Source organism: Odocoileus virginianus, chromosome 6 (assembly GCF_023699985.2).
Source record: "Odocoileus virginianus isolate 20LAN1187 ecotype Illinois chromosome 6, Ovbor_1.2, whole genome shotgun sequence".
NCBI lineage: Eukaryota > Metazoa > Chordata > Mammalia > Artiodactyla > Cervidae > Odocoileus > Odocoileus virginianus.
In genome coordinates this window covers 40,382,452-40,919,026 of record NC_069679.1, presented here as the reverse complement: position 1 = coordinate 40,919,026, position 536,575 = coordinate 40,382,452, and the positions used below count along the sequence as shown (strand labels likewise).

General features: G+C 41.3%; 2 protein-coding genes, 1 long non-coding RNA gene, 1 other non-coding gene and 1 pseudogene across 6 annotated transcripts; 3 read left to right on the top strand and 2 right to left on the bottom strand.

Moving 5' to 3' along the window:
- Positions 1-84,537: 84,537 nt before the first annotated feature.
- Positions 84,538-84,644, bottom strand: LOC139035718 (U6 spliceosomal RNA). Its single transcript, XR_011488435.1, has one exon. It is a non-coding gene; the product is annotated as a U6 spliceosomal RNA (small nuclear RNA).
- An 89,351-nt stretch (positions 84,645-173,995) lies between these two features.
- LOC110130508 (uncharacterized) lies at positions 173,996-181,843 on the top strand. The gene is made up of 3 exons (XR_002311867.2): positions 173,996-174,113; positions 180,129-180,288; positions 181,198-181,843. It is a non-coding gene; the product is annotated as an uncharacterized lncRNA (long non-coding RNA).
- An 11,468-nt stretch (positions 181,844-193,311) lies between these two features.
- On the top strand, positions 193,312-193,411 carry LOC139035748 (U6 spliceosomal RNA; annotated as a pseudogene).
- Positions 193,412-218,127: 24,716 nt separating this feature from the next.
- On the top strand, positions 218,128-398,400 carry LIPC (lipase C, hepatic type). Of its 2 annotated transcripts, XM_070469226.1 has the most exons (10): positions 218,128-218,260; positions 347,218-347,405; positions 351,038-351,220; positions 351,951-352,068; positions 354,753-354,986; positions 357,794-358,039; positions 369,524-369,641; positions 371,202-371,420; positions 376,033-376,186; positions 398,387-398,400. In XM_070469226.1, exons 1-9 carry the CDS (start codon positions 218,176-218,178, stop codon positions 376,142-376,144), a joined length of 1,503 nt encoding a protein of 500 aa, XP_070325327.1. In that variant the 5' UTR covers positions 218,128-218,175; the 3' UTR covers positions 376,145-376,186; positions 398,387-398,400. The 2 variants fall into 2 exon arrangements, with proteins under 2 accessions (XP_070325327.1, XP_020738175.2); XM_020882516.2 differs by lacking the exon at positions 398,387-398,400 and having other exon boundaries at positions 376,033-376,464.
- On the bottom strand, positions 394,273-534,409 carry ADAM10 (ADAM metallopeptidase domain 10). 2 transcript variants are annotated; one of them, XM_020882515.2, is made up of 16 exons: positions 534,088-534,409; positions 495,981-496,131; positions 469,669-469,787; positions 467,312-467,470; positions 449,184-449,284; positions 438,729-438,878; positions 434,824-434,916; positions 431,890-432,073; positions 424,669-424,832; positions 420,976-421,159; positions 413,523-413,673; positions 411,312-411,495; positions 410,506-410,614; positions 409,818-410,038; positions 398,443-398,569; positions 394,273-396,523 (listed from the first exon to the last, which is right to left on the bottom strand). In XM_020882515.2, the coding sequence occupies exons 1-16, from the start codon at positions 534,140-534,142 to the stop codon at positions 396,429-396,431; spliced, it is 2,247 nt and encodes a 748-aa protein (XP_020738174.1). In that variant the 5' UTR covers positions 534,143-534,409; the 3' UTR covers positions 394,273-396,428. The 2 variants fall into 2 exon arrangements, with proteins under 2 accessions (XP_020738174.1, XP_070325326.1); XM_070469225.1 differs by lacking the exon at positions 534,088-534,409 and adding an exon at positions 528,261-528,306.
- Positions 534,410-536,575: the final 2,166 nt, after the last annotated feature.

The window sequence follows — 536,575 nt, the reverse complement described above, 5'->3', positions numbered from 1 at the left end:
ATGAAAACATAAAACAGAAGTAATATTGTGACAAATTCAATAAAGACTTTAAAAATGATCCACATCAAAAAAAATATTTTAAAAAAGTAATTATTTAGGAACCAGAATTGCAACATTTCCCCTTCTCTCTTCCTTGTCAATGGCAAAACTTAGTAGACATGTTTATTATCAAAGATAGAATTTCTCTATGAGTCCCTAACTAGTTGAGATCTCAGAGTATGCCAAAGGTTGTAGGACTTTTCTAACCATCAACAGCCAGAGTTTTTTTTTTTTCCATTTATTTTTATTAGTTGGAGGCTAATTACTTTACAATATCATAGTGGTTTTTGCCATACATTGACATGAACCAGCCATGGATTTACACGTATTCCCCATCCGGATCCCCCCTCCCACCTCCCTCCCCACCCCATCCCTCTGGGTCTTTCCAGTGCACCAGCCTCGAGCACTGTCTCATGCATCCAACCTAGGCTGGTGATCTGTTTCACCCTTGATAATATACATGTTTTGATGCTGTTCTCTCAGAACATCCCACCCTCGCCTTCTCCCCAGAGTCCCAAAGTCTATTCTGTATATCTGTGTCTCTTTTTCTGTTTTGCATATAGGGTTATCGTTACCATCTTTCTAAATTCCATATATATGCATTAGTATCCTGTATTGGCCTTTATCTTTCTGGCTTACTTCACTCTGTATAATGGGCTCCAGTTTCATCCATCTCATTAGAACTGATTCAAATGAATTCTTTTTAATGGTTGAGTAATATTCCATGGTGTATATGTACCACAGCTTCCTTATCCATTCGTCTGCTGATGGGCATCTAGGTTGCTTCCATGTCCTGGCTATTATAAATAGTGCTGCGATGAACATTGGTGTGCACGTGTCTCTTTCAGATCTGGTTTCCTCAGTGTGTTTGCCCAGAAGTGGGATCGCTGGGTCATATGGCAGTTCTATTTCCAGTTTTTTAAGAAATCTCCACACTGTTCTCCATAGCGGCTGTACTAGTTTGCATTCCCACCAACAGTGTAAGAGGGTTCCCTTTTCTCCACACCCTCTCCAGCATTTATTGCTTGTAGACTTTTGGACAGCAGCCATCCTGACTGAACAGCCAGAGCTAATACTCAGCTGTTGAAAGAAATAAGTGGAGTAAAAGCATCATATTTAAAAACCCAATCTTTAAAAATAAAGTATTATTACTTTTAAATTGCTTATACACACACACTTGCATTTTTTTAAAAGTATGTCAGTGCCCAAAAATGTTGTCATGGATAAAGAATTACAGCTTCTTGTTATAGAGAATGGTTCACAAGTTTTATTTAGCCACAGAAGAACCTATTGTTCAAATAAAATCTTAATGTGGTATCCAAAAGCTAACCAGAGCTGCTATAAACAGAAAGAGGTCTGGGGCGAGGAAGTAAGTTTCATCCTGCCTGTGATACCTTACTCCCCTAGTGCAGCCACTGAGGGGTGTCTGGAAAGAAATCCTGTCTATGCGGTGGGGGATCTTCAGAACACAAGTTGGAAACCACTGATAAGAGTTTGGGACAAGTTGTTGCTAAACATTTTTATAAAAGTTTCCAGTATAGAACCTAGCAAAGGCCATGTTAATTCAATCTCAGGCAATTTGTCAAAGATGTCTTAATAAACAAACTTAAGTTAAATGGAATTAACCTACATCACCCACAAAAAGATGTTGTATGTCAAGTTGTATATAACTTCTCAAACTGAGAATTTAAGTTTTCTGAGATAACATGTTTATTTATCACAGCGTGTGGAGAGAAACCATGGTAGTCCTGACCAGGCTTATTGGCTCTCTAAGTCTCTATACAAATAAATTGGTACATAATTGATGATAGATAAATGATATATAGATGGATAGACAGGAAGACAAGTAGATAGGTAAGTAGATAGACTGATCCACCGAGCCCCAATCTCTTTCCTGTTGCTGGAAACACAGTAGCTCTTATTAAGAGAAGTAGTCTGGAGGCTAATAAAAGAAGGCCCCCATAAAAGTGAACATGAATAATTGAACTGAATTAAATGAGAGAATTCATGGAACTGTGTGAGGATGCACATGGCGTCCAAGCAGAGTCTGACACCCCATGGATACATTATGTCTTTGGGGGACTTTAGGAATGTTTGCCTTTGTGGACAGAAATTTATTTGCTTAAATAATGTTTTATGATAGCACTGGTAGCAAACGTTTTCATGTCATGTTAGAAGACACTAAAACATTTTCCTGGGTTACTAAAAGCATCCTGGGCTCTAGCATGCCCCCTGGTGCCTCAGAGCCTGGACATACTGCAGCCTCTTCCTCCTGCATGGGTGCCAAGTTGCTTCAGTCATGTTCAGCTCTTTGCAACCCCATGGACTACAGCCCGCCAGGCTCCTCTGTCCTTGGAATTCTCCAGGCAAGAATAATGGAGTGGGTTGCCATTTTCTTCTCCAGGGGATCTTCCCGACCCAGAGACTGAACCCACATCTCTTAGGTCTCCTGCGTTGGCTGGTGATTTCTTTACCACTAGTGCCACATGGGAAGCACTTAAAATGTGTTCAGTCGTGTCCAACTCTCTGAGGCTCCATGGACCATAGCCCACCAGGCAAATTTTCTTGCCTGGATAATTTTATTTTTTGAAGCAAATCCCAGACATGAAATATAATGGTATTCATGGATATTTAATATGTATATCTAAAAGATAAGGATTCTCTTAAAAAAACAAAATACCATTATCACACAAGAATAATTATCAATAATTTCTTAATATCATCAAATATCCATTCATACTTCACATTTCTAGTGAGACTTTCCTTCAACTCCAGTTAATAACAATGTGGAATCTGGGAAGACTGAAAACAAGGGATTTACTCTGATATCTCAGAGAGACATGGGGATTTTGCAGAACAAGTTTATCTCAGTTCTGTACTCTTGTATCAGAGCCTTCTTTAAGCTTTTCACAAAATATTTACATTTTTATACCAAAAGGAAAATGCATTTGCCTACTATTAAAAGTTGCCATCTGCCAGGAGTGAAATTATTTTCAGAAAGAGAGGAAGTCTTGAATTTACCTGGATTTTAGAAAATATCTTTAGTGACCATTGTTACACCAAAAAAGACATACTCCATAGAATGCTTACACTTTAAAAGCTGAAACACACTGTGAAAAGACATCCAAATATTTAACATCTATGCAGCCCTATGCGAGGGAATCACTGTAACAGACTAAGGTAAGTGAAAACTTAAAAATTCCTAAGCTGCTCCACTTGGAGTAGTGGTGTTTGATGCTTCCTATTTATTGTTTGTTTATACTTTTTGCTCAATGACTTCAGACCTTTGAAGATAAAAGCTAATAAAAAGTGGCACAATACTCCCCAACTTTTGTGTAAAGGAAATTACCTGTACCAAAGGAGATTTTCATGGCTCTCAGCTGGCAGATCTCATCTGGTGATACACTGAGAATTGGATTCTATTTTAATAGATGATGGGCTTCTCTTGTCACTCAGGTGGTAAAGAACCCACCTGCAATGTGGGAGACCTGGGTTCGATCCCAGGGTTGGGAAGATCCCCTGGAGAAGGGAACGGCTACCCACACTAGTATTCTGACCTGGAGAATTCCATGGTCTGTATAGTCCATGGGATCGCAAAGAGTCGGACACGACTAAGCGACTTTCACTCACTTAATAGATGATATAATTATAGCCAAAAAGACCTCTGCAGACCAAGGAGAAAAGAAGACCATGCACTGTAGAAGGCCATCTAGGAGCCTGTTCTTAGCCTGGAGTCAAGAGCAGGGAGTAGAGGTTCTGGGACTGAACCACTGACCTTTGGAACAATACCATGAAGGGAGTCTGTGCAATCACAGGCTGGTGACTCGTTCTCAAGAGGCCAGGCTCTACAGACAACCAGGTTAAACTCCACTGCAGAATAGCTATGTGAGCCTCTAAACCTCAGCCTCTTTGTCCATAAAATAGGAACGATACTAGCACTTGCTTTCTATGTATTGTTGAAAGTACTAAGAAAATGCCTGTGAAACATTTTAACAGAGCCTAGAATTTACTTTCTTCTTCATAAGTGTCAGCTAATTCTATTATTATTTCACATTTACAAATTCAGCTGTATATCTGCTTTCTTAAGTTGTCTTAGTCGTGTCCAACTCTTTGCAACCCTATGGAGTATAGCCCACCAGGCTCCTTTGTCCATGGGATTCTCCAGACAAGAACACTGGAGTGGGTTGCCATGTCTTTCTCCAGAGGATTTTACCAACCCAGGGATCCAACCTACGTCTCTTATGTCTCCTGCATTGGCAGGCAGGATTTTTACCACTAGTACCACCTAGGAAGTCCCATTAAAAAGGCCGATGAAGAAAAATCTCCAGGAGTATAAATTTGCTGACAAATAATCCAAGTCATGTGACTGACTTAGATATGACAGTTCTTTTCATATACTCGGGTGCAAGCAATTTGCACAGGGCCATGCTTAGTTCATGAATTACAGAGCTTAGATCCAATTAAGAAGCTAACCAAATTACTTAGTTGCCTAATCGAGCTACCAAATTTATAAGAAAATCTATCAAAATAAAAATGATTTACATATTTAATGTAATTCCCATCAAAGTGTCAGCATGTTTTTTTGGTAGAAATTGACAAGCTGGTTCTAAAAGATACATGCAAAAGTAAAGGAACTAAAAGAGCCAAAGCAAACTTGAAAAAGAGGAACAAAGTTAGAGGACTTATACTAGATAATTTGAAGACTTTCTATAAAGCTGTGGTAATCAAGAGAGTATGCTATTGGCATTAGGAGGGACAAGTAGAAAAATGGAACAGAATAGAGAATTCAGACTTTGACCCATGCTTATGCAGTAAATTGATTTTCAATAAAGAACAGGCAGTCCTACAGAAAAAGGAAACTGTTTTCAGAAAATGGTATTGAACAACTAGGGAGAAAGGAAACCTTGACTCCTACATCAAGGTAACCCAATGCATAAAAAAAATAATTCAAGATGGATCACAGGCTTCAGAATAAAAGCTAAAACTATAAAGCTTCTAGAGAAAAACATAGGAGGATATATTGTCATCTTAATAGAAGTAGAAAAATCATTTGACAGAAATTCAAAACACTTTTATTAGAAAAACACTCAACAAAGTAGTAATAGAAGGGAACTTCTTTAGTGGGATAAAGGGCATCTATAAGGGGGAAAAAACCCACAAAGAAACATGACATTTAATGGTGAAAGACTAAAATCTCACCCCCTCACCCCTGCCCAAAGATCAGGAACAAGACAAAGATGTCCACTGGTATATCTATTCAACATTTTATTGGGGGTCATAGCATTTAGGCAAGAAAAAGAAATCAAAGACATGTAGATTGTTAAACACAAAGTAAAACTACTTTTATTTCAAGATGATATGATATTTCATGTAGGATATTCTAAAGATTTCACAAAAATGTCATTAGATATAATAAGAGAGTTCAGCCAGGTTGCAGGATAGATCAAGAAAACAAAAATCAATTTTATTTCTATGCACTAGCAACAAACCACCTGAGAACAAAACTATAAAAACAATTCCACTTATAACAGTACCCAAAATAAATGTAACGAAAGAAGCACAAGCCTTGTTTTCTGAAAACAAGGAAACATCATTGTGGGAGGGAGGGATGCCTCCCCCTGAAGAGAGAATGTGTGAGAGAGCAGAGTGAGAACTGGCTTGTCACCACTGGCTTTGAAGACAGAGAATCATATCCTGAGCCAAGGAAAGAAGAAGGTTGCTAGAAGCTAGAAAAGACAAAAAAATAAGATTTCCCTTTGAAGCATCCAGGGAGGAATGCAAAGTTGCCAACACCTTGATTTTGGTGAATCCATGTGGGATTTGTGACCTACAGAACTGTAAGACAAAAAAATTCTATAAAGCCACTAAGTTGGTGCTAATATATAACAGTAGCCATAGAAAATTAATACAGACGGTTAACATTCTCAAACACTCCCAAGGCAATCTTGAAAAGGAACAAAGTTGGAGAACTCACAATTCCCAGTTTTACAACAGAGTACAAAGCTGCAGGAATCAAAACAGTGTGGATAAAGACAGACATAAAATATTGGAATCAAACTGAGAGTCCAGAAATAAACCTTCACATTCACAGTCAACTGATTTTCAGCCAGGGTACCTAGATAATTCAGTGGGGAAAAGAATGGTCTTTTCAACAGGTGGTGCTGGAACAACTAGATATCCTGGACATCCACATGCAAAAGATATATGTGGATCAATAGCTTATAAGATGGGCTTCCCTGGTAGCTCATCTGGTAAAGAATTCACCTGCAATGCAGGAGACTCCGGTTCGATTCCTGGGTCAGGAAGATCCCCTGGAGAAGGAATAAGCTACCCACTCCAGTACTCTTGGGCTTCCCTGGTAGCTCAGATGGTAAAGAATCTGCCCACAATGCAGGAGACATGGGTTCGATCCCTGGAAGATCCCTGGAGAAGGAAATGGGAACCCTCTCCAGTATTCTTGCCTAGATGATCCCCATGGACAGAGAAACCTGGTGGGCTACAGTCCATGGGGTAGCAAAGAGTCAGACATAACTGAGCGACCAAGCACAGCACAGCACACCTTATAAGATATACAAAAATTAATTCACAATGGATCAATGACTCTAAATGTAAGAGCTAAAACTATAAAAATCTTGAAAGAAAACGTAGGCATAAAACTTTGTGACTTTGGATTTGACAGTGGTTTATATCAAAAACATAATAAAGAGCAAAAAATGACAAATTGGATTAATCAAGATCAATTTCTGTGCTTCAAGGACACAATAAAGTGGAAGGACAATCTACAGAATGGATAAAAACACTTGCAATCATGTATCTTATAAGGAACTTTTATACATAGTATTTAAAAAAACTATTTCAATTCAACAATAAAAGGACAAACAAGCAAATTTTAAGGGCAAAGAGTTTAAACAGATATTCCTCTAAAGAAGACACATAAATGGCCTATAAGCACATAGAAAGATGTCCAAAATAATTAGCCATTAGGAGATGCAAATCAAAACCACAATGATAAGCCACCTACTTTGCTGGCTTTAGTAAAAAAGGGCTGATAATAACAAATGTTGGTGAGGATGTACATAAAATAGACCTTCATATAATGCTGGTAGAAACATGGAATGGTACAGCTGCTTTGGGAGAGTCCTCAGCAACTAAGCAAAGTTAACAAAAGACCCAGGAATTCACTCCCAAGTCCATATTCAAGAGAACTGAAAATGTATGGCCACACAAAAATGTATAAATACATATTCAAAGGAAGCATAATCCTTAATGGCCAAAAAGCAACCCAAATGTCCATCATCTGATGAATGGACAAATTAAATGTGATATCTCCATACAACAGAATATTATTCAGCAATGCAAAAGGAATGAAATATTGATACATATCACAACATAGATGAACCTTGGAAACAATTTGCTAAGTGAGAGAAACTAGACACAAAAGGCCACATATAGAATGATTCCATTTGTGTGCAATGTCCAGAGTAAGCAAATCTATAAAGGCAGAAAGTAGATTTTTCAGCCCACAGTTGACAGGGGCTGGGAGAAGAGGAAATGGGGAGTGACTGCTAATAGTTACCAGGTTTCTTTTGGAGGAACTGAAACTGTTTTGGAATTAGATGTACCACTCTGTGAATAATCTAAAAAACACTGAATTATACCCCATAAAAGAGTGAATTTTAAGGAATGCAAATCATTTCTCAATAAAACAGAATGTTATGACCATTTGAAGAACAATCTGGAAGCACTTAGTGATACTAAATATGTGTATCCCTATGATTCAGCAATCTCACTCCTGTCTAAATACTTGTGATAATCAGATGCATAGGGGTATATACATGGAGATGTTTATTGTGTTGTTTTTGGCGGCAGGATGTTATAAACAATCTGAAGGTCCATCACTAGGGAAATAGATAAATAAAATAGGGTGAATGTATAAGCAGCAATGAGCCAGATGGACATTTGCACTATAAACAGATCATACAAACAGTGACTAAAAAGAAACAGAACAAGACCTATAGCAAGCACTATTTATGTAAATTGAAAATACATAAATAAAATATATTCTTCAATGATGCATGCAAATGCAAGAATATAACATTTTTAGAATGGCCACTAATGGTAGGAGGGAGCAGTGAGAGTAACGATTCAGGAGAAAAGGGGAAAATAATAAAACAGAAGCAAAGCTAAGGACATGCTAATGTTGATAATGTGCCATGACTGAAAAGTATAAATAACTCAACTCTTTGCCCTTGAGGTCCAAAGAGAGAAAGAGAAAAAGGACGATAAGAAAGGGGGTGGATGAGGGGCACAGGAGGGCAGAAAGAAACTAGATCAGATGCCCTCCAGATTCTAACAGATTTTCTCCAAAAGGTAGGATTGTGATGTGATTTATTTCTCCATTTCTTAAAAAATTTTTTACATATTTTTTCATTTTAAAAGATTTAAAAATGGCAGAAGTCTTAGACGGCTTTTGAGTGACATTTAAGGGCACCTTGATGGTACAGACAACCACAGAATTACAACCAGTACCAATCCCTTGGGTCATTAAAGTGGATTAAAAATGACTGCCCTGTGAAGTGTAACCTATCACTGCCTCTGTCCATTCTTATCAGATCTGTCCTAGCCTTGAATTGACATTTTGAGTACTCAGAGAGTCATCTGTGACCTGGATCCCACCCAGTTGTAGTTAAATACTGTCATTCTGCTGAAAGAAAGGCATCTGATAGGTTTCTGACTGACCTCGCAATAAGGTCATCTCACAAAAGGCTCAGAAATGAGTAAGAAGAAGGGCTGCCCAGGATTTTATTCAGGACCAGCTGGGAGAACCAAATGGGGTGGGCAAGCATCAGGAATCTTGTAAATTCTCTTGGAGGATATCTTAGTACCTTGCCTGGCTCTCTGCTGGGGTAGCCCAGTAACCCACCACTGCTGAGCCACCTGATTGTAGAATCAACTCAAACCCAAGATCTGGTACCACAAAATTAGAGGTGGGTTTGTACTTCCTGGTGTCTCACTGTGTTGGCCGGGTGCCTTGTTCCACTACTTGGTAACCAGATCCTTGTTACCATTATCCTGTTTCATTTCCCTTCCGGGTGCTCTGGTTTCCCCACAACTAGGATGCTCCCCAGTTTCTCCAAGTCCTGCTCCCTAACCCTAGATCACATGATTTCTTGCTGTTGACTGGTTTTCTACTCCATTCGGGAAGACCTAAATGATCTCAAGGTCTGGTCTTAGAGGTGATGACAGACCTCTGCAAGAAGGCAGGAACAAAGGATGGCCCCAACAGGTCTGTGTGATGGCAGATGGAGCCCCCAAGAGCTGAGCCTTGAGAAACATGCTGAGGCTGAAAAAGGTTCAAGTTGGGCAAAGGGGTGGGGCCACATTTTAATCAATGTTTTGAGCAAGAAAAACAAAGAAAGGGATAGGCCCACAGCTTTGGGCAGATGGTTCAAGCTAACAGATAGCAGATAGAAAGCAGTACTATCTTTATTTTTATTATATTCTTCAACACAGTGCCATAAGACTAGGGATAGGCATGTGTTATTCAAATTTTCAGAAAACAGAAAGAGGTCAGTTTTAGAAACTACAGACTGAGTCACTTATCATCACAATTAAAAAAAACTAACAACCATGAAACTCAACATGTGTTGACTTAGTACATGGCAAGCATCATATTGTCTGCTTTTGACATATTATTTCATTAAAATGAAAGAAACCAAAGCCATGAAGAAAATATTCTTATTCTCAGATGAGGAAACTGAGGCTCAGAGAAAGTGAGTAACTTGCTTTGCTTGTGTGTGCTTATGCTTAGTCACTCAGTTGTGTCTGACTCTCTTGACCCCGTGGACTGTAACTTGGCAGGCTCCTCTACCCATGGGATATTTTTCAGGCGAGCATACTGGACTGGGTTGCCATTTTCTCCTTCAGGGGATCTTCCCAACCCACGGATTGAACCCAAGTGTCTGGTGTCTCCTGCATTGCAGGCAGGTTCTTTACCCACTGAGCCATCAGGGAAGTCCTAACTTGCCTTAGTTCACAGCAAAAATAGCCAGGATTTCAAACCAGGTGTTTGACAACAAAACCTGTGCTCTTCAAATTCTCAAACAGATTGCTCACGACATGGAGGAAATAAAGGGGTGTCCATTAGGAGCCCACATAAGTTGATTAACAGCAGCTAGTAATGCCAGACTAAGTTGGAAAGTTTTACCCAGAAAATTCAGGAGAAGGCTAGAGACCAGATATCCCTTGACTTAATAAGGCACAGGGTCTGCAATGTCATTGTGAATCGAAAGAAGAAAAGCAGCTTGGTGGACAACAGATTAGACAGACTTGTAACTGGATTGATCATTTCCTAAAAGTGCTCCTCGGTCAACAGAACAAACCTACTGAGCAGGAGGACATTAGTGACCTGCCAAAGGACCTTGAGTTTGCCCCGTCCTAGTCAACCATTTTATCAATGACTTGCCTGAAATATGTATGGCATGTGTTAACCTGCAGAGGACACTAGGGATAATTATTACACTGGATGACTGATTTGAAGAGATTTTTTTAGCTGAAATGTCCACTTCCTAAAAGTGTTGTTCAATTAATATATATGAATCTACTCAGAAGATCTTTGGTGCCTTGAAAATTGATTGATATTGCCTGGTCCTATTCATCAATTTATCAACAATTTTGATAAAATATGTATGACATGTTTGTCAAATTGCAGAGGACACAAGGGATAATTATTGTAATAGATGACAGAACTAAAATTTGTTCTACAACCCAATCAAAATGTGGGCAAAAGACTCAAAAAGTAGACAAAAGACCCAAACAAAACATTTCTCTAAAGAAAATATACAGATGGCTAACAAACACATTAAAAGATGTTCAACTTCACTCATTATTAGAGAAATGCAAATGCAAAACCACAATGAACTATTATCATCTCATGCTGGTCAGACTGGCCATCATCAAAAAGTCCACAAACAATAGAGGCTGGAGAGGGTGTGGGGGAAAGAGAAATCTCTTACACTGCTGGTGGGAATGCAAACTGGTATAGCCACCATGGAGAACAGTATGGAGATTCTTTAAAAAACTGGGAATAGAACTTCCATGAGTGAGTGAGTGAGTGAAGTCGCTCAGTTGTGTCCGACTCTTTGCGACCCCATGGACTGTAGCCTACCAGGTTTCTCCATCCATGCGATTTTCCAGGCAAGAGTACTGGAGTGGGTTGCCATTTCCTTCTGCAGGAGACCTTCCCGACCCAGGGATTGAACCTGGGTCTCCCATATTGTAGGCAGACACTTTACCGTCTAAGCCACTGCTGGGCATACACCCCCAGGAAACCAGAATTGAAAGAGACACATGTACCCCAGTGTTCACTGCAGCACTGTTTACAATAGCCAGGACATGGAAAAACCTAGATGTCCAGATGAATGGATAAGAAGGTTGCAGTGCGTACACACAATGGAATATTTCTCAGCTATAAAAAGGAACACATTTGAGTCAGTTCTAATGAGGTGGATGAACCTGGAGTCTATCATACAGAGTAAAATAAGTCAGAAAGAGAAAGACAAATACTGTATATTAACACATATATATGAAATTTAGAAATATGGTACCAATGAGCTTACAAGGAGGGCAGCAAAGGAGACTCAGATGTAAAGAACAGACTTTTGGACTTAGTGGGAGAAGGCAATGGTGGTATAGTTTGAGAGAACAGCATTGAAACATATACACTGCCATGTATAAAGTACATGACCAGGGCGAGTTCAATGTAAGAAGCAAGGAACCCAAAGCTGGTGCTCTGGGACAACCCAGAGGAATAGGGTGGAAAGGGAGGTGGGAGTGGGCTTCAGGATGGGGGGATACATGTATACCTGTGGCTGATTCATGTTGATGTATGGCAAAAAACCATCACAATATTGTAAAGTAATTATCCTCCCATCCATATAAATTAATTGAAAAAAATAAATAAAATTTGTTCTAAAACTCTCATCAGGATGGGGAATGACGAATTAAAACAGACAAGATGAAGGAGATCAGCAAGAAAAAATTTGAAGTCTTTTTTTAGGTCTATAGCACCACTTAGGAAGACACTGGAAAGAAGCTACCAAACAACTGTCCTGTGACACGTGCCAGTTCATGAGCCAGTTCATGACACACACACAGTTCAGTCTGATCGAGGGGTTACCAGATGTGAATTAAATCCAGGACAGTTTTAACAGCATCATGATAAACACAGGTACTATTTTTTCCACCCTCAGCATTAGACATACTAATTTTGTTTCTTGAAATATTTTTGAATGGGATATTTCAAGTTGTTGATTGCTGTATAATAAATCACTCAAAGTTACTGGCTTAAAAAAAAAAGTGGTTTCTTATCTCTCATAATTCTCTGCACTGATTGAGCTCAGATGAGTGGTTCTTCTGCTGGTTTTGCTTGGAATCTCACTTGCAGTTGCAGTCAGTTAGTAGTTAGGTCTGCCAATGCTCTGGCCAGGAGTCCTCCATGGGCAGGACATCTAAGATGACTCCTTCATCCACAGAGGTGATGCCTTAGTTCTCCTCCATATGGCATCCCATCCCCTGGAGCCTTTCCTCTTCAGCAGCGTAGCCAAACTATTACATGGTGGCTAGCTTCTAAGAGCACAAAGTTAAAAGCTGCTCATCTTTCTTAGGGCTTAGAACCAGAATTGCCACAGTCACTTCTGCCCATTCTGTGCAGGTCCAAGAAGAGCCAAAATTCAGTATGGAAGAGAACATGAAAGAATACCAGGAGGTATCATTATTGGAGGTCATATTTGGAGTCCATTGGAGGAAGGACAATCATGTTTATAATGAATATTACTCTAAAATTCATGCATAACATGAAGGACAAATAAACATGGGGATTTTAGCATAGACATGATGTTTTGCAAGTTCACAGCAGATGTTTACAAATTCTTGGAGGACTGTGTACAAAAGAGAGCTTAAAAATAAATGGAAAAAGAAATAAAATAAAATTTAAAAAAGAGAGAGAGAGAGCTTAGATATATCCGGTATAGCCTCAGGGGACAAAATGAGGAATAGAGGTATGTTTTAACTCAATTGCTAAGGACCTACTTTGTAGGGATTAGGAGAGAAGTTTCTGTCTGAACAGGAAGTTGTATTAGTAACCTCTAAGTCTCCTTTCAACTCTCAATATCTAAGCTTCTAATCACATGCCTCCTTCAGCTAATCGTTTCTTGGTATGTTAGTCCTATCTCTAGACTAAGCCAGATTTTAAATTAAAGAAGCTGGATAGAGGGGTAAAAAGATTTCTGGACTAGCTTCTGGTCTTAGCTTTGCCAACAGTTATCTACTATGTGACTTTGGATCAGTCAAAGTCCCTGGGCCTCAATTTCTTCATCTGAAAACAGAGGGGATTGCATTCTAACCTCCCTCCCAGCACAAGTAAGTATAATAAATGGAATCTTTGATAGGCTTATTTAATAATGAAATAGAAATTAAAGTAAACAAAGTACTTTAAATACAGCCTGGGCTATTGTCAGTCCTTAATAAATATTAGCTCTAATTATTTCCATTTTTGTTCAGTCACTGAGTTATATCTGACTCTTTGCATGTGACCCTATGCAAAGCACACCAGGCTTCCCTGTCCTTCACTATCTCCTGGAGTTTGCTAAAACTCATGTCCATTGAGTTAGTGATGCCATCCAACTATCTTGTCCTCTGTTCCCCCCTTTTCCTCCTGCCCTCAATCTTTTGGAGCATCAGGGTCTTTTCCAGTGAGTTGGTTCTTTGTATCAGGTAGCCAAAGTATTGGAGCTTCAGCTTTAGCATCAGTCCTTCCAATGAATATTCAGGGTTGATTTCCTTTAGGATTCACTGGTTTGACCTCCTTGCTGTCCAAAGGACTCTCAAGAGTCTTCTCCAGCACCAAAGTTCAAAAGTATCAGTTCTTTAGTACTCAGCCTTCTTTATGGTTCAACCCTCACATCCTTACATGACTACTGGAAAAACCATAATTTGACTATATAGACCTTTGTTGACAAAGTGATGTCTCTGCTTTTTAAACATGCTGTCTGGATTTGTCTTAGCTTTTCTTCCAAGAAGCAAGCATCTCTTAATTCCATGGTTGCAGTCACCGTCCACAGTGATTTTGGAGTCCAAGAAAATAAAATCTGTCACTGCTTCTGCTTTTTCCCCTTCTATTTGCCACGAAGTGATGGGACTGGATGCCATGGTCTTAGGTTTTCTATTGAGTTTTAAGCCAGCTTTTTCACTCTCCTCTTTCACCTTCATCTAGAGGCTCTTTAGTTCCTTTTGCTTTCTGCCACTAGGGTGGTATCATTTGCATATCTGAGGTTGTTGATATTTCTCCTGGCAATCTTGATTCCAGCTTGTGCTTCATCCAGCCTGGCATTTCGCATGATGTACTCTGCATATAAGTTAAATAAGCAGGGTGACAATATACAGCCTTGACATACTCCTTTCCCAATTTTAAACCAGTCTGTTGTTCCATGTCCAGTTCTAACTGTTGTTTCTTGACCTGCATACAGGCTTCTCAAGAGGCAGTAAGATGGTGTGATTTTCCCATCTCTTAAAGAATTTCCACAGTTTGTTGTGATCCACGCAGCCAAAGGCTTTCACATAGTCAATGAGGCAGAAGTAGGTGTTTTTCTGGAATTCTCTTGCTTTTTCAATGATCCAATGGATGCTGTCAATTTGATCTCTGGTTCCTTTGCCTTTTTTAAATCCAGTTTGTACATCTGAAAGTTCTTGGTTCATGTACTGTTGAAGCCTAGCTTGAAGGATTTTGAGCATTACCTTGCTAGCATGTGAAATGAGCACAACTGTACAGGAGTTTGAACATTCTTTGGTATTGCCCTTCTCTGGGATTGGGATGAAAACTGACCTTTTCCAGTCCTGTGGCCACTGCTGCATTTTCCAGATTTGCTGGCATACTGAGTGCAGCACTTTAACAGCATCATCTTTTAGGATCTGAAATGGCTCAGCTGGGATTCCATCCCCTCCACTAGCTTTGTTCATACCCTTGCTTCCTAAAGCCCACCTGACTTCACACTCCAGAATGTCTGGCTCTAGGTGAGTGACCACACCTTCATGGTTATCCTGGTCCTTAAGACCTTTTTTGTACATGGTTATTTCCATGGCCATCATTATTATAATATTTTCCGATTCTGCAATTATGTATACAATAGAATTGTGCATTGCTTTAGACCTTCAGTTCATTTGCTGTGCTCAATGGTGATCAAAAAATGACTCAGAATCATTTCCTGTCTGAAGTCTCTTCACCTGGTAACCAGGAGCCCTTGATGCTCTTGTATAAGGAAAGCCCTTCATAAATAATTGGATTAAATCTGAAGTGGCTCCTCTCTTGCTCTGTGCCCACCAGAGGGCACCAAAGAAAAAGAACAAATCTATAATCTAAACAGCCCATGGAATTCTCCAGGCCAGAACACTGGAGCGGGTAGCCATTTCCTTCTCCAGGGGATCTTCCCAACCCAGGGACCGAACCCAGGTCTCCCTCATTGCAGGCGGATTCTTCACCAGCTGAGCCACCAGTGAAGCCCAATACGTGGTTAAGTCCTCAGAAAAACAAGCCTGTGAGGGAGGAGCCAAGATGGCGGAGGAGTAGGACGGAGAGACCGCTTTCTCTCCTACAAATTCATCAAAAGAACATTTGAATGCTGAGCAAATTTCACAAAAGAACTTCTGATCGCTAGCAGAGGACATCAGGCGCCCAGAAAAGCAGCCCATTGTCTTCGAAGGGAGGTAGGACAAAATATAGAAAAACAAGCCTGTGATCTCAGCACTCGTTCTCAGTCCTTGCCCCGTGGTCATTTTTATGTTTCCATGTTGCTTCCTTAGCGATAAAGCACTGTAAACTCAACATCCTCCGTGGCCGCAGTTCTCTCACAGCAGAGTCTTGGGCTTGAATCCCGACTCTGCTCCGCACCAACTGTGTGACCATGGGCAAGTTACACAACCTCTCCAAGATTTGGAATCACGTCTTATGATTATTATGGTTATAATAATTACACTTCTTTCAAAGGGCTGGTGAGAAGAGTAAGTAAAAAACTGTAATGGAAGTAATGTAATGGAAAATGCCCTGTGGCATTTTACGCCTTGAATTTACAAGGTGCCTTCATAGCTATAAATACTTATTTTTGTAAAAACAAAAATTTTTATCTAGATGAATTGAAACAGAATAATGTAGGTATCAAATTCAGATGCTTTTAGAAGCCAGCCATTTGAATAAAGCTGCTTGGATATACAACAACAAGGACTTCTAGGGATTGTGGCAAACCACAGAGTTGTGGCCATGGGAGACAATTAACCTTTACCAGGAGAAAATTCAAGCCTAGTGTTGCCAGATCTTCCAAAATGTCAAGAGGAATTGGCAATCTGGGTTTTTATGTGCAAATTTCTGATTTTTTAAGAAATACTGTACAGACCAAATAAAATCCAGACCAGCAGTTTGTTATGCCTGCTTTCAAAGCTAATTTTAGAGTTCCATATGCAGACACACAACACACTAGAATTGAGAAGCTCAATCCAACAAATTCAGGAGAAGAAATGCTGCCTCTAACTTGGAGGGAATGTGCCAATAATACAAACACACAGGGTTGTTTTTCCAAGGACCTTACTCAGCAGACACATTGAACCCTTGGGTTCAATCTTGCCATCTCTGGTATATCCTCCAGCATTCCTTGGTATCTTTAGTTTTTCTGCTCATTCCATGCCTGATGCCATTTAAGTTGCCACAGTCTTCCAGGTTGTCTATAAATTATACATTCCACATGATATATATTTTTTTCTTTATAAGGCAGAAAATAACTTCACAATTTTATAAATATAACATTCATTTTTATTTAACAGCTACCTTCATTAGATATTCATTGAAAAAAGTCCTCTGTAAGCAATGACTAGATGGGGAAAAGGGGTTGAGTTGTGTAGAATCTTTTTAAAAATAAAAGTCATTTCGTGCCAGTCAACAAAGGAAAATAAACTGTGGGCACATCAGACTAGCAAAGAGAAAATGCAGTATTAAATGAAAGTGAAAAAAGGGGGCAGTGTGAACTAGCAGAATAGTTCAATCAAAACATCTTAAAGATCCTTAGTTGTTTTCAGCTCTCTACCTTGACAGGTTTAAGCCCTGCAGTTTTTGCCTAATTTTCATAGAGCATCTCCACCACATCTCCCTTCCTTTGTGGAAGAAGGGCTGATTGGGGAACCTGTTTGTTTTTCACTGGTTTATAATCTTGCAAAATGTCCTTGGGCAAACTCAGCCTGGTGGTTTTACTTATGGATTGCTGTGTTTCAGGCTACTCTTTGGACATTGTGAGAAGACACTGACCTGGCTATAGCCTTTTGTTTAAACCTGAGGTTTCCAATTAGCACAGCCAAGATATAATTATGTCGACTTGGTTCTGTTATGATTTGTTTCAAAGAAGCTTTCTTAACGTCAGCCAAAGAATGTTAAAGAAACATGCCATAGCCAGGTCAGTGAGAGTTAATGAAACAAGGAGACAGTGAGGCGGGGTAGACGTGACAGGCATTGAGTGAGAGGGCCTATGAGCACAAGGCGTCCTGTAGTCTAGACACTCATGTCTAATGAGGAGAGACAGGGAACCAACATCAAGGGCTTGTGTGTGCCCTCCCTTCCCCCAGTCATTTTGATATGGAAAAGCCAGTGTGATACTAAAAGAGATTAAAAATAATTTCACATGCCAAAGAAAGTGAGATTACTTTTTATGAGACACAGTAAAGAACAGTGGAAATAATACCGGAGACTCAGTCCTCTTGCTTGCTAACTGTGGTCTTGGACAAGCTATTAACTTCTTTGGGTTTTAATCTTACAATCTACAAAATGAAAGGTTTAGAAGACAAAAGTCCAAGGACTCCTCCAGGTCTGATGGTGTCTTATCTGGCATTTTCTCCAATTTTTTTTTATTTTGAAAAATTTCAAGTCTATAGAAAAGATAAATGACTTAAAGTAACATCCATATACTCTTCACTTAGATTTACCAATTGTCAACATTTTGCTGAATTTGTTTTAACTTTCTTTCTCTGTTGCTATCTATCAATCAATCAATCATGTTTCTACAGAGGAAATACAGGAGGAAAAAGTATATATTTTTATCATCTGTCATTAAGTCATTTAAATTAAGTTATAGACATTCATGACATTTCATTATTAAATAGTTCACCATGCATCTCCTGAGAATAAAGATCTTTTACATAACCACAATATCACAATCACATCTAAGAAAATGACAATTCCACGGTAAAGAATCTGTCTGCAATGCAGGAGATGCAGCTTCAATCCCTGGGTCACGAAGATCCTCTGGAGAAGGAAATGGCAACCCACTCCAGTATTCTCGCCTGGAGAATCCCATGGACATAGGAGCTTGGCAGGCTACAGTCCATGGGGTCACAAAGAGTTGGACACAACTTAGTGACTAAATAACAACAACAATATCATCTAATATCCAATTCATATTCATATTTCTACAACTGTACCAAATTCTTGCACTGATTGTTATGCTTTTAGCCTTTCAGGCCATAGGGTTTCAAAACAGTGAACAGTGCTCCTCTTTCTCTTTGTCCTTTGTTTAAACTTATATATGTTGACTTTTTGAGAAACTCAGTTATTTTTAGAACATCTTGCACACTGCGGATAAGGCAGATTGTTTCCTTGTGGTGTAGTTAACATGTTCCTCTAACTCTACATTTCCTGTACACTGAAAGGGCTGGCAGCTTAATCAGATTCAGACTAGACATTTCTGCCAAGATGCATCTTAGGCAATTTTGTATTCTTCATGTTGCATCATGCCAGAAGTCACACAATGGGTTGTCCCAGTATCTGTGATGTTAAATTTGGCCTCTTAGTTAAGGTGGTGATGGCCAGATCTCTCCAGAGTAAAAGTACTTTTCTTCTCCTTTGTCATTAGTAATCTGTGGGTTAAAACTGTGATGCCATATGACTAGAATGTCTTAGCATCCACTGAAGATCCTTACCTGAATTCATCTTATGTTGGGATTGCAGGGACTGTCTCATTTTATCCTTCCTTCTATGTTTATTAACTACCATTCTTTTGTAAAAATGAGCTTTCTTTTTATTCTTTCTTCTCTCTCTCTTTCTCTGTTCTCTATTTCTCTTCTCTCTCTTTCTATTCTCTCTGTTTCTCTCTCTATTCTCCCTTTCTCTCTCCCCCTCCCCCTGCCCCCCCACCCTTTCCTTCTCCCTCTCTTTCAAATTACTATGGTCTTAGGAATTTCATATATATTTGATGTGTTATAAACAGTTACATTCTTTGTTCTTTTCAATGTCCAAATGGTCCCAAATGTGGCTAGAGGCAGAGCCTTTAAGACAGATTCTAAAGGCTTTTTATAAGAACACACTGGTTTTTAAGTTTCTCCCTGTTGTCTAGCAATACAAAATATTTCTGATTCACTAGATACGGATTCAGCCATTCTCTAAGGAGTCCTTTTTCTTTTTAATGGTAAATGATATTCACATCGAGATCTAGGCAATAAGTGTGCTCATTGCCACTAAGTGCCATTACTTGTAAGTCCTTTCAAGTGGGTAAAGCTAGGAAACAGGTGTGTGTGTATGTGTGTGTGTGTGTGTGTGTGTAAGTGTCTTTTAATTTCATGGCTGCAATCACCATCTGCAGTGATTTTGGAGCCCAAAAACATAAAGTCTGACACTGTTTCCACTGTTTCCCCATCTATTTCCCATGAGGTGATGGGACCAGATGCCATGATCTTAGTTTTCTGAATATTGAGCTTCAAGCTAACTTTTTCACTCTCCTCTTTCACTTTCATCAAGAGGCTCTTTAGTTCATCTTCACTTTCTGCCATAAGGGTGGTGTCATCTGCTTATCTGAGCTTATTGATATTTCTCCTAGCAATCTTGATTCCAGCTTGTGCTTCTTCCAGCCCAGTGTTTCTGATGATGTACTCTGCATATAAGTTAAATAAGCAGGGTGACAATATACAGCCTTGACGTACTCCTTTTCCTATTTGGAACCAGTCTGTTGTTCCATATCCAGTTCTAACTGTTGCTTCCTGACCTTCATATAGGTTTCTCAAGAGGCTTTAGTTGCCTTTGAATTCCTTTTGTTAAAGTAGATCCCATAAGGGATGGTGAGCCAAGCTCCTGATACATACTAAATTTCACTTGAATCAATTATTTTCTCTATGTGGTTATTTTATCAATATGATATATAGCTAGATTCATTTGTTTTTTTAATTGTATTCCAATTTAGAGTTTGCTTTTCTTTTAATTTTCCAGATATATAATATATATCCTCCAGTATCCACTCCTTCTACCCCAGTCCCACTCCTCCTCCTTATAAATATTACTACTTTCTGGTTTATCCCTTGTGTGTGTATGTGTGTGTCTGTGTGTTTGCTTGTTTTTTTTGTTTGCCTGCTTTGCAAAACACACATTTTCCTTTCTTCCTAGGTAAAGGATATCCTACTAGACATGTTTTTCTACCTTCCTTCTTTAACCAAACAATGTATCCTAAAAATTACTCCAAATTCATTCATAAAGATCTTCCTCACTCTTTTTCCTGTGTCGCCAGATATTTTCAAAGGAATATTTTCAAAGTGAGACTTCAGAAAATAAGAACTAATATGTACTTGACATTGTGTCGGAAGATTCTACGGGTGGAAATGGAGATCAAGTGAACCAATTTCTCCACTTCACAGCTGTGGAAACTGAGGCTCAGAGGGGTGAGATGACTGACCCCATGGAGCAGATGCTGGCCTCAGGCCCAGATTCCCCATCAGGACTGCAGAGCTAATCCCACAGGCCAGGAAAGCCCACCGCTAGCATTCCCTCTGGGATTGCCCTGCTCCTGAGAGAGCTACCTCAGCAAAGATCCCACTCCCTCCAAGGTAAGCCTGCCTCCACAGGCAGGCTGATATTGAAGAGACAAGGAGAGAAAACGGAACCTTCTTACACTACTAGTGGGAATGAAAACTGATGACCACTATGGAGAACAAGGAGATTTCTTTAAAAACTAGGAATAAAACTACCATACATCGCAGCAAGCCCACTACTGGACACATACCCTGAGGAAACCAGAACTGAAAATGACTCGTGTACCACAACATTCACTGCAGCACTATTTACAACAGCGAAGACATGGAAGCAACCTAGATGTCCAGATGAATGAATGAGGAAGTTGTGGTACATGGACACAATGGAATATTACTCAGCTATAAAAAGGAATGCATTTGAGTCAGTTCTAATGAGGTGGAGGAACCTAGAGCCTATTATACAGAGTGAAATAAGTCAGAAAGAAAAAGACAAATACCATTTATTAACGCATGTATGTGGAATCTAGAAAGACAGTATGTATGATCAATCCTACGTGCAGGGCAGCAAAGGAGACACAAAGAACAGACTTTTGGACTCGGGGGAGGGAAGGCAAGGCTGGGATGATTTGAAAGAATAGCACTGAGGCATATACATTACCATATGCAAAACAGATAGCCAGTGGAAATTTGATGTATCACACCGGGCACCCAAAGCCAGCGCTCTGTGACAACCTGAAGGGACAGGGCAGGGAGGGAGGTGGGAGGAGGGCTCAGGAAGGAAGGGACACACGTATGCCTGTGGCCGATTCATATCGATGTATGGCAAAAACCATCACAATATTGTAAAGTAATTAGCCTCCAGTTAAAAAAAAAAAAAGCCAAGTCCCCTTAGCCCCAACTCAGAACATTCTGAAGGGCCACTCCAGCTCCAAAATCCCATGGGGTAAGCTGAGCCCTTGTGACTGTATCCTAGCCTCACTTCTCTTCCACCTAGTCCCACTTCCTGACTTTCCAGGCTTTGGCCCCAAGGTCATGCCCTAGAAAAACCTCCTACATATAGGTCTCTATCTCAGAGTCCACCTCTTAGGGAACCCAACTTGAGATACCCAAAGTCATCCAGTTATCAGTAGAATCAAAACTAGACACCGAATCTTCTGACAATAAATCTGCTATATTGCAGTATATCATATCACCTTTCAGTTCTTTATCAATTCACTTAACTATTTTAAAAAAACATGGATGCCACTAGTCAAAATTTCTGGAGCAAAAGAGTCTCTATCTTTAGACTTCAGTTCAGTTCAGTTCAGTTCAGTTCAAGCGCTCAGTTGTGTCCAACTCTTTGCTACCCCATGGACTGCAGCACACTAGGCCTCCCTGTCCATCACTAACTCCCAGAGCTTGCTCAACCTCATGTCCATTAAGTCGGTGATGCCATCCAACCATCTCATCCTCTGTCATCCCCTTTTCCTTCTGCCTCCCATCTTTCCCAGCATCAGGGTCTTTTCAAATGAGTCAGCTGCTCGCATCAGGTGGCCAAAGTATTGGAGTTTCAGCTTCAGCATCAGTCCTTCCAATGAACATTCAGGACTGATTTCCTTTAGGATGGACTCTTTGGATCTCCTAGCAGTCCAAGGGACTCTAAAGAGTCTTCTCCAACACCATCTTTAGACTTAGTTACCATCAAAGATAATATTTCATTTTTGCTTTATTTAAAACAGTGTGTAACCCAGATACCAGCTAAGATCCCTCAATGCTTTGCCATTTGGCTAAGACTCGCTCAAAGTCCCACTCCATGCTATATGGAAACACAAAACTTTGCATGAGATTTCTGAAAATTCTTAAAGAGCTTATATTCTTATAACAATTTTGGCTCTAGTTCCTGCTTCTAAAATTGCTGTCTGGCACATATTAGGCACCAATAAATATTTATTGTTTGTCAGCCAAGAAGCTGTTCCTTCTTCTGAGAATAATGCCCCCCTCTTTTGGGGAAACAACGTCTTTTCCCTCATCTCTTTCCACACTTAACATGTGATCCAAAGGAGAGTAGCTGTCTTTTTACACATGGATATTTTAGCTGTCATGTTTGGTTCGGGGATGAACATAAGACCTGATCCAAGCCAATTAAAACCCCCTTCTGGCTCAGTGGTAAAGAATCTGTCTACCAATGCAGGAGACGCAGGAGACCCTGGTTCGATCCCCGGATTGGGAAGATTCCCTGGAGAAGGAAATGGCAACCCACTCTAATATTCTTGGCTGGGAAATCCCATGGACAGAGGAGCCTGGTAGGCTATAGCCCACGGGTCACGAAGAGTCAGACACGACTGAGCACGCATGTGTATGCATGTATGCTAGGGGGCTCTAGAAAATCAGAACAAAAGGAAAATAGTCTTTTCCCCTCTGGTAGAAAAGTTCTCTGAGGTTAAGAGCCTGGAAGCTGCTGCTAGGCACAACCCCTGTTGAATGAAGTTTATCTTCACTAGGAATAAATAATGCCAGCAAACAACGATCAAGAGGGAAATCTGATGGTGTCTGAGTCCCTACATATGAGTCTCTAAAGCCAGCTCTATATTGACCTTTTCCACAGTATGAACAGAAAAAATGACATAGTTGTCAATAGAGTAAGCTAAATTACCTCCCCCCAAAATGGAGATGATGATAAGTTGCAGTAAGTGTATTGCAAAAGGAATATAGAATTAGAAAATAACACATTACAAGATCAAGGTGAAAACAGCACAATGGGTAAAGAGGAGGTTTCAGATTAGGAATTTCTACTGTGTTCCCCAGTTCATTCAAATACAGCCTGTAATGGGAGAATACACCCTCCCTACCTGATTGCTGTTCTTTCCTCACCAGGAAAACATGTGATTCAAAAACAGGTCATGGTCTCCTCCAGAAGGAAATTCAATGGTTTCTTCTACCTAACCTCCCAACCCTACTTCTTTTGCTAAATACTTATCAAGCAAGTTTTAAAGAGCTAGGAGGGTTTCTATTATCTATGCCCCACAGAATAGTGACCTTTCAGTTAGCAAAATGGCCTTAAATTGGCTGTCCGTATAATCAGTTTCATCAAACAGTCACAGCTGGAATTGCTGGCTCCAGGGCTTTGGGAAGTGGAGGTTTCATCTTTTATAAATTTTGATACTGCTTTCTCTCTCTTTTTCTAGAAGGGGAAGAAAGGTTTAGCCCACTTTTAAATGCCAGAGGAAGAAGATCTTTGTTTCAGTGAAATTAATTTGCAAAATCATTCTTTTTGGATTCTAGGCAGAGTAACTTGCTGAAATGATGGACCCAAAATGTAATTGATGACAGCAACCTCCTAACGTCAACCCCTGCCTCACCACCATTTAGCATCCCAGAGGCACTATTCAGAAAAGTCCAACAAAAAGCCTCCCCATACTGGGGCCTATGAGTTCTTTCAGAACTTTTGGTATCTTTTGGCCATGATACCAAGTCCTTCCTCAACAAAGAGTGTAAGTCCAACTGACTAGGTCACTGATGGGGTCTTGAGCATGGATACTTTCCTAGTGATACATCAAAAAATCCTCCAGGATTAACTCTTCCTGCCTATCGGGGACCATAAGGAGATGGAGAGCACCACTTTAAACACCAAACGCTAACTTATCATCTGTGTACTCATGCTCAGTCGTGTCTGACTCTTTGTGACCCCATGGACTGTAGCCCGCCAGGCTCCTCTGTCCATGGGATTCTCCAGGCACGAATACTGCAGTGGGTTGCCATGCTCTCCTCCGGGGGATCTTCCCGACCCAGGGGTATAACCCACATCTCCTGCATTTCCTGCACTGCAGGCAGATTCTTTACCACTGAGCCATTGAGGAAGCGCCCGTAGCTTATCATATTGATTTTCAAAATTTAAAGTCTGCAAGTTTCAATTTCTGCAACCTTAAGATGAAGAAATAGAATACTACCTCAGAAGGGTATTTTGCTCAGGGAACACTGATTGAGTAAGCGCATCACTGAACTAATTACTTTGCTAACTAGATGAGTCAGAGTTTTTGGTTGCAAGCAAAAGAAATTCAATATGATTAACTAAAGCAGGAAGGGAGTCTAGGCAAGATACCAAGGAGCTCAGAGAACTGGACAGAAACTGAAGAGCCAGCCCAGGAATGTGGGCTGGAACCTAAGCAGCAGGAAGACAGCCAAGGTCCTGCCACAGGAACACTCCCTTAGCATGCAGGGCGCACACCTCCTCCCTCTGGCCGCCCCGCTGCTGCTGGGCCCTCAACACTGTGCCAACTCATTTGCTAATACAATGCTCCTGTCCAAAAAGAAATTGAAATTACATTCTATTTCTGGGATACGGTTCTGTACTTTTGGGTCTCTTAGCTTCATCATCCAATGTTTCCAAAATGTGTGAATTCAAATATGTGAAGAAATTATCGCAATTTAGAAATGACCATTTCTTCTACCACCTGAGAACCTGCTTCTGCCAAAGATTTGGACGTTTTTCTGAAGATTAAAACTCAGTACTGAAAAAAAAAAAAAATTGATGGGCAGACAGATGGACAGATAGATAATTCAGGGGAAAAAAGAAAAAAGAAAACAGCTGAAAGAAATATGTCTCAGGCACCCAACTTAAGCACCAAAGACTTGGAGGCAAATGTGATGGACTCTTTAAGTTTTAATTTTCCTTTTTCACACCAGGATTTTATCTACAGAGAAAAATGGTTTCTGGCAATTATCTCATGCAAAAGCTTTAGGTTTTACATGGAAGGTGTTACATGAGATAGTAGACCATATCACCAATTATGGTTTCACAAGCTCAAAAAAACCTTTAAAAATGAATAAACCTCATGCGGAATGTTTTCTCAAGGCAAATTTTTATCCCAGAACTGTTCTGCCAGCCATACTGAGGACAGAGCCCAGGGGCTTGGGCTCCTCCAGTGTAGTTCACCCCAGACACAGCCTAAAGAATCTGGATGAACGCTCAGCGGTTGCCTCCAACAGACCTCCCCCTCCAGTTCTGGTTGTGCTAGAGTGAGGCTTCGGCACAGATGTGCCCACCATGAATGGATGAACCAACCTCGAAACATGTTCCCACAGCGCCGGCTTTAGGCCTCAGACTCTAAACAGGAAGGGCATCTTGTTCAAGAATGTTTAAAATGTGACATGTGCTCTGGCCCAAACAGCATCATGGGCCTCAGTAGTAGGAGGAGTGTCTTCAGAGGGAAATGCTGCTTCTTTTTCTTTTTCTGGAAGAAGCTCAGCAGCTTCTCCAACTCTAGCACAGTAATAAAGGTTCTATCACCTGAGAGGCAGCCTTCCAGCCATGGGGACACTTGGCAGAAACTGCATTGCCAAGGGTGGGACTGACATTGGAAGCCAAGAGGTAAATCCTAAGTCATTAGTTCACACAGAAGAGAGTTGGAAGTGGTCATTTAAAAAAAAAACACTGGAAAAGTTAGTCATTAGAACCTGAAAAACAGCAGTGAATTTAAATACTTGTAAATACAACCAAAATGCTGCAAACCTCAATTCATTCCAAAGATTTGAGACAAGTTTTCTTTCTTTTTTCCATTTTAGGAAGAAATCAAGATGAAGACAAAAATAAAATTAGGTTAGTAAGGTAAGGTGTGACATCACACAGTATTTTCCAGAAATGTAAGCCACATGACCCCGTCCAAGCTGGATGAATGAACGTCCATGCCTCTCTGCAAGGAGGTGCTGTTAGGGTGGGGAATGGGGAAGAGGCCTGATCAGCTCAGAAGAAGGAATGATGGGACCTGGGTGGAAGCATTTTCCTTTTTTGGAAAGGTTTGTTTTCTCACACCCATTCTCCCCTGATTGAAGTCTGCTTCCTCAGAACTAAGCATGGACCTCACCACTCGGGGATGCCCCCAACTGCCTTGCAGCTCCCCCGCCCTGACCCAGCTACCCCTCCCAGCCCCTCTGGCTCCCAGAATACCTGTCACACCTTCACTCAAGGGAGTGAAAGGTTTTGACTCTCCCAGAAGGAACACCAGTTACACAAGCAGGTGGAAGATGGTCACAGTGTGTATGTTCCCTTCCTTTGTCTTTGCCTGTTTGGTGATGAGGGCAGAGTTGGTGGGCTGAGAAAGGCAACAAAACAGGGAATTCTCCTGTCCATAGAATCAGATTGTTCCTAAGACTGAACCTGGAGGTAGAATTATTTTCCTTATAGAAGGGAGGGGAGAAAAGGAAGGGTCATCCCTCCCGTTCTCCCTACGCCCATACTCCCCACTTTCCCTTAATTCTACCTGTTCCCTCTGTGGCAGCATGCCTCAGACACAGGCTCTGGATCCCAGCCTAACTCACCATGGCCCTCCCACCCCCAGAACCCCACACCCAATTTACGCCTGGTGCTGGCTGGCTGGCAGCTTTTGTCCAGTACGGGGTAAGGGAGAGGCTTGGGGTGTGTGAAAGAGGGCCTGGGAGAAGTCCTGGCAGGATGGGAATCAGCAGGCAGAGAGAGAATTAGGATTCCTGGGCACATCTCAGGGGAACTTAGTCTTGGGATCTAAGTAGAGGGCAGAAGGCAGCCAAGGGCAAGGCAGTAAGATCTAGAATTTTTGTCTTCAATTTGCAAGTGATAGTGATGCCCCTGAGACTAACATCAGGATAACAACACACACACACACACACACACACACACACCCCATATTTGACTCTCACACCAACCTCTTGGCATATGTAATGACTGTCTCAATATTACAGACCCTGAAACCCAGCCCTAGGAAACTGAAATGACTTCCACCAAAGAAAGTGCAAAACATACAAGAGAGGTTTGAGTCTTCTATTCTCAGCACATTAGTGATAAACAACCCATGAACTTCAGTAATTATTGCTGATGATTAAGATTTACCAAAACAAAAAGAAGGGAAAAGATTATAAAGGAGAAAAAGATGTATATTTTTTTTCCTTTATAAGAGGAATCTCAGTTAAATCCCCTGATGTGAACTAATAACCGGAACTCAGTGTGATAATGGATATGATGAGCCATATCTGATTAATAAATCCCTTACAAATTTTGTTTGATTATAATAATCTAATAAGATCTATACACACTTATGATATTTTCACAAATTATGTACTTCACGGCATTTTCTCACAACATTATTTTTCAAAGAGATTAACATAATCAATTATTTTATAAGGTTTCATAGGCTTATGAAGCTTTGCATGATGAAACATAAACCAAATACAAAGATAATCTTTGTTCCAAATTGTTCCTACATTTCAAATAAGGATGACAGTATCATGTAAGATAAATTGGCATCTTTATAGTTTGACTTTTAAGAATCAGTTCCCCAAAGTGAGCTCGTTAGGACATACAAACACACAGAGAGACAGAGAGACAGACAGACAGACAGACACACACACACACACACACACACACAAAGGCGGGGTGGTAAAAGTTGCTCAGTCATGTCTGACTCTTTGCGACCCCACAGACTATACAGTCCATGCAATTCTCCAGGCCAGAATACTGGAGTGGGTAGCCTTTCCCTTCTCCAGGGGATCTTCTCAGCCCAGGGATTGAACCCAGGTCTCCCACATTGCAGGCGGATTCTTTACCAGCTGAGCCACCAGGAAACCCAAGCACAGGGGAGGTAGGTGGTGAGGATTTAATTACTCACACTGCCACCAGGTGGAGGCAGAGTGACATGGGTCACAAAGCCTAGAAGGGGAATGGAGAATTTGCTAAAATTACAGCTTGTAGTTCTGAGTTCAAACCTTACAGATTTATTATCAAAAATCTTTCTATTTCTTATTAGAGACATTTACTGAAATATCAAGGCAAGCAACCTACAAACAAACATTCAAAATAGCTCTCTAGAGGGGTTTTACAAATGAAAAATGGAATTATATGTTTCCCCTAAATCACTGAAAATTCTTTTTCTCACAAATAGCTTCAAAAAAACATTGCTAGCTCCTCCTTATGGTGCTTTAAATGTGAAACTCCCCCAAATCTGGATTATGTCTTGCAAAACTTCAGCTTGAGGGCTCTGACCTCTTTCCCAGAGTACGAAAGAGGGGTGAAGGGAATTTGAAGGGTTTTGGTGGGGAAGGCAACAGACAGTGGTGACCAGCTGGCCTGTTTGCCCAAGACGGTCCCAGTTTTAGCAGTGACTGTCCCATATCCGGGAAAACCCCTTAGTCTCAAGAAGAGCAAAAATATATACATAGCTTCTCATTTCAGACTCTCCGCTCCAAAACATTCATTCTTCTCATTAGGGAGAAAAAAGCAAATGCTCTGTCATCTGATGAACCGTACACATCCCATGTATAGAAATCCTCCTTTAAGCACGAGTCTACTGCTAGGTCAGGGGTGTACTTTATATATTACATTGAGGCAGAATATACTGCAGACGTATAACGTGTGTGCCGATGAACGGTGATGCAGAGCAGGTGGGACCAGTATTGTAGGTAAAAGGACAAGGCCTGTAAGAAGTCCCTCAATTCCCCGACCTGACTTCTGAGGCTGACCCTGAGGTCTCTGATGAGGCTGCCCTGCCAGGCAGAAGGGAAGCAGGAAGGAAACCAGCTTGGGCTGACTGCGGATGCTGACTCTGGAGCAAAGAGCAGAGGCTCCAGGAAGAATATATTTAGCCCAGCCCTGTTAATAGCTCACCCCCTTGGATATCCTCAGGAATGTAACAGGGAGAGTTCTTGACAGTGAACCAGGAGTGAAATAACAGGGACAGGTTTATGACTTGAAAAGAAGAAACTTTAAGGAAATGAATGACCTAAAAAGGACAACTCCATGGGGATTAGATGAAAATGTTAATGTTATTTTGTGAATTACTTTCCTAAGCAACATAGGTTCATTATATTCATTTCCTGTACCTTCTCACATAATTGGTTCAATCATAATTTGGCTTTTGTTTAGGACACACACTCTTTATCAAGTTCATGTTCTCAATCACAGCACTAGCAAAGCCTGCGCTATACACCTGTCACCTGCCAGTGCCTACTAATTGAGGAAACCAGCAGAATATGATAGCGTTTTTAAAAACACCGACCTAGTTAAGAATTACTTCCAGACCCTCCAAAGAGCAGACCAGAGATGCTGACCGTGGAGGAGGCAATGTCACACTAGGATGGTTATCTTGCCCTGGGGCTGCGAGCGGCACAGACAATGAACAAATGCAACACAATGGAACACACACTATTAGAACAACACATTTATTTATTGAATCTGAGGCTAGGGAACAGAAGACAGCTGAGAAATATGGTTGAGTTCCTAACTTGACAATGAATAAGCAGGCTCTAATTTACAATTGCACGGGTGTGAGACTGCCATATGTCATGTAAATAGCTGTGTGTCCCTTTAAGAAAAGAAGTGGAGTGAAGACAAAGCCCTTTTGTACTACAGACTGAGCCTACCTTGATCTTCAGAAAATAAAAAGGCACCTGGATAGAGTTGCCAGATAAAATATAGGACACCCAGTTACACTTAAATGTCAAATAAATAATGAAAACATTTTGGAATAAGTATGTCCCAGTATTGCATAGCCATGCATATACTAAAAGTACTCTCTGTTATTTATCTACAGTTAAAATTTAACAGAATGCCCTGTATTTGTATTTGCTGAATCTGGTAACCCTACCCGTGGGAACAAAAAGGAAGGGACTGTGAAATGGAGAGAGGAGTCGTCACAAACGCAAAGGAAGAGGAAGCTGACCGAGCATCAGTAATAGCCAAGAGAGGAGAAGCCCAAAGAGAGATAGAGCCCAGGAGCACAGAGAAAACATTATATACTCTTTCTCTCCTTAGAAAAGAACAGGATGTGATTAAAATGGAACAATTGGAGAACAAAATAATCTTGGCAATTTTCAGCGTGATACCAAAATACAAACTCAAAAATCTCTCCCACAAAACAGAACAAAAAAACAAAGATCTGGTAAATACCACAGAAACTATAATAGACATAGTGAATCAATTCAGGAAGACCAATACTGACTTTATAGATGTTTCAGAAAATACAGAACTGAAGAAAAATAGAGGAAATTACCAAAAATTGATATTGAGAGGTTCATGGACCTGAATAATAATAGCTAACATTTACTGGGTGATTACTATGTGCTTTATAAGTATTAATTTATTTAAATCTTCAATCACCCTGAGATAACCACTATTATTAGCCCTATTTCACAGATGAAGAAACTGAAGCACAGAGAAGTTAGGTAACTTGTGGCCAACAAGGCCAAGACCATGATTCAAACCTGGAGGCCAACTCCAGAGCCCAGGTTCTTGAAGTCAATGTGTCTTAGTCTGGATTCCCTGAAAAAATAGAGCCAAAGACACAGGTTTACTTGCTATCCCTTCATCTGGGAGGGCAATCCTAGGAAAGCAGGAATGAGAGAAAAGAGGGGGGAAGGCAGGAAAGGAGAACCAATACCACAAGCTCTCAGGCTATCCATGGACTTGTAATAAGTATACCTGGTCGTTTTACAGCCTCTTGACAAACCAACCAGGAGGCAGTAGGCTCCCTTTTCCACTGGCCAAACATTCCCATGGGGTTTTAACCCTCCCTCCCTGCACTTCTTAGTTGTTCCATCTGGCCTTTCAGAGGCCAAGAAGCCAGATCCATGGCATCCAGACAAGTGCACACAGGCCAGCAGCATGTCCGTGTGCTCATACATCTACTGGCAGTTTCTTGGGCACTGTCTGGGGAGCCAGTAAGCATGTGTAGATGTTGGGTGGATCCAGAGCCTCACGCATCAGTGGGAACAGCAAATCCCTAGGCAGGAAGTGAAAGACAGGGGGCCTGAAGAATGAGGCAGAATCCGGCCAAATCACGCCTGTGAGTGACAGGGAAGCTTGGAGTCGTTGCCTCTGAAGGCCTGGCCAGCCAAGCAGATAATGACCTGGCCAGCCAAGCAGATGATGAGGGAGACAGAGCTTAACAAGAACTGGAACTTCTCCTCTGGGGCCTTGAAGAATGTTGGTTGGTGCCAGGTGATCCTCTGGAGGGCTATCAGTAAATGGCAGCTGGACCCACCCGGAAAGATGCATAATTGGACTGGGCACATTTTTCTATGCTGAGTCCACATAACTAAACACTGACAATGACTCTATCAATACAGCAAAAACATTTACTGAGGTGCTACCCAGTGCCAGGCACTATTCTAATGCTGCATTTATGTTATTCATTTTAATCTGACAGTGGTCTCAGGAGGTTCCTGGTTATTTTACAGACAAAGATACTGGCACAGAGAGGTTTAGTAACTTAGCCAGCACCATAGTTGGCTTTTATATAAAGCTCTGGGGAGCTGGTCTTGAATCTGGGTCATCTCACTCTGGTGTCAGTTCATTTAACTATCAAAAGCCCACTGAATCATCAGCAAACACATGAGAAAACATCCCTAACTGTGGAAGTTTGAAAAAGCAGGAATAAAAAGATGATTCTAAAAGTTTCCAGGAGGACAAATCATAAGAAAATGAAACTCAGGATGCTTATTAGTCTTCCTAACAGCAATACTAAATGCAGGCAACAACAGAGCAATGACTTCAAATTTTTTAAGAAAATAAATTTTCAGCCTAGAATTTTATATCCAGTCAATTTGTCAAGTATGAAAACAGAATAAAGACACATACAGACAGGTTTAGGCTCAGAAAATTGACACTTTTTTTTCTTAGAAAGTTACTAGAGGATGTGCACCAACCAGCCAAAGAAGTAAACCAAGGAAGTGAAAACATGACATTCTAGAAATAGTAAATCCAACCTAGAAAATCCATTAACAGAAGATCCCAGGTTGATAACTGTGTCACGGGACCAGAGAGCCATCCACCCATAACAAAGGTGGAAAACAGAGGGTTCACAAAAGAGTGTCCAGGAAAAAGGTGGACCCATAGGTGATACAATAGATGATATGATGAAGCAACTGAAAATAAGAAGCAATTAGGCAACTGTTAATCTAAAGAATGACAAAAGGGTATATAAGAAAAGACATGTAATCACAGTATTATTGGTTTAATGATACAAACATTAATTATTGGTATAATTAAAAGTGTAATAAAATTTGGGAGAGAGGATAAGGAAAGAGAAGTTGAGTTATTAAATCTTCATCTCTTATAACACTTATAAATTAAAAAAATTTTTTTCTTTTTATTGCATGTGTATGAGATGATGGATGTGAAGTAAACCTATTGTGGCAATCATTTTACAATATATATAAATCAAACTATAATGCTCTGTACCTTAAACTTATACAGTGATGTACATCAACTATTTCTCAATAAAACTGAAAAAAAACTTTTAAAATTGCAATATATGAATATTATCTAAACATTTGAGAGTGGATACCAGAAAAACCAAATAAAATTTCAAAGGAGTTACCTTTAGCAAAAGATTAGCAGCTGGTGTAGAGTTGTGTGGGATACTACTTTGTATTATAAGCATTTTTAGCATTATTTAATTTTTTAATTATGTATATAACTAATTTTTTTAAAACAGAACTTATTTTTTAAAGAGGCAAGACCATAAAAAGAATTCACGCAATTAAGAATAAAGCCTCATGGTGCTCCCAAGTTCTTTTCACAGTTCTACTTCTTGGCACTTGACCGGCTTCATGAATTCCCATCCTTTGACTTCTCACCTGTGTCTCCTGGTTGCACTCCACCTTTGGTTTTGATGATCTGGCAACATCTGGTTCCCCATTCTGACATCCCCTGTTCACACAACGTCCAAGCTCACTTTCTGACACTGACTTTGATATCTCTCCCCCTGCCCATTTCTCTAACTTAAACACAAGTGGCTCAGAAGTGTGGATTTAATAAAAAAATTATAGGAAATATAATCTGCTGTGACTTTGACCCAGTCACCTTATTTCTCATAATTCCTTTTCTGTAAAGTGAGAAATTGAACCTTTATGATCTTTAATCTCTTTATATCAATAACATTCTGTTATTTGTATCTTGATCAGAAGGCTTGGTTGGCAGAGGTGTATAAAAACAATCACAAAGAAAGTGATATCATCTATCCTATGTTAAAGGAAAAGAAATCAGTGAAGAATCATACTGAGTTCTGTTCACTTTAAAAAGAAGTTTGAAACTCTATACCTGAAACCTAAAGAATCAATGGTCTAAATCTGAATCAAGCCAGTTGAAAGCTTAAATGGAGAATAGAGGGCTCCAAAGTCATTAAACTAGTCAGTCTCAATCAAACCTCTTTTATGAGCCCTTTTAAGAAAGAGGTATTCAAATCCAGATTATAGCAATGGCTCTGGTGACCAGCACAGTGGAGGGAGTTTGGTTTTAAGCCCCCTAACCACTTAGAAGTGATACAGGTAGTAGGAAACAGACAAAGGCAGCATCTTTCATTAAGAAAGATGGTCCCTGTCATGTTGATGTATGGCAGAAACCAACACAATATTGTAAAGCAATTATCCTCCAATTAAAAATAAATTAAAAAATTTTAAAAACTTTAACAACCCACAAAGATGGTCCCCCAGGCCCTGTCCAGCAGGAAGAAGTTTCAGAAGAAGAGACCTTTGGCCCCTCGCCTCTTAAGAATAAGGGTGTAGAATCTCTCAGTGGTGAATGAGACAGCCTCGAGCCCTGGGACCCGTCACTGCCATGCTACGGAGCTTGCACCTGGACACACTTATCCTTGAGCAAAAAATACAAAAAAACTATATGGGACTAAAAAGAAATGCGTGTATGTATGCACAGTTAGGGCAAATTCTAGACAAAAGATATAGAGACCATAAACCCCAACTGTCACTTCTGAAGAGCCCAGAGCAAATACAGAGCATGACCCATGCATACAATCCCACCTAAGGGATGGACAAACCACTTAAGAAACCCCTCCGGCCTGACCCCTGGACACATCTCCACCCTCACCCCATATTAGGAACAAGCTTACCCCACTGATCAGGGAGCAACCAAACAAGGGAACCTGTTGTTTGTTCTCACTCAACCCTGATGCAGGAGGGGCCGCAATGAAGCCTTGCCTTAGGGCTTCCCCGGTGGTCCTGTGGTTAAGAATCCGCCCTGCAATGCAAGGAACACTGGTCTGGGAAGATCCCACATATTGCAGAGCAACTAAGCTCATGCGCCACAACCACTGAGCCAGCACTCTAGAGCCAGCAAGCTGAGACTACTGAGCCCATGCACTGCAACTACCGAAGCTTGTGCTCTAGAGCCTGTGCTTTGCTACAAGAGAAGCCGTCACAATGGGAAGCCCAAGCACCGTGAGAAGAGTAGCCCCCGCTCACTGCAACTAGAAAAAGCCCCCATGCGGCAATTAAGACCCACCGTAGCCCAAAAATAAAATAAATAAATAAATTTTTATTTCAAAAAAAAAAAGGAAGAAAAAAAGATGGTCCCAAATGACAAAGGAGTTGAATAAGGACTCAGACACACATATTTCCCTAGTTAAGGGAAAGGAAGATTTTACTGTATCAGGCCTTTTTTCCTTTCTCCCAAAATACAGAATACCCAACTCTATGAACTAAGCCACTTGTGTTGGGCTGCACTCCAGAGGCCTGCAGGCCCTGTACTTGCCTGGCCTCAAGACTGAAGAAAGAGCTTGGAGTCAGTGACAGAGACACGAATGGTTTAATGGTTAGAGGGTTCTTACACACCCAAAGCAAAAAGGAACCTGGAGCAACACTCATTCATGGACCGTGGGTCACAGGCAGGACATCGCAGCAGTCTTTGCTACCAGGAGGAGAGGGGGACGACAGAGGATGAGATGTTTGGATGGCATCACCGACTCAATGGGCATGAGTTTGAGCAAGCTCCAGGAGATGGTGAAGGACAGGGAAGCCTGGCGTGCTGCAGTCCACGGGGTCGCAAAGAGTCGGACATGACTGAGCAACTGAACAACACGTCCAAAGCAAAGGGGATCCTGGACTGACACGCATTCATGGATAGTGGATTGCAGGCAGGACGTGGCAGCAGTCTTTGCTAACAGGGGAGAGGGATGCTTACCAGTTACAGAGGGGACTGAAGTCAGGTTGGCTCATCAGTTGCCAGGGAAACCTGCAGAGGCGCATCACTGCTCCTCATGAACTATCATAGTAGGGACAGTTCTTATCTAAAGATTAGAACAATCACTATCCGGGGCTGGGGGCAAGGACATAGGTATTTCCTGAATAGACTCTATGATTGAGAGGGAAAGTCAGGTGAGTAAGGTGTGGGTGAGGCAGGGACAGGTAGAGCAGGGAATGTACAGAGAGCAAGAGGTCAGCCATCTTCGGTGGCCTGATCATACAATTTGTCAAGTCAGCCTTAGGACCAAAAGAGAAATAATTACTAACAGGGAAGACATAAATGGCTGGTTTAACATACCTTCTAGAGTTAAAGAGAAAATGCTAGTTACATGAGGTCCCAAAGTCCTTGTGTCACTAAGTAGATTAGACTTAATGGAACCTTGCCATTGTGTCCCCTGGCACAAAAAAAAATACACAGGGATTAGGGAGGTCAATCTTTTGAAGTATTAATGATCCATAAGTCTTTTACAAATATAAGAAATTAAGCAAATTTGATATATATTGAAGTAGTATACAGTCATACACATATAAACACACACACACACACATTCTGAGAAGCAGATAGTAAACAGAATACCAGAAGAAAAGGAATAGAAATGAACCTTAAAAATCCTAAAGAGGAAGGAGAAATCACTAAGGATTCCCAGGCCTCTGCTAAAACTGGATTGATTTTTTAAAAATAGGTAACTCCAACCCTGCTAATGGACTTATGTTATAGCATCGATTGCTAAACTGGGGCACGTAGGTATAAAACAATAAAGGTATTCCTTAGAGATGAAATGTTTTCCACCAGTACATATTCAATACGCATTTATTGAAGTATGGGAATATTTATGGTAACTTTCCAATGTGCCAGGCAGGTCACTCAGTGCCTTACATATTTTGGCCCATTTCGTAACAACCCTGTGAAGTATGAACTATCAGTGGCCTCATTTTACAGATGAAGAAATGGGCAAAGAAAGGTTAGGGAACATGCCCAGATTTCACAACTAGAAGGGCATGTTCTGAATTATGGGGTTGCTTGTTGGTCTACCAACAGTGATGGGACAGGTGACCCCAACTCTGTGTGGAATTAGATGTGATGATCTGAAAGGGGCCCAGAAACATTCACAAAAAAACAGACAGGCATTTAAGGTCATCTAATAGGATGAACAGTTAAGAATAAAGACTACTTGGTGTTAGACATGATTTTCAAAACATTTAAACACCACTGAAGAGGAGTTGCCTCTCTGGCTTCCAGTGAAGATTGGAGGGGTCAGTGGGTGACCTGGGTCCCTGGATAGGTAATTGCTGTCAGATGCCTGTCAAAGAGACCTAATGAAAAGGACCCAGTTCAAAAGTCTGCACTATAAACTAAACTTGCCTGCAGACTTTCCATATTGGATAATAAGATAAACAGAATCAAGAGGTTCCTTCACCTCCTTGGACCCAAAGGCCCCTAAGCCTGTTGCTGGGGTTGTAAATATCTCCCTGGGGCTGGTTAGGGTATGTGATAGATGTGTGCGTGTGTGTGTGTGCGTGCATGTTTGTGCAGTGGTGGTGTGGGGGATAGTAGGGAATGGGGGGGTGGTGCAAAGAAGTTCTTCACAAGCCCAAAGATGTCTTTGAGATCTTATATTTATCTAAAATTATGCTAATTTAACATTTTTTCCCATAAAGGATCACTCCTTGATTTAACAACAACAACAAAAAATCCCTTCTGAAATATTTAGTAAATTTGATGCTCCAGAGAGAGGCCCCATAATTGTCTAAAAGCTTCAAGAACCACAGTGCAGCCCACATATGGTGCCCTGTGCCCTTGCTCCTCAAATGAGAGAGCACTGCATGGACAGAAAGGCTGCATCCCACATCTCCACCATGATTGGTAAGCTGAGGATGCTCTGGACAAGCCAATGGGAAGAAGGAAGGAAGGAAATGAGCAAAGTGGGGGTGACTCCTTAGGGAATGCCAGCTTCAAGGAGGCCTATCCATGTCCCTTGTGACCCATCTTCACTGCAGAAGGTAAGCAGTTTTTTTTTTTTTTTTACTGATACCCAAGGCATAAGCCAAACACAAGCATTCAAGACAGATTTTCAGAACAGACCCTGATGCCAAAGGATAGATCTAGCAGGAATAATTAATCACCTACGAAAACAGAACCTGAACCTGAGAGACAAAGCAGCTGACAAGAAGGGAATTCTATATGGAAAACTATTAGACATGGGTGTTAAACAGTCCTACCATCTGTGGCAGGAGAATAAATCATGTCACCAAGAGCAATCTGTAGGTAAAGGAAAGTTAAGGAGAACAGAACAGGTGAGCCAGAAATGCAGAAGGGTCTCTCAGGTGGGAAGGAAATCTCATGATCTGGACTGGACCCCCAACCCAGAGAGGGGGACACACCAGGTACCCTGAAGGCAGCAGTGGTGACCTGGCTCAAAGCCAAATGATGAGCAGGCTTATAGAGAGCAATAACAGAGGTCTCTTCTCTCAGAATGCTGGGTGGTTATCTGGCAAAGGGGTACACTTTTCCAGACTGGGAAGCGTGGCCATTCAAATTCATGTATGTGACAGCTGAATAACTGCATGCCATTTTTTACCCTGATATGGAATAATTGCATTTTTGTGTGCTTCAAACATGAAGGACATAGCATTTGTGCATTCTATGCATATTATATATATAAATATTAATACATGTAATATGCTGTGCTGTGTAGCTCAGTCGTGTACAACTCTTTGCCACCCCATGGACTGTAGCAGAGATGCCATATACAGGTATATGTAAAGCTGTAAAGGTCAGCTTTGTGTCCGTTTATCTCAATGTAACAAACACATGAATTCATTTGAAAAGTGAGGTTTGGCATTAGATTGATACTTCTTGGTAGAGGGCCCTCAGACCTCCAGAGAGGCTAGAAAACTGTCGCTGGGCTTCCTCTGGATACTTTATGCCAGAAAACCTCCCCAAAGTTGTAATCACCAGAGATCAGGCTACCCCAGACTGCTTAAAAACATCAAGTTTCTTTGGACTGGAATTAGATGAACTCAGCATAATTATTCGCAAATTCAAAATTTCAGCTTAGCAATTATTTAGCCTTTGGTTAATTATCTTGTTGTTGTTGTTATTAGTTGTGTTCAACTCTTGCAATGCCATGGACTGCAGCCTGCTAGGTTCCTCTGTCCACGGGATTTCCCAGGCAAAAGTACTGGAGTGGGTTGCCATTTCCTTCTTTGGGGGAGCTTCCTGACCCAGGAGTCGAACCATGTCTCCTGCATTGGCAGGCGAATTCATTACCACCAAATTACCTGGGAAGCCCAATTATCTTATTATTACCTGTTAAATGCTGTTTATCGGAGAGACAAAAATCTTTCAAAGCACAGGGCCCACAGAATAAACTATTAAGGGGTTTGGATGGTGAAAAGGTGGACAACCATTGAACCAGTTTCTCCAAGCTCCATCAGCTCTATTTTGGATTTTGGAGGAAGGGTGTTTGCCAGAGACAGGAAAGAAAGGTGTTTGGTGCATTCCCTTGTGCTGAAACGGCAGCATGAGTGACAGCAGGAGAGAAGCAAGGTCTTTGATCCTTTCCGGCTGCTTCTCAACATGGCTCAGTGTGTAAAGAATACACCAGCAATTCAGGAGACACAGGTTCCATCCCTGGGTTGGGAAGATGCCCTGGAGGAGGAAATGGCAACCCACTCCAATATTCTTGCCTGGAGAATTCCATGGACAGGAGAGCCTGACGGGCTACAGTCCATGGGGTTGTACAGAGTCAGACACGACTGAGCACATGGCACACTCAACCACTAAGACCTAATTCTGGCTTCAGAATCTAAACGTTTTAAAGGCCAGTGCAAGGTAATCTAGTTCACAGACCTGTCACTAAGGTCATCTTTTATTTGCAACACAGGTGAGGTCAAAGCCACGGTCCTAGTCACTCCTATTCCAGGACAAACAAAGGCTTGATGTGGCTTGTTTCACCTCCTAAGTAAATTCTTATGAAGCACTTTGAGTCTTCAGAGGCATCTTCCAGGCTCAGCAGCAGAGTTATTTGCTCTGGGTCACTTGGTGCTTTGGGTCTAAGTGGATCTGATCCTGCTCAGGGTGCCCAGTATCCATCCCCGTGGGCCATGCACACAGCTTGTTGGCTGATGGCCCATTTCTGGACTTGGGAGCTGCCCCTTTGTCTATGTGTCAGCTGGCAGAGAAAGACTTCTGCCTACAGAAGGTCAAAGTAAGTACAAGACTGACAGCTGTCTTCTAAGAAGTTTCCCAGTGTGGCAGGTACTCATTCAAGGACTCGACAGTGACCCATGGCCTGACCTTTGGTCTTAGGGTAGACACAAAGAGGATAACTGACTATGATCACGTGGCTGATGCCTAAAGCCATTCTCCTCCTGAAGACAGATCTGGGACAGAAATCCACTCGTGGGCTGTGGAAAGGTGTTTCGTGGCCCTGAATCAGGACAGAGAGGGGTCTGGCAGCTGAAAGGTGGCAACTGTCCCCATTGCAGGGTCTGACTGCATAGTCGTTTGGGAAGCCTTACAAGATGATGGTTAATGCTCTGGGCACAGCCACCAACCAAGGGAGAGCTCAGGTGGGCAAAATCACCTTTGTCTCAGGGCCTCTCCTTTTTCTAGCTTCCATGGTGATCATGCCCTTGTGACTGACTGACATCACCTATATTTAAATGCACAAAAATATTCAATCCAATTATTCAAATCTCAGAAACCTGGGAGCCAAGCTATGTCTCTCAAAATCTACCCATAACTGGACCCTCAAAGGATAATTTATTCCCCATTTTTTGAAGGGGTCTCACTGCAGCCTCTGAGCATTAATAATCACAGACGAATGTTTACTAAATGCCTACAAAGTGCCAGGCAGGACGCCAAGTACTAACTCATCTAATCCCCACAAAAACCTCATGAGGAGGGTTCTGCTATTATCTCCATTTGCAAATAAGGAACCTGACGCACAGAGAGGTAAAGTAACTTGCCAAAGAGCATGCTGTTCATAAGTGGAGGAGGCAGTATCTGAATGTAGACAATCCAGCTCCAAAGGCAATACCCTAATCGGCTGCGTCACAAACACTAATAATAGTCACTGCTTGAAAGGTCTTCCCCATGGAAAAGAAAATTAACTGGATTTCAGAGATAACAGATGGAATTTGCTGGAGGTTTAAGACTCTGGCTTAGTGCTGAATCTAGCCTTTATGAATAAGTAGAATGTGCAGTGGCTGGAAAGCGGAAGGAGGTACAGGTAAGCAGCCCCTTGTCCTGGGAGTGCCCTCCCTCCTGTCTGGTTTGGATTTCCTGCTTTTGTGGTAACCGCTTTGACTCGCTTTATTACTCATTCAGGAAATTTGTATTAAACACTTTCTATGCAACAGACACTGGAGATGCCGAAGAAAGACACAGAGCTGCTACCCTAGAGGATCTCCCAAATATGGTAAGGCACTAGCATGTGCTGCCACCTGTATTATCTAGTTGGGCTTCCTAGGTGGCTCAGTGGTAAAGAATCCACCTGCCAAGCAGGGGACAAGTCCCTCTGTTGGGAAGATCCCTTGGAGAAGGAAATGGTAACCCTTTCCAGTATTCTTGTCTGGAAAATCCCATGGACAGAGGAGCCTGACAGGCTATAGCCCATGGGGTCTCAAAGAGTCGAACATAACTTAGTGACAACAAGAACAACATATTATCTAGTTAATCTAATCCTTGGAATCATGCTGAGAAGTAGGCAAGATAGGAATTGATGTATCCATTTTTATAATTGAGAATACTGAGGCACTAAATAGGTAATTGCTCTGCCCTGGTGTCTCCCAAAATCACATCCACTGGAATTCCAAATGAAGCTCTATTTCAAGTGTTTTCTGTCTTCTTGCCTTTGTTTATATTAAGGAAAGTGAAAGTGTTAGTCACTCAGTTGAGTCTGACTCTTCGTAATCCCAGGACTGTAGTCCACCAGGCTCCTCTGTCCTTGGGATTCTCCAGGCAAGAACACTGGAGTAAGCAGCCATTCCCTTCTCCACGAGATCTTCCTGACCCAGGGATTGAACCCAGGTCTCCCACATTGCAGGCAGATGCTTTATCAGTGAGCCACTAGGGAAGCTTGGTTATGTTAATGATGTGGCCAATTTGTTAGCAGGCTTTCACTAGTCATCAATGAAATGAGAAAAAAAAAATGAGAGTTTTTTTGTTAAACTAAATTTCTCCCACTTAAAGACCTATCCTCTACTCTAAAATTATGTCCTTCCTACTTTTTGGTATTAAAATGCCCTTTTATAAATATTGGTAGTTTTTATTTTCTTTTTAATGCATTTACATGGCAGAACAAAATGTTAGTAATTTTGTTGTTTCCCAAACATGTTCACTGGTCTTTGAACCCTCAGTACATAATTCCTGAGAGAGACAGAAAGTCCATCCCATCATCAAGAGGTGTAGAGAAGCCTCCCACCGCTTGTAGTACCTAGGGACCCGAGACCATGGCCTTGACTGGGAGGACAGGGAGGCTTGGAGGAAGCTTTGAATGAGGAAGGCAAAGAGCCATGATACGCTGTGGTCCTTTTTCTCTGATTTACGTGATGCATGACTTTCCATAGTCATGGCAACTGGCCAAAAATGATAAGGCTGATTAATTCCACAAGTGCGTTATTCACATGTCACCAAATATTGACTCTTACCAACCCCCTTCCCCTCACCCATCTGCCCTGATGTGTCAAATCAAAATAAATCAGCAAGCAAAAAGTGGCAGGCAGATGACACCCCAGGGATGCTGCAGCTAATTACAGAGTTGCCAGTCCTAGACTGAGTCCCGAGCACCTGCCCCATTTCTCCATCTCCCTTCTTCCCTAGTGACCAGGGGCACATTCACACACACGTGCACACACACACACACATTTTAGATGGGAATAGTTGAATATGTGAAGGGGGAAAGGGTTGGGGGCAACTAGGGTGAAAAAAGACTTAAAAGATCCTAGGGAGTAATGAAAACAGTAGACCATTTATTAATATGTACCAGGTATATTAGTGCCACCACAACTCTAAGAGGTAGAAACTATTATTATTATTCCCACTTTACAGATGAAAAACTAAAGCTTATTTACATTAATCAACTTGTTCAAAGCCAAATATGTAGCATTTTATGGTCTGAACTCCAAATTAGTGCCTTTAATCCCTATACGAGCCAACTTGCATTTACAGCTACCTGGATGCATTTTTCACTCTGTGCTTCCATTTCTACATCATGATAATGGGACAATTATGGTACCCAGCTCACAGGGTTGTTGTGAGAAATCAATGAGCTAACACATGTAATGTACTTACAGTCGTTCTGGTACATATGTGCCCAGTATGTGTTGGGTTATTATCAATATTGCTGTTATTTTTATTACACGGTATTGTCTTCCTTAGCTGGATGAAGGGAGTGTGGAGGTCACAGATTTTATAAGCAAAGAGGATATATTTGGGTGTATGAGAATTCTTGGGATCTAGTGCCAAGAGAACTACATTTCTATTCCAAGGCAGAGCATAAGCCATTTTCTTGACACCTGCCCATACCAGGTTGAACATTTCCATGCCTTGTAGATTTCTGAGCTCTTGTTCTCTTCTCTTTGTCTCCTCTCTTCTGACAGCTCACCAGAGAAGCCACTCCCCCCACATTTCGGAGCCCTCTCTCCACTGAGTCACAAGCTGTTAGACCACACAGCCCCGCAGCAGTGACTGGAATGAACTGCCACACCAGTGGCTGGGAGGTGATGTGTGCCACACCTGCAGAAACTCCCGATGAAGCACAGAGGGAGACGGGCTCATCACTCTAGCCTGCTATTTTTAAAAGCAATTTCCAGCATTCTCCCCCTTCACTGCTTTCCACTAAACTATGAGAAAACATCACAATTAATTGACTGGAACATTCCCAACAGCTGCTACCCAGCTCCATTCAGGACTAGTGTACACACAAATGACTTTAAATTTAGTCTTACATTTTGTAACATGGAAAATAAAACCAATCACCCCTGTGAACATGAGTTATGAGTTTCCTTTTCCAGCTCCTGTAAATATGACTCAAGTCTCAGTCACCAGCCTGAGTGTGTCACAAATACGCTTCTTTCTCTCATGACCTTCTTCCGTCACTGACTGCATTTTCAAAAGTGGCCAGAGGCTAGGGACCAGCTGTTCTCTGGTTCCCTCAAGAGCTGGTTGCAAATGGTGCATCACTGGCTTGTAGGTTTTTTTTTTTTTCTTGCTTCTTTGAGGGAGGCATTTAAATGTGCTAAATGGAAGTGAAGAATCATAGGATGGATAATAGGAGGTTAAAATGGAAAGTTTCTACCAGTAGCCAAGACAGAACAGATGTGAGCGTAAAAAGCAAAGTATAGATTTAAAAAAAACTAAAAAGCGCTAGCTCCATAACTCCTTCTGCTGGATTGTTCTAGTGTCAGTTTATTTACACTGTGCTCAGTTGCTCAGTCCTATCAAACTCTTTGCAACCCCATGCACTGTAGCCCGCCAGGCTCCTCTAGCCATGGGATTCTCCAGGCAAGAATACTGGGATGGGCTGTTATTTCCTCTTCAGGGGATCTTCTCAACCCAGGGATCGAACCTGTGTCTCCTGTATTTCCTGCATTGGCAGGTGAATTCTTAACCACTGAGCCAACCTGGGAAGGCTTTACACTAGGTGTTACAGTTTCCAGGAAACTTTACAGAATGTTCTGGATTTGAGTTCATCACATGTGAACCTGGGAGGGTCCGGGGATGCAGAAGTGAAGCAGCCACTCTGCTCACTGATGCTTGCTGTTGGTTAAGGGCAGCAGACCAAGGCACAGGTTCCAGTGGACTCCAGTTCATTTTCACTTTTCCCTGTTGGGTGTCCAGCTTTCCTTCTCAGCTGCTGACCCCAGCTGCCCAGCAGTGACCCCAGGCCCACCACAGGCACTTAGCCACCAACTGTGAGGAAGCAGCCAGGAAGAGCAGACACCCTTCCCCCGGGGTCTGTACCTGCCTCCTTCTCACACCTACTCCAGCAGCTGGAAGAGCCCAACCTCCAGGCTTCCCTGAGAACTCTGACTCATCAGCCTGTGCTGGGGCTGATTCATGGTCTTTCTTTTCAAATCTATCCTTCCCCCTGTGCCTCTGGCGACTGTGTATGCTCTAACTGCTGAAGTACATTCCTTACTCCATAACACTCAAAAGGGTCTACATCCCTGGTTAGACCCTGATGATGTCTCCCTGGAAAACCCCTGAATCAGAAACCCCTGAGTCAGATCAAGGATAAAGAGGAGTCAGAGTGTGGAGCAAAGAGAATTTCCAAGCTGAGAGATACAGTGTGACCTGTATGCATGTGTGCTCAGTCGTGACCAACTCTTTGTGACTCCATGAACTGCAGCCCCCATGGGCTTTTTCAGGCAAGAATACAGGAATGGGTTGCCATTTCCTGGATTTCCCCAACCCAGGGATAGAATCCTCATCTCTTGAGTCTCCTGCATTGGCAGGAGGATTCTTTACCACTAGCACTACCTGGGAAGCCCACCCTGTGTGCCCACCTCCTTCTATACCTCCAGTCTCATGATGGACCCCATGCGCCCCTCAGAGAACTCTGTCCTGTTGCTGACCCAGCAGCTGAGATATGGAGAGCTGCCACCTAACTCATGCCTGAGAAAGCTGTTGGAGAGAATCAAGGTAACCATACTGGGTTCTATAGAGTTGCCCAGTGTTCAGGGGGTCCTATCATTGTCCTTGGAATGTCATTGGAAAAGTCCCCGATGCTGGGAAAGACTGAGGGAAGAAGGAGAAGAGGGCATCAGAGGATGAGATGGCTGTATGGCATCACTGATGCAATGGACATGAACTTGGGCAAACTTTGGAAGATGGTGAGGGACAGGAAAGTCTGGCATGCTACAGAGTCACAAAGAGTTGGACACGACTGGGTGACTGAACAACATACAACAATAGCACTGTCCTGGGTCCTGACCAATAGGATTAGCAGGAGGGGAAAGCAAGCCCAGCAGCAAAGAGGTGAAGGTAGACACAGAATTCCTAGGGAGGAAGCACCACCAGCACCCCAGGAATGGAGCTGCATCCCCCAGATGGAGGGATCTGCAGGAGTGCTACAGCTATGAGAATGAGAACACTGGAGAAGCCCATCAGAGCAGCTCACAGGAAAAAGTGTTCAGTAACTGCTGCCAGGCAAGCACTCATTTACCTCTCCCTTCTCCCTCCTCTCTGACCGTGGAGAGGACACAAACTGCTTAGTAAACTGAAATGGTGGAGAAGGCAATGGCAACCCACTCCAGTATTCTTGCCTGGAAAATCCCAGGGACGGAGGAGCTGGTGGGCTGCCGTCTATGGGGTTGCACAGAGTCGGACACGACTGAAGCGACTTAGCAGCAGCAGCAAACTGAAATGCGAGTGGGTGGGAGGACAGACAAGGCATAAAGATTTGCTGTAAAATTTAAGTTCAGAGTTTCAGTTAACTTCTTGGATTAAGCACAGCTGAGTTGCAACTATGTTTTGCAACTTAAAATGACCATGTTAATTGAGAGTGAGCTGGAGATTAAGAGCCTGCTGGAGTTTTCAGCCTAGAGGTGGAGAGAGCGTTTCCATTTAATTTACCATAAGGTGGGAAAGGAAAATAAAGTTGTGGTTGCTCAAAGCCAGAGACCAGGCCTTGTGTAAGCCAGTTACACCTGCCACGGCAGGGAGTATCCAGGCCCTGTGAGCCTCATGCGGGGTTTGTAGAGCCCTGGATTCCTCTAATGATGCCTCAGGGAGAAGAGGAGTCACGCAGATGGCCAGAGGATGGGATTTGGGGGTTGTCTACTTTTCAGAGCTTTTGATACTTTTCGTATTGGAGTTAAGAGTATGTTTTCAACTGAAGGCAGAATAGAATTCTATCACTTTAAAAAGGTCTTAAAAACTACTTTCTGTCTTACCCCATTTAACCACTGGAGAAATGAAGGCTATAGGGGAGAAGAGATGTGCCCGTGTCAAAGCAGGACCCAAACCAATGCTCTGACTCACAATCCTGAACCCTCTCCCCACCACCCACAACCTCCAACCCCAGCACCCACATGGCGCTCTCCTGGCTGATTTCTGATTTCTCCACAACTATCTTACTTGAGATTTTTCATCTCCAAAACAAATGTAAAGGCATATATGAAACAGGACAGAAAACTAGGTAAGCAAGTGCAGGGCCAAGCAAAAGAAAAGTTCGGGGGAAGAAATGAGAGTCTGCGCTGCTAGGGAGCAAGCTCAGCCTTTGACTTGCCCTTGACCTCAGCGGTGCCCTGTCACCTGTGGAGACTGTGAAAAGGCAGATTCCTAGTCCCCAAGTCATCCAGAGGCACAATCCCGGAATCTGGGTTTTAACAATCATCCCAGGTGATCTGATTGCCAGGGCAGGCTTGGTTGCACATGTCAGGCCCAGGATGCCCAGTGTACATGGTGATAGCACGCTGGCACTGGTCCTGGGTCCCCCTCCCCACTGAGGCATATTCTGGAGCAGTGCCAGAGGGTTTCAGCAGGCAGGGCGGTGACTCGGGCTTGGCGGAGTTTAAAAGGGTGATCTCTAGGCTGAGGAGGCACCAGTGAGGAGGAGAAGTCGAGGGAAGCCATGGGTAATCCATGCAGGGACCAGTTCTAGAAGCTAGCCTAGCAGAGGCAGGGTGTCTGGCTGCATGATGGATGGCACATAGAATGAAGCAGAGGCAAGAGCTGGTCCCAGGCTGGTCTTGGGAGAGCAGTCCTAAAGCCTGGAAAGTGGAGAAGAGTCAGAGTTCCAGGTGACAGGGACCACTGTGAGGAAGGAGATGTCAAAGGATGAGAAAAGGTCTGTGCTAAACTGTGCTGACCTGCCTCTTGAGAAATCTGTATGAAAGTCAGGAAGCAACAGTCAGAACTGGACATGGAACAAGAGACTGGTTCCAAATAGGAAAAGGAGTACATTAAGGCTGTATATTGGCACCCTGCTTATTTAACTTATATGCAGAGTACATCATGAGAAAAGCTGGGCTGGAAGAAGCACAAGCTGGAATCAAGACTGCCGGGAGAAATATCAATAACCTCAGATATGCAGATGACACCACCCTTATGGCAGAAAGTGAAGAAGAACTAAAGAGCCTCTTGATGAAAGTGAAAGAGGAGAATGAAAAAGTTGGCTTAAAGCTCAACATTCAGAAAACTAAGATCATGGCATCCGGTCCCATCACTTCATGGCAAATAGATGGGGAAACAGTGGAAACAGTGGCTGACTTTATTTTTTTGGGCTCCAAAATCACTGCAGATGGTGCCTGCAGCCATGAAATTAAAAGACGACTTACTCCTGGGAAGGAAAGTTATGACCAACCTAGACAGCATATTAAAAAGCAGAGACATTACTTTGCCAACAAAGGTTCATCTAGTCACGGCTATGGTTTTTCCAGTGGTCATGTATGGATGTGAGAGTTGGACTATAAAGAAAGCTGAGCACCAAAGAATTGATGCTTTTGAACTGTGGTGTTGGAGAAGACTCTAGAGAGGCCCTTGGACTGCAAGGAGATCCAACCAGTCCATCCTAAAGGAGATTAGTCCTGGGTGTTCATTGGAAGGACTGATGTTGAAGCTGAAACTGCAATACTTTGGCCACCTGATGCAAAGAGCTGGCTCATTGGAAAAGACCCTGATGCTGGGAAAGATTGAGGGCAGGAGGAGAAGGGGATAACAGAGGATGAGATGGTTGGATGGCATCACTGACACAATGGACATGGGTTTGGGTGGACTCCGGGAGTTGGTGATGGACAGGGAGGCCTGGCATGCTGCGGTTCATGGGGTCGCAAAGAGTCAGACACGACTGAGCGACTGAACTGAACTGAAACTGGCAAACTCTGGATAACTCTTTGATCACAGACCTTCATGGAAAGGTTTTGGGCTTTCATAACCAGTCTGAATCCCAAAGTGGCTGAAAATATGGTACTCTTGCTCATCTATGACAGTAGTTCTCAACCACGGGCAACTGTGGCACCCAGGGGACATTTGACAACATCAGGAGACAATTGGTTGCCACAAACTGAGAGTTGGTGGATGTGTGACCCCATCATCCATGGAAGGCAGGGGAGCCAGGGGAGCTGCTGGGCATCCAACCACACACGGGACTTCCCCCCAACAAATGAACACCCATCCCAGAAGGTCAATAGTGCTGTGGTGGAGACTATGATGGAATCATTCAGAGAACCCATCGTCCTTTAGGGAAACGCACATCTGAGATGCTCATGATAAAAAGCCCTGGGTTAACTCTGTCCATACACGCTAGAGTCTTCCCCCTCTGGAGGGCAGCCAGGCCTAAAGCCAGGCACCAGTGTGCAGTTGTATGCTAGCCACTGAGTTTCATAGTGAGTTTTATTAAAAGAAAAAATAAACAGCAACACATTTTATAATTGGTCAATGATAGGCGTCAAAGCCTGTGGGATTCACACCTCCATGCTCCCACTGCACTCCTATCTTGCCATCTCCCACTGTCCCACAGCGATGGCTCTGCAGCATCCCAGGTCATGCAACAAGGACTTTTGCATCCTCAACCTCCATCCCAGTCACTAGGACGCTGCTTATTCAGTTTCCAGCAGGCACACCTGATGTCTCTTGCAAACCAAGGGGCCCAAGGCAAAGGTTAGTGTTGGGGGTGGGGATGGGGGCGGTAGTCATGGCTTCTCCTCCAAGAAAAGCCAATTAACTTTCTTTCTGGGCTCCTCAGTTTGCAGATTTCTAAGTGCACCCTGATCCTGGCTAATTTCCTACCTCTCAGCTACAGATGTGGGCATGTGTCCCTAGGACCCTGCTCCAACTTGTCTAGGCTGCAGCACCTCATTTTCTCCCAATTTGCTTTTACTGTGGCACTCAGCATTGTCCCTCTAAGATTCCAGGGTACCCAGGTCCTCTTCATCTCTCAAAGTGTACAGGCAAGTCCTTTAAAGCAGTGGTCCCCAACACTTTTGATCCCAGGGACTGGTTTCTTATAAGACAATTTTTCCACAGATAGGATGGGGTGGGGGTGGGGGAGGCGGCAGTGCTAGTGATAGGGGAGTGATGGGGAGAGGAAGACGAAGCTTCACTTGCTTGCCTGCCACTCACCTCCTGCTGTGCAGTCCAGTTCCTAAAGGCCATGGACTGGTACCAGGGGTTGGGTCCCCTGTGTTAAAGGGCATGGCAGGGAGCAGAATTTCAGAGAGCTTAGAATTCAAGCTCTACCTAAGGAAGGTGCCGCCAGATTTCTTTCCACACTGGAAACAAACCCATTTGTTATTTTGAGTCATGACTGAGATGACATTTATGACATATAGCAATGTGGGAATTATCTTTAGGAGCTGAAAGACGAAGACATACCGTGGGTCTGATAAGATAAAAGCAGCAGCAGATAAAAACATTTATAAAGGGAGATGATGTCTATCTGCCAAACAGCAGCAAGGAATCTCAGCCACTAAACACAAAGAAATGAGAAGAAGTCAAGCCAGATTCTCTGATGGGTTGTACACTAGCCTCCATCCTTTCCTGCAAGAAGATTCAGCAAAAGGAGAGAAAATGGACAGCGATGTTGGGTGTTGGGTTTAGAGATATGGTGTGACCTTGGACAAGTTTCCTGGGCACAAGAAGGAAAGGAGGGGGCTCTATTTACCTCTTATGGTCAAGGTGATATTTAAGTAAGTTGGTGCAGGTTAAAAGCTATGAGAGCTGAGAAGCATCATATACTGAAGGGACGGATTCTTGAACTGCATCATATGAAAGTGTCATGTAGAAGAGCTGTTAAACATCCAGATTTTGCACCCCATTCCCAGAGGTGCTGATTCAGTATGTCTTACCTGGGGCCCAGGAGTCTGGATTTCAGACAAATACTTCAGATGATTCTGAAGCAGGAAGTGTCTAAGAATCCTGGGAGGTAAGTACTGTTATGATCCCCATTTACACACGAGGAAACTGAGGCATAAAAGCTGGTAATTTGCCCAAGTTCACCTGGCTGGTTAGTGGCAGAGCCATCTCCCAAGAGACCTAGGGCTCAAGAGATGAGAAATGAGGTGGCTGGGACCCGGGCGGGGACTCCCCTCTCAGCCTCTCCTCTGAAGCAGGGAGCAGAGTTGTAACTTGTTTCCAGAAGCATCCAGAACTTCAGGATCACTGAATCCCTCTGGCCTCAAGCAGACAGACAGGCCCAAGACAGGTGTAAACAGACACACTCATGTGTAAACAGACACACTCATGAATAATAAACAGAAGCAGGGAAGGAGGAGAGAGGCACCTTAAAAAGTATAATTTATTCCAAATTTGTGCTTCTCTAGGGTACTCTAAAGATTCACTGGGACAAAAACTACTCTAAAATGTGTTCATGCCAAGGTGATTAAAATGCCATTCTGTCCCATCAGTGTACAGAGAGGAGAGGACACTGCAATCAAGACATCAAATTTTCAGAAAATAACATTAAATGAGTTGGCAGAGTTTACAAACCCAGAATCATTGAATAGTAGAGCTCGATGTACCTCTGGGAGTTGATGTGATTAACCCATTTATTTTACAGATGAGAAAACTGAGTCTTAGGGATGGGAAGTGCCAAGGTGGGTCAGCAGGGCACCCCAAACCTTAGGACTCTGACCCCCTAGTCTGCCTCCATGAAACTTGAAAGGAAATCATTAAGGTAGCGTGCCTTCTAAACTCCTTCTTTAATACACATGCCTTGGTTGGAACAGGGGCTGAAGGAAGAATAAACAGAGGTGAGGAAGTGTAGTCACCAGCTGACTCAGTAGATGGGGGGAGTCTCAGACACTATCAAGGTGCTAAGAGACCTCCAGTCTCCAGCTCCCTTATAGCACTGGAAATAGAGGGGACATGTGACTGAGGGGAGGAGACCCCAGGAAGGCTCCCCAGGCTGCATCTGGAGGGGTGAGCACAGTAACTCCCCTCTCACCACCTTCCTGCCTCTGATACCCAGGGATACTGCTAGAAAACTCAGCATCTTTGAAACACAGGCTGTAGTGGCTGGAAGCAGAGGTAGGTTTTGGGACAGATGGCTCTCTCCCAGCTCAAAACCCTCACAGGAGCCCTGGGCCAGGCATCTCAGCTCTACTCAGATCTGGCTGCACACTGTCCATCCAATTTTATTTTCTATCACTTGCCCAGATGAAAGCATACATCCTATATCTTGGATTATTCTGATTAACTGTACCCTGGAGAAGTACTGGTTTTAGCCCCAGAGGCCAGCCTAGTGGCAGTCCTTGACAATAGAAGAGGAAGGATTTCCAGGGGCCAGGAGAGTAAAGGATGAGGGTACATACAGGGAACAGTCCTAAGACTAGATGGGAAAGACTACAGGCCTGGGCAGAGAGTAACCCAGGGCTCCTGCACTTTTCCCACCTGACTCCATCAGCACGCTTCCCTCCACACATGACACCACCATGCGGTGACATCAACAATAAAGGGGCCATGGCGCAGTCCCCAGCTTCTGAGCTCCCAACCCTCCTGCAACCAGACCAGTCAAGCCCAGCTCCAGAGTAGCCACTGCCCCGACTGTGACAAGAGCCACAGGACCAGACAGATGTACGGACCTGAACTTTTTGTTTCCTCTACACAAAGAGATTGTAGCCAGGATTAAGTGTGAGCTCAATAAGCCCTGAGACTATCACCAGAATGGGGGATCCCGGAAGTAGGAAAATACAGACTCTCAATAGTGAGAGATCAAAGATGTGTGCCTATTTCTCATTCAAACTGGTAACAAAGCAGTGACTGGAACTGAGGTTATAGCTACTCACTGGCTTTGGCTTTAACCTTGTTTAAATCAACATGGATTAAAGAAAAAGGAAAGATGCTCAAGGTGTTAGCTATGAAAATAATCCACTGGGTAACCCACTGCACATCAGGTTTATCAAATGGTCTTCATTCTCTGAACAGAGCAAAGATGTGCAGCTACACTAGAAACAATGACTGCCCCGCCAACCCTCAGAAGTCCCAAAGAAGCCCCCAAGTTCCTTCCATTTTTCCTATTTATCTTGGTTAATGAATCTCTGAGCCTTTGACCTGCCAGTTCAGTTATCTTTCCCCATCTCTGACAAAAGCCTTCCTGTGGGGAAGGATAATATTTTCTTAATCAGATGAGGTATCAGTGAGATCTATGGAGCACCTTTGGCTTCTCTTAGGAGAAAGCCTTTGGATAGAATAAGAATATTAAGGGATATTTTACATTTATTCAACTCATTTTTTTTAACTTTAAGAGTTGGCTAGAGGAAACCTTGAACTTTCCAGCCTTCTCTACACAATGAAAGGGGGAAATGTGAAGAATTTTAAAAAGTTTGTGCTTCCCAGGCAGCACTAGAGGTAAAGAACTTGCCTGCCAATGCAGGAGACTCGGGTTTGATCCCTAGGTTGGGAATATCCCCTGGAGAAGGGAACGGAAACCCGTTCCTGTATTCTTGCCTGGAAGAATCCCATGAACAGAGGAGCCTGGTGGCAACAGACCATAGGGGTCACAAAGAGTCAGACATGACTGAAGCCATGCAGCATGCACACACATAAAGAAGATGTTATCAGTTTCTAATTCCAGTCAGTATCCAACCTTAAGGCATGATTACCTAGAGTTTTGAAAGATCTAAGTTATCATCCTCTCAGTTACTTAACTCTGCTACAGTTTCCGACTCAATAGACATAAGTTTGAGCAAACTCCAGGAGATAGTCCTGGCATGCTGCAGTTCATGGGGTTGCAAAGAGTCGGACACGACTTAGCAACTGAACAACAATAGTTTCCAAGCTTATACAAAGGGGCTATCACAGTCCTCCCTTATAGAGATATTGTTAGGATTACATACAATAACAACCGTAAGCATTTAAGACAGAGTCTACTTCAGTAAGTGTTAGTTTTCTTTCATATATCAACCAAAGGATTATCTTAAATTTCCATTTTACTTTGCCATTATAGACATAGCTTCCAAACATTCTGGATATCACAGGGCACCTCTAACAGTGAACAAATAGCCCCTCTGAGTAAAAGGAAGTTAGCACAACCTGTGTATCTGTTACTTGGAAAGAGAACTTGGCTAAAGGATTGCCATATTTGCTTCCCAGAGCTGGCAAAACAGTTTCCCACAAACTGGGTAGCTGAAAAAAAAAAAAAGAACTTTATTCCCTTATAGTTGTGGAGATTAGAAGTCCAAAGTCAAGGTGTCAGCAGGGTGAGTTTCTTCTGGAAGATTTGTGAGAGAAAATATTCCATGCCTCTCCCAGATTCTGGGAAAGGGAGCCCCTCACAGAGGATTGGGATGGGCACACCTTCCCAGATACTGAGATGCCTAACTTGATCCTAGTGTTACCATAAAGCCGTGGGTCTCACAGTCTGGTGGAATGAAGGATCACCCAGGAATAAAACAGAATGGCAAGTGTCTGGGCTTTACTATTTTGAACCCTGAGACTTATCCTGGCAGATAGAAATTACAATCCTCATTTTTCAGATTAGACAACTAAGGCTCAGAGGGTTTAACTCACTCAAGATAATCCACCTGGGAGATGTCTAACTAGGACTTCAAAGTCACCCTAACCTCAAAGTTTACAGTTCCTTTACATAGTTGCACGGCTCCGAACATTCAGGCCCCCAGAGGAGAGACCCTTGGGACCTGTCCACTAAACAGCCAGAGGACTCGATGTGGACTGAAGATAAAGCTATCTGCCCTGCTATATAACGTTGGGCTCTAGATTTATTCATGTTTCCCTTGGGGTGATAGGACAGCAGATATGTAAACTGTATTCCACAATGTTTTAGGCACTGTTCTTTTCTGTTGGGAATAAATTAGACCAAGTGCTCTTACAGAGCTTCTCATTGAGGAGATAGATAGTAAACAAATAAACAATAAATATATGACAACTGGTGAATGAGTACTATAAAGAGGAAATAACACAAAGTAAGCAAAAAATGAGAAGCAGAAGACTCATGGTCTGACTGAGGTTTTAAAAGAGGTACTTGGGCTGATACACAGGTTACATACTATAGAGAAGCAAGGGGGTAAACCAAGGGACCAGTGAGAAGTGATGGCAGTTTCAACTAGGATTGCTGGTGGCCATGGAGGTGGTGGAAGTTGGTAAATTCTCAACATGTTTTGAAAGTTGAGCTGACATAATTTTCTGAGAGACTGGATAAGACGTATAAAAGAAAAATAATAAAAGGACCCTGTGGCTGGATCCCCAAAAGATAGCTCTAGAACCTGTGAATTTTACTTTTTATATGGCCAAAAAAAAAAAAAAAATCTTTGCATATGTGATTAAAATCAGTTTAAAATGAGATTATATCCTGGATAATTTGGGTGGGCCCTAAATGCAGTCACATGTAACTTCAAAAGAGGGAGGGAGAAGGAGATCTAACACACACAGAAGGTGTGAAGATGGAACAGAGTAATTTGAAGATGCTGGCCTTGAAGACTGGAATGATGTGGCCACAAGCCAGCATCCATCAGAAGTGGAAGAGGAAAGGGACGGGTTCTCCCATAGAGCCTCCAGAGGAACCAACACCTTGATTCCAGCACCGTGATACTGACTTTGAACTTTTGGTCTCCAAAACTTGAGAGAATACAGTTGCATTGTTCTAAGCTGCCCAATTTGTGTTAATTTGTTTCAGCAGCCATAGAAAACTAATACAGACCTCCCTTCCCCAATATTCCTCTGCACACTAAACATATTCCCTATGTGACTGGTATATGGCCTGATATAAGTACATGAATTTGTAAGAAAATGAATTGCTATTTGAAAGATGCTTATATTTTTATTCATATTATTCAGCTTATGCTCTAGATCTTACACTCTTTCCTTTTGTATTCTGTATATTTAAGGTCTATCCATGCTGTCATGTGTATGCATACCTGGTATGATATATCTATCTAGTGTAGAATATTCTGGCTCCAACAGAAATCCCTTTTCCATTCTGGTAAAGATGGACATCTAGGTTGCTTCCAGCTCACTGTTGTCAAACTACAACTTGAATAGAATTTTAAAATCAAGAATCAGATAATTGCTGATGCAGTCTTTTTAGGATCAGATGAAAAGAACAGATATTACAGTTGGACCAAAACCGTAAGATGATAAACCATCAGCTGTGCAAGGGTTTAAATAAGTAACAATTATGAATCTTGGATTCCCCTTGGCCCATTCTTTCCTCACAGGTCCCTCTGCACTGACTTTCCCTCTCCCCAAGAGATCCCAGGAAACTGAATGACCTAAAAATTCCAGCTGCCTTGCTTGACAAATTGGAAGGGAAGTCGACAGCTGTTTTCCCTCCAGCATCCTCTGGGAAATCCACCCAACTCCATGTTCCTGGCCTGCCCTTGATTTCAAAGCTATAATGTTCAATACCAAGTGGCAAGTGCCATGTATAGGATGTTAGTGTTGGGAAGCAATTCAAGAGCTAGAAGGGGCAGAGACAGCCCCTGGGAGCAAAAGAAGCCAAAGCTAGTTAGCTAGGAGAAATGTGGATGAGGTGGGCTCAGGTGGCCCAAGTGTGTAAGGAATGATGCTAAAAGCAATTGTGCTTCTACTCAGTCAAGAAACAGACACAGTAGACCTGAACTGCTAAGAACCACTTGGCACAGACATTCAGAAGGACTTTTTAAATAAGTGAGGTCAGAGGCAACAATCATGCAGTCTCAAAGCTGGAAGATGTAGACTCAGAGAAGCTGTGTAAGACCAAAACACTTTGTCTGGAACAGACCCTAACTAGCTATCTTACCTCTATCACTAGTTTGCTTCAGAACATGAGCTAAGCCCCTCTGCTTTGGTTTCCTTATCTGTCAAAAGGAGGGTTCAAAAGATGTGGCTACATAAAAATAACTCAAAATGCATCACAGAATTAAACATAGAGTTTAGAGCTAGAGTTGCAAAACCCCAAGAGGAAAACACAGGAGAAGGTCTTTATGACCTTGAACTAGACAGATTTCTTAGATATGACGCCAAATGCATGATCCATAAAAGACAAAGATTGATAAGTTGGACTTTTTAAAAATTAAAACCTTTTGCTCTTCAAACACCACTAAGAAAATTAAAATATAAGCCAAAAACTAAGGTTATATAAACAGTAATTTATGTAACTGATAAAGGCATGAATCCGTAATATGTACAGAACTCTTAGGGACTTCTCTGGTGGTCAAGTGGCTAAGACTCTGCACTTCCAATACAAGGGGCCCAGGTTTAATCTCTGGTCAGGAAACTATAGACATTGCATGCCACAAATAAGACCTGGTGCAGCCAATTTTTTTTTAAAAAAAGAAAAAAAAAATAGTATGTAAAGAACTCTTAAAATTCAATAATGAAACAAGATTTGAATATTTAACCAAAGATATTTGAATGACTAATAGACATACGAAAAGATATTCAACAACATGCATTAGGGAAATACAAATTAAGAGCATGATAAATTATCACCACATATTCACTGAAATGACTACAAGCAAGAAGTCTAACAATACCAAGTGTTCGCAAGGATGTGGGGAAACTGGAACATTCATATACTCACTGCTTGTGGGAACACAGAATGGTTACAGCCACTTGGGGGGAAAGTTTGGCAGTTTCTTAAGTAGCTAAACATACACCCACCATACAAACCAGCAATTATCTCCTAGGTGTATACCCAGGAGAAATGAAAATGTGTCAACACACAGACATGTGTGTTCATAGTAGCATTAGCCATAATATCGCAAGACTGGCAAAATCCAAATGTCCATCAGCTGGTGAACAGATAATCAAATATAGTCTATCCATACAATGGAATAGGAATGAAGCAATATAAAAGATCAGTACTGTAATGTAAGTATTAACATGATTGAATCTCAAAAACATTCCTTGAAGTGAGAGAAGCAACACAAAGGGCTACATATGTAGGATTCCATTTATATGAAATCTCTAGTAAAGGCAAAACTATAGATATAGAAAATAGTGATTAATCTGGAACTGGGGGGGTAGGAATAGGGAATGAACATAGTCGCAACAAGGAGATGTGGGGCTGATGGAAGTGGTAATGGCTTCAAATTGTATGTTGTTGCTAGAGCACTAAGTCATGTCCAACTCTTTGCGTGACCTCATGGACCGTAGCCTGCCAGGCTCCTCTGTCGGTGGGATTTCCCAGGCAAGAATACTGGAGTGGGTTGCCATGCCCTCCTTCAGGGGTTCTTCCTGACCAAGGGATCAGATCCATGTTTTCTGCATCTCCTGCACTGGCAGGCTGGTTCTTCACCGCTCGTGCCACTATGTGCTTGTATGTTATGGTTCCTGAGGACAGTGGTAGAGAGCAGCCCCTGGGACTAGGGTGAAGAAAGAGAGGTGCTGAGGGTGCAACATTTAAGGAGACTCTCACTCCCAGGCACCAGCTCTGCCTTGAGAGGTCCTGAGAAATGAGTGCCTCCTTAAGTGTGGGCCCTGCAGGCATAACCTCCAGGGAGGCACTCACTCTCAGGGTGGAAAGCGTAGGGCAGTCCCAGAGAGTGGCCTCCCCCAGTGCAGCACACTCACACCTCATTGGCCTTGCCTTACTCACAGCCCTGCTGCAGGGGGCCTGGACCCGAGCCCACATGCTAGAGTTATACACACTAGATGTGTGACTGCAGACAAGTCTATGCCCCTACTTTTCTTGCCTATTCTGACTTCATGATTCCAGGGCCACTTTATTCTCCTCTACAGTAAAGCAAAACAATTATGGAAATAATACTCCATCTATGAGATCCCAATTTAAATTTCCTCTCTTCACAGAAGCAACCCCCAAACCACCCTCTGTCATGTTTTCTTAGCAACTTGTTCATTTTATCCACAGCAGTTATATTTATACTATTATAGTTTATAGCTTTATATCAGTCAAGATAGTTTGGATTACAGTGCAGTAATAAAAACCTCAAAATCTCAGGGGTTTAAAACAGCAAGGGTTTATTGCTCTCTCACTCCCCACGTCTGCTGTGTCAGCTAGGAGTTTCAGCTCAGGGACACCGCCTATGGATTAGCCACATATGCAGCACTTAGCTAGTCTTTGTGCCAGAGGGGAAAGAGCTCCAGGGGGGCACACATTAACCGCTCAGCCCAGAAGGAGCGCACACCATGTCCAGTCATGAGTCGTTGGCCAGCACTCACCAGTGTCCCCACCCACCCACAGGGGACCCCTGCCACTGCACTCCTGACGTGAGCCTGAAAGGCAGAAAGTGGGAAAGGTCGAGGCTCTCTGATAACTCTGCATTATTTATTTGGTTAGGTCCAAATCCCCTGAACGGCATGGCCCATTAGGCAGGATTGCCTGTCTTGTTCGCCACTGTATCCCCGGTGCTGGCACCTTTGCTGTTCTTGTTCAGTTGCTCAGTCATGTCCAACTCTTTGAGACCCACGGACTGCAGCATTCTAGGCTCCCCTGTCCTTCACTATCTCCCAAAGTTTGCTCAAACTCATGTCCATTAAGTCCATGACGCTCTCTAACCATCTCATCCTCTGTTCCCCACTTCTCTTTTTTGCCTTCAATCTTTCCCAGCATCAGGGTCTTTTCCAATGGATCAGCTCTCCACATCAGGTGGCCAAAGTACCGAAGCTTCAGCTTCAACATCAATCCTTCCAATCGATACTCAGGAGGAGATCCTGAATATTCACTGGCACATAGCTGGTGCTTAATAATGATTTGTTGCCCAACTGAACAGTTCTAGTAGTTTAGGATTGGTGACTAAGACTATTGGTTGGATGAATGTCAGCTCCCAGCAAACTGCTCAGACCCAAGAGGACTCAGAGCCCGGCTTTTCCATGTCAACTGGACCCTTCTGAAAGATGAAGAATAATTTCTCTAACTGCTGATTTTCCTCATTTTCTCCGGGAATGTCTAACTGCAGAGGCCAATGAACAAGAACCTCTAAAAGTCTGGGATTGTGGTCTGAAGCGATGATCCAAAATCTGAAATCTCCCTGTAATTTTATTCTTCATCTTAAAAGTTCATACTTACTATGAATTTTATAATTTTTCTGTTATATTTATAGTCATAAAAAAGTTTTAAAACATTTAACTGAGCTTAAAGTAATTAAGGCTTCACAAATATGTGTCATGCTTATCTTGCAGGTTCAAGGTCCCCCCTAATAACCCACACACCCCACACCCCTAGAGTTGTTTGCCCCAATCCAGGAAACATAGTTCCGAGACGCTTTAGATAGGGCCTTAAGGCTTAAATTTAGAACATTAAGAACATCTTCTGCAATTTGCTTCCTTTCTATGGTGAAATTTGCTTCCTTTCAATTTGCTTTCCTTTTTCTCCTGTGGGAATAAAATTCTTTTTGCATGTGGGATTTGCCTTTGTCTAATGAAATGAGGAAACAAACAGTGGTGTTAAAGGTCTCATTTTCTTTCCCATAGGTTGATAGACTAAATTCATCCAAATCAATATTTCTCAAATATTTTTTTTAACACACAAAGAAGGGCATTTAATATCACTTCCTATAATGGGCACCACTGGTAACTCTCTGCTGGCTGGGGTACCCATCCCCCAGGGACTGAGTGTTGGCTGCTGAAGGTCACAGCTGCCTCTTTCTGTAGAGATTTGCTCATGGCTGAGCGGGAGCTGCCTTTCCAGAAGATTATGCACTCCTCTTCCTCAGAGCAGCCTGCAGCCAGTGACTGCTTGTTGACATGGGGGCTCAAGAGGCTACCTGCTTGTCTTAGGCAGTACCAACTCTGATATAATTCAAGCTTCAGGGACCCACACGTGATCAGGCTGGAGAGCAATTCCTCATAGCCCCTCCACTGTTCCATCCGGCTGCCCTCATTCTCTTCTTGTCTGAGTGTGTGTGTGCACTCAGTTGTGTCTGACTCTTTGCAACCCCATGGACTGTAGCCCACCAGGCTCCTCTGTTCATGGAATTTCCCAGGCAGGTTGCCATTTCCTGCTCCCAGGGATCCTCTTGACCCCAGGATCAAACCTACATCTCCTGTACTGCTCTCAGATTCTTTACCAATGAGCCACCTGGAAAGGCCCCTAAAGAGATCACATATACCCAAATCCTTTTACGGAGCTCTGCTCCTAGAGAACCTGACTTAAGACAGTACCCAATACACACATACTCCTGAAATAAAATTTCTAAAAATAATATTTACACTTACTTTATGTGACTCACTCTGATATTTTCTATACTATCCTATTCTGTTTTTGTTTCCCAAACTGCTCATTTGTGAGCCTCTAATTTGACTTTGTAACCCACCGATAAGCCACAGTCCAGCAATTTGAAAAACACTGCACTAAACCTTGCCAAGCTCACTTTCTGGAGGTTGGTGTTCACTTGGGCAGGTTAGGGAGAAGGTGGAGCAAAGGGACTCCGTCTCAGTGTGCGCAGCATCAAGAGCTGAGGGACACAGGAAACTGATCCTTAGGGCTGAGCCCCTCGAGGGAACAGCAAGGGCCAACTGCCATCTGACAGCGGCGCTGCCACCAGCCTTCTCCACACTGTTCCCCAGACGGCTACTCCTCCCCAGAGGCACACGCGCTTTACCTGGGGCTTCAACAGGAAATGTGGGTTTCCAGAGGATAAAGCAGTTCTCAACACTAAACAAAGGTACAAAGATGAACATGTGAGAATATTTCAGCATTGTCTGTAATGGCCCAAACTGAAACATCCCAAATGGCCATCACTAGATGAACCACAGTGTAACTGGACAAAGGCTAACCATGTGTCCATTAAAAATAATGAAGTAGGTATCTAAGTACAGTAAATTTTCCATGCTACTGGTATGCTAAGTGTAAAAATCAACTGAATTTATAGTTCACCAATATAACTCCATGTTTATATTAATTAGTTCAAGCTTTATATAGTGAAAATATGGAAAAATAGACTCAAAATTATTTACAATAATCATCTGCAGGGGCATGATTATGGGAGACTTTCTTTGTAAGTCATAAATTTCCATAACATTTGAACTTTTTGCCACAAGCATGATTTACTATTGAAATGAGAAAAGGCAATAATTCTCACTCTAATAAAGTAAAACACAATAAGGAGCTCTAAAGTGGCAGCATGTGTTCCTTTGAAGTCACAAAGCACCCCTTCAGCAGGTAAAATGTGCTTTCAAGAGTCTGAGATAGAAACCATTTCTAGGAGGTCATGCTCTGAGGCTACACTTTTGCTCCAACATATAGGAATTTAAGACAAAATACAAACTGAGGAAATTTACAAATCATAGTAAGGCTCAGAAACTAGATAAATATCCATATGCACCAGGAACAGAAGAAAAACCCCCTATCCAGGAGCAGGACTGAGGCCAGAGCCTGTGAGTCAGGTTTTGGTTTTGCAAGCAAACAAAGGTGGCTTCCCTGGTGGCTCAATGTTAAAGAATCCTCCTGCAATACAGGAGGCTAGATTTCTATCTCTGAGTCAGGAAGATCCCCTGCAGAAGGGAATGGCAACCCACTCCAGTATTCTTGCCTGTACAGAGGAGTCTGGTGGGCTATAGTCCATGGCGTTGCAAAGGTCGGACACAACTGAGCGACTAACACTTTCACTTTCAACGGTGGTTCCAGCAAGGCCTTAGGGACTGAGGGGTGGGAGCTGTGGAGTGAGAGATGCTGGGAACAGACACTAGAGGCCTGCTTCCCAACTGGGAAAAGCTATCCGGGTTTTTTTGTTTGTTTGTTTGCTTCTGTTTTTAAAATCAAGAATCGGTTACCCTGGATGCATCTTAAAATCAACTGAGGATGGGAACTCAGAGGCTCTGTAACAAACTCAAGGGGTGGGGTGGGGAGGAAGATGGGAGGGAGGTCCAAGGTGGAAGGGACATGTGTATATCTATGGCTGATTTATGCTGATATTTGGCAGAAAGCAACAAAATTCTGTAAAGCAATTATCGTTCAATTAAAAAATAGATAAATATTTTAAAAATCACCCGAGGACTTCTAAAAAAAATCATTGTCACTGAAATTATTATTTAATTTTAAAACTCACTTCTTCCTCTCTCTCTACCTCTCCCTTTCTCTCTCCTCCCTGTAAGTCTCCTTTGGAGATTCTAATATACACCCAAGACTGAGACCTCACTGAAATGTTGGGTTTATAGAGAGGTCAGACAATACATGTACAAACTCATGAGATCTGAGAATTTCCCCCTTATGACCCCAGAGTGGGCATTTCTACCCATCTCTAAGGCCAGCATGTGGGCTGGAGGCCTTGGGGAAGGGCCAAATAGAGTCAGGGTCAGGTAAAGAGACAGAGAGATAGATGGGGGAAAGACGCCAATCTGTAGGTAAATGGACAAATCCATGATACACATGATATATTCATATAATAGTATTATAACAGTGAAATTTAATACCCAGCAATAACATGGCACCTAGATGGATAACTCTCAAAAATATAATGGTGAGATATAAAAGCAACTTGCAACATGGCATGTTTTTTATGATACCATTCATTGAAATTTTAAACTACAGGAAATTTAAAGTATATATTGTTTTGTGGCTAAATACATATAGACTAAAACTATAAAAATATTCATGAAAATCAACCATACCAACTTAAGAACTACAGTTACTTTTGAAGAGGGGAGATGAATAGACAGGAAGCAATAAAGAGGAACAAACTTGGATGAACCTCAAAAGCATCCCCATGCTTGTAAGAAACTAGTGTTTAAATGGTCACATGGTTTATGATTCCATTTATGATGTTTGTGAAAAGACAAAACTATAGTGATGAGAACAGTGGAGCAGCTGCCAGAGGCTGGGGGATGGTATGGTTATAAAGAGTGTTTTGGGGGGTGATGAGGCCCTTTTGTATCTTGCATGTGGTGACAGTAATGTCAATCTATGATGTACTGAAATTCATAGGACTAAAATTCACAAGGATAACAGGATGAGAGTTGCCAGAGCCTCCAGGGACGTGGACATGGGAGTCAATCGCTTAATGTGGAGGGAATGTCAACTTGGGAAGATGAAAAGATGGAGATGGATGGTGGTGCCTATTTCAGAACAATGTGAATGTATTCAATGCTGCTGAACTGCATACTTTGAAATGGTTAAAATGGTAAATTTAGTTATCTATATTTCACCACAACAAAAAAGTTTAAAAACTCATAGGACTGTACAGGAGGGTAAAGAAAGTCAATTTTATTGAATTTTATTGCATGGTTATTGAAAAAACTAAAAGGAAAAACTGGCAGCAAATACAGTATTGCAAAATGTTAAGAGCTACTAAAGCTACATGGTAAATACATTCATGTCTGTTACTCCATTTTCTTCACTTTTCTGTATGTTTAAAATGTTCTAGTAAGTTTTTAATAGTTTAAGGTAGAATCAAACATTTAGGGGTGCAATAAACTTCTGAGATCATTCCCTGCACTAGATTACTTATTTGAACAGAGAGAAGCAGAGCTTTCTCAGCTCTCCTGACTCCTGACTCCTAGGTCCCCTTTATCCAAGCTGATAATTTTAAACTGAACTTTTTTGGAAAAAAATAATTTTGTTTATTTATTTATGGCTGTACTGGGTCTTCATTGCTACATGGGCTTTCTCTAGTTGGGGCGAGAGGAGGCTACTCTCTCGTTGCAATGCACCAGCTTCTCACTGTGGGGGCTTCTCTTATTGAGGAACACGGGCTATAGGCGTGCGGGCTTCAGCAGTTGGGCTTCCAAGCCCTAGAGCACAGGCTCAATAATTGTGGCACATGGGCTTACCTGCTCTATGGCATGTAGGATCCTCCCAGCTCAGGGACTAAACCCAGGTCTCCTGCATTGGCAGGTGAACTCCTTACCACTGAATCACCAGGGAAGCCCCTAAACTGAAGTTCTAAAATTACACATTTATTGATTAAAAAAATTAGGCTTCTTCAATTTAAGGGGGTTGGAAATAAATTTTTAAAAAGCCAAACAAACAAAAACTGTGAAGTGTGGTGGGGAAACTCAGCAGGGCCTGGAGATCAGAGTCCACTCTGTGCCTCTGTGGTTTACCAAACATTTGTTTACCAAACATTGCTTTTTTCATCTTTATATGAAGTTCCTCCCCTTGGAAGTCCCAAATCATCAACCTCAACATCCTCTTTGGTCTTTAGCTGAAGATACTATTTAAAGTGAAGGCTTCGGCTATTTTGGTGAGTTACTCAGTTTTCCTGGGTCTCTCTCCCACATATATATCTTATCAAAATTTTGTTTGACTTGCTCCTGTTAATCTGTCTCATGTCAGCTTAATTTTTAGACCAGCGAGAAGAACATAGAAGGGTAGAGGAAAATTCCTTCCTCTCTGACAATACTCTCAAGAACAGAATAAAAATTTATTCAGTAGCTCTCTTCCGAAGAAGTGTTAAAACAATTTTAAAAGAAAAAAGTCACCAAAATGTGACAATTTTACTTTGAGTTACTCAAATTGATCTCAAATTAATTTGTTTCATCTAATTTTTGCTTCTGCCTATCTTTGTTCTCACCCCACTCTCCTCCTGTCTAAATACAAATTCATCCTGAATAGCTTCTATGACTTCTCCTCACTGTAACCAAGCCGGACCCCCATGGGCCCTGCCCAGGACACACACCCCACTGTCAGCCCATGTCCTCTGCCTGCTTCTTTTTTCCGGAAAACTTGTAGTCCCAGGCCTCCCCAGCCTCACAGAGCCTGGTTCAAGAATTAATGATTGAAAGAATGTGAACATACAGCAACAACAGAAAATTGCAGTTGGGCCAGGAGAACCGGTAATAACTTAAACAGTAAATCAGGCATCTAGCAGTCACAGAGTCTCTAGTTTCTCCCTGAAGGACATAGTAAACAGTATCTGATGCACATTTCCTGAGTTGCTTTACAGATACTAAAACCCCCACCAAATGGAAGATGTTAACCACATGAGGACCATGAGCCTGTAGCCCCTAGACTGGTTGGAGCCTGAGGACTGGCGATTTTAACCCCTGTGACACCACCCTGTTACCTCAGCATCAATCAATCAGAGAACTGTACATGAGCCCATCACATACCTTGTAACCCCTCTCTCTCACCTCGCCCTTAAAAACTTTTCCCTAAAACCCTTGGGGGAGTCTGGGCTTTTTGAGCATTAGCTCCCCTCACCCCTCTTTTGCACCTGCAATAAATGCTGTAATTTCCTTCACCACACCCTGGTGTCAGTTGCTTGCTTTTACTGTGTGTGGGCAAGTGGACCAAGTTTGGCTCAGTAACACCACCCCACATCCATAGTCAAGGTTACTCAAGTTAGAACAGGCTATCTTTAGAAAAGTAGTACTCTGCAAGATTCTCAGGTGAAAAAAATCTTCCATTGCATCTACAGGGTTCTCAGTTGCAAGCAATAGAACTGACACGAGGCCAAGGAAACCCAGGCCTACATGGGGAAATAGGTGGGGAAGAAAGCCCAGCCCAGGAGCCCTCATCTTGCCACCAGAGAGGACTCAGCTTAAGATAGTACTGCCTTTGGTATCATCACAACCAGCAGGATTTGCACCTTGCTGCAGGCACCAGGAAGAATTTCTCAGCTGATGAAATTTCTCAGCCACTGCAACTTTCCTTTGTGCAACCAAAAATATATTCACCATTCCCTAGAGGGACGACACAACTCTGACGTCTTTGAAACGCCTGCTTCTCCTCTTATCTCAGTCACTTCTCCACATGGCAACCAGAGCATCCTTCTAAAACCTAAAACAGATCTTGTCTTTCCTTTGCAGAAAGCCCTCCAAAGGCTCCCAAATCTTTACAATGGCCATCTAGACTTTATATTATTACTCCCCTCTCCACCACCTGATCCCATCTCCTGTTACCCTCTTTCTCAATCTGCTCCAGCTGCCTGGCCCCATTTCTTGCTTTCTCCACACACCTAGCTTATTCCCATCTTGGAGGCTTTATTTATTTTCCTTCTCCCAGATAAACACGTTAACTTGCTCCCTATACTGTCTTCCCTGACTCCCCCTAAATAAAACAGCACCTCATCACTCTTCCCCACCCTGTATTCTACTTAATTTTTCTTTATATTATCACAGCTAATGGTGTTCTGTGTGGTCATCTGTTTATCATCCATCTCATTCTAGAGGAACATAAACCCTACAGTCAGCGCCTTAGGTTTCCATTTCTGTATCCCCAGAACCTGGATTGGGGCCTGGCTGAGAGTAGGTGCTCAATAAACATTAGATGTTACTGAAGTGGAGGTGAAGTCATCTGGTGAGAGAAAAGGGTGAGGAGGAGGGTGAGAAGGTCTTCCATTAAGGAGGAGCATGGATGGGATTTGAAAAGGCTTTTCTGGTAAAGTGGAGAGAGCTGACCAGGAAATGCAAAGGTCTGTCTCCAGAGCAATGAAAACACTAATGAGAATTGATATCAGGTAATGGGGCAAGAATCTGCCGTTGAGTAACTGTTTTTCTTTCAGCCCCACTCAGCAGCCTGGAGGCTTCCCTGGTGGCTCAGATGGTAAAGAATCTTCCTGTAATTCAGGAGACCCAGGTTTGATCCCGTGTCAGGAAGATCCCCTGGAGAAGAAAATGGCAATCCACTCCAGTATTCTTGCCTGGAGAATCTCCATGGACAGGGGAGCCTGGCAGGCTACAGTCCATAGGGTCGTAAAGAGTCCAATATGACTGAGCGACTATCACTTTCATTTTCACAGCAGCCTGAAGAAAGTACAGAGAAGCCACGTTGCATTTATCCAGCAACAGGGGTGACCATGTGGGTGGGGCAAAGGGGACCAATGGAAAGGACCTTGAGATTCACTGGAAAGAAAGTATTAGAGGGAATGGGCTTTGGGCTTTCAGCTGCTTCAGGAGGGAAGTAAAGACAAGGAAGTGGTCCATAGTATGAAGATTCCTGCAGGTGAGGCATGGCACTGTCCAATGGAGGCTAATGAGCATAACTACCTGGGAGGATTGCTCCAGAGAAGTGGAGAGCCAAGCCAGGAGGCTGAGAGGAGTGGGAGAATGAGTGGACAGGAAGAGTAAGGCAAAGGGAGGGTACATCAAGTCTGAGATCTTTGAGCAAATCCGAGTCAGGTCATGAGTGTGTGTTAGTCACTCATTCATGTCCGAGTCTCTCATTCCATGGACTGCAGCCCACCAGGCTCCTCTGTCCATGGAATTCTCCAGGCAAAAATACTGGAGTGGGTTGCCATTTCCTTCTCCAGGGGATCTTCCCAACCTAGTGATCAAACCCAGGTCTACTGCATTGGAGGCAAGATTCCCTATAGTCTGAGACACCAGGGAAGACACCAGGTTATGGGTAAGGCCAGGATAATCATAGGCAGATGTACAATAGAATATGATTTTTGGAAATTTTAGTAATCATAAGCCCTTCAGTTGCAATAATATCTTTTCATTTTTATTGTTATTACACACATTATGATAGAGTTGAAATCATTGAGTTCCCAATGATACTTAAAGATCCTTTTTATTGCTGAACTACTCAGGTATTACTACATGAGAAGATCTAATGTAAAATATAGTGACTATAGTTGGTAACATTTTATTGCATAATTGAAATCAAACTCTGCTACACTGGCCAGCCTGTAAAGCCTTCTCTGTTAGTCTGCGAGAGCTGCCATAACAAAATTCCAGGCTGGATGGCTTAAACCATAGAAGTTTATTTTTTAATCACAGCTCTGGAGGTTGGAAGTTCAAGATCAAGGTGTTGCCAGAGTTGGGAGGCCAGTCTCTTTGGCTTCAAGACGGCCACCATCTCACTGCCTCTTCCCAAGGCTGTCCGTCTCTGCACGTGCACACTGGTGTCTGTGTGTCCTAATCTCTCCTTAGAAGGATATGAGTCAGATTGGACTGGCCTACCCCAATGCCCTTATTTTCACTTAATTACCTGTTTGTAGGCCATATCTCCAACACAGTCACATTCTGAGGTTCTGGGCACTAGAGCTTCAAGATATGAGTGGAGTTAGGGGAAAGTGAAGTCAGATGTGAAAGTGAAAGTGAAGTCGCTCAGTCATGTCGGACTCTTTGTGACCCCATGGACTGCAGCCTCCCAGGCTCCTCCATCCATGGGATTTTCCAGGCAAGAGTACTGGAGTAGGTTGCCATTTCCTTCTCCAGGGGAATCTTCCCGACTCAGGGATTGAACTCTGGTCTCCTGCATTGCAGGTGGATGCTTTACCCTCTAAGCCACCAGGGAAACCCCGGAGTTAGGAGAGGAGGCACAATTCAACCCTTGACACCTTCCAAGCAATTCTGTCTCAGACAATAAAACCAAAGGAAAGTTCACTTGTACCAAGCCACAGCACAGCGTGCCAATTCATCATTTCATGCATTCTCATTCCACCAATATTTGATGAGAGCCATTTATGCAGTGACATGGTCTACATGAAACCAACAGAATAATCTTTCCAAAATGTGTGTCTGATTAGGTCTCATTCCAGAAACTCTTGAATGGCTCCCCACACCCTTAGGAAGATTCCCAAACCTTAGCAGATTATACAAGATAGCCAAGATGTGGATACTGCTTACTGACATAGCTACAATCTGTTCACACGCCTTTTGCTCCAGCTAAACTCTTTGAGTTTGGTGGTCCCCCAAATATATTATGCTGAGTTACTCCTAGCTGCATGGCCCTAGGCAAAAATGTATTTATTCAACAAATATTTAATTGTCATCTCCTTTATCAACTGTGCTAGACCCTGGGGATGATAACAGAACTCCATCCTTAAAGATCTCTTGGTATAAAGGAGATGTTAGACAAGCAATCAAAAATTACAATCAATTGATATGCAATGTAGTCTGTGTGTGTGTGTCTGTCTGTCAGTCGCCCAGTCGTGTCCAGCTCTTTGTGACCCCGTGGACTGTAGCCCACCAGGTTCTTTTGTTCACGGAATTTTCCAGGCAAGAATACTGCAGTGGGTTGCCATTCCCTTCTACAGGGAATCTTCCTGACCCAGGAATTAAACTTGAGTCTCCTGCATTGCAGGCAATTTTTTACCTCTGAGACACTAGAGAAGCCTGCAATGTAGTCTAGAGGTATGCAAAAATGTGTCAGGAGGATATCTGTTTAAATTTACAGAACATTAGATTCTCCAGTAAAGTTAAACACCAACCTCTAAAACTAGACAGAGAAGGCCAATTTACAGCACAACCTATATGTTACGTTAATATACTGCTGAAATAAATCAGATATATGGTTCCAGTTATTAAGGATGAGATAAGTGACATCTTATGTAACTAATGAAATGGAAATTGGTTACACACCCACCAAAGTAGGCAGAACCATGAAGTGGAAGTTAAAAGTCCCCCCTTGTCAGCGTGAATCCATCTCTGGACTGTTCTTAAAATGCATACAAGATAATCACATGGGACAACCACTGCACAAGCCACTCCACATGCCTAAGATACCCTAACTCATTAACATGTGAAATTAGCAGCCACCATCAGTCAATGTACTTTTAGTATCATGCAATTTGTAATAAAGATTATTTTATTTATGCTTAAAACCTTTTAGCATGTCTCTCGAGAAGTTACCAGAAAGTTCAAAAGAAAACTGAAGAAAGAACAAGAATGATATTGTTAAACAGCCAAGGTAATACAGACTGAAAACCTTCCCTTTGGGACCACTTAGAAATTCTGGGTATAATGTGCATCCCTTTGTTTTTAGTGCACCACTGAATTCACAACAAGGAAGAGAAATTCCCAACTGCTCCCAAGATAGAACATAAAAGAAAGTAATGCGTAAGTGATACGATGGTGCTAGTGGTAAAGAACCCACCTACAAATACAGGAGTCGGAAGAGATGGGGGTTCAATCCCTGGGTTGGGGAGATTTCCCTGGAGGGAGGGCATGGCCACCCACTCCACTCTTCTTGCCTGGAGAATCCTATGCACAGAGGAGCCTGGTGGGCTACAGTCCATAGGGTCACCAAGAGTCAGACACCACTGAAGTGACTTAGCACACACGCAGAAATGATACAATAACCAAGCAACTACTCAGCTGGGTGAGGTGATATTGATATGTTTCCAGTGAGTTTGGGTTTTAAATCCCACGTCCTTGAGTCCACCTTAGGTGTGGAGTGGAAAGAGGACCCCTATCTAAAGGCAGGACTCTCAAAGGGAAGAATCTTCAGAGAAAGGCAGACCAACAATAACGTGCCCACTGGCACAGAGATCAAGGCAGTACCTTCACCCACATTCTGGGTAAGGAAAAATGTCAGTCCTGAAGGGGCACTTACCAATATATTGCCTGTCAGTTACAAATTCACCTTTGAGTACCTGGACTGTGGTAGCAGATGGATTGAGCCTGAAGCATTTCTCCTTTACAGTAAGCGTGATACACTGCTTTGTCAGCAGAGGGCGCTGGAGGGACATTGCAGGAGGAAGGGGGCGTCTCTTCCTGGTTCCCGTGTGCTGGGTTTGGCTTCTTGCTCTTGTTGCATGCTGCGTTAGCAGCGTGGGTGTGTAGTCACATCCAGTTGTGTTCTGCCCAGCCCTTCCGTGACCTCAGTGCCCCAGTCCAGGCCTGGAGACCACCTTTCCATGGCCCTCCCAGCCCAGGCACCAAGTGCTCCAGACTTCTTGCCCACAGTGGCATTCAAACCCGAGTGCACACACATAACAGCCTAGATGTTGCCTGTACCCCAGAGAGCTCTTTCCTGCCTGCCCAGAACTGTGCATCCGCCTGAGTCTAGCCAGCCTTGTAACCTTCCCGGTCTTCCTGTGAGCTTAACCACTTCTCACCAATGAGGCCTGAACCCCAGCCTTGGGGTAGGGACCCCAGCCTAAGTTTGTCCTTCCTTTCAGCCTTCTCTTTACATCTTGTTAGTTACTCTCTTATCATAGCTTAATAGTTCCTGAAACTAACCTATTTAAATTATTGTGTGATTTCTGTCTCCTGACTAGACCCAGACTAGTACAACTGAGAAATCAAAATCCCTGCCCTCTTCCTTATTAAGGGTTCAAATTTACATTACTCAGCATAAATAAACACAAAAACATCGTGAAGCAATATTTCCTAAACCTAGTTTGCCTGGCATTCTCACAGAGAAACCATGCTGAACACGAATTCATGATCCAAAGTTTAAATACTCACAAATAGGTATTCCTTCATGAGGAAGTGTTGTTAAATATAATAATAATGGGGATTAAACTATAATAATTTCTGATAATAAAACAATTCTAAAAGAAAAATTTATAAGTACGCTTAAAAGAAATTTTGTAACTTAGAAGAAACTACCTTAAATGTAAAGGGACTAAACAATTGAATGGAAAGACAAAGATTAAGACCTCTGTTTTACTTCCTGATTTGGATGGTATTTACATGAATATGTTCATCCTGTGAAAAATTTATATAGCTATTCTTTCATAATTATGCACTTTTCTGAATGCATCATCTATTTCTTATGTGTTTCTAAATATATATGTATATATATGTAATTTGGTCAAAGAAACTAGAAATGTTTTAGAACTAAATCACAATAAAATACTATATATCAAAAGTTTGAGAATGTAGATAAAGCAGTACTTATAAAGAAGAAAATGAACTAAGAAATTATACAAAGAAATAAGGCGAACAGTAAATTTCAGAGAATATAGAAGAGAGGAAATCATAAGGTAGGGAAAACATGCCTGAGAAATTGCCAGTATTAGTAACTCTTCTAGTGTTAATTTGTCCTTGCCTTCACAATAGGTAGTCCACCTATGCAAGTAGGAGACCTGAGCCTCAAAGCTGCTTCTACCCGCACAGCTTTGGTTGACCTAGACAAATTTGGACTTCAGTCTCGGTGGCCTCATTGTTGCTCACTCGCTAAGTTGTGTCTGACTCTTTGCGACCTCACAGAGTGACAGTCCCTTGGACAGCAAGGAGATCAAACCAGTCAATCCTAAAAGGAAATCAACCCTGAATATTTATTGGAAGAATTGAGGCTGAAGCTGAAGCTCCAATACTTTGGCCACCTGATGGGAAGAGCCGACTCATTGAACAAGACGCTGATTCTGGGAAAGACTGAGGGCAGGAGGAAAAGGGGGAGACTAAGGATAAGATGGTTGGATGTACGTGAGCTTGAGCCAACTCTGGGAGACAGCGAAGGACAGGGAAGCCTGGTGTGCCGCAGTCCATGGGGTTGCAAAGAGCCAGACACGACTGAGCCTGAACGGGAGCACAAGAGTGAGGAGAAGGAAGTGGCGACCCAGGGCTCACTGTGACCCTGGGAATCTAATAGAAAACCCTCTTCCTTATCGACCTGGTTCCAAAGGCTACACCCTGAGGGGAAAATAAACCAGAAGTAAATCTGCCCCGAACTCAACCCCAGGGCACTAGCAGAGGTTGCCTCACGCTGAGGGCAGCTGGTGTTCAACTGAAACCTCCCCATTCCCTCCTTTTCCTTAAATTCTGGCCTGATGGTTCTTCACAGTCTTTTCATTTCTATAACATTTTTACTAGGTTTTAAAATATGATTTTGGGGGAAATATATATGTATACATATTTATATATATTTTAGATAGCATTTACATGCATTTATCATGAGGAAGGGCTTGAAATACCTATCCCAGTGTTATCAGAAACCAAACTTCCTTATGTGGGGAACATATTAAAAAATCCCTCTAGGAGTTACATACACCTAAGGTTAATGGCTATCTGTGGGATGGAAGGGAGGAAAAAGAGATGGAGATGAATCTTTATTTGTAATGCTTTATATCTTTAAAAGGAAACAAATAATGAAGCAAATTTGCAAAATATTAACATCCTTTAAATCCTGGTAGTAGATGGAAGCAGACATCGCTGGATCACTTGCCCAATATCCATTGTCTCTTCTTTATTAATCCCTGGATCAGGTAGATCCTCTGGAGAAGGGAATGGCAATCCACCCAGGTATTCTTGCCTGGAGAATCCCATGGACAGAGGAGCCTGGTAGGCTACAGTCCATGGGGTTGTGAAAGAGTCAAACACAAGTTAGCAACTAAACAATAACAATTTTGATGAGGTTGTTAACTTCATCCTTCCAAAGAGTGGGCAAAAGTCTCAGCAAATGACTTCTTGATGCAATAAAACAAAATCAAGATTCTGTGTATGTTAAAGGCCCTTTTCTGTCTTCTTCCTGCGTGGAACAGAAAAGATGGTGGCAGCAGCCATCTTCATATCATGAGGATTGAAACCACTTAAAGTGATGCTAAGGGTAGAGGAGAAGCAAGAGAGAAATCTGGCCCTTGCAGGCATTTCTGTGACATTACATCTGCTTTGGACTGCCTCCCTCCAAACTTCCTGTGGCAGAAATATTAAGTTTTTTAAGTCACTCTCTTTCCTTTTTTGTTAACAGCTCCTGAACATAGTCCTGCAAAGTGCATTGATACCCCGATTGTGTTGTTTGCTATATGCTAAAAGCTGAAATGATTTTAAATTATTCAAAAATTGAAAGAGGCAATAGAAAATATAGGGAAGTAGGAACAATTTTACCAAATGACTTCAGCCTCTCTACTCTGTTTAGGCTAGCTGAAGGGAATTAATGGCTGTACCAGTGTGGTACCCTCTGTCTCTGAGAAGTTTCTTGTACAGAATCAGATTTCTGTTCCAACTTTGAAAAAGAAATACAAGTGGAGTTGTGTTCAATTCTGCTGTGTCAGATCGTTTCTTCTATGGTTCTGAACACTAGCTGGGGTAAGGACAGTCTTCTCTCCTGCCTAATACTACATTTCCAGCTTGTGGAGCTAAGTAAGTTTGACTGATGTTATTGACATCACTTACTGTAACACTGCTTGGTGGCTCATGATCCTTAATCATATTGTGTCATAAGGTGAATCACATTAAGGTGTTTTGTTAGCAAATAACGGAAAATAACTAGTAGTTACACAGTAAAAGAATGCTCACATGCGAATGCTCTCCTGTACAATGTCACAAACCTCTGTCCATAGTTCTTCAGGCACTCTGTCTATCAGATCTCAATAAAGGACAGAAATGGTAGGGACCTAACAGAAGCAAAAGATATTAAGAAGAGGTGGCAAGAATGCTCACATGAAAAAGAAGCTCACATGACTGAAAAGGGAACTGAATGAACCAATGGAGGAAGATACATCTTCAAAGATTCTAGTGGCAAGAACAGTTCAAAGGTCTTGGCCGATCACTGATTGACTAAATGACTCCAATCATTTATCTCGTCCTTGTGACACTCCAGTCCAGTTTAAAGTCACAGATTTGTGTGTGTGAGAGACAGAGACAGACAGACAAAGAGAGAGAGACTTCTTAGCTCATCATTAAGCTTTAGGATTTCTTGTCTGCTACCAGTATCTAGACTGAAAGGATAGGAAAAACAGAATTTTAGATTCTGAAAGGAAGAACAGACCACTGATCTCTCATCTCTATGCGTATATGAGAAGGTTCATTGAAGGTTCATTGTTCTGAAAGTAATTTGGGCCGTATGACAAAGGAGTCTGGGTACCAGGCAGCTAAAACAATGACTACTACCTACTGTCATTCTGTTAGGTCCATAAATTTTTGCTCTTTATTGTGCCCAACTTTCCATGAAATGTTCCCTCGGTATCTCCAATTTTCTTGAAGAGATCTCTTGTCTTTCCCATTCTATTGTTTTCCTCTATTTCTTTGCACTGATCACTGAGGAAGGCTTTCTTCTCTCTCCTTGCTATTCTTTAGAACTCTGCATTCAAATGGGTATATCTTTCCTTTTCTCCTTTGCCTTTCACTTCTTTTCTTTTCACAGCTATTTGTAAGGCCTCCTCAGACAGCCATTTTGCCTTTTTGCATGTCTTTTTCTTGGGAATGGTCTTGCTCCCTGTCTCCTGTACAAAGTCACGAACCTCTGTCCATAGCTCTTCAGGCAGTCTGTCTATCAGATCTCAATAAAGGACAGAAATGGTATGGACCAAATAGAAGCAGAAGATATTCAGAAGAGGTGGCAAGAATACACAGAGGAACTATACAAAAAAGATCTTCATGACCCAGATAATCACAATGGTATGATCACTCACCTAGAGTCAAATCCTGGAATGTGAAGTCACGTGGGCCTTAGGAAGCATCACTATGAACAAAGCTAGTGGAGGTGATGGAATTCCAGTTGAGCTATTTCAAATCCTAAAAGATGATGCTGTGAAAGTGCTGCACTCAATATGCCAGCAAATTTGGAAAACTCAGCAGTGGCCACAGAACTGGAAAAGGTCAGTTTTCACTCAAATCCCAAAGAAAGGCAATGCCAAGGAATGCTCAAACTACTGCACAATAGCACTCATGTCAAACACTAGTAAAGTGAAGTCGCTCAGTTGTGTCTGATTCCTTGCAATCCCATGGACTATAGCCTACCAGGCTCCTCCATCCATGGAGTTTTCAAGGTAAGAGTACTGGAGCGGGTTGCCATTTCCTTCTCCAGGGGATCTTCCCGACCCAGGGATCAAACCTGGGTCTGCTGCATGGCGGCAGACACTTCACTGTCTGAGCCACCAGGGAATCCCACACGCTAGTAAAGTGATGCTCAAGATTCGCCCAGTCAGGCTTCACCAGTACGTGAACTGTGAACTTTCAGATGTTCAAGCTGGATTTAGAAAAGGCAGAGGAACCAGAAATCAAATTGCCAACATCCACTGGATCATCAAAAAAGCAAGAGAGCTACAGAAAAACATCTACTTCTGCTTTATTGACTATACCAAAGCCTTTGGGTGGACCACAACAAACTGTGGAAAATTCTTAAAGAGATGGGAATACCAGACCACCTGACCTGCCTCTTGAGAAATCTGTATGCAGGTCAAGAAACAACAGCTAGAACTGGACAACAACTGGAACAACAGACTGGTTCCAAATAGGGAAAGGAGTACGTCAAGGCTGTATATTGTTACCTTGCTTATTTAACTTATATGCAGAGTATGTCATGAGAAATGCTGGGCTGGATGAAGCACAAGCTGGAATAAAGATTGCCAGGAGAAATATCAATAACCTCAGATATGCAGATGACACCACCCTTATGGCAGAAAGCGAAGAAGAACTAAAGAGCCTCTTGATGAAAGTGAAAGAGGAGTGTGAAAAAGTTGGCTTAAAACTCAACATTCAGAAAACTAAGATCATGACAACTGGTCCCATCAGTTTATGGCAAATAGATGGGGAAACAATGGAAACAGTGACAGACTTTATTTTGGGGGGCTCCAAAATCACTGAAATTAATGGTGAAATTAAAAGCCATGAAATTAAAAGACACTTGCTCCTTGGGAAAAAAGTTATGACCAGCCTAGATAGCACATTAAAAAGCAGAGATATTACTTTGCCAATAAAGGTCCATCTAGTCAAAGCTATGGTTTTTCCAGTAGTCATGTATGGATGTGAGAGTTGGACCATAAAGAAATCTGAGTGCCAAAGAATTGATGCTTTTAAACTGTGGTGTTGGAGAAGACTCTTGAGAGTCCCTTGGACTGCAAGGAGATCCAACCAGTCCATCCTAAAGGAGATCAGTCCTGAATATTCATTGGAAGAACTGATGCTGAAGCTGAAACTCCTATACTTTGGCCACCTGATGTGAAGAACTAACTCATTGGAAAAGACCCTGATGCTGGGAAAGATTGAAGGCAGGAGGAGAAGGGGATGACAGAGGATGAGATGGTTGGATGGCATCACCGAGTCAATGGACATGAGTTTGAGTAAACTCCAGGAGTTGGTGATGGACAAGGGAGGCCTGGCATGCTGCAATCCATGGGGTCGGAGAGTTGGACATGACTGAGCAACTGAACTAAACTGATCTACTGTCAAAGTGTATGAGCAAAAAGAAACTAATTTATTTACCCTAGAGATTCTCTTAATCACCATTTTTCCCACAGTTTTTTTTTTTTTTTTTTTTTTTTTCCCCACAGTTTTAAATTGTACAGATATTGTTGGTTGGGACTCTTATTTTGCAGATTTTTAAAGCATGTTTCTAAATATCTCTGTCAAATGAATGCATAGGTATTATTGTTAACTGAAAAGTATACTGCTCAAAGTCTGGACTTGTCAGATATTAGAAAAGAGCACCCTTTCAACTTATTTTTAAGAAACCTTTATAGCTATGGTAACATATAACCCCAATGAACAAGGACAATTAATATTACAAAAGCCCAAAGGCTATTCCAAGTGTTACCATGTAGCATCATTTATTCAAGTAAGATATTTTAAATAAATCAATATGTAGGTAGTGATCTTCCATATACAACAAGTTATGTTTTTGAAAAAGCCATGAAAATCTTTGGAAATTACTTTCTAGCAGTGTCATTTCTTTCCCATAATTTTAAAGTTTATTAACCAAATGGTAATTTTGTTTTCCTTAGAACTTAGGTTGACATTTCTATTTATTTTTTAATCTGTATTTTTGTTGTACAATTAAAACCACTGAAGAATACAGAGCATATTTAAATCTTAAGTTTGAAAAAACTGTTGTAGTTTGTGGTTCAGAATAATGCATGAACACACATACATTTATCTCCTCTTTCTCCAGAGACTACATTAAGATGAAACTAAAGACAAGAAAAAGGACAAAGTCAACAACAATCAAGAGAATCCAAAGGGACCACAGACGGATGGGAAATTTCAACACATTTATACAAGATGTAAAGTAGATAGAGATGTTCACTTCTGGGAGCAGAGTGGGTCGAATATTCTGAAGCTCCTGCTGCTAAAAAAAGTAAGTCTCGCATAAATTACATGACTCTGAACAAACATGACTCTAAATGTACTGCTGAGATCACAAGAAAGTGAACAAAATCTCTAAAAGCTGAAAGTCAATAAAACATGAACAGAAGAGGAAGAGAAGGAGGGATAGGAAGAAGCAGACAAAGAAAAAAAGTGAGCGAGCTAGACCAGTATCACAAAGTTTCATCCTTCATGCCACCTATATGCTTGTAAAACCACCAAGCTATGGAATTTTGCATAATAGAAAGAATAGCAGGGGGCTTCCCTGGTGGTTCAGTGGTTGAGAGTCTGCCTTGCAATTCCTGGTCCAGGAAGATCCTACATGCCATGGGGCAACTACACCCACAAGCTGCAACTATTAAGCCTGAATGCTGCAACTCCTGAAGCCCAGGCACCTAGAACCTGAGCTGCACAACACGAGGAGCCACAGCAGTGAGAAGTCCGTGTACAGCAACAAAGACCCAGCGCGGTCAAAAATAAATAATTAATTTTTTTAAAAAAGAATAGGATACAGGATATACAGGAAAGCTAAGCTTTGAGTAACACATTCCAAACCTGTACAGTTTCATTTTAAAAATTACTGAAATATAATTAAGGTAAATAAATACATATATAAATGCTACTGCCAGTTTCATTTTCCAATAATTAAATGCAATAGTAATCATACACAATTGAATGGTTTGATCAGATCAAACCATTCAATTCTAAAGGAAATCAGTCCTGAATGTTCATTGGAAGGACTGATGCAAATGAAGCTCCAATAATTTGACCACCTGATGCGAATAACTGACTCATTGGAAAAGACCCTGATGCTGGGAAAGATTGAAGGCAGGAGGAGAAGGGGACAACAGAGGATGAGATGGTTGGATGGCATCACCGACTCAATGGACATGAGTTTGAGCAAGCTCTGGGAGTTGGTGACGGACAGGGAAGCCTGGAGTGCTGCAGTCCGTGGGGTCACAAAGAGTCAGACATGGCTGAGTGTCTCAATTTACCTGAATCATACACAAAATATGTAAGTTTCCTTGCTGTGGTCAAATGTCAGCTTCTGAGTCATGCAGAAAAGTAGAAGGAAGGACATCATTCTTAGGCTGAAATACTGTGACACCAGAGGTGGAGGGTTATGGTTCATTGTTTTCCTCTCTTTTACTCTGTTTTCTAAAATAGTTTCTAAAATAAAAACTCTACTAATCTTGTTTCCCAGTTTTCTCCTTTCACAAAGAAGCTGTACACACAGCTCCAGGTGCCTTCAGACACAGAGTGCCATCTTGCTGCTCTGAGCACTGTAGTCGTTAGCTCTAATCCCTTACAAACACTTCCTAAGCCCAACTAGTAGACAGGACAACTGGAATGTGTTCATCTCTACTCTCTTTTATTTTCTTCACAGTGTTGTCTCTGATGGAATACAACATAGACCCCCTCACTCCTAGGATATTACATATCCATTTGTTTCTTTTAAAATTATAGTTCCAGGCTACCTTTCAAAATTTTAAGACTTTCTTTTTTTATTTACCACTTGGACTCATATAACCAGAATTCTTACCTGCATTTGGAATGCTGTCTTAAATATTTATATTAAAAAGAATACATAAACTTTGGAGAACAGTACAATGCATACTTGCAGGTTTGATGGATAAATCGAAGAAAGAGGAAAGTTGAGAAAGTGTATATGTGCATGTATGTTTTGTAGCCTTTCATGAAACATTATGTTTAACAGGGTGGCTTTTTATTTACTGTTTGTTTTTGTTTTTTTTTTTTTTTACTCTGATGTTTGGCTCAAGCATAATCAGTCAAAATGTGAAAAATCATGGATAGGCTAACACAATTTCTCAGTTTGGTGATTTTATTCTTTTGCTTATTTACCTAGAATGTATAAGCTTACTGATTACAAAGATAGGCACAATAAAGGACAGAAACTGTATGGAACTAACGGAAGCAGAAGATAAGAAGAGGTGGTAATAATACACAGAAGAACTGTACAAAAAAGGTCTTAATGACCCGGATAACCACTATGGCGTGCCAGACATCCTGGAGTGTGAAGTCAAGTGGGCCTTAGGAAGCATCATTAGTGGAGGGGATGGAATACCAGCTGAGCTATTTCAAATCCTAAAAGATGATGCTGTTAAAGTGCTGCACTCAATATGCCAGCAAATATCCTAAAAGATGATGCTGTTAAAGTGCTGCACTCAATATGCCAGCAAATCTGGGAAAACAGCAGTGGCCACAGGACTGGAAAAGGTCAGTTTTCATTCCAATCCCAAAGAAGAGCAATGCAAAAGACTGTTCAAACTACTGCACAACTGCACTCATTTCACATGCTAACAGGGTAATGCTCAAAATCCTTCAAGATAGGCATCAATAGTATGTGAACCAAGAACTTCCAGATATACAAGCTGGATTTAGAAAAGACAGAGAAACCAGAGATCAAATTGCCAACATCTGTTGGATCATAGGGAAAGCAAAGGAATTCCAGAAAATCATCATTCATTGACTATGCTAAAGCCTTTGACGGTGTAGATCACAACAAACTCAAAAATTCTTAAACAGATGGGAATATCAGATCACCTTATCTGCCTCATGAGAAACCTGTATGCAGGTCAAGAATCAACAGTTAAAATAGGACATGGAATAAAGGACTGGCTCAAAATTGGGAAAGGAGTACATCAAGGCTGTATATTGGCACTCTGCTTATTTAACTTACATGCAGAGTACATCATGTGAAAAGCTAGGCTGGTTAAAGCTCAAACTGGAATCAAGACTGCTGGGAGAAATATCAGTAACCTCAGGTATGCAGATGACACCACCCTAATGGCAGAAAGCAAAGAGGATCTAAAGAGCCTCTTGATGAAGGTGAAAGAGCAGAGTAGAAAAGCTGGCTTAAAACTCAATATTCAAAAAACTAAGACCATGGCCTCCAGTCCCATCACTTCATGGCAGATATATGAGAAAAAATGGGAACAATAACATATTTTCTTGGGCTCCAAAATCACTGTGGATGGTGACCATAGCCACAAAATTAAAAGACACTTACTTCTTGGAAGAAAAACTATGACAAAGCTAACAATGTATTAAAAAGCAAAGACATCACTTCTCTGACAAAGGTCCATATAGTTAAAGCTATGGTTTTTCCAGTAGTCATATATGGATGTAAGAGTTGGACCATAAAGAAGGCTGAGTGCTGAAGAATTGATGTTTTCAGACTATGGTGCTGGAGAAGACTCTTGAGAGTCCTTTGGACAGCAAGGAGATCAAACCAGTCAGTCCTAAAGGAAGTCAACCCTGAATATTCATTGGAAGGACTGATGCTGAAACTGAAGCTCCAATACTTTGGCCACCTGATGCGAAGAACTGACTCATTTGAAAAGGCCCTGATGCTAGGAAAGATTGAGGATAGGAGGAGAAAGGGGTGACAGAGGATAAGGCAGTTGGATGGTATCACCAATTCAATGGACATGAGTTTGAACAAATTCCAGGAGACAGTGAAGGACAGGGAAGTGTGCTGCAGTCCATGGGGTCAGAAAGAGTCAGACACAACTGAGCAACTTAATAACAAACTGATTACAAACACAGCAGAAGAAACTGTAATTATGGAAAAGGCAAGATTGCCCCAGAAGTGAATGTTGGTAATAGCTCTGTAATCTGTAGGCTATACCTTTGGCCCACAGCAAAGTGGGTAAGCTAAGTCTTAGATTTATCCATTAAGATTATTAAAGGGGGCTGTCACCCCTAGGATTTACTGTTGGATTTTTTTTTTTTACTCTTATGTTTGGCTCAAGCATAATCAGAGTCAGTAGTTCTTGGTGTCACCCCTAGGTCCTAGCAGGACAGGAAACAGTCTTTCTGGCTGAAAGAAATCAAATTTAGGCTCTTGGGATTCCCACAAGCCATGACTATACAGGCATAATATATTTTTTTAATTTCTTACTTTATTCAGTAGTCAGTCAGGAAAAGAAATAAAGCTTTTGATCCATATATATATAGCTGTATATATTTCACGTAAGATTTAATGTACAGAGAGGTTTACACAGTAATTAGTAAGATTGATGGAGCAAAGATACAGGAACTATTGCTAGGGTGTGAAAAATTAGGAAGGGCAGGAATCATAAGAACCATCACCAATTATCTTTGCTCCATGTGGTAGCAGATAAGTTTCAGAACATCCTCATGCCCAGAAGCTGCTGGCATAACTCATCTGCCATTTACTGATACCTACTAGGTTACTAATGCTGAGACTAGTGGTTTCTCCTCTTCCTTTCCCTTCAATTTTACACCAGTGCCTCTCATTAGTAGAATTTAGGTTGCAGTACTGCTGGCAACAGGGTCTGAGAAATGTCTCAGACAAGTGAGAGCTTAGAAGGGTGAGAACAATGCTGAGTATCAATAAGCAATATTTGCCACAGTGTCTAAGTCATGTAGCATATGTTCTGAGGTATCCTAAAACAAGAGAGAATAACTACATTTATTTGTTCATTTATCCATTCATTCATTGTGTCTGTTAGGTGTAGGAATTTTTGTACCTCTAAATAAGATTAAATATGTAAAAGCACTTGTAATTTATGTTATTCTTTCCACTCCATTAACAAATCTCAATTGTGAGTTCCCCAAGTAGCCTTCAGACTATTAAGGACGCATAGTAGTACTGTCAAGATAGATATTCTGACAGTGCCAAAGTCATTAAGGAAATATAGGTTTACATAAGTGTCCATTTACTTCAACCTTGATTTCTGCATCTGAACTCCTAATATTTCTGGAAATTAGTGTCAAAAACATTTCTGAAAAATCACATCTTATTCTTCCCAACTTTTAAGCAAAATATACATAAAAGGATCATATATCAAAATTACATAGTGATTATTCTAGCAACTCAAAAGTAATTTAATATTTGTGAATAATGTGAATCACCCACGTCAACAAGTAAAAAAGAGGTGTAGATCATATGATAATCTCAATAAGTACAGAAAAAGCATTTGATAATTACTCTTAGCTAATTAGGAAGAGAAGTAAACTTCCTTAATCTGATCTAGAGTATTCTTATAAAAATCTGTAGCAAACACCTTACTTCACATTGAAATGTAAAGAGCATTCCCCTAGAATGGGAAATTAAGCAAGGATATCTTTTTTTTATTTTTATTAGTTGGAGGCTAATTACTTTACAATATTGTAGTGGTTTTTGACATACATTGACATGAATTAGCCATGGATTTACATGTGTTCCCTATCCCAATCCCCCCTCCCACCTCCCTCCCCATCCCATCCCTCTGGGTCTTCCCAGTGCACCAGCCCTGAGCACTTGCCTCATGCATCCAACCTGGGCTGGTGATCTGCTTCACCCTTGATAGTATACTTGTTTCAATGCTGTTCTCTCAGAACATCCCACCCTCGCTTTCTCCCACAGAGTCCAAAAGTCTGTTCTGTACATCTGTGTCTCTTTTTCTGTTTTGCATATAGGGTTATCGTTGCCATCTTTCTAAATTCCATATATATTCGTTAGTATACTGTATTGGTCTTTATCTTTCTGGCTTACTTCACTCTGTATAATGGGCTCCAGTTTCATCCATCTCATTAGAACTGATTCAAATGAATTCTTTTTAAAGGCTGAGTAATATTCCATGGTGTATATGTACCACAGCTTCCTTATCCATTCGTCTGCTGATGGGTATCTAGGTTGCTTCCATGTCTTGGCTATTATAAACAGTGCTGCGATGAACATTGGGGTGTACGTGTCTCTTTCAGATCTGGTTTCCTCAGTGTGTATGCCCAGGAGTGGGATTGCTGGGTCATATGACAGTTCTATTTCCAGTTTTTTAAGAAATCTCCAGACTGTTCTCCATAGTGACTGTACTAGTTTGCATTCCCACCAACAGTGTAAGAGGGTTCCCTTTTCTCCACACCCTCTCCAGTATTTATTGCTTGTAGACTTTTGAATAGCAGCCATTCTGACTGGCGTGTAAAACCTCATTGAGGTTTTGATTTTTTTCCCAGTTTAAATGTCATTTTTATTATAAACTAAGTTGTTATTTACACCTGGCTTTGTGTTTGGTCATTGGTTAAGAATTCCATATTCCAAGAAAATTTAGCACATAACATTCAACACTGGAAAATGAATTCCGCACACCCCCCCCACCAAAATTCCAAGAGACTTTTAAGAAACATGTAGAGAAAGCCCAGATACACAAAATTTTAAATGATAAAGGAGAAATAACCACAAAAATATGGAATGCTTCACGAATTTGCGTGTCATCTTTGCGCAGGGGCCATGCTAATCTTCTCTGTATCGTTCCAATTTTAGTATTTGTGCTGCCGAAGCTAGCACTGAGGTTTTGATTTTAAGCAAGGCTATCTTAACTTTTATTTGTCACTGTGCTGGTTTTAGCGAATATAATAAGGAAAGAAAAGAAATCACAAGGAAGGATTGGGAAGAAAAAAATTATCCTTTATTCACAGATGATATAGTTTTGTATACAAAAGTCTAAAAACATCAAAAGATAATTTCAGAATTATTAAGCAAATTTAGAAAGGTCATTAGATCCAAGAAAAACCCTGCTCTTTTTATGTCAGAATAAACAAATAGAATATGAAAAGTTTAAGTGACCCCATTATACTGGTATCAAAAAACTCAAAACTTCAGAGAAATAAAAATAAAAAACCTAGTCCTACATGACTACCAACCCAAAAGAATGGTTATAACAAAAAAGTCAAATGATACAAAACAGTAGCAAAAATGTGGGGTAACAGTAACTCTCCTACACAGTTGGTAGGAGGGCAAATTAGTGCAACTACTTTGGGAAACTGTTTGGCACTATCTAGTACAGTTGAACATATATGTACTCTATGACCCAGTATTACCACTTCTGGACATATATCCAATATAATGTATACATGAGTTCATAAAAATGTGTAATATTGCTTACTATAACACTCACAATGTCCAAATATTAGACAGACCATAAGTGCGCACCAACATTATTTTCATATAATAAGCACCACACAAAAACAAGAAGGAATGACATTTAAGTACATCAACAACAGGGATAAACTTCACAAACAGAATGCTGAACAATAACAGAAAGCCAGGTACAACAGAGAACACGCTAAATAGTTACCTTTACAGTCGGTCCTCTATGTCTGTGGGTTTTGCATTGACAGAGTCAGCCGACTACGTACTGAACATGAGGACATAAGAGGCTGACTGTAAGGGATTTAAGCATCTCCTTATTTTGGTTTCTATGGGGGTCCTAGAACAAACTGAGAGACAACTATATACAAAATTTAAAAAGATATTGAACTTATCTATAAGTTTTACAAGTCAGACTAATGGTTACATTTGGTAGAAAGTAGTAAGTGGGACTTCCAGGTGACGGTAAAATTCTATTTCTAGATCTAAGTGCTGGTTGCAGAGATCTGTTCACTTATCAAACTTTTTACCATGAGTTCTGCATATTTTTGCATATAATTATATTTCAATTAAAAACTTTTTAGAAATGAAAAGAAAAGGTGGAGCCTAAGAAACTGGGAGGTGAAAGGGGATGATACAGGTAAAAAGGAAGGAGGAAACAATGTTTGCATCTTAAAAAGTGGAGAGTCAACAGATATTCATGGAACAAATAATGTAGGCTTAACTATTTTGAGGTTACAAAGGTGATGAACAGAGAAACCAAGACTAGTGTCAAAACTATAAAATGAGGATGTGTGGCAGGATGGGGATGAAGTAATGAACTAAATCTTCATTTGTGATAGCAGTAAATTAATGGACAATCCCAAAACCAGAGAAAGAAACTAGGTACTTTAAAACAACAACTATTTGTTATTTCTCATAATTCTGTGGATTTGCTGGGCCCTTCCTCTACTGATTGTGCTTGGGCTCACCCATGGGCTTCATTCTCCCAGAAAGATGGTTGGGCTGGGCTGGATAGTCCAGTCCAAGGCGGCCTTACTTGCACATCTTGCTGTTAATGACGGCTGTCAACTAGGATACTTCAGTTCACCCCTATAGCCTAGATTGGCTTCCCTAAATGACTATCTCAGTACAGAATTTATCCAAAAGGCCAAAAGTGGAAACTGCAAGACCTATTAAAAACTCAGATTTTGCAAAAACATCACTTCTGTCTTAGGCTATTAAACAAAGAATGTACCAGGACCAACCCAGATTCAAGAGGTGGGGGAAAAGACTTTACCTCTTGATGGAAGAAGTTGCAAAGTCATATTGTAAAGGGATGAACATAACGGGAAGAGGAACTTGTGGCCACATTTACAATCTACTACCATCTTCCCTCTGTTCACAATTATTTACATTTCCCTCTCATGCAGAAGAACAAAAACAAAGTTCAAATTGACTGTTTCTGCGAAGTATAATAGGGGATAAGGAAGAACAGGGGACTTTTTAAAAAAATTCTAAGCCACATTATTATTATTATTTTAATTATAAGTCACATTATTATCCCACATTATTCTTTTAAACACATTCATATTGTATAAAAATTAATGTTTCTAACATTTATATAAGGTTTGGTGCATATAAATTCCTTGCTTTGCAGAGAACAACAGGAAAGGCAGTTTCTCCTATTCTCATTTAATAAATGCTGAACAATATTTATTGAATATGTATTTTAAAATATGTGATGTCATTAGACTACTCAGAACCAACATTCTTCAGTTTTGTCCTACCTACTACGGATACTGTTTAAAAATATGACTGTATATATGAAACATGCTTCTTAAACTAAAGATGCTTTATAGCTCATGATACATTATCGACCACTACTGTTTCTCTGCTGTTACCTGGCACTTTATTAAGCTGTGCAGAGGCCACAAAAGGACCAGAAAATAAGATTCCTGCCAGTAAGGAATTAACAGTCTAAGTGAAGAGACAAGGAGGCACTCACAAACCAATTATAGGACATTGTGCTAGAATGTAAGGATACATGCAGACAGGGACATTACTCTTTGTTCACTGCAGCCTCATCAGGACCCCACATATAATAAGATCTTGATAATTATGCATTAATGGAGGGAATGGATCAATTGCCAGGCATCCCACAATTCAGAGCCTGGACACAGTACCGATGGGAGTGCTGGGAGAATCTACAAGGCAGAAATCAGAGTACCTAGTTGTACTCATCCATGGCATCAAGGCTGGGTTTTATGCCCCATCAGCGTGTAACAAAGTCATAGTGCTACAAGAGGAGAAGATGAATACTCCAGCCCAGAAAAGGAAAGACTCGGAGGCGGAAAGGAGTTCAGACCTCCTTGGATGGAAGCAGAGAAAGTAAGGGCTGTAGGGTCTCTGAGAGAGTCCACCTTTTGCTTCTGTGGCAGGTGAGCAGACAGGAAGCAAGAGTGGGGGAAAGTAGACAGGATGGAGCTGGCAAGGGATGGGAAGTACACAGGACACCTGAGGTGGAGGGAAGGAACAAACCCCGCCTCCCGGAGGACCACAGCAGAGCCCCAGTCACACATGGTGCTGCCCTCCACGGAGAAGATCCCCCCCCTCCTCACATGCCATTCATACCAGAATTAGCAGAGAAAACAGGGCTGAGTCGGACATTCTCCCACCCACCAGAATGTTAAAGCCTTTTACAGTGCAAGAGACACCAGTTATGTGATGACTGAGGGTCTTGGAGCATTCCAGAATGGTGGAAACCTAGGCTATAAGCACAGCACCCCTGAGTTCCTATCCTGGTTCCAGTGCTCACAGCTCAAGATCCTCAGGCAAATGAACCTTTGTAAGTCTCAGTTTTGTCCCTTGAGATCAGTCTCTGCCTCACAGGTTGTGAGGATGAAATGAGGCCCTCCATGTAAAGTCTCAGGACCCCAGGGCCCTACAGCTGTCAGGGAGAGTCACAGCTGTGAGACCAGAGAGGCTATATGCAGGTGCTGACTTTGATCTAGGGACTCAAAAATGAGTAGAATTTAATCAGTTTTTGATGTAAACCATCTTTAAAGTCTTTATTGAATTTGTTACAATATTGTTTCAGTTGTTTATGTTCTGGTTTTGTTGTTGTTCGTTTTGTCATGAGGCATGTGAGATCTTAGCTCGCTAAACAGGGATTGAACCTGCACTCCCTGCCTTGGAAGGCTAAGTCTTAACCACTAGACCTCCAAGGAGGTCCCTAACTAGAATTTAGATATGTAGAGATGGGCAAGCCAGAGCAGCCCACAGGAGAGCCAGGAAAACAAAGCCTAGTGTAGAAAAACAGTATATGGAAGGAGTCACAAAGCTTTCTATCTGACCAGCTATGGAGGATGCAAGGGAGCTATATCTGGAAGGACAGATGGGTATCCTGGGGTGTCCAAAGCAAGAAACCTACACCTTTACCTGGAGTCAGTGGGGAACAACAAAAGGTTTAATCAGGGAAGTGACAGGGTCAGAGGTGGGAGGTGGGGCAGGAGGATGGTGAGGATGAATTAGAGGTGAAGAGTCCATGCGGGTGGAGGCCCAGCCCCTGGATGGGACAGGTGGATGGATGCCTTTCAAAAAGATCACCTCTGACATGTCTAGGAAAGACCTATGGTTCAGAAGTAATTCTTAGGACTTTATCACTTTCGCAACTGGCTTCAAAGAGGGGAGAAGACTGGGCAACAAGGTAGGAGATAAAGGGTCATGTTAATGATTGGAGAGGCAATGTAGTTCAGGAAAACATTGATACACCTTTTTCAGTCATTCGCCAAGAAGGTGTGTGCAAGGAGCTCACGGCAAGCACAACTCTGCGGCCCAGACAAGAGCAGAAGTCTAAATGTGGTCTGGCCTCAGACAAAATGAAAAGTGGATTGCTCTCTACATCTCCCTCGCACGAATTTCGGGTCCCATTTCACTGTCAGTACCTCTCCTTCCCTCAATTGCCCAGAGCCCATGGCCACATCCAAATACACTACGTCTCTACATGCAGGGTGCTGTAGACATGTGAATCCCACAATGCTGCTCCCCAGCTGTGGGACTTCGGGCAGGTGACTTGTCTTGGTCCCTTGAGACTTCTGCAGTAATTTGAGATAAAGGTGAATCCTTCAGCAGTGGGTTATCACCAGGGAGCCTTAGTCTCTTCCTCGAGCACAGAGGGAAATCTATTGAAATGCACAAGATCAAGAACCCTGTATAACCCCAACTGCCAGGACTGCTGAGTGGTGTTCAGAGAGCTCATGTGGCTCCCTTTCAGTGTGATCCTAAACACACAAATGCTGTTTGTTCATAATACGAAGAGATGTCACAATCTGTGAGAACATCTGAACTTGTAATAGGGTTCAAGTCAGGTACTGGGGTAAATGTTCCAGAGACCTGGAGGTGTTCTCAGACCAAACTGTTTCTTATGAAAAAATTATAGGAATTACTGACACTAGTAAAGCAATTCCAAAATGAAATCTGATTCCATAAATTTTTTGTGCTGGTTTTAAAGTAAAACAGATTCATGTAACATTATTTCCCTTTTGGATCTGGCAATAACAGTGTTATTATTGCTACTATTAAGTCTTCACAAATATTAAGCCATTTATATCATATACATGTGATTAAAAAAAACGGACCCTTTCACATTTTCTCATTGAAAAGACAAGGTTCATGACAACTTTTACTCTCACTAACTCAAATTCTGATTAAGGTTTTAGTCTAGAGTTTAAGTTTTTATCTTCATATTAAAGAGGCTATTCAGTAATGAATGCAAACGTTATAAGACTACAGAACTCACGTTTGTCCACATAAAACACTAGAGAGAGTTCAAGCCACCATTTAAATAGAACACATTCTTATCTGTTCAATTTCAGTGGGCTTTACCTGTGGCATTTTCTTAGCTCAGGTGAAGTTTTTTTATAATAATTGAAAATAATAAAACCATATTTTAAAACATCTCTGAGTAATTCAAGCTGGACTTTCTTGAGTAGTCTGAACATGTGAAGTTTTATATACTGGCATTAAGAAAAATTTTGAAAGCAGCCTTGCAGTTCCTTTCAAACCATTCAGGTCTTCCCCTTCATCATAATTACTTCATGAAGTGGGAGAAATGTGAGAGAATCAGAGTTCTTCCTTGCTGAGAACTAATGTAGACTCAAGAACTCAGGCAGAAAGGGACTATATTGGATGCACATCAGAGAGCATAAAGAATTGACAGAATATGTATAAGAAAACCAACAGTTTGAAGGAATGAAAAACTAGCATAAAACTAAAAAAAACTTGATTTTAGGAATTAGAAATAATTCAAGGAACAGAAAGTATCAAATAATGAGCAATTAAGAAAGTTAATGTTAAGACAAACCATCTAATACCTAAAGAGAAATATTAAAATATATTTATTATATATAAATTTTATATACATAAAATTTTAATGTAAATATATAAATTACATGTACATATATAAACTCAGGGTTTTATTCTATGTTATTCTTATGTATATAAAAGTTTGTTACCCTTTAGCAAGAGTCAAAAAACAAGGTTTGAAATTATTAAAAGTTTAAAAATTTAATAGTAGGGCTAAAAATAAACTAAAAGTAAGTCTTTTATATTAGAAAGCCAAAACCCAAATAGATAAGAAATATGACAGAAAGTATGAGACACAGAAAGAGTATTTAAAAATCCAGGAGGCCTACTATCCAACTAATTGGTTAACCCCAATAAAAAAAAAGTCTAAAGAAAATAGAAGGATTTTATCAAAAATAATAGAAAAAATTTCCCCCAAATGAAAGTTTTAAGTTATCAAATGATTACTTTTCCCAGTTCAATAAAACTTCTGAAAGATCTACAACTAGACATAGAAAATCAAGACTAAAGAAATATAAAAAGCCTCCATGGTGTTTTGTCAGGGGATGAGGGGGTGCAGAGTACCTACAAAAAACAAGAAACACTGACATTGGTATCTCATGAGCAATACTGGATGTCAGAATAAAACTGGAGGGAAATGAATTTTGAAGGTAGAGTTGGATACTCAGCCAAGCTATCAATCAAATATGACTTACCTAAACAAAGACATTTTTGGACAAACAAGACCTCAAAAAACTACTTCTGACTTTCTTAAGAAGTTACTAAAGGACATACTCCAGAAAGAGAAAGGTGTGGATCCAACCTAGGAAGGCTGTATAGAGAAGTCCCAGGACAGCTGTCCAGAAGACAGCAACAGGTCCTCACTCAGGTCAGGAAGCCTAAGACCTGAAGAAAACCAGCGGCTCTTTAAGAGTTACTATATCTGAAATGCTTACAAAACTTGAGGCTCTGGGAAAGTCACACACTCTTCTTGGGTCAGAAAGAAAAGAAGAGAGGGTGGGAGGAAGAAAAAAGAAAGATAAAAGATGAGAAATGGCAGGAAGACCAAAGCCTGTACAAGCAGGTAGTGATCCACATACAGAGCAAAGTAAAAAGTTACATGATTTTAAGTAACCAACAGAGTGAAAGGAAAGAAAAGCCATTTGACTTTGATGTTATTGTGACTCCTCTCTTTCAAGTAACCTGACAAAAAACCCTTAGATTGGAATATATAACCCAAGGATACTCCCCCTCCCTGCAGTGGATAGTAATTAGGTAATCATCATAATGTGAAGGCCTTCTTTGTGAATTATAACTTTTAAGATCAACCATAGAGAAAGCAGGGAAGCCCTTATTACAGTTGCAGAACAGAATGCAAACCTTACGAATGTTGATAACATAAGAGCAATGTGCAGCTGACAAAAAGGGCTCTAGATTAATTCAAATGAAATTGCTGGGGAGGAATCCAGACCAATCACATCACTTTGAAATGTCAAAATCCTAAATCTCGTCAATTCAGCAAATTTGTTATTCATCAATTTGCGCTTTAGAGAATTGGGCTGCTTCTAACAGGAGATAAGAGATTAAAGAGAGAGAGTGATAACCTTAAGGGGACTAAAATACTCACTGAAGGTGACAGAATAAGAAATAGAGATTTAACCATAAAGTTTAAAATATTAGCTATAGAGGAATTTTTAGAAAATAATAGAATTATCAAACATCAGGAAGGTAAGAGGTTAGGGAAGTACAGGGACGTGACCTAAATCCTCATCTATCATAACAAGGAGTCAACAGAATGTTCTAAAGCTGATAAAACTAGGCAACAGCAATATAAGCTCATTATTTTGAATTTCAGACTGAATCACAGAAGAATGGAAAAGAAACAGCTAATAAAGTTTGTCTTAGAAGAAAGAGACTAGGGCTTGGGTGAAATAGGCCAGGAGATGTTGCTTTTCATTGTGTGGTTGCTTTTGGTATTAGCATTTTGCTTTTATACTGAGTGCGTCAATTGTATTAATAATATTTCTAGGTGTGTATATGTGTATTTTCCTTACAGGCAAGGGAATTTTATTTTCCTTAGCTGTCTTTATTTTCCTAGGTCTATCCTAGTGGTTGGCACAATAGTAATAAAATAACAACAATAACAGTAAAATTATCTATTTGTTAAGCACTCACGGTAACCTAAACATGTGCAAGTGCTTCACATATACATCACTATTCCTTACACAACCCTGCAAGGTAAATATTCTTTCAAATAAAGAAATGGATATAAAGCAGTTAAAAGGGAAAAACTGTCCAAGGACACACATCTGGTTAGTGGTGGAATTTGAACCCAGGTTCTGAAAACCAACAGGATTTGAATCTAAAAAACTGATGGTCTCTAAGAACTTTTAAACAAAATTTGAAGAAACTATTGTGAATAAATGTGAATAAGTGAATGCATATGAAACTAAAAATTAATGTCAGTTACACTGCTCCATGCCTATAAAAAAAAAAAAACCATTCTATCTTGCTACACGAATCACCACCTAGAACCAAAACACTCTAGATTTATAAATCTCCTGTGCCTGAAATAACTTGAAAAGGCTATTATGTGAGGCAACAAAAAATGTGTGGTGGAAGCCAGAGCGAAAATTTAGATTCTCAGAAGTAAGTGGAGGGCTTCCCTGGTGGTCTAGTGGTTAAGAATCCGTCTGCCCAGCCTTCAGAATGGGAGGAAATAATAGCAAATGAAGCAAAAATATACAATCAACTCCTGCAGCTCAATTCCAGAAAAATAAATGACCCAATCAAAAAATGGGCCAAAGAACTAAACAGACATTTCTCCAAAGAAGACATACAGATGGCTAACAAACACATGAAAAGATGCTCAACATCACTCATTATCAGAGAAATGCAAATCAAAACCACAATGAGGTACCATTTCACGCCAGTCAGAATGGCTGCTATCCAAAAGTCTACAAGCAATAAATGCTGGAGAGGGTGTGGAGAAAAGGGAACCCTCTTACACTGTTGGTGGGAATGCAAACTAGTACAGCCAGTATGGAGAACACTCTGGAGATTCCTTTAAAAACTGGAAATAAAACTGCCATATGACCCAGCAATCCCACTGCTGGGCATACACACCAAAGAAACCAGAATTGAAAGAAACACGTGTACCCCAGTGTTCGTTGCAGCACTGTTTATAACAGCCAGGACATGGAAGCAACCTAGATGTCCATCGGCAGACGAATGAATAAGAAGGCTGTGGTACATATACACATGGACTATTACTCAGCCATTAAAAAGAACACATTTGAATCAGTTCCAATGAGGTGGATGAAACTGGAGCCTATTATACAGAGTGAAGTAAGTCAGAATGACAAAACACCAATACAGTATACTAATGCATATATATGGAATTTAGAAAGACAGTAATGATGACCCTATATGTGAGACAGCAAAAGAGACACAGATGTATAGAATAGTCTTTTGGACTTTGTGGGAGAAGGTGAAGGTGGGATGATTTGAGAGAATAGCATTGAAAGATGTATATTATCATATGTGAAACAGATCACCAGTCCAGGTTTGATGCATGAGACAAGGTGCTCAGGGCTGGTGCACTGGGATGACCCTGAGGGATCAGGTGGGTAGGGAGGTGGGAGGGGGGTTCAAGATGGGAAACACAGGTACATCCATGTCTGATTCATGTCAATGTATGGCAAAACCCACTGCTGCTGCTGCTAAAGTCACTTCAGTCGTGTCCGACTCTGTGCGACCCCATAGATGGCAGCCCAGCAGGCTCCTCCGTCCATAGAATTCTCCAAGCAAGAACACTGGAGTGGGTTGCCATTTCCCTCTCCAAAGCGTGAAAGTGAAGTCGCTCAGTTGTGTCCGACTCTTAGCGACCCCATGGACTGCAGCCTACCAGGCTCCTCCGTCCATGGGATTTTCCAGGCAAGAGTACTGGAGTGGGTTGCCATTGCCTTCCCTGGCAAAACCCACTACAATATTGTAAAGTAATTAGCCTCCAATTAAAATAAACAAATTTTTTAAAAAAAGGGACTGAGAAAAAAAAAGAAAGAAAGAAACAAACAAAACAAAAGTACATTGACACCAAACATCTACTGTTGGAGAAAATAAAGCAGATTTACAGTACCTATAAGAAAAAAAGAATCCATCTGTCAATACCAGGGACACAAGTTTGATCCTGGTCACACATACCATGGAGCAACTAAAGTCTGTGTGCCACGACTGTGGAGCCCCTGATCTAGAGCCCACGAGCCGCCACTACTGAGCCCACACACTCCAGCTGCTGAAGCCCACACGCCTGGAGCCTGAGCCCAGCGACAAGAGAAGCCGCCACAGGAGAAGCTCGTGCCGCGACGAAGGGTAGCCCCGGCTCACCACAACCACAGAAAGCTCGCACGCAGCAACAAAGCACAGCCAAAAATGAATGAGTAAATATTTTTTAAAAGACCAAATTATAAGAAAAAAAGGCAAGAGATTTTCTCCAGTCTTAGAACAAATTGAAGTAATACAGGCTGAAGAAACACTGAGTCGTAAATACCTATTGAGTCAATCTCAACATTTTCAACCTTCTGAGTTAAATATTGTTTTCAAGCAGATTTAAATGGCTTAGGGATTAGGGCTAAACGCACAATTAATTTGCCTAAGTGGCTGTGTCTTTGAGCCCAAAGAAGGTCACAAGGATGCAAGCGTGTACACTGCCTTAAGAGCACACAGTACTGGTCCCTAGGCCTTTTTGATCATCTACTCTATCAATAAAAAAGACATAGGTTATACTGATACTGAATTAAGATATGCATTATAGCATATATACAGATCAAAAGAATGAAGTAAATGCAGCAAGTAAACAGAGGTTCTACTTTTTCTTCTTATCCTCCAATGGGTAGTCTTTTACAAGCCTACATTCAATTTAGAAGAACACTTGTCTATGCGATTACCACACAATGATCAAGTAGCCATGGAGAACAGTTGTGTATAAAATAAAACAAAAATATAATTAGACCTAACCCTTATTAAGCACTTACCTTGTACCAGGCACTGTTCTAAGCAATCTATGTGGTTTTGTTTTAGCTCCTTTAATCCTTAAGACAATCTTATGAGCAGTTGTATTATTAACCCTCATTTTACCAAAAAAAAAGATAAAATGAAAGACTAAGTTTCCTGAGGTCATACAGCTGGTAAGTGTTGGATCCGGGCTACTTTTTAAAAGTAAATGTTTCATTTTGAAATCATGTTTAATTAACAGGAAAGTTGCAAAGATAGTACAGAGTTCCCTTATACCATTGCACAGCTTCCTCCATTGCTAAAATCCTATATAATCAGGATACATTCAGCAAAACAAAGAAATCAACAGTTGTACATTAACTAAATTCCAGGCTTTACTTGGGTTTCACCAGCTTTCCCACTAATATCCTCTTTCTGTTCCAGGATCAAACCTAGGGGTGCCATCGAAAAGTGGTATGCACGCTAAGTCGCTTCAGCCGTTTCCGACTCTTTGCAACCCTATGGACTGCAGCCCACCAGGCTCCTCTCTCCATGGGATTCTCCAGGCAAGAATACTGGAGTGAGTTTTCCATTTCCTCCTCCGGGGATATTGCCATACCCCTCCTGATTTGGTGCGTCAGTGTTTTAATAGAGAAACAGTCACAGTAGGACGTGGAGATGGACACGTATATATCAGTCCTTCCCTCTCCCTGATTCTGCAGGTCATCTTTCCTCTATGCATGTCTTTGTGTCCAAATTTCATCCCCAATAAAGACACAATCATATTGGATTAGGGCCCACCCTAATGACCTTGTCTTAAGTTGATGATCTACAAAGATCCTATTTCCGAAAAAGTTCACATTAACAGAATGTATGTTAATGTATGAAGGGTGAGAACTCCTGCATTTTGGAGGTAGTCACAATTGGAGAAGGAAATGGCAACCCACTCCAGTATTCTTGCCTGGAGAATACCATGGACAGAGGAGCCAGGCGGGCTACAGTCTATGGGATCTCAAGAGTTGGACACAACTAAGCGACTAAACCACCACCACCACAATTCAACTCATAACTAGGTACACCTGAAATCAACAGGGCAGCCACCAGGAAGGGCAGGCTAGAGAGACTTCTTAGGAAGGGCCTGAGCTGCTGTCAGAATTCCTTCTGCTTCAGAGAATCCTTTGATCTTAAGGCTTTTCAACTGTTTCAATCAAGCTCACCCAGATTATCTAGGATAATCTTCCTCATTTAAAGAAAACTGATTATGGACTTTAATCATATCTGCAGAATACCTTCACAATCATATCTAGATTAGTGTTTGACTGAATAACCAGCGACTGTAGCCTAGCCCGACACATAAAACTGATCATCATACCTTGTAATACATTTAGATTCGTAAACATAAAACTTACTCCCTTAACCATGTTTAACTGTACAGTTCTCCCTTTGTCTTTTGAGGTTAAATAAGTCTTCTACAAAGCCCAGATACTCCTCTAAAGTTGACTGTTTTATTATTAAGGCTATGATGACACCTTCCCTTGCTAATCAGCAGAAAGGAAAAACCTGAAATAAATGTTCATAGGCCAAGGGCAATAGGCCTAAGTGCAGCAGGTGGTCCAGGGTTGTGCCTGCACTGGAGGAATGTCCACGTGGCAGCTCTTGGCTAGGGGTAGCAGAGGTCAAGAAGCCAACAGGGCCTAAGCAACCTCTACAAGATTTTGTTGAGGGAAAATGTAGGTACTGTACAACTTTCTCTTCCTACCTTCCCGATCTTTAAATTACTGTCAAGTTCTCAAGTGAGAATCTTGATAATCAACCGAAAGAGAATCTTCAGCTGGGTGCGGATCACCAGAATGGTAGTTAAGGAAAAGCAATCCCCACCACCCTATCCACTGCAGGCAACAAAGAACTTACTATCCTGAAGCTTCATCATTAACCAACCTGGTGACCCCCAGCAACGTCCAAGGCCTATTGAGGTCACATTTTATACCTTCACTACTTTACACATGTTTTAACAGAAAGGAACTACTTTTTAGAAGGGCTTATAAGATTGTTTCCCTAAAATAGCTGCAGAGACAGGAGGAAAGAGTCTTGGGGTATTGAAAAGAAGCTCCTTGGACTATGGGCCCACCCTGCTTCAGTGATAGGAGCCTCCATTCACCTATAGCTCTCACCTGTTCAACTGCAATACCTACAGCTATCATCTGCTCCCCTATAACTCTCACTTGCTCACCTACAGCTCTGCTCTGCAGGTCAGAGGCTGACATCAAAAACCAGGACAAACTCTGAGGACAGAATGAGTAATTCTACAATCCTGGAAATCCAGTCTACTCCAGGTTGCTCATACCATACAACCTATCCCACTGCACAGATGAGATCTAATTCTTTGCCCTCCTTGAAGTCCACAGTGATTGCTCAAATACCACTAGGAGCAACAATGACCCAAAGCAGCCCCACACAGACAGTGGGCATATTCGGGAACTTCTCTCCTGCTTTCCAGCCAGAGTCTCAGATCCATCCCAGAGAAGCTGAATCAAACGTCTCCCCCTCTGCTACAGGAGCTTGCCGGGAGTCAAGGGTGTTACAATGTGAGGCTAATTATTGTAGCCTTTTAATACGCTCTCCTCTGAAGCCCTCCCGGGAAGGATAAAATAAAACACTGCATAATAATATATGAAATGAACGGTGGACCTGGAACCTTCAGTAATTGTGTGACCTTGGACAAAGCAGTTGACCCAGACTTGCAGTCTCATTAACACAGGAGAGAGTGGGGGAGAGGCCGTTTCCCTTCCCTTGCCAGGGTGAGAAGGGTCAGGCCAGAGTCAGGGAACGTCAAAGTGGACCAGGAGAGGCCGCTGCCTCCTTGGAGACACAGCGCCTGGCTATTCTTTATGTACACCCTACAATTTTTGTTCAGCTGACGATCTCAATTTTATCTGCTGAAGTTGTTTTTTTTTTGCCTTGCTTTAACTATGAACTATGTTATACACACAGAAGGGTGTAAGAAGCTTACCTACAGCTCTGCTCTGCAGGTCAGAGGCTAACATCAAAACACAGGACAAACTTTGAGGATGGAATGAGTAATTCTACAATCCTGGAAATCTATCCAGTCTACCCCAGGCTGCTCATACCATACAACCTATCCCACTGCACAGATGAGATCTGTGCAGAAGGGTATAAAAGAAGGATATAAAACGTTTAGAAACCACGAACAACACGAACACCTGTGTATTTGTCTTTGGCAAAGTCCATTAACAACTCCCAGGAAATAAAAATAAAATCAGTGACAGAACAAAATCTAACCTTCCTTCTCCTTTGGAGCTTAGTCTGGTTTCACTTGCTCATGCAGAAGCCGCGCACCTGGCCCTTCAGACCAGAGATCCTTCCGGGAAGCGGCCCAGCAGACACCCCAGCTCCCCAGCTCTCTGCGGAAGCGCCAGGCACAGAGCCTCAATTCAAGATGGCCGCAGCACGGGCAGCAACGCTGGGAACAGTCGCCCTCCGAGCCCTGGGCAGCGCAGCGGCGCCCGCCCCAGCGGACTCCACCCTCGCCTATCTTCGCCCGCCTCAGAGACGCCTGGCCTTTCGGGGGGCCCTGTGCTATACAGCACGGGGTCCCCAACCTCCAGGATGTAATGCCTGATGGTCTGAGGTGGAGAAGATGTAATAGTAATAGAAATAAAGTGCATAATAAATACCATCAGCTGGAATCATCCCCAAACCACTCCCTTCCCCCACACGCACCCTGTGGGAAAAAAATTATCTTCCACAAACCAGTCCCTGGTGCCAAAACTGTTTGGGACCCTTGCTGTAGAGCATGAGCTTGCACCCCTCGATTCTTGGATCAAAGCGTGGACTTTTATTCTGCTTCTGAACTGAGCTGGATGTCATTCTGTTGGCTCGAATGACACCAGGCAGGAGAATCATAGTTGGGACACAACTTGAAAGGCTCAGTAACATATTCACCAGTCGGGAACAGAAATAGAATCTTCCCAGGTGGCTCAGTGGTAAAGAATCCGCCTGCCAATGCAGAAGATGCAGGAGAGATGCAGGTTCGATCCCTGGGTCGGGAAGATCCCCTGGAGTAGGAAACAGCAGCCCACTCCAGTATTCTTGCCTGGAAAATCTGTCCATGGGGTCACAAAAAGCTAGACACAACTGAGAGACTGAGCATGCACAGAAGCAGGTACAGAATCTTACGTACCTTAAAATCCCCACATGACTCCTCCACATCATGTTCTCCTTCTTCCCCTGCTAACCTTACTAGGCTGATTTTGTGTTAATGGTTCTCTCTTTTCTTGTCACCCATGACTGTGTCTCTAAAAAATTAGACTATAAGTTTGCTTTTTGACATTTATATCAATCCAGTCACACTGTTAGGAGTTGATCTGTGACTTGCATCTTTGTGCTCAATTTTATGTTTTTAAGATTCCTTCATGCTTTTGAGGGCAGCTCTGAGTAGGGCATTCATTTTCACTGCTGTATCCTATTTCTTCATATGTTGAATCAAATAAATCAGAATGTATGTATTCATTTTTCTGTTGATGGGCATTTGAGTAGTTTCCAATTTGGAGTCACTAAGATCAGTGCAGCTATGAACACTCTTGCATGTCTCCTGGCACACATGTGTAATAGTTTCTTCAGCTAGGAGTGGAATTGCTCAACGTAGAGTGTGTGGATGTTCTGGTTTACCAGGTAATACTAAGTAATGCTATCCTGTTAATCAAAGTGATTGTACCAATTTATATTCCCACTAGCAGTTAATGAGCTCCTTGCAAACAACCTCAACACTCTAAATTATCAACTTTGTTGTTGCTAATTTATTAGTATAAAATGGTTTATCACTGTAGTTTGAATTTGTAACTCTCTGGTAAATAATGAGATTGGGCATCTTTCCATATGATTGTGAGTCATATGTGTATTCTTCTGTAAAATGCCTTTGCCTACTATTCTGTCATTTGTTCTTATTGCTTCATAAGAATTGTTATATATTCTGTAGTTATATACACTTGATGCTATATATTGCAAATCTTTATATACTGTATCATTTGTTCACTATTTTAAATGTATCTTTTGATAAGGAAGTTCTTAAGTTGAACATAGTTGAATTTGCAACAATTTATAGAAGTTTTGATCTGTAATAGGGCCTATCACCTTCTGCAGCTTCTTCAGGATTGTTTGACTATCCTTGGCCTTTAAATTTCTATGTAAAGTTAAGAATCTTCTAGCCAAGTTCTACCAAAAAATAAGCAAATAAAAACTCCTACTGGAATTTCACTAAATCTATAGATCAAAAAATACAATTGTAAACTCATTCATTATTTGATCTATAGATTTAGTGAAATTCCAGTGGTACACATGGTGTATGTCTGGATGGTTTTAGGACTAAAGTCTTTCAGTAAAGTTTTAGAGCTTTATCTCTACTTCTGTCTCTTATAAATGTATTTACTAAGCACTTAATTTTTTATTGCTAATCTAAGTGGTGTCTTAAGTTTGTAGTTTCTAATTACTGCTGGTATATTGAAATACAATTAATTTTTGCATTAATTTTATTTGCAGACATCTTGTTGAACTCTTATTAGCCCTAATAATTCATATATAGATTATTTTGGAATTTCTACTACTACAAATAGTGACAGATGTTTCTTCCTTTCCAATTTTTAGACTTTTCACTTCTTTTTCTTGTTTTACTACCCTAGCTATGATTTCCTATACATTGTTAAACAGGAGTCTTTGAAGTGGGCATCTCTGTCTTATCCCTCGAACTTAAATTTTTGACAATTAATAATGATGTTTGCTGTAGGTTTTTAAGAGGTTCTTTTGCAGATTAACAAATACCTCTTCCATTTTTAGTTTGCTTTAACTGCATTCCAGAAGTTTTAAAACATCATATTCAATTCTATGTATGTAAATTTCCATTAGACATTTTCTTTGATCTATGAGTTGTTTAAAGTGTGCTTTTCATTTCTAAATATAAGGATGTTTCTCATTATGTTTTGTTATTATTTCTAACCTAATTACATTTGAAATTTATTCATAGGAAATTCCATGAGTGCTGAGAAAGAAGAAATAATCTCCAACTGCAGAGTCCAATGTTCTCCATTTGCCGATTTTATCAAGTTTATTAATGTGTACTTTAAATCTTCTGTATCCTTACTGATTTTTTAGTTTAGTCCTTACTGTTTAGTCTGTTAATTTCTGATACAAATGTGCTAAGATCTCCTGCTAGTGCAATAGATTTGTCTGCCTTCCATTTGTATTATTTGTCATTTGTTTGCTTTATATATTTTGAGACTACATGTGTATATGTGTAATATATATTATATACATTTTAAATATATATCTTATTACTAATATATATGAGATGGTATTTCATATATGTCATATACATCTACATATAGCTGTGTATGATATATATATATATACATATATACAAGACATAAACCTATATCTTAAGTTTAGAATTATTATATATTTTGGGGAAATTAAGCCTTTTACCATTTATATGGTGACATTGCCCATAAAACTGTTTGGCTTAAAGTCGGCTTTTTTTTCTTTTTTAAAAAACTATTTTGGCCGCATAGTTGTGGCATGCGTGTGTCATATGAGATCTTTAGTTCGCCAACAGGGATTGAACCTGTCATCTGCATTAGAAGGTGGATTCTTAACCATTGAAACACCAGGGAAGTGTCTGTTTTTTTCTGATATTATTTTTCCATTTTTCTTTTGATTAGTACTTGCTTATTGTATCTTTTTTCATCCTTTAACTTTCAATATTTTTATATCCTTATGTTTAAAAAGCATCTCACAATCTCAAAAATATACAAGCAACTCCTGCAGCTCAATTCCAGAAAAATAAATGACCCAATCAAAAAATGGGCCAAAGAACTAAACAGACATTTCTCCAAAGAAGACATACAGATGGCTAACAAACACATGAAAAGATACTCAACATCACTCATTATCAGAGAAATGCAAATCAAAACCACAATGAGGTACCATTTCACGCCAGTCAGAATGGCTGCTATCCAAAAGTCTACAAGCAATAAATGCTGGAGAGGGTGTGGAGAAAAGGGAACCCTCTTACACTGTTGGTGGGAATGCAAACTAGTACAGCCGCTATGGAGAACAGTCTGGAGATTCCTTAAAAAACTGGAAATAAAACTGCCATATGACCCAGCAATCCCACTTCTGGGCATACACACTGAGGAAACCAGATCTGAAAGAGACACGTACACCCCAATGTTCATCGCAGCACTGTTTATAATAGCCAAGACATGGAAGCAACCTAGATGCCCATCAGCAGACGAATGGATAAGGAAGCTGTGGTACATATACACCATGGAATATTACTCAGCCATTAAAAAGAATACATTTGAATCAGTTCTAATGAGATGGATGAAACTGGAGCCCATTATACAGAGTGAAGTAAGCCAGAAAGACCATTACAGTATACTAACACGTATATATGGAATTTAGAAAGATGGTGATGATAACCCTATATGCAAAACAGAAAAAGAGACATAGATGTACAGAACAGACTTTTAGACTCTGTGGGAGAAGGCGAGGGTGGGGTGTTTCGAGAGAACAGCATTGAAACATGTATATTATCAAGGGTGAAGCAGATCACCAGCCCAGGTTGGATGCATGAGACAAGTGCTCGGGCCTGGTGCACTGGGAAGACCCAGAGGGATCGGGTAGAGAGGGAGGTGGGAGGGGGGATCGGGATGGGGAATACATGTAAATCTATGGCTAATTCATGTCAATGTATGACAAAACCACTACAATATTGTAAAGTAATTAGCCCCCAACTAGTAAAAATAAATGAAATAAGTAAATAAATAAAAAGCATCTCATGTAAATAGCATATGCTAAGTTGTATTTCTTTATCCAAGTTACTGATTTTTGTCTATTAACTCAGGACATAAGTCCTGTTGTATTCATAGTAATTACTGATATATTTGAGTTTATTTCTATGATCCTACTATGTGTATATATTTGTTTCTCTTTATTCTTCTCCCATCGGAGAAGGCAATGGCACCCCACTCCAGTACTCTTGCCTGGAAAATCCCATGGACGGAGGAGCCTGGTAGGCTGCTGTCCATGGGGTCGCGAAGAGTCAGACATGATTGAGCAACTTCACTTTCACTTTTCACTTTTATGCATTGGAAAAGGAAATGGCAACCCATTCCAGTGTTCTTGCCTGGAGAATCCCAGGGATGGGGTCGCACAGAGTCAGACACAACTGAAGTGACTTAGCAGCAGCAGCAGCATTCTTCTCCCACACCCCACATCTTCTGAATTAAGCAAGGTTGCTGTTGCTTGTATTTCATTTGTCTTTTATTCATTTACAATTTATCATATCCATATCCTTTTTGTGGTTTGCCCTAAAAATTATAAAATGCATTTCTAATAATTTAATAATTCTATAATTAATATTTTAACCCCTCCTGAACAAGTCAAGGTCCTTAATTTTTTTCCTTAATTCCAATTATCTGCCCACCTAATCCAGTGCTTATGTTGTGTGGTAGTTTACTCCTAATATTTTTTTCCCTGAAAATAGGACATTTTAATCATGTTATATGTTAAGGTTTATTTAGATTTAAGTTAAGGGTTAGAAGTTATGTTTGGTTGGTTCTTTTTCAAGTCTATTTGCTTCTTGTTCAAGTTTTCAAGGCTTGTTCATATTTTGCATAGCTATTTTACTTGTGTTCAGTAAATCTAACATCTAATGCTCTGGCTGATCTACTTCTAGTATTTGTTTGTTTATTATTATTTCTATTTTTTGCTAGATCTCTCAATCATAATGCTTTGTTTCTTTGTGTATTTTTGAGTTTGTTTGTTTGTTTGTTTTTTTAACTATAAGCTGCTCATTCTCCTTGAATATTGTTTATGGAAATTCTGAGAGAACGGAGTTGCAGCATGATTCCTCCAGAATATATTTGTGTTTATGCAGCTGGTCATGTGAGATATTACCAAACTGAGAACATGTTAAATGTTCACACCTAGATATTTAGGGCTACACATGTGGAATGAATTTGAACTGCAAATGCAAGAGAGAAGTCAGTTTATGCCCGGTCCAAGTGATTATCATGGTTGAGACCAACTTTTCTTGCTTCTCTTCCTATGTTCACCATAAAACATGTGTAATTTTTTGGGATTCCAGCTTCATTTAAGGATCTCTTATGATGCACCCTACTTTGATCAAGTTCTGGACTCAAAATCCTCCATCCCATCCCCATCAACCTCCAAAGCAGTAGCCCAAGGTGCCAGCATCTGGCAAAAACTTCCAGGGTAGAGGCAAACTTTGGCATTCATTTACCTTTCTGAGTTCTTTGTTTCAGTTTGGGAGCTAAGAGGATTTCTTACCTCCATGTCAGCTCAGAGAGGCATTTTTAAAGATTTTTTTAAAAAAATATACTTTATTCAATACTTCAGTTGTTTGGGGGGGTGGGAAAATTATTCTGGCTATCTAATTTATTGCTAGAAACAGAAGTGATCAAGCGGGTTTATTTTTAGCCCAGGCTAATTTACAGATCAGTCTGCACCTGTGAACCTGAGCCAATTTGCATGGACGTGCCTTCATTTTCCAGCTAAAAAGAATTTCCAAAGATGGTAACCAATGGACTTTTGTTGGAGAAAAGCAGATAGCATGCCAGTCTACCTCTCTCAGAGGCTCCCAGAAATAACAATGCTATCCTACACCTGAAACTGTCATGTCAAAGGTGTTAATAATTACAATAGCTAATGTCCATCAGGGTAAGGCTGATTATCATTTGCAAAACTCTAGGCGATGATATGTATTAACTCTGCCTTCACAATAACCATCTGCAGCAGGCATTATCATTAGTTCCATTTTACAGATGAGGAAACTGAAGAGTGGAATGGTTAAGTAATTTGCCCAAAGAATGTGGTGGAAGTGGGAGGTGCTTGAGTGTCAGAACACATGCCCCTAGCCTTACTATCTCTGTTAGAAGATAAACAATCAGTGAAAAACTAGCTTCTTGAAAATTACAGCCCATATCAGATTATTCAAGAGGACTGAATAATCTAATATTACTCAGGGGGACTGAATAATCTAATATGATTCCTCTACAACATGGTCCTTAATTGAGCAGCCCATCAGAAATACTCAGGGAATGTTTAGACATTCTAATCTAGTTGGTATGGGGTGGGGCCTCAACCTCTTTATTTTGTCAAGTCTCCCCAGACAGTTCTGGTGAACACCTTCGATTAGAACCAACCCTGTGGGACTCAACCAGGGCCACCCCCCAGGATAGCTTCTTTTCTCCCTTTGTTCACATGTAAGAACACTTTACTAGGTCTCAACTTCCCAGAAAAAACAGGCCTTTGGCAGGAAACAGAGTTGTCATCTTACTAGTCACCATCTGTATGTCCTTAGGCAGTCAAGACTCTCAGATTTCTAAGTGTGCATTGAATAAACCCTGTCTCTTTTGGGTTAGCACTGTGTAGCAATGGGTCAGGCCTGGCGGAGGGGCAGCTCTGTCCTAAACTCAGGCACGGGGATTATTTATGCATTTCATGTATCCATCCCACCTTGCCTGTGGATATTTGGGAGTGAGAGTCACCGTGGAATGCCGCCACCTAAGTGATCCTGGATGATCTCCAACACAGTTCCCTCGCTCCCAGTCCATCTTCTCTCTTCCTAGTTAAGTGCCTGAGAAAAGCGAGAAGTACAATTTAACTTGGGAGGAGTCACTAAGAGACAAAGTCCTAAAAAAGAAGGAGAGGCTAGATTGAGAATGCCGCCCACCTCCACACACACACACAGCCCCCTTCTGTCGAGGCTGCTGAAGCCATCTGGGCAGAAAGAAACTGCTTTTAAGGAATTTGGCTCTGCTGGGCCTGCATACACAATTCCAACACAGCTGTTCCTTGGCAACCAGGCACCTGGCTTCTCTGGGACAACGTGGCAACAATCCTCACTCCCCAGCTGGTTCCAGGCCCAGGTCTGCATCACCAGCTTAGTCCTTCCGTTCAGCACTTCCGGCCTGAGGCCCTCCAGCTGTACTGGGCCCCTCCCGGGAGGTAACTGAATATTTCACTGCAGGGCTGAGCCTGGATGCCCTACTCAGGGCTCCCTACTGTGTGCTTTGTAGGGCTTCACGGCTCTGCCCTGTGCATTCACAGTCCTCCCAGCCCTCAGAGGTGATGGCCAAAAAGCCACTCCATGTGCAGATAGAAAGGTGCCAGAGGAATGGGCTGGGCTTTCTGAGGAGTCTTGACCAGCCATAGGCCCTGGTTCATAACACAACTTCATCCACTTCAGGCAGGACTGCCCTGAGAGGTGACTGGGCTTACCTGCTGGCCCTGAGTCTGCGTCGGGATCAGCAACGAGGCCTGGCCACATCCCCTGGCCACCTATGCTTCCTGTGGCTGCCGCTGTAGAGCCCAGTGAGGCCTCAGACAGGTATCAGTTCTTAAGGAGACGGGGTAAGGCCCAAGTTCTGCTCTGCTGGGTGTTTCCTTAGAAAGGCCTCTGGACGGGAGGTTGGAGGGGAGAGTGGCAGAGGGAATGGAGGCCATGAGGACCTGGTTCTGTGTCAAGTGAGCTAATGTGCTCAGGGCATTACCTGCAGCATTGTGAGTGCTCATTACCTCTCTGCTGTTACTGCAGACTGCTAGGCAGTGTGACAGATCTCCCAGACACTCTACATAGACTCTCCATGAGTCCTAATCAAGTTCCTGCAGGGCAGGTATTAAATTAGAAATTCAGACAGGTTAAGCAACTTGACCAATATCACACAGCCTATGACAGAGTCTGAGTTCAAATACGAATGAGTCCAGCTCCAAGACTGGGCTCTTTCCTACTTCCAGTCTGTCATATCTCCCTTATACAATGGCAAATTTATCAACACATTTGTTTCTTAAAATGACTAATAAAACATTTTTTAAAGGACTAATAAGAGCTATATATATTTTTAAAAAAAGCCAAATGCTAATCATTACAATCAATGTGGTTATTGTATTTGAGCTTAAAACTGCTCTGACCTCTTGGAAATCCAAAGAGGGAAATAAAATAGGTGAAGTTTGTCTTCCTGGGCCCTCCTTTTCTGATGATTCTTGCTCCCACAACCCCAACATCTACCTTTATCCTTCTTGCAGAAGAATTCTAGTATATAGTTCTTGATCACCACCCAGAGCAGCATCCCATGTCGTTTTTCATCCCTTGTCCCTACAGCCTGCCAGACATCTGTGATCATTTTCTCCTTCATTCTATGCAAGCATAAAAATCAGAGAATAAGTTGCAGGCAGCAAAGAACTTATCTGGGAGCACAGGTAATTACAGGGCAGACACCAATGAAGGGACAAGTTTGAGCTTCAGACAGGAAGGGCAGTAGGCATAGGGCAGGAGGCATGTCTCCAGTGCAGGGGCCATCTCCCCTGGGTGGCAGGGGTGGCAGGGATAATTCAGAGCGGAAATATCTTTGGGGACCCTACACATTGTACCCTAGAGTCTCTGACTGCTCTACCACGGATTGGGCTGCTCATTCTTTTAATAAAGAAGTACAAGGTTAAGCACCTTTCACTAAGTAATCCTGGAAGAACAGAACTTCTTCCCTGAACATGTGTCTATTTCCTACTACTCTGGTGTGCGGAGCAAAGACAGCTAACGAAATCCTATTACTAAGATGGAGCAGGTCAATTCATTCTTCCCAATTCCTGGAAACTGGAGGTATTTGAGAATTCACACGTGCACCAAGCATTTACTGTAGACTGAATCACTAGGTCTCCCACTACTATGAGCACCATTTCACAAAGGCAGTGGATACTACTGAGCTTTTGTGTAGGTTCTTTTGATTTTAAGGAACAAAGGGAGAAAGGCTCTTTGGTAGCAGTACCATGGAGTGATACAGAAGGTAGAGTTTCAAGGGGTATCAGTCAGGGCTCTCTAGAGAAAGAGAAGCAAAAGTTGATACTGCCATCTTACAGCAGAATTTCTTCTCGAGGAAACCTCAACTTGTGCTTTTAAGGTCTTCAATTGATTGAAACTTAACCACAGTATTGAGACAGAACCCCCTTAACTTAAATTCAGCTGATTTTAAATGTTAACCACATCTACAAAATATCTTCACAGCAAAACCTGGGTCAGAAGTTGATTAAATACCCAGGTAGTATAGCCTAGCCAAACTGGCATAAACCAACCTTCACACATGCATACTCAGGAACAGGGGCCATCATGGCTTATGGAGCCAGGAAGGAAGGATTGTCTAGACCTACTAGCACCCAGACATCAATGTGATTCAGCCACTGCATCGTAACTCTTCTATCCCCAGGTAGCAAATTCTTTTGAACATTTGGTTAAGGTTTCTCTCCAAGAGAGAAAATCTGTCTATTGAGGCCACTTTTACATAGCAGGCTATATTAAGGCCATAGCAGGCTATGTGAAGACTGGTTGTCCTGGAGTCAGGCAACCTCCCATGACTGAGGCAGTGGTTTCTCCTGTGAAAGACCAGCTAAAAGCTCCATTTCAGATCAGGTGGCTGGGGCCATGGAGTTTTCTGCTCCAGAGAATGTGGAACATGGCAAGCCCCTGACTGTACATGTGCAACACACCCTTCTGTCTTCACAGTTCCAAGCCTGTGTATCTGACTTATCACACACACACAGGTACACACAACTCATCTGCTCCCAGCAAGGAGACCACCAAAGGCATGCATCCTGTAGGTACTGTGTGCAATGACCAGGTCATGCATTCACTTATTAAGCTATTTCTCAGTGTTAAACCTATGATCTCCTGACGATACTCAATCCTCTTGTGTTCCCTCTCCTATCCTTTCTAGGGATTATTCCTCATCATTTTGCAAACTCAGGGAAAATAATGAATGTTATCACCACCAACACACCTGATAAATATGGTTGGAGGAAAACAGAACATTCTTAAGTTAGCAGTAGCTAAAATAATAACATCCAGCTTGTTTTAAAACCATGTTGAAGGAAAATGGGATAAAATCCCTCAATTTTTCAGATATGTTATCAAAGAGGGGAGTGTATACCTGCAAAAGATGTAGGGACCATGCCTTTAATTCTACAATTGATCCTGAGGCTGTAACTAACATCTATTTCTCCCTTCTTCTAAGTTTCTTTCAGTTTTTCCCCAATGGGGTGACTCTAGCTTTTGCTATCAGGAGATCTTTTGACTGCAAATAATAGAAAATCCAGCTAACAATGGCTTAAATAAATAGGGATTCATTTTTCTCACATAACAAGAAATTGAAAGCAACGTTTGGGGTTGGCTTAGCTACAGGGTCAGATCTCTGGGTCAAACCTCCATTCCACTCTTGCCCTTTGCCTCATGATCAGAAGATGTCACCATGGACATCCTGGCCACATTCACGTCAGGAAATCTAGAGAGAAATTGATACCAGCTACAACTGAACTTTTCATCAGCAAAGCTAGAGCTTTCCCCAGAGCTTCCAGCAATGTTTTTTCTATCTTTTTGGCCATAACCACAACACAGGACCACTCCTGCTACACTGAAGACTGCAAAATCAAATATCTAGCAAGGGGGAAGAGGAGAGTCATAACTGAGTTAAAGCAAATGTGATTTTTTAGCTGGGCCATGGCAGATTACCTTCCTTTAGTCAAGATGAGCATGAAAGATGGGAAATGGATCATTGGCACACCTGCTAATCCATATAATCTGCCTCTGGCTCAATCGTTGGACCTCCCCTGGTAGTCAACATCAAGTTCCTTTGCCAACACCCTGTAGCCTCAGCAGTTAGCACATCTCCAGTTCTCCTGTGGCAGTCCTTGGTCTGTAGGATTTTATCATGTCTCTCAGTGGAAGTATCTCTCCACTGGGTAGGGATACTTGCAGGCCAGCAGAGTCCAGCTGCATGGTGAGACTGCATTGTCAGGTGTAAGCATGCGCAACATCCGCATCTCCACCTGGGGATTCATGGCTTTTTCCCCCTGCCTGTGGGAAAAGGTGCCATCATATAAAAGAAGTTAAAATTATTAATGAATTCACAGTGGCTTTTTCTCATCACCTATTTTCTCAACCGATTACCAAGCAAGAGTTACATGAGTATCTCTGAAATGGTTTTGACTTCCCAAAAAAGGATTCCTCACAACTGAAGAAAGATGAAGGCTCAGTGATTCAGTGGAGAGATATCCAGGAGTCAGGACACTTTTATGCAAAGCCTGGCTCTGCAGCTAGCTAACCTGCTGCACAACTCTAGAAAAACTGCCTCCCCTCTCTGGACTGCAGTTGTATACACTGTAAGATCAGCAGATTGGACTAGAAAAGTCACCAAGGTCCTTCCAGCTTGCAACATTTTCTACTAATTCTTTGGGATCTTGGGATTCTAAAATCCTAAGATCTGATTACTTTCAGAGTTAAAGATTCTTGCTCTTCTTAGTTGGCCTTTATTTTAGACACCAAAGATAGATATTTTCTTATTTCCCCTAAAGCAAAGGGCTTTCTCTCTAAATTAACTATCTAGAATGTTACAGTAGCATGTGAAAAGCCTCCCAGTGGTCATTGGTCCTATTGTATTATTCACAACTTCTATTTTCAAAAAGAAAAAAAGAAAGGAAGGATGGAATTCAGTTCCCCAAATCATAAATCTCCACAAAAGAAAAAGAAAGCCAATTGACACTGTCTGGATATTACTGGGGCCTTTTACCTTCTAGGCTAATTGCCAATGCATCAAAAGTATCATGAGGTTCTAACAGAATTCATTAATGCCAAAGTTCATTTATTCACACATGGTGCAAAAATGATGATGTTCCATGGCAAAATAAAGCTTCACTTTAAAAATAAATGTCAAAGCTGTTTGAAGATTTTTTTAAAAAATTAATTGTTTGGGTTTGTATGCCCCTCGTTCTTACCCACAAATGATCACATGGTATGCTACAGAAAACACAGGGCTGGCGTCAGTGACCAGAAATCTTTGGCTGCACTAACTGTGTGATCCTAACCAAGTCCTTTACCCTCTTTAGCTTTAAAATAGAAATTATAGTAATTAACACTCAAGGGCTTTGGTGAGAATAAAATCACACCATAAGAAATGGTAATGTATGCCAAAGTTTTTATAAACCATTAAATAATAGTTAAAAATTCCTTATGAGCTAACATAGAAATAATAAAAAAAGAATAGTTTGTATAATATGTGATTTGTGATTTATAATTTTGTTTGAAGTTTAAAAAATCTTCTACATCTGAGTTTTTTAAAGATATATTTGCCAAAATTCAAAGCAGTTAAACTCACATAAATACACACCCACCCACACATACACATACTTCTTTAGTAGGCTTTTAGAAATTTGTGTTCATTTACTCAGAAAATAAAGAAAAAAATTCTTTTCATTACTTTAATTGCAGTTATTGTTTTACAGGTATATATATGTCAAAACATCAAATTACACACTTATAAACGTGTACAGTTTATTATGTACCAATTATACCTTAACAAAACTAAAAATATACTGATTCTAGAAGGTCATTTCCCTGCATGTTCCTTCATTCCTAGAAACTTTCTGAGGGACTATCCCTAGTACTGAGCTATTTCGAGTTGGAGTTGACCTAGAGCCAAGACTTCACCACCACCTCTAGCAGTCATGAGGGAGAAAAGGAAGATGGGGACTCTGGAAGAACATTTGTTCCTGGCAGGAACCCAGCTGTGACCTAGCAGGTGGGGAGAGAATGGGCCACTGCCCACCTCTGAAATTTCTCACCCCAATGCTCAGGTTGTCTTTTTCTGGTAATTCAGCACCAAAAGGCAGGCTGTTGGCATATTCCCTAGGGAAATAAACAGATGGGGGCAGGGTGAGGGGGTATAGGGGAGTGTTAGCAGGACTTGAATGGAGTATGAGACAGAAGAGAGAAAACTCTCTGTAGCACTATTTATAATAGCCAGGACATGGAAGTAACCTAAAAACAGCCACTAACACAGGAGTGGATTAAGAAGATGTAGTATATACATACAATGGGATATTACTCAGCCATAAAAAATTGCAAAATAATGCAATTTGCAGCAATATAGATGGACCTGGAGATTGTCATACTGAGTGAAGTAAGTCAGACAAATTTCATATGATATCACAAATGCAGAATCTTAAAAAAATGGTACAAATGAACTGATATACGAAACAAAGAGTTACAGATGTAGAAAATAAGCTTATGGTTTTCAGCAGGTAAGTAGGAGAGAGATAAACTGGGAGACTGTAATTGTCATATACACACTACTATATATACAATAGATAACTAATAAGGACCTACTGTGTGGCACAGGGATCTCTACTGAATACTCTGTAATGGTCTATATGGGAAAGACTCTAAAAAAGAGGGGATTTATGTATAATTGATTCACTTTCCTGTACATCTGAAACTAACACAGCACTGTAAATCAACTATATTCCAATGAGATTCTTTTAAAAAAAAAAAAAAAGAAAAGTCTGGTACTGAGCCCTATCTCCTAGCATCTGCCCCCTTGTCCTGATGTCTGGCTGCAAGGCACGTGATAGGAGGCCAAACCCAGGACAGATTTTACTGAAAGTCATTTTTACCCAGCACAGAGATCTCTAAACAGATAGCCTATTTCAGGCTTAAGAGAGAAGAAATCTACTTCTGCTTCATTGACTACGCTAAAGCCTTTGACTGTATGGATAACAATAAACTATGGAAAATTCTTAAAGAGACTTAGGAATACCAGACCACCTGACCTGCCTCCTGAGAAACCTGTATGCAGGTCAACAAGCAACAGTTAGAACCGGACATGGAACAATAGATTGGTAAAATTGGGAAAGGAGTACATCAAGGCTTTATATTGCACCCTGCTTATTTAACTTATATGCAGAGTACATCATGCGAAATGCCAGGCTGGATGAAGCAGAAGCTGGAATCAAGATTGCTAGGAGAAATATCAATAACCTCAGATATGCAGATGACACCACATTTAAGGCAGAAAGTGAAGAGGAACTAAAGAGCCTCTTGATGAAAGTGAGGGAGGACAGTGAGAAAGTTGGCTTAAAATTCAACATTCAAAAAAAAAAAAACAAACCCTCAACATTCAAAAAAAAAAAAAAAAAAGAATATCATGGCATCCAGTCCCATCATTTCATGGCAAATAGATGGGGAAACAATGGAAATAGTGACAGATTTTATTTTCCTGAGCTCCAAAATCACTGCAGATGGTGACTGCAGCCATGAAATTAAAAGACACTTGCTCCTTGGAAGAAAAGCTATGACCAACCTAGGCAGCATATTAAAAAGCAGAGACATTACTTTGCTAACAAAGGTCTGAAAGGTTGTTGCTGAACAATTAGACGGGGGATTCTTGGCCTCCGGAGGAGACGAATTCAATCCGGGGCCAGAGACGAGGCTGGATCGCTCAGAGCTTTTGTGTAATAAAGTTTTATTAAAGTATAAAGGAGATAGAGAAAGCTTCTGACATAGGCATCAGAAGGGGGCAATAGAGTACCCCCCTCCTAGTCTTTAGCTGTCTGTTATATAGTCACTCACAGTCTGTTAATGAAAAGGATGTCATAAAATTTAGAATGACACCAGATAATTCATCTCTGGCCATAAAACGATTGACTTGAATCTTGTAGAAGGGCAGAATACCAACAAATAATTTCATTTACATAGATTAGGGGAACAATACCTGAGTAAGTAAATTAGGCCATTTGGCGGAACCAACTTGAAGATAGAGTCTGGGGTTCATTAACATAGTTTAAGACAACATTTCCGTACGAAAAAGAAACGTATTGGTCAACTCAAGGTTTGAGAGTAGTTAGCTTCAGGTGAGACCAGGTGTCATGGCAACACAGCACTTTAAGAGAAACCTCTTTTAAATTTGTGTAGAGAAGGAAAGACATATCGCTGGTTTGTTTCTTCCTGCCGCTTAAGAGAGATAAAAATGTCTGGCACCTGCAGCTTCTTTTTTCCATTTGGAGACCCCTGGCCTTCCTGCCTGTTACCCTCTCAGGTCCGTCTAGTCAGGGTTATGGTTTTTCCAGTAGTCATGTATGGATGTGAGAGTTGGACTATAAAGAAAGCTGAGTGCTGAAGAATTGATGGTTTTTAACTGTGGGGTTGGAGAAAACTCTTGAGACTCCCTTCAACTGCAAGGAGATCAAACCAGTCAATCTTAAAGGAAATCAGTCCTGAATATTCATTGGAAGGACTGATGCTGAAGCTGAAGCTCCAATACTTTGGCCACCTGGCGCAAAGAGCTGACTCATTAGAAAAGACCCTGATGCTGGGGAAGATTGAAGGCAGGAGGAGAAGGGGACTACAAAGGACGAGATGGTTAGAAGGCATCACTGACTCAATGGACATGAGTTTGAGCAAGCTCCGGGAGATAATGAAGGACAGGGAGATCTGGAATGCTGCACTTCATGGGGCTGCAGACAGTCAGACACGACTGAGCAACTGAACAACAACAACAACAGAGAAGAGATGACATAGGACGTTTGCAAGGTGATGGGAAGTCTACGTAGGGATGGTCAAGAGAAGGCTGTTCTGCCCACATTGAGTTCATTGAGTAGCAGTTAATGATTAATTCTTGGACTTTAAGGTTTTGACTTTCATACAAAGTAAATTCTTCTAGGAACATAATGTTCAGATAACATTTCTGTTTTCAGATAGGCTTGATAAGGATTAGAAAGCCCTAGCAGTGGTTCTCAGGATTATCTACCCATTGAAATGACCTGATTGTCTGATACCTGCATCACTGATACCTGGATCTCACCTCCACAGATTCTTATTTAGTTGGTCTGGGCTGCAATCTTGGGCATATGGATTATTTTTAAGTACCCCAGGTGACCCCAATGCCCAGTCAAGGCTGAGAACCTTCTCCCTGGGCAATGTACACACATCTGGCTGATAACCCCCTAAATCAGAATTTCCAAACTTTTTGGCACTGGGGACAAGTTTTGTGGAAGATAATTTTCCCACAGATCTGACAGAGGGCAGGGGATGGTTTGGGGATGATTCAAATGCATTGCATTTATTGTGCACTTCATTTCTATTATTATTACATCAGCTCACCTCAAATCATCAGGCATTATATCACAGAGGTTGGGGACCCCTACTCTAAATCACGTGATGAGCATACAGATGTGGGGACCCGCCTCAGACCCTCTGTTCAGGACCTCTGGTAGTTTATCAGGAAGCCATTGATTTGTCCTGGTACTAATGCCTCCAAGAAAGTACTTACATCCACTGCTGGCCACTCTCATCTCACCCACAGATCAAAGCCAAAAGCAGTGCTTCTCATTGTGCATTCATATTACCCAAGGATCTTGTTAAATACAGATTCTGATCAATATGGAAGAGGTCTGAAATTCTGTATTTTAACTAGCTCCCACCTGATGCCCAAGTCACTCGTCTGTGGACCACATTTTAAGGATAAGAGCCAGGTGCTGCTGTTAGGTCGCTAAATCATGTCTGACTCTTCCAATCCCGTGGACTGTAGCCCCTGTCAGGCTCCTCTGTCCGTGGGATTTCCCAGGCAAGAATGCTGGAGTGGGTTGCCATTTCCTTCACCAAGGGATCTTCCCAACCCAGAAATCGAACATGCACCTCCTGCTTGACAGGCAGATTCTTTACCACTGAGCCACCAGGGAAGCCCTGATGTCTGGGAAATTCTGACTCAGTTGGTCTGGAGTAGAGCCTGGGGTACACTGGGATTGTTTGAAAAGTTCCCCAGGCTATTCTTAGGTGCAGCCAGAGTTAAGAACCACAAATAAGCAAAAATGAAAAGTGGTTTTAAAGGGATATCAGCTTCAGGATTTTGGCAAAGTTCAATGCTTTAAACTTATAACAGAAACAAGAAATGTTAAAGTTATATATAATTTCTCTGCAGAGGATTGATGTTGGGGAAGAGTGTTTTGTTTGTTGAAAAAAATGGCAAAAATGCAGAAGCTAGTGGTCAAAAGGGAACTCCTTCTACATAAAATGATCCCCATATTGGGTAACATCTGGAGAGAAAGAAAAGGCAGCTGCTGTGAGGCTGGAACTTGGGTGAGAGGAAGAAATGTCTCAAGAACTTTAAGGAAGTTTCACTGTGTGTAGGCCACGTTTTCTCCTTCTTCAGTGTCCTCGAGAAAACTTGAACAAACACCTAGTCCAAACGCCAGACTGCAGTGGGTTTTGCTGTTTTTGGCTGCGTCACTCCATCTGATAGGGTCTCACACCATATCTATGGAGAGTACTGTCATTACCTGTGTATCACAGATGAGGAAACTCAGGATTGAAGGTCAATCATCTGCCCCGAGTCTTGCAGCTGCCATGCAGAGCCAGAGCTGAGACCTGAGTCTAGTGACTCTACCACAGAGCCCAGGCCTCAGGAGCGATCTGCAGGAGAAGAGAGAAGGCCTCCAGGCAGAGAAAATACGGAGCTGGATGCAGGAATGATGGTTTTGCTGCTAGTGGGAAGTCTACCAGCTCAGTGCTGGCCTGTCACTCAGACCACACTCCAGGCCTGAAGACCAGGGAAAGAGGAGTAGGGGAGAGGAGGCTGGGAGTGAACAGTGAGAGAGCTTTTTCTTTAGGGATCTCTGGGCAGAGGTGGGTTCACAAGACAGCCTGCTTTGAGATCCAAATAACAGTGAAACACAAAGGTAGGCCAGAAAATCTCCCCACTTTGGCAGGAAACACAGCTTCAAGAGCTCTATGGAGCACCACCTTCATTCAGCAAAGCATTTACTCAGCACCTACTTTGTGCCAGCATTGAGCATCAGTGAGGACCAATCCCAGTGCTTGAATAAGGGCACTTTTCCCTAGATGGGACCCTCACCAATCCTTGTGCCTGGTTCACCCCAGTCAGAGGTGCCCCCTAGGTTGTTCTGGCTACCTTCACATCTTGAACTTCACTCATCTCACCAGAGAAAAATTATTTCTAACCTCCTTTATGCTCCAAGTTTTCTGGAAGCCAAAGACGAGAGAAAAGTATCCATAAGATTTAAACAATGGCCCAATGGCTGGGAAGAAGTATCTCTCTTGCTCCCTTAGGAATGCACAAAGCATAATATAATCCATAAATCAACAACAGCCTTATTACAAGAGTTTCAAGGGTTATTTCTTCAGTTGTTCACCAATATAAGTTTGCATATCATGCCAAAGTGCAATTCAGCAGAACAATTCCACAGAGGACCATTCAGCAAGAGCATGCCCATGGAGGGTGGGGAGCGTGGTGCAGCTTCTTCCAGGAAGATGTTAAAATAATAATTCTCAAATTTGGAGGTCGGGTGGGGCATGGAAATTCCCTTCAAGAGTCTGAAGAAAGCTGGGAGCAAATGGACAGTTCACACAAATACACAAAATGCAGGCTGGGACTCGTGTTCCCAGGGCCCTGAACCCCAGTCACAGACCTGTTAAAACTGGTGGAACCTAAAGGTGAGCACCTCACCAGAGGACAGGGCCATCCTTCACAAATACACCCTCTTTTCAGCTGGGCTTTGGAGAAGAATAAAGCAGCCATGAGTGTGAGGTATGTTCTCCACAGGAGGCTGAAGCAGCTGCTACGCTACAGTGTCAGGAACACAGGGGAATCTTCACGACTCCTCAGGCTCAGTTAGAGTCCCCACCTCCTAGCTCATCTCATGTCAGCTGGCTTTGAAGAGGCATCACCTTCAATAACCCACACAAAGATATAAATGACTAAGAGCCCCAAGCCCTTCCAGGGCCATTTCCATTTCAAAAAGTGGTTAACTGTTTATCCAAGTGGTGACATTTCAAAACAAGTGACAAAGGAAAATAAATCATTTGAGAGGTTGGATTGGAAAAGAGACTGGAAAAGAGAAAGGAACATCATTAGTGAGCACCTGCTACATGTCAGGCACTGCATATATCCATTTGATTTTCTCAGCTGATGAGCTGGGTATTATCTACTTTTTACTGAGAAAGACTCTTGTGCCCAAAAGACATAGTAACTAACTTAATGTCCGAGAGCAAGAGTCTCAACTTGCCTGCACATTGGAGCTTCAAAGACACTGGGTTCCAACCCAGAAATTATGGCCTGGGCTTTGGCATTTTTGAGAGGTCCTCTGAGGATTCTACTATGCGGGCAGTTTGGAGACCATTGCCAGAGGGGGCGTAGTGGAAATTTAATTCGTCTAGTTCTTTCTTACTCTTAGGCAGTTATTCTACTGCGACACAGCTGTGTGGTCACCCCAGTTGTATGAACTTTGAGCTGGTTTCATATCAGTTGGTATCTAGCTGCTGACTCAAACCCCTGTCCTCTCCCACATCTCTCCTCCTTGCCCTGGCTCACTTGTCCCTCTCCCGCAGAGCTAGAAGAAAACCTCTGACTAGCCCCACCCACCCAGGCCAGAAATGTTGTTAAATATCTTGACAATGACTCCTGGCAGTTTCATGGCCCACTTTCCTTTCATAATACCTTAATACATGTGGGCAATGTCAGAGAGACAATTTCGAGCAAACAGCTTTCCTGACATAAGTTACACAAAGCTGAGAACCCTAACCCTACCTGTTCACATACTGACACTCACTGGAAATGCCCAGAGAAAACTGGAACCTTTGCTCAGGTCTTGTAAGAGACAGCTCCAGATTTTGAGGTTTTGGTCACAAATGTACCAAGTCTATATCCACATCAACTCCTTGAGTTGTCCATAGAATTAGAGATACTAAGAAATAAAAAAGACTCAAGAAATCACCTCCTATTTCCCAACCAACTACATTTTCCTATAAGATGATGAGTAGGCCAAACATATCTGAGATTTGAGCAAGAAATTCCTGTCCTCTTTGGGGCAGAGAGCAGGAGAGCAGTTTTCCATCATTAACCAGAGTAAACCACATTAAATGGGACAATCAGGCAACACAAAACACGCTGGTAGCATCTGGCCTCTGCAAATCTGGTCAGAGATAGTAAATAGAGAAAATGAAAACAATATATTTTCCTATTAGATTTGTGGCTGAGTGGTAAAGAGTCTGTCTGCAATGCAGGAGACGCTCAGGAGGCATGGGTTTGATTCCTGTATCAGGAAGATCCCCTAGAGAAGGAAATGGCAACCCACTTCAGTATTCTTGCCAGGAAAATCCCATGGACAGAGGAGCCTGGTGGGCTACAGTCCATGGGGTTGCAAAGAATGGACATGGCTGAGTAACTGAACACATTCTCTTTCATAATTAACTGCAGAGAAATACAAGTAGTGATAAAGGTCTTTATCTTCTTCAGGGCACCTCATCTCTCTATCCATCCCCAGATTTATTGTGTGTAGGAAGTTGCTGTTCAGTTGCTCAGTCGTGTCTGGCTCTTTGTGAACACTGGACTGCAGTGTGCCAGGCTTCCCTGTCCTTCACTATCTCCTGGAGTTTGCTCAAACTTACATCCACTGAGTCGGTGATGCCATCCAACCATCTCAAAGTAGGGCCTTTGTTTATTCGCTTAACAAACATTGGTTGAGCAGTTACTATCTGCCAGGTACTCTGCTAGGATCGAGGGTGGAATGCAAGCCTGAGTAAGACACAGTGTTGACTCCCAGGAGCCTACAACCCAGGAAACAGACATGCAAACAAATAATTATAATGCACTCTGGGAAAAGTTGTAACCAATGCCTGTGCAAGGGGCGTGGGAGCTCAAAGCAAGGAGCAATTAGTTGGCTGCCAGGTTAGGAAGGACCTCATGGGGAGGCAGTATCTGAAATGATATTACAGAGGGACAAGTACGGGTGATTCCAACTGTTTATTCCAACTCTGTCTTTAACTTATGTAAAAGAATAGAAAGCACAGTGAAAACACATACTTGGAGCAGACCTGGATCGAGCATGGATATTTTTTAAAGGCTTAGACCCAAGAGTTGGAGACTCCTTATGCATCACTGAGATCCAAAAGGCTGGCCTGCTAATATCTGCTGGGTCTTGAAAAGTGCCAGACTAAGTAAGATATGGCTTGGAAATGATGTCATGACATTAAACAATTGGTCTTCAGGGAGAAAATGGTGAATTCCTTTTCTATGAATCATATATTTCCCAGAAGCCTCTGATTCCCTGAAATTTCCCTTGGGGATTCCCAGATGCACTAATGAGTTTTTCAAACGGCATCATTTTTTATCATGTTTATCATGTTTGCTTTGGTGTTCCAGTAAGGAAAACTGGGTTTACATCGAAGACTCACACTGAAGACTTGGTAGAGTTTCACTTCTTCATCTCCCGCTGCTTCTTTTTCTGGGCTGCCTTGGAATGGACATTTAAAATAAAATAAAAATTTAAAGGAAACCTTGATATTCCTAAACAGAGGCCTTGAGGGGAGAAAACCTGACAACCCTTTGCTTTGGAGTCATTGAATGTTCTTCCCTAAAGAAAAGTCCTCTTTCCAGGTCCACTGTCTAGAAGCTGAAGGGAGGTCAGGCAGGGGAAGGGAGGAATTTATTCTAGAAGCAAACCTAAGAGTAGACTTTGGTAGAAGGGAAAAGAAACAGATTCATCAATTCTGATTCCTCTCACTCCCATCCAACCATCACTGCAGGGAGGGGCTCTTCCATAAATTTAGTTGGTATGTTTATTTGCACTAAGTTTGTATGCACTAAGCACTACAGCCAGGCGCTAAAGATGAAGAATGAGGTTCTCAAAGGAACTTACACTCTACTTATAGACATGCACATTGATTTCACTTTTTAAAAATCTTCAACAAAGCATAGGGCAGTGTGGAATATGAAAGTATCCTGTTTTGGCTGCTAGACTGGAGTCTGGCATGAGGTGTAAAGAGACAGAAGCAAATTCTGTGGCTGACCATGAACCCAGGGAGCCCTCCCAGGTCCGGTATGGGGCAGTCTGCTGGAAAACCAGGAGTGTGGGGTACTCTCTATGATCAGCTCCTGAAGACTGCCCTCCTCCCAGGCTGTGGGTATCCATGGATTCAAGGCAGCACCATCTGTGATGGAGTACACAGGTGCTTGCTACATTACACCGAGGACGGTGAGCCCGAGAGAAGACAAACGGCTGACTGAAAGCTTCATGGGGGATAAAAGCACTTCACAGGAAGTCGGGACACCTGGGTCCTGCTCAGCGTTGTCACCCTAGCCCCAAGACGACAACCTGCTCAGCCTCTCGACCTTGGTTTCCTCACCTGTAACAGTGGAGAACGGTCATATCTTCTCTGGGTTCCACCTCAGGCTTCCCCAGGACCTGCATGAACTGTTGCTCCAGGGGCCGCCCTGGCCCGCACTGGGGCTCTCAGAATCCTGGGATAACTAATGCAGTTTCCCCGAGAAGGCGATGAATGCCATGGCAAGGAGAATGCCTTTCCTGTCCCTGCTGGAAAGAAGTAAGATTGTTATCTGGTTCACAACCTTCATCTGTCTTCTCCACTCTGGCCAGTCCAAGGTCACTGACAAGGCTGAGGGAATATCACTGGGGTGATACCACCCAGGTCCTCCTGCAGGCACCTCCTGATGACTCCTTATTTAGTTCACTTTCTTCCATAAAGTTGCCAAGTACTTACTGAGATCCTCCTGGCCAGGATGTGCAGTCTACTTGGGGACAAAGACATTGTTATGAGTTGAATTGTATCCCCCTTAAATTCATAAGTTGAAGTCTCATCCCCAGTATTCAGAATGTGACCTTTCTCAGAAACAGGGTTGCAACAGGTGTAATTAGTTAAGATGAGGTCATTAACATGGGTCCTAACCAACATTACAGGTGTCCTTACAGAAAGGATTAATTTGGATGCGGACAGGTACACAGAAAGAACATCATGTAGAGACCCAGGGAGAAGGTGGCCAACTACAAGCCAAGGAGAGGAGCCTAGAACAAATTCTTCCTCACAGCCATTAGAGGGAATCCATCCTACCGACACCATGGTTGTGGGCTTCAAGACTTCAAGACTGTGAGACAATAAATTTCTATGCGTTAATATGCAGTATCTGTTTTTCTCTTTGTGACTTACTTCACTCTGTATGACAGACTCTAGATCTATTCACATCTTTACAAATGACCACATTTTGTTTCTTGTTTGTATGGAATCTAGAAAAATGGTACAGATGAAGCTAGTTCTAGGGCAGGAATAGAGATGCCAATGTAGAGAAGAGGCACGTGGACACAGCGGGTGGGGGTGGGGTGGGAAAAGGGAGATGAGACGATGGAGATTAGGATTGACATACATACACTACACCTTGTGTAAAACAGAGAGCTAGTGGGAAGCTGCTGTATCACATAGGGAACTCAGCTCGGTGCTCTGTGACCACTAAAGGGTAGGATGGGGGGAGGTCTAAGAGGGAGGGGATATATGTATACATATAGCTGATTTGTGGGCTTCCCATGTGACTCAGAATCTGCCTACCAATGCAGGAGATGTGGGTTCGATCCCTGGGTCAGGAAGATCCTCTGGAGAAGGAAATGGCAGCCCACTCCAGTATTCTTGCCTGGAGAATCCTATGGACAGTGGAGCCTGGTGGGCTACAGTCCTCGGGGTCACGAAGAGTCAAACATGACTTACTGACTAAACAACAATAATAGCTGATTCACTTCACTGTACAGCAGAAACTAACACTGTAAAGCAATTATCCTCCAATAAGAATAAACAAAAATTTCTATGGTACTCCGTTACTCGTTTCCCTAGGAAACAAATAAAGATGTGTACTCGAAACCATCAAGCACAGGTAAGGCCAAGGCCAAGATGAAGATGTGGCTGGTAGAGAAACAACTAACCCCTTTTAAATTCAGACAGGTTATTATTTACATAGACAGGGTAAGGAAGAGCACCCAGAGGAGCCAGCTCCCTGTGGCCCAGGTGCAGGGTGACACGGAAACAAACAGGGAGCAGAAGCCTGGGCACCTGCTGCTGGCGAGCCTTGCTCCCCCAGGAACCCCAGAGGAGATGAGAAGCATCTCATGAGAGCGGAGCAAGTGAGACGCGCCCTTGGGGCAGCTCCTCAGAGTCCGGCACTCTCCTGCACTGCGAGGCTCACGAGGCATTCTGCCAGGACTCAATCCACTGTGGGTCCAGCCCTGTCTGCGTGGCCTCTGTGGCTACCCGCAGGCTCACCAAGGGGCCCCCGGAGCTGTCCTCCTGCAGTCACACCTAACAGGAGAAGACAGTGAGGGGTCAGGGTCAGGAGCACAGCCCCCAAGCTGCGCAGCAGCGCAGGAGGGGGAGGTCAACGAGACTGGGAGGTGAAGGGCTAGAGGGACAAAGCTTCACGTGAGTGGACGCAGACCAGACATGGGCGGGACATGGGACACAGACCAACATGGACACAGCCCAGACGTGAGAGCCCTGCTTTTATAAAATGGTTTTGTTTTTAATTCTTAGAATAGGGCAAGTGAAATATGCAAAATTCAGAAAATTAAAAGAAGGATAAAACTCACACATATAATGCTGAGCAAAAGAAGCCACCCACAGAAGAGTATACTTTATGAGTCCATTTATGTGAGGTTCTAGAACAAGTAAAACATACCTAACGAGGAAAAAAAGAAAAATTGAAGTCACCTCTTGCAGGAAGGATAGTGACTAGACAGGGTCACCAGGGAACTTTTCAGAAAGATGGAGACATTCTGTGTTGTAATAGGAGTGTGATATGTTAGTCACTGTCAAATTTGTGAGGTTAATATATGTGCCTTTCAGTGTATGTATTTTAAAAATGTATAAACATAATAACCACCATACTAAATCAAACCCACCAAAGATAATCTATTAAAACTTTTAAATTATCTTATGGACTTTTTTTTCCATGCAAAGGTAATATAGTTGAGATCATACTGAATATACAATTTTGAATTTTTTAAAGTTTATGTTAAAAAAATCTTCCTAGATCATTAAAACTGCTTAGTTAACATCATTTTCAAGTAACTGCCCAGGACTGTATTGTTCGGATGTACTATAATCTGAACACCATCCCGCAGCACTGGGAATTTAGGTTGCATTGTTAATAATAAATAATGCCATAATTAACATCTGTGCCCATAGGTCTTTGTCTGCATTTCTGACTATTTCTTTAAAAGATTTCTGGAAGAGGAATTACTAGGTAAAGAGTATGAATATTTCAAGGCTTTGCAAAGCCTGTTGCCAAATTGCTTTCCTGAAGAGTGTGGGAGCAGTGCTTTCCCCCACACCCTCAGCAGCCTTGAGTACTGTTACAGTATTAATCTTGCACAGTGCAGCAGGGGGCAGAAAGTATTTTATTGTCATGATTGCATTTCTGTGATTACTGGTAAAGCCGAACATTTCCCCATACATTTATAAGCCATTTTTATTTCGTTATCCGTGAACTAACTGTTCATGTCCCATACCCATTTTCCTATATTGATATTTTAATGTTTAACAGTTTAAAGTTTGGGGCTATCAACCTCTCCACCACATTTGTGACAAATATTTATCCCTAGTTGGCTTTTAATTTTAGGGTTTTTTTTTTTTAACCTGTTCCTCATTTCCTTTTCTTTCTTTATCAGAGCTCCTGGTGACTCAGGGTAGCATATTCTAGGTGGACCCACCATGTGAGCTACACCTGGAATCTGGAGAGGAGTAATAAGGCTGAAAAAGAGGGACTAAAGATATATAGAGATATATCAATTTGAAGAAAATAGACATCTTAACAATATATACAGTAAAAAAGTGTAAAAAAAGTGAAAGTATTAGCCTCACAGTTGTGTCCAAATTTTCATACTGATCTATATATATGTATATGTGTGCTGTGTGCTAAGTTGCTTCAGTTGTGTCCAACTCTTTGCAATCCCATGGACTGTAGCCCAACAGGCTCCTCTGTCCACAGAATTCTCCAGGAAAGAATACTGGAGTGGGTTGCCATGCTCTCCTCCAGGGGATCTTCCCAACCCAGACATCAAAACCACATCACTTACATCTCCTGCATTGGCAGGCAGTTTTTTACCACTAATGCCACCTGGGAAGCCCATATGTATATGATGTTAATTTTCTTCAAATTGATTTATAGATTCAAATCTATTACAATCAAAATTCCAGATGGCTACTTTAAATAAATTAACAAACTGTTTCTAAAGGACATAGAATAATCAAAACAAATCTGAAGAAGAACAAAATTAAGTGGCTAACACTACCTGATTTCAAAAATTATTACAAAGCTCTAACAGTCAAGACAGTGTGGTATTATCATAAAGACAGACAGAATAGATCACTGGAACAGAAGAGAGTTCAGAGATTAACCCACAGATGTATGGACACATGATTTTAACAAAGGCTCAAGGCAATACAGTGAAGAAATGGTAGCCTTTTCAACAAGCTATGCTGAGAAAATTAATTAGTGAAGTCACTCATTTGTGTCTTACTCTTTGCGACCCCATGGACTGTAGCCTACCAGGCTCCTCCATCCATGGGATTTTCCAGGCAAGAGTACTGGAGTGTGTTGCCATTTCCTTCCCCAGGGGATCTTCTCAATCCAGGGATCAAGCCCAGGTTGCTGCATTGCAGGCAGACGCTTTACTGTCTGAGCCACCAGGGAAATTAACTAGATATAAATAAAATAAATTTGAGTCCATAGTTCATACCATATACAAAAATTAAGTAAAATGGATCATAGACCTAAATGTAAAACTTAAAACAATAAAACCTGTAGAAGAAAGCATAGGATAAAATCTTCATCACCTGGGGTTAGAGGAAAAGATTTCAAAGGATTTCATAAAACGCCAGAAGCACTACATAAGCAAAGCAAGCCGATCAACATTTAAAAAAAATGTCTTTTCTTTAAAAGACAGTGGTAAGAGAATGAAAAGAGAAGCCAAAAACATGGGGGGAGCCTTTGCAAAGCATATAACTGGTAAAGGACTTGTATCTAGAATATATAGAGAACTCTCAAAATTCAGCAATAAGGAAACAAACAACCCAATTCTTTTTTTTTTTTTTTTTTTTTTTTTTACCACTTATGACATTTTATTGGCATATGACAATTTACAAGGGTCCCTGTTGCATTATACATCACACTGAGTAAGAATCGTTTAGCCATCTACATTCATTCTTATTGGGTATATTTTTACTCAAATTGTAATTGAATTCCCAACACTTGATTTTAACTGTGACAAAAGGGAAAAATGTAATTCCCAAAAGTAGGCTGCAGTAGGAAAAACAAATTTTGCTTTTTGTATTAAAATTTCTAGGATGTTGAAAAGTGTACACAGCTAAAGACTGAGTCATGGCCTTAAACAGCTTTCTTAATCCTTTCTAGAAATATCCTTTGGTTATTTTTATTTTCCTTCTCTTAAGCAAAAGGAAATGTATTAATGCAGGTTATCAAACAGCTACTACTATTCTGGCACTTGTAAACAAATATCCTTACCAAGAGCAACCATTCAGCTTTTATAACATGTCATTAAGTGTAGAGTTGAACTGTGGTTGAAAGATATCACAGGCTTCTTTGTATGCTTGGCTCTAAAACAAAGATAACAGCCGCAATGGCATTCTACTGAAGTGTTTTCACAATCCCCCTTCCCACTATATTCTAACAGGATACTCTTCCCCTCAATTTTATTTAATACAAGTAACCAAATATGAGTACATGTGGGTTAAAGCAATGCACTTGAACTTGTAACCTGCTGATAGGACTTAGGTAGCTTTATTCCTACTCCCTATTAAGTAATTTCTGAGTAAATTCCCCTTTCCACTTCTCTTATGTGGAAAAGCAAAACTGCACATTTATAGTCATGCACAGAGATTCAGTATCTAACCAAGTAATAATTCTGCAGAATAACTTGATAAGGTTAAAAAGATGTGTACCTGACGTCATATCTCACATACTTATTTGAGCTTTTAGACAGCTGAATCACTAGTTCATAGTTTAACCATAAGGAATAATAGGCAAACAGAATATATTGCTCATTAGTAGTATTTTAAGGAACTTGTTTTCCAAATGTCATCAATAAAAAGATTTGACAGGAAGTTTGTCACAGCATTGATCTACCTTGGTTTTTTTTTCCCCCCACTATTTCATTTTCAGTTTGTAAAATGGGTTTTTCTTTTTCTTCCCAAGGGTTCTGTTCTTCAGGAAGATAATCTTTCAAATGTGAATTGCCTTTATGTTTATGATATCTCTTATAAGGAATGAAAATCGGAAATAGTAAAATTTCAGTGCTAAGTCTGCTCTGTGAGCATAATATAAAAGTAGTCAAATTTCATTTTGTTAATTCAGCAACCCAATTCTTTAAATGGGCAAAAGAGTTAAACAGATATTTCATCAAAGAAGATATACAGATGGCAAATAAGCACATAAAAATGCCCAATATCATTAGTCATTGGGGATATACAAATTAAAACCACCATCAGATACTACTACATACACCAATTGGAATGATTCAAATTTCATAAGACTAGCTATACCAAGTTTGGCAAGAACATGAAGAAACTAGAGCCCTCCACACACCCCTGGTGGAAATGCAAAATGGTGCAACCACTTTGGCAAACACTTTGGCAATTTCTTTAAAAGTTTAAGATACACCTGCCATATAATCCAACCATTATACTTCTAGAAATTTACCTTAGAGAAAAGGAAATATGTGTCTATACAATAGCTTATATAGCAATGTTCATAGGAGTTTTTTGTAGTAGCCAAAAAATAGAAATTCAAATGTTCATCATAAACGAATGTGTTCATCAAAACAGTGAAATAATGCCCAACAATTAAAATGAACAAACTATACAACATGGATGTCTCAAAATAAGTATTCTCAATGAACTAAGACAGACTAAAGAATACTCACTGCATATTCCATTTATATAAAACTCTAGGAATATAAACTAATATGTAGTGATAGGAATTGGATCAGTAGTTGCTTGAGAATACAGACCTGAGCTGGGCAGATAGGGAGGAGGGATCACAAAAGAAACTTTTGGAGGTGATAGCATGTTCATTTTTTCACTGTGGTAATGGTTTCAGGGTGTATTCAGTTCAGTTCAGTTCAGTCACTCAGTTGTGTCCGACTCTTTGAGACCCCATAAACCGCAGCACGCCAGGCCTCCCTGGCAATCACCAACTCCTGGAGTCCACCCAAACCCATGTCCATTGAGTCTGTGATGCCATCCAACCATCTCATCCTCTGTCATCCCCTTCTTCTCCTCCTGCCTTTAATCTTTCCCAGCATCAGGGTCATTTCCAATGAGTCAGCTCTTCGCATCAGGTGGCCAAAGTATTGGAGTTTCAGCTTCAACATTAGTCCTTCCAATAAACACCCAGGACTGATCTCCTTTAGGATGGACTGGTTGGATCTCCTTGCAGTCCAAGGGCCTCTCTAGAGTCTTCTCCAACACCATAGTTCAAAGGCATCAATTCTTCAGCGCTCAGCTTTCTTTATAGTTCAACTCTCACATCCATACATGACTACTGGAAAAACCCATAGCCTTGACTAGACAGACCTTTGTTGACAAAGTAATGTCTCTTCTTTTTAATATGCTGTCTAGGTTGGTCATAACTTTCCTTCCAAGGAGTAAGCGTCTTTTAATTTCATGGCTGCAGTCACCATCTGCAGTGATTTTGGAGCCCCCCAAAATAAAGTCAGCCACTGTTTCCACTGTTTCCCCATCTATTTGCCATGAAGTGATGGGACCGGATGCCATGATCTTAGTTTTCTGAATGTTGAGCTTTAAGCCAACTTTTTCACTCTCCTCTTTCACTTTCATCAAGAGGCTCTTTAGTTCTTCTTCACTTTCTGCCACAAGGGTGGTGTAACATGCATATCTGAGGTTATTTATATTTCTCCTGGCAATCTTGATTCCAGCTTGTGCTTCTTCCAGCCCAGCATTTCTCATGATGTACTCTGCATAGAAGTTAAATAAGCAGGGTGACAATATACAGCCTTGACATACGCCTTTTCCTATTTGGAACCAGTCTGTCGGTCCCTGTCCAGTTCTAACTGTTGCTTCCTGACCTGCATACAGGTTTCTCAAGAGGCAGGTCAGGTGATCTGGTATTCACATCTCTTTCATAATTTTCCACAGTTTATTGTGATCCACACAGTCAAAGGCTTTGTCATAGTCAATAAAGCAGAAATAGATGTTTTTCTGGAACTCTCTTGCTTTTTTGATGACCCAGCATGCCAAAATTTCACCCTTTAAATATATTCAGTTTATTGTATGACAGTAATACCTCAATAAAACCTTTTTTAAAAATTAATGTCTAAAAGATTTTAAAAACCAAACATAGAAAAAGAAAACACTACCTTAGTCTCAGGACTTCTCTGTGTGTGCAGGTTCTGTTTTTAAGAACTATGGGAAACTCAGGTTGAATGGTGTTAAGGCTAGATCTTGATTTCTATAGGCCTCTTTTCAAAGATCTCCCAAAACAGATGGCTTTATTCCCCAGCCACTAGAACAAAGCACCCTTGGGCTCAGATGGGAAGAGACTCTGTGTCCTCTATCTTTTATGACTAAGAGCTGTGGGTTTAATTTCAAGAATCTGTGTCAGGGAATTTCTGTGCGTTTGCTGCAGACAGCTTCTTCTTGCTATTCTCATCTTTTCATTCATTCTTTGCATTTTCACTGAGCACCTAGTATGTGTTGGGCTTGTAACTGGCCAAATGAGGACATGGGTATGGACAAGACAGGCACAGTCAGGGTCATGTTATGCATTTTGTGAGCCCTGGGCACTTTTACCTTTTTAGTTCTTTTTTCATTAAAAAAAAAATCAATTTATATTTTACGACTCTCTTGGTATAAAGACAAATGTAATCTGCTGCTGCTGCTTAGTCACTCAGTCATGTCTGACTCTTTGTGACCCCACTGACTGTAGCCCGCCAGGCTTCTCTGTCCATGGCGATTCTCCAGGCAAGAATACTGGAGTGGGTTGCCATGCCCTCCTCCAGGGGATCTTCCCAACCCAGGGCTCAACCCCAGGTCTCCCACATTGCAGGTGGATTCTTTACCGTCTGAGCAATTATGGAAGCCCAAGAATACTGGAGTGGGCCACCTATCTCTTCTCTCCAGGGGATCTTCCCAACCCAGAAATCAAACCAAGATCTCCTGCATTGCAAGCGGATTCTTTACCAGCTGAGCTAGACTGATTTAATTACCATATAGCCATTATTCTTATATTCATTTTTTCAGCTAATTTGAAAAGAAATGTAAATTGAAGTATTTTCATGGACCCCTAAAAATATCACTACTGTGTCACTGGGTAATGGTCCCAACCCTCATGGCGCCTGCTGCTAGAAGAGGTGATCTTTGAACAGATGCTCACACTAATAACTAATTAATCAGGTGTTCAAGATAAAGAATAAAGAAAGCAGAAGAGGAAGGAGCACAGTGTCTTAGAGGAACTAAAGGAAGGCCAGCGGTTGCAGCCTAATAATTCATAGGGAGCTCTGTGAGAATAGCAATGTAAGCTGACATTGAGATATGTAGGATTTGTGCATTGTATTTTAGTAAGAGTAAAAAGCCATCGAAGTTTATCAAAGGATGTAGTCAACAAAGGGAACAAGCAACCCATGGAATGGGTAAAATATTTGCGAATTTTTATCTGATAAGAGAGTAATATCCAGAATATATAAAGAACACCAACAACTCAACAACAAAGGAAATCCCAACCTAAAAATGGGCAAAGGACTTAAATAGATATTTCCCAACCAAAAAATATACAAATGGCCAATACATATATGAAAAGATACTCAACATATATAATTAGTAGAGAAATGCAATCAAAACCATGATGAAATACCAATTCTCACCCATTAGCATGACTACTATCAAAAAATAAGTGTTGGTGAGGATGTGGAGAAATTGTGACCTTTGTGCACTGTTGGTGGGAATGTAAAGTGGTATAGCTGTTATTTTAAAACAGTACAATGGTTCCTCAAAAATTAAAACTAGAACTACCATATGATTAAGCAATTCCAATTCCAGGTAAACACCCCAAAGAATTGAAAGCAGCATCTCAAGGAAATACTTGTACACTCATGTTCTTAGCAGCATTATACACAATAGTCAAAAGATGAAGACAACCCAAATACACATCAGATGAATGGCCTGGGAAAAAACATATGGTGTATTCACACAATGGAATGTTTCTCTGCCTCAAAAAGGGAGGAAATTCTGACACATGCTATGACATGGATTAACCTTGAGGGCATTATGCCAAGTGAAATAAGCCATTCAGAAAGATAAATTAAAAAAAGATAAATCTTGTTTAATTCCGCTTCTATGAGATAGATAGAACAGTCAAACTCATAGGTACAAAAAGTAGAATAGTGGTTGCCAGGGGCTAAGGAGAAAGGGGAATTGTTTAATGATACAGAGTTTTGGTTTTGCAAGATGATCAAGTTCTAGAGATTGTACAACAATGTGAATTGACTTATTACTAAACTGCATACTGAGAAATGGTTAAGATGGTTAATTGTGTGTAATATGTTGAGTGTGCAGGAGTAAATCCAGGGAAATCTCCTGGAGGATGTTTCAGAAGTGTAGGTTAAGTATGAAGGTGACTTGACCAGATTTGACTAGAGGTGAGGTGGTTAGAAAAGGAGAGGAGATAGAAATGGGTGGATTCAAGCTATATTTAGGAGTTCAAATCCATAGAACTTGGAAAGTGAGGAAATGTGGAAGTCAAGGAAGAGAAAAATATAAATTGGAAGCGAGCAATTTCAACATGAATAACTGAGTGGGTGGTGGTGCCATTTATTGACTTGGGGACATCAGAGAAGGGGCATCTGGGGAGAGAGGAGGTTGGGTTGGGGGAAGGGATGAAATTCCATTTTGAGACGCCTGAGAGATCCAAGTGTGAAAGTCGTACTGGCAGTTGACAGTATAGATCTAGAGCTCATAAGAGTCTTTCAAGCAGGCATTGAATGCAAGTATAGACTTTCAGTCTGTGCTTGAGTAATACGGTGTGGTAAGTGTGAATGAGTATCTGGAGAAGCTGGTTGTTTTGAGAAAAGAAAGCCTAGAACTGAGCCCTGAGTCATTTCTGGCAAACTGGTGTCAAGAATAGAAAAGTCAGCATTACCGTACCACTTTATAAATGAGGAAAAGCAGAGATTAAGCATCTTGCCCAAGAAAGACCACATAAGTCATTAAGCAGAAGGGCCAGAATCTGGACCTGAAATCTACTCTCAGCTACTATCTTCCTCTCACCACCACCACCACCACCAACAAGAACAAGGCAGGAGAAGGCTCAGGAAACTCTAGTTTGAGTTGGCCCTGGATGCCTCTCCTGGCTCCTTACTGCCAGGGCCCCCCTAGGGCAAGTTCCCTTTGTTGAGACTCAGTTTCCTCACTGGCAAAATGTGGCCTCTCTTAGTGCACAAGGTTGTGGCGAAGGCCAGGTGAATCACAGATACAGATCACTGTCAACTGTGAAATACTGTTTGATGGAGCTACAGCCTCTGTGCACTGGTCTCTGAGTGAGGGAAGATCCTCTGCACAATTGGCCTGCGATAATCTTAAAGGCAGAGGTCATTATCTTCCTGTGATTCTAGACCAGCCATCCTGTTAATCAGTACCACCTCAGACTCACTTCCTCCTGTTTATCTTTCTCTGGAAACCATCAGCCTAGTTTGCAGTCCCTGCCAGACCTATTCTTCCCCAAGCTGGGGCCACTTGATCCTCCCCCACAGACCTAGCCCCCTCTCTGAGGGACTGGCCCATGAGCTTTTGTTTTCTACTCAGCCACACTCTTACCTGAATTTACAGGTAAAACAAGCCCTGAACTGTATTATCTTGCATAATCCTCCCAAAGAAGTGAGGTAGGTTCTATCATTTTCTCCACTTTGTGAAAACTGAAATGAAAGTGTTAGTCACTCAGTCGTGTCTTTGCAATCACATGGATTGTAGCCCGCCAGGCTCCTCTGTCCACAGAATTCTCCAGGCAAGAATACTGGAGTACTGGAGTGGGTTACCATGTCCTCAAGAAATAGAGGCAGGAGCTTAAGTGTCTTGAGCAGGATCCCACAGCTCATAAAAGTAACAGAACTGAGTTGCTTTTCATTTTTTTTTTAACTGAAACGGTGCTGCTTCATCTTTAAAATATCAGCAAATTGCCCACATGCTCAGCTTGGCTGAAATGTGTTATTTTCAAACCTAGCAATGAACTACAGAATTCTAGAGGTGGAAGAGCCTCTGAGATGAGTTAGTCCAGGCCAGAACTGGGGGAAAGCAGGAGAAAAGCTGAGTGTACAGGACATAAATCCTTTCCTTCTTCATCCCTCTGCTACTAAAATAAAACAGAACAAGTGACTAGAAAGCCTGGATTTAGAGAATTCAGCATGCCCCTCCTAACTCCCTGAGATTTTATTATTCAAGATAGCAAGAAGTGCCTATTTCCTGGAGCAAAGAGAAGCTAAAATCCCTCTACTGGTGGATATGATCTTGAAAGTGGGTGATGCAGAGAGTGCCCTGGTCCCTCCCTCCAGCTGTAGCCTTTCCCTCCAGCCCTCCTCCCTAGGTGCTGTGAGGCTGAGGACTGCAGATCTAGGGCCCTGAGCACTTGTCAGGATTGGCTGCCCCAGGAAGACAGCCCTGTCCTTCAACAAACTCTCGCCTCCCATCTGCATCCCTAATTGGCATCTTCTGGTGACTTCATTTTTCACTCTCGGCTAAAAATGGGACTGAGATGAATTATTCTATCCTGGGTGTTGACAAGCTCAAGAAGTTGTGCGGGGCCACTGCCAGGCACTCGCGGTAATAAAGTGTGACTCACCACTCCCAGGTCAGTGGGGGTGGGAGACAGGGAAACCAGCAGACAACAGTCGCACTCCATCACCACCAGGCCGTCTGCCCTCTTCTATGAGGGCCCTCCTCCTGGAAATGGAAGGGCCACTCCAGAGCCCTGGGATGCGGACAGGACGGGCAGCTTCTAGGTCTGTCACATCTCAAGGCTGCTTCTGGTGTTTTTGCCGACTCCCAGTGCCAAATGCTAAGCTGCCTTTCAGAGAGAGCTCTAAAAGGAAGTTATAACCCAGCTCTGCTTGAATCTACCCATCACATGTTCACAAAACATAAGCCCTGGAGGGAAAAAAAATTTTTTTTTTAAAATCCTTACAAATAATTTAACTCTATTTTCTTATTTTATGGGAAATAGTTTAAGGCACAGAGAGGTCAACTTGACCAAGGTCACAAAGAGAGTTAGAGGTGAAGCTGGGACTAGAACCTGGGTCCTTAGTCTCCCAGCTCTGTGCTCTGTCTACTGACCACAATATTACGGGAATTAAACCTGAGCTCATGAATGAGTGGAGACTGACTTCTTTCTCCATGAACAGGAGCAGGAAGCACAACCTTTAAGGGCCAGACTGCTGGAATTTCAGCTCTGCCCTTTGTTCCTCTCAGATGGGACTCTCTATTTGGCAGTCTTTTCCTCGTTTGTGGGAATCCCTGGAGTTCTGGGGGCTCTGCCAGGAATGATGTATTAATCATAGGAAGGTGAAAACTAAGGGTGATCCACACACTATTTCTTGGATTAGTCCAAAGCAAGTGCCCTTCAAACATTTATTGCCTACTGTCTAGCTGCTAAATGACTCCGTTCCTCTTTTTCTCTCTGTTGATCATCTGAGTAAACAGTTTGTTATCTCAAGGGAGACTCAAATTCATGGAGCCTGTAAATCAAAAAGGGCCATGAAGTTCCTTCAATCTGAACCTGCTGCACTCAGTCCAGGGACCCGTCCACCGCGGCCCAGAGGGACACCACCAGGGCTGGAACACTTCTCGGGATGAACGCTTCTGCCTCCTCCCCTCCCTCGTGGTCCTTCTGCTGCTGGACAGACCCAACAAACAGAATAACTGCCAGACCTTCCCGGCGTCAGCCACTCTGCGAGGCCAGCTTTGCCCTTGAGGCTGATGCAGAACAATTGCTTTCCCTTCTCTAGACTGCAGTTATGACTCACGACTTCTAGGAACAGGTCACGCCAGGCAGAACCATTCTTGATCCTCCAAAGACTGAGCATCCATTTGGTAGACCAGGTGGAACTCTTGTTCAGTTTTCTTTTCCCATCTGATTTCAATGAGTTTGAGAGGGAAAAGAAAAAAAAAAAGCATGTCCACCTTCTCTAGAGAAATTGAATAAGAACAATAAGTGCTGAGCCTGCCCATTCGCTACTTACTAGCAACTCTGGTAAAAGGTCTGACCAAAGAAGAGATTGAACCTGTCCTAGGTGATTTGCATGGACACCTGTGCTCTGCAATTAGCCTCTTGCTCTTCTCCTCACCATTTAAACAGACCTGGATTTTCATGAAAGATATTATAGTCATTTCAAATTCCTCATTTGCCTTCTCATTCCTTTAGGAAATCACATGTGAATTTCAACCAATCAAGAAAACCAATTACTTACTATATGTCAGGCAAACTTCCAGGGATATAACAGAGAATGAAACAAAGTTCTTGATCCCATGAAGCTCATGTTCTAGAGGAGAAGACAATAATAAACTAATTAACAATACAGTATCATGTCAGGAACTGGCATGCACTGAAAAGGAGAACAGAGCAATGTAAAGGACAAGTGGTGATGGAGCTGCTATTTGGGGTGAGGGGTGAGGGAAGGCCTGGGGGGTAACATTCAAGCAGAGACTGGAGTGAAGGAATGGATCCCTCCTTGGGAATATCTGGGGAAGTGTCCTAAGATGAAAGAGTTGTAAGAAATTTCTGATGGGTGTGCCACTTGGATCAGTTAGAATGTTTCAACAGACTTTTCACAGATAACAATCATTTTTGAGGCAAGTATTGCCAATAAAATTTCAACATGATATTACTTGTTTTTATGTCTTTAGCCCTTGTAACTTGATTTCCAATATGTGGGACCAACGGTATATGAATGAAGTGACCAAACAACTTTTGTAAAAACTCCCTAACATGGTATTCTTTTTAAATAGTCACAACAACCCCACAAGGTACACATTATAATTCACAAGTGTTACAGATGGGGAAACTGAGGCTGCAAAAAATTAATATCTTGAGCATGCAGAGCTAAGACCAAGAGTATCTGGGATCCTGACTCTGGTCCTCACCCAGGACATCAGTATGCAGAGCCCTCTTTCTAAAGGAAGTTATCAGGACTTTTCTTCACTAAACATACGGGATAGAGTACAAGAACACTTAAGCTTGTAATTTTAACTTTGAATCAGCACAGTATCTGATGTTGAAGATCAGTGTACCACTCAGCTCTCCCTCAGGTGGACCTGCCAAGGGGAGCAAAGTTGCCTGGTAAGCCCAGTTAGTTCCCTGCAGACCCACCTCCCCACTGGTGTCCCCCAAGCTGCTCCCAGCCTGCTGCGACTGAGCACAGCAGTGGGGGTACAATTCTGGCCCATCCTGCTTGACACAAGCTGTCTCCAATAGGCAGCCTCTGAGCTCTGGGATTCCTCCTGGCCTGGCTGAACTGCACTGTTGTCTGAGGCTCTTTCTGCCTGATTCTTTTTCCCTCTCTCCTTTCACAGGTGTCAGACTTGCATTATAATCTGAAGACTCTCCCTGCCATCTCCTGCCATCTCCCCCAGTGCATTTGTCTCAATAAATCTCTTGCAAGTTCTAGTTCATCTTGGCCCCTGCTTCCTAGAGGATTCACATTGACATGATTTCTAATCTAAATAGTTTCATTTAATTTCTTCATAGAAGAACTACACTATTAGTTTATTATAGCTTTGTGCTTCTGGACTTGAAAAACAATACAAAAAGTTTTTTTCTCAAGTGTCAGTGTCAGACTTCTGGGCTCATTAAAAGTCTATTTTAATAAAAATGTACAGGAAAATTCTGGAATTTTACTGGTGTTAACTGAGGTGAGATTCTGTTCTGACTTTGTGGCCTTTTAACAGTTTCCAATCATCTTCACAGATCCTTGTCTAGGGCAAACACTTGCTGCTTCATTTGCAGGCTGTGAATTTCAAGCTTAGAGCTAATCAAAGCTGTCCATGTATCTTTGAAAGTATGTAAATGGTTCTAGAAGGTTGCTGGGAGTGCTGTAGGCAGATGTAGGGTTCTGAACCTGCACTGTCTAACAGAAATATAATGGGAGCCACATATGTATTTGTCAGTTTTCTAGTAGCCACATTGGAAAAGGTAAAAGAAACAGGTTAACTTAATCTCAATGCTATGTTTTATTTAATTGAAGACATACAAAATATTGTAGCAACATGTAATCATATTTAAACACCACTCATGAGACATTTTACATTTTCTTCACACTGGTTATTTATAAAGTCACATTTCAAGTGCTCAACAGGCACATGTAGCCAGTGACTAATCTACTGGACATAGGAGATCTACTTGCTCCTGAGTCTGAGGAACAGAACCCAGATGTGGGGCAGCTGACAAGCTGTTTCTCTTAGAGTGTTCCTCTAAACCCATTATGGATCCTCACTCACCCTCACCCCATTTTGGAATTTGTCAAATCATCACCCAAAGGGGTTTTTATTTAGAACTTTTTATTTGTTTGATAGGTAATAAAAAATTAATAATAAATAAAATGAAATATTGATTTTGAAATTAAATATTCCTGGGATTGATTCCTTAAGGCATATGTGAAAGTGAAAGTCACTCAGTCGTGTCTGACTCTTTGTGATTCCATGGAATTCTGTACAGTCCATGGAATTCTCCAGGCCAGAATACTGGAGGGGGTAGCCTTTCCCTTCTCCAGGGGAGCTCCCCAACCCAGGGATTGAACCCAGGTCTCCCACACTGCAGGTGGATTCTTTACCAGCTGAGCCACAAGAGAAGCCCAAGAATACTGGAGTGGGTCCTATCCCTTCTCCAGCGGATCTTCCCAACCCAGGAATCTAACCAGGAGGTCTCCTGCATTGCAGGTGGATTCTTTACCAACTGAGCTATCAGGGAAGCAAGGCATATATGAGATGTCAGCTTTCACCATGATTTTAAATAAATCTTTGCAGCTAGAGAATCAAGTGTACAAAAATATGAGATTATTTCCTTCTCCCAAACATCTAACTCTACCAGCTGCAGCAGTTACCACTCACACGATTCTGAGGTCTTCTAAGCATTCCCCGAAGGAGCCAGCTCCCACCTCACCTGGCGGTTTACTTCCCCAGCAGAGATGCATTACTACTATAAGAGAGCACTATGATGCTCCAATTTTTTTATATGAGAAGCATACATTTAGTACCAACTTCACATGTGGCAAACACTGTGTATTTGCCTATGCATTCATTCACTCACTCAATTTTCAAACTTATATCATTATTTCCATTTTACAGTTTCAAGAAACTGAGTTTCAGAGACATAAGTAACTAGCCCAATTGTTAATCACTCTAAATGCCTTTAAAAGTTGACATTGGGAAACTGATATCCTGAACTAATTTGCAATGTTGATGGCACTGTAAATTGGTTCAGTATTTTCTGAGATTAATCTGGCAATGTGTAACAAGTTATAAAATGGTCCATGCCCTTTTACACAATGATCTTGGAATTTATTCTAAGGAAATACATAAAATACACATGCACACACTGACACATCAACTTGTGTGAGATGTTTATGACCAAAAAATCTATTACAGGAAAAAAAAATTTATATACCCAGAATTTTTCACTCATTTAGGAAACATTTACCTGAATACCTTCTGTGTGGTAAAGCACAGTTCTAATACCAAGGATTCAGCAGTGGAAAAGAAATAAAAGGGCAAAGATGATCCCTGCTTTCATGGAGAAGTTTCATATACAAATATCCTAGGAATAAAAAAGAAAAATAGATAATGTAAGTCAAATACATAATTTTAAGTTGTCCAGTGTCCACATTTAAAAGGTAAAAAGAAGTGAGAGAAATTACTCTTGATAATATATTTTATTTAACCCAATATACATAAACTATTATTTCAACATGTAATAAACAAAAGAAACTAAGACACTTTACATTCTTTTTCATATTCGTAAAAATCCACTTTGTATTTTACATTTATAGCACATCTCAATGTGAACACTACATTTTCATCAGAAATACTAGGTCTGTATTGAGATTTCATAAAATTTACCATTAAAAGTAGTCATATAACAAAGGTGTTCCAAACAAACTTAATGGTTTCCCAATAAGTTAACTGAATATTAAAAATAATTTCTTTCAATATTTGTATCCACACTGAGCAAATTATTGTTTATATATATATATATTTTTTTTTTTTTTTTTAGGAGAAGTGATTTGACTTTGGAGCAAAATCATATCAGTTTCAAAATATTTTTGTTCAAGTTAGATAAATTCACTAATTTTGAATCATCTCAGTCTTACTGACACAAATTCAAAAGAATATTACATTAACTGGAAAGCAACTCTGAATTTATTAATATCAGCAAAGTATCCAAGTTTTTTTATAGTTTTTCCCAGTCAACTTATACAACACTGTTGAAATCTATAATTAAAATCTTCTGTAATTGATTCATATTAGGAAAAAAGATATAAAATCATTATAGTTGATTTAAATCCTGATTTTAATCACAGTTTTGATTTCTGTGCCTATCCAGCTAGATCAAAAATAAACTTCTCCTTTACTTTGAACTTCAAATTTAGCATGCCCATGTGCAGTGTAATGTGAGTGAGAAAATATAAATCACACTGACATTTTGTGTCTTTGATTATTGACCATTTGGCAAATATTCCTTTTGTTCCAAGAAAAAATCTTTGTAAAACTCTTCCACCACTCAAACAATGAGTATTAGCAAAGAACATTAGATTCATTAAAACCATTGTATTCTCTCTCTTTCAACAGTTCTAGAAACTGAGGAATGATTCATAGCATTAGTACATCTATAATGAACAACCTTAACAATTTCATCCATTACACTTTTCATAGCATCTCTTTCAGAAAACCCAGCTTAAATATTTTCAGTATGTGTCACAGTGAAATGAAGCAGTAAGGGAAACACCAGTCTCTTATATCAAAATTTCATTAAATCTGAATTTTTAAACAGATGTAGCTAGATCTCAGTACATCATGATAAGACTAACTTTTTCATATCTAGCTGATATTCTCTGATAAATAGGAAAGATAAAAAAAATCATGCCTTGTGTTCAACTTTTTAGGGCATAAATTGACATTTCTTTGTAAATGTGGAAGTGCTTTGAGAAAAATAAAATCTAAGTGTTACTGTTCCAGTTACAGAACTAGCTTTTGCATCTCCACTGAATTTTAAAGCAGTAGTATGCCTTCGTTTCAAATTTAAATGTTTGTGATCCAAAGGGATACAAGAACCCCAATGTTCACTGCAGCACTGTTTATGATAGCCAAACATGGAAGCAAGCTAAATGTCCATCAACAGAAGAATGGATAAAGAAGATGTATCTATAATGGAACATTACTCAGCCATTAAAAAGAATGAAATAATGCCATTTGCATCAACATGGATGGACCTAGAGACTGTCATTCTGAGTGAAGTCAGTCAGAGAAGGAAAAATATTGTGACATCCCTAGTATGTGGACTCTCAAAAGAAATGATACTAATGAACTTGTTACTTACAAAACAGAAAGAGACTCACAGACTTAGAGAAGGAACTTAAGGTTGCCAAGAGGGAAGAACAGAGGAAGGGATTGTTAGGGAGTTTGGGATGGATACATACACACTGCTATGTTTATAATGGATAACTAACAAGGATCTACTGTGTAGCACATGAAACTCCCCTGGATGGCAGGGCAGTTTGGGGGAGAATAGATACATGTATATGTATGTATAAGTCCCTTTGCTGTCCGTCTGAAACTATCACAACATTGCTAATAGGGTATATCTCAATACAAAATAAAAAGTTAAAATAATTGAAATGTTTGTCCACACTTATTTTTTAACTGGAAAAATAATTTAATTATATTACATGAAAACAAATGCAATGTAAACATTTTAATAAGTGTAATCACCAATTATAATTTACATGAGTATCACTATAATTCATCTTGTCTGCAGAAAATATTCAAATAAACACAAGTTATATTAGATGCAAAGAAAACAATCATTCAAACCTAACACACAGTAGGTGGGTAAAGTGTTTTGGTGTAGACCACCATAAGATTCGACTTCATGAAGTGTCTTACCAAAATAACAAAGTTGTATTTAACAGAAAAATATTTTATACTGCTAATGCTTTTCAGTTAAATTAGGTTAATTTATATTAAATTAATCATTCCATTCCCCAGTCATCCCAGGCACAGTTCAGGTACTTAGTAGTCACACATGAGTAGTATTGATACTACAGTGAAGCCCCGTTAGACAAGGACAGGGTCCAGATTACTGGGCTTCTGTAGAGCTGCCTGGCATTCCTCTGAGGTTCCGTGAGTTAGGAGGGGAGAAAAAGCATTTGGGGCTGGGCTCCTATCTCCCCTTTCACAGCAACCAAGGTGGCCCCACTTTTATCTGCTTTACTTATTAAAATTTGGTTGGAAGAAAGTATCCCAGTGTGTTTTTCTATAAGCTTTGAAAGCTTTGGTCCTGTTTCCTTGCTTCTGAAAGTGGCTGCTCTAGCCATGGGCACCGTACCCCAACCTGGAACTGTATGGAAATGCATATTCTCAGGCCCTGCCCAGGGTGATTCATACACACTAAAGTTTAAGAACCAGTGGCATACATGGTCTTTTCAGCCGTGTGTTGTCCTCTCCCTCTGAATTGTACGTACACACGTACAAACCCCCAAGAGCGTCTTAATGAGGAACTACCCATAGGGAAACCATAGCTGAACTCGTGCATTTTAGCAACAATCACACAGGTCAGGGGACCCGGCCCCCAGCACTTGCTCCGGGCAGCTGTGACCTGTGTGCAGCCCCTGGGTTCTGAGTTTCCGGCCCGGCACTTCCTTCCCACGGCTGCTGCACCTGACGGAGCCCCGAGAGGACAGCTTCACGCGTGTGTGTAAGAGGTTAGCAGTACCTCCTACTTAGCAGGAGTGACTAAGTAGTTCAATAAATGTACCCTGGAACACAACTGAGTGTATGTAAATCCCAAATCCACACTCTAGCTCTGTGACTTTGGGAAATTTTCTTAATCACTAAGTGCCTCAGTTGCCTCATCTGTAAAATAGGGATAATAGTAGAAAGTACCTAACGAGCCATTACAATTAGTAAATGAGTTAATATGGGTAAAGCATTTAGAATAGCGCTTTGCCATCTGTATATCCTCAGCCTTCGGTACTAGCCACACAGTAGGTGCCCTGAATGGTTTTGAGTCAATGAATTAAATAGTGTGGGGAAATACTCAAAGCAGGACTTAGAGTGCTTGAAGGGCTTATACTCCCAGGTAGGTCTGAGGCCTCAGGAGCCAAAGTCAAACACAGGCAAGTGTGGGCTGGCCCTCAGCCGTGGAAGGTAAAAGAAGGGGACCTAGAAGCTATGTCTTCTGCAAAGGGTCAGAAACAGGGACAAAGAGGTGAATGGGTGGATTAGGGCCTCAGAATCGCAGACACCCAAAAGACACTGTGTGAGGAGGGAGCCTTCCTCTGTGCATAGCAAGCTGGGGGCAGGGAGGCAGCTGCTTGGGCTGAGGGCTCAGCCACCCACCAGCGTCTGTAAAGCTGTTGCTGCTGTTTCCTGTTAATGAAAATGCTGCAGTGCAGGAGCGGGCCAGGCTTCATCCTTGGAGGTATCACGCTAACTTGACCTCAAGACAATACAGGGTCCTGTCTGACCTGCGCCCACTGAGTAATCAGGATTCTTCATGCTCTTAGAGCTCCTCCCACTCCGGCATTGCATCTTTTAGGTTTCTGCATTGTAGCTTCTTCTAATTCAGGCCTCTCATACTCTCTACATTCACATTTCCTGTTGCTACCTATTGAATAGCTACAGCTTCCTGCCACTCCTTGAGCTGTGTTTTCAGTGGAGAGGTAAAGACAGAGAGCAGTGGGCAGGCACATCACCCACAGTTCCTCTGCCTTGGGCTTCAAGGAGGAGTTCCCTGGCTCTGGTCCTCACCAGCTGATAGAAGACAGCAGTGATAACACAAAGAATTTCTGAGGAAAACAACCAGAGAAAGACTGCTATCTTGTATATTAAACTCTGTGTGATCAACTTTATGCTGGAGAATATGGTCTAAAAATGACCAGAGTTCTTGAAGGAGCCCTCCATGCAGATTCTGTATATTCTACAGATTCAGTGATAGGGAGAATATTTGGTGCTGCATGCATGCTAAGTTGCTTCAGTCGTGTCTGACTCTTTGCAACCCCACTGAATGTAGCCCGCCAGGCTCCTCTGTCCATGAGATTCTCCAGGCAAGAACACTGGAGTGAGTTGCACGACCATCCCCAGGGGATCTTCCCGACCCAGGGATCAAACCTGAGTCTCTTACATCTCCTGCATTGGCAGAAAGATTCTTTATCACTGTGCTACCCAGGAAGCTAGTGCTGACTTCATGCTGATAGGGAAGCCATTCACTATTTGAAGGGATGACACTCAAGGTCCATGTCATATATTTTTTAAACCAAACCAAGGCCCCTGTCTGCTCAAGGCTCTAAAATGCAAGCGAGGTGATGGACCAGGATGAGGCAAGAAGAAGGTGACTGAGTTGTTTTCAAATGAGATCAACTTTGCTAGGTGATTCAGGATAAAGTAACAGGTGCTAAAGAGAAAGCAAAAGAGATGATTCAAGGGGAATACAGTGCCAAGGAGGCTTCCTAGGTGGCGCTAGTGGTAAAGAATCTGACTGCCAATGCAGGAGACAAAAGAGACACAGGTTCAATCCCTGGATCAGAAAGATCCCCTGGAGAAGGAAATGGCAACTCACTCCAGTATTCTTGCCTGAAGAATCCCATGGACAGAGGAGCCTGACAGGCTACAGTCCACAGGGTCACAAAGAGTTGGGCATGACTGAAGTGACTCAGGACAGATGCATTGTGCCAAGCATTTTTTTCCTCTCTGTGCAAGTGGTACAACTTCAGTCAGGGATAACTTTCTCATGTTGATGAGCTGGGCTTTTCAGAAGGATGAGAACTTTCTCATCTAACTCGAGGAAACAAAGCTCCAGCAGAGTGGGCCCCAGGCTCTGGCCACAGCAATGTCTCACTGTCCAACCTGGTCTCTGCTCTGACAGCCTGCCTGACACTCAGGTCCAATGCTACCTAGAACTCCAGGGCCAAAGTTTGGGGATCGACTGACCCTTTGTTTTTGGTGGAGAAAGCAAGATATTTTAGCTCTTCTAAGTTCTCCTTATCAATTTTTAATTCATAAAGTAAGTTATCTTCATTGTAATAACTGAAGCACAGGTTGATACATATCTTTCCTTAAACATAAATGGGAGGTGAGTTTGTTTGTTTTCTTAAAAATAGGATTATCTACACATATGACTTTGGCATCTTTTTCCACTTAACAATATATTATGAGCATTCCTCTGAGTCAATACATACAGATCTAACTTTTTAAAATAGCTGCATCATTGTCCACAGTATGAATCAGTTCAGTTCAGTCAATCAATCGTGTCCAACAGACTGCAGCACACCAGGTTTCCCTGTCCATCACCAACTTCCAGGAGCTTGCTCAAACTCATGTCCATTGAGTCAGTGATGCCATCCAACCATCTCATCCTCTGTTGTCCCCTTCTCCTCCTGCCTTCAATCTTTCCCAGCATCAGAGTCTTTTCCGATGTGTCAGCTCTTCCCATCAAGTGGCCAAAGTATGGGAGCTTCAGCTTCAGCATCAGTCCTTCCAATATTCAGGACTGATCTCCTTTAGGACTGACTGGTTTGATCTCCTTGCAGTCCAAGGGACTCTCAAGAGTCTTCTCCAACACCACAGTTCAAAAGCATCAATTCATCAGTGCTCAGCTTTCTTTATAGTCCAACTCTCACATCCATACATGACTACTGGGAAAACCATAGCTTTGATTAGATGGACCTTTGTCAGCAAATCAGTGTCTACTTTTTAATATGCTTTTTAATATACTGTCTAGGTTTGTCATAGTTTTTCTTCCAAGGAGCAAGGGTCTTTTAATTTCATAGCTGCAGTCACCATCTGCAGTGATTTTGGAGCCCCAAAAAATGAAGTCTCTCACTGTTCCCATTGTTTCTCCATCTATTTGCCATGAAGTGATGAGACCAGATGCCATGATCTTAGTTTTCTGAATGTTGAATTTTAAGCCAACTTTTTCACTCTCCTCTTTCACTTTCATCAAGAGGCTCTTTAGTTCTTTGCTTTCTGCCATAAGGGTGGTGTCACCTGCATATCTGAGGTTATTGATATTTCTCCCAGCAACCTTGATTCCAGTTTGTGTTTCATCCAGCCCAGCATTTTGCATAATGTCCTCTGCATATAAATTAAATAAGAAGGGTGAGAATATACCTCCTTGACGTACTCCTTTCCCAATTTGGAACCAGTCAGTTGTTTCATGTCTGGTTCTAACTTTTGCTTCTTGATCTGTATACAGATTTCTAGGAGGCAAGTTAGGTGGTCTGGTATTTCCATCTTTTAAGAATTTTCCACAGTATGAATGGGCATAGTTAATTCCATTGCTTCCAATTTAACGACTATTCAAAATATTTCCTAAATATTTCAAATTATTTATTTTTTGGTTTATTGATTTTTGTTTGGGCCACTACACACATTACTGCCTTAACCATCTTCATAGATACAGTCATACAAATGGATCTCATATTTCTGAAGAAAACATACAAAAAATGGAATTGCTTGGAAATGGGGATGTGTTCTTTTTAAAATAGGTATTACCAAATTACTTTGCAAAATTAGAAATCTACCTATCCAAATGCAAAATTTGAAAATGTTAGTCTTCCCACATCTTCATTAGTACCCTCATTTTATTGTGACTTTTGCTGTTTTCCTAAAGATTATGCATTCAGGGGAAACTAAGACAGCAGCTTACCTCCCTATCACAGCCCTTGTCACTTCAGATTCCCATGGCGTCAGACATTTGTCCACCCCATAGCATGTACAGCACCGAGAACAAGCCCTAATGTAAACGATGGACTATGGGTGATAAAGATGTGTCAGTGCTGGTTCGTCACTTGTAACAAATGTACCACCTGGGTAAGGGAATCTGAAAATGGGAAAGGCTACCCATGTGTCGGGTCAGGGAGTATATGGCAAATCTCTGTCCCTTCTTCTCAATTTTGCTGTGAACCTGCAACTGCTTTAAAAAATTGCTTTTTTTTTTTTTAAGCGAACAAGTTCACATTTTATGGTGGACGCTGTGATACACCTCCAGATCCTGAGAATGAAAGGCCTCCTCCTTAAGCTGCTGGAAGTAGCTCAGCGGACAGTCCTCAGGAGTCAGCCACTCTGGAACTGCCTCAGCTGAATGAAGAGTTATTTCCCCAAGGTCATGTTGCATTCCTGATGGATATAGGGATATAAATACCGGGTTCCCTTGTCTCAACTCTGAAGGGCCATCCATCTTTAGAACTGCCTGCAGGGTCGCTGCCACAGCTTCCCTTGAGATTCCGTCACAGCTGGGCTTCTCCCTCTGCCAAATCCTGCTCCCTTCCCAAGGACAGTTCTGGTAAACTCCCCACATGCTCGTCTCATCTGAGTCTGCTTTCTAGAGAACCCAGAAATGAGCGCTCAAGTCTCCAATCAGTTTGTAACTTACAGAATTTATGACATAATGTTTTTTTGATTTGGGTGGGCTGATTCCCTGGGATGCCTCCCAAAGATAAAGCAGCCACACATTTATACCTCTGTATTTACTGAGAGGTATATGTACTTCCTAGACAATAATTACACCTTCCCAAGTCCTATGTTGCTCATCATTACTGTAAGAGAAACCTGAAAGCCAGGGATTGTCTGCCAGAACTCTTCTTAGATCTTGCCACTCATTAGGGTTGTCACTTGTCCTTTTGACTGGCATCTCCCCAGCTAGTGAGGTTGAGAATATTTGAAGGCACTTATTAAGCAGATGGATTCCTCTTCTGTGACCTGTCTATTCCCATAACTTTTCCCTTTTCCTTTTTGTTTCTCCTTTTCCAAAATAACTGGTTTTTTGAATATATGTTTTTCATCACTTTTAAAGAACATTTTATGGTTGGTTTTTGGAGGATTGTGAAATTGCTTGGTTTTTTAAAAATCCATGTATATTAAGGATATAAGGGAGAAAGTAGCTGTCTTAGTCTATTTGGAATGTTGTAACAAAAATACCATACATTGCGTGAGTTACAAAGAACACAAGTGTATTTCTCACAATTCTGGAAGCTGGGAAATCCAAGATCAAGGCACCCTCAAGTCTTCCTGGTTCAAGGCGGCTCTCTTTTTGCTTTGTCCTCAGATAGTGAGAGGCAAGAGAATGCTCAGGGGTCCTCTTGATAAAAGCATTCATCTCATTCAGGAGGGCTTTACTTTCATGACCTAAGCAGCTCCCAAAGGCCCCATCTCCAAATACCATCACACTGAGGATCAGGTTCCAACATACAGATTTGAGCAGGGAGAGCATAAACATTCAGTCTATAGCAGTAACAATCACTTAAAATTTCTCCACTTAGAGAAATCACTTAGAAATTTTTCACTTTTCCTTGCAATTTTTCCAAGCCCAGTTTTCCAGAATAATCTTGTATCAGTCAATATATAGTTTTGAATTCTAGTTTTTTCATATAATATTATATCCTAAGCATTTTCTCAAATCATCAAAAGTCTTCATAAATAGCATTTAAATGACTGTCTAATAGCATCAAATGGATAAACCATTATTTGATGTAATGCCTTCAGAAGTAGCAGACGTGGATCACTTCCAATTTCTCACTACTACAACTATGATGAGCCTCCTAGGCAGAGATATGTTTATATTTCAGATTTCCTTAAATACATTCTCAAGAGTGGAATTGGTTTGTATTTCAGATATCCTTAAATACATTCTCAAGAATGGAACTGAGTTAAAAGAAAAACATTTAAAGATTTTTGTTATAGATCCATTTGTTTTTGAGGACTCATTTGTAAACTAATGTTTTATATATGAAGAAAATTACTGCAGTGAAAATATCACATTCAAACTTAGTCTAAGCATTGGTGGTTCCAGCCAATGTCTTGAGGACTCACGACATTAAGCAAACATGTCTCAATTAAGCAAACATGTCTTACACCTATGGCTTATTTTAGACATTAGACGGCTGTGGATAACACTGACCAGGATCCTGCTGTCGAAGAGCAAAGGCCTGAGAAAAAGAGGAACAATACCATTACAGGAGAAAGAGCGAAATAAATCTTCAACAAAATGCTAAGTCAGCACGTGTTGGGGGGAAGTGGTGAAATGACACAGCCAGGAAGATAAGCTGTTATCACTTAACAACAAGATAAGTTGTTGTTAGAGTAGAGTCTCATAAACACCCTAGAAGGCACCGGGACTCTTCATATAATCAATACTGGAAGTTATGAACGCCCAGCCTGGGATTTGAGACTTGGTTTTAGGATTTTACATAATTACATAGGTTTATGGTTTTTACAGCTTTGCTTTTATGATCGACTGTTGGTCATGCTACAGTTTCCTTGATATAAGGTCCCTGGCACGCAGCCTCTGCCTTTTTCCTGAAGTTTTATCTGGTGGCAATCCACTCTATATTGTGGCTTTGAAGACTGCATTGCATCTTCAAGGCAAAGACTGTATTACTCCCTAGTTTGGGCTACACTGTTCATATCAGTAGGCTCTGGTGAGTGGAGAGACCTGCCAGGCTGGCTTCCAGTAGAGCACACCTGTCCACTCTCAGAAGCTGAAGAGACCCTAAACCCCATGACCCAACCCAAATCACCTAAGGGTGGAATGCTGGGATTGCTCTCGAGTCAGAATTTTTGAATGGGACCTGTGCTTTCCCCACTGACCAGTCATCGAACCTGGACAGTCTATTTCAATCTCTCACCTTTCTTTCCCAACTATAAAAGGGGACCAAGAGTGATCATGAGAAGACAAAATGAGAATTAAAAGAAGGAAATTGTCTTTGAAATATCCCTATTTTATTATATTTGAAGAAATCTAAAGGAAAGATTTTTTAGTCCCTCTTCTCTGAACAAACTTTTATGTTCATGGGGAATGGGAAGAGAAGGGTGATAATGCATTAATTTATTCTTTGTTTTTTAAAAGTTGTATCTTAAAGCAAAGTGACAGAAGAGCTATTTTCTTTGTTACATCACTAGAGAGGCAAACTCTGACTAGCTAAGAACCCATTGTTCTATGTGCCTAAGATTTTGAAAGTTAAGAGGAGAGTTTTGTACAGATATACCTCATTTTATTGTGCCTCACCTCATTGTGTGTTTTATAAATAGGGGTTTTGTAACAATCCTGCATTGTCAGATATTAGCATTCTTTACCAATAAAATATTTTTAATTAAAGTATTTTTTAGATATAATGTAATTGCTTAATAGACTATAACATAGTGTAAACATAACATTTATATGCACTGGGAAACCAGAAAACTTGTGACTCACTTTATTGTGATATTTGCCTTAATCCAGTTGTCTGGATACAAATCCAAAATATCTCCAAGGTATGCCTGTGGAAGACTAGGTAGGAAAGTTTCTGTAAGATTTACAAGTTGTTACCAGGCTCTACCCCACAACCCTGCAGACATTTAAGCCCTCAAGAATTCCCTTCTACTTATTTACAAAACAGAAACAGACTCACAGACTTAGAGAATGAACTTACGGTTTCTAGAGGGAAGAATAGGGGGGAGCGATAGTTAAGGAATTTGGGATCAACATGTATACACTGCTATACTTAACATATGTAACCAACAAGGACCTACTGTGTATCACAGGGAGCTCTGCTCAATGTCATGTGGCAGACTGGATGGGAAGGGAGTGTAGGGGAGAATGGGCCCATGTGTATGTATGGCTGAGGCCCTTTGCTGTCCACCTGAAACTATCACAGCATTCTTAGTCGGCTACACTCCAATACAAATAAAAAGCTTATTTTTAAAAAAGAATTACCTTCTACTCAGTCATCTACAAAGAAGATTTGCTTGGGCAGATTTGCTTGGAAAGCAAATTCTAACTTGATGGGGGGAAATTCAGTCAAGCTCCTGGACAAATGAAGCTTGAAAGTGTTCTAGCAGAGATTTTCAGAGAAGTGCATCTACTTCAGTGAGCGTAAGAAGAAACTTGGAGAATTCCTGCTTCTCAGCCTTTTGTTGCATGGAGAAAATACACTACTCCTTCAAGAGCCTATCGAAAAAAGAAGGAAGCCCTGTTCTGGGTGATTTAGGCTCAGGTGGAGGCCAGCTAGAAGAGGCTACACCTTCATTCAGAGATGCTTAGAGAAGACAGCGGTGACTAGACCCACTCCCCAATATATCCACCCACCCCCTCACCAACCAACCATGGAACAGCCCCTAAAGAGCAAGATTGAGGCATCCCTTACCACCCACCACCAAGTCTCCATCCTGGACAGACAGGCCCTGTGCCAGATTAACGAGGTGCTTCCCAGGGGCCGCTTCCCTTGCTGGAGAGTGGCCCACCCACTCTCCCTGCCTGCTGCCTTCAAGAACCATCCCCCGCCCTCTGCCGCATCCTAAGCTGACTGCCTCTTTAGAAGCTCCTTCTGCCTGATGTCTCCACTGACCCCCACCAGCTACCTGGCAGTGTTACCCCAGCTTTGCTCTCCCCTTCAGCTGTCATCTCATCACTGTTCCCTAAGGATCCTCTTTCTACTTTCTTCTCTGAGATCCTCACACCTGCCTGTGCTTGAAAGAGAACCTGAGAAATTCTCAGGACACCCTAAGTGTAACTCAGTTTCTGTTCTGCAAATCCTCAGCCCCAGTCAGAAACATGTGGAGCCTTGCCTCCACTCTCCACCCAGGAGAGGTGGTATTTTTAGACGGATTGCAGAATGGGGAGGGTCAGACGGAGCCGAAAAGATGGGTCCACTGAACAGAAACCCTTGCTTAGATGGAAGATCATAATCATAAGAGTAAGAGCTATAATTTTCTCAGACACTTTCCTATTTACCTGCATCATCTCCTGGGCTCCTCAGCATCACTCACCGAGGAAGATACGCAGGTGTACTGGCTCCGCTTTACAGACAAAGAATATGAATGAAGCTGAGAGAAGTTGAGTAAGTGGTTAGAGCAGAAGCCAAAACTGGGGGTCGGAGATATTTGAGGCCCCTTCAGCTTCTTACAATGGAAAGTGAGCCCTGCCCTCTCTGGTCTCTGGCCACGTACTGGGACACCCTGCCCAGCAGAGCTCACTCCATGAGCCAATCCACACAGCACAAGACCTGTGGGAAAATGCCATGCCCCGAGAACAAGGTAAGGGAAGATGGCAATCCTGAGGAGAGCTTCATATCAAGTAAACAATGTCTGCTGCTGACAACAGACCGTAAAGGCAATGTTTGAAGAGCTATAAACCTCCAACCTCATGTGAAGCAGGAAAACCACACTCCAAACCCACCAGACAGGGTATACACACTGCCAAGACAAGTTCAACCATGGATTCCACCCCTCCGCCCCCGGTGCACTCCCCACTGCTTCTCCCTGGCAGCCTGAGAAGCGAGTTCTGTCATGTGTGGTTTGTTCTTTTCTCTGACAAATGTGAAGAACCTGATCTGGAAAGCGCTGCCTGCCAAGAGCAGATGTAACACAAGAACCACATCCATGGCTAGGGCCTTGCTCCAGACCCTCTTCTGTAGGATCTGGGAGGGGGGTGGGGTGGGTAGAGATGGCCTCTCCAGCTTCTTATCTCCGGCCTGGTAACACCTTCCCCACCTCACCCACCCCAGGATGATGGAAGTAAGGATCAGGGGCTCAGAAACCTCCCCAACCTCATGTGGGCAAGGAGGGGACTTGCCCTTCACCCCACAGGAGCCAGGGGTTCCAGTTGCAGAGTCATCTTGTTTTCTCCTGCCCCTCCTAGCTCCAAAGTGGTTCCCTCTCTTGAGTACTGGCTTATCCTACTGGGAAGAGAAAGGTGGGCACTTAAGGATTTACACAGGGTGTTTATCAAAGAAGATGATTCTGAGATGTTGTTTAGTAGCTAAGTCACATCCAACTTTTTTGCGACCACATGGACTGTAGCCCGCCAGGCTCCTCTGTCCATGGGATTTCCCAGGCAAGAACATTGGAGTGGGTTGCCATTTCCTTCTCCAGGGGATCTTTGTGACCCAGAGATTGAAGCTGCATCTCCTGCATTGCAGGCAGATTTTTACCACTGAGCCACCTGGAAAACCCCTGAGATGTTAAGGAGACCCAACTATTACAATACAAAAATCCAAATATTGCTTTTGTGAACAATGGCTCATCTAAGCCTTAGAGAGCCCTGAGGAATAAATGGACTAATATTAGTATTTATATCAATGTTCTTATTGCTATTTGTACTGGAATTACTATTGCTATTCATATCACTATTTGTGTTCACATTCATATTAACACTGGTATTTATATTTGTATTCTCATTAGTATCCACACTCATATTGGTGCCCATGTTGATACTGGTATCAGTGTCAGTCCTTAACAGGAACACATGGTGATGCACAGACAGCTAGAAAGGCCAGTGCTGCTGCATCTGCCTTCTATTCTCCATAAGCACTGGAGATCTTCTTGGGCAGTAATGACAAGTATAGAAGCTTTTGAGTTCTCTTTAACCTGGGACAAAAACAAAATGGCAATGCACCCTCACGGAGCCCTGAGACAGGAGAAATTACACAAGCAAAGTTGCAAGCACAGCCCCTGGATTCTACATGTGAGGGCAGGTTTATAGTGAGGCAGTGGGGAGTTATGCTGGAAATGAGAATGGAAGGGTACATTCTGAGTGATATTATGGGTTATAATAAGGGATTTGTTCTTATTTTAAAAAAATGAGTCACCAGTGAGGTTCTAGGAGCTCTCTGAAGTCCCAGGATCCAGGGCCAGGATTTTCCCTTGCCTAGCACACCAGGACATTGCACACACACACACATACCACAGACACACCAACTACACACACACACACACACACACACACCACATCCTCCACACATACCACACATACCTACCACACACCATATATCACACATGCATACTACACATACCACACACACACACCCCACACATACAATACACACACATATACCACAGACACACCAACTACACACACACACACACACCCCCCACGCACATCCTCCACACATACCACACATATCTACCACACACCACATATGTATCACACATTCATACTACATATACCACATACACACACACACACCACACACACATACCACACACCACACATTGCAGAAAGCCTCTAACAGTCATCTGTATGTGACTCTGTTCTGAGAACCCTGGCAGAGCAGAGCCAAGCTTGTTAACTTAACCAGAGTAAGCTTGAGGCTTGTTCCACAGATGTCAGCCCCAGGACAACTGGTGATGACCTTGTTATTCATGGAGATTTTACACCACCCCAGTATTTCTTTATGAAAGGAAACCGAAACCTCAGGCTGCCCAAAGCATCAAGAGGCCTACTCTTTATGGTACCACTTAGCCTGTGGGCACACCTACGGCACAGAGGCCTTTTGTGGGCCGCAGGACCCGAGGTGCCTGCATCCTCCCAGGAAGGGCCAGCACTGCATCCCATCTTTCTCTCATCTCACATCACGTGCAAGGACACAGCACGAGATCTCACATCTCTGGGACTTTCCACCACAGGATGCCAATGCAAAGGCATGGGTTTCCTCTTTTCATGTTATTTCATGACATAAAAGAAAGCACCCACCCAGGGAGCCAGAGTCTGAAAACTTTGCACATTCCCCATATTAGCATCCCTTTGATCTGTAGGGGCAGCTGGAGGGAGATACACTGAGCTAGACTGGGGGTCTTGTCCTTTCCTGTTCATCAGTTTCCCTCCTGCTTTGGGAGCAGTGATGCTCGTGTGTGCCTGGAACCAGGTAAACATGGGAGCAAGTGCAATGTACAACTTCCTGAAGCACACTAACAGTCAAGGTCAGGATCAGAATTGAAGGTTTAACATCAGAAATGCAAGCATCCAGGGCTTCCCTGATGGCCCAGTGGGTAAGACTCCTCACTCCCAATGCAGGGGGCCCGAGAACTAGATCCCACATGCTGCTACTTAAAAAAAAAAGTCTCACATGCCACAATAAAGATTGAAGATCCCACATGCCACAACTACAACCAGCACAGCCAAATAAATACATGTATGCATGCGTGCTCAGTAGCTCAGTTGTGTTCGACTCTGTGACCCCATGGATTGTAACCCACCAGACTCCTCTGTCCATGGGATTTCCCAGGCAGAAATTCTGGAGTTGGTTGCCATTCCCTGCTCCAGGGGATCTTCCCAACCCAGGGATCAAACCTGAGTTCTCCTGTGTCTCCTTAATCTCCTGCATTGGCAGACAGATTCTTTACTACTGAGCCACCTGGGAAGCCCCAGATAAATACATAAAGAAATATTTAGGAAAAAAAAAAAAAGAAGAAATGCAACTACCTTCTGCTTGTATTTCATAGCACTGGAAAGAATTCTGGAACTTTCTAACTGAAGGATACCCCAGAGCTTATCTAACTTCCACATGCCACAGACAAGGAAATTCAGGAAACTGTTTTTCATGTGTGACTCTCTGATCAGCTGCACCAGAATCTCCTGTGGGCAGATTTCTGAGTCCTTTCCCAGATGTGCTGAATCAAGATTTGCAATGGAAAGCCTAGAAAACTGCATTTTAAACAGACTCCCCAGAGCATTATGTACCTGAGAATGTTCTAGAAGTACAACTGGAGACATAACAATAATAGTAATAACAACCACAGGATTGAGGGGAAGTAAATCTGGATAGCTACAAAGACTGGTTTCAACCCCACTTAGGAGCTCAGCAAGAGCAAGCTCAGCAGTTCCAAGCAAACCAAAAGATTCCAAGCAAACCCCAGCCACAGAGTCTACAAGGTTACCCCATTCTAATAAGGCTACTATCTCAGCTAAGAAGCCCACAACCCACGTGTTCCCTGATGTTCTGTCTGTATAAGGAGGCAAGGTCATTCTACTGACTCCCTTTCCCTGGTATGTACAGTCCTGGCCCTAACAGGCTTCTTATTATACTATTTCCACAAACATCTATTGCCGGAGTTATGTGCCAGGCACTGTGCTAGATAACAGCAATATCATCATGACCAAATGTAGGTCCCCAGGTGACTGGTCCAGCTCCCCACCTGGTCTCTACAGATGCCCTGGCTAGTGATGAGAACAAGGACTTGGGAGTCAGGCAGGCCTGAGCTATATCCCAAGTCCACCTCCTCCTAGCTGTTACTTTGGACAGTTTTCTTAAGCTCCCTCAGCCTCCATTTCTACATGTGTCACATAAGGAAAAATAAGACCTCCCTCTACCTACCTCTCAGTGAAAAAGCTGACTTAAAACTCAACATTCAGAAAACTAAGATCATGGCATCCGGTCCCATCACTTCATGGCAAATAGATGGAGAATCAATGGAAACAGTGACAGACTTTATTTTCTTGGGCTCCAAATCACTGCAGATGGTGACTGCAGCCATGAAATTAAAAGACTGTTGCTCCTTGGAAGAAAAACTATGACAAACCTAGACAGCATATGAAAAAGCAGTTACATTACTTTGCCAACAAAGGTCTGTCTGGTCAAAGCTATGGTTTTTCCAGTAGTCATGTATGGACGTGTGTTGGACTATAAAGAAAGCTGAGCACCGAAGAATTGAGGCTTTTGAACTGTGGTGTTGGAGAAGACTCTTGAGTGTCCCTTGGACTACAAGGAGATCCAATCAGTCAGTCCTAAAGGAAATCAGTCCTGAGTGTTCATTGGAAGGACTGATGCTGAAGCTGAAGCTCCCATACTTTGGTCACCTGACGGGAAGAGCTGACTCATTGGAAAAGACTCTGATGCTGGGAAAGACTGAAGGCAGGAGGAGAAGGGGACAACAGAGGATGAGATGGTTGGATGGCATCAACGATTCAATGGACATGAGTTTGAGCAAGCTTCAGGAGTTGATGATGGACAGGGAAGCCTGGTGTGCTGCGGTTCATGGGTTCACAAAGAGTCGAACATGACTGAGTGACTGAACTGAACTGAACTACCTGCCTCTCGGGTTGTTATGTTGTGGACTTGAGACAATCTTCATAAACACTAAGCACAACATCTGCACAGCAGGTGCTTAGCAACTGAGTCCATCACCATCGCTATCACTCTGCGTGCTCTTGGACAAATGACCTCAGTCCCACAAAGGACTGCTCAGCCAGCCAATATTTGTTGAGCACCTACTCTGTGCCAGGTACTGGAAATGCACAATGAATAGGACAAGGCCCCTATCCTCACAGAACTTTGATCCAGAAAGAAAAAGATAAGGGACTGTATTAGTTGTATTAGTTTACTAAGACTGCTGTGACAAAGTACCACAAACTAGGTGGCTTAAACAATGAAAATGTACTGTCTCACAGGCCTGGAGGACAGAAGCCCAGGATCGAGGTATCATCAGGGGTGACTCTTTCTGAGGCCATTGCATGCCTCTCTCCCAGCTTCGGGTGATGTCTGGTGCTCTTTGCCTTGCAGGCGCGTCAGCGGGATCCCTGCCTTCATCTTCACATGGGGCACTCGGTGTGTCTGTGTCTGTCTGTCAGTCTCTGTGTTCAGAGTTCCCCCATTTTTTAAGGATGTCAGATATTTTGGATTATGGGTCCACACTCAAGACCTCTTTTTAACTTAATTACCTCCAAAAAGACTCTACTTTCCAAATAAGGTTGCATTCTGAGGTACTGGGGGTAAGAATTTCAGTATTATCCTTTCTGGAGGAACACAATTCAATCCATGAGAGTGCCTCATTTCATTCACTCACTCATTTGATTTCTAAGTCAAGTTGATCCAGCACAGGCCTCCTTCTAATTCAGCTTAATCTCCTAGAATTGAGTGTGCCCAGCGTGTTCAGTGCTCTTGAAGCTTATCTCCAAGAACTATTTCTGTCTCTCTCCTCTCTGCTCTCAGGAAGGTAAGACTTTGACCTTTCCCTCCAGCAGGGGCTCATTCATTGCCCAGTCCCCTTTCCCAGGTCTCCAACTCCAGTTACCTGCCCCACAGACACAGTGCACAAGCCTTAGATAGAGTCTACCACACCCTGCACCTGGTATTTCCTGCTTTGCACATAGTCATCTCATATAAACAGAAAATTCATCTCTTTGTGAAATTGCCTATCTCCTGCAGCTTAAGTTGGAAGAATGTTTACTTATCTGGCCCCAGGGAATCATATACATCTTGCAGCATATGTTAACAGACACTCCATAACACCACTCATTTTTACTATCTGAAATTACAGAGTGCTCCCCATGGGATTCACCTCCGGTGTTTAACAGACCAATGGGCTCTGTCTTCCTTGTCTCAGGCCTCAGAGGGACAATGTTTCTGGTTCTGGTTTGTCCCCTTCAAAAAAAAAGAAAAAACCAGCATTTCTTGATGTGAAAACATAGAGACCAACCAACACAAACAAGCCTCATCACAAAACTTCTATAAATGCCCAAACAGAAGAAAAGTCAGTGACTACAAAGAATGACAATCTTTAGATTTGGTTTAAACCAGCAGTTTCTAAAGGAACTGGTAAGTGAGCATGAGTGAATCTGAGTTGAAGACACTTGGGACCCTCATGGTATCCTCCCCTTAGGTCCACCAGCCCTTGTGCACCACCTCGTGCTCCACTAACACTTCCACCTCCTTCGCACCCCCCACAGTGGGTCTGTCTCTCTCCAGGACCCTACAGCACCTGTGTTCCCCTCTACAGTAGCACTGCCCACACTCACTGTGACCGATGTTCACTGCTTTGGCTCCCCAGCTAGACTGTGTGAACATGGGTAGCAGGTGTATTTCTTTCCTGCACCCAGCCCAGGTCCTGCTCATCCCAGCCTTGCTGCCTGCCTGAAATGGTAAACTGCATCCTCTCTCTGTGACCACCTGCGAGGCAAGCTTCCTCTCTCCCTTCTCTTTCTCTGTGTCTGTCTCTTGTCTCTTTCTCTGTGTGTTTGTGTGTATGTGTCTCTCTTAATCTCTCTCTCTGCCCCTCCATCCTCCTCTCCCTCCCACCCTCTCTCTCTTCCTACCAACCCCTTCTCCCCTCTCTCTTCTCTCTCTTCCCCTTCCCCCTCTATTCTGACCACTCTGAACTCTCAGCACTGGTCCAGACCTGTTGCTGGGAACTTCCTCATGCTGCTGTGAACTGGTCCTTGTCTTTTCTGTCCCTCTCTTTTTACCCTTTTGTCTAGCACCATGCTGGCATCCAGTAGGTCCCTGACGCTGTTTGTGGATGACTGGTTGGTAGAGACACAGTGTGGTATAAGGGGGAGAACTCAGAATGTAGAAGACTTGATTCCAGTTCTGGCCTCTTATCTGGACAGTGAATTGACTGTGTCATTCTGAACTCATGGCTCTTGGCCTCCTCCTGGGAGATAGGTGAGTTAGGCTGAGGGAACGGCCTTGGACCTCTGATAAGCTCTAGCTCCCAAGTCAGCTGGTGCAGAGGGGCCCTGAGTTAGAAGTGCCAAGCCACAGTGGCAAGTCCCATGGGGCAACATAAGCACCCCCAGGCCCCAGAGCAAAGGGGGAGGAAGACGACAGAAGGGAAGAGGCAGGACTCCCCACTCGGCCAGCAGACCAGCCTCAGGGGCTGAAATCAAAGCTGGTCACCCTCTAGGCAGGGAGTATCAGGCATGCCAAAGGATTGCCACCCCCAAATCCATGGCCCACTGGCTCTTCTGTTCAGCCAAATATTGGCTGAGGCATCCAAGTCATCCTCCTGAAGCCAGACCTGAGTCCAGTGCACTGCTGGCCCAGCCAACAAACTGCCAGGTAAGAGGCAGTGTACAGTACAGGTCTGCCTCCACCCTCACAGCCCAGGGACTGAGGTGTTCACCACATCATATACAGTAGGAAGGCGTCAGTGCTTCCAGGAGACAGAACTGCTGGCTGAACTTCCCAGTGGAAACTGATGCCTAACAGACACTGAGATGAACCAACTCTGCCCAGACTGCAGAAAGGAGGTTGATATCCCTCTCCCAGGAAGCAAGACTGTCTGACGGAGGCTCCCTACACACTCCTACCAGGACCTGAGAGGATGCCCCTGCTCTTTGCCCTCTGGAGCAAAAGGTGAGTGCACTGGGGGCTTTGCTAAACATTCAGACACCACAGCTTTCCCAAGACATGTGCAGTGGTCATTCATTGTTACTGCCCCTGCTAACCCTCCTTATCCTTCTTCTACCTTATATGTGGACTGTGGGAGAAAAGCTGACAGAGTGGAGTTGGCAATGTAGGAAACTACCTGTTTGCTATGATTTCATTCACTGGTCCTGTAAACACATATAATAGCTGTGCCAGCCTCCCAGGACTGGAAAACTCAGTGACTCTCCTCTGCCAAAGATAGATGAATGTACTGATTAGGAGAGACCTGGGGTTCCTTAAAAAGTCAAACATAGAGTTACCATCCCCCCTGGGCATATATTCAGAGAAAAATTTAATTCAAAAAGATACATGTACCCCAAAGTTCATGGCAGCTTTATTGGCAACAGCCAAGGCACAGAAGCAACCTAAATATCCATCAACAGATGAATGGATAAAGAAGTAGTAGTGAGTTTTTATCATAAATGGATGTTGAATTTTGTCAAAGGCTTTCTCTGCATCTATTGAGAAAATCATATGGTTTTTATCTTTTGATTTGTTGATATGGTGTGTCACATTGATTGATATGTGAATATTTAAGAATCCTTGCATTCCTGAGATAAAGCCCACTTGGTGATGATGTATGATCCTTTTAATACGCTGTTGGATTCTGTTTGCTAGAATTTTGTTGAGGATTTTTGCATCTATGTTCATCAGTGACATTGGCCTGTAGCTTCCTCTTTTTGTAGCATCTTTGCCTGGTTTTTGGTATTAGGGTGATGGTGGACTCATAGAATGAGTTTGGCAGTTTACCTTCCTCTGCAATTTTCTGGAAGAGTTTGAGTAGGATAGATTTCAGCTCTTCTCTAAATTTTTGGTAGAATTCACCTGTGAAGCCATCTGGTCCTGGGCTTTTACTTGTTGGGAGATTTTTGGTTACAGTTTCAATTTCTGTGCCTGTGATGCATCTGTTAAGATTTTCTATTTCTTCCTGGTTCAGTTTTGGAAGGTTATACTTTTCTAAGAATTTGTCCATTTCTTCCAAGTTGTCCATTTTATTGGCATATAGTTGCTGATAGTAGTCTCTTATGATCCTTTGTGTTTCTGTATTGTCTGTTGTGATTTCTCCATTTTCATTTCTAATTTTGTTTATTTGATTCTTCTCCCTTTTTTTCTTGGTGAGTCTGGCTAATGGTTTGTCTATTTTATTTATCTTCACAAAGAACCAGCTTTTAGTTTTGTTTATTTTTGCTATAGTCTCCTTTGTTTCTTTTTCATTTATTTCTGCCCTAATTTTTATTATTTCTTTCCTTCTACTAACCCTAGGGTTCATCATTTCTTCCTTTTCTAGTTGCTTTAGGTATAAAGTTAGTTTATTTATTTGATTTTTCTCTTCTTTCTTGAGGTAAGCTTGTATTGCTATGAACCTTCCCCTTAGCACTGCTTTTATTAAATCCTATAGGTTTTGGGTTGTCAAGTTTTCCTTTTCATTTGTTTCTACGCATACTTTGATTTCTTTTTTGACTTCTGTGATTTGTTGGTTATTCAAAAGCCATGTTGTTTAGCCTCCATATGTTTGTATTTTAATAGTTTTTTCTCTGTAGTTGACATCTAATCTTACCACACTGTGATCAGAAAAGATGCTTGAAATGATTTCAATTTTTTTAATTTACCAAGGTTAGATTTATGGCCCAGGATGTGATCTATCCTGGAAAATGTTCCTTGTGCACTTGAGAAAAAGGTGAAATTCCTTGTTTTGGGGTGAAATGTCCTATAGACATCAATTAGGTCTAACTGGTCCATTGTATCAGAAAGCAGGCATAGAAGGAACATATCTCAACATAATAAAACCTATATATGATAAACCCACAGCAAACACTATCCTCAATGGTGAAAAACTGAAAGCATTTCCCCTAAAATCAGGAACAAGACAAGGATGCCCACTCTCACCACTACTATTCAACACAGTTTTGGAAGTTTTACCACAGCAATCAGAGAAGAAAAAGAAATAAAAGGAAACCAGATTGGAAAAGAAGAAGCAAAACTCTAACTACTTGCAGATGACATGATCCTCCACATAGAAAACCCTAAAGATACCACCAGAAAATTACTAGAGCTAATCAATGAATATATTAAAGTTGTAGGATATAAAATTAACACACAGAAGTCCCTTGCATTCTGATACACTAACAATGAGAAAACAAAAAGAGAAATTAAGGAAACAATTCCAGTCATCGTTGCAATGAAAAGAATAAAATACTTAGAAATAAATCTACCTAAAGAAACAAAAGACCTATATATAGAAAACTATAAAACGCTGATGAAAGAAATCAAAGATAACACAAATAGATAGAGAAATATACCATGTTCATGAATTGGAAGAATAAATATAGTGAAAATGAGTATACTACCCAAAGCAATAGAGATTGCTATATCAATCCCTATCAAGCTACCAATGTTATTCTTCACAGAACTAGAACAAATAATTTCACAATTTGTATGGAAATACCACAAAACTCAAATACCCAAAGCAATCTTGAGAAAGAAGAATGAACTAGAGGAATCAACCTGCCTGACTTCAGACTATATTACAAAGCTACTGTCATCAAGACAGTATGGTACTGGCACAAAGACAGAAATATAGATCAATGGAAAAAAACAGAAAGCCCAAGGACAAATCCATGCACCTATGGACACCTCATCTTTGACAAAGAAGGCAAGAATATACAATGGAGAAAAGGCAATCTCTTTAACAAGTGGTACTGGGAAACCTCTCTGTGAGAGAAGGTGAGGGTGGGATGATTTGAGAAAATAGCACTGAAACATGTACATTACCATATGTGAAATAGATCACCAGTCCAAGTTCGATGAATGAAACAGGGCACTCAAAGCCAGTGCACTGGGACAACCCCGAAGGATGAGATGGGAAGGGAGGAGGGAGGGGGGTTGGGATGCGGGAACGCATGTACACCCGTGGCTGATTCACGTCAATGTATGGCAAAAATCACTACAATATTGTAAAGCAATTAGCCTCCAATTAAAATAAATTAATTAATTTTTTAAAAAAGAAGTAGTAGTGTGTATATATATATATACGTATCTATGTCTATACACACATACACATACATCCATGGTGGAATATTATTCAGCCATAAAAAAGAAAGAATGCCATTTGCAACAATATGGATGGACCTAGAGATACCATACTAAGTGAAGTAAGTCAGATAAAGACAAATATCATATGACATCACTTATATGTGGAATCTAAAAAAATAATACAAATTAACTTGTTTACAAAACAGAAATAGACTCACAGACATAGAAAACAAATTTACAGTTACCAAATGGGAAAGTTGGGGGAGGGAAATTGGGAACTGGGAATTAATAGATACTCACTACTGTATACAAAATAGATAAACAACAAGGTATATATGACTAAATCACTTCACTGTACACCTAAAACATTGTAAACCAACTATACTTTTTAAAAAGGAGATTTAGTTATGATATCAGAATCATGCCTCTGAAAGAGAAGGCACAGGAGGTCTCTACTAGTCATTTGAACTTCATCTAAATTATCTGCTCTTTTTCAAATTGAGTTTTCATGTGGGGAAGGAAGATAAAACAAGAAAACTCATCCTCACGTTTTAAGACATGGTTCAAGTGTGTCCTTGACAGAGGTTAGCTTTCTCCTGGTATGAAAACTGCATCTTAATTTTTTTCACAGCTTGTTTGTATCATCCAAGTCCTATTTCTTATGCTGTCTTCACAAGATCCTTGCAAGTTAAGCATGGAATGCAAGTATCACTTCCACACTGGACAATTAAAAACAACCCTGAAAGTGTTTGTCATATTTGAGAGAATCTGACACTTTTAATTTTTAGCAGAAAAGTACAACAGAATTTTAAGTCTATAAATAGCTGTGTCATGTCTAGTAGAACTTGATTTACTATAATTATTCATTTATTGGATACAAGAGTAATTTAAATGCTTAAGAGGATTTTGCTTATTAATATTGTAAGTGTACCCTGCCAGGCATTTGAAGTGTTTAAAAAGAAAACATATTAAATTTATAAACATGGTTGAAGATGTTTAAGGGATTGTAATTAACTAAGTTTGTAAATGGGACTAATTTTAAACTGTGCCCATGAGTTAATTGAAAAATCAATGAACAAGTGAAATTATTTCTTCTTATTTTTTTTTTAAAGAATAAATGTCTAAGATCATGGCATCCAGTTTCATTACTTCACGGCAAATAGAAGGGGAATAAGTGGAAACAGTGACAGATTTTATTTTCTTGGGCTCCAAAATCACTGCAGATGGTGACTGCAGCCATGAAACTAAAAGACATTTGCTCCTTGGAAGAAAAACTTCTTGACTAGGTAGAAAAGATATTAAAGACCAGAGATATTAAAACATATTAAAAAAGAGATACTATTTTGCTGACAAAACTCTGTATAGTCAAGCTACGGTTTTTCCAGGAGTCATGTACAGGTGTGAGAGCTGGACCATAAAGAAGGCTGAGGGCCAAAGAATTGATGCTTTTGAACTGTGGTGCTGGAGAAGACTCTTGAGAGTCCCCTGGACTGCAAGGAGATCAAACCAGTCAATCCTACAAGAAATCAATCCTGAATATTCATTGGGAGGACTGTTGCTGAGGCTGAAGCTCCAACATTTTGGCCACCTATGTGAAGAGCCAACTCATTGGAAAAGACCCTGATGCTGGGAAGATGGAAGGCAGGAGGAGAAGCACAGAGGGAGAGGATGACAATGAGATGGTTACGATCACCAACTCAATGGACGTGAATTTGAGGAAACTCTGGGAGACAGTGGAGGACAGGGAAGTCTGATATGCTGCAGTCCATGGGGTTGCAGAGTCAGACATTATTTAGCAACTGAACAGCAACAGCAAAAAAGGGAGTAACCCCACCCAAAGGAATCTTGGATGGCTTCACAGAGGAGGTGATAAATGATTAATTCTTTTCCAGGAAGGAAAAAGAGGATGGGTATTTCAGGGAGAAGGAGTGAATATCCAAAGTACCCTGAAAGTGATAGGAAACCAGTGAGTGTTCTCAAATGAGAGAATGGCATGAACAGATGTGTACTTTAGAAGTTCCTGGGTAGCTGTTCAGAGAATGGACTAGAACAGTAAGAATTTGAAGTCAGGAAAATTATTTACAATGCTGTCAGTCACTCAGGGGAGAAATGAGAGAAGCATGGAAGGAGGCAGAAGGAAGGAGAGGCAACGGCTTTGGAGTAAGAGTTGGTGACATACATGATGAAGGTAAGGGGAGGACCAGAACAGAAGGAAAGTGTTTATCTTCAGAATCTTCAAAGCTCCTTTCAGGCCTCCTTCTCCAAAGCTGGCCAGGATTTCACCAAGTAGCCATCAGACCCTTGGCTGGTAAAGATTAAAGAAACATCAGACCCTCCCCTAAGTGAGGGGACTTTCAGAGCACAGGATCAGATTCCCCAAGTCTCTGAAAGTAATTCCTGGTGCTGAGGAAGCAAACAAAGTCAAACACAGGGAGGAAGAAAAGGAAAGTTCTGGGAAAGCAGAGACAGCACCCCTAGATACGACGATGAAAGTGCATGTGTGCTCTGCTGCTCCAGTCCTGCACGATTCTTCGCGATCCCATGAACTGCAGCTCACCAGGCTCCTCTGTCCATGGGATTCTCCAGGCGTGGAATGGGCTGCCATGCCAGGGTTTTCTTTCTCTGGATACTTGTTCAGGTTTGGTAAGCACTTATCAGACATGAGTGAATCTCAGAGGTTGGCCCAGAGGAAGGGAATAACTGATAAACTGTAAGAAAAAAAGGCAGGTCTCCTTTGCACCATTTCCTGCTGCAAATATCCCTCGTCATTTGCTCTCAGCTCCTCAAAAAATAGGACTGCAGGATACAAATACCCAGGGTACCCAGAGCCAGGGGCTTTATTCACCAGCCCATCTCATTCTGTTGCCTGAAACTCGAGGGGAATAACTAGGGGTGCTCTCCAAGATCCATCACTCAACCATGTCACACATGCCAGGGTTATTGTTGTTATTTGTTTTTTGTAAATCTGTATCATGACAAAACCCAAATATTAAATACTAAACCCATAGATCTATATTTCTCTGTTGTTGTCATTGCTGTTGCTGTTCATAAGTGCCAAATACCCCAATCTCCAAACATCTGAACACTATGCCTCCATGTACAACTACCCTTCAGAATCTAAATAAGGCTTCCATCTAGAACTTTCCCTGGCGGCTCAGATGGTAAAGAATCTGCCTGCAATGCAGGAGACCTGGGTTCTATCCCCAGGTCAAGAATATCCCCTGGAGAAGGAAATGGCAACCCACTCTTGCCTGAAGAATCTGAAGTATTCTTGCCTGAAGAATCCCATGTCCATGAGGTCGCAAAGAGTTGGACATGACTGAGTGATTGTCACTTTCATTCTCTAGAACTTTCTTATGTTATTGAGATGTCAAGTCTGAGAGTTCTGAGACCAAGAGTAATAAAGATACCAATTTTTTTTTAAGACTGTGGCTGCCCAGCCACTGCAAAGAACCAGAGTATGGCTGGAACTGTCTGCTCCTCTCAGCCCCAGTCTGTTTCCTCCACTTAGAAGAGAGGTCCCTGGTGGCCTTGGGGGACTGACTGCTCCACTATTTCCTGCTGCAAATCTTAGCAATGATTTTTTTACTCAAATTTACCCTGCTCTGGCCCTGCTTTCTGGGCCTCCTCCTTCCTATGAATAAATAGTTTAGAAAACAAGCAAGAAACAAACAAAATGCAGAAACATTAGAGATTTTCACAGTCCAAAGAGAGACTGGGACAGCAAGTCTCTGGTGTCCAATCAGTCCACCTTGTCATTGTTGCTCACATTTGGTGATACTGCTGAACGTGGTCTTCAGAACCTGGAGAAAGACCCCACACTCCCGCAGAGCTCAGTTCAGCCAGTGAGGCTACAGCTCAGGTTCCCAGATTGTAGCTTCCAATGTTCTGTGATTTCTGGTCCTGCACACCCATGTTCCAAGGACTCAGTTGCCCAGCCACTGTGCCAGAGATTCTCACTGCTCCCCTACCTTCACTTCACTCTCTATTCCCCAAAATCACACTACCTTTCAATCTGTGAAACTCAAAGGATGTTATCACAACCTCTCTCCCCAAACAGGTTTCCCCAAATAGGACCACCAGCCCAACTCTTAAAAATGATTGGAATAATAATCTTAAGGGGTCAGTCTCAGTCAGTGTGGCCTGCCACAACAATGCACCATAACCTGGGTGACTTAAATCATGGAAATTTACTTCTCACAGCTCTGGAGGCTGGGAAGTCCAAGGTCAAGATGCCAGCAGATTCAGTTCTTGGTGAGGGCCCAAGCCCTGGCTTGCAGATGGTCACCTTCTTGTGGTGTGCTCACAGAGAAGCAAAGAGAGAAAGGGCTCTATTCTCCCCTCCTCTTCTTCCAATAACACTAATCCCATTGTGCCCTCTGCCCCCACCTCCATGACCTGATCTAATTTACCTCCCAACAGCCTCACTTCAAAATACCATCACACTGTGGGTTAGGGTTTCAATATATGAATTTGCAAAGAAACAAACATTCAGTCCAAAACAGGATCTGAAATCAAAAAAGGTCTAGTTGTCTCTCTCCTTGGGAAAGGAGCTTCTTGAAAGCTAAAAGATTTTTTTCCTCCAAAGCTGGCATGATTGATTTGTAGGAACTTCCTCCATGGAACAAATGGGAAACATACACATAACACAAGCTAAACTTTCAGCAGGATGAACTGCTGCACATCTTGATAAGCTCTGTAGTGATATGGGCCATGGGCCTTGTTTTTCCCAATATCTACTCCAATGACTCTTTGCATTTATGGTAGAGCACATGTGGTGGAGGATCTCACGAAAAGGGAAATAGGTGCACATCCTGTTCACGCTTTCATAGAAGTTGAATCCAGAGTTGAAAGGAATTTTGGTATCACTCTGTTCACCCCCGACTCAATGCTTTAACCCCCCTCTGTATCTCTGCCAATATTTATTCAGTTTACTGTAAATACCTCCAGTGCCACAAAATTCACTGCTTTCTTTCATTAGGTGTGTTTTTGCTTGCTTGTTTATTTGCTAGCTTGCTTCTGAAAACACATACATTTTTGGAAGGCTGTGAGTTAACTATAGCAGACAAAGCTTGGGCTTTGATATTAAACAGACCTAAAAATCCCAGGTCTGCTGCTTGTTGTCTGGGTTTAAGGAAATGTTTGAGCTTTAATGTTGTCATCTGCTAAAAAAAAAAAAAAAAAAAGGGAAAGAACAATAATACATACTTCCTGGATTCTTCTGGGAATACATTAATCATAAAGTGCCCAATATAGAATAGGTGTTACTGTGAGTTCCTCTCCTATCTCCTCATCATCCTCCTTTATAGCCTTTCATTCATTTCCTGCAATACCGATATGTTGACTGATTATTTGGGTTAATACAAAGACACTATACCCAATATACTGTTGATAAAAGCATCACAAAAAGTCATAAAGAAGTCACGATGTTGAAAGGGGAGACCCTTGCCTGACAAGTAGACTCTTAAGTCTATGATAATAATGAATGTCCTCACTTGATTGCAAATTCTTCAAGGTCATGTATCTTTTGTCCCCCACATAATCTACTATAGGTCCCTGTGTATGGTAGAAACTCAGTAAATGTTTACAAATTGAATTATGTTGTCTTTTATAAATTTCATTTCATAAATGTATACATATTATGGAAAAATCACAGATAACATTTGGATGTGTTATTTTTGGATTATCAGCTCATGCATGGGGATGTAGAGGCTGATTCCTGCATTTAAACAGACAAGAAGAAAACTTGTATTCTGCAAGATTGGCTGTAGCTCTGAGGGCTATTGCCTTAATAAGTACCAGTCAAACTTCTACAAAATCTGGTCATTTTCACTATACGCATAACTGAACTGCATTTGTCCTTTTAGGAGGCTGGAGTATTTGAAATATCTATTCTTAGCTACCTCTATATTCCCAGTGCCTAGCACAGTGACTGATAATAGATGGATGGATTTACAGATAGATTCTTCAATTTCTACTCTACTTTGAGTCTATTTGCTGAAGGACATAATGAAAGTAGAATTTAGAATTATATTAAATGATCTGGTATATGCATTATTTACCTAAAATAATTTCAATATCCACATTATAATTTAAGTTTTAATACTGAATTCTGTATGGTTGATTGAGTTATTTTATAAAGTATGGTTAGAATGTAATTTACTACAAAATTATAGCGATGTCACCCTCTGTGAATGAATTTGGTACAAATCAACATATATAATGATGAGCTTAACCAGTGCAGAAATAACTTCCCAAGAGATAGTTTGTAAATGTATTACTTACAAACCTAAGAATAACCTAAATCCAACTAGGAAGATTTAAATGTGACTTCAGAGAAATCAAACTCAAAAGGAAGAAAATGTTAGACAAAGGGATGTGATCTGCAGGCAGTCATGTTGTGCTGCTCTTGAAACTGCACATTATCTTCTTACATCTGTTCAGGCTCCCTTGCCCCATTAACACTATCAGCTACAATACAGCAGGGACCTTTCTTTTTCACAGTGGCACTCCCAGCTTCTAGTATAGAGCCCAGTACTCAGTACAACTTGGGGTTTCTAGAAGAACCTAGATATTCCACTCTTATCCCTCCAGATTCTAAACCACTTGGGAAAAGACCAACCAGGAATCAACACAGCAGCTTTCTTAATGATAGAACTGGAAAGCCAAAACAGTTCTTACTATATATACTCTTGCTATGAGATTGTGGAGTAGGGAGAGTTTGGTCTCCAGAATAGACCCTCTTTGCATGGAGGAGGAAGGAAAGGCTAGGAATGTGAAACAAATACATGTTGCCTACATGGAATCAAGGCCTCTTACTATAAAAAATTGCAGAGGGTCTGAGATTTTCACCCTAACAAGCTAACAAACTCCCCTGCAATGGTTTCATGGAGGCTGTCAAGAAGATACGAGACAAACAACTAAATCAGAGACAAAGGACTTTATTACTCACAGTATATGAAATAGCCAGAGTGTCAGCATGATGTTCACAATAGTTACGCCCCAGGTCCTAGGGAAACAATGCAGGTATTTCTAGATGGACCCTCAATATGCAGAGGATTATTATAGGAGAGGAAGTCAGAGCTTGGATGTTTCACCATTTTTATAGCAAGTAGTGGCAAGTCTCCTCTTTGTCCCAGGAAAGTCATTACCTCCTTTCTCAAGGTTGCTCACTGCCAAAGCAATCCTGAGTAATGGCCTGAGTGAAGAGCAATCAGGCTCTTGCATTCATGGCTTACACAGAAAGAACACCTAGAGATGCTCAGGGCCCATAACAGAATGCCTCTTCCAACACCAATCGAATCAGGCCCCTTTCCCCATGAAAGTGAAAGTCGTTTCCGACTCTTTGTGACCCCATGTGACTACACAGTCCATGGAATTCTCTAGACCAGAATACTGGAGTAGGTAGCCTTTCCCTTCTCCAGGGGACCTACCCAACCCAGGGATCAAACCCAGGTCTCCTGAATTATAGGCAGATACTTTAATAGCTGAGCCACAAGCGAAGCCCAAGAATACTAGAGTGGGTAACCTATCTCTTCTCCAACAGATCTTCCCAACCCAGGAATCGAACTGAATTCTTTAAACCAACTGCAATGCAGGAGACTCCAGCACAATTCCTGGGTTGGGCAGATCCCCTGGAGAAGGGAATGGCTACCCACTCCAGTATTCTGGTCTGGAGAATTCTGTGGACTGAAGAGTCCGTGTTGTTGCAAAGAGTCAGACACGACTGAGTGACTTTCACTTCACTTCACTTTCCCACGAAAGGGGGAAAGGAAGGTGAGTATTATTCCATTTCTCCCTCCTGGGGCTAGAGCAAGCATCTCCTTGTGGGGACACTTCAAAGATTTTGCTAACTTAACCCACTGGGATTAATAAGCAGGTCAACAGGCTGTAGCTGCCCCTCTTCGTGGAGAAGAGCAGTTTATCAGATAATCCTGCCCCCCACATTTGCCAGAATTTGCCCAAACTCATGATTGTTCCTTTATATTATCCTTCTGGGACAGATTGTGGGCAATTCATATTTCACCTGCAATGATGGTTCAGTTTAGTTCAGTTACTCAGTCATGTCTGACTCTGTTCAACTCCATGGACTGTAGCACACCAGGCTTCCCTGTCCATCACCAGCTCCCAGAGCTTGCTCAGACTCATGTCCATTGAGTCGGTGATGCCATCCAACCATTTCATCCTCTGTTGTCCCCTTCTCCTTCTGCTTTCAATCTTTCCCAGCATCAGGATCTTTTCCAATGAGTCAGCTCTTCGCATCAGGTGGCCAAAATATTGGAGTTTCAGTATTAAGTTTTTGTTAACCTGGCTAGGCTATAGCACACAGTTACTTAATCCAACACTAATCTAGGTGTTGTTGTGAAGGCGTTTTGTTGATGAAGTTAACATCCACAATCAGTTGACCTTAAGTAAAGGGAATGGCCCCTGATAATGTGAGTGAGCCTTATCCATTGAGTTGAAAGACCTTAAGAGCAAAACTGAGATTTCCCTGAGGAAGAAGAAATTCTCTCTCCAGACAGCAACATTAGCTCCTGCCGAGGAGTTTCAGCCTGCTGGCCTTTCCTACACATCTCAGACTTACCAGCCCCCTCAGTTGGGTGAGCAAATTCCTTGAAATACATCCTACTGGCTCTGTTTCTCTGAAGAAGACTGACTGATACACCCACATACAGAAATAGGTCAGAAAAGACAGTAATTAAATAAACCCACAGCTCTGCTACATCTGCGCTTACCACACGGCCCTCTTATTACTTATTCAGGGTCTCACGTCTCTGACACCCAGGAGAACACAGACCTCAAAAGTCCAGCCACGGTGAGATAACAAGCCAGCGTCTTTGCTGCACTGTGCATATTTTCCAAACCAAAATTTCAGAGCACTAAGCCTGACAGATAAAAATGCACTTAGAGGAAAAATTGGAGAGAGTATTTGAAACAGGGTCTGTTACAAAAAATCTGGGACATACACTCACTGTATGTACATATCATTCAGGTTTGACCTCAATCGGGTCCCCTGGTCCACATAAACTCTAAATGTACCTCACAAAGCCCAGCTGCTAGACACTGCAAGACTGAGGATCTCCCAATCGTTTAACAAATACTCAATGAATATGAAGCAGGACAGAAACCATCTTGACATTTGAGATAAAAAGAACAAGATAGCATTCCTAGTCATCAACAGCTCAGAGCCTACTAAGCAGATGGGCAAGTAAGGAGGTGATTACAAAACAGGTATACTGGTGTCCTGACAAAGCCAAACCACAGGTACCCCCCAAGACTGTTCAATCCCACACTCAAGGCCCCCACAGCAAGGCCTACCTTCTGTGCTATTTCCCTCTTTATAAACTCAACAAAGGCTAACTGTGGTGTCCAACAAAACTAAATTCATCTCTCCTCAGGCCAGTCATTTAAGCTGTCCACGTCCACAGCTCTTGATCACCTGAGAAGAAATCAGGGGACAAGGCCCACCCCAGTGATTAGCCATTCACTGTCAGCCTGGCCCTTTTACCTGCTCAGGCCAGCCTCATGGTCACTAAGGGTTATCCCAGGCCTCTGGGGCCAAAACTCCCTTCTTTACACATTGCTTTTGAGAAAGACTAGACTACTGAGAGTCCCTTGGACTCAAGGAGATCAACCAGTCAATCGTAAAGGAAATCAACCCTGAATATTCATTGGAAGGACTGATGCTGAAGCTGAAGCTCCAACACTTTGGGCACCTAATGTGAAGAGCTGACACATGGGAAAAGACACTGATGCTGGGAAAGATTGAAGGCAAAAGGAGAAGAGGGTGGCATAGGAGGTTGTTGGAAAGCATCACTGACTCAGTGGACTTTGAGCAAACTCCAGGAGGCAGTGAAGGACAGGGAAACCTGGCATGCTGCAGTCCATGGGGTTGCAAAGAGTCAGACCTGACTGAGCAACTGAACAACAACAAGACTAAGAAACATTAGCTCCTACTTTCCTCTCTCCTAGACTGGCCTCCCGCACTAACTAATAGCTCTGAACTACGGAAGCTGCTAGCTGCTTTCCCAGAGTCTGGGATGGTGCCTGGTCTAGTCTAAATGCTCAGTGGCCTGTGCTGAAGGGAGGAAGGGAAGAAGGGAGCAAAAGAATGAAAGACTTTTACAGATGAGGAAATTCAGCAGCAAAATAAGAAACACACCAAACTGCTGGAGGTACTAGACTTGAGTAATGTCAACGCTTCACTTCAGTGTGATTAAAATTTCCTGACTCCAGTTTCCTGGTCTTTGACTATGGGATCATAACAGTGTCTGCCTCATTAAGATTAAGATGTGATGTCCATAGAGCACTCAGCCAAGTGTCTGACAGACAATTAACACTCCATAGAAGTTAACATCACTATTATAATTCTCATATCACCACTCTGGACTTGCAATTCCTCACCTACACAACAGGGAGTTATATCATATAATTTCCTTCGAGTCCTACAGCTCTGCCACATGGTAGGGCAGAAACTGACTCTTTTTACATCAGCTCCACTTCATAAATGACAATCGCTGACAAGGAGAGCAGAGATGCTGGAAACCAACTCTGAACTCTGCCCAAAGTGCCCAGGCCAGCTCCAGCATCCAGTTTGGTACTATGTGGTTCCTAAATCCAGCTGAAAGCTTTCCACCCCTGGCTCTACCCTCCCCAACTTGACTTGTATCCTGCCTCTTGTTGTAAAACTAATATTAAGTTTTACTGTTCAGCACATACTGTATTGCTATTGATTGTCACACTGTGTCTCAGATTAGCTTTAATGCTTTGTATATTCAGCCATGCACAGCTAGCTAAAACCAGCCCAGAGTCACCTCTCAGCTCCCTACAGGCTTATGAATGTTTTTAAGACTGTGAATTTCTTAGAGAATTGAACCAAATTTTCATTGAACAACTGGCAACTTTCATTGGATAACTGACATTGAACAACTAAGGAAAGGAACCTCAAAAGCTCTGTCAGCGAAGAATATAAATTACGAATGATCAATTTCAGTGACTCCCAGTGCATGAATCATTTCTGTAATAAAACTGTTTGGAGAAAGACTGAAGGATTGTGTCTCTTAATCTTACTCTCCCAGAATTCTGTTATTAAATGTGTCCAGGACCGACAATGGGTTATGGATTCATTTGAAGAATCACATAATCCCTCAAAAATATCAGGACTCAAGAGGAATTTATAAGTAGAACTGCACAGATTTTGTGCTTACTAGAGTTAGTCAGTAGGGCTGAGACATATGGGTAATTTTTCTCTCATTAACGAATCTTTCAATACTTGAAAAGTAATTGCACTTATCTGGGACAAACAGCCTACAGCTTTTCTTACTTCGTATTCCACAAGATTCTCCTTCCCCAGTGAAAGAAACCTTCCATATTTTTCTGTAAAGGCTGCTGTCATTTCTCTCAATTCCTCCCTCCAAAAAAGAAAGTCACAAATTTAGCTAAAATTGAGATTGCAAAATGTTTCACAAGTTAATAGTTAATTGTCCCGTATTCACTCCTGACTTTTAGTGCTGACTCCTAAGCATGCCTAGAGCAGTGGTTCTCAACCAGAGCAATTCTGCACCCCAGGGGACAGCTGGCAGTTTGTGGACACATTTTGACAATCACAACTGGACTGTGGTAGGGGCTACTTGGCATCAGGTGGGTGGAGGTCAAGATGCTGCTAAACATCCAATGCATAGGACAGCTCCCTCAGCAAAGAATTATCCTGCCTGAAGTAGTGTTCTTCAGAGGAACAGGATGAGTAAATACCGAATTCATATTTATTTACATTTTATTATTTTTCATCTTTGTTATAATATGATAACATTTATTATGCTTATATTATAACAATATTAATATGTAGCACATTTATAATATTATCATATGATCACATTATATATTAATCATATAGTAAAATATAAATTCATTATATATAAATTATAAGATATAATAAAAATTTAATATTTATAGTATGATATATTATTTCTAATATGGTATGTTTCTAATATAATACAGCATATTTATAATATAGTATAATTATAATATTCTATTATAATAATATTATTATTATAAAATATTGTAATTGTTATAAGGAAATGGCTCACACTCTTATGGAGGCTGACAAATCCAAAATCTACAGAGCCGATGTCCCAGTCCAAGTCTGAATGCTGGCAGGCTGTTGTGGAACCTGGAAGAGCTGACTGATGTCCCAGTCCAAAGGCCATCATTCCGAATGATTCTCTTTTATTCAGAGAAGAGTAAGCCTTTTGTACTATTCAAACCTTCAACTGGTTGGATAAGGCTTACCCAGCATTAGGAAAGACAATCTGCTTAACTCAAAGTTCACCAATTTAAACATTAATCTCATTCCAAAACACCCTCACAGAAACACCCAGAGTAGTATTTGACCAAATATCTGGGTACCCTTATACCCAGTTAAATAGACACATAAGAGTAACCATCAAACCACTGAAAATGTCAATAGTGCTGTGGTTGAGAAATTTTGATCCAAAATCATTCTAGGCATGTAATAAATGCTCAAAAATGTTTGTTGGTGGAATAAACTGTCTTGTGTTTACGTTAAGACAAACAATGGTTCAAAGTGGGGTATGGTGCTCCAGGGATTCGTGGAGGAGATGGGCCAGGTAGAAACTTGTAAATATGGACGGAACTTAGGTAGACAGGGAGGTACATTTCAGAAATGGGAGAAACCACATGAGCATGGTGCATGCAATAAGCCAGGAGGGCTAAATCCCATCAGCTAAAACCCTAAAGAAATACTTTGGGATCTTAGTAGAATAGAACCCATCATTAAATTTGAATGAATGATGTGGTCTTGCTTTTAAACCAATTGAAATTATATGTTTTGGGTAAGGAGAGTAGAAGAAAATGCATCTTGAGCACCATTTATATTTATATAAATAGCACTGCTAATCTATGGGACTTCCCAGGTGGCTCAGTGGTAAAGAATCTGCCTGCCAGTGCAGGAAATGCAGGTTCAATCCCTGGGTTGGGAAGATCCCCTGGAGGAGGAAATGGCAACCCATTCCAGTATTCTTGCCTGGGAAATCCCATGGACAGGAGAACCTGGCAGACTACAGTCCATGGAGTTGCAGTCAGACAGGACTTAGTAACTGAGCATGCGCGCGCACACACACACACACACACACACACACACACACACACCACAAATTTATATTAGCACATTTTACAAATGAAAGCACTGAGACAGCAAGACATTAACCACACAGTTTGGAAACTTTTGCTTCACAAGTTTGGTAAATGTGCTTACTTCTGACTGCTGACATGAGTTGTGTGTTACTAGAGATAATACCAATGGCACCCCACTCCAGTGTTCTTGCCTGGAGAATCCCAGGGACAGGGAAGCCTGGTGGGCTGCTGTCTATGGGGTCGCACAAAGTCGGACACGACTGAAGTGACTTAGCAGCAGCAGTAGCAGCAGAGACAATACCATTAACGCACAGGATCACATGGTGTTAACAGCATGGGCTCTGGAGCCAGGGCATGTGGGCTCAGACTGGCTCCACCACTTAGTAGATCACAACCTTGGGCAAGAAGCCAAACTTGTGAATGTTAAACAAGTTCATAAATATAAAGCAGGCAGAACAGGGCCAGACAGGCACATAGAAAATGCTCAGTCATGTTGGCTATTCTTATTACCATCATTCATTTTAATCCCAATTCCTTAACCCCAGCAATAAGGTTCTGCCGGATTCCTGCCCATTTAGTAAACGTCAAATTGTCTGGTGGCAAAACTGAGGAGGCATTAGCAAGTCCTTTTCAGGACTTTTCCTAACTGATTTCAATAGAATACTTTCACAGATATCTCAAAATGAAGTGATTTCAACTGCACTGCTTGGGTTTAAAACATTTTCTCCTGCAGCCTCCATATTAAGCCTGTACTTCAGACAAGCAAACAGTAAAACAAGCATGTACAAGCTCTGCTCTGAGTAGCCAGCTGAGAAATGATGCCGTCCAGAGGTGTGTGTGTGTGTTAGAGAGCTAGACAGACAGAAACACAGATGTGGGGAGGGGGAGAAAAGGAGGATGTGTACCAGACAAGTTGGAGTTTCTGAGCACAAGGCATCAGGCTACAGGTGGCAGAGACTCTTACACATCCCCAGCAACTGGCACCTTTAATGTAACTTCTGTGTCCAATTTTCAAAACAAACAAATAGCAACAACAACAACAATAAAAAAAAAACCCACAGTGTGTAGGGAAGAGGGGGGATTCTCCATCAAAGTTAACTCCATGGCTTTTTCAAAGGCTCAGCAAATAGGGAAAGATCCACAGGGCGGTCCTAAGCTACTGAGGAGGCTGGAAGTGAGGCAATGAAAGAACGGGGCAGAATGAACCTAGAAAACAGACACTAATGGGAACCATGATGGCTGAAGGGCAATGGTATGGATGGGAATTAAATATGTCCTGTGTAGAATCCAGTTACAATGAGCAGGTATAACATACTATCTTTCTACTACTTAGAATAGTATAAAAATGCAGTTCACTATCAATGGGTAGAGCGTTCCCTGTCATTACAGTGATACAGGAAGAGGGTGAATAGTCATTTGGGGATAATCACTATGGGGTAGTGACTTCCTACTTTAAAGTGATTTCTAATTATAGAGTTCCCAAATTTAAAACTTACATTGCCTATTTAGATGTGAGGTTTAGATTTTGCTTCTTTTCTTTACCTTCCTTAAACTTAATTCTATACTAGTGATAGAAAAGAGTTCTGTTTCCAGATCCAGCTCTTGTTGGTTGTTCCTGGCTGCCTGTGTAATGCAATAGGTTGGTGATGTCTGCCAAGGACAAAAGAAAAAGCAAAGGAGTTTCATTTTCCATTCTTATTGTATATGCAGCAGCTATAATATATAATAAGGACAATATTTTTAAACTATTTTTAACCTAATTCTCAATGAGCAAAAATATTCCCTTCCCATCTTTTCTTTCCATTATATGGGTTAGGGCATGTGGTTTACTGCCTCAGAGAAAGGGCAGTAGGCTGGACCCACCTAGATCAAAGAGTCCTTAAGTAGGAAAGAAGAAAGTTACAACGTAGAACAATTCCCAACAGACAAAAGAGAAAGTAGAGATCTTTCTGGGAGAAAGTGGAAGGTTCTGGAAAGGATAAACCTGGGAAGAAGTAGCTGCCTGAGACACCCCCTACCTCTGAGACTTAACTCAGGGCAGGGAGTAGGGACAGATAGAAACTCTGAGGGGAAAGAAGGAAAAGTTGAATGCAGAACAGATCCAGTACCCTTCCCATTTAGAATTCCTGGGGAGAGAGCACCTTGCCCTGCACCTGAGTCACCATGGGGCAGCCACAGCATGCAGAGATGACAATATGGGACGTGCAGAAAGAAGGAGGTCTGGACTCGGTGCCCTGAACATCTCTGTTCACACAAAGTGTCTGGAAGCTCCCACCTCGCAGGGGTTAAAGAAGGATGCAGAGTTGAGAGCAAGGGGCCCGCCTTGGGTGGCCATTTTGAGAGGCCAAGTGACCAGATGGAGAGTGTGGCTGATGCTCAGAGGATCTATAAGGCCAGTAAGGTTTGAAACAGGGTCAAATAAACAGGGGACGCCACCAAGCCCTGAAGGTGCCAAGCCAGCAGAGCCCAAGTTACACCACTGTGGTTGTGTCTACACAGATACACAAGGACAGAGGCCAGGTGGACTCCAGACGGAGGTGAGAGGAAGCTGGGAGAAAAGCACAGTGTTCTGGCCAGGCGCCTTTCCCTACAGGATGTGAGGATGGGATGCTTCCCTTGCTCAGAGGCATCGGGGGCTGGGGAAGGGAGGGGACACCGTCTGAAAGCTCTGCCATGTGAGACTAAACTTTAAACTGACTAATTGCTCCAAGGGTCCTTATAACTCAGGGAAGACCGAGTTCCCTTCCATTAGCAAGTGTAAGTCATTGTGGAAGACATGGTCAAGATGGAACTGCTTTTTCCAAACCTGAGCCTGACTATTTCAGCATCTCTGCCACCTCCCTCATACACACACACACATACATATGCTCACACACACACATACACACACACTGTAAATGTCCATGCAGTCAATTGCTCAAACCTAACAAGATTAGCTAGAACAAAGTTCTGGAAGACGTCTCAAGAACAGAGGGAAAGAAATGAAAGGACTGGGTATGCAGGAGCAATGGCAGGAAAGAAAGAGAAGGAGAGATCCACCTGAAGGATAACAACTAGCACTGCTGAATGCTGCCCATGCAACAGGCTCTTTGCATGCTCACTGCTCCAAGCACCACCAGGAGACAAGCAAGGCAGCTATCAATGGAGCTTGTTAGAAATCCAGTTAGCAGCTCAACTGCACCTCTATTTTTCCTTTTTCTTTCCAGCTTTATTGAGATAAATAGACATATAATACTGTGTAAGTTTAAGGCATACAATGTGATGACTTGGTGCATATATTGTTTACCATATACATATTCATATATATGTTTACCACAATAGGTTAGTTACATATCCTTCACATTCCATAATTACAATTTTGTTATTGTTGTGATGAGAACATTTAAGATTAATTCTCTCAGTAATTTTCAAGTACACAATATAGAATCATTAACTATAGTCGCTATGCTGAAATTAGCTCCCCAAACTTACTCCTCTTATAACTACTGGAAGCTTGTACCATTTGCCCAACTTCTCCCCATCTCCCTTGCCCTCCAGGACCTGGCAACCACTGCCTACTCTGCCTCTATGAGTTTGGCTTTTTCAGACTCTACAAATAAATGAGATCAGACAATACTTGTGCTTCTCTGTCCCTACTGCATCTTAGCATGATCCCAACTGATCTGTGTTGTCATGTGAGTTTGAGAGGTACTACAAAACATGATTTAACACAATCAAATCAACAGTTCTATGAATTAAGGAGTATTCTCTCCATTCTGCAGATGAGCAAACTGAGACCCAGTCAAGATCATATATGCACTAAGTGGCAGAACCAAGACACCAACTCAAGTAATCTGACTCCAGAGCCCACCCCCTTCTCTGTATCAAAAACTTAGCCTTCTTCACTGTTTCTTTTTCCAGTCAAATGAGTGATTACAATTGCACTGATGCATGCCTAGAATGTTTTGGATTGGTCTGTGGAGTTACAGCAGTGACAAGATTTCCTGTTCCAATGCATTTTCCAAAGAAAAACACCAGATATTCATGATTCAATCCATGCCCAGGATTCTGTATGATCAGAGCCCCCTGTATTTTAAGCTTTTGGGCAATTCATAGCTATCATGTCTAAATTGTTCTGCTTGTTCTAAATTTGCCCTGCATGTGTACCTTTCAAGAATAGTTCTTTTAGCTGATAAACCCCTGTTTTCAAATGCAAATGTGTTTTGAAATATATCTGTTCAATCATTTCTCCCTCAAAATCATACTATAGCTGAATTACTCCAAAGGAATATGTACTGAAGCAGGGAACATTTTCAAGCATAATCCTGTGGTGCTTTTCATCTAGAAAGGTGACTAACAGCTTGCATAAACTTATACCCAGACTTAAATCTTAAAATCCCTGTGGAGTTTGCAAGGGGCATTGAGAAAGCAAGCCAAACCTGGGAAACAGAAATGTCTTTGCATGCTGACTTATCTACCAGTCACGAAATTAGTTCAATTTAAAATTTCTGTTACTCCTTTCAGCTCCACAACCACTATTTTCCTGACAGTGAGTTTAAAGAGCACTCTTTCCTGTGTTAAGAAAAATAAGAAATGGCTCCTGGCCAGCACATGTTAATTAAATCATGCAAGGTGACGATAAAGGATCTGAAGATGAAACCCATGCATTGCCACCTGATATGAAGTGAGTAATTATAAACATATGTTTGGAAAAAATGAATGAAATCTAGCCTTAGGTCTGGAAATTAACCAACCCTGTAACCTTGGGGAACTCAGTCTCCTCTCCAGGTTCATTTTTTGGGGAGGGCCTCAATGATTTCCTAAGACTCCTTCTAGCTTCACAGTCTCAGATTTTAAATCAGACCTTAATTATGTGCTAGGTAAAATGTATCACACTTAATTTGAAGGATGGCATACCAACAAAGATAGTTAAAAAGATGACAAGGCAGTGTGGAAACTAGTCATTACATAATACGGAATACAAAATGTTGTTTATACTCTTTCAAGCTATATAAGATTCTGTGTGCATGTGAACAGAAGCTGGAAGGAAAGAGGGAACAAAAAGAACCAAATGAGATCATGGGTGGGTGAAGTTTCTTTATATTTTGATTTTCATTAACTTGCTGTTTGATGTTAAAAAACCACACTTCATATTCTATGGAAAAACTACTTGGTAGTTTTTTATTTTCTCAGCTTCTAAGGGGATGTTAGCCCAGTTGATCTCACTGTTATCTATGGATTATGTCACTTTGTAGAGCTCAATAGTGTTTCCAAAGTGGTCACACGCCTGTGCTGCCATGGGTAGATCCCCATCTTCTCAGCCCAGACCTACAAACACAAATCCTGTGTTTGCGTTCACCTCCACTGCTGGCTGAGAGAGGACGGGTGTTGCACATAAGCTATCACTCAGAGCAGTGCTCAGCTGCTTCAGTCGTGTCCAACTCTGTGCAACCCCATGGATGGTAGCCCGCCAGGTTACCCTGTCCATGGAATTCTCCAGGCAGTAATGCTGGAGTGGGCTGCCATTTCCTCCTCCAGGGAATCTTCTCAATCCAGGGATCAAACCTGAGTCTCCATGACTTTTGCATTGCAGGCGGATTCTTGACCATAGGAGCCACTAGGAAAGGCCCTCAATCAGAGCACCACAGAGGGAAGCAGACCATGCAGGCTGCTCCGTCCTTCCTCTGAAGCAGTCCATTTGGAGAGTCTACCTTGTTCATATAGAAGCCCTTCACTGTCCATCCTTGATCCACAACCAAGGGCCCCAGAAGTCACTTTGAACAATATATCTCTGCTCCCCACCATGGCAGCATCTGATTGGGCCAGTGCTGAGCACTTGATCCATGATGGCCAATCAGAGCCTCTTTGCCAGACAACTGAAACTGGGACTAAGAAATAGTATCTCTTGAGATGGCTAAAACCAAAACCTGTCAGCATGCCAGCTTGGGTGTTTTGGAATACAGTAAGTCCCCGACATGTGAACTTTCAAATTGTGAACTTTCAAAGATGTGCACGAGCGTTACATCGATGTCAGGCCTAAGTGAAACAGCAGCTTGCCCTCCATCTCCTATGACTGATGATCCCCCAACTCTACCAATCTTGCCTCCTCTCCCTCCTCCAGTCAGGAACTCTTCTTGACTCTTCATTCAATGCCAGCCCCTAGATGCCAGCTGCTTTACTGTACTACTGTACTTTTCAAGGTGCTGTACTGTAAGATTAAAAATGTTTTCTATGCCTTTTGTTTTTGTTTACATGTTATTTGTGTGACAAGTATTAGAAACCTATTATAGTATAGTACTATAGAGCTGATTGTGTTAGTTGGGTACATAGGCTTACTTGGTTGGACTTAAGAACAATTTGGACATATAAACACACTCTCAAAATGGAACTCATTCATATGTAGGGTAAGTATTTATTACAGTAAACATTTCTGTTCACCCAAGTGGATAGCAAAAGCAGAGGAAGCTCACATAGGGGACAAAATGTCAGTGGGGAGAGAATGAGTTTATACGCCTTTTTGCTTCAGTCCCTTCCTCAAGGATGCTGCAACTTGCCCTTGGGATCCTTAACTAAGGACTCCTTTCAGCTTAAGCAAGGCAGTTGGTTTCTATAACTTGTAATGAAAATTGTCCTAATACAGTTGCCTTCCCTCTATTTATCTCTGGGACCCTCCCAGCAAGTCATACAAGTCCCTGTGTAACCTGGTGCTGCAGAGAGCCCCAGCTTTGTAGCCCACTCACACCCTGGCCACAGGGGGCCTCAGCTGATACTGCTCAACACCTCACTGCCTGTGATCTCTGGGCCTTGCTGCTCTGCCTGAAAATGTCTTCCAGTCACTGAGCTGCATCCCTAGCCTGCAGGAGTAAGCAGGTAAAAAGCCTGTCTGCAGGGGTCTGCTTGCTTCCTGCCTTTCTTCAGCCTTGCATATGATTAAAGCACTCACGCTGAGTGCTGCCTGGGATGCTGGGCACCGCTCTTTCTGATCATGCTAGCCAAAACAGACTGAGATTTCAGAGAGCGGGCCCTCCTGGGAAGTGGAGGGAGACAGCTCTTCTTGCTGCAGCCTGAGATGATGCTGTTCTCATTAGATTTTGCTGCATCCTTTATTTATAAGGACTTTCTGGGCATCCAGGTTAAAGGCTGGAAGTGCCCAGCATCCCCACGATTAATGAGGAATCAACAGCACAGTGAAAAATGTGTATCTGGGGAGGTTTCTGCATTCCAGGGGACAACAAGTGAAAGAAGAGAGCTTCTCTGAAAACGCCAGGGGAGAGGAATAACTTGCTTCCCAAAAGATTGTCTGAAGAGCAGCAAATGTGCACATTTCAATTCTACCTAGTTGAAAGGAAGGGCAAGTTATGATCGTAGACATTATACAGTACAGGCACAGTGCACCAGAAAAGCTGGCTAAGGTAGGAGGCGTTATCATCTCTGATTTATAGACTAGGAAACTGAGGTTCAGAGGTTAAGTAACTTGCTGAGCTTACGCAGGGACCAAGTGAACCTCTGGGTGCAAAGCTAGTCACCTGGTCCCAGTGATGACCGTCTAGTTCAGTTTAGTTAAGTCGCTTAGCCATGTTCGACTCTTTGCGACCCCATGGACTGCAGCATGCCAGGCCTCCCTGTCCATCACCAACTCCCGGAGTTTACTCAAACTCATGTCCATTGAGCCAGTGATGCCATCCAACCACCTCATTCTCTGTCATCCCCTTCTCTTCCAGCCTTCAATCTTTCCCAGCATGAGGGTCTTTTCGAATGAGTCAGTTATTCAAATCAGGTGGCCAAAGTATTGGAGTTTCAGCTTCAGCATCAGTCCTTCCAATGAGTATTCAGGACTGATTTCCTTTAGGATGGACTGGTTAGATCTCCTTGCAGTCCAAAGGACTCTCAAGAGTCTCTTCCTACACCACAGTTCAAAAGCATCCATCTAAGGCAGTGATAATCAGAATGTTCCCCAGACCTGCAGCATCAGCAGCACTTTGGAGGAGTGCAAACTTACTAAATCAAACAGTCTGGTGTCAGGGCCCAGCAAGCTGGGTGTTAACAAGCCCTCCAAGGATTCTTCTGTGCTCTAAATCCCCCTGATTCAATGTGGGTCTCAGTGCACATGTGACAAGAACCACTGACTGAAACCACCCACCCTGACCAGGCCCAGCTGTAACCACATGCATGAGTTCTCTTATAACAAACAGGAGGGGCTGGTAAGGAACAGGGAATTAACAAGCTACCACCAACTGGAAGAATTCAGGAAAGCTTAAAAGAAAGAGGAAATGCCAGTCCATATGTCCTGCCAACCTCCCAGAATCCTCCTCACTGGAATCCATCTTGGCTGAGTGATGTGCACACTACCAAGAAGAATCTTGAGTCAGAATGACTGATCAGAGACAACCTGGAAACTAATCCCACCACCAAGAAACCTGAGGCTATGAGCCATGTGGCAGACCAGCCCTCCTGGGTTCTCTTAGCCTGCTGCTCTCCACCCAGGCACCCCTTCCCAGTAAAGTTTCTTGTTTGTCAACATGTGTGTCTCTTTGGACAATTCATTTCCAAATGTTAGAAGACCCCACTCTTGGGCTCTGGAAAGGGTGCCCCTTCCTGCAACATAGCCACATCAGCATCACCTGGGAGTTCATTAGACGTGCAGACTCTCAGGCCCTACCCCAGATCCAGTGAATGGGACTCCCCATTTTAACATCTCTGGGTGATGCACATTAGAGCTGAAGACTTAAGGAGCAAGCAGTTACCATTTGCTATCCATGTCATTTCAATCCTGTTCGAAGTCCAGAAAATGAGTAGGAATGGGGGAGACTACTCTGGGAGGGAAGATGATGAGATTGTTAAAGGTTCCTTGGTGCATGGGTGATACTTCTTTTCTCTCTTTTACTTTATCATGTAAGGAGGTAATTTAGTGTGACAGCTTTTCTTGTTGTTTGTTTTTTATATTCACATGAAAACCCCTTTCTCGAGATGTTCAAAGTGATTTTATTTTGAAGCACCTTTTATTAAGCTGGGGCAACATTTACATGGATGCAAGCGCAGGGGCTCCTCTAAACCCTGATGAAGTCAAGGGAAATCAGAAAGTGATATTCACTCATGCCAGCTTCCTCCTTCCTAACAGAACCTGCTCTCTACCCTACTCTGTGCAGCCACAATTAAGACCTGGTGCAGTCAAATAAATACATTAAATTTTTTTTAAAAGAAATAATACTAAAGAAATTTACTCATTAACATGAAAAGCTCCTTACTTGTGCATTAAGCAGGGGTAAATACTAGTTATAAAATGGTGTAATTCGATTTCTTAAGTATTAACTTATATTTTCTTAAGTATTAACTTCAACTAGTTAATAGATAGGCAGGCAATGACAGAGAGATAAATGGATACAAATATACAAATATATGTGGACAGAAAATGAAAGCAAACAAAAATTAACACTAATTATATCTTGGAAGTGGAGATTATAGCTATAACTTATTTCCTTCTTTTTGGTTTTGTAGTTTTCTAAATGAAATTATTTTTCTTCAATAAATTATTTTATGATTAAAAATACTGGTCTTTTAAAAAACTGATGTAATATTTTAATTCACTTAACTCATAGACACATGATTTTTCTCAGAGCTGAGTTTATAATCTTCTGTGTGTGCAACCTTTTAATGTTAACCATTTAGAGAGGCCATATGTATGACATGGGTCTCAGCCCCTAAAATGCTATCTACCAATTGTAATTAACAGTGCTGTCAACTTACAGACTGCATTATTGTACTGTAGTGTTCTTGGGTAGTATTCCAGGGCTGAAGCATAATTTGTGAAGTGAAAGTGTTAGTCGCTCAGTTGTGTCTGACACTTTGTGACCCCATGGACTATAGTCTCTGTCCATGGGATTCTCCAGGCAAGAACCCCGGGGTGGGTAGCCATTCTTTCTCCAGGGGATCTTCCTGACCTAGGGATCAAACCCGGGACTCCTGCATTGCAGGCAGTTTCTTTACCATCTGAGCCATGCAGAGCTGAAGCATACTTTGAGCCTTACCAAACAACCCCAGTTTACTGTACTTTTACTTCTTACATCTGCTTTTAATCCTTTCAGCTTTTTCAGTATTCTTCATTATCTGTCAAAGTATGTGCCTGTTCCATACCTTCTCCTATCCTCACCTCTGCAGCCTCCAATATACCAAGTCCTTGGAAATGAGATGAACTCCCATTCGTATCACTGAGAGTAAATAAGAGTAAAGGCTCAAGGAAGCGCTCTTACGAGGGAGGCCCATGAGCCTTAGTACATGAGCGTCCTTGTCATCTCGGCTGCACAGAGCCTTTTCTGGCTTGACTCCCGGTTCCTGCGTGTGTTCTAAACTGGTGAAGAAACTGGAGAGTGGAGTTCTGCATAAGTGAAGTGGGAGGGTCTCTGATAACAAACGGCTACTCCATTAAGAAACAGCATGACTGATTCTTTGGACATCTCGATCCAAAAGAAGGAGGCTGCAGATGGCAAGAACAGAAGCAACTGGGGTCGCTTCTACCCCCACCAAAGTGAGGTTATTTAGGTTCACCACCTGGTTATTAGATTCGCCAGATGGTAAGCTTGAGTAACCGCTCACAAAGAGAGTAACCAGCCAATCCATTACCCCAGCACAGTCAATACCGTTAATTTAACATGAGATGCACATACTACTACATAATATGGGTAATGAGGCATCACGGAGCCATCATAAAGGCAGCCATCTGGGCTCGTGGGGGACAGCCTTTTGCACAGTGTCCATGGGAGAAACCCAACTAAGCTTTGTACAGTAGGGATGAGAACGGAGCATGGGGTGGGCGTGGAGATTGGGTGGGGGAGGCAGGAAGCAGGGTGTGTGCCCACATGAGCCGCCGTCCACAGTATTAAAATTTGTTGCTTGTTATCTCTCAGTCATTGCTGCCTTTTGCCCAACCTCACCTAGTTCTCAGATTCTCTTTTGTTGTTATTTTCAATTTTGATGAAAAAGTAATGACATTTTTACACTAACCCTGGAAAAATAGAATTGTGACTGACTAGAGGTGGTTTTGAATACTTCAACAGTTCTAGTTCAATTCTGACAGTTACAGAAATGACTTTTCTTTAGGAAATGGCATGTGTGTATGAGTGGGTAGGTGATGGGTAGAGAGGGTTCACACACTCTAGATCGCCTCTGGAATAGACTCGTGATGGAAAAGCTCCAAGTGGTCCCACTGGGGCTGATGCCTATAGGACCTGGGCACCCCAGAGGGTAAGGCCAGAGAGAAAAGAAGGTGAACCAAGCCATGCTTCAGTCGGGCACGGAGCGTGGGGGCGGAAGCATTTCCTGCCACAGCTCCTTCTCATTACCCCACAGTACCCAGCACAGCACAGCCCAAATTTGTCACGTTTGTGTTTGTGGAAGTCAATACACTTATTTAGCAAATATTTACTAGATGTAGGGCATGAAGGGAAACCAGGTAAAGGGCACATGAGATTTCTTTGTATTATTTCTTAAAACTGCACACAGATCTATAGTTATCGCAAAATAAAAGTTTTAATTAAAAGTTAAATTCAGAAAACTTGAATCCATCTAAAAAGAGAGTGGCTAGGGACTTCCCTGGTGGTCCAGTGGCTAAGACTCTTGCTCCTAATGCACGGGGCCTAGGTTCAATCCCTGGTCAGAGAACTCGATCCCAAATGCCGCAACTAACAGTTCACATGCTGCAACTAAAGATCCGGCTGCAACAAAAATTGAAGATCCTCCATGCCACAACTAGGACCCAGCAAGGTCAAATAAACGTTTAAAAAAAAAAAAAAACTATACTTCAATTAAAAATTTTTTAACAAAATAATGATAAGAATAAAAAAAGAGTGGCTAACAAGAAACAAATGAGGGGATCCAGAAATATTGTTTCTAAAGGGAGAAGGAGAGAGAGAGACAGTGAGAGACATTGATAGACATCATGTGGCAAAGTGCACAAGCGTGTATCAACACTGGGGGCAGGGAGCCTTTGTTTCTTCAGGCCCCAAGCAGCCATTCATCAGGCACCTTCTAGGTTTCCTCCCAACTCTAAGAATGTAGGAGATGTTGACCTATTTTCAAACCAATTTGCCTCACTGCTCACTTTTTCCCAAAATGACCTGTGCCTGTAGATTAAGACCATCTGTCTGTAACCCAATTCCTCAGAAGCTGAATACATTTCACAACTGAACTTCTGAGCCGCCTGTTGATGCGAGGATGCCTTGTGACCCCCTGCCAGGAGCTGTCACCTTCCTGCTGTCGCCTAAGGAATGTCCCCTTCAAGGCCACGCCCACTATTCTCACCATGGCCTCGGGGGAGGAGGTGACAACTTTAGAAGTAACAATGGAGATCCTAGGAAACACCTTGCTCCTGTTTTATATCGAGCACACAGAATAAACCAAAGAACACAATGTGCACCATGTTTTTATAATATTGTCTATACTATGACCATGTTTGCTTTAGATCATCAAAAATGTACAGTAACCCAGTGAGGCCAGAAAGGCCAGGGTCTCCCTTGACAGGTGAGGAGACTGAGGCACACAAGGTTCCTGGTTCACAGGAGGAGTAAGAGATGGAGTGGCCATCTTCTGACCCTGGTGTCCATTCTTCACTCTCAGCCCCACTGCTTCCAGCTTGTGGTTTTGCTCCTCAAGATCAACGTGTTCTTCTTTACCTCCCCTCATCTTGGTTGGGCAATCCTGTCATTGACCCATCCCCTCCCCCTCCCCCACAACATCCTGTATCATCAGTGCTACACCATCTATGTCTTGGTACATAAATATTATGTTCAACTTCTCTCTGTCACTTGTTAAGTCATCTAGACTTCAGAGTCTCTAGACTCTTGTAGAGAATCTTCTCTGCTGCCTTACTCCAATATAGTTCCTTTTGGGGAGCAACCTGAAAGCATCTTTCTCAGATGCCAGCCTGTCTGCCCTCGGCACTGTTTCTGTGTGTTTCATATGCAGTGTAGCACAGAGCACAGCAGAGCAAAAGCATGGTGGCAGAGAATGAGACGGTTCGATAGCATCACCGACTCAATGGACATGAATTTGAGCAAACTCTGGGAGATAACGAAGGACAGGAAAGCCTGGCATGCTGCAGTCCATGGTGTCGCAAAGGGTCAGACACAACTTAGTGACTGAACAACAATGTGTCAGAGAATCAGCAGCAAGCCATGGTTCCAGGAGTCCATCTCAGGGAGGCCAGGGGTCAATGAGATCCACAAGTGGATGCATGAAAATGAACTATGGATGAGGACCTGGAAAAGTGGCTGATGTTACAGTGGGCAAGCTTGAAGGAAACAAATAGGCTCCTGGTTTGTCTGGCGTAGGGAAGCTCTTAAAGGGCCAGGTGTAACTGTCTCCTTTGGCTCCACAATGTCTTAAAGGCACCAGCTGTCACCTGGCGGATGACTGATTCAGCAGCCTGGGAGTTCACAGGGGGCCAGCCTGCCTTGGACACAGCTCTGTTGATTAGAGCCAAAGCATCTCACACAACAGTGATAGGTTAAAGCCAACAGATGTCTTCACACCCTAAATCATAGAGAAAGTCGGAAAGGGAGAGGAATAATTGACAGCATCCCTGATCAAAACAGACACCTCGTCATAGCATATTTAGTGGAAAATACATAGAAAACAAAAGCTAAATTCTCCATCCAGGCTGCAGTACCTAATACATCAGTGCTAAGAAGAAAACATATAGTAAAATCTTCCTTTAAGCTTCCCCTGGAATAGGCACTATTAGGAGCAATTAGACAGCAGTGCAACCCCCAAGTTCATAGTCCGGTGCAAACAACCCTGATGTGGACAAACAGACACAGCATATCCATCCAACAAATATTTATTAAGCATACATATCAAAACTATGTGCCAGGCACCAAGTGAGGCTTTGACATTACACCAGAGCTTCCTTTTAAATTTCTGAAACAAGTTCACATACACAGTCAAATCTGATCTCCATAAAATCAAGTGACATAGGCATTAATCCTCACTTTGAAGATGAGTAAACTAAGGTTTGTCAAGATTAGATGAATAGTCCAAGTCCATGTGACTAGTGCCACTGGGGAAGTGCCACTTTTCTGCATTGGGGAAAATTCTCAGGGGATATTTACTTTTCCTTCATGCCCTGAGATACCATGTACCCTTTCCTATCTGAGCCAAAAGCCTGATCCTCGACCTCTACATGCACTGTACCTCTCTACAGAGGTCTCTGCACTGTGTCTACCACACTTTTTAGAGTAGGAAGCATATGTAATGATATGCTCAGCTTCAAGCAATGGAAAACCAAAATGAGTGACTTAATCAATAAAAGAAAATTATCTTATATAACCACAGATCTGAAAGTACACAATTTCCAGAGTTGACACCTTAGCTCAAAACTGTCACAAAATAAATAAATAAAATTGCATGGAAAGAATCAAGATCTTTCCTTCTCTCCACTTTACCATCCTTAGGCTTCTCACTTCAAGGCTACAAAATGGCTGCTACAGCTCTAACCTCATATTCTCATAGGACTGTATCTGAAGGCAGAGCCAGGTCACATGACTATCCAGCAGGATGGGTAGGGGGAAGGGAAGAATCTGGTACTTGTGACTTTCATGGGGGTATCAGGGAGGTGTGGGCACAAAGACAAAAGCTAGGAGTGGCTATTGAATAATCACCAGTCTCTGCCACAGGTCACTTGATGATTGCTAATTAGGGTCAGAGCTGAAAACTACTGCCTCCTGAGCAGAAATGTGAATTTATTGATACTGTCGATTGCTTTATTAGTTTCCTGTTGCTCCATTATAAATAACCATGGGCTTAGAGTTTAAAACAATACCCATTTATTGTCTAACAGCTCTATAGGTCAGAAGTCTGGGAAGTCTTGAGAGTGTTCTCTGCTTAGGGACTTGGCTAAAATCAAGGTGTTACCTGGACTGAGCTCTCATCTAGAGTTACTGGGAGGAATTCACTTCCAATGCATTCAGATTGTTGGCAGAATTCAGTTCCTTGCAGCTGTAGGATTGTCTCCATGGCCTTGCTGGCTGTGCACCAGGGATTGCTCTCAACTCCAAAGGCAGCTCTCCATCCTTACACATGGCCCTCTCCACCTCCAACACCAGTAACAGTGAACTGAATCCTTCTCATGCTTCCAGTCTCTCCGACACTTCCTTCTACTAGCTGCTGAAGACAATTCTGTGCTTTTAAAGGGCTCCTATGTTAGATTCGGCCCATCCAGGTGATCTGCCTTTTGTCATGATCACTGGAGTAATACCAGAGGGTGAAGATCATGGGAGCCATCTCAAAATTCTGCCTAACTTGGTCATCATTGAAAAAGCAAAAATCTGTATTTATTCTTAGGATTTGGGGTAGTTTCACCCTTCCCTGAATCATGATAAAGGCAAAAGGACTCCCAATCAAAACTGGGGCTCTACAGGCAAAAAAAAATAAAGAAAATAGGGACTTCGCTGGTGGTCCAGTGGCTAAGACGCAGCGCTCCCAATGCAGTTCAGTGGTGTGCAGGTTCAATCCCTGGTCAGGGAACTAGATCTCACATGGTACAATTAAGAGTTCACATGCCACAACTAAAGATCTGAGCTGTCATAACTAAGACCCGGTGCAGCCAAACAAATAAATAAATAAATATTTCTTACAAAATGAAAGAAGAGAATGGCTGCTGGGTTTACAACCAACTGTCTGATTTGATTAACTTTTTCTCTGTGAAACTGAGATATCCTGATTTAGTTACATAGTGGAATACTATCTAGCTGATGGACATTTTTTTTTCTTTTTATGAGAACATGGTGTGTAAGAACCACTGACCAGGACAAGGATTCCTGCTTTAACTTCCCCCACCTCTTCAACGCTCACAACCCCTCACCACCTGCTCCTCAGCCAACACTGTGCCCCCAACACAGACTCATGAAGAATGCTGACCAACAGGGAGTGTGATAGTTTCTTATGATAAAAAGAGTGTGGCTAGATATCTCTAATGTCTCTTTTGAACTGGTTTGTTTCTATTAGGAAAAAGAGAAAGACAAGAGTTGATGGAACAAAGAGCCCCATCTCTCAGAATTCACATAGAGCAGGTTCCAACACTGCCTGTGGTGTTTGTAATGAGCCTTTGAAGACCTTTCCATGTCCTTCTAAAGAGAAATTGCTTGCCCTCTCTCCTACAGAAATGCTTCATTACAAGCTTTTTCAATGCATTGTTTTCTGTTTCACTGCCTTAAATCCAACTCAGGCTGCCTATGTTTTTTATTTCAATTAGTTTTCTCTGTTTTATGACATCTATTTGGATTTAATTTTTTTCCTCCACCGAAAAGCATAAAACTCCAAGTCAGATGTCTCCACAGAGAGGTTATATGCACAAACACAAGGAGATCATTAAGAACTGCCAGTTATCAACTAGGAACAGCTCAATGCCTTACAGAATGCTTTACTTTCATAGGGGCTTGTGTTTACCTTTTATTTTAAGTGCTTTCAAGCCCATTCTCTTGAAGTACCTTGCCTTACTAAGGGCCCTGCTCGTTTGTTCTCATCGCCTCCTTCATTCGGAAGAACCATCAATCAGTTTCTGAAACAAGGCAGCTTCTTTGTAGAATCAAAAGCCACCACATCACAGCTGGTGGCAAGAGAATGCAATGGGCATTGTTTGTACACAGGCCTTCATCTCTTTGAGAAGTACCTCTGTTTGAAATGAATAAGGCAGACAAGAGTAGTGGCTTCAAAAGCAACTATCCTCTTCTGGGTTTTTCTTGTTGAAGGTTCTCTACAGCTCTATTACTAGGAAGAAATAGGACTAAAAGGCAAATCTAAGAAAGCTACAGGTTTCCTACAAAAGAGACAGTCACCTGGCCTCAGTCAGGCTGTACATCTGGACATTTGCCTTTACTTTGTAGATTTCAGTTTGAAAGGTTAACATGAAAGAGGCTGTTTATTTTTCCTAGTGATTTGGCATAAATAACATGAATTTCTCTAACCAGGAGCCTAGCCCCCAAATAGAACAGGCTCCTCTCTTTACTGGTGCCTCTTAAGGGTATCACTGCTGATAGGAGTAGAGCAGCCATCACTAGCATTGCTATGATGATGACTTTTGGATGAGGGGACTGGCTGATCCTTGGCCCAACTCTTCCATCTAGCTAACATCAATTCTATAGCAGGAGGTTTCCTTATCCCCTGATTCATTTTATATTTGGCTGGGATATTGGAAAGCACTAGTTTTCTGCAATATTTCATGACTCTTATGTAGGTTCTTAATGATCCTGATATTAATTAAGACATAAAGTCTTAAGCTAGTGGAAAACTTAAAACAGTGTTCAAAGCTTATATAGATGATCATCCTAATAACTGGCTTGAGGATCATCCCTTCCATTTTCTGTCTGTAGAGGGTTTGCAATGACTGCTTAAGAGTTTAGCACAAATACCTGGCCCATGACCAGGAAGGAAAAAGAAGAGTACAACATGTATTTGATGTGTAATTTCAATCATGAGCTCACCTTATTTTTCCCACCTTGTGTCTTAATTCTTTTGAACAAAACTAAATATAAAGGAAATATAAATCTATTCTCCAGAAATCCATTGGATTTCTTGCTATTAGGATGGGAGAAAAAAGTACAAAGGTTTTTCTGGCCAGGAAGAGGAAATTGCCAATGCAAAGCACCTAGAACATATTCTGTGTAAAAATCAAATGGAATAATTTAAATGTATATTTTCTGTTGAAGGAAAAATATATGTACATATGCACACATACTAAAATTGGAATGATACAGAGAAGATTAGCATGGCCCTTGCTCAAGGATGATATGCAGATTTGTGAAGCATTCATATTTTTAGATGTTGGTCAAAGGGTGCAAAAATCCTGGCTAAAGGATAAATAAGGTCTGGGGATCTAATGTACAGCCTGGTGACTATATTGAAAGTTTTTAAGAAAGTAGATCTTAATGTTATCACCACACAAGGAAAAACTATATATCATAGTTATGTCAAGAGACGAAGATGTTGGGGCTTCCCGGGTGGCATAGTGGTAAAGACTCTGCCTGCCAATGAAAGAGACGTGGGTTCAATCCCTGGATTGGGAAAATCAGATCCCCCGGAGAAGGAAATGGCAACCCACTCTAGTTTTCTTGCCTGGAAAATCCCATGGACAGGGGAGCCTGGTGGGCTACAGTCCATTGGGTGGAAAGAGTTGGACACAACTAAGGAACTGAGCATGCACACATGGAGACTAAACTTACTGCTGTCATTGTTTTGCAATGTGTGTGTGTTAGTCGCTCAGTCATATCCAACTCTTTGCCAACCCATGGACTATAACCCACCAGGCTCCTCTGTCCATGGAATTCTCTCAGCAAGAATACTGGAGTGGGTTGCCATTCCCTATTCCAGGGGATCTTCCCGACCCAGGAATCGAACCTGGGTATCCTTGATTGCAGGCAGATTCTTTACCCTCTGAGTCACCAGGGTTTACAATGTATATATGTCTTTAATCATGACACTGTACATATTAGACATACTTATATCAATAATATTTCAGTAAAGCTGGGGGAAATTGCCTCAACTACAGAAAGAAATATATATGTATATACTCATACACATGTGTGTGTATATATATACACACACATACATGTATATATATACATACATGTATATATATACACACACATATATGATTGGATTCAAGAAAACTGGAATTTCTGGTACAATGGAGGGATAAGATCATGACACTCCTAAACACAGGGGACTCCTGAATAATTAGGAGCCTGCCACAGAAAAGTCACACACACAAGAAATTTGGCAGTCCCTCCAAAAGCTGGGGGTGGGCTATGTTGACACATCATACTATCAAGAAGGTATTTAGTGGGTACCGGGAACCCTAGTTTCTTGAGCACAATTAAAGCTTTACACAGAGTTCCCTGGTGGTCCAGTGGTGAGGATTCAAGGCTTTCACTGATGTGACCCAGGTTCAATCCCTGGTCAGGGAACTGAGATCCTGCAAGCCGTGCAGTTCAGCCAATAAATAAACAAAAGCTTTATAAGTATCTGATGAACAAATTGAAAAGATAAGTAAAATATGTATATATATACACAGTATATATAAACATATGTACATACACTATATATATATACACACACTGTATATATATATATATATATATATACACACACACACACACACACTATATATATATACACGCACACTATATATATATATATATATATATATATATATACACACACACACACACACACACACACACACATATATATCAAACCACTGGGCTTTTTCACAATCTGCAAACTAACCCAAGAAGAAATGATTAAGCAGAATGCACAAAAGTGGATACTATAAAGGGCTTAAGTTTCTTTAATCCTCTCAACAACTCTTCAAGGTGATGCTTTTATTTCCACTTTTTTTTTTCAGTGAGATTAAGGAAGGTTAAGTAATTTGCGCAAGGCCACATAACTAGGAAGTGAAAGAGCTAGGATTTCAGCTCAGAGTTGTCTGTTTCTAAGAACAGACTATTCCCGCTACTCTGATTTTTCCCAAGCTTTTCTCAAATAAAGAACACAAATCTGATGCACCATCCCAGAGGGACTGAATCAGAATCTCCCGGGAGGGACTTGGAAACTGTGTTTAAAAGAGATGAGGTGATTATTATTATCAGAGGAGGTTAAGAAAATTGCTCTATTGTATCAGGTAGGAAGTGGATCCATATCTCCCTCTGACTGATCAAACAGAAGCCAGCAGAGACTTGAAGCTACTGAAACTAAAAATAGATTTTGAGGTTTTTCTGGAGTTTATCAGTTTATAATATTATAGGATATTTATTTCTCAGTTTGGTAATACTGCATTGTCTGATTTAAGGTTATCTGGATCTGAAAATACCAAGACCATTTTGGAAAGTTAAAAATGGGCTGTAGTTTAAACCTCAGACTTCCTTCACTTTTGTCCCTGTCCTTCTTTTATCCTTAGGAGCAGAAGTAAATAAGAATTCAGTTTTAGTCTCTAACAACTGTAACTGATGCAGAGGTTTCAGTTGTGCAGGGGTTGGAGCACAGCTAGAAGGAGAACCACAGGCTGAGAATCGGGCTTCATGCCTGGGTGCCCACCAGATGGCTTTCATTGGGCGCAGTACAAGTTACACGATCCAGGAAGTAGAAAACCCAGCCCGACTTGGTTCATTTCTTTTCCTTAGTTTCAGTTTTTCCATGCCTGATGAAAACAGCCAGAGCAGCTAAGCCTGCAGCTTCAATACCCATTATGGGAGCAAATAATGTATTTGTACAACCTAAACATTTGCTTAATTAAACGCAAAGCAAGGCAGTGATTCCTGGACAGGGCTGAACTTAAGTCAAGTTGTGAAACTCCACAGTGCAGCCAGAAGCAGAGACGGACAATTGAACTGAAAACTGGGAACCCGTCAGGGGCGCTGGACCACTGCTGCTCAGCCACGTCATTGTAAGTTACTCCTGTTATCTCAGGGAGAAGTTTGAGACATGGTTAGAGAAAAGGATGGAGCTGATTATTCCCATTCTGAACATAGATCTTTGTTTTAAGAACTTGCTTTATGTGCTACTGCCAAGAAACTTGCTTTGAATGATATTTCCAGGCATGATGTCTATAACAGCAGATAATAACAACTACATTCTACATATAATAAATTTAATATGCTTTAATATATTTCTATTCCTGAATTTTCTTGATCTTATTTACTCTTTACAACAACTCCATGAGGTTAGCACTCTTAATTAACATAGTTTTACAGATAAGGAAACAGGTAGCCTCCTCCCAGAATCATTAAGTAACTTGCAAAAGTCCACAGCTCGTAGCTGCAAGCCCATCTCATATCAGTTACCTGCATCCCAGAGGACTCCATATAACTAGGCCATTCACTTCTCAAAAAAAAAATTCCTATGGATTAAAACAAGACCCAACAATAAGCTCGCTGTTTAAAGATGATATATAACAAAAAGATGCAGAATGCTAAAAATAAAAAAGTATTATCAAGGAAACTATATAACTAAAAGAAAACAATTGGTAAAGTTGATATCATACAAAAGAGATTTTGAAGCCAAAAAGGCAGAGGGAGGATGCTTGGAGGCTTCTGATTATAATAAAAAATATAAAACCCACAGTGAAGACATGGATTACCAAAGCTAGAAATGCAAAGAGAAGGGATAAATACTACACAATGAACGTGTCAGAACAAGTAGATTTATATTAAACTCAATAACAACATAGACTATATATTTTTTTCAATGTATTGGGCATTAGTAGATATACACTAACTCTCAAATAAGGCCCCAAAACTAAATCAAGAGAAAATTTATATAGAACATTTTTGTTACTGTTGTTTAGTCACTAAGTCACATCTGAATCTTTTACAACCTCTTGGACTGTAGCCCGCTGGGCTCCTCTGACCATGGGATTTCCCCAGGCAAGAATACTAGAGTGGGTTGCATTTCCTCCTTCAGGGGATTGTCCTGAACCAGGATCAAACCTACATCTCCTGCATTGGCAGGCAGATTCTTTACCCCTGAGCCACCAGGGAATCCACAAGGAAAGTTATATCAATATATTTTCTCCCCACAATGCAATAAAACTCAATGTTAATGATATAAGTAAAATCAATGAAAGGAGCTTTGGGCCAAATAGTGATCTACTCTATAGCCTTGGAGGCAAACAGTGCAGGATTTGGATTATAACTCCATCTCTTACTGCTGTGTGACCTAAGCAATTTATTGAACCTCTCTGAACCTTGGACTCTTCATCTGAAAATGTGGCTCTACTTTGCAAAGTTGTTATGAACATTAGCTATAAAGTATGTAAAATAATAAAATACTAAGGTTTATATGAAGACTAAAACTATCCATCACACAATATGATACCATATTTTAATGTACTTATATTTTATTTAACAAGAAAAAAATCCAGAAATTTTGTTGATTGAAAGCACATGTCTAGAATATATACATCTAAATACTAATGATGGTTATCTCTAGGCTCTGAAATTTGAGTGATTGTTATTTTGCATTATTTTTCTACTCTGAATAAATACTAACTTCATAATAAGACAGTAATAAATATGAACTTCTTTAGATCATACTACAAGAAGAAAATAAATACTCATATATTAAGTGCCCTATCTGGAGTAGTTTCTGTAAGTATACAGCTACTTCAGTTGTTGCCACTATCACCTTCATTATTATCTCTCAATTTCTCTCTCTCTCTATATATATATAAAATATATATAATATTTAGCAAATAAATTATAAATTTAAATATAAATGATATACATTTGTTTCTATTTATTATTCATATTTTATATTATATATAGTATTTCTATTTATTATAACTATAGTATATATAAAATACAACATTGTGATAACTGATAATTATGGACTACAGAATTAGAAAATCACATTGTATCATTATGAAATTTTCTAATTTTCTTAACCATTAAATTTCCTTGGTTTTATAAGAGAAAATGTCTGCCCCAGGAATAGACATTGAAGTATTTAGGTATATATATTACATCTGCAACTTATTCTCAAGTGGTTCAGAAAAAGAATTCATTTATAGAGAATGAATTATACAGCGATCAGAACAAAATAGAAACAAGCAAAATATAAACAAATGGTCAGTTCAGTTCAGTTGCTCAGTCGTGTACAACTCTTTATGACCCCATGAATCGCAGCATGCCAGGCCTCCCTGTCCATCACCAACTCCCAGAGTTTACTCAAACTCATGTCCATCGAGTCGGTGATGCCATCTAGCCATCTCATCCTCTGTCATCCCCTTCTCCTCCTGCTCCCAATCCCTTCCAGCATCAGGGGCTTTTTAAATGAGCCAACTCTTCACATGAGGTGGCCAAAGCATTGGAGTTTCAGCTTCAGCATCAGTCCTTCCAATGAATATTCAGGACTGATTTCCTTTAGGATAGACTGGTTGGATCTCCTTGCAGTCCAAGGGACTCTCAAAGAGTCTTCTCCAACACCACAGTTCAAAAGCATCAATTCTCTCCATCCAAACAAATGGTGAATCTAGCTAAAAGTTAATCTGGTTTTCAAAATTTCTGTAAGTTTTAAACTATATGCAAGCAAAAATTTATAATAACAATAAACAAATATATGGCTGACAACTTCTAGCAACAACAACAAAAATTCTCCCAAGCAACAGGGTCAAGTTGCAAATTAAAAACATGATCATAATTTCTGAAGTACTATAAAAAGTGAAAACACCACCTATTAAAAGTGAGAGTGTGGATAAACCAAGGCTCAGAGGGAAAGGTATAGATCTATGTGATTTTTATTTTAGAAATCAGAAATAAGTGAACTAAGCACTTGATTTAAAATCTTATGAAGAATGTCAATGTAAGAGGAAATATAAAAAAAGACAAATATAAACTAAAAAATAGAAAACTGGTAGAAGTAAATTTAAATGTTCATTCTCTGAAAAGAGTATAAGACATTAAAACCCTTGTAAATATAATAAATAAAAGGTATTAGTCAATAAAATTAAAAGACTGGTGATTTAAAAACTGATATAATGTATTTTAAAATATAAATCATTGCAGTCACAACTTAGGATAATCAATTTGAATTGTTTAGCCAAACAGACAATATAAAATACAAAATAAAAAGTTGGCAAAACAAAATACAAAAAACATGAAAACACTGATGGAGAAGGAAATTGAGAAAGTTGCTAAGAAATACCTCATTCACCAAAAGAAGTATGGCCTAAACAAATACTCTGATAAACATTTCTATGAGTCAACAAACATATTTCCCAAATCACAGAGAAACAAGACCTGATACTTAGTTCATTCTAAGAGATAAGTATCATCCTCATCCGCGGATTTGTGAAAAATATCACATAAGCACACTCACACATAAATACACAGGCTTAGGAAGGTAAATGTGCACAAGTACCAATTCCAATACAACTGGTTTGAAAAAATTAGGAGCAGACTCAGGAAGATAGCAGGCACATAGCAGTTTTTTCAAAAATAGTTGTTGAATAAGTGAATAAATGAATGCATGGGAACACACATGAATAAAGAAATTAATGTCATTTAGCATTACCTCAGTGATATCAATAACCTCAGGCATGCAGATGATACCACCCTTAAGGCAGAAAGCAAAGAGGAACTAAAGAGCCTCTTGATGAAAGTGAAACAGGAAAGTGAAAAAGCAGGCTTAAAACTCAACATTCAAAAAACTAAGATCATGGCATTCAGTCCCATCACTTCATGGCAAATAGATGGAGAAACAATGGAAACAGTGACAGACTTTATTTTGTTGGGCTCCAAAATCACTGCAGATGGTGACTGCAGCCATGAAATTAAAAGATGCTTTCTCCTTGGGAGAAAAGCTGCAATGAACCTAAACAGCATATGAAAAAGCAAAGACATTACTTTGTCAACAAAGGTCAAGTCAAAGCTATGGTTTTTCTAGTAGTCATATATGGATGTGAGAGTTGAACCATAAAGACAGCTGAGCACCAAAGAATCGATGCTTTAGAACTGTGGTGTTGGAGAAGACTTCTGAGAGTCCCTGGGCTCTCAAACCAGTCCATCCTAAAGGAAATCAATCCTGAATATTCATTGGAAGGACTGATGCTGAAGCTGAAGTTCCAATACTTTGGCTACTTAATGCGAAGAACTGACTCATTGGGAAAGACCCTGATGCTGGGAAAGATTGAAGGCAGGAGGAGAAGGGGATGACAGAGGACGAGATGGTTGGATGGCTTCACTGACTCTATGGACATGAGTTTGAGTAAGCTCTAGGAGTTGGTGATGGACAGGGAAGCCTGGTGTGCTGCAGTCCATGGGGTCGCAAAGAGTCAGACTCAACTGAGCAACTGAACTGAACTGATTTAGCATTACAAATTATGTCTACTAAGGGCATGCAAGGCAGGAATGTCTTGTGCATATCACTTATCTGCTTTTACTGAACATGGCGTCAGGCCCAATGAGCATAGGCAGAAAAATCATTTTTAGCCGAACTTAGAGAATGCAGCTGTAGCAAGAACCCTTAGTGACCAATAAAGTCAAATTCTAGGAATGTAAAAGATTGTGACAAATCACAAAATACCTTTGTATTGTTTTAAGCTACAGGCACTTGAAAAGCATCCTGTGAGAAGGGCATTCTTATCACTCCCTTTCCTCCTAAAACAGGAGATAAAAATCCCCATGTGGAAGATGGCTTCCCAGTAACAGGAGAAAAGAAACACTTTTCAATGGGGAATCAAAATCAAGAGAATCCTGTACTAACAGACCCTGTTAAAATAATTTTTATCTTCCTTCAGCCTCTCTACATGATTTACTTTTCCACAATTGCCTCTCTTTGTTCAAGCCAGTATAAAAGCTTGTAAGTTTCATAATTTCTTTGTGTCTTATAAGGGCTCCCATTATCACATAATACTTGGATAAGTTTGTATACTTTTCTCTTATTAGTCTGTCTTATATCAGTTTAATTCTCAGGCCCTGCCAAAATACCATAAGAGTATAAAGGTAAGAATTTACCTCTTCTACAGAATGTTCCTAAAGGTCAATCCTGATGAATCTGACTACATGAAAATTTTAAATTCTATTCAACAACAAGGTGCTATCACATAAGCAATATGAAAAGCCAATGCAAATGGGGAGAAGATATTTTTCTTACTGAAAAACACTAATGAACTAATAGAAAGATGGATAAAAGATATGAACAAGCAATGTATAGCAGAGGAAATCTGAATGACCAACGGCACATATAAAAATATGTTCAACTTTAGCAGTAATCAGAAAGATGAAAATTAAAACAATGAGATACCATTTTATATCCATCAAACTGGTAGAGATTAAATAATCCATTATTATCAAGTACTGGTGATGATGTGGAAAAATCGGAGAAATATTCAATTTTGTTGATGGTGTATTCATTGGAATAACCATTTTGGAGAATAAATTGTCAACATCCAGCAACACTAAAGACACACATATCTCACAAGCCCTCAATTTCACTTCTAAGAGTAAACCGTGGAAGTTCACTTGTAGAAAATGAAAGTCCACTGCAACATTGTAACAGCAAAAAACAAGCACAAATTAAACCACACAAATATCCGTCAACAGAATGAACAAATTGTGATATACAATGTGACTATTTATAGCAATTTTATCAGCAGAGGTAAATCCAAAAAATAAAAAGAAAAAACAAATTATAGATAGTATAATAATTTCTCAACATACAAAATAATGCTATATATTTATAACCATATACCTATGCTGAAAACATATACAAATAAAGATGAGAATTATAGGTACCAATTCAGGATGGAATTGCCTTTCAGAAGAAAATAAAATTAGGTTAGGGTAGAGAAGTATACAGGTATTCTATTTTTTAATAAAAATAAGAAGCATACACGGCAAAATATTAGGATTTGATGAATCTGGGTGCAAGGTGCTATTCACAAACATTCATTATTTGTCTAAAGTGGCTATCTCTGGATGGTGAAATTATGGATCCTTTTCACCATGTTTTTATTTTTGCTCTTAATGTCCTTATTTTTCAATAATCAACATTTATTGATTTTTATAATAGAAAAAATAATTAAAAATAAAACATTCACCAAAATAAGCTTTGGTTGATTGAAGATTTAAATATAAAATCTAATTACAGAACTTGCAAAAAATTGAAAAAAAAGTGTTTATCACCTCTCTTTGGAGAAGGAAATGGTAACTCACCTCAGTATTCTTGCCTGGGAAATCCCATGGACAGAGGAGCCTGGTGGGCTAAGGCCCATGGGGTCGCAAAGAGTCGGACACAACAAAGCAGCTAACACACACACCACCTCTCTGGGGGAATTTTAACTTTCTCAGTTTTGAGGCTATTTAAATAATTGCACTATAAGAATTAGCATTACTGAAGATTTTTTTTAAACAGGGAAAATATTTTTATCAAACATTACAAAGAATTAAGATCTATCAAAGCCAGCTAATTCAAATTTGTAAGATAAATGTCAAGATTCCAAAAGACAAATAGGTAAAAGACAGGACCATTCTCATAAGGGAAATACAATTAGTAGACAAACAGTGGGAAAATGTTAAAGCTCACTAGAAATCAAAGAAATGTAAATGAAAGCATTCTGAAGATTACAATTTACATATTCTAAAAGAACCCAAAAAAATAAAAGTTGAATGCTAATATTCAATGATAGTGAAGTTGCCCAGAAATCGATTCATACATTCATTTACAGATTATTGTTCCCACTCTTCAGCCAGAAATGTTACCACGAAGAACTTGTTCTTAAGAAAGAATTCTGCAAAAGCAGAAAGGTCCTTCCTCACTCTCCTGACTTCTAAATTCTGAAACTCCCAGAGCTTATCCCCTTGACATCTCTTTTCCATCCACATGCATTGCTCAGAGGATCTCACCTGTATACCCAGACCTCTCTCCTAATGGGTCTCCAGGGAGAAAGCAGAACCAAGCAGTAATTTTCCTGGGGAATGGGTTGAGGTGGGGAGGGTGGGTAGATGAAGGCAGTTTAGGGGCTTAGAACTCAGTTAAGAAGAGGGCAATGAAGATAAGAAGGGCCAGCAAAGAGAGTCAGAGAGACAACTAAAGCAAGCTTCATTGCAATATTAATTCCTTACCATGTTAATAACTGGAGGAGGGCATGGTAACCCACTCCAGTGTTCTTGCCTGGGAAATCCCATGGACAGAGGAGCCTGGTGGGCTACAGTTCGTAGGGCCACAAAGAGTCAGGCACAACTGAAGCGATTTAGCATGCACATACCTGGTTAATAACTAAGTGTATCAGGCTTTATTCACTAAGGAGTAAGGGTGAGGTCCCCAGTACTTCCCTCATTGCAATAGCCCTCAGTTCTCCTGCAGTCCACTAGATCTCAGCTGCCCTTGACCCCCACCTCCTAAGTCTGCAGGAATTATTTTTGCAAGGTAGCCCATTCATATTTTGCCTTCCTCTCTGAAGCCCATGTAGGGGAGCAAAATTTGCCATTCCAAAACATCTCTTTGGCAAGCAGATTATTTTGAGCTCAAAACAATCAAAGCCCAAAAGACTCAGTAAGAAATTGTGACCTTATCCCTAACTACTAAAAGAATTTAGGTAGGTGCCCTGTTTCCAGAATAGAGCTATCACCAGAGATCTCTGCAAAGAATATGGGTTAGCACTGGTGGGAAAACTCAGCAGGAACTAGAGATCAGAGTCCACTCTGTGTCCATTGTCTCTATGGTCCAGCAAATGACTGTTTAACAAATGTTGCTTTTTTAATCTTCATGTGAATTGCATTCCTCTGCTTTGAAGCCCCAAACCACTATCCCAACATCCTCGTGTGTCTTTAGCTGAAGATGGTATTTAAGGTAAGGGCTTTGGCCATTTTGGCAAATTACTCAGTTTTCCTGGATCTCTCCAGTGTTATTAAACTTGTGTTTCACTTTTCTCCTATTAATCTGCTTCATGTCATTTCAATTCTTAGACCAGCCCGAAGAACCTAGAAGGGTAGAGGAAAATTTCTTTCTCCTCAACACTCATAAACCACTTAGAGTGGGCATTTCAGCATTCCCTCTTTGCCTTCTAAGAGAGTTCTAACCTGCTAGGAACCAGACCTTTCCCTCTGCTGGTGGCTGCTGGCTGCCCTGGGCCCCTGTGGTAACGATAAGTATCGTGCTCTGAGGTCAGGAAGCAGAAACGCTTGGACCCCTAAGTTTGCTAAAATCTCTATGTTCCACAAACACACTCACCTACTTAACATCCCAGCCTGGGGTCTCTACTTCATTTGGGTTCTTTTATTACTTAAGGACGTTTAGATATTTACCATCCTTCATTTTCATGACCTTGTGAGGCTGGAATCACAGCTTTCATTATTCTCACCGTAGTAATGTCATAACTTAACCAAGGCAGAACTGGACTCAAACCCAGATCTTCTACCCTCAAATCCATGTCCCTCTCTGTGGCATATGACCAAAAGTGGGTATTGCTACACATAATGACAGGCTTTCCACTTTCTTTCTTGTTTATACATTGTCTGTGAAAAAATGGACAAGGGAAGTTACTTTTCTATCAAGAGCTAAAACAAGCAGTTTTGCTCTATCAGAGATGATATGATAGGAAAAAAATAAATAAAAGAATCCCTAGAGACAAGAAGCCCTGTGTAAATCTGACTGTGTTCTCCTAGCCCCGAGATTCCAATTACACACCGGCTGACCTCTGAGATCTAATCTTCACTGTTTCCTAAGGCATCGATATGATGGTTCATTCTCCCAAAATCCCCACCCTCCACTCAGCCTGACAGTCAGATTAAATGATAGGAGTGGAATTGTAGAGTGAAAAATGGCTCTCTTGGGGATATCACTCCAGTAGCCTTGCATTCAAAGGAAGCTTAGACACAGCAGTATTTTCCTTCTCCTTTCCTTGAAATTAACCTAGAGGTAAAATGCTAATGCAACCTGCTTCACTCATATCAAGCGCTTACTGGACAGTCTTGTTCCCTGCAAATCTCAGGCTGCTAAGGAAAGGGGAGGATGCCTGTGGGCCTCACCTGAATAAACTGGCAGTTTCTCAAGGCTTGAGAACTGAAATCAGGGCTGATGGCACTGGGACTTTCTTGTTGGGCCCATAATTGTTCTCCTGCCAGGTGTCATTCAAGCCAGTAGAAGGAGACTGACTTTGGTTCAGAAGCAAAAGGCGGAGGAGTAAAAGCTCCTGCTGTAGAAGCTGTGCTCTCCCAGACAAGCCTGAACAGGGGCTGTTTTCTAGGCATCTCCTCAGCAAGGGGTGGGGCAAGGAGCTCGTGAGAGCGAGGATCTCGCGAGGCTGGCCCAGGGTGTGCAGCTCGTCTCCCCAGGCGCAGCACACGGCCTGCCACTGCCGCCATCTTGAATTGCCGTGCGGTGTGCAGCACCTCTGCACACACCCTCGAGCTGAGGTGTCAGGCACTATAGCCATTTCACACTAAGGATTCTGGTCTGAAGGGCTGGGTTCCAGGCCTCTGTACATGACCCCCTTTGAGCAAGTAAAACTAGACTAAGCACAGAGGAAAAGAAAAAAAAAAAAAAAAAGAGTAGACTTTGTTACCCCGATTCTATTTTTATTAATCGGGACTTGTTAATGGGCTTTGCTAGTGACAATGGGGTCAAATCCACACGGGTATTCTGACCCAGAGACATGCAGGGGTTTGAAAAAAGTCCCTTCTCTACCCAACCCAAGGGAAAAAATAAACTTCCCAAAGGCAGGTTTGCACCACTTGTTCTGGGCAGAGCTGTGTGGTCGATTTTCTCCTTCGCCTGCAACACACTGCACCTCCCCCAGGGAAGACCCTCTGGCCCTCAGACGTGACCCCTGGGGTCTGAAGAGTCACGGAGAGCCTCAACCACAGAGCTCCTAGTCCTGACTCCCACGAGTCAACCTCCAGGTGGGGGGGTCCCGTCCTCGGCGCCCCTGGAAGGGCCCCTCTGAGGGCCTTTCCCACTCTAGAGCCTGCTTTCTCTGGCCATTAACCTGAGAAAAGGAGCCAACTGAAAAGGAGTTTTTCCATTTAAATTCAGGGTTAGCTGTTCTAAGTGACGGTGGAAATCACTCAGAAAACAAATATTTTTTTGGAGAATGCTTTTTGTTTTTTAAAAAATACAAAGGCATACATAACAACTTGTGTAGTTAATTTTCAAATTCAAGACCAAGAAGCATAAACCCTATCTATACATTTTTCAAAACCACTGTAAATAGCTTTCCTATTCTTTATCATAGTTAAATGGGCAGAAAAAGAGAAAAGGAAAGAACATATCTTGTGTAGGAGAAATAAAAAGCATGATGAAAGACTGTAATAATAAGGATGGTGGGCACTGTGCTAAACACTGTTCACAGACTATTCTCATTTATTCATCCCCAATACTGTCCCTATTTTAGAGTAGGGAAACTGGGGCACAAAGATTTTAAATAATTTGCTTGCTACTGAGGCTAAAAAAGTGGAGATGCCAGCAAGAAAATCCAGTTCTCTATTATAACAAAAGTGAAAATGATAGCTGCTCAGTCATGTCTGACTCTTTGCAACTCCATGGACTGTAGCCTGCCAGGCTTCCCTGTGCATGGGATTCTCCAGGCAAGGATATTGGAGTTGGTCACCATTTCCTTCTCCAAGGAATCTTCCCCACCCAGGGATCAAGCCTAGGTCTCCTTCATCGCAGGCAGATTCTTTATTGTCTGAGCCACCAGGGAAGCCTCTACTCAAAAAATAAATATCAAAAGAGGTAGACTTTCCTCCAGAAGGAGCACTAACCTATTGTCTTAAAATTCTGCAGCTAAATACTTCCTTTATCATTTCTTAACATAGAAATTGTAAGAGAAAATTGTGCTTCAGTAGAAACCTATGCATTGTCCACACCCAGCACAACCTTCCTAGGTTATCTGATTCTAGCATCCATTACCCTTGAGGCATTCTGCAACTGTGTACATCATAGGAAACTAACAGAAGTACAAAATGCTGTCCTGTAGAAGTTCAATTGACTTTGGAAGCTAGCTGCATTTCTATTTGCCCACATAAATTTTAGGAGATTTTAGCTTTTCCTTTGAACTAGTTATAACACCCTTACCAGCTTCCTCATTAATAAGTTGAATAAAATACTTACCATATGTTCAATTTTATATCTGAAAGTCATGATTTTACCTTTTAAAAAAATTTGTTGTAACAGAATTATCAAAGCATGTCAAAGCACCTCGTTGTTCCATACTGGAGGACCCTTAGGCATGACCTGGCCCAGATGGTTTCAAAAATAACTGGATGACCACTGATGATGTGTAAATAGGTCTTTTGTAGCATAGTCTCACCCTAACAATTGCCTGTCAAACACTTTGTTCTGTACTTGTCAAAGTTTATGAGCAAAGGTTCCAGTCCCCTCATCTTGGCTGGTCTTTTTTTACTGCCAATTGCGGAAAATTAATCTTTGTGTAAATTATATAAGTATATCATAATGTCTCCATTACTTCTATCTTCTACTATGTTTCATGGACTGTTTCAGGCTACCTCCATTTAAAAGGGCTTGAAAACATTTGTTTTTAAAATAATAATAATAAACACACAATCTATGTCTTTAACCGCAGTGCAACAGCACAACACAATCCCATTTTTTAAGTCTTAGATTCATACAGAGCTCGTAGCCAATTCCTACTACTCTTGGCAAAACTACTTTTTGTTGTGTATACTTTGAAGTTAAACACAATTCAGTTTTCATCTCCCCACTTTACTGGAGTGTGGATACAGGCGACTGAGTAACCTCCCTAAGTCTCAGTTTTCCTCTCTGTATAAAGGGCATAATCATACATGCATCATCATAGGGTTATTTTTGAGGTTTCAATGAGATCACATAGAGATTCTGGCATGTGGAAGCAGGCCCCTGAACTATTAACCCCTGACTTCTAGACTTGCCTAGGAATTGATTACTAACCTTTACAGTGAGACATCATGTGGAAAAATGATGAGTCATTGGCAGCCTTTGAATCAGATCACTGTTCCTGATTTCTTGCAGCCAAGAACTTCATTTGCTAAGCTCAGAAAACTTCTGTGAAATGATTGTGTGACATGGAGCAAGTACCAGCTGCTGTAGATTGGCTTGGGCCATTTGGATCTAAGTGATACCCCAGAACTGCCTGCTACTCAGAATAAGGACAGTGCCCCTGGCAATCCCATTGTCAGAAGCACTGGTGTAACAGGAGAGAAAGGAGCAGGGCACAACTTTTGAAAGAATGACATAGCCAAAGGACACAACATTAACTGATTAGAATCAAATGGGACCCAAGATGGCAGACAAGACTATCCCTTGATCCTCAATCAGCAAGTGAAATGACACACCTAGAGGTGCCATGACAGTTCCAAGTTCAGTCAGTTCAGTCGCTCAGTCGTGTCCGACTCTTGGCGACCCCATGAATCGCAGCACGCCAGGCCTCCCTGGCAATCACCAACTCCTAGAGTTTACTCAAACCTATGTCCACTGAGTCAGTGATGCCATCCAACCATCTCATCCTCTGTCGTCCCCTTCTGCTCCTGCCCCCAATCCCTCCCAGCATCAGGGTCTTTTCCAATGAGTCAGCTCTTCTCATCAGGTGGCCAAAGTATTGGAGTTTTCAGCTTCAGTATCAGTCCTTCCAATGAACACCCAGGACTTATCTCCTTTAGGATGGACTAGTTGGATCTCCTTGCAGTCCAAGGGACTCTCAAGAGTCTTCTCCAACACCACAGTTCAAAAGCATCAATTCTTCAGCGCTCAGCTTTCTTCAGAGTTCAACTTTCACATCCACACATGACCACTGGAAAAACCATAGCCTTGACTAGATGGACCTTTGCTGGCAAAGTAATGTCTCTGCTTTTTAATATGCTATCTAGATTGGTCATAACTTTCCTTCCAAGGAGTAAGCATGTTTTAATTTCATGGCTGCAATCACCATCTGCAGTGATTTTGGGGCCCCAAAAAATAGTCTGACACTGTTTCCATAAGACCAAGGAGTGGGCAGTGGCCCAAATCCTGGAAATCTCCACCCCTTCCCAAAAATAGTTGCAATAATCCTCCCACTCATTAGCATATGAAATTACCCAGCTTATAAAAACTAACCACACCACATTTCACGGCTGCATTCACCCTCTGTGATGGCCCACACTCTTGTCTGTGGAGTGTGTTTCTCTCTGAATCTGAATAAATCCTTTCTTACTTATCACTTTGTCTCTCACTGAATTCTTTCTGTCATGAGGAAACAAGAACCTGAGCTTCATTAAGTCCTGAAACCAGATACCATAGGTTTTGGCTGGGTTTGTGTCCAAGTCACGTGGGTTCAAGTCCCAAGCAAGATTTTGGCTGGGTTCAAGTCCCAGCCACATAGGTTGCAGTCCCAAGCAGGATTTTGACTGGGTTTGAGTCCCAAACACATGGGTTCAAGTCTCAAGCAGGGTTTTGACTGGTGTGAGTCCCAACCACATGGGTTCGAATCCCAAGTAGGGTTTTGACTGGTGTGAGTCCCAGCCATGTGGGTTCAAGTCCCTATCTGAGGTAAACGGTTTCACTGAGACCCAGAGAAAGGGAGCTGCCTTGCTGATGGCCCAACTTCCCAACTTGTGCCCTTAGTTTACTGCAATCAGCCAATTCAGTTCATAGCTCGGTTGGTCTCCCTTAGGAGACCAGTGTGACAACCCTTCACAAGCCCAATCAACACCCAAAGCAGCTGCAGGATGCAGGCGCAGAGTTTATTCTATGCTCACCCTCTTTCCCACGGGGAGAAAACCCTTGTCAAACTTGAAGGAGCCAGCAATGGTCTGTGTCTACCTAGTTGCTCAAAACTAACTTAAATCTTTACTTCCTTTTGCTTCCAAGCACAATGCAAACAGAGGAAAGGGGGTTTTCCACTCTCCTGGAATTACTAAAATCATAAAGTGCACTATTGGTTCCAGAGAATCCAGTCACAAAAAAGACAGCTTCGGTTTCATTCATTATTGTTATTCTTTCTTTAATTGTTCCACAAACCAGCATCTGTAATTCTGATAGAATAAATGGGTCAGCCCAGAGCAGGAAACATAAAAATAAGTGTAAAAGGAGATCTCAGTTCTTTGTTCCCTAGCTCTTCGATTCAGGTTCTGGGATGAGAGAGGATCAGAGTTTATAGGGACCCAGAAGTCCTCAGATCCAGTCTACACAGATTAGACGTGTGACCTCAGACAAGGACTCTCAGCTTCCTCACTTGTAAAATGGAGGAAGTAATTTCTGTCTTATTTGTTACAAATGAGCGCTGATTGTGCCAAGCACATTCCATGTGATAACATTCAACCGTCACACTTCCATTTTACAGATGAGAAAACTGAAGTGAAGAGAGGTTGCATTATTTGCATAAGGTCACACAACTAGCCAGAGGTCACACAACTAGCCAGATTAACCTCATTCAGAGGTTAATCTTCAAATGTTAATGAAAACATGATGATCTTGAATGCATAAACACCTGCTTGAAATGCTTCAAACACTTCATTCTTTCAAATAGTCTAAAACAGCATCTGCAATCTTGTGTTCATCTTTCATTTGTTCACATGTCTTAAAAAGAAACAGATAAGGAACAGTTTAGATTCCAGTTCAACCCCTTTTCAAATAAGGACATGTTCCAAGCCAACTCAAAGAAGTGCCCCTAAATTTGCTTAGGTCATATTTCTGATGCCAAAAACTCGGCCTCTGTGTTGCTGAATTGAATCTCAGAGACAGAGTTTTGGGTGAAGTAGAAGAGAATAGCTTTATTGCTTTGCCTGACAAATATGGACACAGAGGGCTCCTGCACTCAAAAACTATGTGTCCCCAACCCTGGAGGTTTTGGTGAGAAGTTTTATAGCAACAGTTCAAGGATGATGCTGTTGATAAGATTAGAATGTGCATTCCTTTAAACTGCACTCCTTTAAACTGCTCTCAGATAATCTCTTGATGAGCTTCTCTGGTTCCTTTAATCTGACTTCTCTGATGATCTTCTCTGAAGAAGAATGCTAAATCTTCCATTGGAGGTTTTAGTTCTATAAAGAGCTTAAAGATACTGTTATATGTATCCACTGAGGTGCAACCAGGACCCTACTCCAAGGCTGCACTATTGTTTCTTGGCTGCTCCCTCTTTTTTTTAATTTATTTTTATTAGTTGGAGGCTAATTACTTTACAATATTGTAGTGGTTTTTGCCATACATTGACATGAATCAGCCATGGATTTACACGTGTTCCCCATCCTGAACCCCCCTCCCACCTCCCTCCCCATTCCATCCCTCTGGGTCATCCCAGTGCATCCAACCTGGACTAGCGATCTGTTTCACACTTGATAATATACATGTTTCGATGCTGTTCTCTCAGATCATCCCACCCTCGACTTCTCCCATAGAGTCCAAAAGTCTGTTCTATACATCTGTGTCCCTTTTTCTGTCTTGCATATAGGGTTATCATTACCATCTTTCTAAATTCCATATATATGCATTAGTATACTGTATTGGTGTTTATCTTTCTGGCTTACTTCATTCTGTATAATGGGCTCCAGTTTTATCCATCTCATTAGAACTGATTCATATGTATTCTTTTTGGCTGCTCCCTCTTTTGTCTTTGCATCCCCTCCCTTCTTTTATTACTGTTCAAATCTGCCTTTTGGAACTCAGGGAAGGTCATGGAGGCTTAAGTCTGTTCCCTACAAATAAGGAATGGGGGACACAGAAAGTCTTCCATGCCCAGAAGCCCCACGGGGTCCTGCTCAGTTTCATTCTCTAATGGTACAAAAACGTCCATACAGATCAAGCTGTATCAATAAAAGCTTGAGCATTTTCCTGGTGGTAGTCTGGCTCTAAGCAGGTGTAAGAGAGATGGTCATTTTCCAATGACGTGATCCTACAGATTTCATAAATTTAATCTTGGAAGTGGAATAATGCTGAAGAAAGTTCAGTGTGGGCCTGAGAAAAGGCAGGGATTAAGGGCTTGTGGTTGAGAAAAGTGATCCTGGATTCAGGTAGCCTTGATTTCCCTGCTGTCAGCCTTTCACTGATAAAGTATGGTTTCATCCTAGTTCTTAATCTCTTAAATCTCAACTATGAAGTGATGAAAATAATAGCACCAATCCAAAACTTACTGTTTTGAATATTTTTTCCTATAATTCTACCAAAAGACTACCATTCTCAGGTATCCCAGTGTCTGATGATAAAAGCAAGAAAATCTGATTCAGAATAGAAAACCTTGCTTCTCTCATCAGAGATTTTTACCTGATACCGTGGTTTCTCCCTCTTCTTGTTCTCTTTATCTGTGTAAAATATTTTTCCTTCTGAATAACTTTCTTATCATCATTACACGGAAATGAAGGTTACATTCAGGTCATTAATACCCATCCTCTTGAAATCTCCATTTCTTCAAGAAGCTCTTCAAATTAAAAGAAAGAAAATACTTAGCAATTTTTAGGGATCTAAGTATAAGATCATTATTATTTTAGACTGAGGCTTGCAAAACAAAGTAAGCACTGGGCTCTACCACTATGCAAAATGCTGATAATTCTCTGGAGGCTTCAGGCTCCATGGGATCTAGCCTGCTCCCCTTTTCAGTTCATGGGAAGTGAAGGGTCCCCCATGGACTGCTGGGCTTTCTGGGGTGCTCCCCAAAGTATATGAATATTTATCTGCTTATAAATTATATAGCACTAATAAATTACATGAGCTTCCCTGTGGCTCAGTGATAAAGAATCTACCTGCCAATGCAGGAAACCCAGGTTTGATCCCTGGGTCAAGAAGATACCCCTGGAGAAGGAGATGGCAACCCACTCCAGTATTCTTGTCTGGGAAATCCCATGGACAGAGAAGTCTGGGGGGCTACAGTCCATGGGGTCACAAAAAGTTGGACACAACTTAGTAACTAAACAATAACAATATATTACATAGTGCTATATACAAATGATATAGTGTAAATATATAATAAACATTATATTTACACAAACAAAATGTTCAAAGGTAATATGTTGGTCTGTTTGACTGCTATAACAGAATACCAGAGACTGGGTGGCTTATAAAAAACAGAAATGTATTTCTCACAGCTTTGGAGGCTGGGAAGTCCAAGATGAAGGCACTAGCAGATGTGATGTCTGATGAGGGCCTCATAGATGGCCATATTCTCACACTGTAACCCCACGTGGAGGAAGGCTCATGGGATCTGTCTGGCATTCCTTTCATGTGAGCACTGATTCCATTCATGAGGGCTCTGCCATCAAGACCTAGTCACCTACCAAAGGCCCTATACATGTACCATCACGCTGGGGCTAGGTTTCATGTACTAATTTGTAGGGGACACAAGCATTCAGCCTATAGCAAGTGATATGAGAAAAATTAGGAAGATCTAGTATTTTCTTCGTCCTCCCCAACAGATCTCTCAAGCACACTCTGAGGCAATGGTTCTCAAACTTTGGGTGAGCAAGAACAATCTGAAGAACTTGTTTAAGATGGTCCAGGCCCCAGTCCTGGAAGTTCTTGTTTACTTTTTCATGGGAGGGGCCTGAAGTTTTTCCTTTTCCTGAGCTCTCAGGCTGACTCTGATTCTAACCCTCAATCATAGTTTGGAACCACTGATCCAGACCTTTCTGTTTTCCTCCCCTTTTAATTTTCTGCTAAAATTTTAATCCTGTGATCTTACAGGACACCTTCATGACTCCCTACATAAATTAAAACAATAAAAATAACAATAGCTGCTATGTATTATTTCCTGCTTGGCAAGACTGCCTAGGGTTTACCTCTCCTTTAATCTGATCAAGTAAATATGCTTAGTCCCACTACACAGAAGGAAAAATCAAAATCTCAGAATGCTAATGTCTTGCCCTAGGTCACCCAGTTAGTAAGCAATAGGCCAGGGACCTTAACCTAGATCTGGCTGATTCCAATGCCTTGATTGCTTCCAAACCAAGCCACTGTAATTTATTGAACCTCTACTATGAACTGAGGCTTGCCAGGTGGCTCAGTAGTAAAACTCTGCCCACCAATGCAGGAGACGGAGGCTCAATCCCTGGATCAAGAAGTTTCCCTGGAAAAGGAAATGGCAACCCACTCCAGTATCTTGCCTGGGAAATCCCATGGAGAGAGGAGCCTAGCAGGTTACAGTCCCCGGGGACACAATAGTCAGACACAGCTGAGTGACTGAACACATATACACTACTATAAACTCGACACTTGGCTGGGCACTTCACATATAAATCTCTAATACTCATGACATACCTGTGCTTGCAGAGGTATGAATCTCAGTCCACAGATTCTGATGTAGAAGAAATAGCTTTGCTTTCTGTAACCCACCCGAATTATAATTTCAAACTTCTATTTTTCAGGCTCTCCTGGATTCTTTCTCGCCCCAGTCCCACCTACCACCAGTTCTAGATCAGACACAATACCAAGGCCTGGAATTGGGGTGAGCACCTGGCCCTATCCCATCAGTCCACATAGATGACCCCCCTGTCCTCCCCATCTTCATGACCTATTGTTACTGGTAGCTCACTGCTACTCCCAACCTATACCAAGAACAGGGGTGTATTTTGCCCCGCCACTGACAAACTCACAGCCATTTCCTCTTTGAGTTCTTACCACCTTCTGGAAGCAACGTACTGTCCCCTCTGCCCTCTAGACAAATCTCCCTTTTCCCAATCTACTTACAAAGTCCAAGACACTCTCTAGTGATAGGAAGGTAGGAATATTCTTTCTCCCTTCACATCCCTTTAAAACATTCTTAGCCTTTTGCTTGCCTTTGTTGCTTAGAATTCACTTATGCTAGGTCCTAAGTTTTAGGACTGGACATGGAACAACACACTGGTTCCAAATAGGAAAAGGAATATGTCAAGGTTGTATATTGTCATCCTGCTTATTTAATTTATATGCAGAGTACATCATGAGAAATGCTGGGCTGGAGGAAGCACAAGCTGGAATCCAGATTGCTGGGAGAAATATCAATAACCTCAGATATGCAGATCACACCACCCTTATGGCAGAAAGTGAAGAAGAACTAAACAGCCTCCTGATGAAAGTAAAAGAGGAGAATGAAAAAGTTGACTTAAAGCTCAACATTCGGAAAACTAAGATCATGGCATCCGGTCCCATCACTTCATGGCAAATAGATGGGGAAACAGTGGCTGACTTTATTTTTTGGGGCTCCAAAATCACTGCAGATGGTGACTGCAGCCATGAAATTAAAAGACACTTACTCTTTGGAAGAAAAGTTATGAACAATCTAGACAGCCTATTAAAAAGCTGAGACATTACTTAGTCAACAAAGGTCTGTCTAGTCTAAACTATGGTTTTTCTAGTAGTCATGTATGTATGTGAGAGTTGGACTATAAAGAAAGCTGAGCACCAAAGAATTGATGCTTTTGAACTGTGGTGTTGGAGAAGACTCTTGAGAGTCCCTTGGACTGCAAGGAGATTCAGCTAGTCCATCCTAAAGGAGATCAGTCCTGGGTGTTCATTGGAAGGACTGATGTTGAAGCTGAAACTCCAGTACTTTGGCCACCTGATGAGAAGAGCTGACTCATTGGAAAAGACCCTGATGCTGGGAAACATTGAGGGTGGGAGGAGAAGGGGACGACACAGGATGAGATGGTTGGATGGCATTACCGACTCAATGGAGATGAGTTTGGGTAAACTCCAGGAATTGGTGATGGACAGGGAGGCCTGGTGTGCTGAGGTTTATGGGGTCGCCAAGAGTTGGACACGACTGAGCAACTGAACTGAACTGAAGCTTTAGGAAGACAAAAGATTTATAGACTTCTGTCTACTTTACTCTTCTTAGATGAGAGGGAGGGCATGAGGGAGAGTTTGGGAGAAATACATTATTGATATCTCAAAGTATTATCTCAGGCTCATGTTCTCTTATTTTACAGATGAAGAGATGGAACTCATGAAAGTTAAGTAACATTGTGCACAGCTAGTTGGTAGAAGACCCAGGATCTTAGAGGCAGATGGATTCACCAGTGTCTTGGTAAGTTAATCTGCAGAGTGAGGTCAGGAGGGGAGTTGGTTCCTGGCAGTACCCAGAAGACAAGAGATAAAGTAGGCCCTGGGGAGAGGAGCCAAGTAGATAGTCAGCTGTTTTAGGTTCCAGCTTTCTGGGATATCAGTAAAGTGGAACCTTCAGATCTTGCTTAACAGTGCAGGAAGGATGAAGCCAGCCAAGAAGCCAGCACAGAAGGCTCTGCTAGGAATCATGCATCCAACTAGACGGTCTCCATGCCATAGACCTCCAGAAGGAAGTTCAGCCACCAGACAGCACAGTCTTAAGCTTTGCCCTGGAGTCAGTCTGTCCGAACTAATAGGACCAAATGAAGGTCCTGCCCAGTTTGTTTCATCCAGGCAGTGATCATCAAGTTAGCTAAATGCCTGCCTAATATTTTAACTTGGATGTCTAAATCATCTTGGACTCCACCTAGCCAAAACTGAATTTTTGATCTTCTACCACCAACTCTGCTCCACTCACAACCTTTCCTGTCTCAGCTAATATCAACACCACTGTCCCACTTGCTCAAACCAAAATCCTTGAAGTCATCTTCAACTCTTCTTTCTCTTCACCCCAGTAGTTAGGAAATCCTCTTGCATTTACCTTCAAAATACATCTACCACCCATCCATCACTCCCCAGTTCCACTATGACCATGCTGAACTAAGGCACCATCACCTCTCGCTGGATCACTGTAATAGTCTCCTGGCAGATCTCACCACTTGCATCCTGGTTTGCTAGTAATCTGTTCCTATTCTCGTAAACTAGAATGATCTTTTATAAATACTATACAAATTATATCACTCTTCTGCTCAGAGTAGGTCCCCACGTCTCACAGTATAAAAGCCAAAGTCCTTTTAATGATGTTTCCCTAGTCACCGGCCTCCATGCTGATCCTGGAACATTCCAGGCATGCTCCTACTTCAGGGCCTTTGCACTGGCTGCGCTGGTTATTCTAACTACCTGATGCTCTCCTCCTCAACATGTCCACAGGGGCAACTCCCTCAAACTCTTGCTCAGAATTCAACTTCCCAAAAAGGCTCATCCTAACCATTCTATTTAAAATCACTACCTTCCCCAAACCCCTTAACTCAGCCATACTTTTCCTTTTCCTGTCACTTAGATCGCATTCTACCAATCTACATAAATCTCTTATGTATTATACCTATTGTCTCTTATCTTATTCTTCCCATCTCCAATGGCACATAAATACCACAAGGACTGGAATCTTGGTCTGTTTTGTTCACTTGTTTATCCCAAGTACTAGAATAGTGCCTGGTATGTAATAGGTATTTTTTTTAAAGTTGAAAAAAATGAATAAAGTTTACCAAGGAATATTAACACGAGAAATGCATGGTAGCATTTCCCCTGTCTGGTCTCACCAAGTGGCCTTACTTCTCAGTCCTCTACACAGTTAGAGCATCCATTAATACAAAGGAGGAAAGAGTGTGCTTACTCATTTTTCAAAGGGGCCCCCAGCAAAACATCCAGTTCGTCATCTTGGCTCCTTTACCAACTCCTTTTTACACTGACATTAGAGGTTTTCTGCCCCTTTCAGTTATAGAAATTTTGCCCATCACTCTTTGATCACAGAACCAGTAGTTTTGCTAAACTCAACAGAAAACAGACCCCATGGGGGCTCTCCTTATAGCAGAGCCCTTTCCTTTCTCTTTGAGTTTAGTCTGCATTTGAAATACCACTGCCTGTATCCCCTTTGCAGTGCTGACAGAGAGAGACTTTGGCAATTCTGTGGAAGCCACCTACCCCTGACCTTTGACAGAATTTCCAAACATATTAACTTCAAACTGATGCATTTAGAACTGTGACCTTGGCCCTGGAAGGCAAGAATACATGACAAGATATTTTATTTTCAAAATGTATCAGGATAAAAAATACTTCTGTAAATCAAACTTTTTCTCTTTTTTTATATGAGGTAGATTTAGATTTGGGGGTTGGGTGTAGGAAGGAAAGAGTCTGAACACTAGAAAACATGTTTAAAAGGTTAATTATTAATGGACAGTCTTCCCTAACAAAGTATCAATAGGCAATCTGGTCTCTTTAGCTTCAGAAATTAGCAAGAGGACCTCGGACCCCAGGTGAAACAGGAGAAATGGAAAATCCCTTGTGTGTCTCTATCTTCTTGTTTTTGTGCATCTTGATCCAATCAAGTGCCCATGGACAAAGCCTGGGAACAGGTAAGAGCCTGCCCTTTCTCCGGAGATGGGCATGGACTTTCTTCTTTCAAAGTACAAAGCAGTGAATCCAAGCGTTTTGACTATGTCAGACAGAGTTTGCTTCACAGCGTATTAGGTGATTCTATGATCGGCATCACAGGTCATAGGGACATGTAGCTGTTTGTAGGCATTTCCTAAATTCTGAAATTTTAGGGAATTGCTCTAGGAGTAGAAGTCTTCTCAAAGCAATGAAGTCTCTCTCATATCTGATTCAGAAATAGTCAGGCTAAGACTTCTTTGGTGGCAAATAATCTGAAAGAGTCTCAGATCTTCCTGAGAGTTAATCTGGCGTCTAATTTGCAGTTGAAGAGAACAGCTTGTAATGAAGCCCTCCATCTTGCTGAGGTTGTCTAATTGCTGGCTCTCTCAGAAGAGAGGAATTTGTAGAATCTTCTTTCCAATCAGGTTGAACACGAAGCTATCATTGCACATTTTCTAAACCTCACTTTTTCTGTCAAAGTTTTACTCTGAGACTAAGCAGTCACACCTGTTTGTTCTGGAAATTCATAGGTTGATGGTCAAAGTGATCCAAATGCTTGATTAGGCAGGTGGATCACAGGTTCCTGGCTAAAGAGTGCATTGGATCAGTAAATGATGGATCTGAAGTGAACTGAACACTTTGGCCAAATGAGACCAAGCTTTGAGACTTTGTTATTGTGTTGGTTACTGGTTTTTCTTTCCTCTAAGACTATGCTTGGAGGGAGCTCCAAAAAGAATTAGAAGCTTACTACCCAAAGACATACCTGAAAACCCCAGAACATTTTTTTTCTCCTTTAGGAAAAAAAGGCTATTCTTTGTATTTAATTATTATTTTGTATATTAGGTCAGTTAATAACTTATTAGCAGTATTAATTATTACCATTCATTGAGCATTTTGTATGTCAACTACCAGGTTAGTTATATTTTGCATACATCATCTCACTTACAAAACTGAGTCCAAAAATATTAATAATAACTTAGAGCCATGCAGGCAGAATTGTTCATAATTTTTCTTCCCTGTGTTCACAAGGATATTGGTGAAGGGCTTTTCCTACCCTTTGGCCCAGAATGTTTTTAATTTCTTACTGAAGTATAACATATATCTCAAAAAATGCCTATATCATAAAGTGCTCAATGAATTTTCACAACCTAAGCCAGCATCCCAGGAGCCTCCCTTGCACACACATCCCTGGAGCCTTAACATAGATTATTTTGATTTTTTGGAGCTTTTCAGTAATGGTCGTATATAATATGTGCTCTTTTTGTTCCGGGCTTCTTTCACTCAACTTTATGTTGGTAAGTCATCCATGCAGTTGCATGTAGTATGACACATTCACTCAGGTCACTGTAGCATCCTGCTGTATGAATATACCACCTTTGGTTTATTTGTTCTGCTTCTGATTGGACCAGATGTTTCAGTAGAGACTTGGGGGTTGCATGCCATTGGAGTTAAGGTGAAGGATGAAAGGCAGGACAGCCTCCCCCGGGGTTGCTTGGTATTAGCCACATTTCCCTCAGCAAAGCCTGTGCTGGTCAGCTACTGCTTCCCCAGGGTCCCGGCTTGTCCAAACGCTGAGGGAAGTTTCCATTAGCAGGAAGGTTCTTCAGAGAAAAGGATCAGAGACAAGAAGCCTTTTGTTTCCTTGAGAGCAGAACATCTTGGCAGAATTTTTTCTGCAGGGAGTGAGTCAGATCTGTGTGCGCTAGGCTGGTGTGACGTCTTCCTTTTCCTGGGGCACTGCAAGCAAGCAGGCATCCCACAACGGAGCCCGAGAAGGTTGAGTATCTATGCCTTGTAGGATAGTTTCCCAAACTGGCCCCCAGGGGATGTTTTTGGCTGTCAGAACCAGGGAGACAGTGCTATTGTCAAGTAGAGCTTAGAAGCCAGGGATGTTGCTAAACATGCTACAGTGGACAGGAGAGCCCCCGTGGCAATGAATTATTCAGGACCAAGTGTCGATATACCAGGAAGAACTCCCATGGGATCCTTCCTCCTTAACCTGAGACCTCCCAGCTTACTTCTTTTTATTGTTATTGATGACATTGCTAATGGACCCACTAATGTATTGTGTACCCAGGATATGCCAGACATTGCACAAACATTTTACCCCACCCTCACCTTGTGGTAGAGTCAGACAGCAGAAAAATGACTTGCTGGAGATTCCACAAAAGGAGCAAGAGGTCCCTAGACTGGATCTGTCTGCTCAACGCTATAGGCTTCTGGCCATTGTGCTCTCACCTCATGGTTGAACCGCCATAGATCCCTAGAAATCCATTCTGCTCGGTTCCTCTCACGGGAAAGGAATATTGGGTAATTCCTGTCCACCAACACCAAGGGAAAGAAGATATGGTGAGCATCCCAAAGACCCTAGGACACAGAGCCTCCATTAGGCTCATCCCCAGACCCCACTCCTGAGGCCAACACTGCTTAAATGGTAGCCAGTTCTCCTAGACCCTGGCAGCCCCCACTGCCCAGTGATATCCACCAGCACTGCCTCAGGAGCCTGGCCCCTCCCTGCAATTCCCGCAGCAGCCTCCACATCCCAGAAGCAATTGAAGCCCATCCATCAGTCGCTCACTCATTTAACAAGTGTACATAGGCATCTGTCATATTGAAGGCAGTGCTTTAAGTGCAGCAATTCTCAACTTCCCAAAAGGCCCCATTACACTCTCAAAAATTAGTCACAATTCCAAAGAGATCTCTTTTATGTGGAACACAGCTATCAGTATTTACTGTATTAGAGACTAAAATGGAGAACACTTTGTAATGTTTTGAATAATAACAACAAACTCATCACATGTTACATATGAAACGATATTGTGAGGAATAACTGGTATTTGCCAAAGAACAATGAAAAATGAGTCAGAAAAGTGACACTGGGTCACAAAGGAATTTTGCTATTTTTTTCACGTTTGGCTTAATAGAAAGGGCTGGGCTTGTTTTCATCCGTTTCTGTATTGAATCTGTTGTGAAATGTTACTTGTCTGGACTACATAAAGAAAACCGGCCTCAGGTTTAGAGAAAGGGAGTTCAACCTTAGCGGTCCCGCCAAGGCCCTCACTCAGAACTGCTTTCTTTGTGCAGCAGACACTGTACAACGCGGACTGCACGGCCGCCCCTGCTCCCCACAAGCTTACTGACCAATCAGGCGGACCGGGGGCAGGAAGACAGGAGCTGCCTGCACTGCCAGAGGGCGATAAGGGGGCCATCATCCATAGAGAATGTGACAGTAATAAAACTTCTTCTCATCATCACAATTCTAAATAATGCCAGTGATAAAAATTAACACCCCCTCCAAAATAGTTCTTTTGGTCAGAGTTGTAAACAACTGCTATGGTTACTAATTGGGTTTTATTAATGTATACAAAAACTTCAAATGATCACAGTTTTATATTACTTCTCCTTGAATATATATTCTCTGTTAGTGTCAATTTAGAGACCTCCCAGTTACATAGTTGGTCCCTGATGTTCACTGACCATGAGGTATGCTCATTGCAACTGTCTAATTGTTCAGTATCCTCCCAACTTACTTTGTCATCTCATGTCCCAAATTCCATAGTATTTATTGCTTGCTTTTGCCTTTAAATAGAAAGTAAATTTAAAATTAAAAATGATATCATACTGATTAAAAAAACAAAGAAATAGAATCTGACTTCAATTCTGTTATCCTGTGACCACTTAGACTTTTGGGTTTAAAACGTAAAGCAGTAAAACAGGTTTTACAGTGAACTGTGAGGTGTAATATTTTGTTTGGTAAGTAAAAATTTGGGTTCTTCCAGGAAATATCTTTAATGCATTTGTGTATCTTTAAAGTGGAAATGTATTCTTTTTTAAATTGTTCTTTTAAAACTAAATAACAAATCAAGAAAATAGTAATTATTACTGATTTTTGCATGCATATAACTGAAAATAGCTCTTATAGAACAAATGGTATTAAAATGATCCATTCTGGGTTTCAAATATATAAGGTATAACACAGTCTAATAAAGGAGATAAGGTGTATATATAAGTTTTTTTCAACTGGATCATAAAATGTGATGAGTACTACTGCAGAGGAATACAAAGGGGTGAGTCTTTGTGTCCCCCACAAAATTCGTATGTTGAGATCCTAACCCCCAACAGGATGGCATCTGAAGAGGTAGGGACTTTGGGAGGTGATTCAGTCGTGAGAGTGGAGTCCTTGTAAATGGGCTCCTTCTAAAAGAGACCTCAGAGAACCCACTGGCTCTCTGGCTACCATATGAGGAAAACTGGAAAAGGGTTTTTACCAGAACCCCAACATGCTGGAACCTTGATCTCAGACTTCCAGCCTCCAGAATTGTGAGAAATAATTTTCTATTGTCTACAAGCCACCCACTCTGTGGTAATTTGTTACAACAGCCTGAATTAATTTAAAAAAGTCACAGGTAGAGATGAAGAAGTGTTCACTTCCAAGTACAGGTAGAGGAAAGGCTCCTGGGAGGAATCAGCATTTGAGCAGAGTCTTGCAGGACAGAATCTGGACAAACAAGGAGGCTTTCCTTGTGCATAAGCAAAGGCACAGAGACAATAAAGTACAAATGTTTTCCAAGCTCAAACCAAGCCAAAAACAGGCCTTCTGGGAAGGAGAAAAAAACTATAGGAAGGAGTTGACAGCAGCACTGCATCACAACTGTCAAAAACTAGAAACAGTTTGAATGCCCAACAATAAACCATCAAGGAGGAAGCAGCCAGCTATTACTAAGTCCTCCTTTAAACAAGCATTGTATTGAATACCTACTACTAGAAGTGCCAGGCAATTTGTGGAGCAATAATGATGGGAATCTGAAATAAAAGCCTTACTGCTAACACTTAAGCACTTATAGTGGCAAATTATCAAAGAGATCTGTGACCTCCAAAAGGTTACATAACAACTGGTCTTGTAGCTTTTAAAAACAAGTATGAGGAAATTTTATATGCAATAAAGTGGGGGAGAAAACAGGACTAAATAAATTATATATTGAATCACAACTATGATAAAAATTTTTTATACTTGTATATCACTAGGGATTGAAAGTATATGTAAAGATCAATAAAGAGCTTTAAGGGCATGGAATCTGTATGTGAGTGTGTGTGTTTTAAGTATTTACATGTAACAGAAAAAAAAAAAAACAACCTGATTAGCGGCAATTAGATCTGTCCTGGATTTGCTGTCCCTAGAGAGACCACCTCCACCCATCCCCACAGGCTTGGGAGGCCCGGAATTACATCCCCAGTGTGGCCGGCAAATTCCTAACAGGCCTCCACAACTGCAGGAAAGGTCATTCATGAGTAACATCCGAGGTGGGATCCAGAGATGGAACTCACCCAGGCGAGTGTATGAAAAGTAGAATCAGCAGGAAGTCAGTCCATAGAACTCGTGAAATCCTGCCTGCCCTCTGCTAGAGCCCCTCCCACCACACCACCAGACTTCCTGCCCAGTGGCTGAGCCAGGCTGGAGCCCTCCTGAGGGCATGGTACCCAGAGAGGAGAAGTCTGGGGTGAGAGGACCGCAGGCCTTCCCCACCCTGCTCATCTTTCACAAGGGGCTCAGGACTTGAAGCCATATTTAATGAATTAAATCCCACCACCACCTTCCCACTGCCCTGTTTTCCATACCAGCTGCCACACTGCTATGAGGCATGCTGTGTCCCTGCAGGTGAGTCAGCAGCGGGAGGGGAAGGAGAGGCAGGGCTGGGCCAGAGGCTTGCCCGATTTTAGGCCTGGTGCACAAGACACGGCTGAGCAGTTCCAGTTACATTCTCCAAGGGCACGTGACCACCTTGACCTCAGCCTGGGGTGTCTCTGACATCCCTGAGGTCCGCGGAGGACATGAGGCACAGCATCTCTCATAGCTGTGTGCTGGTTCTTAGAAGAGTGTTCGTTTTAGAGTGGGGCCCTATCAGCCAGAGACTGCGGTCCAGCCCACTGGGGCAGGGGGCTGGCCAGGAGCAGGTAAAACATCTGAACCCCTGCCAAACATGCTGAGGATCCTGGCCAGACTCTAACCCCAGGGTTAAAACTAGAATGATAGTCCTGCCGAGAGTGGGGTGTCTCTGTTAAGGCAGACAGCAGGTGCACCCAGCTGCTGACACTCAGGCACCCGGCTCACGGCCAGGAGACAACCTGGATTCAGGTCAGGGGGCAGCCGTACTTCTCAAGAAAAGGTGTCATTCTTGGATGTCGCCAAAAGGTAGCGTGGCGACGTCTTGGCAGCTTCAGGGTTTCAGGAAAGGATTTAGGTAAGGGAAAACCTGTGTTTCTGGATATCTCTGGAAAACTTAGGGTTACTGACTGACATCACTTTCCTCTCGGCTTATGACTATTTCCAGAAACACTCATAGTTTCGACGTTTGTGTGGGATCTGGGGGGAGGGGCAGGAAGACGTACAGAGAGGGGGAGGCCTCCTTGTCTGTCCCAGCACTTTCTCCTCCATATGTGCAAGCTCACTTTCAGGGTCCTGGCGAGGTACGCTTTGGCACAGCTTTTAGATAACGTATTGTGGAACCACTAAAAATAGTTCTTATGACCAGCGGTCCCCAACCTTTTATGTCACGAGGGACCAGTTTCGTGGAAGATAGCTTTTCACACAGACTGGGGTGGGAGGAGACGGCTTCAGGATGATTCAAGCATATTACATTTATTGTGCACTAATCTAATCTAATGTTGCCGCTGATCAGACAGGAGGTACCATTATGTGGCCCAGAGGTTGAGGACCTCTGCTTATGATGATATAAAAGTGGCAGCACTGAATAATATTTTCATTCCAAGGCTAAGTGGGACAAAAGTAGCATACCTAATTGTGTGTGTCTTCTGATTACAATTCCATGAAAACATGTGCATTTGAGGAAAAAAAAATTACTGGAAGAAAAGGAATAAACATGTTCATACTTCAGTTGAGTTTACACCTAAATTTCTGTCTTCCAAATTTTATGTGATGTTGTAGTTTGTATATACTATTTTGCTTGAATGATTTGAATAATTTAAAAATTTATATCAAAATGATAAAGCAAAGGGATTTGACTAGTCAGACTCAAACTTTAGTTTGCACTAGAAGTCTATTAAAATATGATTTTATTAAATCTCATTTATTTATAAAATAAACAAATTCTATTAAATTTGTTAGCAAGTTCCTGACTCAGCTAGCCTGGGGTGGATCCAGGAATTTGCATTTCTAAAGGACCCAGGTGTTGCTTCAGGTCTGGGGACTACACATTGAGAACCACTGAAAAACAAAAATAGACAGTTAATGGCAAAACATTAATTTGACTTGAACCCAGGTCTCCTGACTTCCTGGCTTAAAGTTCTTCCCTCAGAAACAATGCAAACCTGGGGCAAAACCGGTATCCTGCAGCAGGTAAATGGAGGGATACCAGTGTTCATGATCCTGAATATTGACCTCCCTCAAGGGAGCATAGGAGTGTTAGCTGCTCAGTTGTGTCTGACTCTTTGTGAACTCATGGACTGTGGCCTGCCAGGCTCCTCTCTCCATGGAATTCTCCCGGCAAGAATACTGGAGTGGGTACCCATTCCCTTCTCCAGGGAATCTTCCCAATCCAGGGATTGAACCCGGGTCTCCCACTTTGTAGGCAGATTCTTTACCATCTGAGCCACCAGGGAAGCCCAAGAGTAGCCATATTCCGGATAATATAAAACCACTAAATATTCATGACAAGTTAGTCCTCCAGAATAAAGTATCATCATGCTAAAAAGACAGTGGTTCTTTAATTGAAAAAAGAAATTCCCAAGTTGAGATTTAGTTGTAATTGGTAGAAAAATACTAGTTGCAATAATGAATTAACCATACACAGTAAAGCATGCCTTGGCAGGCCTGAAAATAGGATCAAGCAAATTCTTTTCCTATGAGCTGGGCATTACCATGAGCTGGGCAGAGTCTGTGATAATCCTAGTTGACTAGGACTGGCCTTTCCGTGACTGCGAAAAACTTTCCAGTGACAAATGTTCCAGCCTCCTTGTCCCAAGAGAAACCAAAAGAGTGAAAACAACGTATTTCTTCTGAAATATAACGAGATCAACAACAACAAATTACAGCCTTTATTAACCCCCTACTGTGTACCAGGCCCCATGGTTTGTACAAAAAGGTGTTCCTGAGGATACAACAATGAAAAAGGAGCTTCCCAGTTGATGAAATCTGAAGTCCCCTACAATCATGTGTGTGTGTGTCTGTGTCTGTGTGTGTTAGAGACTGGAAGAGGTATAATTTCAACATGGTGTGATGAGTGCACAATTAGATACGAAACATCACAAGGCAGGAAAGGTTAGCAGAGAAGGCTTTATAGAGGAAGTGATATTTGAGTTGAGCCTTGAAGGAGAAGAAGTAGAAGGATGTAGCAAGCAGAAGGAAAAGCATGAGCTAGTCTTGGAGACTTGAAAACATGCAGTGAAATTGGGAATCTCTGAGATGTTTGCTGGGCTTCCCTGGTAGCTCAGAGGTAAAGAATCTGCCTGTAATGGCAGGAGATGCAGCGTCAATCCTTGGGTCGGGAAGATCCCCTGGAGGAGGGCATGGCAACCCACTCCAGTGTTCTTGCCTGGAGAACCCCATGGACAGAGGAGCCTGCAGGCTACATTCTATAGGGTCATAAGGAGTCCAACACGACTGGAGTGACTAAAGTGACTGAGCATACACACATTCTTAAATATAAATTGAGTACCTGCACACAGACAGTTGCCATAGCTCAGGGTAGGGCACAAAAGAAGTGGTCAGAGGTGAGGGCCTCTGAGGCCACGCTAATGAGTTTGGCCCTCACTCTGGAGGCAGTGGGGCTGCCACTGAAGCTGGGATTTGGAAAGGGGAGGGACTCGGTCATGGCTTCCTTTCCTGCTGGGTGGATGTCTCACAGCCTGGCTGAAATTCTAGCCACTCCCTGATGGAAAGCCATGTTATCAGCAGGAAAAGACAGGGGTGGGGCTCAGAAGTTACAGGCTCCGCAACCTCACCTGACTGAGGCCGACCAACACTCAGACTTACCCATGGGCAAGTCTGTTTGAAGTTTACATGTTAATTGCTGTTCCTAAACACTAATTGTAGGAGAGATTTACACCAGTGAAACTGAGGCAGGTACACATAATAGAACCTTGAATAGGAACCTACAATTTAAGAAGTATAATACCTCCTTCTGAGTCTCAAAAGAGAACCATCTGCAAATTCCACATCACACTAGTTTATAGACCTAGAGCAATTTCAACGTTAAAAGCTCACTCCTGGGACTTCCCTTGTGATCCAATGGCTAAGACTCCACACTCCCAACTCAGGAGACCCAGGTTCAATCCCTGATCAGCAAACTAGACCCCACAAGCCATAACTAAGACCCAGTGCAGCCAAATAAATAAAAAAATACTGATTTAAGAAAAAATCTTGTTCCTACCTGCATGATATCACTTGATTCACACAATATCCTGGGCAGGTATCATTATGCCCATTTTACAGATGTAAAGATTCACCAGCCAAAGCCTACAGGGAACACACTTGGAATCAGATGAAAGTTAGGATTATTTGGCTTACTGCAGCTAGGGAAGATGCACTCCAGAGAAACTCGAGAGCATCCCTACACGAGGAGTTGAGAGGGGCTTCTTAGAAAATCTGGGCTTGTGCTGGGTGAGACTACAGAAAGGTTGGAGAAGCTGGGGAATTCTAGAAGGCAGCTGTGCTCACCACTGTGCCACCAACGCTGACAGTAGTAGCCATTCTCAATGGGATTCTGTCAAAATGGGAGGGTATCATTCAGCTATCCAGTATCTTCATCTAATTAATTGTTGTGAAATCATTAGTGCTTAATTTAAGTAATAACATTCCAGCAGGCGAGGCTAAAACTGGCATTGCTACAGGAGCAGCAGTCCCTCCTTGTTAGCTGGAAGCAGGCAATGTCTGGTCACGTTTTTGGAGTCAGAGTGGCCTCCTTTCTGTCCTGTTGTAAACATAGATGCGGAGGTTTTTGTAGCATGTTGCTTCTGTGTTGTGGGCACTGTCTATGTTCAGTTGGGAACATCGTGGTCTGGCTGCCAGCAAGGTTCATTTTTGTTGCTGTTTTGTTTGTTTTCATTTTCTCACTTACCCAGTAACCCAGGTAATGTCATTGACATCTCTTGATACCTCCACCCTAGCCAAACAGCCTTGGGTGGCTGCCTTCACCTCCTGAGCCTACAGTCTCTCACCAATATTGGCCCTTTCAGCACTGACAGCCTGAGTGTCACCAGGGCTCATCAAGAGGCATCGTGGTGCCCTGAGACCTTCAACACCTACCTCATCAGCTGTCAGCTATTTAACCATTAACGGCAGAGAGAAATATAAACATGAAGTTCTATCCACTTTAAACATGAAACATTGACCCTGCCTTAACCCTAGTGCAACCCAGTTGCCTTGAGCCATTCAAAGATTCCCAAACACCAGGGGGACAAAGGTGCAGTTCTATAAGAGCAAGCCAAGCAGTAAATAACCATTAGACCTTTCCTTTCCCAAGGCTGTTTTATACTGGTCCAGACACGCATTCATTTTTGGTTTGAGTAATAACAATGAAAAATATACATTTGATGCTTACATTGTTTTGAGTAGAAACAAGGTCTATGAAATAATGTGTTTAGTTGCTCAGTCATGTCTGGCTCTCTGCAACCCTATGGACCATAACCTTCCAGGATCCTCTGTCCATGGGATTCTCCAGGCAAAAATACTGGACTGGGTTGCCATTCCCTTCTCCAGGGGATCTTCCCAACCCAGGGATCAAACCCTGGTCTCCTACACTGCAGGCAGATTCTTTATCTCTGAGCCACCAGGTAAAGCCTATATGAAATAAGAGTAACTACTAATTTTTGAGAACTTTTAAATGTGCCAAATACTTTGTCTATTTGTTTTCCTTTATCCATGCAACCTTCCTGGAGATAAATATCACTGTCACTACTTTACAGGGGAAACTATGGTTCAGAGGAATGAAGAAGCAAGCACAGCTCCAGGATCCCTAGGATTCTCACTGGTGCTTATTTCTGGTGATGCTGGCTCCCTTCAGAGCCCACATGGGTACATTTGCTTTCAGAGGTTTCCCGCTTTGAATGTTACTCAATGTCAGGGGAGCCTCAGACATACTCTGAGCTTCTCTGGGCCTGACCCCTTCTAACTAGAAGTTTGCACTTATCTTACCCATTGTGAGTGATGTCTACCTCTCAATGGCCCAGGAGAAAACCCACCCCTGGACAAAGTCCTGGTCCCCTTGTGTCTCAGCTTCCATCACAGCCACTGGTTCCCCAATGTCAAGCTCAGAAACAAGGTGTAAGGACAAATCCAGGCAGACAAAAAAAAAAAAAAAGAAGAGGCCTCATGACTTCAAACCTGAAAATTCTGGGCCAATTTAAGGAAACCAGGGATGCTGTGAAAAGGTTAAAATATTTTTTTTCTTCACCCAAGAATGCTCGAGGAACAGAGTTATTTTCACAAGCTGAGAGGGACCCTCCACAGAGAGCTTGGTGACATCACCAAAACAGCACCCGAGAAGTCTCCTTCTGTGAGGTTTTGCCACTGTTCCATGACTACATCCTCTTGGTGTGTGGTTGTCGTGGCCTGGCCACCTCCTTCAGCCACATAGAGGGGCTCCTGTCTCAGATTTATGATCAGAATAAGTGATGTCAAAGTGAAACCATGTAAGTCACATTTTGACTTGAACTCAGTCTCACACCTGGTCTCAGGAATTAATGAAACTCAGGTTCTTGATGTCTCATCACAGAAAGAATTCAGTGAGAGACAAAGTGATAGATAAGAAGTTGATTTATTTAAAGAGAAACACACTCCACAGAGTTTTGACTGTCTCAGAAAATGAGAGCAGCCTTGGAATAGGGTGTGTTTAGTTTTTATGGGCTGAGTTTCATAGGCTAATGAGTAGGAGTATTCCAACTATTAATATTTCAGGGAAGGGGCAAGGATTCGAGGAACTGGGCCACCACCCACTTTTTGACCTTTGATGATTGACCTCAGAACTGTCATGGCAATGATAAGTGTGCCACTTAGCTTGCTGATGTGTTTCAATGATCACATTTTTGTCGTTCACTTGCTAAGTCGTGTCTGACACTTTGCCACCCCATGGACTATAGCACTCCAGGCTTCCCTGTTCTTCACTGTCTCCTGGAGTTTGCTCAAACTCATGTCCATTGAGTCAGTGATATGATCCAACCATCTCATCTTCTGTCACCCTTCTCCTCCTGCCTTCAATATCTCCCAGCATCAGCATCTTTTCCAGTGAGTCGGCTCTTCATATCAAGTGGCCAAAGTAGTGGAGCTTCAGCATCAGTCCTTTCAATGAATATTCAGAGTTGATTTCCTTTAGGACTGACAGGTTGGATCTCCTTGCTGTCCAAGGGACTCTCAAGAGTCTTCTCCAACACCACAGTTCAAAAGCATCAATTCTTTGGTGCTCAGCCTTCTTTATGGTTCAACTCTCACATCTGTACAAGACTACTGAGAAAACCATAGCTTTGACTATACAGACCTTTGTTGGCAAAGTGATGTCTCTGTTTTATCATATGCTGTCTAGGTTTGTCATAGCTTTTCTTCCAAGGAGCAAGCATCTTTTAATTTCACTGGTGCCCTCACCATCCACAGTGATTTTGGAGCCCAAGAAAACACTGAGACTCAAACTCTAGTGAAAGTTGACTTGTCCACCATCTTGGACCTATTTTGTTCTAAGCAGTTTATGTCATGCCCTGGGGCATCATTCTTTTAAAGTTTGTACCCTGCCTCCTTCCCTCCTGTTTCAAAAGCAGGAAGAGGTGGAGAGAAGACCCAGAAGGGAGGGTGCGGATTCACCTGTCCACTCACACCTGGAGACATCCAGATATCAATTCAAGCACTGAAGTCCACCCTTGGTGCCTGGGCCTGTATCTACTCACAGATGTAGCCACACACGAGCTCTGTGCGGATCTCGTGTTAGGACTCGACCACATCCAAAATTCATCAGTATGTTCCTTTGCTGGGGCTGCCATAACACAAGACCACAGACTGGTGGTTCAAACAACAGAAATTTATTATCTTGCAGTCCTGGATGTTAGAAGTCAGAGGTCAAAGTATCAGCAGGGCTGGTTTCTCCTGAGGCGTCTCTGCTTGGCTTGCAGATGGCAGTCTATTGTCACGTGATCTTCCCTCAGCACGTGTCTTGTTCTAATCTTTTTAAGAACACGAGTCACACTGGAGTAGGGCCCTCTCTAAAGACCTCATTTTAGCTTAATTACTTCTTTGAAGATTCTAGCTTCCGACCCCCATTCTGACATACAGAGGGTTAGTACATCCAGCAAGCACTTAGAACAACATCCTGCTCTGACCTAGGCCCTGGGCGAGGCATGGGGAACCCTGGGGCCATCATTGTTCTGTCTGAGCTTCAGCAATCCCCCGGGGGTGGTGGCACTTCAGGGTTAGAAAAATAAGCTTATAAATACACCTGAGACTGGAAAGTAAGTGTAAGTCTATACCCTCCAAACCAGGCCCAAACAGGGGGCTTTTGCTACTGGTGGTGCAGAAAGCTATGGCTAGCTGAGGTGCACAAGAGCCATCTGGCAGCTTGTGGGGGGAGGGGACTCCCCCCTTTCCAATGGCATGATTAAGAGTTTCTGGCAGCAGGAGCAATAACTGGCTGGAGACCAAGAAGGAGCCGTTTATCTGGCTCCTGGTGGGAGTGAGTGATAAAACTCACCCTCTGGCTCGGCACCATCCTCAAGGGAGGTGCCCGCTGTGAGCCCCCCGGCCTCTCCCTGGCTTGGGGAGGCGATTTTCCCCACACAGGCGAGCTGGCCCCAGTCAGGCCACTGCCTAGACTCACCCTGGCCTCAGGCAGGGATGGCTGCCATCCTCTCCCAGGTGTCTGCTTTCTCCCTTCAGGCCCCACAGACTCCGAAGGAGGAGAGGATGACCCCCAGCCAGAGGACACAGCAGGATTGGGAAGATAACCACCATGGCTTCTCTTCGGGGAAATGAACCACAGATTGTGAGGGAGACTGGGTAAAAGAGACCTGGATCTGGAATCTAAAAACCTCATCTCCGTCCTGGCTACATCACTTACTGCAGGTGGCCTCGAGCAAATCGCCATAGTCTCTAGGCCTCGGCTTTTCAGTAGTGAGTGGGGTTGGTATTAGAGACCCAACAGGGTTCTGAGGATGAAATGGGTCATTTATGTATGTGAAACTATGTAATGCAACTCTGCATGGCTGGCCATAAAACAACATTTGTAAGAACATACTCTTTACTAAGTCGTCCTCCATTACAATGCTCATCTGATTCACTGAATACGCCCATTGCTTCCCCCACTTTTTATTACCAAAGTATCCCAGTATAGAAAAAAATTGAAAGAAGAGCACAAAGAATGACTGTACGTCCTCCAGATAGATTCAATAACACGTTAGCATATTTATTCTCTCTCTATGCACATTTATATGTGTGTGTGACACAGAACCATTTGATTTCTGTCTCTATCTCTCGCTATATGTATATATATATGAAAATGAATATCTGTAAGTCTCTGTTCTGTTTCTTTCCCACATATATATGTGAGCCCAGTCTCTCAGACCTCCAGTGAACCTCTTTTGTTCTTACATTACCTGCCGCATCTCTCTCTCCCTACTGGACTAGGAACACCTCAAAAGTGGGGACAAGGTAGTCACCATTGTATCCCCAGGACTCACAGAAGCTGGCATGGCATAGGCATTTGACAAGTGACCTTTGAGTAAATCCCTCTTCAACAAAGAACTAACCAACATACACTTTTTTTTTTAAGTAAATGAGTTTTAAGTCATTTCATCTGGCAAATTCCAGATCCCTGCTGGTGATAATGGAAAAAACACCCAGAGGTGCAGGATGTTCAGGCCTTGCTCTACTTCTCCCTCTAAAAGCATGGGGACTCTGAAGTCACTTGGGGCTCATGGGGAGAGGCTGTACTACGATGCAGCTATCCATTTGCTGTATGGAAATACTCTCCAGACCACAGTCTACTCTGGAAAACACACATGCACAAAGAAGCTGACTCTGTCCCCACAATGGATCTCACAGAAGTGATGTAAGTCCATTGGGTTTTCAGGGAACCCACTTTCAGACCAGTCAGGGTGGGAAAAGGGTGTGTTGTTGTCTGGCCTATAAATTCCCTACAATGCTCACGAACTTCACAGGGGTTTTAAGCTTCCCTCAGCCTCAGATGGGGCTTCCGAGGTGGAACTACTGGTAAAGAACCTGCCTGCAATGCAGGATATGTAAGAGACATGGGTTTGAGCCCTGGGTTGGGAAGACCACCTGGAAGAGGAAATGACAACCCATGCCAGTATTCTTGCCTCGAGAATCCCATGGACAGAGGAGCCTGGCAAGCTACAGTGCATCGGGTTGAAAAAAGTAAGACACGAATGAAGCGACTTTGCATGCAGGCAACTTCAGATGGCACTTTTTAAAACAGAGTTTCTCAAAGTTTAATGTGCACATGAATCACCTGAGGAGCCTGATAAAATGAATGCTCTGTTTCAGTACATCTGGGATGGGCTCCAAGATCTTGTGTTTCTAACAAGTGTTTGGGTCGTTCCAATGTGGCTGGTCCCCAAAACACACTTTGAGAAGCAAAGTTCTGAAGAACACAAAATAGCTCCTCTGTTACTTGATGAACTAGTAATTAGCACCTACTTCTAGATATAAGAGCTTCCCTGGTGGTTCAGAGGTATAGAATCTGCCTGCCAAGTTCGAGACATGGATTCGATCCCTGGGTTGGGAAGATCCCCTGGAGAAGGAAATGGCAACCCACTCCAGTATTCTTGCCTGGAAAATCCCATGGACAGAGGAGTCTGGTGGGCTACAGTCCATGGGATCACAAAAAGTCAGACACAACTTAGCGACTAAACAACAACTAGATATAAGGCAACGTGCTAGCACTGGTTGTACCAGAAAATGGGAAGAAATGCAAAGACAGACAAAGGTGGACAAACTGAGGCAGTTCTTTGCCTCAAATCCAGCTGGATCTGCCTCATTACTATGTTTAGGCCTTAATTCTTACAACCTCTAATCTATACAGTGTATATTGTTGTTCTCATTTTGCTTGTGAAGAGACTGGGGTTCGTTCAGTCTGTCTTATCCAAGCCAGTGAAAGGATACTGTGAGATCTGAGCTGAGGTCTCCCTGACTCCGAGACCTGTGTTTTCCATGCACCTCTCTCACACCTGGTCTTCATGCACTTCTCACTAAGTGCTCAGATAGAAGGGCAGAGAGTGCCCTTAAAGCATTCCTCGGTAGCCCCTGGGGAAAGAAAGTGTGGTGGCAGCAGGCAAGAGACACTAAGTAACCACCAGAGACGGGAGTTAGGACCCACCGGGTGCCTCGAGGGTGCCTTGCCTTGGGTCTCTGTCTGTTTCAGGTAATATATTTCCTCATGCAGTGGATCAAATGCAGCCTACACTAGTAAACTTCAGCCATGAATTATGGCCTGAACTTTGGATAAATCACTGCCCTCACCTGGACTCAAAATTGGAAGCTCTTTAATTTCTTTTCTCTCTGACAAAAGGTCTTCTGGTCTTCCCTTCACCCTCAAGTCAGGGTGAACGTCTCTTTGGTATGTCCCCACTTGGGGCCCCCCAACCCCAACTTCTTAGCTCAGGACTGGGAGTTTCTGGGGCTCACTCTGCAGTCTTCCTGCTTTCCTTCCTAATTTCACTGTGTTTATGAGCACAACTGTGCCAGATGCTGTGCTGAGGGCTGGGGATGCCAAGGCAATGAGATGACCACCCCCCACACAGCAGTGTGGTCCAGGGATGTGTAGAAACTAACTCAGCCTGGGTGGGGACAGGCAGCCCTGAGTGGGCAGCTTCCCCACCTGCCAGGGCTTCATTCCCCAGCAGCCCTATGAGGTAAGTGCACATTTAAAATCATCCCCATTTTAAAGATGAAGAAACTGAGGCTTACAAAAGTCATCACACAATTATTAAGGCTCAAATGAAATAATATATGCAAAACCACTTAGCTGAGTGTCCAACAAGTAGGAAATAAATGGTAACTACAATGCCTTCTTTAGGGGGAAGAATTAGGGGAGGAGACATTTAGGGAGTTTGAAATCGACATGTACACACTGCTGTATTTGAAATGGATAACCAACCAGGGCCTACTGTACTGCCCAGGAAACTCTGCTCAATGTTATGCAGCAGGCTGGATGGGAGAGGAGTTTGAGGGAGAATAGAAACATATATATGTATGGCTGAGTTCCTTCCTTGTGCACCTGAAACTACTACAACATTGTTAACTGGCTATACTCCAATGTAAAAAAATATTTTTAAATAATAATAAAAAACAAAATGCCTTCTTTAAATGGCAGAACAGAGAGTAGGAGCCAGTTAGCCTTGCTCTCAGTCACAAGAAACTGGAGAGTTGAAAAAAGGCCTCTTGACTCCCCCAGAGGACAAACGCCAGGCTTGGGACTGGCCACACATAATGAGAAAACTGCTGAGGAGCAAAGTAAAAGAACCATCGAGAAAGGGCTTTGCAGGGTCCAAAGTGCCCCAACGCACCGGTGAGGGCAGTGTGAGCTCTGATGGAGGCGTGGCAGTGATAAGTCACTCTGCGGGTGGCTCAGACAGCAGCGGCAGCCCCACGGCCCTTTGTCCTTCTTAGACGGCCGCTCACCCCAGGCTCAGCTGGTCCACATTTCAGCTGTCACACTCCCCATCTGGGTAATGGAGTGTTATGAAGCATGTTGGAGGCCATCAATTAGCGCTTAACTCCGTGTCTGTTGGGTCGTATTTCCAAGGATGCTCCACTCAGATTCACGGCAGAGGTAAATCTTGCTCCTTTTCATTCAATGACTTGGAGTTAAAATGCCGCCCAACAGTTTCTCCCAAAGAAATTGAGATTTATGGGTCACTGTCAATATCAACACATGTTGACCATTATTTGAAAGCCTCCTAGGTCCTCGGGACTGATTGCTATTTACTTTGAAAGATGACTATGGCTTTATAATCCACTCAGGTTGCTGCATTTGTTTCTTCCCTTGGAGACATTTTTATTCCACTTCATGCTGTTTTGCCTGGTGGCATAAGCCCCATTCCCCCCACCCTCAACCCCATGGATACTCTCATGTATTTGAGGCTCTGGAACAGACACAAGAGGGGCCTGCTTATCCTCAGTCCAGATGCCAGTGTGACAATAGGGAGAAAGTACCTTAGTAACGAAGTGCCCCTACTTTATGGACCGAAGCCACTAGACACAATCTGAGGTTACCAAGGAGCTTGCTTGAGGGGCAATAGAAGGGGTCCCCTCATTGACACTTCTGGCCTTTGGTGTGGCTGGGCAGGGTGTGGATACTGATACAGGAGCTGAGTCACTTAGATCAGTGATATTGACATTGGTTCTCAAACATGAGCCAGCATCAGAAATGCCAGAAAGGTTTGTTAACAGAGATTTCTGGGCTCCATTCCAGAATTCTTGGTTCAGTAGGCCAAGGGTAGGGCCCAGGACTTTGCATTTCTAATGAGATTCCAGTTCAATTAAGTTGCTCAGTCGTATCCTATTCTTTGCAACCCCATGGACTACAACACGCCAGGCTTCCCTGTCCATTACCAACTCCCAGACCTTACTCAAACTTATGTCCATTGAGTCGGTGATGTCATCCAACCATCTCATCCTCTGTCATCACCTTCTCCTCCTGCCTTCAATCTTTCACAGCATCAGGGTTTTTTCCAATGAGTCAGCTCTTCACATCAGGTGGCCAAAGTATTGGAGTTTCAGCTTCAACATCAGTCCTTCCAACGAGTATTCAGGACTGATTTCCTTTAGGACTGACTGGTTGGATCTCCTTGCAGTCCAAGGGACTCTCAAGAGTCTTCTGCAACTCCACAGTTCAAAAGCATCAATTCCTCTGTGCTCAGCTTTCTTTATAGTTCAACTCTCACATACATACATGACTACTGGAAAAACCATGGCTTTGACTAGACAGACCTTTGTTGACAAAGTAATGTCTCTGCTTTTTAATATGCTGTCTAGTTTGGTCACAGCTTTGTTTCCAAGGAGTAAGCATCTTTTAATTTCATGGCTGCAGTCACTATCTGCAGTGATTTTGGAGCCCAAAAAAATAAAGTCAGCCACTGTTTCCACTGTTTTCCCATCTATTTGCCATGAAGTGATGGGACCGGATGCCATGATTTTTGTTTTCTGAATGTTGAGCTTTAAGCCAACTTTTTCACTCTCCTCTTTCACTTTCATCAAGAGGCTCTTTAGTTCTTCACTGTCTGCCATAAGGGTGGTGTCATCTGCATATCTGAGTTATTGATGTTTCTCCCAGCAATCTTGATTCCAGCTTGTGCTTCATTCCAGCCCAGCATTTCTCATGATGTACTCTGCATATAAGTTAAATAAGCAGGGTGACAATATACAGCCTTGATGTACTCCTTTCCCAATTTGGAACCAGTCTGTTGTTCTATGTCCAATTCTAATTGTTACTTCTTGACCTGCATACAGATTTCTCAGGAGGCAGGTAAGGTGGTCTGATATTACCATCTCTTTAAGAAATGTCCACAGTTCGTTGTGATCCACACAGTCAAAGGCTTTGGCATAGTCAATAAAGCAGAAGTAGATGTTTTTCTTGAACTCTCTTGCTTTTTTGATGATCCCACAGATGTTGCAATTTGATCTCTGGTTCCTCTGCCTTTTCTAAGTCCAGCTTGAACATCTGGAAGCTCACGGTTCATGTACTGTTGAAGCCTGACTTAGAGAATTTCGAGCCTTACTTTGCTAGCGTGTGACATGAATGCAATTGTGCGGTAGTTTTGAGCATTCTTTGGCATTGCCTTTCTTTGGGACTGGAATGAAAACTGGCCTTTTCCAGTCCTGTGGCCACTGCTGAGTTTTCCAAATTTGCTGACATATTGAGTGAAGCACTTTCTTCACAGCATCATCTTTCAGGATTTGAAATAGCTCAGCTGGAATTTCATCACCTCCACTAGCTTTGTTCATAGTGATGCTTCCCAAGGCCCACTTGACTTCGAGTTCCAGGATGTCTGGCTCTAGGTGAATGATTACACCATCGTGGTTATCTGGGTTGTGAAGATCTTTTTTGTAAAATAGTTCTTCCGTGTAGTCTTGCCACCTCTTCTTAGTATCTTCTGCTTCTGTTAGGTCCATACCATTTCTGTCCTTTATTGAGCCCATCTTTGCATGAAATGTTCCTTTGGGATCTCTAATTTTCTTGAAGAGATCTCTAGTCTTTCCCATTCTATTGTTTTCTTCTATTTCTTTGCACTGATCACTGAGGAAGGTTTTCTTAGCTCTCCTTGCTATTCTTTGGAATTCTACATTCAAATGGATATATCCATTCTCTTTTGCCTTCAGCTTCTCTTCTTTTCTCAGCTATTTGTAAGGCCTCCTCAGACAACCATTTTGCCTTTTTGCATTTCTTTTTCTTGGGAATGGTTTTGATCACCACCTCCTGTGCAATGTCGTGAACCTTCATCCATAGTTCTTTAGGCACTCTATCAGATCTAATACCTTGAATCTATTTATCACTTCTACTGTATAATGGTAAGGGATTTGATATAGGTCATACCTGAATGGTCTAGTGGTTTTCCCTGCTTTCTTCAATTTCCGTCTGAATTTGGCAATAAGGGGTTCATGATCTGAGCCACAGGCAGCTCCCAGCCTTGATTTTGCTGACTGTACAGAGCTTCTCCATCTTTGGCTGCAAAGGATATAATCAATCTGATTTCAGTGTTGGCCATCTGTTGATGCCCATATATAGAGTCTTCTCTTGTGTTGTTGGAAGAGGGTGTTTGCTCTGACCAGTGCAATCTCTTGGCAAAACTCTATTAGCCTTTGCCCTGCTTCATTCTGTACTCCAAGGCCAAATTTCCCTGTTACTCCAGGTGTTTCTTGACTTCCTACTTTTTCATTCCAGTCCCCTATAATGAAGAAGACATCTTTTTTGGCTGTTAGTTCTAGAAGGTCTTGTAGGTCTTCATAGAACCATTCAACTTCAGCTTCTTCAGTGTTACTGGTTGGGGCATAGACTTGGATTACTGTGATAATGGGTGGTTTGCCTTGGAAACAAACAGAGATCATTCTGTCATTTTTAAGACTGCATCCAAGTACTGCATTTTGGACTGTTTTGTTGACTATGATCACTACTCCATTTCTTCTAAGGGATTCTTGCCCACAGTAGTGGATATAATGGTCATCTGAGTGAAATTCACCCATTCCAGTCCATTTTAGATCACTGATTCCTAAAATGTCAATGGCCACTCTTGCCATATCCTGTTTGACCACTTCCAATTTGCCTTGATTCATGGACCTAACATTACAGGTTCCTATGCAGTATTGCTCTTTACAGCATCGGACCTTGCTTCTATCACCAGACCCGTCCACAACTGGGTGTTGCTTTTGCTTTGACTCCATCCCTTCATTCTTTCTGGAGTTATTTCTCCACTGATCTCCAGTAGCATTATGGGCACCTACCGACCTGGGGAGTTCATCTTTCACTGTCCTAACTTTTTGCCTTTTCATACTGTTCATGGGGTTCTCAAAGCAAGAATACTGAAGTGGTTTGCCATTCCCTTCTCCATGGACCACATTCTGTCAGACCTCTCCACCATGACCCGTCCGTTTTGTGTGGCCATACATGGCATGGCTCATAGTTTCATTGAGTTAGACAAGGCTGTGGTCCATATGATCAGATTGGTTAGTTTTCTGTGATTGTGGTTTTCATTCTGTCTGCCCTCTGATGGAGAAGGATAAGAAGCCTATGGAAGGCTCCTGATGGGAGAGACTGATTGAGGGGGAAACTGGGTCTTGTTCTGATGGGCGGGGCCCTGCTCAGTAAATCTTTAATCCAATTTTCTGTTGATGGGCGGGGCTGTGTTCCCTTCCTGTTGTTTGACCTGAGGCCAAACTATGGTGGAGGTAATGAAGATCATGGCAACCTCCTTCAAAAGGTCCCATGCACGCACTGCTACACTCAGTGCCTACAGCCTGCAGCAGGCCACCACTGACCCACACCTCTGCCAGAGACTCCTGGACGCTCCCGTCAAGTCTGAGTCAGTCTCCTGTGGGGTCACTGCACCTTTCTCTTGGAGCAAGGTGATGCTGATGTTGACCCTGGGGCCCACCTAAAGAACTTAAGTAGAACAGAATGAGAGGCACTGCAGGACATGGGTGGGGAAGATGCACTGGCAATGTTAATCACTCTGTGGAAAGAATAACCACATCTGGAGAAGAAGTTTTATTAAGTTTTGCTGGGCAATGTAGAATTTAAATCCCTTTCTATGAAATCTTCAGTTGAAAGTCAATTTCCATTAATAGGCTATTGAAAAGGCAAAAAGATAGAACACTGAAAGATGAACTCCCCAGGTCGGTAGGTGCCCAATATGCTACTAGAGATAGGTGGAAAAATAACTCCAGAAAGAATGAAGAAATGGAGCCAAAGAAAAAACAACACCCAGTTGTGAATGTGACTGGTGATAGAAGCAAGGTCCAATTCTGTGAAGAGCAATAGTGCATAGGAACCTGGAATGTTAGGTCCATGAATCAAGGCAAATTGGAAGTGGTCAAACAGGAGATGGCAAGGGTGAACATCGACATTCTAGGAATCAGTGAACTAAAATGGACTGGAATGGGTGAATTTAACTCAGATGACCATTATATCTACCACTGGGGGCAAGAATCCCTTAGAAGAAATGGAGTAGCCATCATGGTCAACAAAAGAGTCCAAAATTCAGTACTTGGATGCAATCTCCGCAACGAGAGAATGATCTCTGTTCGTTTCCAAGGCAAACCATTCAATATCACGGTAATCCAAGTCTGTGCCCTGACCAGTAATGCTGAAGAAGCTGAAGTTGAATGGTTCTATGAAGACTTACAAAATTTAGAACACCCAAAAAAGACGTCCTTTTTCTTATAGGGTACTGGTATGCAAAAGTAGGAAGTCAAGAAACACCTGGAGTAACAGGCAAATTTGGCCTTGGAGTACAGAATGAAGCAGGGCAAAGGCTAATAGAGTTTTGGCAAGAGAGTGCAATGGTCATAGCAAACTCCCTCTTCCAACAACACAAGAGAAGACTCTATACATTGGCATCAACAGATGGCCAACACCCAAATCAGATTGATTCTATCTTTTGCAGCCAAAGATGGAGAAGCTCTTGAGTATATTAGTTTGGACTTTTGGTCATGAGAACACAAATCCAACTCAAATTAAGCAAAAAGGGGAATTTATTTATTCACATAACAGGAATGGCCAAAATACAAGCTTCAAGCACAGTTGGATCTACGCCTATAATAAAAATACACTGTCTATCAATTCTGTCTCCTTCTCCCTCTGTTTTCCTCACTTTCCCCCACTCCCTGATGGCACTTAAGAGTCCCATCACTCCTTAGTAGTATAGTGTTAGTCACTCACTTGTGTCTGACTCTATGTGATCCCATGGACTGTAGCCCTCCCAGCTCCTCTGTCCATGAGATTCTCCAAGCAAGAATAGTGGAGTGGGTTGCCATTCCTTCTCCATGGGATCTTCGGAGCCAAGGAATTAAACCCAGGTCTCCTGCCTTGCAGGCAGATTCTTTACGTCTGAGCCACCAGGGAAACCCCCATCACTCCTTAGAGCTTAAAATTCCAGAGAGATTATACTATTTATCACATGCCTCTGGCAGACATTCCAGAAAGGACTCTGTTTGTCTAGGGACTCACCTCTGAATAAACGACCATGGCCAGGAGGACTGGCTTGCCAATCATAGTGGTTTAGGAAGCATGCCCACCCTTTGGGTGGGATCAGCTCTACCCATAACTTGGTCTTCCCAGGTGGCACTAGTGGTAAAGAACCCACCTGCCAATGCAGGGGACACAAGAGACATGGGGTCTATTGCTGAGTCAGAAACATTCCCCTGGAGGAGGACATGGCAACCCACTCCAGTCTTCTTGCCTGGAGGATCCCATGGACAGAGGAGCCTGGAGGGCTATAGTCCATGGGGTTGCAAACAGTCGGACACGACCGAAGCACTTAGCATGCACATCCGCAGCTCTACCCAAACCTGACTGAGCAGCATTCACATGAGAGGGCATGTCTTCTGATGGGGAGATGTCAGCCTGACCACAGAGGACTGGCTGTGAATCATGAGGATGTTGGGGGAGGCAAGGATGACTCCTGCTTCCTCAGGGGCAAGCAGAAAGACTTCTCTGTTCCTCACACACCCTTGACCATGCGCACTGGGCCCCTGCTCAAAGTGGAGCTGTAGCAGCTCATCTCCAGGGCAGAGCTGGTGCGTGAACATGGGCAAGATCCTGGATGACCTCACAGACTCAGCAGTGTGTAGAGTGATGGATTTTCAATTCATTCTTTCATACAATGGAGCCCTAATGCAACTTTCAAGCCTTGCTTCCTCCAGGGAAAGTAAATGGGTGAAATAAATAAAATCAACATTTTTATTGGCTTCTTCGGAAGTTCAGGTGCCTATTTTCAAGGCTGTGTTAAATACACATTTCAGTGATGCTCTAATCCATACCACAGTGATTCTCAGATTATAGTCCCAGACTAGTAACATTAACATCACCCAGGACCTTGCTAGAAATGCAAATTCTCAATCCCACCCCAGACCTACTAAACCAGAAACTGGGTGTGGAGCCAACTATTTTATCAAGCCCTCAGGTGATTCTGATGCGTGCTAAAGTTTGAGAATCAAATCTCTATACATGTGTTTGATTCAATTCACCAAGTTCAAAGGGACCACCTACTATAAAAACTAAGGCTTTATGTTATAGATTTATTGTTCAGTCTGAATTTAGAGGAATACAAATGTGAAACGGTTTTATATTGCTCCCATACCTGCCTTTGACCATGTAAAGTCATACTTTTTCATTTCTTAGTAGCATCTTGAGTAGATTTCCTAACATTTGGTCAGTTCTATTATTAAGTCTGTTTTTTTGTCTCACTTTATTCTAAAGCCTCAATCTCATCATCTGATTTTTTTGACATTCTTCCTTTTTTCCTTTAGGAGTTAGATTCAGCAAGGAAGTGGGATTTGCAGTGGGGAGGGGATAGTTGTATTCTTTCTATCATTTTCTCACTGGGGCAACATGGGGTGGGGTGGGGGAGCAGGCCTGGTACTGAAGTTGCTCCCCCTCCCTTTGCAGGGCCTACCCTCTCTGGGGAAGCTTAATGAGTTACCAGTGGGGGACACAGAGATTCTAAGTGCTCATTGGCTGCCTGGCCTCACTCAGGTCCAGTCTGGGCCCATCTGCCGCTGGTGGCCTTGGCTTTGAGGATGTGTGTGTGGCTCTGAGGGTCCTGGCAGTGTGAGCCCAGCTTCTCTGTCACCAAGAAGGACAGCTATGGCCCCCTTTGGCTTCTCCAGTGGTCCATGCCCCTCCCACCCTGTCCTCCCATACAGAGCCTCAGAAACTGCCAGCATCTTCTTACTCACCCTCTGAGCGCCGAAGGGAACCGAGCTGAGGATCCCCCTCAGACACACCACATTTCAAGTGCTTCCGTCCCTTGGCTGAACTGCCTGTCTTCAGATAGCTGAAGCATGCACGATCTCTGTGTTCACACAGAGACCCCAAAACTCTCTCTGTCACTGTATGTCCACCACCAATGGGGCAAAGGGTCTCAATACCCCAGCAAGCATCCGGCCTGAGCAGTGTGACTACTGCTGCCTCCTAAAAGCCCTGCACCCTGTCACCTCCAGACGTGATTCTGATAGATGCTCCCAACTTGATCTTAAGGTGAGAGTCACAGTGCAAGGGGAAGAAGTAAATTATCCTCCCACAAACTCCTACCTCCCTTCTCCTGCCTATCTCCCTACATGGAGCCAGGGGAGGGCAGTAATGATAGGTGGGCCACTTCTTGGGAGCCCCAGAGTTAGGGAAAATCTGGCCTTAATTGCTGACTCTCTTTAGAGAATATGGGTTACTTAGCACCTGGTGTTTCCAGCAAGGTTCCAGTGCCGGTCCTGTTCACTGTCCTCTTTGCTATTTGCTACGTGTTTGCACAAGTACTGGGCTTCCCTGGTGGCTCAAATGGTAAAGAATCCGCCTATAATGCTGGAGACTTGGGTTCCATCCCTGGGTTGAGAAGATCTCCTGGAAAAGGAAATGGCTGCCCATTCCAGTATTCTTGCCTGGTGAATTCCAGGGACAGAGGAGCCTAGCAGGCTACAGATCACAGGTGTTATCTGAGTTGACCACACAGTGATCCTGAGAGGCATTTAACCTAAAAGAAGCCGGCTGGAGGGGTTAAGTCACAAACCCAGTGTCACATGCCTGGTCACAACAGCGGAAGAGGAGCAGCCCTGCAGTTCCCGGGCACCTGTCCCCTCCCTACTATTTCATGCATATACCTCAGCAACACTTGTTTTGCAGCTCTAAACAAACTCAAAGCAACTAAGCAGAAAAATGCTTGCTTTCAAAGCCACTAAGCAGCTGACAGTGGAGAGTTTAGGGCATGCTGTTTCCTTAGAAAAAATACTAACATTTCACATCAGTGAGTCCTAAGGGTTGTCTTCCCAGCCCAAGGCCACGTGACCCCAGGGAACCTCTAGTTGGCTTTAGTCAGCCAGCCCCTCCTGCTTTTCTGCCGTTAGGGAGGGGGCAGGGAAGGGGATGTAAGTTGGTACTTCTAACGTAAAAAGTTAGGCAGCAGCTGACAGCACTGACTGGCCAGACCCTATGCTCTGGCCTCATCGAACACCCAGCCCAGGTCATACAGGGTCAGGGTACCATCTGTCCTTCTGGATGTCCCTGTCCAAAATGACTCATCTCACATGGTGGGTGGAGGTTCATGGTTAAACTCCTTGCAATGGCAGAGTGCATGGCAATTTTCTAATTAACAGATGGTATTGGAGCCCCTGCTACACACACAAGAGGCTCCTTTCATTCAAGTTTAAGTAAGTAAGGATTTATGGTGAACATGTGACCCTCACATGGCCTCGTCTTGGGCATAACTTCCCCCAAGGCTGAGGTTCAGTGAGGAGCCACCCAGATGCCCTGGGATCATATTTCCCCACCAAATATCAAAGCCCTTACCCTCAACAGAAGCAGTTATTTTATTTTCAAGAATTCTGTGAGATTATTGCTAAGCACAGCGATTATTTTAATATTAAATCATAAAACCTTAAATTATGTTAAGAAGAACAGTAGTACTGAATCACTTTGTTCGACAGTAAAGATACATACAACATTATATGCCAACTATGCTGCAAGAAAAATCTTTTTTAAAAAAGAACAATAGTAAATACATTCCTCCGCTCCTAATTATTTTACTGCATTTTAATATTATCTCTGTTCTTAAGGTTATTGATATTTATGATGGAAATATTATATAATGATGTGCTAAACCGTATGTCTTCTCAACTCATTAGTAACATTGCACTGGTAGCCTAATAGAAGCTTTGATGGCTTTATTCACACACGGAAACTGGCAAACACTACATATGTATTTTATGTAAATAAATACATAAAAATAAGATGAATATAATTAATCAGGGTTTGGTTAATTGTTTTGCTGACTATGTAGAGCAAAGCCAGCCGACCTTTTCTGTTAGGGCCAGGTAGTACTTTCCCCTTTGTAGGTAATGCAATGTCTATTGCAACTACACATTCTGCTATTGTAGCTTGAACACAGCTACAGACAATAAATGAATGAACACGGTTGTGTTCCAATAAAACTTTATTTATAAAACAGGTGGTAGGCTGGATTTGATAGGCCATAAATTGCAGGCCCCTGGTCTAGACTTAAGAAAGGCATGGGGAAAATGCTAACTATGTAGATTAAACTTAAAAGTATACTGTATCTGTCATTGTTCGAATTGTAAATAGCACTAAAAATTGAGGAAATGTTCTTCCAGGATTCTGAAACAACTATCTGATATAGTATCTGATCTAGCAAAGAAGTAGCCTATGTCATTGTTGAATACCTGAAGCTCTGAAACAGGTCTTCATTGTTTAATTTTTGTCCTACCCCATGTATGTGACTATCAACTAACACTCCTATCTGAATTATCCATGTTCATCATTTGCAACCATGGGTTGGCTAGCAATACAAAAGTTCAGCGAAAATTGACAAGAACGTTCTGTAAGAATCAATTGACTATGTGAAGTTTACAATAAAGAGTACTGGATGTTTCACATTATATTATTTTCAAATTGTGTAATGAGTATCTTTGATGATAATAAATTATATAACATTATATATGTTATATATATATATGTATATGTATATATACACATAATTTTTTTCCCAGTGAGTCAGTTGTTAGATATTTCCCATCACAATACTGGCTAAGGGGCATTTACATAAAAAGAGATATTACTGTTGAGAGTAGCACATGTGAAGGACCAGAGGCACAGTCCAGGGCCCAGGGAAGGGAGGGGTATCAGGGATGAAGGAACATTCAGGGCCTCCAGGGTGTCCTGGAAGGCTTCATGGAGAACGTAGCACCCTAAAGAACTACAGGACTGAAAATGAACGGGGGGTGGCTACCTTTCTTTCTATTGCATGAGCGAAAGAGGGGAGATTGGAATGCCCTGACCTGATCAGGACTACCAAGAGAAGAGGGTCAGCACTGGGGAGCAGTGGGAGATGAAGTAGGCCCAGATATACTTAATGACATGGAAACACGCCATGAGGTTGAGCAGAAAAAAAGCAGGCTACAAAATCTGTGCGCTTGTGTTAAGGGGAAAAAAAAAAATTTGAAGAAAAGGCACTTAATGCAAATAGCTCTGGGTGGCAGGATTATAGCTGATTTTGTTCTCACGCTTCTTAACACTTTTCTGTACCTTCCTACTCTTCTGAAGTGGTGTGTATTGCTTTGATAATCATGGGGAAAAAATGAGGTTTCCAGGCAGAGGTGCAAGAAGCAGGCAGCCCTCCAGCACTGAGATAAACCTGAAGCCATAGCATGGACAGGGCACATTTGCCCTGAGGCAGCCCAGAGGTCCCTGGAGGGAGGTGCTGGGGAGGGGTGCAGTAGAGCCTTGGAGCAATGCCCCTGTCCTGGGAAGACTGCAGGGGCACAAGCATCACAACCACGGATTCCCCCTACCCCCTGCCCCCACCCCACCCCACACACCCCCAACCCACGCCGCATATGCCCACAGCCGCCTCACACCCCGGCTCCATGGGCCTGAAGAACTGCTGTCCATGCAGGGCATCTGCCCCCACCTCTTAGCCTCAGAGGAGTGTCTTCTTTCTCTTTTCTCCCCCAAGCACTAGTTTGCAAAGTTTTCCCCTCCATGCTCACAAAAGCAGAACAAATTGAAAAAAACAAGAGATCCTCTGTTTTTTTAGGGCTTCACCATTGCAGTTTTCCCAACTGAAGGATATATTTTTTTCAAGTACACCAGATTCATAAAATTGGAAAATTAGAAGGGTTCCTGGAGAACATCTAGTTCAACTCACTCACTTTACTAATAAGGAAACAGAAACCAAGGAGGTCAAGTGGCACACCCAAGGGCACGGAGCCAGGCGGAAACGAGTCTCCAGCAGAGGGGACACCCGGCGTGACACCTCTTTTCTCAGCATCTGAGTCCTAGCAAAGGACCCCAGAGGCTCACCACCAGATGCACTGAGCAGCCACGGGCTTCAGAGCGTGGCCAATTCTAATCCTTTTTCAGGCTTATCCATGGATAGTGGGAATGCCTACAAGGCAACCAGAGTTTTTTGTTCTGTTTTGTTTTAATTTTTATTGGAATATAGCTGCTTCACAACACTGTTAGTTTCGGCTGTACTCAGAGTAAATCAGTTACGCATATACATATATCCCCTCTTTTTTGGATCTCCTTCCCATTGAGGTCTCCAGAGAGCACTGAGTAGATTTCCCTGTGTTACACAGTAGGTCCTCAGGTTCTCAGTTATTTTATGCATAGTATCAATAGTGTATATATGTCAATCCCAATCTCCCAATTTATCCCACCCCCTTTCCCCACCTTGGTATCCAAAAATCTGTTCTCTATGTCTGGGTCTCTATTTCTGCTTTGCAAATAAGCTCGTATGTACCATTTTTCTAGATTCCACATACAAGCAATATTACAGGATATTTGAACACAACACAACCTAGAGGAGCACTGGACTATCCAGTGCACTGGACTAGCCCCTCCCCACACGTGGTAGATGAGACCATCAAAGCCGTCTTCTCCATAAAACCTTTCTTTGACTAAGGCCTTGTTATTTTGTGATCACTCACCTTATTGTTATTATCTTTACTTACCAAACTAGCCAGATAATTTTGTTTGGTAATCAAAAGGTCTTAACACACTGGCTTGGTCATTTTCTCCACATAAATCTGGCCAAACTGCGCATAAGATGGGGATTTTATCTTGCACCTAAACACCTATCTGCCTCCATAACTCACACAATTCCTTTTCCTCTCCTTCCTGGACCAAAGCCCATGTCTCCATCCTGCCACTGATGCTGGTTCTTTGGGTATTGTCTCCACATTTCTCTGTGTACATGCCATGTTGTTACTCTTAAATTATACACTACTAGAGCACAGGGAACTTATAAACTTATGTTTTTTCTGATCAGGAGCATCTGTAACTGGAGGACTAAGAAATACATTTTCATGAGCTAGTAACAAAAATTATCATGATAGTAACAAAAATTAAATGGCAAAAGTCCTTGCTATTCCCAGTAGCTGGAGAGCTTTAAAAAATAATAATAATAATCACCTATTTCAGATTTTTAATACTATAGAGACAGGGAAGATTCTGGAGAAAAACTTGTGCCTGTGTATCTCATGCCATGCCTCTTAAAAGAAGAATAAAATTTTAAATGGGGTTGTAAGGAAGAACTAAGTCAGTGTGAAGTTCAAACACCGACCTTTGAAGTTTGGAAATGGACTTCTCTGGGCAAGACAGACATTTGCTATCGTTAAAACAACAGCTGAAGCTCTCCACCACATCCTCCACTTGGTGCGATTAAAGCATAACCCAGGCTAATGAAGGAAAACAATGAGAACCACTCCAACTGTCCTTTGTATTTTATATACACTAATCTATGTGTATGTCGTTGTTATCAAAGAGCAGAGATTGTCCTCATCCCGGGCTCTTTTCTCCAAGCTATAACATCTGGGATGACAAGATTCTTTCAAAGAATAAGTCAAATGTGAGGTTTTTCCACCTAGTCTAAACCCTCTGTCTTAGATGCTTTCAGCTCCATCTGCGTCTCCATCAGAGCAAAAACTCAGAAACCAAAGATTCCCTGTTTCCAAGCTCTTCCCAGTAGAATCTGGGTCACACTTATGTCCCAGGAATTACACAGAGGACCATCCTATCCCTTGTCCTTCACCCCAGTGCCTCAATAGAATGAGGAATAAAGGAGGTTCCAGCACCTTCTGAAAGGGGCCCCATGTCAACCATCTCCCTGGTCTTTAGGAGATGGATTAAGTTATACATTAGCTCAACCCCAACGCCTGCTATCAGTAACATCACTCAGATCCTTACATCCACGCTGTATTATTTTTAAGAGGAAAGGTAATAGATTATAGAATGTTGAAAAGGCTATAAATCTCCCTTTGGCTATGAATGCAAAATGTTCTAAAAGGAGGGATGGGGGATTGTTTCGTATTTTTCAGGTGAGATATGTATTTTCTTGTTTTGTTGGCAAAAAAAAATAGCTTTTGATCACTAAAAGCTAATGGCCTAGTAGACATGAGGTGGGACAGGTCCCTCTTAGCACAAGAAGACTACTGGCAAGCTTTGTCACTCTCTAGAGGCCGACCTTTGACCTATCCTAGTGAGCAGGAAGTGACACAGAAAGTGTCTTCCTGGACCCTGATTTGGATGATGCCCACTGAGGAGGCAAGTATTTCCTGGTGAGGTTGTATTTTAGTCCCTCACTAAGTTTCAGTAAAGCCACCTTCTCAAAGCTTTTAGAGAACTGGCTTCATTGTTTTTTTCCCTTTGAGGGCCTCTTTTAGAGATTTAACAATAAATACATGCACATATTAAACCAAATAAAAGATAAAAAGACATAACAAGTCCCAGGCATGGTCCACATTTTCAGGAAAAAAGCAGTTTCTGTAGGAAGTCCCACCCATTCCTAAAAAATGAAAAAAATAAACATGGAGAGTCCATCAGCAAACAGGTGTTTTGTATCTCCTCAGCTCAGATAAATAGATTTTATATTTATGAGAAAACAAATAAACATTCCTCCAAATTGGGCTTGGCCCATTTTGAGGTAGGAAGCCAGCCTGTGTTCCGCACACTGAGTTCTGGCTGCATCTACAGACGTCACAGGAAGGAACTGGAAAACCCACCCCTTTCCCAGGGATGCCTGAACTGGCCCAATTTCTTCTCCGTTTACTCACTGGGGAGGGACAGAGTTATTGTGGGACCTCGCGGGTCCCATGCAAGCAGCATGCTTTCTCCTTGCCTTATAGGTCCCCAGCAGCCCTGGACAAGTTCCTCTAAGATCAGAACAATAGTGAGGCATAGCCTCTCCCTTTTTCCCAAGAAGAGTTTCGTCCTAAGGCCTCCCCTGCAGGGCCGTGTAGGTCCTGCCTCTCTGCTTCCAAGCTCACCAATAGGTATCTGAGTGCAGCCCCTTGAGGCCTGCTCCAAGAAGTCGTTCCAACTCCTAATGAGTACCACTTAAAGTCAAGTGTTAGTCGCTCAGTCACATCTGGTTCTTTGCAACCCCATGTTCTGTAGCCCCCCAGGCTCCTCTCTCCATGGAATTCTCCAGGCAAGAATACTGGAATGGGTTGCCATTCCCTTCTCCAGGGTATCTTCCTGACCCAGCGATCAAACTTGCGTCTCCTGCATGGCAGGCAGTTTCTTTACCATCTTATCTACCAGGGAAGCCCAGAAGTCTGCTCTGGAAGTCTTCCCAGCCCCTAATGAGCACCACTTAACTGGCTCTAGAATAGCTGAAGACACTCAGCTCCCAGGCCCTTGGCCCACACACACCTAACTTCTGTCTCTAAGGACACTGAAAACCGCAAACTCAAAGTGACCGACAGCTGAGTACATCAGATTTATTTCTGTCTTGTCTCTGTGTCTCCCAGGGAGGCTCTGGAGAAGCTGTGGAGCTGAGAAATAATAGGGTCCCAGATTAGGAGCTGGAGGAAATAGGACTATCATCTGAGAGAGGGAAGGAGTCAGACAAAGAATAGGAGGATTGAGCACCAAAAGGCTTGGAGAATGGCCGTCTCATCTAGCCTCTTGGGCCTTGCTTTTTTCATCTGTAAAACAGCAATGGGCCAGATGGGTGCTTCTCTGAAACAGGGAGCATCAAAGCTCTTAAACAAAGGAGTGGCTGCAGCATGATGCTTAAGGGAGCTGTGTTTGGGGCTGGTGCACAGGCTGGTCACAGGGGAAGCAAGCAAGCCAGCAAGACTTGCTTCACAGATGTGCAGACACCAGATGTGAGTGAAGGGGCAACACTCCGGTGCAGAGAATGAGGTGGTCCCTGCTGCCAAAGAGAGGTTACTCCCCACTCCCTGTGCGTTGAAGCGAACAGCTGCCCTCTCATCTGAGCCTCCGCACTTCACTCACACTGATCAACCTTCTTAGAATGCCTCCTCCTCTCCCTGGTCCAAATTCCCTTTAAATTCCAGATTCTGCTTCTCCTTAAAACTTTCACACCCTGCTCCGTCTACCCATCCACACCTACCTGCCACCGTTTCCCCCTTAGTACCCAGGCCTGCTCCTGGGAGTCCCAGAAAGTACTATGCTGGCCTTGCATCCCCTCTCATACCCAGCTGACACCCACAGCTCATCCAAGCTGCATGCCAAATCTCATCCTTCTGCCCCCAGAGATGGATTCCTCCTCCTCTTTGCTTCTATCATCTCTTTACCTATTTCTGGCATGTATCACACTGTATTTTATTATATATTTTTTGCCTACTTGCTAATGTTTCCACCTTCCCTATAACAGTGTGAGCACTTCGAAGACAGGAAGAGGCTGGATCTTAGTCCAATCTGTGCATGAGTGCTGTGCTAAGTCGCTTCAGTCATGTCCAACTCTTTGTGACCCCATGGACTGTGGCCCACCGAGCTCCTCTGTCCCCGGGATTTTCCAGGCAAGAATTGTGGAGTGGGTTGCTATGCCCTCCTCCAGGGGATCTTCCCAATCCAGGGGTTGAAATTGCATCTCGAATGCCTCCTGCATTGGCAGACAGATTCTATACCACAAGCGCCACCTGGGAAGCCCTGATCTGTGCACGTGTGCTCAGGTGCTCAGTTGTGTCTGACTCTTTGCAACCCCATGAACTGTGGCCTGCCAGGCTCCTCTGTCCCTGGGATTTTTCAGACAAGAATTGTGGAGTGGGTTGCCATTTCCTCCTCCATCTGTGCATAGTGCATGATATATAGTTGGTGCTAGATAAATGCTGATGAGTGTTTTAACACAATTAAATAAGTGGATAAACATCTAGGCCCAAGAGAGGGGTCCTTCTGGCTCCAACCCATCCCACAAAACAAGATCACATTTCGTGTTTATCGTAAAGGTTTTTTGAGTTAGGGTAAGAGTTTATCCTAAACTCTTAATGAGTTGTTATCACTGGTCCACTCTCTACATCATCTATAATCCATTCCATTGGTTCATACACACATATGCACATACACATGCATTCACAGTCTCACACACACACACACACACACACACACACACATATGCACACATTTCTTCCCTGAGTGGATCCCAGACCAACACCAAAGAAAGAAATATCCCTCCCTGTTCTGTCCCCACTCAGACAAATCAATTCTAAGCACAAGAGGAGAGAGCCCAGGCCAGGCAGGAAATGGGTCAGATGAACCCAAGTCCGTGCCTTAGAAGGAAGGCTCTATGGCGCAGGGTAATCGCCAATTTGGTTTTCTCACCTGCCTGGCAGCTCTTGGCTTCCCCTCCTTTGTGAGAGGGGTGCCACCTGGCTCAGAGGCCTCCCACGTTATCCTCCCCTCCCAGGCAATCTGAAGGGAGCCCACTGGCTAAGCTCTGGCCTCTGCAGGCCCAGGCAGAGAGACTGGGCCCACAGAACCACTTCAAGGACCAGGCTCTGCTCCTCTGCCAGGTCCTGCCTGCCAAGACAGGTCCATGGAGTCATTCATGGTACTCAGCACTTGCACAGCTCTTCAATTATTCCTATAGGCTCCTCCGTCCATGGGATTCTCCAGGCAAGAATACTGGAGTGGGTTGCCATTTCCTTCTCCAGGGGATCTTCCTGACCCAGGGATCGAACCCAGGTCTCCCGCATTGCATGCAGATGCTTTAACCTCTGAGCCACCAGGGAAACCCCCAGAACTCTGCAGGAGAATCCAAAAAGTTGATTCCAAGCCCTCCGTCCCAGCAGGGACTCCACTGGAGTAGCCCCAGGTTATGGAGGATGGAAACCAGGGACCATTTGTCCCCCAGGGATAGATGAGGCAAAGGGCCTCCCTGTCTGCCTGCTTTGTTCTCATCTTCTGTGGACGACTGAGACGGGAGGGAAACCCCATATCATTTACTCCAGGTCCTACAGTCGCTAGCTCAGTGCAAAGAAGGCCGGCGGAGCCCGAGCGTGAGTGCCAGCGTCAGTGTGCTCCATGACTGGGGAAAGGGTTTAGTCCCTGCGAACACTGGTCTCTAGTCTCTGTCCTGCCTCCTGAGCGGTGAGGACTAATCACAGACGTGAGTGGACTCTGAAGAATTAAGGGGCGTGTCAGTGTGACTCAGCGGGTCACAGAAAGCTGTCTGCGCTCTCCCTACAACCAGACAGTTCGGGGAGAGGGACAGAAGCCAGACCCTGGCTCCAAAGAGCTAGTTCCTCTCTACTGCTTGCCAACAAGGTAAGCAGGGAAGACAGAGCAAAGGGCAGACTTCCAGACTGAGGTTCCCTGGGGGCCTGAGCAGGTGTCACCACTGGGTCAGGAGAGAAAACGTTGAGTATATTGGGTCAACACCTCCTCACAAGCCAAACAAGCAAAGCCAGAAGATCGAGGGCACACAATCCCCAAGGCGCCTGGTTTTTAAATATATGTCTGAGCAGGCCCTGTGCTAGTCTGTTTTGTGTGTGTGAGAGAAGACAGAAAAGTAAGGAAAGTTGATAATTACAGTTTCTAACCCACCAAGAGCATGGCAGAAGTCGTCTAGAAACATCACCCCTCACCCACACCATGCTCCTTTACATCTTTGATTATTATACACATGAACACACCTCTCAGTGTCCTTTATCCTTTCTCTCGGATGTACAGAGACTTATGTCAGGCTTGCAGTGCCACCCTGGTCTTCCCAGGGAGGCAGGCATACCGCCCCCCTCCCCACCCGACAGTCTTATTACACTATTTGACCTGAAAGTTAGTTTAAAGCAGGCAACCAACCAACCAACCAACCTGCAAACACTAGCCTTTTTCCTACCTTACTGTTTCCTCTCTCCATCCCTTCTCCCCTTACTCCTTCATGACACACTCATGGTGGGCTCACCCCACTTTCCTCCTCTGAGCTTATTTCTGTCAGGCCTCATCCCTTTGCTCAGGTCTAATTCAAGCCTCCCCTCCCCCATGGAGGCTTCTGACACTCTCTCTTCTCTAAATACTGGGCTACTTGCAGCTAACCTGTTGTTGTTTTTTTAATTTTTTTTGGAGTATAGTTGCTTTACAATGCTGTGTTAGTTTCTACTATACAGCAAAGTGAATCAGCTGTATGCATACATATATCCCCTCTTTTTTGGATTTCCTTCCCATTTAGGTCATCAGAGAGCACTGTGTAGAATCCCCTGTGCTTTATATAGGTTCTGATAGTTATCTATTTTATACACAGAATCAATAGTCAGCTATGTGTTTTGAACACTTACCATGCCAGGCATTCATTGTGCTAAACCCTATGAATGAATTTTTATTTCATCTTCCCTATAATCCTGTCATCTTTATTCATCAGATGACGCAGCTAAGGCTCCAAAGATTATATAACTCACTCAGGTTCACACAGCTAGTAACTGGCAGAGCCGGGATTCAAGACCAAGGGTCCTAACTCTAAGCCAGTGTGGCCATGTGCAAAGAGAGTGGCTCTCCAGTCCACAGACCAGAGTTTGAACTCAAGCTCCAATACTGACAACCTTGGGGGAAGTCTCAACACTCTCTGAGAATGGGTCTCTTCACATAACTGCATCAGCCGTGGTTAGCATGAAAGGAGCTCTCCCAATAAAGGCCACACCCCTTTCCTGGTCTGTCCCATTGCTATAACACTCCTTCTAATGCCTTGTTCACTCTGACCAATCATCTCACCAGGCAGACTGGGTGATCAGTCCTGTCTACGGCCATAACACCCTGAACGTGCCCAATCTGACATGATCTTGGAAACTAAGCAGGGTCAGGTCTGGTTAACACTTGGATGGCAGGGAGATCAGTCCCTTCAGTGGGACACCAAGGTTTATGCTCTGGGTTCCTACAACCTACATAGCTACTCCAAGGGAAAGTTCCATAAATGTTTAAGTTGGTTAATCAAAGTCTTTAGAAGGATGCTTCATCAAAAACATTTTTGCCTCTGTAGGAGTCTATAACCCAGACCAAGTCAAGCTTTCAGAATCTGCTCAGCTCTCTCCCATGTGCTCTCTCTCTCCCCTACAGCCCCTTCTTGCTGTGATGTATCCACACGCGACAGCCCAGGCTGACTCCGGCTTCCTGCCCACTGCTCACCTTCCAGCTATAGCACCCACCCTCTTGTCCCAACTTGTCTCCTCCATCTGAGCCCCTGCAACCAGCCAGGGCCAGCCATGCTCCTCCTCTCACCAGGAAAGAGAAAAATGCTCCAGGTCTCCTCTCTATGAGACTGAGCACATATTTGTCTTAGTCAGTCCTATCTCTCCAGCCTGTCTCCTGCTCTCTTCCTCAGCAGCCCAGCCTTGGGTACTTACCACCTTTTCCAGTTTCCCATCCAATCCCTTAGGATTCTCAACTGGTTGTGCTCATCTGGGGGAAGAAAACATCAAATAGAGGTACTCATTATTTTTGAACATTTGACTTCACAGTACATCTTGCATGACTCTCAAATATTGAGGTCAATACACAAAAAATCATTTAAATTGCCTGATATTAAACACTCTGACCCAGAGCGGAAAAAGCTTCCTGAATGATAGTTACATTGATACAAGAGATATAATGACAGGTTTCCAAGATGAAAGTAATGGATCAGAAAATAGAACAGTAGAGAAAACAGATGAAAGGCAAATAACCCCATTTGAAATCCAAAGCTTTCATTTTTTGGGAAAATATTGCCAAAAGCACTATTTTGTGTTAAATAGATCATGATGAAAGGAACACACACTTGCCACCTTCTCAAGCTTTTATCCCCCAATATACATGTCCCTTTCTGTCTTTAAGTACCGTGGCCTTTGTTGTGACTATTTCCTGGACTGTGATGCTAGCAATGGAAGTACTGTGGGCACCTGTGGCTGGGCAGTGCCACCTGAGTGACAGAGCCAGGCTCATCAGACCTCAGCTTCCCATCCACAGGGTTAGCTGAGCCGAATACCAGCCTGCTCTCCCCTACACCGAGAGTTCAACATGGCTTTTCAGTAAAAGAGTATAGTGACAAATACTTAACTAGTACAAAGAAAGCATTTTATTTAGCCTAAGATTTAAAGACATATGAGCATAAAGCCTCTGAACTGCTGTTCCTTCATTGCTATTTATCACAGCCTAAGCCAAGAAAGGCAATCCCAAAGAATGCTCAAACTACCGCACAATTGCACTCATCTCACACTCTAGTAAAGTAATGCTCAAAATTCTCCAAGCCAGGATTCAGCAATATGTGAACCAAGAACTTCCAGACGTTCAAGCTGGATTTAGAAAAGCCAGAGGAACCAGAGATCAAATTGTCAATATCCGCTGGATCATTGAAAAAGCAAGAGAGTTCCAGAAAAACATATATTTCTGCTTTATTGACTATGCCAAAGCCTTCGACTGTGCAGATCACAATAAACTGTGGAAAATTCTGAAGGAGATGGGAATACCAATACCAGACCACCTGACCTGCCTCTTGAGAAACCTGTATGCTGGTCAGGAAGCAACAGTTAGAACTGGACATGGAACAACAGACTGGTTCCAAATAGGAAAAGGAGTACGTCAAGGCTGTATATTGTCACCCTGCTTATTTAACTTATATGCAGAGTACATCATGAGAAACACTGGGCTGGAAGAAGCACAAGCTGGAATTAAGATTGCCGGGAGAAATATCAATAACCTCAGATATGTAGATGACACCACCCTTATGACAGAAAGTGAAGAGGAATTTAAAAGCCTCTTGATGAAAGTGAAAGAGGAGAGTGAAAAAGTTGGCTTAAAGCTCAACATTTAGAAAACTAAGATCATGGCATCTGGTCCCATCACCTCATGGGAAATAGATGGGGAGACAGTAGAAACAGTGTCAGACTTTATTTTTTTGGGCTCCAAAATCACTGCAGATGGTGACTGCAGCCATGAAATTAAAAGATGCTTACTCCTTGGAAGGAAAGTTATGACCAACCTAGATAGATTATTAAAAAACAGAGACATTACTTTGCCAACAAAGGTCCATCTGGTCAAGGCTATGGTTTTTCCAGTGGTCATGTATGGATGTAAGATTTGGACTGTGAAGAAAGCTGAGCACCAAAAAATTGATGCTTTTGAACTGTGGTGTTGGAGAAGACTCTTGAGAGTCCCTTGGACTGCAAGGAGATCCAACCAGTCCATCCTGAAGGAGATAAGTCCTGGGTGTTCATTGGAAGGACTGAAGCTAAAGCTGAAACTCCAGTACTTTGGCCACCTCATGCGTAGAGTTGACTCATTGGAAAAGACCCTGATGCTGGGAGGGATTGAGGGCAGGAGGAGAAGGGGATGACAGAGGATGAGATGGCTGGATGGCATCACCGACTCGATGGGCATGAGTTTGAGTAAACTCCGGGAGTTTGTGATGGACAGGGAGGCCTGGCGTGCTGCGATTCATGGGGTCGCAAAGAGTTGGAAACGACTGAGCGACTGAACTGAACTGAAGCCAGTCTTTGATCTTTTCAGGTTTGAGCGGTAAAGCAATTTTCTTTCTTTCTTTTTAATATTTATTCATTTATCTGTTTATTTATTTGGCTGTATTAGGTCTTAGTTGCAGTATGTGGGATCTTCATTGCAGCTCATGGGCTTTTCTCTAGTTGCAGCTCAAGGGCTCTAGAGCTCAGGCTCAGGAGTTGAGGTACACGCGCTTAGCTGCCCCATGGCATGTGGGATCTTAGTTCCTCAACCAGGCATCAAACCACTTCCTCTGCATTGGAAGGCGGATTCTTAACCACTGGTTGTTGCTCAGGTTCTAAGTCATATTTGTGACCCCATGGATTGTAGCAGGCCAGGCTTCCTTGGCCTTCACTGTCTCCTGGGATTTTGCTCAAACTCATGTCCATTGAGTCGGTGATGCTACAGGCTCTTATGGTAGGGCTAATAATGACCTCCTCCAAGAAGACTTATGCCAATATGCCACACCTCCCAGGACTGCTGCTGCCAATGCCCCTGTCCTCACATTACTAACCCATGCGTCCACAGGAGACCCTCAGACACTCACCGGCAGGTCTGGCTCAGTCTCCTGTGGGGTCATTGCTCTTTTGCCCTGGGTCCTGGTGCACACACGGTTGTGTTTGTGACCTCCCAGAGTCTCTGGCGGGTATGGGGTTTGATTTGAATGTGACTGCGCCCCTCCTATGGTCTCACTGCTGTCTCTCCTTTGTCCTTGGACATGCAGAATCTTTTTTTGGTAGGTTCCAACATCCTCCTGTCAATGGATTTCAGCAGCTAGTTGCAATTTTGGTGTTACAGCAGAAGATGAGTGCATGTCCTTCTTCTCCACCATCTTGAAAATACATGTAACCAGTGGACCACCAAGGAAGTCCCAGAATGCAATTTTCTAACTCACCTTCAATCTTCTTGGAGTTGGTCCTAGAACTTTCAGTGACATCACCAGGCATCAAAACAGTGGGGTCTTTCTTGTACTTTACCTTTAAAGTGCAATTAAAAGAATAGTACTGTTACTGCTTTGCTCTAGAGTAAACAAAAGCCCTATTATTTCAGCCCTATCACATCTCTGGACCTTTGGTGTTTCTATATCTCTTCACTTCAGAGACCAGAAGATTCTTGGTCACACATGGCCCCCATGTGCCCATGTCACTCCTGTCCTTCCCATCAGAAGAGGTCAACTTGCCTCACTTCACTGCCTCCCTAACCTCAACTCTTTGCCCTGTGGAGCGGGATGTGCTTACTGATTGACTAGGTGGCACCAGTGGTAAAGAACTCACCTCCAGTGCAAAAGGTATAAGAGACATAGGTTCGATCCCTGGGTCAGGAGGATCTCCAGGAGGAGGACATGGCTCCTCCACTCTACTATTCTTGTCTGGAAAATCCCATGGACAGACGAGTTTGGCAGACTACAGTCTATAGGGTTGTAAAGAATTGGATATGACTGAAACAACTTAGTACCCACGCACAATTGATACTTATTTGTTCCAATGGTCTTCACATTGGCTTCTGACATAGCCTGCTCTTACATAGTCCTAATGAAGAGTTAAGGTTTTAAAAACCACATTTGGAAAGAGTTCTGTGAAATTCCACAGGAAAATGGGGAAAGTTTTAAATGTGAAATTAAAGTGATTGAATAAATAAAGATAATTGGAAATTACCGAATGCGGGGCTGGGTTTGACAGAAGAGATAAAGACCAAATGTCCAACTGAGAGCAGAGCTGAGGTATGAGTCCAGATCTTTAGTGGTGGAGTTCAAAGATGATACAGTGAGCTGGAGGGAGCCAATGAAGAGCTTGATTCAGACATTCATGTGCCTGGGAAATCAGCTACAGCAGGAAGATTCAGACAAGTGTTGAGAGTCTAAAGCGGGAAGTTAAGTCACAGAGGGCAATCATCACCGATAACACATCCTAGAGCACCAAGCTCTCTGTCCTCTGTCATCTACTTTGTGTGTGTTTGTGGTCAAACCAGGTACATGTAAGTACACATGAAACTAGAGACAGAACCATAGCCCTGATGTCAGTTGCTTCTAATTAACACAGGGGCCAAGGAGTTAGAGGTTCTGTTGTTTATCTAGAAATCCTCTGAAGTTCTATCAAGCCCCATCTCCTGATGGTTAAATGCCAGTTCCAAAATTGGGAGATTTACTCTCAAAACCAACAGATGTTTGGGCTGTCATCATTATGCTTGTTTTAAAGTCATTTCTGATTTCACTGTGAAGTCCTGTCTGTGTGATTTATTAGAAATCACTTATATAAGATTATTTGGAAAATCATACTAGTCATGAGGTATCTATCTGTCCCAATGATTTGTCTTTTTACAGAAATGCAATCTGGCATTCTGTAGGAGCATTTGGTCAACTTTCCATCTCATCAAACTAAAAATGTTCTAGAAATCTCCCACACTTTTTAAGGTGGCCTTAATCAGATACCTTAGTTTCATGAAAGGTAAGACTAATGTTTTCCATCTTAAATACAATGCATTCTCTAATTAGTTATGGGGTTAGCCACTTAGCTCTCTGGACCTCAGTTTCTCACATATAAAATTAATCAATAAACTACATTATTGCCATAGCTCCTAAGTTCTAAGGATCTAGTTATTTTAAGTACTTTGTTATCTCTCTTGACCAGACTCTCATCAGAGGAGACAAACAGGCTGCAAAGACCAAAATTCTTCTCTGGTTTATACTGTCAGGGAGAAAGAAATTTTCCTGTCTTTTTAGGTTCTTCTGGCTAGTCTAAGAATTAAATTGACAGGAGATACATTAACAGAAGAAAATCAAATGAAAGTTTAATAATGTGTACATGATAGAGACCCAGGAAAACAGAGCAACTCACCAAAATAGCTAAAGTCCTCACTTTAAAAACTGTCCTTAATCAAAGACAAAAATGTATGTTGGGTTTAGTGGTTTGGGACTTCAAAGGACAAGAAGGCAATTCACTTGAAAATGGAAAAGCAAATGTCTTGTAAATAAATGTTTGCTGGGCCACCACAGAGACAATGGGTGGAGTGGACTCTGGTCTGTAAGCCCTGCTGAGTTTCCCCCACCACACTTAGCCAGGTCTCTGGCATTAGCTCTATTTCAGGAATAGGTCCTCTATCTAAATTCTTTTAGGCAGTTAGGGAGAAAGTTCAAGTTTCTTCCTGAGTCTTTGGGCATTGATTGTTTTCAGCTCAAAATAATCTGCCTGCCAGACTTTTGGGGGTGGAAAATTTTGCTCCCCTACAGTACCCATTAGGTCAGAGCCAACCAGTTCGTCTGTTGTTCGGGTTACTTGCTGCTAAACACATCATGATCTTGTCCACATCAAAGGTCATCTATTTTTCTGCCTATTCACATGGCCCCATTTCATCATTACCAGAGGCTGAGCATCTTAACTCCTAAGAAGCATATGGATTCTTGCTTCTCTTTACCAGATCAATAAAACTCTTATAATTGTTGCAATTACTGAGTAAGATCATTTTTCATAACTCTTCGTTCAGAAAATTATCTGAATTTTTGTGATGCCTTTATTTCAATGAATAACAGTTACAGATTTCAAAGCACTTTTTAGGCATCTGTTCCCTTATCAGACCCCTCACATAATCCCATTTCCTTTTTATCATAAAGTAGTTTAGGTTTCCCTGGTGGTTCCAAGGTAAAGAATCTGCCTGCAATGAAGGAGACATAGATCCGATCCCTGGGTCAGAAAGACCCCCTGGAGAAGGACATGGCAACCCATTCCAGTATTCTTGCCTGGGAAATCCCATGGACAGAGGAGCCCGGTGGGCTACACTCCAGGGGTTCACAGAGAGTTGGACATGACTTAGCAACTAAATAACAAGTTTGTTACACAATATTCCTGTGAAAAGTCAGAGTGTTAGTCGCTCAATGCCCTACTCTGCAACCCCATGGATTGTAGCCCACCAGGCTTCTCTGTCCATGGAAATCTCCATGTGTAAATGACACAACATTCCTGCCCATGTGTAAAAGTTAGAACAAATTTTCTTCTAATAAACTTTAGCATGAAATGTATCAAATTCTTTCTGATAATCAATTGTTTTTTTCATTCATTGTACCTCTACCCAAACAAGTGCTTGCCTAGAAAAAGAAATCTAGCAGACCTTTGAAGCATGGATCCAGCTTCCAGGTCACCCCTGGATCTAAGAGCTGCAATGATAAGGGATCACCTGTCCCACTCACTCAGCCCTGAACATGAGGTCTTGTTCCCAGTGACCCAAAGACACTCATCTCTCCAGGGCTTCCTGGTTCGAGGTGCAGAACCTTTGATTATAGGCTCCTTATCTCTGCAAGCTCCCCTGAGTAGCACCTCAGCTCATGGTTTCTGATTTGCACATATTGGGTCCCACTGGATGACTTTTCCTGATGTCTCTCGTAAGCATTTTTTTCTTGCTTCAAAAAGCCCTTTCCCCAAGATGGCTGCTTTGACTTAATGAATTGGTGCCAGCTTTTGTGATCTGCTGCCAGGTTTCCTGGAGGCAGCGTTCCTGGGCTTCAGTCAGCCTGTTACAGAGGCCTCTGGTCTTCCTGCCGGCTGTCTGTTCTGCTCCTTTTTTCCCCCTAATTAATGCCTACGTCTTAACTGAGTGGCCCATTCTCAAACAGAGTTACTGAGTGATTGATGTGTTTGCTTGTGTTTTCTCTTGGAACCCCTCCCGATCTGCCCAGACTTGAATTAATTGGGGTTTGCTCACTGTTGCAGAGTGATTCGCCCACCAGGTATCCCTTACATCAAGCCCTGCTCACCACTCAGAAAAACCACAGCTAGATACTGCTTGGCAGGTCTTAGTGCTTACAGGGTTTCCAACTGAGGGTCAAACATAGCTCAGTGGTTGACAGCTTGAACTCTAAGGTTGGCCAGAACAGCCTCTGACTCAATGCTCCGAACAAGGTACTAAAGCTGCCTAAACTTCATTCTCTGAGCCTATAAGCATAAGAGGACCTACTTCATAGAAATGTTGAGAAAAATAATCAAAAGCATGCATGGAGAACGTTCGGTTCAGTTCAGTCGCTCAGTCGTGTCTGACTCTTTGCGACGCCATGAATCGCAGCATGCCAGGCCTCCCTGTCCATCACAAACTCCCAGAGTTTATTCAAACTCATGCCCATCGAGTCAGTGATGCCATTCAGCCATCTCATCCTCTGTCGTCCTCTTCTCTTCCTGCCCCCAATCCCTCCCAGCATCAGGGTCTTTTCCAATGAATCAATTCTTCACATGAGGTGGCCAAAGTATTGAAGTTTCAGCTTCAACATCAGTCCTTCCAATGAACACCCAGGACTTATCTCCTTCAGGATGGACTGGTTGGATCTCCTTGCAGTCCAAGGGACTCTCAAGAGTCTTCTCCAACACCACAGTTCAAAAGCATCAATTTTTCAGCGCTCAGCTTTCTTTATAGTCCAACTCTTACATCCATACATGACCACTGGAAAAACCATAGCCTTGACCAGATGGACCTTTGTTGGCAAAGTAATGTCTCTGCTTTTTAATATGCTATCTAGGTTGGTCATAACTTTCCTTCCAAGGAGTAAGCATCTTTTAATTTCATGGCTGCAGTCACCATCTGCAGTGATTTTGGAGCCCAAAAAAATAAAGTCTGACACTGTTTCTACTCGTCTCCCCATTTATTTCCCATGAGGTGATGGGACCAGATGCCATGATCTTAGTTTTCTGAATGTTAAGCTTTAAACCAACTTTTTTACTCTCCTCTTTCACTTTCATCAAGAGGCTTTTAAATTCCTCTTCACTTTCTGCCATAAGGGTGGTGTCATCTACATATCTGAGTTACTGATATTTCTCCCGGCAATCTTAATTCCAGCTTGTGCTTCTTCCAGCCCAGTGTTTCTCATGATGTACTCTGCATATAAGTTAAATAAGCAGGGTGACAGTATACAGCCTTGACGTACCCCTTTTCCTATTTGGAACCAGTCTGTTGTTCCATGTCCCGTTCTAACTGTTGCTTCCTGACCTGCATACAGGTTTCTCAAGAGGCAGGTCAGGTGGTCTGGTATTCCCATCTCCTTCAGAATTTTCCACAGTTTATTGTGATCCTTGGAGAACGTTCAGTACCTGGCAAATTCCAAATGAAATGTATTACTGATTATCCCACTCAAACCTTGAAGATAGGTTAAATAGCTCATCTTACCCCCAGATAATGGACAAAAACACTGAGCTCAGAGAGGACAGATGCTCACCCGAGGCCACAGTCTGTGCACGAGTCATGGCAAAGCCGGGACTGGATCCAGGTCCTCCACTTCCTAGACTCGCACTCTTTCCACTTCACCAGCAACACCTCTCAGGGCCAAGACCTGTGTCCTCTGCAACAGTGGTTCCCAAAGTGTGGTCCCCAGACCCATCGCATCAGCATCACCTGGGAACATGTCAGATGTGTCAGTTTGGGGGTCCCAGACCTAATGAATAAGAAACTCTCAGGATGAGGCTCAGTAATAGAGGCTTTAGCAAGGCCTCCAGGGGACCCATGCACGCTCAAATTTGAGAACCACTGCTTTGGAATAATAATGTTTCTCTTGATCTAACTCCTGAGATGGGTGGTCCATAAGTCCCAATATGATTCCCAATCCAGCTCTGTGATATTATCCTCACCAAGAATTTGTGGTTAATACCTACTGACAATGTTCAACAGTGTTATGGTTCTCAGGTCTGGACAAACATTAGAATCACTTAGGGAACTTTTAAAATAACACAAAGGCCCACTGCAGAGCAGTTAGAGTTCAGCTTAGATTGAGAACCCCAGCAAAAGAGCTGCCCTGTACAGACTCCACGGAACTGTGCTGGGCTTGGGACATTAGAGCCACGTTAAGGCTTGTGTGCTTTACAATCCACTTTCATTATATTGGTTTCTTTCCTTCCCGTGAACCTTGGCTCCTCTGCCTGCTCAAGCCCTCCACCTGGCACCCACTTATTTGCACAGCTGCTAGAATTCACACAGACGTGTTGACTTAGTATATCTCAGCTGTGCTGCCCCTGTCCACACCCAGGGCTGTCCTGCTTGATCTAAAAGGTCATGACAAGGTATGATAAACATTAAGCATTGACTCACTATTGTTCCTATTTTTCTTCTAGTAACTTAGAAAGGATCAGAGAAAATTGTTTTATGCTCATGTTGGAGTATTAAGGATTCTAAGCTCATTTCCAGGCCAACCAGCATCACAAGCATACACACAGTCATGGTTACAAAGAGCATAGTATAAGTCTTTTTGACCCTCTCATTGGACGGGAGCATCTCGCTTGGGCCCAAGGTTATAGTAAGGCCTTCTCTTCCAAAACTCTATGGATTGAAAATCAGTTGCTTTCTAAAAGGGCCAGCCCTATTGCCTACCTGGCTCAGATAAGGAGGCTGAGCAGCTTGGGGTTGCATCACTCACTGCAGGAGCCCTGGCCTCCGTCTTTACAGCCAAGAGCAGAGAAAGATGCTAGTCTTTACAGGAGCCTCTCCATAGAAGTGACCCACCCACTGGTAAAATTCTAGTTATTATCATAGAAGTGGATTCTAGTTATTAATGAATAGGGCTTCTGGAGAAGAAACAAACCAAAAAAAAAAGAACAGGGAAAAAGGCAGATACTACGTTCCCAGCACATCCCAAAGAGAGTCAAGGAGTTGGTGACATTGAACACTGTACAGACCAACGAGAAGAACTTCTCTCTACCCATAGCAGAGCCAGGCTATATGAGGCCAAAGCGCAGGTTGTTGGAGGTAGGGAGAAAAGGTTCATTTTAAGAAAAAGAAAACAAAATTACAAATATAAAATTAGACATGAAAGTACAAAAGACACCTTGTAAGTGAGGGCCTAAGCTTAAACTTCATTTGCTGGGACTTCCCTGGTGGGGAGTGGCTTCCCAGTGGCTAAGACTCCAAGTCTCCGATGCAGGGGGCCCAGGTTCAACGCCTGGTCAGGGAACGAGATCCCACATGCCGCAATTCAGAATTCACCTGCTGCAACTAGAGATCCTGCATGTCGCAACGAAAAAAAGATCCCACGTGCCACAACTAAGACTGAGCACAGCCAAATAATATTTTTTTAAGTTTCATTTGCTGCAGAATAAATTCACCTTTACCTAGACTTTATCTTTTAAATTGATCTGGACTTTTTTAAATCACAAAAGTGATTGAGAGCACTCAAATAATGGAGTTTATGCCAGTTACATACAAGGATCCTGCATATATCAAAGACCCCAGTATCATATCTTGATCACCTCTCAGTAAACATCTTTCCCAAATGCTAGATGACTTTCCACCTCCTCAGTATCTTCAAGGAATATGTTCTTTGACTTTTAAGAATAAAGGGTATTCACAGGTACAAACACAAAGACAAGGTTTTAATTTATTGACTTTATTTTTATTAGGCAATATAGTCACATGGTTCACTGTTCAAAAGGTACAAAAGGGTATACAGTGATCCAAGTCTGAGTAAATAAAATGCATTTTTATGGACTTCCCTAGTGGTTCAGTGGCTAAGAATCCACCTGCCAAGGCAGGAGACACAGGTTCAATCCTTGGTCTGGGACAATCCCAAATGCTGTAGGGTCACTAAGCCCATGCACCAAACTACCGAGTCCGTGTGCCCTAGAGCCCGAATGCTGCAACAAGATACACCACTGCAGTGAGAAGCCCATTCACTGCAGCTAGAGAAAGACTGCCCGCAGCAACAAAGACCCAGTAGAGCTAAATAAAAGAAAAATATGTACTTTTTCTATAAAAAAGTAAAATTAAAAAAAACAAAAATACAGAAAGAATCACATTTAACCTCATGATCCAAAGCCAAAACTTAAGATCTATCTAACACATTCCAACTACAAGTAGATAAAGGTGGAGGTTTATCCTTTTGTCTGCTTGCCTTTCAATTTCCTAATACCTAACACCTCTCTAGTCTTCTAAGCAAGGGGGGAGAAATGGGCTTCCATAAAGAAAGCCAGAAAGAATTGAAGCATGGCAGCATTTTGTGGAGAAAATCATAAACTTTTGAAATGCACAGAGGCCTCAGCACATATCCAGTGATCTAGGAGTCTAGGCCAAAGATATAAATGGCTTTCAGTTCAAGTACCAATTCCATTCCATCAGAGATGACTGCGGTATGGAGGATTGTAAGATGATACTAGGCGTGGTATAGAAGAATGACTGACAATCCATTAGCCATATCAGTCATGGTCACAGAAGGGCAAAGAAATGATCTGAATGCCGCACATATGTCATAGTGATGTAGTGGGTTAAACAGTGACTAAAGAAGTATTTAGAGTCAGTCCTCAAAAGTTCAACTAAATGAATGAATCAAACCAAACAGAATGAAAGACTACCCAATCCTCATTGTGTAGAGAGGCTTAGGAAAGGCAGGTTGCCTAAGGGTGGGCCTCCAGCCTCCGCATTCCCTCACCCAATCCTACCTGTCCTTCTTGGTAACTCTCTCCCTGTGGCCCTTTCCCTCCTCAGTCTCCTTGGGCTCCCCTCCTTCTGCCTCTTGCCCATCTCCCCACTGAAGCTCCCTGGTGGCAGGGGCCCAGTTGTGTACATCTCATTAGCTTCCTTTATGCCTTGCACAGCATCCCTGACAGACTATGAACTTTCCATATTTGCCCAATGCACTTAAGCTCTTTTTCATGGAGAAAGCAAGAGAATTCCAGAAAACATCTACTTCTGCTTCACTGACTACACTAAAGCCTTTGACTGTGTGAATCACAACAACTGGTGGGAAATTCTTAAAGAGATGGGAATACCAGACCAAGTTACCTGCCTCCCAAGAAACCTGTACACAGGTAAAAAGCAACAGTTAGAACCTTACATTGAACAATGGATCAATTCAAAATTGGGAAAGGAGTACAACAAGGCTGTATATTGTCACCCTGCTTATTTAACTTATATGCAAAGTACATCATGTGAAACCCCAGGCTGGATGAATTACAAGCTGGACTCAAGATTGCCAGGAGAAAGATCAACAACCTCAGATATGCAGACTATACCACTCTAATGACAGAAAGTGAAGAGGAACTAAAGAGCGTTTTGATGGAAATGAAAAAGCTGGCTTGAAGGTCAGCATTCAAAAAACTAAGATCATGGTATCCAGTCCCATCACTGGATGGAAAAAGAGGAAGCAGTGACAGATTTTATTTTCTTGGGCTCCAAAATCACTGCGGATGGTGACCACAGCCATGAAATTAAAAGACACTTGCTCCTTGGAAGGAAAGCTAGGGCAAACCTAGACAGCATATTAAAAAGCAGACACATCACTTTGCTGATAAAGGTCAGTATAGTCAAAGGTATGGTTTTTCCAATAGTCATGTACAGATGTGAGAGTTGGACCACAGGAAGGCTGAGCACCAAGAATTGATGCTTTTGAACTGTGGTGCTGGAGAAGACTCTGGAGAGTCCCTTGGACTGCAGAGAAATCAAACCAGTCAATCCTAAAGAAAATCAACCCTGAATATTCATTGGAAGGACTGATGCCAAAGCTGAAGCTCCAATACTTTGGTCATCTGATTCGAAGAGCCAACTCACTGGAAAAGACCCTGATGCTGAGAAAGATTGAGAGCAGGAAGAGAAGGGGGCAGCAGAGGATGAGATGGTTAGATAGCACCACTGACTCAATGGACATGAATCTGAGCAAACTCCAGGAGATAGTGGAGGACAGAGGAGCCTGGCATACTGCAGTCCATGAGGTCCCAAAGAGTCAGACCTGACTTAGTAACTGAACAACAACAGCAACACTTAAGATCTCTGGGCTCCTAAAGCTGTTGGGCTACCCTCCTCAGCCCCTCAGACATTTGCTGGATACTTATTTTGCATTCACAGTTGAAGAATATCTAGCTTCTTCCTTCAAGGGGCTCATAGTCTAAGAGGGGAATAAAGCACATATATAAATCATTACAAGTTAATATTAAATTATAAAACTATAAATGTTTTAAGTTTACAATGTAATTATAATTAAATCATTATACTCACTTAGACATAATAAGAGCAACTAAGTGCCAGGTACAGCTGCTAAGTATTTTCCCTACACACTGTGTTGCGTATAATCTTTACAATGGCCCTGTGAGATTTGCTAATATTATCCTCATTTTCTAAATAAAGGAACTGAAGCTTAGAGTATTTAAGTCACTCACCAAGCTAGTCAATGAAGAAGCCAGGATTCAAACCCATGTATGTCTGTGTTGTTAATAAAAGGGGAAGGGGGTCATTTCAATTTGAGTTTGACTAAGAAAAAGCAGAAACATCATTTTTCCAACAAAGGTTTATATAGTAAAAGCTATGGGTTTTTCAGTAGTCACATACAGATGTGAGAGTTGGACCATAAAGAAGGCTGAGTGCCAAGAATTGATGCTCTTAAACTGTGGTGCTAGAGAAGACTCTTGAGAGTAACTTGGATGGCAAGGGTATCAAACCAGTCAATCCTAAAGGAAATCAACTCTGAGTATTCATCAGAAGGACTGATGCTGACACTTTGGCTACCTGATGCGAAGAGCTGACTCATTGGAAAAGGCCTTGATGCTGGGGGAAAGATTGAGGGCAGGAGGAGAAGGCAGCAACAGAGGGGGATATGGTTGGATGGCATCATCGACTCAACGGACATGAGTGTGAGCAAGCTCCAGAAGATGGTGAAGGACAGGGAAGCTTGGCGTGCTGCTGTCCATGGGGTCACAAAGAGTTGGACACGACTAAGTGATTGAACAACAAACAACAACAAAGAAGGGTGAGTGTTTCTGGTAATTTTGAAACAACCACCACCCTCCAACTCTCCAACACTGGCACAGGGGAGCTGGACAACCAGCTGGAGGGACAGGGCAGCAGCTAAAAAAAGTACCCACCGAAGTCCCAAGTACTCAGACCCCAAGCCTCAACCAAGAACAACCCAGCCCTGGCCTAGGGCCCCAGCCCCTGAGTGCTGGGTATCAGTTCAGAGCAGAGAAGGCTGCTGGGAGCATGCGGTTCCTGCATTTCCTGCACACATGCTCCTGAAGTGGGTTTTATGTGACCAGAGAGAGAGAGAAAAAACTGATGAGAAATCAGAGATCTGCCAGCAAGTCAGAGATGAACCACAGGAAATGCTTTTGTCTAAAAATATGCCATTTCTGAAGGGAAAACAGTCATTAGAGGGTGTGAGAAGCCCCCGTGGTGAGGAAAGCAAAACAGTACGACTCACTGGGAGGCCAGTGGAACAACAGAGAAGCACATTACCCACCCACTTCCTGTGCGATTAGCAAGACTTCAGGAGGATGAAAGGCAAGCAGACAAAATGACAAGCCACAGACAAAACTCCAGGGGAAATGTCTGGGGACAGCATGTGACGATGCAGCCGGGAGGTGGGAGGAGAAGAAACTGTTCCAGTTAATATTTTTCTCACATTAGCTGGTTCAGCTATGAATGTGGTGATAGTTTCCTGTGTCCTTACTGTATGCCAGGTGCAGTGAGGGGCTTTGCCTACATCATCTCTTGCCCTCCTTGAAACAGCACAGAGGAGGAGGAATGTGAGTCTTAGAGGTTAGGTGACTTGTCCAAGGCCACGGAGCTCACAAGGGACAAAGACGGGCTTTCATGCCAGGTTCCCTGACCCCAAATCTCTTGCGCATTCCAGTGTACCATGCTGCCTCCCAAAGGATCAAGGGTCCTGATTATCTCCAACCTAGACCAGTCAGGTTGGCCTGACTATGGCCATTTGACAGTCTCTATCTTGTCTAACCAGCTTCCCCACTGGCTCAGCAGTAAGGAATCTGCCTGCAATGCAGGAGATGCAGTAGACATGGGTTCCATCCCGGGGTCAGAAAGATCCCCTGGAGGAAGGCATGGCAACCCACTCTAGTATTTGTGCCTGGAGAATCCCATGGACAGAGGAGCCTGGAGGACTGCACAGTCCATGGGGTCACAAGGAGGCGGACAGGACTGAAGTGACTGAACACACATGCATGCATCTTGTTTCACACTGAAGCAAATCTGGGCAAAAGGAAAGCTGTCCCCCTTTGGACTCACTGTCAGATAAAACCGTGTTGCAGCCATACCAGACCCATCTCCTCACCCAAAAGTGGTGTAGTCTTGGAGTGGGAGGGTAACCCTTGATCTGAAGCCCTTCTACATCCAGTGTGAGGCAACCACCCCTCCTCCACTGAGAGCTCCAGGGACAGGGGCAGGGAGCTCGGGAACCTCAGGAGGGAGAGGTAGGACAGTTCTTCCAGGCACCTCCTGACTACTAGGGAGCACATCCTCTGTGCTGGGAGCAGGAAAGAGCACTTTCCACGCATTTCTCTTGACATAGGCAATTTGTCACCATCTTGTAGAGAGAGAAACAAGTCTCCTTTATGCTGAGCCCAGATCGAGCATCTCTGGGCTCTCTCTCACATATCGGAGCTTGGTGTTCAGGAGCACAAAGAGCTGTGTCTTCTCCATGAAGACATGAAGGGTCAGGGTGAGGGTAATGGCTTCTTCAGTCCCTCAACCCAAGCTAAACATCCTCAGGCCCCTCCATTCCCCTCTGTGTCACAGTCCTCACCCTGTCAAAGACACGAACCACTCCCAGGCTGGGGCAGCTGGAGCTGGCTGCTGGGTGTCCAGGTCCCCATGGACTCAGGACCTCTGCCCAAGGGCCAAAGCAGAGAGGCTCCCATGTGTGCACCAAACTGCCCATGCTGAGGGAACAAATGGTTTCTCAGATGCCCCCTCACACAGCCCCTTCTCAACCCTCCCTTGTCAGACCTTCCCAAGTCAGAGCACTGAAGTCACCTTAGGTGGCTCTCTCTCCCTTCTCCACATCCGGCCGGTCATGAAGCCCACCGACCCTCATTCCACCACAGGTCTCACAGGCCTGCCTGCCCTGCACTCCCTGACTCCTGTGCCCGCCACACCCTGAACCCCCCGCCCTGCACTCCTGCTCTAGGCCCCCAGCAGTCCCACTCTCCCATCCAACCTTTCTCTGCAATCCCAGTGATGTTTAAAGAGGCAGAGTTAATCACAGTTTCTTTCCAGCTTAAAATAACAGCTCCTCACAGCCTCCAGAGAAAATGCAGCTGAGCCTGGTCACCATGGCCCTCCACCCGCTCCCCCTGCCTGCTCGCCGACCCTCTCCAGTGACCCACAGCTTCCTGAATACGTCCTCTTTCCTCTCCTCTGCCCGACATACCCTTGCTCTTCCTTCAAGACCAATTCCAATGTCTTCTGTCCATCACCTCTTCCCTGTCCTTTCTGCCCTCACATCAGAGGTGACTGTCCCCTTCCTGTTTCCTACGACCACAGCTTCACACTCACCCCAGCTGAGGCACTCTGGAACTCCATTGCAACTGCTGATTTACTTGTCTGTCTCCACCAGGAAACCACAAAACTGTGAGGAGGTGGCCTCTGTGCTCGGCCTTGAGCGATAAATGGATACAACAAAGGGAGACACTGAAGGACACATGAGCGAGGTCATGACATTCCGTCCCCATGAAACAGACAGCCCAGGACGAGGCCCAGACCTGGGCAGGTTTACCTGTGCAAAACCTTAGGTTAACAACAGGTGCCACTGTAAGCACTTTCCTTATGCCAGGAACTAGGTGAAGCTCTTTACCTGTATTATGCTGTTTAATAGGATTGAGTGACTTAATTTCTAGAAAGTGGTTAGCACAGTGCCTGACACAGAGTGAACATTGACCAAATGTTAGCAATAAATGTGACATATCATTTAGTGGACACTTCTTTTAATTTTTAAAAATTATTTGTGTGTTTGTTTGCTGCCTGGGTCTTGGTCGCTAAGCACAGGCTTTCTCTTGTTGCGGTGAGTAGGGGGCTACTCTTTGTTGTGGTTCCCAGGTTTCTCATTACAGTGGCTTCTCTTGTTGAGGAGCACAGGCTTTAGGGCATATGGGCTCAGAAGTTGCGGCTCATGGGCTCTAGAGTGTGGGCTCAGTAGTTGTGGCATACGGGCTTAGTTGCCCCTTGGCAGGTGAAATCTTCCCAGACCAGGGATTGAGCCCATGTGCCCTGCATTGGCAGGCAGATTCTTAACCGCTGGACCATCAGGGAAGTCCAGAGGACACTCCTTATGCCAGACGGAGTGCCAAGCATGGTCCATGCGTTGTCTCGCCTCTCACAACAACCCTAGCCGGATGGTATTCTTATATGTCCCCATTTCACAGATGAACACCCTGAGTCTTGGGCCCAGGTCCATCTGCTCTGGCACCCAAGTTCTCCGAGTCTCTGGTACAGCTGAGAGGCAGCCAGCCCCTAGGGCTCATTTGGGAAGATAGCAGGACAGGTTCCCTCGGAGCAGAGCCTATGAACTGTCCAGGGGAGACACAGGGTACTGGGAGGCTTCCTTTTTCATCCTATTTATTCTAATCTCGCATTTCGCGTATCATCCTCCAAGAGACACAGCCCCAGGAAGCGATGTAGACTGGTTCCTCTTGATTTCTTCTTTGTGTGCCAAGTAGTTATACCTTCCTTCTGGGCTGGCAATAAATTGGAGTCAGCCCCCTCTTCATGCAGCTGGGTAAACTGAGGCCCCAACCAGTACAGTGATTCACACTAAGAATAGAACACACAGGGGTCAGTCCATAGGCTGGCCTGGGCCCCATTCTGCTGGCTGCATAACAAATGACAGTGGTGTGGTGCCAGGAAAGGAGCATGGGGTTAGCCGTTAGACCCTCTGAAGCACCAGTTCTGCCAGATGCTAACTCTGTGGCATTCTGGACAAGCCTCTCTGAGCCTCACTTCCTTACCCATGAAACAAGGCAAAGACCTCCTTCCTCACAGGGCTGGGTCAGAATCAAATGGATGGCACGTGTCCCCAGTTTGGGAGGCTATCAAATGGTCTATAATTGCTGCCTGGTAACAGTTGACTCAAAGTTCATTTGGCCTTGAACTACATAGCCTCTGTTTCTGTTGGCTTGCATCGCGCCCAGGGTTCTGCCTGCAGTCCACCGATAATCAGGCTCATTCTGACTCATGTCGATCAAGAGCAGCGATGTCTCAGTATAGTCAGTCCTGCACCAGGGTGGCTGGGCTCCCCATCAGCCAGTGTTTGTCGAGCTCTGACTGAGAGCATCCCACCAAGCTCCTTTAGGTTTTCCTTTTTAATTATTATTATTATCAATTTATTTAGTTAGTTATATTCTAGTTGCACTGGGTCTTCGTTGCTGCACACGGCTTTCTCTAATTGGAGCCAGTGGGGGCTACTCTTCGTTGCGGGGCATGTGCTTCTCACTGTGGTGGCTTCTCTTGTTGCAGACCACGAGATCTAGGTACACAAGCTTCAGTAGTTGCAGTGTGTGAGCTCAGTAGTTGTGGCACATGGGCTTTAGTTGCTCCTTGGCATGTGGAATCTTTCCAGACTGGGGATCGAACCCATATGCCCTGTATTGGCAGACAGACTCTCATCCACTGTACCACCAAGGAGGTTCCATTTTCCCTTTAAAGATATTTTCCCTTCAGCTGAAGTCACAGGCACTGGATAAGGAAGCCAGAAGGTTGTCTGTACAGTTTCTTTCAGGGAAGAAAGAGAAATCTGCCATCTCTGATCTTCTAAAACAAAACCTGCCTTGGATTTCCTCTGCCAAGATGTATCTTAGGATGGGGTAAAGTGCTTCTGAGGCCCCATGAGCCCCATGATAGCTGAAGAAAGAAGTGAAAGAAGGAAGCAGGGCTGAGACAACCACCTTAATTCAGAGGCTAGGCCCCAAGTTTCCAGAAATCCCACTTAGCAGCTCATCCACATGGATCAGCCCTTGGGGACAGAGTGGGAAAGGGCTGAGAGAGAGGAGATGAGAGTGGGGCCCACAGACATTTTACAGGCTTTTGAAATCTATTAATTTGGGGAAAATATTCTCTATATCATCTTAAAGGGCACAAAACTTCACAATGAGCAAAATAAAAGGTTTGACAATCATTGGTAATGAGTCCCCTTTAAGCTTGTAGAAGACTTATGTCTACCCTGACTGCCCCTGTTGGAAGTTCCCACAGAGTCTCAGAGATGGATGATGCAGAAGTTAAAAAATGCCTGTGTTTTCTGCCTTGCCTTAATTTGTGGATTTTCCCAGGGAAGCAGTGATTGAATTTCATTTTGGGAATAAGATACTAGATCTCCAGGGAAGCCAGGCCTCAAGCAATAGATTTTCACTTCCCCTGAGCTTATGAGGACTGGCCTGGTTCTTGGGGAAAATTTGAACAACTGCCAGTTTGCAGAGATCCACGAATCCCTCCATGACGAGCCACCTACTTCTCCAATCTCCTTTCACTTCTCCCACTCATGTCAGAGGGACCACACCCTGTACCCAAACCCTATCCACCTGCCCAGGCTCTGGTTTTCAGCTCCTGCCTGCAAAAGGCCCATCTCCTCCACACAACTCAGCTTACCCAAGGCTCACCCATCACAAAGTCCTCCCTGATAACCACCACCACCACCTGCCTTGCTGTCAAGTTTGGGTCATTGATACCTAAAATCTAAGAATAAACAGTAATTATAAAAGCTTGCATTTCCTGAGCTGAGTATCAGGTACTTTACTCCTCTAACAACCCCATCATGGCTGTGGTTTATCTCCATTTCATAGATGAAAAAACTAGGACCTAGAGAGGTTATGCAAACTGCCCAAGATCATATAGTTGGTAAGAACTGACCTCAGAGTATGGTTCTAAACCTATCACCTGCCATCTCTCCCAAGAACAAAGCTTTCAGACCACAGACCACTTCTACCCTGCACTACTAGAATTAGTATGCATTTGTTTGGTAGCCTTTACAGGGTTATTGCTCAGTGGGCAAAGACAATGCATGATTCTTCAGACCTCCAACAGTAGAGCTCTCAGAAATGAACGAATGAATAAGAAAATGTGCATCAAACTGGAAAGCTAAAGCAACTTTTATAAACATTGAAAGGATGTCATGTCAATGAAGATCTTTTAAGCACCAAAATAACCTACATTCTGATGGGCTCTATGTCCCAGAGATGAAGCCAGAGTTTACTGGACTCTCAGATGTTCAGTGAATTTCCACCTTCCAATCTATAAGACCCAGTTATCTCTTGAGCACTGATTTCCAGTCTCCTAGCAGCTTCTCTGTTCATTATTGCTTGGCAAACAATGTGATTTATGCATGAGACACATACATTAAGATGCAATGTAGTTATTCCAACTGTCATAACTACTAAATTGGATTGAATGGCAATGCACTGATAGTTCAAGTTCTGCAGGAAAAAAGTCAGCCTGAAAATAATCAATTCAATGGTACTTTACAGCATTGCTAGAAACAACTGTACAAACAGTGCAAAAGGTGCTGTCTTGACTCTCATTTATTAACACGTGGAGTTTGGGTGTTCTGCACTGAGATGAAGCCCACTGAAATGTGAAGCTAACTTATCCAAACAATTCTAATAAATACCTTTGATTGTTCCTTTGTCTCTATCCTTTACTAAAGACAGGCAATTAGCAGCGTTTGCAATATTACAAGCAAATGAAATTGGGTCTTTGCCCAGCCCGCCTACAAGACTTCTACAGCAATAAAAATAATCAATTGGATTCTTCATTTTCTGCTGGGTCCATGTGATTTCCTTAATAATGTCAATGCAGATTGTAATTTGCAGGAAAAAATAAACACCACTTGCATGAGCTGTGAAATTTTGAATCACAAAAATGTCATCTTTTCTTACATTGTTTTGTTATAAGGGTATATGCAGCTTGGGCAACTGGAATAGACCTCAGGTCTGGTGCCTAAATTATCCTTCATAAACTGACCTATATTTTATCTCCCAAATGGGTTTTGTGCATTCTTCCTTCTGTACCTTTGCTTTCTAGCAGTTAGCAAGGGATAATAAGGACCAGACAATAAGGATCAGAAAACCAACATTAGGCTTCCAGCTTGGCCACTCACTAGCTGGGTGAACTTGGGCAAGTTATTTAACCTCCCTGGGCCTCAGTTTGCTTCTCTGTAAAATGAGACATACAAGTATGAAAATGCCTAGAATCTAAGTTCCCCAGGCTCCCAGTAGGCATGCAGGACTTGTTACTTGAGCAAATTAATTAATGTCTTGCACAGGATCTGGCATGTATGTGTGCGTGTGTGTTCATTCAATTGCTCAGTCGTGTCCAATTCTTTGTGACCCTGTGGATTGTAGCCCGCCAGGCTTCTCTGTCCATGGGAATTTTCCAGGCAAGAATACTGGAGTAGGTTGCCATTTGCTACTCCAGGGGATCTTCCTGATCCAGGGATTGAACCCACATCTCTTTCATCTCATGCATTGTGATCAGCACCAATTAACTGTTGTGTAATAACTAAGAATCTGTTTCCCACCTCTAACACTCACCTTCTCCCTTTGGCCTAGCAAAATCTTACCCATTCTTCAAGGTTAGCATAAATTTTGCTTCCTCTGAGAAGACTTCCCAAGGCCAAAAGTGATCCAACTCCCCCCAGCCTCCAGAGACATTTATTGTTCGTAAGCCTCACTTAGAAGCTGGGCTTTCAGTCTTTTGTACTGTTGCCTCTCTTCTCAGAAGGGATTTCTTAGCTGCCCAATTAGATCACAGGTTTCTTGGGGGCAAGTCCAGAGTCTGACTCCTGGTGATCCCTCCAGGTCCTAGTAAAGTACATGGCACACAGTGGATATTCCATAAATATCCATAGAATGACTGAGGAGGGAAACCCAGTTCCTGTGGAGATGGGCAAAGGCCCTGTGGATATGGTTCTGCCCCCGCCATGGAGAGGCCACGGAACCAGCCCTTACAGCCTTTGCAAGACTTCTCTTCCATAGAAAGTTTGCTCCTCTTTGCAAAAACCTTCCCTGTGTGTGAAGAACCAACATCCTCATGCCTTGTGGTGGAAGGGTAATTGCACAACCTCTTCAGGAGACAATATGACAATATCTCTCAGATTTTAAGCTGCACATATCATTTTTAAAAATCAAAGACATGGGACTTCCCTGGTGGTCCAGTGGTTAAGACTTTACCTTCCAATGCAGCGGGTGCAGCTTTAATTCCTGGTCAGAGAGTTAGGATCAGGAAAAACCAGGGCATGGAACAGAGCACTATTGTAATGAATTCAATAAGGACTTAAAAATGGTCCACATCAAAAAAATATCTTTTAAAAAAAATCAAAGACACACAAATATCCTTTGATCTTTTGATGTGCACCGCTAAATGTTTATCTTACAGACTGACCTGCACAAGTGTGGAAAAACATAATAAGAATATTCACTGTTAGGTTTCTTATAGAAGCAAAGACTGGAACCAATTTAAATATCTATCAATAGAGAACTGGATAAATACATTTTAGTACATCCACATAGAGGAAACATCAGGCAGCCATTGAAATGAATGAAGTAAACCTGTATGTACTGATGTGGAATAGTCAGTGAAAAAAACAAGCTACCACCCAATATGTACAATCTAATCTAACTTATGCTAAAGAGGACATGTGTACATGTGTGCACAAAGGGTCTTCAAAACGACAGCAATGGCTGAAGGGGGCCATGGTGGTGGGGAGGAGGGGTAGCCAGAAGGACTGGGGTCAACAGCAGAAGGACATTCACGGCTGTGTCCCACATTCTATTTGTACAGGCTAAATTCTTTAGCAAACGCATGCATTATCTTTCTCTTCTTTCCTCTTTTAAATTTAAATTTTATTTACCCTTAATAAGTTAACACACTCACATGTACAAAAAAAGGTACAAAATAAGTATACGGTAAAAAAAAAAAAAAGAAAGAAAAAAGTCCCTCCTATCCTAGCCCTAGCCTCCTGGTTTCTACTCCAGAAGCACCTAGTGGGAGCCTTTTCATTTGTCTGCTTTTAGAGGTAGCCCATGCACTGCAGGTATTCTCTTTAAAAATAATCGTAATAAAATGAACAGGGGAAAGGCTTCCATCAACCTCATCTTCTCTCTCCAGCTAAGGCTCTGTGTCTCTCTTCTCTACACAGCTGACTCAACTTCTGGACAGTGTTGTCCATTTGTATGGTGTCTATTTATACGGGACGAGCTTCCTCAGGCTTCAGAGTCAGGCAGACCTGAGTCTTCAGTAGTTACCTAACCTCACCTCTCTAGAGGGCTTCCCAGATGGCTCAGTGGTAAAGAATCTGCCTGCCAAGCAGGAGACCTGGATTCAGTCCTTGGGTTGGGAAGATCCCCTGGAGAAGGAAATGGCAACTCACTTCCGTACTCTTGCCTGGAGAATCCCATGGACAGAGGAGCCTGGTGGGCTACAGTCCATGGAGCTCACGAAAGAGTTGGACACGACTTTGCAACTAAACAACAGCAAACCTCTCTGGGCCATTGCTTCATCAATAAAATGGACAAGGAATACCTACCTACCTTTTAGTTTGTAAGAGTAAGAAACAGTTCAAGAAAAGCAGGTGTGTGGAGCTACTGTGGTCACTAGAGCTCTGGGCACCAAACCCCCTCCTGCTTGGGCCCACGCACCCTGAGCAGCGTCCCTGGGGACAGCAGGAGAGCACAGCATGATCTGGTTGTCCTCACCAAACCCCGCGTTCTGGGCTGGACAAAAAGTTCGTTCAGGTTTTACGAACAGCGGCACTGAAAACCTGAATGAACTTTTTGGCCAACCCAATATATCCTGTGTCTCTGGGATAACATTCTGTGGCAAACATCTGCAGTGAATTAGAAACTTTGTGGTGTGATGTTACACAAATGATCAACACCAGTTTTTCACCTTGGGTTTGGGGACTTCTGAAAGGGTTTAGGGAAGTCAGGAAACCTACTTCTGAGACCTGACTCTACCACAAACTGGTCCTCCTTCAACAATTAACTTCTCACCCCAAGCCTTGCACAGAGTGGGTGGGTGTTTTCTCAGACTCTGGACAGCCTTGGACTCTCAAGTAGGGAATATATTAAGGGAGCCCTTCACTCAGAGAGAGGGTGGCTGGGGTGGAGTCTCCCAGAAGCCAAGAATGATTTCCAACCTCAACTATGATGTCCCTACTTACAAATCAAATGATGTGGGTATAGAACAAGCATTTATTAAATGCTTCAAAGCTAACTAACTAAATACATTCTTCAAAAAGGGGTTAAATATGTGTAAACGTTTTAAATTAACTTTAATTCATTTTTATCATTACTGAAATGAATTGCAAAGAATATGAACTGCTTAGAGCATCTCACACTGCTTTGTTCAAATGTTAGGTTACTAAAGACTAAGAAGGGACCATGCGTAACAGACGTTCTACAGCCCAGCAGCCACATGGTACAAAATCTACCCGCCGATGCAAGAGATGTGCTGGGATCCCTGGATTCAACCCCTGGGTCAGGAAGAACTCCTGGAGTAGGAAATGGCAACCCACTCCAGTATTCTTGCCTGGAAAATTCCATAGCCAGGGGAGCCTGGTGGGCTACAATCCATGGGATTGCAAAGAGGGGACAGGACTGAGGGGCTGAGCACGCTGGCTCAAAACAGCAGTTAGAAAGAGCTAATCTAAAATTCCAACTCTAGGGGCCTCTGATTTGATACCTGACACACTAGTACTGTGATTTAGTGACTCTGATGATATTGAAGGTAAAAGGAGATATTGCACCTGGCAGAATTTTCGCAGATACACACACACATACACATGCACGCGCGCGCGCACACACACACACACACACACACCACTAGAGACATGGAGGGGGGGCCCTGTGTACCCCAGCCATGCCTCTCTCACTGCTGTACCACCATTCAGCATACAGACTTCATTCCCCAAAATAAATCACACATATAAAGTAGAAAGATGGTTTTCCATCTATTCTTTAAGTAAATTTGGGGAGTTAAAGAGCACAGCTGTCTCTAATAATACCATGCTCATTGGGTAAAAATATCTCTTAGCAAGTTGTCCTAAATCAATTTTTTTAATGAGTCCTCTTTTTTCCCCCACTTAGTATTGGTAATTTAAAGCTCAGCAAAAGAGGCTATTGAAGCAAAAAAACTGACTAATTTTCTAATTTATTCTCTGGGACATTTATCTGTTAATCTAATATCTTAATTCCCTCCATACTTAAAAAGGGCATTTTAAAGTGACATTCCCAGCCATTCCAGACCACTCCTTGAGTTTTATTGTCTGTCTTTCAAAATGTATGCCCAGTGTGGGCTTAGTCCTTTAGTACTGAGCTGTGTGAGAAAATCTCTACGGAAATTTTGGGTGGATCTACCAGTGCTGTTGAATCTACCCTAGAGGGCAGAACACTAAAATAGGAGGATCTCCCCTTGGACCCTGTCTTTTGGCTTGTCATGCTAGTGGGCATGGGCAGAGTTAAGCATGCAGGCCTGCCTCTAGAATATGATTCTATTCTTAACATTTCACCTCCTTCATCACATGTCATTCCTTTCCTGCACCATTTCTTGCTAACCTACTGTGCACTGAGCACTTTTCTGGGAATCAGCATATAGAGAATGCCTAAGCCATAGTCCCTGCCCTCAAAAGGACCTTGCAGCTGAGAGAAGCAGGTCTGACTAAACACAATATGATAGATGCCACACCTGGGGTATGAACAAAATGCTTGGGAGAAAATCATTTGATTTATGTAACAAATACTTATACAGTGACCTAATATGGGTGAGGCATAGCACTAGTAAGGGCTTTTCTAACATTAACTTGTTTAATCCTCACAACCCACTGAGATGGATACTATTATTATCCCTTTGTGCTGATGGGGAAACGAAGGTGGGTAAATAATTTGCCCAAGGTCACAGCCAATGAGCATCAGCACTAGGTTCTGAGCCCATACTCCCTGGCTTCCCAAGCCCATGATTCTACCACTTGGTTACACTGCCTCTCGAAACACCTCCTCCAAATGCAGATACTTAACTAAAATCAGATGCAAATAGAACATGCCAGCTGAGAATGCTACAGAGCACAGTGAGGAAGTAACATATATGCAAAAACTTGAATGATGAGCAGGAGTGAACTAGGCTAACGGGGAGGAAATGGGTTGAAAGTCAAGGTTCTGGGTGGGGAAGGAGTAAGACATGTTCTAGGAACTGAGCAGAGCCCCCCACCATGGCAGGAGAGTATAGAGGAAGGGACAGAGGAGCTCAAGCAGCAGCTAGAAAGTGGGCAGGGGCCACACCATTTGGCACTTTTGCTACACGTCAAGGGTTGTCTATGGGGGTTCCCCACGAATTCTAGGAGCCTATCAAAGAGTGTTAGTTAGGGTTCCCAGATAGCTCAGTCGGTAAAGAATCCACCTACAATGCAGGAGACCCCGGTTCAATTCCCTAGGTAGGGAAGATCCCCTGGGGAAAGGAAAGGCTACCCACTCCAGTATTCTGGACTGGAGAATTCCATGGACTGTATAGGCCATGATATCGCAAAGAGTCAGACATGACTGAGCAACCAAGCCCACACAGGGAAATACCAGCATCAGTTTTCATGACCTGCTGGTGTGTAGACTGGACTGGAAGGAAGCAAAAGTGGAAGCAAGGACATCCATGGGGAGTCAGTGATGAGGAGAGAGCTGATATCCGTTGGACGGGGGTGAGTGAAAGTGGATTCAAGGGAGACTCAGGAGGTGACATCAATAGGAAATGGTGATTGATTATCAGGAATGAATACAGGAAAGTGTCCATGGTGGCTTTAAAGAGTCTAGGTATTCACAGGGCCGGGGAGCACTAGGGATGGGCAGGCTTAGGGTAGAGTTTGGGGAGAAGGTCCCACGCAACAAGCACATGCACTGTTCACCACTCCCCTAGGTCACAGGCTGCTTCGGGGCTCCATGCCTTCATACATGAGGAGCCAAGTTTTCTGAGTGTCCTCTCCCTCCTTCTTCACCTGGAGAACTCCCCCTCTGAGTCAGCTTGAACGTCACTTCCTCCTCACACCTACACATGCTGAGCACTGTACCAGATGCTGATGCAGTCATTCTCCTTCTTGAACCTCACAGCATCCCTGCAAGGAAGCACTGCCATTCTCGTTTTACAGATTCCTGAGGATCACAGAAGGTCCCAGGTCAGCTGGTTAGTCAGGTAGTAGGTGGGATATCCCACAGACACCCAGTGCTGCCTTCCCAGTGACACTGAGGGAAAGGTAAGCTGGGACTGGGGCCTCTTCTTCCCAAAGGCACTGAGGTTTCTCACCACACAGATTAGAGGTGTGAACCTGAGGAACAATGAGAAGTTCTGAACCCTATGTTGAGGGCTGTGAGGGGAGGCAACAGCAAGGAACACATATGAGAACCACTGGACCCAAAGCAGGTATGCACCATACATCATGCTTCTCTCCGTCCTCAGAATTCTAGCAAAGTGTCTCCCAAGCATCCGATACCCAGGGTTTCTCTGTTCTTCCTAGAAATAAATTCCAATAAACAGACAACCCACAGCATAACAAAGCACAGATGTTGTGTCTTCTCTCCTTCTCCCTTGACATTGACCCTCTGCTCCATCCATGTCGCTTTCTCTGTGGCTTTGCTCACATCCATCCCTCTGCCTGGCCTCTCCTCTCTCTCCCTTTTATGTGCCTGGATGACAGTGAAAGTGTTAATCACTAAGTTGTGTCTGACTCTTTGTAACTCCATGGACTGTAGCCCCCCAGGCTCCTCTGTCCATGGAATTCTCCAGGCAAGAATACTGGAGCAGGTAGCCATTCCCTTCTCTAGGGGATCTTCCTGACCCAGGGGTTGAACCCGGTTCTCCCACACTGAAGGCACATTCTTTACCATCTGAGGCACCAGGGAAACCTGGCTCAGTCCTATTCTGGCTACGTCTCACAGATCATCCTTTCTACTTTTCTGCTGAGTGTAGGGTAACCAGCGGTACTGGTTCTCCAGGACTAAGGGGTTTCCTAGGTTGTTGGACATCTGGAACTAAATCTGGGCAGTCCTATGAAAACCAGGGTGGTTAGGTGCTTAGATGCTTGGATTGTGTCAGTTTATTGCAAGCCTAACAAATATCCAAGCTGTCTTGTATCCATTGGTTACATCTCCTTTAAAGTAGACATGATTTCTCAAGATAAGGTTCTGTGCCTTGCTCATGCTTTTTTAAAAATTACTGACTGATTGATTTTATTATTTTGGCTGTGCTGAGTCTTTGTCGCTACAGGGCTTTTCTCTAGTTGCAGTGAATAGAGGCTACTCTCTAGTTGCACAGGCTTCTCACTGCAGTGGTTTTCTTGTTGCAGATCATGGGTGTGTGGGCTACAGTAGTTGTGGCATGTGGACTCAGTAGTTTCGGCTGCCAGGCTCTAGAACACAGGCTCAACAGTTGTGGCGCATGGGCTTTGCTGCTCTGCGGCATGTAGGATCTTCTTGGACCAGGGATCAAACCCATGTGTCCTGAATTGGCAAGCAGATTCTTTATCACTGATGAACAAGGGAAGTTCATGCTTGACGTGTGCAGTCAGTGCTTGTGGAATGAGTGTACAATGTGAGCACCAACTCAGAGTGAGTGTTGTGAATGACTTAACCTCGCAGAATTCTGATCCCCTTCTTGTGCAAATGGGGCTAAAGGTAATACCTGTACCCCAGAGGCTTGCTGTAAGGATTAAACTAAAAGAATGCATTTGCAATGCTCAGCAGAGTGCCTAGGACATAATAATACTCAGTAGACAGTAGATAGTAAACAACAGCTATGATTTTTAGTAAGGGTAATATCGATAGCATTGCTTTTACTGAGCATTTACAACTTTTAAAAATTAAAAAACTATTTAATCAATCTGAGCATTCCACTATGTTGCTGAAGCAAAAGACGGTCCCTTAATAAATAACTTCTGGAAGATCTGTTATTTAAAACTGTGGCTCAGTGGTAAAGAATCTGCCTGCCAAATGCAGGAGACTTGAGTTTAATCCCTGGATCAGGAAGCCCCCTGGAGAAGAAAATAGCAACCCACTCCAGTATTCTTGCCTAGGAAATCCCATGGACAGAAGAGCCTGGTGGGCTACAGTCCATGAAGTCGCAAAGAGGTGGACACAACTCAGCAACTAAACAACAAAATTGTCATTTAAAACAAAACAATTTTGTTTTTCAACTATCAGTCGAATTATTTCCCACCTGACGGTTCTTGCTTCAGAACAGTGTGGCCCAAACTGGCTGACTAATTACAGCATTTCTAGAGCACATACCATCATTCAGAAGCAACTTTCTCAAGAGCTGGGACTGAAATAAATGGGCAATTAGCAGGTTTAACAGGATTTTCTTCCCCCACCCTACCCCCAGAACCCTTAACACATTAAGTTGATTCCAACAGTTATTTGAAGGAAATTCAGCTGAAGTATTCATGGGGTTTGAGGCAATCTTGTATCCAGCCTGGATTCATCATGAAACCTGCTGTCCAGAGCATTGTGAGGGTATGGCAGGGAGGCAGGAGGTCAGGAAGGCCACACTCCATCCTCAAATAGCCTGGGGCCTGGGACAGGCTACTCTGCAACCCAGAGTCTCTTTCCTCATCAGTAAAGTAAGAAAATAGTCTTACTTACTTTAGTCTTACTTAATTTCTAAGGCTCCCCCCAACTCAGGAATCACTCAGCTCTGACCTATCTACTCATCCTATGAAGAAAATTTATATGAATTGGGATCTCACCACGTCCCAGGCCCTTTGTGATACTTAATTCTTTTTTGCACCCCACACCAATAGGTGAGACAGGGCTTACTACTTAATACACTTTAAAACTTGGGAAACTGATCCTCAGAGAGTTTAGGAGACTTGCTTAAGGCCTAGGTGAGTGATGGTCAGGACTTAAGTTCGGGTGGGGTTGGGAGGGTGGCAGGCCCAGGGTAACACACAGGGCAGCCTCCTGGGGAGGGAGGTGTGCAGGAGAGGCACACACAGCCCCAGTGATGCTCAGCCACTGTACACCTTCATCAGCTCAGTGCCCCCAAAGGACCAGGCCACATCCACAAAGACAATCCAGCATTTCTGCCAAAAAAGAAATAAAGGATGTTGATGCCGTTCATTTTCTGAAACAGCATATCCCCTCTGGCTAATCTGGAAATATTATTTACAGGGCTCTCGAATGCCCCTTTGTCTCTGAGTGGGTGGATAGGCATCACGAATATTTGGCACTGCTGCTCCTCTAAGAGCCAGCACCATTCATTGGATAATTACCCTGTTGTCCTCTCACCTCAGGAGAAAATGCAAGACGCCCTCTTTCCAAATCTGGTCCATCACGCCAGCGGCACTTGTATTTTTAGAAGCTGTTTTTCCCCGATAGTTTCACAGCCTCTAATCTGCCACTCTCTAGATGAATATAAATGAAAACACAACAATGAAATATGGAGAAATACTTTCTCCGATCATAATCTCCAGCTCTCTGAACCCCAGGGCCAGGAGTGGGTGGAGCCCTGACTTGTCTCCAAAGCTATGGGGAGAGGAAAGCAGTGAGGACAGGCATCACCCAGGGGCTTCTTGCTCTGATAAATGGCTGCCAACCAGCTATTAGGGAGGGCAGAAGCCCTTGCGAAAACTTCATGTCTCCAGGAGCCAGGAGCTGGGAAGCATAGAGGATTATAATTATACCCGGTGGAAGCCTGACCGCAGCTCACCTGCCAAGCAAAGAGTGACCCCGTTAAATAGCCAGGAAGGAATGGTGTTCACAGGGGATTGGATTTCTACACAGCAGCCTTGAAGTCATTTCTCAAACTTATCCTAGAATCTGGAGGTAAAGGAAAAAAATGTCCTTTAAGAACAGGTAAAGGGAGCCCTGTCGAAAGAGAGAGCTGCCCAATCCTTAGCTCCTGACAGCCAAGGCCTCAGGGGGATAGACCTCTTGTCTACCCAACCCCAAAGGAGGAAGCTCAGAAGCTAGCATTTCAAGAGATGCCAGTGCCCACCCCCAACACAAGAGAAATAACAGTGGCTTAATGCAGCAAGGCAAGGCCATAGAGTGGTTGTCACCTAGGTGTTTAGTCAGACAGCCTCAGGTTCTAATCCTGAATCTACTCCTTACTTGAAGAAGGAAATGGCAACCCACTCTAATATTCTTGCCTGGGAAATCTCATGGACAGAGGAGACTGGCAGGCCACAGTCCATAGGGTTGCAAAAAGTCAGACATGACCAAGGTAGTAAACAGTAACAATGTCTTACTAGCTGTCTCACTTTAGGCAAGTCTCTCAACTATTTTGAGCCTCCATCTCCCAGACTGTAAAATGGGAATAATTATACTATTACCTTGGTTGTGAAGTTTAAGAGACAAAATGAACATGAAGTGCCCAGCAGACTATCTGGAATATATGAAATGCCAGGATATGTTTAATCTGTCCCTCTCAACCCCATCCCCATACACCAGAAAGCAAGTTCCTGATGAATTACTAAGGGATATCTCTGCTAAGTACTGATTACAGTTTTGCAACCAGCCGTCAGACAGCAGTGACTCCACAGTCCTGCCCCGTCTGCTCCATCTTTCAGCACCTGGCACAACTTCAGGGACCAGAAGCAGAGAACCAGGCTCGAGTAGGAACTGACCCTTGCCTGACCAGGGGCATTCAGCACTGTCCCTCCCCTCATCCTGGGACTGACCACAGACTGTCCTAATAAGACAGTTGGAGCACCCGGACTGTTTATCCCAGTGAGAGCTGATGGTGCCAACAGGCCTGAAAACCGGGGCCCTCACTGCCCACACTGTCACCCACGGCCTGGGGCCTGGAGCCCACGTTCCATAGCTGCTTCTCTGACCAAGTTGGATACCTTGACGCGGTCCCAGCAAGCAACAGAGCACCCATTGTTCAGCCCTCCCAGCCCCACAGAGGCACTCTGCCTGCCAAATCCAAAGGACTCACCCAGATTCTAGCAGCAGAGAGAGACTCCCCAGCCTTCAAACTGGAAGCACAGCTACCCTCACCCACATGGCCAGTGGCCCACTTGGCCTTCAGTGCCCACAAGATCCTCAAGTCCGTCTGCTCTGCTATTTGTGAAGGGTAGGGAGGCAGGGTTGGGCAAGCAGATGAAACTTAAACTTACTCTCTGCTCATGGCCATGGAGATGTTATAGGCATTATCATTATTAGTTAGCTGTAATATGGTAATATTACTATAACTAACTAATACTGGCTCCCCATTTGGCTCAGACAGTAAAGAATCCACCTGCAATGCAGGAAACCTGGGTTTGATGCCTGGGTTGGGAAGAATCCCTGGAGAAGGGAATAGCTATCCACTCCAGTATTCTTGCCTGGGAAATCCCATGGACAGAGGAGCTGGTGGGCTACAGTCCACAGGGTCACGAAGAATTGGACACAACTGAAACTTAAACTTACTCTCTGCTCATGGCCATGGGGATGTTATAGGCATTATTATTAAATAGCTAAATATAATAATATTCCTCTAATTAACTAATACAACTAGAATTAGTGTCACTATAATATATTCAGTTATAATATAAATATATAATGCAGCTAAAATAGCTAACATTTACTCTTACAAATAAAAGTAAGAGTGGCAAGTAAACGTGCCAAACATTATTTTAGCCTAAACTCCCCACATACAAGGTAGAAACTATTGTTTCATCCCATTTTAGAGATAAGGACAATCCAGAAAGGCTATACTATTTGCCCTAGACCACACAGTCCATAAGAGTCCGAATTCTCACTCAGACAGACGAAACTCCATAAATGTGGGCACCCAAACCTGCAGGCTGGTCCTGCTGGTGGCCGACTTCTCCAGACCAATCTAAGCACCTGGGAAATTTTCTCAGCCACACAAATGTCATTTGCTCCACCTTCACCTAGTGCCTGAAATTGCCCTATTTGTGTTCCTTTGTTTTAAAGCTTCATCTTCTTCTTAAACCCAAATATTCCTTTTGGGTTTTAAAAAAATATTTATTTATTTATTTGGCTGTGTTTGGTCTTAGTTGTGGCACACAGCATCTTTCTCATTGCAGCATGTGAACTCCTAGTCGTGGCATGAGAGATCTATTTCCCTGATTAGGGATCAAACCCAGAACCCCTGCATTGGGAGCACAGTGTCTTGGTCACCTGACCACCAGGGAAATCCCCAAAGATTCCTTTTAGACAGGATCAAAATCCACCATCAGATGTCTAAGTCAAACTAATGAATAAGGCCTTTTCTCCAAGCATCTCAGTAAGAGCAGGAGAGAGGCCCTGAGCAGACCTGAAACATCACATCAAAGTTTATTTTTCCCCCATATGCCTTTCATTTCTCATGTATTTCCGTTCTCCCCATCATTTAGAAACTTCATTTTGTCAAAAACTGATTTCATAAATGAACTCATGCTGAGAAGTTCTACCCATCTCTACCTACCTCAATGACACCCCACATCCTCATCAGACCCAAAGCATACCCCAGACTCATCAGAGATTTTTTTAGGAAAATTAATCCCATGTGATTAGGAAGTTCAGGTAAACAGCAAGTCATCAGAGCCAGGATCAGCACTCTAGCTTCTTGACACCTACCCAGTGCTCCAACCAGCACTTGGGAGTTCTAGAAAGAGGCATTTCCTAGTGAGAAAGTTCTCAGTGCCCTAAATGCCTGGAGTTAAACCATTTTGAAGCTCAACTTTATTTCCATTAAAACCATGTCACAAAATTGGAGGCATCATGGGGAACTAAGGAAAGCAGAGAAGTAATAAAGTTTCCAAGTACACTGGACCCATATTTGAGTCTTGCCCAATACACATATATTAGGCCCTATACTTCTCAATTAAAAAAAAAGGTGGGGGGTGCTACACTCCCTATAAAAATAAAACATTTTTAAAAGGATGCTCCTTAAGTGGAGACTTCATCTCCCAGGGGTATTTTCCTTATAAGAGGTCTGTGAAGATGGCCATGGTTAACTGAAAGGGAGGTTTGTCACCTATGGTGGAATTCTGTTCCCTGGAACAACCCAGGGTAGAAGAGGTTTTGAGAGATGAGGGTAGGGGCTCTGGCAGAGGTCATCTTACCTTCTAGCATAGAGGGTGTAAAATTATCCACTGCCATGTAACAAATGATTTCCAAACCTAGCAGCTTAAAACAAAACAAATGGGGAGGGAGGTTCAAGAGGGAGGGAACATATATATACCTATGGCTGCTTCGTGTTCATGTTTGGCAGAAACCAACACAATTCTGTAAAGTACTTATGCTTCAATTTAAAATAAATAAATCTATAAAAACAAAATCTATAATCTCACAGTTATCACAAATCAAACCCCTGGGAACAGCTTAGTTGAGTGGTTCAGGCTCGGGGTTTTTGATGAGGTTGCAAGTCGGCAAGAGTTGCAGACACCTCAAAGTTCCACTGGAGTTTGAAAATCACCACCAAGCCCTTTCAGGGAATTGTTGGCAGCCCTCAGTTCCCCGCTGGTTGTCAAGCAGAGATTTCAGCTCCTTGCCATGGGGAACGCCCATACTCCTGACTGGATGGAGGCTTTCTCCAGAGTCAGAGATCACAGAGAGGAAGAGAGACTCCAAGACAGAAGGCTTGGTCCTCTACAATCTAATCCCAGAGCCTGACACACCATCACACCTGCTCGATGTTCCTGGTCACACAGAGGAACCCTGGCAGCATGGGAAGAGGCCACACGAAGGTGTGGGGACAGGGGCAGGGGCCTCTGGGGCCATCTCAGAGGCTGGCTGCCCCAGGAGGGCACTGAGGATGGTGAGGTCCACAGCTGGAAGAATCCACACAGCAGGCCCTTGGGCAGGTGTGCCCACTCAGCATCGGCTTGCACTTCTGTAAGATGCAGGTAACAGAGCTGTCAGGGATCAACAATGTCTAGAAGAGGGCGTTGAGTAAAGTGTAGCATGAACAGAAGGCAAACAGTATTGTGATTGTTACTAGCAGTAGCAAGGGCGCACAGTTCTGGGGGTCCCTTCTCTGCTGTGCTCTCTGGCCTGACCCACCTGTATGAAACAGTGCATTTCAAATTGCCAATACCCCACGCCAGATAATGATGTGTTACAAAGCACAGCTTGGGCATGACCCCTTTAATGATCTGTTAGGGCTGATTTATAATTAGCCTTTCACCTGAATTCAAATAAGGCGCCCAAGTTCTTGCTGATTCCTGCTTGGAAATGATCTGTTCTCTTCATTTAAATATCCTCCTTTCATCCCATTTACTTAGCAACCCTGGCTTTCCTATTTAATAAGCAGTTTGAAAGAAAGCATCAGCCCAGCTGTCTCTGAGTATTACAGGCTCCAACTCAGCCAGCTCTGATGTCAACTGTTCCAAAACCCACCTGACTATCCTTCCCTCCCGAATCCCTTGCCCTGTTACAGGGGCTCTCAAGACAAGATCTGGCTTAACTCCGGGCATTTAGGACCCTGAGAACTTCCTCACTAGGAGATACCTCTTTCTAGAACTCCCACAGTGCTGGTCAGAGCACTGGATAGGTGTCAAGAAGCTAGAGTGCTGATCTTGGCCCTGATCCTTGTCCAAGTGTGGCCTTGAGCAGGTCACTTCACTACTCTGAGCGCTTTAGATCTGCTTATCGAAGACGCTGATACCACCACTTAGAGTATTCACTGAGCACTTCTGAGCCTTTTCCAACAGCCCCATCAGCTGCCCTACAGCACCTCACTGAAAACAAAGTATATGCAACCTTCTAAGGTATTCCCCCTAGTTCTGTTTCTCTCCCCTGGGGGTTTTCTTTCAACACTGGCAGGACTCACCTGTGAGTGTCACGCAGTGGGCATGGAACATTTATAGCACTGACCTGGTAATTCAGCCTCATTTTCACAAGCATAAGGGACCCTTACTGAACACTCACTATGTGCCAGGCACGGTTCTACAACATTGAGCTTCACAACAACCCTGAGGTTGTAACTACCAACATCTCCATTTTACGGATGAGGAACTGAAGTTCAGAGAAGACAAGCAACCAATTTGAAGTCACTCGGCCTGTTTGAGGGGAGAAGGCAATGGCACCCACTCCAGTACTCTTGCCTGGAGAATCCCATGGACGGAGGAGCCTGGTGGGCTGCAGTCTATGGGGTCGCTAAGAGTCAGACACAACTGAGCGACTTCACTTTCACTTTTCACTTTCATGCATTGGAGGAGGAAATGGCAATCCACTCCAGTGTTCTTGCCTGGAGAATCCCAGGGACGGAGGAGCCTGGTGGGCTGCCGTCTATGGGGTCGCACAGAGTCGGACACGCCTGAAGCGACTCAGCAGCAGCAGCAGCCTGTTTGAGGCAGAACCAGGATACAAACACAGGCTGTGGGGGACAAGGGTGGGCTCTCTTAAGGTAGACCTCTTCCTCCACAAAGAATCTGAACTTCTTAATCACAGGCCCTATTTCTTCTACACACAGTCAGAATTCATAACTATTTGCTGATTGATCACAAGCTTCCAGACCAGATACCTGCACCATAGTGCGTGTATGCTAAGTCACTTCAGTCATGTGCGACTCTTCGCAACCCAATGGACTATAGCCTGCAAGGCTCCTCTGCCCATGGTATTCTCCAAGCAAGAACACTGGAGTGGGTTGTCATGCCCTCCTCCAGGGGATCTTCCCAACCCAGGGGTTGAAACCACATCTCTCTCACATCTCCTGCATTAGCATGTGGGTTCTTTACCACTAGTGCCCCTTGAAGCATAGGGTGAAGCATAAACTCTGTTCCTTTCCAGAACATATGATCTAATATGTGATAACAGCCAAATCCAAGCTTTTCATAGACTCAGAGGATTTAGAAGAAGTGTTTTCCCAGCCCTCATATTACAAATAAGGAAAGGGAGTCTGAAGAGCTTAGGTGAGTGTCTCCGGCCACACAGCTCCCTGCAGCAGAGCCAGGGCATGAGGGGAGCTGTCTGTCCTGTCAGGAGCTCAGGCTAGGGTGGCAGTTCTTAGCTGGTGTGACTTTGCATCCCAGGACATCTGGCGCTGTCTGGGGACACTCCTGGTTGTCACAGCTGGGGAAGAAGATGCTACTGGCATCTACTGTGCCCAGGGTTGCTGCTTAACATCCTACAGGGCACTGCACAGTCCCCCCAACAAAGAACTATCTGGTCCAAACGTCTGAAGTTCTGACACTGAGAAACCCACTCTCTGGGACTCACCAGGTGCACATAAGGCTCTTCTGTTTATTACACATAGTCACCTACAGTTGGACATCTTATCTTAGTTATCTTTGGTTCCAGCCCAACAAAGTACTTGATGTGGAATAAAAACTCACTGAATAAGAGAAGGGGGGAAAGGATAAGGGAAGAAGAGAGAGAAAAAGGAAGAATGAGAAAGAACATCATAAAAAGATATCAGGCTTTCCTGGTGGCAAGAAAGTCAAGACCTCTGTTCATAAAACAGAAGATTATTGATTGTTTGAAATCAATTCTTGCATATCTTTCCAGAGAGGGGACTAAGTCTGAACACCTTCTTAATTATGCTTCAGTATCATTTAGGCTAATACTAACAAAGTAAATTAAAGGGAGAAGCAACTCCTGCTCCAGAAATAGTCCCACTATGAAAGAAAGCCCTGACTGATGGGTATGATGGAGACAGTGAGGTGCAAATGCTCTGCCCTTTTGAAAAATAACTCGTTCCTTAGAGGTGTCCACTGGGAAAATTGCAGTAGTCACAGACAACGCTATGGAAGACAAAATAGACAGCTTTTATTCCAAGGCAGCCGAGCCTCCAAGGAGGGGAGGTCAGTGGGCTGTAAATCCACATATCCAAGTGCAGTTAATGCTTCAGCCCCTGACCAAGTGACAAACAGCTCCCCCATCAGAGCTGGCAAGTGACACACCACTCGCCCCAGCCGATCCACTATTGTGGGACAACTGGTCAGCAGCCATTAATTCTCAGGATGGGTGGGGAAGAGATGGGATGTCAGCCTGTGGCTATTGGGCAAGGGGAAGGGGTCTCTGACACCTTCTTGCAAAGTTCAGCTCCTGCCCTATGTAGCCAGTAAAGCACCATGGTCAACCAGAAGAGATCAGTGTTTCTCTGTGTTCTCATCAAGATGAGGTGAGCAACCCAGGGAAAACTTTGAAACCATCAGATCAAAAGTCCCTGTGTGGTCCTCTCTCCCTCTTTGATTTTCCCCTTACTCTCCATAGATGCACCTCTTCCAGAACCCTATGACACCACAACAGGAGGCTTTTCCCAGGTTCCACATCAGGAAGAGCTCTCCTCACTCCATATCCCAACTGCACATACCCCAACTCCATCAGAGGTGCTTGGCACACTCCGCCCCATACACACCCCCAGCCGGCAGTAGCTCAGACCTGCCCGGCTGCCAGAGACTCTGTTACCACCTGCTGGGTCCTCTACTCCTGGGGTCCATGGAGCTTGGGTTTCAAGATCCCTCACTTGCCCAAGACCCTTTCAAAGATTTTGTGCTCCTTTTCTTAAAGAGGTCCCCCCAGATGGTATCCACGATTCAGGGCCCATAGAATCTCTTCCCCGCCCACAGTGATCTCCAGAACTTGCATGCCTTACACATAATCAGTGTTTAAAAAGCACTGGTGGTGGTTTAGTGGCTAAGTCATGTCTGACTCTTGTAACCCCATGGACTGTAGCCTGCCAGGCTCCTCTGTCCATGGGATTCTCCAGGCAAGAATACTGGAGTGGTTTGCCATTTCCTTCTCCAGGGGATCTTCCCAACCCAGGGATGGAACCTGGGTCTCCTGCATTGTAGAGAAATTCTTTACCAACTGAGCTACTAGGGGAGCCCTAGAGGATTGAAAAGAGTGGATCCTGGCTTGGATCACAACTGATTAGAAATTGGTATGTAACAAAAGAAGGAAGATGTGTGCTTCCCTCAAGTAGCCTTTAATCATTCTGTCACCAAGCCAAAAAGAACCGATGGTGTCCTCTAGCAGCTAGCCCAGTGGTTCTCAAACTCCAGTGTGTGGCAGAATCCCCTGGAGGCTGGGTTCACCCCACAGTACCTGTTTAGCAGGTCCCAGGTGGGACCCAGAATCTGCATTTCTCACAAGTTCCCAGGGGCTGCTGCTGCTGACCCTTGGCGGAGGACTAGACCTTAAGAACCACTTTGAATCTGTACATTTTTTACTTTTATGAATCTGTACATTTTTAACAGGAAGGACATTGCCCCTAAAGAAGTGAAAAGTAGGTCTTGGGGGAGACAAAAGCTTATGCCTTTTTATAATAAAGTGGATAAACATACAGTACAAAAACAAATCTACAGAATATCCATGCGCTGAAATCTCGTGGTTGAGAATCACTGATCTGACCCAGCTTCCTACTTGGTGCTGAGCCCCACCATCTGGTGACCCAGACCACACACCATACCAGATGCTGCGGAAGGAACACTGGACTTGTAATCAAATCCCAACTAGCTCTGCCCAGGAGCAACTGTGAGATCTATCCCCCCAAACTCTACTTGAGCTTCTACACTGAAACAGTATATATTATCCTACCCTGGAAGGGAGTGCTGTGTGTGGATGAGAGAGAATCCTGTAAGTTATTACAAGGATGGAGTTTGTGAGCCCCCAGAGTACAAAGCTGAGTAAGAAGACCAGCATCTTCCCAGGAGTAGGGCCTGTCTACCACCTTGCTTGGCTGAGCAACAGGAGCGTGGGAATGCACATGTCAGGGCAGGACAGGACTCCTCCATCCTCCTGGATGTGTGGGGAAGGATGGAGAGAGACGGTGCTGGAGGCAGCCCAGGAAGAGTCCTAAGTGTATTAAAACACACAAACCGATCCTGACATTCAGTCTCCTGAATGGCAGCTATATAAACTCTTTCTTCATCACCCCCTGAGTTCTGAACTAAGTCTCCTGTCACTAAATAATGATCTGGGGACCAGGTGGTTATTTGGGGCTAGAGTCCAGAGGGGTTGAGAATACATTCATGTTGTGTTGTCTCAAAAACAAAGACTCGCATGTAGGACCTGTCACACCCCTGAGTCACACTTCTTAGTTTTGTTATCATCTGCCCTGTCTCCCGAGCCCCAAACTGGGTGCTGTCATCAACTTCCACTTCTCCTTCAGTCTCGACGTCCAACCAGCCACCAAACCCTGTGGATCCACCCCAGGCAGGACTGCTCTTCTGCTCCAGGCTCTCTGATGGCCTGGGACCTGATCCTCTCTCTCTCTCCAGGGAGCTTCTGGAAATGTCTCATCTGGGCCCAAGCCCTGGCTCCCCAGCCCAGAAGCCACCCTGGCCCCAGAGCGGTCTTCCTGCGGTACAGACTGGATTGTCACAGCTGCACAGCCCCGGCCCAAAGTGAGGAAGTGTAACAGAAGTGGTCCAAGCCAACATTGTCCTGGGATATAAAGTTAAGTCATAGATAGGACTTCACCAAAAGTCTTCTAGGCAGCAGCCTTTGCCAACTAAGGGGAAGGTCAGAGTCAAATCAGGGAGGTCTGATTTGGCACAAAGATGCAGAGGTGGGATCTAGCTGGAACAGAGAAAGGCGAGCATAACAGAAACAAAGTGGTCAGATCCCAGGGAGAGGGTAGGGGGCTGACCAAAACTTAGGGGTCCCCAGATCCCCAAGCAGACCCTTAGAGGGTAGGTTTGGGAGGCGGTGAGGAGTAAAAAGAGCATGGGTTTTGGGTATCCATTCTCCCTCGTGCAAATTGTAGAACCAGGACAAACAGCATTAATCCCGGAGCCTCAGTTTCCTCCTATGTCAAATGGGAATGATAATGTCTGCTTTGTAGGCTGTGGTGAAGAATGGGCTGTAAGAACTAGCAGATGGTGGTGCTGATGACAGGAATGCAGAGTGGTGGGGTGGGGGGGATCTCTCTAGTCCCTTCACCATCATGCTGGCTCTCCTCTGACAGGCTCCAGTGACTCCATGTGCCCTGAGACCAAGCACGATGCTCCCTTGTCACTTAACCAGCACAGAATCAAACAGCACTGTCACCTCCCTTTTCCAAAACACATGTGTCTAACAATGCAGTCTACAATCATATGAGGGCTGGGGGTGGGGTGGGGGGACTCTGTACAGTATTTACTCCTGTTGAAAATAAAAATCAGAATCAAATAAACCCATGGATCTTCCCACAAATGCTGTTACCAGGCCACTGCTCACTGTCTTTTCCTAGTGTACTCGGGTTTAGCATCCAAGTTCAGTTCGGTTCAGTCGCTCAGTCGTGCCCAACTCTTTGCAACCCCATGGACTGCAGCACACCAGGCTTCCCTGTCCCTCACAAACTCCCCGAGCTTGCTCAAACCCATGTCCATCAAGTCAGTGATGCCATCCAACCATCTCATCTTCTGTCGTCCCCTTCTCCTTCTGCCTTTAATCCTTCCCAGCATCAGGGTCTTTGCAAATGAGTCAGCTCTTTGCATCAGGGGGCCAAAGTATTGGAGTTTCAGCTTCAACATCAGTCCTTCCAATGAATATTCAGGACTGATCTCCTTTAGGATGGACTGATTTGATCTCCCTGCAGTCCAAGGAACTCTCAAGAGTCTTCTCCAACACCACAGTTTGAAAGCATCAATTCTTTGGCACTCAGTTTTCTTTATAGTCCAACTCTCAAATCCATACATGACCACTGGAAAAACCATAGCTTTGACTAGACAGACCTTTGTTGGTAAAGTAATGCCTCTGCTTTTTAATATGCTGTCTAGGTTGGTCATAGCTTTTCTTCCAAGGATCAAGTATCTTTTAATTTCATGGCTGCAGTCACCATCTGCAGTAATTTTGAAGCCAAAAAAAATAAAGTCTTTCACTGTTTCCATTGTTTCCCCATCTATTTGCCATGAAGTGACGGGACTGGATGCCATGATCTTAGTTTTCTGAATGTTGAGTTTTAAGCCAACTTTTTCACTCTCCTCTTTCACTTTCATCACAGGCTCTTTAGTTCCTCTGCACTTTCTGCCATAAGAGTGGTGTCATCTGTGTATCTGAGGTTATTGATATTTTTCCCGGCAATCTTTATTCCAGCTTGTGCTTCATCCGGCCCAGCATTTTGCATGATGTACTCTGCATAGAAGTTAAATAAGCAGGGTGACAATATACAGTCTTGACATGCAACCCTGTTAACTTTTCTCTTTCAGTTTTTCCTCTCTCTCTTTCTCTCTTTTGCTTACCTTGTGAAATTTTTGGATTTTGTTTCCGGTGTCATGTCCAGCTTCTTGACCTCAGAAATTTGATGTACTCAGATTCTATATTATTATCCAAATCAATGACAAAACTGCTAAGACAAAGGCAAGAATCGAACCCTGAGTCAAACTACAGGAGCCCTTCCTTCAAGGGCACATGCATCTCTACATTGGTACTGTGGGTACGTTGGTCCAATTAGTTATCCATCAATCTAACCATTCTTGCAGCCGGTCCTTATTTCTGCCATCTTTCCACAAGGATATTGAGAAACCTTATCAAATATGCTGCTCGAGTCTTTTTTTTTCCATCCTTCACCCCCTCATTTATTAAGTCTCTGAGTCCTATTGATTCCACTTCAAAATGTCTCTCATAGATCTTCCTCTCCGACATCTCTACAGTCAACACACCTCATCAGGGCCTTTACCATCTCCCCCTGGATCACTGCAGTAGCTCCCTCATTGGTCTTCTCACCTTTATACCTGCACTTTCTGGAAAAGACTTGAGGCAACTCAGCATTATGCATATTCAAATGCCTCCACTCTGTCAGAGTATAATCATTACCTGGAAGGCACTCTTACTATTTCGCATTCCTTAAGGTTAGTTTTTCTTTCCAATTCTACACTCCAGTATTTTGGGGGGTAATGGCAGATCTGGTCCCAAAGTGACAAAGAATTTAGAAACATTTTTCTATTTATTTTTAACATCTACGTCAGGGAACAAAGGAACCATAGTTGGTGACAGAGAGGGGAAGGAGGGAAAAAGGAACTTAAATAGCTTTAGCTTTTACAGGAACTTGCATCAGTGCTGGTTACACTGGGATGTGATGTTGGATTAGGTCTAGCACAAGAAGGAGGGGTACATTAAATTGTCCTGAATATATTTACCAGTTTTTATCATACCATTTTTTAAACTCTCTGCAGAAGTCAATTTCCTCATGAGGAAATTACCCTACCAAGATTTTTTAGAATAAGCAAACCCCAAACTTCTTTCTTGGGCTTCCCTTGTGGCTCAGCTAGTAAAGAATCCACCTGCAATGCAGGAGACCTGGGTTCAATCCCTGGGTTGGAAAGATCCACTGGAGAAGGAGAAGGCTACCCACTCTAGTATTCTGGCCTGGAGAATTCCACAAACTGCATAGTCCTTGCAGTCTCAAAGAGTTGGACATGACTGGGTGACTTTCACTTTCACCTTCTCTTTCAAACTACTTAACATAACCTAGTCTTCTGGATCTAACACCATGATTCTGAGAACAGACAATGGCGCAATCTTAGCACCTCTGGCTCTCTACCCTTCAGAAATTTTCTGCAGCCTGAATTTAGGTAGGATGGAAAGAATAACTAGATATCTGCCATGCATCTTGGTGTTAGAGGATGGGTGTAAAATCCCAGCTTGGCCACACTCCTAGGCAGGCCAGAATTTAACAGGATTCTTGGGATGTCTGAGCTCAGAGAGAAGCAGTAGCTGAAGATGCTCGCGGCTAGACCCAAGGCCTGGCTAATTAACTAAAGGGTGGTAAGTTGGAGCCTTACATGGGACTTAGTGACACCACAGCCCCTGGAATGCAGTGAGAAGCGACTGCCACACCAGGACATCTTTTCTTCCTCTCTTTCTCTGCTGTTCCTCTCATGCCCCATGCCCATTCAGGAGCCCATTGGCCCCTTCCCTCCTCTTAAGGTCCACAGTACTATCTGCACCTCTTCCAAAGCACTCCTACACTGCTCTTTATGTGCAGGACCCCTCTCCCCACAAGACAGCTTGCATCTAGACAACAGGCTTGTGACTTACTCATCTACATATCCTGAACACTACCTGGTACATAGTGAGTGCTGAATGTTCATTGTGTGTGCATGTTCAGTTGCTCAGTCATGTCCGACTCTTTGCAGCACCATGGACTATAGCCTGCCAGGTTTCTTTGTCCATGGAATTTTCCAGGCAAGAATACTGGAATGGGTTGCCATTCCCTACTCCAGAGGATCTTCACAACCCAGAGATTGAACCCATTTCTCTTGTGTAGTGTACATTACATTGAAAGAAAAAAATGTTTGTGGTGTATCATTACTCAGCTTCTTCACTTGAGTTACATTTTGTGTTCAATTCCATGTAAATTTCTCCCTTTTTGGAAAACACATTATAATTTAGTTTGCCATTACTCTTGCTTTAGGGTCACAAATGTCAACATAGTTAGCTTCAAGGAACTTATCTTTGGGCATCAGGGTGTAATGTTCTAAAATCAGAAGTAAATTTTTTAAAACTAAGACTTTCAATGCTGAAGGAAAGGTTTAAAATGAGTAGGGCATATTCATTCGCTTATGTACCCCATAAACAACTGGAGTGTTCCCAATGTGCCAGACAATCACATTGGACTTGGAGATAAAGATCAGTAACATATTGTTACCACCACCCCAAGAAACTCTCAGGCCAGAGAACTTCCCTAATCCTTCAGCAAGCATTTTTTAAAGTATTTATTTATTTAATTATTCATTTATTTGGCTGAGCCAGGTCTTGGTTGTAGCACATGGGATCTTTAGCTATAGCATGCAAATTCTTAGTTGCAGCATGCAGGATCTAGTTCCCTGACCAGGGATTGAACCCAGGCCCCCTGCATTGGGAGTCTGAAGCCTTAGCCACTGGACCACCAGGGAAGTCCCTTCTTCAGCAACCATTTAATGAGCCTGAAAGGTACCCAGATACTTCTCTTGGCCTTTTTTCTTTTTTAAGCAAACACTTCCATCATATGTGCTAAGCATCATTGAAAATGGTATATTAACATAAATAATTTACACAGGCACTTTGTGAACATTAATTATTATCTTTATAACAACTTTATGAGGTTTGTACAATTAATTGCCTATATTATACACAAATCATCTCTTTTAATCCTTACAATTAAATAAGGACAACATTGCTAGTCCTGTAACGAAAGTGAAGGAACTGAAGCTCAGAAAGTTAACTATTAATAATCTTCCCAGAGTCACACAGCCTGTTAAGTGATAGAATCAAGATTTTTTTTTCCCTAAGAGAACTCAGTGTGTTCCTTAAACCCTGGTCAGAATCCATCACTGGGTTTCCCTGCTGTTGATGCAGAGGCTGGAGGAAGAGGGCAGAGGCCAAGGTTAGAGGCCAGTCGGAATCATGCAGAGTGGTTTATGATATGACTTTAAGGGTATCATGGCCCTGGGGTAACTGGGATACGAGAACACCAGTAGGTGTCTTTGTTAGGACCCCAGGAAGTGAGGGCTTAGTTTGCATGGGCAGAACTTTGCATCTAGTCCAGGAACCCACCATTATTCTACCTGCCATTCAAACACACAGCACCCCAATTTGGGTCAGGTTTCCAATTCGCCTGTTCATTCCAGAGCAGGGCTCAGTCCCTGGGTGTCAACCAAGGGCAGAGTGCATATGAGCTGCTATTGATACGTGTCTCCATGAGACCCCACACCTGTCAAGGACCAAGCCACGGGGCAAGTATCTGAGAGCAAGTCACCTGAGCAGGCAAAAGGAGAAGGGGTCGGCAGAGGCTGAGATGGTTAGGTAGCGTCAACAACTCAGTGGACACAAATCTGAGCAAACTCTGGGAGACAGTGAAGGACAGACACGGGAGCCTGGTGTGCGGCAGTCCATGGGGTCACAAAGAGTTGGACAGGACTTATCAACTGAACAACAACAAGAACACTTGAGCAGAAAGAATACTGCAGAAGCTACAGGGGGGGGGGGGGGGGGTCTCCTCAGCCTGTGGATTTCCAGGCACTGGGACCCATAGCACTCAGCTCCCAGGGCAAACACACACACATGCACTCACACACGCACACACACACGCGCTCCTCAGGTGGGCATTTTCATAAGGAAACAGAGAGGAGCACTCCTGAGTCCATGAACTGTCCCAAGAGCTGACAGGACATAACTTCCAAATAGAAAGAAGAAAAGAAATGCTCAGAAGACCCTGTATACAATAGAGCTCCAAAACCTAGCTTGAAATCTTTTCCTGTCATACCAGGTCAGAGTGCAGGGCCCTGTGGCGTCCTAACTGAAATAAACGAGCTCTATCCTGGCTCCAGTGAAACCCCAGGCCGGCAACATAAACATGCCCACTATAGCTGGGTAATTCCTGCCCCATCCAGTGCTCTAAGCCTTCCAAGCAGAGGAGTATAAATGTGCTGTTGTCAGGAACCCCGAAGCAGAAGTGAGGGCAGCTGTCCATTCTACAGTGTTCTTTTTTTACCTTGTGGCCACGTTTAGACCTTTCAGAAAAGAGATGGGTTCTGAGTTTCAACAGGCAATGCTTCAAGCCAAAGCTACAAAGAAATTCCTGTACTAGCCAAATCTGTCTCTAGAGGTCAACATCCCAACACACACATGCAGAAAGGACTCTGAGGTGGTCAGGGTGGCATTCAACAGGCTCAGGAAGATCCGAGTGTGGTCTGAGGACTGCACTGTCCTGTCCCTCAGTCTGAGTCTCCAGCCCAGCCTGGTCTCCTTGACACTTTCAACAACTCTTTTCCCTAGATTTTTTTATTGTTAGGACAAATTTGGATCTCTTTTTTTCCTTCTCCCTGCAATCTCAAATGTGTCAAAAGAAAGAACACTTCTACCATTGTTGTCAGAAACAAGATGCAAATAACTTGCCACCGTCAAACACCAGTGTTCTTTTCACCAGAGACCAGCACACCAAGGGTAACAGGTCGCTAAGTGCCACCCAGTGCCCGGAAGTCCAAAGGCCCAATTATCTCCACCCTACGAGAGCGGGGCAAGCTGTACTCTGTTTTATAAGGACTGTTGTGCTTCTGATGGCAAAAAAAAAAAAATCTCCTTGTTCTTAAGTGCCTTTGGGGACATCAAGAACCGCAGCCTTAGAAAGAATAGAACTCATGTGGTCAAATATTTTCATTCATATCAGGCTTCAAAACCTGGGTCACAAAGAAATTGGAGTAACCACTGAAGCAAAGAGGATGGAAATTTCCTGGACGCTGGGCATCAGAAAGTGACAGTGAAAGTCACTCAGTCATGTCTGACTCTTTGCGACCCCACGGACTAGGCCATGGGATTCTCCAGGCCAGAATACTGGAGTGGGTTGCCATTCCCTTCTCCAGGGGATCTTCCCTATCTAGGGATCGAACCCAGGTCTCCCACATTGCAAGCAGGTTCTTTACCAACTGAGCCATCAGGTAAGGGGTCCCCACTCCTGGGAGGCATTGGAAACTTGATGTGACTAGAAGCACAGCACTAGAAGAGGCCAACCATCCCTGAACAGGCAGGAACCAAAGGGGTAGGGATGCTGCTGGAAAGCTACCCGGGAGCCAGGCCAGGGGTAGGGCTGGTGGGAGCAGACTCGGGCCCACGTAATGATGGGAGGCTCTGCTACATATGGTTCCAGCCCCACCACTCACTAGCCATGTGGTCCCAGGCAAGTTATAAATGATCCTTGAGTCTCAGTGTCCTCATCTGTAAAGGTGAAATAATAAAAGGTGAATGTACGTCATCGGGTTGTTGTGAGGATTGTTGTTGTTTGGTTGCCAAGTCATGTTCAACTCTTAGTGACCCCATGGACCATAGCCTGCCAGGTTCCTCCGTCCATGGGATTTCCCAGGGAATAATACTGGAGTGGGTAGCCATTCTTTTCTCCAGGGGATCTTCCCGAGTCAGGGATCAAATCCATGTCTCCTGAATTGGCAGGAGAATTCTTTACCATTGAGTCACTTGAGAAGTCCATTTGAGGATTAAATGATCTAATACACATAAAAGCGCTTAGAACAAAGCTTGGCACATAGGAAGTGCTCAATAGTTATTACTGTTGGACTATCCGGCCAGTGGGTAGTGAACCCTATGAGGTAGAACATTTCATGAGTAGAAAGATACCTGTTCCGATGATCTAATCAATTGCTGTGAGAATGTGCCTCCCTTTATTGTCCCAAGATCTGTTTCCTTCATGTTCCACCCTGCCCTACCCTAGCCTTCTTCTTTGGCTAAATACCCCTTCAACTGGTCTTCAGAGGACATGGTTTCCAGTCCCTTCTCTCTTCGGTCATTCTCCTTAGAACAAGTTCAAATTGCATTTCAAATGTCCATTTCTAAAGCCAGTTCGCATTCAAATCTACATTCCAAGGACAAAATGAATCACCTCCACCGCTGACATATCCACTTGCATTTCTGGGACTTCAGACTGCAATTCTCAGGTCTGCGGAGCCAGCACACATGGCCTCCTGAGCTCCCTGCTTGCGGGAGATGCCTGGCCCTCTCGTGCCTCTGATAGAGGAATCTAAGTGCTTGGAGTGTCCTCTTTGCCCAGCCAACCTGGAGGGGCTCCTGCAGAGGGGAGGGCAGCAGCCTCCACTGCCCCTGCCATCGTGGGGTGTGCCCTGCCCAGGATGCGCTTGGACCACTATGTGCCACCTGTCTGCTCTGCTCTGCTCACAGAAACCCCTGTGATGGGCTCCTTCCCCCAGCACCCGGGCCTTACAAATGGGCTCTTTAGCCCAGGAGAGGAGAGACCATCCAGGAAGGATATGGCTCTACTGCCTGTGGCATCACTGGGGACAAGGGTGTTGTTTTGCTGCCCGTGTAGACCTTTAAAACCACAGCTACACTCAAGGCCAGAAATAGAAGGCACGCCCAGCCTGCTCTGGCATTTGTTCTCCTGCCAGGACCGAAAGGGCATGGTTCCACAAGAGACACCCGGCCAGCTGTGCGAATGACAGCCCCAGGGAAGGGGCTGAGGAGAAGGCACAGCAGACGGGGCCCAGGCCCCCTTGCCCGTCCCCCTCCATTCCCAGGCAATTCTGCCCACAAGTCCAAACCCAGACCCCCAGCTTCTGAGAAACTCTTGTGGGCAGATGGCAATATTTTCTTTCTCCAGATGATGCCAACTGCTAAGGGGCCCCTCCAATAAAGGGCTAGTGTTCTCCCTGGAAACACAGGCTGCAATTGTGCTCTGCTTAAATCTGGCTCTGTTCCCTGATTCCCAAGCCCTGCTGGCTTCCCCCAGCCTCCACCCCGCCCAGGGAAGACACTACAGGAGCACGGGGCAACCAGGTATGCATCAGCATATTTATGTGTACTTATTGGTTCAAAAATGAAAATTGTTTTTACAATGGCTAGGCCATCTGAAATCTGCCACTTGAAATTCTTTCTTTGTTTCTCTCATCCACTCAGATGTCTAACCAAAAGAGGAAAATACATATTTTCTTTTTCCTCTTTTTAGCAAAAAGGAAACCAATATAAGCCAAAGTGATTTGACTTAGCTCATTAGTAAACATACAAATGGGGAGCTTCGCTGGTGACTCAGTGGTAAAGAATCCGCCCGCCAATGCAGGAGACACGAGTTCAATCCCTGGTCCAGGAAGATCCCACATACCACAGAGCAACTAAGCCTGTGGGACACACCTATTGAGCCTGTGCCCTAGAACTGGGAAATCGCCAACTATTGAGCTCATGCACAGCAACTATTAAAGCTCATGCACCCTAGAGCCCATGCTCCGCAACAAGAGAAGCCACAACAATGAGAGGCCCACACACCGCAATGAAGATTATCCCCGGATCGCCATAACAAGAGAAAAGCTCATACAACAATGTGCCCGTACAACACAGTGAAAAACACATAAATATAAAAATAGACAAAATTATTTTTAAAAACATACGAATGAGAGCATCCTTTTTCTTGGAATGTAATCTTTCACCTTCCTGCAGGTCATGTGACACATCTACCTTGAGGGGGTGCCTGCTCCCCTCAAAAAGCATGAGTACTCACCTTACCTGGATAAACAAAAGAGTTTACTGAAGTGGTTGTCCCTAAAACAGAGAGTAGACCCTAGTACCAATTTCAGCCTCTGGAATTCTAGAAGGCAGAAAGAGCAACTTGCTAGTAATTTCAAAATCCAGACTCTACCAGGTATTTCCAAAAATTAAGCCAATCATCCCCAAAGCAATTAGTCCAGCCCAGTTCCTTTCCCCCCTTTTTTTTCTCTTTTGCCTGACAGAGTCTTTACCTTGGCTTCCCAGGTAGCTCAGCTGGTAAAGAAACTGACTGCAATGCAGGAGATCCTGGTTCGATTCCTGAGTTGGGAAGTTCCCCTGGAGAAGGGATAGGCTAACCACTCCAGTATTCCTAGGTTTCCCTGGTGGCTCAGACAGTAAAGAATCCACATGCTATGAGGGAGACCTGGGTTCAATCCCTGGGTTGGGAAGATCCCCTGGAGGAGGGCATGGCAACCCACTCCAGTATTCTTGCCTGGAGAATCCCATGGACAGAGGAGCCTGGTGGGCTAGAGTTCATGGGGTCACAAAGAGTCGGACATGACTGACAGACAGCACATATAACATCAGTACATCAAGTAGTAACAGGTTCTTGAATTCAATCATCTAGTAATTTTGATTAAGAGAAACTAAAAGCAGCCCAAACAATTATCCTAGTACCCATTGTTCCAATCTTTAGTCAGAAAGGACTATTTTAAGGCTGGCTGCTGCATCACATAGGTTACAAATTACTATTTACTATTTTTTCATGGATAAAGACAGTGACTTTCAAAAGATTTAGGGGAAAAATTAATCCCTTCCTTTCTTAAGAAAACTGGGGTTTTAAAAACTGTATCTAAGAAAGAAAAAGTCAGCACCGATATACATATGCTGCTTGAGCAAAAAGGCAAGTGACCTGAACACAGGCCTCAGAGAGTTTTCCTATTGCACTGCAGTCACTATGGGGGTAAGGTGATCCTAAACTCACACTTTGGTGAAATACAAAATGCTTTTCCTAGGTCTGTGCCTGTCATAAAGGCATTCTCTTTATTAGCGAATTCATCGATATGGGAAAGTTTGAGCATATCACCTTTGTTCGGGACCAAAGCTGTTTTCATCCCCAAATACAAAACTGAGGACTAGGTGGGGGGTAGGGAGGGGTCTTTAGGCTGAAGCTGTTTCTGATGAAGTTCTCATCAGCCCAGCTCCTGGGACGCCTTTTTCTCTCCATCCTTTCTTGCATCCTGTCCAATCCCATGTGTGAAGAACCAATCAACATGTCCTGACCTTGGCGGAAAAAAACAGGATTTTTACCCTCCGCTCTGGCTACCTTCTCTCACCATAATTCTATGCATCTTTCTTTCCTCTCTCTTGGTACAAGCTGTAGCCAGTGCTCCTTCATTCACAGCAGTCCAGGGCATTTGTGTCCAGTCCTGTATCAGAGCACACCTGCTACAGTAACTCTTCTAGGCTAATGCTACAAGGACTAGAGGACAAAACAAGCCACATGAAGTACAATAAAGCAGATGTGCAGGGGAAGGTGAGGGACATGTTACTGGAATCTTTTCTTTGTTCCGTTCATTTCAGTCGCTCAGCCATGTCCAACTCTCTGCAACCCCATGAACTGCAGCATGCCAGGCCTCCATGACCATCACCAACTCCCGGAGTTTAACCAAACTCATCTCCATTGAGGCAGTGATGCCATCCAGCCATCTCATCCTCTGTCGTCCCCTTCTGCTCCTGCCTTCAATCTTTACCAGCATCAGGGTCGTTTCAAATGAGTCAGCTCTTCTCATCAGGTGGCCAAAGTATTGGAGTTTCAGCTTCAACATCGGTCCTTCCAATGAACACCCAGGACTGATCTCCTTTAGGATGGACTGGTTGGATCTCCTTGCAGTCCAAGGGACTCTCAAGAATCTTCTCCAACACCACAGTTCAAAAGCATCAATTCTTTGGTGCTCAGCCTTCTTTATAGTCCAACTCTCACATCCATACATGACCACTAGAAAAACCATAGCCTTGACTAGAAGGACCTTTGTTGACAAAGTAATGTCTCTGCTTTTTAATATGCTGTCTAGGTTGGTCATAACTTTCCTTCCAAGGAGTAAATGTCTTTTAATTTCATGGCTGCAATCACCATCTGCAGTGATTTTAGAGCCCAAAAAAATAAAGTCAGCCACTGTTTTCTTTGTTACTATATCCAAACCCACAAGTTCTCCCCAGTGTCATCTGGGAGATACACCAGTCCACGTCCAATGCTTCAGATGAAATGGGCTTCAATAGAATCCACCAAATTCAATTGCCCTGACTTGTCTCCACAGGATGGGCCATTCTCTATCCTAATTCCAGTGCTGGCCCAAATATTCCTGAAGGTTCATTAACTCTTATTAGACATTCCACAAATCCCAGGCTTTCTGAGTTGGCAAAGAGTAGTTGGGAAAGCAATGACTGCAGAATCAAGAAGACTCAGATTAGAATCCTTGAGAAGCTGCCCACTAGTTATGGGCAGGTTCCTCTCCTGGAGTTTCCCCATTTGCAAATGAAGCAATATCAACTAATCCAAGGGTTTCTGTAAGGACTGCATGCTAGCCTACAAGTGTCAGGTAAATCTGTATTATCCTTCAGGATTCATTTCTCACCACCACTGGCACAGCCCTAATTCTTTTACAACTTTCTAAAGCATAACAGCCAAACTATGGCTTGCCAGTCCTCAACAAGCCAGGGCCCCTCCATGCGTTCTGAGCGCTCTGCTACATCATTTACAGGAATGCAACTCTGTCTCCTCTTCTCTCCAACTTACACTTCTCAGTGATCAAGAATTACTTCTGTCACTATTCCCAGTGTTTGAAAACTGAACAGTTAAGAAAAAGTACATCATAATAAGATAATGAGAATTCTATCAATGGGAGTCTACCCTACATCCATGAGTTAAAATTTTACTTCTCATAATTGACATCATTAATTAAATGAATTCAGAATAAAAGAGCTTTTTAAAAATAGCAATGCTATTTATATACTATTTTATCTTCATAAGACTTCAGTTAGTTTCACAGTTAACAAAAATGTTCAAATACAGAATGCTATTGCTTCCTCCATTCATTTGACACATATTTATTGGATTTATTGGATATAGATATGCCAACATTGTGCCAGGTGCTGGGCACTGGATGGTGGACACAACTGGCAAGAACTTAGTTCCCTGGAAGAGGAAAGAGATAATTCATCAGTAAGAAGGCTCACCTTCCTTGCATGTTCAAAATACTTGTGAAATTGGAATCTATCTTATAAATGCCATGGGCTAGGCCATGTTTGTGAGATTGATCAGATGTACCCATATTATCATCACTTCAGTTGAGTTAAGTGCACTGTTGAGACTGCCTGGGCCCAGCTTAACTGCTGGTTAAAATGTTTTCAAAATGACTAAGCTTTGATTTTTCAGGCAAAAATGCATCAAGATGGTGGTAAGGCATAAATTTGATATTTATTATGGGAGAAATGACTGCCATCCCCTAATTTCTTACAAGATAACAAACAGATATTTTATGGAAAGATAATTACAATATATGAAGTCATGCTGTACTGACACATGTGGACTGTCCACACTCTAAGCAAAGCAACTGACAGTAGGAGAAACTGCCAAATCCTCAAAATAGATGAAAGAACTCTCAAAGCAATAATAGGCTACTGTGAACAATTCATACATGGCCCAGGCAGGACTATCATTAAGGCATCCATGTCACAGTTTAATTTGTAGCTTTCTTTTTCCCTTTTTAGTGGTATATAAAACAATCATACTATCCATGGCATGTTATATTCAAGGAAACCAGGTCTCCCGCATTGCAGGCGGATTCTTTACCAGCTGAGCCACAAGGGAAGCCCAAGAATACTGGAGTGGGTAGTGGAGTGGAGAAGAGCCTATCTCTTCTCCAGCTGATCTTCCTGACCCAGGAATCAAACCGGGGTCTTCTGCACTGCAGGCAGATTCTTTACCAACTGAGCTATCAGGGAAGCCCTAGTGAAATACTGCAATAAACTCAAAAGCTTTTGCACAGCAATGGAAATCATAAACAAAATGAAAAGACAACCCACACAATAGGAGAAAATATTTGCAAACAATATGACCAACAAGGGATTAATCTCCAAAATTTACAAACAGCTCATGCAGCTTAATATAAAAAAAATAAACCCAAATAACTCAATTTTTTGAAAGGAGCATAAGACCTAAATAGATATTTCTCCAAAGAAGACATACAGATGGCCAACAGGCACATGAAAAGAGGCTTAATATTGCTAATTATTAGAGAACTGCAAATCAAAACTACAATGAGATATCATTTTGCACCAGTCAAGAATGGTCATCATCGAAAAGTCTACAAATAATAAATGCTGGAGAGGGTGTGAAGAAAAAGGAACCCTCCTACACTGTTGGTGGAAATGTAAATTGGGATAGCTGGTATGGAGAAAAGTATGAAAATTCCTTAGAAAACTAAAAATAGAACTAGTGTATGATCCAGAAATCCACTCCTGGGCATATATCTGTAGAAAACCATGATCTGAAAGGATTCATGCACCCCATGTTCCTTGCAGCACTGTTTCTAAAGCCAAGACATGGAAACAACATAAATATCCATCAACAGAGGAATGTGTGGTATAAAGAAGATGGAATAAAGAAGATGTGGTATACATATACAATAGAATACTACTCGGACATTAAAAAGAAAAAAAATAATGCCATTTACAGCAACATGGATGTAACTAGAGATTATCATACTAAGTGAAGTAAGTCAGAAAGACAGATATCATGTGAATAGCACTTACATTTGGAATCTAAAATATGGCACAAATGAACCTATCTATAAAACAGAGACAGACTTGCAGACCTAGAGAACAGATGTGAAGTTGCCAAAAGGGGGAGGGAGGCAGGAAAGGGATGAATCAGGAGTTCGGGGCAAGTAGATGCAAACTATTATATATAGGATGGATAAATAACAAACCTACTGTACAGAACAGGGAACTGTATTCAATATCCTATAATAAACCATAATGGAAAAGGATATAAAAAAAGAATGTAAAAAAAAAAGAATGTATATATCTGAGTCACTTTGCTATACAGTAGAGATTGGCACAACATGGTAAATCAACTGTAGTCCAATAGAAAATAAAAATTAAAAGCAAGCAAAAACAAGTAATCAGAACAAAAATTTTTCCAGGTCTTGAAAATGTTATAGCCAGATGCTGCCATAGGGAATACCAGTACAACCTAATCTGTATAGACAGGCAGGAAAAGCCTCCCTGAGGAGCTGCAGTCCAAGAGAAGGCAGCCCTGCAGAGAGCCAGCAGAATATTCTAAGCAAAGGGAACCAGTAGTGCAAAGGTCCTGCAGTGGGAAAGAGGTTGTATGTTCTGGGAGAATTTTACCACTGGATACAAAGCTCTGGCCTGCTCAGAAGCCCATGACAACATCATAAGGCCACAAACCAGCCCAACACATAGCAAACATTACACAGTGGTCCTCACTTACCTGTGGTTTTGCTTTCCTCAGTTTCAGTTAACTTCGGTCAATCACCATCTGTAAATATTAAAGGGAGATTCCAGAAACAGTTCATATGTTCTAAAGTGCACATTGTTTTGAGTAGCATGTTGAAATCTTGCACCCTCCCATCCCACCCCATCCACAATATGAATAGTCCCTTTGTCGAGCACATCCATACTATATATGCTGTCTGCCCATTAGTACAGGAAAAAACAGTATATATAGGATTTGGAACTATCCAGTTTCAGGCATTCCCTGGGGTCTTGGAATGCATCCCTCATGGATAAGGGGTGGGGGACTACTGTAATAAAAATAATTTGGAACTTCTATAAATATTTATTATACTTCACCCTGATAAATATGTGGAGTCTAACATAGTCTAATTCTTGGCAATGCCCATTAGCATCATCACCCACAAAGAAATTCAATAGCAAATAACTGTAAGAGGAAAAAATGAAAAACCAGTTCAGATAAGGCAAATCTCACTTTTCTGCCTCTTTAGCTTGAGTGCTTTATTTTCCTATCCAATTCTCTTGGTGTCCTTCACAACCCTACACTTTGCAGAATGCCATAAATTCCTTCAAACCAGTAGAAGGCTTAGTTTGGGATATTTACAAGAATTTAGAAGCAAATTAACCCCAAATTCACCAGAATATTGATAAATAAACTAGTTAATTTCCCATAGCAAATTGGCCTGTTCTGTTGGTTTGCTTACTTTCAGACACTTAGACTGATCTTCCAGGATTCCCTTTTAAGAGCTGTTCCTTTTTCAAGAGCTTAGAATCCTTTTCCAGACAGCAATAATAACCACTATCCACCTGAGGCACTACAGTTTCTGAAATAAGTTTCATACACACTATCCTGCATCATCGTCACACCCTCTCTATGATGCAGGTACTAAGTTCCATCAACAGACAAGGAAACTGAAGCTGGGGCCAGGACAAGAGACTTTCAGAGCAAAGATGAAAGCCCAACTCAGGGCTCTTTCATGTCCTTAAGTAGGTCACATGACCTCACAAGGAGCCAAAATAGATGTTCTAGTGGGGTTGCCAGATAAAATATGAGACATCCAATAAATTTAAATTCAGAGAATGAACAATTTTTAGTATAACTATGTCCCAAATATTGCATGGTGCATACTCATACTAAAAACTGTTCACTGCTTATCTGAAGTTCATATCTAATTGGGAGTCCTGTGCTTGGATTTGCTAAATCCTACCAGTCAAATGGATGTGGGCACCTTTGGACCAGTCTGTATAGTTACCATTTCTTTCTTTTCCAACCAAATAAGGAATTTGGTTTGTTTGTTTGTTTTGACCATAAGGGGAAAAAAGACACTGTCTTCATTGCTGCGTGCAGGATTTCTCTAGTTACAGTGAGTGGGGGCAACTTTCTATCTGCAGTGCATGGGCTTCTCATTGTGGTGGCTTCTCCTATTGCAGAGCCCAGGCTCCACGGCACACAGGCTCAGTAGTTACGGCTTGAGAGTTCTAGAGCACAGGCTCAGTAGTTGTGGCACTTGAGTTTAGTTGCTCTAAGCACGTGGGACCTTCCCCAACCAGGGACTGAACCTATGACTCCTGCATTAGCAGGTAAATTCTTAACTACTGAACCACCAGAGAAACACTAAATAAGGAATTCTTTAACTTAACAGTCCATAAACTCTCTGGGGACCTGTGGATAGAATTCAGGAATGTTCACGAACTTGAATGGGAAAAATTATCTCTTCACTAACCTTTAACTAGAATTTAACATTTGATTATGAACATAGGCAACCAAGCAAAACAGATCACATTATGGTTGTTGCAAATATTTCCAAATATAATTTATGTTCACAACAACTTCAAAATTACGGTTGTTATTAGATTGGCTGCCGGATCTTATTTAATGCATGATGCAATTTGTATTCCCCTGGAAGCAGATAGAGAGACAGAATTCAGTGTTCAGAGGTTTATTAGGGAGGGCCTTTGGGATCCATGCTTACTAAGGGAGGAGAAAGAAGCAGAAGCAGGTAGGGGAGCAGTTGAGCCTCAGTAGAGACCCAGAAGCTTTGGTCAACAGCACAGTCAGCTCTGGATGTCAAGTGGGCTGTCAGAATCCCCCCATTAACCAAGATGGCCCGCCTTTAACTCTCACCTCCACCGTCACTGGCCATGTGGCTGACCTTGGATGAGGCTCTTCTCTGCAACTAAAGCAGACCCTGAAGGACCAGTAGCTGAAGGCCACTTGCTGATCACACTGCCAGCACCCAGGGCAGCATGTCCTTCCTAGATGGGCATCTGGACAGTGCACTGCCAGGACCACTTAGATAAAGGAACTCTATAGGTATCATGGTATTTTATGTCCTACATTGGAAATCAGTTCCTAGGCTTCATCAGGCTGCCAAAGGGATTCACAGAACAAAATGGTTAAGAACCTCTTAGCTGTCGTTTCTCTAAATCCCTCCTCCTCCCCCTTTCCTAGCCCATCACAGCGCCACAGTTACCACAGTCACAGATCCCCAAAACATTCCTCTTCAGTCCAATACCTCAAACCCATCGAGGCTGGAAGAGGCCTGAGAAGGTCATTTTCTTCTCCATCACTGTCTCCAAATTTTTCTCTTACTTTCAGGCTTTTATACGTGCTTCCACCTTTTCCTCTCTTCCACCTATATCCACCCCATCCCCACCCCATTCCCTGCCTGCTGAACCTGGATGCAGACCTCACTGTTCTCCCTCCACTGAGCACTTCTCACGCTGCTGGCCTGCTCCCTTCTCTGCCTTCTCTACTGACCATCAGCCCCAGAGGACAGGACCATGACCATGATGGGACAGCTCATCTCTGCTGCACCACTGGTGCCAAGCACAGTGTAGGCATGTCATGTGTCTTTACGGCAAGAGGAAGAGGGAGGGAGGGAAGGAAGGACTGTGGCCTGCTGTGTCAGTCTCAATCACATCTCACCATAAAACAGGGGACCCCAACCCCCAGGCCGTGGGCCAGTACCAGTCCTCAGTTAGGAATCAGACTGCACAGCGGGAGACGAGCAGTGGGCAAGCAAGCGAAGGTGCATCTGCCACTCACTATAGCTCATGTTATCGCCAGAGCCATCCTCCCCACCACTTCATCCATTAAAAAACTGTCTCCCATGAAACCGGTCCCTGGTGCCCAAAAGGCTGGGACTGCTACCTTAAAGGATTCCGGCCGTCCCACCCCTCTTTTTGGTCTGTGCACTGGCGTTTCCTCCCCAAGCATTAGCCCAGAGCTCTATGTTCCCTGTTTTCACCGATGCACGGCTTGCACTGGGCCATCCACCCCATGTACTCTTCTCACTGGCATATTTTATATAAAGGGACCCAGCCTCTGTGGTTGGTGATAACTAATAGTGCAATGCCCAAAAAAGTGTAGGCAAGAAATAAGGAACTAATTTCCAGCTAATTCACCAACTTGGTCATCATCCCCAAACAGACTGACTCTGCTGTATTCCAAGGAATAGCATCCCCTCAGACCAAGGGGCCCCGCACCTTGAAAGCTGGCTCTTCAGGCTTCTGCTGGAATCAAACAGGCCTCTTCCCCCACAGACTGGTCACTGGGCCATCACACAAGACTCTGAGCCTCCACTCCTCCACCTGCTCGAGTTAGGTGCCGATGCTGCCTGTGCAAGGCTCTCGGCTCTCGGGGACCGAATGGAATTATCTTCCCAAGTGCCTGGCTCTCAGTAGCCCTTATTAAATGGGTGCTTCATCATCTCTCTTTTCCAACCCAGCCACTCATCAGACAGCACGGACCTGCCATACGGAGGACAGGCACTTTCTTGTTGGCTCACAACCTTCTGCAGCTTCCTAACCAGAGGCCTTGCTGGCATCTCTAGTTTTTGTCCCAGCCAAGTAGCCCACCAGCAAAGCAGCACAAACAAGTGCCCATAGAGTGTGAGTACCAACCCAAACTGGGAGAGACACGTGGGGAGCAGAGCCAGAGGCTCTCTCTGAACCACGGATGCCCCCCGCCCACACCTTATCTGCGGCCCAGGCAGCCTTTCCATAAGGGAGAGAACAGGTTTCTTAAGAAAAATCGTCTCTTTCCAAGCTGCATTCTCAGAGAGAATGATAAATGCCCCACACATTCTCCTGGATCTCACTGTCCCAACGTGTGCAGAGACTCCTATTAGTTTATTTAATCTACAAGTATAGCACCCTGAACATGCCCGAACTTGGCTGATCTTGGAACCTAAGCAGGGCTGGGCATGGTTAGTACTTGGATGGGAGACCTCCTGGGAATACCAGGTGCTGTAGGCTTTTGGGCTTCCCTCATAGCTCAGTTGGTAAAGAATCTGCCTGCAATGCAGGAGACCCAGATTCAACTCCTAGGTCGGGAAGATCCTCTGGGGAAGGAAATGGCAATGCACTCCAGTATTCTTACCTGGAGAATTCCATGGACAGAGGAGCCTGGCAGGCTACAGTCCATGGGATCGCAAGAGTGGGACATGACTTAGCAACTAAACCACCACTATACAAGTAATAGAAAGCTGAACCCTCCACATGCCAGGCAATGTGCTAAAGACTTTACAAAGTTATTATTTAATATAAAGTACTATTGTAATGGGATTCCCTGGTGGCTCAAAAGTAAGAGATCCACCTGCCAGTGCAGGAGATATGGGTTCAATCTCTGCATTGGGAAGATCCCCTGGAGAAGGAAATGGAAACACACTCCAATATTCTTGTCTGGGAAATCCCACGGACAGAGGAGCATGGCGGGCTACAACTCGTGGGGTCGCAAAAGAGTCAAACACAGCTTCATGACTAAATAAAGACTACTGTAAGGCTGTGAGCACTGTGTCCACCTTGTTTACTGGTTTATTCCTGGTATCTAACCTAGCACATAATTAATTAAGAAGGGAAGGAGGAAAGGAGGGAAGGAGAGAGGGAGAAGAAAAAGGATCTATGTGTGTATGTGTGTATGAGTGAATGGATCATGAATGAAGGGAAATGATACTAATAAAATGCCTGGGACATTGTTGGCACTCAAGAAATAGTAGCTTTCTCACTGTTCTACTGTCTTCGTACTTGATCCAGCCCCAGCAGAACATCTAGACACATCCTACCGAATCAAGGCTCCTGTACACTTTGTTACTCTCACTCGCTTCATGGATGAGGGAGTTGAGGTTCTGAGGAGGTGGCTCAGATTTGGCGAGGCCACAAGGCCACTTGTCTTGTGGCCAGGCCTGGGATTTTGTCTCCCTCACTAGAAAACTCAATGTCTTCAGAAATGACAAGAGCACCTGTAGGACAAATAGGTATCCTCATGTAGGCCCTTCAGTCTAGTTTCTGATGACCTGCACCATGCTGGTCTGAGGGCCCACAGGCAGCCGTCCTGAAACTCACACCGTCAATGATGTGGCCGATGGAGTCCATGAGGACGACAGCACTTCCTTCTGGCTGTCACCTAATGGATGCACTCTAGCACACAGAGTGCTGGCATACAGCATCTCACTGCAGCATCTCAATAACCATGCCTGGAAGGCGTCATTATTATGCGTCTTTTGGAGATGATTCCTTTGGGGCGTAGGTAAGAGACTCCCCAGAGTCACTCAACTAATGCCTGGAAGAATCAAAACTAGAATCCAAGACTCTTGACTTCCCATCCTGGGTTTTCTCCTCTGCACTACAGAAAAAGGTACAAAAGATGAATTAAATAACCGCCCACATTCATATGTAATTCTACCATGTTTCCAGCTGAGATTTTTCTAGCTGCTGATCCAACTCAAAGTTATCCTTCAGTTCTCTCCTGTGATTCCTTCTTAGTCCCTGGAAAGGGAGAGTGAGGAAAGGAGAGTGACTGAGTCCTCATTAAATGTGCGCCTTTAACTCAAGGAAACGCAGGCAATAACTTATCCCACTGCATATGCCATGGGGCTCTCCAGTGATGATGGCAGATCCTTCAGGACATGAACCACGAACACCCCATCCAAAGGCTAGGCTCCAGGGCAGGGGAAGGGAGAACTATAAGTAGAGCAGACTCTAAACAGGTGGGACCCACTGTGCCCACAGTATGCCCTCTCGCTGGTTTGCATGAATTAGAGATAGATTGGAGCTAACAGACAACTGACAATATGTATTAGAAGTCTTTTAAACGTTCAAGTCATTCAGCCTATAGTTTTACTTCCAGGAATTTATTCAAAAAGGTGTGAATCTGGGTTATAGAAAGAGGTCCATAAATAGGAAGGACTGAATCACATGTTGTTTATATTTGGGGGGAGGGGAATGGACACACCTTAAACAACAGCAGTAGAAGACTGGAAAAATAATTCTGACACGACTACACTTTGAAATTCTTTGTGGACATTAAAGCCAATTATTGATGCCATGAGAAATGTCCAAGACAAAACAACAAGTTGTAAAATCAGGACTCTACATAAGAAATATGGATATATTTATGTACACACAATTTTCCATATATATATACATGCAGCACATATCTCATTTTTAAAAACTAGGCAGAAACCATAATCCAATGAGTATCTTTTATTGTAGGATTACAAATCATTTTAGATAATTTTCTTTGTACTTTTAGTGTGTCTATTTTTTAAGTTTTCTACAATGAACATTTATTCCTTTTTTAATTAAAAAAAAAACTTTGGTTTTTGGTTTGTTTTATTTTGTATTTTTAAGAGAGAAAAGCTCATTCAAGTCAGAGGCAGGGAGAGATATGAAAAATAAGGACAGAGGTCTTTGAGCCAGGAAGATCCCAGGAAGGTGGATGGATAACCCAAGGAGGCTGAGCCAGCCAAGCTGCTTGGGCACACCACAGGGATCAAAGGCCATGGAGTGACTTCTCTAGATTCAGTAGTCTTTTCAAAGGCAGATGGAGATTTGTGCCTATCCCATCCCATCTTAAAGTGGTCTGGCTGTGGAGTTGGAGCCTTAGCAGATGCACATGACTTGGGGCCAGGTACCAAACATGTGCTGAGCATCTGCTGCATGAGGTACAAGGTGGGAAGTGGGGATGAAATGTGAAACCATAGGCCCTCTCCTCAAGATGCTTGCAGTCAGCATGGGGAAGTGAGATGGTCATAAAAAGAGGAACTACCACAATGGGTCTGTATAGTCAAAGCTGTGGTTTTTCCAGTAGTCATGTACAAATGTGAGAGTTGGACCATAAAGGTGGCTGAGAGCTGAAGAATTGATGCTTTTGAACTGTGGGGCTGAAGAAGGCTCTTGAGGGTCCCTTGAGCTACAAGGAGATCCAACCAGTCAAAAAGGAAATCAACCCTGAATAGTCATTGGAAGGACTGTGCTAAAGCTGAAGCTCCAATACTTTACCCACCTGATGCAAAAAGCTGACTCATTCGAATAGATCCTGATGTTGGAAAAGACTGAAGGCAAGAGAAGGGGATGACAGAGGATGCGATATTTGGATGGCATCACCAACTCAATGGACATGAGTTTGAGCAAACTCTGGGAGATGGTGAAGAACAGGGAAGCCTGGCGTGCTTCAGTCAGTGGGGCTGCAAAGAGTCAGACACAACTGAGCGACTAAACCACCACCACCACCACCACAATGGGGCTCACTCAGCAAACATTCTCCAGACCTCAGGGCCAAAGTGCTTCCACCTCCATTAAACTAGGCAAAACAAAATACACTAACCCAAAAAAACATCACCAGAAAAAGGTACTTAGCAAAGATGACACAGAGAAACACATAGAAACAAAAATCTCATCTTGTCCAAACTGATGACCATTTCATCCCAAAGAACAGTCCACATTTCTCGGGCCTCTTGCCCCTGAAGAAGTCCAGTTTTCACAGCCCAGGCCCCAGATTCCCCTCAGCACCACCAGGAATCAAGGAGTACATCTAATGGAAGCGTGGCAGATTCAGGTTTCTCGACAACTCCACATCCCTTTCTGACAAGGAGCCATGTTGAAAGATGACACTCCCTTGATGTGAATTTGCAGCCTGCCCCATTAAGGAGGCTTCCTTCAGAAAACATTTTTAGGTCAGCCCTGTTCCAGACACTTGCTCCCAAGGACAAACTAGAACAAACTCTGCACCAGCTCAAACCTTTCAGAGCTCTTTGATGATCAGAATCAAGGGAAAATATTAGAACACATGTGATTAATCCAAATATTCTCAACAGCCTTCAAAGCAAACCGTTCTCCTTTACTCTAGGAAGCACAGCTCAAGCAAAGCTGGCCCACTTGGCCCTAATTCCCATTAGCTAACCCAACCCCTTAAAAAACAAACAGACCTGAGAACAATGGGAGGAAGTCAAAGGTAAGAGGAGGAAAAGGGAAGAGGAAATAGGTACATGAAAGAAGGGGCCGGAGGATTGGAAAACAGACTGCAGTTAGCATGTGCGTCATTTTATTACAAAAAGGAATGAGGGCTCAAATCCCACAGCCCCCTCAAAGAAACTGCTTGAGTTCACGCCTGAGTCTGAGGAGCCTGGAGGCAGCCGGTATCTGTGTCCTGTCTCCACTCACAAATGGCCAGGCACTGGCCTCACCACATGCAACCGCCTTTCTCTAGGGTGTGGAAAGAGGGGTGTTTCCACTTCCAAACCTCAAAGCCATTTGCTCTCAGATAAACAAACACCTCCTCTGCCTCTGCCAGCTTCGTCCAGCCGGAAAGTCGTAAGGCTAAATTAGTAGCATTTCAATCACATCTGTGACAACTTGGCGACAGGCTGGGGTATGATGAGTGGAGCAATCAGCTGTTGTTACAGGAAGGAGGCATGTGGACAGAATAATAAGAGTGGTATAGTAATAATCATCATTGTAATGGTCCCCATTTACATAACATTTTTAATTGCCAGGATAACCAAATGCGCAAGAGCGCCCGTTTGCTGTCAGACAGACCTGAGACAGAAGGCCTGCACGTCTGCTTTCTAGCGCTGTGGCCTGGAGCTACTTTCTTGATCTTTCTGAGCCTCGGTTTTCCATCTTTAAAAGGATAATGATCTCTGTTTTGTAAGGCCGTTTGGAGGTTTGAATGAAATAATGTCTGTAAGGCATTTATACAACATTACAAGTATCCTAGTTGTAGTAATGTTGGTATTATAAGTAGTATTTTTATTATTTCAACTAGTCTTAAGTGCTGTTTCATTTTGCCCTTAACCTCACATAGGAGAGAAAGTTTTAACACTATTTGGCTGAAAGTAAAATAGAGACCCAGAAAGGTTAAATGTCTCTCCTTGTAAAGATGAGTAGTTAATGGGGAAGAAAGGACTGTGTGTTACTTTCGTGTCTGCAACAAATTGCTACAAATTTAATGGCTTAAGATATTTTGCTGTTGTCACTAAATCATGTCAGATTCTTTTGTGACCCCATGGACTATAGCCTGCCAGGCTCCTCTGTCCATGGGATTTCCCAGGCAAGAATACTGGAGCGGGTTGCCGTTTCCTTTTCCAGGGGATTTCCCAACCCAGAGATTGAACCCATGTCTCCTGCATTGACAGGCAGATTCTTTACCATCTGAGCCACCAGGGATACCCTAAGATATTTAGCACAAGTTATTACCTGACAGCTAGACAAGTTGAAAGTCCTAAAATGATGGTGTCAGTGGGGCTGTGTTGCTTCTAAATGCTCTGAAGAGAGAATCCATTCCCTTGTCTTTTTCAGTTTCTAGAGGCTGCCTGCATTCCTTGGTTCATGGCCTCTTCCAATATGTTCAAAGCCAGCAGCCTAAGAAACCACGTGGCTACCTTGAGCCCGTCTAGATAATCCAGGGTCACTTCCTCATCTCAAGATTCTTAACTTAATCACATCAGCAAAGCCCCTTTTGCCATATAAGTTAACATACACAGGTTCTGGAGATCAGGATGTGGACAACTCTGGGGAAGGGTCATTAGTCAGCCTACTACAGACCGAGTCCTGTTCTGCAGAATATAACCATTAGGATTTGGTTGGGGTTTTGTTTATTTCTGTTTTTGTTTTGCTTACAACTATTTATTTATTTAGCAAACATTCTGGGCAGGGCACATTTATAATTTATAACCTGTTCCTCTCTAGGCATAACCACATCAGAATCAAGCTTCATTAGTGTGAAATAGAAGAGGTCTGTACATACATAACCTAAAAACATCACTGAAACCCAGACTTTAAATGTGAAAAGAACTTTGAGAGATCATTAGCCAAAACTCATATTTTATACTGGGGCAAACTCAGACCCAGAGAAGTAATATGATGTTCCCAATGTCAAAGAGTGAGTTTATGAGATGTTTTGAGACCCTGAATTAGACCTGGAGGAATAAAAGCAAACTGAGAGACATCTTGGAGACAAATATCAACTGGCTGGAAATGAAGTTAAAGAGGTGTAGGAATCAGAGGTGTCTGAAGTTCATAGCATGGGAGTGTCATGAGCTCAGGATTATAGCAGAGGAAACATGTTTTCTAGGGAAAATAATGTATTTAATGTGTTCTGGAACTTGGACCTCTTTTTGTAGGACTGGCTAAGCATCACTCTGAAATTTCCAGTACTCTTTCTTGTCATGTACTCTCACAACTATGGGCATGAAACTGTAGTCTTCATCTGATAATCACTGATCACTGCCCTTTTTTTTTTTAAAGTGATATACTTTATTTTTTAGAGCACTTTTAGGTTACAACAAAATTGAGCAGAAAGTACAGAGTTCCAACATATCTCCTTTTCCCACACCCAACTTCCCCCACGTCAACAGCCTGCACCTGAACAGCACACTCATTACACTTGGTGAACCTACACGACATACCATCACCCAGAGCCCATAGTTTACATTAAGGTTCATTCTCGGTGTGTTACATCCTCTGAGTTTTGACAAAAGTTTAATGACATGTATCTACCATTGTTGTATCATACAGAGTAGTTTCACTGCCCTAGAAATCCTCTTTGCACCACCTATTCACCCCTCCCTCCCCCTGTCCCCACCCCGGTTACCAATTATGTTTTTACTGTGTCTATAGATTTGCAGGCAGTGCTTTTTCTTTCCTGCTGACACTGAGTTAGGGCTCTGGCTGCTTTTAAGATTTTTCTCTTAATCCCTGATTTTAAGCAATTTGATTATGCTGTGCTTCAGCACAGTTTTGTTGTTGTTTGTTTGTTTGTTTTTCATCTTTGTTAACATCTATGTGCTTAAAGTTTTCATCAATTTGGACACTTCTCTGCCATTATTTCTTCAAGCATTTTTTTATGTCCCCTCTTTCTTCTTTGGAATTTCCAGTTACATGAACGTGAGACCATCTTCAACTGTTCACAGCTCCCTACTGTGCTGTTCACTTATTTTCGGTCTTGTTTTCTGTGTTTCATTTTGAATAGCTTCGCCTTCAAGTCCACTGACCCTCCCTTCTGCAATGTCTATTCTATTATTAATCCCACCCAGTGTATTGTTCATCTCGGACATTATTTTCAATCTCTAGAAGTTCAATCTGTATTTTTTTATATCTTCCACACTTCTTACCAGGCTTACATGTCTTCCACCTTCTTGAATATATAAAACATAGTTACAACAACTGTTTTAATGTTGGGTTTTTCTCATTATAGGTTGTATTTTCCTACTTCTTTGCATGCCTGGTACTTTTAGCTTAGAGAAGACAGTACGAATTTTACCTTGTTAGTGCTAGATATTCTTGTATTAAACATTCTCTAGCTTTGTTCTGGGATGCAGTTAAACTATTTTACAGCAATCTTTTTGACGAGTGCTTTAAAACTTTATTGGACAGGACCAGTGCAACCTTGAGGGCTAATTTACCTTACTCTGGAAGTGATAGCCTTTTATTTTTTTTATTATCTGTTTATTTATTTGGTCACGTTGGGTCAGGTCTTAGTTGCAGCTTGCAGGATCTTTATTGCCGCATGTGGGATCTTTCACTGTGGCACAGGCTTAGCTGTGAGCTTGGGATCCTAATTCCCCAACCAGGGATCGAACCCATGTCCCCTGCATTGAAAGGTGGATTCTTAACCACTGAGCCACCAGGGGAATCCCAGGAAGTGATAACTGGGAAGTGAATAATTTAGTCAATGCCTTATGTTTACATGTTTTTTTCACCTCTGCTGGTAGAACACAACTCCTCCCAGCCTCTGTGAGTGCCAGGGGACTGTTCCCCTCATTCCTTTCTGCTCATTCTTTTCCAGTCTCACAAAGATTCCTCACATGCCTGTGCTAATCTCTGTCAGCTGAAGACTAAAGGGAGGCCCTCTGCAGCTCTCTAGAGCTCTCCCCTCCTAACACTCTTCTCCATAAACTCAAACTGCCTCGGAATTGCCTCCCAGCTTTCTCTCCCCCTCCAGTGGGAGGGGCCTGTGAGATGAAAACTCCCTTTATGTTGCAAAATGGTCGAGCTCTCTGCATTCATCTCTCCTCTCTGTCATATGCTTACAACGAAGTATTTGAAAACTGCTTAATTATACTTTGTCCAGTTGTTACAAGGTGAGAAAATCAATCTGAATTCTTTTTTTTTTTTTAATGCACATCATACATTAATGCTGGGTTTCCATGGTGGCTCAGGCAGTAAAGTATCCAGGGAGACCCAGGTTTGATCTCTGGGTTGGGAAGATCCCCTGAAGAAGGGAATGGCAACCCACTCCAGCATTCTTGCCTGGAGAATTTAATGGACAGAGGAGTCTGGCAGACTACCATCCATGGGGTCGCAGAGTCAGACACAACTGAGTGGCTTTCACTTCACATATGTTAATAATCAAGACAATTCAGCTGATTTTCTCAAGTATGTTTCAGAATTAGCATATAACCCATATGTGACAATATTGCTGTGTTTTTAGTCATTTTATATTTAAGAGTCCAAAATATAATATAGCCATAAAATATTAATGTTTGTGAATGTCAACCAGTTTTTAATTTATATTCCTTCAGAAACACAATATCCTTGTCATACACACTAATCCATATCACCGAACACAACCAAAGATGATAATTCACAAACAGTCTCACCTCCACATAAAAGTAGAAATTGCCCTGAAAACCTGTAGGTCAAGTTCTCAACCTTTGAAAACAAGCAAAAATGTTCCAGAGCATGTCACCGTAGCCATGTATTTGAGCTTTGTACTTGCACATTGTATATTTATACATATTTATAGCTGTAGATTTGAGACCTGAATTCTTATTCCATCCTGGCTGACAGAAGTCCTTTGGTATACACTCATGAATACTAGAATTTGGGCTGGCTCTCTTAAAACCATTCAACCAATCTCAACCCTATATTAAGATTCTTAACAAGACTGCTGATGTTATTAACAATTACAAAATACCATGCCCCACACTATCCATTACCACACTAAAGTCTCCCTTCAGCACCATATTTAAGTAGAATTGTTCACTACCTCACCTCATCCTCTTAAAAAAGGGAAGTTCCCTGATGTTTTAATGAAGACCTAACATTTCTTTGGCACAAGCCCCAGGCCTCTTGCCTCTCGCTCTCTGAGGGTTGTTCCCCTCTCTACATTACATGACGCAGCACACTCAGCTGAACAATATTCCATCAAACCATTATTGTCACAACATTCCACATCCTCACCCAGAAGGGCCTATAGCCCTCAGCCTCTCACGTGACAAAATCAAATCCAAGATTCAACGCTAAAAATACCTTTCTTTTCTGAAGCAAACCCCTTTGGAAGTCTCACAAGATTTTAAAAGAGAATTTGCAGACTGTAAGTTCCAGTTTGAGAACTGCAGCCTTAGAGAATAGCAGGGATGTTTGCAGCCCTGCCCACAGTTCCAGGAAACACCCTTTGTGTGTGAGCGCCTTTCCCACACAGATGTGAGAATGAGGCTATGACCCTGGAAACTGAACACAGGAAGACAGAAACCCTGCTGAGCATATTCTCGCACTGACATTAGATAAAAAAACATCCAAAGGCTAGCTTTGCTGTCACAGTCCAATAAAATAATAACATGTAAGCATTTCAAAGTGATTTCATTGACATCCTCACCTGACCCTGCAAAAAATCTGTAAGCAAGAGAGGCTGGCAGAACAGTTCCCAGCAAAACATGAGGAAAGTGAGCCTCAGTGGTGTGAATGAGGTCAGATGGCTACTTGGTGACAGAGTAAGACCCTGAACTTCTAGGGTCTTCTAACTCTAGGTCAAGAACTCTTCCCATTATGCCCCGCTTCTTCTCTCCCTGTATTAGAAAGCAACCTCCAGATTTCGTGTGGATCCTAGGCCAGGGTTTCTCCACTGCAGCTCTACTGACATTCGGGGCTGGAGAACTCTTCAGATGTGAGGGTGGAGGGCACTGCCTGTGTGCTGCAGGATATTCAGCAGCACCGCTGGCCCCCACTCACTAGATACCAGTAGCACCTCCACTCCTACTCTTGACAACTAACAATATCTCTAAATGCTACCATATCATCCAGTGTCCCCATTAGGGGAGAGGGGAAAGGGAGACCAAAAATACTACCCCTCAGTTGAAAAGCACTGTCTTAAATGATGCCTAAGAATGCTGTACCCATGACTGAGGGGGTGTCGGGGACAAAGTTTGTTCTGTAAAAGGAGAGACAGAAAAGCAAAAGAGGGACTTGTGCTTATCCAATGAGTCTGGGGCCTGGAACCCAGCAGCGAGGTACTGAGAATTGTTCAGCACCTGGGAGTTAGCTAGAAGGTTCTCTTCTTGGCCATACCCTGAAGTTAAGCTCTTGTGTTCTCATTCCCCACCCCTTGAGGTTCAGCTAACTCTGAGTGGCCCAAACTACTTCCCAAGGAGACATTTCCAGGAGGCAACACAGAATTAGTTAACCTGACCAGAGGCAGTATGACATAGTATTATAGTTATGATGCAGGCTCTGTTCAGGCAACACCATGGATGAACAACACATATTATTAAGTGAGTGAAGTTAGGCATAAAAAAAGCACATGCTATATGAACCCACTTACATGAAGTACAAGAACAGGCAACACTAATCTCTGGTGACAGAAGTCAGAGAGTGACTAAGTCTGCAGTGGTATTACCTGGAGACAGATTTCAGAGGACCATCTGGAAACAGAAATGTTCTGTCCTGCTCTAGGTGGTGGCTACAAGGTTGTAAACAGAGGTAGAAACTCAGAGGTCTACATTTAAAATTTGTGCACCTTACTGTGCATGAATTATACTTCAGATAAATAGATAAGCTTTATCACCTCCATAAAGAATGTCCACTCTGGAGCCAGACTGCCCGGGTTTGAAGAGGACTCTCCTACCTCAGAGGGTTTTGTGAGTGGTCAGTAAACTATGTGGGGAATACAGTGAGTATTCGCATCATTATAATTAAAGGGACCACACTCCTAACCAGCAGGCAAAGCTAAGGATTAGGAGAGGTGCTTCTGCATGGAACTAACTCCACTCAATGTTATGTGGCAGCCTGGGTGGGAGGGGAGTTTGGAGGAGAGTGGATGCACATATACATATGTCTGAGCCCCTTTGCTGTTCACTTGAAAAAAATCATAACAATGTTAATTGGCTATACTCCAATACAAAATTTAACAAATTATTAAATAAACTGAAAAAAAAAGGAGAGGAGCCTCTAGGGTCCTCTGTCGTCCCCTCCTTCCACCCTGTCACTGCACTGAACATAGAGTGGTCCATGTGGTGGAGGCATGACAACTCAGTTAATCCCTTTCCTTTGTAGGTACCCCCACCCTGGTCATCAAGACAGACAGACACATCTGCCATTATTCTGTCTTGCTTAGCTCCTCCCGAATTCTCTCAGGAGGCGTACTTAGGCTCTACAGAACTGTCTACAGAGCTCTTCATCAATAGACTGAATATTTACAGAACACAGCATTTCTGATCAAATAGTTCATTCCGCTGGAGACGGGGGTATTGTACTGTGTCCCCTTACAAGTTATTTTTGGCAGAAGCAGCCCTGGCTCTTATCATCCATTTCTTTATCTTTTAAACGGCTTGCATTAGAAGAACTGCTGTGAAACAGATGAAATGAGGAGCAGATGGGATCACTCTGTACCTTTCTCCCAGCTGTTTCTTGGTAGATTTACCCCCAATATCCTTGTCGCTATTTGCTCTTGCTATCTTTTATTCTTCTCTTTGAAAAATGGTTCAGTCCATAGGAAATAAACACAAGACTATGTAGGAAAAGCATTCAATGGTGTGTCAGGAAACTTGGATGCTGGATCCATTATCCAGATGTGTGAGTGATTTATATGTGTTTTAACCTTTCTGCACCACAGTTTTTGTTTTGTTTTAATCTGTTAGGTGAGTGACTATGGTTTATGAACATATATTAGCCATGGAAATCCTCCTAAAAACAAGACTCCCAGAAAAAAAAATAAATAAAACCTGAAAGCAGTGTTGTTTGGGTTAAAATAGAGGTGGACATCAGGAACCCCCCTCTCAAATTCTGCATCCCCTCCCCACCCCCCACAGCAGCCCCCAAAGTACCTCCACAGGGCCCTTGGGCTTAGGATCCTAGGAACACAATTTAAAAACCATTACATTTGGTCTTGTTTTTTAAAGTCATTTCTCAGCCAGGTAAAATACTGGATTTTCTAAAGGGTCCTTCTTTCTATTTATTCCACAATTTTAATTCACAGACCCTCTGGACTTTAAGAAAACACATAAGTAAAATCCTATATGGCATATCTGCATGGAAAAAACTGGAAGGAAATACACCAAAAAATTAAGAAAAGGGGTCATTTCTAAGTGATGAGAATATCATAGCAATGATTGCAACCAATGTTGTGTGGTTCTCACGTTCTAGCATCACAACCCATAACCAGCATCTGAGAAGACTGTTATGCCTCTCTGTTGGGCTGTGCCCCGCAGGCCTGCAGGTCCTGGAACAATACCTACTGTGCACAGACCACAGCAGACAAGACGAGGCAGCAATGTTTGCTGCTCAGGAGAGAAGGAGGCTGGGCTTCCCTGGTGACTCAGCAGTAAACAACCCTCCTGCCAAGCAGGAGACCTGGGTTCAATCCCTGGGTCAGGAAGATCCCCTGGAGAAGGAAACGGCAACCACTCCAGTACTCCTGCCTGGAAAATCCATGGATAGAGGAGCCTGGCAGGCTACAGTCCATGGGGTCACAAAAGAGGTAGACAGGACTTAGCAACTCAGCAGCCACAAGAAGAGGAGGTTACCATCTGTAGGGGAGTTGACTTCAAGTGGGCTCAGCAGTTACCAGGGACACCAGGACTTGGCCATGTCCCTCGTAGAGCCTCAGGTTAACAACCATCACAAGGCAGGTATTTCCCTTGCCTTCACTAGAGTAGCTTGTGGTTGTCACTCACTCATGTCCAACCCTTTTGCAACCCATGAACTATAGCCCACCAGATTCCTCTGTCCATGGGATTTCCAGGCCAGAATACAGCAGTGCGTTGCCATTTCCTTCTCCAAGGGATCTTCCTAACCCAGGGATCAAACCTGGGTCTCCTGCTTTGCAGGCAGAGTCTTTACTGCTGAGCCCAGGGAAGCCAGAGCAGCTTTCAGACACAGATGAGTGTGCGTGCGGCTCTACAGGATACAGGCACGACGGAAAACACTTCTCAAATGGAATTTCCTCCAGTGTGTCCCATGAGATATCAGTCCCAGAAATGTTCAGCCACTAAAAGGTATGGGGGCAGGGGACAGGGATGACTTACCTCTACTCCAAAGCACAGTTGATGCTTAAACAATGCCGATCTGCATTAAATAGGCTTGAACTGTGCAGGTCCACTTACATGTGATTTCTTTCCCGTTAATATAGTACCTGTACTTATTTTACAGATCTTTAAATTAACTAAGTATGGGGGAAAGTTTGTGTTCAATTAGAGATCACAATATGGACTCAAAAGATCTAGGATTTGAGTCCTGATTCTATCTAAACTGCTTCAGCTTCCTGCCCCTGGGTGAGTCATTTATCTCCCCCTTTGTTTTTGAGGCAGAGATAGCAGGACACAGAGTTTCCAGTGCACAGGGTGTTGGCACCCCAATCCCCACATTGTTCAAAGGTCAGCTCTAATCGAGTTTGAGAATCACAGCATACCATTTGTCCCTCCTAGAGATTAAATGCACAGGAAGTAGCATCTTAACGTCTCTGGCCAGCAGGAAGCCTGATTAATGTTGCTCAATACCCCATCTCCCAAATTTATTTGACTACAGAACTCTTCCCCTCACAACCCCTATTAATATCTCAACAAATTTAAAATGAGAACAGGCTTCACAAAGGCAGTTTTTAAAAACTGAATTGTGAGGCTTGAAATAAATGAGGAAGGGCAAAAGAGGAGAGGAGAGAGAAAGAGATGATTTGAGATCTGGAGGACTTTGAGTTGAAGACAGAACAAAGGACTATTTATGATTCCCAAAGAATGTCTAGAACTTTCTTCTTATCTCCTAGTGCCTTTCTTTCCCAGCTCATTCCTAGAGAGTAGACAGAGGTGAGGATGACTGTGTTAGTAGCTGAACAGCTCACAGTGTGGAGTCCCTGCCTCTGCCTCCCTCTTTCCCCCACAGTTGGCTGACTGTGACACATCTTTGCCTAGGAAGAGCAGAAAATTGAAATTATCCTGATAATTCAGTTCAGCAAATACCCTCCTCTGCAGCAGCCTTGTGAACACAGGTGCTTAGAGCATATAGATGCCTAAGACATGTACTGTTGTTGTTTGGTTGCTAAGTCATGTCCATCTCTTTCATGACCCTAGGGACTGAAGCCCATCAGCCTCCTCTGTCCAAGGGATTTTCCAGACATGACTACTGGAGTAGGTTGCCATTTTTTTCTCTAGGGGGATCTTCCTGACCCAGGGATCGAACTCACATCTCTAGCTTGGCAGGTGGGTTCTTTTCCACTGAGCCACCTGGGAAGCCCAAGGCATGTACCACTCAAAGCCTAGTCAAAAAGTCAGCAAGAAGACAAAAAATCCCTTCCTCAAGGTCTGCAAAGGGGTCTGGGTAGCACAAAGAAGGGGACCTTCTCCTGACCAGTTGTCAGATGTTTCTTAAAGCTTCAACCCTAAAGCACGCATTCTCATTCCTTCCAAGGTGAGGGCTGAAGTGTAAGAAGGGGAGAGAGAACTCCCAGCAGAGGGAACTGTGAGAGTGAAATCATGGAGGTAGGAGATGGCAGGGCTGCGGGGGGCTCCTGAGCAGCTGGGGCCGGGGGACAGAGAAGGATAGAAGTGCCGGGTAGAAGCCCATGGATTACTGCTGCGCTGAGCTGCAGTTGCTGATGACAGGAGGAGAAAAAAGAGGAGGGAGAGGCGGAGATGACTCAGGGGGTAAGCAGGTGCCTGGAACAAGGGGCACACGAGAGCAGGATGAGGATGTCAGCAAAAGCTGGTTGGAGGTAGGAGGTGTAAAGTCAAATTCAGTCCTCGACAACTTGAGCAGGTTATATAAGAAGTCTAAGCATTGATGGTGATGATAATGGTGATGATGATGACAAAGAAGACCGTGAACTCTACCTCCCTTCTCTCCTGGTTGTGGGAGTCGTGGGGGAAAGCAGAAGACAATAATCAGAAAAGAGCTGTCGGGTCTTCTCTGGAGAATACCTGTGGGTAGGTAGAGCTGAAACAAGCTTCCCCCATCCATCCCTGTTGCTTTCCCCACACCCCCCAGCTGTCCTTCTTCAGAAGACAGATAGGCCGGGCTGTTCTTGCATCACCACTCCCAGGACCCCAGTGGTCCACGTTCAAGACATCTTCTCCCTACTCTCCTTCCTCCTCAGGACCTGCCTAAGCCTAGCCCTACAGGCCTGGTGGCAGCCCCTTATGGGGTGATCCCACCCTCCTTCTTCTGGCAGGTTATGGCCTTCAGTGGTCACCTCCTCAGCTTCCTCCACCCCTTGGCTCCCCAAAAATCCTGGGATGAGCCATCTCCCTGCAGATGCAGAGAACCAGTAACACTACATACAAAACAAGGTCACACTGAAAACAGAATAGCAAGATACCCTCCTCTGAGAATGCATTATCTCCAGGGTAGATATGGAATTCTAGTAACACATTCCCTGGGAAGTTTTCAAATCCAGACACACTGGAGCCTTGTTTCAGCCTTGAGCTGGGCAAAGGCCCCAAGCTCGCCTCCAGCCTCCAACAGGCCTGGGCTGCAGGCCCCTGCTCAGTCCTGGAGGACGGCACTTCTTAGGCCAGTCTCGCAGCCCCAGTGCTGTGGGCAGCAAGCCCTACCAACTCCAACCCCAGGCCCCGGCTTGTGCCCTCCTGTTTCTTTATGCTTCTGCTCCTTCCTGCTGGCCTCTCTGAATGCCACTGCTTTCTGCCAAGACCACGGGCACTCACACATGCCAGCCCCACCCTCACTGATTTCGTGGTTCTGTGTCCACTTGAAGAGCCCACCTCATTTGCCACCCACATCCGAGATGGCAAGCAGAAGCTGCCTGCTTTAAAAACTTCCTAATTTCCTCCAGAGTTCAACTGCTTCCAAAAAGCCTGGCACATCTCAGCTGCCAGTGTGAAGTGCAAGTTCCCAGAGATGCCGATGGCACTTTCCAACATTCGTCACTTTTGACACATTTAAAATATCCTTGCTCCCAGCACTCTAAGAGCACCAGCCCAGATGGCCTGGCTGCTGGGGATGTGTCATTCTCTGAAAGGCCTCAGAGAGGCCCTGGGAAGAAGCTTCCTGACTGCAATGCAACTGCTTTCCTCTCATACCCCCTCCACCCACCCCTTCCAAAGCTTAACCAGCTGAGTCCTCTGAGACTTCCTTCTCTGTCTGGCTTTCATGCTCTAGGTAGGCTTTCTCCCATAGAATTCCTCAAATTTGGGCTCCCCACGACGCCAAACAATTTGCCATTTGCTGAGTCCAGTCCTACCAGAGACGAAGCTGTCCACTTGGGAAGCTCCCTGTGGTACCACTTTTATTCTTTCAGACCACTGAAGACCCCACGGGAAGGAGCCTAATACCCTGACTTGTTCAATAGCTGAAGTTCAGGGCCCCTGAACCCGAGGTCAGTAAAGGCATATATATATGTTGGTTTATCTCTGGGTTTTTAATTCTGTTCATTGGTCTGTGTATCTCCTTTTATGCCAACACCATACTGTTTTGATTACTATTGTTTTATAATATAGTTTGAAATCAGGATGCATGATGCCTCAAGCTTCATTCCTTCTCAAGATTGCTTTGGCTATTCACGTTCTTTTGTGGTTCTATATGAGTTTTAAATGCTAAGAGCTGACTCACTGGAAAAGACCCTGATGGTGGGAAATACTGAAGGCAAAAGGAGAAGGGGGCAACAGAGGATGACATGGTTAGATAGCATCACTGACTCAATGGACATGAATCTGAGCAAACTCTAAGAGACAGGGGAAGACAGGAGCCTGGCATGCTGCAGTCCACGGGGTCGCAAAGAGCTGGACACAACTTAGTGACTGAACAACAACAACATAAGCTCTAGAACCTTTTTTATTTCTGTGAAAAATGCCTTGGGTGTTTTGATAGGGATTGTATTGAACAAAAAGATTGGTTTGCTTTTGTTTTCAGATAGTTCATTGTTACTGTATACAAATGCACTGATTTTTGTATGATGATTTTGTATCTTGAAACTCTACTGAATTCATTTATTAATTTTTTGATGGAGTCTTTAGGATTTTCTATCCCGTGTGCTTCAGCTCACATTCCCCCACCCATGGTTCACTTTTGCCTTACAGAGTAACCCTGGGGCTGTTTGACCAAGTTAATGCTTAATACTTTCCTCATGCTGCAAGTGTTTATCTTTGCAAAGCGTCAGGCTCAGATTCCAGAGCAGGAAAGGCCAGCATTCCTGTGAGGACAGATTCAGGTGTCCCCAGGTCACCCCTGTTCTGACTCTCCCTTTTCTTTTTGCCTGATTAGCTCTGGTCTCAAAAACTCTGGCATCTTTTATTTACTGAAAGTCAAAGATAGGGTGGTCTTAGGAGTCACACATCTCAGAACCAGAGGGACCCTGAAAGCTTCTCCCAACCTTCTGGTTTTCCAGAGGTGGAAATTGAGGCCCAACTGGTTTTGGGGGAAAGCCAGGTCTAGAACCGTGGTCCAGCTGAACTCAAAATGCCAAGGATGTCTCACTGTACCACCATGGAGACCTCAGAGCTGGCTGGTCCTATGTCCTCATTTTCCAGATGAGGAAACCAAGGTCTAGAAAATTAAACGACTTGCTCAAGGTCAAGCAGGATGAGTTAATGAGAAACCAGGACCTATGGAGATCTGCCAACACACATAGTCCACCATTAGTTAAATATAAGTGAGATAGTTCTGTGTCTAAAGCCACATTGTCTATACAACAGATGGAGAGGTCCAAACAAGAACACGTTCAATTTCTTATCTCATGTGAAATAGCTTCATGTCAGACTCTGAGCTCTCTTCTGAGTCACCATAAACACAATTCAACACAGCCACACTCTAGACCATAGGAATGCAACTGTGAAGACTGATTTCAGGGACCTCGTGGCTGGCAAGCCTCCCACAGGGTGCTGAAAGGCCTAGCAAAGGAGGTTTATGGGTCTGTCCCAGTGGGTAATTTAGCTTCCTAGGGTGCAAGAGAGCCACTCTCAAGGGACTTCCCTGGTGGACCAGTGGTTGAGAGTCTACCTTGCAGTGCATGGGTTCAACCCCTGGTCAGGGGACTAAGACCCCACACGCCGCAGGGCAACTCAGCCTGTGCGCCACAACCAGACAGCCCAGGAGCTGCAACTAGAGAGTCTGTGTACCACAACGGAAGACCCCACGTGATAAAACTAAGACCCGTCGCAGCCAAATAAATAAAGGAGCCACTCTCAGAATGAGGCTCAACTCAACAACTTCCTGTGTGACCTTGGTCAAGATACTTATCTTCTCTGAGACCCAGTTTCATTGGAGATAGCATCTACTCACAGAGGTGTTATGAGGATGGGATAAAATATAGAACTCCAAGTTATGAGCAAAAAGTAGATGATAGCCGCATAAATAGCCCTTTCACCAGCCTTACCAATTCCTCCAGCACCCCATCACACCTTAATGAGCACTTTTGGGTTTTATGGATTCTCTGGGTGGGTAATAATTACAGTTACACCTGTGGGGGACTTGTAAGATTGCTTCAGCTCCACGTCAGCAAAATGATCCCACTATTTAACCAAGTAATCCTACACCAGGTAATTCATCCTCATGGGAATAACTATTTGAAAAGAAAAGCTCTCCATGTGAAGTTTATTGCAGCTGTGTTACAAAGGTGAAAAGCTGAAAACACAATGCACATCTCAGATTGGGATACATAAATTACAAAGTACTCCCTCGGTGGAATATTACTCAGCCTTTAAAAATGATGAGTATGAATACTGTAGGGATATGGAAAGATGTTTATTACATAATGTGAAATTTTAAAAAGCAAAAAGCAGTTATATCTGCACGGTTACATTAAAAATGTTATTTGCTTCTGATTATAGAATAGAAACATGGGAAAATAAAAAGTCAGTTGATTAGGGTGATGAGAATGTGAGTCTATTTTTTAAAACTTGTTTTCTACTGTTACACCACTTTTGTGCAACAAATTCGCTTTTTAAAGAATAGGAAAGAAAACTCAATACTCGCTCCAGAAACAATTTAGCTGAAGGCAAGTTTCCTTTGTGGGGAAATGCCTAGCACAGAATAGGTACTGTGGAAGTGTTGGTAGAAAGAATGAACGAGTAAAGTGAAGAAATGAATGAATAGAACACCAAAGCCATGCCATTGGGAAGCCAAATCAGGAAGAAGGATTTGTGTCCTCTTTTTCTATTTAAGCTTCCGGCCCAAGGTCTGTTTGGGAAAGCTATCCCAGGTCTACTCTTCCTGTGGAGCTGAGAATACAAGGGCAGATGCAGCACTGGCACACCTGACCAGGTACAAAGGAAGATAAAGTATGCGCAAGGCTAGGAAAGTATCCGACACATAGCAAGCATTCAGCAAACCTTGACCGCCTGCATGACCATCAGTAGTGGCCAGAGCAGAGGCAATCTATCAGAGATTACCTGGTCTCCTCTGAAGAGGAGTGTTATTGTGGGAAGAAGCTGGACTGGGGGCAGAAGCCCTGTATTCAATCTCCTCTTTGTCCTTAACTAGTTCTATAATCTCAGACAGGTCAGTTTGTCTCTCTGAGTCTCAACATCTTCATCTTTATATACTAGAACAATTTATTGAGGTATTATTATTTTGAATTTATTTTCCTACCCCACCATTACTTAGTTTAGAGGGGTTTTTTTAATGTTTTTGTAGGGGGTATGCCTCGAGGTATGTGGGATCCTGGATCCCCGACCAGGGATCAAACCTATGCTCCCTACGGTGAAAGCTCAGAGTCGTAACCACTGGACGGCCAGGGAAGTTCCTGGAAGTATTTTCAGGACTGAGCACACGACCCACTTGAGTCTAATATATGTTCTTCTCTTCTGTAAAAATCTAAACTCATCAAAAAGATAACTCTAAGTATCCCCAAAAGATGAGAAAGTGAAAGGATGCTTAACTCCCTGACTGGGAGAGGATAAGGGCTGGTGTTTCCCCCGGCAGCAAGAACCCAACCAGAGATTTCATGACACTCTTAAGGGAGGAGGTGGCGTGGTGCCCCCCTTCCTCACAGGGCTTCCCATCCCTAAAGTACAACACTAAAAAGTGGAATTTCTGAAGGGACTGTGTGAAATGGGACTGGACTTCTTAGCAGCTGGACCGGATATAAAAAATTACTAGTTCAGAGAGTCCTTTGCACAAAATTGGGATAAATGGACTCCACCCAAACCACACAGGATAGGGACTCAATGCCTCATTTAAGCTGCTCAAAAGAAAATAAAGCAATGTGCTGCTTGCCACTCAAGCTCTGTGGACTAAGATCTCACCCAGTGGTGAGCTTGTTTTTTAACTGATGTTATCTCAAAAATAAACACACACATGCCTTGAAATGTAGCCAACTTCCATGGTGTAAATATTCCCATATGGCCAATTTCAAACTACCAATATTAAGTCCCTGAAAATGGAGAGTTGACAAGATGTGCACACACCTCTGGCATCAATACACCACTGGGATTCACACATTATGAGCTTTCTGTGTCTAGAAAGTTCTCAAAGACCTTTCTCAGCATTAGGATTCATTCCAGGACAAAGTTTGAGGCTAATTCATAATGGTTAAAGCCATTCACCTTTATCAAGTATAATCTGCTGATTTTATTTATGTTGAAATATGGCCTAGTAGAAGTGTTGATACTCCGACCTTTGAAAAACACTCCTCCACAAAAATGAGCTGACCCCTTTGTCAGTAAGTCGATGTAAATTTTCCAAGCTGAATCTATTCTTTTTTGATCATGTGGTCTTGTGGCTGAGAACAGACCATGCATCAACCCTCAGGGTTACTGAGAGGAAATCCATAAATCTTTCCTTCAAATTGTTTTAAAACAATATATTTTAATCCATAACTCACAATAATCTTAAGGGTGAGATTAGGACTAGGAGATTACTTCTGTGGTGGTGGTGATGGTTTAGTCATTAAGTGGAAAAAGTTGAGTCCAACTCTTGCGACCCCATAGACTATAGCCCACCAGGCTCCTCTGTCGTGAGATAGGACTGACTACTGCTAGTCCCATTTTATAAGGGAGGCACAAAGAGGTTAAGTAAATAACCCAAGGCCATGCAGCTAGCAAACAGCAGAGCTGGGTCATCTGAGCCCAGAGCCCAGACTGCTAAACTCTTCATAATCTCTCCACAACACGACGTCTCTCTGTGCAGTCACAAGCCATGTACAGGATGGGGTTCATCTTGGGTCTCTTCCATCCATGGGGCCAGATTAGAAAGGAGCCAGCAATCTCTCTTCTTTTCTCACCTGGATATAAGTTGCCCAAAAGCAAAGATCAGGCTGTTACACAGAAACTCTCAGAATGATCATCAATAGGGAGAACAATTTTTTTTGCCTTTTCTCTCTTCACTCAATTGCCCTTGAGCTAAATAAGGTGGCCAACTCATCCTGGTTTGACAGAATAATTGGCTACCGTACCTCAAACCAATCCGGGAGTGGAATATACCCGTGACTTTGGAACCACTTTAGGGAAGTAAGCCCCATTACCCCGAGAGGATTCCAGTACAAATGGACAGATTTTCTGAATGGCATACTCTTTCATAATCAGATTTCTTGAAAGAAAAAAAAAAAAAATCTGATTTAAGCCAGAATTCCAAGGAAGTATAGGCTAAGAAGAAAGTTTGGAAGGGGGAAAAAAAAAACAACTTTCCAGCAAGAAAACACAGCCTCTATTTGCTTTCTTTCCTGGAATCCACAAAAGGGGAAGCTGTAGTCTGAGACTACAGGATAGCCAGCAAAATCAAGCAGAGTAGACAAAACAAATGGTTTTCCTTCCATCTCTCATCTCATCATCTTACATGACAACAAAATGGTGAAGAGTAGAAAGCAAAAAAAAAGACTCAAAAAGAACAGGTGAAACAGGAATGCAAAAGAGGATGGGAAGATGGCAACCTCTAAAAGGTAATAACTTACCTCAGCAGCTCTATATCTCAAAGCTTTTTTGAAGACCTGCTATAGAGTTAGCCAAAAAATTTGTTCAGATTTTTCCATATGATGTAACAGAAAAACTCTAACAACCTTTTTGGCCTACCCAATAAAAAATAAATTCATTTGAGGCAAACTTAGGAATGTCTGCTGAGTTCAAAACAATATTCTATAGGGAAATATATTCAATATTCTGTGATAAGCCATAATGGAAAAGAATATGAAAAAAATATATGTATATTGAGTCACTGTGCTGTACTGCAGTAACACAACACTGTAATTTAACTACACTTCAATAAAAAATAAAATTTAAAAAAGTAAATTAAAAAATTAAAAAAAAACAATATTCTAATGACCTGAAAAGTTACCCCAGCCATTTCAAGTACCTCATAGGAGCAATTTATGTGTGGGGTCCTTTGGGTTCAATATTACAGTGCAGTAATGCTGGGGTGTCACATTAGCTGGGGGATACCACAAAGATTAGTCATTGTACTGTGCTATATAACTACTATATCAGTAACTAAACTGAGAAATTCAGGCACAGAAATATTTGTAAGATATTAAGTAAATGGGAACGTGGGATATTTGGGTCATTGCAAAATTCAAGATGGCAGGCGTGAGAGAAGCACTGCTCACACCTTGGGCAGGAGGAGAAGCCTTGGGCAGAACCTGCTTATCGTCGAAGATCAGCAACAGCAGCTGAATCTGGAAAGGCACAGCAGTGAGTTCTCATTCGGGTTTTTCCATCCTGCTGTTGTCCTAGAAATTCTGAAGTCAGTGTTGCCCATGTGCAAATCACAGGTCTGACCACAGCATCCAGGGGCAGAGCTGTGGCTACATTCATCTCATAGGTTTGTTCCATCCTAAGCAGAGGATATGGCCTAGAGGATGTTCAGGGTAATCATGAAGTCAAGGTCTTCCAGAGCCTGGGAATATTTTCAGTATGTTAACCAAGTGAAATCTCGTGCACGCACGCGCGCGCACACACACACACACACACACACACACACGTAGTCATTTAAATAATGAATGTGAAGAAATTTCTGTGGCGGGGGAGGGGGCATATTCATCCTTGCAGCTGCCCTCTTATGCACATGTGTCCTCAACACCAGCCAATATACACAAGGTGCTCAACAAACATGGAAGGGAGCAGAAGTACCAGCTCAGGCATCACAGGCAGGAGCCCCTACCAGGGCTTTTTACTGTAGAATCAGAGGTTCTGCCCTAAGCCAGCTCAGCTGCCTGCAGTCATCCACCTAACGATGTCCTTCCCCCCACCAAAAAAAAAGACTAATAATTAACTCTTATATGAAATTTTAGGAACGCTCGAACCTGGGGGCTGACTTAGGAACAGAGAAATCACTTGCTGTAAACAATATCAGAACTGTAGTGGCTGCACCCAATTTCTCCTTCTGACTAATTCTGAAGCTGTTTTGCTGCTCCGGGAACCCACTGTTCCATGGAGACAACTCCAAGCCTCTCCAGCCCCTCAGCCTGCTTTCCGGGCTACAGGGGCTGACTCCCTCGGAAGGCTTTGACTGTCTGCCTTAGTTAACATTCTCCCTCTCAAAACCGTAACCTCATCCCCAGCTTATCACCGGTGTGTATTTATCTCTTCTAAAGACACGAGAAAATAACGATTTCAGAAGACATGCCTGAAGAAGGAAAAGTTCCTAACCAATATAATGAGGACCAATTTCCTCACACATAATGAAATCATTGAACTTCCTAACCATTTACTCATGAGCTGTGAGGCTGAAATGAGTTCATACAAATAAGACTGTTGGAAAAGTGCCTGGCACAGAGAAGGCACTCGATAAATATTAGCTTTAATAAGTGCTGAATATCAATTTGGATGCATATGCGTATATAAAGAGATACAAATAAGATCACACCTAAGAAGCCAATGATTCTACTTTGGGGAATCTTTTTTTTTCCCTTTTTTTCATTTATCTGGCTGCTCCGGGTTTTAGTTGCAGCATGCTGGATCTTTAGTTGTAGCATGTGGGATCTTTAGCTGCAGCATATGAACTCTTAATTGCAGCATGTGGTATCTAGATGCCTGACCAGGGATTGAATCTGAGCCCCCAGCACTGGGAGTGCAGAATCTTAGCACTGGGAGTACAAGGAAGTCCCTTCGTCAGGGAATCTTTACTAAAACAATACTCATAGATTCAGACAAAGATTTATGTTTAAACACGGTCATCAGAGCATTGTTAGTAACAGGAACCAAAAAAAAGTAAACTGGAAACAACCTAAATGTCCCACAGTAATGAAGCAAACAATGCTACTTTCCAAGCATATTTCTAAAGAATTTTTAATGCTGTAAGAAAATTATCATGATGGGTAAAAAGGGGTATAAAACCACTCACAGGACTTCCCTGGTAGTCCAGTGGTTAAGGGCCCACCTGCCAATGCAAGGGACATGAGTTCAATCCCTGGTAGGGGAAGATCCCACATGCCACAGGACAACTAAGCCTATGTGCCATGACGAATGAACCCCCCACACACAGGGCCCAATAGCCACAACTACTGAAACCCTCCTGCCCTAGAGCCCACACTCTGCAACGAGAGGCCGCTGCAATGAGAAGCCCACATAACACAATGAAGACCCAGCACAAGCAAAAAATTAATTAATTAATTTTAAAAAACCTTTCACATCATATGATCTCAGCTATAGACACTCCAAATAAACATCTATGGAACAAATACCTCTATAAGAAAAGGTTGAAAGGAAATATAATATTCCAAATATTACTTGTGTGTTTTTCTGAGTAAGGAGATTATTCATTTCAGCATTTTTCAGAGTGTTTATCTATAATGAACATGTATTAATTCCACAAAAAAAATAAAAATAAAAAATAGTTAAGAGTCTATTACAATATCACAACTAATACAAAAACTACTGTGAGAGTTGTCAGGAAGCAATCCTGACAAAATAATCCTGAGACTGCATACTCTGAATTTGGTGACCCTAATGGATCGTCAAGGGGACAGAGGAGGCATTCCAGGACAGCTCTTAAACTTTCTAGTTTGAGCAGAAGCATGGACAACTGATGGTGTCATGAACCACAAAATGTAGAAAGGAAGGAAGAAGAATGAGTTGGAAGGAAAGAAAATAAATCTAGTTTGGCCTCACTCAGTCTGTAGTGTCAAAAGGTCTTCAGGCAAAGAAGCCCAGTCAAGAGCTGGTTATGTTCAGGGTCAATGCCTAGGAGAGAGATTTTTGGTATATCTTTCTGGATTTGAGTCTTAGTAGTGCTTCCTTTCTCAGCTATTTGTAAGGCCTCATCAGACAACCATTTTGCCTTTTTGCATTTCTTTTTCTGAGAAAAAAAGAGAAGCTAAAGGCAAAGGAGCAAAGGAAAGATATACCCATTTGAATGCAGAGTTCCCAAGAATGGCAAGGAGAGATAAGAAAGCCTTCCTCAGTGATCAATGCAAAGAAATAGAGGAAAACAATAGAATGGGAAAGACTAGAGATCTCTTCAAGAAAATCAGTGATACCAAGGAAACATTTCATGCAAAGATGAGCACAATAAAGGACAGAAATGGTATGGACCTAGTAGAAGCAGAAGATATTAAGAAGAGGTGGCAAGAATACACAGAAGAAATATACAAAAAAGATTTTCATGACCCAGATAACCACGATGGTGTGATCACTCACCTAGAGCCAGACATCCTGGAATGCGAAGTCAAGTGGGTCTTTGGAAGCATCACTACGAATAAAGCATGTGGAGGTGATGGAATTACAGTTGAGCTATTTCAAATCCTAAAAGATGATGCTGTGAAAGTGCGGCACTCAATATGCCAGCAAATTTGGAAAACTCAGCAGTGGCCACGGGACTGGAAAAGGTCAGTTTTCACTCCAAACCCAAAGAAAGGCAATGCCAAACAATGTTCAAACTACCTCACAATTGCACTCATCTCACACACTAGCAAAGTAATGCTCAAAATTCTCCAAGCCAGGATTCAGCAATACGTGAACCATGAACTTCCAGATGTTCAAGCTGGATTTAGAAAAGCCAGAGTAACCAGAGATCAAATTGCCAACATCTGTTGGATCATCGAAAAAGCAAGAGAGTTCCAGAAAAACATCTACTTTTGCCTTATTGACTACGCCAAAGCCTTTGACTGTGTGGATCACAAGCTGTGGAAAATTCTTAAAGAGATGGGCATACCAGACCACCTGACCTGCCTGCTGAGAAATCTGTATGCAGGTCAAGAAGCAATAGTTAGAACTGGACATGGAACAACAGACTGGTTCCAAATTGGTAAAGGAGTATGTCAAGGCTGTATATTGTCATCCTGCTTATTTCACTTATAAGCAGAGTACATCATGTGAAATCCCGGGCTGGATGAAGCACAAGCTGGAATCAAGATTGCTGGGAGAAATATCAATAACCTCAGATATGCAGATGATACCACCCTTACGGTAGAAAGCAAATAAGAATTAAAGAGCCTCTTGATGAAAGTGAAACGGGTGAATGAAAAAGTTGGCTTAAAACTCAACATTCAGAATACTAAGGTCATGGCATCTGGGTCCCATCACTTCATGGCAAATAGATGGGAAAACAATGGAAACAGTGATAGACTTTATTTTGGGGGGCTCCAAAATCACTGCAGATGGTGACTCCAGCCATGAAATTAAAAGACGCTTGCTCCTTGGAACAAAAGCTATGACCAATCTAGACAGCATATTAAAAAGCAGAGACATTACTTGACCAACAAAGGTCTGTCTAGTCAAAGCCACGGTTTTTCCAGGAGTTATGTATGGATGTGAGAGTTAGACTATAAAGATAGCTGAGCGCCAAAGGACTGATGCTTTTGAACTGTGGTGTTGGAGAAGACTCTTGAGAGTCCCTTGGACTGCAAGGAGATCCAACCAGTCAATCCTAAAGGAAATCAGTCCTGAATATTCATTGGAAGGACTGATGCTGAAGCTGAAACTCCAATACTTTGGCCAACAGATGGGAAGAACTAACTCATTGGAAAAGACCCTGATGCTGGGAAAGATTGAAAGCAGGAGGAGAAGGGGATGACAGAGGATGAGATGGTTGGATGGTATCACCGATGCAATGGACATGAGTTTGAGCAAGCTCTGGGAGTTGGTGATGGACAGGAAAGCCTGTCGTGCTGCAGTCCATGAGGTCGCAAAGAATCAGACACAATTGAACTGAACTGAACTGAGTGTATCCTTGAAGCTGTGGCTTGCCTGAGGTTGCTCCAGTATTCTATGTGTTCTATGAAGGGGTTGATCAGATTCTGCTTCCAAGGTGGCTCAGACGTTCAGGCACTGAAGCTCTACTCCTTCCAACCAAAATGTGACCTGAAGTAGCCCTTGCCTCCTTCAGTCATAGAACTGCTGCTGGGTTAGAGCAAAGAGCCTTACAGAGACTCACTGTGACTTATGCTATTTTTCATATTGTTGGTGCTGCTTCCATTGAAGATTGTTACGCATCTCAGAGTCAACTACATAAAGCTTGCTCCTGTATATTTCACAGGAATAGTATTCAAGACAATGACCCTGCCTCATGCAGTGGCCTCTTCATACAACAACCCACAGGAAAACCATCTCAGGCTTCAGGACCAAGAAAGTGTGAGAAATGGACAGCATGAATTCTGTAACTGCTATTTCCATCTTTGATTTGGCCAATAGGAAGCTCAGAACAAAATCTGTGGCCCGTCTTCTGCAGTCTTATACAATCACAGAGTGTGCAGTTTAGCTTGCTAATCTATTAACATTTCTGTTTGTTGTTTTGCCACCTTTCTCTTTGTCCTAATTTCTTCAACTATGAATTTTTACAAACCACTTAAAGGCAAAATTTTCCTTCCATGTCATGCCCACCCATTGACTCTGTTTCTGTCTCCTGGAGTTGCACAAAAGAATTCTAGGCCCTCTGCCCCATAGCAGCCCTTCAATACTCAGGTCACAGAGCCCCTCTTTCTTCAACAATTTCTCCTAGATGTGAGTGCCTAAAGAATCTTTCATCCTACCTATTTGCAGAGCAGGAATAGAGCAAGTACACATAAGACAGGAATATACATAGAGAACAGACTTATGGACACACAGGGAAAGGTAAGGGTGCGGCCAATTGAGAGAGTAGCACTGAAATGTATACATTACCATATGTAAAACAGATAGCTAGTGATAACTTGCTATATAACACATGGAGCTCAACCCAGTGCTCTGTGATGACCTAGAGGAATGGGATGGCAGTGGGAGATGACCTAAGGGAAGGGGACATATGTATACTTACAGCTGATTCAAGTTGCTGTATGGCAGAAGCCAATACAACATTGTAAAGCAATCATCCTCCAATTAAAAATAAATTTTAAAAAAAGAATAGCAAAAAGGAAAAAAGAATCTTTCATCCTTCCAGACTCAACCGATGCCTCATTTTCTCTTGGCATCTTCCCTAGAACCCCTACGCAAGGTGTCCCACTGCAGTACTCACAGCAACCACAAGTGATGACTGATTCTCACTCTTGCTTTTCCCACTGGGCTGGGGAGTCCTGAAACACAGACATCAGGCCCTGCTTGCCAAAAACTAGTACCTAGAGAGGGCCCAGGGCAGAATATAATAACACATGCTTAATAAGTATTTGTTGAGAAACTAAATGAATTAATATATATACAACTTCCTCACTCATACGCATGCTGAAAGAGAGCCAAGCCCTAAGGAAGAAAAGGGAAAGACCAGCCCAGTCCAGGTGTTTATGAGCCTTTCCATCTAACAACTGCTTTTCCCTGGGACTCTCCTGAATGCTTCAAAGTCCCAGGCACTGGGGCCAGAGCTGATTCTTCCAGCTAAATCCAGAGTAAATACACATAAGACAGAATTGGTCCTACGAGGGCAATTGGGATAAATTTTCATAGAAAGAATTTCATGGATCAAAAATACAAGATGCTGGAGGCTCTGAGCCACATTTATTTTAGCAACATACCCTTACATGGGTGCTAATTGTGTGCCAGGCATTATTCTAAGGTCTTTACAAATATCACCTTTTTTAATCCTTGCAAGGACTTCACAAGATGGGTATTATATCTATCCCCAGTTTATTTTATATAGTCTTTTTAGCATTCAAGTCACCTATCCTGAAATGAAGGAAGATAAAGCTATTCAATCACTGGAAAAAAGAAAATTAGTTACCTTGAGTCCCAATGCATAAATGGCTGACAAATCAAATGATAGCCTTTGATCTGAGACCTGGACCCCACAGAATACTACGGCACACACTAAGCAGTTACCAAGCATCCTCAGGTCTGTCCTCCATGAGTTCGCAGCCTGGTGGTGAAAACAGCATGCCTCGAAACAAACAACTGACCTTAGGATCAGGGGCCCAGTAAGGTGCTGCAGTAATTACCTCTGGCTAGAGGGGAAGGCTTCCTGGAGGGGGTGACATCTGAGTACCATTGTAAGGGATGGACCAGAGTTCACAGAGGAATAGCAGAGAGGGAAGTGAGAATGCAAAGGGTCAGGGCAGTGAGAGTGCAACGCTGCAGGGAAGTGAAATGGCAATGGGGGAACTGCAGGCAGTCTGGGACAGCAGGGGAGCGTAGAGAGGGGAGAATCTGACGGATCAGGGTTGCCATTCAGGCCTTGGCTGCAATACCAAGAATCTTAAAGTCACTGACGGGTACGATAGTCATGTCTGTTCTAGAAAGAGTCTTTGAGCAGCACTGTGAGGGAGGGAGGTGAGATTAACCAGAGAGAGACCGTTTAGGAAGCTGTGGCAATAAACCAAGCAAGAAACAGTGTGTGCCTGAGCTAAGGCACTGGATTCTAGGGATATTTGGGAACCTGAAGCTTTGGACTGATTAAATAGCTGCTAAAATAGTGTAAGATGACACCCTGGCTTCTGATGTAGAGGCCAGGGGAGTAGTGCATGCAAAGAGATGGGAGCACCATCTGGGATTACGCTTGCATGAATGAGGATAAGCTCAGACAGTCTGTGAGCTTGGGAAAGCCACTCTCGGTGCCAGAAATTTTCTTCATTAGCTCAGAGAAGTTATTCAGATTCTCCCTCACTTCTCCTTTTAATAAAATATGATGCATTTCATTCTGTCATCATTGTGAAAAATCATTGCCCTTTGCTGGGAATTAATAACCTTTCAAATTAATAACCTTTGGGTAGGAAAATTGGTTTCATTAATACCTCTCCTTGCTCTTTGTCATTTCATCATCTTTCTGTCCTGCTGTCCCCAGAAACCAAAAGCCCAAGACTTATTGTTTGAGAAGCCTGAATGACTTTGTGCTCAGAAGGAATGATCAGGGTTCTCAGAAACTGGGCTGAACTGAGTTCACTGATCAAAACTGCTGGTATGGCCTTGTGTTCACCCCTCAGCCACAGGGGAGGCCCCCCTCGGCTGGTAGGGGCTGTGGGAGCATCCTCCCCGGCTCTTGGTCTGATTCCTGATCTTGGCAGAAGAGATGTCACCCATCCTGGGGTGCAACACCTTGGGACCACAGCCCCTCCCTCAGGCTCCACTCCATTCCTCATCACAGGGTCATGTCTCTGACCAACACCATGGTCTTGACAGATGTTGGGAGACTGCTCACCCTCCACAAAGTGGCTCAGAGTCAGGGTGAGGCTCCCCTAATAGAGAAGCTAGAAGGCCTTTCAGGAAAACAACAGGAGGTATAATCTTAAAAACAGTCTTTTTCTCCCTACCTCACCCTCCCACAATCTTTGAAAGATTCCAAATGGATATTCATTTATCCTTTTCTACTGAAAAAATCTTTAGCAGCATCTTATCATCTAGAGCATAAAGCCTCAGCATCCCAAGGGCCCATAAACTCTGGCTGCCCATTCTTCTGCCTCCTTATACCCACAATGTCTCCTGGCTCTGAGCCCTTCCTCAGCTGTTGCCTCTCAGAAAGCTCCTTTCACCCACCCATACAAGCCTTCATTCAACTCTCCAGGCCAGCATCAGCATCACTCCCCCTGAAAAGCGCTCCCTGAATGCCACTCCCACTCAGCACAATTCATCACTCTCTTTGTAGTCCTCCCCACCCACATCATACCTGGTCCATGCAAGACTATGTGTGAGAACAGATTGAGCCACATGACAGAATGCATGGTGTCGTCTAACTGAGATGCTCTATGTGCTATCTCCTTGGCATAGGGATGCAGGCAATTGGAGTCAGAGATACTGGGTCCAAAATCCCACCACTTATTGGCATCATGATTTGGCACCCCAAATCATGAACACTTATCCTCTCTGACCTCAGTCCCAGTTGCTTCTCCCATCTTCCCACTGACGTAGAGTTAGTCTGGGGTCTGACTGGCCAATCCTATGGTCACTGGGATGGCAGGATGGAGGATTTGGTCCTCTCCATCTCTGTGTGGGGTCCTCCTCGGTCACCCTCCATCATCTCCCAGGAAAGGAATGGCCATTGTGCTGGAAATAAAATGCTCCTTGGGTTCCCCAAAGCCACATCCCGGGCCTACTTCCAGCACCTTGCAGTAACCTTATTGCCTAGTGCTCTTACAAATGTTGGGGTTGTCCCGGAACTGGCAGAGGTGGAACAGATGCCAGGTGAAGCACTGTCCCCAATTTTATCTTCCAGAGTCATTTGGAAGGAGATCTCGAGCTGCTGAAACAAACGAAACATCGCAGGAGACAAGAACCAGATTTCTGCTCTTTAGAGGAGAAACCGATAAGGGCTGTCAGATTCGGCTCACTCACTCAGACACGTTACAGCAGTGTGGCTTCAACTCCTCGCTGCCGCTGGTGATGATAGTCCACGGCTGGTTGGTAGGAAGTGCTGACACGCCTTTTTTCTCTCTGCTTTTACTTTTTTTTCCCCCTCAATAGTGTGTTCAATTTTAATAAAGAGATAGGGAGCTGGTGATAACAACTCCATGCATAATATTTGTAAAGTACGTTCTAATTTTCCAAGTACTTCCCCACACATTATCTCATTGATTATCTCAATTTCATGAGTAAGCAGGGCAGGGGAAGTATAATTATCTCCACATTTCATATAATAAAATGTGGCTCAAAGAGGTCACACAGCACATAAGCACCCATAAGAGACTGCAGTTCATGAAGGTGAATCTGCATGTTTCCCAAGAGTTGAGAGGAAGCCAGAAGACACAGTCTCCCAATGAGATGTTCTATCTGTAAGGGTTAAGTTCAGCTACAGATAACAGAAACCCAAATTGGCAGTAGTTCAGATAAAACCGAAGCTTTTTTTCTTTTTCCATTTCATACAACAGTCCAGATGTATGTCATCCAAAACTAATAAAGAGCTTTTAGTCAATGAAGTCCTCAATTACCCAGCTCATTCCCTGCTCACTATGGTGCCATCCTTAGAGTATGGTCCTCATTCTCATAGTCCAAGATAGCAGCCAGAGCACTAGCTATCACATCTGCATCCCAGGTAGCACAAGGTAGTAAAAGGTATATACACAAAAAAGTCAAAAAGTAGTATTGTTTAAAAACAACTGCATTGAGGTATTATTTGAAACCATACAATTCGTCCACTGGCTTTTGGTATACAAGTGTGTTTTTTTAGGTTAGCTTCCCAGAAGCACCTCTGAAATGCTTCCAATTACATCCATTGGCCATACCTAGATGGAAAGGTGGCTGAGATATGTATCCTCTTAGAGAAAGTATAGCTTTTCATTGATGCTAAAATTCTATTACTGTGGAAGAAGAGGGAAAAGAATATTGTGGGCAATGATTGAAGTCAAACAAATGTTTCCAAGAAGAAATTCTGCCTAACTAGTTTCTAGGCCACCCACAATTTGAAGCGTGGTTCACACTGTGAAACCTGAAGAGATTTGGGGTCTATTTCATGACTTGAAAACCTTTCCCTACCATCTCTTTGAAAACTACTCTTGAGACCCCCATCCATCCTACCTTAGAGAGAAAAATGAGCCCATCTGCCCACCACCAGTCTTTCAACATGTATTCACTCATACCCTTCACACAAACAAAACAGACCCCACACCTGGCCTCATGGGGTAGTGGGAACCACATGATGCCATGTGGGTGTGGCCACAAGGTGGGGTGTCCGCTATTGCCATCCCAGAAAAGCACAGGGCCTCTTGTAGACTGCCAGCACCTTCCTCCTAGGATTTAAAGGAGTCCCATCCTAGGGCTTCCCAGGTGGCGCTAGTGGTAAAGAACCCACCTGCCAACGCAGGAGACATAAGAGACATGGGTTCAATTCCTGGGTCAAGAAGATCCCCTGGAGGAGGGAAAGGCAACCCACTCCAGTATTCTTGCCTGGAGAACCCCATGGACAGAGAAGCCTGGTGGGCTACAGTCCATTGGATCACAAAGAGTCAGACATGACTGAAGTGACTTAGCACACAAACATGCATCCTAGGGAAAAGGGGCGGGGATTCCACCACAGCACAGGGTTGGCAGTGAGGGTGGTAAAGGCTCTCCTGCCCCTAGAGAAGAGACCTAATACAGATGAGGCCCTACAGAAGCTAGGCCCTTTACGTTAGCGGTCAGCTCATTTAATCCGCACACCTCCCTACATGGCCACTTGAGTTAGTCTCACCTCTTAGACGAGGAAACTGCAGCACAGGAGGGTCAAGCAGCAACCACAGTCACACAGCCCTCGGTGGACAGAAACCCAAAACCAGAACCCTCACGCTCCAAAGCCCACAAACCTCTATCAAGGATGGGCTTGACCGGGGCCCCATCACACTGCAACCTCCGCACAGCAACCTCTCAAGCTGAGCTGGGAGCTCCGTCCCTATTCCTTTAAGGAAAGCATGGAATTGGATGCCTGACCTGAGGGGGGAACGTGAGCTGAGAGCCTCAAGGCAAGGCAGGTTGCACACAGCAGAGCAGGCACTCCCCCTCTGACCCTGCCCCACCACCACGCTCCCCCCTCCCCCTCACCTCCGCTTGCAGCTCCTTCCACAGACCATGTGATTTCTCTCCTTTGGCCTTGACATAGGCTGCGCCTTCTGCCTATGTGTCCTTTCTCTTATCTTCTGCTGGACAGGATCCATACTGTTGAATGTATTAGGTGCTCTAAGAATATTTGTTAACTGAATTAATGGCTGACTAAATATTTCATTTACAAACATGAAGACAGCAGGGTCCTCTCACTGTAATCCTTTCACTAGAATGAGTTCTTTGTTTTCAAAATCTTGTGCGAACTGAAGTACATGTACTGTTGCTGGTAATAAAAATACCAACAACGGCTGTGGCAACCGCCATGCACTGAGTCCTCACTGTGTTCCAGGCACTGTTCTAGGTGCTTTATGTCTATTCATCCATCTCATCGTCATAACAATGCTGGAAGAAGGACACTATTATTATCCCCATCTTCCCAACAAGGAAACAGGGCCACTGACTAGTTATATAACTTGCCTAAGGTTACTCTGTTAGTAACTAGAAGAGTCTAGATTTGAACCCAAGATGCTACATCCACACAGAAGGTCCTAGATGGACATTTATTAAATGAATGCATCTTACTCACAAGCCAGACCATCAGTACTGCTGTCCAGTTTCACTTCTGTGTTCTCATCTTCGATCACACTCAACTTTTCCCCTCTTCCCAGACAGACCACACTGCCCTTTTGTGATTCTACACCTCTGGACATGATTACCTCTACCTGGAATCCCTTAGATACCCACTCTGCCCCCAACCACCTCCGCACTTACCTGCCCACCTTGATTCTTCCCTGCGAATTCCTATTTATCCTTCAAGACCCAACACAAACATGTTTGCTCTGTGAACCCTTCAGGCATGTCCTGCAAACTGGCTCTCAACCAGGTACACGGACAGAATGATTCTCCATAATCAATCAACTTGATCGTTATGAGTTTCTACTATGCTCCTGCTCATGGTGCTAGTCCCTCCAAGGCAAGCAGAACACAGTGGGTGGGGACAGAGCGAGCGAGCGAGCGAGGTGTGACTCAGAGGGGCAGCAGCACAGGCCTCGCAGAGGAGGTAGCGCTGGAGTCAACCCCCAAAGGACAGGTCGTCTTTCAGTGCCCCATCTACAAAGACTTACATTGTTTTAAGGCTTGCAAAGTCCTAAAATAGAGAATGTTAAGACATTGGTTCTCATTCGAGGGATGGGACATTTGGAATGTCCAGAGACATTTCTGGTTTTCACAGCTTGGGGTTTGGGGGTGGGGGTGATGGGGTGCCATTGGCATCTCGTGGGTGGAGGCAGAGATGCTGCTCAATGTCCTACCATGCATAGGACAGCCCCCACAACAAAAAAAATCTGGCCCCAAATGACAGTGTGCCGAGAAGCCCCAGGTTAAGCCCTTTCTCTTGGAGAGAAAGACCCAGAATGAGCCCAGAGTTGGAGAAGGGAAGAGGTGAGCAAGAAAAAAGAGGGAGCTTGTCCAGGGCTCCCTCCTCTCTCCCCGGGAGGCTGATGATACTGCGGGCCTACCCTCAGGTGGACGGCATACTGGAAGACTGGGTCTGGCAGATGGTAGCCGCACTGAAGTCTCACCTGGCCCAGCCAGTGAACGTGGGGCTGGCAGAATGGGTCACCCTGGCTCACAACCACTACACCACTGCCGTCCGCAACACTCGCCTCGTCGGCCAGGAGATCGCGGCTCTTCTCCAGTGGCTGCAGGTGAGACCTGCCCTGACCTCTCTTCTCTTCCCTCTTCTCCCTTCGCCTCCCTTCCTCCAAGACTGAGTGAATTAGGCTGGTCTCCTGCAGCAGCCAAGACAAGACAAGCACTTCTGCTAAGCTCACAGGAATAGGAAGGCACAGGACAGAGACCAGACCCCAGGGCTCTCTCGGATGCCTCCCTGAAGCCCTGGCTTGTAGAATCATCTATTCCTCTTATGGTCACCTCTTTGTATGTACTAGGGGATCGAAACACACCCTGTAAACTATGAAACTCCCATATGCATGGATGAGATCACTCCTGCAAGGAATAGCTCAGCAGTAAAGAACCCACCTGCAATGTAGGAGACACAGGTTCCATCCCTGGGTCAGAAAGATCCCCTGGAGAAAGAAATGGCAACTCACTCCAGTATTCTTGCCTGGAGACTCCCATGGACAGAGGAGCCTGACGGGCTACAGTCCATGGGGTCTCAGACACAATTGAGCGACTCAACAGCAAGAACAAAGATGGGCAGACAAGAGGTGGCATCACCAGGCAGGGGCCCAGGTAGCTGAGCCTGAGAGGAAACGGCACAGAGTCAGCAAGATGAGAAAACTGTTTGGGTCCTAAGTAGGAATTAAGCATCTCACTTGTGGTACAAAGAACAGAGAACCAAGCAGGCTGGACCCACAAAAGGCTTTTATCCAGGCAGCTCTCCCCTCCTGCAACCATCTCACCACTGTCTTCCAGGAATCTGTTCAATTTTCTCCAAGCCATGTTCATCTAATTGGGTACAGCCTGGGTGCACATGTCTCAGGATTCGCTGGCAGTTACATGAGCAGAAAGCACAAGATTGGGAGAATTACAGGTAACCATGCCTGATAACTAACAACTATAATCTCCATGACTGCACGGGGGCATAGAGCAGGGACCTGCTTTTCCAACAGGCTCATAATTAACACACCCCCGGCTTCCTTCGAGCTGTATTAGAGTTCACAGGAGGACTTGTAGCACTATTTATTTCAAACATGACCGCTGCCATAGACTGTTCTCCGAGAATTTAGAGCAAATCACCGCCTTTCCTCAAACAAATGCATCTCACAGTCATGCCAAATAGGACCTAAAAGGTACACTTTCTGTACACTTTTGTAATAGGAAAGAGTTTATTTTCCAACCTATAGTTTTAAAAGCCCAATGTGAATTAAAGAATGACAGCTATAACAATATCGTATATTAGTGCATATATATGGAATCTAGAAAAATGGTACTAATGAACCTATTTGCAGGGCAGAAGCAGAGGCGCAGACAGAGAGAATGGACAGACGTGTGGACACAGTGGGGAGGGTAAGGGTAGGACGAACTGAGAGCAGCACTGACGGACACACACCAGCACGTGTAAAACAGACAGCTAGCAGGAAGCGGCTATATCACGCAGTGAGCTCAGCCCGGTGCTCTGTGCTGACCTAGAGGGGTGGGATGGAGGGTGGGAGGCAGTCTTAAGGGGGAGGGGACATAGGTATACACACAGCTGATTCACTTCATTGTACAGCAGAAACCAACACAACACTGTAAAGCAACTATCCTCCAATTAAAAATAAACTAAAAAAAAAGAACGACAGCCTTACATTTCCTGTGACAGCCATGTTTGCACCTCTGTTTCCACTTTAGTGAAACACGTGGGTCCTACGCTGGGGCCCATCTGCATTGGGGGAGGGATCCCAGCACCAAAAACCCCAAGCTCTATGCCAGCTTGGAAATACCCCGAGATACCTAGGAAGAGGTATCTGACGATGCACAAGAAGGCCTTTCCTAGCAGACTGCCCAGACACCCACTTCATCTCCCCCACCCATCCTCCCCCCTACCCCCTGCTGACCCAGAGTCACATTCAGAGGAACAGGCCTGATGAGATGACTCCTCAGCCCAGTCTCGGAGGCCCACTGATTCCTACAGGGTGAAGCTTAGGAGGCCTAGACAAGGCCCTTCTCAGTGTAGCGTTCCCAAGGCTCTCCAGCGTCTCATCCCCCTGGTCCCTCCTTGTGGCTCTAGGCTTTCATGACACTAGATTTTTCTCCACTCTACTACAAACACGCCATGGCCTCTTATCCTTTTGGGCCTTTGCAATCACTATTCCCTTTGCCTGGAATAGCAAACCCTAGTCTACCTACCAAATGCCTACTCATCCTTCAAGACCCAGCAGCCTAAAATAATAATTCACAATCTAAAACAGTCTGAACAAAATTTAAGATGAATAGAGTTGCTGTGACCTTTTATTTTATCAAGAAAGAACACTTTTGGCAACTGCTATCTACTGTGACCATTCCTTCATAAAAGAAGAGATTTATTTTAGCATTAAAAAAAGATAAGGATGATGGCAGACATTTAAATGAAGCCAGTCTGTCATGGTGAGAATTCATTTTCCATTTTTTTTTTTTTTTTTCATCTCATTGGTGACTGGGGAGGCCTGACCATGGATCAGTACTTGGTGCCCTCCATGATTTAACCCTCAATAGGCTGGGAGTGAACAGACCTCCCATAAGAACTTACCACAGAAGGCCATTGAGGCCCTTCACAGACAAACCAGGCCTAGAAGGAGAAGTCAGAACTGCTGAGGGGCAGCACTGGGCCTGGGACCCTCTCCACGCTGGCTGGTGTCACAGGCCACACCAGGCATTATTAGCCAGGCCCACACACATCAGAAGTGACAGGACAGCTAATTACTCTGTTGTCATCGCATAGCCTGATGAAGAAAGAAATACAAATCACAGCCTTCACATGTAACTACAGGTGAGGGTTGGAGAGCAGGGACTGTCATGGCCCCGTGTCAATTCCTTCATCCCCACCAAGGATTGAAGCCAGGCCTGATACAGGTCAACAAGGGGTCCTCCAGAAAAGGTAAAGCAAGAAAGACAGACAATACTCCTTGAGTGCATAAATACTCCCCAACTATAGTCTGCCAGAGACTGCCACTTGTCTCATGCAAACATATCTGTCACTTAAGGACCAGAGCTGTGAGCTGTCCTATTTGCTCCTGACATTTTCCCCAGAGAACAGTAATGTCCTAAGGCTGTTCTGAACATTCCAATGAAATGACATTAGTGTAGAGAGAAAGCCAGCTTGTTTAGGGAAATTATTGACAACATGCAGACAAATAAATTCTTTCTTTGATGGGTAGGTTAGGACTACTTACAATAACACAGTGGTTTTTTGTATGCAAACAGATGCTCTCGAAAGTAGCTTGAAAGGTACTTAAAACTGATTTGCTTAAATAAATCAAGCACTCCCTTATAACCTCATTTCTACCACTGGATAGTTCCTGCAAACCTCTTTTCCCCATAGATAATAAGCAGCCTGTGTCCGATTTTAAGCACCATGAATTACTTTAATTTTAGTGCAAAAAAGTCATGGCAAGATTTTCTAGAGAAAGATTATGCCCTAGGATTTTCTTCTTCCTGCTAGCTCATGAATGTGCAATAACATCAGAAAGCTAAAAAGAGCCTTTCTCCCTGCCTCCTCTTGCTCCAATCTGATCCTTCCCCTTGCTTTCCTCCTAGGGCTGGATGCCGCAGGCCCTTTGTTTGAAAAAGCCTCCCTCAGCGACCGGCTTTCACCGGATGACGCCAGTTTTGTGGATGCCATTCACACCTTTACCTGGGAGCACATGGGCCTGAGTGTGGGCATCAAACAGCCCATAGCACACTATGACTTCTACCCCAATGGGGGTTCCTACCAGCCCGGATGCCACTTCCTAGAGCTCTACAAACATTTCGCCAAGCATGGCTTAAATGGTGAGAAAGAGACACTAGCCTACAATGGCTTACACTCCCCACAGTTGGTGTGGCCTCTGGATGCAGGGGAATCCAATCTGTGAGATTCTGGGAGGAGTTTGGCAAGGATGGGGCTCAACACTTTGGTCACCTACTCCATGCAGAGAGGGCTTGTGTGTGTGGGAAAGGGTGCTGTTCCCCAGGCAAGACCTTCCTCTTCACAGGCAGTGGTCGCTGGAGCTCAGTCACGGAGGATGAGCTGAGGGCACATCCAGGAATTCCCACTTCTCATCTCCACTCATCATACCCAGACAAGTCTCTCCTGGGGCATCAGCCCTTCTGAAAATTGAGCCCTGCTGCCTGTGGTCATTCTTCTTTCTCCAGAAGCTTCCTCATTCAGGGGGCTGCCTCTATTCTGGCCCCAGGCTAATCCACTTAATAGATCATGGCTTCTTGGTCTTCCAAGCATGAGGTTTTATCAGCTGACCCCACGAGACATTCATTACTGAGATTCTTCCAGTTCAAAGTTCAGCTCTAAATAGGTCCTTGTGACTTCCTTGGGACTTTGTCTCAGTGCAGAAAATGACTGTGGCATTATCTGGGTCATGATTTCCCCCTTCTCTCTCAAACCCTAAAGCCAAAATATTAACATGAACCTTGATAACAGGCCCTGGATTAAAGAACAAAAATGTGAGCAAAAACCATACATTTCATAGGCATTCCAAGTTTCTCTTTATTAGAAAATAATATCTTGATTAACACCTGCCAACTCACTCTAAGCCAACTGGAGACCCCCAGCCCACCCCCACTTACCACCTTCTCCCAATCATTTGAAAACTGAGCTAAGCACACACTATCTTGTGTTTCTTTAACCACCTTCATCTCTCCTGTATCAGAATGACCTTCACATTCGACATTATCTCATCTTGGCTGGACTCCCAGCCTTTCACCAGCCCACGCCTGAGAACTTTCTGGGAACTTCCCCTTATCATTCCTTAACATCTCTCTCCTATCATTGCCCTCTGGTCACCAGCAGTCCCTGGTGATCAGCCAGCCCTCTTCCCAGATCTACACCCTCCCTAAAGTCAACAGAGACCCCTAGATGCTGTTCATTAGCTGATCACCTGGTGAATGCCTCTGCCCAATTACTACCATTTTCTATTTTGTGCTAAATGTCAGAATGATGGGACCAAATATATTTATTTATCTTGCCCACCTTAGGGTGGTTTTTCTCCATTTTCTTCACCCTTATGTTTGAAAGTGATCCCATTCCGGGGTGAACGTGTTGACATGGTCAGTTGATAACTGCTTTACCATCCTCACCACCTCCTGGCTAGGTGAGCTTGTGTGAGTTAGAGACTGTCTTTGAAGCTCAGTTTTCTCACTTGTAAGAGCTGCCTTGAGGAGCTGTGGTGAATATCCAGGGAAGGTACTCAGTAGTACCTGCCTCATAATGGGTGCTCAACAAATAGAGCCGCTCGTGACCAGGAACTGACATGACTAATCCTAGGGAAAATGATTTGGCTAAGCTACCTGGGGTCCATTTTCACAGGAAGTTCTTACCATACCTTATGGTGGTTCCTCAACACTCCTAGAGAACACTAAAGATTAAGATTTGGAGACCCCAAAACAACCTTCCCTCCCCAAATAAGGTCAAAACCCTTGGTACGGAAACCTTCTAAACTTGTTTTGGCTTAGGTTCATTTAGACCCAGTCACTGGAGCACATCCTTCTCAAAGCAAAGCCCCATGCTGGTCATCTGGCCAGTTACTTCGGCAGGCTGTGGCTGCTTTGGAACATGATGGGGGAGGCCTCAGCCCTCACCAGACCAGTAGCCTATCCCAAGAGTGCTTGGGCACTGGCTTAGCCAGCTTTATTAAGAAAAGAGGCATTCCAGGGACTTCCTGGCAGTCCGGTGGTTAAGACTCCCCGCTTCCACTGCAGGGAGAATGAGTTCCACCCCTGGTCCAGGAACTAAGATCCCATATGCTATGGGCAACTGAGCCTGTGCACCACAACTGCTGAAGAAACCAACACACCCTAGATCCTCTGCTCCACAGTAAGAGAAGCCACCACAATGAGAAGCCTGTGCACCACAATGAGAAAGTAGACCCTGCTCTCTGAAACCAGAGAAAGGCTGCATGCAGCAACGAAGACCCAGCAGCCAAAAATAAAATAATTTTTTTAATTAAATAAATAAAAAGAGGCATTCCACACAAGCCTGTTCTGCCAACTCAGCCTTAGAGTATCAGCAGTTGTGCATTTTTAACTGTTTGAGATTAAAATATTTCCAAAATGAATAGCTTAAAGAGAACTTTCTTGGTAGGTCAGATGGTGAAGAATCTGCCTGCAACACAGGAGAGCTGGGTTGGATCACTGGGTCAGGAAGATCTACTGGAGGAGGGAATGGCAACCCACTACGGTACTCTTGCCTGGAAAATTCCATGGACAGAGAAGCCTGGAAGGCTAGAGTCCATGGGGTCGCAGAGTCAGGCATGACTGAGTGATTAACACACACACACACACTTGCTTAAAGAACTCAGTATTTTCTTAGTGACTCGGGGCTCCTATTAAAACACCTACCGTAACATACAGAGTGCCCTGGGCAGCCCTTCAGAGCCTGGGATTCTGCCCCTGCACTAAGTGCCTGCAAACGGTCTACTCTTTGTGGAGTTTTCCGCCAGCTATGCCAACCACTGTAGTCAGTGGGCTGACCTCTGACCTCAGCACTCCCATCCTCCTTCCTGAGATGGTGCTACTCTGCACTGAGAAGCAAGGCGATCCTCCGGATTAAGGGATGATAACGTCCTTCTTGCCCTGTGTTCCAGCCATCACCCAGACCGTTAAATGCGCCCATGAGCGGTCAGTGCACCTCTTCATTGACTCCTTGCTGCACGCTGACATGCAGAGCACAGCCTACCTGTGCAGGGACATGGACAGCTTCAGCCAAGGCCTGTGTCTGAGCTGCAAGAAGGGTCGTTGCAACACGCTGGGCTACCACACCCGCCAAGAGCGGCAAAGCAAGAGGAGCAAGAGCCTCTTCCTGGTGACTCGAGCCCAGTCCCCGTTCAAAGGTGAGTGCAGGGGAGCCGTCAGAAGGGCAGAATGCAGCCGCTCGTCTGAAGGTTCACAAGTTCCCCAGTCTTTTCCTGGAGCTACTGCCGGATCTGCTGTTTGCACAGACTCCAGACCAGGATGATAACACACGCCTCTCTCTTTCCCCAAGAATGTGGCCTCCTCGCTGAAAAGTGCTGGAGGAGAAAGCCTGATACTTTCTGGAACAGTCCTTTGGTTGGCTGCTCTCTTCTTCTATTTACATGGTCCCCTAGCATTGTTGCAGGAAGGGGGACCCCTTCCAGGACCAGAGAGTGCTCTCTTTTCTGACACTCAGAAATGAATTGTCCAAGCTGATAAAGCAAGAGACTTTATTGGGAAGGGGCAGAGGGGCAGAGAGCAGGAGAGTAAGGGAACCCAGGAGGACTGCTCTTCCATATGGCTCAACGTCTCAGGTTTAAAGGTGACGGGATTAGTTTCCAGGTTTAAAGGTGACGGGATTAGTTTCCAGGTTTTCTGGCCAATCATTTTGACTCAGGGTCCTTCCTGGTGGCACATGCATCGCTCAGCCAAAATGGATGCCAGCAAGGAAGATTCTGGAAAGTGGTAGGTCACGGGGTGTCTCCTTTTGACCTTTCCCGAACTCTTGCAGTTGGTGGTGGCTTATTAGTTCCACGTTCCTTACCAGGACCTCCTGTGGTAAAATAACTCTTGCAAGTGATTACTGTGGAGCCTGACCAGGATGGGCGGTTTCAGTCAGTGTGTTTCCCCTAACAGAATGTTAGATCCGGAAAGCCTGGAGCACCAGGTCTCATTGTACTGAGCCTTGGAAGCTTCTCCAAACCCAGGCTAGAACCCAGTGCTTTCATCTCTCTTCATGGCTGCCAGGAAAAACCTGGGCTCCAAACTACATTTGTGGTTCCCCATTTTTTCTAAAGTTTGAATCAGCTCTTCTTACAAGAGATCATTGTCTTATTGAGGCCCTCCCTAGAAGTTCTGCTTCTCAGCCTCAGGGGAGAAAGCAAGCCCCTTCTGCTTGCTGGGTTGAACTAGAGGTCAGAAAAAGGGCTGTGGCCATGATTTGGGCAGAAGCCAGCAGAGAAATACTCCACTGAAACCTAAATCCTCCTGGAGGGAACAAGCCGACATCTGTTGCCATTAACATTTCTGCCTAATCCTTAAAACAGCTCTGGAGTGATTTAGCATCTTACTGTTCACAGCACTGGCTCACGGCCCTGGGAGGAGCCCAGTGCCATTTGATTGTTACTCTGCAGATATCTGTAGCTACAGAAGGTGAACGCCCTCAGCACCGCTTTGCATTTGCACAGCGTTTTACACAAAAACAGTTGGTGCAGCCACAGACTCCTCATGGTGCCCACAACAGCCAGGCGAAGTCCACAGGGTCGCTTCGCCTGGAAGGAGGCTTAGAACCCAGGTCTCTCTGACTCCCAGGCTGGCATTCCTATCATTACCACACTCCCAAGTTCAAGCTCCCACGGCACAGGAGTCTTTTGTTTATCTGAACTTTTGCTCTCCAGCCAGACTGCCCTTCTGTGCAGCCCAGGAATGACAGAAATCCATTTGAACAGCAGATCGCTTCTGAGAACACTCGGAGTGAGGGCAGGATCTTTCTTGCCTGAGGGGCAGAGGGTCCCTTCAGCTGTCCTTCCTGGAGGGGCGGAGGAGCCTGAGGCACCTGAGGCAGCCTGAGCAGGTGAGGGAATTTGGAAGGCCTCCTGCTTCAGGGAGATCCCCCACTCCAGGCTGCCAATTAGACACTTACTTCTGTTAACCTGCTCCTCTTTCAAATGCCTGGAGTGATTAAGCCTCTCAGATAATCACATTTCACTGGATCTACTCTAATCCTGGAATGTTAGCATTTCAAGAAACTGTTCAATTCCACATTTCCCAGACAAGGAAACAAAGGTCCAGATAAGAGAAAATCATTTGCCGAGGGACACAAAAAGAACTCTTAGCAGAGCCAGCATTTAGACCCAGGCCATCCCCTGGAGGAGGCTATGGCAACCTACTCCAGTATTCTTGCCTGGAAAATCTCAAGGACAGAGGAGTCTGGTGGGCTACAGTCCATGGGGTCACAAAGAGTCAGACACAAGTGACTGAGCACTCCCAACAATCAGTCAAGTGGTTTTTATCTCAGTGACCTGCCCACGGTCTGTCTATGGGGTTGAGGGAGGGAGGAGAGGTGGGGAAGGGTCTTGCTTTCTCCTTGAGATCAGCTGGAAAGAGACAGGGTCATTTTTCACCTTTCTGGGCAGGGCTGTGCATCTGAAGTGAGGGACTGGGTCCTGCCGGAGGACTTCTACTGGGGGCAGGGAGATGGGGTCAGGAGGTGAGAGTCAAGAGAAGGAAGGGGGAGGGGAGAGCAGCTGCCACAAGCCGGGCTGAGTTTTTCCATTGCCAGGGAGTCCAGATGCCTGATCACCACACACTGCTGCTACGAACTCACAGGAAACCTTTTCCTATAAAGGAGAACCAAGGAATCACATTAGGGCAGCAGCAAATATCTCACGCAGCAGTTGCCAAAATCACTGTGCCAGGCCATCACTCCTTCTTCAAGCATCATCTGAGGCAGGGTAGGCAGAGGCCCTCCTTCAGGGGGGCTCAGGGGAGACCAGCCCCCTCCTATACTCTGCACACAAGGTGCTATCCCAAGAAGACAGATGAGGAGTCCCCTGGAGGCAGCACCTGGGTCTCGTTCTCACCAGCCGCTCATCTTGCTCCAGGGATATCCAGTGAAGATACAGGGTTGGGACTGTGAGATAAGACGGCCTGAACCAAACCCCCAGCCCCAGAGAGATTCCAGGGATGAGCTGCAGCCTGCATCGCACCCTCCCGTCCCCTGGGTCCTCCAAATTCCCCCCAGATCCACCTCAGCCCTTCCAGTCCTAATCTGCTCAGCCTAATTTCCCTCACTGGCAGGGAGCACAGCCCTTCGGCCACATCAGGTACCCTGGGTACAGCTGGAAATCATGCCCAGATGAGACTCCCACCCATGTGAAAGCCGGGGCTCCTGGGGTGCTGCAGGCTGTATATTGCTTGCACTCGTGTGCACTTAGTCGTGTCCGACTCTGTGCAACCCCACGGACTGTAGCCCACCAGGCTCCTCTGTCCAAGGGGTTTCTCAGACAAGAATATTGGAGCGGGTTGCCATTTCCTACTCCAAGATATCTTCCCAACCCAGGGATTGAACCCATGTCTCCTGCATTGACAGATGGATTCTTTACCACTGTGCACCTTGGAAGCCCTATATAATGCTACACTAACCATATGTGGCTATTTAAATTACTTAAAATTAAAACCTTGAATCCTCAGTCATACTAGCCACCTTTCAAATGCTCAACTATGTGGCTGCCATATCAGAGAGTACAGAAATAGACCATTTCCATCATCTAGAAAGTTTTATTGATAGTGCTGACATCAAGTCTTTAATCTAGGCCCCATAACTGCTCCCCTCCTCAGCCACCATGCCACGATCATTGTGATTTGGACTCCCAAAATCTATTTCAGTGACCACCTCCAGCCTTTGATGAGTACTTATGGATTCATAAAGGAACAAACTTACCCATCCCTGGTTACAGAACATCCACAAGCCACATTTTTCAAGGACATCTAATTGTACTATATATTTCAGTGCAGGATCTGGCTGGGCAAGATAAACATCGCCTCCTGATTGTAGTTGCAGAAAGGATGACTAACTTGGTCCTCATTCCTCTGGCTCCCAAGATATTTTGACAAAACCATCAAAGGATCTATTTTCTACAACCATACGCCAGAATTCGGGTAAACATGGAAGAGGACAGCAGGAGCAGAAAGAGAATTGGGAAACAGTCACTGAGGGAAACCAGGCAATTTATCGCCCACTTCCAATCCCACCCTTTTGGAAGGAAATTTTGCTAGTTTGGGAGCCTTTTTTTTTTTTTTTAAGAGGAGGAGGCGGGAAACAAACCTGTATGTAGTCCTGCTAGCAAGCACCTTATCTAATTTAATCCTCACAGCAATTGGAGGCAGTAATGGGGTGGAAGAGAAGGAAGCAGCCCTCAGGGGAGCTTACTAGGTTCAGGCACTACGCTGGATGTGTTGCATCAATTATTTCATTTATCATTTAATCCTCACAACAACCTACAGACAGAGACAGAGATGGAAGGGGGGAGACTGATGTTGCCTAATTTTCCAACAGATAAATTGAGATTCAGTGAGGTTAAATCACCTCCCCAAAGTCACCCAGCTTATAAGGAGCAAACATTATGCTGAAAACTTGTACACTGCTGCCAAATCGAATCTCAGACAGAGTTTTGGGTGAAGTAGAAAAGAAGAGCTTTATTGCTTTGCCAGGCAAAGGGGGCCACAGCTGGCTAATGCCCTCAAAACCATGTGTCCCAACTTGGGGAAGATAGTGAAAAGTTTTATAGTAATTGTTTATAAAGGGTCTGATCAGCTCGTGGACATTCTTCTGATGGGCTGGTGGTAAGGTAAGTGGGAGTCAGCATCATCAGCCTCAGTCCAGCTCTGGGGTCTACATGCTTGTGGGCAGCATACCATTGTTATAACTTCTTCCACCTGCAGCGGGTTTCCAGTATCTGCAAAATGGGTAAAGGATACTGTGGTGTGTATCCCTTGATGGGGAAACAGGACCTTGCCCCCAAGGCTGCACTATGGTTTCTCTTGACTGTTAAGTTTCTCCCTGGTCTCGAATCCCCTTCCCTTCCCTAACTAGCAACTGCTTGAATCTGCCCGTTGGAACTCAGGGAAGTTCATGGAGGCTGAATGAAAGCTGTTTCCTATAATCAAAGAAATGGGGGACACAGAAGGACCTTGTGCCCGCGAGCCCCACAGAGCCCTGCACAATATCAAACATGTTTGACCCCAAGTCTCCCCCATTCCATGGCCTTTGCTCCTTTCCCTGCACATGGCCTAAGCATTAGGGCTGAGACCAGTTCACTCAGTATTAATAACAGCTCATTCCTGAGACACAGTAGTCCATCATCCCTCCTTTCTTCCCCGTCCTCCTCCTGCCTGTACTTTCTCCCTTCTCTCTGGGCCTAGCCAGCCAGTGAGAATTCACACCAGCTGATGAGAGCACTCTTCTCTTCTGGACATATGCATACCTATGGCTGATTCATGTTGATGTATGGCAGAAACTAACACAATATTGTCAAGCAATTATCCTTCAATTAAAAGAGGATGAATTAGGGAAAAAATGCTATCTTAAACTAAAATCAGAAAACAAAAAAGCCCATTTCTCTTCTTCCCTTGAACCTGTTCTGAGTTCATTCAGCCAGCCCCTGCTAGTGCTGGCTATTCATACATTAATCCCCTGCTTAAGTCCATCGTATCAATTCCATGCTCTTCAGCCTCCCTCTCGGGTGAGGCATATGAGATCTAGGAACAAGACCTTAGTGCTACAAGAGAACACAAGATCTCATTCTTACCATCTCCATGAGAGAAAAATCTATACACTCAAAAAAAAGACCTCTCTGATGTTTGCAAAAAGAGTCATAATATCTCCCAAAGCCACTATCTAATGATTCAGAATATTTTCCGTGAGACCAAAAAAAAAAAAATTTCCTTTTTTTATAAATTTCCATCACCTGGTGCCCATAGTGCCTACCTTGTAAAAAGAAACTTATTTTTTTGTTAAGTGGCACCAGTGGGGTCCACATGAAACTAGGATCCAGGGTTTCTAGGGTATCTGAACTCCAGGGGGGTGATCTGGTGAGGAGACTCTCCAGAGGCCTCATATCTCTGCCCCAGGTGGACTTTGCCTGATCTCGTCCAGGGTTAATGGGCTATTTCATGCTTTGCACCGTTAAGACTTGAAATAACTTATCCTGCCTGGACTGAGGAACACGTTGTACTCCCTGCAGTCACAGGATCAAAAGCATTTTCCCGAAATCATTTTTTAAAATCCTTATTAAACATGCCATAAGGTAAAGTGAGCAAAAATTATTCGTGCTTTTTTTCTCAATCTTTAGAAGAGCATCATTGTCCTGGGGAGTGGTGGGAAATAAAAGGTAATGGTCTTTTTTTTTCTTTTTTTTTAAGGAAAAACACAAAATCCAAAATAAGAAAAAATAATTAGTTCTAAACATGAAAGTCTCTTACATATTAAAAAAAATAATAATTTCAATATTTCTCCCCAAAAGTGGCTTTCCTAGTACAAGGCAAAAGGAATTCCTTGTGCTATCATTGTGTGATAAGTTTGGGCATCATGCTTCTGCAGACGTGGGTGCCCATGTTCCTGCACGTCTGTGACCTGCACGACTTATACACCCTTGATGGTTCTGACCTCCTGCATAGGTCCTGCCCCAGGGAGACACTGCAGGGCACAGATAATTCTCATCCATAGGATGTGAGAGCTAACAGGACTTTTGCAATCATCAAAGCCAATCCCTTCCTTCAGAATCATGGGGAACCATGACATCTCAGAGATGGAAATTGGTCTCTTCCTACTCACATTTTAAGACCAAAGGAAGATAAAAACTCATTTCTAGTGCAGGGACATGAAACATTTATCCCTGCCCCGTGGGCTGGACATTTAGCAGACCAGCAACTGGGAAGAAGCCACAACAGCGATAGCCCAGGATGGATGTCAGTGGATCAGACCCGCGGGCACTTTGTCTTGGTGGCTTCACAGGAGGCAGGTTTAGACTGCAGCTTTTCTTCAGGGCTGTTGCTCTTTGCTTTCAAAGGGAAGATTCAGCTTGTCAGAACCAGAATCCCAGGACACAGTGGGAAGGGCCTTTTGGAATCAGACAGACAACCTGGGTTCAGAGTCAGCTCCACTTCTGACTATCTGAGTCACCTTGGACTCCTTTTCAAATCTCTGCTTTTTTGTTATTGTTTAGTCACTAAGTCATGTCCATCTCTCTGCAACCCCCTGAACTGTAACTAACCAGGCTCCTCTGTCCATGGGATCTCCCAGGCAAGAACACTAAAGTGGGTTGTCATTTCCTTCTCCAGGGGATCTTCTCGACACAAGGATCGAACCTGCATCTCCTGCATTGTCAGGAGGATTCTTTACCAAGTGAGACACCAGGGAATTGCAAACCTCTGCTTCCTTATCTGTGATTCATCAGGATCACTGACACCCTATCTCTCTGGGTCTCAGCAGTAAACACGACTCTACTCACCTGAGTCAGCTAAAGAGAGCAGGCAGAACTCCTTAGAGAGGGTGGGTGATATTAAGGAAAGCAACATGGGGTGTTGATGCACCTAAATCTAACAACAGGGTACTGGGAGAAGCAAAGAGAAGGAATATCCTAAGAGAATGTAAGCTGTGAAGGAGACGCTACTGACAGCAGCTCATCAGGGAGAGCAGTTACTACAGTCAGGCTTCAAAGCAGGAGGAAGCAGAGAAATACCCTGACCTCACTCTGCTCTGCCCTGATCTCCTGCTGATGCGTCCTCAGTGGGTCAGTGTGAACCAGAAGCCATCCAATAAGAAAGCCGGGAGATGAGGCTCTGGGGGTCACATCCTGGGGTCCAGAACTGGGTAGAGAGTGGACCAAGACAGCAGGGTTAGGTATAGAAAATGCAGTCTCACCGTGTTATCCTCATTTAGTCTGGAGGACAAAAATAATGTATGTAAAGCACTTAGTATAGGGCTTCCCTGGTGGCCGAGCGGTCAAGAATCCATCTGCTAATGCAGGAGATGTGGGTTCGACCCTGGGTAGGGAAGATCCCCTGGAGAAGGAAATGGTAACCCACTCCAGTATTCTTGCCTGGGAAATCCCATGGACAGAGGAGACTGTTGGGTTACAGTTCAGGGCATTGCAAAGAGTCAGACACAACTTAGGGACTAAACAACAACAAAAAGCACTTAGTACGCAGCCTGATGTTTAGTAGGATCTCAACAAGTGGAAGCAATATTCTGATTAGTCCTATTCACAATTAAGACTCTTTAATGTAACATGTGTTCTGCCTTGTTTTCACACAAAAAGCCCCAGAAGCACTCCTTAGATTCCCAATGTGTGCTGGGAATCATGGAGGTTCAAGTGTTAACATGACCCCAACACTGCCCTCAAGGAGAGAAGATCCTGGACATTGATGCCCATGAGACTGGATAGGAGGTGACAAGGGTCACAGAAGTGACTCTGCTTCCCAGCTGCAAGCACCTCTAAGGCCAGGACCACAGCTTCTGGTTCTGTTATCTTTCTTAATACTTTTTAAAACTTTTCTTTTTCCAGGAAGAGTCTAATTAGAATACATGCTCATTGCAGAAACTGTGGAACTTGCAGAAAATCACAAAAAAAAGAGAATAAAAATTACTTCCCTCCCCAGAGATAATCACTTAATATTTTTGCAAATCTCCCTCCTTCTGTGCATTCAGTTTTATTAGAATTAGTCGCATGTTAGATGTTCAATGTGTATCCTGATGGCTGGTTGGGGTTTTTTCCCTACTTCTCTCATAAGCATTGAAACCATTCCAAAAATATCTTTTAATCACTTCATAAGAGTAAACCACGTTTGGGAATATGAACTTGAAATCAGTAGACTAAACTCTAATTGCACCTTCACCAGTTGATAGCTGCACAACAATGGACAGGTTACTCAAATTTCCTGAGCTTCAACGTCTTCATTTGTAAAATGAAGCAAAGCAAAGTTAAAGGAGGCATCTTATAAAGTTGTAGAAAAGAGAAATGAAATAATTTTGATAAACAATAGTTCAGTGTGTGGAACAAAACAAAGAGCTAAATGGTAATTATAATAATTTTCATTATTAGTCCGTAGTCATTTATTGGTGAATATTTTGGGTGTTTTAAATTTATTTTTAATTAAAAATTTTGTTAAAAGGTGTTTGAACTTCAACCTCTTTCCACACATGAACATTTTCCTTAGGGTATATAAAGCTATTGGTCCTGGGTATAAACATTTAAAAGTTCAGGTTCTGGAGTCAGGTGGTCTAGACTTACATCACAGCTATGCTACATACTAGCTGTGTGATACTGGAAAAATCACCCTGTCTGTGCTTCAGTTTCCTCTTCTCTTAAATGAAATAATAATAGTATCACCTGTCATAAGGATTAAATGAGATTAAAACACAAAGTGCCAGGCACAGGTAAACAAATGTTAGTCAATGTATTACCATGTATACAGCCAATTACACTGTTTTATTCATCTATACCCAACAGCTTTTAGCACTGGGCTGGGTAGTAGATTTCCAATGAATACATATTAAACTGGTTGCTCTGAGTTCCTTGCATACTCTGGAAGATTCTCTGCCTCCTTGTTTGGGAATTAACTAGAGACCAATTCGCTTATGTCATCCTGTCCACATTCTACCCCACACCCCCAATGCCTTGTCTCGTATCTTTTTGTCTCAGTTCAACTTACAAGACTATTTACTTGTTACAGAGTTCCCTAGACAGACCCCAAATAGCATAAGATCTCTCCAGAGGCTTCTGGGATGATAGACCAGAGGCTCTGTCTCTACCACTGTCACTCAAGGGTTTGGGGAACTTTCCTGGGGTCCCTCAGTCCTCCTCTTACTTCTCACCCACAGCCTCACAGTCTTGAGAGCATCTAACTATTTTATCCCAGGCTGGAGTACGTGACCACCTATTATGCAGAGGACTGCAGCCAATCCACTCCAAAACCCAAACGGGAAAATGGGCTTATGCCAAAGGTTAGAGTTGTGTAAATAACCCAGAAACCCAGCAATACAGGCACACCAGAACCCTGCAGCTGATGTGTTGGCAATGTGCCACTAGCCACTGCTGCTGCCAGATCTGTGTACAGCTACCAACCTCCAGTGGAAATGTACCATTTGGGAGTAAGTAGACTGATTCATGAGGATGGTGAATTTCCACATGCTGGGTGCATGGAATGGATAATCAAGTGGTTAGTTCCATGATCTATGCTTTCCAGGAGGAATTCTATAACAAAGCTTAGAACTCCAATTTTGAATTCTCTGGGGTGATTTCCATCTTCCTAATGTTCATACACATCGTAATATTCCCAAATAAATTGTCAGTTCATGCATCCCACACATGTTTATTAAGCAACTACTATGAACAGAAAAAGCAAATAACAACAAGTAATCATATATCTCCTTTCCTTTGCCCAAGGCAGACAGCAGTCTTCCTAAGAGCCTAGACATGGTCTCACAGCCCATCTCAACATGGGCCCCAGGCGGTCCTACCAATCAAGTTGACATGCCATATTAAGCCTGTTAAAGCTAAAGTGCCACAAGTACTTAGAGAATATGGAGACAGCAAGATAAAGAAGTCCAAGCAGCCATCAGTTATTTGGAAATGAGGTGGGATAATTTTGAAAACAGCCCCACAGCTGGTTGATGTAACAGTGCAGGCTGAGCAAGGCAAATGCTCCAGGCCAAGAGCACAGACTCTGCTATGTGACCCTGAGCAGGTCACTTCACCTCTCTAGCCCTGGTTTTGTTCTTTATGAGGCTGATAGTACTTCCCTGATATTCAGTGGTAAAGCACCTGCCTGCAATGCAGGGGACAAGGGTTTGATCCCTGCTCCAGGAAGATTCCACATTCCTCAGAGCAACTAAACCCATGCACCACAACTCCTGAGCCTGTACACGTAGAGACTGTGCTCCTCAACAAGAAAAGCTAGTGAAATGAGAAGCCATTCACTGCAACAGAGAGTGGCCCCCCACTCCCTGAAACTAGAGAAAGTCCATGTGCAGCAACAAAGATCCAGTGCAACCAAAAATAAAATAAAAAATTTTTAAATGAGGCTGATAATAGCAATACCCTCCTCATAGGGTCATTATGATGAGTAATTGAGATGATGCCATGTAAAATGTTTAGTAACACCTGTCTGATAGTAAGTAATTTGTTTTTATTAGCTAAATATAGGCTATATTTAGGTAAAGAAGAATAAAATTAATTTCCCTATTCCAAACAACACAGAAGAAGGACATTCTGGACACTTGAAAAGATAGAACAATTTTAGGCCCAGGTACTAGAACTAGTTGTCTGATTTCTATCAGGAAATGTGTTGTTGAACCCCACAGAACCAGTTTCCAAGCCCCAGAAGGCAGAGATGTGGTCATCAGGGCATATTTCATGGCTGTTGCTCGCTCCCACCCTAAAACTAACACCATCAAATAGAGGCAAAAGTGAAAATAGCTGTGTGTTCTCTTGCTTTCGTCTGCTGCCTAAAAGGCAATCTATCCTTTCATTTATAAATGGGGACCCTTGCTAAATACATGGAATAGTGCAACAGAATTTCATAATACCAACTATACTATACTTCTGCCTTTTTTTTTTTTTGCTGGATAATACTTATTATATTACAAACATAAGTCCTCTTAGACATTTAAGAAATTCAGAAAAGGAAAAAGAGGAAAACAGCATTCAGAATTCCACCTCCCAGAAAACAAAATCAGGGTATCTATTCATCCATACTTTTCTCTCTGCTTTCTTAAATTTCAAAAAATACAAGATTTTTTATTTTAAAAATTTCTGCTTACATTGTCTTTCTCTCTCCCATGCCATCCCATCCCCCTCTAGTTTATCATTACCAGTTCAAGATTCGGTTCATCAACCAAACTGAGAACCCTGTAGAACCAACTTTCACCGTGTCATTCCTCGGAACAAGAGGGGAGAGGCAGAAGATCCCCATCACTCTGTGAGTACGCGATACAGCCCCGTCCGTGGTGAGGACAGGCGTAGCTTTCTCACAGGGTCTGGATGCACTCTGCTTATCAAGGGTCGGGCCAGGCACAGCTTACTTTCCTCAGCCCAGGACGAGTGTCCCAAGCACCCCATCAGATGGGACATCCGCCCACGCTTGGCACCTTGTCACCCCTCCCGGCCTCCCCCAGTCCCAGCCATGCTTTATGTCGCTGCCGCATCTGTGATGGGCCCGAAGCGACAGGGACTGAATGGAGAGGGGGCCAGGGGTGGCCGGTCTAGGAGGAGCGCCAAGAACAGGAGCGGCCAGTCTAGGAGGAGCGCCGAGAACAGGAGCAGGACACACTCCTGTCCCCTCAGGAAGGCCCTGAGCACCTCTCCAGTGAGTTCTGAAAACCATAACCCGGAAATAAAACTGGTCTCATTCACCTTGGCACGAATTTTCCATTCAGTCAGCCTGCACTGCCAACCCTCCCCACCTGTCCTTCGCCCTGCGACACACCTGCTCACAACACAGGCAGTGGCCTCACGCCTCCTGCACAGGCTGGCCAGCTTCACCGGCCGCTTCATTTCAGCATCTCCACCCTCAGCATGGGCTCTCCTTGAGAAGTGACACCAGCCTTCACCCGCTCCAGGGACGGTTCTCAGCTTCCCGAAAATCACCCCTGGTTTTGAACCTCAATCATCCCACTGATTCAGTCACTCGGCAAGGATGTGTCAGCGCTCTGCACTAGAGGTAGAGAGGACTCTATCCTTAGACTGCTTCCAGTCTAGTGGGGTGGGTGGATTCCTAAACGGTGCTCTGCAACATCCTGACGGAAGAGCTAAGATGAGCTGAGCCGGGGAATCCTCCAGCCACCTGTCTCACCCTAAATCCAGTGCTAACTCTGCACCATCCCAAATCTTTCCCTGGGGGAGCAGGGATTGTTCTAAGTAGTGGAAAGAGTGCCTGACTGCTCTGTCAGTATTGGGACATTTTAATGTCTTGGAGATTAGTGAGTAAAGCCGATAATGATACCTAAGGATCTGCATTTAAATTTCGCTCCAAACTTTTATATGTGGTTTTCTATTATTGCTGTACTTGTTGTTTTAACGGAAGTTTCTATTTACATTGGGGAGGAAGAAAAGCACTGATCTGAACAGAAGACGTAGTGTGGTTCTCATGTGTTGATCAAACCTACAGAGAGCTGTATTGCCCAGAGACACCTGCCTTTTTTGGAGGCAGTTCTCCTGATGTGCTAAGCTAGAGATTAGGAAGCCTGAGCTAAACGAAGTTAACTAGATTCATCACTGCAGAACACTTGCAACCTTTTAAGTGTGCTATCACAGAAAATAAGATGGTTTTCCCAGTATTACTATTCTGGAAAACCCTTTTTTATCCTGGCACATCTATTGCTATCTCTATTAATAGTCTGTCCAACACCACTTTGGGAAATGCAGCAGAAAAGACCATCACGAGTCATTCAGGCAAATCTAACACCTCCTGAAAGTCCCTAAGCCTCACTTTGCTGCTATAAATCAACTGACTATGTCTGGTTTCCTTTGTATCTTCAAGGAGCAAAGGAATTACTAGTAATGAAACCTATTCCTTTCTTATCACACTGGATGTGGATATTGGAGAACTGATCATGATCAAGTTCAAGTGGGAAAACAGCATGGTGTGGTCCAATGTCTGGAATACAGTCCAAACCATCATCCCCTGGGGAAGAGAGTCCCTTCACTCAGGCCTTGCTCTGAAGAGCATCAGAGTCAAAGTGGGAGAAACACAGCAAAGGTGAGTGCTATTTCAACCTCCTCCTAACATCTGTTGAGCATCTACCTACGTCAGCAATTTCACAATTTAATACTTGCATTTATCTTGTGAAGTGGGCATTGTTATGTTCCAACGATGACATACAGATGCTCGGAAAGGTGCAATGACCATCCTGAGTTCCCAAAGCCACAGGTGGAAGGACCAAGATTCACACCCAGGTCTTCTGATTCCCATCTAGCCTCTTTCTTCTGCCCCCCACTTACCAACTACCTGCCTCCAGAGTCTGAGAACCACTCACTGGCCCAGTGCTTTTCAGATTTCACCAGGTGCTAGCCCAAGGACCACATTTTGAACAGCAAGGACCTAGAAGTGACATTTCTTCTTTGTTGTTTACCCAGAGAAATGCTTTTAGCAGATCACAATCTCAAAATCTCACACTGAAGCGGCACCTTTCAAATCTTAGAATGCCAAGGGATCACTGGGAAGCTTATGAAACATGCAGAATTCCCAGACCCACCTGAAGACCTTCTGACCGGCTGTGGTCTATGGAGGACCACACATTTGGTAATAAGAGCCCTAGGAAATTCTGTTGTGGGCCAGCGGGTTACGCTCAGGAGGTGCAGTTCTGTGTGACTGAATGTCTTCCTTGGCCCAGGGGCCCTGGGACGTGCAGGGGTGGGTTGAGGGCAGGGAGTTAAGGCAAGAAAGGATGTCCAGCTGCTCCCTCAGTCCTCTCGGCAGAGCAAAGGGATGCTCGGTATATTTTCCCGGGGCTGCCGTGCTTTTCTGTGGTTCTGCGCTTCTGCAGACCTTCTCCTGTCTCCTCCCCACTGTATTCAGGAAATGTCTCTCCTTTCCTACTGCCCTCTGTCAAGCAGCCCGCTTTCTCTCTGGAGTGCCGCCAGCGGAGCTGAAGAGCAGCGCGCCCCTCACCTCTGAACTGCTCTCCTCCCTCACCCCTGGGGTGTCGCTGCTAGCAGCCGCCCGTGGCAGATTTATGCCCCCTGAGTTCCTCACACAGCCGCACTCCGAGGTTTTATCTCCCTGGGATACAAAATCCTGGCAATTACTAAAAGCATACTCTGCAGTCAGCCAACAGATTTCTCCACATGATCAATTTGAGAAAATTAAACTGCTCCTCTCCTCTTCGGCACTTAGCTATTCTTGCATGACTTGTTGGCCCTTTAGAGCAGCTCAGCTTCTGAGCACCAACCCTCCCCGGATTCTCTCAGCTAGAGAGTAAATCCTCAGTTTTAGAGGCCGCTCGCCATGACAGTTCTAGGTGCCTCGACCTGAACGATAGTATAAAACACAGAGCTACCTTCTCCCCTGGTGCTGACCCACACAGCGCGGCAGAATGAAAGGAGGGAGGAATGTGAGCAGTGCTTACAGAACCCTTGCTGCACCACGGGCTTGAACTAGTGGCTCCACAGCATTCACCTGATGGAAGCTTCCCAGTGACCCTCTGAAACAGGTAGTATTGCTGAGCAGCTTAGAAACCTGAGGCTCACGGGAGTTCCACTGCTTGGGGACACTGCTAATAATTGTCTGAGCCCAGGTCTGACTTAGTTTGTCTGAATCATTGCCCATTCGTTGCCTCTGCAGTTTTTAACAGCTCCGCCTCCATTAGTCGTGGTCCCGTTGATCTGACTTTCTTTAATCTAGCAGTGTTGTAGAGCTGGAAATGCATATATATGCACATCACAGCTTTCCTCGGGGCTGTAAGAGGTACATCACGCAAAGGAGGGAAGGGATCTGGGACCTATATTTTTTTAAGTTTTTAACTCAGTGCTTCCTATGGGTCTTTGGAGTACCCAACGCCATTGGGAAGGATGCCAAAAAAGTCAGAGTTGTGGCTTTGGGCATTAAGAAACTCCAGGACCTAATTAGGAAAACAAGATGCGTTAATTTTACTAATGATCTGCTTCATCCCAGGGTTTCTCAAACTTTAATGTGTACATGAATCATCTGGGAATCATGTTAAAAAGTAGGCTCTGCTTCAAGTAGGTAGAGCCTGACAGTCTACATTTCTAACAAGCTCCCCGGTGCTGCTGATGCTGCTGGTCCACAGATCACACTCTGAATAGTGAGAGTCTAGTACTACATGGTCTAGAAGTCTAAGAAAGACTGGTTCAGGTTGGTTCTGTGGGTGACTGTCGCAGCAGGCTTCAGGTAGGCCAAAAGGCATTCCCAGAGAGACAGGCAGTGAGAAGAGCAACACGCAGATGGAATCCAATGACCTCTGCATCAGCTGGACCTAAAATCAAATTTTGATTTCACTGCTTCCATCTATGTAGGTTCAGACAATAACTGTTCCTCTCTGAGACTCAGTTCTTTAGGAACGAATGGGAATCATAATATGTAATATTATGTGGCTAATAACAACTACCAATTTCTGAGTACCTTTTACAAACTAAAATCCCAGAGCTGGGATGCAAACATTAAACCTCATACTCTTAATCTCTTTGCTAACAACAAGAGGGAAAAAAAAAAAAAAGGTTAAGTGACTTGCTCTTTACCTCTGTGGAAGGAGTTGAATGAGAGGTGACTTTCTTCCCCCAAAGCACAAAGTCAGGGGTGAGAGGGACTGTTGTAGGGTAAAGACTGAGAGCAGAGAAGATTGGTTCTATAGCAAGACATGAAAAGTGATTGGCTAAACAAAATGAGAAGATATTTGATTGCCTCAGTAATCATATAAATGTAGAACAAAAATCAATGAAATTATCACCGGTCACCCATTAGTTTTGCAGGAGTTAAAACACAGATAACACCCAGAGTTGGTAAAGGTGTGGGGAAATGGGCATTCTCATATACTGTCTGTGGAAGTATAAATTACAGAGCCTCTGTAGGCGAATTTCATTCAACGACTAACATTTAGTGAACATATATCTTACGCTAGACACTGCTGGGGGCACCGGATATACAGTAGTAAACAGAGTAGATAAAGTCCTTGGTCTCATGGAGCTTATGTCATCAAAATTTGACATATGCAGAATCTTGACCCAGAATTTTATGCTAGGTGTCTACCCTGGAGAAATACCCAACATATCCACTAAGGATATCTATGCACTAAAATGTTTGTTGCAGTACTATTTGTAAACACTAACCCATTGGGGAAAATCCCAATCTCCATTAATAGGAAAATGGTTAAATGCATTGTGATACATCCATACACTGGAATGTTACGTGGCAGGTGAGAAAGAATCAAATAGATTTTTTTTAATATGGTTGATTTATAGTATTTTGGGTGTACAGCAAAGTGATTCACCTATCTAGATTCTTTTTCATTATAGGTTATTACAAGATATTGAATATAGTTCTTTGTGCTAAGGTCCTTGATGTCCATCTACTTTATGCAGTGTGTATCTGTTAATTCCGAATTCCCAATTTATCCTTCCCTTTCACTTCTCCCTTTGGTAAGCATAAGTTTGTTTTCTATGTCTGTGAGTCTATTTCTGTTTTGTAAACAAGTTCATTTGTATAATTTTTTAGATTCCACATATAAATGATATCATATGGTATTTGTCTTTCTCTGTCTGACTTACTTCACTTAGTATGATCATCTTTAGGTCCATCCGAGAATGAAATAGATGTGTATATACTTACACAAACAGGTCTCCAAGTATGTTATTTGATGAGGAGGAAATTTTTCAGAAAAATTCACACAACAAATTTTATGTTTGCATATGAACATCCATACAAGTGTAGATGCATAGAAAGAGGTCTGGAAAGACAGAAGCCAAACCATGAAAACAGGGAGAGGAGTCATATTAGTGAAAGGTGATGGAGAAGACCTTTAATACTCAACTTTATATATTTCTTTACTATTTGAATTCTTCAAATGCATCCATAATTATAATACTTTTTAATTTCAGAAGTTTGATTTAGTAAATACTTGACCTTAGATACAATTTTTTTTTTAAAAAGAAGCTATAAACTACAATTCTCTGTGACTATTGATATTTTTTTCCCCAAATAGATTCAGTTGAAGTCAATAACACAAAATAGCATCTCAGGCCAAACCAATGGTCAAAATCATCAGCTGTTGGTCTCCAAGAGAGACCAGAACCCATGGTGATGTCCTTTGTGGCTGGAAGATCAAATAAGAGGGAAGGGCAGGCTTATAGTGCTGAGCCAGGCAGATGCTGGTGACAGTGGCCTCATGCCCGGGTACCTTTAAGAAGGCTATTGACAAACTGGAGTGTGTCCAAAGAAGGAAGGCTGGGAGCGAAGCCTGCCTGTGAGGAACAGCTGAAGAAAGTGCGAATGTTTGCCTTGGAGACAGGGTCATGTAGTGAAAGAAACAATTGTTAACTCTCAAATCTTTGATGCGCTGTATAAGGCAGAACAAAGCAGGACTGCCCCAGGACTTTGAGTTCTTTACAGAAGTGAAATATCACACCATGAAGAGCTCCTGGAAGCCTTACACAGATTGCTTTAACTCATTTGGGTTTTGTTTTTCTCTGAAGTTATAAAAATATTTGCAGTCATAAAGACCTAGTTTTTTTTTTTCTTTTAAAAAAAATAGCATAAAGTTCATGTTACATGAATTGAGTATTTAACAAAGGACAAAACATTTCAATAAGCTCCATCCAAAACTTAGTGCTATGTTTGCTTGATGTTTCCTATGCAGAATGACATTTTGCTCAGAAAACATGAATGATCTACAACTTCACCCAGCCCAGGAGAAAACCTTTGTGAGATGTGAAACAAACTCTGAAACACTGAAGCAAAAGATCAGATGAGCTTTAATGAAGACCCAGTGTGAAGAATAAATGATTTTATACCTTATCTGGAACGGTTGCTTTGCTTGGAAACCAAAGTTACATAAAGAATCTTGCATAAGGCTTTAATAGGGTTTAGATTTAAAAGAGAGCTCATTTCACTGTTATAAACTGAGATTTTCAAAACTGTTATGTAACTATTTCAAATATTAGTGTAACCAGAACTTTCCCAATTTTCTGACTAATTGGTAATATATGCAAATAAGTACAAGTTTAAGAGCCATCTGAGATCCACTGTTCTAATTTAAAATGTCTTTTACAATTAAGTCAAATTTCCCTTATTTCCTTGCTTGTTTGTTCTGATCAGTTTTTTGAAGCATGCTGGAAAGATACTTCTTTACAATATAACTAGCACTTCCATAAAGTGAAATTCCAGTTAATCACAGTTGTGTGTCCCAAAGCACATGCCCTTTAAGACCATTCAGCTCACCCAAAGAAAAAAAATTCTACTTAAACTAAGAGTTTCCATCAAACAAATCTTACAATTATTTCACTGAACCAAACCAAGAGTAGTAGAATTCTCCTCAAACTACTAACGATAACCATAAAAGCTGGGCAGTTGGTCACTGTAATGATTAAATTACTATTGAAGTACCATTTTCCTCTTTCACTAATGCTTGCCACAAAAGCTAATGGAAAACTTGGACTATCTCAAAGACTTAGATATCAAAATCTCAAACTGCCCAATAAATGAAATAATGATGCTTTGACCAGCAAATTTCACCACAGAGCATGTGAAGGAAATATTAGATCTGGCAATTACTTGAATCTGTGTTTCAAGTAATTCAGAGAGGAGAATCTCACTATGCACGTCAAAGCCTCACCTGACCTTGGCATAGCCTCAGCTCTACACAGCTCATCATTCACATGCTCTTCCCCCAAGCAGGACTCCCGCAGACAAAAGTCCTAAAGAGACATCTGCCTCTGATGAAATCAACTGCATGATTCACTTTTATTTTTCTTGGAAAGACCCACAGAACTAAAGGATGTGGGGGAGGAAGGACAGCTGGGTCAAGGTTGTATATTGTGTCCTGAATGCTACTCTTGACTGCAAAAGCATCCGATTGCCCTTTTAGCTATTGTGTGTATCTAGAAATATTAGATATTAAAATGAACAATATTTTCCATTATGTCAGAAATACTAAGATTTACAATAAGATAACCTCTGCATTAGATTGGCATGTTTTATCATTGACTATCCAGAGAAAATTTTAAGTATCACTTTTTGGGTCTTTCTTGGTGGTCCAGTGGTTAAGAATTCACCTGCCAATGCCTTCCCTGCTCTGGGAAGATCCCACATTACCTTGGAGCAACTAAGTCCACGCACTACCACTACTGAGTTTATGCTCTGGAGCCCACAGACTGCAACTACTAAAGCCCGCACACCCTAAAGCCCATGCTCCACAGTAAGAAGCCACCGGAATGAGAATCCTGGTCATCATGACTAGAGAAAGCCCACTCACAACAACGAAGATCCAGCACAGTCAAAAATATAACAGTGAAATTTAAAAAAATTTTAAACATCACTTTTTAAATATATTCTTTGCTATATACCCTGTAGAATCTATGCACACGTCAAAGGATACTCCTATCAGCCTTGAAAACGTCACAACCAAAAACAGTCCACATATTCACCCATGCAGTGCAATGAACTATGGTATATTCTTACTAATGGTTGTTAAAGAGCAGCAAAAAAGATGACCCAAAGCTACACACGTAACAAGATAGGGCTGAGTCTAGAGTGAGAAAGAGAAGTATTGAGGCAGCAGAATTTAAGGAAGCACTTGTGGGCTTATGCATTTACACAAAGACACAAAATATATATGTAGTATGTTACAAGGAGAGCTAAAGTATACCATTAATGATAGATTAAATAGGTGGTAAAGGACTTAGTGGTTAAGAATCTGCCTGCCAATGCAGGAGACATGGGTTCAATCCCGTGTCCAGTAAGATCCCAAATGCCGCAGGGCAGCTAAGCCCTTGGGCTGAAACTACTGAGACCACACACCCCCGAGCCTCTGCTCTGCAACAAGGGAAGCCGCTGCCACGAGAAGCCCGAGCGCCACAACTAGAGGGAGCAGCCCCACTTGCCGCAACTAGAGAAAGCCCATGCAGAGCAAAAGACCCAACTCAGCCAAAAATTTAAAAATAAATAATAAGCTTTTCTAATTAAGTTAAAAAATAAAACCAATTTTATGGAAAAAAAAAAAAAAGATAGGTGGTAAAATACTAAGTGAAATCAATAACACCCCGGCACAAGAGTGAGGTTGCGGTAATCTAGAAAGAGGAAGTGTACATTAGAGTTCTGGGTACCAGCAACATTGCACACGTCACTCCGGACGGTGGCTGCACAGGTGTTCATTTTCATCACCAACCTTTAGTGAATTTTCTCATGCACTCTCAGTATGAATGTCACATTTCGCAATACAAAGAAAAAATAAAGGGCAGAGTTAAAACCGTTTTTCTACTCTAGCATACTTTCCAATACTAATTAGTTTCACACAAAATATAATTAGAAATTATTTCAACTTCTGTAGGAAAACTTGAAGTGACACAGAACGTCATAACATTTTGGGCAGAGAAATCAATAAGTAACCAACACGACAAATGGCTCACAGGAACATTTGAGACTCCTCTTGGCACGGATTACTTTTCACTCGGGAAGATGTGTTCATCGACATCACATTTTCTGAAGAACATCTTAGGAGGGAAGTCAAATAGGGAAACTGAATAATGCAGCCACATCTGTTCATTGCACATGCAAAATGCTGGCTGGTTTGCTGATTATACTCACCTCTCCTCCAAAGAATCTGTATTTATGAGCCCACTCAGGAAAGATAACACTGGCATCTTGCCTTTCAGGCAAAAGCCTGTTTGTGCTTTACTTGTAAGAAAGCTCAAGGAAAGAAATGGGGCATCAATTACACTGCAGCTGGGCTCTTTGAGGTGCCCGGAGTCAGAGAGAGGGAAACAAGCATTTCATTCAACACTAAAATGAATGTACTGCCCTCCAGAGCAAAGCTGCCTGTCCTCGGCATTCACCTTGATAATGTTGCCACAAACACTGACTGCCCAAAGCAAGGCCAGCTCTCCCACAGAGCCTGGATGAGAGGGAGGTCAGATGGATGGGAAATAGATGGACAAGAAGAAGCCTGAAGGGACTTCCCTGGCAGTACAGTGGTTAAGACTAAACCTTCCAATGCAGGGGGTTTGGGTTTGATCCCTGGTTGGGGAGCTAAGATCTCACATGCCTCGCAGCCAAAAATCAAAACATAAAACGGAATCAGTATTGTAACAAATTCAATAAAGACTTTAAAAATGGTCCACATTGAAAAATATATGTTAAAAAAGAAGGAAACTGAAGTCAATCTACAGAGTCACCACCTACCTGCTTAAGTTCTAAGTTCAGTTGCTCAGTCGTGTCCAACTCTTTGTGACCCCATGAATTGCAGCATGCCAGGCCTCCCTATCCATCACCAATTCCCGGAGTCTACCCAAATCTATGTCCATTGAGTCAGTGATGCCATCCAGCCATCTCATCCTCTGTCGTCCCCTTCTCTTCCTGCCCCCAATCCCTCCTAGCATCAGGGTCTTTTCCAGTGAGTCAACTCTTCGCATGAGGTGGCGAAGGTACTGGAGTTTCAGCTTCAACATCAGCCCTTCTAATGAACACCCAGGGCTGATCTCCTTTAGGATGGACTGGTTGGATCTTCTTGCAGTTCAAGGGACTCTCAAGAGTCTTCTCCAACACCACAGTTCAAAAGCATCAATTCTTCGGTGCTCAGCTTTCTTCACCATCCAACTCTCACACCTACCTCCTCACCTTATCTCATACTACAAACTTCTTGGATTCCAATGATCTCTATGTGATGAATGGCCACCAGCAAACCTCATTCCTTCTGTTGGGGCTCCGGATAGGCTGCTCCCCAAAATGCCACAATAGCATATTGGTTATTCTGGATTAAAGTTACTTAGGAAATGGCCAGTGCAAGAGGGACATCCTTTTGTACCTCCCTAAAAGCAGGGAATAAATCTCTCCTGTGAAGGTGCCCTTTCTGATCTGAAGGTAGGACAGACACCCTCATCACCAGAGCCAAAGAACTGGGTCTGAGAAGCCTGTATAAACAAACCTCGTCACTTCTTTAATTTACTACCCCAAGACCAAACTCTGCTTATATTCTTTACTAATGGAACACCCAAAACCTAAGTTTCTTCATCCTGTCAATTCCTCACAAATGCATTGTCTCTTTGTCTAATCAGTATAAAAGTTGCCTGCTTTGGCCACGACTTAGGTCCCATTTTATGAGGCTGCCGTGTGCATGAATTCAATGTTTCCTTTTCTCCTGTTAATCTGTCTTGTGTCAACTTTATTATTAGTCCAGCCACAAGGGTTTCCCAGGTAGATAATGGTAAAGAACTTGCCTGCCAAATCAAGAGATGTAAGAGACGCAAGTTTGATCCCTGGACTGGGAAGATCCTCTGGAGAAGAAAATGGCAACCCATTCCAGTATTCTTGCCTGGAGAATCCCAAGTACAGAGGAGTCTGGCGGGGTACAGTCCACGGGATGGCACAGAGTCAGACACAACTGAAACGAGAGGAGCAGAGGGGGAACCTCCCCCTCCCGACACTTCTCATCTCTGCCTTTTCCCATGCCTCCTTCCTCTTCTTTCCTCCAGGATGTCCTCCTCCCTGCCTAACTGGACCTCAGTTATCCACCCAGGCACAGCCACTTTACCAGTTACTTCCTAGCTCAGCCCAGCTGACAGGGATCTCTGTCCTCTGAATGCTCAGCTGTTATGTGAATGATCCCTGGGGCCTTAGGAACTGGTGCCCTGCTGGCTTTCCCACCACCTCTCCGTCTCCTCTCTGCTCCTTGCCTTCTATTCAGCCTGGCAAGGTTGGCACTCCTCCAGGTCGAGGCCTCCTTCTCTGCTCACTTGCTTCTCCCGCTTTAGGCCATTTTCCCACTTCTCTGGGTTCATTTTTGACCCATGCAGGCCAAGCACTCCCACATTAGAGTTGCAGTGTGGGGTGCCCCCTGAGTGGAGGGCACTCCTCCATATGCAATTGCCACTCTGCTGTCTCACAAGCTCCAAAGGTTCAGAACCCAGCCCATGGTGTCCTCCCTGCACCCTCCAAACCTGCTTCTCCCCAGACTGTCGGTTCTGTGGTTCAGTGGGTATCACTTACTACACCACTAGTTGCTGATTTCAGGCATGGGGGTGGGGAGGGGAGCATCTGTCATACTTACTCCCCTTTGGCCCTTCACAATGGAGCAATCACCAAATCCTATGGATTCTACCAAAACTTCTTTTAAAAAAAATATTTAAATATTTCTTTGGCTATGCCAGGTCTTGGTTGCAGCATGTGGGATCTCGTTCCGTGACCAAGGATTGAACCAGGGTCCCCTGCACTAGAAGCACAGAGTATTAACCACTGGACCACCAGGGAAGTCCCCTACCCACACTTCCTGCGTTTACATCTCCCTGCTTCCGCCGCCGCCATCATTCTAACCCAAGCTGACACTCTTACCTGGATGTGGGCAACAACTTTCCGCCTCTTCTCGCTGTACCCAATCCACTTTCAATCCATTCCCATTCTAGCACCACGGTGTGTCTTCCTGCTTTGAGCCTTTCAAATGACTTCCCAATGCTCTTCGGAAAAAAAATCCCAAATAAATTGCTAATACGGTAGCTTCCCCTTTTCCCTCCTGTCTTGTCGCCCCCGCTCTGTACTTAATGGTCCACCTAGTCCCAACTCAGCCTGCACGTTAGAACTGCCTCGGAAGCTTTCAAAACCGCCTAGCTCTCAGCCCCAATCCTAGGGACTTTGATTAGCTTGGTCTGGGTAAAGCCTGGGTATCGCGAGACTTGAACGCTTTCCTGGTGATTCTAATATGCGCCAATTTTGAGAACCTGGGTCTAGGCATGTGGGCCATCTTTCAATTCCCTGAAAGGTGCAAAGCTCTCTATTGCTTCTCTGCCTTCCCTTCACCTGTTCTCCCTGCTTCTTCCCATGCTTAAAGTCCCAATTGAGGTGGTACTGCCCCAGGGGTAATTTAACAAAGCTTATCCCACACTACACAAATGTATCCGGTTGCCAAAAAGTTTGTCCGGGTTTTTCTGTAACATCTTATGGGAAAATTTGAATGAATATTTTGGCCCCCACCCCCCTATTCCCACCCACTCTTAACATCTTTTAATTCTTCTGGAAAAATTAAACGTGACCATGCCATTTTGGAACAAAACAAACAAAAAAATTAGTGCTCCTGTCGTCATATAAAATATGGTATTTCATTCATCATAGATTTTTGCATTAATTTTGATTTTTTTAAATACTGCACTAAAATACTGTTTCTCTTGATAGCTGAGTTTTTGGAGCCACCTTAAACCGTACATCAAAGGCAAGTGTCTCAGTCTCCTCACCCTGGTCCTGACAAACAGACAATGGGTCTGTTTGTTTAATGGCTTCTGTCCCCCGTCAAGGACAAACATGTTTTGAAATCTACAAAATTTATATCAAGTTGTCTTTACATTTATATTATTTGGTACACATAGTCTTAACTAATGCTAATTCTGCATATGTGCTTTACATGGTTAGATAAAATTTCTTATGTTGCTTTTAATGTTAAATTTCTCCTTGTCTACTCTTAAATTTGCTATTTTTTTAAATTATATTTGCTTAGTATCTTTATCCATCCCTTTCTTTATAATTTTTTCTTTAAGTTTTAGACATTTTCCTACTAGATGTTGTATAGCTGGTTGATTTATATTTCCAGCTCAATTTCAGTGTCTCTTAGTGGGAAAAAACATTCCCTTCAAATTTAACATAATAATCGTACTCCTCTATCCTATTTTAGTTATTGGCTTACTTATTTCCTACTTTCTGTTGTATTTATTTTTGCAGACTGATCAAGTTGACATTTTCCCTTTCCATCTTGTTAACATGACTTGTGAATTTTCCTTATATTTCCTGCTGGTGTCCCTTTCCTGTTGCTCATAATCAGATAACAATTACTTTACTTTACCATTATATGAAAACCAGACATACATTTCTCCCACCAAAATATTCTTTCACTGTTTTCACTCCAAACTTTAGAATACATCTACTTCCCCTACCAGTTCCACAGTTAACGCCCCAAAGGAGACCTTTGGAACATTTTCCTGCTTCCCACCCACCTGCAATGCCCAGACTTGCTGAGATTCTCTATTTTTAGTTCCAGACTGTTTTTAGAGGAGTTGTCAAGGCAGATGGTGATGTGATCAATTCAGGGAAAGAACAGGCTTTCACAGAGTGGAGAGTCCAGCAGCACTCCTCAGAGAGATGAGCTTCTCCAGGCGTTGTGTCCATCCAGGTACTAGTAATACACCCTGATTTGGGCTATGATCACTTCTACCATTCTAAGATTTTACATTCTCCTGGCCCTTTCTCATTCTTATGGAGACTTCAACTCCGAGTTTTACCTGGTCACTAAGTAAAAGAAACTGGTAATGTATTTCTTGAGTTATTTTGAAGCTTGAGTGAGCTAAAAGTTCACTCAATTTCCATAGAGTCCTTTTCTCTCATTGGTGGCAGCATTCAGCATTGTAGATAAGCAGTTCAGTACTAGAATGGGTCTTCCTCCTTTAGGAGTAACTTGTTCTTTGCTATGGAAACTCATAAGATTTTTTTTCTATTCTCGTAGCTCAGAGATGTAATATGCCTAGGAGTATTTTTTATCATCAATCGTTCTTGGAACCCTGTGAGATTCAAATCTCTTATCAGCTAAGAAACTTTCATTACTGATTGCCTCTTCTAATGTATCCTCCACCCCCTTCTTGGTGTCTATCCATCTCCTGATTTATATCTGTGTTTTTGCACTGTGCTTTGAGGTGTCTTTCTCTTATCTTCCAGGATACTAATTTAGACATCAACCGTGACCACTTTCTCCTTCATCTCTTGAAATTTTTATATCAAAATCTTTTTCGGTCTCAGAAAATCAGTGTGTGTGTGTGTGCATGTGTGCACACGTGTGTGCGTTGCACTTATATCTCAAGTTTTCTTATTCTTTTGGTTCAAGGTATCTATGCCAACTGCTATTTCTGTTCTGAGGGTTCTGTTGTAATCCTTCTCCCTGGCTGCTGGGCCCCACATGGGAGCTTCTTTTCCCTTGTTTGTTCCTTCGGGCTCTGTCCCATGTATTGGGGTATCTTAATTGGGAGCATTCCCAAAGTAGTGGAAGGAACAGTAGTCTCAACTTCCCCTGGCCACAGCTTAGCAGCAGACAAGTTGCCAGTCCTCCAGTGAAGCACGAGAAGGAAGCCTTTCCTGGTCTTTTCACCTCTTCAACTCAGGGTTGGAAGCAACTCCACTCACCTGCTCAGCTCCTCAGGAACCAGGGAGACCAGGTACACTCCCAAGGACCTCCCCCACCCCCAACATCCTCGGTCAGGATGGCGACACCTCACCAACATCCCAGGTACTGTCTGCCTCCTCGAGGCCCCAGCAGCTGCTCTGCTCAGGAGAGGCAGGTGGGTTAAGCTGCAAGTAGAAAAAATGCATAATGCACTCAGGCTGCTAATCTTTCTAGAACCTCCTGTTCCTCATTCCTCATGTGTCAGAACTTCCTCACTTCTTGTTTATTCTCTCATTTCAAAGTGCTCAATGACTATCACTGAATAAATGCCACCATCCCTACCACAAATATTTTCTGGTACAGCTTCTATCATTATGCTTTTAGAAGCTAACTCAAACTGGCCTAAATAAAAAACATTAAAAAAAAAAATCTCAACAAACAGGAAGTCCCAAGATAGGGTGGGCTTCAGGGAAGGTTGATTCAGTAGCTCTTTAATATCATTAAGATGAAGTGGTTCCACCCGATCCCTCTGGGTCTTCCCAGTGCACCAGGCCCGAGCACTTGTCTCATGCACCCAACCTGGGCTGGTGATCTGTTTCACTGTAGATAATATACATGTTTCAATGGATCGGGTGGAGAGGGAGGTGGGAGGGGGGACCGGGATGGGGAATACATGTAAATCCATGGCTAATTCATTTCAATGTATGACAAAAACTACTGTAATGATGTAAAGTAATTAGCCTCCAACTAATAAAAATAAATGGAAAAAAAAAAAAAAGATGAAGTGGTTTTTTTTCCCTCTCTCTACCAACCTTGATGCTGGCTTCATCCTCAGGCTGATAGCAAGTTGGATGCTGCAGCCTCAGGCAGCACACTAAGACTTAACAACAACCAGAGAAAGTCAGAGTCCCCGCATATCTTACTGGCCGGACTGGGTTGTATGCCCACACCTAAACTTGTGAGAGTGAGGGCATCAACCAAAGACCAACCATCCCTAACCACGTGGCTGTTTGAGAAAATACTTAATCAGTGAACACGTGCTCACAAGCTAAATGTTTCAGCTCGATAAGCAGTTTTTCACAAGAAAATAAGGATAGCTGGCATTTGAGTGCTCACCATATGCAAGGTGCCTTACAAACATTCTCATTTAATCCCCATCACAGTCCCCGAGGTAACTAATATTATCATCCTTGTTTCTTTCACAGATGAGGTACTTAAAGCTTAACTAACTTTAATAAGTCACACAGTTAATGAACCATCATTTTCCTCCTTACAGATTCTATATGTCTATGAATGCAGCCCAGCATTGCAGCTGGCAACAGAAAATACCCTTTATGTATCAAATCCCTTGGATCCTACCTTAAGAGTTGTCACTAGGTACTCTATGTCTTTCATGTTACAGAGCCTGGTGACTAGCTCACAGTGCAAGTCGTTCACAGCAAACCCTTAGCTGTCCTCTCCTGATGAAGCTGGGGAAGTGCAGAGCTGTCTGGCCATGCCTTGGAGTTTTACCTTTATTATCTTATCAAGCTCAAGAATCCAAATATAAAACAAGCCTCAAGATCTTATTATGATACAGCTGAGCCCTTCCCATTAAACACTCATGGCTTGTGCATTCATTTTGTATATTCCTTAACTATGTGGGAAGTCAAAAAGTATTTTATACCCCTTAAAAGCAATACACACTCATGGAACATAAGAACTTACAGGGAGAAGGTATCTGAAGCTCCATTCCTCAGCTCTCTTCCTATTCCCAAGATGATCAATTACTATGTGGTATATTTCTATAGACTCTTTTTGTGGTGGATTTATTTTTAATTTTTAATTTCCATTTATGGTAATATTCAAAGATACATAAAAGTAGAAACATAGTCAGGAAGCCAATGTTCCAATCACCCAACTTCAACCATCAACAGTGACAATGTGTTGCACTATATTTGACATCACACTATATGCAGTAATTTTTAATTATTTATTATAAAAAGAATATTTCATAAAAATGCAAACAATATGAAAGAAAAAAGTTAAAAAAAATGCTCTTCCTCTCCCAAGACCCTTAATTCCAGTGTTCAGAAATAATTTAACAGTTTCCAATGTATCAACTAGACATTTTCTATACATAAATTATGTATCTTTACAAACTTCAAAAATTTCACACATAAGAAATCATGCTACACATATTTATTAATACTTGCTTTTTCCATTTACTGTTTATCTTGGAGGCCTTCAGAAGTGAGCACCTAAGAGTGCCCTGCATTCCTCAACAGCTATGGTGTTCCATCGGAAAGCATACTTAACCCAGGAATGTGGGGAGGATGAAAGCTACTTGACTGGAAAGATATGTAGATTCTGTCTCTAGAGCCAGAGGTTTACAAAGTGGGTTGGGTACACACCAAGGTGTGTGTGAAAAGACCTATTGGAATGTGGGAAGAAATACTGTAGCTCCCATTAATCTTTTACTCATCCCTTAAAATTTTTGCTTATTTTAAAACATAGAAACATAACACTTGCATTATTTATAAATATTTCCATATTATGAATGTTTACTCAATATTTTTCAGTTTGAGATACAAGATCAACAAAGTTGGTAACCACACTCACAGAAAGCAGAGATGCATGTAAGACTGAAAGAGCAGGCTGACGGCATGACATCTGACCCTCTGTGATCCATGCTTCATCGGTGACAAGTGTAGTAGCTGTGAAGCTCCAAAGCTGTAAGAATTCCTTAGGTAAGAGAACCTGTCCCTGGCTGGGGATCTTACAAAGGTGTACACCTTCTACACAGCAATACACAACACAGAACCTAGACCCTCAGATGGAGGGGACAGAGAACAGGAGTTCCCTAGTCTGGGAGCACTCTTATAAGGCCCTTTTAGAGAGCACAATCAGAGTTAATATACAGTATTAGATGCACTTAGAAGAACCTGACTTTTTAAAAAAATCAGTCAAGAAACAAAAACTCATTTGACTTTTGCTCAGCATTTTCATTTGACCCTGGAATCCACATCCCCTCCCAACTTATTTTTTTGAATAGTTATTTTAAAACCTATGGGCCTGGTGCACTGGGAAGACTCAGAGGGATTGGGTAGAGAGGGAGGTGGGAGGGGGGATCAGGATGGGGAATACATGTAAATCCATAGCTGATTCATGTCAATGTATGACAAAACCCACTACAATATTGTAAAGTAATTAGCCTCCAACTAATAAAAATAAATGAAAAAAAAAAGTGATAATGATAATAAAAAGAAAAATCTTAATAACAAAAAAAATAAAGTAAAACCTATAGAACTAATATTTTGTGAAATTTATAGAAAAATGTTGATCTGGACGTTTGCTGCAGGAAAAGAAAATGTTTAACTTCTACCTTTTATTATGAAATAATCAGACAAAAAAATACTATTGATGATTTAGCTAAAGAAAACACTTGTCCACAAATACAAAGAAGCTAGGGCCTCCCCATTTAATTTCTAAATTGAGCTTTAGGAATCCATTTCTTGTGCCAGGAGTTATAATGCGTTGCTTATAGACTCCAAAGCTAAGCTGTGCTTTTCCCACTTGTGCAAAACATGGTGGGTATATTTTATATTCTAAAAATACAAATGTATATTAGATTTGGAAAGCAAACTCCTATCTGGGGGTGAGAGGAGGAAGAGATGCTGCCAAGGGACTTAGAATCAGACGTTAAGTTACACGTATGGGTAACGTATTATTTCATGAAATTAGCCACACTGCCTACTGTGCAAAGCACACACCCTTGATTAAAATACAAATGTTTCTTGAATACTTACTATACACAAGTTCAAGAAAGTGGAGATCAATAAAAGTCAGCGCTATAGAAGAACCGAGAGAGAAGGGCAATCCAGAAAGAGGAAACTGGATTCCCATCGGCATCAAAGTATAACAGCATGAAACAGTCAAGAAACTGCCTTGCAGTTAAATTATATCTAAAAGTAAAAGGAAGTTTGGGCTAACTTTTGCCAAAACTTCAAAATTCAGCTCAAGCATATATCCTCTGGGAAATCATCTTGGCTCACACAGGCGTCTCCTCTGAGTTTCTAGCTACACTGTATTCACAGTTTATGCACAGATACCATTGCATTATCATCGTTGGCTTTTTTCCTTTCCACTAGATTATGAGGTCCCTGAGAACTTGGATTACAGTCCCTGGGGGGCTGAGGACAAAAAGCAGCAGGTTGATAAGCGAATGGGAACTGAAGTAGCCACTGGGAATAGACGATTCTTTCAAGAGCTTGGCTTGGGTGGGGCAGGATTATACCACAATGTGATATGTGCTGTGAAATGAGAGAGAATGTGAGCGCCTGCATGTGCTCACTCAGTCGTGTCTGACTCATTACCCCATGGACTGTAGTCCACCAGGCTCCTCTGTCCACGGAATTCTCTCAGCAAGAATACTGGAGTGGGTTGCCATTTCCTACTCCAGGGGATCTTCCCAACCCAGGGATGGAACCCGCGTGTCTCCTGTGTTGGCTGGCAGGTTCTTTACCACTGTGCCACCTGGGAAGCCCGACAGAATGCCACAATGCAGCAAATAAGGACACCTCACCCAGCATGGTAGGAGGTTAGAGGTCCTGATTCTCAATTTATGGTAGTCAGGATACAGATATCAAGGTCTGCAAAGCCAAGGGCCTTTTACAACTCTCAAACTTTTGCCAACATCCTTAAGAACAGTAACCAAGTAAGACATCTGCCAAAGTACAAGCCAGCTCTTCAGTAAATGAATATGTTCTGCAAAAATGAAAAATTAAAAAAAATACACAAAGGAATCCAAATAGCTGGGTTCACATATGATAAAATCAAGAGCAAAAAATATTACCTTTCTCCAAGGAGAAACTAGCTCTCAGTGCCCAATATATAACCATTCACTATTAATAAAAACTCTGTTTGACCTACCTAATCTCTCTTCATTCTTCAGATTTGGACTCAAGCATCACTTTCTGGGGATGCATGCCATGTCCTCCCTAACTAGGTCCCATCTCCTTCCTCAATCCCATCTCTGCATGACCAGCTCTTGGACCACCAAAGCCTCCCCTCACAGCATTTATCACGGTTGATATTGACATGTATTCACATGATTATTGCTCAAATGGTGGTTCAGACAGTAAAGAATCCACCTGCAATGCAGGAGACCTGGGTTCAAGCCCTGGAGCAGGAAGAGATCCCCTGGAGAAGGAAATAGCTACCCATTGCAGTATTCTTGCCTGGGAAACCCCATGGACAGAGGAGGCTGGTGGGCTCCAGTTCATGGGGTCCCAAAGAGTTGGACATAACTGAGCACTGGGCACATGATACAGGATTAGTATCTGTCTCACCTACCAGCCTTAAGTTTCTCGAGGGCAGGGAACATTAAGTTCACTACTGATTTCCTACCATCCAGCAGAGGTGCTGGAGCAACCAAGAGCTTAACACAGATCTATCCATCCAGTGAATAACCAAGGCAACCAGTTCACACAAATCAGCATGTGCAGACCACATAAGCCAAAGAATTCTAAACATGTTCTGATAAAGTTTCAAGGGAGAAGAAAAAATGGTTAATAGGTCAATTCAGTTAATCAGAGCTGCTACTAATAGGAACTGCAAAAAAACTACGATCACAAATCCAAAATAATGAAAATCAATCATAACACTGACACTTTATAATCAAATTATTCTAATCTCTTTACACAGAAAACAACTTCAAGATACCTTTTTAAAGATATATTTCCACCTCCAGGGATGATTATCATTTTAAGGAGAAAGAGTAGAATCCAGCTTACTGTACTGAGCTACTTAACACATCCTAATATGGGACACACAGGTTAAATGTGGATAATCTGATCATACTCCCTGACATGTTTTAATAGAAAATATTTTCCTTAAATAGCTATTAAGCCCCACAAAATCTAGTGAGTAAGGAGGGATCTAATGGCCTGCTTGCTATGATTACTAAGTGACTGATAGCTTCAAGCACTCACTCTAGCAGTTGAAATCAATTAATCATTCATCATAACTGGAGCAGAATATAATTAATTATGCTTGTTTGACTGGTTCAAGTTTAATTCTACTAAAACCATTATTTAAAAAATCATTAAGAATATAGGCCATTATCATGAATTGTTGCTAAAATAAAAACAGTAATGAGCTTCTATAATAATTTAATCCACATTAAATTTTTTTTAAATTTTTATAGAAAATTTTGAATAGGAACACAGGCAGAGAAGACACTATAATGAATCCCCAAGTAGCCATCACCCAGGTTCAACAATTATCAACTCATGGTCAAAACTGTTTTCAACTTTACTCCCAGATATTACCCAATTGCAGCTCACAAATTTTTTTAAGCAAACACCATATCATTTCACTTTTAGGTATTCAATATGCATCTCTAAAAGGGCTCCTTTTCAAAATGTAACCATGATACCATTTTCACACCTAAAAATAACTGCAAAAATCCTTAAAATCACCAAATATCCAGTTAAGTTTTCCTATTTTCCCAATGGTCTCATTTTTCATTATTTCAATCAGGATCCAAATAAGTCCACAAACTGTACTGGCAGATATACTATCTGGCAGGTATAATATCTTAAATCTCTCTTAATCCATCTTTTTCTTTTTTCCTTGCAGTTCAGTTGTTGAAGAAACAGGGTCATTTGTCCTGTAGTTTTCCAGTCTGGTTTTTCTGATTAAATCTTTTGTGGTATCATTTGACATGTTCCTTTGCATGCATGCGTGCTAGGTCCCTTCAGTCATGTCTCTGTGACCCTGTGGACTGCTGCTTGCCAGGCTCCTCTGTCCATGGGATTTTTCAGGCGAGAATACTGGAGCGGGTTGCCATGCCCTCCTCCAGGGAATCTTCCTAATCCAGGATCGAACCCGAGTCTCCTGTGTCTCCTGCATTGCAGGTGGATTCTTTACCTGCTGAGCCATGGGTGTCATTTCTAGTAAAGAAGTGGTTAGATCCAGAGGCTTGATCAAGATCAGATCTGACTTTTGGCTGGATGGCTTCATAAATGGTATGTGTGTTTCCATTAGGAGGCACAAATTATTTGACCACACTTTTGTGAGGTTAGTGGTCACTACTGATCATTGTCTGGGTCCCTTAATCATTGTGGGATAAAAATGGTGATATTGTATCACTCCTCTTTATTAGCTGGAATAGTTAAGTTCCAAAGGTAACTACAGTTTTGTAAACTATCATTATTAATTCATACAGTAAAACAGTTTTAGCCAATGAAAATTTCCTCAAGATGCTTCCTGAATCTTTTCTGATAGACCTCTAGTCTGATAGACCTCCTTGCTTTCTGGTATGACAGTGCTTTTTCTCAGCTCTACATACACATTTCTTTCTCTATACCTGGAATTAGCCAGTTATTCAAGGAAGTCAGATTTCTTTGAAGACAGTGATATTTAGAGACCAAATAAGGGCACTACTTTTCACTTTCATTTGGGTTTTGTCCAAAGCTAACAAAGTCAACTAAGCAGAAGTCCTACTATTGTTTCTAATAAGTCCACATGGCTACATGCATGTGAATGTTTAACCAGAGGGCTCTCAGATTTTAATAAATTATCTATATAATATGCTAATATATGTTAATGGAAGAAGCATAACTTGGAACATATTATCTGGAAGACAGCATCATTATTTTTATCAGCCTTTAGAAAGTCTTTAACTCACTTTTAATTCCACTTTTAGGAATTTATTTCATTATGTGGCTTAGAATTTTCCTTAAAGGATTACTTAAAATAATGAACAATCTAAAAACCTCAATGTCCAAACAATAGGTTTTTAAAAATGTATAATACATCCATAGAATGAAATATTTACAGTCATTAAAATTATGTAGATACAATATCAATATATTGTTAAATAAGAAAGCTACATAGAAAAGTGTTGAAGACTATATCCCAAAATGTTTACAATATAAACTGAGCTATTCTCATGTTTCCAATGCTGGTTTAGGATTTGGCTTCCCAGGATCTGCCAAGTCAGACACTACTTCTCCAAATGCTCTCGTCTCCAAAACGCTGTTCTTGTTATCTCCAGTATTCCTTATCCTTGTTGGATATGATCTTTTCTTTCCCCCAATCACTGTGATTTTAGCAGAAATTTTAGGAAAAAACAGAGGCAGATAAGTATTTTACTCTACCCTCCATTTTTACCTAGCATTGCACTTTTTCACAAGAGAGATCAATACTCTGAAAAGCTTATCAATTATAAAACATAAATTTCTACTGAAAATAGTTCATACATGTTTGCATTTAACATACACAAATAATACAGTAGTGCAGAAAACAAGGGTTCACTTGTATCCTAAAGGTTTGTATACAGAAATGAGAATGGAAAAACTAAACTGGTAATAAACAGAAAAAGATTTGAATGGAAGTTGTTTTTAAATGAGAACATAAAACCAGAAATGCTGAAACTGAAGCTGAGTTCTGTAAGGCAAACTGATTATCCTTTTTGCTACTTAGGAAACTACAATTTCTTGCAACTTTAGTGACTTCTCTGAAGAATAACTGTCCCTGGCAGCTGCTTTAAAGCTAAATCCAAATTGCTCTCTAGTTTTTGGAGACCTTGACTCGATAAGGAACATCATTTCCTAAACCCCTGAAGACGGGCTGTCCAGTTTTATAATGGACTTACCACTCTTATACTTTCAATTAGAAATACTTAGGAAATTAAAAGCCTTCCCAAGAACAAGAACCCATAATTGCACAGCTGCCATGGACGCTAATCCCACCTTTGGAGAAATAATAATCCTTAGGTCTTAAAATGTACAGACCACAGGGACAGATATAAGAACTTGAGAGTGGTTTGCTCAGTTTGGAGAAATCTTCAGTTTTCACTAGTCTGTGAATATAACAAAAAAAAAGTACCCAAAGCACAAACTGCTGAAGACACCTCAGAAAACAAGACTGATCAGATAAAGCTGCCATTCCCAAAAAGAAGTCCTTTCCCAAACTGTATATTTTCTGACACGATAAAGGGCACTAGTCCAGAAAGTTTAATAATTTATTCTATGGCTGATTTAATCTAAACAAAATTTAAATATGTAGTTGTAAGTAAAAATAGCAAACTTGCAATCATCCAACTTAATATCGATAGTTTAATAAACATAGTTAAACATAATATATATTTTGAGGTTTCTGAATTAAAGTAAAAAGTATTGCATGTTTTTACTCACTTAACAAATACTACTTATTTAAACTGGCCTCAATATATTAAAAAAATAACTTGGGTTTGGGGTAGATTATTCTGTGCAGGGCACTATATTCTGGGCTTACAATTCTTTTTCTAGGTAAGGCTGAAATGTCAAGTCTTCTTACATGCTATGAATTTGACAAAGCAGGAAAACATGGCTCAAATTTTTAAAATACACTTACCATCAAACTCAACTTTTAAAATAAATGAAGTACTTAGCATTCAAAACTTTGGAGAATATATATAAGACCACAGTTTCCAAAATGACTCAGCTCTTCCTCTAAGACACGTTTAAGCACTCTGAATACTGATTAGAAATAATGCAAAGCAGTTGAGATTAGTTAATGTTTTTCAAATGTTCACTGTGTACAGAGAGAGATCTAATCACAAAATTTTTACATGAAGTCCTAACTAAGAATAAAGATATCTATACTGTGTGGGAAGAGGCAATTCCCTTTCTGCTTAACCATCTCTTTCATTTAGTAAGGAAAGGCTGCCTTGCGGGACGCTTCTTTTGATAGTTCTCAGAGTTCAAAGAGTATGAAACCTTCAAGTGGATTTCATCAAGTCTATTTATTAATGCATTTCAAGTTTCAAAAAACCTTACATCTTTGCACAATACTTTATTTTTTGCAATTTTTAGTAAAAATTTCCAAAGTGAACAAAAAGATACTGTATAAAACACAGTGGACATTAAACTGACAGTAGTATTATATCTCACTTGTCTTGATCCTTTTGTTTTACCACATCTTGATTTGGAGTGGAAAGAGTTCAGTGCACGTATCTCTTTTCAGAAAACATTTAACTTAGACTCAAAATAAAATAGGGCAGTTGTATACCTGCCAAAACCCTACCACAGGATAACATTTCAAGCAAAAAATGTACATGTTCAAAGTCTAGCACACTCAAGAAGTTACTAAGAACTCTGGCGGAGTAAAAGTCACCATTTTAGAAATGCAAACCCACTTCCAACCTTTGCACAGTCCAAAAACAAAGGCATTTAAATGATTTAAAAGCAATTACATACGTATCTACCTACTTGTTTGTTTAGAATTATTTATAGTCTATCTGGGGTTTCATGTACAAAATTTGTCTCTAAATCATGTACAAAAAGCTGTATTTTGAAAAAAGTCACCACATACTGTACAAGTTTACAAGGAAGAGATCCCATTATTTTCTCTAGCATTTTTGGCCTTGCTGGCTTGCGTCACATTATGAGAATGATTGTGTAAACCTTATACTCTTAAGAAAAAAAGGAAAAAAAAAGCCAAACACAAATCGTTTCAACTTTACCTAAATTTGCCTCCTATGTGAAGCCAGGAAAATCATAGCTGTTTACTTCTAATTTAACGTGATGTAGTTGGAAAACAGAAGCAATAAATATGTCACAAGCTTAAAAGTTTTTTTTGTAATGCCCCCTTCCATTCCTGCATAGCAATAAGCCTGTTAATACATTAAATGCTTTTGACTTCTTTCTTTAAAAAGCCAATTATTTACACTTGTTTAAAAAATAAATTTGGAATGGGACATTGTGCTGTTTCACCTTCATTGCTGATAAAATATCTTAGGGAAAAAAGTGTCGGAAAGCCTATCTACAATTTTAACTACTAGTTGAGCAAATCACTCCTCTTTAGTGGTTACCAATGATCATGATGATATGCTGAAAACTCTGTTCAAATATCTTGATAAAACAGACACACAGCTTTTCTTTTCCATATCAGACAAAACTCAAAACATAATTAGCATACAAATAAGAGGCTGCAAATAAAAAGAATCATTTCATTGACCTAACTGCTACCAACATGAATAAAAATTTCACCTATCAATTCAAAAATGGAATTGAATTAGAAAGTTTAAAATAAGTAAGCAGAAATCAGACATTTACATAAAGAACTAAGTCTGAAGTAGTAGTATGCTGCATATGTCCAGTTTTCACAACACTTAACTGTGTTCTTCAGTGTCGTCAATCCTGTGCTCTTAGCAGCCGTTTGATAAAACAAAACGAATATCAGAACCAACTCCATCATGAGGAAAAGGTAAGCTGATTCTCTTCTCATAACTGCCCATATAAAGCATGACAGAATCCTGGACCACTGAATACCACCATTCTCTGTTATCCTGAGTATGTCAATTAACAGTAATTTTTCATTAAGAGCGGAAAAAATTTTATAATACAAAGAAACATCCATATTGCAATTTCTGTTTACAATTGCACACAGAAGTACAGTGTACGTAAGAAATAACATGTCTGCATATAACAAGGTATGTACATTGGCAAGTGATGTCTCCAATGTTGAGGTGGTAGAGCCTCCTAGCCTTGATTGGCAGTTGAAAAAAATATATATATTTAAATTTGTGATAAAAGTTTATCGAGAGCCAAGTTTGCCTGCAAGTGAAGAAAATGCAGCAACGAAGAACAGGGAACACGGGGCACATAATAATATTCTAAGACTTTGTGCCATTAGGTTAAAAATATCTGTCTATAAGAAAATGGGGTTCCTTTTTTTTTCACATCCCACCCCCAAATTGGAATTTTCAGGCTTTAAAATTTAAGTAATTCCACCTGATCTGAGGACATGATCTCTTGCCATTTTTTTTCTTCTACTGTTATTTGTGAGGGTTGCATTTGGGGATGATGATTTAACAGGTTTCTCTTTGGAGTGAAGTTTTCCCATTGTAGGCACTAGGAAGAACCAAGGCAAAAGCTGAGTTAACGTCTCATGTGTCCCATCTGATAACTCTCCCGGGGCCTCTGACGCTGGGGCTGTTGAATGGGCTGGGGAGGTCTTCTCCTCTTTAAAGTGCCTGTGGGTCACAAACAAAAGCAAAAGAGGTTTATCACCAGAGTTTCAATCTTTTAAAGACAAAGTTGCCATTTCAATAAATGGACAGACCAGCTCTGTCCAAAACAAATACAGTATGAGCCGCATACATAATTTTCTATTTTCTGGTAGCCATAATGAAAAAAATAAAAGAGAGCCAGGTAAAATAATTTCAATAATGTTTTGAATTCATTAACCCAATATAGCCAAAATATTAAAAATTATTAATAAAATATTTCATCTTAAAAATACTAATTCTTCAGAGTTTGGTAGGCATTTTATATTTATAATACATCTCAACTTAGACTAGCCACATTACAAGTGCTAAACAGCTACAACTATCAGATTAGTAAGGATTCTGAGGACAGACTCCATGAGGAAGAAACTGCTGGGTATCTTTGAGCAAATGACTTAACCTCTCTGAAGCTCAGATGACTAGTCTGTAAAACAGACAATTAACTAACTCATATAGTCTGTTGTGAGGATTATATGATAATTCATGTAAAAGTGCTCAACATCTTTTGTGAGGGTTCAATAAACAGCAGTTAAGAGCTGGCCATTTTCTTAAAATGAAATTAAGTTAAAGAACTTTCCTTGAATGAGAATAATGTAGTCTCATTCAATAAAATGAACTGGTAGTGTAGTTAAAAAGTGTCATGTGGCCCTTGGAAATCCCTAAGAAACTAACAAAAGTTCCTGACTCCTAAAGCAGTCATTTTGAAAAGCTATGACATCGAAATCAAATTTCCTCTGCTTACCTCCAAGATATTATCCCAGCATGACTACTGTAAGTCTCTTACCTTAAGATAGGGAAATACAGGAGAACAACTGAGGGAAAATTATAAGAAAGCCCTAGTTTTAAACAACTTTATGTAGGGCAGTGGATTTGGCCTGAGGCAAGAGGCTTCAAAAGGCGAAGTTGAGTGGGAGGCAGGAGAGGGAACCCTGGGATGGTGCCTGCCCTTGAACACACAAAAACAGAGTCCAAGGGTCCTGAAGAAAAGAAGGGACACCCAGCCTGGGGAGGAGGAGGGAGAAATAGGCGGGGCCTAAATAATTTGTTAAGTGGATTTCTTACCCTTCTCCAAATCCATGAAATGAAATGAAAAGTCACTCAGTCATGTTCAACTCTTTGCGATCACATGGACTATACAGTCCATGGAATTCTCCAGGCCAGAATACTGGCGTGGGTAGCCTTTCCCTTCTCCAGGGTCTCTCATCTAAAGATCATTCCCATCTCTCATCTCCTCCCAGCCCTGGCTCCCTGAGAGGTAAAGGTGGAGATAAAATCTTAGGAGTTGTTTTCAGAGATGGAGAATAACTACAGTTGTTTGGTAACTGAAGCCTCTACCCTAAGACTCTCCCACAGACTGGAATCTGTATGCCCCCACAAGAGAAACCTGTATTTTTCCCTAGGGAAAATAAGTTTATGTGCCAGAATATACTTCAGAAGCATGAATACAAAACCCATAACTGAAGCATAGCTGTTGGAAAGACCAATTGTTTAAAAGTGGCAAAAACCACTACAATATTGTAAAGTAATTAGCCTCCAACTAATAAAAATAAATGGAAAAAAAAAGAAAAAAAAAGTGGTCTATCATAATAAAACCAAAAAGGGAAGATTTTACTATTTTTTTTAAAAAAAGGATATATTAGCATTAAATCAGCAGCCATAAGCTAGACTGGGTTGATTGGAAAAAAAAAACAAAAACACACTTAAAAATCAACTAAATAATCCATCTTAGTAACCCCATTCTCAAGGAGAAAGTACTATAAATCAACTACTAAAGACTCCTTTATAATTCAGTTCTACTTGTGAATGGTTCTGAGTAATAAAAATATATACCTTAAAAAAAAAAATATATATATATATATATATACACCTTGCTCAAATTGTCTTACCTGGAAGAGGTTTAGGAGGAGGCAACTTTGGATTACTACTTGGAGTATGTACACTGCATATCTTAATAAAACCAGCCATTAACATGATCAGGGCAATTCCCATAAGTAATACTGCCCACCAATAAGCCTAGAAATAAAAAGATATTTTCCAATGAAAAAACTATAAAATATTTTAGAATAGTCTGTACTATATAAAATATATAATAGGATATATTACATTTGAATTTTTAAACAACATTTGTTCACTGGGTGTTGATAGCTATCACATAAAAGCATATATATATTAATTTCTTTAAATGTAAAAAAGTGCAGAGGAGGAAAGAAAAATCACCCGTAATTTCACTTCCTAGAGGAAACTACTCAATCTTATTTTCATTTCAGTTTCTTTTTCTGTATAACTATGCTTGTTATACACACAGAAAACTCATGTGCAAAACTGGGCTCATCCCACACATGGTTTATATTGTATTTTCCCATGTTACTAAATATTTTCTGATTTAAATATTTCCTTCCTTTCTTTTGCCTGTTACTCTTATAGACTTTGCTTTTTATACTCTCCAGTGACTTAGAAGATATATAGCTTGCTTTAAAGTCTACTAGATTTTTAAAATATTCTTTAACCTATCAATTTTTCTAATCATCAAAGCTAAGACTGAAACTCTATCTTTTCTGAGGGCCCTCTTTCCTGTTTCTCTATTTCATTAGGAACTCTAGTCTTAGGCTACCATTATTAAATTATTTTTATACAATCTATCTTAGTTTTCATTATATATATATATATAATATCTATTACATATATATTCATTTATTTAAAGGTCAACTGCCTTCTTTAACATGAAAAGTGGAAGGATACACACATGCTAGAAGCAGGCAAAGTTTACCTCTAAGAAGGTACTGAAGTTTCACTTCCAACTTAAATCATATTAGATCAATTAGCCAAACAAAAAAACTTCAAAAATTACTGGCATAATTTATAGAAAAATTATGCTGCCATTCTTAATAAATCCTAAATCTATTTTGCAATTCAAAATATTCAAAATTTGTCTTAAGACAGCATATAATAAACACCATACAAAATATTAACAATTAGAAAACTATGAACCTTATATTATTAAAATGCATACATAGTTACTGTTAATTTTGCCAATAAAACTCACATTTAAGAAGAGTTACTATGATCCAGGGCCTTACAACAAACAGGCTACTACTTCTAGACTTTCTTTATCCAGTAGTGACAATACAATTAAAGAAACAAAAACTAAAACAAAACTGAATGTTGTGGCCAAACACCCCAAGCCACCCACTTTCCCCATGTGTGTAAAGCCATGTGTATAAATTTATACATACATATAAATTTGTTTAATTCTGAAAGAACCCCAAACTTACAGAAAAGTTCCAAGTACAATACAAAGAAGCTTTTAAAATCTAGAACCATCTAAGAGTAAGCTGTTTCCATGATGTCCTATTACACTTGAACAATTCGACATATAGTTCCTACTATCTATGGGTATTTTCCCTAGATGATCACAATATAATCATCAAAATCAGGAAACTCGTATTGTTACACTAGTACCACTAAATCCTCTGACCTACTCATTCACGTTTTGCCATTTGTCCCAATACTATCCAATTCAGACCCATGCTGCCTTCAGCAGTTGTGTTTCTTTAGTCTCCTGCAATCTGGAAATAATCCAGTCTTTGCAGTTTATATAACTTGGACACTTTTGAAGATTACAGGTCAGTTATTTTGCATTGGACTGTCCCTCAATTTGGGTTTCTCAGATGCTTCTCCATTATTAGATTCAGGTCACACATCTTTAGTTAGAGTATCTCAAAAGTGATGCTTTATTCTCATTGCATCTGATCATGTGACACACGACTTTGACCTCATTACTGAAGATGGTTTACTTGACCACTTCATCAAGGTGTAAACTGCCAACCTTGACCAAAAAGATACTCTTCTCTTTTGCAGTCAATGAGTATTTCGTACAGACATAATTTAGAACTAAGTAAATATTCTATTCCTTATAAAACTTACAATTTATTCATTTGTTCATTTGTTTATTCCCTCTCGGTTTCCTATTTTCCTGAATGGTTATAATCCATTACTATCATTATTATATCTTTTGGGTCTGTCCTCACCATTCTCTGAGTACTGAAGCTGGCATGAGGAGTTCCAGATCCATCTTATTCTTTCCCTGCCCCAGCCCGGGAATCAGCCATTTCTCCAAGGAGCCCCAGTTTCTCTTAGAACTGCCCTTCCTAAGCAGACAATTTCCTCTCAATACTCATACTCTGACATCCCAAGCCAGTCACCTCTCCACAGGGCACACAGGGCACCCTGCCCTGTGCCAGGACAGCTCCCCTCACCAGGCAGGGACGCCTCGCCTGCTTGGCGTCACCTAATTGCCTTTAGGGATGAAGTGTTCAAGAAAGGAGACAGTAAGGGGTGATGCGGTTCAGCCTTGCTGCTGAAAGAGTTGATCTTTCAAGAGATGCTACAAATCTGAAGTTTTATATGAAATCTGCTTTTAAATGCTGACAACTCATTCAAAATTTCTAAAAACAACAGGTAGACCATACAAGACACATGTGCTGGGTCGAATGTGGCTTGGAAACCAGAGTTTACAATCTACTTTTCAGAAGCCATTTCTTATATCCTCCTGCGAGTGCCAGATAGTTTCCTAAATTTTTCTTTTGTTTTCTATAGAAAATAATTTTCAGAGGACTGTTCCTCCCTGTGAGTCTTTAGGATAATATACTCTTTCCGTTGTTAAATAAATCTCCCATTGGATCCAGTTGTTCTTCCTGTTTTATTCATCCTCAAATAACAGACCTGCTACTTATCAAAAGGCAGGGTTTAAGTCCTGTTGTTAGTCTTTCAACTCGAGTGCAGGCTCATTCCTCTTTTCATTTCTGCCTACTGTCACATACACATAGCTTTTGTCCTATTCCAAGCATCCAGAAGCTTTTGAAATGTGGCATTTAAAGCAGTAAGACATCCTTCGACCTTTCCTGTCTGCAACTCTGACACTCTGACCTAGTAAAAGACATCAGGAACCAAAACCACCAGCTTGTCCTGCTAAAGCACTCTTCCTGCACTGTAACAGAGATCTGCAACCTTGGCCACACAGTAGAACTACCTGGAAAGCTTTTAAAACTCAGTTACCCGGACCCACTCCAGTATTCTTGCCTGGAGAATCCCATGGACAGAGGAGCCTGGTAGGCTCCAGTCCACGGGGTCACAAAGAGTCGGACATGACTGAGCAACTTCATTTTACCTGGACTAAATCCCAGATTCCGATAGGGTGGGGGTAGATCCTGACATCAGCAATTTTGTTAAAGCTGCCCACATGATTCCATTATGTAGCCAAGACTGAGAACTACCTGTTTCTACCAACAAGGGTCAGCAAACTTTTTCTATAAAAGGGCAAACAATAAATATTTAGGCTTTGCGGGCCATATGATTCAGTCAAAACTATTCATATCTGCCACTGTAGTACAGAATCAATCACACATAAGAAACAAACAGGTGAGTGTGGTTGTGTTCCAGGAAAACATTATTTATAATTCAATGCGCTGGTGTAGGGCCCAGGCAACTGCATTTTAAACGAACATGCCCGTAACCAGCATGCAGATGAGTGCTTCTTAGTGTAGACATGCTGGCACTGTGGGAAGGACCATTTTGAGCAATGCAGGGAGTCTAGCATACATGGCTCTCATCCATCAAATGCCATCAGAGTCCCTCAGCTGCTCTGACAACTACTGTATATTCTCTGGAAAGGCAGTATCACTTCTAAATGTGATCCAATCCAAAGGACAAAGAGGCAAGGATCTTCCTACTACTTTCAGGCCGGTGAGCTAGGCCTGTTTCAGGAGACGCACTCCCATTCCTAGTATCCATTATATTCTCTAACACATTTCCTTCCTTCCAGTCTTCACTGCTGAAAACCATTCCACACGGTCGTCAGTGTTACAGTTACTTAAAACATGGAATTACATCACTCCTCTATGTAAAACTTTTCTTCAAAAGCTTCCCACCAAAGATCTCCAAGATAAATAAGTGGGAAACAGAAAAAAACAAAACCTGTGCATGCAATGAACTGCAGCCCAATATACATATAATTCTGCTTGTTTTTTAAAACTATATTTTCCTGTAAAAATACAGCTTCTGAAAAATATATAAGAAACTCATCTTGAGAAAACCGGGCACAAGAGTAAAAAGAAGGTTTACTTTTCAATGTATTACTCTATCAATTAAAAAAAAAGGATAATCACACTTTTCAAAAGGAAAAGAGTACAAAAATATTATTTAAATTAGTTCATACTCTGGTTACTATTTCAGGTGCTCCCTCTTCTAAAACATCTACCTGTCCCTCTACTTCTACTAGCCCTTAAGAACTTAGCTTTGGCATCACCTCCATAAAGAAGCCTTCCCCAAATAGGTTCTCTATTTCCTGTGACAATGATGCACAACTGAAAATATGTTTCTGTGTGCTTACCTTCTCTATCCCAAACTGGACTGAGAGCTTTTCGAATTTATATTCTATAAACTCAGTACCTACTCTACCAGAAAGTATCCACTGGACTAGTTATTAACACGTGAATCATTACTCCAAATACTGACTTTTCAGAACACTTCTACCAGCTCATTTATTGTATCTAGATTTCCCACACATACAAATAATGTAAAAGGCTCTTACAACGCAGAACATAAAAAATTATGGTTCAATACCTCTTCTGATACCAGTTTTTCAGTACCTACACAGTCTTACATAGAAATGCAAGTGGTATGGCAATAAGAAAAGCAGACTAGAAAGAAGAAACTTGAATTTAATACTGGTTATAAGTTTGCAGAAAAAAAGGTCAAAAAGACGAAGTCCCAGCTGAGATTAAAGACATTTGCGAAAATATGGCACTTAGATCTCTGAGTATTTGAGGTCCCTTCTAGCATTGTTCCTGGTCTTCCTCTAAAATCTTCCAGGTAACTACATAATTCAAAAGTCCAAAGCTTGAGATGTTTTCATGACAATAATAGTAGCTTTTCAGAAACTGAATACCACAATGGATAGAAGATAGCAAGAAAAAAACCAAAGCAATAGTGCATTTGAGAGTGTTAATAAATATGGCCACCACGGGTAGAGGAAATTTTTTAAATGCTTCCTTTAAAACAGAATTATCAGAAAGCAGTAAATGTTAAATTACATGTTTTCTATTTTATAGGTACTATAAAATCTGGGAAAAGAATACCAACCAGGCTAATAAACGCAAAATATGTGTTTCATCTCAAAAAAGGGATCACGATTTGTCCACTTGTTAGGAGTTTAAAATAAAAGAGAACTGTCATTCATTCAATAGCATTTAATGAGTGTAAATTATGAGCCAGGCTCTTGTCTTTCATAGATACAAGGGTGTTAAGTAAAACTTAAAAGAGACAAAAGACATCCAAAAGTTTAAAAAAAAAGAGCTGAGATGCTAACAAAGTACTAAATCAAGTCTGAGAAAATAATCCTACAAAAGAAACAGACAGATGATGTTCAATACATCCACTTATATGGCCGAAAGAAAACAAAGTAGAAAAAATGGAGTCAAAATGACAAAATGAAAGGTCAAAATCTACCAGTCTAATTTATTATATTCTAATTGGGATAATTTTTTATTTAATAATCTAAATAAACAAAAAGGACCTCTAGGAGAATAATTTAAAAAAAACAGGCTTCATCCAAAAAACTGTGAGGGGGAAGGAGCAAGACAAGCAATTAAGTATCTTCAGACATAAGCTAATCTGAACTGATTTTTAAGATCTCTAGAAAAAGTCAACCACAGAATCCTCTCAGTGAATTTGCAGTGTTAACAATGCTCACTCACAGCAAACTCACTCCAGACTTCCTGCGGGTCACAAGACCATGTGGGGCCCACAGCTCCTTGTCATGACACTGATCATGCCATCCTGCAGGGGCAGAAAGCTTCCCCTCTATCCTTCAGAAGGTGCCATTGTCCAGACTCTGACTACATGTTCTTCTATCCTTCAACACCCCATGCACCACGCCTCACACCGATCTGCCAAGTGGAAGGCAACTGGCTATTGATCTTCCTCATACTTTAAACCTGGCCTGGGCAAGGAGTTAAAATACCACCGACTGAAAACCCCAAAATACTATAACTTAAAATTACAATAATATGTACAATTTTTCTATTCCATATAAATCATGACATTCATTCATATAGTAAATGCATACTGACTCCTTATCATACGCTAAATATTAAATAAGCCCTGTGACAACAATGCATCTTTGTTGTTAAGGTTTCAATAGAGATGTCCATGAGGCCTATTCTATCAGGCAATGAAGGACTCTAAAAGTCCACAACCACCTTCCACTTTCAACACAGCAGGATGACAAAGTAGACAATTTCTGTTACAAGTCTCTTTAAAAGGAGTCATTATATTGCAGAGACTGTAAAAATGGTTCCCAAACTTTAGTGTGCATCATCACCTACTGACTCAGTGGGTCCAGATGCGACCTGATCATATTTGCATTTTTATCCAGTTCCCAGGTGATGCTGATGCTGCTGGTCAGGGGACTATACTTTGACATCCATTAGTCTAGATTAGGCTTAGCAAACATTTCCTATCAAAGACCAGACAAATATTTTAGGCTTTGTGAGGCCATGCAGTCTCTTGCCATAAGCAATATGTAACTGAATCAGTGTGGCCATGGTCTGATAAATCATTACTTATGGACAATGAAATATGAATTTCATGTAAGTTTCAAAAGAACATTATTCTCATTTTTTTCAACACTTAAAAATGTGATCTCTCCATTTTCATTTCTAATTTTGTTGATTTGGCTCTTCTCCCTTTGTTTCTTAATGAGTCTTGCTAACGGTTTGTCAGTTTTGTTTATCTTTTCAAAAAACCAGCTTTTAGCTTTGTTGATTTTTGCTATGGTCTCTTTTGTTTCTTTTGCATTTATTCCTGCCCTAATTTTTAAGATTTCTTTCCTTCTACTAACCCTGGGGTTCTTCATTTCTTCCTTCTCTTGTTGCTTTAGGTGTAGAGCTAGGTTATTTATTTGACTTTTTTCTTGTTTCTTGAGGTAAGCCTGTAATGCTATGAACCTTCCCCTCAGCACTGCTTTTACAGTGTCCCATAGGTTTTGGGTTGTTGTGTTTTCATTTTCATTCGTTTCTATGCATATTTTTACTTCTTTTTTGATTTCTTCTATGATTTGTTGGTTATTCAGAAGCATGTTGTTTAGCCTCCATATGTTTGAATTTTTAATAGTTTTTTTCCTGCAATTGAGATCTAGTCTTACTGCATTGTGGTCAGAAAAGATGACTGGAATGATTTCAATTTTTTTGAATTTACCAAGGCTAGATGTATGACCCAGGATGTGATCTATTCTGGAGAAGGTTCCATGTGCACTTGAGAAAAAGGTGAAATAGATTGTTTTGGGGTGAAATGTCCTATAGATATCAATTAGGTCTAGCTGGTCCATTGTGTCATTTAAAGTTTGTGTTTCCTTGTTAATTTTCTGTTTAGTTGATCTATCCATAGGTGTGAGTGGGGTATTAAAGTCTCCCACTATTACTGTGTTATTGTTAATTTCCAATTTCACACTCGTTAGCATTTGCCTTACATATTGCGGTGCTCTTATGTTGGGTGCATATATATTTATAATTGTTATATCTTCTTCTTGGATTGATCCTTTGATCATTATGTAGTGTCCTTCTTTGTCTCTTTTCACAGCCTTTATTTTAAAGTCTATTTTATCTGCCATATGACCCAGCAATCCCACAGCTGGGCATACACACTGAGGAAACCAGATCTGAAAGAGACACGTGTACCCCAATGTTCATCACAGCCCTGTTTATAATAGCCAGGACATGGAAGCAACCTAGATGCCTATCAGCAGATGAATGGATAAGGAAGCTGTGGTACATATACACTATGGAATATTACTCAGCCATTAAAAAGAATTCATTTGAATCAATTCTAATGAGATGGATGAAACTGAAGCCCATTATACAGAGTGAAGTAAGCCAGGAAGATGAAGACCAATACAGTATACTAACACATATATATGGAATTTAGAAAGATGGTAATGATAACCCTATACGCAAAACAGAAAAAGAGACACAGATGTACAGAACAGACTTTTAGACTCTGTGGGAGAAGGCGAGGGTGGGATGTTCAGAGAGAATAGCATTGAAACAAGTATACTATCAAGGATGAAACAGAGCACCATCCCAGGTTGGATGCATGAGACAAGTGCTCAGGGCTGCTGCACTGGGAAGACCCAGAGGGATGGGATGGAGAGGGAGGCGGGAGGGGGGATCGGGATGGGGAACACATGTAAATCCATGGCTGATTCATGTCAATGTATGGCAAAAATCACTACAATACTGTAAAGTAATTAGCCTTCAACTAATAAAAATAAATGGAAAAAAAAAAAAAAAAAGCAATACAGTTAAAGGAAAATCCTGACTGGGGAGGGGGAAGATTAGAAAAAAAAATGTGAAACCATTCTTACCTTGTGAGCCATATAAAAATAGGCAGTGGGCTGAATTTGGCTCAAGAGCCATAGTTTGCCAACCCCTGCTCTACATGAATGATCGGTTCTCAATTTCAGCTACTCATCAAAATTGAGTGTTGGGAGCTTTGAAATGACCCAAACAGTTAGGCTCTGTTCCAAGAGATTCTGATTTAACTGGTCTACGTCATTAGATGATTCTCATGTACAACATGAATAAAAGTCAGGTAAGCGTGGAAAACGAAGTTAAAAAGATTTCTTATTGCAGGATGTCTCACAATATTATCACAAATCTCCAAGATGGGAACCATAATATGCAATATTTTCTAGATTCATTTGACACCCAAACACATAATGTTCTGTGAAGCACATGGAAACACTGCTCTAAATCTTTCATAAAGAATACTATGTACTTAATACTTAGGTTCATAAAATTATAGAAAAATAGGAAATTAATTCAAAAATGAGAAACACATTTGGTGTTCATCAAAAATAATAATGAAAAGATAAACTTCTGATAAATCTGAACAAATTAAAAAGAAAAAAGCCACCAACAGGCAATTATCTTAAAGTGTAGGGGAAACACACTGATAAACCTAAAAAAAATCAAGGTCAAAGATGGTTTTCTATGTCAGATCTAACACAAAAGGTGCAGAAAACGTGAATTATGGAAGAAAACAAAAAAGAATTACCAATGCACCTATATAAAGAAAAAGTGACAGTGATACAGGGTCTAAACAGATTTCCTGGTGAATTCTCTCCAACTTTTCAAGAACTAGGTAACTCTCTGATAAATCCAAAGGATGTTTATCATTATCTCCTGGCCAGACACACAGTAGGCACTTAGCCTATTTTATTCAAATGTTACTATCAAGGACAACTTTTCCCCAGAAAAGAAAAAGTCTTTATAACATCATTTCTTTGGTGCCAGTAGCAGGCAGTAGCTCATACCCTGAACTATTAAACTGTTAAGGTTCTTCCCACTCTACCTTCAAGAGGGGAAATGCTGGCCTCAGGATACCATGAAAAGGAGACAAAAAAGCCACCAGGTATCAGTGGAAAGGAAAGTCAATGAAACTAACATCATTCCTTTCATTGCTTCTTACACCAGAGCAAACTAACAACCTACATTACTAGCTGGACGGACAGTTTCCTTACACATGATGAAAGACAAAAACACAGCTACTAATATAACAAAACAAACTATGCCATGCAACTGAACTCTGCAAAGAGCACAAATATGACAAATAACTCATAAGGAAGTGGCTGTTGTTTATCTTACTGTTTGACCTGATTAATGCCCACAAATGCAGCAACAGCCTAATAGTACTCAGGTATTATGGACTATGCTCTTCAAAAGAGTGGCATGTGGATATCAACATTGCTATTCTATACTTACTTAAGGCAAATTTGCATAAACCTAAAAGTGCCTGATTAATCAGTTCCACAGCATAAGAAAAGACTTCACATTGCTAAAATCCATTGCAAGAAGCATTTCACAAAATCCTCAAAACTAAAATATGAAAGGTCTTAAGAACACTTTAACTAAAAAGATCATTTCTAGTAAACATTTTAAAATAGGAATAAATGAGTTTTTGAAATTCTAAATGAGTCAAAATTAGATACAATGGAGAAAAATGAAAAAAAATTTTTTTAGGTGATCTGATTTACTATCTAGAAAACCTAAAACATGCCTGAGTTTATGGCACAACATAAACTCAGCAGAACATAACCCTGAGATTCCAATTATCAGATTTTTTTTTCTTTGAACTGTTTCTCATTGTAGACAAGTATACCAGATCTCAACTTTTTCTTATTAGAGATAATCAGAAAAAAAAAGAAAGTAGGAACAGGATTTGATTTGCAAACAGGGAAATAAGTAAGGGGGGCCAAGAAATGTAAGTTACTTGAAATCACAGAATCGTCAAATGTGAGAAGGGTGACCTGAATCCCTGTGTAATTCCAAGCCTATACTCGGTTCGCTTTAGCACAGAGCCAGAAGGCATCTTTAGTTTAACAGATACTTTCTGAATACACACTATACACCCAACACGGGGGTACAAAAATGAGTCACATACAATGTTTTCATTAATAAATCTGCAAAAGGCTCTGTATCTGATCTTGCCCTGTTCAATACTTCCTATTATGGATAAGATGAAGACCCAGAAATTACACTGAAACATCAGAAAAAATCTTCAGAAAATTTTTCATCTCTCCTGTTCAGCAAAGCAGAACCCAGAGCTGGCTATCTGTCATACTGAGACAAGGGAGAAGTATAAAAAGCAAGCAGGGCTTTCCAAAATCAACTTGAAGAAATTCTATGACAATACTCTAATCACACGGACCAAAGGAGGAGGCAACGCATCCAAGACATGAACCAGGGAGCAGAGTAAAACAGAATGACTCCCATCACCTACCAACCAAATCTATGAATGATATACATGTGAAGTGTGTATCTGATTGCTTTAGAAGAAGATAAAGCTCAGGGCTATTTGAACTTTAAAACTCATTCTTCAGATAAAGTACAGTTGACCTTTGAAGGAGACAGGTTAATCATAGTTGGCCCACCACATCCACAGTTCCTTTATATCCATGGTTCCTCCATATCTGTACATTTAACCAGCTTCAGACTGTGTACTAGTACAGTATTTACTACTGAAAAATAGCCACTTGTCAGTGGACCCATGCAGTTCAAACCCACGTTGTTCAAGGGTCAACTATAATTCCAGTATAAACAGAAAAGAAATTATTTTCTCATAACATAGGTGACCGCTAACCAAGTAAAATTATGATCAAATCATTTTAAGATAAGGTTTCTTTAGAAATAAAAACTATACTTACCACAATCCATTCAGCTATGTTTTCATAGAGCTCTGGACTGAAAATTGCTTTTTTAAGCCTCGCTAGAGGACCATCAGCATCTACTAATCTGCACCTCATGAAAACATCGCAGTAGCCTCTAAAATCATTGCATGGGGATCCAGGTTGCAGGGTGATAGTTCGACCAAGGAAGTACTTGTTCCACTGCACAGACCCTGTACTGGCACAAGTTGATGGCTCCACTGTAAAAGAAGTGCCAAATAAAGCTGAAGATCGGATTCTCTATTGGGTTAGCTGGGAGAAAGGGAGGAAAGGAAGAAACTGCCTAAAATCATCACTGTGACATGCTATAGGTTTTCATTAGTTAGACTGGATAACACCTTTACTAATTCACCTTAAATATCACAACATAAACAACCAGCAACTCTTTTGACTTAGTGCCTACAATGGCTTAAAATCCTTCTAACAGTGTATATATTAATTATTGCAAAAACACTGGCAGGTTTCGTCTAGTTCATCATGTTAAAAACACTGTAGCGACCTCAAAACTGGAAACACAATGCTATGCTACATTTAAATATTTCTCAAGAGAATCAGTTAAGCTGGAAATTATCTGTCCCAACTGTATACCAAAGTTTAACACTTAACATTTAGGAGAAAATAAGGTTTTTCAAACAGATTTTATACTCGTATATTTTCAAAGCCTTACTCTTCTTCATACAGCAGACGTGGCATAATTCCTTATCATCTTTGCCATCAGAACTGGCACAGGTACACTCCTCCAAGCCATGTTTCTCACAGATAGAACCTGCACATTGCTGAAAGAAAAATAAAAGACCAATTATTTAATCTCTATAGAGTCAAACCTCTTGTTCCCAGTAACAGACATATGCCCCCAATGCTAAAATAACTCAGTAAAAATACAAGAGGTGGTGGGAACATAGAGTAGAATCAGAAATGAACCATATAAACACATCTTAAAAAGAGCAAGTGCAAATACGGTAGTAAATCTTAAAAAAATGGTAACAAAAATCTAGACAAAACAGAAACAGAGGCGATTAGATGAACACCAACTTTATGTTGGTTATTATGGCTCCTTTGTAAGAAGAGAAAAATGAAAAGCTCCTCATGTAGAGGAAAGTGATTGTTTAGCCAAGAAAGCTTTAAAGGCTTCAAAGGCAGAGGAAATAATCAAGAGTCCTTTTATTTAGGGTACTAAAATATTAATTTATAAAACTTAAAAGCAGTACAAAGTTACATGCCTAGTTACATAACTATTTTTCTCTAGAGTATCAAACACATGCAGTAGAAAGATGAAAGACGAGTCAATAACAAGTCGAATGCCACCAGGCACTTATGCCACATAATGCAGTCACAGCTTTGTGAGGAAATAGATACGGATGCTGAAACTGGGACTAAGATGAATTACTGTAACTGTGAGGCTTTAAGTGTCAACAAACAATTACTCTGAAAAAGGTTTCATAAAATTAAATGAAAAACAAATCAAATGCTTACCCCATTAATGCACACTTGTGTATGCCTATTGCAGTCTGTGAAGTTCGGTTTAGGATCAGAGGCCGGGCAGAGAGCTGTGATGCCATTACATATTCCTTCTTTTGCACAGTCTGAATCATCCCGACACTTCTCAGTTTTTGACTTGAATGCACACTGTGCTGTACAACAGGGACCTTGACTTGGACTAAAAGAAGCACTGAGTTAAGTAAAGAAAATCACTAGGACATTTCCTACACAATAGATACAGTCTTAATTTTTAAATAATAAATATTATCTTTTAAATGTTAAGTATGTTACTGTTATACAACTCTCATTGGAACAAGAGGTTACTAAATTTTAATATTCTAATAATTACAGAAAAATGATGAAGGATCTTTATAATGAAGGCATACTATATTCAGCATTCTTATTCTATTTGCCTTTAGTAAAAGGTTACAATGGAAAATGGGTTAAATACTAGGCAAGTTATCAGCTTTTCATAGATACATCACACATTAGTCAATTTATCATTTTTTCTCACATTTACACATTAAAATCAAATTAGGATACACAGAACATACATTTTTAAAGTACTGCACAAACAATATTCTATTGCTTGTATTTATCACTACCAGAATCATTTGAGAAGTGATATAAATTGTATGACACTAAGTTACAAGAATGTGTGGAATCCATATTTCCTAAATATTTAAAGCTAAAATTCTAAAAATACTGATGAAAATCACATTTTTAACGTTATGAACTAAATAATATGTATTTTACTGAGCTGCTTATTTAACTTATATGTAGAGTACATCATGAGAAATGCTGGGCTGGAGGAAGCACAAGCTGGAATCAAGATTTCTGGGAGAAATATCAATAACCTCAGATATGCAGATGATACCACCCTTATGGCAGAAAGTGAAGAAGAACTAAAGAGCCTCTTGATGAAAGTGAAAGAGGAGAGGGAAAAAGTTGGCTTAAAGCTCAACATTCAGAAAACTAAGATCATGGCATCCAGTCCCATCACTTCATAGCAAATAGATGGGGAAACAGTGGCTGACTTTATTTTGGGGGGCTCCAAAATCACTGCAGATGGTGACTGCAGCCATGTAATTAAAAGACGCTTAATCCTCAGAAGGAAAGTTATGACCAACCTAGACAGGATATTAAAAAGAAGAGACATTACTTTGTCAACAAGGGTCCGTCTAGTCAAGGCTACGATTTTTCCAGTGATCATGTATGCATGTGAGAGTTGGACTATAAAAAAAGCTGAGGGTCGAAGAATTGATGCTTTTGAACTGTGGTGTTGGAGAAGACTCTTGAGAGTCCCTTGGACTGCAAGGAGATCCAACCAGTCCATCCTAAAGGAGATCAGTCCTGGGTTTTCACTGGAAGGAAATGAAACATCATTCAACTGATGTTGAAGTTGAAACTCCAATACTTTGGCCACTTGATGCAAAGAGCTGACTTATTTGAAAAGACTCTGATGCTGGGAAAGATTGAGGGCAGGAAGAGAAGGGGATGACAGAGGATGAGATCGCTGAATGGCATCACCGACTCAATGGACGTGGGTTTGGGTGGACTCCGGGAGTTGGTGATGGACAGGGAGGTCTGGCGTGCTGCAGTTCATGGGGTTGCAAAGAGTCGGACACGACTGAGCAACTGAACTGAACTGAGCATCCTTTGCATGTCTTTAACACCCACCACACAAATTATAATTATAAGTAGCTCAATCTGCCAGCAAAGGTGCACTAAATAATCCTATTCCAGAAAAATAAAACAAATAACAAAGTTCCAAAACCACATACATCTCTTAATCGAATTTCTTCTTTTTTAATCTGGTTTTAAATATGACATAACTACCTTCAGGCCTCCCTGGTAGCTCAGCTAGTAAAAAATCAGCCTGCAATGCAGGCAACCCCATTTCAATTCCTGGGTCAGGAAGATTCCCTGGGGAAGGGATAGGCTATCCACTACAGTATTCTTGGGTTTCCCTGGTGGCTCAGCTGACGAAGAATCTGCCTACAATCTGGGAGACCTGGGTTCAATCCCTGGGTTGGGAAGATCCACTGGAGAAGGGGAACAGCTACCCACTCCAGTATTCTAACCTGGAGAATGGACTGTATAGTCCACGGGGTCACAAAGAGTCAGACACAACTGAGCAACTTTCACGAACTACATTCAAGTGACTTCATAGGTACATTAACATTACTGGAATTAACAAGGTACCTGCACTGCTTTCCAGGTTTCAGCTTGCATTTTTTCCCCTCCGGCTGATTTGCATCGTAGCAGCACTCGTCTTTACACTGGTCACTATAACCACAATCACATTCTTCACCTTGTTCTACCATTCCATTTCCACAAATAGGTTGGCCAGATTCTGAAGAAAATGAATAAGACAAAGTAAGCACTGTAAGCAACACTTATTTTATTTCAAATTCACAAACTCTGTAAAGCCTCATTTAAAAAAGCAGAAAGGAAAACGTTGAAGATTAAGAAAAGTAGAACAAACTAAGAATCCGGAAATGAGGAGATCTAATTATAACAGCAGCTCAGTCACTGACTAGCAGTGTGGCCTTAAGCGAGTCACTTCCCATTTGGGGGTCTCAGTGTCTCAACCTGTGCAGTGAGGGAATCTGACCTGAGGCTCCTTTCTGACGTCCCTTCCAGAAGTGACAGGACTCTATTTAGGCCTGCCACACTGAGCTTTATTGAACAATGACTGTACTGTTTATAGTACGTAAGACTACAAAGTAAGTCAGTGCTTCACCAACCAGAAAAAAAATCAAAGCTTTTATGTTAGAAAATTCCAAACATACAGAGAAGCAGTAAAAAAGTAAGTACAATGAACGCCTATGAACCAATCACTTAGCTTTAACAACTATCAATGATACCTGTAAACAACTCCATCTAACCTATTCATCTGCTCTTACAAATTCATCTACCAAGATGAATCTAACAGATAAAGAGTTTTTTTCTTTTTTAAATCTAACCATAATCACTTCTAAAAACAACTAACAGTATGCTTAATAGCATCTAACAGTCAATCTATGTTCTATCTGTTTCAGCTACCTCTTTACATCAGTTTATGTGAACCAAGTTCCACACACGCTTTCCCCAACCCCTCTCCCCATAGTTGCTTTTTATGCATCTTAAGCTCTTTTAATAGATAACAGATTCCCTCCTCTCTTTTGTTTTTACACTATTAGTTGTTAAAGAAATTGGGTCATTTGTGTCCTATGGAATTTCCCGCATTCTACTTGGCTGACTGTATCCTAGTCAACCAGTAGTTTTTTTTAATGTACATTAGTTTTGATCGTCAGCTAGACCAAACTCCTTAAGGGAAGAACCATGGATTATTTATATCTTTTGTATTTCCACAGAGTCTAACATTAGTGGGTCAAATCTTGGTTCATTAAGGTTAGACTGTCTGGTCTAAGCATAGTGAGGAATTTCAGAAAGACTTTCAGGCTCTTTTTTTAAAGTTCTTTGATTTTGTTAGTGAAGTTTAAAATTGGAACAAGAATGCTACTCTTAATAAGGACATAAAAATAACAGAACTTCAGCATCTGCAGAGAAATGAAAAGAATCAAATGTCTTCATTTTAGAGAAAAGAAAACTAACGTTTAGAGGGTTTGGGACTTGCTGGAAACCACAGGCCCCAGTCTGGGCAAAACACAGGACTAAAGCAAGGTGTCCTAGATCTAAAGTCTGGTGCTCTTTCTGCTATACCAAATCAGTGTGGGAAACAGCTGTAGCACAGACTTCAAACCAAAAGCTGAGTAGGTGGAAGGGAACATACCTCAAGCACAGGAACCCAAAACAAGGTACATCTGAATCAAAAATGCTCTATAGAGACCTTAGCTTTATATTCAGAAATTTCATGCTTACACTTGACCACATCAAACATTAAAGGAAATTTTAGGGCTAACTGAAGCTCCATCCCTCTCTCTATATTTTATTGGCCACGTGGGGATCTTAGCTCCCCAACCAGGGACCAAACCTGGGCCACAGAAGTGAAAGTGCTGAGTCTTAACCATTGGACGGCCAGGTAATTCCTCCTTTCCTTCACTTTATACCATCTCGTTTGTTCTCTAAAACTAGAAGCATGTACATACACATATATACTAAGTAAATAATAATGATTTTTCTAAAGTTTAGCAATAATCATCTTACAATTCATGTGACATGTAATTTAGGAGAAAAGGAAAAATTGAAAAAGTCAGAAAACCACACATGCAATATTCATTACACATTAGTTTGTGTCTCATACAGAAATAATACTTCAAATCAGCTATTTGCTAATGGCTTAAATACAGGGGAAAAGACGTTGCTTAAAATGCAAAAATTGTAAGAGGTACATATTTCATTGTAATTTAAGAAGCAATATGCTCATTTTTTCTATCTTATGGTAAATATTTTTTATTTATTTAGGTATTTTTTTAAATGAAGTAGTTATTTTACAACATTGTGTTAGTTTCAAGTGTACAACAAAATGATTCAGTTATACATATAGGTGTAAAAGTGTTAGTTGCTCAGTCATTATGGACTCTTTGTAACCCCGTGGACTGTAGTCTGCCAGGCTCCTCTGTCCATGGAATTCTCCAGGCAAGAATACTGGAGTCTCCTGCATTGCAGGCAGATTTTTTTACTGAGTCACCAGGGAAGGTTATGTGTGTGTGTGTGTGTGTGTGTGTGTGTGTGTGTATTTATTTATTTTTCAGAATTCTTTTCATTATATGTTATTACAAGATATTAAGTAGTTTCCTGTGCTATGCAGTAGATCCTTGTTGTTTACCTATTTTATATATAGTACACACATATATTAATCTCAAGCCTCTAATTTGTCTCTCCCCCTCACCCCTTGTCCTTACTATCCCTTTTGGTAACTATAAGTTTGTTTTTTATGTCTATAAGTCTATTTCAACCTTATAAATAAGTTCAGTTGTATTCTTTTTTTAGATTCCACATATAAATAATATCATATGATACTGGTCTTTCTCTGACATTTGTCCATACTAGGAAGGTACAGTAATCAAAATAGTAGGGTGCTGGCACAAAAACAGACATACAGATCAATGGAACAGTATAGAAAGCCCAAAAATAAACCTATGCACTTATGGTCAATTAATCTATGACAAAGGAGGCAAGAATTAAAAAAAAAAAGGAGGCAAGAATATACAATGGAGAAAAGATGGTCTCTTCAAGTAAGTGGTGCTGGGAAAACTGGACAGCTGCATGTAAAAGAAAGAAATCAGAATATTATTTAACACATATACAAAAATAAAATGGATTAAAGATCTAAATGTAAGACCAGATACTATAAAACTCTAAAGGAAAACACTGGCAAAACACTCTTTGACATAAATTGCAGCAGCATTTTTTTGGATCCATCTCCTGGAACAATGGAAATAAAAACAAAAACAAACAAATGGACCTAATTAAACTTAAAAATCTTTTGCATAGTAAAGGGAGCCATAAACAAAATGAAAAGACAACCTGCAGACTGGGAGAAAATATTTGCAAAATGATGGTATCAACAAGGGTTTAATTTCTAAAATATACAAACAGGTCATGCAGCTCAATATCAAACAACCAACCAACCAAATCAAAAACTAAGCAGAAGACCTAAATAGATATTTCTCCAGCAAAGACAAACAGATGGCCAACAGGTACATGAAACAATGCTCGATACTGCTAATTGTTGGGCTTCCCAGGTGGCTCAGTGGGTAAAGAATCCACCTTCAATTCAGGAAATGCAGGAGACTTGTGTTCGATCCCTGAGTGGGAAAGATTCCCTGGAGGAAGCATGGCAACCCACTCCAGTATTCTTGCCTAGAGAATCCCATGGGCAGAGAAGCCTGGTGGGCTACATTTCTTAAGGTCACAAAGAGTCGGACGTGACTAAAGCAACTGAGCAGGCGCACACATTGCTAATTATTAGAGAAATGCAAATCAAAACTACAATGAGGTATCACCTCACACCAGTCAGAATGTTCATTATTTAAAAGTCTACAGACAATAAATGCTGGAGAATATGTGGCAAAAAAAGAAACTCCCTACACTGTTGATGGGAATGTAAACTGGTGTAGCCACTCTGGAGAACAGTATGTAGTTTCCTTAAAAAACCAAAACCACATAATCTTGCAATCCCACTGCTGGGCATTTATCTGGAGAAAACTCTCATTTGAAAAAATACACGCACCCCAATGTCCAAAGAAGCACTATTTACCACAGCCAAGACATATGTTCATGAATAGATGAATGGATAAAGATGTGGTGTGTACATACACACACACACACACAGACACAGGAATATTACTCAGACATAAAAAAAGAATGAATAATGCCATTTGCAGCAACATGGATATACCTAGAGATCATCATATTAAGTGAAGCCAGACAGAGAAAGGCAAATATCTTCATAATTTTTTAAAGTCATTTTCAATCAGAAAGCTTATTGTAAAACTCTAGTTTACAGATGAAGAATCTATATGTCACTTCTACCACTGAGAATAATAACAAAAATGATAATATCAATGTAATTTTAATTTTCCCTTTCAAAAGAAAATGAAGGCTTTATAAGAAAAAGTCAATCAATAAAAGTAAAAATTGACTTTGAATCTTCTTAAAATTTAAGTTTTGCTCTGGAAGACTGTGAAGAGGATGAAAAGACAAGCTATAGAAAGGAAGAAAATACATGCAGACCAATATGTGATAAGTGGTTAGCAGCTGAACTACATAAAGAACCATCAAAACTCAACAGGAAAAAAAAACCTCAGTGGCCAAGAAATATGGACATTTCACCAAAGAAGATATACAGATGGCAAAAAACCACATGATATTCAATGTCATTAGTCATCATAAAAATACAAAGTAAAGCCACAATGAATTAACACTACACATATACCACAGTGGATAAAATAAAAAATACCAAAAGCTGACAAGCATAGAGAGAAATTAGACGACTCATACACTGCTGGTGGGAATTTAAAATAGCACAGCCTTCTGGAGAACAGTTTGGCAGTTTCTGCCAAAACATAAAAACACAAATAAAAACAAACAACTGCTATACTGACCTATCAGTTCGATTTGGAAGCATCTGAAACCTATATTCATATGAAAAGCCTAAAGAGTTTATAGGTGCTTTATTCATTAACAGCCCAAAACTGAAGTTAACCTAAATATTCTTTAACAGAAAAATGATGGAATGAACTGAGGTACACACATACTACCTGCAATAAAAAGGAACAAACTAATGACACAGGTAAAAATTTTGATTAATTTCCAAGCAATGATATCAAGCGAAAAATCCCCAAAAGTTACATATTGTATGATTCCATTTATAGAACATTTTTGAACTGACAAAATTTTAGAAATGGAGAATGATTTAGTGGGGCAGGTGAAAGAGGCAGGAAGGAGGAGGTTGCTTTTTAAGGTTATAAAACACTGGTAATGGAATTGTTCTTTTTTTTTTTTTTTTTAGGCCACACCATGTGGCATACGCGATCCCAGTTCCCCAATGAGGGATCAAACCCATGCCCCCTGCATTAGGAGCATGTGATCCCAAGCACTAGACGGCCAGAGTGAAAGTGTCAGTCACTCAGTCATGTCTATTCTTCATGACCCCATGGACTGTAGCCCACCAGGCTTCTCTGAACATGGAATTCTCCAGGCAAGAATACTGGGGTGGGTAGTCATTCCCTTCTCCAGGGGATCTTCCTGACCCAGGGATTGAACCCAGGTCCCCTACGCTGCAGGCAGATTCTTTACCGTCTGAGCCACCAGGGAAGTCCCAATGGAACTGTTCTTAATCATGGCTATGGTGACGGACACACAAATCTACAAATGGTAAAACTGTATAAAACTAAACACACACAGAGATGAAAATATGAAAAACCTGGGAAATCCAAATAAAATCTGTGGACTGTTAATCAATGTCAACATCCTTATTGTATGTAACACTGTACTACACAGTTTTGCAAGATGTTACCATTGAGGGAAACTGAGTGAAGGAATATGGAATCTCCATTATTTCTTAAACTGCATGGGAATCTAAATTATCTCAATATAAATTTCAATTAAAAACAAAAGGACATAGTGTTATAACAACTTTATGTCAAAACAAAAAATGCAGCTAAAAAAACCAAAAAGCCATGTTTATCTGGAAAACTTCTTCAGTTCTTTCTCCTTTGGTGCCATATCTGTGAGAGTGCTGTATATGTGCAAGCAATGTGAGCAGGCCTCAGTGTTTACCCTCAAGTAACTTAAAATCTTATGAAATAGGAGAAGGATCCCCAAAAAATGTAATATAAGAAGGGGTATTTAGAACATATTAAATGTTCCAAGAGAGGCAAAACAGATCAATGGATAGACAAAATGTAGTATATCCCTAAAACCGAGTAGTATTCTGCAATAAAAAAAGAATGGCATTGTGATACATGGCTATAGCTTGTGTGAATGTTGGAAATACTATGCTAAGTGAAATAAATCAGATAAAAAAGCATAATCCCACTAATTATGAGGTTCCTAGAATAGGCAAAGTCACAGAGACACAAAATAGAATAGAGGTTACTAGAAACTGGGGAGAGAGAGAAATAGGAGTTAATTACTTAACGATTACAGAATTTCTATCTGGGGTGATTTTTTTTTAAAGTTTGAAAATGGAAGAGCAGTGATGGTTGTACAACACGGTAAATGTACTTAATGCCACTGAATGGTACACTTAAAACTAGTTTAAATATAAACTCTATGTTATATATATTTTACCACAATAAGAAAAAAATTCACAGCAACTTTATTCATAATAGCCCAAACCTGAAAAGCCCAGGTGTTCATTCAACAGGAGAGAGAATAAGTAAACTGTGATAAATTCATATAATATACTTCTACCTAGCCCCCCCCCAAAAAAAATGGTACAAAACACTAATAATGAACTTCAAAATAGTATGATGAGTGAAAGCAGCCTTCCACAAAAGAATGCCAACTGTATGATTCCACTTATATGGAAACAAGCCAAAATTTATCTATGGAGAAATAAATCCATTTATTATGAAACGGGTGCAGAGACTGATGGGGAAAGGAAATGAGAGAACTTTCTCGGGTGACAGAAATGTTGTACATCTTGCCAGGTGCTTGGGTTACACAGGGAGATGTATTTGTCGAAGCTCATCAAATGGTAGAGTTGATTTGTATATTTCACTTATGTAAAAAAATATAGGCTAAAGGGCTTAGGGTGAAGTATCCTGATATCCCAAATCCATTTTAACTTATAGTAACAGTAAAACATGGATTGAGAGATGAATAGATTGATACATATGTGATAAGTGTTAGTTGTTCGGTTGTGTCCAACTCTGCGATCTCATGGACTATAGGATGCCTGCCTCCTCCTCTGAACATGGAATTCTCCAGGCAAGAATACTGGAGTGGGTAGCCATTGCCTTTTCTAGGGGATCTTCCCAAGCCAGGGATCAAACCTGGTCTCCCACATTGCAGACAGATTCTTTACCATCTGAGCCACCAGGGAAGCCCCCTATGTGATAAAGCAAATGTATTAAAGTGCTAACAACTATAAAATATAAAGGTGGTAGTAGTGGATACACAGCTGTTTGCTATTTAATTCTTTCCAGTTTTCTGAATGTTTGAAAATATTCATATTAAAATGCTGGGAAAATATACATACCAACAAAACAGTTGTTTCTCTTCTTCTCAAGAACTTGACTTATATTTCTAATACTACAGAGTGAGAATTTATTGTTGTTAAGTTTGTCCCCAGATGTTGCTCTTGCATACATGATGTAATTGCCATTTTCTTTTTGTCCTAAATTCTTAGATTCTCCTGGAGTGCACTCTGTTCCAGAATCATGCTGTCAAAAAGAATATAAAGTTACATAAACAGGAAGTAAAATAGGGTTTTCAGGTCATTTGATTAGATGTAATTTTCTTGTCAGAAGAACAATGGAAGCTTGAGGACTCTCCTTTAGACTAGACCTTACCGTTATTTTAGCCTGTGAAAAGGAAAGATAATTTGCTCTTTCAGGGGCCACTGTCTCATAAAGAAGAAAAATATCAGTGAAGGTCTAATTGCAATGGATATCTTTATTTTTTTTTTAATTCACATAAATCTTTGACACATTCTGCAATTATTTCTTTTAGTTAGGTTCCCAAAGGTAGAGTTACTGCATTAAAAGGTCAAACACTTTAAAGATTTTGAAACATACTGCCAAACTGCCTGACAAAAGGGGCATATTAACTTATATTGTATAGCAACATGGATCAAGATTTCAACAGGCAGAGATGGGAAGGAATTGGCTTCTTGGCAGAAGTACACTTTTTTAAATGACTTAATTTGACAGGGAAGAGGAAATAACACAGGGAACATATTTAGCCCCAAATTATGAAAAACCCTATAAATACCCTATAAATAAGTTAAGCCCCAAATTATGGAAAACCCTATAAATAAGTTAAGGAAACTGTATTAGCAATATCAATTAGATGTAGGGTTGTAAGCAGAAGTGACATGATCAGAATGACTAGAACTATACCTAGACAAGGGCTTCCCAGGTGGGCTAGTGGTAAAGAACCTGAGTGCCCAATGCAGGAGACGTAAGAGACATGGGTTTGATCCTTGGGTTGGGAAGATCCCTGGAGAAGGAAATGGCAACTCACTTCAGTATTCTTTCCTGGAAAATCCCATGGACAGAGAAGTCTGGTGGACTACAGTCCATAGGGTTGCAAAGAGTCAGACACAAGTGAAATGACTTAGCACGCACATACCTAGACAAAGATTAATCTGCTGAGAGTAAATACATTAAGACTTTCATACTGGGAGATAGGAACTCGCCTCTTTGATTGCAAATTTCCAACAATGTTTATAAACTGGTTAACAACAGGTGTGCAATGAACATTTAGGATAGCTTCCCTGGTGGTTCAGATGGTAAAGAATCTGCCTGCAATGTGCAAGACCTGGGTTCAATCCCTGGATTGGGAAGATCTCCTAGAGAAGGAAACAGCTACCCACTACAGTATTCTGACCTGGAGAATTCCATGGACAAAGAAGCCTGGAGGGTTACAGTGTCACAAAGAGACAGGACTAAGTGACTTTCACATAAATAAATATACACAATACAGTGAACCACTCAGACAGAAAGTAACATTGATATAGTACAGATATATGACAGAAGACATAAAGACAGATTTTAGACAAAAATGTCAAAGAAGACAGGCTCAGGAGTTCATGGTCTGGCTGATCTCAATATTAAATTACTGAAAACAAATTTACTAAGCACCTGCTATCTACAGTATAGCATCATGTGTACTCTATGTATAGTATCATGAACAATATACACAAAGGAATGAGGTGTATTTGAGCATGACATAATCACTAGAAGTAGTCTGGTATGACAGGAAAAGATAACAAGGTAAGCAAAAAAATGTGAACCAATTTATACATTCAACAATAAGTAATAAGTAATATTACACTAATGTATTAAAAAAACACCTCTCTGGCAACCAGTTAGAAGACAAATTAGATGGGAAGTGCAAAGAGAAGACACTAGATATCCCACTCGAGGTGTGATCCACAGATCGGCAGCAGCAGCATCACATGGGAGTCTTAGAAACAGACACTAAGGCCCCACCAAAGGCCTACTAAAACGGAATCTACACTGTAAGATCCTCAGTAACTTGTATGCACATTAAATTTTGAGAGGTTGAGAGGTCCTAGACTCATGAACTGAAGAGTAGTTGGAAAGATACTAAAATTCCCCTGGTAAGGGTTGGATGAAGTTGACTGGGAGAGTAGAGGCCATTTAACTGACCTTGAAAATGCAAGTTAAGCATGAACAAGAGTTCTTTGCTCATCTTTAAAATTTCAATTACTCTTTTTTAAGAACAGATCACAAAAGCAGCCGAGAGGTAGAGGTATTAGACATATTTCAAATATTTTATCCATCCATTCCCGATTGGAATTAGAAGACTTGCAACTTAGTGAGAGGACACTTACATTTTATGAACTGTGGAAACATTAAGAAAGAGTTTGAGAATTTTAAGTTATTAGAATTCAATTTTTTTCTAAACTCAAAAATTCCCATTTTTACAAGTGATAAAGTACAAGTGAATTTATACAGTTTTCAAATGAAAATTTCCCAAACTTGTAATTTTAATAAGCCCCACCAAAATCACAAAGACAGAATACCTTTCAGTATTTTGTACTTCCATGTATATTAATCTTTGGTTCACTTGACAATCAATACAATAGACTATATATTGAAAAAGTGAAAGTAAAAGTGTTAGTCTCTTAGTCATGTCCGACTCTTTGTAGCCAACCAGGCTACTCTGCCCATGGAATTCTCCAAGTAAGAGTACTGAAGTTGGTAGACATTCCCTTCTCCAAGCAATCTTCCTGACACAGGGATCAAACCAGGTCTCCAACACTGCAGGCAGATTCTTTACCATCTGAACCACCAGGGAAGCCCCAGGGTATTAAATAATATCAAAGAATTATTCATTTTGTCAGGTATCATAACCACGTGGTGGTTATAGAAGAAAATGTCTCATTTTTTAAGAAACGCACACTGAAATATGGAAGGGTGAATGACTTTGTTTCTAACACCTCACAAAGAAAAGGAAACAGAAAGATGTGGCAAAATCTTGATGATTGCTGAATTTGAATCAGAGGTCAGCAAACAGCAGGCCACAGCCTGTTTTCATATGGCCTAAGTTAAGAATGGTTTTTCCATGTTTAAAAGATTGTAAAAAATAACAAAACAAAGAAAAATATACAACAGAGACGAAATGCTGCCCCACAAACCTAGTTTATTAGTAGACCCTTTACAGAAAATGTTTATTGACCTCTGTCCTGTATGATGAACGTAAGATTGTTGTACTATTTTTCTCTACTTTTGCGCATGTTACCAAGGTTTAATACTGAAAGATTTAAAAATAACCTAAGTAGAGAAAGACAAATCTAGTAAATCCCAATAATGCTTTAATAGAAACCAAGCAAAAAAAACGCAATTTGCTAACATTCAAACAATGAAAAAAGAACTTTAAACAATGAAAAGTGATTCTCACTCAATAAATATTTGAATGAGTCTTGTACCAGGCACTGTTCCAAGGTCAGGAGTGAATGAAAGAGACAAAATTCCTGCCTTCGTATAATTCTGGCACTGTTGTGCTTATTTTCTTATTTTAATTACAAGCATTCTATCTTCCTCCTTTTCAGTACTATGGTCAAGTACATTACTGTGTTTTGACATATAAAAACTAAGCATTCTTGTGGACTTGTTTTCACTGTAAACAGTATCAACAAAAATTACACAACATGAAAGACCAGCAACTTAAAAAAAGAAACTAATAATTAGGCAATACTTACTGGAGATCCGAAGTTATGTCCAACTTCATGAGCAAAGGTAATGTGAGAGACTTTGGGGGGCACATGAGACCCATAGTTCTGAACAGTAATAATTCCAGTGTTTAAAGACTTCTTCTTACCATCTGAATAGAGCTTACTTTTTTCACATATTCCTCCAGAGCTTCCTAATTCAAAACAAAAAATGGCTAAAATTAGCATCTTCCCCCCCAAATAATTCTCTAATATATGCCATATTAACTTGAAACATTTTATATGTATTTTGAGTCCAAACTTGGTGTGTATATATATATATATATATATATATATATATATATATATCAAGTTCTAAAAAGTTTCTTTGGTCAACAATTACAAAGTCATTTCAAATAAAATTTTAATGGCACAAATAAATTCTCAGGATTGAATACAAAGCCCTTATAAAATGTTCCTCTTCATAATCAAAATGTCTCCAAATTTTTACTCTTCTTAATTTAGCAAAACACTTATTTAAGATTCTGTTAAATTTAAATATTTCAGCATTTACACTGGGTCAAAGCCTATACTTTTTCATTTTTCAAGAAGAAAACTTATTTTTAAATTAAATGAAAGCTGAAAAAATATTCTCAAGGAGATGCTAAGAAAGTCACTTCTACAAATAATAATAGCGATGCACAGGAGTATGTGATTCATGTCCTAAAAGACAATGTACTATGCACTCTTTAAAAAGAAAAAAGTAGTGGAGGCTAGGGTGTGGAGGATATAGGCTGATAGAGGTACAAACTTCAAGTTGTAAGATGAATAAAGTCTGAGGATCTAATGTGTAACACATGATGACTATAGCTAAAGACATGGTATTATATAAATTAAATCTGCTGAGAGAACAGAAGTTAAACATTCTCACACACAAAAAGGAAAAATGTAAATATGTGGGGCGATGGATGTATTAAACTTGGTGGGGGGAATCATGCATTCACAATGCATACAAATATCAAATCACATTGTACACTTTAAATATGTTACAATTTTATTCGTCAATTATATCTCAGTAAAACTCAAAAAATGTCAAGTGGGTAAAAGAAAAAAGGAATGGAAAGAAAGTGGGAAGAGAAAAAGCAAACGTGGTAACATGTTAACTGATTAATTTATCAGGAGTTCACTATACTACTCTTGCAACTTTTTGGCAAGTTTGAATTTTTTTCCAATAGGTTCAAAAAATCAATTACGATTTTCCAACATGCCTTGAAGATATTTTCAAATTTCAGTCTTCATTTTTTACTTGTATGAAAAATGTGAAATCATTTTGTATTTCATCTGTTCATTTACAGTTCCTAAACTTCAGAGCTTAATATCAATATAAAAGTATTTTCACATATAAATGCAGTCAATTTTAGAAATTAAAAAAAAGAACATCAGCAAATTAGAAACTGGCCAATCCTTGTTTTTATGTACACTGCACTGAGACGATCACAGTATTTTAAATAACTACTAAAGACTTTCAGGGAAAGTACTTTGGTTTACATTCACATTTTAAGAGATCAATTGCATTTTTTCATTAAAATACAATCAAATGGATTAGGATATTCTGATAAATGATCTAATTATTTCAAATTAACTTTCTACACACAGAGTTACAACCAAATTACATCTTTTAAAGTCTAACATTTATAATCTCTGATAAAGTATATTGTAGGAAAGCGATTCAAAACAGATGTGCAAGACATACTATATTTAAAATGGATAACCAACAAGAAGCCTGAATGTGGCGGCCTGGATGGGAAGAGGGCTTGGGAGAGAATGGATACATGTACATGTACGGTTGAGTCCCTTTGCTGTCCACCTGAAACTATCACAACATTGTTAATTAGCTATACCTAGATACAAAATTAAAAGTTCAAAAAAAAAAGAAGATATGCAAGAATGGCAAGACACTACAACTGTTGCCTTGCTCCTTTTAATATTAGAAAGTACAGGAAAACATATCATAAATTTAATGACTATTATGATACAATTCAAGAAACTGAAATGATAATGTGCTTTCACAGAAAACTAAACTGAAAGACTAAGTCACATATGCAGGTTTTAAAGGGCAAAAGATTGAGAACCTCTATATTTAATATTTACTATGTTTTCTACACATAAAACTGAATAAAAAGATAACAACAAATGACTTACAAATATTTAATATATTCTCTTAATCTACTTTTACTTTTGGAGTCCGAAGGACTGTATCACTATTCTAGAAATTAGAAAAGATATAAATAAGCATTCTGTATGTAATAATTACAGTCTACATATTATAGTTTTAAATAAGTAGCAAATTAATATCCTGCCTTATTGAAGATGTGTCATACGCAAATTGGTCCAGTGCTGTACTGTCAGACTTGAATTAAGCATAGAAGACTCCACACTGCAAATCTTTATCAGTTAAAAAAAAAGTAAACAGCACGTATTAAAAACTCCAATAATGCACTTCCTACATTTTTAAGGTCTATCTAATTTAAGGAAAGATAATGCATAAATTTGAGTGTAGTCTTCTGAAATACAGTCTTTTTAATTCATATCTAGTTTAATATACTTAACTGCTTTTGGTTTCAATAACTATTGCTTATCTGGAAAGTTTGCTATTTTTACAGACTAACAGCATATGTTGGAATAACTCAGTTATACAGAAAGAAATACAATACTATGTCTAACTTTATTAGTTGTGATTTAACTTTTTAAATACTACAACAATTTTAGATATGCCAGAAACTGAATTAATGATGTTAGAAATACCTACAGCTAAGTCAAAACTCAATTTCAGTAATTGCTTTACACTGTAAATTTAAAAGTTTACTACACAGTCATCACTGAAAAATACAAATTATGAATAACAATGATGAATGGATAACTCAAAGACAAACAAAGAAACAGAAACATTTTTCTATCTACAAGATAGTCTGAGGGCTAGTCACAGAGTATCAATCCTAAACTTGTTAGAACAACTCCCCAAAAGAAAAAAATTATAAAACCTACAAGGGTAAGTTTAATACCCTGAAAGAATCCATAAATACAGTTTTGGTGTGAGCAAGCCTAAATATCTACAACAATAGTAGCATGCTGACCATTCAACATTAATCTGAGCAGTAATTCTGAAGCAGAAGTTAGTATACTGCCAGACAGGTTCTAAACAAGGAAAACAGAAAAGAAGATCTCTACCAAATGAAATGTCCCTCAAAATGTTCTTCACAAATGGTCAGAGGAATACTCAATGGTTCAGCATTGGCTCTGCAGATGAATTCCACAGTCAGCCTTCTTCAGTAACCTGGCAAACTGAGACTATGTTCACTGGGTTAACTGACAACAGTAAGGTGGGTAACAGGTGAGCAGAATATGCCTTAATAAAACAAAGACCCCCTCAAAAATCATGTTAGAAGAGTGTAGCAAATGAAGTACAACAAAGGGCTATCTAATATAAAGAATTTACTTTGTGAAGGAACTGACATTTCAGTCTCTGAATAAGAGACTACTTACTACCTGCTTAACACAAAACTTTGCTTATAAAAAGAGAAGTTTAATCTTTCCAGTTTCCTATTCAAGACTAACTTCGTTTTGGAGACCAGACTCCTCCCTTTCTAGAGCTCCCTTCTATGTCCTGTATGATTCCACATGGAAGCCTCCAAGTTAGCCCAGTTTACCAGCTGTTTCTACTTATTATGGAGTCAGGGCAGGAGGAACTGGTTTTCTCGCTAAAAGGAAACTGAAGGCAGAACCCAACCACAATAAGAAATTTTAAGAGAACAAATAAAAAGTAGCATAAAAAAAGACTAAAATACAAGAAACATTATTGGAATGCTTCAACTCTCATTGTTTCTTCCACATTAACTGAATCAATGAAGAGGACTACAGCTAGTAATTTGAGTAACTATCCTGTGAAAATTAACACAACAAAATTCTTTTCACTACTATATATTTGAATCGTGAAACAGCTGCAGAATTAAATGAAATTAAGCTAAATAATACAATAGAATTAGGTCAAATAAAAATGAAAAAGGTTAAGACAAGCAACAGACCACAAGCTGAACAGATCAGCTATAAAATACTATTGCAAAAAATTAGGCTAAAACTAGCATTACTAAGATCTGCATACAGAAACACTAAATCACAAAGGAAGGGCAAAGACAGAAGAAATTACAATGAAAAATAAACAAGCTGAAACAACATGATTTACCTGAATTTACAGAGACAGAACAGACAAGGACCCAGTACACTAGCTCCCAATCCAGAACTCTTCTCTTTATCTCCTGACAATTACCCAAAACAATGCCTAAATTCTAGCCAGACATGACTGAAGTGACTTGGCACGCACACATGACTCCTCTCTTTTAAGAAGGAAACAGATTCCATCTCTACTTATATTCAGGAAACATTTCAACTTCTTCTTGGAAATGTCTTAGAGAGATAAAGGTAGGCTGTTATAATAATACCGAGTAAAATAACTACCAAATGCACAAAACGTGGAGTCAAAAGGTCCAGATTCTAGGTTCTTTGTGATACCAGGTTGTAATCCAACTTTCCTCGTCTGTATAATGGAGGAAATAACACCTATACATCACAAGGGAACTGAATTAATTAGTAAGAGCAAATACATAAAGTTGCTTATAAAAACAAATAAAATGCAAACCAAATAAACTCAGTTCAGGTAGTCTAAGGGCAAAGGGAAATGAAGAAGAAAGCTGTCAGGGCAGGTATCCTATTTTAGAAAAAGTTGTGTCAAAGGAACAAAGACCCCTTCTCTTTCCCACTCTGCCCCCATTCTTCCGTCCCTGCCTAGCTGTTCCTCCAGAAGCTTCTAGGAAAAGGCTTGTGACAGCTAGAGTTGGGGGTTTAACACAGAGTAAAGGAAGAAGGCATCAGATGAAGAACAACAACAAAAATACAAGTAATGTGGCCTAGCATTCTCAAACCAGAACTCTGCCTACTGTCACTTTAATAAAATAAACAGTACTTCATAAAGGAAGTGGTCCAGGTATCACAAACTAGACAGAAAAACTAACTGTCCCGCAAACCCTAGTTCAATCATGAGAAAAACATCAAACAGACTTATGACAGAGGGGCATCCAACAATATCCCTGACCAATACACCTCAAAACTGTCAAGGTTATAAAAAAATAAGAAAAGTCTGAAAAATCATCACAGCTAGGGGGAGACTAAAGAGAAATGACAATTAAATGTATGGTTGTATCCTGGACAAGATCCTGGAACGGGAAAAGGATCTGAACAAGAAATCTGAATAAACTAAGGGATGATTTTAGTTAACAATAATGTACCAATACCGGTTCATTAAGTGTAACAAATGTATGATATTAATGTAAGCTGTTATAAAATAGAAAGGTAGAGGGGATAACACTCTATACTATCAGCTCAATTTCTGTATAAATTTAAAACTGTTCTAAATATATAGTCTTTTTGTTTTAAGTAGACATGCAGATATCTGAATATTCAGAAAAATTTGACCAAGCTCTCTCAGAACCACTACATTCTTAATGAACAACAGTCTGGAGTTGAAAATAGAAAATGGCAGGAAGTTTTTAGTCTGAGATCATCTAATCATTTGCCCAGGAGACATTTTGTGAGCAAAAATATTAATATGTTGGTTTTCAAACTTTAGAATGCATCAGAATCACCTGGAGGGCTTCTTCAGATAAAGACTGATGGGCTCCACACCACCTGGAGTTTCTGAGACAGTAGACCTAAGTGAGGGCCATAAATTTACATTCCTAACAAGTTCCCAGGTCATATGGATACTGCTAGTCCATGGAGCACAGTTAAAGAACCACTATATTAACCAAAACATATAAAGAAAAACCAAATGAATCCTTGAGTTTCTATAGTATTTACTGATGAATAAGGATAAAGGATTATAAACTTTGTGATAAAATTATCCAACTAATCTTTTTCCCAAGCAGGGAAAAAGAAATTTCAGCATATACAAGTTATAAAATATGTGAATTATCACATCTATCACATCACAGGAAAGAGTGAGATGTACAATCTGCTGACAATGCAAGTAACACAAAATCAGCACAGATCACTCTTAAGGGACAAATATCCAAAAATACTGTACTATATATAATACATGCAGCCTATGACATAAACATTATTTTAATGACAGCAGAGAAATGTGGTAGAGAAATGTGGCGGAGAAACAAAAGCTTTGGAACCTGTAAAAAGGATATTCACTGCTGGTTTTAAAAAAAGAGCAAAACTATAGTACTAAAGATGTTAAAATATGTATAACAAATCAAAGAATTTCTCAAAGAATCAATCAAAGAATAAATTAAGAATAGAAAAGCCTGTCTTACCCCATATAAAGTTGAAGTTGATTCTTTTAAAAATATATACCAGAAGGAGAAATTGCTGTTTTCAGCTCAGAAGATGACAGACTACTGATCAAATTCTATATGGCAAATTCATATTCAAAGAGTTGGGGATTCTTTCTACTTATCTTTCACTTAATAAATTTGTATTTCTCTAAACTAGGCTACTGAACCTATTATACTGTAAATGACAGATCCCCACTGTACTGCAGTAGAAAGGAGATTATCCTATTCCAGCTTTCCCAATGATAGTGGCTTTCATGGCTAACGTAGACACCAGCAGAATGTGGGTCCATGCAGTAAAGCCAATGGAGCTATGGGTCCTGGGGTCTCCTGCTCACATCTCTTTTCAGGCAACACTTGAGTTTTGTTAAAATAAAGGCTAGAAATAAAATAATGATAGTAAAGGTAGTCTTTCTTTTTCTTCCCACCTGCTGTTCTTGAGCAGGATTTCTCTGCATTTTATCTCACTCCAGAACAAAAGCAAGAACATAATTTTCCCTTGTTGACTCTAAGAACCTCTCTCCAACCTCCACCCCATTAATTAATTACATTAACTTTTGTGGAACAATTAGCATTCTGCTTTTCAGTTTCAGAAATAAGTACCACTTTTCCCCATAAAATTTTTTATTTCAGCCACTGAATGTACAACACCAAATGTCAGGATATCTCCCTGTTAGTACTCATGTAATTCATTTCAAAATAAAAAGCTGCTTCATCTATTTTTCCATTTACATTATGCTTATGAATTTTATCTAACTTGAGCTGTACAAATGAAAATACTGCATGGGCATCACTTTCTCCTATACTCTGTAAAATTCAATCCATCATTAAACTGCTTTTCATTTCAAGTAGTAAGTCAAGACATATTTAGATAAACTACCTGAAGGTGCTCCAACCCACGCCAGACCAAGGACACCATCATCAAAATCTCGATCTGTGAAAACGTAGGCCAAACAGTAGTCATCATGATTCTGCTCAGAATTCAGCTCCAGAAACTTCTCTACACCAATATTTGGAAAACGGAATGGATTTGTAGGGTCCTTCTCATCAGCAGTTGTGTTGATCTAAAACCCACAGAACAATTATTTTAATAAGCAGCTAATGTCAGCAGAGCTTTAGTGGAAGTAGTATCCACAACTTAGTCAAATTTTTTTTTTTAAGTAGCCATGAGGATAACTGAAGATTTAGAAAAATTTGACCAAGCTGGACAATATACTTGGGGCCCAAGGAAGTTGGGGCTAAATTAATGCTTCTACAGTTATTCCCACTTCCTCCACCCCATAGCTGATCATAGACACCAAAAAGAAAGAAAAATGGAAAGACAAGGTAGGGGAATTAAAACTGAGTATGTTACATTTCTGAGTAAATATTCACCCCTTTCCTGAACACTTGGGATGAAAAAACAAGTTCTGCTTTCAAAATTTCTAATAAGGAAGTACAGTTTCTCAAATTTAATCATCTATCTCCTACATATGGTGATAAGTAAAGGATATAAAACCCTATATTTCACCTAATTAGCAGAACATAAAACAGATATTAAATCCAAGACTGTCAATTCAGCAGACAAATCATATTACTGGTTCTACTTGACTAGAAAATCATGAATCAAGTCCAACTAGCTTCAAGTTCACTTTTTTTCCCTGAATGTAAGAAATTTTTTTTCTTTGCCCATTTGTTTCTCTATTTCAAGCTCAATTCCTCCAGAATGTTTCCTTCAAACATTTTAGCTACTACACTCTTGGGGCAGGTTTCACTTACACAATGTGAAGAATACTCAATTCTGATACCAAACTTCACCAAAACAAAAGCTTTTATTTATGAGTCATTACTTCTTTTCAGAGACCTCGGCCTATCTTTTGAAGTCCTAGAACAATTTGGTTTTCTCTAAGTAAGAGAACTACATATAAGACTGTTGACAGCGAATAAAAAGGAATATATATGAGAATAAACACTGCTTACAAGGCAAATCTCAGTCTACTGAAAATATCAGTGATAAGGTAAAGCTATTACAGTCAATAAAATGAAACCTACAGGTCTTTTTATGATCCACATCTTTCAGTAAAACCAAGGGGTTTACAAACAGGGTGGCAGAAACCCCTTGAGGTTAACTGCCCAAGGACAGATATGAGAACATCTGGTTTATCCATTAACAATTAATCAAAAACAATTAGTTATGGTCATATAACACACACACACAAATCCCAAAACAAGAACACTATGTGTTATAAGTAGCCCATGCTTAGAGACATGATACATACTGCTTTTCCCCACAAAACACAGAAATGAAGTTGTGATACTTCTATAATATTGGCTATAAATAAAAACTGCATCTAAATTTTAGTTACCTATATTAAAAATGGGATGATGAATATTTAAATATGTGCTTACAAAATATAAATTTCAAATTATTTAATGGGTCACAAACTTCAACTGATGAGATTTTAAACTAAAGTTTTAATCTTGACTAAAGGCCGGAAAAAGAACCAACTGCCACATTACCCTTTTATATACATGTGTTTCTTCATAATGCAAATTATTTTACTCAAAAAAATGTACCTTACTAAAACTTCTTAGGGTGTTCTCTATTTTTCACTACTTTGCACTTTATTCCTCTGTCTACTAAACAGCAATACTTATACCACTTATCACTTTTATTTGCTCATTTAAATGTTTATATCACTCTCAAAATACACAAAAGCAATTGATTACAGTTCTTTATCTGTCTATAAACCATAATATAGTATTTAATCACGTCACTTTTAAAAGTAAAGACCACTTTCAGCTTTTGTTAAAAATATATTACACATGTATACTAAAACTATAATCTAGTCAATCATATTTTAAGAAATATAAAGAATTCTCTATGGGAAGTTCCCTGGAGATCCAGTGGTCAAGACTCAGTGCTTTCACTGAGAGGGCTAGGGTTCAATCTCTGGTTGGGGAACTAAGATCCTGCAAGCTGCATAGTGAGGCCAAAAATAAATAAATACATAATTTTTAAAAAAATTAAAATTTTTGTTAAAAATAAAGAAGATCTATGGAAAGTACTTTTGTAAAATGGTATTTTTAAAACATGGGTTATCTAGCTTATAAACTCAGATTCTTAAAAGCTATATACTTTGAAAGAATTCATATTTAGAAAATGTTTGAAACTCCTATTTTGTTAATAATTGAGTATTTATTTATTTATTAACAATTTATAACATTAAAACTAAGAATCAGCATTTCTCAAAACGTGTACTGCAATTCTTTGGAGTCTCAGATGACGTTAATACAAAAAAGGCTAAATGAGCTTAGAAATGTATGGATTTTTTTCCCAAAGGATTTCTCAAAACCTGGAATGCATTAGTGTGCACTGTTAAATTTCAAGAGGAAATAGAATTAAGTGTTTCTCCAACTTCCAACTTTACTTAACCACTGTATCTATCCCTCCCTCCACTGGAGCATCAGTGGGACACACTCTAAAGTACACTCTTATAAGGAAAATCCACAGAAACTGGGGAAACGTCAGGCAACAAACCTCTAGTTACTAGAGCACTTTATAACTAGCATGTTAATCAGACAAATAAAAAGCAGTACTTTCTACCATACTTCTTCTACAGTCCAGATTAAAGCTCTATAGATTTCATTCTTAAGTCCCAGGTATCCCCTCTGTGTTTACGTACAACCCAAGAGTAAAGATAACCTGTATTAGTAAATACAATTTAAACTATTTAATGCATAAAAATGAAATAAAAGGCAAGCACTTTCATTTTATAAACATGATCCTTATTGTTTCTCTTTTTAATGTTAACTATTGAAATTCCTTACTTACTCTTATGCGTTTCACCATGAAACTGATGTTACGGATTCCAGAGAAGTCTGTTGTCTGGTAAATGGTATCAATTGCTTTAACATGACTGGATATCTATTGATATTTTAAAAAAAAGAAAAACATTTTAGGGGCAATGTTGAAATGTGAAAAATACTGTGAATTTCCATTTTCCAAATCAAGAATTAATCATATTCTACCACATTCAAATTTTAAAATGTCAATATCATATGCTAGATGAAAGGATGAAAAAGATTAGTGAGCTGGAACTGAGAAGAGAAACTGAATGACTCTCCAGACTTTTCTCTGGCCAAAACCAAACATGCACTCTTGCCTCAGTCATATGAAACTTTGTTTCCTCAATTCATCCTGCAATGTCATACTTCCATGCTTTTTCACATGCTGCTGCCTTATACCTAGGGTTTTACTCCTTAGACTCAATTCAAACATATTCTGTGAATATCTCCCTGTTAGTATCAGGACACTCAGTCATTCTCTAACTCAGTCTTTCCACTGCTGCACTGGTACACATTCTGTAAGTTTTGTCCACCACTTACTAGGTAGTAGGCACTGGGCTTCCCTGGTGACTCGGTGGGTAAAGAACCCGCTTGCCAATACAGGAGACACAGATTTGATTCCTAGCTTGGGAAGATCCCCTGGAGAAGGAAATGGCAACACATTCCAGTATTTTTGCCTGGGAAATCCCATGGACAGAGGAGCCAGGCAGGCTACAGCCCATGGGGTCAAAAAAGCATTGAAGATGACTTGGCAACTAAGTAACAACAAAGGCCTGTTTTAGGTGCTGGAGGTATAGTGGCAAACAAAACTGAGAAGGTCCCAAAAAACGCATAGAGATTTATTTTAGAGGGGGGAGAAAGGGAAGGAAGTAATACAAATATAAATAATATACATTCAGATTTTGCTAAAATTGAGAGAGACAAGCGATCTACAGCCATACCACCCTGAACGCGCCCAATCTCGTCTGATCTCGGAAGCTAAGCAGGGTCGGGCCTGGTTAGTACTTGGATGGGAGAGAGACAAGCAGAGTGACAGAACACAGAAAAGATCCTCTTTTTACCTAGCTGACTCCCAACTTAACTCTCTGGCTTCTAAATCACTCTAAATGAACCTTCCCATCTTCATTTACAAAAAGCACTCCTGCTACCACTTATGTGAAAATATGCAGGCATATATAGCTTCAAAACTACTTTCAAAGAAATTATATAAACATAGAACAGCCAAGTAGAAGCATTAACAATTTTAAAAGTAACCCAGTTTGCCACACATTGATAAAGAACATCATAACACTGCTGATAAAGTCCCTTATAAATCTGTGCTACCTAAACTCAGCTTGGTTTAGTGATCCCTTATCCAATTCTCTTTTCTTTCTCCACACTGAACACTGGCAGTTCAAACATTTCTCCACAGATGACTAATTAAATACCTTAGTTTACTAAGAGTTCATCTTGAGTTTCTGCTCTTTTAACCTTCAAACTTTTATATCTTTATCCATTTCTATCTTCCTCAAATGGCAACTCTTCCTTATGGAGTAACTTTCTTATATTCTTAACCCCAATCCTTACTGGATCTTCGAGAACATTGTCTTACATCAATTTTTCTTTTTCATATCTTACACTGCTTCTCTACTGGATCATTTTCCTTTTCTGACCAACTTCTCATGTGTCCCCCTTTCACTCAAATATTCCATATTATTCTTAAGCCACCGTATTTCTGGTTTTTCATGTCTCTTAAAACCCTAACTGTTCCTGCCAACCAATTCCTGATTGTTCACAATGTTTTCACCCTCACAACTTTACTGAAAGGTTGCTTAAAACATATCAACAATCTTCTGATAACTAAGTCAACTAATATTTATAATCATTCTCTCTTTTTTTCAGCGTTCAGTTCAGTCAGGCAGTTCAGTCGTTCAGTCATGTCCGACTCTTTGTGACCCCATGGACTGCAGCACACCAGGCTTCCCTGTCCATCACCAACTCCCAGATATAGATCAAACTCATGTCCACTGAGTTGGTGATGCCATCCAACCATCCAATGCCAGGCTTCCCTGTCCTTCACTATCTCCTGAAGCTTGCTCAAACTCATGTCCATTTAATCAGTGATACCATCCAACCATCTCATCTTCTGTTGTCCCTTTCTCCTCCTGCCTTCAATCTTTCACAGCATCAGGGTCTTTTTCACTGAGGTATAATCGACAAATTAAATGTAAGATATTTAAAGTGTACATCATGACAATTTGACAAACATACACACTGGGAAAGGATCCCTCCCATCAAGTTAATTAACACATTGAAGTCATTCTCTTTGATATCTCCAAATACAACACTACTGGCTATGCATTTAATTTGAAACTTTTCTTATTCCTTGGTTGATTCTACTTTATCTCCTACCTCTTTTAAGTATTACATTTTAGCCCATAGTTTCTCCTCTTCAACCTATTCACTATAAAGAGATTTTATCTCCCAGTTCCTTCCCTTTATATTTTATTCTCTCCTTTTTATTCTCTTTCCTTGTTTTAACTATCTCTTAAACCCTTAAATTCCATGCAGAAAGCTCAAGGCTAACCTCTCCCATGCTCCAATTCTATATTTTCAATACCCTAAAGGGACAATCATGTACATGGGTTTTCAAAACATGTCTAAAAGTAAGTTCATTACCATCAACAAAACAAGTTCACCATTTGTACTAATGACACCTCCACCATCTCAGTCTCAAATCCTTGGACTCAAAATGCATCCATCAAACTCAATGGATACCTTCAAAATGAAGGATATTTTGAACAGTATCTCCAAAAAATTTATCCTTTAATAAGGATTTTTCCAATAGTCATGTATGTATGTGAGAGTTGGACTATAATGAAAGCTGAGCACTGAAGAATTAATGCTTCTGAAATGTGGTATTGGAGAAGACTCTTGAGAGTCCCTTGGACTGCAAGGAGATCCAACCAGTCCATACTAAAGGAAACCAGTCCTGAATGTTCACTGGAAGGGCTGATGTTGAAGCTGAAACTCCAATACTTTGGCCACCTGATACGAAGAGCTGACTCATTTGAAAAGACCCTGATGCTGGGAAAGATTGAAGGCAGGAGGAGAAGGGGATGACAGAGGATGAGATGGTTGGATGGCATCACCAACTCAATGGATATGGGTTTGGGTAAACTCCGGGTGTTGGTGATGGACAGGGAGGCCTGGCGTGTTGTGGTTCATGGGGTTGCAAAGAGCCAGACATGACTGAGTGACTGAATTGAACTAAACTGAAGGGTTGAAAAGATACAAATGCAGATAATAGTGTAACTTATAGAGTGGGCTTCTCTGGTGGCTCAGACAGTAAAGAATCTGTCTGCAATGTGGTAAGACCTGGGTTCTATCCCTGGGTGGGGAAGATCCCCCCGAGGAGGGCAAGGCAACCCTCTCCAGTATACTTGCCTGGAGAATCCCCACAGACAGAGCGGCCTGGTGGGCTACAGTCCGTGGGGTCGCAAAAAGGCAGACACAACTGAGCAACTAAGCACAGAGCACACAGAGTGTTAAGTATAATGAGAATACAGAATAGAAATTAAATACTCTCACTAGGATTCTTCTACCTTTCTCTCCGTTAAGACCACAAATGATAATCTGACCCTCTTTTCAAAGCTAAGCTCCAGTGCCATGATCTTCTTCATGAAATCATTTTCTTAAATCTCTCTTTTGAACGACACTAAAATATCCTAACTGGTCTTTCAGTTATTTATGTTCTTATCTTATATATTTTATCACATCACAACTGAAAATACATACTCTTCACTTTTCCAAAATGAGATATGCACTAACTTTAACTTTTAGAGGAAAATACAGGTATAACAAAACAATATGAGAATATCAAAACTAAAATAGTGGCAAAATTATAGATACCTGGGCGATCACAGCTTCTCGTGTCCCATAATATTTAAAGAACAGATGATCAGTCTGAATATAAAGCTGACAGGTATTTTTTTCAGCTACAGTTGTACGTTTTTTCCTCAGGAGTTTTGGACCATTAATACCATGTTCTTCTTGAGGTGTCTATACGTCAAAAGAGTTATTTTTGATCATTAGCATGTTTCACTATCATAATTTATATAATTAATGATATACATTTTAAACAACTTCTTTTTCTACTTTATTATGTAAGACCATAGGTTATTTCCTCACACTGTTAAAAATTCCTAAACACCATTTCCAGTCTCGTAACATTCTACTGTACACATGATTTATTTATTCAAACAATTCTTTAACTTTGAAACATTTTCAAAACATACTATTTAATATGCAATCGTGTGTGTGTGTGTATATAAAGCAAGTCTTACAGTAGTCTGTAACACTTTGATATCTTCCTCTACCAATCTATCACCCAGCTGTGTCAAATTTAGCATCTAAGTACTTAGGGCATCTGCCCACATTACCTCTAGTCCATCACATTAGCCCAAGCCACCATCACTTACTACCTACAGTACTGCAATAAGAGTGATGGGAATCCGTCTCTATCCATGGCTAACCTTCAATCTGATCTTCATACTGCAATCTTTTCAAAATATGGTTTTGAAAATATTACCCATCTGCATTTGTATTTCAATGACTTCCTATCACTCTAAGAATAAAATCGTAAACCCTTTATACACACCACCTAGTCAACACTACAGACTCTGTTTACCTGTCCAGTTTTGTCCTATTCCACATTACTTCACAGAGAGACCTTACAACACTACCCAACTCCAGCTCTCTCTGCTACAGCTAAACAGAGCTTCTTTCCAACCCTGCAACACATCATCTGTATCCCGTCACAGTATTTTGCACATGGTGATGCTGCCTTCCCTGATCTAGTCAACTTCTTTCCTCAGACTCAGCAAAGGTTAAATCACCCATTTTACACCCCACAGAACCACGGACCCATGTCCGTCACAGTTAATCATGTGGTAATTTATTTTCTGTCCCCAGTCCACCACCATTACTTCAACCACTAGCATGTGAGTTCTGGAAAGAAGAAACTATCTCTGAGTTTGCTTCTTACTATACTGCTAGCTGCAACATACACTTAACAGGCAAATGGTAGACACTCTAAGTATTTGTTTGAAGAAGTAACACTGCTATTGAATCTAAAGATTTAAATATTTGCTGACATCTAAAAGCACCATGTTAAGAGAACTATAATGACAGTAATAGAGAGTTCAACTTAAATTTTAAGCCACGATTCCAAATTTACACTCACATTTTATAATTTCCTTCTCCCTTGACAACTCCATGTGTGTTCTCTTAGTTACTGTCTTCACTGTACTTTTACCTATTTTCACTCAGTACATCATTCCAGGATGGCAGTTACTGTTTCAGCACATTCCACTGTTTTCTGGTTTCATTTTTACTGCTGCTTCTTTGAAGGTGACTGGACTTTTTACTGGTTGTTTTTAAGACTGTATCTTTTGGTCTTTAGACTTTTCTAATACTGTGTAAAGTATTATTTTCTTCATGAAAGATTTTTCCTGCACTAATAACAGGGTTTACTAAATTTGTTGTTTGATATTCTCTGCCATATGTGGAAAATTCTCAGCCACTATCTGTCTCTATTTCACTCTCATTTTTTCTCCTTCTGAGATATCAATTACATACTTTAAAACTTTCTGATGTATCATTATGTCTCTTAAACTCACTTCCGTATTTTCCACCCATTTGTTTCTAAGCGGTTTATTTTTTTCTTATGACGTACTATCCAGGTCTAAGTTCATCAAATTCTTAGTTTCTGTTATTATATTTTTCAGTTCTAGAATTTCCATTAGGTTCTTCGGTTCACTTCCAATTTTCTGCTGAAAATTTTAATTTTGTCTTTATGTACTTGAAGATACTATAAAGTCTGTATCTAAGGGTGATTATTTCATTATTCAGATACCTTTAGGTTGTTAACATGTCTGACACCTCATCTACACATTTTTGAGGGTATACACCTGTCATTTATCTTTCTTTTTAAATTTCTATTTCTTATTTTTTGGTCGTGCCATACCATGAGGCATGAGCAATCTTTGACCCGGGATCAACACCTTCCTCCCTGCAGTGTCTTAACCACTGGACCACCAAGAGAGACCCTGTCATTTAATCTTGAATGACTAATGTTTGGCAAATAATTTTTTCCCTCTCATTCTTATACCATGTTGTCTCATTTGTTAATATGCTGATTATTCTGAACTGAGTGCTGGACAATGTACATGGAAAATCATAGACATAATCTGAGGCTTCAAGTACTGATATCTTTCTCAAGATCTATTAATATTTTCACTTCCGGCAAGCAATGAGGCTAGGTGCATTAGTAATCCTCCATTACCTTAATTCAGTCAGAGATTAAGAAGATGTGGTGAGAAACTCTAATCCCTTTGAGGGAAGGTAGAACACTTTCTGATTCACTTTTACTTCTAGAGAGCAGCCCTTCTTTCATTCACAATCTCAACATGAAGTCCCTAAACTGTACTTTTATCTTTAGCCTCAAGAACCTGGAGACGTCTACTCAGGAACTAGAAGATATAGCTAGAGAAAAGGTAGCCCAAAGTGTCAGGGTCACTTTCCTAAGAGTCCTTTTTCTCCCCCTAAGATCTGGCCCACACTTCTTCAGAGTCCTGTTATTTCTCTAATGCCTTGAAATAAACAAACACGTATGTAGATACATATATAAATAAACATAAACACATTTTTTAAATATTCAAATTTTGAGGTCAGGTTGGTTTCTATTAGTTGTTCTAAGCAGGAGGACTACTTCTCTATTTTTGAAAACAATTCTTTGTCAATGTCATGTGTTGTTAACATTGTCTCAGAGTTCATAACTGTCTTCACTGTAAGGTGTCCTTCACTCTTAATTTTCATATAGTGAAATATACCAATTTTTCAGTAGTCAATGATTTCATGCCTTGTTAAAGAGTTTCTCTATCTCAAAATACAAAATACTTTTTAATATCTTCTTTTGTCAAGTGTCTTCAAATGCCTTTGCCCATTTTTTAATTGAGGTTTGTGTATTTCTTTTTGAGCTCTTGAGCTTCCCCTGTTGCTCAGATGGTAAAGAATCCGCCTGCAATGCAAGAGACCTGGGTTCGATTCCTGGGTTGGGAAGAGCCCCTGGAGAAGGGAAAGGCTACCCACTCCAGCATTCTGGCCTAAAGAATTTCATGGACTGAATAGTCCATGTGGTTGCAAAGAATCAGACATGACTTTCACTTTCACTTTAAGAGTTCTTATTATACTCTGGAGAGGCCTTCTGTTAGATATACATACTGGTGACATTTTGCTCACAGTCAATGGCTTCTTTTTACATTTTCTTAACTGTATCTTTTGAGAAGTTCTTAATTTAACAAAGTCAAACTTGCGATTTTGGGCAGGGAGAGGGGCTGGGGGGGCTATTTTTGTGTGCTAAGAAACTGTTTTCTATTCCAAAGGCACAAAAATTTCTGTTTTAATCTAGAAGTTTATGTTTTAGCTTTATGCAGATTTATCATCAATTTTGTATAAGGTGTAGCGGTATAAACAAGCTTCCCAGGTGGCTCAGTGGGTAAAGAATCCACCTGCAATGCAGGAGACATAGGCAGATACGAGTTCAATCCCCGGGTTGGTAACATCTCCTGAAGGAGGGCACAGCAACCAACTCCAGTATTCTTGCCTGGAGATTCCCATGGACAGAGGAGCCTGGTGGCCTACAGTCCACAGGGTCACAAAGAGTCAGACACAACCGAAGCGACTGAGCACACAGCACATAACAATGTAAGTTGAGGTTCATTTTTTTTTTTTTTACAGTACTATTTGTCAGACCTTCTCTGATAGCTCAGTAGGTAAAGAATCCACCTGCAATGAAGGAGATACCGACTTGATTCATGGGTCAGGAAGATCTGCTGGAGAAGGGAAAGGCTACCCACTCTAGTGTTCTTGGACTTCCTTTGTGGCTCAGTTGGTAAAAAATTCGCCTGCAATACAGGAGACCTGGGTTTGATCCCTGAATTGGGAAGATACCCTGAAGAAGGGAAAGACTACCCACTCCAGTATCCTTGCATGCAGACTTTCATGGACTGTATAGTCCATGGGGTTGCAAAGAGTCGAATACAACTGAGTGACTTTCACTTTTACTTTCATTTGTCAGACCATTCTTCTGTCCTTTAAATTACTTTGGGACTTTTGTGAAAGTTAACAGACCATATGGATATGGACTCTCTATTTTGTTCCATAACCAGTAATAAATCTATCCTTAGGTCAGGATGATACCATCTTGATGACTGCAGCTTTATAGTTAAGTCTCAAATTCAGGTAGTATAAGTCCTCTGGCTTTTGTTCTTTCTTGAAAATTGTTTAGGCTGTGGGTCGTTTACATTTCCACATAACTTTGAAAATCTATTTGTTGATTACTAGCTAAATCCTCACTAGGGGATTATACCTGATTCTTTCATTATAATCACACTTCTCTTCTCTTTGTTATCAGTAATTTTTGAATATATTAGTAATAGTTGCTTTAAAGTCCTTATATACTAATGCCTGTAATTTCCAGTCTGTTTCTGTCTGGTTGTTTTTTTTTGTCCTGATCATGGATCATATATTTCAACTTCTTGAGCTGCTTGTCATCCAGCAATGTTTTCTGAATGTCTTACATTCTGAATGTTATATTACTGAGTATCTACATTCAGTGTCCTTTTTTAACAAGCACTATTGAGCTTAGGTATAATCAGCTCAATTCAGTTCAGTCGTGTCTGACGCTTTGCAACCCCATAGACTGCAGCACTCCAGGCCTCCCTGTCCATCACCAACTCCAGTTTACTCAAACTCATGTCCACTGAGTCCATGGTGCCATCCAACCATCTCATCCTCTGTCATCCCCTTCTCCTCCTGCCTTCAATCTTTCCCAGCATCAGGGTCTTCTCCAATGAGTTAATTCTTTGCATCAGGTGGCCAAAGTATTGGAGTTTCAGCTTCAACATCAGTCTTTCTGATGAACATCCAGGACTGGTTTCCTTTACGATTGACTGGTTGGATATCCTTGCAATCCAAGGGACTCTTCAAGATTCTTCTCCAACACCTCAGTCCAAAAGCATCAATTCTTTGGCACTCAGCTTTCTTTATAGTCCAACTCTCACATCCAAACATGATCACTGGAAAAACCATAGCTTTGGCTACACAGACCTTTGTTGGCAAAGTAATGTCTCTGCTTTTCAATATGCTCTCTACGGTGGTCACAGCTTTGCTTCCAAAGAGTAAGAGTCTTTTAATTTCATGGGTGCAGTCACCATCTGCAGTGATTTTGGAGCCCAAAAAATAAAGCCGTTCACTGTTTCCATTGTTTCCCCATCTACTTGCCATGAAGTGATGGGACCGGATGCCATGATCTTACTTTTCTGAATGTTGAGCTTTAAGCCAACTTCTTCACTCTCCTCTTTCACTTTCATCAAGAGGCTCTTTAGTTTTTCTTCACTTTCTGCCATAAGGGTGGTGTCATCTGCATATCTGAGCTTATTGATATTTCTCTTTATTCCAGCTTGTGCTTCATCCAGCCCAGCATTTCTCATGATGTACTCTGCATATAAGTTAAATAAGCAGGGTGACAACATACAGCCTTGACATACTCCTTTCCCAATTTGGAACGAGTTTGTTGTTCCACGTCCAGTTCTAACTGTTGCTTCTTGACCTGCATACAGATTTCTCAAGAGGCAGGTCAGGTGGTCTGGGATTCCCATCTCTTTAAGAATTTTCCACAGTTTGTGGTGATCCACACAGTCAAAGGCTTTGGCATAGTCAATAAAGCAGAAATAGATTTTTTTCTGGAACTCTCTTGCTTTTTCAATGATCCAGCAGATGTTGGCAATTTGATCTCTGGTTCCTCTGCCTTTTCTAAAACCAGCTTGAACATCTGGAAGTTCATGCTTCATGTACTGCTGAAGTCTGGCTTGGAGAATTTTGAGCATTACTTTACTATCGTGTGAGATGAATGATTTGTGCGGTACTTTGAACATTCTGTGGCATTGCCTTTCTTAGGGACTGGAATGAAAACTGACCTTTTCCAGCCCTGTGGCCACTGCTGAGTCTTCCAGATTTGTTGGCATATTGAGTGCAGCAGTTTCACAGCATCATCTTTTAGGATTTGAAATAGCTCAACTGGAATTCCATCACCTCCACTAGCTTCGTTTGTAATGATGCTTCCTAAGGCCCACTTGACTTCACATTCCAGGATGTCCGGCTCTAGGTGAGTGATCACACCTTCGTGATTATCTGGGTCATGAAGATCTTTTCTGTACAGTTCTTCTGTGCATTCTTGCCACCTCTTCTTAATATCTTCTGCTTCTGTTAGATCCATACCATTTCTGTCCTTTATTGAGCCCATCTTTGCATGAAATGTTTCCTTGGTATCTCTAACTTTCTTGAAGAGATCTCTAGTCTTTCCCATTCTATTATTTTCCTCTGTTTCTTTGCACTGATCACTTAGGAAGGCTTTCTCATCTCTCCTTGCTATTCTTTGGAACTCTACATTCAAATGGGTTTATCTTTCCTTTTCTCCTTTGCTTTTTGCTTCCCTTCTTTTCTATTTGTAAGGCCTCCTCAGACAGCTATTTTGCTTTTATACATGTCTTTTTCTTGGGGATGGTCTTGCTCCCTGTCTCTGGTACAATGTCATGAACCTCCATCCATAGTTCTTCAGGCACTCTGTCTATCAGATCTAACCCCTTGAATCTATTTCTTACTTCCACTGAATAATCATAAGGGATTTGATTTAGGTCATACCTGAATGGTCTAGTGGTTTTCCCTCCTTTCTTCAATTTAAGTCTGAATTTGACAATAAGGAGTTCATGCTCTGAGCCACAGTCAGCTCCTGGTCTTATTTTTGCTGACCGTATAGAGCTTCTCGATCTTTGGCTGCAAAGAATACAATCAACCTGATTTGGGTACTGACCATCTGGTGATGTCCATGTGTACAGTCTTCTCTTGTGTTGTTGGAAGAGGGTGTTTGCTGTGACCAGTGTGTTCTCTTTGCAAAACTCTATTAGCCTTTGCCTTGCTTCATTCTGTACTCCAAGGCCAAATTTGCCTGTTACTTTAGGTGTTGCTTGCCTTCCTATTTTTGCACTCCAGTCCCCTATAATGAAAAGGACATCTTTTTTGGATGTTAGTTCTAGAAGGTCTTGTAGATCTTCATAGAACCGTTCGGCTTCTTCAACATTACTGGTCATGGCACAGACTTGGATTACCATGATATTGAATGGTTTGCCTTAGAAATGAACAGAGATCATTCTGTCGTTTGAGACTGCATCCAAGTACTGCATTTCAGACTCTCTTGTTGACTATGATGGCTACTCCATTTCTTTGAAGAGATTCTTGCCCCCAGTAGTAGATATGATGGTCATCTGAGTTAAATTCACCCATTCCAGTCCATTTGAATTCGCTGATTCCTAAAATATCTACGTTCACTCTTGCCATCTCCTGTTTGACCACTTCCAATTTGCCTTGATTCATGGACCTAACATTCCAGGTTCCTATGCAATACTGCTCTTTACAGCACTGGAGTTTGCTTCTATCACCAGTCACATCCACAAATGGGTGTTGTTTTTGCTTTGGGTCCGTCTCTTCATTTTTTCTGGAGTTATTTCTCCACTGATCTCCAGTAACATATTGGGCACCTAACATTCTGGGGAGTTCATCTTTCAGGGTCCTACCTTTTTGCCTTTTCACACTGTTCATGGGGTTCTCAAGGCAAGAATACTGAAGTGGTTTGCCATTCCCTTCTCCAGTGAGAAGATAGGCAGCTAATTTACTTGAAAAGCACTTTGATCTTTCTGAAGCTTGGTTTTTCAACTTAGTTAGGACAGGTCTGGAGTAGTCCTTTAGACTAGGGTGAGATTAGCCTATTCCAAGGGTGGGCTGGGACCTCTACCAAGTACAATTTTTGATAGTTGTTTAGTTCATAGATTTCTCAGTAGTTTTTCTTTCTCGGGTAGTTTTCTCATAGAATCTCACCCTTTGTGTGCATAGGCTGGAATCCAGCTAAGACTCAAGGTGACCACTGTGCAGATATCTAGAGCTTTTTGTCAGCTTAGCTCGCTCCTCCTCCCAGGTACTATGTCCATAAATCCAGATACGTCAGCCTTTCTGAACCTTAACCTATCTCTTCAATTCTGCAAGAGTGCTATGCATTTCATACTCTTCTTGAAGTGCCCTTCATTGTGCCATTCCTGAAATTTTGCCTCCAGTCAAAAAGTCATAGAAATCAGAGATATTTATTTCTCCTCTCTCAGGGATGTCAATCCTGCATTGCCTGTTGGCCAATATTTGAAAATAATTGGGACTTTTTTTTTTTGTTTTTGTCTTTCCAGTTGTTTTTTGCAGAATGGCTAGTTGGATGCCAGTTACTTTAGCATAGCTGAAAAGGGAAATTTCCACCTACTTGTTTTACTAAGAGTTTCAAAGTTTTTGTTTTAGACATGTGGTACTTACCGAGTTTTGTTTTAAATATAATATGAGGTAAAGATACAACTTCATTTTTTCTCCAAATGGGTAAATATTTTTGGGGGGCTCCATTTATTCAACAGTCTCTATTTTTCCTTTGAGAGTTTATCTTTACCACATAACAAAGTTTCATATCTGTATGGATCTGTTCCTGAGCAATTAATTTTACCCCTCTGGTCAATCTGTTCATCCCTATGCTAAAAGCACTCTCTCAGTTACTTTAGTAAGTTTTAATATCTTCCAGGGTAAATCTTTTTCTTGTTCACTATCTTTAGATGGGCCTTATTTCTTCTTAGCCTTCACTTTTTCTTGAAACATTTTAGATACATCAAGTGCTATGAATAATCATGTTGTAATTGACATGGAATTGCATTGAATCAAGAAATCAATATGAGGAAAATTAATATTTTTCTATTAGGTATCAGTGCCATTAATACAGTATATCTCTCTATAATAAAATCAGTCACCTGTAACATTTCTTATAAAGTTTTACAATTTTCCTTATATAGGTCTTCCTTTGTTACATTTACTCTTTGATACATGATATTCTTGACACTATTTTTAATGATGTCCACTCTTGCATTACATATTTGGTGGTCTACTGCTGATATAAAAAATATATATAACCTTCTCTTGTATATATATCTAGCCACTGATAAACTCTATTACACCTAGCAGCCTATGGTTTCAGTCTGTCTATCCATATTGCCGACACCTGTACAAGTGACTATCGTTTCTCAACTGAATAATTGCAACAACTTCTAATTAATCTCCCAGTCTCTAGTTTTTCACCCCTAGCCTGAAGCTAAGAATTCTTTACTGGTACTGCTATCTCTCTGGCCTTGTATTCATTGTTCCTTCTCTTTTCATCTCTTCATGGTCAATCTAACTTTTGCTTATTCTTTTAGTTTCTGATTATTGTCCTCAAACACTTTCAAGGCTAGGTTAACTAGTCTTTTTGTGGGTAGAATACCACCCACAAGCATTAACTCTTAACTTAATTCTCTATTTCTTACTACCTTCAATTTTTCTGTTTCTCTAATTAAACCATAAACTTTCTGAGGATAAGCCTTCATCTTAATTTCCACATATTCCCAGAAGCTGCCACAGATATTCTAATATATGGGAGATCAATAGAAAATTGTTCAGTGAATATAAGAATAAAATCTCATTTAGACTTGAAAGACCGATTTGAAATGGTATAATCTTATGCCATTTTGCAGATTAAGAAACATAGAAATTTGCATTTGTGACTCAAGAAATGTTAATCTACCCTACTACTTTTAGAAAGGATGTTCAAAATACATGATAAATGTTTTTACTATAAAAACAAAACTTTTAAAAATTTTAAACTCATGTTTTAAATAACTACAAAACTATCACCTATAAATAAAATAAAAAAAGAATCAAAGGTCAATAGTCAACAGCAGAAAAACTTACAATTCAAATGTTAAAAGCACTGTGATTTTTATTAGGGTAACTAACCATCTGAGTTTGCTTAGACACATGATTTTCAATGGTAAAATGAAGATGCCCCAAGCAAACCTGGGGAAGTTGGTCACTCTAATTTTCATACTAATACAAACACTGACATTTATACGAAACACACGTTCAGACTGAATACTTTTAATTTTATGATAAATCATGTTAGAGAATATTTTGGACATGTTATGATTTGGGGGTCAAGCAGGCTGTATTCGAATCTCAGGATTGTATTTTTTACTATAAGCAAATTATTTGGCCTCTTTGAGAATTAAGAAATATAAATATTTCCTGACAATAGTATAAATATTTTAGAAATCCTAGAACGTACATCTTAAATGCAGAACCACACACACAACTTCACTTTCATTTCTTAAACACAAACTTGTATTAAAATCTTACCTGTGTTACTTCTTCTACACCAGTCATCTGGTACTTCTTCATCCTTTCAAACACTGAATGATCTGCACAACCCCCCTGTGGACCATATTTATGGGGATACTCTAAAACACAAAGAAGAAATGCTATTACTGTCACATGTTAAGATGTTACCAATTATCTTACAAACAAAAATGTATCTGTCATAATTCATGAAAGCCATAAATGCTTATTGAGCACCAATGGGAAAGGCCTTATGCTAGGTATTCTAATTTTAAAATATGACAAGTGAGGACTTCCCCGGTGGTCCACTGGTTAAGAATCCATGCTCCCAATGCAGGAGGTCCAGGTTTGATTCCTAGTCAGGGAATCAGAACCCACAACTAAGAGTTCACATGCTGCAACCAAAGATCCCACATGCCACAACTAAAACCTGGCATAGCCAAATAAATAAATAAATTTCCTTTTTTAAAAAGTCTGGCAGGTTCCAAAGTTCTCCGTCAACATCACGGGTCTCTAGGTTTTTTTCATATGAGTGATTTGTGAGTTCTAAAAAAGAACAATAATCGTTCTTTATTCTGGGTTTAAATTTCCAAACGTTGCCCACTTCAGATATATAGAGCATTTTAAGAATGAATTTACTTCATTTTGTAATTTATAACTTTCCCTTCAAACACATTAAATTTCCTATTCTGTGAATATATAAAACTACTTCAATCTGAACTAGTTAGGCTAATATAATATTTATTTGTTTGAATTCCTTCAATGAATACCAACTAGCCTTAAAGGAAAGTAATCTAGAAACATGCTCCATGGCGTGGTAAAAGCAGACTGAGTTTAAACTTCTTCAGTGTATAATTCAAGTGAATGCTTTACAAAGCAATAACTATTTTATTATCATTTGTTTTCCTTTTCTAATTAAACAGTGATTAATTTTGCTTTAACTGAATTGTTTCTATGTACAGACAGCTGTTCAATTTAGTGTAGTCATTTAAAAGTTTATTCCACTCTCTCAGTTCACATACTTCTCCCTTGTTAAGGTTTGCCTTAGTTCGTGAACATATTTTATAACTCTATCTAGTACCCATAATTAGGAGAACTGTCAAAATAAAATACCAAGACATGGGCGAGAGGGGAAGCACTAAAACATCTATAAGCAGCTATAGTTATAGTATACAGAATAATAATTAAAAAACACTTTCCTAAGTAAATCTAGAACCTAAAGTAGACACTAGTGACCTATTCCATCGGAAATACTAATTAAATATTACAATATAAATCTAAACTGGCTGGTAGGAGGCAGGGGTTATGCCTACCCAACCTATCTACACTGATACAGTAGCTCTGATTTAAGCTTTAGTTTTTACCAGAAGTCAAGACTGCAACAGCTGTAAAATTCCAATCAACAGATGTGGAAGAAATGACAGACTTAAAAACTTACCGTTTTATAACTCCATATGCATAAGCTGATATGGGCAAGGATCACCCACTCCCAGGTGGCACCAGTGATAAAGAATCTGCCTGCCAATACAGGAGATGAAGGAGACCTGGGTTTGACCCCTGGGTCAGGAAGATCCCCTGGAGGAGGGCATGGCAACCCACTCCATACTCTTGCCCAGGAAATGCCAGGGACAGAGGAGCCTGGCAGGCTACAGTCCATGGGGTTGCAAAGAGTTGGACACGACTGAGCAACTTGGCATTAAGGGGTACCAAAGCCATTAGGTCAAAATGTACCATAACAGGCTATTCAAAGTTCCTGAAAGTATCACCCCATAGGTAATCATTAAGTTGTGTCTGACTCTTGTGCTCCTCCATCCTTGGGATTTCCCAGACAAGAATACTGGAGTGGGTAGCCATTTCTTTTTCGAGGGGACCTTCCCAACCCAGGGATTGAACCTGTGTCTCCTGCACTGCAGGTGAATGTGAATGGCTGGAAACAGACTAACTGAGAACGGCAGGAGTAAAATTGGCACCAACTAAAGTAGCCTAGATTCCTGAGTCATTTCTTGAAAAAAAGCTGACCGATGATGAATATTCACATTAAACTGTTACAATAGTGAGAAATGAGTTTTCAGTGCCTTTTGTCGTTTAATTTGGGACTACCTGGTACTGCAGGCAGCATCACCTTATACACAGTAAAAAGTTTTGTTAAGGAGAATAGAAGAACTCATTCTATATCTGAGCTGTGCTGGAATTTAGCAAAGTTTTCCTGTCACAGTCAATATCAAAATAATCTTGGCCCAGCATATCAGAAAATGTTTAGCAGTATTAGTATTTACCACTATTTCCTGCATATTTTCATCTTAAACTAGTTTTCATTTATCCCAAGATACAACTTTTGCCCCCCAAAAAATCAGTCATATAGTTAAGACTGATACCTACATAGACTCTACAACACTCAGATTAAACATTTTGCATGTCGAGAGAAATAAGTGCTATTATCATTTTTCAAACAGTTTTTTGAGAGAATTTACTAAATCAAGATTTTCAGTTTTAGAAACCAAAAAGCTGTGAGGTTCATTAGGAATCTAGTTATAAGTCCCCCACATAACAAATATGTCAAAACAACATTTTTTGTTTTCATATATAATTCAGTTTAACTAACACACTTCAAAATAAAGTGAAATCAGTTGATATGCCTGATTTTATTCAAATTTAAGAAATACCAAATATCATAACATAATCATGACAGATACTAGGATTTACCTTTCATTCAAAGCATACCATAAAATGTATTTTGAATCTCCTCCTACACAGGCATAAAAGAGCTGCTACAAAGTACTTCTGGAAGAGACCATTTCCTCGCCAACACGTGAACAAAACATTTAACTAAACATCTTACAAAACTGAGGAATGTAACAAAAATATCCCTATCTTAAACAACTGTAACATCATTTTTAATGCAATGATAAGGGAAGTCAACAAACAATATATATGTCTGATTTTTATATAGTCAGCATTCCCTATTATATAGTATCCTAATAAACTATATCTTTCAGATATTAATAATGTTGAATACTAAGCACATTGTCACTCTGTATCATCAATATACTGGTACTGATACTAGGCATGTGACTGTTAGGATTAAGGTAATCAAGTAACTACTGGGTATCTCATCTACTTGATAAAATACATAGTTGATTTATATATGCAAACATATACAGATATATACACATGTATGTATTTGTGACATCGTAAATACAGGTGATATTGGAGTCAATCTCTTCCCTACCAGTCCTCCACATGATCAGAAGTCAGGCAAGTACTGGTATAATACCATACCATCAATAGGCTAATGTCAGCAGGAGTTGACAGGAAGCCAGTAGAACAACAATCCATACAGCAGGCTACTACTCCCCAGTAAAAAGGTAGCCCGGATTCAAAAGTAAGATTGCCCTGCCCCTATCTCATTCCTAATAGGCTGCATTTGGCTGGAATCAAGGGAGTCCTTAATGTTCCACAAAATCACTTCCTCTGGTCCATCATGACAGGGGTCAAGAGAATCATTCTGCAGCACTCCTCACCTCTATCAGCAGAATTCCAGCAAATACCAAGGGAAATCCCAGAACTCTCCCTGTTCATAGGAAGACATTCCCCTGACCCCCACTTCCTTAAACACTCACAACTATCTACCATTTTCTGCCTTGGGCCCATTAGCTCTATTTTCATTGGGGCTCAGCTTTTATGGTCATGAGACTATACCACCAAATACTTCAATTTACTATAAGTTTTTGCAGCCTCCAAATCACTACCTCCCTCTATTATCTTATTTTTAGCTCCTAATTCACCATCGCTCTCTCAGACACCACTCCATCATAATTCTTAGTGATTTCAACATTCAGGTTGATGACACTTAAATACAGTCATACTACCTTTTCTCCAATGGTCTTCTCCAAGCTCAATTTCTCACTTACGCAGTCAAACTTTTGAACCTGTCAACACTAATTACTGAAACCCCTTCTTTATCCCAATTTCCTCATCCTACTTTCTTTCCACCACTCCTCTTTTCAGAACACTCCCCCTTAGACTCCAGCAATCCTTCAACATTTTGAAAACCCTTCAATCCACCAATGCTACTACCCTGTCCACTACTGCATATTCTCTTTCTCCAGCTTAAATCCCAGAGTCAATTATTATTATAATTACTCCATTCATTTACCTTTAACCCCCTTGCCACCTCCTCTTCCCAACTCTCAAACAAAACCTGTTAAAATGCAACTCTCTACTAAAAAAAAAAAAAATTCAACTCTACCTGTACCCCTCCAGTTGAACGGAGCTGGAGAAGAAAATGGTAACTATAACTATTCTCATTCAAAAATTATAATTTGTAACTTCAAGCAGTTCCTTTATGCCACCTGGCATTTCCAGAGACCCTTCTCAATCCTATTTCATTGTTTAACTTTACCACATTAGTTGTTCAGTCCCTAAGTCATATCCGACTCTGTGACACTGTGGACTGTAGCACGACAGGCTTCCCTGTTCTTCACTATCTCCCTGAGTTTGCTCAAACTCATGTGCATTCAGTCGGTGATGCCATCCAGCCATCTCATCCTCTGCCACACCCTACTCCTCCTGCTCTCAGTCTTTCCCATCATCAGGGTCTTTTCCAATGAGTTGGCTCCTACCACATTAGTACAGGCAATAAAACTGACCAAGCAAGCTGAGACTATGCAAAGTGATCTTAATAATCAACGGAGGAAATTACAACTATTCCATGACCTTCAAAAATTTTTGTCAAAATATTGAAGCTCTATTATTTATAAATGTGTAGGGAAATAAAAAAGACTATTTATATTTAGTACACCATAATATAAAACATTACAAACATCAAGAGTTAGTATATTTAAAAGAACTAAAGTGTTTTACTTCTTTGTAAATTGTATTTTATATATCATGAATTTTAAATATACATTCTTTTGGAAAGCCTGATATTTAGGATTAAAAAAAAAAAACTCCAAAGCCACAAAACAGTATTATATATGCTTCAAAATCTGTCAGCACAATACTCTCTCAATAGAAAAAACAAGAAACAAGTATAAAATGTTTCCCATATACCTTCAAAACTTCTAAAAGAGCCTATTTTCCCTGGTCACCACATAAACTATGAAAATGGACAATGACATTTCCCTCTAAAATTACTGACAATATAATCCCCATTTCTAGAAAAAGCCTTTGTTCGACTAATGAATAAGCCCTCATTGAGATGCTAAATCATAGGATGCACTGTAGTTCCCCTGAAAAGGCCAAACAGCATATTCTTTCACAAAGAATGAGTCATTGGTGTAGAATATTCAGCCTATTTAAAACAAAGATCAGCTTTAAATCTAAGGCCTTTCTTCCAGTTCCTCTGCATGCCAACCTCTTGCTTTTGCTTTGTTGTAGGAGGCACAGATATAAATAATACATATATTGTGATACCACCTCAAGCAGGAAATAGCTCTCATTAACTCTCAATCATCCACTTCAGGAAGGGGAAATATTTACAGTTCAGATCATCTGCCCCAACAAAGTCACACATAAAACACCCACTTCGCACTAGATACTAACTACAGTAGACTTAACGTCCTCACTACTCCCAGCAAGTCATCCCTCCCTCAATGTGACTGCCAGGTTAGGAATTTTACTAAGGATCCTAAACCTTAGCTATGAGATAACTCTAACAATCAAAATTTGGTGTAATTTCTCTAACAATGAAACAGTTTGGTGTCATTTCAAGGGGCTCCGAAGAGCTTTGGTAAAATAGTCCTTTATGTCTCAGTGCAGAGAAGAATTCAGTGAGAGCAAAGTGATAGATAAGAAGTGATTTATTAGAATAGGACCCTTGTGAGGCTTACAAGCATGCAGGGAGAAATGCCACGTCCCGAGTAATTACGGGGCTAGTTTCATAATCAGGAAAAGTGGAAGGGGTGGAAAACTTCCTTGTCTTTCTTGAGTAGACATCATGTTTCATTAGTTTCTCCTCCAGGTTGGGCAGGGGGATTTTCTTATCCCTACATGGTCAAGCTAAGTCCACAAATTATTGTGTTTTATGTGTACAAACAGCATGTTCTAGGGACCATTAGCTTACTGAGCTCACTGGGCAATCAATATGTGGGTCTCATCCCACCACTATTTTACTGTCTGGGGCATGTCCCATGCTTCTGTTGCATGGTTTTGTTGCTAAGAAAGCTGGCTTGGTTTTGTCATTAAGCAAACCTGCTTTCTTAAGTAATCATTAAATTATAGGGATCTCTCACTTTTTTTCTACTTAAAATCCTCTAGGCAGGATTAACTATCTAATCATCATTTGTCCCTTTACTCTGTCTCTATCAATAACACAATATGAATCACTAAATTCAATCAAATGACCCAACTTTTATGCTAGTCAATGAATTTAAAAGAGAGTGGCTCCATAGACAGTTACTATACAAAAATGTGCTTTGCTAGTATCTGAAAGGTAGATAGGCGAGGTCCTTTCCCATGAAAATGCCATTTATTCCCAAAGTTGCCAAAAACCAGCAAGGATTCACCGAAACAGTAAAAAGAGGAGGAGGCTTTTTTTCTTCTTCTTCTTCTTTTCAAGGAGAGATGGTGAATTTGAAGGAATGGAAGAACGGGTCAGGCAGCCCCCAAATATCCTTTCCCCTTCTAATTCCAGTGAACAGAGGTCCTTTTCTCCCTTTCCCCATCTCTCACAACCAGTCTCTATTTGGGGAGGGTGGCGAGACCAGGAAAAGAAAGATATAGTATGAATGTCCCTGGGAAGGAGAGTAAGCTAAAGAGGTCCCCTTTTCCACATGCTCTCACAACACTGATCTCCAAGGAAACAGAAACTTGGAGCTGGTCCAGGCAAGTCCCTTCCCACCTATAGTTTTTAAGATGGGCTGGTGTTGGAGGCCAGGAGAGTCATGGGTATCAGGTCAATAGGAAATATGCTGCTCTATTATTCTGATCAGCAGACTCTAGAGGGCATTAGGACAGAAACTCTGCCTTGTTCATCACTGTATCCAAAATATCTAGAAGTGTCCTGTACAGATTAGACACTCAAACAATACTATTAAGCTATCATTAAACCTGTATATCTTAAAACTGAAATGGAATGAAAACTTGTATCATACTGATTTAAAGTGACTGTTAGTTCCATTTATTTGATTTGGCACTATAAACCTATACACAGAAAACAGGTCACTCCAGGCCAAAGAGGCTAGTTTCTTTTCTGAAGTCCCTGAGCTGCAGCAGCTAAAAATAAATATGGTCCTAGCCAGAATAACATTTATCTTTCTCCTATTATCACAGATTCTTATCTCCAGCAGTCAAAAGTCTACCCCATCTTCAAAGTTGAAGTTAAATGCCACCTCCACTGGGAATCTTCCTATATATTCCCATGGGTCCCCCAGTGCATACTAGTGCTTTGATGACATTTCTGATACAAAATTTATCACATTGTGACTCTCAATCATTGACTAAGAATATTCCTGAAGGTTTAAAAAGAAGTCTCAATGGTTCCTCAATATTCCCAAATCAATAAACACTTGCTAAATTTAATTTTTCAGTCAGCAGCTGATTTCCACATCTCTTTTCAAAGGTCATCAACTAAAGATCTGTAAATTGTTGGCTCCAACAACATCCTTTTAACCTGCATTCCACCTGCAATAACTAGGCACTGTCTATCATTATGTTCTAAATCTCTAACTACTTTACAGATTGACTATAAAATAGGGCACATTCAAAATTAGGGCCTGTATGCACATAAATTTCCTAAATAAATGTCAATGTTATTCCTAATTTTACTAATTTATTTACAAAACTAATAATGGGAAGGAAAAACTATTATTTACCAAACATAAGCAATACAAGAATAAACGGCACAATATATACAATCAAAGAGCTTACAGTCTAGCTGGGGTGTCAGATATGTAAACAAGAATTCCATTTAATTATCTACTTGCTAAATATTAAGTCTCTCTGCAATCATCCACAATTTATTAAATAATGGTTGAATTTACTCATCTAGCCAACAGCAATTTTCCTTCCATGCCTCTTCTCAAAGGTCATCATATAACCAATGATCTGTAAATACTGAATTCAAAACATACAGAGGACTCACCAATATACCAATCGAAGTAAAGAGAGGATACCCAGAACTAAGGGGCCAGAAAAGGTTTCCAGGACATTATACTTGGATTATATTTTGAAGGATGAGTGTGGGTTTGGCGAAGAGAGAATTTATACGTAAGTAACATAAGATGAGCATTCGTTCTGCTCTCTTGTTTCTACAAGGCTTGTCTTAAATTTCCAAAATGCCCCCTCTTTAGAGCTAAGAAGCCAGTTTTAAGGAGTATATAACATATAATTGCACTTATGTAAAATGCTAGATAATGCAAATTCACCTACAGATTGGTGCTTGAGGAAAGAGAGGTGGGATGAAAAGGAGGACTACACTGAGGAGAAGGAAGCAACTGGGGGCAATGAATATTTATACCATTCTTGATTATGGTGACAGTTTCACAGATACATACATATGTTTAAAATTACCAAACTGTATACTTTACATATTAACAGTTTATGTCAATTTTTCCTCAATAAAATTGTTTAAAGAAAGATGAGACAACCAAAGACAATGTATAAGCTTCAACTGCATCCTATATATACATTTTTTTTTTTAATGTCACTTTTGTGGAGCAATTAGAGAAACAGGCCTGCAGACTATATTAACACATTATTACATCAATGTTAAGTTTCTAGGTAGAAAAGTATAAATCTGTATGACTTTCTTAGAGCATCATCTGGCAATATACAATATGCTGAGGGGGAAAATTATGCACAAAAATGTGTACTGCAGTAATAAAAAAAAAGAGTAAACAATCAAAATGTCCATTTAGTTGATGAGTTGATAAATAATATATTCATCAATGAGACAATGAAATACTATGCAGGCATTAAAAAGGTAGGGCTAGCCTCATGTTCAAAAAAGATAGGGCTATATTTATTGGAATAGAAACAAATATAAGGTATTTATATTTGACACACTTCATCTTCTAATTAATTCACAAGCAAAAATGTCTATTTTATATAGTCATTTCATAATCAGAAAAGCTAAGAATATTTCCAGCTTTGGAGAAAAAGTAGTTTTGAATTATCAAATTTTAGAAGAAATAAGGAATATTAACAATGTAACACCTTCACTTTATAACATGAAGAAAATGAGACCCAGAAAAAGAAAGTTCCTTACTTGCCTAAGGTCACAAAGCTATTCTAAAACATCATCCTGATTTCCCCTCAAACTACCTTCTCATACACATGCCATGCCTCAGTTCTCTGACACGTTACCTCTCGTGCTTTTTCCCTAACATGTCTCTCACTAACTTATGTGATTTTAAGTAAACGAATTAAACTCTAAAACAGTTTTAACTGTTGATCTACAAGGTCATCTTTAAATCTATGATTCTGTAAGGGAGCAAAATTTGACACTAGAAAATGTCTTTCATTGGTATTTTTTTAGCTTTAATTTTTATTTTCTTAAGTTATGAAAGTACAATAACATATTTATAGGAGACTTGGAAAATACAAAACAAGTTTACATAGAGTTTCACTAAATATTACAATTATTTTTTAAGTGGATAAACCAAGATCTTTATTTGGAATTTCAATACCAAAGTCTCAAAAATTAGAAGAATGAATATAGAGAAGTAGAAGGATATAGTAAACCTGAAAAGCTCTGTGAACCAATTCAATGTAATTAAGATTTATACAATTTTCACACAACAGTAGGATACAAATTCTATTCAAGTTCCCATTAATTTTAAACTAGGAGATACTGGAACATACAGAGGGACATAAAACAAGGTGCAAAAATTTCATGGTCTAAAGGTATTGAAATCACACAGTCTTTCTCTTATCACTGTGGAATTATGTTATAAATCAGTATCAAAAGATATTTGAAAATAACCCACATATTTTCAAGTGCGTGTGACATTTACAAAGAAAGTGCTTCAACTTGGCCATCAAAAACCTCAATAAAGTTAGACTGAAAAAAACACAGAGGGTGAATACAAAGATGAAAGCATTTAAATGAGAAATTAGTATCAAAATGAGGAATTAATATTCAAGATACTTTAAACAAAATCCCACGTATCTGAAAATTAAATTTCTACTATTAAATGATGGGTGTATTTAAGAAGCCATAACAAGAAAAATTAGAAAATACCTGCTATAGAATGAAAATGAGAAGAGAATTTACCAGAATCTGTTGCATGCAGCTGAAGCTGATCAATGCAATTAAATACCATGCAAAGTCTTGAAGAAGGTATGAAAACAAATAATGGACACTGGTGTAAAATTTCGTGAAATTTGAAGAAAATCTGTACTTAGTTATTAATACTGTGTCACTTGTTAATTACCTGTTCATTTGTTTTACAACATACTACAAAATGTCTTTCTTTGGCATACAGATTATTTTAGACCAATTATTTTTAAGAAAGAGGAAGGACTCAAGAAATCTTTCTTTCTACCTCCCCTTTAACTGCCTGAAAGAACTCAGATAAAGGGCCTGGTCTAGGAAGAGCACTACCAACACAGAGATCTACAGAACACGGCGCAGGGGTGGCAGGAGGAACTCAGCGGGGCCTAGAAATCAAGGCCCTCTCTGTGTCCCACTGGCCCTGCGTGGCACAGCAAACACCTGCTGACCCAACATTTGCTCTCCCATCTTCCTGTAATTTTTTTGCTCCCCTTTTAACTACCAAACCCTTAGCCTCTTCACCTCTGAAATGCCATATAAACCTCAACAGCCTAAGTTGTTCTGGGGTCTCATTTTCCTGACGGAGACCTTGTATGTACATAATTAAATGTGACTTTCTTCTTCTTCTTTTAAAATTCTTAGATCAGCTAGAAGAACAAAAACGGAGCACAGGGAAATTTTTTTCCTTCCCCAACAAAATCCAAGACTCTACAGTTGCTGAAAGCAGCAAAATCCACATCAATGAATTCCTAGTCTAAAATTTGAATATAAACATAAGATACAAGATTGCTTACCAAGATAACTAATCTCCAAATTTATAAACCATGAACAGAATTTTTACATGTTTATAATAAATATGATACCACAATGTAAAGCAGTTCTTTATAGGGCTCAAGTCTTAGACCAATGTCTTTAGACACACTTATCAGGTCACTAAACATAAATATCAAGCACTGAATTGTGCTAGAAGAGATGTGAAAAATAAACATATACACACTTTTAATGCTACTTCTATTAGTTTTTCTATAAATCATCACTCATAAAAGTTGAACCTGAAATGTAAATTTACTCTATTTTCCAGTAGCAAACATAGCCATACTTCTGCAAAATCAATGATACCAAAAATAAAGACTTAGCTTTCTCCTAATATTTTTAATCCTCACAATAATTGTCTTTACTGTCAATAAGTCCTTTGACTTTAGCCCCTTTAAACAAGTCTCTCCTAACTTACAATGTAACTAATAATGTACTGGAGGAAGTCAGGATACATGGATCCTTGCCATGAAAATATCTTGCCCAAGCTGTTTAAAAAGACTCTTTAGGCTTCAGTTTTGGGCTTCCAAGGTGACACAGTGGTAAAGAATCCACCTGCCAATGCAGGAGATGCAAGAGATGTGGGTTTGATCCCTGGGCTGGGAAGATCCCCTGGAGAAGGAAATGTCAACCTACTCCAATATTCTTGCCTGGAAAATTCCATGGACAGAGGAGCCTGATGGGCTATAGTCCATAGGGTCACAAAGAGTTAGACACAACTGAGCATGCACACAGACTTCAGTTTCCATGATCTTAAAACTTAAGAGTTTAGAAGTAATTCTAGTGCCTTTTGCACCAGTACAAAAATTACATAATTCCATTAAATTCAGAACTATCAATACATCAATCTTCCGGTCTATTCCAAAAAACTCTTTTTCACAAACAGCTTGCTGATGAGGTATGAAGAAGAAACAATGCCCCCCAAAAGAAAATCCTTATTTTTTAAACACACATGTTTATGAAGTCTTAATTTAAAACTTTCATTCTTCTCACTATCAAATCAAGTATCTATAAACTTTTTCCAAACTCTCAAAACCTGTAACAGTATAGTGAGAACATATTCAAACTGCATCCTTAATACAATATTCAGGTGTACAATGAACTAAATTTCTTATTCAATCTCTTTGTAAAACTATAAAAAAACACTGCAAAACAAAATCATGAGGTAATATTTCTCAGAAGAAAAAGAAAAAAAATTTCAAATATAATTTTACTTTCTAGGGTGAGTTTCAAAGCTGTTTCATAATGTAAGAGCTTTGTTATTTTTAAATAATCTATGTTTCTGAAATGATCATTATGCAGCTAAAATATTTTCTATTTATGTTTTTAAATAAATATGTATATAAATATACTTGCTAACCAATCAAAAAATGTCTTCATTTAAAATGTCTTTAACTTGAGTCTTATTTACATACATAAAATAAATTATGATTGAAAAATATGAAAGTGCTGGGCATATTTTCTCCAAATTCTGCAAAAAGAATCAAACCCCTTAAATGTGTTCCTGATTAAATATCTCACATTTCTAATTAAATATTTTTCAAAAAGCTATCATCTCTCACAGCCTTCTCAACTTTTCTTCATTTGTGCCTGTGGATTGTTTGAAGAAATTATATTTCCCTAGAGATTAACTCAGGAAAAAACAAAAAAAGTCAACAATGCCTCTAAGTTTTTATATTTCTTTCAAATATTATCAGTGTGCTTAAGAAAATTAAGTATTTAAGACCAATGCTAAGTAAAGCAAGTTTATAGACTGAGAATAAACTTGTATACACTATGGAAGTTCTGAAGTCATGGGCACTTCCAGTCACAGTTGAGCCATTCTGTGACTGAATTATCAACCAGAACACTTCATTCCTTAATCTTTCTAAGTGTCTACCACTGTCTGTCACAACTTCAATACACATAAGCATATTTCTAAGCTCCAGATTGGACCTTAAGCACAGACAGAAACATTTCAAGACAAATCCTCAGAATTTCCTGTGACCTCTAGATGAACAAAATCAATCAATATATAATATCAGATATGAAAAATGCTAGTCATTATCAATACTTTCCAACTCAATTCTTCCTTCCCTCGTTTTCTTCTATTCCTTGTCCCTTCTTCTCACTAACAGTAACACAGAAAGAGTTGAAAGTCTTAATGCCTATGAGAAAACTCATTTATGTTCACAACTTCCAAAACACAGTATGGAACAAATTGTTTTTTAAGGTTAATTAAAAACAATATCCTTACGTTTCAGAAATAGAGACTTTTACATGAAGGAGTCATTCATCTTGAAATGATTAAGTAAAATTCAGCAGTCTCAATTTTTCAGAATGAGAAATAATGTGTCTTCTCATTGAAACACAAGATAATGAAGCTACAAGTACAGTTTCAGCTAGCACACAGGCTGAAAGTAAAAGTATCCTACTACTATATGAGGCACAAGCAAATGCAAACTCTCTGGGCTTCTCTATACCACCCAAAAGACAATAATCCGAAGTGAAAGAATTTGACTCTCACTCTGAAGCGTCAAATATTTACTTAAAATACCTTTTAATTCAGAGGCAAAATAGTTCTTTATAAGTACAGCATGGAAAAATTACTTAGACCTTTGCCTCTCAGAAAGGTAGTACACAAAAGGGTACAAAGGTCCACTATTCATGGCTGATTCATGTCAATGTATGACAAAAACCACTACAATACTGTAAAGTAATTAGCCTCCAACTAATAAAAATAAATGGGAAAAAAAATAAAATAAAAATAAAAATGAGTAAAGGATCTGAATAGACATTTACACAGAGAAGACATACAAATGGCCAATAAGAACATGAAAATTGTTCAATATTATTATTATAGTACTTTTATTATTATCAATTATTATCAATAATTATTATTATTATTATTAATCATCAGAGACATGCTAAACCACAATGAGACACCACTTCATATCCACCAGGAGGGTTAAAATCAGATGACAGATAATAATAAGTGTTAGTGAATATGTAGAGAAACTGGAACCCCCATACACAACTGATGAGAATGTAAAGTGGAATTGCTGCTTTGGAAAGCAATCCAGCAGTTTCCTAAATGGTTAAACATAACTACCATATGATATGTATATGCTATACACTCAGGAGAAATTAAAACATATGTCCATACAAAAATCTCTACATTAATACTCATAGCAATACCATTCATAATAACAACAACAAAAAAAATCCACTATTTACCACTATGTAAACCAATTCCAAGCACTTATACAGACATTCCTAAAAGTACTCGTATTAGTAAGATTAGCAGTATAGTTTATGGTATAGAATAGTTTATGGGACAATGTTTTTTCCAGTTTCTTTGAAATAAACTGGTCCAAGAGGTAGAGAACCAAATGGTATTCTTACTCTGTCATAACTGTTCATACCTCTTTGTCCTAGAAGAGAGTGCTTTTTAACCACCTAAGCACAGAATTGAACAAGTGAGAATTTTAAGCTGGTAACTACATGTAGTTACCACCTTCATGTCAAATTATTGGCACTTAAGTAAATTATATCAAAGCATCTAGAAGTTATTAAGTATTTTCACTGAAAACTGGCTCTGTGTTCCTGTATACAGGAATGGCCTCAGAAGCCATTCCCTAAGGTTCTCCAGGACAGCAGCATCTTATTCCACGGTAGTTTCATATATTCAGGCCTAGAGCTGCAAGAACAGCATTAAGATGAAGGTAGCCAAATTCTCATCAGGATTCCTATCCAAACCTGGCATGCCTCACCTGTAATTTGCTTCTGCTGAAAGCAACACATATAGGTACACCAAATTCACTCAAGCCTATAGACCTAAACAATCACACAGTACTTTAGTTGTAAAAATAAACTATTGGCACTTAAGTAAATTATATGAAAATAATATTATTATTAAATAATAAAGGGACACGGTCTCCCTTTTAATTAGCTGTGAAATAAAACATCCACGGCTAAATATGTTAAGGAAAGAATTTGGCTCTAAGCAGCAATAAATGCAAATGTGTGATTTCAGGGAGGCTTACAGATTTCAGAAAAGACCCAGAAATCCTTGGAATAAGGGCAGTGAGAATTTACAGCTTCATTTACAAGAATGAAGCAGAAGACACAGGGATAAGAACACAACATCCACAATCAAGCAACATAAATTTTCTATGCTCGGTTTCCTCATCTGTAAAGTAGAGGTAACATGCGTGGCTACATACCTCATAGGGTTATTGTGAAGATTAAAATAATGCAGGCAAAGAACTTCATATGGTGCTGGGTATACATTAAAGAATAATAACTACTTGTACTTCTACTATTATTAGAACCTTAGGTATTCTACACTGAGAGGTTAAAGGGCCAATTAAAAGTAAATTTAATCTAGACAAGTAACATGTGATTTCACTTACACATGGAAACTAAAAAAACAAAACAAATCAACAGACTCATAGACACAGAGAACAAACCAGTGGTTACCAGGAAGAAGAGTAGGAGACTGGGCGAATAGATCAAGGAGATTAAGAGGCTCAAATGTCCAGTCATGAAATAAGGAAGTCATAAGGAAATAATACATAGCATAGAGAATACAGTCAGTAATACTGTAATAATTGTGTATAGTGACCGATGTTACTAGCTTATCATGGTGATCATTTCATAATGTATATACCTCAAGCTAATATAATGTTGTATATCAACTATATTTTAACTTAAAGAAAATTTATCTAGCCATCCTCTAGAACAGAGGTAGGCAAACAAAAGCCTACTAGATAGATGAGTTCTTTTGTTTGGCATGAAAGCTAAAGATGGATTTTACATTTCCAAATGGTGGGAAAAAATTAAAAGAATAATATTTTGTGTTATGTAAAAATTTCATGAAATTCAAACTTAAGTGTCAATAACTAAAGTTTTGATGAAACACAGTCATTCTCATTCATTCACATATTTTCTACTGTTTTCATACAACAATGGCAGAATTCAGTTGCAATAGAACTAATATGGCCAATAAAGATGAAATATTTAATATCTGAACCTTTTACAGTCTATCAACCTTGGTCTAGAATCTAGACTTAGAGCAACTATTTAACCAAAAAGTTAACAAGTGTATGCTTTCCTTTCATAGCTAATTTGACAGATTTTCAGGTAGTTTTTCGAAAGTAACAGTCTAAATCTGCAAGCATTAAAAATTCTGTTTAAAGCAATGCTTCCCATATTGTCATCGTCACATCATGACATTTCTATTTACCAGAGAAAATTACAAACAAAATCACCCTAAATATTACTATTTTCAAGCTCTAATACCACTACTGATATATAATAATAAACAAAATGTGAAAAGATCTCCTTACCATGAATATATATTTACTAAAACAATTAAGAATTAAGCACTGAAATCAACGGTAAAGTTAAATGCCAAAAGGAATTGAATGCTAAGTTGCATCCACTGCCACCAATTCTCCAAGCTGACTCATCACCTTTGGGGAAAAAGAAATGTTGAAATAAAGGGAGATATCTGAAAATTACTAAAAGATGCAAAGTGGAAAAAAATGCAATTATATGATGAAGAAGAAACAGAATTCTGAAAAAAGGGCAGGACATGCTTAAACTACATACAAGTAGTACACACATAAAAGGCAAAACAAACACAGTAGAGGACACTTATAGGAAATAGAAGGCAAAGAACTGCTTGATTACAATATGATAAGAAGGAAACCAAGAATTCAAAATCTGTCAATCACTCTCTTCCTCTCCTTTATTTCCCCAAAGGTCTTGTTCGATTTTGAGAATACTTTCTAGGGAAAATGTTGCAGGACTTTATTAAGCATCAGTGAAGAAAAGTGCTCCAGAGGTAAACGATATGTGAGATGTTAAAGGAGAAAAACAAAAAAACAGAAACTGTAGTTGAAGAACTTACACACCCTGACAGGGGAGGTGAACCTGCAAAACAATTAAATTACTAAGAAAATTAGAAAGTATCATACAAATCAAGTAGATGATGATCCTTTTGGCAAAAAGAAAGGAAGGTAAAGGAATCCATACTCCAGCTTGTGAAGGAAGACTGTAGATGGGAATTTGAGGAGAATCTGAAATATCAAGAAGGGAAATTGGAACAGAAATCAAATAGTGATGAGCAAAAATGTGGATAAGCAGCATTAACAACAAACTTATGATTTATCAGGTAGTAGTAAAACCATAAATGTGTTCCATCTAGAGCAATTATGCTATTTTCTATAGTAATCGAGCATTAGAGATGACAGACTTCAGTATAGAAACTGTCAAAGCTGACAGAGCAAAAAGTCAACATGATTAAGACTTTCCCGTACATTATCAGGGGTGAGAACAAAATTACTGACAACAAATTTCTATATGCATAATAGAAAATGAAGCTTGGAACCTGCCAAATAAGGAAAATAGGCAAAAACTGAGAGACTAGTCTTATTACAGTCAAAAATAAAATATGAGTATTCAAGAGGCATGTGAATTAGAGGAATGTATTTCTGGTCATTTCATTTCAGCATTCTCATGATATGATTATGGATATACAGACAATGTTAGAATGAAAAGGTCAAGTCCAAATACATTTTCTACTCTCTTAAAACACACAAAAAGAACTCTCCCAACAAATTACCATCATATAAAGACTATGGTCAAGAATAAAATCTGTAACAATAAATCTGAAGTTTTACCCAGAGGAAGTCAAGTTATCAATTCAAGATCCCAAAAATATTCAAAAGGCTTAGAAATTACAAAAACATCTAAAATATTCTTTAAATGCTATGCAAATATCCACACTGAAATTTATGTAAGAAGATGGTGCTTCGGTAGGCCATACACATGCACACGCATACAGGTGTCACAGCATTAAATGACTAGATAACATCAGAATATAGAATTTCCAGTTCAATCAGAGTTGGCTGATTCATAGTTCAAATACAATTGGTTGTATCTTGTCAACAAAGTAGAGGCACAGACTGACAATGATATTATCTCACTATATAAATCTATCATTTAACTGAGATTTTGGTTGTGAACCTATTTTCTAGTCTGATTAATAGCTTAGGAAAGAAAACAGCTCAGATTTCATTTGTCTCCACATAGTTTTAACTATTTATATGCTTTTGCAAAATTAAGTACTTACTAATATCATCTTCATGATAAATGACAGAGTGAAATGGCAGAGTTCGGTCTTTAATATATCTCTCTGCTGGCTCAACATAAAAGGTGCCACCATGAGTCTGAATGAATCCTTCAAATCTTCCATCAATAACAGACCCATGGCTAAAACTTCCTTCTTCACCTATTAATGAAAGCAACAAACTCTTAAAAAATTCAATTTGCAATACATGTAAATCCATGGCTAATTCATGTCAATGTATGACAAAAACCACTACAATATTGTAAAGTAATTAGGCTCCAACTAACAAAAATAAATGAAAAAAAAATTCAATTTGCACATGAATGTTAAATTCATTCTCCTTTAAAAAGCCATTCTTATGTATTGAAAAAAAACTAAATACAAATTTACCAGAGAAATTAATTTTCACATGAAATATATCAACCTAAATGTGAACAACTAGAACTTAGTAAATATATATTATATATATTTGTATATATAATAATATATATATACATAAAAACAATGAAATATGGAACATCTGTCTTGCCAACAATCAAATTCCTAGCACCAAGCACAGAGCCTGGCATGTATGCAATAGTCATTGAATAAATAATGGCTAAATAAACTTAGAAAGAGACAAGTAGCTCTTTGTTAAAATACATACATTTAACAGCTCTTTGTTAAAATACAAGTATAAAATACATAATTTCAAAATAAAGACATTAAAGTATATTTTGAATTTCTGCTCTAATTGTCATTAAAACAAAAAGTTCTCTCCCACCTAATATATTCTGCATGAGCGTCTTGGCTTAGCACAACTGGGTTTTAGAAATACATTTTCAAAATAGAAGAGTGTTAAAAATTTTAGAAGTATACCAGCAATTCTTTTCAAGATATTGGAAGTTTGTGATAGTGTCTCATCAATGATACTTCTTTAGGGAAAGAAAATAACAAAAAAGAAAGTAGTTTTGGTTTTTAATAGTCACATCAAATGATAAGAGGTGGGAATTAGGAGGGGTCTATGAAGTTTAAATTACCATTTAAAATTTTCTCACTAAAACAAAGCTGAGGTCTAGCTTTTATTTTCTGACTTTGTATGGCTTTCTCTTTTATTCATCATAATGTGTAACTTTCTCAGATACTAACAATTAAAAGTTACTATGAATATACACAAACACAACTAAAAAAAATTCTAAACATAAGTTTTTTTTTCAATTTCTAAGTTGTAGATTAGCACTAATTAGTTGACTTTAATCATAGACTGAAGCTGAGTCAAGACATTTGCATTTTAAATGATACGACATTTATCTACAAACTCATTTTGTCATACGCTTCTCGACTATCACCTAGCAAAATAAAGGGGGTGGGAGGACTAACTAAGCTACTTACCCAGCAAGATAAACTATTAAGAAAATAATAAAAAAAAAAAACTATAACATTAGAAATCTTGATCAATGGAAAAACACTTTACTTTTCTATTACACCATTATAACAGTACAAAAAACTTTAAATTTATTAACTGTGCTCAATCTACAAATGAGAAATTTTAAGTACAAAAAAACCTCATTTACCCTCATAAAAAAAGAAAAAAGAAACCTTTCTCAAAGTGTTTAATTTTTCAACTTAAGATTTGAGGGGAAATCTACTATGTAGAAATGAAATTTAAGTTTCCGTTAACTTTAATAAGTCTTAATAAATGAGGATCATCTTGAGTATTTACTAATGTACAGTTATAATTCCATGATATTTTGTCCGTAATACCCCCAGAAGACTTTGATATTTTAGCTTTTTACAGCTTCCATAAATTGTTCTGTTCTTCCTTCATTACTAAGCTGATAAATGTAGTTTTCCATTGAACTAGTAAGTGTGCCCTCATCTCCCTAATCTTTTTAAATCTGGTATAGTAAGAGAAAGTCGTTAGAATTGTGAACAAAAAGCAAATAGGTTCTGAGGAAGGCCTTCAGAGGACTTTCCCATGAAAGACTTTGCACATTATTTTTGGCTGTTAAGATCATTTTACAGTTTCAATGGAGACTTCTCTTATAAAACACAGTTAAGTTACTGTTAATTTCTTTCATGGAAAATCAGAAAAATTATACAAATCATTAAACTTTTTAAAAATATGTAGCAGTTTGGAGGTAATGAAAGAATCAAAACTTCACACATTTTCAAAGCCAGATACTACATAATTCAATACTAAATATATATGTAAAAGCTGATCCAAGAATTACTTCATCCTTCAAAGACCACTGTTCTTCATGATACAGTCAAATCTGCCCAGGATTTACACCATCTTTCTGAAATATTTGCCTACACTTCAAAATACACAAATTTTCTTGTGTAGAAAAAAAATCAGAGTTCTTTAAGGTTCAACTTACCATAAATATGTCCAGTGTAAATATGAGAAGTATCATAATCAAGTACTGCATTTGATGTTTCCACCCTAAATTCTTCACTGAAAAGGGAAGTATCCCTCTTCATTCGTAGGTTGAAATGTCTGCAAACAGGGTGGGAAAGGAAAAAAATGAAATTAAAAGGATCCAAATTTAAACAATTATTTTTTTAAATAAAGGAAATCTGCAAAACGTGGACTTCAAATCAAAACCACAATGAGGTACCATTATACGCCAGTTAGGATGGCTGCTATCCAAAAGTCTACAAGCAATAAATGCTGGAGAGGGTGTGGAGAAAAGGGAACCCTCTTACACTGTTGGTGGGAATGCAAATTAGTACAGCCACTATGGAAAACAGTGTGGAGATTTCTTAAAAAGCTGGAAATAGAACTGCCATATGACCCAGCAATCCCACTTCTGGGCATACACACCAAGGAAACCAGATCTGAAAGAGACACGTGCACCCCAATGTTCATCGCAGCACTGTTTATAATAGCCAGGACATGGAAGCAACCCAGATGCCCATCAGCAGACGAATGGATGAGGAAGCTGTGGTACATATACACCATGGAATATTACCCAGCCATTAAAAAGAATTCATTTGAATCAGTTCTAATGAGATGGATGAAACTGGAGCCCATTATACAGAGCAAAGTAAGCCAGAAAGATAAAGACCATTACAGTATACTAACACATGTATATGGACTTTAGAAAGATGGTAACGATAACCCTATATGCAAAACAGAAAAAGAGACTCAGATGTATAGAACAGACTTGTGGACTCTGGGAGAAGGCGAGGGTGGGATGTTTCAAGAGAACAGCATTGAAACATGTATATTATCTAGGGTGAAACAGATCACCAGCCCAGGTTGGGTACATGAGACAAGTGCTAGGGCCTGGTGCACTGGGAAGACCCAGAGGGATCGGGTGGAGAGGGAGGTGGGAGGGGGGACTGGGATGGGGAATACATGTAAATCCATGGCTAATTCATTTCAATGTATAACGAAAACTACTGTAATGATGTAAAGTAATTAGCCTCCAACTAATAAAATAAAATAAAATAAAATAAAAAATAAAAAAAATTTAAAAAAAATGTGGACTGTTCCACAAAACCTGTCTATTTGGGAAATAACTGACCAATTTTCTCATTAAAATTCTGATCTAAAATTCAATGTAACACTGATACAACTCACATACAAATAATCAGTAATCATCTAGGAATATATTAAAAAATAAATGTCTATAGGCTGATTCCTATATGGTGAAACAAGATCATTCTGAGGGCAACTAACGTGCTTGAAGATAAAAACAAGCTTCTTGACCCAATTACTGTTATTCACCACTACTTGTCTTTCCTCTCTAGTAATTCCACAGCTTTGCCATTTTCTCCTCTTATCCACAATTCAGATAATACATACAAAAGTGTCATCTAATTACATAACATCTCCTCTCAGAAAAGTACGCATATTCTTTCCTACAGACACAGAAAGAGAAACACACACATATATACATACACACACAGAAAACATTTCAAATCCTTTATTTTTCCCTGGGGCAACATATAGTTCTTTTTAGACCTTTCTCAGTTCAGGTTGGAGAATCCAAACACAAAGGACCATGATAGCTGAAATCATACTCATTCTAACTGTCCTCTATAAAAGAAAAGACCAAAATACTAAAATAAAATTAAGCAAAGAAATCTCAAGTTTTAGAATCAAACTCAGAACCAAAATCTTAAGACTAAATCTACTAGTCCAGTATTCCTATCCACTAAATAAAGATAACACATTCTATTTTCTGGAACCATTTTAAGGATTAGGGATTATCATCTATGAAAAAATAAACTCATTAACATGGTACTTGGCACAAAGGAGATGTAAAGGATAACATATTAGCTATCACTAATAGACTTTTAGAATTAAATCAACTGCCATAACTTTCATAATCAACTAACAAATTGACTTTCATAATTGCCATAAAAGTCTGCATATAACATCATTTCTGCTTAAAGAATATGAATCAAAGTTTTTAATTAGCCAACCTCCAAATGTTAGAAAAGTGAAAGTGAAGTCCCTCAGTCCTGTCCAGCTCTTTGCGACCCCGAGGACTGTAGCCCACCAGGTTCCTCCATCCATGGAATTTTCCAGGCAAGTATACTGGAGTGGGTTGCCATTTCCTTCTTCAGGGATCTTCCCAACCCAGGGATTGAACCCGGGTCTCCCGCATTGCGGGCAGATGCTTTGACTTTCCCGATGGCTCAGACAGTAAAGCGTCTGCCTACAATGCGGGAGACCCGGGTTCAATCCCTGGGTCAGGAAGATCCCCCTGGATAAGGGAATGGCAACACACTCCAGTATTCTTGCTCCTCCCCCCCAAAAAGGGGCTCAAACGTTAGTAGGACAAGAAATAATTTAAACTCTGACACACTGCTGGTGAAGGTAAAAATGGAACACTTTGGAAAATTGGCTGTTATTTATAAAGTTAAACATTCAAAAATCCTATGACCCACAATTCTACACCAAGAGAAATGAAAATATAAAATATATGTCTGCACAAACAACTGGACACAAATGTCCAAAGCAGTTTTATTCAAAATAGCCAAACCTGGAAATAACCTTAATGTCAATCAGCAAGTAGAGAGAGAAAAGGTTGTGGCTTATTCATATATTAGAAAACTATTCAACAATAAAATGATTCAGTTCAGTTCAGCTGTTCAGTCATGTCTGACTCTCTGCAACCCCATGGACTACAGCACGCCAGGGTTCCCTGTCCATCATCAACTCCTGGAGCTTCCTCAGACCCATGTCCATTGAGTCGGTGATGCCATCCAACCATCTCATCCTCTGTCATACCCTTCTCCTCCTGCCTTCAATCTTTCCCAGCATCAGGGTCTTTTCCAGTGAGTCAGTTCTTCCCATCAGGTGGCCAAAGCATTGGGAGTTTCAGCTTCAGCATCAGTCCTTCCAATGAATATTCAGGACTGATCCCCTTTACAAAGAACAGGTTGGATCTCCTTGTGGCCCAAGGGACTCTCAAGAGTCTTCTCCAACAACACAGCTCAAAAGCATCAATTTTTCGGCACTCAGCTTTCTTTATAGTCCAAACTCTCACATCCAAACCATAGCTTAGACCAGACTGACCTTTGTCAGCAATGTCTCTTTTTAATATGCTGTCTAGATTGGTCATAGATTTTCTTCCAAGAAGGAAGCGTCTTTAATTTCATGGCTGCAGTCACCATCTGCAGTGATTTGGGAGCCCAAGAAAATAAAGTCTGTCACTGTTCCCATTGTTTCCCCATCTATTTGCCATGAAGTGATGGGAAACAGATGTCATGATCTTCATTTTTTGAATGTTGAGCTTTAAGCCAATTTTTTCACTCTCCTCTGTCACTTTCATCAAGAGGCTCTTTAGTTCTTATTTGCTTTCTGCCATAAGGGTGGTATCATCCATATCTCAGATATGTAAGTTTGTGTCATCTGCATATCAGCATTATACATTTTATAAAATGATTAAATTCCTAAAAATAGGTAGTTTTATAACACAAAAGACTGCACATAGTATAATTCCATATACGTAATTTAACAGGCAAAATCTATCTGTAGTGTCAGAAAGCAGATCAGTGATTACCTGGGATGGAGAGATACTAAGAGCAAATGGGAATGAGGGAATTTTTTTGCTCTGATGGAAATGTTCTACACCTTGATTTGAATGGTGGTTCACAAGTACATACATTTGTCAAAACTTAAACTATATGCTTGAAATGATAGAACTATACAATAAAGGACAGAGACAGTATGGGCCTAACAGAAGCAGAAGATATTAAGAAGAAGTCGCAAGAATACACAGAAGAGCTATACAAAAAAGATCTTAATGACCCAGATAATCACGATGGTGTGATCATTCACCTAGAGCCAGACATCCTGGAGTGCTAAGTCAAGTGGGCCTTAGGAAGCATCACTACAAACAAAGCTAGTGGAGATGATGGAATTCCAGCTGAACTATTTCAAATCTTAAAAGATGATGCTGTGAAAATGTTGCACTCAATATGCCAGCAAATTTGGGAAACTTAGCAGTGGCCACAGGACTGGAAAAAGTCAGTTTTCATTCCAATCCCAAAGGAAGGCAATGCCAAACAATGCTCAACCTACCGCATAATTGCACTCATCTCACACTCTAGCAAAGTAATGCTCAAAATTCTCCAAGCAGGCTTCAACAGCACATGAACCAAAAACTTCCAGATGTTCAAGCTGGATTTAGAAAAGGCAGGGGAACCCAAGATCAAATTGCCAACATCCGCTGGATCATAGAAAAAGCAAGAGAATTCCAGAAAAATACCTACTTCTGCTTCACAAGACTATACAAAGCTTTTGACTGTGTAGATCACAACAAAACGTGGAAAATTCTTAAAGAAATGGGAATACCAGACCATCTTACCTGACTCCTGAGAATTCTGTATGCAGGTCAAGAAGCAACAATAGAACCAGACATGGAACATCAGACTGGACTAAAATTGGGAAAGGAGTACATCAAGGCTGTATATTGTCACTCTGCTTATTTAACTTATATGCAGAGTACATCATGTGAAATGCCGGGCTGGATGAAGCACCAGCTGGAATAAAGATTGCCAGGAGAAATATCAATACCTCAGACATGCAGATGACACAACCCTAATGGCAGAAAGCAAAGAGGAACTAAAGAGCCTCTTGATGAAAGTGAATGAGGAGAGTGAAAAAGCTGGTGTAAAACTCAACAGTCAAAAACAAAGATTATGGCATCTGGTCCCATAACTTCATGGCAAATAGATGGGGAACGGTGGAAACAGTGAGAGACTTCATTTTGGTGGACTCCAAAATCACTGCAGCCATGAAATTAAGATGCTTTCTCCTTGGGAAAAAAGCTATGACCAACCTAGACAACATATTAAAAAGCAGTGACATTACTTTGCCAACAAAGGTCAGTCTAGTCAAAGCAATGGTTTTTCTAGTAGTCATGTATGGATGTGAGAGTTGAACCATAAAGAAAGCTGAGTGCCGAAGAATTGATGCTTTTGAGTTGTGGTTGTTGGAGAAGATTCCTGAGACCCCTTGGATTGCAAGGAGATCCAACCAGTCCATCCTAAAGGAGATCAGTCCTGAATATTCACTGCAAGGACTGATGCTGAAGCTGAAACTCCAATACTTTGGCCACCTGATGGGAAGAACTGACTCACTGGAAAAGACCCTGATGCTAGGAAAGACTGAAAGCAGGAGGAGAAGGGGACGACAGAGGATGAGATGGTTGGATGGCATCACCGACTCGATGGACATGAGTCTGAGCAAGCTCCAGGAGTTGGTGCTGGACAGGGAAACCTGGTGTGTTGCAGTCCATGGGGTTGCAAAGAGTCACACACAAATGAATGACTGAACTGAACTGAACTGAAATTATATACTTGAAATGAACGTAATGTAAATTATACTTCAATACAGATGATTTTAAAGAAAAAAATCAAATCATTTTTCAAGTGAATAGGGGTCAACAGTTGGGTTTTATTCATTAGCTTCGTAATAATGCCACCTTTTTTGAACACTATAATCTTTTTTTCTTTAATTTCCTGTCAATATTGGCAATCTTTTATTTTGTGGCTGTACTCACTTCTATTTGCCTAAAACTCACAAAAAATCTCCTAGGGTTTCCCAAGTACTGTGACAATGACTGTAGGCTAGGAAAGACATCCTTAGAACCTTAAGGTTTTAATCCACTGCAGCAAGCAATCAACAAAGCCAAAGATCTTCTAAATGGGAATTCCACAGTTAAAAAAACAATCCTAAACAAATAGGAATCCTGCCTGAATTCTTATTCCACATCCTTCTCATAAAATTGCTTTCATCAACTAACAAGACAGGAAATCCTTGATCATATATACAAGTATAAATACACACATTATTTTTTAAAGGATCATAATGATTTGAAAATCATTCATTTCTATTCATTTATGTACTTCTAATTTACTATATAAATAGTACTTCTAAAAGAGCATCTTTGTTAAATAGACTAAACAATAAAAGTCCATAGGCTTAATATGTTTGTCATTCAGGATTTGTTTATTATTTAGCAAAACTGTTATACCTTAAAACCATTATAAGCAGGAGCCTAAACTTTTGGCTCAAGGATAAGAAAAATTACAGTGAACACTGCCTTAAAAAAAAAAAAAATTGCTGCATTTTGGGAAAAGTTTGGTGGTTCCTCAGAAAGTTAAAACAGAGAATTACTGTATTATCCAGAAATTCTACTTCTAGGTATATGCCCTAAGGACTGGAAGTCAGGGACTCGTGTACACCAATGTTTACAGCATTATTCGTAACAGCCAAAAGGCGGAAACAACCCTGATGTCCACCACATATGGATTTCAAGACGTGTGTGTGTGCAGTGTAAGCATGCAGCGGGTCTTTTAGCTTTAAAAAGGAATGGAACTCTGATACATGACACAACACGGATGAACCCTGGAAACACTATGCTAGGTGAAATGAGCCAGATGCAGAAGGTCATGTATCATATGACCCCAGATATGCGGTACCTAGAATAGGCAAATTCCTAGAGACAGAAAGTAGAATAAAAGTTACCAAGGGCTGGTAGGAGGACAGAATACAGTTATTGTTTAATGGGTACACAGTTTCTGTTTGGTATAATCAAAAAGCTCTGGAAATGAACAGCAGTGATAGTTTGACAACACTTAGAATATACCTAACGCCACTGTATTGTAACCATTAAAAATGGTCAAAATCCTAAGTTACATGTTATTTTGCCAACATAAAAATAAAATTTTAAAAATCACGTATTCCCCAAAGCTAAGGTATAAAATAAAATTGTGTGGGCAGAGATATCCATTCCAGTAGTAAAAGCCCCTAGAATATTGGTTGAGATAGTACTGGTTGAGATAGCAGTATTACGATAACGATGAGATTATGACATTCTTCTCAAATTTACGTAGGTTTTAGGGATTGCCTGGTGGCTCAGTGGTAAAGAATCCAACTGTCAATGCAGGAGACACAGGTTCGATTCCTGGGTTGGGAAAATCCCCTGGACAAAGAAATGGCAACTCACTAAAGTATTCTTGCCTGGAAAAATCCCATGGACAGAAGAGTCTGGCAGGCTACACATGGGGTCACAAATAATCAGACACAACTCCGTGATTAAGCAACAAAAATAAAATAGTTTCAGAGCACTTTCACACATATTACTGCACCTCATCCTCACAGCAACAATGCAAGGGAAGCATGATGAATGTTTTTATGAGACTCAGGTCACAAGACTAGAATTAGAACTAGAGCTCTAGTATTTGGCTGCTGCATCTTGCTTTTGATCGTATCACAAATGCCTCTCAAGCATGTGATGGAAGCAGTCAACTTAATATTTGTTGAGTACTGTAGTGGTCTTAATGTATGTTAATATTACCAGTCTTCGCCAACATGTTACCTTTTAAAATCTGAACAAATTCAAGTAAGATATAGAAGTGAAATATATAACCTTATTTGAATTTTACTGAAAATTTTACTTTACACCACCATACAAAGTACCCTTTGATTATAATGCCTGAGATACTCTTAAGACTAAGGCTAAACTCTGTCCCCTTTTACTATGCTTCTTTCAGCAAGTTTAGTTCTTTTTTTGTTATTATAGTGCACTGCCACCAAAGATAAATTTTAGATTTCCTTTGAGGTGGAAGATACTCTGTATAAGGAACATTATTTGCACTGGGGATGTTTTCCTACTCTTAGATTTAACCACTATGTTCACTGTATGGATCAATAGTATTTTGTATCTCATCCTGATTACAATAATTCTATTATCATTCTTTCTGTAGTGCCATATAGTAAAGTTATAAAGAATGGAGTGAAATTATAGGCAGGCAAAATCAGCTAACAAATGACAGTCATTTGAAAAAATACATGAAACGGATTTTCCAAATCTCTGGCTTTGAAAATTTCATGCTTTGAAAATTCAGTTGTACCATGTGGTAATAAAAGCTGGTTTTCCCCTCTTAGGCTTTAAAAAAGCACTATGAATCTAAGCAGTACTAGAGGTAGGAGACCCACCTTTGGTATGGACAACAAAATAAATTATGTTAGTATATGATTCTGTTAGTTTCTAGATCATATACCTTCTATACTAATGAGGTACCATTCTATAGATTAGAACAGTTAAGGTTATAGAGTAAAAAGAAGTTGTCTTTTCCCTCACATGATTATAGGCTAAAGACAGTATATGGCCCTGACTCTCAGAAGAAACCAGCAATAGTTAAAGGTGCATCCCTCGAACTGGTCATAATATTAGGGCTGGTGCAAAATTGCAATTTTGCATCATTGTGAAACTCTGCCATTTGATATTGGAATATATTCTTAAATAAATGTGGTTATGTTATACATCATTTTAATGGCATTTCTCACTTCATGTTTTTCTGCTAATGACTTACTTTTTGCTGTTTATGTTTATTTTAGATTACAGAAATGACGTTAGACAAAAACCAAATTTGAGTGATTTTTTAATCCAGTACAAAATGGGTCGTAAAACAGCAGAGACAACTCACGCATCATCAACAATGTGTTTGACCCAAGAACTGCTAATGAATGTACAGTGCAGTGATGATTCAAGAAGTTTTGCAAAGACTAGAGCCTCAAAGATGAAGAACATAGTGGCCAGCCATCAGAAGTTGACGAGCACCAGCTGAGAGCCATCACTGAAGGTGATCCTCTTACAACTACATGGGAAACTGCCGAAGAACTCAACATCAACCATCCTATGGTCATTTGGCATTTGAAGCAAACTAGAAAGGTGAAAAGGCTAGGTTACTGGGTGCCTCATGAGCTGACTGCAACTCAAAAAAGTTTTGAAATGTTGTCTTCTCTTATGCTACACAATAATGACAAACCATTTCTTGACTAGACTGTGATGTGCAAAGAGAAGTGGATCGTTTACAACAACCAGTGATGACCAGCTCAGTAGCTGGACCAAGCAAAACCTCCTAAGCACTTCTCAAAGCTAAACTTGCACCAAAAAAAGGTCATGGTCTCTGGTGATCTGCTGCCAGTCTGATCCATTACAGCTTTCTGAATCCTGATGAAACCATCGCATCTGAGAAATATGCTCAGCAAATCGATGAGATGCACCAAAAACTGCAACATCTGCAGCCGGCACTGGTCAATAGAAAGGGCCCAATTCTTCTCCACGACAATGCCCGACCACCATGTCGCACAACCAACATTTCAAAAGTTGAACAAATTGGGCTACAAAGTTTTGCCTCATCCACCATATTCACCTGACCTCTCACCAATTCACTACCACTTCTTCAAGCATCTTGACAACTTTTGCAGAGAAAATGCTTCCACAACCAGCAGAAAGCAGAAAATGCTTTCCAAGAGATTGTCAAATCCCAAGACACAGATTTTTACACTACAGGAATAAACAAACTTACGTCTCATTGGCAAAAATGTGTTGATTGTAATGGTCCCTATTTTGATTAATAAAGATGTGTTTGAGCCTAGTTATAATGATTTAAAATTCATGGTCCAAAACCGCAATTACTTTTGTACCAACCTAATAGGACAAAAAAGCCTCAGCTAATGAAGTACATTGTTAACTGGGGAAAGAAATGTGAGAGCAAAAGCTTTGCTTCCAAGTATGTTAGAGTGATCTGGCAGTCCCAGAGAGGTCTACTGTGTCTAAACGGGACAGGTTTGTCACAGGCCTGGAGAGTGACTCCTAGAAATAAAACAGGACTTAACAGGCCTTCTTTAGAAAATAGACGTTTCTAGGTATTCTGTCCCTGTAACATTCACCTTCTTCTTCATAAAGATGCTTGCAAGAGTCTGCATTCAAATTATTTTTGTAAGACATGTTGCCAGTATTAATAGCAAATATTACTGTGAGTCAAATAGTACACTTTTTGAAACAGAAAAGTCCTTTTTCAAATTATCTTAAAGAAGCCACCACCCCCCACCCTCCTGAAAAAGGATAAAACATAAGAGGTTGATAGAAAGGGAAAGAACAGTTAGCCTGTGTGTACACCACTGGGCCAAACCTGAGGCGTTCTCCACAGAAATTCTAGGGCTCTGTAGTTTGGAAAACACAGTTCCAGGCTTTACTAATGGTCCTGATGTAGACAGATTGCCCCAAAAAAGCAAAAATAAACGTATAAGATTCCTCAAGAATTACCAAGGAAGATAAAAGTGAAACTAAAACTGAAGTTTGTAGCGGTAAGCACTATGATGAGAAACAAAGCAGGATAAAAGGACAGAATGGTAGAAGGAAAGAAGGTACTACTTCACAAAGGGCGGCAGGCAAGATTTCTCTGAATGGATGACATTTGAGCAGAGATTTGAATGAAATGGAGGCTCAAGAGCCATGTGACTAAAAAAAAAAAAGAAAGAAAGAAAGAGCCATGTGGCTATGGAGTGGAGGTGGGAAAGAGCTGTGAGCAGAAGAACTACACACACCGCGTGTTAGAGAAAAATCACTTGGCCTGAAGTGGTATATAGAGGGGGGAGGGGAGGAGATATGGTAAGAAAATAGAATATAGCACACAGAAGAGATCAAAATCTTTGTTCAATTAATGAAGACCTGGGCAGCCAGCAAGTTATTCTTTACGTGACAAACACTGTCTAAAACATCTCCATGAATATATTTCTCCAAACTACAATATTCCCTGTGCCTGTTGTGGGACGTGAGAGGAAGGGGACTTGTCGTCCTGCTACACGTTCTCATAATCTCAAATCTCTCCTTTTAAAAGATAAAACTTGCCGTCTCCTCCCCCATGCTCCTCAAGGATTCTACTCCCATACACATTTTTCTGCCCTTGTAACCCTTCCACATCCAGGGAGGCTTGAAGATTCAAACCCCTCCTCCAAGCCCCACTCCTGGGCTCTTTTCATTCAACTGCAACCACACAAGCAGTTCAGGTCTCCTTTTATTTGGGTAACTGGGTTCTACACTGAATTCTTATCCTCAGCCTCCCTCCCACTTTAAAGATAAAGTTTCTGATGAAGAAGAGCTACTGCCATTCTGCTACAGCAAAGTGTTTAACAGCTTTTTGATTTTGCATTGCTGATAATATCAACCTCTAAAAGAAAAGTAACACAATGATGAGAACTTATACTTGAGATTTAATACTGATAAACTGAATAATCGGCTGATGATGAAGTAACAAGAACTTAAGAAGACAACACCATCATCTTATCATCAGGGAGTTTGTTAAAACAAGAAATAAGAAAAAGCCTAAGAGAGAAAGTAAGTTCTAAGTTCAGCCACTCATGCTCATGTCTGACTCTTTGCGACCCCATGGACTGCAGCACATCAGGCCTCCCTGTCCATCACCAACTCCCGGAGCTTGCTCAAACTCATGTCCATCGAATCGGTGACGCCATCTATCCACCTCATCCTCTGACATCTCCTTCTCCTCCAGCCTTCAATCTTTCCCAGCATCAGGGTCTTTTCCAAGGAGTCAGTTCTTCTCATCCGGTGGCCAAAGTATTGGAGTTTCAGCTTCAACATCAATCCTTCTAATGAATATTCAGTACTGAGTTCCTTTAGGATGGACTGGTTGGATCTCCTTGCAGCCCAAGGGACTCTCAAGAGCTTTCTCCAACACCACAGTTCAAAAGCATCAATTCTTTGGCACCCAGCTTTCTTTATAGTCCAACTCTCACATTCATACATGACTACTGGAAAAACCATAGCTTTGACTAGACGTACCTTTGTAGCAAAGGTTTTAATAAAGCAGATGTTTAAACATTCACAGATAGTATGAGTAAAATCTCCTATTTGGGGACTTAAAATACACACAAGTGAAGTTGAATGACTGACCATGTCTCCAAAATGTCATCCAAGTTGGACAGAGTAACCTCTGAAGTCTCTAAGATGAACAATGTGAAAGGTTCACTGAGTTTAATAACAGGTATGAGTAAGCTACTGCTGAAAGCAAAACATTAAAAAATTGGAGGAGTCAAGTCAGAACAATTTTATTATGGACAATTAAAATGTGTTTGTATTTCTTACATTTAGGGAAAAACTAGCCAAGTGATACTCAAAAAATAACCAGATTCTTGCATTCAACCACCAGAGAATTAGTATAGATGGTTTTTCAAAGATACTGGCCCAATATGCTCTTTTAACCAAAATGCCCAAAGACACACTAGTTATTATCATGAATCATTAGAAATTCAAACAAAAAAATGTTACTTCTTTACCCTTATACATGACTATAAAGTCCCCAAATTTGAATTACTTTGTATAACTAGATCAGTGAGATCAAACAAAACTAGAGAAATTCAAAGGATCAGTAACATGGACTAGGAATACTGGTAATGTTTAGCAAGATAAAAGCAAAAAGCAACAATTAACCACTCTCTTCCTCTAAACACTTTTCCCCCTGACTTCTAGGGATTATGCTCTCAGGTTTCCTACTTTTCTTACCACTCTTCAGTTTTTGCACCCCCTCCTCCACTTACAACTTAAAATTTGTTCAGCAGCACTTCAGGAACTGGGCCCTCTTGATAAACTTCACATAACATGTTCAAACCTGAACTTCTGACTTCTCCTCAAAACTTTTAGTTGTTCCAGTATCCTATCTCAGTAAATGGCTCCAGTGGTCACTCAGTTGCTCAAACTAGAAAAGGTCATCCTCGACTCCTTCTCTTAGGACCTCAATATGTATCAACCATGCCCAATAAACTCTACCTTCAAAATATCTCTCACATTTATCCACTCTCTTTCATCATCTCTAAGTCAGTTCAGTTCAGTCGCTCAGTCGTGTCTGACTCTTTGCAACCCCATGAATCACAGCATGCCAGGCCCCCCTGTCCATCACCAACTCCCGGAGTTTACTCAAACTCATGCCCATCGAGTCGGTGATGCCATCCAGCCATCTCATCCTCTGTCATCCCCTTCTCCTCCTGCCCCCAATCCCTCCCAGCATCAGGGTCTTTTCCAATGAGTCAACTCTTCGCATGAGGTAGCCAAAGTATTGGAGTTTCAGCTTCAGCATCAGTCCTTCCAATGAACACCCAGGAATTATCTCCTTTAGGATGGACTGGCTGGATCTCCTTGCAGTCCAAGGGACTCCCAAGAGTCTTCTCCAACACCATAGTTCAAAAGCATCAATTTTCAGCGCTCAGCTTTCCTCATCATCTCTAGTACCATCCTAATTCAGGCTACCACTTCTCATGAGGATGTCTTAATGCCTTTAACATTACTCCTTTCCAAACTATTCTTCACCTACAGCCAGATCAGACTTTTTTACCTCATAAAGTTACTTACCATTAAAAACATTCCATGGCTAAGTAAAAAAACTATCACCATGACTTACATACACTCTCAAAGATCTGGCTCCTGCTTATTTCAGCCTAATTAAAAACCATTCTCCCTCACATCTTAGGAACCAGCCATACTGAAATTCCTTCATCTCAGTATCTTCACACATGCTATTTCCTCTGTCTAATCACCTTCTTTAGTCATCCTTCCAGGATCCATTTAAACTCATTTTCTATGACCAGTGGCCTTCCCTGACCTCCAGACAAGATGGCATTCCCCTATGCTCCCACAGCAATCCATTAAAACATTCTTGACATTTATCACAGCTGTCATTCCTAATATAATGCACCTATTTCTCCTGAGTCCGTAAACTCCTGAACAGTAAGACCTTCTCTTGTTCAGCCTCTCTATTCCTAGCAGCTACTGAAAGTGCCTGAAAGGGAATTCCCTGGCAATCCAGTGGTGAGAATTGGTACTTCCACAGTGGAAATTCTACTGCCAGGGACTCAGGTTCAACCTCTGGTTGGGGAACTAAGTTTCTGCAAGCCATGTGGCACAACCAAAACTAAAATAAAAGTAAACAGAAGTACCTGAAATACATTGGATGCTTAATAAATATATAAAACAATAAAGGGATTGAAATAAAACATACAAGTGGACTTAGTAAAGTATGGCATATTAAAACTAAAGAAACATCTCTTGGAGCTTAAATAAAAATAAAGGAAATATACAATATATTTGTTCAATCCAAGGATCAAAATTCCATTTAACAGAATTTGTGATTTAGGGTTTAAAAAAAGAAAAAGACAAGTACAACTACTACGTAACACAATTATTTCTCTAAGATTTAAGATTCCTATATGCTAGACCTTGTTTCAGCATTATTCTCACAGTACAGACTATTTTGGAACTTAACTAGTACAAAGTGACTAGAACTTAAGAAAATTTCAGAGATGCACACAACAATTCAAGTTTATCCCTAGAAACAAGTATCAGAAATATACGTCCATCTAAAAAAGCAGAAAAAAGCTTGAAGAGGTTATAATACAACCAAGTGAGGACTCTTGGTGTCCAGAAGCTACTTCAAATAGGAAGTATATACATGATTATCAAAGATTTTTTTAACCTATTTAATGCTTTAATGTTTTAAAATATTACTTACAAAAAATAAAATAAAATATTACTTACAAGATTTCACTGACACTTAATAAAACAACCAAGCAGGCATAATGTTACCAATAAACTAAACATATCTATTCAACACAGTTATAGTAATATAAAGGATTTTCATGTATAGTGAAATAGGATAAACAGTCATACAAAATCCTTGCTATGCTTTTAACAGACAACATAACAACTTAGAGGGGGCTTAGTCACTCAAAGAACAGAAAAAAACAAAGTTGGCTATGAATCTGAATTTAGTCTGAGTTGGGGAGCTTATTTCACAAAAGATCATACTGCAAATGCAACATTTTAGTGCGAAATATAACTTAAAACTGAGGACTGTAACTGAAGAATGATGGATGGGCTTTCCTACTAGGCATATACCTAATTTCTGACATTTATGTGTCTAGGTCACGGACTCTAGAAACCGTGACATTCAATATGCTATCAGATACAAGCCTGTTTTAGATCAACTTTCCAAAGAACTGAAAACAGTCAGAAAAACACTTTTACACTCTTATTTCCATTCCCTTCTCAAAAAGGTCGGAAGCTCAGTTTAAGTTTTTAAAAAAATTCATCCTCTCTTTTACATAAATCCTACTTTGTGCTTAAAAACATGTAAAATAAAAATGCTTCATGTTAAATCTTATCTAAGAAGCTAAGTTCAGAGCAATCATCAGCTCTCAACTTAACTTCTTCAACACAAAATTACATGAACACAACGAAGCTCTTCCTATTCTTATTTTAGTAAGTAATTCAAGTAGCCAGGGTAGCCTTCAGAGCTTTTAAAAGATATATGTTAGGCTTTTATTATCTGTGTAAGCATGAAGAATAGGATATCTTAGAAAATCCACTGCTGAGACAGAGTGGTAAGAATTGAAGTCTATGCCAAAAGGCACTGTACCTGACATAAAGTAGGTCCAAAGAAATACCATTCTCCCTTCTAAATTTTTCCTGTATCTTGCTCAACTTTTGCTGGAAGAGATTTAAGTGCAATAGATTTTCATAGATAAAATTTAAAACTTTTCAAAATTCTGTTTTTCCATATCCAAAACAACAGCATTTTTACACAATTCAAATTTATTCTGTTTCTCATGAGTTGGCATCCATTTGTGCTGCCCAGATTCTTATCTCTTCTTCTTAAGTGTGCTGGTTTGTCTACAGAGTTAAAAGGGTCCTGGGTTTCTATTACACTGCTCAAGGTATGTCAAAGATCAAGTCTAAGACGCTACCTGACTAACCCAACTCCAGTCATGGAGATATCTATGCCTTTTACAAGCTACCTGGACCACATTCTCAATATCCTTATATATCAGAGGATGTGAGAAGCTAAGTCTCAAGCAGCAAAGCAAATTTCAAATCAAGTATCAGACCGTTTAACAGCTTGGAAATGTACAATTGAGGCTACAGGAATAATAGGAATATTGTCAACACTAGAAAAAACTATTGGTTTTAGAGTATATAAGTACTTTCAAATATTACACTACATTTAGATAAAATTTGAAATTTTCTATACTATACGCAAATCATATATTAGATAAAAACAAGCTTTGATTTACTGATTATGTACCGAAATAATTAAACAAAGAGCCAGAAAAATAGTTTATTACACCTCAGTTCAGTTCAGTCACTCAGTCGTATCCGGCTCTTTGAGAGCCCAAGGACTGCAGCATACCAGGCCTCCCCGTCCATCACCAACTCCCGGAGTTTAACCAAACTCATCTCTATTGAGTAGGTGACGCCATCCAGTCATCTCATCCTCTGTCGTCCACTTCTCCTCCTGCCTTCAGTCTTTCCCAACATCAGGGTCTTTTCAAATGACTCAGCTCTTCACATCAGGTGGCCAAAGATCTGGAATTTCAGCTTCAACAGCAATCCTTCCAATGACGACTAAGGACTGATCTCCTCTAGGATGGATTGGTTGGATCTCCTTGCAGTCCAAGGGACTCTCAAGAGTCTTCTCCAACACCACAGTTCAAAAACATCAATTCTTCAGTGCTCAGCTTTCCTTATAGTCCAACTCTCACATCCATACATGATTACTGGAAAAATGACCAATAGCCTTGACTAGATGGACTGTAGTTGGAAAAGTAATGTCTCTGCTTTTTAATATGCTCTCTAGGGTGGTCATAACTTTCCTTCCACGGAGTAAGTGTCTTTTAATTTCATGGCTGCAGTCACCATCTGCAGTGATTTTGGAGCCCCCAAAAATAAAGTCTTTCACTGTTTCCACAGTTTCCCCATGCATTTGCCATGAAGTGATGGGACTGGATGCCATGATCTTAGTCTTCTGAATGTTGAGCTTTAAGCCAACTTTTTCACTCTCCTCTTTCACCTTCATCAAGAGGCTCTTTAGTTCTTCTTCACTCTGCCATAAGGGGGGTGTTATCTGCATATCTGAGGTTATTGATGATTCTCCCGGCAACTTTGATTCCAGCTTGTGCTTCTTCCAGCCCAGCGTTTCTCACGATGTACTCTGCATATAAGTTAAATAAGCAGGGTGACAATATACAGCCTTGATGTGCTCCTTTTCCTGTTTGGAACCAGTCTGTTGTTCCATGTCCAGTTCTAACTGTTGCTTCCTGACCTGCATATAGGTTTCTCAAGAGGGAGGTCAGGTGGTCTGTTATTTCCATCTCTTTCAGAATTTTCCACAGTTTATTGTGGTCCACAGAGTCAAAGGCTTTGGCGCAGTCAATAAAGCAGAAATAGATGTTTTTCTAGAACTCTCTTCCTTTTTTGATGATCCAGCGGATGTTAACAATTTGATCTCTGTGTGCTCTGCCTTTTCTAAACCCAGTCTGAACATCTGAAGTTCATGGTTCCGTACTGCTGAAGCCTGGCTTGGAGAATTTTGAGCATTACTTTACTAGCGTGTGAGATGGGTGCAATTATTACAGACTAGACAGTGTTTGAGTTTTTTGTTTTCTTTTTTAATTCAGTTATTTGGGTGTTACTAATATATTCTGTAGAATTTTAAAGCAGAAGATGCCTTAAACATTATCTCATCCAAACGTCAAGGTTTTACTAATGAGCAAACTAAGGCTCAAAAGAAGTCACTAGATAACACATGTCAGGTCACAGGGGAATACCAATCTGTCTCCTAATTACCACAATTCTCCTTTCTCTATCTAATACAAAAAAAAAAAAAAAATACATATATACACACACACGTAAGAAAAACTGAAATTTCATGGTGTATCTAAGTCAAACTATTATGCTATACACCTTAAATTTATAGAGTGCGTGTGTGTATGCTCAGTCGCTTCAGTTATGTCCAACTCTGCAACCCTGTGGACCATAGCCCACCAAGCTCCTCTGTCCATGGGATTCTCCAGGCAAGAATCCTGGAGTAGATTGCTATGCCCTCCTCCAAGGAGGTCTTCCTGACCCAGGGATTGAACCCACATCTCCTGCACTGCAAGCAAATTCTCACTGAGCCACCAGAGAAGCCCCCATGTCAATTAAATCTCAATAAAACTGCAAGGGGGAAGAAAAGAACAATGCTTTTTCATAGAATTGTCAAAAATGGCCTTTAGGCTTAAAGAACCTTGACATTTCTTCACTGATATTTGTAAACCTGGGATATGGTACACTTTTTTTTTTGGACATTGAACAAGTTTCTTTTTATTTTTTTAATTAATTAATTTATTTAAATTGGAGGTTAATTACTTTACAATACTGTAGTGGTTTTTGCCCTACATTGACATGAATTAGCCATGGGTACACCCTTTCTTTTTTAGGAAACTTGGAAGACAGATTGAAAGAAGTGTGTTCGTGTGCCTAGGCATGAAAACAAACAGAACAAAGAATAACTTAAATACTGACATATATGCACACATACTCACCTACCCACACTCCAAAGAAGCTGTGCTTATATCTCAAACTAACATTCTGTATATGGTTGGGTAGGAGAAGAGACTTAGTAGCAAATCTATAATTATACTTATAGAGGTCACTTTTACAGGTCTATTTCAAGGAAAAAGAGAAATAAAACTATCAGATCATCACATTTTTAACTAAAGTATGTTAGAAGGTAGTGACAATAACTGTGTTTTAGGGCACAAACTCTGAGACAGTGTGACTATACAAGGATAATAATTGAGACAAAAAAATAAATTTTTTGAATTCAAATCTATTCTAGAAAATGCAGTTCATGTATATAATTAACTAAATAGATTTCTGTTAAAAGTACCTAGGATAACCACTTATACACAGAATGAGATTTCTTGGATCCAGGTTCTTTCTGAGTGCCTCAGTGTGAAGTTCTCCCTCCTTTGAACATCAATAGCATTCTATCTGTAAAGCACCATATCACTTTTCTTCTTATACAATGACTGACGTTCATCTTGCAGCTTCTATTAGGATGACTAAATAACAGCATGTACTTGCACACTCTCTCTCAGTTACTCTAACACACATTCAAAAAAAAAAACAGAAGGATCTAAGATTTGGTTTTGCCATATGTTCAATATGAAATATATAATGGAATTAATAAAAATCGAGCAATGGAATAGAAATGTGCTATCCAAACCAAAGGCAGCTAGAATCTCTACTTTTCCTTTTGGCAGTCACACCACATTTGCAATATAGCATTAAATTTGAGATAGCCACTAAAAACAGGAAGGATAAATGACTGCTTACGATTTCATGGTACCAATAAGAATGGGTAATTAAAATTTTCTCTGAGGTTAAGGGTCATAAAAATGTATATGAATTGCCATAATCAAAATTCTTATCTCAAAGCTCAGATCCTAAAATAAACTTTTTTCTCCTTCATATCAAAGTAGAAATGTAACTTCAAAGTGCTTTTTTCTATAATGATCATTGCTTTCTAATATGGAAATTAAGTAAACTATTTACTTCCATTTGCAAAATACTTCATCACAACATTTCTTATAATCTTATTTTTCATCCATTAAAATCTTGCTTGATTATCTGTAATATAAGGGCAAATAGTGGACACACTAAATAGTAGCAGATATCGTGCCTGTGAGGAAGAAAACAGTTACAGAAAAATAAACAAGAAATAAACACAGGAAAAGGAAGAGATATTGAATCAAATGCCAGTGGTACACATAAGTAATTTAGAAGTTCAGAGTAAGGTGTAAATAAAACTTCAAAGAAGCAGAACTTGAATTGTGCATTAAAAGAGGATCAGAATTTATTTAAGATAAATAACACAGGGAACAAACCTATATATGATATACTCAGCAATGAGAAGCTCATTCTGAATGAAACAGACACTTGATCTTGGGAAGTGGAACAAAATAAGTTTAGAAATGAGTTGAATTAATTTACAAAGAATTTTTGAATTAATTTATGAAGACGGACGGGTCTTGGTGGACAGTTCTGACAAAATGTGGTCCACTGTAGAAGGGAATGGCAAACCACTTAAGTGTTCTTCCCTTGAGAACCCCATGAAGAGTATGAAAATGCAAAAAGATAGGACACTAAAACATGAACTCCCCAGACTGGTAGGTGCCCAAGATGCTACTGGAGATCAATGGAGAAATAACTCCAGAAAGAATGAAGGGATGGAGCCAAAGCAAAAACAACACCCAGTTGTGTATGGGACTGGTGATACAAGCAAGGTCCGATGCTATAAAGAGCAATATTGCATAGGAACCTGGAAAGTTAGGTCCATGAATCAAGGCAAATTGCAAGTGGTCAAACAGGAGATGGCAAGAGTGAACGTCGACATTTTAGGAATCAGTGAACTAAAATGGACTGGAATGGGTGAATTTAACTCAGATGACCATCATATCTACTACTGTGGGCAAGAATCCCTTCAAAGAAATGGAGTAGCCATCAGAATCACCAATAGAGTCTGAAATGCAGTACTTGGATGCAATCTCCACAATGACAGAATGATCTCTGTTCATTTCCAAGGCAAACCATTCAATATCACGGTAATCCAAGTCTAAGCCCTGCCCAGTAATGTTGAAGAAGCTGAAGTTGAATGGTTCTATGAAGACCTACAAAATCTTTTAGAACTGACACCCAAAAAAGATGTCCTTTTCATTATAGGGGACTGGAATGCAAAAGTAGGAAGTCAAGAAACATCTGGAGTAACAGGGAAATTTGGCCTTGGAATACAGAATGAAGCAAGGCAAAGGCTAATAGAGTTTTGCCAAGAGAACGCACTGGTCATAGCAAGCACCCTGTTCTAAGAACACAAAAGAAGACTCTACACATGGACATCACCAGATGGTCAACACCAGAATATAATCAGACTGGTTATATTCTTTGCAGCCAAAGATGGAGAAGCTCTATACAGTCAGCAAAAACAAGACTGGGAGTTGACTGTGACTTAGATCATGAACCACTTATTGCCAAATTCAGACTTAAATTGAAGAAAGTAGGGAAAACCACTAGACCATTCAGGTATGACCAAAATTAAATCCCTTGCAATTATACAGTGGAAGTGAGAAACAGATTGAAAGGACATCGATCTAACAGACACAGTGCCTGATAAACTATGGACAGAGGTTCATGACATTATTCAGGAGACAGGGATCAAGACCATCCTGAAGAAAAAGAAATTAAAAAAAAAAAAAAAAGGCTGCATCAGGAGGCCTTACCAATAGCTGTGAAAATAAGAGAAGCGAAAAGCAAAGGAGAAAAGGAAAGATATACCAAGATACACCCATTTGAATGCAGAGTTCCAAAGAATAGGAAAGAGAGATAAGAAAGCCTTCCTCAGTGATCAGTGCAAAGAAATAGAGAAAACAATAAAATGGGAAAGACCAGAGATCTCTTCAAGAAAATGAGAGATACCAAGGGAACATTTCAGGCAAAGATGGGCTCAATAAAGGACAGATGGTATGGACCTAACACAAGCAGAAGATATCAAGAGAAGAGGTGGCAAGAATATACAGAAGAACTGTACAAAAAAGATCTTAATGACCCAGATAATCACAATGGTGTGATCACTCACCTAGAGCCAGACATCCTGGAAGTCAAGCGGGCCTTAGGAAGTATCACTATGAACAAAGCATGTGGAGGTGATGGAATTCCACTTAAGCTATTTCAAATCCTAGAAGATGATGCTGTGAAAGTGCTGCACTCAATATGCCAGCAAATCTGGAAAATGCAGCAGTGGCCACAGGACTGGAAAAGGTCAGTTTTCATTCCAATCCCAAAGAAAGGGAATGACAAAGAATGCTAAAGCTACCACACAATTGCACTCACCTCACATGATAGTAAAGAAACACTCAAAATTCTCCAAGCGAGACTTCAACAGTATGTGAAGTGTGAATTTCCAGATGTTCAAGCTGGGTTTAGAAAAGGCAGAGCACACAGAGATCAAATTGTTAACATCCGCTGGATCATCAAAAAAGGAAGAGAGTTCTAGAAAAACATCTATTTCTGCTTTATTGACTGCGCCAAAGCCTTTGACTCTGTGGACCACAATAAACTGTGGAAAATTCTGAAAGAGATGGAAATAACAGACCACCTGACCTCCCTCTTGAGAAACCTATATGCAGGTCAGGAAGCAACAGTTAGAACTGGACATGGAACAACAGACTGGTTCCAAACAGGAAAAGGAGTACATCGAGGCTGTATATTGTCACCCTGCTTATTTAACTTATATGCAGAGTACATCGTGAGAAACGCTGGGCTGGAAGAAGCACAAGCTGGAATCAAGGTTGCCGGGAGAATCATCAATAACCTCAGATATGCAGATAACACCCCCCTTATGGCAGAGTGAAGAAGAACTAAAGAGCCTCTTGATGAAGGTGAAAGAGGAGAGTGAAAAAGTTGGCTTAAAGCTCAACATTCAGAAGACTAAGATCATGGCATCCAGTCCCATCACTTCATGGCAAATGCATGGGGAAACTGTGGAAACAGTGAAAGACTTTATTTTTGGGGGCTCCAAAATCACTGCAGATGGTGACTGCAGCCATGAAATTAAAAGACATTTACTCCGTGGAAGGAAAGTTATGACCACCCTAGAGAGCATATTAAAAAGCAGAGACATTACTTTTCCAACTACAGTCCATCTAGTCAAGGCTATTGGTCATTTTTCCAGTAATCATGTATGGATGTGAGAGTTGGACTATAAAGAAAGCTGAGCACTGAAGAACTGATGTTTTTGAACTGTGGTGTTGGAGAAGACTCTTGAGAGTCCCTTGGACTGCAAGGAGATCCAACCAATCCATCCTAGAGGAGATCAGTCCTTAGTCGTCATTGGAAGGATTGCTGTTGAAGCTGAAACTCCAGATCTTTGGCCACCTGATGTGAAGAGCTGAGTTATTTGAAAAGACCCTGATGCTGGGAAAGACTGAAGGCAGGAGGATGCCGGGAGCCAACACACGAGACCCTACCCCTAAAAAGGCCATAGGGGAGAAAACCTGATGGGCAAGGCGAATCAGGTTTTCAGGGGTTTTCGGAAAAAGTCAGCTCACAAGACCCTACCCCTAAACAAGGCTGTAAGGGAGAAAACCTGACGGGCAAGGCAGATCAGGTTTTCAGGGGTTTCAAAAAGGCCAGCTCACGAGATCCCACCCCTGACAAGGTCACGAGGCGAAAGCCTGACAGGCAAGGCAGATCAGGTTTTCAGGGATTTCGAAAAGCTGCCCCCAGCTCTCACCTTAAAGATGATATCTGTCTTTCTGAGGCCTGCCTCAATGGACTCTGACACAGGCAGGAAGGCCTTCCCCAATCTCTTCCCAAATGAAAATCAATTTAGAACTTTAATCAATAAGTTTCCCAGGTGGTGGTATTTTATGAGATTATTCAGGGTGAAAGGAGGGTTTTAATTCAAACTCCTTTGCTGGTAGTTTGTTAGCCAAATGCATTTATGCCCTTGGTACTAATATGCATGATTGCTTATAATATCCTAATCATAAAATAGCATAAAGAACCTGATTATATAAAAGCCCTAATAGATATAGAGCCCTTTTAAGGGGTAAAGGAGTCCTATTAGAAAACATAAGAAAATTATTCTATAGGTGGTTATTGGGTTGTGATTTGCTTGCTGTGTTTTGCTTGCTGTATTTTTGCCTTTAATGTGCTAAAGTTGTATTATAAAAACCATTGTTAATATAGTTAAAGATCTAGAGAAGTAAGAACTTAGCCCTAGTGTGGTAACAATGAGATGGTTGTTAATTGTCAGTCAGGAGTGCTAGGCAAAAGCCGCCTCACCAAAGTCGCAGTCTGTATGGGGTAAACTTCTTAGATAATTGCAACTGACAACTTTTGCAGAAAGATTAATTTTTGTATTAAGAAGAATATAATTCTACTCTGTACTATTTCTCTATGGCCCTGTTACCTTTCAGTTAAGGTCACCATAAAAACAAAAAATAGGTTTACAATCACCTGACCTGCATGAAATGTTAATAGCCTCAAGGCCAGAAGATCATGTGCTAAAAATTACTATAGAATTGGAAAGCAAAAAAATCCTGCTCTTCCTAAAAATCAAAATGATGTAATGCTAACCCTGTGTAATCATGAGTAAGCATCTTGTACCTTAAAAACGTTCTGTGAAAGGGTATAAAACGGGTTGTCAAAAAGTAAAACACAGATTTGGCCCTATCAAGGCTGGTCTCACGTGTCTTCTCTCTCTCTCGCCGACGCCGTTCATCCTGAGGGTACCCCCTGGATCCTGCCGAGGCTGGACCCCGGCAGGAGGAGAAAGGGACGACAGAGGATGAGATGACTGGATGGCATCACCGACTCAATGGACATGAGTTTGGGTAAACTCCGGGAGTTGGTGATGGACAGGGAGGCCTGTCATGCTGTGGTCCATGGGGTCGCAAAGAGTTAGACACAACTGAGTGACTAAACTATACTGAACCGAACCAAACATAGAATCTTGAAAACCAAGCTAAGAAATCTAGCTAACATGATTAATTAAAGACCCCAGAACAGTGAGTTGCCATGAAAAAGGAAGCATTTAAGGAAAACTCATCTTGTAGCAGAACTTAGAATAGCTTTAAGGATAAATGAAATGGAAGCTGGGAAACCTATTAGGAAGTGAATAATAAATAAATCAGGTTCACACCTGTAGAAAAAGTACAAAAAGAATAGGTTTATTCATTATAGCAGGCAAAGCAGAAAGTCTGACAAAGAATACTTAAAGATTTTGTTTCTAAGTACTCCTGTCAAGGTTGTATATTGTCACCCTGCTTATTTAACTTATATGCAGAGTACAACATGAGAAACGCTGGGCTGGAAGAAGCGTTAAGTTGGAATCAAGATTGTCGGGAGAAACAGCAATAACCTCAGATATGCAGATGACACCATCCTTATGGCAGAAAGTGAAGAAGAACTAAGGAGCCTCTTGATAAAAGTGAAAGAGGAGAGTGAAAAGGTTGGCTTAAAGCTCAACATTCAGAAAACTAAGATTATGGCATCCAGTCCCATCACTTCATGGCAAATACATGGGGAAACAGTGAAAGCTTTTATTTTTGGGGGCTCCAAAATCACTGCAGATGGTGACTGCAGCTATGAAATTAAAAGACACTTACTCCGTGGAAGGAAAGTTATGACCAACCTAGACATCATATTAAAAAGCAAAGACACTACTTTGTCAACAAAGGTCCGTCTTGTGAAGGTTATGGTTTTTCCAGTAATCATGTATGGATGTGAGAGTTGGACTATAAAGAAAGCTGAGCACAGAAGAATTGATGCTTTTGAACTGTGGTGTTGGAGAAGACTCTTAAGAGTCCCTTGGACTGCAAGGAGATCCAACCAGTTCATCCTAAAGGAAATCAGTCCTGGATGTTCATTGGAAGGACTGATGTTGAAACTGATACTCCAATATTTTGGCCACCTGATGCGAAGAGCTGACTCATTAGAAAAGACCCTGATGCTGGGAAAGATTGAAGGCAGGAGAAGGGGATGACAGAGGATGAGATGGCTGGATGGCATCACTGACTCAATGGAGTTTGGTTAAACTCTGGGAGTTGGTGACGGACAGGGAAGCCTGGCGTGCTGCGTTTCATAGGGTCGCAAAGAGTCAGACACAACTGAGCAACTGAACTGAACTGAACAGACAAGAAGAAAAATATAGGGTTTTCAGTCAGCCAGATCTGGGTCAAATCTGTGCTATTAACTTTTTTTTGGCCGCACTGTACAGCATACAGGATTGTAGTAGCTGGATCAGGGATAAAACCTGTGCCCTTCACATTGGGAACAGAATCTTAACCACTGGACCACCTGGGAAGTCCCTGGGTTACATAACTTTAAAGAAGCTACTTAACTTCTCTGAGTCTTAAGTTTCCTTGGATATAAAAAGATTTACCTTGTTAGAATGTTGAGAGAGTAAATAAGAAAATACACAGAAAGCATCTATGTTCTTATACGTGGAACACAACAGCACTAAATAAATGTGATTTTTACCTCCCTCCCTTGGCTCCCTGCATTTTATGCCTTAACTATACTGAGAATTAAGCAGTACAGTAGGTCATCCGTCTACAAGTTGTCATGTTAGAGATGATAAAATTGAGTTAATGAGAAATTAAATGACATTCAATGGCCTACAACCAGCTACCTTCACTGTTGGCACCAGGGAATAGACATATAGACCATAAAACACATAAAAGATAGTTGAAAATCACAAACACAGACTCTTCTTTAAAGACATATCCTCTACTAACACAAATGAGGATCTGATTCATGAACTTAAAAACATTTAAATGTGACTGTTTCCTTAACAATATAAAAAGGGCAATCTGTTTTAAAAGAAAACAATTTTTCATGTACACACCAAATTTCAGTGTAGGCTGAATTTACAAATGGGGAACATTCCATTAGAGAAGGAAAATTAAAGGTATAAATTTCTTCTCTTAACATACATTGAATACACTGGAACTTCAGACACAGTCAGCAATAAATTTACTTACCTTCCATGAGCATGAAAATCTAGGCGTAAAAACTGGTCCTCATGTGAGACTGCTCTTTTGGCACGCTGGTGTTTTTGGTGTAATGAATCCACATCATATGATAATCCTTCATAATGTCTAATGTATTTATTTAAAGGATTTCCATACTGACCTACAAAAAATAAACAGTTTGAATTAATATCATTTCATGGTTTATTTCAGTTCTAAAATGATTCCACAATTATTCTGTATTAAACAACTGTTTCACCAATCTTAATACTTTATTTTCATAAACTTTTTTAATTTTTTGTTTTTGTTTGTGGTCATGTCACACAGCACATTTAGTTTCCTGACCAGGGATCAAACCCGTGCTTCCTGCAAGTGGAAGCAGAGTCTTAACCACTGGATCACCAGGGAAGTCCCTAAAAGCTTATTATAATGGGAATTTTAACCACACACACAAGTGTTGATGTTAGCCATAGGTTTGTCTAAGACGTCCTTAATCAAGCTGAGGAAGTTCTCTTTTATTTAATTTTGCTGATAAAAACTACCAGGAAGAGATGTTGATCTTTGTCTGCATCTATTAAGATGATTATAACAGATAATCAATAAAAACTTACTCTATAGCACTAGGAACTATACCTATGCGGGAAAAGAATTTGAAATATATATACATATATTTATGAATAAATGAATCACTTTGACATACACCTGAAACTAGCACAACACTGTAAATCAACTATATTGCAATAAAAATAAGTAAATAATTTTTTAAAAAGATGATTGTATGTTTTTTTCTTTTTAGTTTATTAATATGTAAAATCAAACTGACTTATTCTCATGGGTAGAAGAACTAAACAGACATTTCTCCAAAGACGTACAGATGGCCAACAGACACATGGAAAGGTGTTCAACATCACTAATTATTGGGGGTTCCCTGATGGCTCAGCAGGTAAAGAATCCGCCTGCCAATGCAGGGGACACAGCTTTGATCCCCGGTCTGGGAAGACTCCACATGCTGCAGAGCAACTAAGTCTGCGTAACACAACTACCGAGCCCATGTTCTAGGGCTCCCGAGCCACGGCTACCGAGTCCGCATGTCCTAGAGCCTGTGCTCCGTAACAAGTCATAGCGATGAGAAGCCCTGGTATCACAACAAAGGGTAGCCCCCTCTTTCCCACCACTAGAGAAAACCCACATGAGGCAAAGAATACCAAGTGAAACCAAAAGCAAATAATATATTAAAAAAATTTTAAGCTCTACAAGTAACAAATGCTAAAGAAGAAGGAACTCTCCTACACTGTCGGTAGGAATGTAAGCTGATGCAACAGATACAGAGAATAGTATGGAGATTCCTCAAAAAAGTAAAACTAGAATTTCCATATAATCCAGCAATCTTACTCCTGGGCATATATCTGTGCAAAACTATAAATCAGGACTATATATGCACACCTATATTCACAGCAGCACTATTCACCACAGTGAATACTGACATGGAAACAACTTAAATGTCCCTCAACAGATAAATGAATAAAGCTGTGGTACATGTATACAATGGAATCTGACTTAGCTATAAAAGAGAACAAAATAATGCCATTTGGATAGAACTAGAGAATATCATACTAAGTGAACTTAAGTCAGAAAAAGAAAGACAAATACCATATGATATCACTTATATGTGGACAGACTCACAGACACAAAGAACAGACTTGAGGCTGCCAAGGGTGGGGAAGGAGAAGGGATGGATTAAGTGGGAGCATGAGGTTAGCAGAGGCAAACCACTATATACTGAAGAGAGAAAGAAGGTCCTACTGTATAGTATAAGGAACTGTATTCAATATCCTGTGATAAACATAATGGGAAACAATTTTTAAAAAAAGACTGCATATATATATGTATAACTGAATCACTATGCTGTACAGCTGAAATTAACATTGTAAATCAGCTATACTTCAATTTTTTTTAAAACTGTTGATTTTCTAATGTTAAACCACCCTTGCATTACCAATAAATCCAACTTGATTATAGTATATTGTGTTTTATAATAGTGTTAGATTTGATAAATTTTGTTTAGAATTTTTATTATGTATGTTCACGAGAAACACTAGTCTAGTTTTCTTGGACTGTCTTTGTCAAGTATTGGTATCAATATAAAAAAACATTTTGAAAGTATTACCTCTTCCTCAATTTTCTGGACTAATTCATGTGGAACTGGTATTATTTCCCCCTTAAATGTTTGATAGAATTCACCAGTGAAGCCATCTTAGCCTCCGAGTTTTCTTTGTGAAAGGTAATTAATGACATCAACTTGATATATAAACAGCTATTCTGGTTATCTATTTCTTGAGTGATCTTTGGTAAGAATTTGTCCATTTCACCTAAGTTTTTGAAGTTATGGAAATAAAGCTGCTCATAATATTCCCTTATTATGTTTTTTAATATCTTCGGAATCTATAATAATGTTACCTCCCTCATTCCAGATATCAGTAATCTGTATCTTCTCTCTTTGGGTCCTAATCAAGATAGCTACAGATTTATTGATTTGACTGATCTTCTCAAGAACCAACTTTTATTTCCTTTTATTTTCCTTCATTATTTTTCTGCTTCCTATTTTTTAATTTTCAATTTGATCTCTAGTTCTTTCTTTCCACTTTCTTTAAGTTGAATCACTCTATTTTTTTTTTAGTGAAGACAATTGATATAAGTTTTCATTCCAATCCCGAAGAAAGGCAATGCCAAAGAATGTTCAAACAACAGAATGTTCAAAAAAAACATTTTGAAAGTATCACCTCTTCTTCAATTGTCTGGAAAATTTATCTACTTCACAGTTACACTCATCTCACACACTAGCAAAGCAATGCTCAAAATTCTTCAAGCTAGGCTTCAATAGTATGTGAACTGAGAACTTTCAGATGTTCAAACTGGATTTAGAGAAGGCAGAAGAACCAGAGATCAAATTGCCAACATCCGCTGGACCATTGAAAACACAAAAGAATTCCAGAAAAACATCTACTTCTGCTTCACTGACTATGCTAAAGCCTTTGACTGTGTGGATCACAACACTGTGGAAAATTCTTCAAGAAATGGAAATACCACACCACCAGATCTGCCTCCTGCAAAACCTGTATGCAGGTCAAGAAGTAACAACAGTTAGAACTAGACATGGAACAACAGACTGGTTCCAAATTGGAAAAGGAGTACATCAAGACTCTATACTGTCACTCTGCTTATTTAACTTACATGCAGAGTACATCATGCGAAATGCTGGGCTGGATGAAGCACAAGCTGGAATCAAGATTGTAGAGAGAAACATCAATAACCTCAGATATGCAGATGACACAACCCTTATGGCAGAAAGCAAAGAGGAACTAAAGAGCCTCTTGATGAAAATGAGAGAGAGTGAAAAAGCTGGCTTAAAACTCAACATTCAAAAAATGGAGATCATGGCATCTGGTCCTATCACTTCATGGCAAATAGATAGGGAAACAATGGAAACAGTGACAGACTTAATTTTCTTGGGCTCCAAAACCACTGCAGATGGTGACTGAAGCCATGAAATTAAAAGACTATTGATCCTTGGAAGAAAAGCTATGACCAACCTAGACAGCATATTAAAAAGCAGAGACATTACTATGCCAACAAAGGTCTGTCTAGTCAAAGCTATGGTTTTTCCAGTAGTCATGTATGGCTGTGAGAGTTGGACCATAAAGAAGGCTCAGTGCCAAAGAATTGATGCTTTTGAACTGTAGTGTTAGAGAAGACTCTTGAGAGTCCACTGGACTGCAAAGAGGTCAAACCAGTCCATCTTAAAGGAAACCAGTCCTGAATATTCATTCATTGGAAGGACAGATTCTCAAGCTGAAGCTCCAATACTTTGGCCACCTGATTGGAAGAGGTGACTCATGAGAAAAGACCCTGATGAAAGACTGAAGACAGGAAGAGAAGGGGACGACAGAGGACAAGATGGTTGGATGGCATCACCGACTCAATGGACATGAGTTTGAGCAAGCTCCAGGAGATAGTGAAGTACAGAGAAGCCTGGCATGCTACAGTCCATGGGGTCTCAAAGAGTCGGACATGACTAAGCAACTGAACAACAATGATTTAAGACTTCTGTATTCAGTTTTTTTCTTTTCTATCCAGGTGCTATAAGTGTCCCCTTAATACTGTTTAGCAGCATCCCACAGATTTTGTTATGCTGTGTTACCATTTTCATTCTCTTCAATATACTTTATTTCCTTTTTAATTTCTTCTATAATTCATATGCTATTTAGATTCTATTCTATTCTATATGCTATTTAGATGCTATTAAGCCTGTTATTTAGATTCTATAATATGAGGAATTTTTCATATATCTGTTACTGACCTCTAAATTAATTCTACTATGCCCAGAGAACATACTTTGTATGACAATCCTTTTAAATACACTGAGATTTATTTTATGACCAAGAATGTGGTCTATCCTTGCAAATGTTTCATGCACAGCTGAAAAGAATGTATATTCTACTGTTAATGGATGAGTATTCCAAAAATGTCAACCCCTGCACATATTGAGTACAGTGTTACATAAACAACAACCAGGTCAATTAGTTCACAGTGTTGTTTAATCTTCTATATCCTTCATAAGTTTCTACCTACTTGTTCTATTACTAACAGAAAGGCACTGAAATCTGTCTATGATTATGGCTTTTTCTAATTTCTCCTGGCAGTTCTTTGCTTAATTGATTTTTGAAGTTCTATTATTATGTGCATAAATGTGCCTTTTGGATTAATTCACTCCTTTATCATTTTCAGATGGTCTTCTTTATTCTTTGTAATAGCCTATGTTCTAAAATCTACTTTGTATGGTATTAATATAACCACTCCCATTTTTTTTTGTTATTTGACTAGCATGGTCTCTTTCTCTTCCATCCTTTTCCTTTTAGCCTATTTGTGCCTACGTATTTAGTGCATGTTCATTGTAGGCAGCATAAAGTTGGGTCTTGCTTTTTTGTCCAATCTTTTAATTAGGGTGTTTAGATCATTTACGTTTAAAGTAGTTACTAATGTGGTTAAGTTTAAGTCTATCATATTGCTATTTATGTTTGTCCCATCTGTTCTTTGCTTCCTTCTCCTTTCTCAGCATTAATTATTTTTTTATGATTTTCTTTTTATTTCTTCACTAGCCTATTAGCAAAACTCTGGTTATTTTAGTGGTTGCTTTAGGGCCTATAAGTAAACATCTTTAACTTAATCTACCTTCAAATGATATTATAGCGCTTCAGGTATAAAAATCTGCCATTACTATATTTTCATTCCTCTCCTCCTACTGTCATCACATACTTTATTTACTTATGTCTGATGAAGTCCACAATACACTGCTAATGTTTTGGTTTAAAGAGACAATTATCTTTTGAAGAGATTTAAATAACAAGAAAAAAAATCTCTACTTCTCATTTCCAGGGTTCTTCATTCCTTGGTGTGAATCCATCCAATGGTGTGATGCCATTTTCATCTGGCATCATTTTTCTTCTACCCGGATAACTCCCTCTAACATTTCTTCTGCTGGTGAAAGGTTTTGCCAGATATTGGTTGTCTCAAAATCTTTATTTTGTCTTTATTTTTGAAAGGTATTTTTACTGGGCATAGAATTTCAGGCTGACAGGTTTGTATTTTTTGAATATTGCTCCACTATCTTTTCACCTGTATTCCTTCTGACAAGAAATCTGTCATCCTTACCATTGCTCCTCTGAAGGTAATGTTTTTTCCCTCCCTAGTGCTTTTAAGATGTTCCTCTTTAACACTGGTTTTGAACAATTTAATTATGATGTGCTCTGGTTTCTTCATACTTACTAAGCTTTAGTTTCAGTAAACTTCTTGGATCTGTGGGTTTATAATTTTTCAACTATGATTTATTCAAAATTTTTTTTCACTCTCTCCACCCTCACCTGCCCAAGGAATCCAATTATTAGTATATTAAGGTCATCAAATTCTTCCCAGAGCCCCCTGATGGGTCTTCTCATATTTATCAAAAGTTCTTCTCTGTTTCATTTTGAACAGCTTCTAGTGCTTTCAGTTCAATAATATTCTCTATAATGTCTAATCTGTTGTTAATGCCATCCGGTATACTTTCCACCTAAAACACTGTTAGTTTTCATCTGTACAAGTTAGATTTGCATCTGTTTTATATCTTTTATGTCTCTACTTGACTTTTTTAACATATGAAATACAGTTATAATAACTCCCTTAATGTTCTTGTCTGCTAATTTTAATGCCCACGACAGCTATGGGTTGGTTCCAATTGATTGCTTATTCTTTTCATTAGAGAATGTGTTTTCCTGCTTCATTGCATGTCTTATAATCTTGCACTGAATGGATGGTAGATGCTGTGAATTTCACCTTGCAGTGGCTGGAACATTTTTTGTATTCTTACAAATATTCTTAGGCTTTGTTATAGGACAAATTAAAAGGTATTTGGAAACAGTTTGATCCTTTTGGGTCTTCCCTTTATGATTTGTTACATGAGTCTGCAGCAGTGTTCAGTGTAGGGCTAATTTCCCCCTACTACTGGGGCAAGACATATTTGAGTACTCTATCCAGTGCTCCACAAATCATGAGTTTCTCCAGTTTGACCGGTATGAACAAGCACTATTTCCGGCACTACGTGAACATGGGGCACAGTTTCTTTCCCTGGCCTCAAGTAGTTTTCCCACATATGTACACTGATCAAAAATACTCTACCAAACACTCCAGGGGAACCCTCTGCAGATCTCAAGGATTCTCTCCCTATGCAGCACCCTTCATTGTGAGATTCTGTCTACAAACAAGCTGCTTTGGTCCAATTCCATCTCCATAACTCTGAGTTTGCTGGTCTCCACCTAGGTTCCCTCTTACAGATGGAAATTCATTCCAAGCAGAAAGCTGGAACAATCAAAGGTCTCACTTCATTTGTTTCCCCTCTCCTGGGGATCATGTCATTCACCACCTGGTGACCAGTGTCTTAAAAACCATTGTTTCTCACCTAATGCATTGCATAAAGCCTAAATGTTTCATCACTAAATTTTCTGCTTACACAATCAGCTGCCAGTCACTACATGGTTAAAGATACAAGCTCTTAAATCATCTGGGTTTAAGTTCTGGAGACAGCATAACAAGGTAAGTATACTTAATACTACTGAACTGTACACTAGAAATGCTAAAGATCATAAATTTTATGGTACATAATATTTTGTTAGGATAAAAAAATTATCTGGGTTTGAATCCCATTACTTTCATTTATTAGCTTGTTTTCCTGATCAAATGGAAAACTCAGCTTCATTTTCCCATCCTTAAAACAGAGAGAAGTAGAATACCTTTCTTTTAAGGCTGTTACAATGATTAAATGACTTAAGCTATGTGTGGCAATTAGCAAAGTGCCTACCATACAGTAAAGGCTCAATAAATTATTCACAAGTTATCATCATCTCTTCCCTCTCCTCCCCTTCCATTTCTGCCTCCTTTCACACCTGTCTTTGAGACCTATTTACACAAACTGAGGCCAGAGATTCAGGAATAAAGACAGAACTAGGTTTGAATTCTGACATTTCCTCACCATGACTACATGATCCAGTAACTACTTAACTTTTTTAAACCTCAGGGGGTTTTTTTGTTTTGTTTTAATCTGTAAAATAAAAACAACCATGAATACTTTAAATGCAAGTAAACTGCTTAGCAGAAAGGGCAGCATGAAAAGACCACTCAGTTTAAACTACTGAGTCACTTCACCATACTTTAGAATGCACTGTTCTCAAAAGAGAGGTGACAGAAATGTAGTCCAAAACTAGAATTCAAAGCTACCTTACAACTAGCAAAGAAAATATAATGAAGCCAAGGTATAAGAGAAAATAATCCTCCTGGTATGGAAATTTTAAAAATCAGGACTAAATAACAGAATCATACATTGTACCAATATATGTTCCATATTTCTTAAAGACATCTTTACATTTATACATGGATTTTTAAAAACACCCCACACAAGAGAAAACACCAAGAAAAACATCAAGAATGGCGAAGTTGTACTCAGAGAACTTTAGGGTGGTTTCATCCTTTTAAAAAATCAAAGTAGGGGAACATCCCTGGTGGTACAGTAGCTAAGAATCTGCCTGCTAATGCAGGGGACAGAGATTCAATCTCTGGTCCAGGATGATTCCACATGCCGCTGAGTAACTAAGCGCATTGCCACAACTACAAGAGAAGCCACTGCAACGAGAAGCCTGTGTACCACAACTAAGAGTAGCACCTGCTCACCATGTACAGCAACGAAGACCCAGTGCAACCAAAAATAAATTATAGTTTCCAAAAAATCAAAGTAGGATTACTAAGTTATGTTTCTTTTAAGTGGACTGAGTAGTCACAGTACAATCTTAGCTTTGCAAAGTTACTTCTCCCACTCCTTTCTCAGCACCAAAAAGTTGACTTTTTAAATCACAGTGCAGATAAAGTATTTTGCCACTTTTAATAACTTAAAAAAAAACAGTAACTGTGGCTGTTCTAGGGAAGCACATGTCATAAAGGCTCAATTATTTGCATGGACAGAACACTTCATCGAGACATTAAAGAAAGTCATCTTTTCTCTATCCCACACACAAAGGAATTTTATAAAGCAACATAATGTTTCCTTGCACTTGAAAAGGACCTGAGTAATGATTTCCAGAATCTTTATAACAGAGATAAAATATGATTTCACAGCATTTAATTGGGAAAGTTAAAAATGCTACCCAGATACATACAATTAACAAGTCCACTTCATTATCAGACCTATGTTCCTTTGTTAACTATGCCTAACTATCAGTATTTATGATATGATTATAGTAATACTTTTAAAATTATTGAACACAATGTATTAAATGAGGGAATTCCCTGGCAATCCAGGGGTTAGGACTCTGACACTTTCACTGCCAGGGCCTGGGTTCAATCTTTGGATGGGGAACTAAGATCCCACATAAATAATGGTATTTAGGCATAGTTAACAAAGGAACGTATTAAATGAAACTGTATTATCTTACTTCTCCCTCTGATACTTAATGAAATAATGGGGAAACCATGGAGAAAAAAAATATATATATATAAAAAGCAGCCCTCCAACACCAAGAAAAAATCCTCAAGAACTAAAACCAAATAAGAAAAGGATATAATCAAGTGTGTGTTAAGAGCTGACTGATACAGGCTCAATTCTCTTCCCAACTCTGTTCAATGACACGTTGGCGGCCCGAAATCAGCCATGGGTGGAGTACTTATACTACTGAAATTAGAAATTATACAAATCAGAGGGTTTATTTTTTTTTTCTTATTATCAAGAGAGTCAGTGAGCTAATACAACACAGGATATATAACCTAAAGGTATAATCTTTCAAACAAGCCGCCAAGGAAATAAACAGAATACTCTAATGAGAAAGTGGAAAAGCACAGCACACTGAACTCCTAATGCTGACCCTAGCTGCAAAATTCACTTTTTAAAAAAATTCTCTCTTCTGTTTTACCTACTTTTCTGCAAATCAGAACTGTATGTACCTAGAGAGCATTTTTAACTTTCCCAATTAAACGCTGTGAAATTATGTTTTATCTCAATTATAAAGATTTTGAAAAATTTCAAGAGAACAGAACCCTGGAATTCTCAGAAAGACTGTATATGATCATGAGTCATGATTCACAGAAAAGTAGGTAAAACAGAAAATAATGAGCCCCTCAAACTATGACTTAAAGGAAAAAAATACACTGGTCTCAGAGACAAACAAAACAGAACTTACCCACATTATATCATAGAAAAAACAACAGAAAAAAGAAGAGCCTCACCACCACAAACATGGCAAAATGTAGCAGAGTAAAAACAATGAAGAAAAAAAAAACACCAACAACAAAAAGAGAGAAAACCCAATTGAAAAGGAAACAAAAACATTTGTCAACTATCTGGAACAAACCAGAATCAACCAGACTTACATGATATTAAGGAATTCTTATTAATTTTCTTCAATACAAAAACACTGTGGTTATATAGTAGGAAAATAATCTGAATTTGGGAAGATGTATTTTGAAGTACTTAGGAGAAAAATGACAGGCATAACTTTCACTGAAGTGATTCCCATTGAGACAAAAAAGAAAAAGGACACAAACTGCTATCAGTTTCCACTTCTGACTATGATGAAGTAAGAAGAACTAAATCTAAACATTCAGAAAACTTGACGAAATACATGGGAGGATAAACAAATGAGGTAAGATCTACAATTGGCCCAACTTAACTACCTAGAAGCAGTTTAAGGTCAATATGCAGAGTACAGGCACCAAACAGAACCTGCTGACAGGGAGGCCAGGCATTTAGAATTTGTGGACCAGAGTGCCAAAGAGGAAGCTAACAGAAAGGGAGCTCAGAGATCTAAAGAAGGGTTCCCCCTACATGTTTGGCAAATTTGTATCTGATCATGTGAGAATCAACTATCCCAGACCAGAAAAATAAACCACAAAAAAAGTAAGCAGAACAGTCTTAAAAGTTTATATAGTTAGGGCTGCGAAGTGTTCATATTCCCACCATCCAGAGAACAAAGACCTGTAATATACAGAGCACTGGGTAGAGCCCTCAGGAAAACATCATCTTATTCACAGGGCAAAAGAAGCCATAGACTAAAGGCTGTTTGGGATCCACCCTAACAAAGCTTAAAGGACTTCGTCCAAAGAACTCAACTGATTCCAAGTAGTTTAATTGTACAACAACAAACTTTGACCATGTTTAAAGGCAAGACAAAATCAAACACAAAAAAAAGTAAAAATCAAAAATGAACTGCATCCAGTCAATAATTACCATGCATGAAAAGACTCAGGAAAACATCTTTTTCTCATACTATTGGATGAAGAAGTCAGACATTAGCAACAGAAACTATAAAGATGACAGAATTAACATACAAAGAAACTGAAACAGTTATCATGGGCTAATAGTTGAAAACTAAGGACAAAAAAAAAAGAAACCTTAAAATCAGCTGGTGGGCTAGGACAAAAGGAACTAGAGAAAAAGACACATTACATATAGAAGAATGAAGGTACAAATGATAGCATAACTACATAACTCAGAAGATAACTCACCAACATATTTGAAATACTACCAAAAAAAAAATTCTCAACCTAAGATTCCATACCAAATGAAGATGAAGGGGGAAAAAGGTGAAATGAACCCTTTTCCAGACATCAAAGCTGACAATTTATTGCCAGCAGACCTGCATTGCAAGATATGTCAAAGGAAGTTTTCAGGCAGAAGGAACATACCAGCTGGAAACCTGTGTTGACACGAAGAAGAGTGCCAAGAACAATAACTATATGAGAAAATAAAAAAGATTTCTTTTCTCATTCTTTAACCTCTTTCAAAGTTAAATAATTGTGTTTAAAAAACACACAGTGTACTATAGCAGTTATGACACACATAGAATTAAAATGTGTGATAATACAGCACAATGGAGGAGAGGAAACATGAAAGGACACTGTAAAAGAAGTGGTATTTTACCCAAAGGTACACATTGACAAGTTACAGGTGTATACTATACACCCTAGGAACAACCTCTAAAAATACATAACTAAACAGGTACATTACCCAAGCCAATAACAGAGTTAAGATTAAATCATTTTTAAAGCAAATTAATCCCAAAAAACCTAGAGAAAGAAGGGTTAAAAAAAGGCCTTATGAACAAATGGAACAGAAAGCAAACAGTAAGATGGTAATTTTAAACTCAATCATATCAATAATTACATTAAAAGTTAATGATTTAAACATAATTAAAAGATAGAAAGTCACTTTCTTATTTTTCAAGAAAGGTAAAGATGAGTTAAACAAAAAAAAAAAAGGTAAAATTATACCATCCAAACCGTAATACAAGAAAGCCAGAGTGGCTACAGTACTGTCAAAGTAAACTTCAAAACAAACCAAAAAAAGGAGAGAAAGAAAGGAATTAAAAAAAGACTTTTGAGTTTTAAATGTGCATCATGTAATAAGAGCTTCAAACTATGTGAACAAAAAGCTGACAGAACTGAAAGACAAATTTGTAATTATAGCTGGAAATAACACTCCTCACTGAACAAGTAGACAAAAAATAAGGACTGAACACTATCTAGCAATATGACTCAATTAACATTTTATAAAATATTCCACCCAATCATAGAGTAAGTATTTTCACAGGCACATGGTGTATTAAAAAAAAAAAAAAAAACCTCCATTCTAGGCCATGAAGTGTATTTCCATAAATTTTTACAGACTGAAATCATAGATCATGCTTTCTGTTAATGCGATTAAAATGGAGGAAGTCTTGTTCAGGCTTCAGAAGCAACAGAACAGGCCTTTGACTTGCTTTTAACCTGACTGGACATTGCCCAGATACCCGCCCAGTTCGCAAGCACAGCAAGCAAGTCAGGTAGCACTTTAGATAAGAAAAAGAGTAGGTCTTGGAATTCTTGAGCCCCTGGAGGTCTGGACAACCCCCTTAAAGAAAGCCTATGACTCACAAGGTGAAGTAAACAGCATTGTAAAAAGGGTAAAGTAAAAACCAGAGAAGCATTTTTGCGCGCAAACCATTAATGAGAGCAGTTTGCAGCTTGGAATTATAAGCAGCCACTGAAACAGCAATTTGAAGCCTCACCCGTGGGGTGGGCATACAGCCCAGGACCCTTTCCCAACTGGGACTCCACATTGCTGTTAATGAGGGACTTCCCAGCACTATTCAAGTCTGAATGAGGATCCATTTTGGTGATGTATACACTATTACTTCTATTGTTTCTTTTCCTTTTCTTTTGGAAAAAGTGAAAAGTGAAAGTGTTATTCGCTCAGTCATGTCTGACTCTTTGTGACCCTATGGACTGTAGCCTCTGACCATGGAATTCTCCAGGCAAGAATACCGGAGTGGGTAGCCATTCCCTTCTCCAGGGGATCTTCCCAACCCAGGGATCAAACCCAGGTTTCCTGAACTGCAGCCAGATTCTTTACCATCTGAGTCACCAGGGAAGCCCATTTCTTTTCTCTTAATGACTGCATGTGACAATTAGGTTAAATAATCTTCTACAAAAAATTGAAATTGTTTATAAGTGTAACGAACGGTTTGTTAACGAACTCTTCAAACCTAAAACGAAAGTAAAACTTCTGGAAAACATACCCTGGTGAAATTAAATCAGTAGGAGATATCTGGAAAAAGTCCCAAATATTGGGAACTTAACACACTTCTAAATAGCCCATGGATCAAAGAAGAAATCAAAAGGGAAATGAGAAGCATTTTTAATTGACTGCAAAGAGCACAAGGGAACTTTACTGGTTGATGTAAAAGTTCTAAATTATTGTTATGGCAGTGGTTATATACCACTATATACCTTTCTCAAAATTAACTGCTGAATTTTACTTATGGAAATTATACCTCAATAAAGCTAATTACAATTTTCTAAAAGAAAAACAGTGAGTCAAAGTGGTAGGCATATTGAGCATTTGGCCTTTCTTTTACTTTTTCCCAAGGTTAGAAACTTTCAAAAAAAAAAAAAGTCCAGAATCTAAAACAATTCAAAATAGTCCAACTTACTAATCCTCCCCTTTGAGAAAATAAACATTCTACTGACCTTCAAGAAACTATGAAGCATCCTATGACGACTCATTATTCGCAAGTAACTGTATTTTTGTTAATATGACAGACATAAGTAGTAAAAGATGGGGGAAATAAAAGATTAAATGACAATTGGTGACCCCAAGTAAGAAAAGAACACTGGGGGAAACCAAATATCAAGGAAAAGTATCAGCTGAGAAGTAGTTACTAGACCATTTTGAAGAATTTCTTGGCAGTTCAAAAGGTCCAATTCAACATTTAAGCTAACAAGCTAAAAGAAAACCTGGAAGCCTACTACTCATCAGACTGTTACCACTGAGATTGGAAATTTGTGTTTGTGAATGTTTGTCCTTACAGAACTAAATCTTTTTCTGTGTACAGTATTTTGCATTTTTGTCACACATAATACCTTGCTATTCATACTGTGATTCAGGAATCAGCTGCCTGGGATCTCCTGGGGAACTGTTAGGGATACAAAACTTGGGCTCGTCTCAGATCTACTGATCCCCAAGTGACTCAGGTTCTACCCAGATATATCTGATCTCCAGAGTGATCTGTATGCATACAGAAGTTTGAGAAGCTCTGCAGCTTTTCTCTATACAGAAATACCCTAACTTCTACCATATCCTTCTTTTTCTATGTGCTTGCTTTAACCTAAGCCTTTAACAGTATATCATTAGGGTCAGGTACCACCAGTTCTACCATTTAAGCAAGAAATACTTTATCTGAAGTCACAGGTAATGTACTGATTAGGAAAAGCTCCCAAATAATATAAAACAGGGGTAGACAAACTATAAGCCCAAAGGTCAATTTGAACTGGTCACCTCTTTTCTCAAAATAGCTCTATGTTCATTCATTTATGTATTTTCTATCACTGCTTTTCAATGGCAGAGCTGAACAAGCAGAGCACTGCAAAACAGATATCAAATCTATAGAAAGTTATTTAAGCACTAAGTTTTATTACTGTGATTGGTTATAATCATCTTTTTCCCCCCTCTACAAGACGATTTCTAACCAAGATCCATGTTCCTCCCTAGGGGATTCATGAGCACCCGCCCCCTTAATATTTGCATGCAAATATTATGAATAAATGTGTGTGTTTATATATATATATGGTATATATGTATGTTTATAGTTGGTACTTTGCTTCTGCTTTTCATATTTAAATATTTTATTCATTTATTAAACTTATTACACTAGCTAGGACTATGAAACCACACTGAATAACAGTGAGAGCATTTTTACTTTGTTTCTGACTTTAGCCTTTACTTTTCATTATATAATACATTCATAATACTATGCTAAGGTTGTTTCTTCCCATTCCTATTTTAGAAATGCTGTATTTTAAAATTCACATGAAAATTAGACTAAAAGACATTGCTTTAAAAAAAAAAAAGCTTCACATTTTCAGTTTTAAATGGAAAAATTTAAAAATCCAAAACTATAAACTTTTCTTTATAAATCCAAAAAACTTTTTCAAGGAGACCTCAGTTTTTACAGGTCAAGCCAAATGCAATGCAAAGTTGTTCTTGTTACTTTTTTTAACTAAAATAAATAAATCAGGTTTGTCCCTGTGACGGGTCAAGGGAGCTGGCCCCTTGGCCTTGTGCTGCCCCTCACTCCTGCCCCTCCTCTCCCCCTGACCAGCTTTGGCACAGCAGAGAGAAGAATGCTTCGGAGTCTCCATCGCGTTGAAGGGAAGAGGACAGGAGGTGGCTAGGCGGTGAAGGGAGAGCAGGACCAGAGGAGCAGCCGGCGCCCCGGATCTGAGCGGCACGATCTGAGCGGCACTTACTGGCCACACCCAGCCCCAGGTGGTGGAGTGTGCACGCCCCGCACATGGCCGGGACCCTCGGGAGCGGTGGAAGTGGTCGCAGCAGAGCAGACCCTCTCGCTCTGTGCCAGGTCAGTCTCGGGCCCTCTCCCAGCAGCAGTCCTGCAGCAGTGCCCTTGGTCCACCGCATGGTGAGGGTCCTGCCAGAGCGCACCCACCCCACAAACCCTCAGACAGTGATGGCTCCTGCGAGGGGTTGGGGGCTCAGCTTGGGGAGAGGAGGCCACCCTTGTCCAGCTACGGAATCTCTTGCTGGGTGACCAGGACTGCCGGCACAGGGGGATGCCGCATGAGGCTGGTCCTGTGGGGTGAATTGGGGGGATAGGGTGGGGGCAGACCTGACCCTCCCAGGACACCTGCAGGGGCTCCCTCTCCTCCTCTTTCGCTCCACGCTGTCTCCATGAAGGCTGCTCAGCTGGACAGAAGTTGTAGAGCCCGAGGAGCATCTGGCTTGAGGGGGCAGCCAAGCACACGAGGGGCAACAGCCTGGTGCCTAAGTAAGCGGGGCGCGTGCGGGAAGGGTGGGCAGCGGTGCGGGCAGTGCGGGGGCACCACGCTGTAGTTGGAAGCAAGGGGCATATATATGTCTACTTTATTCATAAAAAGCATTCAGTGTTTTAAATGGACACTGATAGTTTACTATGTACTATATATATATATGTGTGTGTGTATATATATATATCCTGATGTAACGATAACTAAAACTTCCTATCTTGCTATCAAGCACTTGCTATCTTGCCAGGTCTAGTAGTTGCTCTACAGCTTTTCATTTAATACACCCAACAGACCTACGGGATTTCCCTGGAGGCTCAGACAGTAAAGAATCTGCGTGCAATGTGGAAGACCTAGGTTCAATCCCTGGATTGGAAAGAGCCCCTGGAGGAAGGCAGGGCAACTGACTCCAGTATTCTAGTCTGAGAGAATCCCCACGGACAAAGGAGTCTGGTGGGCTACAGTCCATGGGGTGGCAGAGTCAGACATGACTGAGCGATTAAACACACACATACACACGGACCTACTAGCCGATTTTAAAGAAAATGGAGGTCTGAGAGCTATGTAACAAATCCAAGATCAGTTTGGTTTCAGTGACTTCATAACATTCTACAATAATTGTATTACTCTCATCATAAACAAGATAAGTTACCATCTGCAATTCTGATGGGACTACAAAAAACTGAAAAGAAAAAAATTACCAAAATAACAGCACATGGCAGGGAACTTTAAAAACCTAAACTGACATCTACCTCTAAGATGGACAAAAACGAGTAATGAAATACCAGAAAAGAATGTGCTTTTTATAGACCCCCCCCCAAAAAAAAAAAAAAAAATATATATATATATATATATATATCTGTGTATATATGTATACCCTTGATTTCCACAGCTAGTGATTGAAATTGGCACAATTTACTCCACAGGAGCCCATGCCAATCTCCTACCCTTGCACTACTTAGCTCAGGCAGACGCCACAAAATTGCCTGTTCCCACACGCAGAGTCTCAACCTACTGAGATTTGTTCTTATACTTTAGCAACCAGTCAAAAGATTCAAGAAGTAGGGACAGAATACAACTCTATCACTAAATCTCACTGATGCACTTAAATAATCACCCATCTCCTCAACTATATCTGAACAGACTTGGACTTCTGACCTACTCATCTTCATATTTCAGCTTCCCTTTGTTACAGATTTTCCTGATTCCCTGCCTACTTGTCTACTACAATTCCTAATCAGCTACTCTATTCCTTATCCTTGTTACATGCTAGACTCTCCCAGGTTCCAGGAACCTATAAATATACATGCCCTAATACTAAAAATTATTGCTTCTAAGGACTTCCCTGGTGGTCCAGTGGCTAACACTCGGTGCTCCCAATGCAGGGAGCCCAGGTTCAATCCCTGGTCAGGGAACCAGATCCCACATGCTGTAACCAGAGATCCTGCAATGAAGATAAAAGATCCTGTTTGCTGCAACTAAGACCCAATGCAGCCAAATAAATAAATATCTTTTTAAAAAATCATTCCTTCAATCTTGAGAAAGAAGAATGGAACTGGAGGAATCAACCTGCCTGACTTGACTATATTACAAAGCCACAGTCATCAAGACAGTATAGTACACAAAAACAGAAATATAGATCAATGGAACAAAATAGAAAGAGCAGAGATAAATCCACACACCTATGGACACCTTATTTTTGACAAAGGAGGCAAAAACATACAACGGAAAAAAGACAATCTCTTTAACAAGTGCTGCTGGAAAATCTGGTCAACCACCTGTAAAAGAATGAAACTAGAACACTTTCTAATACCACACTCAAAAATAAACTCAAAATGGGTTAAAGATCTAAATTTAAGACCAGAAACTATAAAACTCTTAGAGGAAAACACAGGCAGAACACTCTCTGACATAAATCACAACAAGATCTTGTGACCTACCTCCCCGAGTAACAGAAATAAAAATAAAACAAATGGGACCTAATTAAACTTAAAAGCTTTTGCACAACAAAGGAACCTATAAGCAAGGTGAAAAGGCAGCCTTCATAATGGGAGAAAATAATAGCAAATGAAACAACTGACAAGAATTAATCTCCAAAATACACAAGCAGCTCAATACCAGAAAAATACATGACCCAATCAAAACATGGGCCAAAGAATCAAACAGACATTTCACCAAAGAAGACATACAGATGGCTAATAAACACATGAAAAGATGCTCAACATCACTCATTATCAGAGAAATGCAAATCAAAACCACAATGAGGTACCATCTCACGCCAGTGAGAATGGCTACCATCAAAAAGTCTACGAACAATAAATACTAGAGAGGGTGTGGAGAAAAGAGAACCCTCTTACACTGTTCACAGGGATGCAAACTAGTACAGCCACTATGGAAAACAGTGTGGGAAACACTATGGAGAACAGTTAAAAAACTGGAAATAGAACTACCATGAAAAAGTGAAAAGTGGAAGTGAAAGTCGCTCAGTTGTGTCTGATTCTTTGTGACCCCATGGACTATACAGTCCATGGAATTCTCCAGTCAAGAATACTGGAGTGGGTAGTCTTTCCCTTCTCCAGGGGACATTCCCAACCCCGGGATCAAACCAAGGTCTCCCACATTGCAGGCAGGTTCTTTCAGCTGAGTGACCCAATAATCCCACTGCTGGGCATACACACCAAGGAAACCAGAATTGAAAGAGACACATGTACCCCCATGTTCACTGAAGCACTGTTCACAATAGCTAGAACATGGACGCACCCTAGACGTCCATAGGTAGATGATGGATAAGGAAGCTGTGTTACATATACACAATGGAATATTACTCAGCTATAAAAAAGAACACATTTGAGTTCAGTTCTAATGAAGTGGATGAAACTGGAGCCTATTATACAGATAAGTCAGAAAGAGAAACACCAATACAGTATATTAACGCATACATATGGAATTTAGAAAGACATAATGACGGCCCTATATGCAAGACAGTGAAAGAGACACAAGATATAAAGAACCAAAAAAAAAAAAAAAGATGTAAAGAACAGACTTTTGAACTCTGTGAGAGAAGGCAAGGGCGGGATGATTTGAGAGAACAGCATTGAAACATGTATATTACTATATGTAAAATAAATGGCCAGTGCAAATTCGATGCATGAAGCAGGGACAAAGTCTATTCTCTGGGACAACCCAAAGGGATGCGGTGGGGAGGGAGGTGGGAGAAGGGTTCAAGATGGGGGGACACATGTAAACCTGTGGCTGATTCATGTTGATGTATGGCAAAAACCATAATATTTTAATTAGCCTCCAATTAAAATAATTAATTTAAAAGAAAAAAAATCATTGCTTCTCTAATACCAAGTGTGAACCAAGAGAAATCACGAATCAAGAGACATCAGACACAAATAAGAATCCAAGATTTTGTGTTCCCTGCAAATCATCAAGTAACTACTACACAGGAAACCTGACCCAGAACCTATAGATATTTCCATAAATACTAACACATTTTCTATTGTGATCTTAATCAATTCCCATACTTCTCATACAGTATTCCATTACTTGAAATAATATTCTACTACTTGACAATAATACTGGAACCCTCCCCATTTTTATCTTCCTCAAAACTAGCCAGGTATCCCCAACAGCAGCAGTACACACCATAATTACTCCAAAAGTATCTTGTGAAAAACACCAATACTGCCCTGCCTCTCCAATGCCAGGTCTGTACCAGAAACACCTTAAAACAATTAAGGAAAAATCTGTCATAATGTCTGAGAAATGCACACTACTGGCAAAACTTTGCAAGCATACCTGTCTGCTCAGTTCAGAATCCAGGTCTCCAGTGATGCTTCTGATCAGAGGAGCCTAGTTCAGAAGACTAGTTTACATGTCTGTGTCCTAGTTGCAAATGAAAGGCTGGGGAATCTAAATTAGGGAGATGGAATTCATAAGGCTGAAAATGTGGCAAGGTTCAAAAGGTTCTAGACAGAAATCGTAACAAATACCTGGCCCCTTAGCTTCCACTCCTGCCCCACTACAATCTATTTTTCACACAGCAGTCAGAGTAACAATGTTCAAGTAAAGTTGCATCATGTCACACTTCTGCTCAAAATCTTCCCACTCCTCACCCATGGTTCCCCCTCCATCTCAATTGAGCCTTCATCTCAATTTATAATTTGAAAATTTTAAAAAGTCCTACCCATGGCTCACAAGGTTGATCCTTATAAGGAGCAGCATTCCCCTACTCCACTTCTATATCAGTCTTATCTCATCTTCTACCTCTCTCCCCTTTCTCTGTGAACTATAGTCACATTTCGTCTCCTGGTCCTCCCTCTGCCTGGAATATCTTCCCCCACAGCCAATATCGTGGCTATCACATTTCATTCAGGTATCTACACAATTTCTTCAGAGGCTTTCTCTGATTACCTTATCTAAAAGTGTAAGTCCCAATCATACTCATTCTAATATCCTGCTCTATCTTTCCTGATATTATTTTGTACTGACATATCCCTCTACCACCAGAAGTTCCATGTGAACAAGAACTCTGATCTGTTCAACGATGTACCCTCATTATCTAGAAGAAGGAAGGAGGAAAATAGGCACTCAGTAAATGTTTGCTGTAAGAATTAATAGATCCACTCAACGTTTCACAGAAATTTCCACTTTCACTTGTATTTATCAAAAGAGCAGCCAGTATTTTGCTGCGAAGAGAGCCATAAATCAACCATCAGAAAATGTGACCCCATGATACTCATCCAAGAAGTATCAGAATTTCTAATAGGTCTAGTATTTGCAAAGTGCTATCGGTTAAAAAATAAAATTATTATAAATCTATTCATTAGTTAGGCGTTTTTTTCCAAATCTTCTATCAACGCTATGAGTGCATTTCAGGTATTTGTCTCTGCAATCATCCATGCGGCTTTCATCACTATTTTGCATGACTTTAATAAACTGTCACACAGCATTCCTTTTTGCACCTAAGTTTATCAATAACCACAGAAGTATGTGGTCAACATATCTTACTCCATGTTTCAAAAGTTTAGAGCAGTTTAGCAAAAATTATCTTTATTTATGGGCTTCCCTGATAGCTCAGTTGGTAAAGAATCCGCCTGCAATGCAAGAGACCCTGGTTCGACTCCTGGGTCACGAAGAACCCCTGGAGAAGGGATAGGCTACCCACTCCAGTATTCTTGGGCTTCCCTTGTGGCTCAGCTGGTAAAAGATCCACCTGCAGTGAGGGAGACCTGGGTTCAATCCCTGGGTTGGGAAGATCCCCCGGAGAAGGGAAAGGCTACCCCCTCCAGTATTCTGGCCTGGAGAATTTCATGGAATCGCAAAGAGTTTTTTTTTCAAATTTTATATCAATGCTATGAATACATTTCGGATACCTGTCTCTGCAACTATCCACGCAGCTTTCATCTCTATTTTGAATGACTTTACAAACTTTCACACAGTATTCCTTTTTGCAACTAAGTTTATCAATAACCACAGAAGTACATGGTCAACATGTCTTACTTCATATTTCAACAGTTTAGCAAACATTATCTTTATTTATAACTAAACACCATGAGTTAAAATCCCAACTATGCCACTTATTAGTTGAGTGATCTTGGACAAGTTACCTAACTCTGTGCCTCATTTCCCTTGCCTGTAAAATAGATGAAATAGTAATACCTGTAGCTAATAATGTTGTTATATGGATTCAATTATCTAATATATATAAAGAGATTAAGAATAATGTACAGTACATAAGCAAAGGAAAAAAGGAAAGAAATTCCCATCTGAATGCAGAATTCCAAAGAATAGCAAGGAGAGATAAAAAAGCCTTCCTCAGTGATCAATGCAAAGAAACAGAGGAAAACAATAGAATGTGAAAGACTAGAGATCTCTTCAAGAAAATTAGAGATACCAAGGGAAGATTTCAAGCAAAGGTGGGCTCAATAAAGGACAGAAATGTTATGGACCTAACAGAAGCAAAAGATATTAAGGAAGAGGTGGCAAGAATACACAGAACTATACAATAAAGATCTTCACAACCCAGGTAATCACAATGGTGTGATCACTCACCTAGAGCCAGACATCCTGGCATGTAAAGTCAAGTGGGCCTTAGAAAGCATCACTATGAACAAAGCTAGTGGAGGTGACAGAATTCCAGTTGAGCTATTTCAAATCCTGAAAGATGATGCTGTGAAAGTGCTGCACTCAATATGCCAGCAAATTTGGAAAACTCAGCAGTGGCCACAGGACTCGAAAAGGTCAGTTTTCATTTCAGTCCCAAAGAAAGGCAATGTCAAAGAATGCTCAAACTACCACACAATTACACTCATCTCACACACTAGTAAAATAATGCTCAAAATTCTCCAAGCCAGGCTTTAGCCATACGTGAACCGTGAACTTCCTGATGTTCAAGCTGGTTTTAGAAAAGGCAGAAGAACCAGAGATCAAATTGCCAACAACCACTGGATCATCGAAAAAGCAACAGAGTTCCAGAAAAACATCTATTTCCGCTTTATTGACTATGACAAAGCCTTTGACTCACAATAAACTGTGGAAAATTCTTAAAGAGATGGGAATACCAGACCATCTGACCTGCCTTTTGAGAAACCTGTATGCAGGTCAGGAAGCAACAGTTAGAACTGGACATGGAACAACAGACTGGTTCCCAATAAGAAAAGGAGTATGTCAAGGCTGTATATTGTCACCCTGCTTATTTAACTTATATGCAGAGTACATCATGACAAATGCTGGGCTGGGAAGAAGCACAAGCTGGAATCAAGGTTGCAGGGAGAAATATCAATAACCTCAGATATGCAGATGACACCACTCTTATGGCAGAAAGTGAAGAAGAACTAAAAAGCATCCTGATGATAGTGAAGGAGGAGAGTGAAAAAGTTGGCTTAAAGCTCAACATTCAGAAAACTAAGATCATGGAATCTGGTCCTATCACTTCATGGCAAATAGATGGGGAAACAGTGGAAACAGTGAAAGACTATTTTCTTGGGCTCCAAAATCACTGCAGATGGAGAGTGCAGCCATGAAATTAAAACATGCGTGCTCCTTGGAAGGAAAGTTATGACCACCCTAGAGAGCATATTAAAAAGCAGAGACATTAGAGACATTACTTTGCCGACAAAGGTCCGTCTAGTCAAGGTTATTGTTTTTCCAGTGGTCATGTATGGATGTGAGAGTTGAAAGATGAAGAAAGCAGAGCACCAAAAAATTGATGCTTTTGAACTGTGGTGTTGGAGAAGACTCTTGAGAGTCCCTTGGACTGCAGGGGGATCCAACCAGTCCATCCTAAAGGAGATCAGTCCTGGGTATTCATTGAAAGGACTGATGTTGAAGCTGAAACTCCAATACTTTGGCCACATCATGCAAAGAGTTGACTCACTGGAAAAGACCCTAATGCTGGGAAGGATTGGGGACAGCAAAAGGGGATGACAGAGGATGAGATGGCTGGATGGCATCACTGACTTGATGGATATGGGTTTGGTTAGACTCTGGGAGTTGGTAATGGACAGGGAAGCCTGGAGTGCTGCCATTCACGGGGTCACAAAGAGTTGGACACGACTGAGCAACTGAACTGACAGTACATAATAGGTAAGAATTCAGTAAATAATGTCTAAATTAATTAATGAACATATATTATCTCATTTCACCTTTATAACAACTCTGTAGGGGAAGTATAATTAATCTTAAAATGAGGCACAAAGAGGTTAAGTAAGCAACCCAAGACTACAAAACTTCCATCTTGCTCCAATATTCTGTGACTCTAAACTTACCCTAAAATGAAAAGGGTGTTTTTAAAGTTTCATCTTAGTAACATAACAAAGTTTACAAGTTTTATTGAGTAAAATCAGATAACCATGAAGACATTCTCCATTTCCCCTTTTAGGATAATTTTTGCAGTGAATGACAAGTGCCAAGTGTTTTAATAATATTTTTAAATATTAACAGAAACACAGAGTAGTTGAGAAAAAGCAATTTGATTTTTACAAAGAAAATATAACCCATTCAATCTACTAATTCCTTTAATTAACTGGGCATATAAAAATAATCAGCAAAACGAATACAATAACAAAAATGGTATTTTCATTCCATTTTAAAGGCAATTAAAAAATAAAGTCAATTAAAGTAAAAATATTAATTATAAGCTTTGGAAGTTTGTTTTTTTTTTTCCAGACAGAAACTTGGAATTCTTATGTAGTTCATTTAAAAAATGAAATTATTTAGTTCAGTAAACATTCGTTTATTCACTCAACACATATATATCGGCCACTTACTATCTGCACTGTATACTATAAGGACACTGTTTTTAGATGCTGGGAATACAGAAGTGAACAAAGTTACTGACCTTATGAAACTTTATCCTAGAGAAGGACAGCAGACAGTATAACAAGTAATAATTTCACTTTTTTGGTTTATAAATTTTTCTCATTTTATTTGATTTACAATGTTGTGTTAATTTGTTCAGTACAGCAAAATGACTGCTATATATCTATCTTTTCATGTTATTTTCCATTATGATTTGTCATGGGATATCAAAAAGAGTTCCCTGTGAACAAGTAAGTAACATCAGACGGCTTCTAAGACTGTTATCACAGGGTGAGTGGATAGAGAATGCCAAGTAAGGGTTTGTATTTTTATATGAGGTAATCAGAAGACTTCATAATATCTGCAGAAACACAACAGAAAGAGAGCAAAGCATAACAACGTGAATGTACTTAAACACTACTGAACAGTTAAAAATGGTTAAGCTGGTAGATTTTATGTGTATTTCACCACCATGTAACTTTTTTTTTACTTAAAAAATAAAAAGGGGACAAATGTATACCTACAGCTGACTTGTGCTGATGTACGGCAGAAACCAATACAATGTTGTAAAGCAATTCTCCTTCAATTAAAAATAAATAACTTTTTTAAAAAATAAAAAAGAAATAGGGTTGACACTATAGCAATCTAGGGGGAAAGCTAGTCCATGTAAAAGGATTGGCAAGTGCAAAATCCCTGAGAAAGGAGTAAGCTTGGCATTTTTCTTAAGAGCTCTGTGTGGTAGGAGCAGAAATAAACAATGGGGAAGCATTGAGGCGGGATAAGCATACATGTACATGATGTAGGGCCTTAAGAGCCACTATAAGGACACCGGCTTTTACTTAAAATAATAAGCCACTGAATGGAGTTTGTTTTTTTTTTAATCTTGCTATTTTTTGTTGAGGTACAATTCATATAACATAAAACTCACCATTTTAACCATTTTAAAGTGTACAAAGTACCAATGGATGGTTTTGGCCAAAGTAGCTTCTGAACAGGATCACAATGACTGCTATGCTGAGAGAACAAGAGAACAGGAAGAAGAGTTAGCAGGTTTTACAGTAATTAAAGTGAAATGGATGTTTACTTGTATCAATAGGGCAGTAGTAGTGGAGCTAATAAGAAGTTGTCAGAATCTGCATATACTTTAAAGGAGGAACTGACAGGATTGCAAGCAGGGTATAACAGAAAACAATGACTCAAGGATAACTCAGTTTTTGGCCTGAGCAACTTAAGAACAGAGCTCCCACCTACTGAGATGGGAAATTCTACAGGAAAAAAGACTGTGGGTAAGAGGAATCAGAGGTCTGATTTCAGACATGTCTAACTCCAGAGGCCCACCAGACATCTAACTGGAGACGTAGCTGGGATACTGGAGTCCAGAATTCAGGGGAGAGTCCTGGGATGGAGACTCAAATGTGGGGGTCACCATCACACAGTGCGCTGCTGTGCTTAGCAGCCCAGTTGTGTCTGACTCTGTGACCCCATGGACTGTAGCCCACCAAGATGCTCTGTCCATGGGATTTTTCAGACAAGAATACGGGACTGGGTTGCCATTCTCCTCCTCTGGGGGTTATTTAACACACATCAGTAAGTCCAGCACAGGAACTACTTCTTCCAGGTCTATTGCCATTTAAGTTACTGTGATTTGTGGCCCATAAAAGACTACTATTCTTCCTCTAATTTAAATCCTTTATTTACATGAAATAGATCTGTACAAAAGGAATCATAGCCTACAAGTCTAGGAGTAAAAAAACAAGACGACGACAAACAATGAAAAAAACACTAATGTTCACTTGTGCATGAATACAGAACTAGAGGTTCTTTTATCACTCTGAAGTATCACCCAAGCAGGGCAACATGAATGAGCGAAGGTAAAAGGAAGGACTCAATGGACGGCAATCTTTAACTCCTTCTCTCCCTTCTGATAAATGGAATACTCACTGAAGATGTTCTCATCATGTAAAGTTCTCAACAATGGAGAAACAAATCTGTTACCAGACATCAAACCTAGAGTACAGTAAGATGTTTGTAATCTAACATCAAAGGAAAATGAAAGGTTCCACTGAGGAAAATTTCTAAACAACTGAAGTTTATCTAGGTGCCAAATACCTTTCCTTTTGAACCAGTACTGAAATTTTTTCCCCCTCTAACATCTTCTTGAGCCAGGTTCCTCCTTATTAACATCTTTAGCCTAAGAGGTCATAACAATGTGATAACCTCTAGGCTATTACATTACTGTACCATTGTTTCTACATAATAGCCCCATCCAGAAGTGCAGTTATTCTGTCAATGTCTCCTTTCTCTACTGTTAACCTTTTTTTTTTTTTTACTAAATAGAAAAGCAGACTAACACTGTTTTACTTTCTAGTCCTTAACTGTGGTTGCCAGAAATCTGGCCTTCACACAGCACATATTACAATTCCTTGGTACCTAGTACCTACAACCTCCATGGGAAATTTGAACACTTAAAAAAATAGAAAACAATTTTCTCAGCTATTTAAGGGTAATGTCCTCAACCTTATTAGATGCATACTGAAGTATTTAAGGGCACCAACTTACTTTAGGGGTTCAGAACGAAAAAAAAAGAATGTATATATTAAGAGTGGTAAAGCAACGTGGCAAAAGATAATCATTAATAATCTTAATGTTAGCTGGCCTATAAATACTTCCAACCCTTCAGAAAACATACACGTTTTTAGACAAAAAGTTACGGGGAAATTAGCAGTATATCAAGCAAATGCTTATGTGTAAAACTGGTAGAAGAATAATGCAACTGGACCTATAAGATAGAGAAAACATATAACTAAGTTTCAAGAAAAACTGAGTAAAAAGTAAAAAGCAACACCAAAAACCTACCTACATACACAAATGGCAGAAAAAATGACCAGTAGGTTCAAAGTAGAAAAAAACTAACTTGGTCTCCTCACCACACTAGAGAGCTCAAGGACCTTATTTCCTTTTTACAGAGAACAGTATTTTATTTCCTATACGTGTTTTCAAAGTCACCAGGATACTGGTATTTACTAAGGGTAATTCGACTTTAAAAAATGTTTTTCTCTGTATCACAAAAGTTTTGTAATAGATACTTCTGTAAAAGATGGGGACTTCCTTGGTGGTGCAGTAGATAAGAGTCTGCCTGCCAATGCAGGGAATATAGGTTCAATCACTGGTCCAGGGAGATTTCACATGCCTCAGAGCAACTAGTCCATGCATTAAAACTATGAGTCTGCATTCTAGGGCCCACAAGCAACAGCTAATAAGCCCCTGTGCCACAACTAGGGAAGCTCAGGTGCCCAAGAGCCAGCAAGTCGCAACTCCCGAGCCTGCATGCTGCAACTACTGAACACCATGCACCTTGAACCTGCGCTCCGCAACAAGAGAAGCCACAATGAGAAGTCAGTGCCAGCACAACTAGAGAGTAGCCCCCTGCGCTCTGTAACTAGAGAAAGCCCACACACAGCAACAAAGACCCAGAGCAACCAAAACTAAATAAATAAAAAGAAATAGAGGAGGGTGTACATGTCTAAAAAAGTTAAAAACAAAAAAAAGATATAACCTGTATCTCATCATCCAGATTTACTATCTGTCCTCAACCTCTTAAAATAGGAATACATATATAAATTTATCTGTGACAAAATTGAAATGGTACTGTGTATAAAATGTTCTCTGAGGTGCTTCTCTCATCTTAATTGTAAATATTTTTTAATGTCAAAAAAAAAAACTTTAGAAGAACTTGACTGACCAAAAATCAAATGACTCAAATACTAAGCATAAAGAGCCTGAGTCATGCACTGATGGTAATCAATCTTCATACAAAGGCAAAATCTAACAACCTCATTACACCTTTTATATTACTTTTTATTCTTATATTTAAAAATTCATATATATAATACGTATATATTTATATATTTTATATACTTTTTATATATGTTATAACACTTTTTAAAAATTATACTTTTTAAAGTATGTGTTTTTTAGAGGCAGTAAGGTTTTTGAGAGTATGATTTCTGGAGCCAGACTGACTACATTCAAGTCCTGGCTTCCACAATTAGTAGCTATAGGGCTTTGTGACCTTGAATAGGTTACCCTCCCTGATCCTGTTACCTCTTCTGAAATAAGAACAGAATAAAAAAAAAAAAAAAAAAAAGAACAACAGAATCTTATGTCAATGTTGTGAAGACTGAGTTAATACAAAAAATTCCCTAAAATCATACCTGGAATAAAATAAGTACACCATAAACACTAACCACTATGATTATTTTCCTTATTCCACACGTAGGCAGGAATGTTTTGCAAACAAAAGCTTCCCTCCCAACTCCTGAGTCCAAAACCTACAATCTTCTGTTCTCATCGAATTAAATATAAGAACAGGGGGAAAAAGAAAAACAGAATGAAAATTTCAACAATGTCAGAAGGAAAAAATAATCAGAGTATATCTTATAGATGGTGGGTATCGTCTTTGTGTGGGGTAGCAATATTATATAAGGAAATAATTTTTTTCCTACTTTTATCAAACAAAGATGACAATGCTAAGAATGGAGGAAGAAAATCTGTAAAAATCTTTTGACATTACACATCTCTGTATTTACAGAAAAACTCAATTACAATAAATGAGAGGATGTGTAAGAATAAGCTAAGGCTGGCACACTTCCATTCATCAGAAAAATTACTTGTAATCAAGTTGTTTTCTACAGACTTTTCATTTGTGTAATTTTAAAATTAGGCACCGAGAGCATTTTTCCCCAACTATCAAGTGTGCTTCCTTCCTAAGGAACTTGAGTCATCAGCTGTGTCTCAGGCATCACACTACGTTGACCAATGCTTCTTAGACTTGATATATAATCACTCGGATCTTGAAGCACTAAATATCATTAACAAGCTGTTCTTTTGTATGAGAAAGGTAGACTTCAAGAACTATAACGTCCTCTATTTCAGAAATATACTTAAGTTTCTTTACTACAGTCTTTAAAAAGTTACTTCTACAATGTGACTTTAAACTTAAGCCACAGTACCTGTTTCTTCATTAGAAACCAGTCAAATCGTTTTCTATAAATATCCATCCCTAACAGTTACAAGCGAAAGCTCAAGACAGGAGAGTATGTCTGAATTGTAAGCATATTACAATATACCCACTTTTTCAGATAAGCTAGTTTCTAAGAATTAAAAATAGTAAAGCTAGCTGGCTCAAAGTGAAATTATAAACTATAAATTTTAAAGTAAATCAACCACAAAAATATGAAATATCAATAGCTAAAAGCTAACAAATGTGTTAAATTTCAACCACTTATGAAATACAACTTAAAATTCCAAAAGTGGAAACATGTACATAATTTAGATTTCTATGCGGATTTGAAACACCTTTACACCGTATCAAGTAAATGCAAATGTAAGTACAGACAAGGGACTATGACTTTCGACCCACCATGCACGCACGCACACGCGGGCACACACACACACAATGGCTCCAGCTACCACCCCATGTTGATACACATCTACCCAACACTTCGCACCTTATCCTAAATCTACTCTCATTACCTCGCCCTTCCCCCATATTATACCCCAAACCATCTGCCTCTGCCTCCTTCCAGGAAATCTGATGTGTAAATAAAACAATTCAGTCAAAGATGTTACCAATGACAATAATTGTAGGGAAGGATGGAATTATGAAAAAGACATAAGGTCTTTGAGGACTTACTATGAGTTAAAATTCTAAAGAAAATAAATTGTGAAAAGGTAAAGCTGAGTAGAACTAATTCTGAAGAGAGATTTGCAGAGTAAACTGCTGGTCAAAGTATCTTTCACCACAGAAACTAAAATCCAGCTAATCCATGGCTTTTCTAGGTTAACAAGAAACTGGTTTGGTTTTCAGATAATCCTTATGGGCTATCAGTCACTTAATCACTCTTATAAATTAACCGAATCAAATATAAACTCAAAGCTGAAGAAGAATGGGCAATACTGGGAAAAAAAATTTTCTAACTGCAGTGCACAGAGCACTCCAAGATGAAGGCTTCAACAGGATAAGAGTATGGGATGCTTAAGTGACTTGTAATCAATGAAGAAAGCAAAACATCAGAAATAACAACAAAAAAGGATGATGACAACAGTGGAAAACTTGTGCTAGACAGAGCAGGGTTTCTCAACCTCAGTCCTTCTGACACTTTGGCCAGATAATTCTGTGTGTGTGTGTGTGTGGGGGGGGGGGGGGGGGGGGGGGACACCGTCCTATGAATTGTTAAGATGTTTCACAGTATCTCTGGCCTCTACCCACTAGACAGATACTAGTACGCATCCCTCAAGCTGTGACAACCAAAACTATCTCTAGACTTACAGATATTTTTATGTCTGCTTTGCATATACATTTTAACTACACATTAATTTTTCAAAATTTTTTGAATTTTTCAAATATTTTTCATAGTATTTACATCATAAATACTATGATGTAAATTCACAACAGACATTTTAAAAGATTCAATGATTAAGTGACAGAATTGTGTTCAAGAGGAAATTAAGGATTTCTTAAATTCTATTTCTTAATGTGTGGTAATGATGTTCTAGTATTTCAACTTCTATAAATACATTTATTTAACTATATTCTGTAACTAATAGATTCCAAATGAAATTAGGCTTGGAAACAACATATTTTTAATAATTTTGCACAGCACTTTACAATCTCTTCAGCAATTTTACAAATTTATCCCACTTAATTCTTAGGAAAAGAAGCAAATTATATTACACCCAATTAAAAAGTATAGGGTTCTATCTGTATTCTTTTGAAAACTAAATCCAAAGTTCAAAGCTGTTAAATATATATGTGTGTGTGTGTATGTGCATATCCCTTTCAATCATTAATGCAAACAAAGATAAATGGAAAGAAAATTCTGCTCCACAAATCATATTTGTACACTTGGCTCAAGTACAGAAATCACATTATTTTCCCCAATCTGGGTCTGAAATAGGAATTTCACAATTCACATATAATCAAAAGTATCAAGCATATTCTTGAACTGAAGAGTCTAATTCCAATTTACGTATGTTTAAATCTAACTTATCCCCTCCACCTCAAATTCACCAAACTTCTATCTCTCAACTATCAGGAACAATGCTTCCTAAGTTTTTGCTTTTGTTTTAGTTGCTAAGTCATGTCCTACTCTTGTGACCCCAAGGACTGTAGCCCGCCAGGCTCCTCTGGCCATAGGATTTCTCAGACCAGAATACTGGAATGAATGCGGAGAAGGAATGCCATTTCCCTCTCCAGGGGATCTTTCCAAACCAGTGATCAAGCCCATTTCTCCTGCACTACAGGCAGATTCTTTACCACTGTGCCACCAGGGAAAACTGCTTCCTAAATGACTAGCCACAAACTGTTGAAGGACTGTGCAAAGTTTTAGCTAACATTCAACAAAAGTATTGCTTCCCTGGCAGCTCAGTAGTAAAGAATCCACCTGCAATGCAGGAGCCACAAAAGACAGAGGCTCCATCCTTGGGCTGGGAAGATCCCCTGGAGAAGGAAATGGCAACACATGCCAGTATTCTTGCCTGGAGAATCCCATGGACAGAGGAGCCTGGTGGGCTACAGTCCATTGGCTCCCAAAGAGTCAGATACAACTGAAGCGACTTGGCAACAAAAGTATTAGCATACAAGTCAGATAAAATTCAACTCCAACACACATTCCAACTTTGAACCTTCAATCTAGATTCAAAATCTTAGACACTTTCAATTACAAAGTCTGAGGTCCTCAAATCTTTTTAAAACTACTCTCTCTCCAATACAACAGCCTCTAAGGTCCAAATTCAACACAGAGTGAGCCCTCAATAAATTGTGGTATCTTTGCATTAAACATCTGACAAGTTTTACCAGTTATTCTTCCATATGATTTCTTGTGTACTCATTTATTTCTACAATCACTATCCCAATCCAGGACTCAATTACCCAGTTCATCAAGTAGCTAACTTATTCCTTCTTGTATCATATCCCAACTGCTCAGTTCAGTTCAGTCACTCTGGTGTTCGACTCTTTGCGACTCCATGGACTGCAGCACCCCCAGGCTTCCCTGTCCATCACCAAGACTCTCAGAGCTTGCACAAACTCACGTCCATGGAGTTGGTGATGCCATCCAACCATCTCATCTTCTGTCGTCCCCTTCTCCTCCTGCCTTCAATCTTTCCCAGCATCAGGGTCTTTTCCAGTGAGTCAGTTCTTCCCATCAGGTGGCCAAAGTATTGGAGTTTCAGCTTCAGCATCAGTCCTTCCAATGAACATTCAGGACTGATTTCCTTTATAATTGACTGATTGGATCTCCCTGCAGTACAAGGGACTCTCAAGAGTCTTCTCCCAACACCACAGTTCAAAAGCATCAATTCTTCAGCGCTCAGCTTTCTTTATAGTCCAACTCTCAAATCCATACATGACTACTGGAAAAACCATAGTTTTGACTAGACAGACCTTTGTTGGCTCAACTAACCAAAATTCCACAATATTGGTTGACTCAACCAACCAAATTCCCAACTGCTCAACCAACTAAAACTCCACAATACCCCATAGTTACCATAGCCTATTATATGAAAAATGAAAGTTCTAGTCATCATGGCTCAAGTTAGCATTTCTTCTTATTTCCTCCGTAAACTCTCCATTCCAGGCAAGTAAACCTACATGTTATCTTACTACACCTTATGATATTTTCTTCTATCTCAAAAAGCTCTCTTCAACTAGTTGATGTCCCTCCAGCTTAATAAATTCTCATTTCAACTACAGTACATAATTGGAACTCTTATTTTTATACCTTGACATTTATGTCTACTCTGGCAAGCTCAATGCTTTTTACCTCTCTTCTCACTCAAGACTGTGCCTTCCATGACTCCTACTAGCCACAGACATACAATAAACACTGATGACTAAACAACAATGTTCTTACTGTACATGTTCTCACATTGTTTAGTTGGAACTATAGTAGCTTCAGAATGGAATCACCCAATATCAAAGGGAGTCTACACTCCCTGAGAACTGTTCTCAGTACTGCTGTTTCTGCAACCTAGCTAGGACAGAATTGTCCCCACTAGTCCTAAGGCAAAGGCTTCACACTGCTACATGGCAGTGTTACTACCTTCACAAGACTAAATGGTAGGATTATTCCATTTATCCTTAACATTGCTCCCTTTTCCTTGTAAAAAAATTGACAACCAAACTAAGTTTAGCCTAAAACAGTAAGCTGTTCTTATACTAAATCTCAATCATTTAAGAAAAGATTAAATTCAGCCCCTTTAAAAGGGGCACAGTAAACGTGTTTTATAAAAACTTTATCATTTTATAAAAACTTTCATGAAAAACAAAATATTTTAAAAGTCTGGTACCAGAGACTTGTCATTCAGGACACAGTCTCAAGGCCAAACTTGTGATCTCCCAACAAAGTTAAAAAAAAAAATGGAGTTTATTCCTGAATTTATTACTCAATTTCATTTTCTCAATTTCAGAAAGAGTTTATATTTATAACCAATTCTTAAAAGAAAAAACATCTAAGTTACCTACAGGACTCTCAACCAATTTTTTTCTGAGTCCCATCCCAGCAGAAAAAGAAGTGGTTTCTTATTTCCTCACTGGGATAAAGAGATGTGGAAAAATTGTAACTATCATTATTTAAGACCTTCAAATTGTTACTATTATGAACATAAGAATTTTGTAAAATATCTAATACCCTAATGCCAGATAAAAAGTATGCCACAGTTTTTATTAACAAATTTCTAGGACCATAGAAAAATCAATATTATAAACAATATAATAAAAGTTGAGTAAGAGGTCTCAATCCAAAAGAAATAATTTTAAGGTTGCTGTCGGGACTGCAAGGGGCATGGGTTTGATCCCTGGTTGGGGAACTAAGATCCCACATTTCACACAGCACAACCAAATAAATGTTGCTGTCATGTTTGCAAGATGAAACTGAAGCAAAGATGCAAATAACATACCTACAAGGACTGAGGCAAGTAACAAAAATGAGTGCAGCAGGCTAAGCATACATACAGCCAGTCAGATTGAGGGGAATCACGCTGATTCCCAAGCCCAGTTTAAAGAGGAGAACGGCTACTGCTCTGCTCCAGACAATGGTAATATTTCTGAGCAGTTAACAGGATTTTCAAGCCTTCCTCCCAAAATACAGAAATCCATGAACTTCACTCAGAAATTTCCCAATTTGGGACTTCCCTGGTGGTCCAGAGGCTAAGATTCCATGTCCCAGTGCAGGAAGCCTGGGTTCGATCCCTGGTCAGGGAACTAGATCCCATATGCTGCAACTAAGGATCCCACATGCCGCAATTAAGACCCAGCACAGTCAGTAAATTTTAACCAAAAAGAAGACATTTTTAAAAGAAGTTTCCCAATTTTTCAAAGTTCATCAGTAGTTGAAACTTAAAGACACTGAAAATCAAACAAAACACATCTCTAAGGTGATTCAGTCCAGAGAACACCGTTGAACTAACATGTGAAAACTGCTTTCAAAAAGGCATATGACAAAAACCACTACAATATTGTAAAGTTAGCCTCCAACTAATAAAACTGGAAAAAAAAAAAAAAAGGCATGAGGGGGCAATAGGTAAAAATTCCAGGTTTAGGTCAAACTGGCTTGGGTTTGACTGTCTAATTCACCACTGAGTAGGTGGACAATGTCAGAAAAAATATTTCTTCAAGCCTGTTTCTTCAAATATAGAATGTCACCACTCTCTCATACAAGTTGGAAAGTGAAACTTCTAACACAGAATCAGAAATACAGCAGACATTACAAAAATGTCCCTTACTCTCCATGCTCCACCCTGCAAGTCTGTAAGACAATTTAAAAGATATTAGATAATAAACACCCTGGAAGATGTTAAACAAGTTATAAAAATGAGAGCAAAAAAGAGAGGAGTGCTTGCCATGCCCAGTTCTTTGCTACTCAGAGGTCCTTACACACACAGAAAAGATACTGCTAACTAATGGCTTGAAATGGGTCTTCTCAAGATAGTAGTTAGCTGGACTATCAATCTCAAGATTAAAAAGATGAAGAGTCACAGCTCCTTAAAGATAAAGACCAAAAGTCTGTCCATTTTATTAAATTCATAGACTCTGACTTGCAGGTAGAAGTGAGAAATAATTTAAGCTTAAACTTTGATACTTTTCATACTTTTGGCCCAATTTCCAGAAAACTTATTTCTTTAAGAAGCATGCAACAAAGCAAAGCATCTACACCAGACTTTTTAATATAAGAAACATGTCAGGAATTCCCTGGTTGTCCAGTGGTTAGGACTCCATGTTCTCAGCTTGGATTTGATCCCTGGTTGGGAAACTAAAATCCCCACAAGCCCAGACAGCACAGTCAAAAAAAAAAAAAAAATCATACTCTAAGAGTTCATTTAAAGTATGATTTCATTAGACAAAAACAGGGGATTGAATTGACTGCTACAGCTGAAATACCTCTGAACCTCTCAAACATTTTTTTAAAGAGAAAGAAAAAACATCAACTCACCAATATATTTGTGTTAAAAAGTACAATTCACATACACATAAAAATTCTTTGGGCTATATATAATCAGAATAGTTCTAATAAATTTCTAATGTGGTTGCATATAATAAAGCATTTTATTCATATATTTGAGTACATGTCTATACAGATGCTAAGCTCTAGAAAATTCATGGTCAGTCAGTCAGTCAGTTCAGTCGCTCAGTCCTGCATCTTCCTACAAATAGAACACAGGATGGACATGTGAGAGAAATGGACAGCATTGGGAAAGTTTAGTTTCAAGATTCTAAACACATTCTCTTTTCTAGCTTCCCACCATCACACTAAGAGCAAGAAAAAACTAATGCAAAACAGGATTGACAAATCACAAAGCAAAAGCAACTAAAAACGACTATTAAGTATCTAAAACGACTTATACTTTAAAGTTAAATCCACATTTCCACTATAGCTTGTCCTAATCTACACAAACGTATATTCATTCTCTCATAGGAGAGTCTGAATGCATTCTATTCTCATATCATCCTTAGATAAACTTCTTACAAACGACCACAAATAGCTCAGATGTGTAGATAAAAATACATTACAAATATCTCCAGGTACCCCAAAACTACAATCTTGATGTTAATTTTGAAATTAAAGATTTCTCAGTGGCTTTTTGAAAAAAAATCTGCTTAAAACAAACATCAAAAAGTAAGCAGCCTTTTAACCAATGTTTAATGAAAAATGATACTTTATAAATGACTCCAGACTTCTGAATTTTGAAAATCTTTGTTTAAAAAGGGTCTTAGCCCGCGAAGATTATGCTGTCAATTTATACTTTTTCTTCAGCCATCAGAATAGACCAGTGTCTGTTCTTACTGTTTCACTCTTTAAAAACAAAGGACATTTTACATACTACTGAGTAGTTTAAACTGCCTCATGTGGATGCCTTATTTTACTACCTCATAGAAATCAGCATCTAACAAAAAGTGAAAACAGAAATTTGCTGGAAGTCACATTTAGAACATAAATACAAATGTAAAAACAAAGGCCCTTATAGAGGTTATCCAGCATGGATATTTCAAACTAAACATCTACTAGAAGCTCCTAATCTAAAACGTTTCTCTAGAAAATGAACACTACAAACTGCAACAGAAGTTTACCTACAAAGTATCCTCAGACTAAGTAAAAGACGGATCAAAAATATGCCAGGCTATGCAGTCCTAAGTCAGAGAAAAGAACAACAACAATCCACTACATGAAATATTCAGACATATTCTAAATTATCAAATGAATCTATACTCATCCAAAACACCCAGAAAAAATTCCATTCCAATTCTTTTAAACATACTTTAAAGTCTTTAAGTTTACTACGGTGGGAAGTGAAAAAGGTAACCAAAAATAAAGCGCTTCACACAAGAATAAAATGATGCAGTTGGTCCTGGGTTATACTGGAAACAAAAAAAAAAAAAAAGTCTTCAAAACCGGAATCATCAAGAAATTATACGCTTTAGCACACTTTAACTCCAACGTGGGGAGCTGGGGTGGTGGAGGGTTGCCACTGTTTTGACAACCCATTAATTACACTATAGGTCTATTCCACCTGAGGGTTCAAGAAAACTCTTCCAAGTTAGGTCACGAGGGACCGTCCCTCTAAAAGAGGCAAAGCAGCCTACAGACCAAAGAACATCCCGAAACGACTTAGCTTTCTCTCCACGAAACCCTTTCCCCTGGGCAACAGAATGTTTTCACAGAGCAGAAACACACCCTCCTGCTAATCTTCTCGGAACAGTCGGACAGAGGCGGGGCACTCGGGAGAGCCGTAGCCGCCCGGCTCAGAACAGCAGGAGACCACTGTACACCTCCTCGGGCGACCCCTCCGCAGAACCGGGTCGGTGTGGATCGCCGCACCCGGTAAAGAACAATACAATCGCAACTTCCCACGAGCCTGCGCGGTGATTCTTCGCGGCGGAGGGGACTCCGGAATTCGCCACGGGCAGGGGCTGGGGCAAAAGGGTAAGGAAAGTGAGTGCTGGAAGAGACTGGCAAAGATTACCGATCCCGTGGCAGCTGCCCGCCCCGTCGCCCGGCAAGCCCGCTGGAGTGATGGTGCCACCAGCCTGAGCCCCACGGCTCTCGCTTGGCCACCGGATCTCCCCACTTTGCTTCTCTGGCAAGCGACCCCAGCCTCCCCTGCTGCTGGGGCGGCAGGGGGCGGGAAAGGCCTCGCCGGAGATTCAGAGCGTCCTCGGCCCGCCACGGAAGGGAACGCGGTCGGGGCGCGGGGGACAATAGGGAGTGGGGAGCACTACGCGCCCGAGTGGCGCCGCCGGCCGGCCGGGCTGACTGACGCACCCGCCGCCAGGCGCGACTGGGCTCCGCTCGGCCCGGCCGCCGCTGCCGCCGCGCGGTCCGCCGAGCTCACGGCGCCCCCGGCACTGGGGGTCGTGCCTCACCTCCCAGCCCCGGAACCCAGGAGAGGAGCAGAAATAACACTCTCAGCAACACCATCTTCAGCTGCCGCCGCCGCCGCCGCTGCCGCCGCCTCCTCACGGGTTAACAGCAGCACATCGAACCGGAGGGAGAAGCTGAAGGGGCTTGGTCCGGAGCCTACACGGGAACCGGGACCTCCCCGGGCAGGAGAAACGGCGAAACACCTCCCTCTCGCCCCACTTCAGGGGCCGGCAAAGCTCCCAGCACCTCCAAAACAGGGACCTCCCTCCCCCTCGTTCGTTTCCTTCCTCCCTTCCCCGCTTTCCTTCCCTCGCTCCTTCCCTCTTCTCTACCTCCCTCCCCCGAGCCCGGGACCTCCGCCTCCTTCCTTACCACGTGATCAGCCGGCGCCCAACGGGCAGGCGGAGCCGCACCCCTTCCTCCCGCCCCTCCCCCTCCCCCAGGCGCCCCAGGGGCGCGCGCATGCGCACTGGGGCCGGTTCCCGGGCTGCTAGGCCCGCCGCCGCTTCCTGTCCGCCGGCGGAGAGCTGGGATTGGGCTTGGGAGGCGGGGTTTCCTGGGGTTCCGCCTCCGGACTGGAGCGCTACTCTGCGGACCGTACAGGGTTCGCTCTTAGTGCTGATGAGAACTGTGTCTTGAGCAGAAGAGGCAAACTGAGGGATGTTAAGGCGTCGCTGTCCTCGTCTTAACTTCACAGGGAATGGGAATTTTTGTTACTTCTTTTTTTGCCTCCCTGGGTGTACAACTTCTACCAAGTAAACAAAAGCAAAGCCTCCCCCACCCCGCAATAGAAGCAAAATCCCAACAAACAGTAATTACTTTGGAGACAGCCAACAAAGCTCAGAACCTGAATGTAAAGCCCTTCAAGCAGCAGAAACATACAGCCTAAGTCCTATTTTTCTGAATTCTATAAAACTGTGTCACAGACCAGGCCTCGGCCATTCTAAAGCGTGCAGCCTCTACCACAGGTACTGAATCTAGCCTGAAAAATGTCCTAGTTACCACTTTCTCTTCCTTCTCTGAAGAGAACTCTGGAGTCTCCTTACCCCAACTTCTTTGAAGCTCCTATTTGAGCTCACAGTAACTCACTTTGATTTTTTTAAACTTGTATTCCATGGATTAAAGACTTAAACATAAAACCTGAAACCGTAAGACCTAGAAGGAAACAGAGTGGAAGCTTGATGGCAATGGTTTTTTTGGATGTGATTCGAAAAGCACAAACAACAGAAACAAAAGTAAATAAGTGGGCCCACATCAAACTAAAAACCCTTGGCAGAAGAATCAAAATGAAAAGGCAGTGTTTGGAATGAGAGAAAACACTTCAAATTGTTTCTCTTATAAGGGGTTAATAATTAAAATATATAAGGAACTCTTACAACTCAGAGGCTACAAAGCAGACAATCCAATTTGAAAATGTGCAGAGGAACATAGTGCTTTTTCAAAGAAAACATCCAAATGACCAAAAGGTGCTTGAAAAGATTCTCAATACCACTAATCATCAAAGAAGTGCAAATCAAAACCATAGTGAAATAAAGCCACACTGTTGGAATGGTTATCATCAAAAAGATAAGAGATATTTGGACTTCGGTGGATAAGAATCTGCCTGCCTATACAGAGGTCACAGGTTCAGTCCTGGATCTGGGAAGATTCCACATGCCCCAGAGCAACTAAGCCCCTGCGCCACAGCTACTGAGCACTCTAGGGCCCATGAGCTAGAACTAACGAACCTGTGTGCTACAACTACTGAAGCCCATGGAGTCCCCACATTACAACTACTGAGCCCACGCGCTCCAACTACTGAAGCCAGTGCATGGCAATGAGGAGTAGCCCCTGCACACCACAAGAGAAAGCCCGCGCCAAGCAGTGAGGACACAGCACAGCCAAAAATAAAAAAATATATATATAAAGACAGGAGCTACTTCTTAGCGAGAATATGGAGATAGGGAAACTCTTGTGTATTTCAGGTTGGAATGTAAATTAGTGAAAGTACTACAGAAAACAGCATAGATGTTCCCCCAAAAATTAAAAATACAACTCCCATATGGCCCACCAACACCCACTCCTGGGTATAAAACCGAAGGAAGTGAAGTCAAGGTCTTGAAGCAAAATCTACACGCACATATTCATTACAACATTATTTGCAATAGTGTCCCTGTATGGATGAATGGCTAAACACAATGTGGTATATAGATAAAATGGCATACTATTCAGCAATGAGAAGGAAGGAAATCTTGCCATCAGGGATTAACCTGGAAGGCATTATGCTAAGTGAACTAAATCAAACAGAGAAAGACAAATACTGTGTGGTCTTATTTATATGTGGAATTTAAAAAGGCCAAACTAAAAGAAACAGAGTAAAATGGTGGTTACTAGGGTCTGGGAGGTGGGGGAAATCTGGAGATAGTGGTCAAAGGGTACAAACTTCCAGTTATAAGGTGAATAAGTGCTGGGAATCTAATACTGGTAATCATTTTGCAGTACTTAAGTGTA

Excerpts from the sequence above, each read along its gene's own strand:
- ADAM10 (XM_020882515.2), bottom strand. The coding sequence starts at position 534,142 with ATGGTGTTGCTGAGAGTGTTATTTCTGCTCCTCTCCTGGGTTCCGGGG. Across the intron at positions 421,160-424,668 it reads GACATAACTTCGGATCTCCA|CATGATTCTGGAACAGAGTG; the intron begins GTAAGTATTGCC and ends TCTTTTTGACAG. Across the intron at positions 396,524-398,442 it reads TCCTCCTAAACCTCTTCCAG|GCACTTTAAAGAGGAGAAGA; the intron begins GTAAGACAATTT and ends TGTGACCCACAG.
- LIPC (XM_070469226.1), top strand. The coding sequence starts at position 218,176 with ATGGAAAATCCCTTGTGTGTCTCTATCTTCTTGTTTTTGTGCATCTTG. Across the intron at positions 351,221-351,950 it reads CTCTTCTCCAGTGGCTGCAG|GAATCTGTTCAATTTTCTCC; the intron begins GTGAGACCTGCC and ends ACTGTCTTCCAG. Across the intron at positions 369,642-371,201 it reads CAGAAGATCCCCATCACTCT|GAGCAAAGGAATTACTAGTA; the intron begins GTGAGTACGCGA and ends TGTATCTTCAAG.